This window comes from Heptranchias perlo, chromosome 1 (genome assembly GCF_035084215.1).
Source record: "Heptranchias perlo isolate sHepPer1 chromosome 1, sHepPer1.hap1, whole genome shotgun sequence".
Classification (NCBI taxonomy): Eukaryota; Metazoa; Chordata; class Chondrichthyes; order Hexanchiformes; family Hexanchidae; genus Heptranchias; species Heptranchias perlo.
This window is the reverse complement of record NC_090325.1, coordinates 144,805,765-145,382,480: the sequence shown is the minus strand read 5'-3', so window position 1 is coordinate 145,382,480 and position 576,716 is coordinate 144,805,765. Positions and strand designations below refer to the sequence as shown.

The following is a 576,716-nucleotide window of genomic DNA, read 5'->3' as shown; positions in this document are numbered from 1 at the left end:
AATATTTAGTTGGATAAAAATGCACTCATCCATGACTGCAATCTAACAACACAGGCGGTAGATGGGTCGAAAGAGGTAGTGGAGAGGTAAAGCTGGATATTTATTGACAGCATACTTCTGGAAGCTGATCCCATTTTTGTAGATGGTGTTGCCAAGGGGCAGCATGTAGATGAGGAGAAGAAGAGGGACAAGGATAGATCCTTTGGGCACTCCGGAGGTCACTCTGTGGGGATTGGAGAAGAGGCCATTGCTGAAGATGTTCTGGTTATGATCAGATAGGTAAGAGTGGAACCAAATTGACAGTTCCATTGAGCTGGACAACAGAAGAGAGGCATTGGAGGAGAATGATGTGGTCAAATGTGTCAATGGCTGCAAAGACGACAGGAGGAATAAGCCACCACGGTCACAATCACAGAGAATGTCATTTGTGACTTTGGTTTAGGCCGCTTTGGTGCTGTGGCATATGCAGACTCCTGATTGGAGAGATTCAAGCAGGGAGTTATGGGGGAAAATGGACATGGGTTTGGGAGGCATTAATACGCTTAAGTGGGACTTTGAAGGGGAACCAGATGTTGGAGATGGGTTGGTAGTTTGCAAGGACTTAGGGGTCAAGGGTAAGATTTTTAAGGAGGAAGTGACGATGGCCGCTCTGAAGGGAAAGAGACAGCACCTGAGGAATGGGAATTATTTACAATGTCAGCTAGCATAGGAACACAGAAGGAAAGTTGAATGGTCAGCAGTTTAGTGGCAATGGGAACAGGAGGTGGGTCTCATGGAAGCGATGAGCTTGGAGAGGTCACAGGGGAAGCCGGGAGAAAAGCTAGAGAGTGATGCCAGGTCAGTGCTAAGGCAGGGAGGAGCCTGGGGAGGGGGCGGGGGGGTTGTTGTTTGGCTTAGAGGAGAAACAACAAAAATTCCTTGAGGTCCTCACATTTGTAAGAGGTGAGGGTGAAGGGGTCGGGGAGAGGGGTTTAAGGAGACAGTTGGTAGTGGAGAAAAGAAGCCGGTGTTATCTTTGGTCTCTGATTCATCCCGATGAATCTGGAGTAGTGGGTGGATTTGGTAGAGGAGAGTGAGGCTCAATAAAGCTTGATGTTGTGTAGCTAGATGGATGGCTAAGCCAGTTGTGTGCTACATCTGCTTGAGTATGCACCTCTTGGACTTGAGGGAACAAAGATGGGGGCCATAACTGGGGTGGGGAGGGGGCGGCAATCAGAATGGGAGATGTTGACGTTTTTGCTGTGGACAAAGGCATCAAAATTAGAGGTGAAGAAATGATTGAAAAAGTCACAGCTGCAGAAGTATTGTGATTGGAGGGCCAAAGGCTAGGCAGTTTGGAATTTGAAAATGCAGTTGCAAATGACTTACAAGAGAGTTTTTTTTTGAGTGGTGGACACAGAAGGAAGTGCGGTTTGAAGATGGTAGGGTGACTTGAGTGGTGAGCGATACAAGGAATTGATCAAAGATGGCCTTGTCTGTGATCGAGAATAGAAAGGCATGGTAGATGGCAAGGCTGAGGGAATGGCTGTGAATGTGGGTAGAAAAGTTTATGTGAAGGGAGAGGTTTAGGTTGTAGATTCAGTCCTCACTATGGACTTGAGAAAATAATCTAAGATAATGGGGTAAGTTTTAACCCCCAAGAACAGGTGGTTTGGGACAGGTGGGGAGTAAAAATACTCCATTTTCAGAGCGGGACGGCATGCCTACTTCTGGGTTTAACCCAAGCAGGTTTGTCTGTGCGTGGAGAGCAGACACTAGGAAGTCCCAACCCCACTTAAAGCCTAATATTTTGTGTATTGGAAAAATAAAGTGAATTTAATCTTAGCTGTTCGGGTTTCCCATCGCTTCCCATTCTCATCAGGTGAAAGTAGGTGGGAAGGGCCGAATCCACGAGCTGAGTGCCTTTACTGCTTGGCCGACCTCACCTGGCCGACAGGACCCCCTGATCCGCCTACCCCCTCCCTCCCCAATGATGTGTCGCTTCCCACCCCCCGATGGTGGACACCCCCCCATATAGTGGATCCACCTACCTCTAACTCTTCACCTGAATTCCTGCCCCCCACCCCCCGATCTCATCCTCAGTCCCCCCGATCTCTTTCTCAGCTCCCCCCCCCCCCCCCCAATCTTCTCCCCAGCCAATGATTCCTCCCTCTGATCCCCGGCTGCGGCCTGCTGCAGCAAGCCTTCCTGGCCAACGGCTGGCTGCTGGGCGTGAAACCCGGAAGTGCCATTGATGGGCCTCATTAAGAACCCCCCACTTACCTTCCAGGTTTCACACCTGGAATCTTCCCCCTCGCTCCCTTCCAGGCTGGAAGTTAAAATTTACCCCGATACTTCAACATAGTATTGAAGGAGTGCGGCATTGTTGTCTTTTGGATGAGATGTTAAACTGAGATCCTGTCTGCCTGTTCAGGATGTAGAAGATCCTATGACACTATTTGAAGAACAAAACGGAGCTCTTCCAATGTCCTGGCCAATAATTATATCTCAACAAATACCAGACTAACTGCCATTTATCTAATTTACTGTTTGTGCTATGTGTTATTCTATTTTGTTAAATGGTAACAGAATTGGATTACTACAGATTTTTTTATTCCCAATATGAATGCTATTTCGTTCTATCCTACTTTTGGAATAATTAGGACTTTAGAAGTTCTAGTATACCTAGGGTTCTTTTAAAACCAATGTGCACGTGCATTTAATACTTCAAGAAAGTTCATTGACCAAGGCAATATGATACACATAACAGCATACTCTGAACTCCAGAGAAGATATATGAAGCAAAATATATTATGATGGTAGCACTGATCATTATTTAATAAGCTCCCCTAGTTCCAAACACAATGTATAGGTTATTGATATTGTTAACACTAGATCAGGCTTGAAAGGTGGATTTTTTTATTTTGTTAATTTAAATTCCAGTAATAATATAAAAATCTAATCAGAAATGCACATTTACAGCCCTATTTTAAAATAGGTTTGAATATGGTGACTCATCCAAAATAAATCCACTTATGCCAAAATATTGTTTTATAACCTCAGCATTATTCACAAAACATTAAATTCAAACAATGGAAATCTGAATACTCAAGCTTTTTATGATAAGTGGAGTTATTCCATTCAGTTAAATGGTGACCAAATTGGAACACTACAGCTTCTTTGCTCCAAGATCCATTCAAACCTAATAACCTTTCAGAATCATAAATGGACTATAATAATTAAATTTATGAAAAACTGCACGCCGCCTTGCACTAGTCCTGTCAGTAATTATTGGTCTATCACAGTTTAAATGTTACAGCAACTTATCCTCCGTTAGATAATGGAGGGTGCACATCAGGCACAAGTTGAACGCAATAGCTGGAAATTTTCTCAAAGCCCTGCTCTTGCCCCACCCACTAACTTCACCGGAAGTGAGGCAGAATCCCGCCTGCACGTGTAAACGGATTCTGACGCAGTTCCAGTGAAGTTACGTTGGCAGAGCGGTAACAACTCCGGGGAAATTCACGGCCAATGTTTTTCCAGTAACTAGATTGAATAATATACAACTTAATCACTCTGGTTTAATCCCACCCAATTTTATATGTTCCCAATTTTCTCAGAAACCAGAAACCTGACCGACCTTTCCCCTCCCTAATCCTAAACTGCTGAGGCCAACTGTAGTACCTCTATCACCATCATTACCAAAATTAGTAACTCACTGGGCACATCCATTTGTCTATTGTACCATGGGGAGAGCTGAGTTATTTTTCAATCTTAAAGTGGAGCATAAGGGCCCTTTTACAATGTTTCAGTGGTAAATGCACATGTGCTGTGGTATGGACCCTTACAGCCCAGGATGGCCGCTGGTCTATGCTGAATTAGATGATTTCAGCTTGGGCAGCAGCAGGACTGTTGCAATTAGCCCCACAGTAACCCCTAGTAAACCTCCTATTCCTTATTGCTATCACATACTTCCTGCTGGAAAATGCACACATGGACATCAAGAAAAGGGCAGGATCAGGCTTGGCTGTGATGCCCTTTATGCCTGAATAGCTTGCTGTTGCTCAACATGTAGGTACAGGACAGCAACGGCACCTATGGAACTGCAATCCATCATATACCAGTGCCTTCAGGGAGGAAGGAAAGTAATTGTGTGTTTTTGCCAAATTAGCCAGGATTTTCTTCTCATTGTCCTGTGCAGAATGGTTCATGATCATGCTGAAATCATTCAATTCCCTGAGCTATTCATCAATGCCGGCTCTCTGTACAAAGCATGAGGTGCAACACCCCTGGCTGCAAATCTTGTAGAAGAGGTCCAGTATGGTGTTCAGATCCATCTGCAGCTCATGCAGATTCTCTTGGCTGGCTCACAGAGTGCTTTTTGGGATGGATTTGTCCACATTCATTTCAGCTTGTTTACTGGGGCTCCTATTGATGCCTCAGAATATCTGGTAGCATTAGAGACGTGTCCACTACTGTGGTTTAGACCTCTCGGTTTCCCTCTTTGCAAGGATCAAACTACAAACAGTTGTTTAAACTCAACGACTGTCACAACTCATACTAATAGACAGAATTCCTGCTGGAACTAACATGAATGTGTTTCAAGACACTTTACTGGTTCACCTAAACTGAACTTGTAGAGATAGAGAAGTAGGGAGGATTTAAACTAGTGAGGCAGAACGGAAAGGATGAGAATAAAGTATAGTGAAAGAGCAAAGCAGAATAAAATAGTAAGCTTGGAGGGACAGGTATTTACCTTGGGTCAGATAGGAGAAAGGTTAAGGAGAAGGAAGTGAAGGTAAAAATAAGAACAAAATAGAAGGGAAAGGAATACTGAGGGATATAAAAGAGTCAGAGTTGCAGTGTTTATGTGCAAAGCATTAGAAAAAAGAAAGACTTGTATCTATATAGTGCTTTTCACAACCTCGGGATGTCCCAAAGCGTTTTTCAGCCAATGAAATACTTATGAAGTGTAGTCACTGCTGCAGGAAACGCAGCAACCAATTTGTGCACAGCAAGCTCCCACAAACAGCAAGTGGACTGCCATGGATGGTGTCAAGCTGATTGAGTGTTGTTGCAACTGCACCCATCCAGGCAAGTGGAGACTATTTCATCACGCAACAACCACAACTATCTTTCTTTGTGTCAGGTATGACTTCAGCCACTGCAGAGTTTTCCCCTGATTCCTATTGACTTCAATTTTAGTAGGGCTTTTTGGTGTCACACTCGATGCCTTGAGGTTAAGAGAAATTACTCTCAGCTCAGGTAATGAGTCCATGTTTGGACCAAGGCTGTAATTGGGTCTGGGGCCGAGTGTTCCTGGTGGAAACCAAACTGTGCATCGGTAAGCAGGTTATTGGTGAGTAGGTGCCATTTGATGGCACTATTGATGACTCCTTCCATCACTTTGCTGATGATTGGGAGTAAGCTGATAGGGTGATAATTGGCTGGGTTGGATTTGTTCTGCTTTTTTTGTGGGCGGGGCATATTTGGGCAATTTTCCACATTGTTGGATGGAAGCCAGTGTTGTAGATGTTGTAGCCAACCTGGTGAAGCTACAACTCAGGACTACATGCATGCTAAACAGCGGAAGCAAAATGCCAAAGACAGAGCTAAGCGATTCCACAACCAATGGATCAGATCAAAGCTCTGCAGTCCTGCCACATCCAGTCATGAATAGCGGTGGACAATTAAACAACTAACTGGAGGAGGAGGCTCTGTAAACATCCCCATCCTCAATGATGGCAGAGTCCAGCTGGTGAGTGCAAAAGACAAGGCTAAAGCGTTTGCAACCATCTTCAGCCAGAAGTGCCCGAGTGGATGATCCATCTCGGCCTCCTCCCGATATACCCACCATCACAGAAGCCAGTCTTCAGCCAATTCGATTCACTCCACATGATATCAAGAAATGGCTGAGTGCACTGGATACAACAAAGACGATGGGCCCCGACAAATCCTGGCTGTAGTGCTGAAGACTTGTGCTCCAGAACTAGCTGCGCCTCTAGCCAAACTGTTCCAGTACAGCTACAACACTGGCATCTACCCGACAATGTGGAAAATTGCCCAGGTATGTCCTGTCCACAAAAAGCAGGACAAATATAATCCGGCCAATTACCGCCCCATCAGTTTACTCTCAATCATCAGCAAAGTGATGGATGGTGTCGTCGACAGTGCTATGAAGCGGCACTTACTTACCAATAACCTGCTCACCGATGCTCAGTTTGGCTTCCGCCATGACTACTTGGCTCCAGACCTCATTACTGCCTTGGTCCAAACATGGACAAAAGAGCTGAATTCCAGAGGTGAGATGAGAGTGACAGCCCTTGACATCAAGGCAGCATTTGACCGAGTGTGGCACCAAGGAGCCCTAGTAAAATTGAAGTCAATGGGAATTAGGGGGAAGACTCTCCAGTGCCTGGAGTCATACCTAGGACAAAGGAAGATGGTAGTGGTTGTTGTTGGCCAATCATCTCAGCCCCAGGACATTGCTGCAGGAGTTCCTCAGCGCAGTGTCTTAGGCCCAACCATCTACAGCTGCTTCATCAATGACCTTCCTTCCGTCATAAGGTCAGAAATGGGGATGTTCGCTGATGATTGCACAGTGTTCAGTTCCATTTGCAACCCCTCAGATAATGAAGCTGTCCATGCCCGCATGCAGCAAGGCCTGGGCAACATCCAGGCTTGGGCTGATAAGTGGCAAGTAACATTCGTGCCAGACAAGTTCCAGGCAATGACCATCTCCAACAAGAGAGAGTCTAACCACCTCCCCTTGACATTCAACGGCATTACCATCGCCGAATCCACCACCATCAGCATCCTGGGGGTCACCATTGACCAGAAACTTAACTGGACCAGCCATATAAATACTGTGGCTACAAGAATAGGTCAGAGGCTGGGTATTCTGCGGTGAGTGACTCACCTCCTGACTCCCCAAAATCTTTCCACCATCTACAAGGCACAAGTCAGGAGTGTGATGGAATACTCTCCACTTGTTGGAGCTGCAGTCATCCAGACAACACTCAAGAAGCTCGACACCATCCAGGACAAAGCAGCCCACTTGATTGGCACCCCATCCACCACCCTAAACATTCACTCCCTTCACCACTGGCGCACCGTGGCTGCAGGATGCACTGCAGCAACACGCCAAGGCTTCTTTGACAGCACTTCACAAACCCGCGACCTCTACCACCTAGAAGGACAAGGGCAGCAGGCACGTGGGAACGACACCACCTGCACGTTCCTCTCCAAATCACACACCATCCTGACTTGGAAATATATCACCGTTCTTTCATCGTCGCTGGGTCAAAATCCTGGAACTCCCTACCTAACAGCACTTTGGGAGAACCTTCACCACACGGACTCCAGCGGTTCAAGAAGGCGGCTCACCACCACCTTCTCCAGAGCAATTAGGGATGGGCAATAAATGCTGGCCTCGCCAGCGACACCCACATCCCATGAACGAATTTTAAAAAATGTACTGGAACAGCTTAGCTAGGATCGTGGCTAGTTCTGGAGCACAGGTCTTCAGCACTATGGCCAGGATGTTTTCGGGGCCCATAGCCTTTGCTATGTCCAGTTCACTCAATCATTTCTTGATGATGATGAAGACCTTAGGAGGAGCCCAAGAAGGATAATCCATTTGACACTTCTGGCTGAAGGTGGTTGCAAATGTTTCAGCCTTGTCTTTTGCACTCGTGAGCTGGGCTCCACTACATTGAGAATGGGGATATTCATGGAGTCTCCTACTCCTGTTAGTTGCTTAATTGTCCAGCGACATTCACGACTGGTTGTGACAGGGTTGCAGAGCTTTGACCTGATTCATTGGTTGTGGGACTGCTTACCTCTGGCTATCGCATGCTACTGTCATTATTTAGCATGCATGTAGTCCTGTATTGTAGTTTCACCAGGCTGTTATTTTCAGGTACTTCTAGTACTGCTCCCAATATGCTCTTCTACACTTATTATTGAACCAGGGTTAGTCATCTGACTTAATGGTGATGGAGAAGTGAGGGATATGCCAGGCCATGAGGTTACAAATTGTGGTGCTTTACAATTCTTCTGTTACTGATGGCCCATAACACCTCATAGATGCCCAGTTTTTAGCTGCTACATCTATTAATTTATCCCATGGTGGTGGTGCCATACTGGAGGATGTCCTCAGTGTGAAGATGCATCTTATTCTCCACAAGGATTGTGTGGTGGTCACTGCTACCAATGTTGTCATGGAAAGATGCATCTGGGACAGGTAGATTGGTGAAAACAAAGTCAAGTAAGTTGTTCCTCCTTGTTGGTTCTCTCACCACCTGCTGCAAGCTCATTCTGGCAGCTATATTCTTCAATCTCAGCCAGCTCAGTCAGTGGTGGTACTACCAAGCCACTCTTGTTGATGGAGATTGATGTCTCCCACCCAGAGTACATTCTGTGCCCTTGCTACTCTCCACATGGAGAAGTAATGATTCATCAACTAAAGGAGCGGGTAGGTGGTAATCAGCAGGAGGTTTCCTTGCCCATGTTTGACCTGAAGCCATGAGACTTGATGGGGTCTGTAGTCAATCTTGAGTACTCCCAAGGCCTCTCCAACCGACTGTATACCACTGTGTCCCCACCTCTGGTGAGTCTGTCCAGCCGATGGGACAAGACATACCCAGGCATGGTGATGGGGGAGTCTGGGATGTTGAGTGATAGTCATATTCACAGAATCATACCATGTCAGGCTGTTGCCGCTGCTCCACCATCTATGACAAAGCATTCAGGCATCTCAGTTCCACTCTCTGGATCTCCCTCCCTAATCCCCTCAGCTTTAAAAGTCTCCTCAAAACCTACGTCTTCTACCACATCATCGCTCCTAACTCTTCAACTACTGCTTGGCATCTGTTTCCCTTTTGTGAAGTGCCTTGGGATGTTTCCTTCCTAAAGGCACTATATAAATGCAAGTTGTGGATGTTGTTGGTTATATGTATTGTACTTCATTAAATGCAGTAGAGCTTTTTGATGAGGCAGGTTAATGATTGATTAATAGAATCTTTCCTTATAATCCAGTTCAAAATGAATTTGATCATAAATATGATGTAAACTGGCCTTGTATGTGTACTATTAATATAGTGATTGATTGATATTTTTAGTATATTTTAGACAGGTGTATAGACGTGAAGGTGTGTAAAATAGACATGACATAGATGATTTAAGAACTTAAATTATATATTTCAGTCGTGTATAATGAGTATGCATACTACCTGTTACATTTTACAAATACATGAACATAAACAGTCTCACACTTATTTCTCTAAGGCTTTATTAACTGAAAATTCACTATATCTATTTAGTTTTTTTTAAAAAGTTGGAAGTTCAATGCTGCACATGTCACATAATGTAGATAATTGAAGATGGGACTTTTTCACACACATTGTTTTTAGCTTTTGATGTTTCATAGCCACTGGCACAGCAAGAGAGTCAAGCTGATTGATTTTTAAGAACCTAAAGTGCTGTGATATCATTATGTGCTTTGATCCTGTCACCTAGTGCCTTGCAGCTTTTACAAGTCGTACAGACTTGGCTTTACCAAAGAGATACCCAGAATGATGTTTACAGGCAATTGTCATAAAATCTTTAGTGCTTCCTTTTATCTCTCCAGCCTTTTGTTGATCCACATCGGTGCCTGAATATCTGTGTATTAAGGGTGATGTGATGAGGTTATGAACAGTCTGGTTCAGCCTGAGACATGGCCAGGGAGGTTGATGGCATTGGTTCCAAAGGTATAGAGTTTGTGACATAGCCGAAGACAATGGGTTCAGTCTTCCCAATGTTTAGCTGGAGGTAATTATGGCTCATCCAAGATTGGATACCGGACAAGCAGTCTGAAAAAACAGGCTTGACTCATCGATCGACAGTTCCGACGGGCCACAGCGAAAAATCGCATAGACTTCCTCAGAAGACTAACACGGGACGCAACCAACAGAGTACCCTTCGTCGTCCAGTACTTCCCCAGAGCGGAGAAACTACGCCATGTTCTCCGCAGCCTTCAACATGTCATCAATGACGACGAACACCTCGCTATGGCCATCCCCACACCTCCACTACTCGCCTTTAAACAGCCACCCAACCTCAAACAAACCATCGTTCGCAGCAAATTACCCAGCTTTCAGGAGAACAGCGTCCACGACACCACACAACCCTGCCATGGTAACCTCTGCAAGACATGCCAGATCATCGACACAGATACCACCATCACACGAGAGGACACCACCCACCAGGTGCACGGTTCATACTCCTGTGACTCGGCCAACGTTGTCTACCTCATACGTTGCAGGAAAGGATGCCCCAGAGCATGGTACATTGGCGACACCATGCAGACACTGCAACAATGGATGAACGGACACCGCGCAACAATCGCCAGACAGGAGGGTTCCTTCCCAGTCAGGGAACACTTCAGCAGTCAAGGACATTCAGCCACCGACCTTCAGGTAAGCGTACTCCAAGGCGGCCTTCGAGACACACGACAACGCAAAATCATCGAGCAGAAATTGATAGCCAAGTTCCGCACCCATGAGGACGGCCTCAACCGGGATCTTGGGTTCATGTCACGCTACACGTAACCCCACCAGCGAACAAAAGTTATCTGTTTTTAATATAACGGGTCATTTGCTGTCTTTCTCTTCCTTCCAGATGTTTCTATGTTTCTGCCTCTTTTTTTTTGGTTGTTTGTATATTCGGTGGCCCTGTAGGTAACACCTCTCTGTCTGAACACTTTGATTGCCTTGGCAACAGGCAGTTGGAAAGACTATCTGTAATCACCAGGTATTGTTCTGTGATTTATAAATGCGAAAGGTTCGAGGATTTCTTGACATTCACCTGAGGAAGGAGGAAGCCTCCGAAAGCTTGTGATTTTCAAATAAAATTGTTGGACTATAACTTGGTGTTGTAAAATTGTTTACAATTGTCAACCCCAGTCCATCATCGTCATCTCCACATCATGAAAAAACAGAGGCAGTGGAGGAGGCAGACCTGGGTGTCAATAGTGTACCTGTGGAAGCTGACCCTGTGACTGTGGATGTTGAGGTTGGAGAGGTAGAGCTAGCACCCACCTCCACCTCTCCAACCTGAACTTCCATAGACATGGGGTCAGCTTTCACATGTATGCCGATGACACCCAGCTCCACAAAGGGGCAGCATGTAGATGAGGAAAAGGAAGGGGCCAATACAGCTCCTCGGGGAACTCCAAAGGTATTGAACCGTGGGCTGGAAAAAAGCCATTGCAGGAAATGCTATGATGGAATGGGTAAGAGTGGAACCAAAGTGAGGGCAATCCCATTGAGCTGCACAATGGCGGAAATCTATTTTGAAGGCTATAGTGAGGTTGAGGATGATGTGAAGGGATAACATACCACGGTCACAGAGAATGTCATTAGCGACTTTGCTTAGAAAATTTCAGTGCTGTGGGTTGGGCAGAAACCTTATTGGAGGGATTCAAATAGGGAGTTGGGGAAGAAATGGACAACGATTTGAAAGATGACAACATGTACGAAGACTTTGGAGAGGAAAGGAAGATTGGAGATAAGGTGATAATTTGCAAGGACAAGGGAGTCTAGGGTACATTATTTTGAAGAGCAGGTGGTGATTGCAGTTTTGAAAGCGAAAGGGATAGGGAAGCAGAGAGGGAACCATTTACAATCTCAGCTACTATTGGCACCAGGAAGGAATGTTGGGTGGTCAGCAGTTTAGTGGGGTCAAGGGTGCAGGAGGTGGTCTCATGGATGAGATGAGGGCAAAGGAAGAGGTCTCATTGAATCCTTTTCCTGCTATGCACCCAATGCTGGGCAACACAGCTGGATGACTACGAATCTGCATGAGAACAGTTTGTAGGATATCTTCACTATGGGCTAAGCCCATCATCATTGCTCTTTCCAATTGACCTTTCAGTCCATCAAATCTGGTCGTGATTGAGTTGTTTGATGAAGTAAACGGAGAGGGTTGATGAGGGTAGTGCAATTGATGTTGTGTATAAGGACTCTCAAAAGGCATTTGATAAAGTACCACCCAATAGACTTGTAAGCAAAATTAAAGCCCATGCAATTAAAGGGACAGTGGCAGCATGGATACAAAATTGACTAAGGGATAGAAAGCAGAGAGTATTGGTAAGCGGTTATTTTTCAAACTGGAGGGAAGTATATAGTAGTGTTTCCCAGAGGTTGATGTTGGGACCACTGCTCTTTTTGATATATATTAATGACCTGGACTTGGGTATACAGGGAATAATTTCCAAGTTTGTAGATGGCATGAAACTCAAAAATGTAGTAAACAATGTGGAAGATAGTAACAGACTTCAGGAGGACATAGACAGACTGGTGAAGTGGCAGACACATAGTAGATGAAATTTAACGCATGAAGTGATACATTTTGGTAGGAAGAATGATGAGAGGCAATACAAACTAAATGGTACAATTTTAAAGAGAGTGCAGAAACAGAGACATCTAGGGGTACATGTACACAAATCTTTGAAGGTGGCAAGACAAGTTGAGAAGGCTGTTAAAAAAGCACATGGGATCCTTGGCTTTATAAATAGAGGCATAGAGTACAAAAGCAAGGAAGTTATGTTAAACCTTTATAAAAAAAAACTGGTCTCAGCTAGAATATTATGTTCAATTCTGGGCACCACACTTTAGAAAGGATGCCAGTGCCTTAGAAAGAGTGCAGAGGAGATTTACTAGAATGGCTCCACAGATGTGGGACTTCAGTTATGTGAAGAGACTGGAGAAGCTGGGGTTGTTCTCCTTAGAATAGAGAAGGATAAGGGGAGATTTGATAGAGATGTTCTAAATCATGAACAAAAGAATGCACTAAGAAATAGTGCACAAACAAAAGAGTGCACTAAGAAATAGGGTCCGGGTAAGAAAAAATAGGACATAGTACAAAGAAATGTTGGATTGTCAAAAAGACAAATCTAAAGGCACTGTATCTGAATGCACGAGGCATTCGTAATAAGGTAGACGAATTAACAGTGCAAATAGATGTAAATGGATATGATATAATTGCGATTACGGAGACATGGCTGCAGGGTGACCAAGGCTGGGAGCTGAATATCCAAGGGTATTCGATATTGAGGAAGGTCAGGCAAAAAGGAAAAGGAGGTGGGGTGGCGTTGTTAGTAAAGGATGAAATCAGACCAATAGTGAGAAAGGATATTGGCTCAGAAAATCAAGATGTAGAATCAGTCTGGGTGGAGTTAAGAAGCACCAAGGGGCAGAAAACACTGGTGGGAGTTGTCTATAGGCCTCCAAACAGTAGTAGTAATGTAGGGGATGGCATCAAACAGGAAATTAGTGGTAACAAGGGTACTGCAGTAATCATGGGTGACTTTAATCTACATACAGACTGGCCAAACCAAATTAGCAATAATAGTGTGGAGGATGATTTCCTGGAGTGTGTATGAGATGGTTTTTTAGCCCAGTACGTTGAGGAGCCAACCAGGGAATGGGCTATCCTAGATTGGGTACTGTGCAATGAGAAGGGGTTAATTAATAATCTTGTTGTGCGGGGTCCTTTAGGGAAGATTGACCATAACATGATAGAATTCCTCATTAAGATGGAAAGTGAAGTAGTCCAATCCGAAACTAGGGTCCTAAATCTAAACAAAGGAAACTACGAAGGTATGAGGAGTGAATTGGCTATGATAGATTGGGAAGCTTCTTAAAAGGCATGACGGTGGATAGGCAATGGCTAACATTGAAGGAACGAATGCATGAATTGCAACAATTATACATTCCTTTCTGGCGCAAAAACACAAAAGGAAAAGCTGCCCAACCATGGCTAACAAAAGAAATTAAGGATAGTATTAGATCCAAAGAGGAGTCATATAAAGTTGCCAGAAAAAGTATCTAGCCTGAGGATTGGGAGCAGTTTAGAATTCAGCAAAAAAGGACCAAGAGATTGATTAAAAGGGGAAAAATAGAGTATGAGAGTAAACTTGCAAGGAACATAAAAGTGGACTGTAAAAGCTTCTACAAGAACGTAAAAAGAAAAAGATTAGTGAAGACAAATGTAGGTCCCTTATAGTCAGAAACGGGAGAATTTATAATGGGGAACAAAGAAATGACAGAGCAATTAAACAAATACTTTGCTTCTGTCTTCACAAAAGAGGACACAAGTAACTTCCCAGAAATGCTAGGGAACCAAAGGACTAATGAGAAGGAGGAGTAAAAGGAAATTAGTGTTATTAAAAAAAAATAGTGCTGGAGAAATTAATGGGACTGAAAGCTGATAAATCCTCAGGGCCTGATAATCTGCATCTCAGAGTACTAAAAGAGGTAGCCATGGAAATAGTGAATGTATAGTTGTCATCTTCTAAAATTCTATAGATTATGGAACAGTTCCTGCAGATTGGAGGGTGGCAAATGTAACCCCACTATTTAAAAAAGGAGGAAGAGAGAAAACAGGGAACTACAGACCGGTTAGCCTAACATCAGTAGTAGGGAAAATGCTAGAGCCTATTATAAAGGATGTGATAACAGGACACTTAGAAAATATCAACGGGATTAGACAAAGTCAACATAGATTTATGAAAGGGAAATCATGTTTGACAAACCTACTGGAGTTTTTTGAGGATGAACTGGTAGAATAGATAAGGGAGAACCAGTGGATGTGGTTTATTTGGATTTTCAGAAGGCCTTTGGTAAAGTCCCACATAAGAGGTTAGTGTACAAAATTAAAGCACATGGGATTGGGGGTAATGTACTGGCATGAATTGAAAATTGGTTAACAGACAGGAAACAGAGAGTAGGAATAAATGGGTCTTTTTCGGAGTGGCAGGCAGTGACTAGTGGGGTACCGCAGGGATCAGTGCTTGGGCCCCAGCTATTCACAATATATATCAATGATTTGGATGAGGGAACCAAATGTAATATTTCCAAGTTTGCTGACGACACAAAACTAGGTGGGATTGTGAGTTGTGAGGAGGATGCAAAGAGGCTTTAAGGCAATTTAGACAAGTTGAGTGAGTGGGCAAATACAAGGCAGATGCAGTGTAATGTGGATAAATGTGAAGTTATCCACTTCAGAAGGAAAAACAGAAAGGCAGAGTATTATTTAAATGATGATAGATTGGGAAATGTTGATGTACAAAGGGTCCTGGGTGTCCTTGTACACCAGTCACTGAAAGCAAACCGGCAGGTGCAGCAAGTAGTTAGGAAGGCAAATTATGTTGGCCTTCATTGCAAGAGGATTTGAGTACAGAAGCAAGGATGTCTTACTGCAGTTATACAGGGCCTTGGTGAGACCACACCTGGAGTATTGTGTGTAGTTTTGGTCTCCTTACTTAAGAAAGGATATACTTGCCATAGAGGGAGTGCAGCGAAGATTCACCAGACTGATTACTGGGATGGCAGGACTGTCGTATGAGGAGAGATTGGGTCGACTTGGCCTGTATTCACTCGAGTTTAGAAGAATGAGAGGGGATCTCATTGAAACATAGAAAAATTTAACAGGGTTAGACAGACTGGATGCAGGGAGGATATTTCTCCTGGGGTCCAGAACTAGGGGTCACAGTCTCAGGATTTGGCGTAGGACATTAAGGACTGAGATGAGGAGAAATGTCTTCACTCAGAGGGTGGTGAACCTGTGGAATTCTCTACCACAGAAGGCTGTGGAGGCCAAGTCACTGAATATTTTTAAGAAGGAGCTAGATAGATTTCTAGACACAAAAGGCATCAAGGGGTATGGGAAGAGAGCGGGAATATGGTATTGAGATAGAGGATCAGCCATGATCATATTGAATGGTGGAGCAGGCTTGAAGGGCAGAATGGCCTATTCCCACTCCTATTTTCTATGTTTCTATGAATTGTTTTTATTAGAGTAAATAAGGAGCAACTGTTTCCAGTGGCAGAAGGGTCGGTAACCAGAGGACACAGATTTAAGGTGATCGGCAAAAGAACCAGAGGCGACATGAGGAAACATTTTTTGATGCCGAGAGGTGTTATGATCTGGAATGCACTGCCTTAAAGGGTGGTGGAAGCAGATTCAATAGTAACTTCCAAGAGGGAATTGGATAAATACTTGAAGATTTACAGGGCTATGGGGAAAGAGCAGGGGAGTGGGACTAATTGGAAAGCTCTACCAATTAGCCAGCACAGGCACGATGGGCCGAATGGCCTCCTTCCGAGCTGTATCATACTATGATACTATGAATCCCTGAATCTATCCGCTCCCCCACAGTTCCTAGGTTCTCACCATTTAGAAAATACTCTGATCTATCTTTCTTAGGTCCAAAGTAGATGACCTCGCACTTCCCGACATTGAACTCCATCTGCCACAGTTTTGCCCAATCACATAATCAATCAATATTCCTTTGCAACTTTCTGCTTCCATCTATACTACTTACTGTGCCACCTAACTTAGTGTTGTCCGCAAGCTTGGATATACGGCTCTCTATTCCTTCATCCAAGTCATTTATAAATATAGTCAAAAGCTGAGGCCCCAGTACAGATCCTGGGGGACACCAGTAGACACATCCTACTAATTGGAGTACGTACCCATTATCCCTATACTCTGTCTCTTATCACCTAACGAATTCCCTACCCATGTCAAAAGGTTGTCTCCAATTCCATGTGCCTCCATTTTTCCTAACAGTCTCTTATGTGGAACCTTTTTGAATGCCTTCTAGAAGTCCATTTAAATAACATCCATTGACACACCCTTATCTACCACGTTAGTGACCACCTCAAAAAATTCAACCAGGTTAGTTAGACATGACTTACGCTTTACAAATCCATGCTGGCTCTCTCTAATCAGTTCATAGTTGTCCAAGTGTTGAGTCACTCTGACCCTATTAACAGATTTTTGTAACTTCCCCACAACAGATGTTAGACTAATAAGTCTATAATTTCCTGGATTATCTCTCTCAGCCTTCTTAAATAATCGAATGACAATGGCAATTTTCCAATCCAAGGGGACAATTTCTGAATCGAGAGTTTTATCTAAAGCATCTACAATTTCCTCACCTACTTCTTTTAATACCCTGGGGTGGAAAACATCAGCTCCTGGAGATTTGTCTATCTTCAGTCTCATTATTTTCTCCATTGCCATTTTTTTACTTGTATTAAATCTAGTAAATTCCTCCCCTTGATTTATTTTTATTTTTCCTCATATCTCTCGTATTTTATTCTCTTCCTCTACTCTGAAGACCAATACAAAGAAATTATATAGCATCTTCTGATGTTGGGATTGAAGGCATATTGATGTGAGTCAACAATGAGTCACAGTGCATTGGAGAGGAAAAAAGAAGAGTTAAAACTGAAAAAAAGAGAATCTGCATTCTCCATTATTACAGGGGAATTGGATGCAGAGAGCCATTTTGTGAGGCTATGCTGCCCTCATTGCTGCCAAGAGTTCTACTCCCACACAGATTACTAGGCCCAGCTGTAGGAGCATAGCTTGAATAGGCATGAATGAGGCTACAACATCACAGGCAGCCCCCACTCAAAATGCTGGTAGATTTACCAGAGAATGAGCAAGACCAATCAGCCACTGCAGTAACAGTTGTAGTGGTTCCAATTTCTAGACCGTCTCATGTGCCAGTACAAAGAGGTTTCCACTGACACCCAGCAGCCAGTCACCTCAACTACTTTTGCCACTGGGAGAGCACCTACAAGGAGCAATAGAATAGATTTTGAAGCACACACAGCATATACTGTCCCCATGGTGAAGTACCAGGCCAAGAAACACTATGCACATACACAAATCACTAATAGGGTACTAAACTTGGTTGCACTTTATGTCACCTGTGTCCAGAAAGTTTTCTTGGAATGATGTAGAATAAGGTGATAGCAGTTGAAACATGGTAGATGAATTTGTGCAGAGGCCATTATTGGTGAAGGTGCATTAGGCCACTACATTGTTCACATATGGAAGACTGTTAATGCATTGGCAGATAGGGCACTTAGCTGAAGGTTTTGTCACTGACAGCCAGCCATGTGGCAATTGTACCTTCAATTGAGGTTCAGCATTACTCCTAGTCTTCATCTTGCTGTGCTCTTGGCTGCATGTGAGCGTCCTGATCCTCAACCTGTTTCATGTTTATATCTTTTTGTGTGGCATATAGCAAACTATGATGATCCTGAAGACCCTGGCCTTTATTGTAAAGTGTCCTCTGACCTGTCCAGGCATCTGAAGCTCTGCTTCAAGCTGCTTATAATGTGTTTGATAAGAAACCTGGTGGCTGCATAGGACTCATTGGATCAATGCTGTACTGCTGTTCATGGCTGTCTCAGAGGTGTTGAAGGGGGTAACCAAGGTCTCCTAGTAGGTATCCATGCACTTTTTTTTTCCTCTTGTTAAATAAACCTGGCATGTTGGAGTGCCTTAAATAAAGGCACCATGTCTACTGCCTAGAACGGGCATTTACTTGCTTGCAACCTGCACTTTGATGGAGTGGAAACCTTTGCAGTTCGTGAAGGTGACAGGACTGTGTGCAAACCCCACTGGCGCCATCAGTGATATCCCAGACTTTGGAGAAACCTTTGGAATCTGACCTCCACCACAGGAACAGTACTGAACTTTTATTTGCTGGGGTTATTCCAAGCTACCACAGGGGACATTAGCAATTTCCGCCAATTTGCACTTTACAGATGTATCAAACAGGTTACTGATGTGTTGTTCATCAGAGCAAACTATTTCATAATTTTTCCCACGGCCATCCAGGAGCAGGACAAGAGGGCTGTGCCATTTTTTTTTGCATGGCAGTATTCTTCAAAGTCCGGGGTGTCAATGGTGGCACCAGTGTGGTTTGCACTTTAAATGCTGATTTTCTGTTAGCCTAGAATGTGTCTTGCTTCAAGACTCATTTTATCTGGGCAAATTAAAGACTCAGCACATTCCTGGTCAGAATCTGGGAAAATTGCATATGTGGTTGTAAGCTTGTCATTACAATACTTTATAACATATCAAAACAAAGATGTTGCCTGCTTTTGATGAAAGCTCCTAATACCTGCCTTAGAGCCCAACTGGAGGTTTGCATATGATACAGACTGGGTGGAGATGAATCTCCCCCCAATTTTATGGCTCCCCAGGGTCCATTCCATTACCACTAGCAACGGTGACTAGGAAATTTCCCCTGATGTGTGCATTTACTTAATGAGCGTTAAGAGGATGCATTTTCAAACTACGAGGCAGCAAAAAGTGGATTGGTGGAAGGTTATCTTCTTGGATGCACATTTTTGACCAAGGATGCTGACATAAAATTAAGTTGATTGATAGCCTCACAAAAATAACAAAAACAGCATGTTGTAGAGTGAGCTTTACCCTGTACTAATCTAAATTATTCCTGATCCAGGATTCCTTGTTGCTCATATTAGATTGTAAAGGTAGAAAATTGTTCCATTCTGTTGCACTGTCTATGTTCACTAAATAAATTTTAAATATTAAAAGATGACAGATTTTTGAATGACAGAATTAAATATAAATCGAATCCTTTGCTCACTGATAATTACAGTATGTAGTTTGGTAAATGGAACTTTACACGCAATGAATTTAAATGTAGTTATATTTTTGAAGTAGTATTGGGGGAACATAAATTTTACAGAAGCAAATCAAACAGCATTACTCTTACTTATTGTGGATAATTTTATTCAGCTAATAATGTGTAGTAAACAGAAAATTATTATATCTAATTATTACTGTATCTAGTTTTCTATTCCAATTTTTTTTAAATTGTAATTTTTTGTTTTGAAAAAATGTTGGTGAATTTTTCTGCTCAGCATTGCCATATAGGGGAGTTTGTGCTGTGAGGCCACTGCTCCTTGGGACTGGGTTGAGACTGTTCAATCTAATTTCACACAGGACTTTTACAGCCAACGGAGAGAAAAGGCAAAAACAAAATACTGTGAATGCTGGAAATCTGAAATAAAAACAGAAAATGCTGGAAATACTCAACAGGTCAGGCAGCATCTGTGGAGAGAGAAACAAAGTTAACATTTCAGGTCGATGACCTATCGTCAGAGAAAAGACTTCCATCCCATGAGTCTGGGCTTCATTCAAATCAAGGTCCCAGCGGTGAAAGCACTGTGAACTAACCCACTACATCATTCAGTCCTCCATGATTGTCATTTGTGATAATTAAAAGGCATACTGAAGATAGAGTGATGATATATGTTGCTATAGTTCAATTTTTCAGGATAAAACCCTAATTGAAGTCATTTTCTGTGAAAAATTATGTTTTAATTGCATTTTCTAATCAAAATTTTTGTTGTAGCAAGAATCCAGACAGAATTACCCAGTTGGAATACGTTCAGTACTTATCGAGCTTTACTCTCTTATTTTTAGCTCTGTAATTACCATGACCAAGGATATCTGAAAATGGAAAAAAATGAGAAAATCACTAAGCCTCATGAAATTGATAGACAGCCGTTCTCCATTCCCATGTAGTGAGTTCTTAATGTGCACCAGATTGTCTGGGATTAATGTCAAGTGGAGGCAAGGCATTTCTGCATATCAAGGACAAGTATCAGAAAATGAATCAACACTAACCAGTTTTGCATGCTTCTTAATGCCGGCTATGGAATGCATTGGGAAAGGCCTGGCAATAGGACATCTGCCTGCCTTCTTACTGGGAATGGCACAGGGTCACCCAAGATGAGCAGAAAAATAATTAAAGAAGTAAGGAAAAATAATAATCACATTTCTTCCAGTTTCTCATTCTATAAATACCGCAAGACACCCTAACAGGAAATGACACATCAGACAGGATTCCCTGCAGTTTCAAGTTTGCTTTCTTGATGTATAGTCAGCATAAGTGAATTCAGAATGTGTTTTTACATCGAGTTACATCGAAACTACAGCACAGAAACAGGCCATTCGGTCCAACTTTAGGAAGGATGTTAAGGCCTTAGAGAGGGTGCAGAAAAGATTTACTAGAATGGTTCCAAGGATGAAGGACTTCAGTTACGTGGATAGACTGGAGAAGTTGCCGTTGTCTGTGCTCCACATGAGGCTCCTCACTCCCTACTTCATCTAACCCTATCAGCAGATCCTTCTATTCCTTTCTCCCTCATGTGCTTATCTAGCTTCCCCTTAAATGCATCTATGCTATTTGCCTCAACTACTCCTAGGGGTAGCGCGTTTCAAATTCTTACCACTCTTTGGGTAAATAAATTTCTCCTGAATTCCTTATTGGATTTGTTAGCGACTATTTTATATTTATGACCTCTAGTTTTGGATTCCCCCACAAGTGAAAACATTTTCTATACGTAGAATCATAGAATGGTTACAGCACAGAAGGAGGCCATTCGGTCTGTCGAGCCCGTGCCCGCTCTCTGCAAGAGCAATCCAGCTAGTCTCACTCCCCTGCCCTTTCCCTGTAGCCCTGCAAATTTTTTCCTTTCAAGTACTTATCCAATTCCCTTTTGAAAGCCACGATTGACTTTACCTCCACCACCCCCTCAGCCAGTGCATTCCAGATCACAACCACTCGCTGTGTAAAAAAGTTTTTTCTCATGTCGTCTTTGGTTCTTTTGCCAATCACCTTAAATCTGTGCCCTCTAGTTCTTGACCCTTCCACCAATGGGAACAGTTTCTCTTTACCTAGTCTGTATAGACCCCTCATGATTTTGAACACTTCTATCAAATCTCCTCTCACCCTTCTCTGCTCTAAGGAGAACAACCCCAACTTCTCCAGTCTATCCACGTAACTGAAGTCCTTCATCCCTGGAACCATTCTAGTAAATCTTTTCTGCACCCTCTCTAAGGCCTTAACATCCTTCCTAAAGTATGGTGCCCAGAATTGCACACAATATTCCAATTGTAGCCGAACCAGTGTTTTATAAACGTTCATCATAACTTCCTTGCTTTTGTACTCTGTGCCTCTGTTTATCAAGCCCAGGATCCCATATGCTTTTTTAACCACTTTCTCAGCCTGCCCTGCCACCTTCAAAGATTTGTGCATATATACCCCAAGGTGTCTCCGTTCTTGCACCCACTTTAGAATTGTACCCTTTAGTTTACATTGCCTCTTCTCGTTCATCCTACCAAAATGTATCACTTCGCACTTCTCTGCATTAAATTTCACTTGCCATGTGTCCGCCCATTCCACCAGCCTGTAAATGTCCTCATGAAGTCTATCACTATCCTCCTCACTGTTAACCATACTTCCAAGTTTTGTGTCATCTACAAATTTTGAAATTGTGACCTGTACACCGAAGTCCAAATAATTAATAGATATCAAGAAAAGCAGTGGTCTAGTACCAACCCCTGGGGCACACCACTGTATACCTTCCTCCAGTCCGAAAAACAACCATTCAGCACTATTCCCTGTTTCCTGTCATTTAGCCAATTTTGTAACCATGCTGCCAATGGCCCTTTTATTTCATGGCCTTCAACTTTGCTGACAAGCCTATTATGTGGCTCTTTATCAAACTTCTTTTGGAAGTCCATATACACCACATCAACCGTATTGTATCAACCCTCTCTGTTACCTCATCAAAAAACTCAATCAAGTTAGTTAAACACAATTTGCCTTTAACAAATCCATGCTGGCTTCCCTTAATTAATTCACACTTTTCCAAATGATTGTTAATTTTGTCCCGGATTATCGTTTCTAAAAGTTTCCCCACCACTGAGGTTAAACTGACTGGCCTGTAGTTGCTTTTTTGAACAAGGGTGTAACATTTGCAATTCTCCAGTCCTCTGGCACTACCTCTGTATCTAAGGATGATTGGAAGATTATGGCCAGTATCTCTGCAATTTCCCCCCTTCCCTCAGCAACCTAGGATACATCCCATCCGGACCTGGTGACTTACCTACTTTAAGTACAGCCAGCCTTTCTAGTACCTCCTCTTTATCAATTTTTAGCCCATCCAGTATCTCAACTACCTCCTCTTTCACTGTGACCCTATCAAACCCTTTCATTATCTTATCACGTCACCCCCTCAGCCTTCTCTTTTCTAGAGTAAAGTGTCCTAGCCTGTTCAGCTTTTCCTGATAAGTATATACTCTCAGTTCTGGGATCATCCTTGTGAATTTTTTTGCACCCTCTCCAATGTTATATCCTTTCTATAATATGGAGACCACAACTGTGTGACCATACTTCAAGTGTGGTCTAACCAAGGTTCTATACAAGTTTAACATAACTTCTTTGCTTTTTTATTCTATCCCTCCAGAAATGAACCCATGTGCTTGATTTGCCTTTTTTATGGACTTATTAACCTGCATCGCTACATTTAGTGATTTGTGTACCTGTACCTCTAGATCCCACTTCAGGAACCTCAGGACCCTTCATGTGTCCTGGAGGGCTACATGTACCAGGAAATGCCTCCAGTTGCTAGAGCTCAAGCTGAGGGTTTCTGAACTTGATGGGCGGCTGGAGTCACTGCAGAGCATAAGGGAGGCTGAAGGTTTCCTAGATCGTATGTTCCAGGAAGTGGTCACTCCGCAGCTACAAAGAGTTCAGGATAGAAAGTCGGTGGCCATCCAAAAGGGTAGGAAGAGGCAGGCAGTGCAGGAATCTTCTGGGTGTGTGGCACTCTCAAATCAGTATAATATCAGTGAGGGTGACAACACCTCAAAGGTGTGCAGTCCTGACCATGGCACCACGTGGCAAAGGACTGCATGGGGAGCACAGTGAAGTGTAGACATGCAACAGTCATAGAGGATTCGATAGTTAGGGGGACAGACAGGCGTTTCTGTGACCGCTGACATGAGTCCTGCATGGTGTGTTGCCTCCCTGAACAGGAGTGCTCCTCCTGGCTCTACAAAAGTACTGCGGGCTGCTGCTGGCTCAGCCTCAACCTGTTACGGTATCGCGCCTCCCCCCTCCTCCAAGCACCTTCCTGTAGTCCTCTCCTGGAGTCCCTTCCCGAGGCCGAAGAGCAGTGAGCTACATAAGGACGCCTCATTAGTGTTCACAGTTCACCTGCCAAATTCATTTTGAGGCCTCAAAATCGCAGCGATTTATGCACCGCCGGAATGGGCGGCCTGTCAGCGAGCTCCGCTGGTCAGTCGCCAAAAAGTCAAAATCGACTCCATTAACTTTAACCCTTTGTTGCCTGTCCCTAAAAATACTGCTAGACTCCAAGACTCCATGCCCATACTGCCAGACCCCATGCTCCTTTCCCTATGCTCCCAGATCCTAGAACCACCCCATGCTGATAAATTAGTATCACTGATAATATACATGGCACTAACATTCGTGTTCTTATAAACCTCAGACTCACTGTGAGTGACCGTGTAGGACATTAGCTAGTAGGTTGCAAAACAACTGATCCGCAGTGGTGTTGCTCACATAGAAATTCAATGGGTTCATAATAACTAAGCTGAAGCTAGAAGTTAATAAATTCAGTTAAAAATTTCATCATTAATTGTAGTGAAAAATTTGTTGAATTATGAAATGTATTCAGAGCATATATGGACTATCTTAAATTTTGTGATTAAATTTATTATTAAATGCTGATAGGTTAACTAATTATTGAAGGAGCAGGTATATTAATTATTTATAGTGAGTAATTATGAATTTCAGTGAGTAAGTTAATTCAATTTAGTGTGTGATTTAATCATTAAATGTGAGCGGTGTTGTGAATTATAACATTTAGTTAATAATTTAATTATAAAAATGAGTGTAACTTAATTATAAAATTGAGTTTTAGATTCAGTGATGATAAGTTGGGCTTCCAATTTAAGATGACTAGCAGCCATAGCTTAAAATAAATGCATTTTAGAAGTAATATTATTTTTTTTTAAATGGAATGAGGTAACTCAATTATAAAATTGCTTGAGTAATTTAATAATAAAATGGAGTGAGTAATTTCCTGAATGGTGAGATCCTAGTTGAACTGTTGCTGGATATGGCTGTGGTGGCTCAGTGATGGTTGTCTCACTGAGTTCTGCTGTCAGGGTCAGCATTTGGTCTGTTGCTGGAAAATATGTAAAAATGCTACTTTGTTTAATGGATCAGTGAAGAAGGAACAGAGATAGGAGCAATTTTTTTGATAGAGCCCAAGAATGGGCGTCAACTTTGTGCTGCTCAGGCCTTAAAGGTGCAATGACCCTGCGAGTATTGTGTCATACTGATATAGGAAATAATTTCTTTGTGGCTGCCTGTATTTTCTGCATGTTGATTGCAGTGGAAGTAGCTTGTCACATCTGACAGAACTGGAGGGAGAGGGGATGAATCAGGACCGCATGCTTTGACAATGACAGCATAGAGATCTTGCTGCTGGAAGTGGAACAGAGGAGAGAAATGTTATTTCACACCATGGTCATAAGATTTCCAAGTCAGTTGGCAAAAGAGCATAGCAGGAGATGGCCAAAAGGATTAATGCCAGCAGAAATATCCAGAAGATGTGGCTGCAGAAGAAAATTCCATGAGCCCGCCAGGAGGGGCAAGGTAAAGAAAAAAAGAATGGAAGACTTGTATTTACATAGTGCCTTTCATGATCTCTGGAAGTCCCAAAGCATTTTTCAGCCCATTAAGTACTTTTGAAGTGTAGTCACCGTTGTAATATTGGAAACGTGGCAGCCAATTTGCACACAGCAAGCTACCACAAACAGCAATGTGATAATGATAAGATAATCTGTTTTAGTGATGTTGGTTGAGGGATAAGTCAAGACCAGGACACCACGGAGAATTCCCCTGCCCTTCTTCGAAATAGTGCTATGGGATCTTTAGTGTCCACCCGAGAAAGCAGACGGGGCCTCAGTTTAACGTCTCATCTGAAATACAGTGCGTCGCTCCCTCAGTACTGCACTGGACTGTCAGCCTAGATTTTGTGCTCAAATCTCTGGACGAACTCATGGCCTTCTGACTCCGAGGCAAGAGTGCTACCAACTGAGCCACGGTTGACACCTATTTTGGGACAGCATCACCTCTTATTTGTGCTCTGAATGAATCTCTTACCTCCAACTCATGCATTCCTTTATGTTCACTTTCCCATGGGTGATCATGACACTCTATTGTGCACTTTCCACTACCTCTCTTGCCCAGCACACCAAATGCCCAGAATATCCCGCAGCCATCTCCTTCCATTACCACCACCTGCATGCTGCAACTTCACACATGGGGGTCGTCTTTTGTAGGAGAAGTTAACGCACAACAGAAGGCAGCTATGCAACTAGAACTGCAATGCATGATCTGGCCCCATTTGAGGAGCAAATTCGGAGCTGGGACGTGGCGGAGGAGACAGGAGATGGTGAAGCAGAAGACGTGGGCCCAGCTCAGGGTCCTTGTTTCACACTCAATCTTATTTACTCCAATAAGCACAGGCAAGCTGCCATAAACCCGCAATATGCCAGCTGTTTGGTGAAGCTATTATACAATAAGTTGTGAGGATGCCCTCTTAACACTTTTCCTCTTTGTATCTCTGCAGGTACGGCAGAAGAGGCTGGCATGGGGACTTCCAATCAGAACTTACAAACTCACTTGGTACCACTTCAACGCATCTCGCTATGTCAAGTGTCAGCACAGGGCCATTCGCTCTGTTTCTTTAAGGGCAACACACAGGGTAATCCATCGAACAGGACCAGGTGGATGTGGTCCAGGAAGAGCTGCAAGCATGTGGCTGGACAATTACCTCCATCCACAGCTAGTGAGGTCAGAGTTTCAGATCTCCAGGGTTCAGGTGTTCAAAGAAAGTTGCTTTTAGAGTATGAGAGGTTGTTGAAGTCACTGGGTGTTGTGCCTAGTGGTTTCTGGCACATTGCAGCTTGTGTGGGGAATTGTACAACCCGCACGTGTGGGGTGCTCATGCATGCCATCGAAAGCATGCAGGCAATCTTAGAACAAGGACTGCTCCAGGGCCATCTGCCGTCCACCCCCTCATGGCAGAGGCTGGTATGAATGCCATAACATGAATGCTTAGAGTTGCTATATAGGCCCTCAGTACCAAGTACCTATGACAATAACAACAATTCAGAAGAGGGCAACCACAAGCAACATCATGACACCATGAAGCAAGTGGTTGCTAAAAGTGGGGAGGGGGATTGAAGTGTAAAAATGCCGTATTAATAGGAGATTCCATAATCGGGATTCCACAATCCTCTATGGGGGATCACAGCCAAGCCTGATCCGGTACTCATCCGATATGCAATAACGCACACTTTCCAGCAGAGCGCACAGGATGGCGATCAAGAACACACTGGCTGTTTTATTCTCCCTGTACCATCCACTATTCCCCAGCTCTGAGCATCAACAGTCGACTTGCTCAAGATGGTGTACGAAGGAAGATTTCAGATTTCTGGGATATTGGGATCAGTTCTGGGACAAAAGCGGCTGGTCCTGGAAGGAAGTGCTTCAACTGAACAGGGCTCAAGTTTCCTTGCTGTGGGACTAACTGGTGCTGTAGGGCAGGGATTAAACTAATATGGCAGGGGAATGGGACTAAATAGATAGCTCTTCAGAAAGTTGGGGCATAGCAAGATGGTAGGTGCATATACCAGGTTTGAGGTATGCACCTTGGCCTGGAGTTTTCGCTTGAGTTCCGCTCAGATAACAGCAGAATCTGGTCGGATGAAATGAACCAGCGCAAAAGATCACAGAATTTTAAGCGTAAATGAGTTGCACCCATAACCACTTTACGCTCATGTATCCATGATTTTTTACGCTGGTTTAAAAAATCCCTTCGCCCCGAGCAGTCCCCGCCCACAAAACTGGCCACGTCTCCCAGGTCGGAATAGCAAGTTTCAAAAAGTGTTCTGAGTGTTTCATTGGTTTGTTTGGTTTGCCTTCTGCTTGCTAAGAAATTTGCAAGTGACTTAATTGTATTTAACCATTTGAATCACAATTCATAAAATAACATCAGCAAATCAAATGAAAGAAATCTGAATTGAATTTGAATCACAATGAATACAATTTGAATACAAATCAATCGGTTCCAAGCATGACACATAAATTTGCCCACTGTAATGAGAACACAGAGTGTGACACAGGAAATGTGACATCTGAAGTGCAATGGACAAAACGTGTACACTAGATGCACTGTTTTTAAAATATAGATATTATATGAATCAAAATTAAGTACCATAAGCAATTTTTTCCAACACATAGAAGCTAAACTTTTTCAGTGACCAAGAAAATATGATGTACTGGCAAGAAGGAACATCATTCATATTGCAAATACATTCCATTTCAAAACAGCAGGAAAGCAAGATGACAGCACAATGGTTTGGGTGAGAAAAGCAGAGGCTTGGTTAAAGATGGTGATAGCTATATCAAGGAAACAGGGATAAAATGATGGTCAGGTGAGAGGAATGTGACACTGATTGCTGACTTGAAAATGTAGCAGTGACAGTTAAGGCATGGGTAGTATGGCTGGCACAGGACAGGATGCTAGCAGTTCAGGTGGAGTAGTGATGGATCAACTTAGGAAAGAGTATCATCCCTGATAGCAGATTGGTTGGCCAGTGGAACTGAGCAACATGAAATGAGCCGGGAAGGATAAACAATGGGAGAATGAATTTATTAGTGTGGAAAGTGCACTTGCAATCGGAAATTTAAACACCTAATTTTTTAGTTCTTATTTGGGTTGAGGCCAATTACTTGGAGGGGCTATGCATTTGATTCTGTTGTCTCAGTGTCTGGAAGCTTACATCGATAAAATCAGCTGCAAAATACATATGTGAAATACTGTAAATCTGGAAAGATATTTGCTAATCTAGTAAACATCTCCCACTGTCTCATGGAACTTTATGTTGGTATCCAATGCAATACTGAGAGCAACTAGAATCGAGTAATATAATTTGTTTTCCCTTAACAAGAGCTTTATTCCAACTCTTTACACAGTTCTAAAATAGATTTGGCCCTGACAACCTGCACTTACTGCTCAGTTCTTGCTCATTAAAAACATCTTATGACATTCGTGTCTAAAAATTCTTCCGATTCAAATTTGAAACATGGTGTTATTTGCAACTAGTTCAAATGCCCAATCTTTCACTTGGAGTATTGTCAGGAATAATGGAATTGTTATTTTGTTCCACTTGTGAGGTAGTATAAAAATCATTTATGACTTTGTCACTTTAGGTTATGGAGTCTTCCTCACTTCTGGAATAAATGATACGAATTATGCATTTTCATGGTTCTGAAAATATGTATGTAGTTGTATTGCTATTGACTACTAAACTAACTATTAGACCTCTTGTCAAAAACTCTCTTAAGGGACTTTAGCAATGGAAGCAGACTTTGAAATGGAAGCAGCTTTTCCTTCACAAGCAACAGCAGGAAAAATTGAAGAGTCATGAACCATAGACATAAATCAAGGAACTGTCTTCAGTAATGAGGTGGGTGTTGTTTTTATTTTTTTATTCTTATTTTTCACAAAATATATAGTTTTCAGACACACAAAAGCAGATCACCAAAGTAGAAGTGATACTAACATTCAATCAAAGAACTGATGCAGTTATACAGCAGCCCTGATTTTGCGAGATCCCCGAGTAGTGCAAAGCATCATTAGGGGCAAACATGGGTCATGAGGCTAGTGGCCCAATTCACATTTTGGGGTGACAAAAAATCCATGCTTTTTGGCAGCAATGCTGATTATGAGCGTAAGCTGGATTAAACCTTCCAAAAAATTGGCCCCACTGCTTTCACGCTGCCTTATCATCAATAGTGTTGTTCACCCACTTGATATGGTCACAGTAATGCGTCGATTGCCTGGCATGTAAGGGTGAGTATCACTTTTTAAATTATTGATTCAAAAGTTGAATTTCTTTTTGCTTATGATATTACTTTCTCTGAATTTGCATTGGTGCAATCAAATTTATTGCTCTTTAGGCATTGTAAGACTTTTATGTCCAACTCCATTTCTTATAACTATCTTGCTTCTAGCTGCTATTTCACTTGTAGCAACTAAAGCAGACAGGATGAGAATCCCTTTGCATGTTACAATGGCACTTTTACATTTAGAGGAAGAAGAACAATTCTTGGGAGTTAAAGAAAGATAGGTATGAATATACGTTGCACGTTCTAGACACTCCTATGCTTACCTTAGTGGCCCAGGCAGACCTTCTTGGATGTCAGAGGCAACCCACCTTTACTGCCTCCACTTTACAAACAGAGTTGCTACATAACTAAAACAAAAGCAAAATACTGCGGATGCTGGAAATCTGAAATAAAAAAAGAAAATCCTGGAAACACTCAACGGGTAAGGCAGCATATGTAGAGAGAGAAACAGAGTTTCTGATGAAAGGTCATCGACCGGAAACATTAACTCTGCTTCTTTCTTCGCAGATGCTGCTTGAGCCGCTGAGTGTTTCCAGCATTTTCTGTTTTTATTTGCTACATGACTATGCTGTCTGCTGGAGACCAATCTGCAGCCAATTTATACCACAGAGAAGGTTCTTGCGTTGTACATAAACGTCACGACTGCATTAAACTTTTAAGAAAGAACAAACTTGCAATAACGTAGCACCTTTCAAAGCCTCAGGATGTCCAAAGTGCTTCACAGTTAATGAACTATTTTTGAAGTGTAGTCACTGTTGTAATGTAGGGAAACATTGCTGTTTGTGGGGCTTTTCTATGTGCAAATTGGCAGCCAATTTGAGCATAGCAAGGTCCCACAAACAGCAATAATATAATGACCAGATAATCTGTTTTCATGATGTTGGTTGAGGGATAAATATTGGCCTGGACATTGGGGAGAACTCCCCTGCTCGTCTTCAAATAGTGCCATGGGATCTTTTATATCCCCCTGAGAGGGCAGACGGGACCTTGGTTTAAGATTTCATTCAAAAGATGACATCTCTCTCAGTACTTTACTGGAGTGTCAGCGTAGATTATGTGCTCAAGTCTCTGGAGTGGGCCTTGAACCCACAACCTTCTGTCTCAGTGCGAATGCCACCAGTGAGCCAAGGCTGACACCATAGTACAGCCTTCCTTCAGCAGGTGGTCCACCAACAGCTCAAATATCATCCATTCAGCAAATTCCTCAAGAGTTGATGCTGAACTGGGTATTCCACTCCTTATTACTATCCTCTCTCATCTTGATAAACATAAAATAAAGGTAACATTATCTCCTCCCAAAATGGATAGACTGTGTGACACTCTGAAAGGAGTGGTCTTTGGAATTACTGCACCTCCAGCAGGTACCAATGCCAATTATCCCTTTTCAATACATTTTCGTTAGTACAAAATTTACCATATTTGGCATTTCCTTTCCCTCTTGCAACCTTTTAGATTCATAGGAATGGAACATAGGAACAGGAGTAGGCCATTCAGCCCCTCGTGCCTGCTCCGCCATTTGATAAGATCATGGCCGATCTGTGATCTAACTCCATGTACCTGCCTTTGGCCCATATCCCTTAATTCCTTTGGTTGCCAAAAAGCTATCTATCTCAGATTTAAATTTAGCAATTGAGCTAGTATCAATTGCCGTTTGCGGAAGAGAGTTCCAAACTTCTACCACCCTTTGTGTGTAGAAATGTTTTCTAATCTCACTCCTGAAAGGTCTGGCTCTAATTTTTAGACTGTGCCCCCTACTCCTAAAATCCCCAACCAGCGGAAATAGTTTCTCTCTATCCACCCTATCTGTTCCCTTTAATATCTTATAAACTTCGATCAGATCACCCCTTAACCTTCGAAACTCGAGAGAATACAACCCCAATTTGTGTAATCTCTCCTCGTAACTTAATCCTTGAAGTCCGAGTATCATTCTAGTAAACCTACGCTGCACTCCCTCCAAGGCCAATATGTCCTTCCGAAGGTGCGGTGCCCAGAACTGCTCACAGTACTCCAGGCGAGGTCTAACCAGGGTTTTGTATAGCTGCAGCAAAACTTCTGCCCCCTTGTACTCTAGTCCTCTAGATATAAAGGCCAACATTCCATTTGCCTTCTTGATTATATTCTGCACCTGTTCATGACACTTCAATGATCTATGTACCTGAACCCCTAAGTCCATTTGGACATCCACTGTTTTTAACTTTTTACCATTTAGAAAGTACCCTGTTCTATCCTTTTTTGATCCAAAGTGGATGACCTCACATTTGTCTACATTGAATTCCATTTGCCACAGTTTTGCCCATTCATCTAATCTATCAATATCGCTTTGTAATTTTATGTTTTCATCTACACTGCTTACAATGCCACCAATCTTTGTCATGATGTGGAGATGCGGGTGATGGACTGGGGTTAACAATTGTAAACAATTTTACAACACCAAGTTATAGTCCAACGATTTTATTTTTAATCCCACAAGCTTTCGGGGGCTTTCCCCTTCCTCAGGCGGTGTGGAAATGAAATGACAATTTCGAATCCTTCGCATTTTAAGATCACATAACAAAGCCTGGTGATTACTGCCCGTTGCCAAGGCAATCACAGTGAGCAGACAGAAAGGTGTCATCTAAAAGGCCACTGAATATACAACCCCCCCAAAAAAAAAGAGAGAGAGACAGAACGAAGACAGTCAATGACCCGTTATATTAAAAACAGATAACATTTGTTCGCTGGTGGGGTTACGTGTAGTGTGACATGAACCCAAGATCCCGGTTGAGGCCGTCCTCATGGGTGCGGAACTTGGCGATTAATTTCTGCTCGACGATTTTGCGTTGTCGTGTGTCTCGAAGGCCGCCTTGGAGTATGTTTACCCGAAGGTCGGTGGCTGAATGTCCATGACTGCTGAAGTGTTCCCCGACAGGGAGAGAACCCTCCTGTTTGGCGATTGTTGCGCGGTGTCCGTTCATCCGTTGTCGCAGCGTCTACATGGTCTCGCCAATGTACCATGCTCTGGGGCATCCTTTCATGCAACGTATGAGGTAGACAACGTTGGCCGAGTCACAGGAGTATGAACCGTGCACCTGGTGGGTGGTGTCCTCTCGTGTGATGGTGGTATCTGTGTCGATGATCTGGCATGTCTTGCAGAGGTTACCGTGGCAGGGTTGTGTGGTGTCGTGGACGCTGTTCTCCTGAAGGCTGGGTAATTTGCTGCGAACGATGGTTTGTTTGAGGTTGGGTGGCTGTTTAAAGGCGAGTAGTGGAGGTGTGGGGATGGCCACAGCGAGGTGTTCGTCATCATTGATGACATGTTGAAGGCTGCGGAGAACATGGCGTAGTTTCTCCGCTCCGGGGAAGTACTGGACGACGAAGGGTACTCTGTTGGTTGCGTCCCGTGTTAGTCTTCTGAGGAGGTCTACGCGATTTTTCGCTGTGGCCCGTCGGAACTGTCGATCGATGAGTCGAGCATCATATCCCGTTCTTACTAGGGCGTCTTTCAGCGTCTGTAGGTGTCCATCGCGTTCCTCCTCGTCTGAGCAGACCCTGTGTATTCGCAGGGCCTGTCCATAGGGGATGGCCTCTTTGACGTGGTTAGGGTGGAAGCTGGAAAAGTGGAGCATTGTGAGATTGTCCGTGGGCTTGCGGTAGAGTGAGGTGCTGAGGTGCCCGTCTTTGATGGAGATTCGTGTGTCCAAGAAAGAAACTGATTCTGAGGAGTAGTCCATGGTGAGCTTGATGGTGGGATGGAACTTGTTGATGTTATCGTGTAGTCTCTTTAGTGATTCCTCACCGTGGGTCCATAGAAAGAAAATGCCGTCGATGTATCTGGTGTATAGTGTTGGTTGGAGGTCCTGTGCAGTGAAGAAGTCCTGCTCGAACTTGTGCATGAAAATGTTGGCGTATTGGGGTGCGAATTTGGTCCCCATGGCTGTTCCGTGTGTTTGGGTAAAGAACTGGTTATTGAAGGTGAAGACATTGTGATCCAGGATGAAGCGGATGAGTTGTAGGATGGCGTCTGGAGATTGGCTGTTGTTGGTGTTGAGTATTGATGCTGTCGCAGCGATGCCGTCATCGTGGGGGATACTGGTGTATAGTGCCGAGACGTCCATCGTGGTGAGAAGTGTTCCTGGTTCAACAGGTCCGTGGGTACTGAGTTTTTGTAGAAAGTCTGTAGTGTCGCGACAGAAGCTGGGGGTTCCCTGCACGATGGGTTTCAGGATGCCCTCGATGTATCCAGAGAGGTTCTCACACAGGGTTCCATTGCCTGATATGATAGGACGTCCGGGTGTGTTGGCTTTGTGTATCTTTGGGAGGCAGTAGAAGTCTCCCACGCGGGGAGTACGTACATCCCACGTACTCCCCGCTGCGACAGCATCAATACTCAACACCAACAACAGCCAATCTCCAGACGCCATCCTACAACTCATCCGCTTCATCCTGGATCACAATGTCTTCACCTTCAATAACCAGTTCTTTACCCAAACACACGGAACAGCCATGGGGACCAAATTCGCACCCCAATACGCCAACATTTTCATGCACAAGTTCGAGCAGGACTTCTTCACTGCACAGGACCTCCAACCAACACTATACACCAGATACATCGACGACATTTTCTTTCTATGGACCCACGGTGAGGAATCACTAAAGAGACTACACGATAACATCAACAAGTTCCATCCCACCATCAAGCTCACCATGGACTACTCCTCAGAATCAGTTTCTTTCTTGGACACACGAATCTCCATCAAAGACGGGCACCTCAGCACCTCACTCTACCGCAAGCCCACGGACAATCTCACAATGCTCCACTTTTCCAGCTTCCACCCTAACCACGTCAAAGAGGCCATCCCCTATGGACAGGCCCTGCGAATACACAGGGTCTGCTCAGACGAGGAGGAACGCGATGGACACCTACAGACGCTGAAAGACGCCCTAGTAAGAACGGGATATGATGCTCGACTCATCGATCGACAGTTCCGACGGGCCACAGCGAAAAATCGCGTAGACCTCCTCAGAAGACTAACACGGGACGCAACCAACAGAGTACCCTTCGTCGTCCAGTACTTCCCCGGAGCGGAGAAACTACGCCATGTTCTCCGCAGCCTTCAACATGTCATCAATGATGACGAACACCTCGCTGTGGCCATCCCCACACCTCCACTACTCGCCTTTAAACAGCCACCCAACCTCAAACAAACCATCGTTCGCAGCAAATTACCCAGCCTTCAGGAGAACAGCGTCCACGACACCACACAACCCTGCCACGGTAACCTCTGCAAGACATGCCAGATCATCGACACAGATACCACCATCACACAAGAGGACACCACCCACCAGGTGCACGGTTCATACTCCTGTGACTCGGCCAACGTTGTCTACCTCATACGTTGCATGAAAGGATGCCCCAGAGCATGGTACATTGGCGAGACCATGCAGACGCTGCGACAACGGATGAACGGACACCGCGCAACAATCGCCAAACAGGAGGGTTCTCTCCCTGTCGGGGAACACTTCAGCAGTCATGGACATTCAGCCACCGACCTTCGGGTAAACATACTCCAAGGCGGCCTTCGAGACACACGACAACGCAAAATCGTCGAGCAGAAATTAATCGCCAAGTTCCGCACCCATGAGGACGGCCTCAACCGGGATCTTGGGTTCATGTCACACTACACGTAACCCCACCAGCGAACAAATGTTATCTGTTTTTAATATAACGGGTCATTGACTGTCTTCGTTCTGTCTCTCTCTCTTTTTTTTTGGGGGGGTTGTATATTCAGTGGCCTTTTAGATGACACCTTTCTGTCTGCTCACTGTGATTGCCTTGGCAACGGGCAGTAATCACCAGGCTCATGTTATGTGATCTTAAAATGCGAAGGATTCGAAATTGTCATTTCATTTCCACACCGCCTGAGGAAGGGGAAAGCCCCCGAAAGCTTGTGGGATTAAAAATAAAATCGTTGGACTATAACTTGGTGTTGTAAAATTGTTTACAACCAATCTTTGTGTCATCGGCAAACTTAGATATGAGACTTTCTATGCCTTCATCTAAAAAATATTGTGAATAATTGAGGCCCCAAGACAGATCCCTGCGGGACTCCACTAGTCACATCCTGCCAATGTGAGTACCTACCCATTATCCCTACTCTCTGTCGCCTTCCGCTCAGCCAACTTCCTAACCAAGTCCATACTTTTCCCTCGATTCCATGGGCTTCTATCTTAGCTAACAGTCTCTTATGTGGGACCTTATCAAATGCCTTCTGGAAGTCCATATAAATAACATCCATTGACATTCCCCTGTCCACTACTTTAGTCACCGCTTCAAAAAATTCAATCAGGTTTGTCAGGCACGACCTACCTTTCACAAATCCATGCTGGCTCTCTCTGATTAACTGAAAATTCTCGAGGTGTTCAGTCACCCTATCCTTAATTATAGACTCCAGCATTTTCCCCACAACAGATGTTAGGTTAACTGGTCTATAATTCCCCGGTTTCCCTCTCTCTCTCTTAAAAAGCGGAGTGACATGTGCAATTTTCCAATCCAGAGGGACAGTTCCTGAATCTAGAGAACTTTGAAAGATTATAGTTAGGGCATCCGCAATGTGCTCACCTACTTCCTTTAAAACCCTGGGATGGAAACCATCTGGTCCTGGGGATTTGTCACTCTTTAGTGTTATTATTTTCTTCATTACTGTTGCTTTACTTATGTTAATTTTATCGAGTCCCTGTCCCCGATTCAATATTAGTTTTCTTGGGATTTCCGGCATGCTATCCTCTTTTTCGACTGTAAATACTGACGCAAAGTAATTGTTCAACATGTCCGCCATTTCCCCATTGTCAATGACAATATCCCCACTTTCAGTTTTTAAGGGGCAAACACTGCTCCTGACCACCCTCTTTTTCCTAACATAACTATAAAAGTTCTTCGTATTGGCTTTGATATCCCTTGCGAGTTTCTTTTCATACTCTCTTTTTGTAGCTCTTACTATCTGTTTTGTGACCCTTTGTTGATCTTTGTACCTTTCCCATTCGCCAGGATCTGTGCCATGTTTTGCCTTTTTGTATGCCCTTTCCTAATGTCTTATACTGTCCCTTACCTCTTTAGTTGTCCAGCATGGTCTGTCCTCCCCACAAGATCTTAGCATCCTTAAAAAAAAATCATAGATTCTAACTATACGACTGGCGTAGAGGATAAATGGTTCAAACAAGGGGCAATCACTATCTTTAGATTGTCAATTTTACCCTAAAGGGAAAACAGGAGAGCGCTCCAGTACTAACAGTCTGAGATTTAATCAGATCATGAAGTAGGTGTTATTGATTCCAAAGCCCAAGAATGGCTTCATTAAGACATCAGTGCCTGCTAAAGCAACAGAGTAAGGGGAAGATCAAATAATGAAATATGATAATCACTTACCAGACAAATGTATGGGGTTATTTTGGGTACTAAATAGTAAAGCTATCTGAAATGGAAGAGACATTTTTACAGACCAAGGATTTTGTAAGGCCATTTATGAAAATTGAAATGTTGATTTGTTCCATCCAGTGCTACTATATAAGGTTAACTTAGTTCAGGAATAATGTAATTCTATGCCTATTCCTAATGTATTCATATGCAAACACCACAGTACATTTTGACATTATCTCAGCATTTCTTGGAAAATTAATTCAGGATAAAACAGAATGCAATACTAAACTGTAACTGAAAGTGAATGAGTAGTTTATTATAAGTGCAAAGGGTTATTGGCCAACTAGTGGAGCAAATAAATCTGGGATTACAGATACTTAAATCACTAAAAGTAGCAACACAAGTTGATAAGGCTTTAAGAGTGCAAACAAAGTACGGGGTTCATTTCTAAGGGAATAGAATGCAAAAGCAGGGAGGTAATGTTAAATTTATACAGAACCATAGTTAGACCACACTTGACGTACTGTGTGCAGTTCTGGTCTGCAGACTACGAAAAGAATATTAGAGCACTGGAGAAAGTGCAAAAAGTGAGAGGATGCAACTAGCAGGAAAAAATAAGCAGGCTGAAGTATTTCTCTCTGGAAAAGAGAAGACCCCCAAGAGGAGATCTGTTAGAGGTCTTTAAAATTATGAAGGTGTTCTATAGGGCGGTTGTGGCGAAACTGTTTCCGCTTGTGGGTGAGTCCAGAACAAGGGGGCATAAATGTAAGATAGCCAATAATAGATCAAATAAAGAACTTAGGAGAAACTTCTTTATACAGAGATTGGTGAGAATGTGGAACTCATTGATACATGGAGTGGTTGAAGCAGATAGCATTGATGCATACATGAGGGAGAAGGCAATAGACAGATCTGGGAAGAGGTAATGAAAGTGGGAGGAGGCTTGTGTGGAGTATAAACACCAGCATGGATCAATTGGGCCAAATGGCCTGTTCCTGTGCTATAGATTCTATGTAATTCCATGCCTATTGAAACTGTCTGTTCAGCAGATCATGCTATACAATAACGGGCTGGATTTTTCCTCCATGATGGGGTCACTAATGGACAAAAAATCAGGTCTGCACTTCTGCATGCTGGTGTGACATTGCCCTGTTTTCCTGAATGGAACACATTTGAATATTGGAGGGGGTGGGAATTCCCAGCACTATTTGCACCCTCTGTTGGGAATTCATCTCTGGGAAACGAGAGAAATCCAGCACTGCTGCAACATATAAGTGGTTTCAGCAGCTTAAATGGCCACGGCAGCCATTTTCCGTTAGCTACAATTTGGAGCAATACAACGTCTGGCTCTTCAGGACGCAGAGCTCCCAAATTTTCAGACTCTTCATTTGAGGTATTATTGGCTACAACCTGGCAAAGGAGAATGCAGCTTTTGGCACAAATGGAAGGAGGCCCACAAGGGGCATGATGCAGGTCTAATGGAAGGAAGTGGAATGCCATCCCCAGTAATTCCTGTACAGCTACTCAGTACCGAAAGATCAGTGGCCTTACCATACTAGTCAAAGTAACATCAATGCTTGAGGAATTTGCTGAATGGCCTAGTTCTAATTTTAAGGTTATGCCCCCTTGTTCTGGACTCCCCCACCAGAGGAAATAGTTTCTCTCTGTCTGCCCTATCAACTTCTTTAATCATCTTAAACACCTCAATTGAATCACCCCTTAATCTTCTATACTTAGGGGAATACAAGCCTAGTCAATGCAACCTGTCCTCATAATTTAACCCTTTTAGCCCAGGTATCATTCTGGTGAAACTGCGCTGCACCGCCTCCAAGGCCAATATATCTTTCCTGAGGTGCGATGCCCAGAACTGAACACAGTACTCTAAAGGGGTCTAACCAGAGCTTTATATAACTGTAATATAACTTCCACCCCTTTGTATTCCAGCCCCCTTAAGATAAAGGCCAACGTTCCACTAGTCCTTTTAATTATTTTTTTTGTACTTGCCTACTAGTTTTTAGTGATTTCTATACATGGACCCCTAAATCTCTCTGCTCCTCTACAGTTCCTAGCATCTCACCATTTAGAAAATATTCTGATCTATCTTAGGCCCACGTTGAACTCCATCTGCCACAGTTTTGCCCACTCACTTAATCTATCAATATCCCTTTGAAACTTTCTGCTCCCATCTATACTATTTACTGTGCGACGTAACTTCGCGTCAGCAAACTTGGATTTATGGCTCTCTATTCCTTCATCTAAGTCATTTATAAATATAGTGAAAACTGGGGCCCCAGTACAGATCCCTGGGGGACACCACTAGTGACATCCTGCCAATTCGAGTACATACCCATTATCCCTACTTTCTGACTCCCACCTCCGAACCAATTCCCTACCCATGTCAACAGGTTGCCTCCAATTTCATGCGCTCTAATTTTTCCTAACCGTCTCTTATGTAGAACCTTAAAGAATGCCTCCTGTAAGTCCATATAAATGACATCCATGGACATTCTCTTATCTACCACGTTAGTTACATCTTCAAAAAATTGAACTATGTTCATTAGACATGACTTACCCTTTACAAATCCCAACAGGTAGAGGAAAAGCAACAAAGGAACCTGACCCCTCTGATTTAATAATGCCCAGCCCTTCTTCACCAACCCTGTCATTGCATCTTTCCCTTGCAAGCAGCAGCCTAGAGACACTCACCGAGGGGCATCGTTAGTGAGATTGACGGGAATTCTCATTGTGACACAAAGGGCACGAGTGACCAGGAAGAACTAGGAGTGGAAGATGATGAAGCAGTCATGGGAGCGTCGGGAGATGGCTGCTTTTGGCTGAGGTGCTTCAGGATCCAGATCCCAGGCAGCCAGCATTTAAAAGAATGATGGTTGAAGAGCATCAATCATATGTACAGGCAATGGAAATGGTGTCCCAGAATGTTTTGCAGATGGTGGCTCAGTTGGAGGGGTCCATTACCCACATCTGTGATACCATGATGGATGTGTGTACAGCCATGCAATCTACCTGGGCATGCATTGTTATAAACTGGATAGCCAGGTGGTGAAGGATAGAATACTAGAGCCTAGTCTTCAGTTGCTTCCAAGCCTTTATTCACAGAGCTCCACATTACGCCAACACCACACCCTAGATCAGCTCTTGTATAAATGGAGTTCCCAATTGATACGCACCACCTGAATACAATTAACACTGTAGGAATCACATGGATAAAATTAACATACATGACAGCTCCAGAATGATCTGCAGCAGAGGGTCTCCCAAAAGAGGACCTAAAAACAGTAGTTATTTCCAGAATGCAGTTGCGACTGCTTCCTTAGGTGCCTTGAGCACCAGAGTGGAGAGGGCTATTGCTCAAGGCTTCAATGATCAGTAGCCAAGCAAACCCAGAGCTCAATAGTAGTGACCTGGTAGGTGTGCATATCCATCATGATCTTGTCTCTCAGGAAGGCACCTCTCGTGTGCCCCACTGCCAGTCCTCTCAGATGCCTCCACATGAGGGAGAAAGCCAAGCTCAGTGGACCTTGCAGCAACACAGGATACGTAGTTTGCAGCAGGTCCCTCTGGGGCCACAGCTGTCCTGAGATAAGGGCCATCTCATTCCCCCAAGGCTTCTGTTGCAAAGCACCGGCCAGCCACTTCAGAACCTCTTTCTACTGAGGGAGCACAAAGGAAAAGTTGGAGGCCTGGTTTAAAATGGCACACAATTGTCGAAACCAGGGGCAGGCAAATGGTAGGAACACACTTATTGTTTCGTGGACTAAAGAATTGTTAGTACTGAAATTATATGCACAGATTGATTTGTGGCAAGATGGAGGAATGCGTGATCTCATTGGTAGTTGTGCAGTAGAAAAGAATGTCAGCACATGAATGATTGAATGTATTTCAAAAGGTGGGGGGGGGTCATAAAGACAGGACTGCTGTTGCAGTGGGTACAGCATTGATTTAGTTGAAGATGTTCCATGTGAGTTGTGCACATAAATGAAAGCAGGCAAAGGTTTCTCCTCTATGAATCTTCCTCAATCAAGACCTGGCCTTCCGGTTACCTTGCTGACCTTTGTCACCTTCCTTTTCTCCTCTGAGACATGAATCAGCATTCTTTAGCGGATGGCAAAATTATGTGGCATACAACAGACCACAATGATGCAGATGACCTTAGCAGGTCCGTACTGGAGGGCTTCTCCCAGATCTATTCAGGCACTTGAGCAGAATCCTTCTGGCCTGCTCAGTGATAATCTTGGTCACACCATGAGCCTCATTGTATTAGTATTCCTTGCGGGTCTTTGGAATCGGAACTGGTGTCATCAGCAGAGGACAGCTTTGGCCACCAACTAGCCATCCCCCAGACACCTGTCTTTGAGTTGTGAACCGTGGTGGGATTATGGACCGTCCCGCCCAATAATATGGTAACCTGCCCAATAAAAAATGTCCATTTCCCATGCGATCGCAAGTCAATTGGAGCCACTTAACGTGGCTTCCGAGTTTGCCGTCCGAAAGCTGCGCAGCGGGCGGACTGCACATCCGCATCACAGGCTGTCAGCTGGAGGAGCTGTATTTAAGGGGGCAGTCCTCCAATGGCTGCTCCTGGAGCAAACACCCACACACCACAATGGAGCAGCACAGGGGCAAGGCTGCTCCAAGATTCAATGATGCCTCACTCCAGGTGCTATTGGATGGGGTGAGGAGGAGAAGGATGTGTTCTACCCGGCAGATGGGAGGAAGTGGCCTGCCTCTGCCACCAAGAAGGCCTGGCTTGAGGTGGCAGAGGAGGTCACCAGCAGCAGCAACATCTCCTGCACCTGGATCCATGCAGGAAGCGCTTCAGTGACCTAACCAGGTGAGCCAAAGTGAGTACACTTACTGATTCTCCTACATTTTGTCTTCCACATCACCGCCCTCACCCCCCAACTCATTCTGCACTGGCAACACTACTTTATCACATCACTCCTCACACCCACTTAAGGCTCATCCTCAATTTACCTGCACTTCCTCAGCACTTCCTCACCTCCCCATTAGTCACCCCACCACTACCACTCAATCCAATCCTCATACAGTGTCATGTTTCTGTCTCATACTCACCCTCTGATGCATCTCTTTCACAGTCAGCCTCACCCAAACCAATGCATTCATCGGTTGGCCATGTCACCATTACTCACTCACACATCTGTACTTTCTCCCTTATAGGAGAAGGGAGCTCAGAATGCACGGGAGAGGGCGAGGACCACAGGGGGGCCGCAACAAATCGCCGTCCTCGCAGACGCGGAGCAGGAAGTGTTGGAGCTCAGCCGAACCCTCAAGTGCCTGTCCTTTGGGAACGCCGAGACTGGTACCCGACAAACGTCTGGTGACATAAGTTTAACATTCAGCCCACAAAATAAGAATTGATGTTAACGTATCTTGCCATCTTCAGCACCTCAGTACGCTCATCGCAACATGACACACCTGTGATGATGCTTAATTTTGCCTTCTGTTCTCTTACAGGGCCTTCCGCGACCACTGTGACAGCAGAGGGCGATTCCTCAGAGGACCTGCCGGCCTCTAATGGTGCTCTGTCACACCTTAGTGAGCCACCCACTAGCGCAGATACTCACACCTCGGTGGGTCCTAGTCCTCAGTTAGTTGGGTTGGCATCTGGTGAATTACCACACACATGTGAGCACGAGCCTGGTGGCAAGGTCAGCTGCGGAGAGTCCGCGATGGTGGGAGCACTCCACTCTAGGCTCTGCTCAGCTGGACACAGATGCTGAACCCTGGGGCCATCCTTTAAAAGGAGAATGATCGAGGGACAGCAGTACATTTGCAAGGTGCTGGAACAGGTGCCACGCACACTCTCCACAATAGCACAGAGGATGGAAGAGTCCAACTCCTGCATGAGTGCAATGATAGCACAAGTACGGGAGGGAATCTCTGAGATAGTGTCACAGGGACCTGAGCGAATCCCTGAGGTAGTGTCACAGGGACGTGAGCAACTCTCTGAGATACTGTCACGGGTAAGTGCGGGAATGTCTGCGATGGCAGAAGGCTAGCCTCCATTGAGCTTCAAGCATGGCACACAAATGAGTCCATTCAGGCCGTTTGGACTCACAGTGAACAACATTAAACAGGCAGGCAGATACAAGAGCACTGGCTTTACAAGGCTTCACACATGTCCTCCAAACTGCTGTCCAGCAGAATGGTAGGAGTGATGTGGGCCTGGCCCAGGGGAGGGATGATGGCGAAAGGGGACATGGAAGTGGGGACACCATTCAAAGCACTCCCACGTCTCACCCGTTGCCCTCCTCTCAACCACTACCCACAATGCTGCCTCCTCTCCAGGTGGCCGAGTCTGCCCCTGCACAGGCGCAGGTGGAGCAGTCTTTGGAGGGGTCCTCACGGGCACCAGAACCCAGAGGGCATATGCCCAAAGCATCTAAGTGGTCAGGGCATGTACAAGAGCAACCTGCCACTACCTCTGCTGCAGCCACAGGGGATGCACCACGTAGAAGTAGTTGGAAGAGAAATGCGAAGGTTTTGTAAGCACGAAGGGAATGCACAAGGATGTTTGACAGTTGATCATGTTTTTTATTTATATTAGCGTTTTGTTAAACTCACATTAAATATTATGATTGTCACCACCACTGCCACGTCTTGGCCATTCTTGACTGGCTTTTGTGATAGGGCCCTTTCAAGAGGTTCACCATGAACGGCGATACTTGATGCCATCCACTGGGTCACTTTACAGTGGGTATATGTGTAGTTGCAGGACTGTTTTGTGCAGGGAGGGGTGGGGGAGGTGGGTGCTGGAGTGGGCACTGCTCCATCCAGGTGGTGTGAGGACTGGACACTTCACACTTTCTGATGTTGGAGAACCGTTCACGTATCAGTGAGGTGCTGCTCTGCCCATGGGTTCCTCCTGCTCCTCCTCCTCCTCCGCCTCCTCCTCTTCCTCCTCCGCCTCCTCCTCCTGCATGTGAGTAGCAGATGTGGGTGGTGCCCCTCTCTGTTGTTGCCCTCTGTGCTCTTGTGCAGGTGCCTGTGGCGCAGCACTGTGTTGTGGAGCTCCACGTGGTGGAGGTGGACGCCGTAACTGGCAAGGCTGGTGATGTTGCTCGTCCTCAGATGTGATGGTGAATGCAACCATGGCTCCCCCCATCCTGACAGTGTGAGTTTGAGGGGGTCCACAAAGTAGTTAAATATGTATGAACAGCAGAATTTTGAGTGGAAAGTAAGAATTTTCAGTGAAAACACAAAGATATTGCAGCCAAAACTTTGTCTGAAAGAACAGAGTGCCCTACTGCAATAAGTGACCTTTTCTCCCCATCTGTCAAATAAGCATTTGAATGTCTCATTGGCTGCTGGCTGAACCACGTCTGTTGCAATAGGGAGTGTTTCCCACAACATGGGAAACACACTGAGGATGCTTCAAAATCGCACCCCTGCCAAAATATGGAGAAAATTAAGTACTTCAAGTACTTAAACTAGCTCAACAACTATGTAAATGATCATCTCGCTAGCTTTAATCGCTGATGGAACTTCCGCATTCGAGAGGCGTGCGCGCACCCAGACGCGTCACTGGGGAACCCGGAAGTCTGCGGGTTGGAGCCGGGACCTGAACGGGATTTCCCCGATTTTCGGAGTCCCCCCACCCCCAACGCACCCGCAATTTCCCGGGAAAATCGAGCCCATAGTGTGCATAATGATGTGCTTTGCATTGTACACCAGCGGCAAACTGAGGGAATCATACCCTTTCCTGTTCGGAAAATTTACTGCAGTCTCGAAAGGGTCACGTATAGCAACATGGATCCATCCATTTCACCTTGCACCTGGGGAAATCTAACCATGTATAAAAATGAACAACCCTCTCACATTGATGATATGAACTGGGCTGCTCCCACAAACAATGCAAAGTTTACTTGCTTTATGAAGTAGTGGATGACCAATTGGCAGATATTGCAAATGCCTTCTAATGCTACCTGAAAGGAACCAGTGGCCTAGAAGTTCAGTCTGTCAGTGACTTTATTACCACTGACAGTGCTGTGCCTCTGTCAGAGGTGGACTCCAGGCTCGGGTCAAGGAGGTGTCACAACTCAGTTACTGATTCTTGAGGAAAGTGCGGATTGTGAGCGCTTGGGTCTGCAGTCACATGGGTATGGTTTGCTGCAGATGGGAGCCAGACTACACATTGATGTCTGATCAGCCTAAGCTTTATGCCATGTTCTTCCTGAACTTTTTCTTCCTTCACCTCCTAACAGAGGTAAAAGGGAATAACTAAGGATGGATATATTTAGTTGAAAAAATGCTGCACAAGACAGGAGCAATGCTCAACCTATTAGGAAGGCTGAATTGCAAAGAGCAGCAAAAAATGAATATTGAGTGGCAAGATTTGATCAGTCAAAATGTGTCTTTTAAGCACACCTCAGCCTGGTTATTGTGCCTAGCAACCAACGATGCTCCTTTTATACAGGCGTTCATTTAGGGAGGTAGACCACAGGCATTAACAGAAGAAAATGGAACATTCCAGTGCAAACAGTATTTAAATCTAATTTATGAGACAGTCGAGATGGCTGCTGGCTGTCCACCTCACAGGTGAAGAAAAATGTCAGCCAGGCTTTTTTTATTGACGTGGATTAAACATTAGGCCTTGCTGATCCAGTTTCCTCTTTCAGGTGCCCTGAACGGGTGGTAAAGGGGAGGAGAGTCTAGCCCAGCAAGTGTAGAAATTGTGGGATATTGCACCAGATTATATCACTTGCTCCACCTTCAAGAACCCTCTTATATTCTTCCAACTGGGAGCACTTGCTATTAAACCAAAGTTTGGGTTTGTGCATATGGAATGAGAAATGACAGGAGAGGTAAATATTCAAGACTCTACAACACTTAAATTAAATAAGTGAAAACACTGAAACAAGGGTAGGAAATATTCTTCTGAGTTAAATCAGACTTCATGCATTAATACGAAATTAATAATGTACTCTTTGGCAGAAAGTTGTGGAGATAATTTTTATCACAGGCTATGGAAAATGTTCATTCAAGCTTTACTACTTTCACTGTAAATCTTTAATAGGTACAGCTGTAATTATGAAACACTACATCCAAGATAAAGCAGCCCGCTTGATTGGCACCCCATCCACCACCCTAAACATTCACTCCCTTCACCACCGGCGCACTGTGGCTGCAGTGTGCACCATCCACAGGATGCACTGCAGCAAATCGCCAAGGCTTCTTCGACAGCACCTCCCAAACCCGCGACCTCTACCACCTAGAAGGACAAGAGCAGCAGGCGCATGGGAACAACACCACCTGCACGTTCCCCTCCAAGTCACACACCATCCCGACTTGGAAATATATCGCCGTTCCTTCATTGTCGCTGGGTCAAAATCCTGGAACTCCCTTCTTAACAGCACTGTGGGAGAACCGTCACCACACGGACTGCAGCGGTTCAAGAAGGCGGCTCACCACTACCTTCTCGAGGGCAATTAGGGATGGGCAATAAATGCTGGCCTTGCCAGCGACGCCCACATCCCGTGAACGAATAAAAAAAAATCATAAATTTGATCATTCCTTTGCCAATACGTGGTGGGTATGTTTATTTCAGGATGCTATTTGCAGGTACTTTGCTCCCAGTGTACTAAAAGTTAGACTGATCTGCAAAGATTAAGTGAGATTTTTCCAATTGTTAAGGAAATATAGGGCCAACTCCACAATCCTATGTGCCCAGTAGAGTCAAGAGTCTCGGGGAGAGCAGGATTGGCCCTTATAATTATATAATTTCAGTAATTTTAGTGTATTAAGATTCAATTATTGTCAGGGTTGTAACTGCTGGATAGTGGAACAGTTTCCACTTTTTGATTCATGTGTGAGAATCAAGTACTCTCAAATCGGGTATAGTACAAATTAATTACAGGAGAAACATTTTGTACACTGTCCCAGCAACATGCCTTCACCCCAGTCTCAGTCTATCATCAAATGCATTCGTATAATATTTCTGTTTCTCATTGCAGTTATACTGTGGTGTCAGCCTTGGCTCAGTGGTAGCACATTCATCTCTGAGTCAGAAGGATTGTGGGTTCAAATCCCTCTCCAGAGACTTGAGTGCATACTCATAGGCTTGCACTTCAGTGCAGGACTGAGGGGGTGCTGTGCTGTTGAAGGTGCTGTCTTTCGAATGAGAAATTAAACCCTCTCAGGTGGACGTAGAAGATCCCATGGCACTATTGTCCTGGTCAATATTTATCTTTCAACCCACATCATCAAAACAGATTATATATATATTTATCTCATTGCTGTTTGAGGGACTTTGCTGTTTGCTGTTCACAAATTGGCTGCTGCGTTTCCTAATTTACAGCAGTGACTACACTTCTAAAGCACTTCATTGGCTGTGAAGCACTTTGGGATCTCCTGAGGTTGTGAAAGGCGTTATATAAATGCAAATTTCTTTCTTTCTTTCTTGTAACCTCTGAATGATATTGGTAAATTCGTATTGATTAGTGCCAAATCATTCTTTCATTGGTGCCTGAAAATGAATTAAATACTGCAATATTTCCAGTTGCATCTGAAGGCATACATCCATTCCTTTTCTTTGTTCCTGTACACTATTTTTGCTTTAACAGTAGTTAAGTTTGACTTTTCTGCTTTACATTTAGTTAAACTCCATCTTCTTTCCAACAGATATTATGGCAGAATGCAGCATATCATGCAAGTGATAAATTTATTAGCATTTTCTGCGTATGTAGTAATGTCTCAGTTTAAGGCTGCAAAACCCAGATGCACCAGGTCTTGACCTTCACGCTGAGTTACCTTTGGCCTACATACGAGGCAAAACCTCTGCGTGCCTCAAACAAGGCTATTGATATGGAGGAGGCGGTGTTTGAGGTTATGACTCCGAAACCCAAGAGTTCCCAAGAACCGGCTTGGGAAACGCTGGTTGGGGATTGGTGGCTGGTACGCCCAGAAGGGGCAGGTCTATTGGCCTCAGGAGTGGCAGTTATGGGGCTCACATTAGGGGTCCAGGCTTGGATCTCTGAAGCAGAGTTATGTCCCAAATTGCTAAAAATTATTTAGATTGGTCGAGTCTGGACGTGTGTTTGGCAGGGGATGGTGGGGGGGCTCTAACAGCCACCCCAGCTTGGCCATGAATGCTGCACCTTGTGGGCTCCTGGGGCCTATAGGCATGACTGCCCATCGCAGGTATTTAATTGGGTGACTGCCTTTGACCCTGCATAATCTGGCAGGAATAGCGGTTGAGGTCATCGGCAGGCACGATTCTGATGTAACTGGTGGGATCGGTGGCTGGTGTATTTTCAGGCCCGCTGTATCTCTGCAAAATCTCTTCACCCTACTAAAAAAACCTGATTCAAATATTTATAGAGAGCTATCAAGTTATGCCTCCTGACAATTTCAGATGAATCGGCAATCAGAACTGAGAGTTATATGTAACTTCTAAATAACAATTTAAGAGATGACACCCTTGCCAGGGCTGAATTAAGGCTAGAAGTTACTGTTGGCATTAATAGCAGGTGAACATATAGGAGTAAACTTTAACGGGGAGCTGGGAAAAGGGCGGGATGGGTGGGGGAGGAAGTATGGGTTTCCCGGACGTCCTTATGATTTTGACATAAGGACGTCTTTCATTTTTGTTCTGTAGGTTTCCTGCCCGACAGGCCAGCCAGATTGACAGACTGCTCTCAGTCGAATGGGAGAACAGCCAGGGAGCAGAGGCCAGCGGGTAAGTCTTAGATGGGGGTGGGGGGGTCAGGGTCGCGGGTCATCAGGTTGGGTCGGTCATCGGGGGGAGGGGGGGTTTCCAGGGTCAGGGGTCATTGGAGGGTGTCGGTCATCGGGGGGTTCGGAAATCATCAGGGGGTCGGTCATCGGGGGTAGTTCGGTCATTGGGGTCGGCAGTCATTGGGGGGGGTCATCAGGGGCTAAGTTATGGGGGTCGGACATCGGGGTGGTTGGAGATCGTGGGGATGGTCGGAGATCGTGGGGGTGGTCAGAGATCATGATGGGGGAGTTGGAGATTGTGATGGGGGCCGGAGATCGTGATGGAGGGGTTGGAGATCGTGAGGGAGGGGTCGGAGATCATGCGGGGCAGGTCGGAGATCATGCGGGGGGGGTTGGAGATCATGGTGGGGGGGTCGGAGATCATTGGGGGGTGGTCAGAGATAGGGGAATGGGTCAGCTGATTGCTTGTGTAGGATCTTACATGGCGTGAAGCAGAAGACCCAGGAGTTAAATATAAAAAACCTGTCAAAATGGAGGCCTAGAGCCTCCTTAAAAGATTTTACTGACTGACCCGCCTCCTGAGAGCGGGTTGGTTGCCCACCCCTTGATCCGCCTCTGTTAAAACTGGAAGTGGGTGGGATGGAGTCAAGTTTTACTTTTTCACGATTTTTACCATCCCACTCGCCCCCAACCCACCTATTCGTGGGGTTAAAATTTACCCCATAATGTGCTCTTATGACAACTATTTTAGCAGACAGTTGAATCAATTTCTGTGGTGTCAGCCTTGCCTCTGAGGGAGTCAGAGATGCCATCTTTCAGATGCAATGTTAAAACACTAGTCCCTTCTGCCCTCAGGTGGATGTGGAAGACCCCATGGCACTATTTGAAGAAATGCAGGCGAATTCTCCTAGTGTACGGGCCAATATTTATCCCTCAATTGATATCACTAAAGAGATTACCTGGTTGTTTAACTCATTGCTGCTTATGAGAAAATGCTGTATGCAAATTGGTTGCCATGTTTCCCTATGTCACAATGGTGACTACACTTCAAAAGGACCTTATTGGCTCTGAAGGATGTTCTAAGGTCGTGAAAGGCTATAAATGTAATTTTTAAATGGGTTAATGCCTCATTTTAATAGTGAACTGAAAGAATTCATACAAATGCATTAAGCATTCATCCACCCATTAATGGCAACGGTAATTTATAACATATAATCACTGTATTTGTATTGCCAGCCATGACTTATACTTTGCTTTGCTTTTTGTTTCTTCCTTGATGCACATATATAATCTCTTCAAACAGAGCAAGTTTCTTTTTTTTATTTTAGCGTCAATGTTCTCTATCTAACCCTCCCTGGATTTCTTTTTTACAATATACTGCATCTCCCATGGCATTGGTCAATGTGAGAAGGTGGATGCGCTGTTATATTGACTTGTAACACACAATCTATTATGTAACACAAATGATCTCCTGTGTCATTGCTCCTGGAGAAAATTAAAAACAAAATTGTCTTTCTCTTCCTGCAACTGTCTCTCTTGTTCTTTCTGCTTTCTGATTCCTTCTGTGTTACTCTGTATCTTCTTTTCCTTTTCTTGCTCCATATCTACTTTTTTCTTATTGTATCTATCTGTTTATTTCTTTCAGAATCTTTTTCTCACTGTTTGCATCACTGTGTCTCTAGTATATGTATAGAATAAATTTTACAAATTTATGTTCTATTGCAAAGCTTTTTGTAACATGAGCACATTTCAGAAATTCAGGCAAGGAGAGCAGCACACCCTGCAGGATTTTCCATCCATTCATTTTAGACTGCATTTTAAACTTCAATGCTGCACAGATCATGATAGTAGACTCCTCTATTCTGCTGCCAAGACCTTGCAGTCTGCTTTGTATGGGGACAGGGACTTCTGTATCGCTCAAATATCATTCTCCATTAATTTGTTCAGGCTGAATCAGGCCATGTGAAATTTCATCACCCTGTTTACCCCAGAAATTATCTTCAAATCCCACATCCTATCCATCACTAGGATCATTTACTCCCACCTTTGGAACATCATCTGTCTCCACCCTTACCCCACTCCCGAGTGAATGATCCATCTCTGCCACTCGGCTCCAGACCTCATTACAGTCTTGGTCCAAACATGGACAAAAGAGCTGAATTCCAGAGGTGAGGTGAGAGTGACTACCCTTGACATCAAGGCAGCATTTGACCGAGTGTGGCACCAAGGAGCCCTAGTAAAATTGAAGTCAATGGGAATCAGAGAGAAAACTCTCCAGTGGCTGGAGTCATATCTCGCACAAGGGAAGATGGTAGTGGTTGTTGGAGGCCAATCATCTCAGCCCCAAGACATTGCTGCAGGAGTTCCTCAGGACAGTGTCCTAGGCCCAACCATCTTCAGCTGCTTCATCAATGACCTTCCCTCCATCATAAGGTCAGAAATGGGGATGTTCCCTGATGATTGCACAGTGTTCAGTTCCATTCGCAACCCCTCAGATAATGAAGCAGTCCGTGCCCGCATGCAGCACGACCTGGACAACATCCAGGCTTGGGCTGATATGTGGCAAGTAACATTCGCGCCAGACAAGTGCCAGGCAATGACCATCTCCAACAAGAGAAAGTCTAACCACCTCCCCTTGACATTCAACGGCATTACCATCACCGAATCCCCCACCTTCAACATCCTGGGGGTCACTATTGACCAGAAACTTAACTGGACCAGCCATATAAATACTGTGGCTACAAGAGCAGGTCGGATGCTGGATATTCTGCAGCGAATGACTCACGTCCTGACTCCCCAAAGCCTTTCCCCTATCTACAAGGCACAAGTCAGGGGTGTGATGGAATACTCTCCACTTGCCTGGATGAGTGCAGCTCCAACAACACTCAAGAAGCTCGACACCATCCAGGACAAAGCAGCCCTCTTGATTGGCACCCCATCCACCACCCTAAACATTCACTCCCTTCACCACCAGCGCACAGTGGCTGCAGTGTGTACCATCCACAGGATGCACTGCAGCAACTTGCCAAGGCTTCTTCGACAGCACCTCCCAAACCCGCGACCTCTACCACCAAGAAGGATTAGAGCAGCAGGCACATGGGAACAACATCACCTGCACGTTCCCCTCCAAGTCACACACCATCCCGACTTGGAAATATATCGCCGTTCCTTCATCGTCGCTGGGTCAAAATCCTGGAACTCCCTTCCTAACGGCACTGTGGGAGAACCTTCACCACACGGAATGCAGCGGTTCAAGAAGGCAGCTCACCACCGCCTTCTCAAGGGTAATTAGGGATGGGCAATAAATGCTGGCCTCGCCAGCGACGCCCACATCCCATGAACAAATTTAAAAAAACTCCCACTGCTGCTAAAATCCTTATCCACACTTTTGTCACCTCTAGGCTTGATTTTTCCAATGTTCTGGAGAATTGCAAATGTTACACCCTTGTTCAAAAAAGGGTGTAAGAGTAAACCTGGCAATTACAGGCCAAACAGTTTAACTTCAGTGGTGGGGAAGCTTTTAGAAACAATAATCCGGGACAAAATTAATAACCACTTGGACAAATATGGATTAATAAAGAAAAGCCAGCACGGATTTGTTAAAGGCAAATCATGTTTAACAAATTTGATTGAGTTTTTTGATGAGGTAACAGAGAGGGTTGATTAGGGCAATGCGGCTGATGTTGTGTATATGGACTTTCAAAAGGCGTATGATCAAGTGCCACATGATAGACTTGTCAGCAAAATTGAAGCCCATGGAATAAAAGGGGCAGAGGCAGCATGGATATGAAATTGGCTAAGTGACAGGAAACAGAGAGTAGTGGTGAACGGGATGAACTTTTGTTTTTTGGGCTGGAGGAAGGTGTACAGTGGTGTTCCCCAGGGGTTGGTGCTAGGACTGCTGCTTTTTTTGATCTATATTATTGACTTGGACTTGGGTGTACAGGGCACAATTTCAAAATTTGCAGATGACACAAAACTTGGAAGTGTAGTAAACAGTGAGGGGGATCGTAATAGACTTCAAGAAGGCATAGACAGGCTGGTGGAATGGGCAGTCACATGGCAGATTAAATTTAACGCAGAGGAGTGTGAAGTGATACATTTTGGCAATAAGAATGAGGCGAGGCAATATAAACTAAATGGTACAATTCTAAGGGGGTGTAGGAACAGAGAGACCTCGGGGTATATGTGCAGAAAGGTTGAAAAAGTGGTTAAAAAAGCATACGGGATCTTGGGCTTTATAAATAGAGGCATAGAGTACAAAAGCAAGGAAGTTCTGTTGAACCTTTATAAAACACTGGTTCGGCCACAATTGGAGTATTGTGGCAAATTCTGGGCACTGCACTATAGGAAAGATGTGAGGCCTTGAGAGGGTGCAGAAAAGATTTACTAGAATGGTTCCAGGGATGAGGGACTTCGGTTACGTGGATAGACTGGAGAAGCTGGGGTTGTTCTCCTTAGAACAGAGAAGGTTGAGAGGAGATTTGATAGAAGTGTTCAAAATCATGAAGGATTTAGATGAAGTAAGTAAAGAGAAACTGTTCCCTTTGGCAGAAGGGTTGAGAACCAGAGGGCACAGATTTAAGGTTTTTGGCAAAAGAATCAATGGCGACATGAGGGGAATCTTTTTTATGTAGCAAGTAGTTATGATCTGGAATGCGCTGCCTGCAAGTGTGGTGGAAGCAGATTCAATCGTGGCTTTCAAAAAGGAATTGGATAAATACTTGAAGGGAAAAAATTTGCAGGGCTATGGGAAAAGAGCGGAGGAATGGGACTAACCAGATTGTTCTTACTAAGAGCCGGCACGGGCTTGATGGGTCGAATGTCTCTTTCTAAGCTGTAACCATTCTATGATTCTATGATTCTCCTTGTCTGTCTCCCAATCTTCATAAACTCCAACCTGTCCAAAACTTGGCCTTCCATATCCTGTCTTGCACTGAGTCCCACTTGCCTGTGATACCTGTTATCACTGATGTATACTGGTGGGAAAAGGTGCAATGTGGGTTGAGCATCCAGGGGAGGGCAGAAATTTTGGATGGAACCCAGATTCGCAGGGTCTCAGGCTCGGAAAGGCTCCATCTGAAATTCAACTGGGAGAGGTAAGTCTTGCACCCGCCTAGATATCATCCCTGTAAGTGGCCTCCAACTTTGCCATCGCCCATTACCTCCCAGTTCTCCATTCCAGTTATCTCCAGGGTGGCCTCCTCCAACAGGTTCAGGAGTCTATAGTCCCATGGTCCTTTCCCAGTATAGATTTGTTCCCTCCTATTGAATGATATCTTGTCCTGCATGTAGAATAAGTCATAAGAGAGGACAAAGCACTGAAAACAGTAACAATGGCAGGAGCTGCACAGGTTTTGTGGCATTGCAAAGTTGTGTATGCATGGCCACAGCAATGATGAATAAAGTGCCGGATTGGGATATGTCTGGCTGAGCAAATAGCACAGCAAGTGTACATGTCAGTAGGGTCTTTCACAAACTGTATCTTGCCTTTCAAGGAATTTCTTCAGTGTCCTATTTGCATCTGACAGTTGTGACTAGTTACTTTCATGATACTATTGTGTATGAAGCAGCAAGAGATGAAAGGTTGGTCAGAGCTAACTTAAAATCGTGTTCATTTGTGGCAGATTCAGGGCATGGTTAATAATCCTTGAGACTACCCTTGGTTGATTTCTGCAAACCTGCCAACTTCTTTTTGACATCCTGTGTGTTCTTGGACAACAGTCACCCTTTCTGCAATTTCTTCCCAGACATACCAAGCTAGGTGCCTCAGGGGGTGGGGATGCCCCACTCTGCCATTTATGGTTTCTCTCTTTTCTTAAACTTCAAGGACCTGTGCCTCCAAAACGTCCTCTTTGGGGGTCCTGGTTGTAGGTGAAGGGATTGGGAAGCTTTTTTTGGAGTTACTTGAAGTAAAAAAAAATTGTTTAGAATGAAAAGTTTGGAAGGCCTTCAGGCTTCCTAAGAAGAAAATATTTTTCCTTTACACCCCATTGTAGTTTGATTGGGATATGCTAACAGTCTCTTTGAAGGGCCAGAACTTGCTGGAGCAGGGCATCTCATGGCGTACACCGTTGGTTAGACTTTTTCCTACACTCTTCAGCTCAAAATATTTTTGCGCCCTGACTTGCTGGAAGTGCAAGCTGATAACAGTGTGGCAAGGGCAACAGAGCATCTGGGACCTTAGTGAACAGTGGGACCAACAGTGTATCTCCTTAACCAATGAAATTTAAGGATTGAGAAATAAACAGGGGAATGACTGAGATGGAGAGTGAATTAAAGTCAAATCAGGAACAGAAAGAGAAATAAAGAGAGGGAATGAAAAATTGGATTATAAGAGAGAAAAAAGAGACAAAGGAAAAGTAAAAAAAAAATGTAAAAATTTAAAATTTGACCTTTTAAAAATCTCCAACAATTCACTACCTGAAGGAATGAGACTCCACCATTCAAGTTTTTCACTTTCTGGACCAGAGAAGTTGGTTGGCAGTCATTAACAATTATCATAACGTTAAAAGGGTACTTACACTATTAATTACTAAACTTAACTTTCTGTGGCGAGTTTAATGGTCAATTAACTTGCAAATCCAGCAAGATCTTAAAAATAACGGGAAGGTTAAGGGTGAGATGCTGTTTGTGCGAAGCTAATGATGGAGTGGCGCAAATCGTCCAGCAGCTTGTGGTGATTTGCAAATCACGGGGTATCTCTTCCTCACCTCAAGTTGCTGAATGATTTAAACATTAATAATGGTGAGCACCATTAAACTAGCTGTTAGTTTGGCAGCAAATTCTGGCCCAACATGCTGGTGAATAACCTGCATGTCTTCTTTTATGCAATACATCTGAAAGCATGGCACACAGTAATTGGAATTCTTCCCAGGAAGCAACAAACTTTATGGTTAGTCGGGCATTCACATGTGTTAGTGCTGCCATCAAGTCTGCACTCCCTGCTTCTTTTGGGAATAGGAGCCTCTGCATGCACCAATCATCTAACAAAAAGAGATATGTTCATTTCTGTCTGCAGATGCAGGTACTGGCAGGTAGGCATAGAACACCTGTCCTGCAGCCTGACCTGCCTGCTATCCCTTCATTGGTGCGCTTTGTCTTCTTCCAAACACCTGAGATATGGGAACTCCCATTAGGAAACCCATTGGTGACAATATAGTGTTGGGACCAAAAAAACATTTTTAAAATGATTGCTATGAAGGCTCATGAAAACCTAAGTGCTAACAGAGAAAAACATAAGAAAATAACCATTAGTGTGCCCTTTAAATGAACTTCCATTTATTTCCTAGTCCGAGCAACCATGGTCACCCAGTTGTGAAAAGTATAATTAACACTGAGCATCCTGCATGTGTGAATGTTGGAAAATGCCATGGAGGATGTCCCTGCCCACATTTTAATATTTATTATTTGAATGAAGAAAGCTGTCACTACAGGTCTCTGCTCCCTTTTCCACTTTGTTACACCTATTGCACTATTGACCCAGGAGGCATAATAATAGAGTAAAATTGACCCAACAGGTAGATTTTCAACTTGCTGTTCATGCTTAAAACTGGTATTTGCGAATCGGCCGCCCATTTCAGAAACTGCCCAATTTTCATTTCTATTGATTTTTAAAGTAGGCAGTAAAAAGGACTCTGTGAAATTGCACAGACCGTGATTGAACCTCACTTTCTCAAAAGTTGATTTTCAATCTTTTCAACATTTTCTTTTCTCCATCTTATGGAGGGACCCACGTGCACAATGGAAATTGTCAGATAATCATGAGTCCCAAAATTTTGTTCTTATACATGTGATACAGCAATATTGCAGGCACAGGAATGGAGACAAGTACAATTGAAATAACATAAATTGAATTGAATCATTCTTCGGCTATGAAGTTGATTTATGTCAGACAAGAGGAGATTGGTGTTAGCAAGCCATGCAATAAGCCAGCATCTTGCACAAAGGTTTTGTCTGCTAGAAATTCTGGTGGATATTTGGGAGGGCAGATAATTAGAGCAAGAATAACAGAGATTAATGTCAAGATTAAATACTGTGCTTAACCAATTTTTTGGATATGATTTTGCCAGAGAAAGGCAAGAAATAAAATGTTTGCTTTTGTATATTTAACTACAGTGGCCCTGAAATTCCACTGGGGTTTTCCTGATCTCCGACTGTAACATTTGGTGGGAGATTAGTGGAGCCCCTGGAGAAATAACCTAAAATGACCTAAAACAGGCCAATATTCGCAAATTTTTTTTTTATTCGTTCATGGGATGTGGGCGGCGCTGGCAAGGCCGGCATTTATTGCCCATCCCTAATTGCCCTTGAGAAGGTGGTGGTGAGCCACTTTCTTGAACCGCTGCAGTCCGTGTGGTGAAGGTTCTCCCACAGTGCCGTTAGGAAGGGAGTTCCAGGATTTTGACCCAGCGACGATGAAGGAACGGCGATATATTTCCAAATTGGGATGGTGTGTGACTTGGAGGGGAACGTGCAGGTGGTGTTGTTCCCATGTGCCTGCTGCTCTTGTCCTTCTAGGTGGTAGAGGTCGCGGGTTTGGGAGGTGCTGTCGAGTAAGCCTTGGTGAGTTGCTGCAGTGCATCCTGTGGATGGTACACACTGCAGCCACTGTGCGCCGGTGGTGGAGGGAGTGAATGTTTAGAGCGGTGGATGCGGTGCTGATCAAGCGGGCTGCTTTGTCCTGGATGGTGTCGAGCTTCTTGAGTGTTGTTGGAGCTGCACTCATCCAGGCAAGTGGAGAGTATTCCATCACACTCCTGACTTGTGCCTTGGGGAGTCAGGATGTGAGTCACTTGCCGCAGAATACCCAGCCTCTGATCTGCTCTTGTAGCCACAGTATTTATATGGCTGGTCCAGTTAAGTTTCTGGTCAATGGTGACCCCCAGGATGTTGATGGTGGGGGATTCGGCGATGGTAATGCCGTTGAATGTCAAGGGGAGGTGGTTAGACTCTCTCTTGTTGGAGATGGTCATTGCCTGGCACTTGTCTGGCTCGAATGTTACTTGCCACGTGTGAGCCCAAGCCTGGATGTTGTCCAGGTCTTGCTGCATGCGGGCTCGGACTGCTTCATTACCTGAGGGGTTGCGAATGGAACTGAACACTGTGCAATCATCAGCTAACATCCCCATTTCTGACCTTATGATGGAGGGAAGGTCATTGATGAAGCAGCTGAAGATGGTTGGGCCTAGGACACTGCCTTGAGGAACTCCTGCAGCAATGTCCTGGGGCTGAGATGATTGGCCAACAACAACCACTACCATCTTCCTTTGTGCTAGGTATGACTCCAGCCACTGGAGAGTTTTCCCCCTGATTCCCGTTGACTTCAATTTTACTGGGGCTCCTTGGTGCCACACTCAGTCAAATGCTGCCTTGATGTCAAGGGCAGTCACTCTCACCTCACCTCTGGAATTCAGCTCTTTTGTCCATGTTTGGACCAAGGCTGTAATGAGGTCTGGAGCTGAGTGGTCCTGGCAGAACCCAAACTGAGCATCGGTGAGCAGGTTATTGGTGAGTAAGTGCCGCTTGATAGCACTGTCGACGAAACCTTCCATCACTTTGCTGATGATTGAGAGTAGACTGATGGGGCGGTAATTGGCCAGATTGGATTTGTCCTGCTTTTTGTGGACAGGACATACCTGGGCAATTTTCCACATTGTCGGGTAGATGCCAGTGTTGTAGCTGTACTGGAACAGTTTGGCTAGAGGCGCGGCTAGTTCTGGAGCGCAAGTCTTCAGCACTACAGCCGGGATGTTGTCGGGGCCCATAGCCTTTGCTGTATCCAGTGCAATCAGCCGTTTCTTGATATCACGTGGAGTGAATCGAATTGGCTGAAGACTGGCTTCTGTGATGGATAGCGGGAGGAGGCCGAGATGGATCATCCACTCGGCACTTCTGGCTGAAGATGGTTGCAAACGCTTCAGCCTTGTCTTTTGCACTCATGTGCTGGACTCCGCCATCATTGAGGATGGGGATGTTTACAAAGCCTCCTCCTCCCGTTAGTTGTTTAATTGTCCACCACCATTCACGACTGGATGTGGCAGGACTGCAGAGCTTTGATCTGATCCGTTGGTTGTGGAATCGCTTAGCTCTGTCTATAGCATGTTGCTTCCGCTGTTTAGCATGCATGTAGTCCTGAGTTGTAGCTTCAACCAGGTTGGCACCTCATTTTTTGGTACGCCTGGTGCTGCTCCTGGCATGCTCTTCTACACTCCTCGTTGAACCAGGGCTGATCTCCTGGCTTGTTGGTAATGGTAGAGTGAGGAATATGCCAGGCCATGAGGTTACAGATTGTGCTGGAATACAATTCTGCTGCTGCTGATGGCCCACAGCGCCTCATGGATGCCCAGTTTTGAGTTGCTAGATCTGTTCTGAATCTATCCCATTTAGCACGGTGGTAGTGCCACACAACACTTTGAATGGTGTCCTCAGTGTAAGGACGGGACTTCGTCTCCACGAGGACTGTGCGGTGGTTACTCCTACCAATACTGTCATGGACAGATGCATCTGCGACATGTAGATTGATGAGGATGAGGTCAAGTAAGTTTTTCCCTCGTGTTGGTTCACTCACCACCTGCCGCAGGCCCAGTCTAGCAGCTATGTCCTTCAGGACTCGGCCAGCTCGGTCAGTGGTGGTGCTACCAAGCCACTCTTGTTGATGGACATTGAAGTCCCCCACCCAGAGTACATTCTGTGCCCTTGCTACCCTCAGTGCTTCCTCCAAGTGTTGTTCAACATGGAGGAGGACTGATTCATCAGCTGAGGGAGGGCGGTAGGTGGTAATCAGCAGGAGGTTTCCTTGCCCATGTTTGACCTGATGCAATGAGATTTCATGGGGTCCATAGTCAATGTTGAGGACTCCCAGGGCCACTCCCTCCTGACTGTATATCACTGTACCGCCACCTCTGGTGGGTCTGTCCTGCCGGTGGGACAGGGCATACCCAGGGATGGTGATGGAAGAGTTTGGGACATTGGCTGAAAGGTCTGATTCTGTGAGTATGGCTACGTCAGGCTGTTGCTTGACTAGTCTGTGGGACAGTTCTCCCAATTTTGGCACAAGTCCCCAGATGTTAGTGAGGAGGACTTTGCAGGGTCGACTGGGCTTGTCTCGGTGCCTAGTGGTCCAATGCCGGGTGGTCCGTCCGGTTTTATTCTTATTGTGACTTTTTTTAGCGAGATTTTACAACTGAGTGGCTTGCTAGGCCATTTCAGAGGGCAATTAAGAATCAACCACATTGCTGTGGGTCTGGAATCACATATAGGCCAGACCGGGTAAGGACAGCAGTTTTCCTCCCCTTAAGGTCATTAATGAACCAGATGGGTTTTTACGACAATCCGGTAGTTTCATGGCCACCATAACTGATACTAGTATTTTAATTCCAAAATTTATTTAATTAATTGAATTTAAATTCCCCAGCTGCCATGGCGGGATTTGAACTCATGACTCTGGATTATTGGTCCAGGCCTCTGAATTATTAGTCCAGTAACATAACCACTATGCTACCACTATGCAAATGCACTGTTTATTTTAAAATGGCAGTCTGATTCAGTGAAGCTACCATGTCAATCCAGGCTGTGAATACCAGAACAAACTAGAATTAAAAGAACAGCTGGTTCGGCTCTATATGGTTGTCTGAAAAAAATCTGTTTATGTAACCCTGTTTCAGATTGAGCCCATGAATCATCTCTTATCCATGCCAGATTTTTTGCCTTGAACTTGGTCTATTTTGTATAATTTGTGTCCTCGAAAGCACTGAAGTTGGAAAGTTACTTTGAATTTAAAGAAACATTGTCTTCATGAAAAAGTGTTTAGCAAACTTTTTTTGATTGATGAGAAAAAGAGCTGGAAGAACAGTGCACAATTTTCACTACCATGCACAAACAATGTGATGATCTACTTTGACAGATTCATGTTACTGCATTGCGTAGGTGTAAACAAATGACAAAAGATTTGCTAAACACTGTATGGTGCAGATTGTCCCCCTTAAAATGTAATTTCATATGAATACATTTTTGATAATTACAGCCATTGTCCTTTGTTCATAAAATCTGAATTAAATTGCTGCTTTTTATGATACAGTAGAACCGTCATATTTCTTACCTCTGTAAGACAAGGGAGGTTGTGGCAGAATCTCAACCTCAGCTTACCTTCCAATTCGAGAGGAAAGCAGGATCTTTAGAAACAAATTAGAGATTAGATCAATGTCACTAGCTCTAAACAACACAGCCTGTGTTTCAGCTTAAGGAAATGTACATCCAGACCCCTTGTTGTCCAAGCAGAACTGGAGATCACTGCATGTCAAAACTCAGCCTTCTCCAGCTTCCAGGGCCACAACATGTTGGAGGAGAAAAGTAAAAATGCAGTAAATCTTTGGGTTTTTTGATAAGCTGTACTCAAGCAATTAATATAACATAAGCTAAATTTCTACCAAAATTCCTGAATTTGCTGTAATGGTGCATCTATGGCATATGCCATTATTATGGTGCAGAAATTCTAGGAAATGATGGCATCATTGACTTATGCCATTACATACACCATTATTTGCTGGGACTTCTGCGCTGCTCCACGGAGACCCTCACCGAAAATGTTGAACAGCAAATTATCATAGCTCCACTCCCTCCATTAAAATCAATGGTGAGATCAAGTTTGCTGAATTAATGCCACTGATCACCACATCCACTTAGACCATTACAGAATGACACTGGAGAGCTCAGAATCAATTAAGTATTCAATTGCTCAGCATGTTTTGACACAGTTTGCATGAAGTTCCCACTAAATAAAATTCTATGGGTCTAAAATGTTGGAAGGACAGTTATATTTAAATGCAGCTATTTTGGAACATCCTGATTACTTTACATGTCAAGGGATCGTAAAAACATAAGTCTAGTAATGGGAGATGCAAGGACTTCCTGACATTGTTCAGTGTGGGTTAGAGGAATCTCCTTTCATTCCAGTCCTTCTTCTTATCAGGAAAGGAAATATAAACAATTTGACCAAATACATTCGATCTTAGTTAGAAGTGCAATTTGTAAATAATTGAACCCCTAGCATTAAGCTAATAAAGCGTCTGGCATGCTATAACCTGGAGTTAGGTTGATACGACAACCCTGCCTGGGATAGAATGAGAGTGAAACAATCTGCGCAGGCATGCGGCCCACTGTTAAATTCGTCAGGCCCATTTTTTAGGCCTTCCTTGCGACCGACTAAAACAGGCATTAGGCTCCTTGCATATGTAAATGAGTGGCCTAACCCCTTTTGAAGGACCCCTTGCTGAAATTAGCTTAGGATGAGCGGAGGAGGCACTTGGAAGTCTTCGGCAGCCAACAAAAGGTCGTTTCTTTTCAAATCTTTTTTTAAAACGTTCCTGTGGAGCCAGGTAGAGCAGGACCGCTCCTTGGACTCCACAGACGTTACAACCGGCCCCACGCATGTAGCCCACCCCAAGCCCCCTCCCTGGACTTAACTGAGAACCACTGCTGTTGAGGCAGGTGGTCCGAAATTAATTTCTCCCATTGGGGGAGCTACCTGTGGAGATGCAATAGTGGCCAGCAGTGCTCACCGAATATGTAGTTGAGGTCCGAGGAACAATTTCTGGCGATTCTTGGGCCTCTGTTTGGGCTCCACTGCCTCCACAGCAACGAGTCTTGGCCCAAAAATTGCCCAGCCAAAAATCTACCCTTGTATGCCTCTATGAGATCCTTCCTTCCCCTTCACCTTCTTAGGCTGTAAAGCTTAAGCCTTTCTAATCGTTCCTCATGACTCATCAATGTTACACTTGAGATCATTCTTGTTTCTTTCTCTGCTCTCGTCTTCACTGTATGTTTTCTCTTTTCAACGTATGCCTGTCTAAATCATACACAGAAAATATCCTGTAAATCAGCCCACAATGCCTGCAGAATTGATGTCTAGTCCTGTTAGATTGCAGCCCAACTCAGGGCTTCCCATTCATAGAATCATAGAAAGGTTACAGCATAGAAGGAGGCCATTCAGCCCATTGAGTCCATGCCAGCTCCATGCAAGAGCAATCCAGCCATTCCCACTCCCCTGCCTTATCCCTGTAGCCCTGCAAATTTTTCTTTTCAAGTACTTATCCAGTTCCCTTTTGAAGGTCATGATTGAATCTACCTCCACTACCCCCTTGGGCAGTGCTTTCCAGATCCTAAACACTCACTGTGTAAAAAGGTTTCTCCTCATGTTACCTTTGATTCTTTTGCCAATCACCTTAAATCTATGTCATCTGGTTATTGACCCTTCCGCCAATAGGAACAGTTTCTCTCTATCTACTCTGTCTAGATCCTTCATGATTTTGAATACCTCTATCAAATCTCCTCGCAATCGTCTCTGTACCAAGGAGAACAACCCCAGCTTCTCTAGTCAATCCATGTAACTAAAGTCCTTCATCTCTGGAATCATTCCAGTAAATCTCTTCTACACCCTCTCTAAGGCCTTCACATCTTTCCTAAAGTGCGGTGCCCAGAACTGGACACATTACTCCAGTTGTGGTCGAACCAGTGTTTTATAAAGATTCATCATGACTTCCATACTTTTGTACTCTATGCCTCTATTTATAAAGTCCAGGATCCCGTATGCTTTTTTAACCGCTTTCTCAACCTGCCCTGTCACCTTCAATGATTTGTGCACATAAACCCCCAGATCTCTCTGTTCCTGTACCCCTTTTAGAGTTGTGCCGTCTAGTTTATATTGCGTCTCCTCGTTCTTCCTACCGAATTGTATCACTTCGCATTTTTTGCGTTAAATTTCATTTGCCACGTGTCTGCCCATGCCACCAGCCTGCCTATAGCTTCTTAAAGTCTATCACTATCCTCCTCACTGTTTACTACCCTTCCAAGTTTTGTGTCATCTGCAAATTTTGAAATTGTGCCCTGTACACCCAAGTCTAAGTCATTAATATATATCAAGAAAAGCAGAGGTCCCAGCACCAACCCCTGGGGAACACCACTGTACACCTCCATTCAAATAAATTACAATTCCTAGACCACGCCACTACACTCTGCTGCCTACCATCACTCCAACTGAAGGTGACACCACTCCTATCACTTCCACAGTAGGCTGCTCATATTCCCATAGTACACTCACATTCCAAACCAAACAGCAGAAGTCCATTTAGATGATGCTGAATATTATTCTATGTCCTTGTTCTTTTGTGATGGATTATTCAGTTGCCTTTCCCTCCCCCCTCCCCCCACTTATCTTCCATATCTCTTATGTGATATTGGATTGAGCTGTCACTACTATATTATGAGCAGAGAATAGCAGAATAATATCTCTACATCTTTCAGGTGATAGTTTAAGAACCATACAGCCCCCTCACCTCAATGTGTGAAGTCACTGACACATAGCTTTCAGAATCCCAGAAGCCCTTTCTACTATCACCTTTATCTTTTCATGTACAAGATTTTAACTATGTCCACATGGCTTGCTCAGAGCAGTAAAGATATCGTTAGCCATTTCTACAGATCTTAGCTATCTCCATCCTGTGAAAAAATAGTACCATACTTTGCTGCATTTCAAAAGTAATTAATTGTGTGAAGTACTTTGAGACATTTCAGCAGAGATAAGGTGCTAAATAAATGCACATAGTATAGTCTCCAAAGCATGAAGGTATAAGTGCTTTGTTTAAACTCAATTCTTAACTTTTAATATTCTAGTAAGGAACATGGTCACAAGAGAATGTGAGCATAGTGGACACTGTCAATCATCCAACAACTGTATTACAGAACTTGCGGTGTGCGACATTGGACACTGAAGAAGTATAGATATTTTTGGTTGATATAGGTATGTTCACAGGTTGATGCAGGTGAGTACAAGTGATGCGAAACAATAGAAAATTGAACAGATTTTTTTTACAGTATAGTGATCTCCTCAGCCCATGGAAAATCTGTGTAGTCCCTTTACATCCTGGTGCGGATTGCTAACACACTTGGATACATCTGGATATACTCGCCAAAGGCACACTAAACACAGTTGCCAATGGTCTCTAAAATGTCAGATTCATAACACCCCAGGGCTATGAAAGGCCTGTCCAGCAACAATAAACTATTAAGGTCCAACACAAAAATAAAAATTCATGGATAAATTGGATCAACTCCTCGTGGACTACCCTCAGGCAAGCAGATTGGTGTCAAGAGTCTCCTCCAGATTTTTTTGTTCAGACGCAAACAGGAAGAATTAAATATGGGGTCTGGTGCTAGTGCTTAGAGAAAGCTTATATTTATCAGAGAATAGAATAGAAAGGGCAACAGGAAAAGGAATAAAAGTTAAACAGGGAATTTACAAATTACAGTAAACAAGTACTCTCCAAAGCTAAAGGCTTTAAGATAATTCAAAAGATCCAGGGAAGATGAGGAGAATTTTTTATGCAGTGAGTTATTATGATCTGGAATGCATTGCCTGAAAGGGTGGTGGATGCAGATTCCGTTGTAACTTTCAAAATGGAATTGGGTCTATACTTAAAAAGGAAAATTTGCAGAACTATGAGAAAACAGCAGGGGAGTGGGACTAATTGGATAACTCTTTCAAAGAGCTGACACAGGCACAATGAGCCGAAGGGACTCCTTCAGTACTGTATGATTCTATGAATCCACACTGGCTGAAGCTGAATTACAATAATTCTTGCATAGTCTGGTTTAAGAGTAATAGTTGAACACTTTAAAAATAAGAATGACAATGATTTTGTGTGTATATCTAAATATCATTTATTTTATAATATACTACAGATGATTAACTTAAAATGAGCCTTTATTGGTGAAATTTAAGCCAGTTGCATTATGTTCCAAATTCTGGCCCGGACACAATGGGGGTAACTTTAATCTCCAAGAACAGGTAGATTGGGGTGGGTGGGTAGTGAAAATCATTGGTTTTTGTAGCGCGACTGCAACCTGGCTCCAACGCATCCACTTCCGGGTTTAACGTGGTAGCGTTGAATGCGTGCACGCTGCCGAAACCCGGAGGTTGCTGCCAGCGGGCGGGTACTTAGCGCGTCAGTTAAGATCATTGAGGTACTTCAGGTAGGTAATTTTTAATTGATCTTAAACAGAAACAAATTTAACATCTCCTACACTGGTTTCCCGGGCCTTCTGAATCTCGCCAGTGAAACAGAGGCGAGATTGAGTTACATCGAGTCTACAGCACAGAAGCAGGCCATTCGGCCCAACTGGTCTATGCTGGTGTTTATACTCCACACGAGCCTCCTCTCTCCCTACTTCATCTAACCCTATCAGCATACAATTTCTTTCTTCCTCATGTGCTTATCTAGCTTCCCCTTAAATGCATCTATGCTATTTGCCTCAACAACTCCTTGTGGTAGCAGGTTCCACATTCTTACCACTCTTTGGGTAAAGAAGTTTCACCTGAATTCAATATTGGATTTATGACCTCTAGTTTTGGACTCCCCCACAAGTGGAAACATTTTCTCTTTGTCCACCCTTTCTTCATCTTAAAGACCTCTATCAGGTCACCCCTCAGCCTTCGCTTTTCTAGAGAAAAGAGCCCCAGCCTGTTTAGTCTTTCCTGGTAAGTATATCCTCTCAGTTCTGGTATCATTCTTGTGAATCTTTTTTGCACCTTCTCCAACACCCCTATATCATTTTTATAATATGGAGACCGGGGAGTGATTTTAAAACAGAGCCGGGAAATGGGTGGGGGGGTCAAATTGAGGTTAGGAAAACCCGGACATCCTTACGATTTTGACATAAAGATGTCTTTTCCCATCTGATTGACCGGCTGATTGACAGGCTGGTCTCATTCGGACGGGAGACCAGCCAGGGAGAGGACGTCTTCAGATAAGTCTGTAGGTAAGTCTTTGTTTGTATGGATTGGGGGGGGCACGGGGGCGCATGGGTGGGCTCGGAAGCATGGGTGAGCATGGGGGCACGGGTGGGCATAGGTGGGCACGGGGGTCACGAGTTATGGGGGATAGGATTGGGGTCAGTCACGGGGTGGGGTTGTCGAGATCAGGGGTCATCGCAGGGGTCCGTGATCAACGAGAGGGAGGGTCGAGGTTGGAGTGGGGGGGAGAATTGGGGCCGGGGTGGAAGGATTGGAGGGGGCGGATCGGGGTCGGAGGGGGAGGATTGGGGTTGGGGATTGGAGGGCGGGGCCCCAATCAGGGGCCTGCGATCGTTGGGGGGTCGGTGCAGGTAGGCTTGTTGGGCCTGGGGGAAGCACTCCTGCTCCTCCGGGCCCACAAGCGGTGCCTTGCAACTACCTGTTAGTACCGGGCCTTCTCGCTTCCTTTCACGAGGCGGAAAACAGAAGGCCCGGGAAACCCGGCCCCCTGGGGTTGAAATCGGGTATTGGTGAAAAATGGAGGCCTGAAGAAAACGAAAAATGGGCAGGTTGGAGGCGGGTTGGGGGTGGGTCTGAAATGGTGGCAAGATCAGGATGGGAGGTGCAATGGATGTATTCCAGAGAACAGCAGAGGAGGAGGAAAATAACCATCCACAGCAGCCATGTCTTGCTGTGATAGGATCTGCAGCTGCAACAAGGATCTGGAGACCAGCAGAGAGGGGAGCAACAGAGGGGCCGAGGTCACAGGAGGCACTACCCACATGAGAGCGTAAACAGGCAGAGGCTGAGCTTCCTGCACCTCTCTGAGGAGAAGTGCCCTCGCAGGCTCAGATTGAGTTGGTAGGTGGTCGCAGACATCTGCAACCTCCTTGAAGATGAGCTGCTCCCTGCTGGACCTGGTGGCCACGTATTGTCCATCACAGTAAAGGTAACCACTGCCGTCAATTTCTTTGCCTCTGGGTCCTTCCAGGGCGCCAACGGTGACACCTCCAGGGTATGTTAGTCATCTGCGCGTAAGTGTATAAGGCAGGTGACGGATGGGTTGTTTGCCAGGGCGTCCGATTATGTAAACTTCCCCGCGATGGCAATAGTCAGATCAAGTGGGCAGTTGTTTTCACCTCTCAGGCTGGCTTCCCACAGGTGCAGGGCACAATCGATTGCACACACGTGGCAATCAGAGGATCACCACATGAGCCAGGAGTCTTCATAAACTGAAAGGGCGATCACTCCATCCAATGCACAGCTGGTGTGCGACCACCAGAAGAGATTTCTGCAGGTGTGCGCCGATTCCCTGGCAGCTGTCATGATGCATTCATTTTGTGTCAGTCCAACATTCCAGACCTCTTCCAAACAGGAGACAGACTTAAGGCTCGTTGGAGACAAGGGATATCCCCTGCAAACTTGGCTCATGACACCTGTGAGGAACCCCACCAACGAGGCTCAAGAGTGATACAATCAGAGCCACATAACCACCAGGTGTGTCATTCAACAAGCCATAGGCATGGTGAAGATGCACTTCAGGTGTCTGGGTAGGTCTGGAGGCGCCCTTCAGTACTCGCCGGCGAGGGTCTCCAGACTAATCGAGTTGTGCTGCATCCTGCATAACATAGCGCAACAAAGAGGTTTACAGTTGGAGGAGGATGAAGGCACTAGTCAATCACCCCCTGTTAATGACAATATTGAAGAAGAAGACAAGGAGGATGAGAAGGAAGAATATGATGATGGAGTAGCCATCGTCAGAGCAGCCGCGCACATTGCTGCCCCCAGGATGCCAGGGATGCCCTCATCTCTCACAGGATCTCTTAATAACACTGACAAAAGAGAGATATTGAGATACTCAGACCGGCTGGCACAACCACTAACGCCCACCCCCACCCCCCTCCCAGTCCCTTTGCACGAAACAGTTCTTCAATCACGCAAACACCCATTTCACATCCGCCCAATGGGTACCGTCATGTATTGGCATTTATCATGAAGCAAATGAAAGGGCGACTTAACACTCAGGATGCAATAATGGCCAAGACGTGGAAGTGGTACTAATCAATACATTTAATGTGCCAATGTAAAAAAAGGAAACTCAACAACATAACATTTCTTCAAACATCCTTGTGCATGCCCTTGGTAAACCACAATTGCTTGAACTTACGCTTCCTACTGCTTCTACATGGCTTCAGCAGAGGTAGAGGCAGGCTGCTCAGATCGCTGCCCTGACTGCTGAGATGCTTTTGGCCTAGGACTTATGGGTTTTGGAACCCCAGAGGATCCCGTCAAAGACTGCTCCTCCTGCAACTGTGCAGGGGCAGACTCGGCCATTGGAAAAGGAGACAGCATTTCAGGTTGAGGGGTGGGCAACGGGTGACACGTGGGAGTGTTGTGAGTAGAGTCCCTACTTCCATGTTCCCTTTTGCCAACATCCCTCTCCCGTGCCAGCACCACATCACTCCCACCACTTTGCTGGACGGCAACTTGGTGAACAGATGTGCTGCATTTTAAAGCCACAGATAAGGTATCTATCACCCTGTTTAAGGTGGCAGACATGCAGGCTTCCAAAGAATGCACGGCCATGGTCATAGCCTGCATAGACTCATTTGAGAGCCGTGCTTGAAGCTCCACAGAGGCGGCCACTCTCTCCATGGCAGGCATTCTCGCAATTACCTGCGAATCAATCCTCTAATGTTAGAGTTGGACTCCTCCATCATCTCCGCTATTGTGGAGAGTATGTGTGGCACACTTTCCAGTACCTCGCGAAGTTGCAGCTGTACCTCAATCATTCTCATTTTCAATGATGGCCCCAGGGGTTCAGCATCCGTGTCCAGCTGAGCAAAGCTTGAAGAGGAGTGCTCCCCCCAACGCAGACTCTCCACAGCTGCACCTGCCACCAGTGTCTGCTCGTGCTCATTTGTGAGTTGTGAATCACTAGGTGACAACCCAACTAACTGTCTACCTGGACCCCCCTGAAGTGCGAGTAACTGCGCTGGTGCATGGCTGTATGTCCTGTTACAGTGCGCCCTCAGAAGAAATGAGGTCCTCTGAGGAATTGATGTCATCCAATTGCGCATGAAGGCCCTAGAAGACAACAGAAAGCAATATGAGTTAGTCATGGCAAAGTAACAATCTTGCCAGTTACCATACTCAGGTTTCTCATAGTTCAGTCATTGATGAAATAGTCATCATGTGTGTGAAACATGTTAATTTCTGTCACCAAACATCTGTGGGTTCCCAGTGCCTCCATCTCCAATGAATGGGGATACAGCTGTCCTACTTATGACCATGGCCTCTTCCTTTGCATCTGTCAGTTGGACTATTTGTGGAGGTCCACCTCCAGTCCTCGCCCTCTCCCTTACGTTTTGCGCTCTCTTCTCCTGCAAGGGGCGAAAGAACAGAACCGTGAGCGACTGAAGGTCACATATTCACCCGATGGATGCAGTGCATTGGGTGAGGGTGACTATTAGACAAATGCATTACATTGCACCAGGATTGGGGTGAGTGGCAGTGGTGGGTGCATAAATGGGGAGGTGTGCAAGTGCATAGATAATGAAAGATGGTTGCTGCTGAAACTTAAGTGGGTGTGAGGAGTGATGTGATGGAGTACGCTTGCCAAGACAGAGTGAGAGGGGGGTATTGTACACCACAGGGAGTGGGTGAATCAGCAACTGTACTCACTTTTCCTGACCTGTTTAGGTCATTAAACCGCTTCTTGTACTGCAGCCAAGATCTGGGCACCATGCTTCTGCTGCTCATCTCTTCTGCCACCTCCAGTGACGCCTTTTTGGTGGCAGAACCAGGTTTCTTCCTCCGATCACTTGGGTAAATTACCTCCCTCCTGGTTCTCATTGCACCCAGCAGCACTTCAGGTAAAGCATCCAAGTACCTGGGTGCTGCCTTTTCTCTCTTGGAATCTATATCTTCATTTTCTCCTTTCTCCTCCAAAATCCATTTTTACATTGGCCCTTTAAATAGTGGACTTCAGATTGCATTATGTGGGTGTGCAGTACGCCAGTTGCGCAGCTTGGAGATGCAAAACCCGAAAGCAAAATAATTGCCTTCAATTGAGTTGCGATCGCGGATTCTGACGTGCTTACTTTACTTCTGGGTTTTCCATGCTAAAATCTACCCACCCGCTGTCTTCCCGTCTCCAAGTAAAAATCATGCCCAATGTTAGTTCTAGGTGAATTTGTAGTTCCCCTACTGCTTGCTTTCATGACAACATTAGTCAAAGGTACAGATAACTTATCTCATGAGTGGTAGTGAGGATAAATTATTGTAATGCAGTTTTTCTACACTGTGTACTTGTTCAGAATCAAACAAAATGTCGAGCTTCAATTAATTCTTAACAACGGTGTAGTTACAGTTTGTGGCATTGTTAATCTCGCAATAGCAATTAGAAAGGTTTGTTCCCCTTTTACTTTAGGGTAAAATTGAGCAGTCAACCGCTCTGAATGACATCCAGTATTGAGTAGAATGGGCCTATACTCTCTGGAGTTTAGAAGAATGAGAGGTGATCTCATTGAAACATACAAGATTATAGGGGGCTTGACAGGGTAGATGCTGAGAGATTGTTTCCCCTGGCTGGAGAGTCTAGAACTAGGGGGCATAATCGCAGGATAAGGGGTTGGCTATTCAAGACTGAGATGAGGAGGAATTTCTTCACGCAGAAGGTTGTGAATCTTTGGAATTCTCTACCCCAGAGGGCTGTGGATGCTGAGCCATTGAATATATTCAAGGCTGAGATTGATAGTTTTTTGGATTCTAGGGGAATCAAGGGATACAGGGATCAGGCGGGAAAGTGAAGTTGAGGTCAAAGATCAGCCATGATCAGATTGAGCAGGCTCAAGGGGCTGTATGGCCTGCTCCTGCTCCTATTTCTTATGTTCTTAGGAGCAGAAATTTCCTCCAATTAAATATTGGGAAGACCGAAGCCATTGTCTTCGGTCCTTGCCACAACCTCCATTCCCTAGCCACCGACTCCATCCCTTTCCCTGGCCATTGTCTGAGGCTGAGGCAGACAATTCACAACCTTGGTGTCCTATTTGACCCTGGGCTGTGCCTTCAGCTGCCTAAGCCCTAGTCTCTGGAATTCCCTCCCTAAACCTCTCCACCTCTCTCTCCTCCTTAAGACGCTCCTTAGAACCTACTTCTTTGACCAACCTTTTGGTCACCTGTTCTTATATCTCCCTCTGCAGTTCGTTGTCAAATTTTGTTTGATAACGCTCCTGTGAAGTGCCTTGGGACGTTTTACTATGTTAAAGGTGCTTTATAAATGCAAGTTGTTGTTGTTTATCCACTTGAAACATGGTACATAATGCCACTACACAACCCCTATACACCAGCAAAGCATATTCAATAAAGTAGATTCAAGAGGCAGGGACATCAATAAGCAAACATTTGGAGTGGCCAACATTGTTTTCAATGTTTCGTCTGCCCTGGGGATCCTCTACAAAATATCCTGGAGAGAGATAGCAGAAAGGCATACTGTATGCTAAATGGTGATTCTGGAGGAAAAATAACACAGTAGGAGGAATCAAGCAGTCCAGGCTGCCCTTTGTATCCAAAATGATTACAAGCTGATGTACCTTACCAACCCCTCCCCTACCATGCAACAGGTGGAGAAAGAAACAAACCTGTTTTAACCAGTGGCAGAAAAACACCTGTTATCAGCCACCTTATGTGAGTCTGTGAATATCTTGTGTTAGCTGCATGCTTACTGTTTCTTACTTGCCACGTTTCATGGGCCGTGGTGAGTGAAACTGACCTGGGAGAGAACGCAGCGGAAGACCCGGTGAATGTACAGAGAGCTGTGAAACTGACCCGGGAGACCCGGTGAGTATAAAGTGAGCTGTGAAACTGACCCGGGAGACCCGGTGAGTATAAAGTGAGCTGTGAAACTGACCCGGGAGACCCGGTGAGTATAAAGTGAGCTGTGAAACTGACCCGGGAGACCCGGTGAGTATAAAGTGAGCTGTGAAACTGACCCGGGAGACCCGGTGAGTATAAAGTGAGCTGTGAAACTGACCCGGGAGACCCGGTGAGTATAAAGTGAGCTGTGAAACTGACACGGGAGACCCGGTGAGTATAAAGTGAGCTGTGAAACTGACCTGGGAGACCCGGTGAGTATAAAGTGAGCTGTGAAACTGACCTGGGAGACCCGGTGAGTATAAAGTGAGCTGTGAAACTGACCCGAGAGACCCGGTGAGTATAAAGTGAGCTGTGAAACTGACCTGGGAGACCCGGTGAGTATAAAGTGATCTGTGAAACTGACCCGGGAGACCCGGTGAGTATAAAGTGAGCTGTGAAACTGACCCGAGAGACCCGGTGAGTATAAAGAGAGCTGTGAAACTGACCCGGGAGACCCGGTGAGTATAAAGTGAGCTGTGAAACTGACCCGAGAGACCCGGTGAGTATAAAGAGAGCTGTGAAACTGACCCGGGAGACCCGGTGAGTATAAAGTGAGCTGTGAAACTGACCCGGGAGACCCGGTGAGTATAAAGTGAGCTGTGAAACTGACCTGGGAGACCCGGTGAGTATAAAGTGAGCTGTGAAACTGACCCGGGAGGCGGTGAGTATAAAGTGAGCTGTGAAACTGACCCGGGAGATCCGGTGAGTATAAAGTGAGCTGTGAAACTGACCCGGGAGACCCGGTGAGTATAAAGTGAGCTGTGAAACTGACCCGGGAGACCCGGTGAATGTACAGAGAGCTGTGAAACTGACCCAGGAGGCGGTGAGTGTAAAGAGAGCAGTGAAACTGACCTGGGAGAGAACGCAGTGGGAGACCCGGTGAGTGTACAGAGAGCTGTGAAACTGACCCGGGAGGCGGTGAGTGTAAAGAGAGCAGTGAAACTGACCTGGGAGAGAACGCAGTGGGAGACCCGGTGAATGTACAGAGAGCTGTGAAACTGACCCGGGAGGCGGTGAGTGTAAAGAGAGCAGTGAAACTGACCTGGGAGAGAACGCAGTGGGAGACCCGGTGAGTGTACAGAGAGCTGTGAAACTGACGGAGCGACATGGGAGTAGAATCAAAAAAGCAAGAATAAGTCAAAAAGTGACATCACTGCATTAGGAATAGTGCCGAGGGTAAGTCAGTAAGTATTTAGTTTATTGATTAGTGGTTTTAGTGGTTATTGTTCTTAGTGGTTTGTGTTTTTAGTGTGAGCAAAACAGTAAATTGCCTTAAAGCTATACAAACAGTTTACAAATAGCTGTTAGCTAACCTGGCAGGACAGCTGGAGCCTGTTGCCTGCACATCCTGTGCCATGTGGGAACTCCAGAACACTCTGTGTGTCCCGGAAAACCACATGTGCAGGAAGTGCCGCCAACTGCTCAAGCTCAAGCTCAGAGTTTCTGAGCTTTCAGGAGGTGGTCACCCCCGCGGCTACAGAGAGTTCAGGCGGAGATGGAATGGGTGATCTCTAGACAGACTAGGAGGAATAGGCAGGCAGTGCAGGAATCGTCTGGGCAGGTGGCATTCACAAACCGGTATTCAATACAGTGTTGAATACAAGTGAGGATTTGACATCTCGGGGGAATGCAGTCAGGAGCAAATCCAAGGCACTGTAGGAGACTCGGCTGCACAGAGGGGCACAAGCAATGTAGTTGTCCTAGGGGATTCGATAGTCAGGGGGAGAGGCAGGTGTTTCTGCAACTGCCGATGTGAATTCCGCATGGTGTGTTGCCTCCCTGGTGCCAGGATAAAGGACATCACTGAGAGGGTGCAGAACATTTTGAGGGGAGAAGGGGAACAGCCAGAAATCGTGGTCCATGTGGGAACCAATGACAAAGGAAGGAAAAGGGATGAGGTCCTGCAGTCAGAGTTTCAGGAACTAGGAAGGAAATTAAAAAGCAGGACCTCAGAGATAGTAATCTCTGGATTACTCCCAGTACCACATGCTAGTGAGTATAGGAGTAATAGGATAAGACAGATTAATTTGTGGTTGGAGGAATGGTGCAGGAGGGAGGGCTTCAGATCCCTGGGGCATTGGGACCAGTTCTAGGGCAGGAGGGACCTGTTCAAGATTGACAGGTTGCACCTCAACAGAGCTGGGACCAATGTCCTCACAGGGAGGTTAACTAGTGCTGTGAGGGAGGGTTTAAACTAATTTGGCAGGGGGAGGGGAACCAGGATGAAACATTGGAGAAAAGAAACAAGGTGCACAGAGGACTGGCAGGTACAAATAAAACTAGAGTAAAGAATATTTCAGAAATAGGAGGGAACAGACAGGGGGCAAGTGCGAGGCTGTCTAAGATGAGTTTAGAGTGCATGTGTGTAAACGCACGTAGCATGGTAAATAAGGTTGGTGAGCTGCAGGCTCAAGTCGCCACATGGGACTATGATACAGTAACAATAACAGAGACCTGGCTCAAAGAAGGAGAGGATTGTGTACTTAATATTCCTGGCTATAAGGTATTCAGGAAAGATAGGGAAGGAAAGAAAGGAGGGGGTGGCAATATTGATCAAAAAAACTATTATAGCACTGGAAAGGGATGATGTAGTTGAGGGGTCAAAGTCAGAATCTATTTCATTAAAATTAAGGAACAATAGAGGAGCTATTATGCTACTGGTGTATACTATAGGCCACCAAATAGTGGGAAGGAAATAGAGGACCAAATTTGCATGAAAATTGCAGAAAGATGCAAGAACTATAGAGTAGTGATAATGGGGGACTTCAATTATCCCAGTATAGACTGGGATAGTAACAACGTAAAGGGCAAAGAGAACTTTCTTGAACAGCGTGTTTTCAGTCCAATGAGGAGGAAAGCAATGCTGAATCTAGTTCTGGGGAATGAAGTGGGGCAGTGCAGCAAGTTTCAGTGGGAGAGCATTTGGGGACAGTGGTCATAATATCATTAGGTTTAGAATAGTTATGGAAAAGGACAAGGAATAATCAAATGTGAAAATGCTTAACTGGAGGAGGGCAAATTCCAGTGAGTTATAAAGGGATCTTGCCCAGGAGGATTGGAATCAAAAATTGGTAGGCAAGACAGTAATTGAACAATGGGAGGCTTCAAGGAGGAGATGGTTCGGGTACTAGGTAGACACATTCCAAAAAAAGGGAAAAGAATGGCCTCAATCTAGAGCACCCTGGATGACTAAAGATATAGAGATTAAAATGAAACAGAAAGAGGAGGCTCATGACAAATGTAAGGTTCATAATACAGTAGTGAACCAAGCTGACTACAGAAAGTACAGAGGAGATCTATAAAAGGGAATAAGAGGAGCAGAGAGAGAGTATGAGAATAGATTAGTGGCTAACATAAAAGGAAACCCAAAAATCTTTTATAAACATATAAGCAGTCAAAGGAAGGGTGGGACTGATTTAAGGACAAAAAGGAGATTTTCTTGTGGAGGCAGAGGGCATGACTAAGGTACTAAATGAATACTTCGCATTGATAAGAGAGAAGAGAATGTGGCTATTGTAGCAGTAAGGGAGAAGGTAGTAGTGATATTGGATAGGATAAAAATACATAGAGGAGGTACTTAGAAGATTGGCAGTACTCAAAGTAGAAAAGTCACCTGGTCCGGATGGGATGCATCCTAGGTTACTGAGGGAAGTAAGGGTGGAAATTGCAGAGGCTCTAGCCACATTCTTCCAATCCTCCTTGGATGTGGGGATGGTGCCGGAGGACTGGAGGATTACAAATGTTACACCCCTGTTCAAAAAAGGGAAGAAGAATAAACCCGGCAATTACAGCCCAGTCAGCCTAATGTCGGTGGTGGGGAAACTTCTAGAGACAATAATCCGGGTCAAAATTAATTGGTACTTGGAAAAGTATGGGCTAATAAATGAAAGTCAGCATGGATTAGTTAAAGGAAAATCGTGTTTGACTAACTTGATTGAGTTCTTTGATGAAGTAACGGAGAGGGTTAATGAGGGTAATGCAGTTGTTGTTGTGTATATGGACTTTCAAAAGGCATTTGACAAAGGGACAGTGACAGCGTGGATACAAAATTGGCTAAGGGACAGAAAGCAGAGAGTAGTGGTGAACGGTTGTTTTTCAGACTGGAGGCACGTATACAGTTATGTTCCCCACTGGTCAGTATTAGGGCCATTGCTCTTTTTGATATATATTAATGACCTGGACTTGGGTATAGAGGGTATAATTTCAAAATTTGAAGATGACATGAAACTTGGAAATGTAGTAAACAATGTGGAGGATAGTAACAGACTTCAGGAGGACATAGGCAGACTGGTGAAATGGGCAGACACCATGACTGATGAAATTTAACACAGAGAAGTGTGAAATGATACATTTTGGTAGGAAGAATGAGGAGAGGCAATATAAACTAAATGGTACAATTTTAAAGCAGGTGCAGGAACAGAGAGACCTGGGGGTGCACATATACAAATCTTTGAAGGTGGGAGGACAAGTTAAGAAGGCTGTTAAAAAAAGCATATTGGATCCTGGGTTTTATTAATAGAGGTATAGAGTACAAAAGAAAGGACATTATGCTAAATCTTTAGCAAATACTGGTTAGGCTGCTGTTGGTGTATTGTGTTCAATTCTGGGCACCACACTGTAGGAAAGAAGTCAAGGCCTTAGAGAAGGTGCAGAAGAAATTTACTAGAATGGTACCAGGGATGAGGGACTTCAGTTATGTGGAGAGACTGGAGAAGCTGGGGTTCTTCTCCAAAGAACAGAGAAGGTTAAGGGAAGATTTGATAGAGATTTTGACAGCGTAAATAAGGAGAAACTGTTTCCAGTTGCAGACGGGTCAGTAACCAAAGGAAAAAGAGCCAGAGGCAGCATGAGGAAGCATTTTTTTAAGCAGCGAGTTGTAATGATCTGAAACGCACTGCCTGAGAGGGTGGTGAAAGCAGAGTCAATGGTAACTTTCAAAAGGGAAATGAATAAATACTTGAAGGGAAAAAATTATAGGGTTATGGTGAGAGAGCAGGGGAATGGGACTAATTGGATAGCTCTTTCAAAGAGCGGGCACAGGCACGATGGGCCAAGTGGCCTCCTCCTGTGCAATACCTACAATGATACTATGGGACAAATACATTGATATGATAATACAGTGCAGTTCTTAAATATGAGCATGTGGAAAATAGTTGAACAAATGCCAGAGTGCTGTGCATTCTTGCTCCGTAATGCTCCACAAAGCTTACAGTGAAATGTTGTTAAGATTTATTGTAAGGGAACATTGTAAAATTCAGCAGTGTTACCTTGGCAACATTTTGGAGACCAGCAAATTTCTTCCTAACATGCTCCTAGGATCTAGTTACAGGTAAGACATCATTCACTTACTCTGCTACCTCTACCTCAGGCTGTACTCGAGCCGTTTTTTAGAAGCGGTGCCTCTAAAAAATGCATTCTTCTCTTCAGCATCTCCTGCAGCAACACCTCCAAAGCTGGAATGTTGTCTTTGTCATCCTGGTTTTGCTGTAGCCATTCCTGCCCCTCGGTAGCAGTAAATCTTTACGGCAACCAACAGTTCTTTAAGAGCTGTATAATGTTTTGGGACTTTTCTGCACCTCTTACTGTAGATACTTGGGCCTTTATATTCCATATTACTCTTGTAGATGAGTTGAAGCTCCCCACAGTCTCGAGAGTATCTTCACAGGACCTAATATCTAGGTAAGTTTCTGATAGTGAGCCAGTGTTAACAAACAGAAAGACTTTCTGTAAATTGCATATCTACTGTATTCTATGGTACCACAGAGGCTTTATTCCATCTTTGAAAAACAGCAGAAGATTATAACATCAGATCTCATTTTATTCATTAACTAAGTGAATTTATTGAACAATAAATAAACAAATAACTATATAGCAGCAATATAATACATACATATTAACAGTAGATATTATATTAATCAACTCAAAAGAAAATAATAAATGAAAGCAAACTATATGCTAAGCTAATATTTTGTCATTGCCCTTTATATGTTCAGTTAATTTCTTCTTATACTTTTCAACTGCAGGACCTAACTGGCCTGATCTAACTCTCTCTGAAGATCCCAACCTGACTCAAAGATTTGAACAATAAAATCTATCTAAATTTCCCCCAAACAGGTATTAGGCCTTAAAATAACAGGTAGCTTAATTTAAAAAGGACTTCCAGCCATACACCATAACTGAACCAATCATACAGTGAAAGAGAATTTCTGTCGTGACTTCATCAGAAGATTGACAAAAACCCTGGAGAAATAGGGTAACCATCATGGAAATTCCAGGCGAGCATGTTTATATTTGAAATGTATGGTTGGTTTACCCCTCAACTAAAGGTGCCCAGAGATAACAGAATAAAATATTTGTATTGGATTGGGCTGGGGGCATTATTCTGACTGCAGCTGGTTTTTAAATTTGAGTAGAACTTTCACTGGGGTCCTCCCAATCTCGCAGAAGATCGGCAAAAACCCTGGAGAAACAGCATAAATGACCATTCACACCATTTCTCTGGTGTTTCTGCTGAAATTATGGCACGAGATTGGGAGAGCACCTGTGGAAATTCTAGCCCCTTATGTATTGTGACTGGGTTCGAGGGACTGACACTAGATAAAAATGCTTTGTTTTGTCACAAACTCCTGGTGCTGGATAATGTGTTCCTTTGCTTCATACACTGGGGGTAATTTTGATTTTGGGTGGTATTGTAAAACGTGCGATATTGGCTTAACCACCCATTAAACAAACTAATTTTCATTTCCATTGACTTTCAACATAGGAGAGGTGTTTAACAGGTAGCCCAGCCAATTATGCATGTTTTACACTATCGTCCAAAGTGAAAATTACCCACCATATGTGTTGGACTCCTAAAAGTGGCTTTGTTGACTGAGATTTTCCCTTTGTTGCTATTAATGCCATGCTTACAATGTGAGGATGTTGTAAGAATATAGTTTAAAACAAGCATAGAAAATAGGATGGCAAAGGTCCACATCACTGAGGAAAATAACTTACAGAAACCCAAGAGGTCATTGAAAGAGTGTTGAGGCATTAGAATAGTGAAAAACAGCAAGATCCATGAGATAGGATGTCCTAAGCTAGTATAAACTTACAACATAGCTGCGCCTCTAGCCAAGCTGTTCCAGTACAGCTACAACACTGGCATCGACCCGACAATGTGGAAAATTGCCCAGGTATGTCCTGTCCACAAAAAGCAGGTCAAATCCAATCCGGCCAATTACCGCCCCATCAGTCTACTCTCAATCATCAGCAAAGTGATGGAAGGTGTTGTCGACAGTGCTATAAAGTGGCACTTACTCACCAATAACCTGCTCACCGATGCTCAGTTTGGGTTCCGCCAGGACCACTCGGCTCCAGACCTCATTACAGCCATGGATCAAACATGGACAAAAGAGCTGAATTCCAGAGGTGAGGGGAGAGTGACTGCCCTTGACATCAAACTGAGCATCGGTGAGCAGGTTATTGGTGAGTAAGTGCCGCTTGATAGCACTGTCAACAACACCTTCCATCACTTTGCTGATGATTGCATTTGACCGTGTGTGGCACCAAGGAGCCCTAGTAAAATTGAAGTCAATGGGAATCAGGGGGAAAACTCTCCAGTGGTTGGAGTCATACCGAGCACAAAGGAAGATGGTAGTGTTGTTGGAGGCCAATCATCTCAGCCCCAGGACATTGCTGCAGGAGTTCCTCAGGACAGTGTCCTAGGCCCAACCATCTTCAGCTGCTTCATCAATGACCTTCCCTCCATCATAAGGTCAGAAATGGGGATGTTCGCTGATGATTGCACAGTGTTCAGTTCCATTCGCAACCCCTCAGATAATTAAGCAGTCCGAGCCCGCATGCAGCAAGACCTGGACAACATCCAGGCTTGGGCTCATAAGTGGCAAGTAACATTCGAGCCAGACAAGTGCCAGGCAATGACCATCTCCAACAAGAGAGAGTCTAACCACCTCCCCTTGACAATCAACTGCATTACCATCGCCGAATCCCCCACCATCAATATCCTGGGGGTCACCATTGACCAGAAACATAACTTTTTTTTTATTCGTTCATGGGATGTAGGCGTCGCTGGCGAGGCCGGCATTTATTGCCGATCCCAAACTGCCCTTGATAAGGTGGTGGTGAGCCGCCTTCTTGAACCGCTGCAGTCCGTGTGGTGACGGTTCTCCCACTGTGCTGTTAGGAAGGGAGTTCCAGGATTTTGACCCAGCGACGATGAAGGAACGGCGATATATTTCCAAGTTAGGATGGTGTGTGACTTGGAGGGGAACGTGCAGGTGGTGTTTTTCCCATGTGACTTCTGCTCTTGTCCTTCTAGGTGGTAGAGGTCGTGGGTTTGGGAGGTGCTGTCGAAGAAGCCTTGGCGAGTTGCTGCAGTGCATCCTGTAGATGGTGCACACTGCAGCCACTGTGCACCGATGGTGAAGGAAGTGAATGTTTAGGGTGGTGGATAGGGTGCCAATCAAGCGGGCTGCTTTATCTTGGATGGTGTCGAGCTTTTTGAGTGTTGTTGGAGCTGCACTCATCCAAGCAAGTGGAGAGTATTCCATCACACTCCTGACTTGTGCCTTGTAGATGGTGGAAAGGCTTTGGGGAGTCAGGAGGTGAGTCACTCGCCGCAGAATACCCAGCCTCTGACCTGCTCTCATAGCCACAGTATTTATATGGCTGGTCCAGTTAAGTTTCTGGTCAATGGTGACCCCCAGGATGTTGATGGTGGGGGATTCGGCGATGATAATGCCGTTGAATGTCAAGGGGAGGTGGTTAGACTCTCTCTTGTTGGAGATGGTCATTGTCTGGCACTTATCTGGTGCGAATGTTACTTGCCACTTATCAGCCCAAGCCTGGATGTTGTCCAGGTCTTGCTGCATGCGGGCTCGGACTGCTTCATTATTTGAGGGGTTGCGAATGGAACTGAACACTGTGCAATCATCAGAGAACATCCCCATTTCTGACCTTATGATGGAGGGAAGATCATTGATGATGTAGCTGAAGATGGTTGGGCCTAGGACACTGTCCTGAGGAACTCCTGCAGCAATGCCCTGGGGCTGAGATGATTGGCCTCCAACAACCACTACCATCTTCCTTTGTGCTAGGTATGACTCCAGCCACTGGAGAGTTTTGCCACTGGAGAGTTTTCCCCCTGACTCCCATTGACTTCAATTTTACTAGGGCTCCTTGGTGCCACACTCGGTCAAATGCTGCCTTGATGTCAAGGGCAGTCACTCTCCCCTCACCTCTGGAATTCAGCTCTTTTGTCCATGTTTGGACCAAGGCTGTAATGAGGTCTGGATCTGAGTGGTCCTGGTGGAACCCAAACTGAGCATCGGTGAGCAGGTTATTGGTGAGTAAGTGCTGCTTGATAGCACTGTCTACAACACCTTCCATCACTTTGCTGATGATTGAGAGTAGACTGATGGGGCGGTAATTGGCCGGATTGGATTTGTCCTGCTTTTTGTGGACAGGAAATACCTGGGCAATTTTCCACATTGTCGGGTCGATGCCAGTGTTGAAGCTGTACTGGAACAGCTTGGCTAGAGGCGCGGCTAGTTCTGGAGCGCAAGTCTTCAGCACTACAGCCGGGATGTTGTCTGGGCCGATAGCCTTTGCTGTATCCAGTGCAATCAGCCGTTTCTTGATATCATGTGGAGTGAATCGAATTGGCTGATGACTGGCTTCTGTGATGGTGGAGATTTCGGGAGGAGGCCGAGATGGATCATCCACTCGGCACTTCTGGCTGAAGATGGTTGCAAACGCTTCAGCCTTGTCTTTTGCACCCACGTGCTGGACTCCGCCATCATTGAGGATGGGGTTGTTTGGAGAGCCTCCTCCTCCCGTTAGTTGTTTAATTGTCCACCACCATTCACGACTGGATGTGGCAGGACGGCAGAGCTTTGATCTGATCCGTTGGTTGTGGAATCGCTTAGCTCTGTCTATAGCATGTTGCTTCCGCTGTTTAGCATGCATGTAGTCCTGAGTTGTAGCTTCACCAGGTTGGCACCTCATTTTTTGGTACGCCTGGTGCTGCTCCTGGCATGCTCTTCTACACTCCTCATTGAACCAGGGTTGATCCTCTGGCTTGTTGGTAATGGTAGAGTGAGGAATATGCCAGGCCATGAGGTTACAGATTGTGCTGGAATACAATTCTGCTGCTGCTGATGGCCCACAGCGCCTCATGGATGCCCAGTTTTGAGTTGCTAGATCTGTTCTGCATCTATCCCATTTAGCACGGTGGTAGTGCCACACAACACGTTGGATGGTGTCCTCAGTGCGAAGACAGGACTTCGTCTCCACGAGGACTGTGCGGTGGTCACTCCTACTAATACTGTCATGGACAGATGCATTTGCGAAAGGTAGATTGGTGAGGACGAGGTCAAGTAAGTTTTTCCCTCGTGTTGGTTCGCTCACCACCTGTCGCAGGCCCAGTCTGGCAGCTATGTCCTTCAGGACTCGGCCAGCTCGGTCAGTAGTGGTGCTACTGAGCCACTACTTGGTGATGGACATTGAAGTCCCCCACCCAGAGTACATTTTGTGCCCTTGCTACTCAGTGCTTCCTCCAAGTGGTGCCCAACATGGAGGAGGACTGATTCATCAGCTGAGGGAGGACAGTAGGTGGTAATCAGCAGGAGGTTTCCTTGCCCATGTTTGACCTGATGCCATGAGATTTCATGGGGTCCAGAGTCAATGTTGAGGACTCCCACGGCCACTCCCTCCTGACTGTATATCACTGTACCGCCACCTCTGGTGGGTCTGTCCTGCCGGTGGGACAGGACATACCCAGGGATGGTGATGGAGTCTGGGACATTGGCTGAAAGGTCTGATTCTGTGAGTATGGCTATGTCAGGCTGTTGCGTGACTAGTCTGTGGGACAGCTCTCCCAATTTTGGCACATGTCCCCAGATGTTAGGGAGGAGGACTTTGCAGGGTCGACTGGGCTTGGTTTGCCATCGTCGTGTCCGGTGCCTAATGGTCCGATGCCAGGTGGTCCATCCGGTTTTATTCTTATTATGACTTTTCGTAGTGAGATTTTACAACTGAGTGGCTTGCTGGGCCATTTCAGAGGGCAATTAGGAATCAACCACATTGCTGTGGGTCTGGAGTCACATCAAGGCCAGACTGGGTAAGGACAGCAGATTTCCTTCCCTAAAAGGACATTAGTCAACCAGATGGGTTTTTAACGACTAATCGGTAGTTTCATGGTTACCATTACTGATACTAGTATTTTAATTCCAGATTTTATTTAATTAAAAGAATTTAAATTCACCAGCTGCCGTGGCAGGATTTGAACTCATGACCTGGATTTTTAGTCTAGGCCTCTAGATTACTAGTCTAGTAACATAACCACTATGCTACCGTACCCATTGCTAGACCAGCCCTATAAATACTGTGGCTACAAGAGCAGATCAGAGACTGGGTATTCTATGGCGAGTGACTCACCTCCTGACTCCCCAAAGCCTTTCCACCATCTACAAGGCACAAGTCAGGAGTGTGATGGAATACTCTCCACTTGCCTGGATGAGTGCAGCTCCAACAACACTCAAGAAGCTCGACACCATCCAGGACAAAGCAGCCCGCTTGATTGGCACCCCATCCACCACCCTAAACGTTCACTCCCTTCACCACCGGCGCACAGTGGCTGCAGTGTGTACCATCCACAGGATGCACTGCAGCAACTCGCCAAGGCTTCTTCGACAGCACCTCCCAAACCCGCGACCTCCAGCACCTAGAAGGACAAGAGCAGCAGGTACATGGGAACAACACCACCTGCACGTTCCCCTCCAAGTCACACACCATCCCGACTTGGAAATATATCGCCGTTCCTTCATCGTCGCTGGGTCAAAATCCTGGAACTCCCTTCCTAACAGCACTGTGGGAGAACCTTCACCACACGGACTGCAGCGGTTCAAGAAGGCGGCTCACCACCACCTTATCAAGGGCAATTAGGGATGGGCAATAAATGCCGGCCTCACCAGCGACGCCCACATCCCATGAACGAATTAAAAAAAACTAAGACCTGATAACGGTAAAAAACTACGTAAACACTAAGACATTAAACAATTCTTGGTGGTTTTTAGAGAGTCAGCACAGTAGGATGGTTTATAAACAGGAGATAAGACCAGCGGTGCTTACATACAGTACAACACAGCCGAATAGTATAAGGATAGGGCATGCTCCCTCCCAAAAGTTAGAGCTCTCAAAAGGGGATGGTCGGACGTCCATGGCCACAGGCAATCCGTGGAGGTCAGGTCTAATCTACCTGGCTATGCGGACAGGTCAGGTTGTATTGATTGCTTGTCATTAATGTAACCTGTAGACAGTTGTATTATAACTATAATAACTTGAATGTAATGTTGAAGACAGCTGTAGTGCAACTCCTTTGTATGTCAGTCTATTAAACTTGCTATTTTAAAACCACTCGGGCTAGAATCAAGCGGAGGTTATCATTGATGGATTAACAACCCATAGTTGCGACATTAAAGGGAGAAAATCTGCTAACAGATGTTTTGCTAGCAGGAGAGTGAATGAGGTTAAAAAAAACATGGTTGCAACCCTCTAAGTAGCTTAAGCCCACTTAATCCTCCCAACCTCAAAGATATAATGGAACAGTACCTGTACCTGTAAAGAGTTTCCATAGCAATTAGGGTAGGGTCATTGTTGGGGTGAAAAGAAGTTTTTTTTAATTAAACAAACAACAAATATGTGCAAAATATGATACAAATATGTGCATTCTGCAGTCGCCTGTTATTTTTATTTATTTATAGCTCCAATCATTTCTGCACTCACTGTGGAAGCTTTGTGCATCCTTAATAGGTAAGTGATGATGAAATTTCTGCACTACCTGTGCAGACACGGTGTAGGAAAGATTCAGCTACTCAACAAGGTGGTGCCCATAATGCATTGTTTGATGCTTCCTTCACTTTTGACACCACTGCTGTTTGTAGCACTGAAAGGATATGGTTAGGAGTTAGAATTAGCATTAGGTTCAGTTTAAGGTTAGAATTAGAGCCCATGTTAGGACCAGGGGTATGGGTGCAGTGCATGTTAGGATTAACATTAGGGTTAGGTTTAGGGTCAGGATTAAGGTTACGACTAATGTTAGGGAAGTGGGACTAATTGGACAGCTCTTTCAAAGCTGTCAGCGTTGAATTTAGGGTTACAGTTAGGATATTATGATTTGGTTTTAGTGTTGGGGTTAGAGTTAGGATGAGTGAATTAAGGTTGAGATTAGAAGCATTCAGGTTTGAAGTTAGATTTGAGATTCAGGCAGGAGGATGGTTGTCTCGTATTAATGTTATAGAATCATAGAATCTTACAGCACAGAAGGAGGCCATTTGGCCCATCATGCCTGTGTCGGCTCTTTGAAAGAGCTGTCCAATTAGTCCCACTTCCCTGCTCTTTCCCCATAGCCCTGCTATTGAATCTGCTTCCAGCACCCTTTCTGACAGTGTATTCCAGGTCTCCCCTGTTGCTGGAAGTTCTAATGTGTTGGGCTACCACTTCTTATTCCATCTTGACCATGTTTTCAAGATATTAAGGGAAACTGATAGGGTAGATAGAGAGAAACTATTTCTGCTGGTTGGGAAGTCTAGGACTAGGGGACAGAGACTAAAAATTAGAGCCAGGACTTCCAGGAGTGAAGTTAGGAAATACTTCTACATGCAAATGGTGGTAGAAATTTGGAACTCTCTTCCGCAAACGGCAGTTGATGCTAGTTCAATTATTAATTTTAAATCTGAGATTGATAGATTTTTGTTAACAAAAGGTATTAAGGGATATGGGGCCAAGGCGGGTATACGGTCTTAGGTCACAGATCAGCCATTATCTCATTGAATGACAGAACAGGCTGGAGGGGCTAAATGGCTTACTCCTGTTCCAATGCTCTTATGTTGCCTTTCTAGTACCTATTATACCTCTGTCTGACAAAAGCTACTCCCAGAGGTGGGTTTGTAATAAGTCAAAGGCAACAAGTTACCACATTTATAATGGCAATTAAAGAATCAATGACTTAATTTGGCTTCTATTTGCTGCTTTAAAGGGACTGTGGGACACATCCTCTGTTGGTTAATTTTAGTGATAAGGTAAACGTGTTTGCAATATGAGTAGAATGCCCTAACACACTATTCCTCTGTGTTTTCCATTGCTCTGAAGATTGCTCCAATGTGAAAATTAATTCAAAAAATTAACAAAAAAAGTAAAAAGCGAAGACATTGTGATAGAAGGTTTTCCTTCTTGTGATTCTCCCCAAGCCTAGTTCAATGCTCAGTTGGCACTCATCAGAGTCTAATGGGCTTTCCAACAAGGTAGCTGAGAAAATCGGAGGACGGGTCACTCTATCCGTACTGGCACATCTCCCAGCTGGACTCAAAGAGCAGGTTATCCTTCTCCACTATGAAATAGCACATGTCAGGAAGAATTCCCGATGACGGAGAGAAAAGTAAAATAATTCTTTAAAAGTATAAGAAAATCATAATTGCGTGTAAGTTATGTTTTTATACTTTCACTTTCCAATTGGAAATCATTGGCGCCTTCTCGGGAATAATAGCTGAGAAATGAACAATAGTTTAAGGAACAACGCCGGCTCAGGGCTGCACTTTTTGTTCACAGTTTGTGTTGGAAGTCTCGTGTATAGTGTGAACTTGTTGGCTAGAAAGTTCATGTACAAAAGTTTCATATCCCCTATCAGTAAACTCCTGCAACATCCACCTTGCGCTTATTTAGATGGCAGAATGATTTGGTTCCACCACGATGCAGTGACAGGTAACTTGAAATATGACTGGTCTCTTTATGGGCAGACACGTTGGTAGGGGCCGATTGATCTCCCTCATCTGTACTTTGTGACATATAATTCAACCTTGTAATTTCTTCTGCAACTTAAGCTCGTTGCATCACAGGTACTTTTAAAAGACCTCTTAGCTGAAAATGAAAATACTCCTTCCCACAAACAACATTTCTTTAAAACGTGTGTGTTTTGGGAAGGAGCCGGTTCCGATTAAATTATATAAAGCCAATATTCTAACTATATCAGAAGGTGTACTGATCTATCATTTACAGATTTGTATTGGTGCACATTATGTCTTCGTATTGCATAATACATTATGTTCGATCCAATTCTACTCATAGAACAAAATGTATTTGCCCAACATGCTTCAGAAATAGCAGGCTTGCAAAATGTTACTTTAAAGCACGACCTACGGGCAGGAGGTTACGGCTCTGAGATCAATAAAAGGCCTATATTTGTTACTGGGCTCTCCGAAACATTGTGTTTAATAAATATAGCAATATCAAAATGCTCTTTTAATATTTGCCATGTAACCCCGTGTTACAATATAAATTCACGTTTTGGCCATAAATTTACTTTCAACTGTTGGTTTTAAGAATATTTTGTATTTTACGAACAATTTGTATATTAATGATAAGGCACTAGGTCAAATTAACTCTTTGAAAACAAGTAGATCAGAAGTGATTCTGAATCAATTACACCAGGGAAGGCATTGCAGTGAAAATAATAGATTCAGATATCTAAACAAAAGTTCATTTTGATAGATAGAGAGACCTGTGTGAAATTTAAGAACTAAAATATATCAACAAACAGTATTTTAAAAGAATCGGAACCTGGATATAAGTTAGTTGGAAATTCGGTTTGTAGCTTTCATTTGTTGCCATAATTTCCTGATCAGTGTTCCCGTTTCATCAAATTTCGACATTAATTTAATATTTCTACATTTCAGTGGATGCCCTCAGACAGGACAGCAGTGGGAGTGATGTAACCCTAACCTCGTTGCCATAACTATTTCACAGACCGAAAGCCATGTGGCGAGACTGAACTATGGAACAGGCAAGAATTCCACACCTTAGTAACTCGAGGGTGAAGCTAACCACCCTGAAAGTACACACCAGATCTGTAACACGGGGAGCCAAACTAATGAAGGGGACAATTATACTGCCTCTCGCATTAATGCAAAATGATTTAGTGTCCGCGTGGACCTCAAGGTTAGATCCTAACCTAACTCCCGAGCGCTCTAAAGCCAAAAGGTGCGATACGCCCTCCAGGTGGCTGTCTGACACCGGCTTGAGTTTGTACCACTTGTATAAGTCCAGCCCAGTGTGAAGCCACGTTTTAGAAGTGCCTATAGGGTCAGCTGGGCTTTCTAGGAAGTTTATAAACTTAATTTTCAATGTGTTTAATACGAGGAGAAGTGAATGTTGGTGCTCCCCAAGATTAAAATTTAGCATTCAAGAGTGGAACTCTGAACATGCACCTGAGCATCTATGAGCAGAGTTCTTTAATCGCTGATCTCAGTGTGAGCCTCAGCCTATGGATAGTTAGCAGTATTACTCAGGTCTGCTGACTGCCCATCACATTCCACCGATACCAATTTGAATCCGGTATCCGTACAGTGACGTGCAACCGGCAGACACAAGTTACGCTACTGACTGGCATTAAATTGAGGGAAGTAAGTGTTGCAAATAATGCTTGGTCTCATGCGCAGATCTGCATTCCGGCGCGCTGACATGTAAATGTTGTAAGAGGGGACCAGAAGAGTGTTTCTCTAATTAAGAGTTAAACATAAGTTCACAAAGTTCCCAAGAGGTCAAACAGATCAGCTAGGCTAGCTTAAACTCGCCTTTGCACCAGGCTGGAATCATGCTACATCCAGAACGGTGTTGTATCCACCAATTCAAGGCGGTCTCACAGGTTTTGCCTCAGTGCGCTGGGAAGTGAGACCTGACTCGCAAGTTATTCTGCCACTTTGATTCTTTCAGGTCAAAGCGGCAAAACAGCAGTGCTGGTTCTTGAATCTTCAGACTTCGCCTGGGTTACATGAGGTCTATCGCACCTGAACCCAACCATTCAGAGTACCTCTTGTTTTCACCATATATGTCTTAAACACACATCCAAGATTTTAAAAATTGCTTCACATTTGTACTATGTGGCTTGCCACGTGACTGTTTGGGGGGGGGGAGCGGTTAACATCCGTAAGTTGTCACTAACAGAAAAATGTGACCGTTGCATGACAATATAGGCAACGGGAAAGAGAAACCGGTGGGATTTTAATCAGTTGGATGTATCCCTGATGAAGACCAGCGCATTTTTGCCATCGGCGTTTTTGTCAGTCTAGAGAAAAGTCCATTAAAAGTGCAGTGAAGAAGTTTGAACCTTAAACTCGAGGGTGTTGTAGATTTTATAACTCGTAATTGTAAATGAGCTGAGCCTATTCGCGGGGTTTGGAATCTGCTTCCATGCAGTAGGTTTATTTGCTCTTCCATAAAATGTGGAGTCTTATCACGGAATCAAAACTTAAAGCCAGGAGCAATCAATTGAGACTTTTTCAAATTTATTGCAGCAAACGCTTCTCGGCACAAGAATAAACGCTGCAAATCGAAACTTAATTACTGGAAAGGAATCAAGAAATCATTTCCTATAATTTGTCAGTAATTCGTGACTCCACTTGACCAGACCATATTTCAGATCACGCAAACAAAGAAGCTCCCACACATTGTTGTTAGTATTTGCATTTTATTCAACCGATAGACACAGTGGTTGGTGTAAGGGAGGGAAAAAACAGTGACAGGCCTTAATCACATGTGATGTCAATGCAGTACAGTATTTATAACAATATTTGATTTCAAGCAACGCAGCAAACTGTTTGAGTTGCCAGCTCGATTGAAACGAGCGTTATTCATAAACACAGTTGAAAAATTCCACTTTGCTTTTGCATTTAGCAGTAAACTTTTTAAAAATAGATTAAGTTCACATATATGCAACATTTAGCATTGGGTGCTGATATTTCCCTGGCCCACTATATTCAATTTTACCTTTGTGTATTTTATGCCCTTTGTTTGATATTATGCTCAAATAAATGTGTATGTATTATAAAGCAAATGTTTTTGGAGTGGTACTTTATAGAACTTTAATCAAGTGGACTGCAAAACCCTCGGCGGTGTTATTTATATAATCTGATAATGGAAATTTAAAATATGTGATCGTGGATAAAATTTTTATGCAGTGATTTAGACTCTCTGAAATATAAATGATTTCGTTAAACTTTTATCATAAATCAGAACAAAAGTCTATGCGAGGGGACAGTGATTTCCCTCCTGGTGTCTGTGGACTTGGATTCTGAAGGCTGCTCAAATGTTAAGCACTCCATTTGTTTGCTAAAGCTGGGTGAAAACTGATGGCATTTTGCATGATAGTAAATGCGCTGCATTTTTACTAGCAATTTGCCATTGCATCGGGAGATCTAAAAACGTCTCGGTCCATCCAGATATGAGGACGGTGACAGAAGCTAATATTAAAGAAAGAGATTGACTTGACCATCTTGATCTGTACTCCGGATCCCTCCCTCTCTGCTTCCCCTCGCTCTCTCGTTCAGTCTGCCTCCCCTGTCTGTAAATATCTAGCTTTACTTATTCAATTTCCCCATATCTTGTTCTCTTCCTTTGATTATAATTGTAGATGAATGTTTATTTTTCTCACCCTTGGTCAAGTCTCACTGCTTGTCTCTTTGTCTACCCACCTCTTGCACCATTCTTGTTCTTTAATACCCATTCACCTGCCGATGCTTTCTATTTCATTCTCACATTTATTCTCGCCTTTCAACTTTATACCTCTGCTATTTTGTCTCGTGTACTTTCTCGTTTCCCCCCTTTTGCACTCATTTAATTTGCTATAAGACCGTCTTGTCCCCAATTCTCAGTTTGATCTGTTTTCTTATAATTCCCATTATTTTTTTCTGTTCGCTGTTACTCTTCTCTCGTCTTCTGTATGTCTGCGTTCAGTACTCTTCATTTCCTCCTACGTGTCACTGCTCCTGTCACTGTTATTTGCCGCTGCTACCTCAGTTACCTAGTCCACAAGTTCATCCACTTTTGATTTTGTTTTCTTTATTCTTCTCTCTTCCCCAGTTGTCCTGCCTTCTGTATCTAAACTGCTGTTATGAGGGTGGGGCGAGCTCTTGCTTATACCAAACTACCATGAAACCAGTGAAGCTGCTAAATGTATACAGAATTAATTTGTATTGATCATGTTCAATCAAACCAGTTCTTTGAGGCAGCAGTTAAATACATTTGGATACATTATTACACATTGCATATATTATTGAGTCAAAACTTTCTTCACAAGATCCTATTAAAAATATTGAACTAATGTTCTTAGTCACATTATATCTTCAAGTCAACCAACTATGTGGTCATCCACTTCCATTTGAAGAACCGTTTAAATGTCTTTAATTGGTGTATATATAGGTGCAAGAACTTGGTTACTCCGAGATACACCAGTTGCATCTGCCAGTGCTGTGTATGCAGCAGTGAGACAAATCAGCTCTTAGCAACTGACAACTTCAGTTGATTTGCTTATTCTTATCTAAAGATTTTGTTAACATTACATTTCCATATTATTATTTTTTTTTTCAGATTTGAAATGCAATAAGCGTACCTTAGTCTCCAAACGGTCGAAGCCACCTGGATAGCTCAGCCTCGAGCATAGAACAGATTATTTCTACCAACAGAAATTATTTTGTTGCTACTTTCTACCATTCTTATCAGGTCTCAAGCAACCTTAAAGTCCATTATCCCATTGGCGCGCATTTTCATAAGAATAAACTTCTTGCACGTATCTGTCACCAAGTCTAAATTAGCAGATTTTATAAAGGGATTTTGAAATACTGCTGCTATATTGTCTGGACCCATCCGTAGCAGGAAGTTTTCAAAGTTCGACGTCCATTACAACAGTTGTCCACAGTTCCAAGCTTTATGTGAATCTAAATCTTGAATCAAATATGTAACTTGATCTTATACCAGACACGAGGAAGTGTTTGTACGAGTGGGGGAGGGGTGGGAGAGGATGTTTTGATGTTACTATAAATCATTTGGATTCTGAACATTAAACACTAACATAAAACGGGAGCTGAAATGACCATTCTGAAAGAACCGTGTCTATATCAAAATATTTGTCTTTATCACCTATTAAAAATGAAAAGCAAGGTAGATAGCTGAAATGAAATAACAACCGACGGAAACATAATAAAGAGCTTTATTAAGAGACGGTAAGTTAGACTAATTCGCTTGAGTGGTACATGGATTACATATGAAGAAAATAAATAAGAGACTCAATGAACAACTGCCATTTAGAAAGCCGTTCTCTTCCATATGCTGTTCTGACTGTTAGTCCATAATAATTTGAATAGAACTCCTGAAGAAAGGTTGTCAGCATATTGTTTCAGAAAAATAGCAACCAGGTTATAATTGTACAACTTAAGGCACTGTAATATGTTGTCATACTGCTCTATAAAGATACCAGCATTTTGTTCTGCACTTTGATTCCAAGAGAAACCCTAGTTAACCTGAATAATTATAGTATTTAACTTTAAAAAAAAACACGAATGCAATATCTGTTCCGAGGAGCTGATGCATTGCATACTGAAATGCATTGTGAACAGTTCCAGAGAAGAATAAATCAACTATGTTGAAATTTTATAACAGATGAAGCAAATTGGACAATCCTCGTTAACTAGAACATAATTTCAGGGTTTAATTACATCTCTGATGAGGTATCAAAATTAGTATTAGGTTCGTGTTAATAACCTTCTGCTAGAGCTGTGTGTTAAATTGTATAGTTCTTTATCAGATACTAAAGATGGGGAGAGGAGATCCACTTCAAATTGCCATAAATATTAGACTTCATGTAGACTAGCCTTCATGAATGACACATGTACAATTTATAGATACAAGATATTAGCCCGCTGCTTCTCAATTTTTTCACTATTATGAAAACTAATAAACTTGTCACCGGGAATTACGCATACAAATCAGGTGAGGCACAGCAGATTACACATTGAAGTCCCGTGTCTATCGAGCCTAAATGAAATTTCAATCTAATAATTCCTCTCTGCCCTGACCATAATTTGCTTAGAGATGTTGCTCGAGTTCTTTTCGGGCGCAATGAAAGCGCTATTCGCGCGATAATTAAATGATAGTCAGGCTTTTAAGTTTGATTTATTTTGTTTCATCGTGCTATAAGAAGAGTGGCGGAGCAAGTGCTGCAATATAATTTCTCGATTTCCACTGAAATTGCAAGGAGGAATGTTATTAAAAAATCAAACGGTCACCAGCTTAATAAGCAATACGGCAAATATGCAATATTTGGTACACATTTTGCTAGGCTTTAGTTTTAGTAGTGCTGAACATCTAAATTTCAGTCACATTTTAATAAATGTGCAAACAAATTCCCTTATTTGAAAATCATTGAGAATCTCTTCTGAAGTCATAAATTGAAAATTCAACATTATTAAAACATAGTATTGAAGTCCCTGGACCATAGATGCATAAAAGCAAAGACAAATATCCAGGACACTGGGAACTCGAGTGCAAAACCGATTGAACATTTTAACGATCACTGATCCCCTTAGCACGTTACAACATTATGTTGTGTGCTTGCCAAAAAAAACTATGAATACTGCGGCTGATGCTCCTTGTAATAAAAATCTATGAGGTGATAATCTAGTGACGGTATCTATAGATCCATAATTCTGCAGGGAAAAAAAAAGAATAGGTATGGGGTAATCACAAAGCTTTATTTAGGGGCTGCTAACTATAGTGCGCGTGTGGGTAATTTGAATGGAGGGAGGAACACCCCGCATGCGTATTATTCCACAGACATACTAATGGATAAAAAATTTCCAAAGCCAAAGTTGTTTTTTTTCCCCCTTCTTCTCCCACCAGGTGTAACGCGACAGCCTGGAGCGCCTGTGAGCCACAAGCAGCCGAGCCCGGCTGCGACCAATAGGCGTTCAGCATCACCACACACAGACACACACACACTCACTCACACTCACACGCACACACACATACAACACACACCAACACACACACCAACACACACAGCGACCCAAAAAGTCCCTTCATGTCTTTCCACGAGCTACCTGCTCGGTCAAGGTGTGCAGCAGCAGCAGCAGCAGCAGCAGAAGCGCGACACTCGGCGACACCGGCGCTGAATTCGAGGCAGGAGCCGACGGCGAGCCCGGCAGCTGCGGCGCCAGCCCCGACCCCGACCCCGGCCACTCGCCAGCGTCCCGCCGAGCGCCGCCAGCCCTCCGCTGCGGCGACCCTGGCCGCCGCAAGATGATGATGATGATGCCGATGAACGGGAAGCAGGCGTTCGGCATGCCGCCGCACTCCTCCAGCCTGCCCGAGCCCAAGTACTCGAGCCTGCACTCGTCCTCTGCTTCCAACTCATCCTCCACTCCACCCAGCAACAATAACAGCAGCAGTACCTCAGAGGCGATGTGCCGAGCCTGTCTCCCAACCCCACCGGTACGTATATGCCTAATCACCGCTTAAAGGCACATTTTGACAGCCCCCTTTTTTTTTCTTTGCTTGATGTTTTTTTCATGTCTGTACAGCAAATCACCCAACACCTCGGATACTTTCAACTTATGTATTCAGACTGGCTTGCCTTTCATATTAATTTTTATGACCTGGGTGGTGTGTGTGTTTTTTTAAGGTTTTTTTTTAACATTCTGGAAATGTTTTAATCCTGGACTCGACAGAATTCCCTGCTGACAGTAATGTGTGCATTCTATTTGCAATTGCAGAGCAATATATTCGGCGGTCTGGATGAAAGTTTGGTGGCCCGCGCCGAAGCTCTGGCGGCTGTGGATATTGTATCGCAAAGCAACAAGAACCACCCGTTCAAGCCGGACGCCACGTACCACAACATGAACAGTATCCCCTGCACCTCCACGTCGTCCTCGGGGCCGATCTCTCACCCTTCCTCCCTCGGCTCGCATCACCACCACCACCACCATCACCACCACCACCACCAGCCTCACCAAAACCTCGATGGCGACCTGCTGGAGCACATCTCTCCCGGGCTGGGGCTGGGGGCCATGACGGGGCCGGATGGCAGCGTTGTGTCCACGCCGGCTCACCCGCCCCACATGGCCGGTATGAACCACATGCACCAGGCCATGAGCATGGCGGCCCATGCCCACGGGCTGCCCACCTCTCACGGGGGTATGGGCTGCATGAACGAAGTGGACGCCGACCCTCGCGATCTGGAGGCTTTCGCCGAGAGGTTCAAGCAGAGGAGGATCAAGCTCGGGGTGACCCAGGCGGACGTGGGCTCGGCTCTGGCCAACCTGAAGATCCCGGGGGTTGGCTCGCTCAGCCAAAGCACCATCTGCAGGTTCGAATCCTTGACCCTGTCCCACAACAACATGATTGCCCTCAAGCCCATTCTCCAAGCCTGGCTGGAGGAAGCCGAGAAGTCGCACAGGGAGAAGTTGAACAAGCCCGAGCTCTTCAACGGCGCGGAGAAAAAAAGGAAACGCACGTCCATAGCTGCCCCCGAGAAGAGGTCGCTGGAAGCCTACTTCGCCATCCAGCCCCGGCCATCCTCAGAGAAAATAGCAGCTATTGCGGAAAAACTGGACCTCAAAAAGAACGTGGTCAGAGTCTGGTTTTGCAACCAGAGGCAGAAACAGAAACGAATGAAATACTCTGCATGTCACTAGTCTGACTTCTTGGGGAAAATGAGAGCGAGAGACACAGACTCAAACTTTTTTTTCCAGATGTATAGTAAAAATCGACTTCTTGAATCTTCAAGGACCTTGCTATGGGCCGTGAACAAGTAAGACAATTTCTTTCTTTTTTAATGCCACCCACTGCCACCGAAGCAGGACACATAAAAACCCCGATTGTGAATTGCTGTGAACTGAGAATTGCAGTTTACATATGAACAAGTGAAATCATTTGCTTTTTAATCGTAACTCACAACGTTTACAAAAAAAAGGGGGTAAGGACCTGCTGAGCTGAAATTACAGTGTTTCGCGAATTGCTGTAACATTGATTTGAGGATTATGTTTTGGATTGTATTCGTTCTTTTTTTCTTCCAAATACCACCTCTTCCACACCTATGTTCCCTCTGCACTTTGTAGTGAAATAGCACAGACAGGTCCAAGAGGTTAAGCTCCAGTAAAGTGCAGTAATTTTACCTTATGATTTGATGGAAGACCCCTTGCAATCTCTTGCTATTGATTGTTTAAGGAATGCACCAATGCTTTTCCCACCAAGCTCTTCTATCATTACAAGAAGCCCAGAATTCTTTCTCAATTTTCTTCGGAAATCATAAGTCTGTGCTCAGCAATCACCACCTTCCTGCTACCGCTATTTCATTGGAAACATGGGTGATCGCCCCGATTTTTCTTTTAAATTTCACATTGAAACCCCGTTTTTAAAAAAAAAATCTATACCATGCACGGAAATAGCTGCTGTGAGCAGCCTGGAGATCTCTCCCAGTGTCTGAAGGCTATTATTAGATTACTGGCAAACAACCTGAGCCTGAATTATTCATTCAAACCGTCTACAAAGTTAATTTCGTGTTCACTCGAATTAATTCCGCCTGTTTAATTCAAGTTGTGATAACAGCAGGGCAAATAAAGGGATTATTGAATTATTTAATGTTTAATACAGTATGTTGGTTGGTAGAGTGTATGAAAAAAAGTGGTCGGGAAATAAGAATTGTCCACGTTTAAAAAAAATCCGTATAAACAGGGAACAAAATTCAAGCAGAAATACGATTTTTGATTTCTGGTTGAAACCGTGCATACCTTTTCCCCAAAACGCAAAAAAAAGGATTCATCCTGTATATATTGGTATAAAATTTAAAGGATAATTTACTTCATTGAATTTTTTTCTGGGGATTCCCTCTTACATTCTGTCAGAACTCAAAAAAAGCTTAAAATCGTGACTGTAAAGATTTGATCAAAGAAACCGATCTTTGTCGATCGATCATTAAAATGCAACATAGGTGTAACTGTCTTGTAAACTGTTTTGATTTTGAATGGAATTTATTTTTACTTCATGCTTTTTGTTTTGTTTAGTGGAGGGAAGAGGTTGTAGAGGTGCGTTTATAAAAGTTAAAATAAAACTGCACATTTTAATGAAATGGACGATTGATGCACTGCTGTAATACTTTGTTGTTTGGTACTGGCCTATCTTTTTAAAAAATAATAAAATAAAGGTACATGGGTCTGTACCTGTATATTGTAAATATCATTCAATGGACTTGATGCACATATAGATATATTCTTACAGATTTTGACGTGTTGCTGTTATAGCAGAAACATTTTTACGTGACAAGCGCACGATTTCTGTATGGTATATGGTGTCTTAAACATTTTGTTTCATTGTTTGCTCTAGAGAGGTTTTTCCATTTTATTTATTGTTGTAATTTAATGTTAAGTTATTGACATGGTTATTAAAATGACGTATTTCATTAAGTAAATCCTTTGAACATTCTTTCGAAGTTTTAGTAAAATATGACTTCTATGTTGTATGTTTTCATTGCAGACGTGCTCTTGGGTATTTGTTTAACTATCTCTTTGGATGTAGGTAGTTTTATCAGTATGATAAACAAACTGTTTTTTGATTTCTTAGCATGTAATAAACATCGTGTTTTTGAATTAAAACCCATAGGCTCCTAACTGTATTTTTAAAACACGCAGCTTTCATAAATTTAAAAAAATCATTGTACTTTTTACTTTACATGATCATGTAAGATTATGCACAGTCTTTAAAATAAAAGGTGATCTATTGACTTCATTGTTGATTTTTATTGCTGAGTAAGTGGCACAGTAGAAAAGGTTAAAGCCTTTACAGCACATCCTGAATGTGATTTCATTCGTTATTGTCCGTTCCCCCTGAACATTATATTGTAGCGGTTAAAGACGTGAACTAAAACTTTGCTTTGATTAACAGGCGCGTATTTTATTGCAAAATAACAAATAAAACGTGCTCGAGTAACAAACGTGCATTATGTGATGGAAGTTATTTTAGCCCACAGACCAGAGCTGCCTTGCTTACTAGTTATAGAGACATGATTCTGTTGCTAATGCTTTGGCAGTTAATGCCTGGATTGCCAGTGAGGGGTAAAAGGTACCTCGGAGAGATTGCAAATATTCTATTAGACTCCAATCAGGGAGTCTGTGGAGAGTAGGATCTGTCCCAGGAGCTCCAGGCTGCCAGATGTCAAAGCTCGGCGCTCTCAGACTGCCAGCAAGCGAGCCTCTTTCACAACGTACATATAACTTGTTTTGCAGCGGATCTATTGTACAAGAGAGGAAGCTGTCTTATAATAAAACAAGCAACAACAAAAAAACCTAATCGTTTGGGTGTGTATACGATTTGAATCTTTTAAAAATGGCAAGTTGTTAACAGCAGAATGCTGGAGACTGGGGAATCAATGCCACCTAGAGTTAGCTATGAAGGGCTTTCGCGGCTGTGGGTTTTAACTCAAAAGGCAACGTAATTCTAATAAAGCAAACAATCTGTCAGATTCTAAGTGGACACTCCGTTGTCTTCCTGTTTTGAGTATTATACTACATTTAGAATTACCCAATAGGTAACTGAAATCTTGCTGGAACTAGACATTTGCTATTGTTGGTAAACATTGGAATATCCACAATGGTCATTTATAGGAATACAGCATTTACTAATTATACCAGTATTCATGTCGGAAGGTTTCAAATGATGCTAAATAATAATAGGATTAGAGCCTTCAATTCAGAACTACGTTATTTACCCTTTATTCCCCTGTAGACTAATTAAACATTGAACCACATCAGAGTACATAATTCCCTGTAGCTGCAGTTTTATACATCACAAGACTCTATTAGCACCTGTAAATGTATTATTATTTACATGGATTTAATAGAAATAATAGAAAAAAATTGAACCGACTAATTAAGAAAATTTAAACGAACTATTTCAAGTTATAGTTGCATTCGAAAATAGTGCTTTGAAGGCAACGGAAAAGTTGAGAACTGAGCAACAGCGGAATTGGTCTGAAAGATTACGGACAGTGAGCGAGCTCATGGAGGCGGGACCCCAAAGTCAATATTATTTCAAATGGAATGTGCCTCAGAAGCCTCTCAAAATGGATCTTCCTTATTTCAACAGATGATTTTGCAGCAGACTCCTTCCTTTTTTTAAGCAAACCGCAATATGTTACAACGAAACCGGCGGTTGTTACCCCATGAAACAGTACATCATTTTAGGGGTGTGTGCTCACAATATTTACTGGCTCGGGCTGTTTAATCGGCCATTTACGCTACATTGCTCAAATATGCTAATATTTGCACTGGTCCACCTCCCGTACGAATCTAACCGGATCTTCCAGTGATTAAGAGATAAAGTGACATATAAACGCAAACAGGCATAAACCATTTCACCATCACTAGAAAACTATTGTTGTTCAAAGTTATTTCATTTCTGTTGTGTTAATACTTATCATTCCTACGGGTTTGGACTTAATGTATTCGCCTCACATTTCCCTTGTTATGCTTTCTACACATTGCTGCATTTGTTGATTGATGCGAGACCAGTCATAAATATAAACAAATACTGAACATGTTTTATAAGGTCAATGTTCTGCCTTGATTGGGGAACGTGTATGTATATGGTACGGATAGTAAGCAACCGGTCATCTTTAACAGCTCTGTATAAATTTGATTTTTACGAAATTAACCATTTTCTTCTGTTTATTCCACACGTTAATATATTGTTTAGGATGTATTCAAACATAGATGGCGAAAGAACACTCTCATTCATCCACTTGCCGTATAATGCTTACCGTATATTTCACGTGTCGGATATGACTTTGTTATCTCTCCTCACGTCTCATAAATGTTGATAAGGGAAGAGATGTGATATAAACATGTACATTTGCCAATCTTTAAAGAGCTTTTCGGTGTCTGCACCTAGAGCTGGGAGAGTGGTGAAAAATATATTGAATGTAAAACTACATCATCTGCTGCTCTCTGTAAGAGGCTAGAAGTGATTATCAGCTGACTGTAATGATTCAAGTCCGCAATCCATGCAGACCTAACAAGTGACAGCTGTTAGTATGAAGTAGGCCTCGCACCTGGACAATTGCACCCGGGGAAAAAGCGTTTCCTTAAAGCTATAAAGTTGCCTATTTAAGGAATTTGAACCGTAATTGCACATTTGCAGTTATCCATCCACTATTAATTACAGGAGAGTTAGATTTCACCAATTACCATGGGGGAATAATAAATCTTGCACATTACACATAACAGGGAAACACTTAAACAACAGTGACTAATTCACACTAAAACAATTTCTGAGTACAACTCTTTTAAAGGAGTGCCTCAATATTTTGCATTGTTAACAGTAAATACAAATATACCCTTTGAACATTTTGGGGTGGCTTAAAACGCACTTATCCATTTCAGAACCTTACGGCATTAGGCAGAAATCTTTCAAAACACCCCCTATAGGTGATCCATTTTCGGCATTATGTGACTTCCTAATACTGTATATCACATGTATATTTTGTACTCGACCTGATGTTGGCTATATAGGTATTCTACAAGTTAAACCCTAAGATTAGATGGACGGGCGGCTTTTCTAAAGTTTTGATAATTAAGGTTCGAAGTTCATTGGTTCCCGTTTAAGCATTGTAACTATTTTATGTCAACTACTATTTTGAGACATGGCATCATCTTATTTATTTTCCCTGGCTACTATTTTCTTATTTCACATTTGACTGTAATTACAAGGACTGGATGCCGTGCCTTTTTGTTTGATGAGGGAAGGAGTGAAAAGGACAAATATTTTGACCATAGAATAGTTGACACTGATGAGTTTGTAAGATACTTAAAACTGCAAATAATGCTTAATAATTACTGATCTAAAGGCGTCTGAAACGGCGAATCTGAATGTAGCAATAAAGATCAAAGTGTCAGTAAAATATTACAAATTAATCAGATAATTATAAGCATCACCAAGAGAGAGAGGAGTTTATGTCAAATTAACTGCTGTAACAGGCAGCTGGAGAAGAATCTAAACTTTACCTCGCCCTCTAAATGAGTCATTCACTAAAAGGCTATTACGGGAATTAATAAATTACACAGCGAATAGCAAAATCCAGATAATTACAACGAATAAGTAAGTAATCATTAGTTATCTCAGCTAATTACTCTGGGTCACAGAGAGTTGGAATGTGAAATCCTCACCGGGAATTAAAATTAACTTTGCATAGTGCTCGTCTCTGCTTGACATCCCCAATCTAGTCACATGTCAGCTCCCGAGTGAGGAAATTCTCCGTTAATTTAAGAGGGGGAGGAAGGAATCTGAATGAGAGAACAGCGAATTGGGATTGAATACAATCAGTTTCTTTTATGTTTCCATTTTTAACATTTAGTTATGTTTCTTTAATGCAAAACATTTCTATGCGTATTTATCATTTTAACAAAATACCCAGTTTGCAATATAATTATTTGTAGCCTGTTCATTTCAATTGTAAACTTATTGAATTCAAACGTCAATATCATTAAAACGTTAATTTATCCAGTATTTAAGTAATTTTGTCCTATAGTCGGAATATCCTATATTTCCAATCCCTTTCATATAGAATGTACTTGATTAATAATTTCACACAAGCAAATATAATACAGAATCCAGACATCTATTTCAATGATCTCTTCTATCCGTAATTAGGGAAGGTACTTTTTTTAAGAACGAAGGATTTTTTTAAATAAATAAATTTCACGATATTCTTTGGTGCTGATAAAATTTTAATGAAGTCTGGGACCGGTGGAGCACTGCCTTGGGACTCGCAGAGGATATTTTAACTGTACATTTACAACAACTGTCTGCCTTCAAAGACGTGACTGCTTTTAATCTCGAATTAACAGAACTATAGAATAAAAGTTGAATTTTACAGACCCCCAAAAATGTTATCTTTTGCAAATCAAACCCAGGCCCTATTTTCCGAGAGTTTGTCCCTTAGCAGCTCTAAACCTCTACACATTAGGTCTCCAATTACCTTTTCGTTAATAATAAATGGCTTTGGTATAGAGGTGGCATTATATTGTGCTTTTGGAAGTTTTTTTAAAATACGGTTAATGCAATATTAATCGGTTGTAGTGGTATAAGAATGCGTGGTGTTTTTTCAACCAGAAATCAACGGAAACCGGACGTGAGTGAAGGCAAAAAAAACGCCGCTTGTGTAATTGTATTTCTAAACAATGCTTTAGGTGAGTAAATTAAAATATTCTGTACTTTTTAAAATCTGTGTTTTTTTTGTGATCAGCGCAGCGGTATTTAATGCTAATATATGTTACGTCTTCCATATACTCATTAAGATAGAGGGTTTAGCGTTCCGGGAATAAATATGGATCGTCCTTCAAGAAGAGCTCATTTATAAATAGTGAATACGAATGAATGGGAAGACAACCACTATTGCAACCCAACGAATAGATATTTAAACTGACAGACTGCACGCATTGTATGACTATTTTATGCAAAATATATAAGATAGCACGATGTAACATCATCTTAGCCATGCAATTTAAACACAACATAGTCGAACAGGAACAAATGTTAAGGTTAAATTATGATAACGGACCATTTAAGATGCAAAATATAAAATAATATATTTCTAAATCGCGATTTGTAGGATATTACGCCCATGCTAACTTAAAAGAGCCACATTCCTGTGGTTCCCTGCTGTAATTGTTTTGTTTAACTGAACATTAATTGAGTAGGTGATTGTAAATACATGATTCTGATATTTGTAGTACAGTTATAAGAAAGAATTAGAGTTGTAAATCTGTACCATGTGCAACGTTACAGCGTTTTACGTTTCAAAAGAAAGCAACAGTATTTTTTGTTGTGGTTTATTTGGAAAGAAAACACAGAAAGTACACAATCCCGCGTTAATGTTAAAGGTACATTTGATCGTTCACAATACTTCGAAGGGCGGCCTGCTTAATACAGAAAACCTATATTTTGGTAACCATGGGATCTCACAAAAGATTTTTCTTTTCAATCGGTAGCCCAGCATAGTCATATTAATGAAATAATCAAAGTATTTCAGGCTCTTGTTCTCTTCAGCATGTCGACAATTAGAAGTATGTAGTCTTCGCCTGGTTAACACTTAGTTCTTGGCTTTTCTAGAGATTGTCTAATGGACGAGCATATCCTCATTCTATTTCTATGGCTATTAACTATCTATCTATCTAATCATCTCTCCATCCATCTCGCTATCTTTCTGTCCATTCATTTTTGCCACTTCCTCTTCTGTCTGAGATGGACGTGCATCTGCAGTGCACCTTTATGTCTTTCCTACCCTTTTCCCTGTGTTCATGTGCCCTTTATCTAATACCCTCCATGTTGTCTTCTGGTGCTCTGCTTAAGAGAGAATAACATATTTCTTGTTTTACAACACCGTTCACATCAGCTACTTTAACTTTACCACTATTTCTGGAAATTATACGAAGATAACCACATAAAGTAGAGTATTTAAAGGCCCTCACCACAGAAGCGATTCCAATTTTTAATTTTAAAGTCTTCTGGACGTATAATCTGTGGAAGGTATTTTATGTCTTTAAAAGCTTCTGTGTATTGATTGTTTATATTAAAATGATTTGAATTTTACAATTACAGCAATGTAAAATGTAACCGTTGGCAATCAGGATAGATCAGTGAAAAAATATTTTCAATAAGAGCAGCTGAAAAAATGGAAAAGTAAACATTTTCTCCAAAAAATATACTTACAGAATTTATAACAGAGGGAACCTTTACCTGAACTGATATGGTTTATGATATAGTGATGTTACTAGCTACACCCACACGTCTAGTTTTACAACAATATGGTAAACAAATACCAGAGTTTTCACAATTAAACAATAACTGATATTTATATATCACGCGAGCCCATAATAAAGATTTCTGTCTTAATGCAGATAAAGATGATTTTACAATTATGTTTGAAGGCAACAACCCATTATTGCAGTCTGCTCAGTTTTAAGAACGGAAATTAATCGGAAACAGACATTAATTAGCTGTAAAACAAGCAACATAATTGTTATAAACATGTTTGATGATCTCATCAAATGTCACATTCAATATTTGGCTTTATAAGCACTTTATCTAATCAACAAGTCCATTATAATTTTGGTAGTGTAGATAATCATTTCTGATGTTGGGTCAATTGCAGCGAGAATGTGGATTTCAGTAGACAGATGCAATGTTATGCAGATTCTTCATTTGAAAAAGGCACTGTCAGATTTGAGCTCAGATTTGGAATGTTGGAAGACACAGTGTGTTAGGTTTACCCTTTAAAAGGGTGTTTTATAAAATGTGCCAAAGTGCAGATCAAAACCTACACGAACATCGCCAAATAACAATGCACGGTCACTTCTACACGTCAGAATTACTGAATAGGGCGCATTTCCTGAAATGTTCCAATACATCATTGCATGCCTGTTACAATAGTTTAACAAAAATAAAAATATATCAACCAACCGGCTGAAGCAAGGCCCGATATCCCACACATTCATTTTTGAAGTGATGAAATATCCATGTTTTATTTCATATAATATAACCATTTCAAATATATCATCAATAAACTGTAACCTGAAGGATGAAAGGAATTATTTTATAGATTGTGGATCCCCCCGTTTTGCATAGATCCTACCCCATTCACCAATGGGTAAAGTCGCTAACCTTATCCCGTCTATCTCAGACTGTTCTACAGAATTAATAACCAATTATAACCTCGAAACAATTTCTTACATATTAATATTGTTTCACATCAAAGATCTGAACTGATAAGACTCTAATAGCATTCATGGGATATTCAGTGTAACTCAACTGCACCCATAAAGAGTGCATGGAGGGATATACAAACTCTTCACTTTTACAACAATAAGCAAACACCTCCGGGATTACCACAATGTTACACAACATCAATTTCCAAAGCGTAAGGCTAGGCTACTTAAGACTGTATTTGAAAAGAACATGGATGGGATCATCATGATTTGAACTAGAGTTTGACTTGAGCATAGATGTATATTCTATATTGAATGTATATTGTGAAGCCCCTTGTCAGCTACATTCTGCCGCAGATCTATTAATCATTTCCACAAGGAGTGCCAGTATGTCAGGGCTTTACTCGCTCCTCAGTTTATACAGAACGGAATCATTTACATAAAGTCCTTTAGGCAAATAACTGTTGGGGCTCTAATTTATATCTGATCGAAAATTAGCCGTCATTATGCGCTCCATTAGCACTGTCTTTAATGTGGTTCTAAGCACCATTTGTCAAGGCGCTTGTTAATATCCTTCAAGTCTTTAAACTTGAGAGCTCATTAAAGTGTGGGCCCCATTATTGATGTCATTTAGATGAGAGTTTGGAAGAATTACTCGAAACACTGTCTTCTTGAACCTCCACCGCATATACAATTCATATCCAGGAAAACAGTGAGGAGTGAAAATCGCTGCGAGATTCAAAAAGTAATTTTAAAACACATTAATGCGCATTTGGCTTTTTAATTTCCTTTGGACGACAAGAATAATTTTAAAAAACGGTTCAGCCTGCAGCAACAGGTATTCAAGCCAAGCAGAATGAATTTGATATTCGCAAATAATTTGTTGTCCTTATTACATGATCGCTATAATTCTTGAAAAATTATACCAGAACTTTTAGGTTTACTGAAGAGGCCAGGGAAGGCTGAATACGAATACAACTTTTTTGGTACTCTATACAGAGCCCATATGGTACACTTTCAGTATAAATTAATGGATGATTTAACTGAAACACTCTTTCATAATATCTTTACAGATGGCGCCAAATATAATTAGCCGTTTATCCGTTCATAACCAAACTATTGTCATTAATTTCTCTAAAAGCAATCCTCAGAGTCATTTGATATGAATTTAAACTTTCCAGGTTTGTCTGAATTCGCAGCCTATTTTCCAGTTGACTCTCTCCCTGTTGGTGAGCAAGTATTAATATTTGTGAAGACACAGCTTCCGCCTTCCCAGTCTCCCTTTGTTATTTCCAGTTGTCCCACCCATTTTTTTCTGTAATGTGCCGCAGCGGGGCCCTTGCTGGCTGTAAGTGGGAGATTGTCCCTGGATGGTTGGTTGCTGGTTGCACAGCGATCACTCAACCCGGATCAGCACGGAGCTGCGGGTCGGACAGCAAAACTGCTCTCATTTCATGATTAAGTTGCGCTCGCTTAATTACGTGAACATTATTGCATTATCTATCAGTTTGCTCATATGGCAACACAAAGGACAATAAATTATCACTAAAATCTGGAAAGAATCCATACATTCATTTACGCTCTTTGGTGCTAATATGCAGCATACTGAATGTACTGACAGATACACTTTATCCCAACAGGACAATCGTACATCTTTCATCTGCAGCCAAAGGGATACATGATCACAGACTTCCACACGACCTCTCAAAACAGTCAAACATGAACACGATAAACACCGATATCTGACGACGATAACACAATTAAAAATCTTGTAGTAGAAATATATCTTATTATAACTTAAAAACGAAACCTACTGATCAAACATGATTGATTTATAAAACACCTTGTAGAAAACATCTCAAACACTTGTTCTGAGCAGCGATACCATCGACTCCTGGGGGCTGCTTAACTTTACAGATTTTTACACAGGCACACGTTTTCTAATATATATTTCACGCATAAATGGTTGGGTGTCGGCTCAGAGTTACAAAACAGTATTGGAGAAACGTGGGGAATACTAATTCCCAGGTTAATCCAACATGTAAATTAGCTGCTTCTTATTTCGTTGCATTACTGTTAAGACATTCAAGTACATAAAAAAGCACGGGAGCGAATTTGTTTAGCCATACAATGATCACATGGGGGAAATTTCCTCTGTGAGCTATGTGTAGCGAAATCGGCTTAATATATATAGCTCAATATACGGTCACGCAGACAAAAAGGAATCTTGATATTTTAGCCTAATTCTACTAAAATCAATTAATTTTACCTAGAGAGAACGTGAAAGCCACAATAGATAAAATAGTCCGAATAAAGATGAAATTGCAGTTAAACCAACAAATCGGATATTTGATTTTATGTTATTACTAGCGAGTTCTTTTAAAATAGCCAGTTATAAGGTGATTCTCCTGCTTAAATTAGATTACGTACTCCCTCTTTATATAATTCTATGCGTAGTCAATAACCTGACGGCAAAATGTGACTTTTGATGGTTAATTTCTTGAAAGGACACCTATAGGTCATTACAGCAGCAAACATTGGAAAGCAGCAAATATGAGACTCTTTATTGTTATGGAAATCTCCACTCCCCTTGTTTTTTACGGGTTCCTTTAGGCTATAGTAATAAACAGAGTAATTAGAATGCTAAAGACAGATGTAAATAAAAGAAACGAGGCTGTGCTGATAGATGAGTCGCTGGGTCAGGCCCTCATCAAACAGCCCAGTTGGTAGCAAATGATACTTTCCATGCCAGTGGCCTTGGGCAAAAACAGGGGACAGAGGGAGGAATACTGGGCAGAGCTTTTAGGCAATAATTACATCAAAATGTCACCGCATCTGAGCAGCAGGCAGAAGCGCAACCAGACGCGGTCACAAACGGGTTCTGTTGTGTTGTTTATTATTTTGACAGGATATTCAACTCTTGTAACTCACATTCTCTTTTCTAGCGTGTCCCCTTCACTAATTGGTCCAGGAAAGATGTCTTTAAACGCCATAATACTTCAGGAAGGATTCCACTTATTGTTCTCAAATTTATCGCCACTATTTATTGCTACCGTTACGTTCTTTTCATTATAACCTCACTTACTTTTGCATCTATCTAATAAACCCACTTTGCACTGTCCGTTAATTTTACTCAATACTGTATGCTTAAGCCCGATCATGCATTATTATAATTTTCTTGTCACACCCATCATGATGCAATTATTGGTTGTCTCGCTCCCAGTTGACGAGGTGATCAAAATACCCACAGCACTGCAGTGATTTTTACTAGAGAAATAATCGAACTCGTTTCATAGTTTCATAATATCATAGTAGGTGCAACACAGGAGGAGGCCATTCGGCCCATCATGCCTGTGCCGGTTCTTTGTAAGCGCTATCATTTAGTTCCATCCCCTGCTCTTTCCCCATAGTCCTGTATTTTTTTCCTTTAAGTATTTATCTAATTCCATTTTAAAAGTTACTATTCAATCTGCATCCACCACCCTTTCAGGAAGTGCATTCTAGATCATTACAACTCACTGTGTAAAAAAAAATCTCCTCATGTAGCCTCTGGCTCTTTTGCCAATCACCTTAAATCTATGTCCTCTGGTTACCAGCCCTTCTACCACTGGAAACAGTTTCTCCTTATTCACTCTGTCAAAACCGTTCATAATTTTGAACACCTCTCCGTTCTAAGGAGAACAACCCCATCTTCTCCATTCTCTCCATACAACTGACGTCCCTCATCCTTGGCACCATTCTAGTAAATCTCTTCTGCACCCTCTCTAAGGCCTTGACATCCTTCTTAAAATGTGGTGCCCAGAATTGAAAACAATACACCAGCTGAGGCCTAACCAATGCTTTATGAAGGTTTGATGTGGAGATGCCGGTGATGGACTGGGGTGGACAAATGTAAGGAATCTTACAACACCAGGTTATAGTCCAACAAATTTATTTTAAATAAATAAATTTGTTGGCCTATAACCTGGTGATGTAAGATTCCTTACATTTATGAAGGTTTAGCAGAGCTTCCTTGCTTTTGTATTCTATGCCTCCATTAATAAAACCGAGGATCCTATATACCTTTTTAACAGCCTTCTCAACTCGTCCTGCCACCTTCAAAGATCTGTGTGTGTGCACCCCCAGGTCTCTCTGTTCCTGCACCCCTTTTAAAATTGTAGCATTTAGTTTATATTGCCTCTCCTCATTCTTCCTACCAAAATGCATCACCTCACACTTTTCTGCATTAAATTTAATCTGCCATGTGTCTGCCCATTTCACCAGTCTGTGTCCTCCTGTAATCTGTTACTATCCACCACATTGTTTACTACATTTCTGAGTTTCATGTCATCTGCAAGCTTTGAAATTATACCCTCTATACCTAAATCCAGGTCATTAATATAGTATAAAAAGAGCAGTGGTCCTAATACTGACCCCTGGGGAACACCACTGTACACTTGCCTCCAGTCTTTAAAACAACCGCTCACTACTACTTTCTGCTTTCTATCCCTTAGCCAATGTTGTATCCATGCTGTCACTGTCCCTTTAATCCTATGGGCCTGAATTTTGCTTACAAACTGCTATTATTTGGTACTTTGTCAAATGTCTTTTGAAAGTCCATATACACAACATCAACCGTACTACCCTCATCAACCTTTTCCATTACTTCATCAAAGAACTCAATCAAGTTAGTCAAACATGATTTTCCTTTATCAAATCCATGCTGACTTTCATTTATTAGCCCATATTTTCCAAGTGCCAATTAATTTTGTCCTGGATTATTGTCTTTGAAAGTTTCCCATTCTCTAATTGGTCCAGGAATGATGTATTTAAACACCATAATACATTAGGAAGGATTCCAATTATTGTTCTCAAATTTATCGCCACTATTTATTGCTACCATTACAGTTCTTTTCATGAGAACCTCACTTACTTTTGCACCTATCTAATAAACCTACTTAGCACTGTCCATTACTTTTACTCAATACTGTATGCTTATGCCCAAACATGCCTTAATATAATTTTCTTGTCACACCCATCATGATGTAATTATTGGTTGGCTCGCTCCCAGTTGACGAGGTGATCAAAATACCCACAGCACTGCAGTGATTTTTACTAGAGAAATAATCAAACTCATTTCATACTATCAGAGTAGGTACAGCATAGGAGGTGGTCATTTGTCCCATCATGCCAGTGCCATTTCTTTGAAAGTGCTATCCATTTAGTCCTATTCCTCTGCTCTTTCCCCATAGCCCTGTCAATTTTTTCCCTTTAGTTATTTATCCAATTTGCTCTTGAAAGTTACTATTGAATCTGCATCCACCACCCTTTCAGGCAGTGCATTCCAGATCATTACAACTCACTGCATAAAAAAATGTTTCTCATGTCACCTCTGGCTCTTTTGCCAATCACCTTAAATCTGTGCCCTCTGGTTACCGACCCTTCTACCACTGGAAACAGTTTCTCCTTATTTATTCTGTCAAAACCATTCATGATTTTGAACACCTCTATCAAATCTCCCCTTAACCTTCTCTGTTCTAAGGAGAACAGCCCCAGCTTCTCCAGTCTCTCCACATAACTGAAGTCCCTCATCCCTGGCACCATTCTAGTAAATCTCTTCTGTATTTTCTCTAAGATCTTGACATCCTTCCTAAAATGTGGTGCCCAGAATTGAACGCTATACTCCAGCTGAGGTCCAACCAGTGTTTTATGACAGCCTTCTCAACTTGTCCTGCCACCTTCAAAGATTTGTATATGTGCACTCCCAGGTCTCTCTGTTCCTGCACCCCTTTTAAAATTGTATCATTCAGTTTATATTACCTCTCCTCATTCTTCCTACCAAAATGCATCACTTCACACTTCTCTGCGTTAAATTTAATCTGCCATGCGTCTGCCTATCTCACCAGTCTGTCTATGTCCTCCTGAAGTCTGTTACTATCCTTCACATTGTTTACTACATTTCCGAGTTTTGTGTCATCTGCAAACTTTGAAATTATACCCTCCCTACCCAAGTCCAGGTCATTAATATATATCAAAAAGAGCAGTGGTTCTAATACTGACCCGTGGGGAACGCCACTGTATACTTGCCTCCAGTCTGAAAAACAACCGTTCACCACTATTCTCTGCTTTCTGTCCCTTAGCCAGTTTTGTATCCAGGATGCCACTGTCCCATGGGCTTTAATTTTGCTTACAAGTCTAATATGAGGTACTTTATCAAATGCCTTTTGAAAGTCCATCTACACATCAACCACATCACCTTCATTAACCCTCTCCATTACTTCATTAAACAACTCAATCAAGTTAGTCAAACACGATTTTCCTTTAACTAATCCATGCTGACTTTCATTTATTAGCCCATACTTTTCCAAGTGCCAATTAATTCTGTCCCGGATTATTGTCTCTAAAAGTTTTCCCATCACCGACGTTAGGTTGACTGGCCTGTAATTGCCGGGTGTATCCCGCTCCCCTTTTGTGAACAGGGATGTAACATTTACAATCCTCCAGGCCCCGGCACCATTCTCATACAATGATTTTTTTTCTTAAAGTATCTTCAGTTGTTCTCTACGGAGAACTATCCAGTTGGAACGTAACCCCGAAACAGGTACGGGGCAATGTTAGCGATCCACAGGGTGATATAATTAGATTGATTTACAAGGTTCATGCAATTTTCTAATCATTCCTTGGACTAATTAAATAATTTTCAGCACTTAAGTCGACAAGAGTATCAACACTCTTGATCTGGTAATGTGGTCAGACTTGTTCATACTGCAGAACAGAAATTATACCACTTAAACTTTCCTTTAAAATGTTGAAGGGTTTTCTGTTCTAGAAGCTAACTCTTACCTAACGATTCCAAGTAGTTTTGTGGACACAGTAGAACCAATCGGTAACTTATTATTCTAGCATCCATCCCTTCATATATTGTCAGCAAGGGGGATAATATAGAAGACGAACTCTACCAAGACTTTTGCATGTTATTTGCTTAACAGCCGAAGGTAACTTTTTTCTTAAAACGAAATATTCCATGCCTCTGTGCTAGCAAACAACAACTTGACAATTCGACATAATTGGAAATATTGCATTTTTAAAGGATTAATCCTAAAACATACTTTGAAGAATTCTACCTGATCTGTTTGAAAAGAGGATTTTCGCCATTAGTTATAAAAACTGCTTCCGTTATATAACCAGAATTGATTTATTCAAAACAAGTTATTAAAAGGACTAAATATGCCATGAAATGATCACATCTTGCAATGTGGTTCTTTAGGGTTACATTTTTAAATGCAGATCTCAACATTCTTCTAGTTCACATAAAAAGTTCAATATTCACAACATGCATTTTAAATGCACGTTAACCTGCTCTGATCTTGTATTTGTGCTTCCGGAAAGATAGTGTTATAAGCAATGTAGCGGTTTCGTGTCATAGTTACTTGTGATATTGGTCTCAGTCCCAACTTCTCAGAAAAATAGACACAAACATATACAAATAGATGGATACAGTCTTCTGCTAAACGTGATCCTTAGTTTTGCATACAACTTTGACCCTTGAATTATAAGTTCTCATTTTACACCACATTATAAAAGAATATAAAACATGTAGCTAAAGTTTGCCACAAAACTTTAGAAGTTCAGTTGCTTTTATAATCTTTAGAATGACAAAACATGAGTTGCATTTTGCTGGAATTGTTACCAGACAGCAAGCTGCGAAAGAATTCACTGAATCTCAAATAAGATGTAGAAAGTGATAATGTGACTGCACGGTACTAACTAGATACCAAGTTTTTAAAAAAAACAGAAGATACGGACACAGCGCCTATACTTTTACAAATCACCAGTTCTTCAACATAACTTGGAAGCCCGCGACTTTGAATCCGTAGCTACCTAGATTGCGAATTACTTCCTTGCAGTCTATCGTTAAATAAGATATGAGATCTGATTACTTGAGCTCTCCATATACCAATATTGTACGTGATACAATCTTTCTTTAACATAAATTTACTATACATCCGCTCGCCTGCCCGAATAGAAACCTTTACCAATCCAAACGCTAGAGTCAACAGAAGTAGTCAAGAAAAAAATCTACAATTTTCGATGTAATAAATGAAAATTAGAGATCCAGTTTTATGTTTGGATATCCCAGCAGAAAGGTCCACTGAAAGAATTGCCTGTCCAATGGTTGTAAAGGTCTTATGGATGTTAGAATTGGTTGTCTGCTTACAGACGCCCGTTAAACTTATTTATAATCACAACTTCCAGTTCTATATACACCTCATTTTTTGTGTAAAGCTAAACATGATACATTTGCAGTGTTGTCTATCATGATGGAAAGTTTTGTTTTCAATTGACTAACTTTCTCAATATGTTAAATCCCCTTGTCGAAAAAGCTATATTCATGTTTCGTCCTACACATTAATTGCACTGAAATGTTTTGTGTTCAGCTTACTAAGTCGAAACAATTTTATCACGGATGTTCTAAAATCACACGTTGTAAAAATCATATTTATTAGAAGTAATTGGAGACCAAGTCTCCTAAAATAATGTATACATTTTTTTTAAAAAGCATGATTTCCTTTGGTGCGCAGTGCATTTGACAGGGTCAAAAGATCATGGCCAAAAGCTCCCGGCCGGTCAATAATTTTTAAGCAGGCCTACTGCACTGATGGGGCTACGTGACCTTGTAGAAATCAAGCATCTTGAAATTCATGAAGAAATTCATCAGTAAATGCTGAGAATACTTAGGTGGTTTTATCTTGTACTGAATGCACAGAATCATTTTTGCTATAATTATACTGCAAATTTTAAAACACAACAGCCCTCAGGAACAGGAGAAGGCTATTAGGTGCAACAAGCACCCAGCTTTACCTAGATTTGATGTAAATGGAGAAAGCACCACTTCTGCAAATGTGTAGTGATGCAAATCGAAAAGACAGCTTCGTGGTCAAAGGATAAAATAATGATGGGTTTCCATTAATAAAACTTAACATTCCCTTTGGTGAAGGTTGCATTGTAAGTAGCACTTGATCGTCCGGCAGCCCTGCACATTCATTCTAGACCCTGGCCACCATTGAATGAAAGAAGAAGGAATGCAAGAAAAAAACAATTGAATGAGAATTGAAAATAACTGAAAGAGAAAGAAATAAAGATAAAATGCTGAAGTAATGAGAGGGAAGAACATGTAAGGAAAAGGGGATAGAGGAAATGAAGAGAGGGAACATAACGTAAAGAAGTATCTAGAATGAAGATAAAGAAAAAAACAGAGAAACTGAGGTTGAAAGTTGAATAACAGTAAAAAAGAAAATCAGGAGCAGTGTGACAGTGTCTATGAAATTCACATGAATCACTGCTTTTGTTTTCCAAATGAAAGCTGTTGGGTCTCCTCTTCTCACTGTGTCATCATACCTGTCTCTGATTCCGGAACAAAAAACAAAGAACGTGCTAGCATTACACAGACACAACTTGAAATTCAAAATATCTGAAGCTATATGTATTTGCCTAAGAATTTAAATCTTTGACTTTCCATCGCTATGAATATTGACTATTGTCTGTTGATTTCTGCTGTAGACTGGGGCTTTGGTGAATCTGATAACACGGCATCTGGCAATGAAACCAGCGTTGGGCTGGTTCTTGTGCTGATAGTGCGAACGCTTGAAATTGCCACATCAAGATCAGGCTTTTCCTTTAAGCCACACGTTTTGTCCTGTACTTCTCGTAATTTCTGGCCGTTTTTCCAGTATTCTCACTTTATACTCACCAGTGGAAATGCACATAAGATATTTTGACCTCGAGGGCCGGGGTTGGCGGTAGTTGTACAGTTCTCACGCCTTTTATGGTCTCAAACGTATAAATGACTTTACCTCTGAAAATCCGACGGTCTGCAGATCCATGTGGCCTTTGGGACCCGTCTCCTGTTATATTGAATGCACACGGCTGCTTCTGTGTATCAGTCTGTGTTATCGGGATACAAGCACCCAGCCGCACTGATCCAGCCTGGTACCCATTCCCTCACGCTGCCATTTATATGGCGGCAAAATAGTGAAGGCAAGGACAATAGGTCTGTGCCAAAACTGAACTTGTATTGTTTGTAAACTAACATATCAACTCAGGTTAGAATGGACCTCGGGACCTAGTGGCTTCATGATGTCAGCTCCCAGCTCATTCCCACCACAAACATCATGGACATGGGCAAAGCATGGGCACATGTTTTAAAAACATCGTCTCCAATGAACCTTGTTGGTTCAGGGATAAAGGTTATTATGAGCTAGCAAAGCACCAAGGTCCCATGTCTCAGGCCTCGCTCTCCGGGATCCCAACTGTAAGGCAGAAGTGCTACACATTTCTTGGTGTGTTCTCACAATGTTTATCTCTATCTTTAAATATTTTGTAAACCTTACATCTGCATGAACCTTTGGTCTGCGCCACTTGATTTCCAATTCAGTTTTTGCCAAACTTTTTGTGTCAACTTTTTTCATTATTATTGTTCACATTTTTAATGAAAACTGCCGCTGTGATTTCACCACCCTGATTGCCTAATCTGGTCCCTGGAGGGGGAGGATAGATTTTGTTCTGACCCCATTTACAGGTTCAGACTTCGCGCTGCGTGACCAGCGCATGTCTGAACCAAAATGCTCGGGGATCAATGGAAATTGGTCTCCAGGCCTCATCAGCAAACTCAGCACAGATCATGCCTTCACAGGCTGCTCGAAGACATGAATGTTGAGCCACCTGCCTCACTGGCAGCAGCCCTCAGATAAGTCCCAGGAGGGGGGATTGGAGCAGGCTATAAGCGGCGGGTGCCCAATAGCGATTCATAAGAACATAAGAATTAGGAGCAGGAGTAGGGCATACGGCCCCTCAAGCCTGCTCCGCCATTCAATAATATCATGGCCGATCTTCAACCTGAACTCCACTTTCCCGCCTGATCCCCATATCCCTCGATTCCCTTAGAATCAAAAAATCTATCTATTTCAGTCTTGATTAAACTCAATGACTGAACATCCACAGCCCTCTGGGGTAGAGAATTCCAAAGATTCACAACCCTCTGAGTGAAGAAATTTCTCCTCATCTCAGCCCTAAATGGCCAGCCCCTTATCCAAAGACTATGCCCCCTAGTTCTAGACTCTCCAGCCAGGGGAAACAATCTCTCAGCATCTACCCTGTCAAGCCCTCTCAGAATCTTACATGTTTCAATGAGATCACCTCTCATTCTTCTGAACTCCAGAGAGTATAGGCCCATTCTACTCAATCTCTCCTCATAGGACAACCCTCTCATCCCAGGAATCAATCTAATGAACTTTCATTACACCGCCTCTAAGGTAAGAGGACCAAAACTGTACACAGTACCACAGGTGTGGTCTCACCAAAGCCCTGTACAATTGCAGCAAGACCTCCTTATTCTTGTACTCCAACCCCCTTGCAATAATGGCCAACATACCATTTGCCTTCCTAATTGCTTGCTGTACCTGCATGTTTACTTCCTGTGTTTCGTGTACAAGGACACCCAAATCCCTCTGAACACCAACATTTAATAGTTTCTCACTATTTAAAAAATATTCTGTTTTTCTATTCTTCCTATCAAAGTGAATAACCTCACATTTCCCCACATTATACTCCATCTGCCACCTTCTTGCCCACTTACCTGTCTATATCCCTTCGCAGCCTCTTTGCATCCTCCTCACAGCTTACTTTCCCACCTAGCTTTGTATCGTCAGCAAACTTGGATACATTACAATCTGTCCCTTCATCCAAGTCATTAATATAGATTGTAAATAGCTGAGGCCCAAGCACTGATCCTTGCGGCAGCCCACTTGCCAATCTGAAAATGACTCATTTATTCCTAACCTCTGTTTTCTGTCCATTAACCAATCCTCAATCCATGCTAATATATTACCCCTAATCCCGTGAGTCCTTATATTGTGTAACAACCTTTTGTGTGGCACCTTATTCCCGTGGAGTCAAAGGAGTACTCCCGTTCCCTCTGGAATTTACTTGTCATTGGCGGCTACAGGGGCCACTGAAGAATCCTGAATGGGACAGGCCTGATGCCTGCCCCGCTCATCGTCCATGACTTTTGATAAGGGGCTCTGTAACAGGTATTAGGCCCATAATTTACACATTTAAAGGATCAAACACCTGTTACACTTAAAACAAGGCCCCCACGAGTTTAGCAGTTGGACCAAAGCATGCGCAGATTGGGCACAGGCTGCCCATTTAACGTCTGGAAAATGGGCATAACGCGTACCAATTTCTATCACTGAGTTCCCACAATTCTCTCAAAATGCTTTCTGAATGTTTTCATCTGCCATTTTCCTCTCAGAGACTTAAATTTATAATGTCTGAAATAAGGGTTTCACCTAAATATAATTTTTTAAAAAGATCACGACAGGATGTAAATTATGTAATCTTTTTAAAAAATGTGGGTCCTAATTCAAGTCTTACACATGAGAGTCTTGAGCCATTTACTAGGGAAGAGTAACTGAGGTGGTTTCCCATTGCCCGCCTCACAATTTTTAATCTTCAAAGTACCTTCTCCTACGTGAGCTGCAACCAAGGCTAAAAAACCCCACCTACATGGCGGGGGGTGGGGGGGTGGGGTGGGGGAAGGGGGCCACGAGTACCCCTACTGGACGCCAACCCAGTATTCAGAGCTGTGCTTCGGTCTTCGTAAGCCAGAGCTGTCTGGAGTGGGGTCCGAACCCAACTCTACTGACTCAGAGGCGGGTACACTACCACTGAGGCAGTGGTCACTCCGTCTGGACATGAGTACCCCGCCAGATGTTGACCTAGTATTTAGAGACCATATTCTGGTCCTGGGTATGATAGTCTAGTGGTTATAGTACTGGACTAGTAACCCAGAGGTTGTGACTTTGAATCATACCACAGCAAGCTGGGAACTTGAATTCAATAAATCTGGTAAGTTGTGGGCTGGCATAAGATAAAATAACAATGAAAGCTGGTGGATTGTCATGAAAACCCAACTGGTTCACTACTGTTATTCAGGGAGAGGAACCTGCCACCCCTATGTGACTCTAGTCCCACTCTATGTGGCTGACTTGAAATGTTCTCAGGCCTTGTCAGTGTCATCCACACAAAAAAAACTTGCTGGGGCTGTCTGAAGTGGGGCTCAAACAATTCACCTTCTAACTCAGAGGTGGGAATACTATAATTCACATTAACAGGATTAAATTTATCCATTAAATTGTCTTTTAATGCTTTCATTAAAGTCTTTACTTGAAGGCCTCCGCCTCCCCCAAAAGCCTGAGCTTGCAGTTGATATTTTTGCCCAGAGCTGATTTTGGATTGTGCAGTCTGAATGTGTGCAGTTACCTAATTTCTGAGAATGCAGCAGTGCTGTGCAGTTAGCTATACTGAGGAATCTCTTTTCTTTAGCAGTTTCTAATCAAAAATTTTTCAAAATTGTTTGAAGAAAAGCTAGAGGACAAATTTCAGAAGATCTACAGAGTTATAATTTATATTGAGTATTTTTTTTAAAACTGAGAGCCTGGCATGGATATTAACTCGCAGCCAGGAAGAGAGCGGGGGAGAGGATTTTCAGATGGGAAAGCCGGAAGGAAGGGTTTGCTGAACGTTGTGACAATTTTGACGTTAGGATGTCTTTAAAATTTTCTCAACAGGTTTTGCGCCCAGTAGCCAGCCAGATTGACAGGCTGGCTGCCTGTCGGGCGGGAAAGCTGCTCGGGAGAGAGAGCGGAGTCTTCAGAGGTTGCATGGGGGAGGTCGAGGAGAGAACAGAGTCTTCGGGGGTTGTATGGGGGAGGTCGGGGAGAGAACAGAGTCTTCGGGGGTTGTATGGGGGAGGTCGGGGAGAGAACAGAGTCTTCGGGGGTTGTATGGGGGAGGTCGGGGAGAGAACAGAGTCTTCGGGGGTTGTATGGGGGAGGACGGGGAGAGAATAGAGTCTTTGGGGGTTACATGGGGGAGGTCGGGAAGAGAACAGAGTCTTCGGGGGTTGTATGGGGGAGGTCGGGGAGAGAACAGAGTCTTCGGGAGTTATATGGAGGAGGTCGGGGAGAGAATAGAGTCTTTGGGGGTTACATGGGGGAGGTCGGGGAGAGAACAGAGTCTTTGGGGGTTACATGGGGGAGGTCGGGGAGAGAATAGAGTCTTTGGGGGTTACATGGGGGAGGTTGGGGAGAGAACAGAGTCTTCGGGGGTTACATGGGGGAGGTCGGGGATAGAATAGAGTCTTTGGGGGTTACATGGGGGAGGTCGGGGAGAGAATAGAGTCTTTGGGGGTTACATGGGGGAGGTCGGGGCGAGAACAGAGTCTACGGGGGGCGGTTGTGGTGAGGGGGGGCAGTTGGACATCATGTGGGGGGGGAAGTTGGACATCGTGGGGCGGGGGGATCGGCCGATTGCGGGGTCTTTAAAAGGTAATCTTTGTGAGTCGTGGGGGAGCACTCCTGCTCCTCCTGGACCACAGGCAGTGCAATAAAGGCACCTACCTCATGGATCCAGCCCTTTTACACCTCCGTTTCACTGGTGAGATTCATGAGCCCTGGGAAACCCATGCTGGAGGCGTGGTCTCTTAAATTCAATTTAAAACCACCTACTTAACGTCTCATAATGAGGTAAAATGCTCCCATAAGTACCTGCCCGCCTGCACTAATTATGGACCCACCTCTGACAAGTAGGTTCCTTGCACACATGCAAACGTGTCTCCGTTAAATCCAGAAGTGGGCGTGTTTGAGTCAGGTTGCAGTTACATACGAACATACAAATTACGAGCAGGAGTAGGCCATTTGGCCCCTTGAGCCTGCTCTGTCATTTGATAATATCATGGCTGATCTGATTGTGACCTCAACCCTACTTTCCTGTCTACCTACTCTAACCTTTGATTCCCTTGTTAATCAGGAATCTATCTAACTCGGCCTTAAAAATATTCAATGACCCTGCCTCCACCGCTCTCTGGGGAAGGGAGTTCCACAGACTCATGACCCTCAGAGAAAAAATTTCTCCTCATCTCCATCTTATTTTTAAACTGCCCCTAGTTCTAGTCTCTCCCACAAGGGGAAACATCCTCTCAGCATCTATCCCTTCTAGTCCCCTCAGGATCTTTTATGTTTCAACAAGATCATTTCTCATTCTTCTAAACTCCAGTGTATACAGGCCCAACTTGTCCAACCTTTCCTCATAAGATAACCCCCTCATCCCAGGAATCAGTCGAGTGAACCTTCTCTGAATTGCCTCCAAAGCAATTATGTCCTTCCTTAAATCAGGAGACCAAAACTGCACACAGTATTCTAGATGTGGTCTCACCAATTCCCTATACAACTGTAGCAAAACATCTCTACTTTTATATTCCATTCCCCTTGCAATAAATGACAACATTCCATTTGCCTTCCTAATCACTTCCTGTACCTGCATACTAACTTTTTGTGATTCACGTACTAGGACACCCAGATCCTTCTGTACCTCAGAGTTCTGCAATCTCTCTCCATTTAAATAATATTCTGCTTTTCTATTCCTCCTGTCAAAGTGGACAAGTTCACATTTTCCCACATTATACTCCATCTGCTCACTTAACCTATCTATATCCCTTTGCAGACTCCTTATGTCCTCTTCACAATTTACTTTTCTACCTACCTTTGTGTCATCAGCAAATTTAGCAACCATACATTCGGTCCCTTCATCCAAGTCATTGATATAGATTGTAAATAGTTGAGGCCCAAGCACTGATCCCCGTGGCACTCCACTCATTACATCTTGCCAACCTGAAAATTACCCATTTATGCCTATTCTCTGTTTCCTGTTAGCTAACCGATCCTTTAACCATGCTAATGTTGCCCCCTACACCATGAGCTCTTATTTTGAGTAGTAGTCTTTGATATGGCACCTTGTCAAAAGCCGTCTAGAAATCCAAGTACACCACATCCACAGGATCCCCTTTATCCACATTGCCTGTTACTTCCTCAAAGAACTCTAATAAATTAGTCAAACACGATTTCCCTTTCACAAAGCTGTGTTGACTCTGCCTGATTGCATTCAGATTTTCTAAGTGCCCTGCTATAACCTCCTTAATTATAGATTCCAGCACTTTATGACAGATGTTAAGCTAACTGGCTTGTAATTTCCTGCTTTCTGTCTCCCTCCTTTCTTGAATAAAGGAGTTATATTCGCTATTTTCCAATCTGATGGGACCCTTCCAGAATCTAGGGAATTTTGGAAAATTAATACCATTGCATTAACTATTTCTGCAGACACTTCTTTTAAGACCCTAGGATTAAGTCCGTCAGGACCTGGGGACTTGTCAGCTTTTAGTTCTAATATTTTTTTCAAAACTCTTTCCCTGGTGATTGTAAATGTTTTAAGTTCCTCCCTCCCTTTCATCTCTTGATTCACAATTATTTCTGGCATGTTATTTGTATCCTCTACAGTGAAGACGGACACAAAATATCTATTCAATTCATCCGCCATTTCCTTGTTCTCCATTATTAATTCCCCAGACTCACTCTCTAGAGGACCAACACTCACTTTACTTACTCTTTTCCTTTTTAAATACCTGTAGAAACTCTTACTATCTGTTTTAATATTTCTAGCTAGCTTTCTCTCATACTCTAAATTCTCCCTCATTATTATTCTTTTAGTCATTCTTTGCTGTTTTTTATATTCTGTCCAATCTTCTGACCTGCCACTAATCTTCGCGGAATTGTATGCTGTTTCTTTCAATTTGATTCTATCTTTAACTTCCTTAGTTAGCCACAGACGGTACATCCTTCCACTAGAGTCTTTCTTTCTCACTGGAATGTATCTTTGCTGAGTGTTATGAAATATCTCATTAAATGTCTGCCACTGCATCTCTACTGACCTACCCCTTAGCCTAATTTCCCAGTTCACTTTAGCCAGCTCTGTCTTCATACCCTCGTAATTGCCCTTATTTAAGTTTAAAACACTAGTCTTAGACTTACTCTTCTCTCCCTCAAACTGAATGCGAAATTCAATCATATTGTGATCATTGCTACCTAGAGACTCCTTCACAATGAGGTAATTAATTAATCCTGTCTCATAACACATTATCAGACCTAGAATAGCCTGCTCTCTTGTTGGCTCTAGAACGTGCTGCTCTAAGAAACTGTCTTGAAAGCACTCTATGAACTCATCTTCCAGGCTACCTTTGCCAATCAGATTCTTCCAATCTATATGTAGATTAAAATCACCCATGATTATCGCTGTTCCTTTCTCACAAGGCCCCATTATTTCTTCCTGTATACTTTGTCCTATGGTGTGGTTACTGTTAGAGGGCCTATAAATTACTCCCACAAGTGACTTCTTGCCTTTACTATTTCTTATCTCTACCCAAACTGATTCTACATCTTGGTCTTTAGAACTAAGATCATTTCTCTCTATTATACTCATGTCATCCTTAATTAACAGAGCTACCCCTCCACCTTTTCCTAGCTTTCTGTCCTTCCAAAATGTCAAGTACCCTTGAATATTCAGGTTCCAGCCTTTGTTATCTTGCAGCCATGTCTCTGTAATGGCTATCAGATCGTAATATTTGTTTCTATTTGAGCTGTCGATTCATCAATTTTGTTATGCTTGTTGCACTTGAAAAATCAATTATTTTAACTTCCCACCTGCCCCCAACCCACCCTTTCTTGGGGGTTAAAGCTCCTCCCCCCCACTGTGTGTGTAGGTGAGAGAGTGTAACAGTGTTCTGGTAACACACCTGTTGTAGTTTTTGCTTTGTGTTCTATAAACTTCAGAAAGTCAGAGAAAGAGAAAGGGGTAAGTGGGAGAAAGACTGTGTCTTTCTTCATGTCGAGTTGCTTCAATTTTCAAAAAAACATCAGTTGTATTTTGAAGCCAATTAATTACCTCACCTCTTTTGTTGACAGTTAGAAAACAAATGAATGCTAATGGTTTACACCTGTAAGACAGATATTCCAATTTCTAACACCTATGCAATGCTGGGGGGGGGGGCGGAGGGAAAGATAGAGAGAGAAACAAAGGGGCTGATTTCAAGTGCCCCCGCTGGTGTAAACAGGGAAGCCTGTAAGTAGCATTGGGTTACTTATTGCTCTGTTTACCCTGGCTTTCTGGTCATTGCCATCTTGGGTAGGGTCCTGAGATGGTGGCCGGAGAATCCATCTGTTTCAGGCAGGAGGCCATTTGTATGTCATAGGACCTCCAAAACAATTTTGAGGTTCAAATGGGTGGAGTGTTCACCACACATACTCTGCCCATTTATACCTCATGGATCCAATGCTTTTTGCATGTTTCATTGGCGAGGTCAAGGTTTCTTTATAACTTTTATTTTTGTGGGGCCAGGAGGAGCAGGATTGCTCCAACTTGGCCCACAAAACAAGTCCTGTCAATTGCTGGCCCATGTAAGGCCTTCGGGTCACCACCTCCAAGCTCCAATTGTTGTCTGGGTCTGCATAGGACTCGTTTGATTTATCTCCCTCCCTAACTGGTGCGTTGTCTCGGAGTACCAGTTTGGCGCCCATAGCTCGCCAGCTGCATGCAAATGAGGCTCGGGTCTCAAAATGGATTGGGCTTCATGGTAGTAACAACACGGGGGGGGGCAATGGCCACACTCCACCTGCCAACCGCCCATTGTGCACTGTATCTAAAATCAGCCCCAAAGAATGTGAGAGACAGACAGACAAATAGACAGAGAGAAAGACACAAAAAGGGAGAAAGGCAAACAAGTTGAATTTTGAAAGCAAACAGCCTCTTTGATTGGGAAGATAGAAGAAGGATGGAAGAAGGAATACTGGTTAAGCGTGAAGGATCCTTTGGCCTCTCACCACCTGCATCTGTGAGTGAAAATGGGGGGAGTAGACGGAGGGTTAAGGGTGAAGTGAGTGACTTCAGATCATTGAGGAGGAAGGATAAAGGGGTTGAGCAGGTAGTTCAAAGGGCAAGAGGTATGGGTAGTGATGGAAGTGAGGCTAGGGTAGAAAAGGGAATGGGTAGTGGGAAGGTGAAGGGGTAGGGGATACGATAAGATTAAAGGGATGGGGAAAGCACAAGTGATTGGGGAGGAGATGGGAAAGAAACCACGGAGGGAAAAAAATACCCTGCAACCCCCACCCCAAATGCAGCTTGCAGCCATTAATGGCTACTTTCTTCGTCATAACATGCTATACAACCCACCACCTCTCACTTGACAGTAAAGAAGAAAAATTCAGAAAGAGAAGCAAAAAGAATTAAAGGGAGAGAAGCAGAAAAGGGAAAGCGACAGAACCAGAGGAGAGACAGAGAGAAACAGCAACATGAAGACAGCAAAGACAGGTGAGAGAGAGACCATATTCTTCGATTTACCATGTGCAACCCTATAGAAGATAAACAATAGTACATTAAAAATCTTATGCCCCCAAATACTTCCAGTCACATTTTTCATGATAAATTTTGTCTACATTTATAATGGAAATTGCCAATGTAACTTAGTTGTGCTGTAATTACATCCTCACACCAGTGATGATGCTGCATTATAAATGTGGATGTAAGAATTTATATTGGAAATATAAAAATAAGGATTGAATATATAACTTTAAAATGGGGACTAAATTATGTCTGCGTGCTCTGGTCAATTAATCCCAGCCTTCTAACCCCACTTCACCTGAAGACTACACTTAGTCTTGACTCTCCCTATGCAATGCCATGGGAGACTGACTCATAACATATTAAAAATATTACCTCTGTGTGCATTTCTTTTCAACTTTCTGCATTATAAATTCCTATGTAATGGAAACTACATAGATAAATTTGTCACACAGTAGTTATACCCTACCACCAGTGATGGCGATATAGTATCTCAGTTTAGCATCTCACAGCTCCTCAGCCTGTACTACAGAAATACTCCCATGCTCTTCACTTCCCAAATTGCCATGTGTTTTGCTATTTAGTCATAAGTCTATCTATATATATATATATATATATATATATATATATAAAATCTTACATACTTCCTGTCACGTTTTTCTATTATAAGTTCCTATATCCCCGTTTATAATGCCACTGCCTATGTAAACTTGTCATGCTGTAATTACATCTTTCCGCCAGTGGAGGCAATGCAGCTCAAGCACCAGCAGGGGGATGTAATTACAATGTGACAATTTACATAGGCAGATTCCATTATAAGTGGGGATATAAGAATTTATAATGGTATATCTAAAAATATGGCAGAATATATGGTGTTAAAATGGGGACTACATTCCATCTGCTCACCCTGGTCCAATTGTTGCCTGTCCTCTAACCGCACTTTACCTAAATCTACATTTGATCTTGATTCCCTGCTTGCAATGTCTTGGGAAATCGACTAGTATAGAAACAAATCTGATTCATATAGAACACATAGTCTGCCATGGAATATAGAACCATAGAAGTTTACGGCATGAAAGGAGGCCATTGGGTCCATTGTGCCTGTGCTGTCTCTTTGCTAGAGCTCAGGAGTGTGATGTTATTTATAAAAAAACATCAAAGTAAATCTTACTTACTATTGTTTACCATTTTCTATTTTCCTATTATTTGTGGGAAGGTTTCAGGGTGGAAGGTTCCTGTAACTGAATCACATGACTTGAAGAGAAGTGACATGTATCAAGCCATTTGAACAGCTGTGACATGAGAATTTATTTCACTGGATGTTACAAAGGAATGCCATAGTGTAGATAAGATTCTAATATAATATTTCTAATTTTCCATTTTCTATCATTGTGTATCTGTCTCTGCTGCTGTTTTTGCTTTCTCTCTGTTATTCCTGTTTTTGCTTATTACATTTCTTCCTTGCCTATGAATGATGTGTTTGCTTACACTTTTTTTTGCTTTCTCCTTCACTCCCCTTTTACTGTATTTCTCTTTCACTTCCATTTTCTTTTGTCTTCTGGTCAGGAGCTTGGAGTCCTTTGACCAAAATCTTATGGGGGTGAAACCGGTCATGGGCAGTAGGTGATAGTGAGTTCACTAGTGCTGTAATTCAATTTCACCCCCTTACTTATGCTTTAGAGAATCTCAGTAGCCAAAGATGTAGGGGGTCATTTTGACTTTGTGCGAAAGTATAGAACGGGTGAGAGCGAATCAGCAGCCCGTTTTACATCTCTCCCGATTAATATTTCCATTGATGTCGATTCGCTCTCACCCGTTTTACATTATCGCACAAAGTCAAAATTATCCCCATGGGTATCTAGGGTATTAGAGACCCTATGAAAATGTGTCCTTGTAGCAAGTCCTTACTATATCTACTTTTAATCCAAGACTGATGTAAAATGATACCAGGATCCCCATACAAATAGCAGCCCTGCAAGTTGGATCTATCAAAAACAACAAGGACTGAGTTGGGGGGATACAAAGGGGGAGAAAGCGAGGGAGCAAGAGAAAAAGAGATGGAATATCAGAGCAAAAATAAAACAAGTTATTTTAAGAAGGTCTACCCTCCCCTATAACAAGAAAATAAATAGTACAAACCACATCTCAGTTATGAGCAATCGGTTGGGGAAAAGAATCTGGGGATCAGTAATGAAAAAAGTTCTTGGATCAGAGCCTGCTATTATTCATGGTGCAAATGTGACGATTTCTGGGTTCAGCCCTTTGAACAAAAAGGTAGCTGGTAAAACTATGTGTCTTTATGAAAGATCATCCCTAGGGCATTATGACACTGTAGTTGTACAAATTTTGAATCAGATCTTGTACAGACACTAATATTTCTTTTGTACCAGCTCCAAGTTCATATATTTAGGAAACCCAATTTCTTTACTGGCAAAATGTTTACTTTTCTATAGATGATGAAAAAGATTTGACAGGTGTATTTTTCTGTGGATGCATGCTGTGTAATCAAATCTATGCTTACATTTTCTCTAAGGATGATTTACAAGTGCTCAGTAAACTGGTGTAGTAAACAAAATGATTCAAAGTCCTAACAGTATTGTGATGATTAGACATGAATGGTCTCACACACACACGCACATACACGTGCGCACACACACACACACACACACACACACACACACAGAGCTGGGATCATTCTCCGATTTGCATGAATAAAGTTACTATATAGACAGTTATGTGGCAGATTCTAAGTAGGAGACTCAAGGGCCAGCAGAATTCAGTAACAGTTGTGTACTTAGCAATTTGAGGCTGGTAATGAATTTTATCAGCTCGGACAACATTAATTGTCATCCAGGACTGGTCTAGATTCTGATCTATGTGATGCCCAGTGGAATGGTTGACAGATGATTCCTATTGTTAGCATTTGCAGCTGTCCAGGATGGATGGTCTGCACAAGGAGGGGAATGCAGCTTAAAATTATGAATATTTCCTGCAATGTAGGAGTGTTTAATTTTCCCCCCCAAAATATTTGGCCTGGTGGAGAATACTTCATATTGAAAGAATTCCTCCTGTAGCAATGATCCATTCTTAACATTGGACTAGCACACAACGTATGAGCTCAAATCAACAACTTGATCTCACAGCCTTCTGGTCTAGAAGCAAGAGCACTGAGCCAAATGGCACCATTACTTTGTGAATATACATCACCTGCTGAGGTAGCTGTGTGCTACCTCAGCATGTAAACTATTTTAGTGTTTTGTGCTCCTGCTAGTGATTGGGTGTAAGTGACAGTCTTCTATTGCTAGCAATAGAAAGGGGAAGCCTGGGCAAATGGAAAGTTGGCTTACTGGTAAAACCAAGCTTTGGGTTACATTTGTTTTGGTCACTATTTCTGGTGATAAAGTAGACATTTGAAAACAGTAGTGCAGTTTTGGTAGGAAGCATTAATGGAATATTTGTACATGTTTAACATTGCTCTGAGGATTGCTGCTTTCCAAAAACGGGTTCACGAAAAGTAACAAAATGTAAGCAGAGATCATGTGCAGAATATGTGCGGGGAGGGGATGGCCAGAAATAATTAAAGGGGAAGGCTCTGAAATCCCTGAGGGCTTCTCTTGATTTCCTGCTGTAACTTTGGCAGGAGATCGGCAGAACCTCAAGAGAAATCAGCCACTTACAATGTTTCTCTGTGGATTCGGCAAGTTTCCTGCCAAAGTCATGGTGGGAGATTGGGTGAACCACTGCAGAATTTCCAGGCTGGAGTATTTAACTCCAGGTCAGACTTGCATTAGTGAACTTACAAAGTGGAAGATTTCAAAGTATCACTATAGCTGTGAGATACCGGGAAAAAATCAAGAGATTACACAAATCAGAGTGAGAGACACACAATAGCTCATCTGCTTGCCAGCATATCTCAAGGGTTGGCACATAATAAAAAGGCTTTGGAATTTTGTAAGTTATATGCTATCCATGTTATGTTGTCTGTGTGGTTTCTATATAAAGCTAAGTTGAGAGTTGCACTCAGGTTGAATCTTTCCCCCCTCTCTAACTCTCTCCCCCGCCAAAGCTCCGGCCAGGAGCAGGAAATCCTAAGGCTGGTTCTCGCAGAGTTACACTGCAATATTGGCTTATCTGCAACTATTTGGTTTAAAGTCAGTAATAAAAATCAAGTGGCAACTATTGAAAATGAATTTGGGTTTTAAGAATTCCAATTACAGTTAAATGTCACCAAGTTATCTCTGCATTAAGCCTTAAAAAGAACCCTATACCATAAACATTGTGTGAATTTGGTTCAGATTAGGGTTTCTATGCAATTGGCCAATGTTTGTGTTAATCAGATTTTTTAAAGAAATAAATATCCTTGTAATTTAAACAGCTACCTTTCCTCAAGTGTATCCTGGTGTTCCTATTCAGTGATGTGGAGCACTAGCATCTGTCAGTATCCCTAAGAGTAACTGTTAAAATAAAAGATCGTTCAGGAGGGAATGGCCCTGGGTGTCCTCAACATTGACTCCGGACCCCATGAAATCTCATGGCATCAGGTCAAACACCTACCGCCGTCCCTCAGCTGATGAATCAGTACTCCTCCATGTTGAGCACCACTTGAGGAAGCCCTGAGGCTGTCAAGAGGACATAATGTACTCTGGGTGGGGGACTTCAATGTCCATCATCAAGAGTGGCTTGGTAGCACCACTACTGACCGAGCTGGCCGAGTCCTGAAGGGCATATCTGCCAGGCTGGGCTTGCGGTAGGTGGTGAAAGAACCAACACGAGGGAAAAACCTACTTGACCTCGTCCTCACCAATCTACATGTCGCAGATGCATCTGTCCATGACAGTATTGGTAGGAGTGAGTCTTCGACAGTGCTATCAAGCGGCACTTACTCACCAATAACCTGCTCACCAATACTCAGTTTGGGTTCCGCCAGGACCACTCAGATCCAGACCTCATTACAGCCTTGATCCAAACATGGACAAAAGAGCTGAATTCCAGAGGTGAGGTGAGAGTGACTGCCCTTGACATCAAGGCAGCCTTTGATTGAGTGTGGCATCAAGGAGCCCCAGTAAAATTGAAGTCAATGGGAATCAGGGGGAAAACTCTCCAGTGGCTGGAGTCATACCTACCACAAAGGAAGATGGTAGTGGTTGTTGGAGGCCAATCATCTCAGCCCCAGGATATCGCTGCAGGAGTAGCTCAGGGCAGTGTCCTAAGCCCAACCATCTTCAGCTGCTTCATCAATGACCTTCCCTCCATCATAAGGTCAGAAATGGGGATGCTCGCTGATGATTGCACAGTGTTCAGTTCCATTCGCAACCCCTCAGATAATGAAGCAGTCCATACCCGCATGCAGCAAGCCTGGACAACATCCATAAGTGGCAAGTAACATTCGTGCCACACAAGTGCCAGGCAATGACCATCTCCAACAAGAGAGAATCTATCCACCTCCCCTTGACATTCAACTGCATTACCATCGCCGAATCCCCCACCATCAACATCCTGGGGGTCACCATTGACCAGAAACTTAACTGAACCAACCACATAAATACTGTGGCTACAAGAGCAGGTCAGAGGCTGGGTATTCTGCTGCGAGTGACTCACCTCCTGACTCCCCAAAGCGTTTCCACCATCTACAAGGCACAAGTCAGGAGTGTGATGGAATACTCTCCACTTGCCTGGATGAGTGCAGCTCCAAAAACGCTCAGGAAGCTCGACACCATCCAGGACAAAGCAGCCCGCTTGATTGGCACTCCATCCACCACCCTAAACATTCACTCCCTTCACCACCGGTGCACCATGGCTGCAGTGTGTACCATCTACAGGATGCACTGCAGCAGCTCGCCAAGGCTTCTTTGACAGCACCTCCCAAAACCGCGACCTCTACCACCTGGAAGGACAAGGGCAGCAGACACATGGGAACAACACAACCTGCACGTTCCCCTCCAAGTCACAGACCATCCTGACTTGGAAATATATCGCCGTTCCTTCATTGTCGCTGGGTCAAAATCCTGGAACTCCCTTCCTAACAGCACTGTGGGAGAACCTTCACCACACGGACTGCCGCGGTTCAAGAAGGCGGCTCACCACCACCTTCTCAAGGGCAATTAGGGATGGGCAATAAATGCTGGCCTCACCAGTGATGCCCACATCCCACGAACGAATAAAAAAAAATCATGACATTGAAGAGAAATAGTGGAGGGACAAGTGCAATTACACAAGTCATATTTTCCAAAATATCTTTTTAAAACTAAAACGAGGAATGCTTCATAAAATAACCTCTCAATTTCATGCACAATTAAGAGATCAAGGAAAATATAAATTAAAAGGGAAGATATTCTGAGTCCTTGCATGTAGTGAGGTACTTTGCATGCTGTGAGTTCTCCACAAAAGAATAGTGGGCCCATTGCCTCTGTTCAAGCACTTGGAAAATCTACTCTAAAATTCAATGGCCTAGATATTCGACCATTTTTCGGGCGCTAACCGGCCTTCTAAACCTGCAATAGCGGGCAGAACGTGCACGCTCATTACGAGCTGGAATTGCGCCACCGCTATATTGGTGAGGACAAAAAATCTCCTTGCAGTGCCCTTGCCTGAAACAGGTGTTAGCCCTTTTGACTATTAAAATAAGGGGCCCACGCCTCTTTGAGATCCTCTCTGCAATATTGGCTGGCCTGTACGAAGCCAATGTCGGGCCTTAAAGGGAGCACTGTAGGCCACACCTAACAAGGTAAGTGTTTAAAATATACTTACTTGAATATGGAGCTGGGAGGAGCAGGAGTTCTCTTCCTGAACCCATATTCAAACTATGCCACTGATCCCCTCTTACCATTCCTCCTAGGCCCCCCTGTCGCCGTCACTACCTCCCACCGCGATCCTGGCCTCTGCCTACTACCCACCCTTCCTGATCATCACTAACCAGCTTTTCCAATCACCACTAGCCTCCTCCTCCCAGCCATTGCTACTGTCCCGACCCAGCTACCCTCTCTCCCGACCCGATCATCCATCCTCCCAACCCAGACGCCCCCCTTCCTGACCTGGTCGCCCCCCTTCCTGACCCGGTCGCTCCCTCTTCCCAACCCGATCACCCATCCTCCCGACCCGGTCGCCCCCTCTTCCCGACCCGATCACCCATCCTCCCGACCCGGTCGCCCCCTCTTCCCAACCCGATCACCCATCTTCCCGACCCGGTCGCTCCCTCTTCCCGACCCGATCACCCATCCTCCCGACCCGGTCGCCCCCTCTTCCCAACCCGATCACCCATCTTCCCGACCCGGTCGCTCCCTCTTCCCGACCCGATCACCCATCCTCCCGACCCGGTCGCCCCCTCTTCCCGACCCGATCACCCATCCTCCCGACCCGGTCGCCCCCTCTTCCCGACCCGATCACCCATCCTCCCGACCCGGTCGCCCCCTCTTCCCGACCCGATCACCCATCCTCCCGACCCGGTCGCCCCCTCTTCCCGACCCGATCACCCATCCTCCCGACCCGGTCACCCCCTCTTCCCGACCCGATCACCCATCCTCCCGACCCGGTCGCCCCCTCTTCCCGACCCGATCACCCATCCTCCCGACCCAGTCACCCCCTCTTCCCGACCCGATCACCCATCCTCCCGATCCGGTCGCCTCCTCTTCCCGGTCCCCTTTAACGACTTACCTGAGGACTGCTGCTGGCCCGATCATCGATTCCTCTTTACTGACAAGGTATCTGGAGATGCCTATTAAGTGTCCGCAGCTCATTGGCACGATTATAATGAGGCCCAAGGCCCAATATTACGTGTGCCTCGGGCCTATCCTTTCAGACTGGGGGATTGTTCCCAGCGCATCTGTTTCCAGGCCATTACTTTATAAAGGTGAGGAAAATGCAATTTGTGATAGGATCATTGGAATTTGGATCGTAGAAGTTCATGTACAAATGTTTAACTCACTCGCTCTGCAATCCTGTGTGTGCTGTTTTTCCAGAGGCATTAACCCATTTGTGATAGATAGGTTAATATCGCCGCAAAATTAACGCAGGCAGGGAAGTACTGCGAGCATGCTAGAGATTTAGGTATCAACTTCACCAATCGGAATTTTGATCCTATTAACTTTACATTGTATTTTAATTACTGAAATTTTATCAACATGTAACTTCATAAGTGAATCCTGAGTAATATGTCGAGACAGTGATGCTTCCTTTTCTAAAAGTACTCATTGCGGGTAATTTTAAGAGCCTGTGCTGTCTTACCCACCGGCAATGCAAAACAGATATCTGGGGGTCCACTGCTTGGCCATGTTGAGTAGTTCTTGGAAGATGGAAGTAGATGGTAGTTTAGTGAAAGATGGCAATCAGCTTCGTGGTTGAGATGTGTGCACCTGCAGAAGTTGTTTGTTTTAGAGCCCTTGGTTGTGGTGGTGCATGGATATCAAATTCTGTTTAAAAGGATACAGCAACGTAGATTAAGTTAATGTAAGATGGCATCGTGGAGTATAATTTCTGTACAGTGGGAGGGTAATTGAAAAATTGCGCAGAAAATTTTGCTTTGCTTGGCTACGTTGACAGGGATTTGAAGATGGCAGTAGATGGCAGTTGCAAGACAGTGGGTGAGTTATGAGTTTTATACTACTGCAGACATTGTGTTAGTTACAGGGCTGTCTGCCTTTTTGGCCATTTTTAAAATGGCAGAGGCAGTGCTGCTGTTCAATTCAATAAAATTGCATGTTTTAAAACCGTGGATTCCTGCCATGTTGTTAGTGGATCAAGGACAGTCAACCACTTCTTTGGCAAAAGATGAAAATATGGCCCTTAGTAACCATTAGTGACAAAATCCAGCTTTCTTAGCTTAAACTCCAGCTTCAGAATAATTTCTTCCTTCTGTATCATTCTGACATTTTCACTTTCCTCACTGATTATCCTTGCAGTTTCTTGGAGTGAGACTGTCCAATTAGTGCCAAATTATCAGCAGTTTTGTTTCTGAGCCCAAGTCTACTTGTACCTGGATCAAGACTGACCAAACACATTTTATTTCGGATTTATATCTGCTGCACAGCTATAAGGGCAAGAGCTTTGTTTAACTGACATGGGCTAGGCTAAACTAAAAGATTGTATCACGGTATTACAGTAGGAATTTTGAACATGAAATGAATATTAAACTGATTAAGGACTAAGAACATTTACATATGTTCTGAAGGACTTACATATATATTACTGCAATACTTGTCCTTTGTACGAGACCAAGGTCTGTCTGCCCTCTCGGATGGACGTGGAAGATCCAATGGCACTGTTTTGAGGAGGAACAGGAGAGTTCTTCCCTGTGCCCTGGCCAGTGTTTATCCCTCAACCAACATCATTAGGAGCAGATTGTCTGGTCATTGGTCACATTGCTGTTTGTGGGACCTTGCTGTGCGCAGGTTGGCTGCCGCATTTCGTGCATTGCAACGGTGACTACACTTCAGGGGTACTTCATTGGCTGTGGAGAGGTTTGGGATGTCCTGAGGCCGTGAGGGCCGCTGTATAAACGCAAGTTCTTTCTTTCTTTCTAAATGATTCTGGGCCTCACGCTGCAACTCCCGGGAGGTCAGTCCCCGTGTTCCATGGACTATCTGCCCAAATGATTAAATACCTCCATTAATGTCTCATGAAGTGGCCTAGCAAGACACTCAGATGTTAAAAACAGTTGCTGCACGGATGGACTTATGGGCAATGGCCCAGGTATTGTGTCTCAGGGCAGTTAGGGATGGGAAATAAATGTGGCCTTTTCACATTGCCCTCATCCTGCAAATAATTTTTTTATAAAGGTACTGGAGGACCCCTGGCTCCTACAGCGAATTGTATCCTGACGTGAGTCACTGTCTTCAGGGCGGGAGAACATCCTTGGGAATGAGATGTAGTAACATTTAAAAATGAAAATTACACAAAGGATTACTGTCCTTTTCATTCCTTCCTTAAAATGTGCTGTACATGGTTATATATGCACTGGTATCATAGTTTCACAGTAGTTTCATAGTATGTTACAGCACAAAAGGAGGCCTTTAGGCCCATCGTACCTGTGCCGGCTCTTTGAAAGAACTATCCAATTAGTCCCATTCCCCTGCTCTTTCCCCATAGCCCTGTAAATTTTTTCCCTTCAAGTATTTATCCAATTCCCTTTTGAAAATTATTATTCAATCTGCATCCACCACCCTTTCAGGCAGTGCATTCCAGATCATAACAATTCTCTGCGCAAAAAAATGTCTCTCATGTCGCCTCTGGCTCTTTTGCCAATCACCTTAAATCTGTGTCCTCTGGTTACCGACCCTTCTGCCACTGGAAACAGTTTCTCCTTATTTACTCTGTCAAAACCGTTCATAATTTTGAACACCTCTATCAAATCTCCCCTTAACTTTCTCTGTTCTAAGGAGAACAACCCCAGCTTCTCTAGTCTCTCCATATAACTGAAGTCCCTCATCCCTGGTACCATTCTAGTAAATCTCTTCTGCACCCTCTCCAAGGCCTTGATATCCTTCCTAAAGTGTGGTGTCCAGAATTGAACAGAATACTCCAACTGAGGCCTAACCAATGTTTTATAAAGGTTCATCATAACTTCTTGCTTTTGTACTCTATGCCTCTATTAATAAAGCTCAGGATTCCATATGCTTTTTAAAAGCCTTCTTAACATGTCCTGCCACCTTCAAAGATTTGTGTACATACACCCCCAGGTCTCTCTGTTCCTGCACCCCCTTTAAAATTGTACCATTAAGTTTATATTTCTTCTCCTCATTCTTCCTACCAAAATGCATCACATCACACTTCCCCGCATTAAATTTCATCTGCCATGTGTCTGCCCATTTCACCAGTCTGACTATGTCCTCCTGCAGTCTGTTACTATCCACCACATTGTTTACCAAATTCCCAAGATTCGTGTCATCTGCAAAGTTTGAAATTATACCCTCTATAACCCAAGTCCAGGTCGTTGATATATATCAAAAAGAGCAGTGGTCCTAATATTGACCCCTGGGGAACACCACTGTACACTTGCCTCCATTCTGAAAAACAACCATTCACCATTACTCGCTGCTTTCTGTCCCCTAGACAATTTTGTATCCACGCTGCCACTGTCCCTTTGATCCCATGGGCTCTAATTTTGCTTACAAGTTTATTATGTGGTAATTTATCGAATGCCTTTTGAAAGTCGATATACACAACACCAACCGCACTACCCTCATCAATCCTCTCCGTTACTTCATCGAAGAACTCAATCAAGTTAGGCAAACATGATTTTCCTTTAACAAATCCGTGCTGACTTTCATTTATTAGACCATACTTTTCCAGGTGTCTATTAATTTTGTCCTGGATTATTATCTCTAAAGGAAGATAACATGAGAGAACTTGGGCTCGATTTTACCAGCGGGTTTCGTGTGCGTTTCCAGCGGGGGGGGCCCCGAAAATCCCGATATCCAGGCACGTGACCGGATCGCGCCACGATCCTGCCCACTTCCAGGTTCCCCGATGACGTGCGGGGGTGCGTGCGCAGACCCCGCTGGTGGGAATCCCGCAGGCAATTAAAGCCAGCGGGATGCCACTTGAGTGTATTTATTTTGCTTGTTCAGGTCATTAACTGACCTGATTAAGGGACTGTGTGCGATTTTGGAGAAACATGGGACTGTTTCACACACTGGGGGAAACAGTCCTAGTTGAACTGGATGTGTTGCAGCCGTCAGCCTGTGGCAGCTGCAAAGGTCCATTTGACAGGTTGAGGGGGGGGAGACCCTCACCCATTGCAGGAGGCCGCTTTGTCACTTGGGACAAAGTGTGGCCTCCACCACACCCCTCCTGACGGTCAAAGTCACCAACCTGCACACTCACCCCGGGGTCCAGAGACATGTGCCTACCTTGCGGACCCCCTCAGATGTACATATTGCGGATGGGGGCCGCCGTAGCTGCAGTCATGACCTCCTCGGAGGGCGAACAGCATCACCAGCCTCGCCATCCACGCCGTCCACCTCTGACACGTGGCGCTCCACAACAGAGTGCTGTGACACATCCACCTGTACAGCAGGAGGGAGGGCTACCGCAGAGAGAGACGCGTCGCAGAGGGCACTACCCTCGCCACAGGGTCCACAGACCGAGGCGCAGCTCCCCGGACCTCTCTGAGCAGCAGTGCACACGGAGGCGCAGATTCACTCGACATGTAGTCGTGGACATCTGCAGCCTCTTTCATGCCGAGCTGCTCCTGGCTGGCCCCAGCACCATCTTCTTACCTGTCGCTGCCAAAGTCACCACTGCCCTCCACAACTTCTCCTCCGCATCCTTCCAGGGTGCAGCCGGGTACACCGCCGATGTCTCTCAGTCGTCTGCGCGGAGGAGCCCTGCAAATACACCTGCACCTACTCTGCAGTAACACAATGGGTGGCATCAGTGGTGGGTCCTCATAGTGATACCCAGGAGCGGGCATTATTGCACAAAACAGACAGGATTCGCGGAGACATGGCAGTGGTGGTGCCAATATAATGTGTGATGTGAGTTGTTCTGAAATTCAATATAGGTAACACCCATGACAAGCCCTCAAACACCTTTGTGCATCCCCTTCATGCTCACGACACGTTTGCCTTACGCTGCCTACTGCACATGTGTGATGCATGCCCTGTGGCTGCAGCACAGGTGGTGGCAGGTTGAGTGAGGCTGGCCGTGAGGGAGATGCACGAGAGGGTGAGTATGGGATAGAGTATTGAGATTATATGAGGATTGGGTTGCGTGTTAGTGGCGGGGTGAGTACTCGCAAGGTGAGTAGGTGCAGGTAAGATGAGGATGGGGTTTGAGTGGGTATGAGGGGTGATGTGACAGAGTAGTGTTGGCGGTGCCGAAGGAGATGTGGGGTGGGGGCAGTGTTGTGGCAGACGGAATGTAGGGGAAAGACTACGTGTTCTCACTGTGGCTGACCTACTGCGGTCATTGGAGCGCCTCCTGCACTGTATGCAGGTGGGCGATATGTTGGTGGTGCAGGTGACCTCCTCTGCCACCTCGAGCCAGGCCTTCTTGATGGCAGAGGCAGGCCGCTTCCTCCCGCCCGCCGGGTGGAAGAGCTCTGTCCTCCCCCTCACCCCATCTGATGATAGCTGGGGTGAGGCATCATTAAACTGGGAGCAGCCTTCCCCCTGGGCTGCTCCATGCTGTAATTTGTTCTATTGGTTGCAGCATCTGTCAGTGGAGGACTGCCCCTTTAACTAGAGAGCCTCCAGCTGACAGATCGTACTGCGCATGCGCAGCCCGCCCGACGCGCAGACCAGCAGCACGGAGCCCGGAAGAGCAGGTAAATGGATCCAATTAGTGTGTTGCCTGCTACGATCGCGCGGGCAACCCACTAATTTCACCGAGCGTGTTGACCACGCTCCCGAAACCCAACCCGCCGGAAACCCGCAGGCCTGGTAAAATCGAGCCCCATGTGTCACCGGAGCCTGGGATCTACACAAGATCTCAGCTCCCAGGCTGCTTTTTGCAATTTTAGGCTTTATTTAGATATTTCTCTCTCATACTCAGCATCAAGGACCACTCACTCACATCAAGTCCCCTGTGCTTACCGACCTACATTGGCTCCCGGTCCAGCAACACCTCAATTTTAAAATTCTCATCCGTGTTTTCAAATCCCTCCATGGCCTCACCCTTCCCTATCTCTGTAATCTCCTCCAGCCCTATAACCCTCTGAGATCTCTGCATTCCTCCAATTCTGGCCTCTTGCGCATCTCCGATTTTAATCGCTTCACCATTGCCGGCTGTGCCTTCAGCTGTCCAGGCCCTAAGCTCTGGAATTCCCTCCCTGAACCTCTCTTCCTTTACCTCTCTCTCCTCCTTTAAGATGCTCCTTAAAACTTACTTCTTTGACCATGAAATTCATTCTACTGTGAATGCCAGTCCATAGAAAGAACTTGCATTTGTATAGCGCTTTTTGAGACCTCTGGTTATCTTTAATGTTGAGAGCTATGCTGTAAGTTGTCAATGCTTTTCAACAGTCATGTTTGAGCTAATATGGAAATCATAGAATCTTACAGCACAGAAAGAAGCCATTCAGCCCATCGTGCCTGTGTTGGTTCTTTGAAAGAAGTTTTGTTGACTTTTATAGTGATTATTCAAACAATGACAAAGATCCTCAATAGTTGCCATTTTGTTTTTGCACCCAGGGATACATTCTAATTCAGAAAATTATATTACAAGCACAGGTAAAGCTAATGTGATGGATTTCGGTTTCTGCTGTGTGTCTGCAGTGGCATTTATTGCCTTTATGAAGTAGAAGAGAAGTCATTTGGATAAGTCAACTGACTTATTTCATGAATTAAGCTGTTAGTTGTTAGTGCATACAACTGAATTATTATTGGGTGTCTTATTTTTCAACTGGAGTAAACTTCTGTATTGTCATCATGGATGACTTGGCAGGGAATGTGGAGTGAAATGTTTTGTTAAAACTGGTGTAAAATCCACCAAAAATGCTCTACACTTGTAACCTGGAAGATAACCCCATGATTGTGTAGCTAGTGAGTGTAATTAGCCCCACATAAAAAAAACAGAATTAATAATACAAAATATTTGGAGCTTCACATAGGAATGTAGGTATTGACAATTCAATCTATTCAACTGCTGAAAAATGCTAGGAGGAATTTTAACCTTGCCTGCATGGCGGAAACTGGGCGGGCAGTTAAAATCGCCCGTGGGACTTACTGACTGAGGTCCTGCTTAGGTTGCCATCTTTACCTGCTCTTTTGAGCAGGCAAGAGAGGCCACCCGCCAGAAGCCAGCGGGGTCCTTCCTTAAATATGCAGATCGGGCTCTGACGATGTCATTGGGGCCTGACTGCTATTTTAACCAGAGGTCTGCACGGGGAAGACTATGCAGATGAGACCCAGGAAATTTGCTGCCTGCCTCGGTCCCTGCCTGCACCAGTGCCACCCGATTTAAAATCGGGGCTTTTGTTGATAGAGACAACAACAAGCAAAAATGTTATGAATATATCAATAGAAGGCTTGGAGATGGAGATACAGGGATTTTATAAATCACATTCATTCAAACTACACACTTGTTCAGGTCTGTCACACCAGAAACTGGACAAATTGCCAACTGGTACATTAGAACTCATTTGCACAATATTACTACATTAAACTTTACTGAAACTGTTGAAAGTGCAGTCTTGTCACTGCACAAACTATGGGTTTGGCCACAGGGTCCAAATATCATATAGAACTACCACAGTTCGGTAAACAGTAGTCAAATGGCAGGTGGAAATATTTTCCCGAGGGTAGAAACCCTTCTTTAGTGAACTATTCCATTTCCTTTTCCCTGCTCTCGGCATTTAACAACTGAGGTGACACTCCCAGGCCTCTGCCAATGCTGCTATAAACCAGCTGGTAGGAGATACATGAAAGAGGTCCAATGATGGCTCCTCCCCCAACCCCTTTGGGGAACCAGCAGTCATCTGCTCAGCCCTTCCCTAAAGTGAAGCACCCAAGAGCAGCATGGCTGTATGGTGGTGGCAACATCAAAAAATAATATAAACGGAGACAAGAGGTATTTTGGTGAGAGTCTTGGCAAGGTCTATGGCAAGGTGAGCCACAGGAAACCAAACCATGCCACCTACGGAAATCCCCTAAGATTGAAGGAGGGATTACTGAGTTGACCCACATAAGGAAGAAGGCAGATGGATCTTGTGGAAAGTGAAAATGGCAGTGTGTGTCTTGCCACAGCCGCATTACTGCACTAAAACAGAATGAGTCTGTGTCATACTGGTGACCAGTGAGCATCCCTCTAAAAAGGCAAACGTAAAATAGGAATAGGAGATAATATCACCTGTTCCATCTCCATCTATGGGTGTGCATCCATTACAAAAGTACAGTCTAGAAACACGCAGCACTATATAGCCAAAAAATAATATAGGCAGTCTGGAATGCTATCCCACCCTAACCGATTGGGCATTGCCGCGGCTTAAGTTTCATCTGTGTATGCCTACAACTCTATATGAACTGTAGTATATTAGCAATATAGGAATAGGAGTAGGCCGTTTAGCCCCTCAAGCTTGTTCCGTCATTCATTTAGATCATGGCTAATCTGTACCTCAATTCCATTCACACATCTTTGCTCCATATCCCATGATACCCTTACCGCAACAAAAATCTTAGTCTTGAAAATTTCAATTGACCCAGCATCCAAAGCCTTTCAGCGAGAGTTTTCCAGATTTCCATTACCTTTTGTGTGAAAAAGTGCGTTCTCTTTTCACTCCTTAATGGCCCAGTTCTAATTTTAAGATTATGCCCCCTTGTTCTAGATTCTCCCATCAGAGGAAATCATTCCTCTGTACCTACTCTATCAAATCTTTTATCATTTTAAAGCCCTTGATTAAATTACTCTTCAACCTCCTAAACTCAAGGGAATACAAACCAAGTTTATGCAACCTGTTCTCATAATTTTATCCTTTAAGCCCTGATATCATTCTGATGATTCTGCACGATACCCCCTCCAAGGCCAATATATCTTTCCTGAGGTTCGGTGCCCAAAACTGAATGCAGTACTCCAGATGGAGTCTGACCAGGGCTCTGTACAAAAATGGTTGGCTCAAGAGCTGACTTTCAATAGATCGCAGAAAAATAGCTTCTCTGCTACAGGCAAAACTCTGACCCAGAATCAGGTCAACTATGAATGATTTAGCACCAGGTTCCCCACAAATATTCAATGCATTAATGGGAGAGAGGATGCGCCAATCTGTCCTATGTCAATCCCCAACACTAGCAGCACTCCACACCAACCGGAGTCCGCTATCCCAGGCCAACTGCTGGTCCGATTCCAAAAAGAATATGCAGAATATGGACCGGATGCATTCGAAATATATAGAGAAGATGGTAAATATAAGTCATTTTTAAAACACTGTGAGTGTTTTAAAAATGACTTTTAACTAGTTGGGAAATGAGTGGGCCCAGGTTCACTTGTTTGCTAATTTCCTCCCTCCCTATCATAAAGTGCTTTGGCTATACATGGTGCAGCCATGGACAACCCAGTCAATAACAAGACCTCACTACATAGAGAATCATGACAATCAGCAACAGGAGACAGTAGCCTAGTGGTTATGGTACTGGACTAGCAACCCAGAGGTTGTGAGTTCACGGTAAGATGTGAAATTAAATTCAAAAACCAGGTAATTTTTATTTTATTCGTTGATGGGATGTGGGCGTTGCTGTCGAGGCCAGCATTTATTGCCCATCCCCAATTGCCCTTGAGAAGGTGGTGGTGAGCCGCCTTCTTGAACCGCTGCAGTCCGTGTGGTGACGGTTCTCCCACAGTGCAGTTAGGAAGGGAGTTCCAGGATTTTGACCCAGCGACGATGAAGGAACAGCGACATATTTCCAAGTCGGGATAGGTTATGGGTTAGCACTAGAAAATGACCATGAAAACTGCTTGATTATTGTAAAAACCCAACTCACTAATGGAATCTGCCACCCCTACAAGTGATCTGGCCTTTAAGCAACTCCAGTCCCACACTGTGTGGTTGACTCTTAATGCATGAATGGCAACTAGAGATGGCCAATACCTACTGCCTTGCCACATCTCAAGAACAAATTTTAAAAAAACATAATTTTCAAATGCAGCAATCAGAAGGGCAAGTAATATTACTTCTACACAAGCAATTCTGCAGCAGTGATTATATGCTTCATCTGGGCACTTTCAATTTCTGCCAGAAGTGTGCTCAGTGTGGAGCAGTGAGAACAACTACGGAACATCTGCATATTACTAATGAGTGCAAAATATACCCACATTTCTATCTGGGACAAGCACACCCAAATTCTCTACAACACCACTTCAAAACAAGAATAGTTATTTTCATGAAATTTTTAATTTATTTCTATTCCAAGCATCAAAACTCTTTTACAGATCTATATTTTATTGATTAAGGCATCAGCTGATTATTTTCACTAAAAGCACTGTAGTAGTTGAAAATATAAACTGATTTGAAAATAGATATTTAAACAGCGCATATGGATCATTAAATATAGAGAGAGCCACACACAGCATGTTTCAATAGAGTTAGGACACACATAATTCCTTGGTTGATGAATAGCCAAGGAAGTACACATTACCAGGCTGGATAGCTCATTATTTTTGATTATGTTATCAAGAATATTATCTATTATAACAAATTTGAAGGTGCTCTCTATTTTACATAACACATTTCAAAATTACTCCAGAGCAATCCAGATACATATATATGTATTGGTAATGATGATGTAGGATGTTTCATTTGTGATACACATGTGGAGAAGTTTAAAGATTATTATTGTATTGATTAAAGAGTATTTCCTACAATAATTTGTGCAATTTAGGGCAAAAAAAAACCTTAATTGAAAATTAGTACATAACAATGTTAAAACAGAAATATTTGGGTCTATCAGTCACTGTGTTAGCTCCATTTGGTGAAAACTTTAAAATATAAAGCAAAATTCAGCCATCCACGTCATTATGAATAAAATAGTTGGTAAAATAAAAGATTTCTCATGGTTGTTCGGTTTTCTTTTTGGTACTTTAACTGATACCATATGAATTCAATCTGAAAAAAGTGCAGCTGCTGGGAAGAATATGAACTTGCTTTCTATTTTCTTCAGCTTTTGCTTTATTTAAGGCTGATTTTGATCATTATTTATCTTCACTTCCACAATTGTTTCTGTGATATCTCGCTTGACTGTTGCAACATCTGTTGGGAAAATCAATACAGTTTAGAATAGCACTATAACACTGACATAGATTCTAACATAATACATTGTTTCCATCTTTCTCTCAGCAGTCAAGAAACCTGTGTTTCACCTAATGGCTTAATCAGTGAGAGTGAAGTCCATTGAATTATGCTACTTTTGCCATGCCAGGGAGGTATTACTGGTCGCACATAACTGGGAGCTTTGGCTTCCTCTAGTATTGAAGCATTACCATGCATTTCAATGTAAGCACATGCTTGCACATGTACACTGGCACTCTGTGATTCAGAGGAAGCTCCAGTGGGTATTTCTGTGGCCATTACAGCATAGTTCATAACTACTACTGGTATTTTATAGACTCACCTGAGGAATTGAAATCATGCCCTGCAGCTAGGTATAAATGTGGCTCCAATGCTTGTCATGCAATGCATTAGATTACAGGCCATTTTCCTCAGTTCCAAATATTACGCTTGATCCAACTCAAGTTCATTTCCCCACTGACACTGACAGCTTGGGTGGATCTTGGCAGAGTTAAAAAAGAGTCAGTTTGGGTAAAGCATGCTCTAATTTTTGTGTTGCATTTTCATGTTTAAGAATGTAAATATGTGGGAAAGAAACTGATATAAAAAGGCATTAAAAGCTTATTTTCAATAATACAGCCTTTGAAAGCGACATGGTCTTTGTATGACTCCCAAAGGCAGTTTCGTTGAGAGAGTCTACTGTATTATATATAGAAATAAACAGGCACCATAGCAGCAGAACTTAAGTCTTTAGCATGTTAGTGCTATATTTTTTATTTATCATATTTAGATACAAATCTGAATGGATATTGGGGCATTTTGACAATTTTCTGTTTCATTTTTTTGGTTGCTAGAAATACTGGGGTCAATATTAACCCTCCCCACGACGGGCAGGAGAGGGGAAACCTGACCCCAACCTGCCGCGTATGCACCTGTCGCCATTTTTACAGCGGCGGGTTGAGTGTTGTACCTATGTCCTGTCTTGGAGAGGCGGGACACTTCATTATAATATTTAAATCAGGCTCCCACAGTGCAGTTGGGAGTCTGATTTAAATTTAACGGTTGCTGGCCAGGTTTCCCAGGCTCGAGAAACCTGTCAGATAAATAGAGACCGGAGCAGCTGGCTGCAGAATGTAAGTGCTTTTTAGAACACACCTTGTGAGCCAGGAGGAGCAGGAATGCTACCCGGCCCCTCAAGCAAACTTTCTGCCAATCTCGGCCTCTCCTCGCTGCCGCAATCGGCGACCCCCCCCACAACCCACAATCCTGAGCCACTAGCCACGCGATCTGCCGATCCCCCCTCCAACCACCGAGTTTGAGCCTCCCACCCTCCCGATTGCCAGGCTCCGATCCCCATTGCCAACCCCTGATCTTTCCCTCCCACCCGATTGCCCGGTCACCGGCTGTGGCCTTTTGCTGCTGGCTTTCCCGCTCGTCTGCCGGTCAGCCTGTCAATCTGTCTGGCTGCCGGGCGGGAAATGGAATAAAAAATGATAATGAGGTCTTGTCAGTAAACTCGGCAGGACCTCTGCGTCCCTGGGATTTCTGGGTTTCCCCCTGCAACCGCACTCTCCCATTCTCTCCCTGCCTCACCGTAAATATCGGGGCCACTGTGTTTTTTTTATACATAGTCACAACTGAAAAAGAAGTCTTTTGAAAACAGACAAAAAGACAAAAATGCATGTTATTGGAAGAGATGTGTTACACAATTTCTCTATTGCTGTTTTAAGCATTTTGTCTGTATTATCTATATGTATATATATATATACACACGCACATACACATAAATGCCAATAATATTTTAACTAAAACATTAGAATTGAATATAACAAATGAGATTTATAAAGAAAAAGGTTATTCCACATTCTATTCAACTTCGCCCTTTAGGGCCTAAGGCAGTATTTATTTGGTTTCTACTGTACCCTGCCCGAGGCACTGCATGGTGAAATCCAATCTCATATTTCCCACTGGGAGAAAGTGCTAATAAGTGGGATAAGCTATACTCCCATTCATCAATGTACTTATGAACTGCAGCTCAACAGAAACCCTCTATGTGCTAAAAGCCTGAAAATAAGTCAGAACACAAAAGCCACACTTAACCATTTTATAAAGGACTGTATCCAAATTATTCTTAGTGGCACGGCAACATGCTGTACATTAATATAAAAATGTCAAATAAGAATGCTTTCTTTGTAAAACGTGTCACAATTAATATGTTTTACAATAACCACTGAAAAACTTGAACACTTTCTCACTGAGAATTTAGTGCCATAGTAAGATCAATTTCCAAATGCAGATTGTGATGCATCAATGTTACCTGCTGAAGGCACATGTGACAGTCGATTAGTGCAATGCTTCCGTCACCATAGAAGTGTTAATATTATTTTCATAGTCTTCATGATCTACTTTCAATTTAATTTGTACTCATGGTATAAAATACAACTGAAAAAAAAGCTTAAAAATTATAAACATAGCTACTTAAATTATTACAAAGAAATAATTTGTAAATGTAAATAGTAAAGAGGCACACTTATTTTCAATATTCAGCATGGCACAATTGACTATTGACTTCATGTACATAACAAAGAATAAAACACTGTGGCATCTGTTCTTCCTGACGAACCATGGCTATCATGCCTCTTGCACATCCCCGATTTTAATCGCTCCATTATTGGCAGCCGTGGCTTCAGTTGCCTAGGCCCTAAGCTCTGGAATTCCCTCCCTAAACCTCTCCGCCTCTCTACCTCTCTCTCCTCCTTTAAGACGCTCCTTAAAACCTCTCTCTTTAACCAAGCTTTTGGTCACCTTTCCTAATATCTCCTTATGTGGATCAGTGTCAAATTTTGTTTGATAACGTTCCTGTGAAGCGCCTTGGGACGTTTTACAACGTTAAAGGCGCTATATAAATGTAAGTTGTTGTTGTCGGTACTAAATAAAGAGATTGAACAAAACCATTTCACACCAGCATCATTTAAATCCATTTTTACTGAAACAAACTAAAAGGAAATTCGCAAAGTACTAGGTTATGAGAATTTAGTGTTGTCTGCTTTTAGTTATGAAGAATATGTTATAAATGACATACTAGTTCCCTACTGGGTGTGTCACAGGTAAAGGAGAATGGGTTTCATCTGAATGGAAGTGTGGGTTCTGGGGACTGAGAGTCTGTAACAGCCCATTGTTCCATAATAATTTTTCTGAAATAGCTTGTCTTACTAAGTGTCTTCATCAATTGTTTTTTCTACAAATCTTTGATAGTAAAACTAAACCAGATGTCCAAATCATGAATGGAAGAATTCCAAAGTCCTGGATTAAGTTAAATATTTTATATTACAATATTGTATAGAACAATGGTCCATGGCACTCCAAAATTCAAGTCTTCCAAATACTTTCTGGGGTCAAATACATTGTATATTGCTGTGATCTCTCAGTATAACTGTTCAATTTAATGATTGATAACATCAATGAATCAAGCGTGCAGAATTGACTGCCATTTGGCCTTAAAGGATGTAAGGAATGGAGATACGGCACACTCCAACAATCAATAATTTCTAATTCCGACTGGTGCCTGACCAGCAACTTACAGACAAATATAACTAGCCCTACAAAATACATAAAACTTCAGTTTATACCTATTAAAATTCCTAGAGGAATTTAAAACCATCCGTTGGAATTTATGTTTTGTTCTAAAGAATCCTCTTCAAATTCATCCAATAACTCAAGATCTTTTACAACCTAGTTGGAATTTTTAATATATTTTATAAAATCTGTAGAGGTTAGCGCTCATTCAGTATTTTCCCAATTTTTCTATTCTTCCCTCCTGAGGAAGTTGACTCATGGGGGTAATCTTCAATTTCACCGCCTGTGTGGTAATTTGTTGGTGCGGATCGCCCGCCCATTATAGAACCCGCCTGATTTACATTTCACTGAAATCAGTGGTATGAAAATTGGACAGATTCTATAAAGGGGGGCGATCCACTCCACCAGATTATCACACATTTGACAAAGTTGAAAATTACCCCTCATGCTGGGCATGATTTCACAGGTGGCAGAAATGCTCTGGTATATCTTCCAAGTGATCATTCTTCATTTGTAAGCTTAGGCAGTAAGTGCAGGCAGGCTATTTGACCATGACGGGCTTCAAGGCTGAGCACAATCCTGTCCTCACTTGACGACCAGACATAAGTATTTTGTATTTGATTAGTGATCAGAAAGAATCCTGGCTTACTTTTTTCTTCCTTAGCTCAGGGGTGCTGAGGCCTTTTGTGGTTGATGTCTCTGCCGAGATCAGTTAACTTAGTAAAGATATGAGATCAAACTTGAGATTTTCTGGTCTGTATAGTTCAATACCACACCACATAGTGCTTTTACTCAATAAGCTAACAAGAGAGCTCTTTGCATCAATTTTAGTAGTGCAGGTAATATTCAATATTGCAAACACTGGAAAAATTTTGTTCATAGCTTACTTTGAGTTGTAACTGTAATGAATGAAAACAATAAAAGCAGAGGCCAAGTCATCAGCAACTGATGCTCAACAAAACATAATCATGAGTCAGTCAGATCATCAGTATCAACTTAGTCAACATTACACCATCAATACCTGTCACATATAATATACTGTACAAAGACTAATGCCATAAAATTTACTAAACATGTTTTTGTTGAATACCAAAACACTGGCGCGATAAAAGTTAACATTAGACCATCAGTATCAATTCATAGTAACAGGAGATTTATTCCATACAATTATTTATTGTATTCAACATATAAACCTTAACTGTCAATTGCACATATCCAGCTCAGTATGCTAAGCCCATGGACCAGAAATAATCTGCTAAAATAATTATTTCCTCTATTGACATTCATGAGAAAAAGGACATCTTGCAAAACATTACTGCAATATTGTTGTCTGTATATTTGACACAATATACATGAGTGTTTTCTGTCTTCATAACAATACTCTTTCACTATTTCTCTTTTTCTGTATGATGCTTCTACCATCTTTCTTGCTGTGCCCTCTCTCAGCTCGTTCATATCAGTTGTTTCCTGCGGCTTTTACAGCAAATGTTGGTGTCAAAAGCTGTGCTTTCTTCCTGTCTATACTAGTTTCTCTCTGTCTTGTGTAGTGCCTTTCCATTTGTTCTTACAAGTGCCAAGAGCAAAACTTCCATTGTTAACAGTGATAATAGATGTTAACCTCAAAACAGACTGTCCCTGCTAGCAATACTTGATCAGCTGGCTATGGAGCTGCCTTTGAGATGAAGTCCAATGCCAGGCTTAAACTGCTATGAGTTATGATGGATTAAGTCTTTCTCTCCACATGCCCTTTCAACTCAGGATCCTTTGCAGGCATGCTCAATATATTGTTAGAACTGTGCATTGTTAACCTGATTTTGAAGAAATAAGCAGTTTTATCTATTCTGCATATGATTTATCTTGAATGGATCTGGATTAGCCTCCCAATCCTCTTCAAGCCCTCATTAATAAGAAAATTAGATAATTCAGTTTTAATAGTTTTAAGATCTTGACTGGTCCTTTTAACTCTAGTGAACCAAGTTCAGATATTACTATTAGATGCACCCGTACCTCTTTCTGCACACCATAAAAATTGATTAAAACTATGAAAGGAAACATAATATGCCTCATTCTTCACCACTCTCAGCAAATGTTGACTAGATGGACAATGAGTGCTTTATAGTTAGAATTATGATAGAGTTACAGCACAAATTAAATTAAATCAGATTGTTGGACAGCATTATAAGATATTATTTATGGGACAAATATTTGCTTGCAGGTATTAACACCATCAGATCTTGCTAGTTTAGCTGCCAATGTTACTCAAACTATTGCATTATGCATGAGATGAGAGTATTATTGAGGTATACCGTTTCACTATAAGAACATAAAAACATAAGAAATAGGAGCAGTAGTAGGCCATACGGCCCCTCGAGCCTGCTCCGCCATTCAATAAAATCATGGCTGATATTCTACCTCAACTCCACTTTCCCACCCAATCCCCATATCCCTTGATTCCCTTAGTGTCCAAAAATTTATCAATCTCAGTCTTGAATATACTCAACGACTGAGCATTCAGAGCCCTCTGGGGTAGAGAATTCCAAAGATTCACAACCCTGAGTGAAGACATTTCTCTTCATCTCAGTCCTAAATGGCCAACCCCTTATCTTCAGACTATGACTCCTAGTTCTAGACTCTCCAGTCAGGGGAAACAGCCTCTCAGCATCTACCCTGTCACGCCCTCTAAGAATTTTATGTTTCAATGAGATCACCTCTCATTCTTCTAAACTCCAGAGAATATAGGCCCATTCTACACAATCTCTCCTCATTTAGGGAACCTTCGTTGTACCTCTTCTAAGGCAATTATATCCTTCCTTAAGTAAGGAGACCAAAACTATACACAGTAATCCAGGTGTGGTCTCACCAGAGCCCTATATAATTGCAGCAAGACCTCCTTACTCTTATACTCCAACCCCCTTGTAATGAAGGCTAACATACCATTTGCCTTCCTATTTGCTTGCTGTACCTGCATGTTAACTTTGTGATTCTTGTACAAGGACACCCAAATCCCTCAGAATACCAACATTTCTTAGCCTCTGACCTTTTAAAAAATACTCTGCTTTTCTATTCTTCCTACCAAAGTGGATAATTTCACATTTCTCCATATTATACTCCATCTGCCACCTTCTCGCCCACTCACTTAACCTGTCTATATCCCTTTGCAGCCTCTTTGTGTCCTCCTCTCAGTTTACTTTCCCACCTAGCTTTGTATCACCAGCAAACTTGGATACGTTACACTCGATCTCCTCATCTAAGTCATTGATATATATTGTAAACTATTCAACAGAGATGTATGCAATAATTGCTGCTGTTTTTCCTTGCAGAAAAAGACTGCACTAAACAAATGGGAGTGTCAGAGGACTGACAGTGGCATGCTGCAACTCAAACCACAGACCAGTTTCAAGAATGGCTAGGAATGGAGGACATAGAGGGCCTGGATGGTGCAAAAGTTGGAGAGCATGATGGTGCTCCTGGTTTGTACAACTGTGCTGCCATAGTGCAACTGAGGCTAAATTAGCAACATTCAGCAGCTTAAAAATAGTATTTGAATAACACCAAAACAAAACATGCAAACACAATGGAGGAGAAATTGGACTTTATTGTGTCAAATGGGGGCAAAAATGACCAATTTCACGGGGCTATGTCTCGCACCCGAATGACGCTTGAAAGACATCCGACCCCATATTGGGTTGGGTGATTTTTCAGGGCTGCCTAAAACAGATGTTAGGCCCCTTGCATATATAAACATCTATTTTAGGACCTATTCTGGAAATTTGTCTGCCCTGAGTGGAGCAGGCACTGAGAATCACTTGGCCTACATTCGGCCTTACCAGCGGTCCTTAAAGGAGGCCACCAGGAAAATATAAGGTTTTTTTATATGCATACCTGAATGTGGAACCGGGAGGAGCAGGAGTGCTCGTCTCAGCTCCTTAGCACTATGGTGGGCAAATGCTGGTCCATGCTCGGCAAACTCCTATTTTCCTCCTCCAGTCTTAACCTTAGGGCTGCTGCCAGTGAGCAACCAGCCCAAATTGGAGGGCACCAATGATGTTAACATCTATTATCACCCGAATTATCAAGATGAGGCCTGAGGAACAATTTCGGGTGTTTTTTGTGCCGGCCTCTTCTCGCGCCACCTGGTTTGTGCCTGACAATGGGCACAAACAAATTTATCTCCCAATGTTCCAGCGATACTCCAAACAATAACCATGTCAATTTTTGTTCCACAGAAAGTCACATGCCCATGGAGAAATACACGATTTACAGTAAGCACTAGCTCAGAGATACCCACTTTAGATAATATTGGTGAGTTAGAAGAGGCACCCATGGTGAGTCACATCATGAATGAGGAAAGACTGGAGTTGGTGGTTAATGAAGGACAGTCTGCTGCTATGTCGAGGTTGGCACGCCAACTGACCCTGCAGAATCTCTTTTGGATTCTAAACACATGAGCTCAGCTTTGAGTTGGAGGATGTTGCTTGAGCAGGTAGTGTAATTGAGTCTACTGTAAATGAGTCTACTTGCAAAACACTGAAAATTGGCTTTGGTTCTGTGGTGGAATCTACCACTAAATTATACAATGTTTTGAAGGAAGATTTTTCTGCCCTGCAGTCTGATATTGAGCAGCAAGCTACTTCAGTGACCTCAGGCGCACAGAGGAAAAGCACCAAAGGAGCAGCTCTCATGAACATAGGAACAGGAGTAGGCCATTCAGCCCCTCAATCCTGTTCATCCATTCAATTAGATCATGGCTGATCTGTACCTTAACTCCATTTTCAATCTTTGATTCATATCTCTTGAAATCCTTACCTAACAAAAATCTATTGATTTCAGCCTTGGAAATGTCAATTGACCTAGCATCCACAGCCTTTTGGGGGAGACTTCCAGATTTCCACTATCCTTTGTGTGAAAAAGTGCTTCCTGATTTCACTCATGAATGGCCTAGCTCTAATTTTAAAATTGTGCTCCCTTATTCTGGATTCCCCCACCAGAGGAAACAGCTTCTCCGTATCTACTCTATTGAATCCTTTTATCATTTTAAACACTTCAATTAGACCACCCCTCAACCTTCTAAACTCAAAGGAAAACAAGCCAAGTTTATGCAACCTGTCCTCATGATTTTAGCATTCTAGTGAATCTGCGCTGTACCCCCTCCAAGACCAATATATCCTTCCTGAGGTGCAGTGCCCAAAACTGAATGCAGTACTTCAGATGGGATCTGACCAAGGTTTTGTACAACTGAAGTATAACTTCCTCCCTTATGTATTCTAGCCCCCTGGAGATAAAGGCCAACATTCCATTAGCCATTTTGATTACTTTTTGTATCTGTGCACTAGCTTTTAGTGATTTGTGTACCTGGACACCCAAATGCCTTTGCTCCTCCACAGTTCCTAGTCTCTCACTATTAAGAAAATACTCTGATTTGTCTTTTTTGGATCCAAAGTGGATGACCTCACACTTTCCCACATTGAACTCAATTTGCCATAGTTTTGCCCACCTACTTAATCTGACTATGTCCCTTTGTAAACTACTGCTCCCACCTACACAACTTACTGTGCCTCATAACTTACGAGTCATCTGCAAAAAAGGATATACAACTCTCCATGCCTTCATCCAAGTCATTGATATATAAGGTGAAAAGCTGAGGCCCCAGTACAGATCCCTGGGGAACACCACTGGTCACATTCCACCAAACAGGGTAGATTCCCTTAATCCCTACTCTCTGTCTCCTACCTCCCAACCGATTTCCAACCCACGTCAAAAGGCTACCTCCAATTAAGTGTGCTTTTATTTTTATTAATAATCTCTTGTGCAGAACCTTATCAAAACTTAGAAGTGTAGTAAACAGTGAGGAGGATAGTAATAGACTTCAAGAGGACATAGACTGGCTGGTAGAATGGGCAGACACATGGCAGATGAAATTTAACGCAGAGAAGTGCAAAGTGATATATTTTGGCAGGAAGAATGAGGAGAGGCAATATAAACTAAATGGTACAATTCTAAACGGGGTGCAGGAACAGAGAGACCTGGGGGTATATGTGCACAAATCTTTAAAGGTGGCAGGACAGGTTGAGAAAACGTTTAAAAAAGCATATGGGATCCTGGGCTTTATAAATAGTGGTATAGAGTACAAAAGCAAGGATGTTACATTGAACCTTTATAAAATACTGGTTCGGCCACAACTGGAGTATTGTGTCCAATTCTGGGCACCGCACTTTAGGAAGGATGTGAAGGCCTTAGAGAGAGTGCAGAAAAGATTTACTAGAACAGTTCCAGGGATGAGGGACTTCAGCTACGTGGATAGACTGGAGAAGCTGAGGTTGTTCTCCTAAGAGCAGAGAAGGTTGAGAGGAGATTTGATAGAAGTGTTCAAAATCATGACAGGTTTAGATAAAGTAAATAAAGAGAAACTGTTCCCATTGGCAGAATGGCAAGTTCCTGGAAATTGGAAATCGGAAATCCAACAAGCAAGGCGCCCTCTACAGGGCATCTGGGATCTGTGTGAACAGGGCAAGCAACAATGTATCTCCTTAACCAATCAGATTGAAGCATCGTTAATAACAAAGCAGACTCAGAACCAGAAAGTGTAAGTTAGAATAGTGAATTTAATGTTATATCAGGTACATAAAGTGAAATAAAGAGAGGAAAAGAATGATTGAATTAAGAGACAGATAAAAGAGACAAAGATAAAGTAAAAAAACAAAATTTACTAAAAATTTTTTTTAATGTCTAACAATAATTGAAATCTAAAGGAATGACACATGTTAAAGTTAATTTTCAGGGCTGGAGATGTTGTTTGGCAGTAAATAAGACTTACCACGCTGTTAAAATGGTACTTAGACTTGAAAAGGTGATGCACTTTGGAGGGACTAACAAGGCAAGGGAATACACAATGAATGGGAGGACCCGAGGCAAGACAGAGGGTCAGAGGGATCTTGGTGTGCAAGTTCACAGATCCCTGAAGGCGGCGGAACAGGTAGATAAGGTGGTAAAGAAGGCATATGAGATACTTGCCTTTATTAGCCGAGGCATAGAATATAAGAGCAAGGAGGTTATGATGGAGCTGTATAAAACACTGGTTAGGCCACAGCTGGAGTACTGTGTGCAGTTCTGGTCGCCACACTATAGGAAGGATGTGATCGCTTTGGAGAGGGTGCAGAGGAGATTCACCAGGATGTTACCAGGGCTGGAGCGCTTCAGCTATGAAGAGAGACTGGGAAGATTGGGTTTGTTTTCCTTGGAGCAGAGGAGGTTGAGGGGGGACATGATTGAGGTGTACAAAATTATGAGGGGCACAGATAGGATGGATACTAAGGAGCTTTTTCCCTTCGTTGAAGGTTCTATAACAAGGGGACATAGATTCAAGGTAAAAGGCGGGAGGTTTAGAGGGGATTTGAGAAAGAACTTTTTCACCCAGAGGGTGGTTGGAGTCTGGAACTGGAGCCTGAAATGGTTGTGGAGGCAGGAACCCTCACAACATTCAAGAAGCATTTGGATGAGCACTTGAAATGCCATAGCATACAAGGCTACGGACCAAATGCTGGAATATGGGATTAGAGTAGACAGGGCTTGATAGCCAGCGCGGACACGATGGGCCGAAGGGCCTCTATCCGTGCTGTATAACTCTATGACTCTAAGGGTGGAAAAGCAGAGGACACAGATTTAAGGTGATTGGCAAAAGAACCAAAGGCGACGAGAGGAAAAACTTTTTTACTCAGCGAGTAGTTATGGTCTGGAATGCACTGCCTGAAAGAGTGGTGGAAGCAGATTCAATCGTGGCCTTCAAAAAGGAATTGGATAAATACTTGAAGGGAAAAAATTTACAGGGCTATGGGAAAAGAGCGGGGGAATGGGACCAACTGGATTGCTCTTACAAAGAGCCGGCACGGGCTCGGTGGGCCGAATGTCATCCTCCTGTGCTGTAATGATTCTATGTCTTCTGGAAGTCCATATAGACAATATCCATAGATACTATCCTGTCCACCATTTTAGTGACCTCCTCAAAAAATTCAACTAGACGAGTCAGGCATAGCCTAACCTTCACAAATCCACACTGACTCTCTTTGATCAGCTCATACTTGTTCAAATGCACAGTCACTCTGTCCCTGATAATAGATTCCAGCAATTTCCCCACTACTGACTAAACTGACAGGTCTGTAGTTTCCTGGTTTCTTCCTCCCTCCTTTCTTAAATAATGGAGTGACATTTGCAATTTTCCAACCCAAAGGCACAATTCCTGAATCTAGAAAGCTTTGGAAAATTATGACTAGTATAGAGCAGTTCATGGTAATCACATTCATTATATGCACTCTTATATGTTATATATATCTGCTATAAACACATATGAAATGGCTTTCTATAACTGAAAACATTATTCACATTATGCTTGAATGGATCCAACAATAAACAAAATATTATTTGTACAGTAGCAAAAGCCATAATTAGAATAGTAATTACTGTTACTAATATTAATGGACTAATGCTTTAATGCATTTATACACAGACATTAAGGAGTTTATCATCAGTGGGTTAACGCCTCTGATAAAATAGCAGACAACAGAATGTAAAACCTATTCAGCATTCATCTGCTAATGTCAGTAACAGTACTTTCTAAGCTATTGTTTGTAAAATTGGCAAAAATTATTGTCTTAGTGCTCTATCAGTGCATTTAGTAATTGAAGTTTCCAAGCGCAGGGTTCAGGAGAACTGGTCAGTTGTACCCTGGTGCACCCTGTCTCGCTTCCTGTCAAGATGCTCTGTTGCAGGTGGCTTGTGGTCATCATCTTCTTGCAGCATACGTGGTTAATCTTTGTCATCAGATTGCATGGATAGTAGAATAGAATGCTCTGGTTAGACCACATCTTGAATATTGCGTCCAGCTCTGGTCACCGAGACCCAAGAGAGATAGTCAAGCTCTAGAGGTGTTATAGGGAACAGCTACAAGATTGATCCTAACATCAAAGGGTTGAGTTATAAGGAAAGACTAAGGAAAAAAAACTTGATCTTTTCAACTTTGAATTTGAAGCAACCTACTGTAGGTGTTTAAGATAGTAAAATAGTATAGAAAAGGTAAATTCACAACATTACTTCAAATTAAACCACAACAGTAGATGGTAGTGGTTGTTGGAGACCAATCATCTCACCCCCAGGATATTGCTGCAGGAGTTCCTCAGGGCAGTGTCCTAGGCCCAACCATCTTCAGCTGCTTCATCAATGACCTTCCCTCCATCATAAGATCAGAAATGGGGATGTTCACTGATGATTGCACAGTGTTCAGTTCCATTCGCAACCCCTCAGATAATGAAGCAGTCTGTGCCCACATGCAGCAAGACCTGGACAACATCCAGGTTTGGGCTGATAAGTGGCAAGTAACATTCGCGCCAGACAAGTGCCAAGCAATGACCATCTCCAACGAGAGAGAGTCCAACCACCTCGCCTTGACATTCAACTGTATTACCATCGCCAGATTCCCCACCATGAACATCCTGGGGGTCACCATTGACCAGAAACTTAACTGGACCAGCCACATAAATACCGTGGCTACAAGAGCAGGTCAGAGGCTGGGTATTCTGCGGCGAGTGACTCACCTCCTGACTCCACAAAGCCTTTCCACCATCTACAAGGCAGGTCAGGAGTGTGATGGAATACTCTCCACTTGCCTGGATGAGTGCAGCTCCAACAACACTCAAGAAGCTCGACACCATCCAGGACAAAGCAGCCCGCTTGACTGGCACCCCATCCATCACCCTAAACGTTCACTCCCTTCACCACCGGCGCACCGTGGCTGCAGTGTGTACCATCTACAGGATGCACTGCAGCAACTCGCCAAGGCTTCTTCGACAGCACCTCCCAAACCCACGATCTCTACCACCTAGAAGGACAAGGGCATCAGGCACATGGGAACAACACCACCTGCATGTTCCCCTCCAAGTCACACACCATCCTGACATGGAAATATATCGCCGTTCCTTCCTCCTCGCCGGGTCAAAATCCTGGAACTCCCAACCTAACAGCACTGTGGGAGAACCTTCACCACACGGACCGCAGTGGTTCAAGACGGTGGTTCACCACCACCTTCTCAAGGGCTATTGGAGATGGGCAATAAATGCTGGCCTTACCAGCGACGCCCACATCCCATGAATGAATAAAAAAAAAGGGCACAGGTTCAAACTAAAAAAGGCAAATTTAAAACAGATATCAGGATTTTCTGCTTCCCAAAAAAGTTATCAACAGATGGAATGAATTTCTGGGTCGGGCAGAGGAGACAAAATACCTGAAAACATTTAAGAGATGGTTGATGCTGGAGTGAAGGGATCTGTAGGTTATTTCTGAATAAATGACAGAGGATGGACTGACATCTCATGATGTAGCATCTGTATCTATCGCGCGATACCTCTGTCCACTGCAAAATTGTGTAGAATATAGCAATCTACAACGATTCTGCCCATTCTCTCTGGGATATAATGCAAGACATATTGAAAGGCCCAAGCATTGAAATCACTGCTGAGGACATAAAGGTTTGTTTTATGATGCTCTAATGCACTCATGCGCCTCATTATATGCTGCTTCCTTAGGGAAAGAAGTAGGATACCTAAGTCAGTAACCGTGGTTGGAGTAGGTAACCATGGTTAAGTCTGCTGGGAGCCAACACTATAATCAATTTGCGCCTTCAAACATTGGTGGGACTCAAGATCACCATAGAATGAAGGCATCATATGCACTTATAGAATCAAGTCCGTGCCGGCTCTCCGCAAGAGCAATCCAGTTAGACCCAATTCCCCACTCTTTCCCCGTAGCCCTGCAATTTTTTTCCCTTCAAGTATTTATCCAATTCCCCTTTCGAAGCCACGATTGAATCTGCCTCCACCACCCTTTCAGGCAGTGAATTCCAGATCATAACCACTCGCTGTGTAAAAAAGCTTTTCCTCATGTCGCCTTTAATTCTTTCACCAATCACCTTGAATCTGTGTCCTCTGGTTCTCGACCCTTCTGTCAATGGGAACAGTTTCTCTCTATCTACTCTGTCTAGACCACTCATGATTTTGAGCACCTCTATCAAATCTCCTCTCAATCCTCTCTGCTCTAAGGAGAACAACCTTCGCTTCTCCAGTCTATCCACAAAACTGAAGCCCCTCATCCCTGGAACCATTCTAGTAAATCTTTTCTGCACCCTCTCTAAGGCCTTCACATCCTTCCTAAAGTGCAGTACCCAGAATTGAACACAATAATCCTGTTGGGGACGAACCAGGTTCATCATAACCTCTTTGCTTTTGTACTCTATGCCTCTATTTATAAAGCCCAGGATCCAGTATGCTTTTTTAACCGCTTTCTCAACCTGCCTTGCCACCTTCTAAGATTTGTGCACATATACCCCCAGGTCTCTCTGTTCCTGCACCCCGTTTAGAATTGTACCATTTAGCTTATATTGTCTCTCCTTGATCTTCCTACCAAAATGTATCACTTCGCACTTCTCTGCATTAAATTTCATCTGCCATGTGTCTGCCCAGTCCACCAGCCTGTCTATGTCATCTTGAAGTCTATCACTATCATAGAGAGTCATAGAGTCATAGAGTCATACAGCACGGATAGAGGCCCTTCGGCCCATCGTGTCCGCGCTGGCCATCAAGCCCTGTCTACTCTAATCCCATATTCCAGCATTTGGTCCGTAGCCTTGTATGCTATGGCATTTCAAGTGCTCATCCAAATGCTTCTTGAATGTTGTGAGGGTTCCTGCCTCCACAACGCTTTCAGGCTCCAGTTCCAGACTCCAACCACCCTCTGGGTGAAAAAGTTCTTTCTCAAATCCCCTCTAAACCTCCCGCCTTTTACCTTGAATCTATGTCCCCTTGTTATAGAACCCTCAACGAAGGGAAAAAGCTCCTTAGTATCCATCCTATCTGTGCCCCTCATAATTTTGTACACCTCAATCATGTCCCCCCTCAACCTCCTCTGCTCCAAGGAAAACAAACCCAATCTTCCCAGTCTCTCTTCATAGCTGAAGCGCTCCAGCCCTGGTAACATCCTGGTGAATCTCCTCTGCACCCTCTCCAAAGCGATCACATCCTTCCTATAGTGTGGCGACCAGAACTGCACACAGTACTCCAGCTGTGGCCTAACCAGTGTTTTATACAGCTCCATCATAACCTCCTTGCTCTTATATTCTATGCCTCGGCTAATAAAGGCAAGTATCCCATATGCCTTCTTTACCACCTTATCTACCTGTTCCGCCGCCTTCAGGGATCTGTGAACTTGCACACCAAGATCCCTCTGACCCTCTGTCTTGCCTCGGGTCCTCCCATTCATCCTCCCATTATCCTCCTCACTGTTCACTACACTTCCAAATTTTGTGTCATCTGCAAATTTTGAAATTGTGCCCTGTACACCCAAGTCCAAGTCATTAATATATATCAAGAAAAGCAGTGGTCCTAGTATTGACCCCTGGGAACACCACTGTATACCTTCCTCCAGTCCGAAAAACAACCGTTCACCACTACTTTCTGTTTCATGTCACATGGCCAATTTCATAGCCACGCTGCCATTGCCCTTTTTATTCCATGGGCTTCAATTTTTCAAATGTAAGGAATCTTACAACACCAGGTTATAGTCCAACAGTTTTATTTGAAAATCACAAGCTTTCGGAGTTTACCTCCTTCGTCAGGTGAACTTCATCAAATGCCTTTTGAACGTCCATATACACAACATCAACCGCATTGCCTTCATCAACCCTTTCTGTTACCTCAATCAAAAAACTCAATCAAGTTAGTCAAACACGATTTGCTTTTAAAAAATCGGTACTGGCTTTCCTTAATTAATCCACATTTGTCCAAGTGACTGTCAAGGGGCAGAAAACGTTGGTGGGGGTTGTCTATAGGCCCCCAAACAGTAGTGGAGATGAAGGGGAGGGCATTAAACAGGAAATTAGAGACGCATGTAAGAAGGGTCCAACTATAATCATGAGTGACTTTAATATACACATAGATTGGTCAAACCAAATTAGCAATAATACTGTGGGGGAGGAATTCCTGGAGTGTGTACGTGATGGTTTTCTAGACCAATATGTTGAGGAATCAACTAGAGAGCAGGCGATCCTAGACTAGGTATTGTGCAATGAGAAAGAATTAATTAACAATCTTGTTGTGCGGGGTCCCTTAGGGAAGAGCGACCATAACATGATGGAATTCCTCATTAAGATGGAGAGTGAACTCGTTGAATCCGAAACTAGGGTCCTGAATCTAAATAAAGGAAATTACAAAAGTATGAGGTGCGAGTTGGCTATGATAGATTGGGGAACTTTACTAAAAGGGATGACGGTGGATAGGTAATGGCTAATATTTAAAGAATGTGTGCAGGAATTACAACAATTATTCATTCCTGTCTGGCGCAAAAATAAAACAGGAAAGGTGGCTCAACCGTGGCTTACAAAAGAAATTAGGGATAGTATTAGATCCAAAGAGGAGATATATAAAATTGCCAGAGAAAGCGGCAAGCCTGAGGATTGGGAGCAGTTCAGAATTCAGCAAAGGAGGACAAAAAGATTGATTAAGAGGGGGAAAACAGAGTATGAGAGTAAACTAGCAGGGGACATAAAAACTGACTGTAAAAGCTTCTATAAATATGTCGAGAAAAAGATTAGTGAAGACAAATGTAGGTCCCTTACAGTCAGAAACGGGGGAAATTATAATGGGGAACAAAGAAATGGCAGAACAATTAAACACATACTTTGGTTCTGTCTTCACAAAGGAGGACACAAATAACCTGCCAGAAATGTTAGGAAACCAAGGGTCTAGTGAGAGGGAGGAACTGAAGGAAACCAGTATTGTAAAAAAAAGTGCTGGGGAAATTAATTGGGCTAAAGGCTGACAAATCCCCAGGGCCTGATAATCTACATCCCAGAGTACTAAAGGAAGTGGCCCTGGAAATAGTGGATGCATTGGTGATTATCTTCCAAAATTCTATAGACTCCGGAACAGTTCCTACAGATTGGAGGGTGGCAAATGTAACCCCACTATTTAAAAAAGGAGGGAGAGAAAAAACAGGGAATTACAGACCAGTTAGCCTAACATCAGTAGTGGGGAAAATGCTGGAGTCTATTATAAAAGATGTGATAACAGAACACTTGGCGGGGCATTAATGGGATTGGACAAAGTCAGCATGGGTTTATGAAAGGGAAATCATGCTTAACAAATCTACTGGAGTTTTTTGCGGAGGTAACTAGTAGAATAGATAGGGGAGAATCAGTGGATGTGGTGTATTTGGATTTTCAGAAGGCTTTTGATAAGGTCCCACACAAAATATTAGTGTGCAAAATTAAAGCACATGGGATTGGGGGGGAATATACTGGCATGGATTGAGAATTGGTTGACAGACAGGAAATAGAGAGTAGGAATAAACGGGTCTTTTTCCGGGTGGCAGGCAGCGACTAGTGGGGTACTGCAGGGATCAGTGCTTGGACCCCAGCCATTCACAATATATATCAATGATTTGGATGAGGGAACTAAATGTAACATTTCCAAGTTTGCAGATGACACAAAGCTGGGGTGGAATGTGAGCTGTGAGGAGGATGCAAAGAGGCTCCAATGTGATTTAGACAGGTTGGGTGAGTGGGCAAGAACATGGCAGATGCAGTATAATGTGGATAAATGTGAGGTTATCCACTTTGGTTGTAAAAACAGAAAGGCAGATTATTATCTGAATGGTGACAGATTGGGAAAAGGGGAGGTGCAACGAGACCTGGGTGTCCTTGTACACCAGTCGCTGAAAGTGAGCATTCAGGTGCAGCAAGCAGTTAGAAAGGCGAATGGTATGTTGGCCTTCATTGCAAGAGGATTGGAGTGCAGGAGCAGGGATGTCTTACTGCAGTTATACAGGGCCTTGGTGAGACCACATCTGGAGTATGGTGTGCTGTTTTGGTCTCCTTATCGGAGGAAGGATGTCCTTGCCATGGAGGGAGTGCAACGAAGGTTTACCAGACTGATCCTGGGATGGCAGGACTGACGTATGAGGAGAGATTGGGTTGACTAGGCCTTTATTCACTAGAGTTTAGAAGAGTGACAGGTGATCTCATCGAAACATATAAAATTCTAACAGGACTAGACAGACTAGATGCAGGGAGGATGTTCCCGATGGCTGGGGAGTCCAGAACCAGGGGTCACAGTCTCAGGATACGGGGTATGCCATTTAGAACCGAGATGGGGAGAAATTTCTTCATTCAGAGATGGTGAACCTGTGGAATTCTCTACCACAGAAGGCAGTGGAGGCCAAGTCATTAAATATATTCAAGAAAGAGATAGATATATTTCTTAATGCTAAAGGGATCAAGGGATATGGGAAAAAGCGGGAACAGGGTACTGAGTTAGACGATCAGCCACGATCATTTTGAATGGCAGAGGAGGCCTGAAGGGCCGAATGGCATGCTCCTATTTTCTATGTTTCTATGTTTCTATAATTCTGTCCTGGATTATCGTTTCTAAAAGTTTCCTCACCACCAAGGTTAAACTGACTGGCCTGTAGTCGCCAAGATTATCCTTACACCCTTTTTTAACAAGGGTGTAACATTTGCAATTTTCCAGTCCTCTGGCACCACCCTCGTATCTAAGAATGATTGAAAAATTATGGCCAGTACCTCCGCAATTTCCACCCTTACTTCCCTCAGCAACCTAGGATGCATCCCATCCGGACCTGGTGACTTTTCTACTTTAAGAACAGCCAGCCTTTCTATTACCACCTCTATCAATTTTTAGCCCATCCAGTATCTCAACTACCTCCTCTTTTTTTCCCTGAAAATTCAGCATTCATTAGCATTATTCTTAGTGGAATAATATCCATTTCTATTTAGGAACACTAATCCATTTTCCACAAGAATATGAATTGCCACATGGTGCAGTTGATGAGATCCTGTACATTGGGGATGGTATACTATGGACAAATTGTGTTTGCCTCTCCTGCTGCCCTATGTCTACATGGATATATCTCTTGGTGTGCCAAATCAGGCAATCCTGTGTACTCGTGCCAGAGTGCTAAGGAAAGTTGTTGACTCTTGTCGAGTTTACTGAGGTGCACGATACCACCAAAACTGAAAAGAATTTAGAGGGCTAGATTTTTATGCCCATTGACTGAATAAGTCAAAGGCTGAGAAGATGAGGTAAATTAGGGTAACTGACAGGAACCAGTGACTAGAGACTAGAGACTAGAAAGATATGTATACTTTGAAACATAATGACTGTTGTTATGCAGACAAGCAAAGCAGCAGTTTGCACACAGCAAGATCCTACAAACAGCAGTTAAATGAATGACCAATTAAACTGTTGTTTTGCTTGTAAAAATTTAAAACAGTCATAACTTTAACTATTTCCCGCACTTCTGCTCTCGCCCCTTTCCTTCCCTCCCAGAACCATGATGGGGTTCCCCTTGTCCTCACCTTCCACCCAACCAGCCTTCACATTCACCGTCTCATCCTCCGCCATTTCCGCCACCTCCAGCATGATCCCACCACCAAACACATCTTCCCCTCCCCTCCCCTTTCAGCATTCTGAAGGGACCGCTCCCTCCGCGACACCCTAGCCCACTCTTCCATCACCCTCAACACCAGCTCTCTTCCCCACGGCACCTTCCCGTGCGAGCACAGGAGATGCAACACCTGACCCTTCACCTCCTCCCTTCCCACAGTCCAGGGCCCCAAACCACTCCTTCCAGGTGAAACAGCGGTTTACCTGTACTTCTTTCAATTTAGTATACTGTATTCACTGCAGACAATGTGGTCTCCTCTACATTAGGGAGACCAAAAGCAGATTGAGTGATCGCTTTGCTGAACACTTCTGCTCTGTCCGCAAACGTGACCCTGACCTTTCGGTTGCTTGCCATTTTAATTCCCCTTCCCATTCCTACTCTGACCTCTGTCTCTTACACTGTTCCAATGAAGCTCAATGGAAGCTCGAGCAACAGCACCTCATCTTTCGATTAGGCACTTTACAGCCTTCTGTACTCAACACTGATTTCAATAACTTCAGATCATAACCACTGCTCCCATTTATTCGGTCAGCTAGTGCTGGTAATGGTTCAGCTGCTGCCATTTACAGCTGCTACTGATCAAACTTTTATTTCTTAACCTGTCGCATTACCACCCTCCTTGCCTTGCACCATCATCCCTTTTGTCATTTAAATCACTCGTGTCCTCCACCCTATCAGAGACCTTCCCTTTTGTTCTTTCCTCCCCTCCCCCCTTTCCCTGGCTCTGTACTTGCTCAAAAACTTTAACTCTTTTATCATCTTCCAGTTCTGACGAAATGTTCTTGACCTGAAACGTTAACTCTGTTTCTTTCTCCACCGATGCTGCCTGACTTGCTGAGCTTCTCCAGCATTTTCTGTTTTTATTTCAGATTTCCAGCATCCGCAGTGTTTTGCTTTTGATAACTTTAACTATTACTGGTTCTAATACTAATTCAGGGCCACAGCTCTCCTTCCACAAGGATAGCTCTCCTGTTGGATGCAGTCTCCTCATACAACTCTCCAGTGTGAGTCAAAGGAAAGCGACTCTGTTATGGTACCTACACTACACTGGTAAAACCAAGTCCTGATAGAATGCCTTCTCTGCTATGTAACCTCTTGGGAATATAAAAAAAAGGCCTTCTTTTCCTGCAGTTCTTATTCCTCCTACTTCAAGGTTGCCATGAAAGACACTGGGCTCAATATCAAGGATGGGCAGGAGGTTGTCGGGGTGGGGGGCGAGGTTAAACCCTAAAAAACACGAAACGTGACCCCAAACAGACGCACATGGCCATTTTTACTGCAGCGGGTTGTGAGGCGTGCGAGTATCCCATCTTGGAGAAATGGGACACTTTAACATATTTAAATCAGGCTCCCACAGTGCAATTGAGAGCCTGATTCAAATTTAATTGCTGCCGACCAGGTTTCCGAGAGCCCGGGAAACCCAGCAGTGAAGTGGAGGCGGGAGTAGTCAGCTCCAGAAGGTAAGTGCTTTTTACAGCATTCCTTGTGGGCCAGAAGAAGCAGGAGTGCTCCCCCCAGCCCCTCAAGGAAGCCTTCGGCCTCCCTTTTGCCGATTGTAGCCTCTCTCTAGCCCCTTTCGCGATCAGCGAACTTTCCCCCCTAACTCCCGATCTACAGCCTGCTTCCCTCCCGCGATCACGGCCGACGCTCCCTTCCCCCTAAAGCCCCGATCTGCAGCCTTCCTACCTCTCGATAGCCGGGAACCATTTCTTTCAGCATGAAGAAACAACACAATCAGTGACTGACAAATCACCTAACAGTTAGAGACAAATGAAAGCTACGTCAACACCCAGCATTTGTGCAGGACGGGTCCCAGCTGCTGGAGTCCTTCACACTGAATGTAGCAGTTCTGTAGATCGAGGTGTTTTATTGTATCACAGAGTCCAATGGCATGAGACAGCACCACACAGTCAATGAGGGGGTCAGCCGCAAGTTCTGAAAATTAGTGTTCCCACAGATCCCATTGTGGCCCGAGCCAGTCCTTTATTCTGAGACTCAAACTGGTGTTCAGAATGACCCTTTTACCAGTTTCACTCTCCGTGTTTCCAATCTGTCCTCCAATCTTCTCCTTCACCCAATCTATCACTCGGCAGGGGGCTGGTTTTCCCGCCCGACAGACGGCCAGCCCGTCAATCTGGCTAGCTGCCGGGCAGGAAACAGAAGAAATTATAGTGAGGTCCTGCTGTTAAATTCGGCAGGACCTCCGCATCCCTGGCTTTGCCGGGTTCTTTGGCCGCTTTTGGCCCGTTCGCTCCCCACCTCCCCGTAAATATCGAGGCTATTGAAGCTACATTCTTCAAGTTGTTTTCCACCAGATGCTCACTTGAATTTGACAGAATCTCTCTATTGCAATGGAATCTGTGTGATAACTCTGACACTTTCCTCCTCTTTTAGCTTCAGATTTGTTTTTGTGCAATTAGCATAAAATGCACTACAATGAAGAATGAGCAATTTACACAATTTACATTGCTCTGTAACAAGCACTCAACAAGCAAAATAACTGTTTAATGCAGGGTCAGTGTGTTAAAATGTGCTACACCTTTACCTCCTTTGAGCAATTTCAGGAGCATGGTCAATAGTCATTAATTGCTGCATTACCAAGGATGACGAAATTGCTACACTTTAACGAACATTTAAATGTGAGCTTCCTATAACGCACAGAGGAATTTTTCTCCCTACTCCCTCAAGCTTTTTGTGATTATAGACTGATGGTGGTAAGGGATTCCACAGTTTTGCAATAATGGTAAAAAATGAGCTAGAGTAGAATTGTGCACAATGAGTCATGGCTTCAACACAGTGGGAATGTAGGGCAGAGTATATTGTATTGGATACAATATTTGGAGTTTAGAAGGAATAAGAGAGGAAAACTGACAGCAGCACTGGCCATAGCTAATAGAGAAATACAAAAAAAGGTTGTGAGAGAGAGGTTGGAGGCTGCAGGTGAGAGAGGGATTATCTAACAGATGACAAGCTTTTTCTTGTATTTTTGTCCAGCAGTGTGAGCAAGGTACAAGAAAAGCCTCCCAGGTATGGTGCCAATATTTAAGTCTTGGACAGAATTAGAGTTTATAAAACATTAAGATCTGCTGAATGGAAAAAGTGTTTGGCATGATAGAGGAAATTGATCTTCTTGGAAGCAGCTTAAACAATGGAGAAGATGGAGGAGTTCTATGTGAGATGACAGGAGATAGTGAGCCCAAGAAGGCTGATAGAGGAAGAGAACTAAGGGTCAATAATCATAGCTAAGAGGTGGCTGCTTTTGTTAGCTGTTGGTTAGACTTACAAGATATACAAAGAAATTGTACCTTTGAGCAATTGAAAGAAACAAGATTTTCATTGCCCCATTTAAGGGCATGTAAGAGATCAAGATGTAGGGATTTAGCATCGCACTGAGAGAGAACTAGAGGCTGTGGGCGCTGAATGTGTGCAATCTGAGGTTGTCTATGAATGCAGATTGGGATCATCAGCAAAAGAGTGGGGGGAGTTGAATGACGAGTGGAGATCACTGATATGAAGAAGGAACAGAGAGAAAAAAGAACCCTGGACAACCCTTGAGTTAATGGAGAAAGAGTTTGAGAATAAGCCATCAATTACAGATAAAGTAGTAATGCAAAACTAGACACCCATGATTTCAGCTGTGCTGAGAGGCTAAATGATGGCAACTTGTTTAGAAGTGTATGGTGTCAGACACTGCCAAAGTATTTGGAGCTGCCCAGTGCAATGGAAGCTGATACAACAAATTGCAAATATTCTAAAAAAATTCATATGTCATTTTCTCTGTTTTTGATGTGTCACCCTTCAGTTGGGAACAGTAGGACCGCCTTGATCAGTCAGTGGGGAATGCTTGCTTGTCCCTGTTCTTATCTCTACCATACATATTTCATCCTCAAGGTTCTGTGCTCCACCTTTGTGATGCACTCAACCTTGTAGCCTAGTCACCAAGTGATGCATGTAACAGTGGTATGCAAATTTTAGTAGCAGGCAGTTCTGGGATTCTAATTCCTTCAATCTCAGAAATGCAACCACTGTTGGGTGGGTTCAGTTAGACTACAAGATTGTAAAATTGTCTATAATTTTTTTCCTGATAAAAATTAGATTTAATTTCAGCTACTCCTAAATAAACTCTGAATATTAGTCCCATTGCAATGAGTTCATAAGCACATGCAGTGGCAGTCTTGGGAGAATTTCTTAATATAGTTTTGTCTTGTTAAAATATCTGTTATGGTTGAAAGCTAAAGGGATTACTTTTGAATAGTCATCACAAAGGTTGATTATATTCGTATATCATTTAGTTTTGACGCTGAAGGCTACTATTACATTAGGTATTCAGGCCATGTACTGTCAAAAACTAGTCATGTGATTTTGTAATGACAGCTTTCTGTTAACCTCCACAAAATGATTCAAAAGGACGTTTCAGCGTGTAATTTGCAACATACTACATTCCTAAGCAGGAAATCATTAAATGCTGAACAGGAGTTTTAGATTTTTTGGCAGAAATTAAAAATCCTCTTGTTTGTGAGATCCTACTCATTCACAGTTATGGTAAAAATCCATCTTATGTCTAACATTATTTTCTCATTTTAGGTTCTGTATGTTTTTAATCACGCTTAGTGTAATAGACATTATTAATGTATTATAGGCAAGACAAAGCATGGTATGAAGGTGCACATAAAATTGTGAAAATGATAATTCTGAGATGATGCATACAGCGGAGTGTATTACAGGTAAAGATGACGGCAAAACTCAAATAGTTTATCAATGCAAGATATGTTACTACTGTGAAACACACCCTTATATGAGGTGCCCTATATGATATATACTGAAGAATGTAGGCACTTACTATTTAATGGAAATCGGTAGCAAATTTGAGTGTAAGGTTCCCAGATAGCAGGCAGCCATAGCTGTATAACAGGATTTAAATTGTAGTTATAACTGAAGCATGTGAGTCATGCTGCAATGATATTGACTTTCATTTTATTGATGTTAAAAGGAAGTAACCTGCTTACTACAAGATGGTAGTGTAATAAATGGTAGTGACTGGTAATTTGACTATTCACAGGAAGGTTATTCCACACATAGTAAAGTTCAAAGTGGTATTTCATACGTATGAATCAGCATTTAATGGTCAGCTGCAATGTTGCACATCTCATTTAAAGGCGTCTTGAAGGGTCTACTAGGAAATAAACACCCACAGAATAAGGGACCATACCTCAACTATGAAATAGCCCCAAAACCGTCTTTTACACTCATTAAATTGCTACAACTCACCCACCATTGGCAAGATATTATTTTGAAAATCATGCACATTAGATTATATAGCATATGTATTTCAGTTTATAATATCTGGATTTCTCTGTATAATGTAAAAAGTTGAGTTACTCACCATCAGATATAGCAGTCGGAATCTTTCAAATATATACTCCTTATGACTTGGGAAAGTTACCCAGCCACAAAGAAATAACTGATTTTTCTGTCCCTTTAGGACACTTTTGGACTAGAACCTTTCCTTATGGCACAACAACAACTAGCATTTACATAGCACCTTTAATGTAGTAAAACGTCACAAGGCGCTTCACAGGAGCGATTATCAAAAGAAATTTGACACTGAACCACATAAGGATATTAGAACAAGTGACCAAAAACTTGATCAAAGAGGTAGGTTTTAAGGACACCTCCAGGCAGCAGTTCCTTTGATAGCAGTAGATATTTAAAATACAATCTCAAGTTTTAGCAATGAGACTACTAACAGTCCCACTTCTCTAATGAAAGGAACAAGAGAAGAACAAGCTACACAACTATATGTAACCATGTGTTGGGTGCTGAATGGGTGCCATATCAGCAGTGTCCCCGCGGTGCCCCTCCCAACATGGCAGTTGGGAGGCCAGAACCACTTTCACATTCGGCCGTTGTTAATATTTTCTTGGCGAGCTGCAGGCACCAAATGGGTGCCCCACTGTAGCTTGCTGGTCTGGTGAGGTGGAAAACTGTCCGGCTACTGCACATAGCTGGTTGTCAGTTAAGGCCTGTGTGGGGGGGGGGGTGGTGGAGGTGAGAACAGGCTGGCAGTGGGCTGTTAGCACTCCTGCTCCTCCTGGCCCAACACAAATCTTCAAAAAAAACCCAAAAAATTACCATTTGGGAGAGGTCTCCAGTGATCCTTTTCAAGATCGCCAGTTAGGTCTCTCAATGCTCGGAGAAAGTGGGACCGCCATGCACTGCACATGCTTTGCCCATTTCTCTTTAAAAGTTGCAATTAGAGTCCTACAACAAGCGTTGGACCCCAATTTGCATATTTAAACAGCCTCCTTCCTGTTTTGGGTGGGAATGCTGGGTGCTCATTTAAAGCCTGCTTGAAAGTTGATTTAAGTGAGCAAATGGGTTTACAAGACCTTCACCAGACTTTCAATTGCTGGTCACCCATTTTTCAGGTGAGAAACAGGTGGAGGCAGTTGAAAGTCTCCCCCAATTAAATTGGGAAACGACTTTCTTTTATAGAAGTAGACCTATTTATTTTGCTAAAACAATTAATTAGATTCAAAATGCCTTTTTTGGCAACCACTTCAGGGTGAACACATCTGCATCATGATTAGAGTTTCTGCTTTTTGCTTTAAATTGATAAAACCCTCCAATCAAAAATGTTGTAATTGATGTTTATTTGTTAACATTGAAAGAAGACCTAAAATATATTCTATAAAGTTGATTATTTTGTAATATTTTGTGTGATTTTATTTTTAGATTATGTTTCTGAGCTTCCTCCAAAGTATTAGCTAGAGAAATTAACTGCATGGGGTTGTTTGAACTGAACACAACTGGTTCAGTGAGAGGATATTTTTGCTGATTTTTACTTTTTTGTAGAATGCACAGAAGAAGTGAAAATAGTGTAACTACACAAAAGCCACAATAATAAAACCAGTGAAAATAGAAAGCCTAATTACCATGGTAGGGATTCTCCTCTTTGTAGTGGTATTCCGGTGGGGTGTGACTTTTGCCCATCGCATCGAGATCACCTTATTTTCCTTAGTTGGGGGTGATTACAGAGGCAGGCCATACTCCCACTGGGATTCTGCCACCCAGAGGCGAGGGAGCAAATTTTCGGTGATACTGCATCCGTTGCCGCTGCAGCACCAGAAGAAGCAGTGAAGGACCTTAAAGGGGCAGAAGAACCTCAAGGATAGAGTAACCACCTGGCAAAGACTGAGGCCTACAATGGTGACTGCTGGGGGCTAGATCAGAGGGACAAGAGGCCTTTAATAGGCACTTTCACTCCATTTAGAAATTTGCGCCCTGCCGTTGATACCTTGGGCATTCTACCATCTTTTACCAGGTGGTCCCAGAGAGCGGAGGCAAGAAGAATGGGTGGGAACAAAATGAGTCAGGAACTGAGCCCTGCCCCTACGCACCCCTCCAGCCCTGGCAGCATTTACGTGTGGCAGGCAGTGAAGAGGTGGCTGATTGCAGCCTCAGTAGAGTCCAGGGAGGGAAATGGAGCTTAGGGTTAGGAAACAATGGTAGACCTGGCCACCCAATTTAGTGTCGTTTTCTGCTGCAATCCCGCCTGATGATTTCAGGTGGGATTGCAGAGGAAAGTACTACCCAATATCTCATAAGGTGAACAAAATCTAAAAAAAAACATGAATATCACATTCTGTGAGAAAACAGATTAGTAACCTCAACAAATGGAAAAGAGAGTGGAATACAATAAACAAATGCCCAAGACAAATCAAACAGTAGATTTTTGTAAACACGTTGAAGGCATTCTATATGGAATGGAGAGGAGTAAGATATTACTGAAGACAGAAACGAGAAAAAAACTTTTACTTAAAAAACTAGAAAAATATTACAGGTAAATTAAATATCAACATGGATTTCAAAGCAGGTACATATCTTCATTACAACCTGAGGTAGTAACTGTAAATGAATAGAACGTACTTTAAAAAATCACATGTATATCTGAAATGCCATATTAATTATGTTTTCTATGAGGAAAATGCAGTAGAATTAATGAACTTTCACTACAGGCATAGAAGGGCGATTTTAACCCTGCCCACTCAATGGAAACTCACTCACCATCATCCCAAATCAATACAGAAATCGGTGGGATCCTTCTTTAAATATGCAGGTTGGGCTCTGATGATGTTACCAGGGCCCCGACTGCTATTTTAACCAGAGACCTGTGCCGGGAAGTGGAGTTGGGCCAAAGGAGGCCCATAAAGGGAAGTTTTAAAAAATATTTTTTGACTTTCCTTGTCTGGGCCCCGAGAAGGAAAGTTTAGGTGATCCCTGGTCTGGGCTTCCCTCCTCCCCCGATCGTGAGGCCTTCCTAAAACCCCGACTTACCTGAGCGTCAAGGACTGTTTCTTCAGTCCTTGGTGCCAGCTTCCTGCTGCCCAACATTGCGCTCCCACCCGCTGGTAAGCTGCCACTTCCAGCCGGTTTCGGCCAGGAGACTGACTAAGGATTTGCTGCCCACCAGGGCCCCTGCCTGCCCAACTCCTATCCCAAGTTAAAATCGGACTAGAGCTTCCAGTGATGGGATAACATATTGGAAATTCGGGTGTGGAGGTCAATGTACAAATTCTCGATATATGCTCCTCTTGTTTGAAGCTCTGTGCCAGGAGTGCTAATTTGTAAAATATACCCCAATATTTACAATAGTAAAACACTGAAGAAAAATAATATATTGATGTATAATTATATTTTAGTATGGCTTGTGTACTAAACTTATGGGCTAGATTTTCCTCCACTATACTGCCTGAAATCGGGCGGAATAGCGGAAGAAAATGAAAGAAAATCTGACCAGAAGCCACCACATCCTCGCCCTTTCCACTGCCGATCTAGATTTCCCCTCTTTTCCTGTCACTGCGAAATAGGTCACCTGAGCCCAGATAGCCCCAATGCATGTAAATTCCAACCCAATGTCCATCGCTAACATTGATACCAATCCCAAACACAGGGGTTGCCAGGAGAGGGCTGGCAGTATACACTGGTGTGGAGATGCCGGTGATGGACTGGGGTTGACAAATGTAAGGAATCTTACAACACCAGGTTATAGTCCAACTGTTTTATTTGAAAATCACAAGCTTTCGGAGGCTTTCTCCTTCGTCAGGTGAGTGTGGGATTCGGATTCCATGGAAGGTTACCGCATTTATAGTCAGAGAACAATACCTGGTGATTACAGATAATCTTTCCAACTACCCGTTGTCAAGGCAATCAAAGTGTTCAGACAGAGAGATGTTACATACAGGACCACCGAATACACAAACGGCCAGAACAAAAGACAGAGAGAGAGAGAGAAACATCCGAAAGGAAGATTCCTTGTTGGAAAGATTATCTGTAATCATCAGGTATTGTTCTCTGACTATAAATGCGGTAACCTTCCATGGAATCCGAATCCCACACTCACCTGACGAAGGAGAAAGCCTCCGAAAGCTTGTGATTTTCAAATAAAACAGTTGGACTATAACCTGGTGTTGTAGTGTACACTGGGGCAGTGGTGAAAGTCCCGCTGAACCTCCTTTTGGAGGGAGAAGGCCCAGTAGTGGGTTTCCTTCCTTTACTTAAGACCCCTTGCCTCTTCTTCCCAGCCAATCAACATATGGAGAGCGTTTTGGGGGAATGTTGATTCTCCCTGCTAGGTGGGAATGGAGTGAGCGAGCACTTAAAATGGAGCAGCTTCACTTCCTGCCCTGATCCCGCAGATTTCTGATTTGAACGTTGCTGATTTTGGTGGTAGATGAGGTGCCTATTGGACTCAGCCGGGAGCCTCATTAATAAATGCTAATAGAGGTCTTATGACAACAATAGGAACCCAATGGTGCTTTAACCAGAGCCTGAATGGGTAAGCCACCGCAGTGTTCCCGCCAGGCAAAAGCAGGTCTTCAGCTGATCTAGAGATAGAAGGGACCCTTCGGGTAAGTGTAAAACTTTCCTATATGAGGTCAGGAGGAGCAGGAGTGCTCCTCTGGGCCTCACAAGGAAAGTGGCGACCTCCCATGCCACAGACTCCCTCCCTTCCTCCCTCAAGACCCTCTCGAAATCCCCTGCCTGCCACCTACCTGGAAGCTTGCGGACGGCCAGGGGCCATTCAACCTTCACCTGCTGGAAGCTGTTCTGCACCCTTTTCATGCCTGTTTCGGGCAGGAAGTGGATCGGCAGCATTTAAATGAGGCCTGGGAGTTAAAATACCCCGGCCATGAAATTTAGGCCAGCGAGTGGGTTTTGCACACGCCCCAGCACTGCCCGCCCAAATCCTGCTCCGGGTTAAAATCGACCCCTTTTGAAAAAAACCTTTGGGGGAGTTTTCTGCCTCTTTAATCATGGCTTCTGCCTCTTCTGTTGCTGTAGTGGGTGTGCCGTTGCAGCAGTACTGAATTTTGTTTCCTGGCAGTGGCAGAGATCCCACCAGGTGACTGCTCTACATAATCAACCCCAACCCGGGAAAATGGATTGGGGTTAGGGTCAGGATGACGGGTGAAGGTACCGCCCCCAGCCCTCCTCTGGTGGCCGAACCTTCCTGAACCAAATTCTGCCCTAGTTTCTGTTTTTCCACAGATTTACAAAATACTGGCTACTGAGTTTCGGGAGAACTAGGCATTGGAAAGATTCTTCACTGGATGGTACTCTGGATTCTGGGGGCCACCTCAGCCAAGAATACTGAATTCTGACCCCAAAACACTTTCAGATATCTCCGCTTTAAATGCCAACATCCCGGAGCAAAATAGAGAAGGCCTGATGGTTTTGCACCAATGTGGTGAAACTAGGAGGGGAAGTGGAACTGGAAGGGGCAGCTCAGAAATGACTGAATGAGTTGTATAATGAATGGAAGCAGGCAGAACTATGGCAGATGAAATTTAATGCAGACAAGTATAAAGTGCTATACATAGGAAGGAAAAATAGATGACTCACATACTCCAGATATGGTATCGAGACAGCTAAGGATAAAGCTGAAAGAGACCTGGGAGTCTTAGTATACTCGATGCTAAACTTGTCCAACCAATGTAGACCAGCAATCAACAAAGCTAATAGGATGTTGAACTACATAGTCAAAACAGTAGAATATAAATCACAGGAGTGTTCTGCACCCTGTATAAGGTGTCCAGTTCTGGGCAACAAGAAACAGCAGAGACATTCAAGCGCTAGAGGCAGTACAGGGAAGAGCCAAAAGGCTAATCTCCAGAATCAAGGGTCTTAGTCATGAGGAAAGACTAGAGAGACTTGGGCTTTTCAGCCTGGAAAAGAGGTGTTGGAGAGGTGATCTTACAGAGTTATATAAGGAGGGTGAATTTCCTCGAGCTTCTCCCATTCTGCCACTGTAAGCACATAAACGGGGTTTCTGCCATAGTTACAACGGGCACTGGGAGAACCTCTAAATTCACCCTCAAGATCGTTAAGGGTAAAGAAAAAGTTAACACAGAATATTATTTTTAATTAAACTGGGGAGTAGGACAAGGGGACATTGATTCAAGCTAGTTAAAGGTCATTTAACTGATATCAGGAAATTCTTCTTCACACAGAGTAATCAATGTGTGGAATGAACTTCCTGATAGAACAGTGGAGGCAAAAACCCTGGAATAATTCAAGAAACAATTGGATACTAAAATGGGGGATATTAGAATTTTTCTGGATGAATGAATTAAGATGGGCTGAATTGCTTTTCTCATTTGTAATTATCTTGTGATTTTGTTATCAGATTATCAAGAGAGCTAATTTGCTCTGCTAACACCCCAGTGTAATCACATAATGTTATGCAATGTGATCATGTCAGTGTGCGTTTGAGAGTTATCAGACTCCACACTGGTGGGGTCATTTTTAGTGGCAAATGAAGCAAGCATATATTTTCCGCTAGGGGGATCTGGTTTAGCTGTGGGAGATAGTCAAAGGGCTATTATTGTATGGCTGACGTAATCCTAGTCTGTTGTTACAGACACTCTGGGTTATATGGTATAATCCAGAAAAAGCCTTGCGGCAGAACTGGTGACAGATGAAGGATTTTTCTGCTACTCAGAGTATATAATGCGATTCATAGATAGTACATCTTCAATGGCTGATATTGTTTTTTCCTTGCCTGATGATTCAACTTCCTCCTGTACTTCACCTGATGATACAACTTTCTCTTGTACTTCATCACTGTCCTTATCTAAAATGGTTTTACCATCAGGGATAGATGCAGTGGAGCTGGATGAATGTGACTCATCTATGGAGATATGAAGAACATTATTCTGTTCATGACTTTGGACTACGTATGAACTGGAAATGGAGAAAAACTGCTGTAAACATCAAAGATGCATCAAGTAGTTTATTGGATTTCATGTGCTTCTGCGGGATATGGACATAGGACTTTATTCATATGAATTAAGAACTTTACAAACTGATTTTAACAAGGTGATTAAATTGGAGGTTGTGAACAATGCTTCAAAACAACTTACTATCCAGCGAGCTTGTTTGAAAAGACCCCTACATTTTACACTTGCTAAATTATTCAGACTCTTAGGTCATAATCTCAGTCTTGTGGAATAGATGGAATTGTTTGGTGATCATGTGTTTAAACCAAATAGTTTTTCCTTTGGCCATTCAGGTCTTTACAATAATAAAAGTTTGTTCATCCTCCTTGATTTAACTAACAGTCGGGTGTGACTCCTGTTGTCAATAATGGTAGCCTGATTTCTGGTTCTGGTCTCCATATTATTAAAAGGATATAGAGGCAATGGAGAAGGTGCAAAAAAGATTCACAAGGATGATACCAGAACTGAGAGGATATACTTATCAGGAAAGACTAAACAGGCTAGGGCACTTTTCTCTGTGACCTGATAGAAGTCTTTAAGATAATGGTAGGGTAGATGTAGAGAAAATGTTTCCACTTGTGGGGGAGTCCAAAACTAGAGGTCATCAATATAAGATAGTCACTAATAAATCCAATAGGGAATTCAGGACAAACTTCTTTACCCAAAGGGTGGTAAGAATGTGGAACACGCTACCACAAGGAGTAGTCGACACAAATAGCATAGATGCATTTAAGGGGAAGCTAGATAAGCACATGAAGGAGAAAGAAATAGAAGGGTATGCTGATAAGGATAGATGAAGTAGGGAGGGAGGAGGCTTGTGTGGAGCATAAATGCTGGCATAGACCAGTTGGGCCGAATGGCCTGTTTCTGTGCTGTAGACTCGATGTAACTCAATGATTTACTTCGTTCAATGAAAAACTTACTTCAATGAAATTACTTCTTTCACAATAAATGTTGCACTTTCAGCCACATGCAAAGTGCCCATTCAGAATAATACACTGCTCTAATGTGAGGGTTTGTTACATATATTGCAGTAAGCACCAGTATTAATGCACATTGTAACCCCATTATTCAAGAAAGGAGGGAGAGAAAAAACAGGGAACTATAGACCAAATAGACTCACATCAGTAGTAGGGAAAATACCAGAATCTATTATTAGCAACGTAGTAACAAGGCACTTAGAAAATCATAATATGATTAGGAGGGCCAACGCGGCTTTATGAAAGGGAAATCATGTTTGTCAAATCTATTAGAGTTTTTTGAGGGTATAACTAGCAGGGTAGATAAAGGGGAACTAGTGGATTTAGTATATTTGGATTTTCAAAAGACATTCAATAAGGTTTTTTTTATTTGTTAATGGGATGTGGGCATCGCTGGCAAGGCCAGCATTTATTGCCCTTCCCTAATTGCCCTTGAGAAGGTGGTGGTGAGCCGCCTTCTTGAACCGCTGCAGTCCGTGTGATGAAGGTTCTCCCACCGTGCCACACAAGAGGTTGTTATGCAAGATTAGGGCTCATGGGATTGGGGCTAATATATTAGCATGGATAGAGGATTGGTTAACGGACAGAAAACAGAGGGTAGGAATAAACGAGTCATTTTCGGACTGGCAGGTTGTAACTAGTGGGCTGCCACAAGGATCAGTGCTTGGGCCTCAGCCTTTTAAATATATATATATCAATGACACCACCATCAAATGGCAAGAGGAATGAAAACTGCTAATTATGAAGTTCAAAAAAATACAGATCAAAAATGGACAGCAGTAGCTATCAATGAAAAAGGTGAACCAATATAATCGCTGAAAAATATTTTTTGAAAATTCTTTCAAATGCCTCCTTGAACTCTAACTAGTCAAAAAGCTTAGAATTGGGAATAATGTTTGCAAATTAATGAAGAAAAACCACCTGCAAGAAAAAGTGTCTGTGAGAGGACAATGATTATATACAATGCTTAAAATGATACCTCCCAGAGGAAGTCGGATATCCCATCTTAAGTTGCCATCCTTGATGGGCCACACAAGAAGTATGCGCAACAGTGAGGAGCAGACTTACCATCACCTTCCACCCAATAGCAGGAAATGTCTTCCTCATCTGCAGCTAGGTGCAAGGGATCTGGGTAGCTACGTGGCTTTGGTTGCTACAGCTTACACTTTTGCTTATTCTGGAGGGCGGTCTTCAGCCCTAAGGAGGTGGTCATCACCCTCTTTTGGTATACATTCTGTAACAGGGCCTCCAACTTCAGCATCAAAGTGAGCAGTGTTGCCCATAGATCTCCACTTCGCCACTGTGAATAATCATTCCATTCTTCTGCCTCCACCACAATTTGTCTTTTATTGGTTTTTAAGAGATACTTCTTGGCTATATTTTTCAACTAAGTTAAGTGTACTGCAGGCCAAGCTCTGTGGTCAAGCTTTTCCTGTGGGGGAGAGGCTCCTATCGGACAGGCTAGCCATCTGTGCTAAAGATGCAGGCAAGCCAGCGAATTGGGCTCAAAACAGCATACAGCTCAGCTCTGTAACCAGCTCCCTGATGACCTGAAGACTGAAAAGGCAGTTGCCCTCGATCACTGCCGGGTAGGTATACCAGGGCCTGAAGATGTGGTTGGTGGCATAAAGGCAGGTGCAAATCAATTTTGTGTCCTGCTGACCTCCCTGGCATCATGCCTTATTTCATCTTATACCAGTTAACCATGAAAATATATTTATGGTGCACTTTAAAAGCAACTCCATCATTAATTTTTAGTTGCAGGTTCTGAGAAAAAATGCTGAAAAGGAAAACGAACAAAAATAGCGCTAAAAGGTACTGAAAATAAAAAAAATTACACAAAGAAACATCTGCCCCTTTGAACCCCATTGCACCTGGACTTTCCCTTTTCACTAACTCCAGATGGTGAGCGGGCCGCATAGCGAGATTCCATCCTAAATGGACAGAAAGTCACACTATGCCTTATTTAAGTATACTTAAATTATTTGAATATTTAAGTGAAGCTGTTGCACATTCTGTGTGAAAGTGGATTAAGGCAGTTTAAAATTTCTGCCTGATTTCCCAGCTGCCACTCGTCCATTCTACACCAGCACTACCGGCCATGCAGAACTGCAAATTTGCCTTTGCGTAGCATACTTTACTGGTGTTATAAATCTCACTTGGACCAGGTTTGAATGTACGCTAGCAGACTAAAGTCAGCACAGTGGAAACAATTTTTTACAAATCTTTCATAATATGCCAATGGAATGACTGTGCATAGTGTTCAGAGCTCAGTGAAGGCAATGTAAGAACATAAGAAATAGGAGCAGGAGTAGGCCATAAAGCCCCTCGAGCCTGCCCCGCCATTCAATAAGATCATGGCTTATCTTCTACCTCAACTCCACTTTCCCGCCCTATCCCCATATCCCTTGATTTCCTTCGTGTCCAAAAATCTATCGATCTCAGTCTTGAATATACTCAACGACTGAGCATCCACAACCCTCTGGGGTAGAGAATTCCAAAGATTGACAACCCTCTGCGTGAGGAAATTGTTCCTCATCTCTATCCTAAATGGCCGACCCCTTATCTTGAGATTATGACCCCTAGTTCTAGACTCTCCAGTCAGGGGAAACAGCCTTCCAGCATCAACCCTGTCAAGCCCTCCAAGAATTTTATGTGTTTCAATGAGATCATTTCTCATTCTTCTAAAGTCCAGAGAATATAGACCCATGCTACTCAATCTCTCCTCATCTAGTGAACCTTCATTGCACCCCCTCCAAGGCAAGTATATCCTTCCTTAGGTAAGGAGATCAAAACTGTACACAGTACTCCAGGTGTGGTCACACCAGAGCCCGATATTATTGCAGTAAGACCTCCTTACTCTTGTACTCCAACCCCCTTGGAATAAAGGCTAACATGCCATTTACCTTCCTAATTACTTGCTGCACCTGCATGTTAACTTTCTGTGATTCGTGTACAAGGACACCCAAATCCCTCTGACTACCAACATTTCTTAGTCTCTCACCTTTTAAAAAATATTCTACTTTTCTAATCTTCCTATCAAAGTGCATAATTTCACATTTCCCCACATTATACTCCATCTGCCACCTTCTCACCCACTCACTTAACCTGTCTACATCACTTTGCAGTCTATTTGCATCCGCCTCACAGATTACTATCCCACCTAGCTTTATATCATCAGCAAACTTGGATACATTACACTCGGTCTCCTCATCTAAGTCATTGATATAGATTGTAAACATAAGAGACCATAAGACCATAAGAGATAGGAGCAGGAGTAGGTCATTCGGCCCCTCGAGCCTGTTCCGCCATTTAATGAGATCATGGCTGATCTGATTTTTACCTCAACTCCACTTTCCCGCCTTTTCCCCAAATCCTTTGACTCCCTTGCTGATCAAAAATTTGTCTAACTCAGCCTTGAATGTATTTAACGATTCAGCCTCCACAGCTTTTTGGGGTAAAGAATTCCAAAGATTAATGACCCTCTGGGAGAAGAAATTCCTCCTCATTTCCATCTTAAACAGGCGACCCCTTATTCTGAGACTATGCCCTCTAGTTTTAGATTCCCCCATGAGGGCTAACATCCTCTCAGCATCTGCCCTATTGAGTCCCCTCAGAATCTTGTATGTTTCAATAAGATCTCCTCTCATTCTTCGGAACTCCAATGAGTATGGACCCAACCTGTTCAATCTTTCCTCATGAGACAACCCTTCCATACCCGGAATCAACCTAGTGAACCTTCTCTGAACTGCCTCCAATGCAAGTATGTCCTTCCTTAAATAAGGGCACCAGAACTGTACGCAGTACTCCAGATGTGGTCTCACCAGCACCCTATACAGTTGTAGCATGACTTCCCTGCTTTTATACTCCATCCCCCTAGAAATAAAGGCCAATATTCCGTTTGCCTTCCGGATTACCTGCTGCATCTGTATGTTGACCTTTTTGTGTTTCATGTACGAGGACACCCAGGTCCCTTTGTATCGCAGCATTTTGTAGTATTTCTCCATTTAAATAATATTTTGCTTTTTTATTTTTCCTCCCAAAGTGGATGACTTCACATTTTCCCACATTATATTCCATCTGCCAAATTTTTGCCCATTCGCTTAACCTGTCAATATCCCTTTGCAGACTCTTTGTGTCCTCATCGCAACTTGCTTTTCCACCTATCTTTGTATTATCAGCAAATTTGGCCACAAGACACTCTGTTCCTTCATCCAAGTCATTGATATATATTGTAAATAGTTGAGGCCCCAGCACTGATCCCTGCGGCACCCCACTAGTTACAGATTGCCATTTTGAAAATGACCCTTTTATCCCGACTCTTTGTTTTCTGTTAGCCAATCCTCTATCCATGCCAGTATGTTACCCCCAACACCATGAGCTCTTATCTTGTGCAGTAATTTTTTATGTGGCACCTTATCGAATGCCTTTTGGAAATCCAAATATACTGCATCCACTGGTTCCCCTTTATCCACCCTGCCCGTTATTTCCTCAAATAACTCTAATAAATTTATCAGACATGATTTCCCCTTCATAAAACCATGTTGACTCTCCTTGATTGTATTGTGAGTCTCCAAATGTCCTGCTACTACTTCCTTAATGATGGATTCTTGCATTTTTCCAATGACAGATTTTAGGCTAACTGGTCTATAGTTACCTGCTTTCTGCCTCACTCCCTTCTTGGATAGGGGTGTTACATTTGTGGTTTTCCAATCTGCTGGGACCTTGCCAGAATCTAGTGAATTCTGGAAGATTACAACCAATGCATCCACTATCTCTGTAGCCACTTTCTTTAAGACCCTTGGATGCAAGCCATCAGGTCCAGGGGACTTGTCAGCCTTTAGACCCATTTGTTTACCTAGTACTTTTTGTCTAGTGACAGTGATTGTTTTTAGTTCCTCCATTTCCCTTTGCCCCTTGATTTTCTACTATTATTGGTATGTTATTAGTGTCTTCTACTGTGAAGACAGATACAAAATATCTGTCCAATTCCTCTGCCAGTTCCTTGTCTTCCATTATTATTTCCCCAGTCTCATTCTGTAAGGGACCAATGTTTACTTTAGCTATCCTCTTCCTTTTTATATACTTGTAGAAGCTTTTACTGTCAGTTTTTATATTTCTTGCTAGTTTACTCTCATAATTTATTTTCTCCCTCTTTATTATTCTTTTAGTCATCCTTTGCTGGTTTTTAAAGTTTTCCCAATCTTCGGGCTTACCAGTAATCTTTGCCGTGTTGTATGCTTTTTCTTTTAACCTGATACCATCCTTGACTTCCTTAGTTAGCCATGGTTGGTTCACCCTTTTTGTGGAGTCTTTCCTCCTCACAGGGATATATTTTTGTTGTGAGTCATAAAATATCTTTTTAAATGTTTGCCACTGCTTACCCACCATCATACCATCTAATCTGTTTACCCAGTCCACTTTAGCCAATTCCGCCCTCATTACTTTATAATTGCCCTTATTTAAGTTTAATACAGTAGTTTCAGACCCAAGATCCTCGCTCTCAAACTGGATGTGAAATTCTATCATGTTATGATCACTGCTTCCCAAGGAATCCTTTACTTTGAGATCATTAATTAATCCTGTTTCGTTATCCATTACCAGATCAAAAATGGCCTGTTCCCTGATTGGTTCCCCGACGTATTGGTCTAAGAAACAGTCCCTAATACACTCTATGAACTCCTCCTCAGGGCTATTTTTGCCAATTTGATTTGTCCAATCTATGTGAAAGTTAAAATCGCCTATGATTATTGCATTACCTTTTTTACAAGCCCCCCTTATTTCCTGATTTATATTTTGCCCTACAGTGTAGCTACTGTTAGGGGGCCTATATACTACTCCCACCAGTGATTTCTTTCCCTTGCTATTTCTTACCTCCACCCAAATTGATTCGACATCTTGATCTTCTGAGCCAAGATCATTTCTCACCATGATACCAATTTCATCCTTTATTAACAGAGCTACCCCCCCCCCCACCTTTACCTTTTTTCCTATCCTTCCAAAATGTTAAATAACCCTGAATATTTACCTCCCAACCTTGGTCACCTTGCAACCACGTCTCTGTAATGGCCACAAGATCATATCCATTTGTTTCTATTTGTGCCTTCAATTCATCTATCTTATTACGAATGCTGTGTGCATTCAGATAAAGAACCTTTAATTTTGTCTTTTTACCATTATTTCCTACCCGACCCCATTTGCTGGTGCACTCTTATGTTTGTACGTGCTGTCCCTTCCTGACACACTCTGTTTATCATTACCCCCATCACTTTCCTGTACTACTTCCTTGTCTTTTCTCTTTATCAATCTAAACTTCGCCCCACCTGAGCCCTCCCCCCTTCTATTTAATTTAAAGCCTTCTCTACCGCTGAGGCCCAAGCACTGATCCTTGTGGCACCCCTAGTTACAACCTTCCAGCCTGAAAATAACCCGTTTATTCCTACTCTCTGTTTTCTGTCCGTTAACCAATCCCCAATCCATGCTAATATATTACTCCCAATCCCATGAACCCTAATCTTGTGAAACAACCTCTTGTGTGGCATCTTATCGAATGCCTTTTGAAAATCCAAATATACGATATCCACTGGTTCCCCCCTAATCTATCCTGCTAGTTACACCTTCAAAAAATTCTAATAGATTTGTCAAACACGATTTCCATTTCATAAATCTGTGTTGACTCTGCCTAATCATATCATAATCTACTAAGTGCCCTGTTACTACGTCTTTAATAACAGATTCTAAAATTTTCCCTACTACTGATGTCAGGCTAATTGGCCTATCCTGTTTTCTCTCTCCCTCCTTTCTTGAATAGCGGGGTTATATTTGCTACCTTCCTATCCACGGGGATCATTCTGGAATCTAGGGAATGCTGGAAGATCAAAACCAATGCATCCACTATCTCTGCAGCCACCTCTTTTAAAACCCTAGGGTGTAGGCCATCAGGTCCAGGGGATTTGTCAGCTTTTAGTCCCATTAATTTCTCCAGTACTTTTTCTTTACTAATCTTGATTACTTTAAGTTCCTCACTTTCATTGGACCCTGGTTCCGTACTATTTTTTTGTGTCTTGTACTGACAAAATAATTGTTTAACGTCTCTGCCATTTCGTTATTCCCATTATAATTTCTCCTGTCTCTGCCTCTAAGGGACCCATGTTTACTTTCGCTAATCTCTTCCCTTTTTACATACTTGTAGAAGTTCTTACAATCTGTTTTTATATTTCTTGATAGTTTACTCTCATATTCAATTTTCTCCTGCTTTTTCAATTTCTTGGTCATCCTTTGCTGATTTCTAAAACCCTCCCAATCCTCAGGCTTACTACTCTATTTGGCAACATTGTAAGCCTCTTCTTTTAATCTAATACTATCCTTAACTTCTCTAGTTAGCCACAGTTGGATCACTTTTCCGGTAGAGTTTTTATTCCTAAGGGGTTGTTCTCCTTATAGCAGAGAAGGTTAATGGGAGATTTGATAGAGGTGTTCAAAATCTTGAAGGGTTTTGATGGAGTAAATAAGGAGAAACTGTTTCCAGTGGCAGAAGGGTCGGTAACCAGAAGACACAGATTTAAGGTAATTGGCAAAAGTTCCGGAGGCGACATGAGGAAAGAAAATTTTATGCAGTGAGTTGTTATGATCTGGAATGCACTGCCTGAAAGGGTGGTGGTAGGAGATTCAATAATAACTTCCAAAAGGAAATTGGATAAATAATTGAAGTGGAAAAATTTGCAGGACTATGGGGAAAAAGCAGGGGAATGGGACTAATTTGACAGCTTTTTCAAAGAGCTGGCGCAGGCACGATGGGCTGAATGGCCTCCTTCTGCGCTGTATCATTCTATTATTCTACGTTTTATAAGGACATGCTTATTATATCATGTCATGAACAACATACTATTCTGCTGCTAAGCTGGAGCTATGCCGCTTTAAGTGTCTTAAGTCTATTAAAGTAAACACAGCCTTACCAATCAGAGTTTAATTGTTGGTCAGGAAACTTTGCAGATTGGAAAATATTTTTACGATTCAGGCTGAAGATTAGACACACCCACTATTAAGTGACTGGCTTTCTTTCCCTTTTTTAAGTGTAAATGCTAAAATTAGAAAATACAGATATTCTGATTCCCACGTATTTTCTGTTGGAATGTACATTGCAAATGATTAGTCTTTTACTGGAAAATAAATTTGCATGTAGACAAGTTGTGGACAACATGCACAGTAAACATGCCATCCCTGAGTTTCCACAAGGGTTCTCCTAATCTCCTGCCGTAACTTAGGCAGGAGATCATTGGACCCCCTCGATACACGCCATAAATAGTGGTAGATTAGAAGAACTCCCATGGAAGTTCAGGGCCACTGCCAATAGATACATATAGACAGGGAGACACATAGATATTCATTTTGGTATTCCTTTGCTTTGGAAGCACATTCAAAAAAATGTTTCTACAGCAATTTCTATATTCAGCAAAGTGAAATAAAAGTTTCTTGGAACCACACCTTAAAACATTGTAGTGGACTTTTTTTTTAAAAGGGCCAACTTTGTGAAGGTAAAACATATTAATATACTGATGAGGTGATGACATAATTGTATCTCCAAATATAGCTTAGTTTTTATTAAAACTAAATTATATACATATTAAAAGCATGAATACAACACTGTCCCATTAAAACCTATGTTCCAGTCTCTGTTTCTGCAAGCTCATCGAGGCTAATGGCACTGTCGTTATTTATGCGCAAATGGTACAGCAACTACAGACGAGGGGCAGATGCGCTGTTAAACGTGACTATCCAAAAGTTGCTGTCCGAGTTGCGCGCTCTGCTCCGCCGTTAGCTTCACAAAAACGGCATCTCACTGATTGCCTCACAATTGAAATACACTGAATGGGGTGAAGTTGCTATATTTGCGTGGTAGATATGAACTAAACTAGCCACAGAAACTTAAGCCTTGTCATTTCAAGTCTAAGTACCTTTTTAATGATGTGATAAGTGTTCATTACTGCCAATCAACCTCTCTGCCATTGAAAATTAGCAATTACAAATATAGAGTCTCATTCATTCTAATATTAATTGTTGTTGGAGATTTTAAAAATGTCAAATTAATTTTTTTTTTACTTTTCCTGTCTGTCTCTTTTTTCTCTCTCTCTTAATCTAATCTATCTTTCCCTCTCTTTATTTCTCTTCCTGTACCTGATTTTACATTGAATTCACCCTCTCCAATTTCCTTCTCAGTCCCTGTGCTGTTAATTTCACAATCCTTCAGTCTGATTGGCTAAGGAGATACTCTGTTCACTCAGGTCCCAGATGCCCTGTTTCCCTCACTGTGTTGTTATCAGCTCGCACTTTCAGCAACTTGCCTCACAAAAAATTTAAAACCTAAATGTGCTGGGGCAAGTCGAACTAATGGCAGAGGCCGTTAGATGCCCTGCTACAGCAAAATCTGGCCCATTGTCGCTTGTTTCAAACCACATTCAGATCTTCCAGCTCAGAGTGGACCAGAACTCATCTACAAGCCTTTGCTAAAACTGCTGTGAACCAGCTGCTGGGAGGCATTTTAGCAGTTTAATAGCTTGGCCTCTGATTTTCCCTCCCTCAGGGCGAACACCTCTCCAACACTCCTCCAGATGAGATCAGGAACTTAATCGTGTAAGAAATAGTGAGACACAACCAATGTTCTATGGCTCTGCAGCTCCACAAATCAATTCAGTACACATTGCATTATCAGGGTTAATTAGATTGCAATTAACCTACCAAATTAGTATATTTTACAGCATCAGTTAAGGGATTAAACTGCAGTCTCCTCACTTTTGAGGTTGAGCTAACTCTACATAAGCTAAACTTGTTTACCCTGCACTGTGCTGACATCTTTCATTATCACATGTTCAACCTGAGCTTTATGGAGCTGCATTTGAGGCAGTTTTGTGCTGGAATGACTGTGCTGTTAAGCATGTTATAGGCAGTTTGAACTGTTTCAATTTCAGCAATCTGTGCTACTTTTATTTAAATATTTCTTGCAACTCGGGAGATGTTTTCCATCCTAGCAACGAGAATAGTATCCAGAGGCACTCAAGGCCTCCCACAGGACCCTTAACTTGACACAGAGGCCATGATAGCTGAGCTGAGGCTAGTCTGAAAACTAATCCAGGGTTTCCATCATGTCAGTTATTGCCTTCATTTCATTACACACAGAGTTAGCCCCTAATGGATTCAGCTACATACTGTCTGCTATATAAAAAAAAAGAAAAAAAAGCAATTTATTAACGTTTTCACCAGAGCCAGCTCTGGTCATGAAATTTCTCTGAAAATGCAAATCACTTAGCCATACTATTGAGACCAGTGGCTAATACTCTCAGTGGCAGCTCCTTTCCCAGGGCTAATGTTTTTATACCCAATGATTGAATGAATCGATCACTATATCATATTATCTCCATCACTCCATTTCTTTTTCTGAAGAAGTACGACCCAAGGTACTAAAACAACCACCCCTTAGCCTCTAGACAATTGATTATCTACAATAATTTGCTTCTTCTATTGAATATAACAGAAAAGGAATTATTTTTTCAATTATTCAGAATGAAAACATGTGTAGGGGAAATCAATGGGGCCATGGCTGATATCACATCAGAATTAGAGAAAGATTTGGCAAGCACTGAAGACAGGAAGTAAAATTATGGAGGATAATACTCTTGTTCTCTGAAAGCTTGTAGCACTTTTACATCTCTATATAAGAATAACATTATACAAGATAAAAACTACAGCTAGGAAATGAAGATGATTTTGTCAGTACTTTTGATCATAGCTGTTCGTCAAGAGTAATACAAAAACTGATACAGTACCAGTGTAGAGTTGATTGTATCTAATGAGATTACAGACACTTGAAAATTCTATGCAATATCAAACATTCAAATATTGATACAATTTTCAAAGAATGTTGATTTAATTCCACCTGTATAATTGTTTACTTTGCATTTTAAATTTCAGTAGAGACAATGAAATCTACTGTAACATTTACTTAATAGCAGCAATTATTTTTCAGAAGAATCATTTTATGATTTCCCAGTAGTGACTTTGTATATAACAAAAATAGTTCTGATACTGTGATCATTCAACAATAACCCTTTGCATGCACTATTCTTTTGTAAAATTTACAATGCAAACACATTTTGCTTCTCCAAATATGTAAAAGAACAAATCTGGTTGTTATAAAACTACATTTGAGACAGCTTTGTGCCAGAGTTAATTGTTCTGTTCAGTATGTTATAGGTAGTTTGTGCTGTTTCAATTTCAGCAATTTGTGCTGCTTTTATTTACTTTGTTTACCATCCTGACAGTGAGAATAGTATCCAGACGTTATAAAATCAGTTCACATACCTACACATATCCATACAAAAACATGTCACGTATGTTTGCTTTTGAAAAATGAAAGCAGGTAAGTCTTGCCACTGTTAGCAGGGTCACCTAGGCAATGAAAAGAAAACTGGCTAGGAGCAGTAATGGGTGAGTAGCAGTAGTTTTACAATAGCATTGGCTCCTTGTGCTGTTGAATCTATATTGTAGGGTGGATTTCGCAGCATTAGCAACAGCAGAAAAACAAGCAGCACATGTGCAGTTGTTTGAAAGTTGCAATTCACCACTTTAGTTTCTAGCCCAATGGCTGTGGAAGTTCTTTATACTCCAGAGAGCAGAAAAATGCATAACTGACCTGTATTAATAGCTGAGTGCTTCACCTGCCCATGGCCAGAAAAAAATTGAAGTTGTCAGTGTTTAGATCACTGTACCACGCTGAAGCCTCGAGACATTTAGGGAAAACCTAGCATGCTCTACACCGGTACAGTATCAGTTTTTGTATGCCTCTGTGAAACATCTTGGGATGTTTTTCTATGTTAGAGGTATTATATGGTAATAGACCAGTAACCAGAGGCCGTGAGTTCATATCTCACCAAGGCAAATTGTGAAACTGAATTCAATAGCACCAGAAAATGACCATGAAAGCTGCTGGGTTTTTGTAAAAACCCAACTGGTTCATTAATGCCTTGCAGGTAAGGAAACCTGCCACTCTTACTCAGTCTGGCCCACACATGACTTTAGTCCCAAACTACGCGGTTGATCTTAATGTCCCAATGCAATTAAGGATGGGCAATAAATACCAGCCTGGTGGTGTTACCACATCCCAAGAATAAATAATGTGAGGTTCCGCACCCCAGAAGGCAACAGCTACTACAAATGTCGGGATTGTCATCACTGGCAGCACTATAAGGTAAATGCTCCATTAGAAATGAAAAGGGAGAATGACATGTGGAGGGAGAGGGTTGTAGTGGAAAATAAAAATTACTGTAGCATTTCCCCCAAGGTTAACAACAAATCCCAGTGACTTGAGGACTAGATGGACTGAAGGGGCGCGAACCAGGTGGGAGCCTACTTAAATATGCAAATCGGGGTTCTACAACATCGTATGACCCTGATGTAATTTTGGAGTTGCACTGAGGAGGGTATGTGCTCTGTACAGTGGAAGTGAGAATTCAGCGGCCTAACCAGCAGTCGTTAAAACGGATTGCTGGCGGCTGCCGCAGAAATATTACAGGTACATTTTTCCAATGATTTTTTGGGGCTGGGAGCAGCATAGATGCTACTCCTGGCCCCACAAAAATCTTCCTACCTGTTGCCAGTCCCTCCCTGCCAACCTCAGGTTTGCCTACACCCCTTTAAGGGTTTACTCCTGGTTCAGTGTGTGGGTGATTTCTCAACTTCCCTCAATTGGTGAGCTGCATGTCAGTGCACATTCAGCACTGGCAGCTCGCTGAAAGTATTCAAATGAGGCCCAACCATTGATTGCTCCACCTACCACCCGCCTGATGTGCATCCAAAACGAAAATCAGTCCCAATACCTTCATGAGTTGCAAAGGCAATAAATGCCCATGATTGATTCTCTGACTTATTCACTTCAGTAAGCATAATAATGATCACATTAATGGTTGTGATTAAATATACAATGTAATTAAATCAAAATTAACATTTGAATTGTATTTTAATATTTTGATTTTTTTGGGGGTTGACATCAACAATTGTGCCTAGCAAATAATAGAAGGCATTCGGCATGCTTGGTTTCATTGGTCAGAACATTGAATACAGGAGTTGGGATGTCTTGTTGAAGTTGTACAAGACATTAGTAAGGCCACACTTGGAATACTGTGTACAGTTCTGGTCACCCTATTATAGAAAGGATATTATTAAACTAGAAAGAGTGCAGAAAAGATTTACTAGGATGCTACCGGGACTTGATGGTTTGACTTATAGGGAGAGGTTGGAAAGACTGGGACTTTTTTCCTGGAGAGTAGGAGGTTAAGGGGTGATCTTATAGAAGTCTATAAAATAATGAGGGGCATAGATAAGGTAGATAGTCAAGATCTTTTCCCAAAGGTAGGGGAGTCTATAACGAGGGGACATAGATTTAAGGTGAGAGGGGAGAGATACAAAAGGGTCCAAAGGGGCAATTTTTTCACTCAAAGGTTGGTGAGTGTCTGGAACGAGCTGCCAGAGGCAGTAGTAGAGGCGGGTACAATTTTGTCTTTTAAAAAGCATTTGGACAGTTACATGGGTAAGATGGGTATAGAGGGATATGGGCCAAGTGCAGGCAATTGGGACTAGCTTAGTGGTATAAACTGGGCGACATGGACATGTTGGGCCGAAGGGCCTGTTTCCATGTTGTAAACTTCTATGATTCTATGATTCTAAGAAAACCCCCATCAGGGAGCAAGTTTACATGTACATCTCCTCCAGCCCTGCAACCGCCCCTCCCCTGCGATACTACTGCTTCCTTTGATTCTGGATTCTTTTGCATCCCCTCTCCCTTCACCCTACAGTCGGTGGCTGTGTCTTCAGCCACTTAGGTTCCACTCACTGGAATTCCCTCCCCAAACCACTCCATTTCACTACTCCCCTCTCCTCCTTTAAGACATTCCTTAAAACTCAGTGTCCACTTTTCTTAGGCCTCTGTAAAACATCATAAGAACATAAGAACTAGCAGCAGGAATGGGCCATACGGGCCCTCGAGCCTGCTCCGCCATTCTATAAGATCATAGCTGATCTTCGACCTCAACTCCACTTTCCCGCCCGATCCTCATATCCCTTGATTCCCCTAGAGTCAAAAAATCTATCAATCTCAGCGTTGAATATACTCAATGACTCAGCATCCACAGCCCTCTGGGGTAGAGAATTCCAAAGATATACAACTCTGAGTGAAGAAATTCCTCCTCATCTCAGTCTTAAACGACCAACCCCTTATCCTGAGACTATGTCCCCTAGTTCTAGACTCTCCAAGGGAAACAACCTCTCAGCATCGATCCTGACAAGCCTGGGATCTTGGGATGTTTTTATATGTCAAAGGCACTATATAAATGCAAGTTGTTGCTGCATAGATGGATGGGTAAGGTTTTTGGTTACATACCTTTGTTACAATCTTTGTTATTCGTTATGAAAACAACAGTTTAGGTAATGGTGGGAGACAATAAAAATGAAACAAATGAAAAGCGTTTCTCAACAGGAATGTAGAAAAGTTTACAGGAGCTACTACCCTCTCCTGAATGTGGCTTGGATAACAGATATATATCTGCTAATCACATTCCTATATCTACAACTTTATATAAAACTGTATTATTTATATATAGGTTTATAAATAATACACACACATATGGAAAGAGTGAGAGAGAGTAGCTTATATCAGGTAGTCAATAGCATTGTAATTTTAGGCAGGTAGCACAGTAAAGGCAGATCCTTTATACAGATACTTGACGTACCATTCAAATTTAAATCATAGTAGGGAGAGACATAATCAAATTTAGATCACACAGCAACTAACCCATCAATTACACAAATTATGTCCTCATGTATAACGTTAACATGAATAAACCATGATCATGTAAACAAACATTATTTACTGTACATCAGGTTCTTCTCAGTAATCAAAGCATACTCTTTGTCAGACCTTGTGATCTTAAAACAGAACTTGATCAAATCTCTTTCCTACTAGTCATTATTGGTAATTTTTCTAAAACAAACACAAGAATAGTCCTCTGAGGAAAGCTGCTCTCACACTTGTGCACTGCATGCATAATCAGTGTTTAACTCTGAGCTGCACAGGGCTCTGTTAATTCATGGATTATATTATTTAAACAGGGGTCAAAGCTGCCTTGTATTCCTTTGGGTAAGATCTATGAGTTGGAGGAGATTTCATTGAAGCATTACCCTACGTAGGTTTTCATAGACTTATATCTGTTGTTTCCCTTTCATTTACTTTACTATTGCTGTGGTTTAATACACAATAATTTAAATAACAAGGGAATGTCTCTGGGCTGAAAACCAGCTGCTGGCTTTTATTAGCTAATTAATGATAATTTATCTGAGTTACTCAATTGAGTAGAGCTATTAGCCTTTAGGAATCACTGTACGTTGTAAGAATTCTGATTATAATTGTGCTGATTTCATAAAGAGACTCCTTAAAGAAAGTTCCTTGTCACACTTGCCTGCAAGAGAAATGACCTGCTGTTGTTTTCTTGTTAAAAGCTTCTGTTTGAGCATTCCCCTAGCCGTTTAGCCCATTTGCTCTTTTTTCAAAAGTGCCCCTCAGACAAATCAGACAAAAGACAAAGGAAACTTAGCAAATTAATTAATAATATTATTTCTAGTGTCCACTACACACTCTAGTCCCTGTGGTGCCCACCGGTTGCGGAAGGCCTCAAGCTTACCGGCGGACACCACTTGCTTCTTCTCGAGGGCCATCTGGGCCCGGACAAGACCGTGGAAGAGAGGCAGGCAACCAAAGCGACCACCCCCATGGGCCACGTCCAACTTGGACCTGTGAATTGTCACCCTGGCCAGGCCCAGGAGCAGGCCCACGAGGAGGTCCTGCGAATTGCCCACCCCCCTCTGCATCGGGTGGCCTGTTAACATTTGATCTGTTAGTTTCTAAAATGCAAAAGTCTACATTTCACATTATGCTGCACTCAAAAACTTCACTAAAACATAAACTTAGACTTTTAAGAAAAATAGACAAGAGTAAAAGATGGTGCAGTATCAATAGAAAGTGCTAACAGACTATTCATCTGTTTGGATATAACTATACCTACCCCTCCAAAAATGGATTAGCCGAACGTGTGCTCATAAAGGCTTGGTTAAGCTCATTAATGATGAACTCATGCAGCATTATGCAACTGAACCGTTAAATCAAAAAATGTGTATTTTACTCCAGGTCAAACTTAACATTCATGAGTTTAAGGAATGAGAAGATTTTGAAATAGCCTTCAACGAGGGGAGGAAAGACTGTTACAAATTAACTGCTTAAATTAAATGTAGCTCATGTGGAGAAGAGGTGGAGGGCAACACAGAGAAAGATGGAAGAAACTAAAGCCTTGAAAATTCGTGAAACAGGTCTTGTCAATTAAGCTGCATCACACTCTCTGTGAACCTTCAGACCGTGGCAAACTTTCCAGGGTCAAGGGGAGGTTCCCTAATTTCCTTGCCATTGGCAGGCGCTCGTGCCATTAGGGTCGCACCTAGGATGCCTGCCATTATGGAAATACTGGAAAGTCCGGTGAAGGTACTTGGGTCAGGGGTGTTGTCAAGGGCTTCCCCAGAAACATGTTGTTGTCTGCCACACATAACCCATTGTGTGAGGGGACTGCTTTAAAAATTGATCTCGCCTGGACCCCCCAGGTGGGCCCCACAACTCCCACTGGTCGGGGAGCTGGCTTACCTCTATGGGCGATATTCCAGAGCCCTCTGATGGCTCTGGGTGCGGAACTCCCGATTTAGGAAGTTCCCGCCCCCTGCCCAGCATAACCGGGTCCTGGACAAGCTTCCGGCTGTTCCAGCAGGATCTCACAATTAGATAATCTGGGACACAATTAACAGTCACTTGGATGAGCGTGGGTTGATTAAGGAAAGCCAGCACACATTTGTTAAAGGCAAATCGTGTTTAACTGACCTGATGGAGTTTTTTGATGAGGTAGAGGGTAGATGAGGGCAATGCAGTTGATGTGGTGTATATGGACTTTCAAAAGACGTTTGATAAAGTGCCGCATGGTAGGCTTATCATCAAAATTGCGGCCCATGGAATAAAGAGGGCAGTAGCAACATGGATACAGAATTGGCTAAGTGACAGGAAATGGAGAGTAGTGGTGAACGCTTGTTTTTCAGATTGGAGGGAGCTGTACAGTGGTGTTCTCCAGGGGTCAGTGCTGGGACTTGGACTTGGGTGTACAGGGCACAATTTCAAAATTTGCAGATGACACAAAACTCGGAAGTGTAGTAAACAGTGAGGAGGATAGTGATAGACTTCAAGAGGATATAGACAGGCTCATGGCATGGGCGGACACGTGGCAGATGAAATTTAACCCAGAAAAATGCAAAGTAATATATTTCGGTAGGAAGAATAAGGAGAGGCAATATAAAACTAAAGAGCACAACTCTAAAAGGGTTACAGGAACACAGAGATCTGGGGGTATATGTGCACAAATCGTTGAAGGTGGCAGGGCAGGTTGAGAAAGCGGTTAAAAAAGCACATGGGATCCTGGGCTTTACAAATAGAGGCATAGAGTACAAAAGTATAGAAGTCATGATGAACCTTTATAAAACACTGGTTCGGCCACAGCTGGAGTACTGTGTCCAGTTCTGGGCACTGCACTTTAGGAAAGATGTGAAGGCCTTAGAGAGGGTGCAGAAGAAATTTACCAGAATGATTCCAGGGATGAGGGACTTTAGTTACGTGGATAGATTGGAGAAGCTGTGATTGTTCTCCTTGGAACGGAGAAGGTTGCCAGGAGATTTGATAGAGGTATTCAAAGGGTCATGAAGGGTCTAGACAGAGTAGATAGAGAGAAACTGTTCCCATTGGCGGAAGGGTCAATAAACAGAGGACATAGATTTAAGGTGATTGGCAAAAGAACCAAAGGTGACATGAGGAAAACATTTTTTACACAGCGAGTGGTTAGGATCTGGAATGCACTGCCCGAGGGGGTGGTGGAGGCAGATTCAGTTATGACCTTCAAAAGGGAACTGGATAAGTACTTGAAAGGAAAAAAATTGCAGGGCTACGGGGATAGGGCAAGGGAGTGGAACCAGCTGGATTGCTCTTGCATAAAGCAGGCGCGGATTCGATGGGCCAAATGGCTCCTTCCGTGCTGTAACCTTTCTATGATTCTATGTTATATGTTGGCTCAGATGCACCTAATCCCATGCTAATTGATACGTTTGGCACTTTTTTGATGTTTACCAGACATTTCATACTGTAATTTTTGGATGCTTTCCCATCTGTTTAAAATGTACTACAAAATTAGCACACACAACAGCCATTTTACTTTCAGATTGCAAGCCATCCCCACCACCCGATTACAACTGTGGCACCTGAGCAGAGAACAGGCATGAAATTGGTGGCTTATGACTAAAAATCTCAAATCTAATATTATCCAAAGTTGAAAGCCTTGTCTACCAGACAGAGGATGATGTATAGAAAGAGGAAGAGAAAAAACAACGGAATAGCAAAGTCTATACATGGTATACTTTTTTCATATTGAGAAACCTAAATGAAGAGGAATTTACAAAGATAAGTCAAGAGTAGTTATGAGGTGATGCCACACTTGGGTTGTAATAGCTTGTATATTGTAGCTGTTTTGTGCATACAGTTTCTAATGCTTTGGCATGATAATAAACCTTGATTCTTAGTGAAACTACAAGAAACAAAATATCCATCCCATCCAGAGTTTTTGCAGTATTGATATTCAGATTGTGTTATTATTGGTCCAATGAAAGGAAGGAAGATATAATAGAGACTATTAATTCAGAATAATGAATACTCATTCAATGCAACTTTTTGTAATAGTGATTAATAAATGTTTATCATGAAAAAAGATTTGCACATCATCACGAAAAATGCGTTTACGACAAAAGCATTGATCAAAGTGTCATGTGAAAGAACTAGTAGAATGGGAAAATCTGCACACTCTTTAATTTGTGTAAAATTATTTCCAATCATAATTGTAAAACATTACTTTCACTGGGTGCCAAAATATAATGTTACTTTCATAAGAACATAAGAAATAGGAGCAGGAGTAGGTCATACGACCCCTCGAACCTGCTCCGCCATTCAATAAGATCATGGCTGATCTTCGATTTCAATATAAAATTATAATTTCCTATAAAGATAAGTTTTCACATTCTATATTTTATGATAAAATTACAATTTTATGATAAATTATGATTAAGACTGAGAAAATGAAATATTCTGCAGTGGGCAAGTTTGTGAGAGTTAGAAGAACTGCACTATTCATCACAAGAAAGCTGTGAACACTCGGAATCTGATTTCCATTACAAAAACACTTGATGTATGTCTGGAAATGCAGAGGGGAATTTTAACCCCCACTGGGACGGGCGGGTGAGGGGCAGGTTAAAATATCAAAAGTCAGAAACCCTACCCCAACTTCCAGCTTTAACGGAGGTGGGTTGGGGAGCCGGTGACTAACCAGCTCTCCAGAGGCGGGACCGCAGTTTAAATATTTTAATGAGGCTACATACCTAAACCTTTAGCAGGCTTTTAGATTTAACACCTGTGGGCCGGGTTTTCCAAGTCTCGGGAAACCCAGCAGCTGAAGTGAGGTGAGAACAGCCAGATCCAGCAGATAAGCGCCTTTCCAGCACTGCTTGTGGACCAGGAGGAGCAGGACTGCTTCCCCCCCGGCCCACTAAATAAACCTGCTTCCTTCCTCTGGGGAAGAATGATCATAATATGATAGAATTTCATATTGAGTTTGAGAGTGATGTAGTTAAGTCCAAAAATGGGGTCTCAAATTTAAACAGAGCCAATTACGTTGGTATGAGGGGCGAGTTGGCTAAGGTAGATTGGGAAATCAGATTAAAAGGTATGACGGTAGATAAGCAATGGTGAACATTTAAAGAAATAATTCATAATTCTCAATGAATATACATTCCCTTGAGGAATAAAAACTCCACGGGAAAAGTGATCCAACCGTGGCTAACTGGAGAAGTTAAGCATAGTATTAGACTAAAAGAAGAGGCTTACAATGTTGCCAAAAACAGTAGTAAACCTGGGGATTGGGAGGGTTTTAGAAATCAGCAAAGGATGACCAAGAAATTGATAGAGGGAAAAAATTGAATGAGAGTGAACTATCAAGAAATATAAAAATAGACTATAAGAGCTTCTGCAAGTATGTAAAAAGGAAGAGATTAGCGAAAGTAAACGTGGGTCCCTTAGTGGCAGAGACCGGAGAAATTATAATGGGGAATAAGGAAATGGCAGAGACATTAAATAAATATTTTGTATCTGTCTTCACAGTAGAAGACACAAAAAACATACCAGGAATAGTGGAGAACCAAGGGTCTAAAGAGATTGAGGAACTTAAAGTAATCAAGATTAGTAAAGAAAAAGTACTGGAGAAATTAATGGGACTAAAAACCAACAAATCCCCTGGACCTGAAGGCCTAAATTCTAGGATTTTAGAAGAGGTGACTGCAGAGATGGTGGATGCATTGGTTTTGATCTTCCAGAATTCCCTAGATTCTAGAATGGTCCCTGTGGATTGGAAGTTAGCAAATGTAACCCCGCTATTCAAGAAAGGAGGGAGGGAGAAAACAGGGAACTACAGGCCGATTAGCCTGACATTAGTAGCAGGGAAAATGCTAGAATCTATTACTAAGTGACATAGTGTAAGGAGTCGCACAACACCAGGTTATAGTCCAACAGCTTTATTTGAAATCACAAGCTTTCGGAGCTTTGCTCCTTCGTCAGGCGACTTCACCTGACTAAGGAGCAAAGCTCCGAAAGTTTGTGATTTCAAATAAAGCTGTTGGACTATAACCTGGTGTTGTGCGACTCCTTACATTTGTCCACCCCAGTCCATCACCGGCATCTCCACATCATAAGGACATAGTAACAGGGCACTTAGAAAATCATAATATGATTAGGCAGAGTCAACACAGTTTTATGAAAGGGAAATCGTGTTGACAAATCTATTAGAGAATTTTGAGGGTGTAACTCGCAGGGCAGATAAGGGGGAACCAGTGGATGTAGTACATTTGGATTTTCAAAAGGCATTCGATAAGGTGCCACACAAAAGGTTGATAGACAAGATTAGGGTTCATGAGATTGGGGGTAATTTATTAGCGTGGATTGAGGATTGGTTAACAGACAGAAAACAGAGAGTAGGAATAAACGGATCATTTTCAGGTTGGCAGCATGTAACTAGTGGGGTGATGCAAGGATCAATGCTTGGGCCTCAGCTATTTACAATCTTTATTAATGACATAGATGAAGGGACCGAGTGTAATGGATCCAAGTTTGCTGACACTACAAAGCTAGGTGGGAAAATGTGAGGAGGACACAAAGAGGCTGCAAAGGGATACAGAGTAGGTGAGAAGATGGCAGATGGAGTATAATGTGGGAAAATGTGAAATTATCCACTTTGATAGAAAGATTATAAAAGCAGAATATTTTTTAAAAGGTGAGAGACTAAGAAATGTTGGTAGTCTTGCTGCAATTATATAGAGCTCTGGTGAGACCACACCTGGAGTACTGTGTACAGTTTTGGTTTCCTTGCCTAAGGAGGGATATATTTGCCTTAGAGGGGGTGCAAAAAAGGTTCACTAGATTGATTCCTGGGATGAGAGGGTTGTCCTGTGAGGAGAGATTGTATAGAATGGGCCTATATTCTCTGGAGTTTAGACGAATGAGAGGTGATCTCATTGAAATGTATAACATTCTTCGAGGGCTGAACAGGGTAGATGCTGAGAAGCTGTTTCCCCTGGCTGGAGAGTCGAGAGCTAGGGGTCAAAGTCTTAAGGCAAGGGGTCGATCATTTAGGACCGAGGTGAGGAAAAATGTCTTCACTGCAAGGGTTGTGAATCTTTGGAATTCTCTACCCCAGAGGGTTGTGGGTGCTCAGTCGTTGAGTATATTCAAAATTGAGATCGATAGATTTTTGGACACGAAGAGAATCAAGGGATATGGGGATAGGGCGGGAAAGTGGAGTTGAGGTAGAAGGAGAGCCATACTCTTATTGAACAGCGGGGCAAGCTCGAGGGCCTACTCCTACTCCTATTCCTTGTGTTCTTAGCTTCTTATGTTGCGATCAGCTGAACCCCCCCCCCCCCCCGTGATCATCCGATCTCTTCCCTGCACGATACTACCTCCCACCCGGACCCACGATCTCTCCCCCGGCCTTTCCGATGTCTCCCCCAGCCTCCATGATCTCCCCATTCCGATCTCCCCCGTCCAGCCTTTCTGATCTCCCCCGACCTCCAATCTTCCCAAGGCTTTTCCGAACTCCCTCCACCTGGCCTTTCTGATCTCCCCAAGGTCTCGGATCTCCACCACCACCCCCTCCCGACCTTTCCGGTCTTGCCTTCCCTCCCTTCTCTCCGCTCCCCGGCTGTGGCTTTCCCGCACAGCAGCCAGCCTCTCAATCTGGCTGGTTGCTGGCCGGGAAACGGAGACATAAAATGAGGTCCTGCCGTTAAATTGGACAGGAGCTCCAGGTTACTCGTATTTCTGGGTTTCCCAGCCGTTACGACCGCACCCCCCCCGCATCCTCGTAAATATTAGGGCCGCAGTGTCTCCTGATATCTGTATTTTCTCAATTGTTGTGGAGTCAATTCACGCAAATTTTGTGTCCTCCACAGCAGGGTTATGCAACCTACTCATATTTGTACCAATTAAAAGTGGTTTGTTATCTGGTTCAGAAATATGAAAGGATCATTAATATGATGTCTTGTTTTTGGCAAATTTATTTTTGTTCACGCTAATGAAAACTTCAATGTCCATCACCAAGAGTGGCTCGGTAGCACCACTACTGATCGACATGGCCGAGTCCTGAAGGACGTAGCTGCCAGATTGGGCCTGCGGCAGGTGGTGAGCGAACCAACACAAGGGAAAAACTTACTTGACCTCGTCCTCACCAATGTACCTGTCGCAAATGCATCTGTCCATGACAGTATTGGTAGGAGTGACCACCGCACAGTCCTCGTGGAGACGAAATCCCGTCTTCGCACTGAGGACACCATCCAACGTGTTGTGTGGCACTACCATCGTGCTAAATGGGATAGATTCAGAACAGATCTAGCAGCTCAAAACTGGGCATCCATGAGGCACTGTGGGCCATCAGCAGCAGCAGAATTGTATTCCAGCACAATCTGTAACCTCATGGCCCGGCATATTCCTCACTCTACCAGGGGATCAACCCTGGTTCAATGAGGAGTGTAGAAGAGCATGCCAGGAGAAGCACCAGGCGTACCTAAAAATGAGGTGCCAACCTGGTGAAGCTACAACTCAGGACTACATGCATGCTAAACAGCAGAAGCAACATGCTATAGACAGAGCTAAGCGATTCCACAACCAACGGATCAGTTCAAAGCTCTGCAGTCCTGCCACATCCAGTCGTGAATGGTGGTGGACAATTAAACGGGAGGAGGAGGCTCTGCAAACATCCCCATCCTCAATGATGGCGGAGTCCAGCACATGAGTGCAAAAGACAAGGCTGAAGCGTTTGCAACCATCTTCAGCCAGAAGTGCCGAGTGGATGATCCATCTTGGCCTCCTCCTGATATCCCCACCATCACAGCAGCCAGTCTTCAGCCAATTCGATTCACTCCATGTGATATCAAGAAATGGCTGAGTGCACTGGATACAGCAAAGACTATGGGCCCCGACAACATCCCAGCTGTAGTGCTGAAGACTTATGCTCCAGAACTAGCTGCGCCTCTAGCCAAGCTGTTCCAGGACAGCTACAACACTGGCATCGACCCGACAATGTGGAAAATTGCCAAGGTATGTCCTGTCCACAAAAAGGTGGAAAAAGCCAATCCGGCCAATTACCGCCCCATCAGTCTACTCTCAATCATCAGCAAAGTGATGGAAGGTGTCGTCAACAGGGCTATCAAGCGGCACTTACTCACCAATAACCTGCTCACCCATGCTCAGTTTGGGTTCCGCCAGGACCACTTGGCTCCAGGCCTCATTACAGCCTTGGTCCAAACATGGACAAAAGAGCTGAATTCCAGAGGTGAGGTGAGAGTGACTGCCCTTGACATCAAGGCAGCATTTGTAACCGAGTGTGGCACCAAGGAGCCCTAGTAAAATTGAAGTCAATGGGAATCAGGGGGAAAACTTTCCAGTGGCTGGTGTCATACCTACCACAAAGGAAGATGGTAGTGGTTGTTGGAGGCCAATCATCTCAGCCCCAGGGCACTGCTGCAGGAGTTCCTCAGGGCAGTGTCCGAGGCCCAACCATCTTCAGCTGCTTAATCAATGACCTTCCCTTCATCATAAGGTCAGAAATGGGGATGTTCGCTGATGATTGCACAGTGTTCCGTTCCATTCGCAACCCCTCAAATAATGAAGCAGTCCGAGCCCGCATGCAGCAAGACCTGGACAACATCCAGGCTTGGGCTGATAAGTGGCAAGTAACATTCGCGCCAGATAAGTGCCAGGCAATGACCACCTCCAACAAGAGAGAGTCTAACCACCTCCCCTTGACATTCAACAGCATTACCATCGCTGAATCCCCCACCATCAACATCCTGGGGGTTATCATTGAGCAGAAACTTAACTGGACCAGCCATATAAATACTGTGGCTACGAGAGCAGGTCAGAGGCTGGGTATTCTGCGGCGAGTGACTCACCTCCTGACTCCCCAAAGCCTTTCCACCATCTACAAGGCACAAGTCAGGAGTGTGATGGAATACTCTCCACTTGCTTGGATGAGTGCAGCTCCAACAACACTCAAGAAGTTCGACACCATCCAGGACAAAGTATCCCGCTTGATTGGCACCCCATCCACCACCCTAAACATTCACTCCCTTCACCACCGGCGCACAGTGGCTGCAGTGCGTACCATCCACAGGATGCACTGCAGCAACTCGCCAAGGCTTCTTCGACAGCACCTCCCAAACCCGCGACCTCTAGCACCTAGAAGGACAAGAGCAGCAGGCACATGGGAACAACATCACCTGCACGTTCCCCACCAAGTCACACACCATCCCGAAATATATCGCCGTTCCTTCATCGTCGCTGGGTCAAAATCCTGGAACTCCCTTCCTAACAGCACTGTGGGAGAAACGTCACCACACAGATTGCAGCGATTCCAAAAGGCGGCTCACCACCACCTTCTCAAGGGCAATTAGGGATGGGCAATAAATGCCGGCCTCGCCAGCGACGCCCACATCCCATGAACGAATAAAAGAAAAACATTTTGTACAAAATTGCACACGTGTTGCTGCAATTTCATTAGTGGGTGAAAATTAATGTTGGCTTTTCTCAATTTTTTGAAAACAAAAGAGAATATGGTCCTACATTTGGAAAATATTTCGTTAAATTAAAAACCAGAACAGGGCGATTTTAAGCCTACTCACCCGGCAGAAAGCAGGTGTATAGATATTTCCCAGAATTACCCAGGAACTCAACGTTCTAAATTGTAGCCTGCATTCCTGAGCAGGCAGCCAGGAAACCTGGCCAAAGCTGGGGGCGGGGTCCTTCTTCACACAGATATGTTGGGGTAAATTTTAGCATGGAGCCGGAAAGAGAGTAGGGGGAAGGATTTTGGGTGTGAAACCTGGAAGATAATGGTGACGGGTCACAATGAGGCCAATAAATTTCACTTCCGGATTTCGGGCCTGGCAGCCAGCAAATGTTACATGGTTCATTAGGAACCTAAAAAGGAGGACTAATTTTAAAAACGTAAATGGAGTAACTTCACATAAAAAAGATGCAGGAGGGAATTTTAATCCCCCACGACGGGCGGGGGAGGGGGGTTAAATTGGCAAAAATCTGAAACTTGCTCCCAACCCACCGCGAGTGTGCCTACTCCCTTTTAATCATGGCGGGTTTGGGTGCTTCTGAGTATCGGAGCTTGGGAGAGGCGGGTCAGTGATTATAATATTTAAATAATGGTCCTTTTGTGAGATTTTGGCAGTGATTTGAAATTAACGCCTCTTGCATGGGTTTCCCGGAAACCTGACATTAAAACGAAAGTGAGTTTGAGTGGCACTTCATGGGGATGATTAAAGGTTAGGTGTCCCAATATGAATAAAGGATCAGTGCTCGCAGCTGCTTTCTCAGTTCCCTCTGGGAAATGGTTTGCTGAGAGTACTTGTTGTGAGAGACTTATTTGTAGAGTTTGGAGGTGTTCAGACATCATGATGGGGGGGGGGGGGGCGCCATGGCTGCTTTAGATTGTATCTCGAATGAGGAAGACAATCAACAGCAGCAAGGGCATGTTGTGGAGGAAACTGCAGGTGGACAACAGAGATGGGAGCAGCAGAGGGGTCAAGTTCGCAGGAGGCTGTACCCACATAACTGGGTGTACAGGCAGAGGCTCAGCTTCCTCTCGGAAGAACAGTGCTTTCGGAGGCTGAGATTGTCACGTCAGATGGTTGCAGACATCTGCAGCCTCTTAGAAGAAGACCTTCTCCCTGCTGGACCTGGTGGCCACGCATTACCAGTGACTGTGAAAGTTACCACCGCCCTCAATTTTTTTGCCGCTGGCTCCTTCCAGGGCGCTACTGAAGACAGATCGAGCATCTATCAGTCGGCTGCACATAAATGCATAAGGCAGGTGACTGATGGATTGTTTACCAGGGCTGGAAGTTATGTAAACTTCCTGTGATAACAATAGCCAGAATGAGCGGGCACTCAGATTCACGTCTCGGGCTAGCTTCCCACAGGTGCAGGGTGCCGTGGATTGCACACACGTGGCAATCCAAGCACCTCCAGATCAGCTAGGAGTATTCGTCAACCGCAAGGGATTTAATTCCATCACTGTTCAGCTGGTTTTCAACCACAAGAAAAGGTTCATGCTGGTCTGCGCCAGATTCCCTGGGAGCTGCCATGTTGCTTTCATATTGCGGCAGTCTAACATCCCTGATATGTTCAGACCTGGAACCAGCCTTAAGGGGTGGCTGCTAGGCGACAAAGGATATCCCCTTCAAACCTGGCTGATGACACCTCTGAGGAACCCCACCAATGAAACCCAAGAGCACTATAATGCCAGCCATATGACAAACTGATGTGTCATCAAGCAAGCCATCGGCATGCTCAAGATGCGCTTCAGGTGCCTGGGCAGGTCTGGAGGCACCCTTCAGTACTCGCCAGCGAGGGTCTCTAGGATAATCGTGGTGTGTTAGGTTCTGTGAAGTGGGCCTTTAAATAGTCGAGGTGCAATCGCGTCATGCAGGTCCACCACACGCCCGCTCACATGCAGTGGAAACGCGAAACCCAGAAGTAAAATGATAATGAGGCAGCCTTGTTGAAATCGGACATTCCCACGTGTCCCACGATTGTTGCCCGTTTGTCGACCTCTATTGCCCCCCCCACCCTCGTTCAGATCCCGCCTCTGTGTTATTATCGGACTCATGGCAGATTTCAACAACCCCCCCCAAATAAACTGGCAAGAAAAGGTAGGGAAAGGAGAAAAGGGAATGGAGTTTTTACAATGTGTACATGACTCCTTTCTTATCCAGTTTGTGAGAAGCCCAACAAGACTGGAATCAGTGCTGGATCAAGTAATGGGAAATGAACCGGAGCAGATAAGAGAAGTAAGCATAGGGGAACATCTAGGCAATGGCGATCATAACATAATAAGGTTTAAAATAATGATTGAGAAAGACATAAGCAAGATAAAGACCAAACTAATGATTTGGAGAAAAGCTAATTTTGAGGGGATGACAATGGAACTAGGGAAGGTAAACTGGAAAAAAATGTTGACAGACAAAGAGGTAGAACAGCAGTGGGAAATATTTAAAATGGTGATCAATAGAGTTCAGGAGAAATATATTCCTCAAAAAAGCAAGAACAAACTAGCCAATAATGAAACACCACGGATGAATAAAGAGATAAGGCTGAAACTAAAACTAAAGAAAAAGGCATACTCTAAGTACACAGACAATAAAGGAGAGGATGACAAAGGGGAATACAGAGAGGTTAGGAAAGATGTCAAAAAAAACAATTGAGAAAGCAAAGAGGAACTACGAGATTAAATTATCAAGGAATATAAAAAGAAATAGTAAAGTATTCTACAGATACATAAATAACAAATGAAAAATCAGGATAGGGATAGGACCACTAAGTGATGCACAAGATAAAGGGGATTAAATTCAATTAGCCCCAAAACCGGGCGCTGTCATTGTGGTCCGCGATTAACCCGCGCCCGGTGCTCCTGATGCAGGCAGCTCGTGAGCTGGAGGCCTGAAATGGGGCATGGCCAGCACTAGTTAAAGGCAGCCTGCACCTCTTAAAGGGGAGGTGCACAGTCAATTGAAAGCAGTGCAGGATGGCAGGAAGGATTGCTAGACCGGCAAGAGAGCGCGCCCCAAGGTTCTCTGACGGCGCACTGGAGGCCCTGGTTGTGGGAGTGGATGAAAGGAAGGCCAACATGTACCTGCAAGGTGGTAGGAAACCCTCCAGACACCAGCTGCACAGTCAGTGGGAGGCTGTGGCCGAGGAGATGAATGCCAGGAGCACTGCACCCACTGAGAAAAGTTCAATGGTTTGACACGAGTGGTCAAGGTGAATGAATGCAAGTGTCAAGTGCCATATCTTACCACTGCACCACTGCTCCACGCATGACACCTCCCCGTCACCCACCCACCAACAAATGCTGCCCCTCTAAACGCAACCCTGCACTTCACATGCTGCATCTCACCCTCACAAAGTACCACACTTGCAGGCCACACAACCACCATTCACAGGTCACACACACTGGCAGCTATTCAACCATTAGTGGCACATCACCCACACACCTTGAAGGATACTCACTGACACACTTGACTCTGTCTTGCAGGAGAAGGTGGCGCATAACGGCCGGCAGCAGGAGAGTCCTGAGGGAGGACAGGCACGCTTACATGTCCTCACCGCCCTGGAGGAGACGGTGCTGTGGATCATTGGGCAGGCCATCCCTGCGGCCATGGCCACTGGCGGTACTGGAGGTCCCAAAGGGGGGTCTCTGCATACCTAATCCTCCTTCTCATTTCCCACATCTCTCTCATCCCACAATCCTTTCTGACTCATGTGCTCCAGATGCTGTCAGCATGCACGTCTTATTTGCTCCTCTCCCTGCTGCACAACTCAACCTGTTTCCCTTTGTCATGCAGATACCCAAGAACTGGAGCCGGTATCGGAGGAGGAAGCCAGTGATAACGAAGCCACACCGTCACTTGATCAGAGACTGACACTGCACGTCCTTTAGAGGCTAGGTTAGAGGAGGGATCTGCACACGGTGAGACACCGAGAACAAGTGCGCAGGAGCCGGGGCGGGGGGAGCGGATACCACAGGTGTCAGCTCGCCAGAAGGCGAGGTTGCACACTAGTTCTGCTGCTGAGGAGTCAGATAATGATTTCGATGGGCCAGGCTACAGAATACAGCTGATAAGCGTACACCACCAAATGCTTGGTGCACTGGAAAGCCTGCCAGAAAGCCTGCGCACAATGTCAAGGGGCATGGAGGAGTCCACATCAAACTTGGTACAGGGCTTTGTGCAGAGCTTGGAGCCCATCCTCACCCACATGGAATGGGTGGTCATCTCCATCAGCACACCTGAGGAACCCACCATGATACAGCGTCTGATGGCCGATGTCGTGGCTGCGATTGCAGCACAAACCGATGTCATCAAAGGTCTGCAAGCTTCGGTTGAAGCTCAGAATGCTGCTATCGTGGCTCTGAGTACCACTGTGGAATGGGGTTTCCAGGGCGTCACAGCACTCCAGCAATCCATTCTCCAGCTGATCACCAGGATTGCTGAGGCGCTGCCCCGTGCGAGTGGCAGTGGCGCCATAGAAGTTGAACCTGCTGTACTCTCTCAGGACGATAGCATTCCTGCTCCCACCCCTGCCACACCGCCAGTGCCCTTGCTGTCGTCTATCAGCCAGCCACGCCAGACTGCTGCAGCCCAGGCCAAAATGGTGCAGTCTGAAGCCGGGCGTTCCCGGCCCAGAGCTGCTTGAAGTCGTCCTCCCAGAGCATTTGCACACTCCTCCATTGAAGGCCAGCAGCCTTCCACCTCCCATACTCCTGCCACTGGGGATGCACCTCGTAGGAGCACTAGGATAGGTAAAGGCACACGAACAACAGGCACTAAGGGAATGCACAAGGGTGAATAGTCTCATTTTATTTGCATCACTTCACGTGTTTATTTATAAATGTGAATTTGAATTTGGTGGTGGTTTTTATTTCTGCGATGAGTTGAGGGTGGATGCAATGTGTAATCATATGGAGGGCGATTTGATGGTTATGTGGGAGAGGCCGCGTGAGGAGTGTAGGACTGTTGGTGACCTGGGAGATGCCGTTCACGTTATTGATATCGCTCACGGATGAGGTGAGCACGCAGAGCCTTGGCAGACAGGGCCAGTGTTCCTTGTTGCCCCCTTGTGTCTTCTTTCACTTCCCCCTCTGTCTCCTCCCCCTCATCCTCAGCCTCCTCCTCCCCTTCCTCCAGCTCAGGGTCTTGCCGGATAAATCAGCGGCAAGGGTTGTTCGCTCATAATGGCGAGGTTGTGCATCATACCACGACGAATCTTGACACCCGCTCAGCTGAATACTGCAGGACTCCAACAGAACGGTCCAGGCAGCGGAAGCGTTGCTTTAGGATGCCTATGGTATGCTCAATGACATTGTGTGTGGCAGCATGGCTCTCGTTGTAGGCCTGCATGTGTGAGTGGGTTCCTGACTGGGGTCATGAGCCACCTCATGAGGGATAGCCCTTGTCACCCAGTAGCCAGCCCTTCATTTGCCGAGCTGGTTCAAAGATAGCTGGCACATAAGGAAGGCGTCATGACTCCTGCCAGGGTAGAGGGCACTGACCTGCATGATGCGATGTGTGGTCACACACCAGCTGCAAATTGAGGGATTGGAACCACTTTCTGTTCATGAAGGTGGCCGAGTTGAGACATGGAGCATGCATGGTAATATGCGTGCAGTCAATGCACCATGAGAAAGCCTGCAATGCGAGCAAACCCTCTTGCTCGCTCTTTCTGCTTCTCTCTGTCAAGAGGGAACGTGATGAAACTATTGTGCAGCTCGTACAGTGCCTCTGTGACCTCCCTTATGCAGCAGTGCACTGCACACTGCGAGATGTTGCACAGCTCGCCAGCAGAGGCCTGAAAGGATCCAGAGCTGTAAAAGTTCAGCGCCACGGTTACCTTGACAGCCACAGGCAATGCTGTCCTTACCTTGCTCTGAGGCTGTAGTTTTGGTTGCAGCAGGTGACAAATCTCAGTCACGACCTCTTTGGTGAACCTCAGCCGTCAGATGCACTGATCCTCGCTCATCTGGAGGTAAGAGTGGTGTTCCCTGAAGGCCCTCATGGGATATGGCCTCCAGCTCAGTTCCCTGCACCTGCACCTGCACCTGCACCTCCTCCTCCTCCTCCTCCTCCCTCTCCTCGCAACTTGACCTGCTCTGCGTGGCCTCTCTGCATGCTCCAGTTGTGTTCTACGCCCAGCAGAGCCCTAGCAAACTACCCATGGTTGCCAGGAATCTTATTCAAACATTGTTGTAAATTACACCAACCGTAAGGCAGTACCTACCAAACCACTCTCAAATATACTGTAGCAACTCTCTGTAAGTATAGGAAGCTTCAACAAACACGTCCTATTCTACCAGCAGCCAGAAGCAATAATCCAGCAACTAACCTACAACACCTGCATGATCCATTTAAATAGCACTGATGGGGGGTCCTCCAGGCACTCTAAGACATGTTCAGGTGTTCATGGCTAAGACAATGTGTTGAGTGGAGTGTTAAGTGCCAAAATGGTGTCTATCACTTTAAATCAGCGTTGCACACTGATCTAACGTATATTCTCCCTACTTTACATGCTGCTGGCATTCCTTATCTGCGCATGAGTGAAACGCTTTACCAAGATGGCTTCCAGCACACGTCACACTGGAAACGTGCGCGTGCATTCTGGACGTCATTTTGGAAATTTAGGAGGCCGCATAGCGCCAAAACAACGGGCGCTACACGGCCCAATTTCTAGCCCAAACTAACAGCTGATGACAGCAAAATGGCAGAAATATTGAATAGGAACATAGGAACAGGAGTAGGCCATTTAACCCCTCGAGCCTGTTCCGCCATTTAATGAGATAATGGCTGATCTGTGACCTAACTCCATATACCTGCTTTAGCCCCAAATCCCTTAGTTAACAAAAATCTATCAATCTCACATTTAAAATGAACAATTGAGTTAGCATCAACTGCCATTTATGGAAAAGTCTTCTAAACCTCTACCACCCTTTGCTTGTAGAACTGTTTCCTAACTTCACTCCTGAAAGTCCTGGTTCTAATTTTTGGGCTACGTCCCCTAGTCCTAGACTCCCCAACCAGCGGAAATAGTTTCTCTCTATCTACCCTATCAGTTTCCCTTAATATCTTGAAAACATCAATCAAATCACCCCTTAATCTTCTAAATTCCAGGGACTACAAGCCTAGTTTGTGTAATCTCTCCTCGCAATTTAACCCTTTAACCCAGGTATCATTCTAGTAAATCTACGCTACACTCCCTCCAAGGCCAATATATCCTTCCTAAGGTGTGGCGCCCAGAACTGAACACAGTACTCCAGGTGTGGTCTAACCAGGGCTTTGTATAGCTGTAGCATAACTTCTACCTCCTTGTATTCTAGTCCTCTCGATATAAAGGCCAGCATTCCATTAGCCTTTTTGATTATTTTCTGTACCTATCCATGACATTTTAATGATCTATGTACATGGACTCTTTGGACCGCCACTGTTTCGAGTTTTTCACCATTTAGAAAGTACTCTGATCTATCCTTTTCAGGTCCAAAGTGGATGACTTCACATTTGCCTATTTTGAAATCCATTTGCCACAGTTTTGCCCATTCACTTAATTTATTAAGAGCTCTCTATAATTTTATGCTTCCATCTACACTGCTTACAATGCTACCTATCTTTGTGTCATCAGCAAACTTGGATATGTGGCTCTCTATCTCATCATTTAAGTCGTTAATAAATACAGTGAATAATTGAGGACCCAACACAGATCCCTGTGGGACACCATTAGTCACGCATATTAAAAGAATTGTTAATGTAAATTGTGAACAACAGTGGTCCCAGCACCAATCACTGTGGAACACCACTTCCCACCTTTTGCCAGTCTGAGTAGCTACCCCTACTCTCTATTTTCTGTTTTGTAGCCAGCTTGCTATGCATTCTGCTACCTGTCCCCTGACTCCACATGCTCTGACCTTAGTCATGAGCCTACAATGCGCTACCTTATCGAAGGCCTTTTGAAAATCCAAATATATTACATCTACTTCTGTTACTTCTTCAAAGAATTTAATAAGGTTGGTCAAGCATGACTTTCTCTTCTTAAATCCATGCTGACTATTCTTTATTATACTTTCATTTTCCAGATGTTTTTCTATTACATCTTTGAGGAAAAATTCCATTATCTATAATTATTCCAAACAGAAAACATGCATATTAAAAGAAGTTAGGGAAAAGATAGCAGAAACTTTATTACATATATATAAGAATTAATTAGAAAAGGGAATAGAGCCAGAGGATGAAATTGGGTGGTGTATTTAATACAAAGGAAGAATGTATCAAAATGCAAGAAGACATTAATAAACTTTCAGAATGGGTGTGTAATTGGCAAATGAATTTCAATATAGATAGTGTGAGGTGGTGCATTTTGGTAGGACAAATAAAGAGGCCACATAGTGCCTGGATAATAAGAGTCTAAATGAGGTAGAGAAGCAAAGGGATCTCGGGATACACATACACAAATCAGTAAAAGTACGATGCAGGTCAGTAAGGCCATAAAAAAGGCAAACCAAGCACTATTGTTCATTTCTAGAGGGATAGAATTGAAAAGCAGAGAAGTTATGTTAAACTTTTATAGAACCTCGGTTAGACTACTCTTGGAGTACTGTGAACAGTTATGGTCTCCCTATTATAGTAAGGATGTAGATGCATTGGAGAAGATGCAAAAAAGATTCACAAGGATGATACCAGAACTGAGAGGATATACTTATCAGGATAGACTAAACAGGCTGGGGCTCTTTTCTCTAGAAAAGAGAAGGGATGACCTGATAGAGGTCTTTAAGATAATGAAAGGGTTTGATAGGGTAGATGTAGAGAAAATGTTTCCACTTGTGTGGAGTCCAAAAGTATAGGTCATCAATATAAGATAGTCACTAATAAATCCAATAGGGAATTCAGGAGAAACTTCTTTACCCAAAGAGTGGTTAGAATGTGGAACGCGCTACCACAAGGAGCAGTTGAGGCAAATAGCATAGATACATTTAAGGGAAAGCTAGATAAGCTCACAAAGGAGAAAGGAATAGAAGGGTATGCTGATAGGATTAGATGAAGTAGGGAGGGAGGAGACTCGTTTGGAGCATAAACGCCGGCATAGACCAGTTGGGCCGAATGGCCTGTTTCTGTGCTGTAAACTCGTAACCTCAGTAAAGGTTTTGAAATTTGTCCTCTAGCTTTTCTTCAAACAATTTTTAAAAATATTTGAGCAGAAACTGCCAGTAGCTAAAGAGAAACTGTTCCTCGGTGTAGCTGACTGAATAGCACAGTTGCATCCTGGGATATTAGGTAACTGTACACATTGGGCCCGATTTTAGCACCCACTATCGGGTGCGTTCTCGGCGGGGGGGCCCCGAAAATCGCAAAATCCCGGAGCGGGACCGGATCCCGCCTCGATCCCGCCCACTTCCGGGTTCCGCGCCGACGTGCGGGGGTGCATGCGCAGCCCCCGCTGGTGGGAATCCCGCAGGCAATTAAAGCCAGCAGGATGCCACTTGACAGTATTTATCTAGCTATTTCAGGTCATTAAATGACCTGATTCAGCTGTCTTATTAGGAAGGGTGGGATTTTACCTTCAACTGAGACTGTTTCACATACTGGGGGAAACACTCTTACTCCAAACGGATGTGTTGCAGCCAGCAGCCTGTGGCAGCTGCCAAGGTGCACTCCACAGGGTGGTGGGGGGAGACCCTTCACCAACGCAGGAGGCCACTCCGTCACATAGGGCAACGCCTGCCCTCCACCACCCCCCTCCAAGCCAGAAGATTCACCGACGTGGAACCGCAGCCCCAGTGCGAGGAAACACCTACCTACCGTGCACAACCCCTCAGACCTACACCTGCCAGATGGGGGCCGCCTCGACATCCTCGGAGGACAAACAGCATCACCAGCCCCAGCAGCCTCGCAGTCCACGCCGTCCGCCTCAGCGACGTGGAGCCCCCCAACATGGTGCTGTGGCACATCCACCTGCACAGCAGGAGGGAGGGCAACCGCAGAGAGAGATGCGTCGCAGGAGGCACTACCCTCCGCAAAGGGTCTACAGACCGAGGCTCAGCTTCATGGAGCAGTGCATATGGAGGCTCAGAGTCACTCGCCAGGTAGTCGCTGACATCTGCAGCCTCCTTAATGACGAGCTGCTCCCGGATGGACCAAGCAGCATCTTCTTACCCGTCGCCGTCAAAGTCACCACTGCCCTCAATTTCTTTGCCTCCGGGTCCTTCCAGGGTGCCAGCGGGAACATCACCGGGGTCTGTCAGTCCTCTGCACACAAGTGCATAAGGCAGGTCACCGATGGGTTGTTCCACAGGGCCTCGCACTACATCAACTTCGCCATGGACGAGCGCAGCCAGATGGAGAGGGCGGTTGGTTTCCATGTTGTGGCTGGCTTCCCACGGGTGCAGGGTGTAATCGACTGCACCCACATAGCAATACGGGCACCTCTACATGAGCCAGGGCTGTTCATCAACAGGAAGGGTTATCACTCCATGAACGCCCAGCTCATCTGTGACCACCGCCAGAGATTCCTACACGTGTGCGCCAGATACCCCGGCAGCTGCCACGATGCCTTCGTTCTCAGAGAGTCCACCGTCCCGCCCCTCTTCCATGCACCCAACACCGGCAACGGCTGGCTCCTCGGCGACAAGGGGTATCCCCTGCACACGTGGCTCATGACACCTCTGAGGAACCCCATCACCGAGCCGCAGCGTCGATACAATGACAGCCACATTGCAACCAGGTCTGCAATTGAGCAGGCCATAGGGCTGCTCAAGATGCGCTTCAGGTGCCTTGATCGTTCTGGGGGAGCGCTCCAATACACGCCACTCAGAGTGGGACGAATTATAGTTGTCTGCTGTGCCCTGCACAACATGGCCCACAGAGAGGGGTGCCGCTGGAGGAGGCCCCATCCACACCCGCCACCCACATTGAGGACGACGATGAGAAGGAGGAGGAGGAGGAGGAGGAGGTGGAGGAGGAGGAGGAGGGGGAGGAGAAGGACGAGCGCGAGGATGAGGAACGACCCATGGGCCGAACACCGGCTCACCGGAATGCTCGCCAGGCCAGGGAGGCACTCATATGTCAACGGTTCTCCTCGGATCAGACAGTCTGAGGCGTTCACATCTCATCACGTGCACAGAGGAGGGGCCATACCAGCTCCCTCCACAGAAGAATGGTGCCTGTACTCCTGCACCCACTGTAGTGTGCCCAATGGGCGGGACCAGGTGTTCGTCGTCATGATGGCCCGCACGGAAGGGACCTATTGCACAAGCCGCTGAAGAATGGACGAGAGGTGGCAGGAGTGGTGAGAACGATTGTGTTTACTATGTACTTAGTGAACGGCTATAAACAAAAACATTACAAATTGACAGATACCCTGGTGTATTCCCTTTGTGCTTATAACACCCTTGGCTTACGTTTACGGAAACCCCTACATGGTGCTACCCCTGTGGCTCCAGCAGAAGTAGTGGCAGGTTGCTCCTGTTCGTGCCCTGACCGGGTAGATGCTTTGGGCCGACGCCCCCTGGGTTTCGGTGCCCGTGAGGGCACCTCCACAGACTGCTCCTCCTGCACCTGTGCAGGGGCAGATTCGGCCACCTGGAGAGGAGGCACCGTTGCGGGTACTGGTTGAGAGGGGGGCAACGGGTGAGACGTGGGGGCACCTTGATTAGCGTCCCCGCTTCCATGTCCCCGTTCACCATCATCCCTCTCATGGCCTCGGCCCACATCACCCCTTCCACCCTGCTGGATGACAGTTTGGATGGCATGTGTGAGGCCTTGCAAAGCCACCCCTAGTGTATCCGTCAGCCTGTTTATGGCGGCGGAATGTTGCTCACCCTGAATCCGAACAGCCGTTGTCAGGGCCTGAATGGACTCGATGTTGAGCTGTGCGTGACGCTCGAGGGAGGCCAGCCTGTCCTCCACCACAGACGTTCCCGCACCTACCCGCGACACTATGTCGCCGATACCCTCCTATACCTGCGCCACCAATGCCCGCATGCAGGAGTTGGACTCCTCCATCACCTGCGCAATTGTGGACAATGCGCGCGGCACCTCTCCCAGTACCTCGGCAATGTGCTGGTGCCCCTCGACGACTCTCCTTTTGACTGGTGGCCCCCTGGGTTTAGCATCTGGGTCCGGCTGAGCAGAGCCTGGAGATGAGTGCTCCCACCGACGCGGACCCTCCGCGGCTGCCCCTGCCACCAGGGTCTGCTCATGCTCACACGTGCGCGGTGACTCACCATGTGCAACCCCAACTAGTTGGCGAGGGGGACCCACCGAGGTGTGTGTATCTGCGCTGGTGGAATCGCCCTCCTCACACACGGCACTCGCAGACGGCCCTGCAAGAGAACAGAGGGCAACATCAGGCATGTGCACAAACGTTGCGGTGCGGCAGATGCCAGGTGATGCTAAGGTCATTCGCGATCATGAGTGCTGAGTGTCAGCTTTCCCTTACCGGCCGTTTCTGCAGCCCCAGCCTCACCATCCGCCACGGAGAGGCAATGTAGTGTGCGGCTGATATCCAACGCCTCCACCTCTGCGTCCATCAGTACCAGCAGGTGTGGCGGGCCCCCTCCGGTGCGTGCCCTTTCTCTGGCGTTCTTGCATCTCTTCTCCTGTCAAGGCAAAACACAGATGTGTGAGTGAGTGCAGATTGCATTGTGAGGCGCCTCAAGCATCGGTGTGGGTGGGTTGAGCGTGGGGCAGATGGATGGGAGGATGCGTGTGCCACATGCCCATCCCATTGCATGGGGATTGGGGTGTGTGGTAGTGTTCGAGTGGGGACAGGGATGGTGGGTACGTGCAGGCACGGTGAGGATGGTAGTTGAGTGGATGTGAGGATTGCTGCGGGAGCGCTGTGGTGGCTGTGCAGAAGGGGTTGTGAGGTGTTTGGCGTGATGTGGGAGACGGGGTGTGGGAGGGTGCGTTAGTGTACTCACTTTGCCGGACCTAGTGAGGTCATTGAATCGCTTTCTACACTGCACCCATGTCCTGGTGGTGTTGGCCCTGCTGCTGACCTCCGCCACCACCTCTGCCCATGCCTTCCTGGTGGCGGAGCCAGGGCACTTCCGTCCGTCATTCGGGAACAGCGTGTCCCTCCTCCTCCTCACACCGTCCAGCAGCAGCTGGAGCGCGAGGTCCGAAAACCGTGGTGCAGCCTTACCCCTGGGGTGCTCCATGATGTGCTGCCTCTTGTTTGCAGCTGGAGGGGCTTTGGTGGACTGCCCCTTTAAATAGAGCTCCACCATCGCGCGAACGTCAATGCGCATGCGCAGGCCGCCGGCGCGCAGCTGGGGAGCGGAGAACCCGTAACCACGGCTTAATGGCATCAATTATCCCGCGATCGCGCGGGGGGCGCATTCATTTAGCCGTCCGCGTTTTCCACGCGCCCGATGGACCGCCCGCCAGGAACCCGCAGGCCTGCTAAAATCGGGCCCATTGAAACTGCACAATCCAAATTCAGCTCACAGCATCATAGCTCCAGGCAAAAATATCAACTCCAAGCCCAGGCTTTTGGGAGAGGCAGAGTTTCTCAAGCATACACTTTAACAAAGACATTAAAAGACACAAAATATAATTCAACAGATAAATTTAATCCTGTTACTGTGAAATATGTAAATTTTAAAAATAGTTAAATGCTTATTTTGGGCACTAGAAATTTTGGTTACTGAAGGAAAATGGCAGTTGAAAAAAAATTCTGAAAGCATTTTGAGAGAATTGTAGGATCCCAGTCTCCAGATTTGGCAGAGCGCTGAGATTACATTACATAGGCATTTTTGATTATAAATGTGGACATCGGGATTTATAATGCAAAAAGTTGATACCACATATGTGTCAAAAATGTGATAATAGGAAGTCAAGTGGTGCAGACCGGAAGTTCGTGTAGATGTAAAATTTATAATATAAATCTTATGTGACAGGGCTACCTAAAGCCAAAATAAGTACTCCACCTTTGGAAACCCTCAAAAGGAACAAAAGATATTAAAGAACAAGTTCTTATAAAAAACTCAAACCAATGTTAAATGTAGAGCAGCTTGACCTCCAAAATGAAGGAAAAGATTACTCAATTCAGCTAGAAAAGCTGGCTGTGACTTAAAGCGACTGACATGAAAAAGGTGAACTGAACTCCTAACCTGCTGACAGGACTATTAATTGTACATGGTTTATCTATTTTTTGTCAAGCAGACTGTCTATTGCCACCACCATACCGAAATCAGAATGAATATACAGCTCCAGCCTGGTCAGCTGAAAATCTCACTGACCCGAATTGCAGAATTCAAAATGGAACCGGATGTTGCAAGAACATGACTACAACCAACACATGAATAGTGAAAATCTTCTGCTGCCCTCCGTCTGTCCACCACTGATTTAAGAAATGTCACTTCTACCCACCCTACCTGATGACTGGAGAAGCACTGCGATGTACACCACCCCAACCTCGCTGACTGGAAAAATCGGTGGCCCCTGTCCTACATTGAACGAAAACATCACTAATGGACCTCCCCCCACCACTTTAAGAAATCACCGATGGAACCTTCCAGCCCTCTCATCCTTGTCTCTTCACTCTCGTCTCCCCAAATCTGTGTCAGCAATGGCTCAGTGGATACCACTCTCGTCTCTGAGTCTGAAGGTTGTAGGTTTAGGTCCTACTCCAGATACTTGAGCACAAAATCTAGGTGGGCGGTACTGGGGGATTGCTGCACTGTCAAAGGTGCCGTCTTTCAGATGATATGTTAAACTGAGGTCCTGTCTGCCCTCTTAGGTGGACGTAACAGATCCCATGGCAATATTTTGAAGAAGAGCAGGGGAGTTCTTCTGGTGTCCTGGCCAATATTTGTCCCTCAACCGATATCACTAAAACAGATTATCTAATCATTATCACATTGCTGTTTATAGGATGCATTCTTTTTTGTGAAATTGATTTCTTAAGTCGGCAATTCTATCAGGTTAGTAATCTCCACCAAAAAAATCAAGCTCCCACCAACTAACAAGAAAATCTTGTGCATGGAGAAGCAACAAATCTATGCTGGCTGTCCTTGACTAACCTGTGCATTTCTAAATGCTCCCTATTTTCATCTCGCATAATTAATTCTAAGAGTTTGCCCAAAACTGATGTTAGACTATTCTCTTCCATCTTGACCAAAAGTGTTACATTGGCTACTTTCCTATAGCACAATTTGCACATTTAAGAAGGATTGAAAAATTGTGGCCACAGCATCTATTACCTCCTTTCACTCTTTTTTCATCAGTCTTGGACGCATGCTATAAGCACCTAGTGAGTTTTCCAACTAGAATTCTGCTATTTTTTTCAGAACCAATTCTTTTCTACAACTACCTCTAACACTTTTTCCACATCTTTTTGTACTACACCTACATTCTTACTTCCACTATCATTGTAAGAAGAGGCAAAATATTTATTTAATATCTCCATCATACTTTCATCCTCCACAATTGGACTCCCGAATCCATCTCTGAGGAGTCCTACTCTCTCTTTAACTATTTCAACTGTTTCATATTCCCTTTTAGCCCTTGTAATCTCCCTACTACACTTTCCATATTCCTCATAATTATCCTTAGTACTGTTATCCTTAATTTTATCATATGCCTCTCTTTTAAGTAAATAAGTGAAACTTTCACTATTACTGTCCCAATCACTTCTGCTGAGGCTAAACTCCACACTCTCCTGGTCTTTTTGAACTCCACTGGTTTCCGCAGGAAATATTATGGCGGTGTAATTGAAAAGGTGGAAGGGTTTAGGCAGAGAGTTCCAGAGTTTAGTATGAAGGTGTCTAAGGCTCTGTCACCAATAGTGGGACAAAGAGAGAAAGAATGCACAAAAGTTGGAGCACCAAAGGGTGTACAAGGAGGTGTAAGCCTGGAGGAGGTTGCAGAGATAGGGTAGGACGAGGCCATGGAGGAATTTGAAGATGTGGATGAAAATTTAAATTTAATTTATTGGGGGACAGGAAGTCAACATATGTAAGCGAGGACAGGAGTGATGGATGAATGGGATTTAGTGTGAGACTGGATATAGGCACCAAAGTTTTAAACAAATTGGGGTTTATGAACAAGGTGGAGACGGGAAGCTGGGAAGAAGGACATTGGAGAAATTAAGTCTGGAGGTGACAAAAGTGTAGATAAGGGTTTCAGTGGCAGCAAGCTTAGGTAGGAGTGGAGATGGGCAATATTGCAGAGAAAGAATTAACTAACGTCAGCAATGTATGGAATGTGGGGTTAGACGATCGCCAAGGCTTTTCACGGTCTGGTCAGCCTGAACAGGTGCACAGACAGGAGGGTGGAGTCAGTGGCATGGAGACACAGTTTATGCTGCATTTATAATAGGGACAAGATCTCCAATTACTATAGAGAAGTTAATAATTCTTGGATTGGTAAATAATAGGGGACGATTTCCTCTTTGCATGACATGTACCAAAATTATAAACGTTTTTCTTATAAACGGCTGCATAATTTTTCTAGAGCTAGTACACAGTGGAATTTTTTCCCCAATATATTTATAATATTTTTTAAAATACTCTTACTCACTTAAAGTCAGTTTCTATTCTCACAATTAAAGCTCAATAACGCTGGATTCTATTGACTTTAAATTCATAATGAAAGGAATGAACATAGCTTTAGTTATTTTGGTAAAAATGCTCAAGAAAATAAACCAAAGCACTCTCAAACAATGGCCAGCTCACTAATGTCTTTTCTAGTGTTTACTGCTAAGGGTTAAAAAATTACTTAATATAACAAAAAGAAACACAAGTTTTCAAGTGTAGGTATAAGAAGTGAGATAAATATTTTGGTACTTAATTATTGTAATCATTGAAATTAATTACAGAGCAGATAGTTGCCTCTTATATCAGTTTCAGCCTTAGGTGAGCTAGGTCACACCAAAAAGAATATTATAAATGAGCCTGAGCACTCATGTAACACTCCAAATCAGTCTTTGATATAAAACAGAAATGACCGCCATACTCCATCTTCTGCTGATTACAGGGAGCTATTAAAAATGATGTTAGAAACAATGAATAAGTGGGAAAATTCACATTCATCTTGTTTATGATGAAATTACTGGGAAGAGCTCAACTGTGAAGTTGTTTATGACTTGAAAATATTCAAACCATCATGCGTTAAATATTGCCATTATCATTTTCAGTCTTCCTGTCTTCACATGCTCCAGGGATTTAAGAGATGAATAGGAGCAATAAGTTCACTTTGCAGAATTAATGCAGTAATTCTTTATCATAAGAACTGAGCATTACCTTAGACTGAGTTTTATGTGAAATGGTTTGAAGCCTCTTTTTTTAATGATGGCCCTAATTTGTTAACTCCTTCTAAATTATTAATCCCCTTTATATTCAAGTAGTTATTACATGTCATAACAGTATATCTATGAGGTGAAATTTAATAGCATCTGCTGAACCTCAGGAATGGGTTTGGGAAGTAAAAAGCTATTAAAAAATTGATAATGAGCTAAATGTTTGCCTCAACAGATTCAGAGAAATGACAATTTTAATCAGTCTTGTCTTAGCCACTTTTGAGGACACAATGTTTAAATAAACTATCTATTCTGACAGATTTTCATCATGATTGTCCAGTGACATTGGGGGTAATTTTAACCCCCCAGGGTAGGTGGGGGTTAAAAATAAAAAAATGGGCAACCCAACCACAATCCGCCCACGTCCAGTTTTAACGGAGGCAGGTTGAGAGGGGGTGGGGGTGGCGACTGTCAGACTGTCAATCTGGCTGGCTGTCGGGCAGGAAGCCTGTTGAAAACATTTAAAACAGATCTTGCTGTCAGGGCCTGCGGGAAACCCTTACTTCTGGGTTTCCTATCCGCAAATCCTCCCCCCGCCCCACTTTCTTCCCCCCTCGGAGTTATCGGGGTCATTTTGTGCATCATGATTTGCATAATCTTTCCAATTAGAGTGTTAAAGCAGAATTCCAATATTGCTTTTACTTTAGTTAAACAGTAATTTTTTTATGCCAATTTGAAATTGCCAAGTTTGATTGATTTTGTCTTCTCTGCTTTATGGAAATAACATCACACATGCGATTTTCACTGGTACATTTTCACAGCTTGACATGTTGATGAAAACTGCCTTACAGATTGGCCATAAAAGCAGAATATTACATTTATGTGTGGCCTTAAATCGTACAAATGCCTTTGCAGTAAGCATACTGCAGTCTGACTCCCATCCTTTGCTATTCTCTGTGCAACAAGGAACTCAGTTGCTACATAAACCCCAATTATCATTTTGTTCTACGTCAACCGTGAAACAAAATCTGTATTATGAGAGATTCTTTTAGACATGCAAGAAAACAGTTAATATTTTAGCATCTTTAGTTTGATTGAGGAAGTTCTCAAAAGACAAACTAGGTCCATATCACAGTCTTAAGACTAGAATTACTTTATTGTGAACCTGCTGGTTCAAAGTTGGAGTAACTATAGCCTGAAGACTTCCAGCAGCTCCCTCTGTTACATGGTTAGACACGTATAGTTCAAGGTGAGACACTTTCCAGTATTCTGTTGCACTTAAAATCACAGGAGTTACGTGGCAGACTACTTCCATGAGCAATTACAGTCACATAAGTCACTTACTGGAGAAAATCCTCCATCATATAAACAATACATGACTGAAAAGGCAAAACTCAGGGTTATAATTAACTAGAATTTTCCAAATTGTATATGGAACTCCCATAGCATTTTCATTTCAAACCAAAATAATATAAAACTTTTGAATCATTCCGTACGTTTCAAAAATATTAATAACTAGATTTTGATACGTTTTCTTTAATTGCTTTAATTATGATAAACTAAACTGTAACATGGGGCTCAATTTTAGGATCCAAGTGTGGGTGCATTGGGGGTGGGGGGGCGCCAGAAATCGGGGAATTCCTGAGCTGGTTCGGAACCCGGCTCCAACCCGCAAACTTCGGGGTTCCCCAATGATGCGCTTGGGTGGGCGTGCACCTCAAGGTTGCGCAAGTCCCAACGGCAATTAAAGCCGGTGGGATGACAGTTAAGAGAGTTGTTTAGGTAGTTGAAGTATTTGAAATATTTAATTTTGTGCACATTGAGGCAGGGGTCTGATTTTCAAACATCCCCCGTGCTGTGGGAAACACTCCGGGCGCTAAATTGGGCAGTGTAGCACCCGTTGTTTCAGCGCTACACGGCCTCTCTGACATCCAAGATGGCGTCTTGGATGTGCACGCACGTTTCCAGCGTGACGTGCGCCGGATGCCATCTTGGTATAGGAGTTAGCGCAGGCGCAGATAATAAATGCTGGAATCATGTAAAGTAGGGAGAAAATGGCTTCAATCAGTGTGCAACGCTGATTTAAAGTGATAGACACCATTTCGGGACTTAACGCTCAACTCAGTACACAGTCTTAACCCTGACCATCTGAACGTGTCTTACAGTGCCTGGAGGACCCCCCACCAGCTCTATTCAAAGGGACTAGTCAGGATTTACAAGTTAGCGGCTGGATTATTGCTTCTGGCTGCCGAGACATTTGTAACTGTTTTTGGAGGTCTCCTAGACTTCAGTACTAGGACACGGGGACATAGCCTAACATTTAGAGCCAGGACGTGCAGGAGTGAAGTTAGGAAATGCTTCTACACACAAAGGGTGGGAGACATTTGGAATGCTCTTCTGCAGACAGCAGTTGATGCTAGCTCACTTGTGAATGTTAAATCTGAGATTGATAGATTTCTGTGAACCAAGGGTATTAAAGGATATGGGGCTAAGGCGGATATATGGAGTGAGGTCACAGGTCCACCATGATCTCACTGAATGGCGGAACAGGCTCGAGGGACTAAATGCCACTGCCACTTGCTGCCTCCTGATATGCTCCACCTTCTCCTGCAAGAAAGCGGGTGATGTGCTTGCAAAGAAATGACAGCATTTGAGCTACATGATTCTGATGCAACCTGAAGATAGCTCAACTGTGCCCTTGACTGAAAACAGGCAAATATAAAGATAAAATATAAAGAAATGGTTATAGCTAGAGTTTTTCTAATTTCTGAGGAAGCCCAGCTCACTATTAGACTTAAGATGTGCTGGATTATTATCTGTGCAGTATCTCGAGAAGGCATTCTGACAAGCCAGTTGCCAAAATAAAATTAGATGTAAAGCTCCAGTTTGAGAATGGCTAGCCCTATAAGCATTTTGTAAACATTCTGTGGGCTTTGAAGACAAATGGAAAAATTGCAAATCATTTCTGTCTTCTGCTGGATTGAACTCCAAGAACATTTGAATCCAAAAGCAGAACCACACAGCCTTGATGCCCATGGTCATCAGCCTGTCCTTCTAGCCTACCAGATGAATTACATCCAGATGAATTACACAATAAAGTTACCATTTTAAACGTTCTCTTCAGAATGAAAAAGTTCATGTTTCTTTGGCCAGCATGGGTTGGAAACCTCTTGATCTCCTAGGAACAATGTGGTGTGAGTAGCACCCTGGGTTTCTCTGACTGGGAATGCTGGCACTTCTGTTGCTCTAGGATCAAAAACTTCTTGGTAGCAGCATTCTTTGCCTCTCCCAAGAGAGTGACTCTCCTGAATCTTGTGGGAGGATCTATGAACTGGAGGCAGGAACATTTTCCTTTGCCATTTCTCTCACTTAACCATCCACCAAGATTAGGCCCCATTTAAAGAAAAGAAAGGCTTGCATTTTTATAGCACCGTATCATGTTTCGCAGAACCATCTCCAAGTATTTCACATACAAAAAATTAGCTTGAAGTGCAGTGATTGTTATGTGGGCTAACCTGTCTAAAAGTTACCATATATGGTTTCCCAATTATTAAGTCTATTGTTAGCTGGCAAAGGAGTGATGGTAAATTAGAACTGGGGTATGGAGGTAGTAGAAGCAACTAGGGCTGATTTTTTTCACATTGAGCCTTTATTGTCCTTTTGGGTCTGAAGTGCCTTCTGGAACAAAAGGAACTCACCTGACATGAAAGACAGGGTGCTGAATCAATTTGTGGATATATTTAACCCAGCCATAGAGAGAGAGAAAGAAAGAAATGCTTTTCACAACCTCAGGATGTCCCAAAGCACTTTGCAACCAATTAAGTCCTTTTGAAGTGTAGTCACTGTTGTAATGTAGGAAACATGGCAGCCAATTTGCACACAGCAAGGTCCCACAAACAGCAATGAGGTAAATGACCAGATCATCTGTTTTGGTTGAGGGATAAATGGTGGCCAGGATACTGGAAGAGCCCCCTTGCTCTTCTTTACATAGTGCTGTGGAATCTTTAACACTCACTTGAGAGGGCAGATGGGGCCTCAGTTTAATGTCTCATCCCAAAGACAGTACAGCATTCCCTTGGTACTACACTGAAGTGCCAGTCCAGATTATGTGCTCAAGTGGGGCCTGAACCCATGACCTTCTGACTCAGAGGTGAGAGTGCTACCACTGGGCCAAGGTTGACACCTAAATTATCATTTATTTGAAACGTCCTGTGTTTTGGATGTGTTCTTTCAGAACACGGACAATTTTCCATGCTTAGTATGAATGTAGAACACTGTAGGGGAGGATGTAACAGGTTGAATGAAAAGTGCTTGCTCAGTAGCTAGGAGACTGTACAACTTTTTATCCTCGAGGAGATCAAGATAAAATGACCTAAATGCTCCCAAACCATTTTAGTGGATTCTCAGATAATTAGAAGAAGAAAAAAGTCTGAAAACATGTGTGATGCAGTAAAACCTACTAAATCCGGAACAGAATTTCTCATCATGACAAACATTTGGGATGTAAGGCTGGAAATTTTGATCAGTGAAGTTTACATAGGAACGCATAGATCCAGATTCAATTCTGAATTTCTGCCCATTTTGGAGTGGATTTCAGGGGTGAACAGAGTAAAATGCATTCGTAAAACTGCATCCTCATTCTCCTCCCAAAAAACCTTCAGTTCCCTTCAAGGCCTACCAGAAACATGCATCATCGTATTGAAATAAGGTTAAGGGGGCATAGCTATCCCCTCCACCCCATTTGCCTCCACTGTCACCCCAAATAATTCCCAACACTATATCAGTAATGGTAAAAGTTGCTGCAAGGTATCCCTGAGATGGATACCATACTGAGGGGCCGAATTTGTGTGGTGCTACTGAAGGTTGGTGTTTCTTTGCCTGCATTGTGATCCTTTTAGGACTTTAGGGGTTGAGTCAGGACTTTTGTTGCTACTTCTACTCGGCTCTGCTCAGAGTACTGCTTTGCACTATGGACAATGGATTTCTCAATAGGAATCCTGTTATTTGGTATTATGAAGAGGATGAGGATGAAGACATGGAAGACACTGGAGGTTAATTTGGTTAACCCCTGAAAACGACCTGCACTGTTGAGTGGCTGCACACACCAGCAGGGGGCCCAGATATCGGGGGCTAGCATCACTTAAAGGCAGCCTGCACCTCTTAAAGGGGAGGTGCACTGTGGTTGCAGGAAGTGGTGAGAGTCAATCGTGAAATGAATCTGTGCTGCAATATGGTGAAGTATGGTGATGATGGGAACTCTGGAATTTTTAATGAGCCACAACTTGGCTGCTCAAAGTTTGCAGGACTTTTATACTTTCAAAATATAAGATACGGTTCTGAACAGCAATCAGAAATCGCACATGTAAAACACAGATGCAGGTCCTGTCCTCATGTTTAAAAACTTGATTTATTTTAAAACATTGAATAAAGGTTGTTCACAACTACATCCCACATCCTCCAATATGCACGCCAGACCCCGCCAATCTGAGATTTTTTTAATTCATTCATGGGATGTGGGCGTCGCTGGTAAGGCCAGCATTTATTGCCCATCCCTAATTGCCATTGAGAAGGTGGTGGTGAGCCGCCTTCTTGAACCGCTGCAGTCCTTGTGGTGAAGGTTCTCCCACAGTGCTGTTAGGAAGGGAGTTCCAGGATTTTGACCCAGTGACAATGACGGAACGGCGATATATTTCCAAGTCAGGATGGTGCGTGACTTGGAGGGGAACGTGCAGGTGGTGTTGTTCCCATGTGCCTGCTGCTCTTGTCTTTCTAGATGGTAGAGGTCGCGGGTTTGGGAGGTGCTGTCGAAGAAGCTTTGTCGAGTTGCTGCAGTGCATCCTGTAGGTGGTACACACTGTAGCTACGGTGCGCCGGTGGTGAAGGAAGTGAATGTTTAGGGTGGTGGATGGAGTGCCAATCGAGCGGGCTGCTTTGTCCTGGATGGTGACGAGCTTCTTGAGTGTTGTGGAGCTGCACTCATCCAGGCAAGTGGAGAGTATTCCATCACACTCCTGACTTGTGCCTTGTAGATGGTGGAAAGGCTTTGGGGAGTCAGGAGGTGAGTCACTCGCCACAGAACCCTGTCTCTGACCTGCTCTTGTAGCCACAGTATTTATGTGGCTGGTCCAGTTAAGTTTCTGGTCAATGGTGACCCCCAGGTTGTTGATGGTTGTGGATTCAGCGATGGTAATGCCATTGAATGTCAAAGGGAGGTGGTTAGACTCTCTCTTGTTGGAGATGGTCAATGCCTGGCACTTGTCTAGCGTGAATGTTACTTGCCCAAGCCTGGATGTTGTGCAGGCCTTGCTGCGTGCGGGCACGGACTGCTTCATTATCTGAGGGGTTGCGAATGTTTGTACCGGGCCTGCGAGAGACGTGCACCAAGGTTCTCTGATGATGCACTAGAGGCCTTGGTGCAAGAGGTGGACAGAAGGAGGGGGCATCCTATATCCGCCCAGGGAGGGGTGGGACGCAAGAGGCCCTCCAGATATAAGATCCCGAGGCTGTGGGAGGCAGTAGGGGTCAAGGTCAGTGCCAGGACCATAGCACCACGAACGTGGATGCAGTTCAATGCTTTGACACGAGTGGTCAAGGTGCGTGAGTTCAACTATCAAGTGGCATCTCCTACCAACTGCACCACTAGCCGCATCCACTGCTCCACGTACTACCCCCGACCCCCCCATCACCGTACCAACATACCAACAAACTCTTTCAATCAGTACTCAACTCTTCCAATCAAATGCTTCAGCTCACCCTCACACATTGCCATTGTTGAAAGCCGCACACCCACAACTTACAGGTCACACACACTGGCAGCTATTCAACCATTACAGTCACATCACCCAAACACCTTGCAGGACACTCACCAACACACTTCCCGCTTTCTTGCAGGAGAAGGTGGTGCATAACAGGCGGCAGCAAGTGCCAGTGGCTCCATGGAACATGAACCTGCTGTCCTCTCTCAGGATGACAACATTCCTGTCCCACCCCTGCCACTCCGCCAGTGCCCTTGCTGTTGCCTGTCAGCTGGCCAGCTCACTCCCTGTAGAGTATTGAAACTTTATTATCAGAACATAGGAAGATAGGAACAGCAGTAAGCCATTTAGCACCTCAAGCCTATTCCGCCAATGAGATCATGGCTGATCTGTGACCTAACTCCAAATACCCGCCTTAGCCCCATATCCCTTAATACCTTTGGTTAACAAAAATCTATCAATCTCAGATTTAAAATTAACAATTGAGCTAGCATCAATTGCTGTTTGCGGAAGAGAAATCCAAACTTCTGTCACCCTTTGCCTGTAGAAGTGTTTCCTAACTTCACTCCTGAAAGCCCTGGCTCTAATTTTTAGGCTATGTCCTTTAGTTCTAGTATTCAAGTATAGGAGACCTCCAAAAACAGGTACAAATGCATCAGCAGCCAGAAGCAATAATCCAGCAACTAACCTGTAACTCCTGCATGATCCCTTTAAATAGCGCTGGTGGGGGATCCTTCATGCCGTTTAAGACCTGTTCAGCTGTGTGAGGTTAAGACCGTGTGTTGGCTGGAGCATGGAGGTCCAATATAGCAGCAGTCCCTTTAAATCAGAGTTGCACACTGATTTAGGTCATAATCTCCCTACTTTACATGCTGCCGGCGTTCGTTATGTGTATGTGCGCAATCGCCTTTACCAAGATGGCGTCCTGTGTACGTCACGCCAGAAGTGTGCACGCGCGTCGCAGATGCCATTTTCCGGGCTTAAGAGTCCGCATAGCGTCTATACAACGGGTGCTATGCGGCCCAATTTTGCCCCCACTTTGTTGGAGGTTCTTAGAGTCAGGCTTCACCAATGATATTTCTTCTCTACAGGTAGACATTCGCAAACTAGGTTCTACAGAACAAGAAGGTCTTACTTAGGTAAACCCATAGCAGGGTACACAAGTAGGAGAGGAAATGGAACAGGAGAACCAGCAGCCAGCTGCCAAAACAAAGAGAGCACAAATGACTTTCAATAAATAAAGGTTGACTTATCAAATAAAGTTACTTCATACTTCCTGTTCTTCCCCGCCCACACCCTCACAAAATCCCTCACTTTCCAGGAATCATAAGACAGAGTCTACATTTCCCCTGCCTTTATCCAACTCCCAAAAGTTGAAAGCATACACAGAAATGAACTTATAACTTTATGTGATCAAGCAGTCTTTACTTTAAACAGCAACATTCATCAGGAGGTTTCTTTTTTATTCGTTCATGGGACGTGGGCATTACTGGCAAGGCCAGCATTTATTGCCTATCCCTAATTGCCCTTGAGAAGATGGTGGTGAGCTGCCTTCTTGAACTGCTGCAGTCCGTGTGGTGAAGGTGCACCCACAGTGCTGTTAGGTAGGGAGTTCCAGGATTTTGACCCAGCGGCGATGAAGGAACGGCGATATATTTCCAAGTCGGGATGGTGTGTGACTTGGAGGGGAACGTGCAGGTGGTGGTGTTCCCAAATGCCTGCTGCCCTTGTCCTTCTAGGTGGTAGAGGTCGCAGGTTTGCGAGGTGCTGTCGAAGAAGCCTTGGCGAGTTGCTGCAGTGCAATAAAATATATTCTCCATTTGCAATAAGAGGTGCAATGAAATATATTCTCCCTTTCTACAATGACTTTTTAAAACTGTCTACCCTTTGTGCCAGCTAATTTATTCAGTCTAGCTCCTAATCTACTACACCTACGAGTTGCTCCTTGAGATGAGGTTGAGCAGTGGGTAGCAGGGAAGATCCCACTGGAACCTTAGGGACCTGAGATGACTCTCAACTCAGCGTAACTGCTGTACCAGAGGAACCAGATTCTGGTAGTCTTATGCTTGCAGTAGCAAGGGGTGCCAGGTCCATTTCTGCAGCTCCCTCATGTGAAGGTACTGAAGGGGGCCATAGGAGGCAGGTTTATTGCCATGTTACAGAGAGACAGCAGCATCTGCGCTTACCCCTTGTGGTGCGCTGGTGCTGAGTACAGGATCAGAGGTGCAACTTGTTGGTGTCATCACAGACTGAATAGTCTCAAAGAAGTCTTGGAAGCTCTGTACAAGTGTGGTGTCCAGGCTGATCATCAAGACGTCCATTGAAGCATTGGTAGCTGTCATTTTGAAAGTCACCAAGGTCCTCTTCCTGGTGTCTTGATGCTGCAGAAATCTCCCAGGTGGTCATAGTCTCCAAGGTGTTGTGCAGGCCATGAGATACTTCCTGCACAGACTCCAGCCACTTATCCATTATCTCATTATATGCGTGGAAACTATCTCCAGTGCCTCCATCATCAATGATCCTAAATCCTTCCTGTTTTGAAGACTGAGCCCCTGAGACCTGGGTCCTTAGGCTTCTCAGCTGAGGATAGTTTGTTCGCCCCATCCTCCATGATGCTCATTGACAACCCTTTTGATTAATCAATTCCTCATGAATGGGTATCTCTGTGCTGGTGCTGGTGCCAGTAACATGCCAGAACAGCATTGGTGAGGATGTGGCAACAGCTGTGAACCTGGAAGTGTCCAGGCAGTCATCGGAGTGGCTAGCATTTCCTCTGAGGCCATGATGTGAAGACAGCTGTGCACACAGTGACATTTATCCTTGAAGAAATTGTGGGTGAGTGTAAGTGCATTGCAATACTTTGAAAAAGCACATGAAGCTGAAACCACAAATGATGAGCCTTGCCCAGCCTTTACCAATTTTCTGTTGCCAGCTTCCCTCCGACTTACCCTCTCCTACGGACTTTTCTGTACATCTGCCTACTAAGTCTAATGCTTCCTCTTCTTGAGGACTCAGGGTTCTCAGTGATGATAGTTCCCCCACAGTTGTCCTTCAGTGGTGCTGGTTGTATGCCATTTTATACTTTGGAGGGAGAGAAGACAGTGCTACAGGTCTGTGAGTGTCATGGAGACTTTCCCTATATGAGGTCATGCATGCCATGATGATGAGAGGTGAAAGTGCCCAGCCCCTTTTCAAGTTTCCTTGAAGACTAGCAGAAGCCTTTGTGGCAGTCAAAGTGAGTAGAGAGCGAAGTTTTGAGTAAACAAAGTATTTGAATATTTGGAGAGGGTGCTAAGAAAAAAAGAATGGTAGAACTTGGTCTTCGTTTGATGAAGGAACGGCGATATATTTCCAAGTCGGGATGGTGTGTGACTAGGAGGGGAATGTACAGGTGGTGGTGTTCCCATGAGCCTGCTGCCTCTGTCCTTCTAAGTGGTAGAGGTCTACCCTTTCAAGTTTTGTGTCATCTGCAAATTTGGAAATTGTGCCCTGTACACCTAAGTCTAAGTCATTAATATATATCAAGAAAAGCAGACGTCCTAGTTCCAATCCCTGGGGAACACTACTGGACACTTCCCTCCAGTCCGAAAAACAACCGTTCTCCACTACTCTCTGCTTCCTGTTTCTTATCCATATCTGTATCCATGCTGCTACTGTCCCTTTTATTTGATGGGCTTCAATCTTGATGACAAGCCTATTATGCGGCACTTTATCAAACGCCTTTTGAAAGTCCATATACACCACATCAACTGCATTGCCCTCATCCACCCTCTCTGTTACCTCATCAAAAAACTCTATCAAGTTAGTTAAACTTGATTTGCCTTTAACAAATCCATACTGGCTTTCCCTAATCAATCCACACTTGTCCAAGTGACTGCTAATTCTGTCCCGGATTATCGTTTCTAAAAGTTTCCCCACCACCGAGGTTAAACTGACTGGCCTATAGTTGCTGGGTTTATCCTTTCACCCTTTTTTGAACAAGGGTGTAACATTTGCAATTCTCCAGTCCTCTGGCAACACCTCCATATCTAAGGATGTTTGGAAGATTGACCAGTACCTCTGCAATTTCCACCTGTACTTCCCTCAGCAACCTAGGATACATCCCATCTGGACCGGGTGACTTATCTACTTTAAGTACAGCTAGCCTTTCCAGTACCTCCTTTTTATCAATTTTTAGCTGATCTAGTATGTCAACTGCCTCCTCTTTTACTGTGACTTTAGCAGTATATTCGTCCTTGGTAAAGACAGACAAAGTACTCATTTAGTACCTCAGCCATGACCTCTGCCTCCATGAGTAGATCTCCTTTTTGGTCCTGAATCAGCCCCACCCCTCCTCTTACTACTAGTTTACTGTTTAAATGACTATAAAAGACTTTTGGATTCCCTTTTATGTTGGCCACCAGTCTATTCTCATACTCTCTCTTTGCACCTCTTATTTCCTTTTTCACTTCCCCCTCTGAACTTTCTATATTCAGCCTGGTTCTCACTTATGATATCAACCGGACAACTGTCATATGCCCCTTTTTTCTGCTTCATCTTACTCTCTATCTCTTTTGTCATCCAGGGAGCTCTGGCTTTAGTTGCCCTACCTTTCTCCCTCATGGGAATGTACCTAGATTGGCCTCCAACAACCACTACTATCTTCGTTTGTGCTAGATATAACTCCAGCCACTGAAAAGATTTCCCCCTGATTCCCATTGACTTCAATTTTACTAGGACTCCTTGATGCCACACTCGGTTAAATGCTGCCTTGATGTCAAGGGCAGTCACTCTCACCTCACCTCTGAAATTCAGTTCTTTTGTCCATGTTTGGACCAAGGCTGTAATGAGGTCTGGAGCCAAGTGGTCCTGCTGGAACTCAAACTGAGCATCGGTGAGCAAGTTATTGGTGAGTAAGTGCTGCTTGATACCACTGCCGATGACACCTTCTATCACTTTGCTGATGATTGAGAGTAGACTGATAATTGGCCGGATTGGCTTTGTCCTCCTTTTTGTGGACAGGACATACCTGGGCAATTTTCCACTTTGTTGGGTAGATGCCAGTGTTGTAGCTGTACTGGAGCAGCTTGGCTAGAGGCTAGTTCTGGAGCACAAGTCTTCAGCACGACAGCTGGGATGTTATTGGGACCCATAGCCTTTGCTGTATCCAGTGCACTCAGCCGTTTCTTGATATCATATGGAGTGAATCAAGTTGGCTGAAGATTGGCTTCTGAGATGGTGGGAATATCGGGAGGAGGCCGAGATGAATCATCCAGTCGGCACTCCTGGCTTATGATGGTTGCAAACACTTCAACCTTGTCGTTTGCACTCATTTTCTGGGCTTCACCATCAATGAGGATGGGGATATTCACGAGCCTCCTCCTCCCGTTAGTTGCTTAATTGTCCACCACCATTCACGACTGGATGTGGCAGGACTGGAGAGCTTTGATCTGATCCATTGATTGTGGGATCACTTAGCTCTGTCTATAGCATGCTGCTTCCATGGTTTAGCATGCATGTAGTTCTGAGTTGTAGCTTCACCAGGTTGGCACCTCATTTTTAGGTACGCCTGGTGCTGCTCCTGGCATGCTCTTCTACACTCCTCATTGAACCAGGATTAATCCCCTGGCTTGATGGTATGGTAGAGTGAGGAATATGCCGGGCCATGTGGTTACAGATTGTGGTGGAATACAATTCTGCTGCTGCTGATGGCCCACAGTGTCTAATGGATGCCCCGTTTTGAGCTGCTAAATCTGTTCTGAATCAATCCCTTAGATAATGAAGCAGTCCATGCCTGCAAGCAGCAAGACCTGGACAACATCCAGGCTTGGGCTGATAAGGGGCAAACAACATTCGCGCCAGACAAGTGCCAGGCAATGACCATCTCCAATAAGAGAGAGTCTAACCACCTCCCCTTGACATTCAACGGTATTACCATCGCCGAATCCCCCACCATCAACATCCTGAGGGGCACCATTGACCAGAAACTTAACTGGACCAGCCACATAAATACTGTGGCTACAAGAGCAGGTCAAAGGCTGGGTATTCTGCGGCAAGTGACTCACCTCCTGACTCCCCAAAGCTTTTCTACCATCTACAAGGCACAAGTCAGGAGTGTGATGGAATACTCTCCACTTGACTGGATGAGTGCAGCTCCAACAATGCTCAAGAAGCTTGACATCATCCAGGACAAAGCAGCCCGCTTGATTGGTACCACATCTACCACCCTAAACATTCACTCCCATCACCACCGGCACACAGTGGCTGCAGTGTGTACCATCCACAAGATGCACTGCAGCATCTCGCCATGGCTTCTTCGACAGCACCTCCCAAACCCGCGACCTCTACCACCTAAAAGGACAAGGACAGCAGGCACATGGGAACAACACCGCCTGCACGTTCCCCTCCAAGTCACACTTGGAAATATATCGCTGTTCCTTCATCGTCGCTGGGTCAAAATCCTGAAACTCTCTACCTAACGGCACTGTGGGAGAACCTTCACCACACGGACTGCAGAGGTTCAAGAAGACGGCTCACCACCACCTTCTCAAGGGCAATTAGAGATGGGCAATAAATGCTGGCCTTGCCAGCGATGCCTACATCCCACGAACGAATAATAAAAAAATCCCATTTAGCATGGTGGTAGTGCCACACAACACAATGGATGGTGTCCTCAGTGTGAAGAGGAGACATCGTCTCCACAAGGACTGTGAGGTGTTCACTCCTACCAATACTGTCATGGACAGATGCATCTGCGACGGGTAGATTGGTGAGGAGGAGGTCAAGTAGGTTTTTCCCGCGTGTTGGTTCTCTCACCACCTGCTGCAGGCCCAGTCTGGTAGCTATGTCCTTCAGGAATCAGCCAGCTCGATCAGTAGTGGTTCTACCGAGCCACTCTTGGTGATGGACATTGAAAATCCCAACCAGAGTACATTTCTGTGCCCTTGCTACCCTCAGTGCTTCCTCCAAGTGGTGCTCAACGTGGAGGAGGACTGATTCATCAGCTGAGGGAGGGCGATAGGTGGTAATCAGCAGGAGGTTTCCTTGCCCATGTTTGACCCGATGCCATGAGATTTCATCGGGTCCGAAGTCAATATTGTGGACTCTCAGGGCTACTCCCTCCTGACTGTATACCACTGTGCTGCCATCTCTGATGGGTCTGTCCTGCCGGTGGGACATGGCATACCCAGGGATGGTGATGGAGGGGTCTTGGATGTTAGCTGAAAGGTATGATTCTATGAGTATGGCTACATCAGGCTGTTGCTTGACTAGTATGTGGGACAGCTCTCCCAATTTTGGCACAAGTCCCCAGAAGTTGGTGAGGAGAACTTTGCAGGGTCGACTGGGCTTGGTTTGCCTTTGTCGTGTCCGGTGTCTAGTGGTTTGTCCGGTTTTATTCTTATTATGACTTTTTGTAGCGGGATTGTACAACTGAGTGGCTTGCTAGGCCATTTCAGAGGGCAGTTAAGAATCAACCACATTGCTGTGGATCTGGTGTCACATATAGGCCAGACCGCGTAAGGACGGCAGGTTTCCATCCTTGAAGGGCATCAGTGAACTAGATGGGGTTTTACACAACAATCCGGTAGATTCATGATACTAGCTTTTCATTCCAGATTTTATTTAATTGACTGAATTTAAATTCCCCAGCTGCCGTGGTGGAATTTGAACTCATATCTCCAGCTTATTAGTCCAGGCCTCTGGATTACTGGTCCTGTAACATAACCACTATACCCTGCTCACCAATCTACCTGTCGCAGATGCATCTGTCCATGACAGTATTAATAGGAGTGACCACAGCACAGACCTTATGGAGACGAAGTCTGATGGAACCACAACAGTGCAACTGCGCCATGGCATCTTACTTGAGCAAGAATCATCACAGAGACTCAGCAGGAAGTATCGTGTGAATCAGAAGGACTGTCATTGGATGAAGCACCGAGCAATAGCGAGAATGAGGACCTGGATGTGGAAGTGAGGGCGATTGCAGTTCCTAGACGGAGGGTGGAGAAACTACCGCCTTCGGTAGAGGAGTGTAGGGACCCAGATCTCAGGGGTCCAGTCTTCAAAAGATCTATCGTTAGGAAGCATTGATCTGCAGTGGAGACAATTTCTATGTATATGGTTGAAATGATGGACAAATAGGTGGAATCCACTACCCACATCTGCAACACATTGCACGCAAGTTTCCCTCAACCTGTAGAACACCCTGGAGACTGTGACAGTCCAGAAGATTTCTGTGGCATCCAGATGCCAAGAACAGCTTCTAAGTTGCAGCTAACAGTGCTACCATAGATGCTTTGAACATGACACTTTCAGAGGGCTTCCAAGACCTGGTTGGACTGTTCAGCTCATACTGACACTGACCAATTTCTCCTCTGAGCCTGTGACTGGTACCAGTACCAGTACACTGCAAGAAGTGGGTCCATATTTCACTGTCTTGCTGGAGAGGAGCATTGAGCCTGCTAACTTAAGACCTCCTCCAATTCCTACACATAAAGGAGTCTGGCACCCTTTGCTACTGTAAGACGTAGTCTGCTGGTGGTTGGTCCCTCTGGGACAGCTGCTTCTCTGAGATGAGTGTCACCACTGGGCTCTAAGGCTCCAGGAGGACCATCTCAGCCATTCACCTCTCAACCACCTCTCAACCATATCTCACTCAGGGAGCACCGTGTAGGGGTAGCAGATCAGGGGCATGAGCAAATAAGTTAGCGAGCACAGTGGGTAGGCACAATGTTATGAACTGTTTGTAGTTAGGGTGGTTGGAATTTTTGACACTGTTTGGATAATATGTTGTTCTCTAAAGTAAATACAGCTTGTGCACAAAGAATCTGGAGTTCAGGGGCAGAAATTGCTCCCGAAATAATGGAGAACTCAACAGTGCTCTCTGTTGTTAGTGGCGAAATGGAGGAGCAAGTTTGAACATGCGCAGTGAAACGAGGAAATCCGGAACTTGCTCCTAATGTTTCGCCGGCGATATGACAGCTTCGAATTAAAGGGACATCGCCCGCTGCAATCAGAGAAATCATTGAAAAAGTGCAAATGTGCTTATCTGCCCAGCTGGAAAGTAACTAATTACGCCACAAAACAGATAAGCTTAAAAGTACAGGTCTAAACTAAGTTTTAACAGTATTAATGACTGCCAAACAACTAAAAATTAACTTTTAAAAATATGGAGTCTCATTGGTCCTTATTTTAATAGTTTCTGGTCATTAAAAACATTTTTTTTAAATTAAAAAAATATACTTTTTTTACTTTTCCCTTGTCTCTTTTATTTAATTCAATTATTTCTTGCCCTCCTTTTTTTCATTGTCCATAACTGTTTTTACATTGATTTAAAATGTTGTACCTTTCACTTCCTGGTTTAATGCACCAAGCCTGCAGAGACTGTGAACGCAGCTGTCAAAAATGCTGCAATCTGATTGGTCAAGGGGAGAGATCGATCCTCTCTCTTCTCCCAGGGTCCTAGCTTCGCCTGAACTGACACTGGGCTCTTCTCCACTTCCTATTTGAGGAAGTGGCCGATGATAAGACTGTGGTAACTTTGTAGGTTAGTATAAATCTATGGAACAGCGAGCAGTGTTGGTTCGCCGCTCCGAGTGATTTTTACCCACATGTCTGTGTATGAGTCCAGGGTGGAGGGAGGGGTTTAGGATGATGGCAGGGGATATGTAGAAGTGTTTGACAGTAAGTGACTCTGTCTAGATCTCTATCAGGTCATCCCTCAGCCTTCTCTTTTCTCGAGAAAAGAGCCCCAGCCTGTTCAGTCTTTCCTGATAAGTATATCCTCTCAGTTCTGGTATCATCCTTGTGAATCTTTTTTGCACCCTCTCCAATGCCTCTACATCCTTTCTATAACATGGAGACCAGAACTGTGCACAATACTCCAAAAATGGTCAGACCAAGCTTCTGAACAAGTTTTTCATAATTTCTTTGCTTTTCAATTCAATCCCTCTAGAAATGAACCCTAGTGTTTGATTTGCCTTTTTTATGGCCTTATTAACCTGCGTCGCTACTTTTAGTGATTTGTGTATCTGTGCCCCTAGATCCCTTTGCTCCTTTATTCCTTTTAGACTGTTATTATTCAAGCAGTATGTAGCTTCCTTATTCTTCCGACCAAAATGCACCACCTCACATTTATCTATAATGAAATTCATTTGCCAATTACACGCCCATTCTGCCAATTGATTAATGTCCTCTTGCATTTTGACACATTCTTCCTTTGTATTAACTACACCCCACAATTTGGTTTCTTCCGCAAATTTTGAAATTGTACTTCCGATTCCCGAATCCAAATTGTTAATGTAAATTGTGAACTGTGGTCCCAGCACTGTGGAACACCACTTCCCACCTTTTGCCAGTCTGAGTAACTACCCTTAATCCCTACTCTCTGTTTTCTGTTTTGTAGCCAGCTTGCTATCCATTCTGCTACCTGTCCCCTGACTCCACATGCTCTGACCTTAGCCATGAGTCTATAATGTGGTACCTTATCGAAGGCCTTTTGAAAATACAAATATATTACATCTACTGCATTACCCTTGTCCACTCTTTCTGTTACTTCTTCAAAGAATTCAATAAGGTTGGTCAAGCATGACTTTCCCTTCTGAAATCCATGCTGACTATTCTTTATTATTCGTTCTCTAGATGTCTTCTATTACATTTTTGAGTAAAGATTCCATTATCTTTCCTACCACCGAAGTTAAGCTAACTGGTCGATAGTTCCATGGACTTGTTCTGTCTCCCTTTTTAAATATAGGAACATTACCTGTCTGCCAGTCCTCTGGCACTATTCCCTTTTCTAGTGAATTATTATATATATGTAATAGCGCCTCTGTTATCTCCTCCCTAACTTCTTTTAATATTCGCGGATGCAATCCATCCAGACCAGGGCTCTTATCCTCCCTTGGTTTGATTAGTTCATCAATTATTTCCCCTCTTTCTATCTTAAATGTTTTAATATCTATTTCGATCTCTTCTTCTAATGTCCTGCCCTCCTTGTTAGTCTTCCTGGTAAATACGGAGGCAAAGTAACTATTCAATATTTCTGCCATTTCGCTGTTGTTACCTGTGAATTTCCTCTTTGCTTTCCTAATTGTTTTTTTGACTTCTTTCCTAACCTCATCATATTCCCTTTTGTCAACCTCTCCTTTATTGTCTATGTACTTAGAGTATGCCTTTTTCTTTAGTTTCAATTTTACCCTTATCTCTTTATTCATCCATGGTGTTTCATTATTAGCTAGTTTGTTTTTGTAATTTAAAGGAATATATTTCTCCTGAATTCTATTGATCACAGTTTTGAATATTATCCACTGCTGTTCCATTTCTTTGCCTGTCAAAATTTTTTTCCAGTTTACCTGCTGTAGTTCCACTCTCATCCCCTCAAAATTAGCTTCTTTCCAATCTATTACTTTGGTCATTGTCTTACTTATGTCTTTCTCAATCATTATATTAAACCTTATTATGTTATGATCGTTATTGCCTAGATGTTCCCCTACACTTACTTCTCTTATCTGTTCTGGTTCATTTCCCATTATAAGATCCAGCAGTGATTCCTCTCTTGTTGGGCTTCTCACATACTGGGTAAGAAAGGAGTTTTTTACACACTGTAAAAACTCCATTCCCTTTTCATAGGATCATAGAAAGGTTACAGCATGGAAGGAGGCCATTCGGCCCATCGTGTCCTGACTGGCTCTATGCAAGAGCAATCCAGCTAGTTCAACTCCCCCACCATATCCTCCTAGCCCTGCAAATTGTTTCCTTTCATGTACTGATCCAGTTCCCTTTCGAAAGCCATGATTGAATCTGCCTTCACCGCCACCTCAGGCAGTGCATTCCAGATCATAACCACTCGCTGTGTAAAAAAGCTTTACCTCATGTCACCTTTGGTTCTTTTGCCAATCACCTTAAATCCATGTCCTCTGGTTCTTGACCCTTCTGCCAATGGGAATAGTTTCTCTCTATTTACTCTGTCTAGACCCTTCATGATTTTGAATACCTCTATCAAATCTCTTCGCAATCGTCTCTGCTCCAAGGAGAACAACCCCAGCTTCTCCAGTCTATCCACGTAACTAAAGTCCCTCATCCTGGAATCATTCTAGTAAATCTCTTCTGCACCCTCTCTAAGGCCTTCACATCCTTCCTAAAGTGCGGCTGCCCAGGACTGGACACAATTCTCCAGTTGTGGCCGAACCAGTGTTTTATAAAAGTTCATCATGACTTCCATACTTTTGTACTCTATGCCTCTATATATAAAGCTCAGGATCCTGTATACTTTATTAACCGCTTTCTCCACCTGCCCTGCCACCTTCAACAATTTATGCACACACACCCCCAGATCTCTCTGTTCTATAGCCCTTTTAGAATTGTGCCCTCTAGTTTATATTGCCTCTCCATGTTTTTCTTACCGAAATGTATCATTTTGCATTTTTCTGTGTTAAATTTCATCTGCCACATGTCCGCCTATGCCACCAGCCTGTCTATATCCTCTTGAAGTCTATCACTATCCTCCTCACTGTTTACTACCCTTCCAAGTTTTGTGTCATCTGCAAATTTTGAAATTGTGCACTGGACACCCAAGTCCAAGTCATTATTATATATCAAGAAAAGCAATGGTCCCAGCACTGACCCCTGGGGAACACCACTGTGCACCTCCCTCCAGTCCGAAAAACAACCGTTCATGATTACTCTCTGTTTCTTGTCCCTTAGCCAATTCTGAACCCATGTTGCTACTGCTCCTTTTATTCCATGGGCCGCAATCTTGATGATAAGCCTACCATGCGGCACTTTATCAAAAGCCTTTTGAAACCCCATATACACCATATCAACTTTCCCTAATCAATCCACACTCGTCCAAGCGATTGTTAATTCTGTCCCGGATTATCGTTTCTAAAAATTTTCCCACCACTGAGGTTAAACTGACTGGCCTATAGTTGCTGGGTTTATCCTTACAACCTTTTTTGAACAAGGGTGTAACATTTGCAATTCTCTAGTCCTCTGACACCACCCCCGTATCTACAGATGTTTGGAAGATTATGGCCAGTACCTCCGTTATTTCTACCCTTACTCCCCTCAGCAACCTAGGATGCATCCCATCCAGACCGGGTGACTTATCTACTTTAAGTACAGCTAGCCTTTCAAGTACCTCTTTATCAATTTTTAGCCCATCCAGTATCTCAACTATATCTTCCTTTACTGTGACCAAGGCAGCATCTTCTTCCTTGGTAAAGACAGATGCAAAGTACTTATTTAGCACCATGGCCATCCCCTCTGCCTCCATGAGTAGATCTCCTTTATGGTCCCTAATTGGCCCCACCCCTCCTCTTACTACTCGTTTACTGTTTAGATGCCTGTAGAAGACTTTTGGATTCCCTTTTATGTTGGCCGCCAGTCTATTCTCATACTCTCTCTTTGCCCCTCTTGTTTCCTTTTTCACTTCCCTCTGAACTTTCTAAATTCTGCCTGTTCTCACGTGTGTTATCAACCTGACACCTGTCGTATGCCCCTTTTTTCCATTTAATCTTACTCACTATCTCTTTTGTCATGCAGGGAGCTCTGGCTTTAGTTGCCCTACCTTTCTGCCTTGTGGGAAGGTGCCTTTCTCCTTTCCCTACCTCTTCTTGCCAGTTTATTTGGGGGTAGTTGAAATATTCCCTGATTATTATTCGAGTTTTTTACTCATTGCATGGATTTATCTACATATTTCTTCCTCCGCTTCCCTTCCACTCTGTAGAATATATCTGTTAATGTGATCGATCTCTTCTTATCCTTTGTCTCAATCCATATGGATTCTGTTGCTATCTTAATGATACTTATGTCCCTTTTTTCTACTGCCATTATGTTGTCTCTAATTAGTACAGCTACCCCACCCCCACCTTCCTCCTGCCCTATCCTTTCTAAATACAATATATCCTGCAATATTTAACTGCCAGTCCTGATCCGTTTGTAACCATGTTTCAGTTATCCCTGCTACATCTGGCTTATCGCTATGAATTATTGCCTCCAGTTCCTCTGTTTTGTTTCGGATGCTGTGCACATTGTTGTACAGGCAACTTAATTTGTTTTTAGTAATTGATTCTTGAGACCTTCGCTGGGGAGAGCTCCACCAGATTTATCCAGGCTAAACCTAAAGTAGGATTTCAGAATTCCTATAGTCTGCTCTTGTAGTGGCATGGGCCTCATTGTATCTATTATTCCTCTCTGCCTGTGGAAGCTTTACTGGAATCAAGAACTATGACTGCAGGGGATAGTCCTGATCACCAATCAACGATCTGAAGACATGACTTCAAAGTCAGGAGAGCTGGCATGGTAGATTGTTGCCTGATAAAAGCACCATGGCAGCTTGCTGCGTATCTGGCATTGACGTGCAGAATAAAATAACTGGCATTGTACACTAGCTGGACATTAATAGAATGAAAACTTTTCCTGTTCATAAAATTGAGGTGGTTTTCATATGGGACTTTGAGTGCCATATGCATTCCATGAATTGGTCTTTGCACCTGTGGGAACCCTGTCAGTCTGTAGAACTCAATAGGTCTCTCTCTCTCTCTCTTTGCTTCTCTGGCTCTATTGGGAAGGATATAAATGGTGCATCGCTCCTGAATAGAGCATCAGTGATCTTCTTGATGGTGAGCAGCTGTCTGACTAATGTGGCAAAAAACACTTGATGCTGCCTGCAAGGCCTCAGACACAAATAAATTCAAGGCAGCGGTCCCCATGAACTGGTACAAACAATGTGCGGTTCTCCTGCTGGAAGTCTTCAGCCAGCAGTTGACATATTTCCCCAATAATCTTCAGGGGAAAGCACCGCCTTCTGAGGCACTGCCAGTCAGAAAAGTCTAAGTAAGACCTTCTTGGTCTGTTTACCCTGATGTGTGGGTATGGGCGCATAAGGAGGAGATGCCTTCTGTGAAGCCTAACTCTAAAAGCCTCCAATCCAGCCTCTTCCATATCCTCATTCTCCTCCTCTTCATAGCAATATAGTTCTCACCATTATATACCAAAGTTTTGTGACACAATGTTCTGGATTTTCCTTTTCCGGCCTCCATGAGATCGGGGCAGGACTTCCATCCACCATCTCAACCCGGCTCACTTTCCTGTGTTTCAGATCATTATTTATTCATGGTGAGCTCTTAGCGGGTTCCCCACCAGCAATTGAGAGTCTGCTAGTGGCCTTGAGGAGAATAGTGGTGGTCCTGCAGCGGGACTGCCACTACAGCACCAGAAGAGGCGGGAGGCCAGCTTAAAGAGGAAGAAGAGCCCCAAATACTGCAGCAAACACCGAGGCCTTGAGCAGGTAAGGGATCAGGTGAAATGGAGGAAGAGAAGGCTGCTACTAGGCTCTCTCTTTCCATCAGAAGGCTTTGGGGCCTTCCCACCTCTACCCCAGGGACTATTACCAGGTTTCACCTGGCAGAACCAGGGAGCACTGGTAAAAGGGACAGACAGGAGGGAAATAGGGTAGCCAGGAATCAGGCCCTGCCTCCCTGCTAGCATTTGCATGCAGGGGGTGGGGAAGTGGCAGCCAGCGATGGTCTCTGCATTGGTGGAGTGAAGGAAATTATGTTAGGAAGACTGCACTGCTATCCCGACCATTTTGGGGCAGTTGAAGCAGAGGAAAATCCAGGATAATATAAATACAGCATGCAATAGAAGCACTAACCACAAATTGATACACATTCATTTTTTCTTCAAATACTTTTCCTGATATGTGACCATTACAGTATGACCACCCTCTTCATATTCCTACTTTTCATGCACGCAGTGCTCGGCTATGTATGCTGTACTAACGATGTCAAGCATTTTAGGTTAATGCAATCAGAATGTGAAATGGTACTTAAGCAATCATATCACATAAAAGTAATAACCAATGTTTTCACACACATCACATATCTCTGAGGCACTACAGAGGGCGATTATCTATTCTAACATGAAACAAAAATACTTCAACTGGTAGATTAACTCTTTTTAATAAATATATAGTCGAACAAATGTTGCATATCAGGTATTCAATGGCTGGGCGATCTTTATTATTTGTGATGTTAGCACATTATTATGTGTATTTCATTAGGTAGTGACTTTAAATTATAAAGACTCTCTATCAAATTATAAAATGGTCAAAACAGGCCAGCCATCTTTAGTAATGTGAATCAGAAAACAAACACATGCAATATCATCACATTCTTACTGCATTTTAATTTGTGCGTGTGTGTGTGCGTGCGCGTCCGCGTTGGAGGGGGGGGATTCTACCATTTCAACACATTGGTGGAGGTACTGAAGAAGACTCCTAAAATACACATCATTTAAGTGCACCGTCTTGTGCAAACAAAATTACCGATTATTAATTTCTCTGGAATCCCATTCAGACATAGAACAATTATTATTAAAGGTAATTCCAACCTCAGAAAGACACATAAAATCAGGATGACACCTCTTCTTTCAACTCTACTAGAAGCTAGCTAGTAATTCAAACTTCATTCTGTTACTGTCAATGTTGTATTACTGAAAATAGGAAACAACATTTTACCAAGTACATTATTTGTGTATTACATAATGCATTGTTGTACTGGGCTGTTCAGTAACTCATGCGTTCTATGTTCCAAAATGCACACTAACTTCATAGTCAGTTGATAGAGCTTGCATGTCAAATGTGGGCAGAGTTCATTAGACCCTCATTTTCCATGCAAATGAGGCCAAAGACCCTAAATACATCTGGAGGGCCTGAGGTGCTGTGCCTCAGCTGAGGCCCATTGAAAAAAAAATGCTTCTGGGTGGCCCTTTCCTTGATACAGAACCACTTTTCCTTGCTGCTCCCATTTTACTTGTCTCTAATGGCCAAATTCTGCAAGGGGACATAAGACCCCATCACCTTTAAGCAAAATATTGGCAGCACTGTAAAGACAGCCAGCAGCTCTTCACTAATGCTGCCTCCTAACATCCCAGCCCCCGACCAATGTAGTGCTTCTAGTGCCTCACGTGCTATGTGCCAAGAGCCTCAAAACAATACGTTGCATTATTGTGCAAGTTCAATTAATTTGGGCACAGGCACATGCAGCAAGTTCCAGAGGAGCAGCAATCCTGCAGAGATGCACTAGGACAACATTATTACCTCACAGAGGCACCTTTGTGTATAGTACTGACATATAAATTAAAATTGAAAATCGATTTTAGTTTGCACTTGTTTGCTTTACAACACACAATCAAGATTTTCCTTTAAGAAGCAGCATCAATATTATGAATATTTAGTCACAATGTATATCTAAAAACACCACATTTAATCTTGCAGCGTTATGAATATTTTTATTTAGTTTAAAAATATTTTTCCCATGTCACAAAGCCTTCTTAAAACATGTGGATGAAGAAGGTAAACAGTTTCATACCAGGCCTCTGCATATGCTGCTCTTGGGTACATCATTCGAAAGTGCACAAAAACTTCTTACGTTAAGTCACCTCTGATTCTTTTTCCTTCCTGTGTAGAAATGCTTTTTATTTATGACACAGCTGAGGCTGGAAATTCATCATGTGCAGAATCACAGGTATGTACCAACATCCAGCTACTCCAGACCAGTAAGAATTGCCCAATTATATGTCAGTTCCCTTAATTTTCCTGGCCAAGATCTGTAAAAGTTTGTGCATTGCAAAACCTATCATCCAATCCGTGCTGTTGCATTAATAGCACAGATTGGATGATACTTTTTGACTAGCTAGCAGTCTCAAAAAATTCTGATATATACGACACAAAAGTATAACGAAGACCTGGCTCAAACAAGGGGAGGAATGCACACTTAATATTCCTGGCTACAACGTATTCAGGATAGATAGGGAAGGAAAAAAAGGGTGGGGTGGGGGGTGGCAGTATTGATCAAAGATACTGTTACAGCACTAGAAAGAGATGATATAGTTGAGGGGTCAAAGACAGAATCTATTTGGTTAGAATTAAGGAACAATAGAGGAGCTATTATGCTGCAGAGTGTATACTGCACAAGTCCAGCACAATCTGTAACCTCATGGCCCGGCATATCCCTCACTCTACCATTACCAACAAGCCAGGCGATTAACCCTGGTTCAAAGATGAGTGTAGAAGAGCATGCCAGGAGCAGCACCAGGTGTACCTAAAAATGAGGTGCCAACCTGGTGAAGCTACAACACAGGACTACATGCATGCTAAACACCAGAAGCAACATGCTATAGACAGAGCTACGCAATTCCACAAACAACGGATCAGCTCTGTAGTCCTGCCACATCCAGTCATGAATGGTGTGGACAATTAAACAACTAACGGGAGGAGGAAGCTCCATGAACATCCCCATCCTCACTGATGGCAGAGTCCAGCATGTGAGTGCAAAAGACAAGGCTGAAGCGTTTGCAACCATCTTCAGCCAGAAGTGCCGAGTGGATGATCCATCTCGGCCTCCTCCCAATATCCCCACCATCACAGAAGCCAGTTTTCAGCCAATTCGATTCACTCCACATGATATCAAGAAACATCTGAGTGCACTGGATACAGCAAAGGCTATGGGCCCCAACAACATCCTGGCTTAGGTGGTGAAGACTTGTGCTCCAGAACTAGCTGTGCCTCTAGCCAAACTGTTCCAGTACAGCTACAAAACTGGCATCTACCCGACAATGTGGAAAATTGCCCAGGTATGTCCTGTCCACAAAAAGCAGGACAAATCCAATCCGGCCAATTACCGCCCCATCAGTCTACTCTCAATCATCAGCAAAGTGATGGAAAGTGCTATCAAGCGGCACTTACTCACAAATAACCTGCTCCCCGATGCTCAGTTTGGGTTCCGCCAGGACCACTCGGCTCCAGACTTCATTACAGCCTTGGTCCAAACATGGACAAAAGAACTGAATTCCAGAGGTGAGGTCAGAGTGACTGCCCTTGACATCAAAGCAGCATTTGACTAAATGTGGCACAAAGGAGCCCAAGCAAAATTGAAGTCAATGGGAATCAGGGGGAAAACTTTCCAGTGGCTGGAGTCATACCTAGCACAAAGGAAGATGGTAATGGTTGTTAGAGGCCAATCATCTCAGCCCCAGGGCATTGCTGCAGGAGTTTCTCAGGGCAGTGTACTTGACCCAACCATCTTCAGCTGCTTCATCAATGACCATCATAAGGTCATAAATGGGGATGTTCGCTGATGATTGCACAGTGTTCAGTTCCATTCGCAACCCCTCAGATAATGAAGCAGTCCGTGCCCGCATGCAGCAAGACCTGGACAACATCCAGACTTGGGCTGATAAGTGGCAAGTAACATTTGCGCCAGACAAGTACCAGGCAATGACCATCTCCAACAAGAGAGAGTCTAACCACCTCCCCTTGACATTCAACGACATTACCATCGCCGAATCCCCCACCATCACCATCCTGGGGGTCACCATTGACCAGAAACTTAACAGGGCCAGCCACATAAATGCTGTGGCTATAAAAGCAGGTCAGAGGCTGAGTATTCTGTGGCGAGTGACTCACCTCCTGAATCCCCAATACCTTTCCACCATCTACAAGGCACAAGTCAGGAGTGTGATGGAATACTCTCCACTTGCCTGGATGAGTGCAACTCCAACAACATTCAAGAAGCTCGACACCATCTAGGACAAAGCAGCCCACTTGATTGGCACCCCATCCACCACCCTAAACATTCACTCCCTTCACCACCGGCGCACCGTGGCTGCAGTGTGTACCATCTACAAGATGCACTGCAGAAATTTGCCAAGGCTTTTTCGATGGCACCTCCCAAACCCGTAACCTCTACCACCTAGAAGGACAAGGGCAGCAGGCACATGGGAACAACACCACCTGTATGTTCCCCTCCAAGTCACACACCATCCCGGCTTGGAAATATATCACCGTTCCTTCATTGTCGCTGGGTCAAAATCCTGGAACTCCCTACCTAACAGCACTGTGGGAGAACCTTCATAACATGGACTGCAGTGGTTCAAGAAGGCGGCTCGCCACCACCTTCTCAAGGGAAATTAGGGATGGGCAATAAATGCTGGCCTTGCATCCCATGAATGAATAAAAAAACCATAGGCCACCAAATAGTGGTAAGGAGATAGAGAAGAAAATTTGCAGGCAAATTGCAGAAAGATGGAAGAACTTCAGACTAGTGATAATCGGGCAGGTCCAGCATCGGGGAGGGGGAAAGTCAGCCGATCGCGGGGGTTCGATCCCACCAGGTTAGCTTGTTGGCCTGGATGAAGCACTTCCGCTACATTATCCTAATATAGACTGGGAAAATAACAGTGTAAAGGGCAAAGAGGGGGAGGAACTCTTGAAATTTGTGCAAGAGAACTTTCTTGATCATTATGGGGGTAAACATCTTACATTAAATATAACAAATATACAAATACGTCACAAGTGTTAATATTTGTCAAGTTCATAGTGCTTGCTATTTCACTGAATAGCAGGCAACCAAAGCCACTCAGCAATGTTAGTCAAATGGAAGGTCCTCGACCTTTTCTTCTTCAAGTAGGCACCAGAAGAACGGGTGGGTTGGGGGCGGGAGGGCAGTAAAAATAGTTGATTTCTGGAGCGAGACCGCATCCCAGCTCCAATGTGTCCACTTCCGGGTTAAACCCAGGCGGGTTTGGATGCAGTGTGCAACAGAAACCCGGAAGTCCCGTTCCCACTTAATGCCGGTGGGCCGGTATTTAAAGGGGCAATGTACCTCATTATGATAGCTGAGGCAAGTAATTTTTTGTGTATTAGAAATGTCAAACAAATTTCACCTCACCTGTTCAGGTTTCCCATCACTTCTGATTCTCGTCAGATGAAAGAAGGCAGGAAGGGCCAGATCCATGTGGTGAGTGCCTTTATTGCACTGTTGTGGGCCCAGAGAAGCAGGAGTGCTTCATCCAGGCTCAACAAGCTCATCTGGCGTGATCGGACCCCCGCGATCAACTGCCTCCCCCCACCCGAAGCTGGCCCCCCTCCCGATGTTGGACCTCCCCACCTGGTGCTGGACCCAACCCCCACCGATGCTAGACCTCCACATGATGGACCCCCTCACCATGGTGGACCCCTCCCCCGCTGCTGGACCCTCCCTCCCCCCATGGTGAATCCCCCCTCGATGCTGGACCCCCTATGGTAGACCCCCCCCCAATTTTCTCCAAAGCCCACCTGTTTTCTTCCACGGCCCACGATCTCTCTCTCCTTCCCTTCTTTCCGATTCATGGCTCCTGTCCCATCCGACAGGCAGCCAGCCTGTCAATTTGTCTGCCTGGCGTGTAGGAAACCCGAAAGCACAAATAATTACCTTCAGTTGAAATGCGATCGCAGACTGCGACGCACTCAATTGGCTTCTGGGTTCCCGACGTGAATATCTATAAACGCGCTGGGTTTCTGGCTCCAAGCTAAAATCATGCCCTGTGTTTCCAGCCCAAAGAGGGCTGAAAAAATGGGAGCAGCGGTTATAATCTGAAGTTATTGAAATCAATGTTGAGTCCGGAAGGTTGTAAAGTGCCTAATCAAAAGATGAGGTTCTGTTCCTTGACCTTCTGTTGAGCTTCATTGGAACAGTGTAAGAGGCCGAGGACAGAGAGGTCAGAGTGGGAGTGGGACGGCGAATTAAAATGGCAAGTGACCAGAAGGTGAGGGTCACGCTTACAGACTGAGCGGAGGTGTTCAGCAAAGCGATCGCCCAATCTGCATTTAGTCTCCCCAGTGCAGAGGAGACCACATTGTGAGCAGCGAATACAGTATACTAAATTGAAAGAAGTACAAGTAAACCGCTGTTTCACCTGAAAGGAGTGTTTGGGGCCCTGGACCGTGGGAAGGGAGGAGATGAAAGGGCGGGCATTGCATCTCCTGTACTTGCACGGGAAGGTGCCATGGGGAGGACAGCGGGTGTTGGGGGTGATGGAAGATTGGACCAGGGTGTCGCAGAGGGAGTGGTCCCTTCGGAATGCTGAAAGGGGAGCGGAGGAGAAGATGTGTTTGGCAGTGGGATCGCGCTGCAGGTGGTGGAAATGGCAGAGGATGATGCGTTGAATGTGGAGGCTGGTGGGGTGGAAGGTGAGGACCAATGGGACCCTATCATTGTTCTGGGAGGGAGGGGAAGGGGTGAGGCCAGATGTGTGGGAAATAGGATGGACAGAGTCGAGGGCCCTGGTGTGGAAGGTGGTATCATCTGAACAGAAGCGACAGGGACGGAGAAACTGGGAGAAGAGAATAGAGTCCTTACAGGGAGTGGGATGGGAGGAATTGTAATCAAGGTCGCTGTGGGAGTTGGTGGGCTTATAATAGATGACAGCCTATCCCCAGAAATGGAGATGGAGAAGTCAAAGGAGGCTTATGATAAATGTTAGGTTCATAATTCAGTAGAGAACTAACTGAATACAAAAAGTACAGGGGAGAACTGAAAAAGGAAATAAGAGGAGCAAAGAGAGTATATGAGAATAGATTAGAAGGTAACATAAAAGGGTAACCCAAAAGTCTTTTATAAACATATAAATGGTAAAAGGGTAGATCCTCTCTTGAGGCAGAGGGGATAGCTGAAGTATTTTGCATGTCTTCACTAAAGAAGAGGTTGCTGTCAATGTCACAGTAAAGCAGGAGGTAGTTGAGAAATTGGATAGGATAAAAATGAATAAAGAGGAGGTGCTAAAAAAGTTGGCAGCGCTCAAAGTAGAAAAGTCACCCAGTCCAGATGGGATGCATCCTAGGTTGCTGAGGGAAGTAAGGGTTGAAATTGTGGAGGCTCTGGCCATAATCTTCCAATCCTCCTTAGATGTGGGAATGGGTGCCAGGGTGGTGCCAGGGGACTGGAGGATTGCAAATGTTACACCCCTGTTCAAAAAGGGGAGAGAGATAAACCCAGGAACTACAGGCTAGTCAGCCTAATGGCAATGGTGGGGTGCTTCTTAGAGATATAAATCTGGGACAAAATTAATTGGCACTTGAAAAATATGGGTTAAAAAATGAAAGCCAGCATGGATTTATTAAAGGCAAATTGTGTTTGACTAACTCGATTGAGTTCTTGATGAAGTACCAGAGAGGGTTGATGAGGGTCGTGCAGTTGATGTTGTGTATATGGAATTTCAAAAGGCGTTTGATTAAGTACAACATAATAAACTTGTTAGCAAAATTGAAGCCCATGGGATTAAAGGGGCAGTGGCTGTATGGATACGTAATTGGCTAAGGGACAGAAAGCAGAGAGTGGTGTAACATTTGCAATCCTCCAGTCCCCCGCCACCACCCTGGCACCCATTCCCACATCTAAGGAGGATTGGAAGATTATGGCCAGAGCCTCCACAATTTCAACCCTTACTTCTCTCAGCAACCTAGGATGCATCCCATCTGGACTGGGTGACTTTTCTACTTTGAGCGCTGCCAACTTTTTTAGCACCTCCTCTTTATTCATTTTTATCCTATCCAATTTCTCAACTACCTCCTGCTTTACTGTGACATTGACAGCAACCTCTTCTTTAGTGAAGACATGCAAAATACTTCAGCTATCCCCTCTGCCTCAAGAGAGGATCTACCCTTTTCTCAGACTGGAGGGAAGTGTGCACTGGTGCCCCCTAGAGTTGATGTTGGGTTCTTTTTGATATACAAGAAACTCGGAAATATAGTAAACAGTGAGTAGGATAGTAACAGACTTCAGAAGGACATAGACAGACTGCTGAAATGGGCAGACACATGGCGGGTGAAATTTAACGCAGAGAAGTGTAAATTTTGGTGTGAAGAATGCAGAGAGGCAATATACACTAACTGGTACAATTTTAAAGGGTGTGCAGGAACAGAGAGACTTGGGGGTGTACGTTCACAAGTCTTTGAAGGTGGCAGGACAAGTTGAGAAAGCTGTTAAAAAGGCTAACGGGATCCTTGGCTTTATAAATAGAGGCATAGAGTACAAAAGCAAGGAAGTTATGCTGAACCTTTATAAAACACTGGTTAGGCCTCAGCTGGAGTATTGTGTCCAATTCTGGGCACCACACTTTAGGAAGGATCTCAAGGCCTTAGAGAGGATACAGAGGAGATTTACTAGAATGGTACCAGGGATGAGGGACTTCAGTTACGTGGAGAGACTAGAGAATCTGGGGTTGTTCTCCTTACAGCAGAGAAAGTTAAGGGAGATTTGATAGAGGTGTTCAAAACCATGAAGGGTTTTCCCAGAGTAAATAAGGAGAAACTGTTTCCAGTGGCAGAAGGGTCGGTAACCAGAGGACACAGATTTAAGGTAATTTGCAAAAGAACCAGCGGCGACTTGTGGAAAAAAAATTTTACGCAGCGAGTTCTTATGATTTGGAACGCACTGCCTGAAAGGGTGGTGGAAGCATATTCAATAATAACTTTCAAAAGGGAATTGGGTAAATACTTGAAGTGGAAAAAATTTACAGCGCTATGGGGAGAGAGCAGGGGAATGGGACTAATTGGATAGCTCTTTCAAAGAGCCAGCAAGACATGATGGACCGAATGGCCTCCTTCTGTGTTGGATCATTCTATGATTCTATGAAAAGTAGGGACTGATACTGATGATATTATTAGCCACTACAAAATAGATGTTGCTGCAATCAGGGAGTTACCTAATGACTATGGGATATATTTATCTAAATAGGGTAACTATGATTGGTGATCACTCGGACAGCACCTCTTTTTGTCACACAGCACGTCCTTTGAAGTTTTTAATACCCATGAAGTGCAGCATCTGAGTCATCGGTCTAATTTTCATGGATGTTATAAAAATCCAGAAGAACAAAGAGCTGCAAAAGAGATATATGCAAAATCTGGGTGTACATGGAATCATCTGGTAACATCATTCGTGGCCTCGGGGGTCGATTGCATATTTGTTGCCTAGTTTCGGGCTTAATTAGGTGGTAGGATTTCTGGCTTTATATGTAATGGGGATATTGTTAAATTCTAGGATTAGGTGTTATTTTGAGATTATGTATCAGTTTGCAACTAAGAAAAGAAATAGGCAAAAACGCTGTCAATAAATCTGGTGATACAAATAAATAGGGCGGGCTAGCCAATTACATTAGTCAACTATGTACACTATAGGTGACACTGATGTCTTTAGGTACAGAACTTCAGTTTGTGCTGCCTTGAACTTTTAAGATCTTTACTTCTAAAATGTTACTGCAAAGGCAACTTTGGAAATAATGATCAAACTGCAGTAACTTGAAAGAAAAGCAAATGTGAATGGTTAATGTAAAAACACACTCTACTCTAGTTAATGAAGGTTGCTTTTTCTTGACACTAAAGAATTCTCCCAAAGAGGACGAAAGATAAGGCTAATAGAGTAGAATGTGGCAGTGAGTGACTTCAAGGCTAATTTTTAATGTTTGAAGAGAGTAGGCAGCCAATTGACCCTTAAAATGCACCTTCACACCAGATTGAAGTTATGCCACAGTTGTTGCAAACTTGAAGCAATGGAAAGGATCTAACAACACTTGGATTTAATGTATCTATTCCTCCTTTAATACCCACACTGACTTTCTTATAATAGCAACAGGATGAAAAGTATACCTATATAAGCTTTCAATCTTAGAATGTAAAAGTTCTGAGCTACATGTTTTGTAATCAAATTTAGATAACAACATTTAGTGTGAGCCATGGTTACTGTGGTTATTCTTGGCACATTTTCTCAGACCTCAATTGATTTTCACAGTATTTAAAAGCGAAACAATCACAATTTATTTTGTTAAAATAAATCTAGTAGTCACCAAAGTAAGTAGCTTTGGAAATAAAATTTAATTTAAATTGAGTTGATTAAATTAACTTGATTGAATTTTTTGAGGAGGTAACAAGGAGGGTCGATGAGGGTAGTGCGTTTGATGTAGTCTACATGGATTTTAGCAAGGCATTTGACAAGGTCCCACATGGCAGACTGGTCAAAAAAATACAAGCCCATGGGATCCAAGGGAGAGTGGCAAGTTGGATCCAAAACTGACTCAAAGGAAAAGGTAATGGTCGATGGGTGTTTTTGTGACTGGAAGGCTGTTTCCAGTGGGGTTCCACAGGGCTCAGTACTAGGTCCCTTGCTTTTTGTGATATATATTAATGATTTGGACTTAAATGTAGGGGGCATGATTAAGAAGTTTGCAGATGATACAAAAATTGGTCATGTGGTTGATAGTGAGGAGGAAAGCTGTAGACTGCAGGCAGATAGCAATGGACTGGTCAGGTGGGCAGAAAAGTGGCAAATGGAATTCAATCTGGAGAAGTGTGAGGTAATGCATTTGGGGAGGGCAAACAAGGCAAGAGAGTACACAATAAATGGGAGGATACTGAGAGGTGTACAGGAAGTGAGGGACCTTGGAGTGCATGTCCACAGATCCCTGAAGGTAGCAGGACAGGTCGATAAAGTGGTTAAGAAGGAATACTCTCCTTTATTACCCAAGGCATAGAATATAAGCAGGGAGGTTATGCTGGAACTGAATAAAACACTGGTTAGGCCACAGCTTGAGTACTGTGTACAGTTTTGGTCACCACATTACAGGAAGGATGTAATTGCACTAGAGAGGGTACAGAGGAGATTTACGAGGATGTTGCCAGGACTGGAGAATTATAGCTATGAGGAAAGATTGTTTTCTTTGGAACAGAGGAGGCTGAGGGGTGATTTAATTGAGGTGTACAAAATTATGAGGGGCCTAGATAGAGTAGATAGGAAGGACCTATTTCCCTTAGCAGAGATCAATAACCAGGGGGCATAGATTTAAAGTGAGTGGTAGAAGGATAAGAGGGGAGCTAAGGAAAATGTTTTTCACCCAGAGGGTGGTAGGTGTCTGGAACTCACTGCCTGAAAGGGTGGTAGGGGCAGAAACCCTCAACTATTTAAAAAGTATCTGGATGTTCACCTGAAGTGCCGTGAACTACAAGGCTACGAACCAAGTGCTGGAAAGTGGGATTAGGCTGGTGGCTCTTCCTCGGCCAGCGCGGACACGATGGGCTGAATGGCCTCCTTCTGTGCTGTAAATTTTCTATGATTTCTATGATTTAGTTTGCAAGATATTAAAATGGTAAGTTTGCTAAATTGAATTTAAAGCAATTTCTTTGGATTTCCATGCTATTTACACTTCATCCCATTAATCATGGTGTTGTTGCAGATCAACCAACATGTATGAAACCAAAATGTGTTTTTTATTTGGGTGGAGTGAGGTGGGAGGCAGGAAATGAGTTTAAATCACATAGGTTAGCTTTTCATTTCTGCAAGCCCAGGCTAATTAACCATCAAGGAATACAAAGGGTAATTCTCCAATCCAGGAGGCTGAGCAAAGAGTGGTGCTCGCATGGATTACATGGGGAAAGGTGTGGGCACACAGCTTGTGATTTTCGGTCCAAATTTTAATGGGTGGAAAATTGTTGGCTGCTTATCCAAGATTTCAGAGGATGCACTCCCTGCAAGTGCCGCTCCCTACTGGGAGCACTGGACCACAGAATTAGTAATTTAGTTCCAGAGAAGATTAAAAAAGCATATTGCAATCTTTCATAAAAATATCTCCTAATGGCTGTACTTTTCATTCCTGTCCAGACATCAACCTTAAAGTATAGGCTACCAATGTCTTTATGGTTTATTCAGAAGAATCAATATGTGATTGCTACAGGTAGGAAAACAACTTCTGCCAAAACAGATAGTAAGAGCTACAAAAAGAGAGTATGAAAAGAAACTTGCAAGGGATATCAAAACCAATACGAAGAACTTTTATAATTATATTAGGAAAAAGAGGGTGGTCAGGAGCAATGTTGGCCCCTTAAAAACTGAAAGTGGGGATATTGTCATTGACAATGGGGAAATGGCGGACATGTTGAACAATTACTTTGCGTCAGTATTTACAATCGATAAAGAGGATAGCATGCCGGAAATCCCAAGAAAACTTATATTGAATCGGGGACAGGGACTCGATAAAATTAACATAAGTAAAGCAACAGTAATGAAGAAAATAATAGCACTAAAGAGTGACAAATCCCCAGGACCAGATGGTTTCCATCCCAGGGTTTTAAAGGAAGTAGGTAAGCACATTGCAGATGCCCTAACTATAATCTTTCAAAGTTCTCTAGATTCAGGAACTGTCCCTCTGGATTGGAAAATTGCACGTCACTCCGCTTTTTAAGAAAGGAGAGGGAAACCGGGAATTATAGACCAGTTAGCCTAACATCTGTTGTGGGGAAAATGCTGGAGTCTATAATTAAGGATAGGGTGACTGAAGACCTCGAGAATTTTCAGTTAATCAGAGAGAGCCAGCATGGATTTGTGAAAGGTAGGTCGTGCCTGACAAACCTAATTGAATTTTTTGAAGAGGTGACTAAAGTAGTGGGCAGGGGAATGTCAATGGATGTTATTTATATGGACTTCCAGAAGGCATTTGATAAGATCCCACATAAGAGACTGTTAACTAAGATAGAAGCCCAAGGAATCGAGGTAAAAGTATGGACTTGGTTAGGAAGTTGGCTGAGCGAAAGGCGACAGAGAGTAAGGATAAGGTACTCACATTGGCAGGATGTGACTAGTGGAGTCCCGCAGGGATCTGTCTTGGGGCCTCAATTATTCACAATATTTATTAACGACTTAGATGAAGGCATAGAAAGTCTCATATCTAAGTTTGCCGATGACACAAAGATTGGTGGCATTGTAAGCAGTGTAGATGAAAACATAAAATTACAAAGCGATATTGATAGATTAGGTGAATGGGCAAAACTGTGGCAAATGGAATTCAATGTAGACAAATGCGAGGTCATCCACTTTGGATCAAAAAAGGATAGAGCAGGATACTTTCTAAATGGTAAAAAGTTAAAAACAGTGGATGTCCAAAGGGACCTAGGGGTTCAGGAACATAGATCATTGACGTGTCATGAACAGGTGCAGAAAATAATCAAGAAGGCTAATGGAATGTTGGCTTTTATATCTAGAGTTCTAGAGTACAAGGGGGCAGAAGTTATGCTGCAGCTATACAAAACCCTGGTTAGACCGCACCTGGAGTACTGTGAGCAGTTCTGGGCACCGCACCTTCGGAAGGACATATTGGCTTTGGAGGGAGTGCAGCGTAGGTTTACTAGAATGATACCTGGACTTCAAGGGTTAAAGTACGAGGAGAGATTGCACAAATTGGGGTTGTATTCTCTGGAGTTTCAAAGGTTAAGGGGTGATCTGATCGAAGTTTATAAGATATTAAGGGGAACGGATAGGGTGAATAGAGAGAAACTATTTCCGCTGGTTGGGGATTCTAGGAGTAGGGGGCACAGTCTAAAAATTAGAGCCAGACCTTTCAGGAGCGAGATCAGAAAACATTTCTACACACAAAGGGTGGTAGAAGTTTGGAACTCTCTTCCGCAAACGGCAATTGATACTAGCTCAATTGCTAAATTTAAATCTGAGATAGATAGCTTTTTGGCAATCAAAGGTATTAAGGGATATGGGCCAAAGGCAGGTATATGGGGCCTGATTTTAGCAGGCCTGCGGGTTTCCGGCGGGTTGGGTTTCGGGAGCATGGTCAACACGCTCGGAGAAATTAGTGGGTTGCCTGCGCGATCGTAGCAGGCAACACACTAATAGGAATCAATTACCTGATCCTCCGGGGTCCGCGGCGCTGGCCTGCGCGTCGGGCGGGCTGCGCATGCGCAGTACGATCTGTCAGCTGGAGGCTCTCTAGTTAAAGGGGCAGTCCTCCACTGACAGATGCTGCAACCAATGGAACAAATTGCAGCATGGAGCAGCCCAAGGGGAAGGCTGCTCCCAGTTTAATGATGCCTCACCCCAGGTATCATCAGATGGGGTGAGGAGGAGGGGGAGGACAGAGATCTTCCACCCGGCGGGCGGGAGGAAGCGGCCTGCCTCTGCCACCAAGAAGGCCTGGCTCGAGGTGGCAGAGGGGGTCACCTGCGCCACCAACATATGGCCCACCTGCATACAGTGCAGGAGGCGCTGCAATGACCGCAGTAGGTCAGCCACAGTGAGAACACGAAGTCTTTCCCCTACACTCCGTCTGCCACAACATTGCCCTCACCCCACATCTCCTTCGGCACCGCCAACACTACTCTGTCACATCACCCTTCATACCCACTCAAACCCCATCCTCATCTTACCTCCACCTACTCACCTCGCCAGTACTCATCCTGCCACTAACACGCAACCTAATCCACATACAATCTCATTGCTCCATCCCATACTCACCCTCTCGTGCATCTCCCTCATGGCCAGCCTCACTCAACCTGCCACCACCTGTGCTGCAGCCACAGGGCATGCATCACATATGTGCAGTAGGCAGCGTAAGGCAAACGTGTCATGAGCATGAAGGGGGTGCACAAGGGTGTCTGAGGGTTTGTCATGGGTGTTACCCATATTGAATTTCAGAGCAACAAACAGCACACATTATATTGACACCACCACTGCCATGTCTCCGCGAATCCTGTCCGCTGTGTCCAATAATGCCCGCTCCTGGGTATCACTATGAGGACCCACCACTGATGCCACCCATCGTGTTACTGCAGAGTAGGTGCAGGTGTATTTGCAGGGCTCGTCCGCGCAGACGACTGAGAGACATCGGCGGTGTAGCCTGCTGCACCCTGGAAGGATGCGGAGGAGAAGTTGTGGAGGGCAGTGGTGACTTTGACAGTGACAGGTAAGCAGTTGGTGCTGCGGCCAGCCAGGAGCAGCTCGGCATGAAAGAGGCTGCAGATCTCCACGACTACATGTCGAGCGAATCTGCGCCTCCCTGTGCACTGCTGCTCGGAGAGGTCCGGGGAGCTGCGCCTCGGTCTGTGGACCCTGTGGCGAGGGTAGTGCCCTCTGCGATGCGTCTCTCTCTGCGGTAGCCCTCCCTCCTGCTGTGCAGGTGGGCGTGCAACAACACCGTGTTGGGGGGCTCCACGTCTCTGCGGCGGACGGCGTGGACTGCGAGGCTGCTGGGGCTGGTCATGCTGTTCGTCCTCCGAGGGTGTCCACACACCACCCATCTGGCAGGTGTTGGTCTGAGGGGTTGTGCAGGGTAGGTGGGTGGTTCCTCGGACTGGGGCTGCGGTTTCGTGTCGGTCTGTCCTCTGGCTTGGCGGGGGGTGGTGGGGGGCAGGGGTTGCCCTATGTGACGCGGTGGCCTCCTGCGTGGGTGAGGGCTCTGCCCCGTGGAGTGCACCTTGGCACCTGCCACAGGCTGCTGGCTGCAACACGCCTGGTTGGAGAGAGACTGTTTCCTCCAGTGTGGGAAACTCACTGCCTTGAACCTAAAATCCCACACTTCCTCTTTTGACAGCTGCTTCAGCTCATTAACTGACCTCAACAAGCAAGGTAAGTACACTCAAGTGGAACCCCGCTGGCTTTAATTGCCTGCGGGATTCCCAGCAGCGGGGCTTGCGCGCGCAGCCCCGCACGTCAGCGCGGTACCCGGAAGTGTCCGGGATTTCGTCGCGATCCGGTCACGTGACCGGATATCGGGATTTTCGGGGCCCCCCCGCTGGAAACCCGCCGGAAACCCGACGCCAAAATCGAGCCCATGGAGTTAGATCACAGATCAGCCATGATCTTATCAAATGGCGGAGCAGGCACAAGGGGCTGAATGGCCTACTCTTGTTCCTATGTTCCTAACTTCAAAACCAGATTATCGATCTTGGACAAAGGGTTGAAACGAAAACTATCCCCACTTGTGTTGTAATACATTGTTGCTGAAAGTAGTGGTAGGATGTGGCTTTGCGCACACGTATAGTTGTGCTCATTAAAGGTAAAATGGCTAGATACCAGGTTGTGGGTTGTAGCAAAATTTTCTTTTGCAATATTTAACTCACAGTTTCAGTTAACAACATCATAGTTCAATGTTTCATTGTGTCACAAGAAAAGCTAGTCATAATGCTGATTTTCATCTACTGGTATAAATCAGTTCTAAATGGCTAAGCACTGGTGCACATCTCATTAAAGTGGTTTTGTGCTAATAGCATTACATTTTCTGAGACACCTCATTTGCATAATTATTCACAGCTTCAAGGGAAGAATTGGATGGGTGTCGGGAGTTAGTCTAGTGGTGGGATTGGGAAGTTGTGTTAAGGTGAAATTTAACAGGGATACAGACAAATAAAGGGAATTGGCAGAATGAAGGCAAAAATCCTTGCAGCCTTTGAAAAGACTTAAAAAGGCATTTCAGCCTACTGATAATTGTTGCCAAAGCTAAAGTGGGTTGTGGACTAGGAAGTGATTGGCAAAAATAAAGCAAAATAAAACACAATATGCAGGCCTGAGCCTACAGTCATATGACAGAGCAACCCAGCATCCAATTCCAATTTTGATGGCTGTTGATGGAGGTGGTGCAGCATGAGATGTTGCAAGAAGGGTGGCTCTATTTGCCACTTCAAGCCAACATCTCCATAGGTCTGCATTGCAGCTTGCATGGAAAGAAGTGGATGCATGCTTGAGGCGACAATTGACTGGTATGGCCACTGCATTAATCCTCTGCAAAAGTGCAGCGTGTGCACCACAGATGCGAATGTGAGGGAACTTGCAGATGGGCACAGAACACCTCTGGTGCAGTCTGGCTTGCCTGGCAACCCTCTGTTAGTTCTCCTTTTCTTGCTCTGAAAAGATCAGAAAGCAGGATTCCCAATGGGAAACCTACTGATGGCACTAATGGTGGTGTTGAGAAAAAAGTTGCTACAAAGACTCATGAATACCTAAGTGGCAGCTGAACAATAGAAAAAGTTAGCAAAATATATTAGCCTTAAAATTGTTGCATGAATGTTCTTTCTCGGCTATTTAAACTTACTTCTGTATACAGTTCAGCACCTGACAACTCTGGACGTAAATATTTATGTATGTGATGAGGAACAAGTGTAATAAATTACACAAAATCATGTCATTGTCCAAACAATGTGATTTTCTGCTCGTTTCCATATTATTATTCCTATTTTGGTTAGGAGCTTTCATCACCCATCCCCTACTCCATCAGAAACATGAGTTGCACAAAAAATGGGCATAGAGCCACTGTGACTGATCTTCACCTATTTTTAATGCTCTGTTAAGCCCCATTGCACCCGAGTCTGGGGTGTAACAGATACTAAAATCAGCCCCATACCGTTCTGATATGTATGGAAGCAGTTTGCTGAATGGGGATAATGTGTGTCTATTCTTTTTCCCCCTTTAGAACACACTACACACCTTTCTCCATCTGTGAGGGCAGCCAAGTGACCTGCTCCTAGGCATTTGCTAATGTACTCTAGCTGGCCATTAGGAGATGCATGAATGGACAAAGGTGACTTGCTTTCCAGTTTTCCTTTCAACCTGTGGGCATGTCTTTGGCTATTGCATGGCATTGGTAATTTTCCAAATTCATCCTGCTGACGGATGAGGTCCTTGGCTGGGAGTGAGAAGTTGTAAAATGACTACTAGCATCTTACCATAACATGGCTGAAATCAGAAATTCACTATTGGGCATTCACCCGTAAAAATCCACATTCTATGACTCATTGGAGCATCAATGCATTGCACAATAAGTAAGAACAACTTGATAAGATGGGGAAGTACACTCTCACTTTGTTTCAATTACACCAGTGGGCTTTGCCTGTACAACATATATATTTTGCTTTCCATTATTTTTGTAAATATACATTTTCCAAATAAGGAAATTACTTGTCCTTCCTTCAAGTACAAAAGTATTTGAAACAAATGGAGAAAACAGACTGTTTTCCAATTACATTTTTTTAACATAGGGAAAAAGAATGGAAATGATATGGTTAATTTTCCAACCTCCAGCACTCCACCAGAAAAATATACAGTACTTGGCACGTTTTTGCAATTATCTCAAAAATCAATATTCTGGAACAAAGCAGGGTCCATACCACACTTATTGCATTTGACATCTGAGACTGAAAGTCATAACTCAAGTCAATTAGCAGCACTCATGCTAGTGCCCGATGGCCCTGCTTTTAACCCATTATTATGTCTACCACTCCCATCCCCTGCATGCAAGATGTTATTTTAGTTTTAAAAATTCAAGGTTTCAACTGTACATTTCACTTAAATGAAAGGTGACTTAAAATGACAGAACAATAAGTCCTCACTTGTACTATTGGCATTACATGATAAAATGCAACAGTTATTGACCTCTCATTTCTGTAGTGTATCATGGTTCTGACAGCTGTCAATACCCAGGACCTGATTTCTTCATTTCAGCTCCACAATACAAAGTGCTGCAGTATTATCTCTGTATTGAAAGATATTTTTGTTGAGAGATCTGCAGTTTTGCTGCACCAACTCAATTACTGCATTCTTGAACATTTGCGGACACTGAGGCAGTCAGTGGGAGGCTATTGATTGGAGTATAATGTCATGTGCAGGGGTGATAGCAAGATGAAAAGTGTTTTCTGCTTAATGGCCTGGTTTTAAGTAGGTGGGAATGGCTTCTAATTAGCCAACAATTCCTGAGTAACCCAGTTTCCCTCCCTTAACCCCCCGCCCCCTCCCCCCCACCGACCACCAGCTGCCAATCTGGCCTGTTCCGGAGTTTGTGCTTATAGCAGCGAAAGCCTTTGTAAAATAGGACTCCTGGGGTCTCAGCTGTCTGGGTGAAGTCTGCTGCCTGCACTGACTAGCAACTGTCAGTTTATTTTATCTCAACCTTTTCATCATACTGAAGAAACTGGTTGGCTTGAGCCACCTGAGAGGTCTGAAGATTCAGTACCTACATGTCATTAGCCAAGATAGCAGCCAATCTGAATGTTTCCTAAAATACAGCCTAATTTTAACCCTCTATATGCTCTGCGCATTGTCAACTGTTAGCCTAGCTGACAGGTTATACTTGTCATCAAAGAAGTCTATAACCTAGCAGGGGTGCTGTTACTTCCAGGTACTTCAATACAATGGTCTAACAAAGTTTTTTTTATTTTTGAACAAGCAACAGTCCATTGTAAGGTAGTGTTGATATCTTACAGATAAAATACAGATATCAACACTGACTGTTGTGTATAATCCTGGCCTTTTTCGTGTATGGAAAATGGTGACCCATCAATCACAACAATTACTTTCACAAATAGTATTCAAGCACATTAAAAGAGGTTAGCTTACAGGTAAATAAGAACTTACTCACAGCTTCATCTAATTTGTTCTTTAAGTGATATTTTATGTTGTGGTTATGTGGGCTGCTGGTTCATATTGCAGGATGGATTCTGGAGCACTGGTTGCAACACTCAAACAATTATGTATGTGCAGTTCTTCAAAAGTGCAATTACGACTTTGAGTCAGGGACAGGTCTGTACAGGCCAGTTATACAAAAACCACATTGCTGGCTTGTACGTGGGCTACACAAGTTCAATCCGCCTATGGGCAGGACAAATGGCAAAAACTATTTGTGTTTGCCATTGGCGGTACTTTGGCTCTGATGTTGCAGGAAGATAGCACCTCTTATATATTACAGTGGGGCCAGAGTGGGGCTGGTTCCAGCAGCAGCGCCGTGGTATAGGTACAGCTTAAATATATTCATATGTACAGTGTTTGTGTATTCTCCATTTATATCATTAAACATCAAAGACGTGGTGATGCCAGCCAATGGATTCGCCATGGATGGTTTCTTGACAATTGTAGCAGTAGGATCAGTCTATTTACAGACTGATTGTGGTAATTTTTTAAATCCTCGCACTACTTGTGCACATTTTCTGAAATTTAGCAAGTACATAATAGAGATAGGAAGGAGGGGAATGATTGCTGTTGTTGCTGACCATCCACCGCGACCAGATAGCAAGCCCCAACCTGACCTTGAGATTCAAATTCCAAGGCTGAGGCCCCAGCCCTACACTTCTGCACTCCCAGTTGTTCCTGGCAACTAACTTAAAGTTCTTTTATTGTTTTCTGTGCTTTAAAAATCTCACTGTTGAATCAACAGAAAGAGAATAGCCACAAATGCACCTTTACTCAAAACTGAGGAGGGGAGGGTTTTCCTGGGGAGTCTGCCATCTGCCCCACACATTGCTTCCTCCTACTGCTTCTCAGTGCTCTCACCCCTTCTGCTTTGAATACTTGTGCTTTCCCCCGTCCCCACTTCCTCCTTCTGTTTCCAGCTACTCCAGCTCCCCCCATGCCAAATACCGATGGCTTCCCCCCTTTTACTAATCTGCCCTGAGAAAACCTCGATTGCTGCATTTTTGTCAGTGACATCCATCCCAATGTTCCCAATCCTCAGAATCCCTCACCCAGTATTCCCACACCCATTAATCCTCTCCATAATGCTTCCATCCTTTCTATTACCATCACAGTGTTGCCACATCCAAATCCATCCTCCCACCACTGCCACACTTATCATCCTTCCCAGTGTTGCCACTGTGATACCCCCTTTCCCACTTCTATCTAACTCTAATGCTCCCTGCCTAGTGCTTCCAAACAGCAGGACCGTTCCCCCCATTGTTCCCACATCCACAACATTTATAATAGGCAAATTCCATTTTAACATCTTGCTATCATACTTTGATGATTGGCTCGAAGTAAAACAGCAGAAAATCAGAACTGAAGACATAGCGAAAGCATGAATTAAAAACAAGGTAAGCAGCTAGAAAACTCCCGATGAGAAACTATTAAGAACTTATGAATGCAATCAATCTTAAATGACTAGTCTGGAGAATTTTTTTTAAAAAGGTGAACCAATCAAACCACTCAATTTGCGTTTTGAAAAACTTTTAATTTTAATCTCAGTAGCTGAAATTTCCATAGCCAATTTTTTTTAAACAAAATAAAAATTCATAAAATTACAAACTTGAGAGTAGTGTGATTAAATTTACCTCTTGAGCTGTTGTTTTGTGTCTTTTAATGTTTTCTTTAAAGTTTTTACTTAAAGGCATCAGTCGATCTCAACGGCTCAGTCTTCAACTGGATACTTTTTCCCTGAATAGTTGAAGAGAGATTCTGACCATCTCTGTGCATTCTGAGCATGTGAAGTTTTCAGGATGCCTCAGCATACATCATTAGGTTACTGAGTTGAAGTGAAAGATGCGTTCCCACATCCTGTGAGGATTTGTCAGTTTCTTACGTTTTTCCCAAAAGATTTTCAAACACATTTAAAGTAGTAACAACTGTTTCTTTTCTATTATGAACTGCTCACCTAACAACACTTGCGATTAACACATTTGTGATTAGAAGGATCTGTCTTTCTTTGTTGACAGTTAAAAAAACAAACAGAAACTGTCATCAAGAATGTTGAATGCATCCCCCTTCCCTCCAGCTTGTGGATATTACAGACTACCGAGATATTGTCTGTGTAAATGTGGACCACCTTTATCAGGTAGGAGTTGTCAACAGACCTCCTGGTCATAGTGATGTAGTGGTGGGGATGCGGGGGTGCATAAATATGTAGATCAGGGAAGCACATAGCATAAACAAGGTAGTTATAATGGGAGATTTTAATTTTCACATTGACTGGGAGAAGCAGAACAGCTCAAGTAGTAACGGCATTGAATTTCTAGAATGTATTAGGGATGGTTTTCTAGAACAATGGCCTGAAAATTGGATCGTGCAGTGCCCATTTTTCAGGCAAAAATTGGGCACTGAAGGGTCTAATATGGTGCTTGGCATGCACACGCTCATTCCGTGTGGAGTATGTGTTGCACGCCATATTGGTTAGGGTGCTCTGTAGTTGCCCAGGGCTCCTGCCTGAAACTGGTATCAGGCCCAGTGTTTAATTGGGGGCTTAAGCCTAGTTCAGGCCCCTTTAAGAAATTGGTTTCCCAATTGGCCATATAAGTTGTGGTCAGTTTTGTCAGGCGAAAAGCAGCCAATGCAGCCACCTTTAAAGGGATCGCTGGAGGTTGCCAGCAAATTATTTACTTGGTAGAATGTGAAACCAGGAAGAGCAGGAGTGCTCCTCCTCGCTCCACATTAAAACTGCAGTACGCTGCCAGCCATTGTTCGCCCCCCTCCTGATCTTTTCCTACCCCTCCCCACCCAACTCACTGTAGGTCTGGTGTCGGCCGAAATTTGTCTTTTCATGACCATCACACTTCCTCTTGGGAATCACTGGTATCCTCAGCGCACATCCTGATGATTTTGCGTGGTCCGCTTGCGCAACAGGTTTGGCGCAAACTAATTTCTAAGCCAATGTGTTTTAGAATGGACAATCAGAGGATTTAAAATAATTTGGCGGGGGGGGGGTGCCAGAATAAAGCATCAGAGAGGAGAAGCAAGGTGCTTACAAGGTGCTTAGTGAACTTGGAGAGCCAAATAGCATTAGAATAAAGAGTAGCCCAGAAATAGGAGGGATCAGATAGGGGAGCAATGCAAGGCAGACTAAGGTGGGTTTGGAGTGCATGTGCGTAAATGCACGGAGCGTGACAAATAAGGTTTGTGAGCTGCAGGCACAAGTTGCCTCATGGGATTATAATATAGTGGAAATAATGGAAACCTGGCTCAAACAAGGGCAGGAATGGGAACTAAACATTCAATATATTCAGGAGAAATAGGGAAGTTAAGAAAAAGGAGGGGGGTGGCTGTATTGATCAAAGACACAGTTACAGCCCTGGAAAGGGATGATAAGCGTGATGGTTCAAAGACAGAATCTATTTGGTTGGAGTTAAAAAGCACGAGAGGAGCTGCTACACTGCTGGATGTATACTATAGGCTACCAAATAGTGGGAAAGAGATGAAGGAGCAAATCAGCAAGCAAATTTCAGAAAGATGTAAAAACAATAGAATAGTGATAATGGGGGAATTCAATTATCCTAAAGTAGACTGAGAAAAAACAATGTAAAGGGCAAGAAGGGGGAGGAATTCCTGAAATATGTATAAGAGAACTTTCTTGATCAGTATGTTTCGAGCCAAATGAGGAAGGAAGCAATACTGGATTCTAGTTCTAGGGAATGAAATGGGGCAAGTGGAGCATGTTTCAGTGGGAGAGCATTTGGGAAGCAGTGATCACAATGTCATCAGGTTTAGAGCAGATATGGAAAAGGACAAGGAACAATCAAAGATGAACTGGAGGAGGGCTAATTTCAGTGAATTAGAAAGGGATCTGGCCCAGGTGGAATGGAAACAAAGATTGTCAGGTAAAATAGTAAATGAGCATTGGGAGGCTTTCAAGGAGGAGATGGTTTGAGTTCAGACTGGACACCTTCCTATGTGGGGGAAAGGAAGGGCATCCAAAGCTAGAGTTCCTTGGATGACTAAAGAAATTAAGATTCAAATGAAACAAGAAAAGGAGACTTATGATAAATATCAGGTTCATAATACAGTAGAGAATCAAGCAGAATATAGAAAGTGCAGAGGAGAACTGAAAAAGGCAATAAGAGGGGCAAAGAAAGTGTATGAGAAAAGATCAGTGGGTAACATAAAAGGGGAACACTAAAGTATTTTATAAACATATAAAGAGTAAAAGGATAGTCAAAGGAAGGGTGGGGCTGATTTGGAACCAAGAAGGAAATCTTTTTGTGGAGGCAGAGGGCTCGGCTGAGGTACTAAATGAGTACTTTGCATCTGTCTTCACTAAAGAAGAGGATGCTGTCAATGTCACAGTAAAGGAGGAGATAGTAGAGAAATTGGATAGGATAAAAATAGATAAAGAGGAGGTACTCTTTATCTATTTTGGCAGTGCTCAAAGTAGAAATGTCACCCAGTCTGGATGGGATGCATCCTAGGTTGCTGGGGGAAGTAAGGACGGGAATAATGGAGGCTTTAGCCACAATCTTTCAATCCTCCTTGGACATGGGAGTGGTGCTGGAGAACTGGAAGGTTGCAATTGTTACACCCCTGTTCAAAAAAGGGGAGAGAGATAAACCAGGTAACTACCGGCAGTCAGCTTAACATCGGTGGTGGGGAAACTTCTAGAGGCCATAATGCGGGACAAAATAAATTGGCACTTGGAAGAACATGGGTTAATAAATGACAGTCAGCACGGGTTTGTTAAAGGCAAATCGTGTCTGATAAACTTGATTCAGTTCTTCGGTGAAATAACAGAGAGGGTTGATGAAGGTTGACGTTGTGTATATGGGCTTTCAAAAGGCGTTTGATAAAGTGCCACATCGCAGATTTGTTAGCAAAATTGAAGCCCATGGGATTAAAGGGGCAGTGGCAGCGTGGATCTGAAATTGGCTGAGAGACAGAAAGCAGAGAGTAGTAGTGAATGGTTGTTTTTCAGATTGGATGGAAGTATACAGTAGTGTCCCCCAGGGGTTGGTATTAGGACCACTGTTCTTTTTGATATATATTAATGACCTGGACTTGGGTATAGGGGGCATAATTTCAAAGTTTGCAGATAATACCAAGCTTGGAAATGTAGTAAAGTGAGGAGGATAGTAGCAGACTTTAGGAGGATATAGACAGACTGGTGAAATCGGCAAACACATGGCAGATGAAATTTAATGCAGAGAAGTGTGAAGTGATGCATTTTGGAAGGAGAAATTAGGAAAGGCAATATTAACTAAATGGTACAATTTTAAAGGAGATGCAGGAACAAAGAGACTTGGGGGTTTACGTACACAAATCTTTGAAAGTGGCAGGACAAGTTGAGAAGGCTGTTAAAAAGCATATGGGATCCTGGGCTTTATAAATAGAGACATAGAGTAAAAAAGCAAGGAATTTATGGTAAACCTTTAGAAAATACTGGTTAGACCTTAGCTAGAGTATTGTGGCCAATTGTAGGCACGACACGTTAAGAAAGATGTCAAGCCCTTGGAGAGGGTGCAGTGAAGATTTACCAGAATGGTACCAGGCATGAGGGACTCAATTATGCGGAGAGACTAGAGAAGCTGGGATCGTTCTTAGAGCAGAAAAGGTTAAGGGGAGATTTAATAGAGGTGTTCAAAATTAAGAGGGGTTTTGATAGAGTAGATAGGGAGAAACTGTTTCCGTAGCCCAGAGGGTCGGTAACCAGAGGACAGATTTAAGATAATTGGCATAAAAGCCAGGTGGAAGATGAGGAGAATTTTTTTTACACAACGAGTTATGATCTGGAATGCACTGCCTGAAAAGGTGGTGGTGGAAGAGATTCAATAGTAACTGTCAAAAGGGAACTGGATATATAGCTAAAAAGGAAAAATTTGCACGGCTGAGGAAAGAGCAGGGGAGTGGGACTAATTGGATAGCTCTTTCAAACAGCTGGCACAGGCATGATGGGTCGAATGGCCCCCTTCTGTGCTGTATGATTCTACGACAAGGGAACAGGGAATACTTGTTTTGTTGATGAGTAACGAATCAGAATTAGTTAACAATTTGATGGTAAGGGAACTCTTGCAAATACTGACCATAATATGATTGAATTTGATATTAGGTTTGAGGGGGAGAAGGGAGAGCCATAAACCAAAGTTTTAAATTTAAGTGAAGCAAACTTCAAAAGGATGAGAAATTAATTGACTGCAGTAAACTGGGCTGAACTGTTAATGGGTAAATCTACAAACAGTTGGAATTATACAAAGAAGCATTTGGTACAATACAAAACCAGTACATAATCCTAAAAGGCAAAGGCTGCACTTGAGAAGTTAAGCAATCATGGTCAACAAATGAGATAAGAGACAGTATCAAGCTAAAAGAAAAGGCTTATACAAATGCAAGGAAAGGTAGAAATCCAGCCCCTGGATGGAGTTAGAGGCACGTTTCCTGGTTATGGTCATTTACACATCACTGGTGCAAGCATTGGTAAAACGTGTGTAAGCAGCTGAACCATCAGGAAGCTTCTCCCTCATTACACATGGAGGTTATGATGAGGAGGAGGAGGACGCGGACCAGCCCACCCACCATTTCCAGCTGCTTCATCTAGCCCCACCTTCTTCTGCTCCAACTTCCCACCTGCAGCACTTGCTTCTTCTCCCAGGCACCAGCTCAGAGACTTTCACTTGGGGGGAATTAGGTAGTCAAAGTGAGGAATTTGCACTGGTTGATTCACCAAGCATGAGGGATTCAGAGGAGTGGGAAGTGGAGAAGAATACGCCTCCTTCCGAGCAGATGTTGTGGAGAAGGCTGCCCGTGGCTTTGGAGTTATGGGACCCAGAACCCATGGGTACTTTACTGCACACTATATCTATGTGCTGGATCTGAGGACAATCTCTCAGGAAGTGCGACAACTGACAGATGTGACCGTTGAGCCTAGCTTTCCTTTGCAGCACCAGGATGGAGGCTTTGTCTTCCTTGCAGGCACAAATGCAGCAAGTGGCAGCTGCATTGAAATATGAAAGAGATGCCCAGCTAAAAAAGCATCTAGGGTGCAGACAGTGCAGACTGCAGCTCTGGATGCAAAAAGGGACAGAATGGAGCGCAGGATGGATTGCGGTTGCCAGACCATGGCGACTACTGTGCCTCAGCGCTTTCAGGATTTGATAGCTACCATTTTACCAGCCATCTCCCTGATCAGTGGGGTCACAGATCCATTGGAATGCCGATGCTGGAGTCTATCTGCCTGATGCTGTCGTCTCTCAGGACAGCAACAAATGCCAACACAAAACTATAGAATATATTGTGGTCGGGGTCTTCACACAATAAAACAAAGGCTGTCCAGATAGTGCGATTTTTTAATTCAAATGTCTTAGGTACAACAGCAGCAAGGAACAAAAAGGTTCCCTATGCTAATATATTAGTTCTCATGCTAAAGTCTGGGTCCTTGCTCTAAATTAGAGTGTATTCCACAGATAGTCTCTGGTACAACAAAAAGATGCATCAAATTACCAGAGAATCTTAGGTATTTATTGTTTTATGGATTAAATGCTATATGCTGAATGCATCAGGATGTAGCACTCTATTAGTGATGTTGAGAACAGGGAATTTCTTGCCAGACTATTTTTTAAAAGATTACCATCCTGGAGTTCTCGCAAGGAAGGCTAAACAGCATTCAAATTTGTATGTGAGGAATCAACTAGAAAAGAAATAGATAAAACAGATGAATGTATTACTACTAAGCACTTAAAAGAGCTGAAAACTGCAGGCTCCCAGGCAGGGATAGAGTGACTGACATGTGACCTAAAACTTACTAAGAGTTGCAGGTCCGATTTCATCTCCCTCCCTGGCCATTAACTTAGGCTGAACCAGATTGTTTGCAATCTCGCAGTCCTATTCAACTCTGGGCTGAGCTTCTGTCCCCATATACTCTCCTTCAACTAATTCTACCTCCATAACATTGCCTGCCTCTGCCCCTGCCCCAGCCCATCTGCCAATGAAATCCTCATCTAAGCCTTTGTCACCTCCAGACTCGACTATTCCAATGGTCCCCTGGCTGGCCTCACATTCACCACGCTCTGTAAAGTTCAGCTCATCCAAAACGCTGTTGCCCATAGCCTCTGCCACATCAAGTCCCATTTGCCCATCACTCCTGTCCTCACTGACCTACATTGGCTCCTGGTCCCGTAATTCTTCAAATTTAGGATTCTCATCCTAGTGTTTAAGTCCCTCCATGACCTTGCCCCATGCTATTTCTGTAACCTCCTGCGGTGCTACAATCCCCTCAACTGTCCGTTCCTCTGACTCTCTGGCCTCTTGTGCATCCCCTCCCCTATTCTTAACGTCGCTAATAGAGTGCTATGTCCTGGTGCATTCAGTAGGCCTCATCCATAAAACAGTAAACACCCAAGATTCTCAGGCAATTCAGTGGGTTTTTTCTCCCCCACATTGGCGGCTGTATCATTAGTTGCCTCGGCTTCAAGCTCTAGAATTTTCTTCCTAAACCCCTCCAGCAGTACACCTCCTTCACCTCCTTTAAGACTCTCCTTAAAATTCAACGCTCTGGCCAAGCTTTTGGTCACGTCTCCTAATATCTGCTTCCGTGGCTTGGTGTTCACTTTTTTATTACATCTCTGTGCAGTACCTTGGGATTTTTTCTATGTTAAAGGCACTAGAATTATAGAACCATAGAATCATAGAAAGTTTACAGCACGGAAGGAGGCCATTCGGCCCATCGAGTCCACGCCAGTTCTATGCAAGAGCAATCCAGCTAGTCCCAATCCCATGCCCTTGCCCCATAGCCCTGTAAATTTTTTCCTTTCAAGTACTTATTCAGGTCCCTTTTGTAGGCCATGATTGAATCTGCCTCCACCACCCCCTCGGGCAGTGCATTCCAGATCCTAACCACTCGCTGTGTAAAAAAGTTTTTCCTCATGCGGACGGGTGACGTAGCTACTTTAAGTACATAAAGACAAATTGTTGTAGTTGTAGGAGAGAGCAATGGTAGAAATTCCAGGGTGGCCCAGGAACTTCCCCTTGCATACAGTCAAGGAGGTTTTTCACTGGAGGTGAGGGCGGTTGAGTGGAAGACTCAGCTGCTCCTCCCTATTTGAATTTGAGTCTTATTCTAAGCAGGGTGGAAACCCAGTGGATCCAAGTGCCACCCCAAATACCCCCCCGCCCCACATAGGCAATCGGCCCCACTTCTGAGCTCCCAACCCACTAGAATTTTGGGCCCATTATTTTTCTGACTCTGTCCAGCGGTAATGACAAAAAGATGGTGGCTGAAATCATCTTCAAAGAATATCTAGGGTAAATCCAGTGATTAACATATTCATTTTTTTATTGGTAGTTGTTTCCCTGACTATCAATTTGTGATTGATAATTTTTGTTTCCATTTGCTATTTGATGATTGGTGCATTTCATTCCTGTTCAGTCATGACTTATTAGTGTTTTATGAAAATGATAATTTGGCCAGTCAGGTGCAAGTGTGACATTGAATGCTAATGCTTTGAGGTGTGACACTTTGAGGTGTGATGGACATGCATTATGTCTGGCGGGTGTTTGTCACACTTGCAAAGTGCCTGTCATAAAAAAAATCCTAATTGGCTTAAATTTTCTAGGAATCAATCAAAAAACAATTCACCGCCTGTAACATATCTTACAATCGCGTTTCCAAATCCTTTCAGCGGCCATGTGCAGTTCTCCTTCATCCCTGCAGCCCCTACCTCTTGGAACAGTGTAACCTCTGACTCAACAGGAGCAATATCACCGGAAATCCACTAGTATATATATTTAGGATAAGAAAGAAATGACTGTTGATACCTATTACAGTGGTAGTTTCTACAAGCCAGCAGGATCCTATTAGCAATGCTATTACACCATCATGCAATTTATACTCTTAATGGCACCAATGCTAGTTTTATTACTTTTATTATATTACTAAAGTTGCATTTTGGAATCCTTAACCAACACTACTGCTGAAAAACTGATGGCATTCTAAATGACTCAGCTGATTTAAAGACGAACCAGCCCCCTTTTTAAAATCAAACCATTATAGTTATGTTTGATGTCCTTTTATTCTTCATCTGTACCTGTTGCTACTTGTTCTGAATATACTTGTTTAAATAGTGAGTTCTGAAAATATCACTGAAGAACTTAAAATGGTACAGATAAGTTTACCCTACTTCAAATTAAACCACAACAGTAGAACAAGGTGGCATTTATTCAAAGTAACAAAAGGCAAATTTAGGACTGATAGCAGAAAATTCTTCTTCACAGACATGGTAATGGATAGGATAGTGAGGACAAACAACCTTGAAATCATTTGAAGAACAGATGGATACTGTTCATAAGGAGATTATAGGGTGTTTCTGGATGGGGCAGCTAGTCTGGGCCAAATTGCCTTCCTTAATTATATCTATCTTGTGATCTTGTGATCTGATTATGATGAATATTTGCGCTCAAAATGTGTGTAGGTACAATTAATATACATGTAGATGAATTGCCATTAAAGCACTTTTGGTTAATGATAGAATCTTTGTTTATATTAATTTAGTTTCTTGCACTGTCAGGGTCAATGGAAGTACTCCTGATTTGATTATATATATTGTTTAGAAAAAATACAGAGAAAAACTGAAAAAAATAAAATTATTGAAGTTAATCACAATTCTTTATAACTGATTTAAAAAAGGGGACTTAGGGGTACTCATACTAACAAAGCTCTTGAATTCATGGTATCCAGCTAGGAGTAAAATTTGAATCAATCAAACATATTTTTCAAATCTGACAACTTTTGACAAATCACAGAAAATATAATTGGAACAAATGTAATTTCCATTTCATATTACATACAATTACATAGAATGTACAGCACAGAAACAGGCTATTCGGCCCAACAGGTCCATGCCGGTGTTTATGCTCTACACGAGCTTCCTCCCTCCCTATTTCATCTAACCCTATCAGCATATCCTTCTATTCCTTTCTCCCTCATGTGTTTCTTTGGATCAATGTTCTTGCTAGGATTTGTAAAGTGTTACAACACTAAACTCAAATGTGTTAAGTATTATCACTAACACAAAAAAAAAATACAGTCTCAAAGTCATTTTACAATGTCAACCTCTCTCAGCTCAGATTAGATTTTTGCATCCTTTTGTATTAATCAGTTCAGGACTATTTCAGATAATAAAATATGCTGTTTGTTTGCATTCCTCATTTTAGATTTATTTTAAATAAAAACATGCTTAAATGCTAAATCAAAATTAAAAGTGTTTGGTTAAAATAATTACATAAAATTACATAGAGTCTACAGCACAGAAACAGGCCTTTCGGCCCAACTGGTCGATGCTGGCGTTTATGCTCCACACGAGACTGCCCCCACTGCTCGTCATCTAACCCTATCAGCATATCCTTCTGCTTCCCTCTCTCTCTCATGTACTTATCTAGCTTCCCCTTAAATGCATCAAATTATATTGGACTTTAACATATTTCCACCTTCTGTTTGTGCTGAATATTTGTGAATATTTTTGTTGAAATGATGAGTGTCAATGACGTAAATGGAGGAAATTGGCTTGGAGGATTTTACTGAGCCACTGCTAGACACTATTAGATACATAGTGCTTCAGTGACTGTCAGTTTGATAGTGCTGATTAATTCAGTTACCTCACACTGGATCAATAACTCTTGCATGCCAGCTCCCACAATGATGTTATTAACAATTATTGTTAAACAAAATATTCACAGAAAAACAAATTTGATCATTAAAAGCAGCACAGGCAGGAATACTCAGGTCTTAATGAATTACAGAAGGTTTTTGTAAGGTTAGTGTTTCCATCACAAATTCCCATAGTTTCAACAATTTAAAACAAATGATGGATTTCCATTGGAATGTTATATTTAACCATACATAAATAGATGTACAATAATTAGATATTAAAGAGCACCCATTCATGATTTGCATCTATAAAATATTACATTAAAGGGTTAATTGACTGATTCCACACTCAGCGGAGAGCCAGGCTTTAAGGTGGCAAGGGAGAATTGGCAGTACACTGTTGTAGCCCTATCTCCGAATCATGCTCCCTTCATGCGTGATTCCACACGGGGAACATAGGATCAGTGAATTTACCCTTAAGCTTTGAATCTAATAAACTCTCTCAAACAATAAACTTTTTAAATAGTAGTTTCACTTTTAATTTGGTAAAACACATTGCATAATTGTTATGTGTGCAAAGAAATAAAATGTTGCTAGCATAATATAAAAGATAGTCTTGTAAATGTTATTATTTTTTTTTGTTTGTTTCAATCATTACTTCACGTCAGCCTGTATTCCTAACCAGCATTATCACTCTGGCCAACATAAATCATATTAGTAAAGACCAACCATCATTCTCTTTCAATCTCCTACTGAGAGGACATAAGAACATTTTCAAGCATACTGGATTTAACTGCCAATATCAATTAGCACAAGTTAACTGTGCAACCAGTCACATTGGGCAATGGATTAGCTGTTTCACACTTTAAAACATCTAACCATGTTTGGTAATAGAAAGAATGTAATCTCAAAAATAATCAAATTCAATAAGGAACTAAAACACTGATTGATGTGAAAAGAATTAATATGAATGTAACATGACCCAACTATTAACAATGCAGATGCACTAATGTGCTCTGTGACCAACAACTTACCTTCTCTAATGGGGTAATTGAATGTGTCTTTTCTACTGTCCTTCCACGTCACCAGACGCTCAAGATTGACGTGTCCAGCAGCTTCTATGTGGCGACAATATATGGTCATCATTGAGTGAGCTTTGAAGATGCCGAAGTGAACCTGCATGATCTCTAGTAGATGTAGATCACCCAAAGTCATGGCAATCTCGTACCCTCGCCAAATATACTTGCAAGCTATTTCATATTGACCCTGTTAGAAAATGTTACAGAGAAACAAGTTCAGAAAGACAAATACATTTTTAGATTGGAAAATGGCATTTAGTTTACAGGTATTTGCATTGTGGAATAAGAGCAGTCACTGTAAGTGGTTGCTTCTTAATGCACAGACCCCTGGGTAACACAGAGGTTACAGCAAAGACCTTGTCTGATTGCTTGAGTAACAAAAACAGAACAGTAACCTTTATGTGTTGGGAATTCATCTCAAGCTAAAAACATTAAAGTGAAGAAGTATTACTGGAATTTGGAATTCTAGGCTTGGGCACGAAATGTGTACATTAAGTCAACAATGAAACGTGAGGGTGTGCAAGATTTTTCCATTGAACCTAATGTGTGAAGTAGGATGATGTTCTCACATCTCTGTTCTCTATTCTTGCAAATAACAAACATCAAGAGATGAGGTAATTTTTGCTGCTATCAGCCATGTGTTTGCTTTTGGTCCTGAATAAATCCAAACTTAACCTTTAAACAGAAAATGTTGTATAAAAAGATTTTTAAAAAATTAATATGTTGTTTCATTATATATTGTAGTCTTAATAATCTACAATTTTGCTCCCCAACTGCATAATAATTTACATCTTCCTATAAATCATATAAGCATTTTTCTGCAGTGATTGCATCACATTTGCCTCTCACAGTCTATAGTCAATGTAATTTCCAAACCATTTTAATTGTTGTTAACATGATTTTCATTTTATTAGAAATATATATTTTGAGTACTTCCACTGAGTTCTTAAAATCCTTTTAGGGAAGGAAATACTGTAGTCAAAACAATGTGAGATCAAATGCTAAGGACAAAAAGAGAACAGCCAGTCAAGTGGTACAGCAATGCACTTTAAATGCATTTCTTATCATACAAGTAGTACCTCAAAGAATGCTTAAAGGAGAAGGCGCCTGTAGGGGAAAGTGCTTTTGACAAGATCATTGTCAATGTCATTGTCAAAAAAATGTACCCCAAATGTCTCACTAGTTATGTTTGTTAATTAGGTCCTACCTGTGAAGATGAACCTTTAAGTGAAAGGCTGCTCTGCAGCCCCGAGCACACTGACATTTTGTGAGAGTGAAATGCTCAACTGACATCTGCCATTGTTGTTGGCAGTGAACCTGTCCACTAAACAAAATGGAGATCAGCATGGTTTTAGTTTCTGCATACTGATTCGGAACTGAAATTGGTCTCCTAAAATAGTTTCGGCTACGTTTTGTAGACTCTCCTTACTATACAATTTCTTTTCGCCTTACAAAGCTCCTCAATTATTTAAAAAAAACATTCCTTTTTTGCTTATTCTCTCCATGCCTCCAGATAGCACTACAAGCAACTAAGATTACCACCAACATTACATTCTTCAATTCACTAATCCATTATACCTTCACAGGGGTAATTCTGCAATTGGGAGCTCCCACTGGGGAGCTCCACTTGCAGGGAACCCATCTCAAGAAATCACATGTGCCCTCCTGTTATTTTCCATCTATTCATTTTAACAGATAGAAAATCATGGATGGCATGCCCATGATTTTCCCAGAAGCAATACCCGCACCATCAACTGTTCTTCTCTAGGCACTCCCCCATGCAACTGTAACAGATGCAACACCTGTATGTTCGCTTCTTTCCATGGCATTGTCCACATCTCAAAACATTTGCTTCATCCAAGACAAAGATTTATAATCTGGCATACTATATTTACTGCTCATGGTGTGGTCTTTCCCTGTATTGCAGAGACCAAATGCAAAAGACAAGGCTGAAGCGTTTGCAACCATCTTCAGCCAGAAGTGCCAAGTGGATGATCCATCTCAGCCTCCTCCCGATATCACCACCATCACAGAAGTCAGTCTTCAGCCAATTCAATTCACTCTACGTGATATCAAGAAACAGCTGTGTGCACTGGATACAGCAAAGGCTATGGGTCTTGACAACATTCCGGCTGTAGTGCTGAAGACTTGTGCTCCAGAACTAGCCGCCCCTCTAGCCAAGCTGTTTCAGTTCAGCTACAACACTGGCATCTACTTGACAAAGTGGAAAATTGCCCAGTTATGTCCTGTCCACAAAAAGGACAAATCCAATCCGGCCAATTACCGCCCCATCAGTCTACTCTCAATCATCAGCAAAGTGATGGAAGGTGTCATCGACAGTGCTATCAAGTGGCACTTATTCACCAATAGCCTGCTCACTGATGCTCAGTTTGGGTTCTGTCAGGACCACTTGGCTCCAGACCTCATTACAGCCTTGGTCCAAACATGGACAAAAGAGCTGAATTCCAGAGGTGAGGTCAGAGTGACTGCCCTTGACATCAAGGCAGCATTTGACCGAGTGTGGTATCAAGGAGCCCTAGTAAAATTGAAGTCAATGGGAATCGGGGGAAAACTCTCCAGTGGCTGGAGTCATACCTAGCATAAAGGAAGATGGTAGTGGTTGTTGGAGGCCAATCATCTCAGCCCCAGGACATTGCTGCAGGAGTTCCTCAGGGCAGTGTCCTAGGCCCAACCCTCGTCTGCTGCTTCATCAATGATCTTCCCTTCATCATAAGGTCAGAAGTGGGGATGTTCACTGATGATTGCTCAGTGTTCAGTTCCATTGCCAAACCCCCAGATAATGAAGCAGTCCGTGCCCACATGCAGCAAGACCTGGACAACATCCAGGCTTGGGCTGATAAGTGGCAAGTAACATTTGCGCCAGACAAGTGCCAGGCAATGATCATCTCCAACAAGAAAGAGTCTGACCATCTCCCCTTGACATTCAATGGCATTACCATCACTGAATCTCCCACCATCACCATCCACCAGAAACTAAACTGGACCAGCTACATAACTACTGTGGCTACAAGAGCAGGTCAGAGGCTGGGTATTCTGTGGCGAGTGACTCACCTCCTGACTCCCCAAAGCCTTTCCACCATCTATAAGGCACAAGTCAGGAATCTGATGGAATACTCTCCACTTGACTGGACAGCTCCAACAACACTCAAGAAGCTCGACACCATCCAGGACAAAGCAGCCCACTTGATTGGCACCCCATCCAATACCTTCAACATTCACTCCCTTCACCACCAGCGCACCATGGCTGCAGTATGTACCATCTACAAGATGCACTGCAGCAACTCGCCAAGGCTTCTTCGACAGCACCTCCCAAACCCGCGACATCTATCACCTAGATGGACAAGGGCAGCAGGTGCATAGGAACATGGCCACCTGCACGTTCCCCTCCAAGTCACACACCATCCTGACTTGGAAATATATTGCCATTCCTTCATCGTTGCTGGGTCAAAATGTTGGAACTCCCTACCTAACAGCACGTGGGAGAACCGTCACCACACAGACTTTTTTTTAATTTGTTCATGGGATGTGGGCATCACTGGCAAGGCCAGCATTTATTGCCCATCCCTAATTGCCCTTGAGAAGGAGGTGGCTAAGGCAAACATAGGTCCCTTAGAGGATGAGACTGGGAAATTAATGGTGGGAAACATGGAGATGGCAAAAATGCTGAACAAATATTTTGTTTCAGTCTTTACAGTAGAGGACACTAAGAATATCCCAACACTGGACAAACAGGGGACTCTCGGGGGGGAGGAGCTAAATACGATTAAAATCACTCAGGAGATGGTACTCAGTAAAATAATGGGACTCAAGGCGGATAAATCCCATGGACCTGATGGCTTCCATCCTAGGGTCTTGAGGGAAGTGGCATAGGGATTGTGGATGCTTTGGTGATAGTTTTCCAAAATTCCCTGGACTCAGGAGAGGTCCCGGCAGATTGGAAAACTGCTAATGTAACACCGTTATTTAAAAAGGGTAGTAGGCAGAAGGCTGGAAATTATAGGCCAGTTAGCTTAACATCTGTGGTGGGTAAAATTTTGGAGTCTATTATTAAGGAGACAGTAACGGAACATTTAGATAAGCATAATTTAATAGGACAAAGTCAGCATGGCTTTATGAAGGGGAAGTCATGTCTGACAAATTTGCTTGAGTTCTTCGAGGATATAACGTATAGGGTGGATAAAGGGGAACCAGTGGACATAGTGTATTTAGACTTCCAGAAGGCATTCGACAAGGTGCCACATAAAAGATTATTACTTAAGATAAAAAATCACGGGATTGGGGGTTATATTCTGGCATGGGTGGAGGATTGGTTATCGAACAGGAAGCAGAGAGTTGGGATAAATGGTTCATTTTCGGACTGGCAACCAGTAACCAGTGGTGTTCCACAGGGGTCGGTGCTGGGTCCCCAACTCTTTACAATCTATATTAACGATTTGGAGGAGGGGACCGAGTGCAACATATCAAAATTTGCAGATGATACAAAGATGGGAGGGAAAGTAGAGAGTGAGGAGGACATAAAAAACCTGCAAGGGGATATAGACAGGCTGGGTGAGTGGGCGGAGATTTGGCAGATGCAATATAATATTGGAAAATGTGAGGTTATGCACTTTGGCAGGAAAAATCAGAGAGCAAGTTATTTTCTTAATGGCGAGAGACTGGAAAGTACTGCAGTACAAAGGGATCTGGGGGTCCTAGTGCAAGAAAATCAAAAAGTTGGTATGCAGGTGCAGCAGGTGATCAAGAAAGCCAACGGAATGTTGGCTTTTATTGCTAGGGGGATAGAATATAAAAACAAGGAGGTATTGCTGCAGTTATATAAGGTATTGGTGAGACCGCACCTAGAATACTGCATACAGTTTTGGTCTCCATACTTAAGAAAAGACATACTTGCTCTCGAGGCAGTACAAAGAAGGTTCACTCGGTTAATCCCGGGGATGAGGGGGCGGACATATGAGGAGAGGTTGAGTAGATTGGGACTCTACTCATTGGAGTTCAGAAGAATGAGAGGTGATCTTATTGAAACATATAAGATTGTGAAGGGTCTTGATCGGGTGGATGCAGTAAGGATGTTCCCAAAGATGGGTGAAACTAGAACTAGGGGGCATAATCTTAGAATAAGGGGCTGCTCTTTCAAAACTGAGATGAGGAGAAACTTCTTCACTCAGAGGGTGGTAGGTCTGTGGAATTTGCTGCCCCAGGAAGCTGTGGAAGCTACATCATTAGATAAATTTAAAACAGAAATAGACAGTTTCCTAGAAGTAAAGGGAATTAGGGGTTATGGGGAGCGGGCAGGAAATTGGACATGAAGCTGAGTTCGGATCGGTCAATGCCCTGTGGGTGGCGGAGAGGGCCCAGGGGCTGTGTGGCCGGGTCCTGCTCCGACTTCTTGTGTTCTTTAGATTTGTGGTTGGGATCAGATCAGCCATGATCTTATTGAATGGCGGAGCAGGCTCGAGGGGCCGATTGGCCTACTCCTGCTCCAATTTCTTATGTTCTTATGTTCTTGAACCGCTGCAGTCCGTAACTGATAGAATGGAAGTCTCCTTCCTCTTCTGGATTTAAGAATTTTCTGAGAAATGAATTTGAACAGTTTCAAGGGAGTTTCTTGTGGGTCCAGGACCACAGCATAAAACAAGTTGGCATGAATAAGTAATCTCATTCAGTATGGGGAGTGGAAAAATCCATAATGGTACAGCAGGGGTGAGATTGTGGTTAAAGCACACCTTTGAGGCAGACTAGAAGGAGCAGAGTAGAGGATTGAGCTTGTCTGCGTTTAGAATAGCTTGTTTTGGACTGAAAACTATTCCCTTTATTGGAAAAAGCAGCATTGAAACCCCAAAAAGAAAAGCATCACAGAAATTACAGTACAGAAGGAGGCAACTCTATCTATTACATCAATGTCAGTGCTAGCTCTGCAAATGCAACTATCAACTCTCATCCTATTTCCCTGCCCTTTCTTTGTATCCCTTTGTATTCTTTTTTGTATACTAATCCAATTTCCTTTTAAATTATGTTACGTACTGTCTCAGTGGTTACTCAATTACATTCCATATTCTAATAACCCTGAGATGAAATTTCTTCTATCGTTCCTGTTTGTTCTTCCAGTGATACTCCTGAATGTATGTCCCCTTGTTACCAAATGTCCAAGTAATCAAAACAAACCTTCACTATTTAACCTTTCAAATCTTTCATATTCTTGGAATCCTTTTTTAGATTCCCACCTTAACCTTCTCTGTTTCAGTGAAAAAGACCGAATTTTTGCACCTTTCTTCAAAATGTAATTTCTGTAATTTCTCATTCTTGGAATCATTCTACTGGCCTTGCCCCACCCCATCTCTGAAACCTCCTCCAGCCCTACAACCCTCCGGTATCTTTGTGCTCCTCCAATTCTGACCCCTTGCGCATTCCCGATTTCCTTCGCTCCACTATTGGCGGCCGTGCCATCAGCTGTCTAGGCCCTAAGCTCTGGAATTTCTTCCCTAAATCTCTCCGCCTCTCTATCTCTCTCTTCTCCTTTCAGTCGCTTCTTAAAACCTACCTCTTTGACCGAGCTTTTGGTCACATGTCCTAATATCTCTTCATGTGGCTTGGTGTCAAATTTTGTCTGATAACGCTCCTGTGAAGCGCCTTGGGACATTTTACTACATCAAAGGCGCTATATAAATGCAGTTGTTGTTGTTGAATATTCACTGTAACAGTTAGAGCACCGGAAGGTCATACATTAAGTGATAGAACAGCTCCAAACTATACCAGGTCAGAGAGAGAAAATGGGAGGGGGGAATGTTAGGGAGTTTTCCATTATGCAGTCAACCTTTTTTAAAAGAATGAAGAAAACTAGGGTACAGTGGCCTTGGAGAAAGTCCAATGACAATTCACTAGGGACTGAGTTGATGATTAGAGACTGAGAAAACTTGGGTTACATTCTCTGGAAATGAGGGCCCTGAAAATAGTGGTATAGTGATTGTGGCATTTGTGCTGGGAATGCGCCCATGGGTAGGGCCAGCGGGCACCAATGCTACTGGGGCACATCTTGGACATCTGCCTGCCCCAACCTGTCGGAAAATCTGGCCTCAGGTGCCTAGGCCCAGAAATACAATATGGCATAATTATAAATAAAATGAAACTTATCATCTTTGGGGGTCCAGGCCATGATCTCTGCCTTAGCATGTTCAATCTCATTCCCTCCATCACTTGTTTTTTTCCTAACATACACCAACTCAAATACTTTCATTTAGGAGAAATTAGATAATGTTAGTGAGGTTGCAGCACTGGGTGATTCATAGAACATGAAGGAGCCTGGAGAGTGGGTAAGTATGTGCCACATTCCCTGTGGAGAATGAGGAGAAGCCTCAGAGTCATGGGCCCCACACAAAAAGAAGGAAGTTCGAGGAACATCAGACCTACGTGCAGGCTCTAAGGTTAGTCTCCAATTACTTGCAGTAACTGACAGGTGTGAATTTTGAGTCCACAGCCCTCACTTGCAGCAGTATTATTGAAGTTTTCCTTTGTTGCGGATATCAATGGGGCGCGCAGCAGCATAATCAGAATCTGCAGCGGATTCCTACTTAAAACATGGCTAGGGGCCGGTCGATGTCTCCACCTCCGCGGAAGCACAGACTTTTGCCCAGGTGGCAGAATAGACAGTAACTTGCATACCAGCTTCCAGCTCATGGAGACCGCAATTAGGAGGGTTACATTGGCCCTGGAGGGGGTGCAGCGCAGATTCACCAGAATAATACCGCAGCTAAAAGGGTTAAATTATAAGGGCAGGTTACATAGTCTAGGCTTGTATTCCCTTGAGTGTAGAAGATTAAGAGGTGATCTAATTGAGCTGTTTAAGGTGATTAAAGGATTTGATTGGGTAGATAGAGAAAAACTATTTCTACTGGTGGGGGAGTCCAGAACAAGGGGGCATAACCTTAAACTTAGAGCTAGGCCATTCAGGGGTGATGTCAGGAAGCACTTCTTCACACAAAGTGTTTTAGAAATCTGGAACTCTCTCCCTCAAAAAGCTGTTGAGGCTAGGTCAATTGAAAATTTCAAAACTGAGATTGATGGATTTTTGTTAGGTAAGGGTATTAAGGGATACGGAACCAAGGCGGGTAAATGGAGTTAAGATACAGATCAGCCATGATCTAACTGAATTGCGGTACAGGCTCGAAGGGCTGAATGGCCTACTCCTGTTCCTATGCTCCTATATTCCTATAATTATGTTGTCTCTCACTGCTTTCATGATCTGATACCAGCCATTAAACCAGCCAGTCCATTAATGAGTGGGAACACAGATCCAGGGCCCCATGCAATGATAACATATGGAGTCGATCTCCCTGAGTCTGCCATCTCTCTGGACAGCAGGACATGTCAGCCCTCCCTCCACCAGGCCCTCAGAGCATTGTGCCAGTGGCACATAGAAGGTCACTCTAGGCTGTCCAGGGACAATCTCCAGTAATGCAGCCAGCAGTAGCTTTACCCTAGGAGCAAGATGCCATAAGAGGAGGACCATCTCAGTCTCATGAGCCTTTTGTAAAACATGAACAGCCAACCACCTCTTGTGATACTGGCCCTCAGGTTGTGCCCAGGAGAAGCACTGGAACACAACAACAACTTGCATTTATATAGCGCCTTTAACGTAGTAAAACGTCCCAAGGCGCTTCACAGGAGCAATTTTCAAACAAAATTTGACACCAAGCCACACAAGGAAATATTAGGACAGGTGACCAAAAGCTTGGTCAAAGAGGTAGGTTTTAAGGAGCGCCTTAAAGGAGGAGAGAGAGGTAAAGAGGTGGAGAGGTTTAGGGAGGGAATTCCAGAGCTTAGGGCCTAGGCACGGCCGCCAATTGTGGAGCGATTAAATGGATGCGCATGAGGCAAGAATTGGAGGAGTGCAGAGATCTCGGAGGGTTGTAGGGCTGGAGGAGGTTACAGAGATAGGGAGGGGCGAGGCCATGGAGGGATTTGAAAACAAGGATGGGAATTTTAAAATTGAGGTGTTCCCGGACCGGGAGCCAATACAGGTCAGTGAGCACAGGGGTGACGGGAGAATGGGACTTGGTGCGAGTTAGGATACAGGCAGCAGAGTTTTAGATGAGCTCAAGTTTATAGAGGATGGAAGATGGGAGGCCGGCGAGGAGAGCATTGGAATAGTCAAGTCCAGAGGTAAGAAAGGCATGGATGGGGGTTTCAGCAGCAGATGAGCTGAGGCAGGCGATGTTATAGAGGTGGAAGTAGGCGGTCTTGTGATGGAGTGGATATGTGGTCGGATTCTCATCTCAGGGTCAAATAGGACGCCAATGTTGCGAACGGTCTGATTCAGCCTTAGACAGTGGCCAGGGAGAGGGATGGAGTTGGTGGCTAGGCAATGGAGTTTGCAGCGGGGACCAAAGACAATGACTTCGGTCTTCCCAATATTTAGTTGGAGGAAATTTTTGCACATCCAGTACTGGATGTCGGACAAGCAGTGTAACAAATGAGAGACAGTGGAGGGGTCGAGAGAGGTGGTAGTGAGTTAGAGTTGGATGTCGTAGGTGTACGTGTGGAATCCGCCGTTGAGTTTTAGGATGATGTCGCCAAATGGCAGCATGTAGATGAGAAATAGGAGGGGGCCAAGGATAGATCCTTGGGGAACTCCAGAGGTAATGGTGAGGGAGCGGGAAGAGAAGCCATTGCAGGTGATTCTCTGGCTACAACTGGATAGATAGGAGAAAGAAAGGCATGTTTAGCCAGGTTGTGCTTTATTATTCATGGAAGTTAAAGTCATACAGAAAAAGCTGCACTTATTTTGTGCTGACTTATTCAATCAGCTGATTATTATTGGCATGGTCATGTAAAGGCAAGAAGGCCTGATATGTTGTTATGTTCTAGGATGGGTACTGGATTGAAGATTGGTTCTTTATTTGAAGGTGGGAAAGAAGATGTTAAGGCAGCAGTGACAAAGGTAACTATGTTAAACAGAAGAGAAGACTTCAGTGATCAGTTATGCTCTGATACCTTTTGCAGAAATCACTGAGAAGTCCTTAGTGATTTGATCATCACGATGTTCTCCTCCATGTACTTCAGCCTTCAAGCTGCTAGGGCCACCACTGAAGGAATGTCCATTCACACGCCATTTTGTATGGCAAAGTTGTGCAGGGCACAGCAAGCTACAACAATGTGGGACACACAAGTTGGAATATACTGCAGCCGCTCCCGACCTTTCAACATAATTAAAGTACCTCTCTAATACCCTGATGATACTCTCAATGACCACTCTGGTACTGGCTTGTGCCTCATTTTTGGCTCCTCTGCTCAAGAAACTGTTAATGGGGTCATTATCCATGGGAGCAGATGTTAGGCCTTGTTACCCTCAAGCCATCTTTTAACTTGATTTTCTTCCTTGAAGAGGTCAGAGAGGACTGAATTTTGAAGGATCAATGGATTGTGACTTCCAGTATATCTCGTGTTGACGTGCAGGATCTTTTGTATTTTGTCAACTGCAATCTGTGCATCCAGGGAGTCGAAGCTCTTCCTGTTGTGGAAGTGGAGGTGTTGTCTGTAGGAGCCATCTATTCCACCTTGGACCTTGCGAAAGCCAGCAACTTCATCAAACTGGATGGCCCTATCTTGTTGATGCCTTGTAGTGATGTGAAAGTCAATGAATTCCCCAGCTTTCCTATGATGGGAGTGAGGTAGCCCAGTGGTTATGGTACTAGATTAGCAACCTTAAGATCATGAGTTCAAATTCCACCGTGCCAAGTTGTGAAATTGTAAAAACCTGACTGGTTCACTAAGGGAAGAGAATCTGCCACCACTGGCCTGACAGTGTACATGTGACTCCAATCCCACAATATGAGTTTTTCTCTCAATGCCCTCAGGGTAACCAGGGATGTGACCAGGTGTCAGTAACCTGGTAAATGCCCCTTGGCTGGTATTACAAAGATTCCTCACGGCTGCCTGAAATGACCCTGTCATAGGAGTTGACTGTGGTCATCAACTTCATAGCCACAGACAAAGTAATGTGGGCAGATGAGTGCGGCTGCAGGTCCTCAAACAATAGGTAGCAGAGCTCCCCTCTGGTGAAGTGCACTCATCTCTTCACTAAGATGTTGCCTGCATATTGTTTTGAGAGGGGAGGGGTTAGTATATCTGGTGGGGTACTTCCTGATTCAATGCTGACTCACTATCCGTTCCTCCATCCACTGTCACTGCTCCTCCTCTATATAAGCATATGCCCATAGGTATCAGCTGTGGCTCAGTGGTGGCACTCCAGCCTTTGAGTCAGAAGGTTGCGGTTTCATAGAAATCATAGGATCATAGGAAATTTACAGTACAGACTTGGCCTCCACTGCCTTCTGTGGTAGAGAATTCCACAGGTTCATCACCCTCTGAGTGAAGAAATTTCTCCTCATCTCGGTTCTAAATGGCATACCCCGTATCCTGAGACGGTGACCCCTGGTTCTGGACTCCCCAGCCATCGAGAACATCCTCCCTGCATCTAGTCTGTCCAGTCCTGTTAGAATTTTATACGTTTCGATGAGATCTCCTCTCATTCTTCTAAACTCTAGTGAATATAGGCCTAGTCGACCCAATCTCTCCTCACACGTCAGTCCTGCCATCCCAGGAATCAGTCTGGTAAACCTTCGTTGCACTCCCTCCCTGGCAAGGACATCCTTCCTCAGATAAGGAGATCAAAACTGCACACAATACTCCAGATGTGGTCTCACCAAGGCCCTGTATAACTGCAGTAAGACATCCCTGTTCTTGTACTCAAATCCTCTTGCAATGAACGCCAACATACCATTCGCCTTCCTAACTGCTTGCTGCACCTGAATGCTCGCTTTCAGCGACTGGTGTACAAGGACACCCAGGTCTCATTGCACCTCCCCTTTTCCCAATCTATCACCATTCAGATAATAATCTGCCTTTCTGTTTTTACAACCAAAGTGGATAACCTCACATTTATCCACTTTATACTACATCTGCCATGTTCTTGCCCACTCACCCAACTTGTCTAACTCACATTGGAGCCTCTTAGCATCCTCCTCACAGCTCACATTCCACCCCAGCTTTGTGTCGTCTGCAAACTGCAAAAGTTGTGGGTAAGTGCAGCCCTGTCCTGCGTTCTTTGCTCCTGCATTGACATGCTCTGCTTCCAATACTCCCCACTGTCGACGGAGTAGATGCCTGGAGTGCTTCCTGCCCCTGGGGTGAAGAGAATGTTGCTTCTCCTATCAACTGCGTGCACCAAGGCCTCAAAGGCAGCACAGAGAACCTTTTCTAATTCTTTTTTTATTTCAAAATATACTTCATTCATAAAATTTGTAAAGATAAATACAATACAATTCAAGTCATGCTTCAAACAATACAATACAGGTCATATAATTTCCAACGGTACATACAGTACAATTCAACGGTCTCGGTACAATCAATACAGTTATGCACCATACATTGTACATACAGTTCACGGTGTACAATACAAGGTGGGGTGGCCTTACACGGTGGCCTTTCCTCATAGAGCCTTTGCGTAGGTCGCACCTCGCCTCAGTGCATCCCGCAGCACGTACTCCTGCACCTTGGAATGTGCCAGTCGGCAACACTCGGTCGTGGACAGCTCCTGTGTTACCGAACTGTTTGGGATGAACCGGGACAGATACCAACGCATCTCTCGCCATACCTTCTGCGCAAAGGAGCAGACCATCAGAAGGTGGAGGACGGTCTCATCCCCGCCGCAGCCTTGAGGGCAGCTCGTGGTGGCTCTGAGATTCCAAGCGTGTTGGAAGGACCGCACTCGGGGGGCCTTTCTCACCACCATCCAGGCTACATCCTGGTGCCTGTTGGTCAGTTCCGGTGACAAGACATTCTTCCAAATGGCATCGACCATGTGGTCGGGGAAGTAACCGATCGAATCCACCTTCTCAGTTCCTTGCAGGACTCTGAGAACATTTCATTTCGACCACTGTCTGATGGCCTTATGTTCGAAGGGGTTCCTCCTCTGGAACTTCTCCACCTGGGTCAAGTGGGGGGGACGGTCCAGCTGGACAGGTATGTGTGTTGGATAGGTATAAACCAAGCACGTAGTGACACTTGGTGTTTGCGTACTGGGACTCTATATATATCCTAAGGCAGCCACCCACAAATGTGACCATCAGGATCATAGCAGCATTGGGGACGCTCTTCCCCCATTTGTCTGGGGTCTTGTACATGGTGGTCCTGTCAGCACAGAGAACCCTGGTGCCTGCTCGCTGCCTCCTTCTGCCATTTCTTCAAGTTCTTCCTTGGTGTCTGTGGCCAGAATACACCTCCCCTTTAAGAGGTGCTGGCTGCCCTTAAGTGGCGTCATGGACGCCCAATATCCCCTCCCCCCCCCTCCCCCCGATAGGCATGCAGCCAATGAGTAGAGTGGGTAGCGCTGGGTAGCGCTGGCTGCACGCCTGCGTCATTATAATCAGCAGGCAGCACGAATATTGCATCGTGTGCCGTTTACGGGCGTGATCGGTTTTCTAGGCCAGCATGTTTAAGAACGTGCAATCATGGAAGCTTTTCAATTGTTAATGTGCCTCATAGTGATGCAGTGAAAATGCTTTCAAAGAAACAGAAAATACAATGCCGGTCTCAGTGAAGGTAAATTGTAAAAAACGCTTAAAAGATTAAAAGATTGCGGCAGGTCTGACCACAATCTTCGAATCCTTCTTAGATATGGTGACGGTGCGGAAGGACTGGAGGATTACAAATGTTACACCCCTGTTCAAAAAAGGGGAAAGGGATAAACCCGACAACTACAGGCCAGTCAGCCTAACGTCCGTGGTGGGAAACATTTAGAGACAATAATCCGGGACAAAATTAATTAGGCTAGGTTACAGGAGTATGGCACAAGTGCTCAGGAGTTAGAGCACATGGATAGGATGCCACAGGTGCCAGCTTGCCGGAGGGTGAGATCGCATATTGGTTTTGCTGCAGACGACTCAGATGCAAACTTCGAGGACCCAAGCTACTAAAGAAGGCTGATGGGCATCTAACAGGAAATTCTAGGTGCACTAGGCAGTCTGCCAGACAGCTTGTGCAAATGTCGGATCCCTTTCCTGTGCCTGCAGTGGCCCGAACTTAAGTGCCGGGAGGGGGATTGCAGAGAACAATATGGAACGGGGGGACACTGGGGGGGTGGGGATGGGGCGATTGTGACTAATGTGGAGTTAGGGGAGCACTCTTGTTCTTCCTAGCTGCACAGGAAAGTTTTTTTTTAAATGAGTAAAAAAATGTATCTTTCATTGGCGGTCACTGCTTAGGGCGCAGCAGTCGCTGAAGAATCCTGAGTGCAGTAGGCCCAATGCCCGCCCTGCTCATTGCTGTCCAATTTCTGTAAGGGAACTTAAAACAGGCTTTAGATCCCTCAATTACACATTTCAGAGACCTAACACGTTTTAAGCAGCCGTCAGGGACCCCTGAAAAATGGCAGGACCCAATTTCGGGTTGGGTGATTATCAGGCATCCTTAGATCACAGGACGTTGATCACCAAAATTGGGCCTGGCGTCCGTTTATCGCCTGTAAAATGGGCGCAATGAGGTCCAATTTCTACCCCCAAAAATGTAAACTGGTACCTACCAGGTTATTGTACATAATTCCAAGGAACCTGCAGGCATCCACCAGACTCTGTTTATCATCACTTTTCTCTGCCAGGTCCAGAAATGTTTTCAGATATTCAAGCGCTTCAGGTGAACGTCCTATGCTGTGGGGGGAACAAAATATAGTAAAACTATTGGTTTAATATGAATCTGATGCAGAATTCAGGAGGATAAATAGAAGAATCCTGAAAAGCAAATTGAAAGAATTTAAAAACTATCAAGACTTAAGAACATAAGAACATAAGAAATAGGAGCAGGAGTAGGCCAATCGGCCCCTTGAGCCTGCTCCGCCATTCAATAAGATCATGGCTAACACTTTGTTAGCAATTTTCATATTTCACTATATACTATATGTTTTACAGCCTTACATACTCTGTACCCTTGATATACTATTCTATTTAACTTTAATGTCAGCCTTAATAGAACACTCTTGCCTCAAGCCCTACTCTGGAGACTTGAGCACGTAAGCTAGGCTGACACTCTAGTGCAATACTGAGGGAGAGCAGCACCATTGGAGGCCCCATCTTTCAGAAGAGACGTTAAATCGATGCCTCGTTTTCCTCTCAGATGGATTTAAAAGATTCCACGGCACTATTCGAAGAAGAGCAGGAGAGTTTCCCAGTGTCTTGGCTAATATTTATCCCTCAACCAAAAACACTAAAATAGATTATCTAGTCATTAATTTAATTGCTGACAGTAGGACCTTGCAGTGCATAAACTGGCTGCCGAGATTCCTTACATTACAACAATGACGACACTTCAAAAGTACTTCATTGGCTGTGATGCGCTTTGGGACATAAGAACATAAGAAATAGGAGCAGTAGGCCAGACAGCCCCTCAAGCTTGCTCTGCATTCAATAAGATCATAGCTGATCTTCTATCTCAACTCCACTTTCCTGCCCTATTCCCATATCCCTTGATTCCTTTAGTGTTCAAAAATCTATCCATCTCAATCTTGAATATACTCAACGACTGAGCATCCACAGCCCTCTGGGGTAGAGAATTCCAAAGATTCACAACCCTCTGAGTGAAGACATTTTTCCTCATCTCGGTCCTAAATGGTCGACCTCTTTTCTTGAGACTATGACTCCTAATTCTAGACTCTCCAGCCAGGGGAAACAGCCTCTCAGCATCTACCATGTCAAGCCCTCTAAGAATTTTATATGTTTCAATGAGATCACTTCTCATTCTTCTAAACTCCAGAGAATATAGGCCCATTTTACTCAGTCTCTCTTCATAGGACAACCCTCTCATCCTCGGAATCAATCTAGTGAACCTTCGTTGCACCCCCTCTAAGGCAGGTATATGCTTCCTTAAGTAAGGAGACCAAAACCGTACACAGTACTCCAGGTGTGGTCTCACCAGAGCACTATATAATTGCAGCAAGACCTCCTTACTCTTATACTCCAACCCCCTTGCAATAAAGACTAACACACCATTTACCTTCCTAATTGCTTGCTGTACCTGCATGTTAACTTTCTGTGATTCGTGTACAAGGACACTCAAATCCCTTGAATACCGACATTTCTTAGTCTCTCACCTTTTAAAAAATATTCTGCTTTTCCATTCTTCCTACCAAAGTGGATGATTTCACATTTCCCCACATTATACTCCACCTGCCACCTTCTCACCCACTTACTTAACCTGTCTATATCCAGTTGCAGCCTCTTTGTGTCCTCCTCACAGCTTACTTTCCCACCTAGCTTTGTACTGTTGTGGGAAAATCACCACTCGGAGTCAGACTTAAATTAACCCAACAGCCCAAATTTTACGCTAACAGTACCATCAGCAAACTTGGATACATTACACGCAGTCCGTCCTGAGGTCTTGAAAGGCACTATAAAAATGCAAGTTGTTCCTTTTTTCTTTCTAGTAATCTGTTGGGCAGCTACTTGCAGTTATTTTTGTTTTGTAATAGTTTTTAAGGCTGTGTCCTGTGATAATGACATCATGATATCTCAGTTGTATAACTATAGAAATAATTGACAACCTACGTGTATGATAATACAAAGTTGCAAAATAATTCATTATTTATAAATAATATTAAAAAAGTTATAAAATTTAACATTGGTTTAATTCAACTCACCTTCCAACATTTTCCTATTAGAAAAGTCCATCTGAAATAATTAGATTCTTCATGGTTATGTTTTATCTTATTTCTCTGTCTGTGCTTGAATAAGGTGTATGCTTGTACATCCATATTTACCATTTTGGGCTCTTTCGCATTGTCTTCTTATTCAACGGCCTGTTAACAGTTTCCGTGAGTGGACTATGAAAATCAGAGAGAGATGGGGGTTGATATTAACCCCTCCTCGACGGGCGGGAAAGGGTCGGGAGGTGGTTAAAATTTAAAAATCGCAAAACGCTACCCCAACCCCCTGCGTACAGGCCTGCTGCCATCTATACAGTGGTGGGTAGCGTGGTGTGCCTCTGTCCTGACGTGTAGAGGTGGGACACATAATTATAATATTTAAATCAGGCTCCTACAGTGCAATTGGGAGCCTGATTTAAATTTAACGGTGGCCGGCCGGGTTTCTCAGGGCTCGATCGTTGCCTTCTTCCCTCCCTCCTGATTGCCGTGCTCTGAACCCCTCCATGATGCCTTGATCTTTTCCAGCCTTCTACCACTGGCTTTCCTGCCCGGCAGCCGGCCAGGCTGTCAGTCTGGCCGGCTACCGGGTGGGAAACGGAATAAAAAAGTGATAATGAGATCATGCCATTAAATTCAGGAGGACCCCAGCGTCCCCCAGGTCTTCCCCCCGCAACTGCACACCCTCCCCGCCTCCCCGTGAATTTCAGAGCCATGTTCGCTGATATTTCCAAAATTTGCTTGTTTTGCAGCAAGGGTTGCCTCTTAGGCCCAGTGTTCTAAGGCCGATGGAGCGGATCCCAAAATTGCTTTTGACAGCTAGGGCCTTGTCAAGCACTCACAGCGTATGGTCTTGCACAGATTGAAAAGGAGGTCTCAAATTTTTGAAACATAAGTTTTAAAGAGAGGTGAAAAGATCTTGTTTTGGCAGACCGTTAGTACTGGTGGAGGTTCCTCTCCCGAAAGGAAGCTGGGAAGCAGGTCCAGTGGCATTATTAAGATATGTAAATGCCAGACTAACTGTGTCGTTGGATTCTTCCTTGGAAGCACCCCAATTACAATATTTCATACTTTCAGTGGCACTGCATGAAAGAAAGCATATTGGGGTGATCAAGAGCCAGATTTGTCTTATTGATAGCAACTGCCAAGATGCCGCTAACCACTTTCGCAGGCCCATACCATAGGCAACTGTCTACTCAGGCTCTTGATCAGCAGAGAGGACAATGCATGCGATACTATCTGCTGCAAGGACACTATGGGGACTAAAAAGGGAGGTGGTTGTAGTAGGCAACAGTATAGTTAGGGGGATAGACACTGTTCTCTGCAGCCAGGAGCATGAGTCCTGAAGGATATGTTGCCTACCCGGTGCCAGGGTTAAGGACATCTTCTCCAGGCTGGAGAAGAACTTGGGAGTGGGAGCGGGAGGATCCAGTTGTCGTGGTCCACTTAGGTACCAATGACATAGGTAGGACTAAGAAAAAGGTTCTTCTGAGAGAGTTTGAGCTGCTAGGGACTAAATTAAAAAGCAGAACCACAAAGGTAATAATCTCTGGATTATTGCCTGAGTCATGAGCAAATTGGCATAGGGTCAATATGATCAGGGAGATGAATGCGTGGCTCAAAGATTGGTGTGGGAGAAGTGGGTTTCGATTCGTGGGGCACTGGCACCAGTACTGGGGAAAGAGAGAGCTGTTCCATTGGGACGGACTACACCTGAACCATTCTGGGACCAGAGTTCTAGCGAATCGAATAACTAGGGAAGTAGATAGGGCTTTAAACGAAATAAGGTGGGGTGGGGAGGGTCCTGGTGGAGAAAAATCTAGAATGCTAAAGAGAAAAGACAAGGAAGCAGTGCAGTAAAGTGATTGGGGTAAGGATAACCAGATTGTGTCAGGAAGGGACCGAGCGTACAAACAAAAGAGTGCACTAACAAATAGGGTCTGGGTAAGAAAAAATGGTAATAAGACAAATAGGGCCATAGTACAAAAAAATGTTAAGATGTTTAAGAATGTTAAAAAGACAAATCTAAAGGCACTGTATCAGAATGCACGAAGCATTCGTAATAAGGTAGATGAATTAACAATGCAAATAGATGTAAACGGATACGATATAATTGCGATTACGGAGGCATGGATGGGAGCTGAATATCCAAGGGTATTCGATATTTAGGAAGGACAGGCAAAAAGGAAAAGGAGGTGGGGTGGAGTTGTTAGTAAAGGATGAAATCAGATCAATAGCGAGAAAGGATATTGGCTCAGAAAATCAAGATGTCGAATCAGTCTGGGTGGAATTAAGAAGCACCAAGGGGCAGAAAATACTGGCGGGAGTTGTCTATAGGCCTCCAAACAGTAGTGGTTATGTAGGGGATGGGATCAAAGAGGAAATTAGAGATGTATGTAACAAGGGTACAACTGTAATCATGGGTGACTTTAATCTACATATAGACTGGCCAAACCAAATTAGCAATAATACTGTGGAGGATGAATTCCTGGAGTGTGTACGAGATGGTTTTTTAGACCAGTATGTTGAGGAGCCAACTAGGGAACAGGTTATCCTAGATTGGGTATTGTGCAATGAGAAGGGGTTAATTAATAATCTTGTTGTGCGGGGTCCTTTAGGGAAGAGTGAGCATAACATGATAGAATTCTTCGTTAAGATGGAAAGAGAAGTAGTCTAATCTGAAACTAGGGTCCTAAATCTAAACAAAGGAAACTATCAAGGTATGAGGAGTGAGTTGGCTATGATAGTTGTGGACCTTCATTAAAAGGCATGACAGTAGATAGGCAATGGCTAAAATTTAAGGAACGAATGCATGAATTGCAACAGTTATACATTCCTTTCTGGCGCAAAAACACAAAAGGAAAAGCGGCCCAACCACGGCTAACAAAAGATATTAAGGATAGTATTAGATCCAAAGAGGAGTCATATAAAGTTGCCAGAAAAAGTAGCAAGCCTGAGGATTGGGAACAGTTTAGAATTCAGCAAAAAAGGACCAAGAGATTGATTAAGAGGGGAAAAATAGAGTATGAGGATAAACTTGCAAGGAACATAAAAGCAGACTTTTTAAAAATGCGTTCATTGGATGTGGGCGTCGCTGGCGAGGCCAGCATTTATTGCCCATCCCTAATTGCCCTTGAGAAGGTGGTGGTGAGCCGCCTTCTTGAACCGCTGCAGTCCGTGTGGTGAAGGTTCTCCCACAATGCTGTTAGGAAGGGAGTTCCAGGATTTTGACCCAGCAACGATGAGGGAATGGCGATATATTTCCAAGTCGGGATGGTGTATGACTTGGAGGGGAACGTGCAGGTGGTGTTGTTCCCATGTGCAGACTGCAAGCGCTTCTACAAGAATGTAAAAAGAAAAAGATTAGTGAAGACAAATGAAAGTCCCTTACAGTCAGAAACGGGAGAATTTATAATGGGGAACAAGGAAATGGCAGAGCAATTAAACAAATACTTTGGTTCTGTCTTCATGGAAAAGAACACAAATAACTTCCCAGAAATGCTAGGGAACCAAGGGTATAGTGAGAAGGAGGAATTAAAGGAAATTAGTATTAGTAAAAAAAATAGTACTGGAGAAATTAATGGGACTGAAAGCCGATAAATCCCCAGGGTCTGATAATCTGCATCCCAGAGTACTAAAAGAGGTAGCCATGGAAATAGTGGATGCATTAGTTGTCATCTTCCAAAATTCTATAGATTATGGAACAGTTCCTGCAGATTGGAGGGTGGCAAATGTAACCCCACTATTTAAAAAAGGAGGGAGAGAGAAAACAGGGACCTATAGACCCGTTAGCCTAACATCAGTAGTAAGGGAAGTGCTAGAGTCTATTATAAAGGATGTGATAACAGGACACTTAGAAAATATCAACGGGATTAGACAAAGTCAACATGGATTTATGAAAGGGAAATCGTGTTTGACAAACCTACTGGAGTTTTTTGAGGATGTAACTGGTAGAATAGATAAGGGAGAACCAATGGATGTGGGTTTATTTGGATTTTCAGAAGGCCTTTGATAAAGTCCCACATAAGAGATTAGGATTGGCGGTAATATACTGGCATGGATTGAAAATTGGTTAACAGATAGGAAACAGAGAGTAGGAATAAATGGATCTTTTTCAGGGTGGCAGGCGATGACTAGTGGGGTACCGTAGGGATCAGTGCTTGGGCCCTAGTTATTCACAATATATATCAATGATTTGGATGAGGGAACCAAATGTAATATTTCCAAGCTTGCTGATGACACAAAGCTAGGTGGGATTGTGAGTTGTGAGGAGGATGCAAAGAGGCTTCAAGGCGATTTAGACAAATTGAGTGAGTGGGCAAATACATGGCAGATGCAGTATAATGTGGATAAATGTGAAGTTATCCACTTCGGAAGGAAAAACAGAAAGGCAGAGTATTATTTAAATGGTGATAGATTGGGAAATGTTGAGTGCAAAGGGACCTGGGTGTCCTTGTACACCAGTCACTGAAAGCAAACAGGCAGGTGCAGCAAGCAGTTAGGAAGCCAAATGGTATTTTGGCCTTCATTGTAAGAGGATTTGAGTACAGGAGCAAGGATGTCTTACTGCAGTTTTACAGGGCCTTGGTGAGACTATACCTGGAGTATTGTGTGCAGTTTTGGTCTCCTTACCTAAGAAAGGATATACTTGCCATAGAGGGAGTGCAGCGAAGGTTCACCAGACTGATTCCTAGGATGGCAGGACTGTCGTATGAGGAGAGATTGGGTCGACTAGGCCTGTATTCACTCGAGTTTAGAAGAATGAGAGGGGATCTCACTGAAACGTATAAAATTCTGACAGGGCTAGGCAGACTGGATGCAGGGAGCATGTTTCCCCTGGCTGGGGGGTCTAGAACGAGGGGTCACAGTCTCAGGATACGGGGTAGGACATTTGGGACTGAGATGAGGAGAAATTTCTTCACTCAGGGTGGTGAACCTGTGGAATTCTCTACCACAGAAGGCTGTGGCGGCCAATCACTGAATATATTTAAGAAGGAGATAGATAGATTTCTAGACACAGAAGGCATCAAGTGGCATGGGGAGAGAGCAGGAATATGGTATTGAGATAGAGGTTCAGCCATGATCATATTGAATGACGGAGCAGACTCGAATGGCCGGTTGGCCTACTCCTGCTCCTATTTTCTATGTTTCTATGCTGCATAGGACTGGTACATCCAGTTATAGTCAATTGTGGCCTGAAACTTGGCTTCATCTTTTTGCAGGCACACTGCATTATTGAGCTATAGGGTTGGTACTGTGGAATGGCACAGAGGGCAACCCTCTACATAACTGACTCTTGCAACACCACTTCCACTTCAGCAGCCATCAAACAAGGGGTTGGATGCCGAGCTGCTTCTCCACTTCCCTGTACCTTATGTTTCTTTTCCCTTCATTTTCGATTTCCTCTTCTTAGAAGAGGTTGAGAAGCCTTCTGAGGCTCTTCAAGGGTTTTCACAATTTTCGTCCCCCAATTGTGATACTCCCTTTTAATGATCCCTATTTCTTTCATTATAATTAGATACAATTTTCATCTTCCAACACTATTCTGCAATGTCTGTTGGGGTTCTCTGGAAGCCCTGGAAAAATGACATAAATGGCTAAAAAAGGCCGTTCTCTGGGGGGTCCACTGATCTTCCGCCGAAGTTATGGCAGGAGGTTGGGAGAACCCTGTAGAAATTCAGGAACTTGAATTTATGGGAATTAACTGATCTAGGAAAATAAAGTGCAAGTAGCCCACTTCCATCTGAAACAAAAACAGAAAGGCCCCACAATTCCATGCTGCTTTCAGCATGCCTTTAGTGCAGAATTGGGGCGAGTACTTTTCATAGGGTAGGCAGCACACTTCCGGCCTGTTTGTCAGGCGCGACGCGACCTCCTCAGGCCACAGAATGGTGGACAGGAAACACACACACACTTCCGACTGGAAGTACGCTGCCTACCATATTGGGTAAGGACAAACAGAAGGCATCCTTTATCCATGCCTGAAGTAGGTATTAGGGCTTTTACACATTCAAATAAGGGGCCTAACGCCTACTTCAGGTCCCCACTACAACATTGGTTTGCCCAGAGGCAGTTCTGGCCCTGACCTCCGATGTTCCTCCCCCCCACCCGCCCCCCCATCCGGCCTCAACCTCCAAGCTCCCCAACCCCCAATCTCCCTGCTCCCGGGCCACCGATCGGTCTACTGATACCCCCCACAAGGCCCGATCACGCCCCTCCCCCGAGGCCCGATCGCGGTCTCTCCCAAGGCCTGATTGCTCCCCTTCCCCGAGGCCCGATCGCTGTCTCCCCCAAGGCCCGATCGCTCCCCTCCCCCGAGGCCCGATCGTGATCTCCCCCAAGGCTCGATCGCTCCCCTCCCCCGAGGCCTGATCATGATCTCCCCCAAGGCCCCATCGCGATCTCCCCCGAGGCCCGATCGCGACCCCCAATTTGCTGTGGTCCTATGAATGGCCTCATTAGGTGCATGCAGCGAACTGGGATCGCCCCCGTTCCCATGAATAATGGCCCCATTAAGAGTTCCATGAACAGCAGCGGAGGAGTAGTACAACAAGGTACTTGCCTCTACCAGAGTGGTCATTGAAAGGACTATCGGGTCCTTAAAAGGGTGCTTTTGCTGCTTTGATAGGTCAGGAAACATTCTGTAGTATGCTGCAGCTTGTGTGTCCTGTGTTGTTGTAGCTTGCTGTGCCCTACACACGCAGGAAAGGATGCCCCAGAGCATGCTACATTGGCGAGACCATGCAGACACTGCGACAACGGATGAACGGACACCGCGCAACAATTGCCAGACAGGAGGGTTCCCTCCCAGTCGGGGAACACTTCAGCAGTCAGGGACATTCAGCCACCGACCTTCGGGTAAGCGTACTCCAAGGCGGCCTTCGAGACACACGACAACACAAAATCGTCGAGCAGAAATTGATAGCCAAGTTCCGCACCCATGAGGACGGCCTCAACCGGGATCTTGGGTTAATGTCACGCTACACGTAAGCCCACCAGCGAACAAAAGCTGTCTGTTTATAATATAATGGGTCATTTGCTGGCTTTCTCGGCCTTCCGGATGTTTCTGCCTCTCTCTCTCTGTTTTTTTTTCCCTGTTTGTTTTTTTTGTTGAATGTATACTCGGGGGTTCTGTAGGTAACACCTCTCTGTCTGAACACGGTGATTGCCTTGGCAACGGGCAGTTGCAAAGGCTGTCTGTAATCACCATGTATTGTTCTGTGATTTATAAATGCGTAGGCTTCGAGGAGTTCCTGACATTTACCTGGGGAAGGAGGAAGCCTCCGAAAGCTTGTAGATTTCAAATAAAATCGTTGGACTATAACTTGGTGTTGTAAAATTGTTTACAATTGTCAACCCTAGTCCATCACCGGCATCTCCACATCATGGCTACACATCTTCATCACACAAAAAGGCCTGGACATGGATATTTCTGGGAAAATGGCCACAGCTATTTTTGCTTTGGAAGCAGAAATACATGGAGGTGAGCAACACAATGGCTGTCAGTTAGAGGACTCCTCAGTGATTGCTTCAAGGAGCATCAGAGCATGACTGATCACTGAAGTATACTCCTTTGTTTAACACAGTCTACGTCTGTCACCACTGCCGCACCTCCTTCTCCCCATCTTCAAATAAGGAACTAATCCTTCAATCCAACACCATTTCTAGACATTACAACACATCAGACCTCTTTGCCCCTACATGACTTCAATGGAAATAAAAATCGGGAGAGATGTAAAACGGGCTGCCGATTTGCTATCATTCATTTTACACTATCACACAAAGTCAAAATCTACCCTTTTGTGTGAAAAAGCGTGTTTTGATTTTACTCCTGAATGGCCTAGCTCTAATTTTAAGATTATGTCCCCTTGTTCTCGATTCCAAGGGAAATAGTTTCTCTGGGATCGAGTTTCCACCTGTTTCCGCTAGTTATATCAGCACAAAAGATCGGAGAATTTTAAACTTGAGTTACTCTCAAAATAACTTACGCTGGTATTTTCAACGATCTTTTAGGCTGGTTCAAGATTCAATTCGCCTGGATCAGACCGTGCCCACAAAACTGGCCACGCCCCCAGGTCGACATAGTGAGATTCTGCCGATTATGCTGGTTCTGGAAGATTTTTCGAACTGCACTTATTTTCTTTGGCACACAGGCAAGTTTTTTCATATCAAAAAATATCTAATTTACTAAGACCCTGACTAGTGTACACAAATTAAACAATTATATGGTTCAATACAGTTTTTTAAGTCATTTTCAGTGATTTTAAATCAGATTATTCACAGGTCTGGGCACCCTTATTAAAAATGCTTATTTTTGGTGATAAACCCATTTTCAGCGGTATTAATAAAACTGCACCAGGTTACCACTCTTAAATACATCAAGGAATACTTTTTAATGGAAAGAAAAAAAAGAAAAAATTATGCTGCCCGATTGCACTGTTTCATGGAAAATTTTGTGATTATGCAAATAAATTTTAGCAGAAACTTGAAGCCTAACTTAACCAGTGGAATTTCAAGCAAATCTTGGGCGCAATTTCCCGATTGCACCCAAAGCAGAAACTCCACCCCCCTGAATCTATCTACCCTGTTGAATCCCTCAATCATTTTAAATACCTTGATTAGATCACCGCTCATTCATCTAAATTCAAGGAAATACAAGCCGAGTTTATGCAACATGTCCTTTAAGCCCTGGTATCATGCTGGGGGTGAATCTGTACCATACCCCCTCCAAGGCCAATATATCCTTCCTGAGGTTCGGTGCCGAAAACTGAACGCAGTTGTCCAATTGGGTTTTGATCAAGGCTCTGTACAACTGAAGCATCACTTCCTCACTTTTGAATTCCAATCCCCTGGAGATAAAGGCCGACATTCCATTAGTCTTTTTGATTACTTTTTGTATAAGTGCACTTGCTTTTAGTGATTTGTGTACATGGACACCTAAATCCTTTCACTGCTCCACAGCTCTTAGTCTCTAACCATTAAGAAAATATTCCAAATTGTCTTTCTCAGATCCAAAATGGATGACCTGGCACTTCTTCACTTTGAATGCCATCTGCGTCAGTTTTGCCCATTCACTTAGTCTGTCTATGTCCCTTTGTAACTTCCTGCTCCCACCCACATAACTTGCTATGCCTCCTATCTTAGTGCCATTTGCAAACTTGGACATACAACTCTTTGCCCTAGATTTTAACATCGAGACGGGAAATCAGCGGGTGGATGGATTTACACGTGGGGAACCCGGAAGCAAAGTGAGCGCGTTTAAATCTGCGATTGCATCTCGATAACAGTTAATTATCTTTGCTTCTGGGTTTCGGGTCTCCAAACTGCACAGCAGGAGTACTGCGCACCTAGATGATGCGATCGGAGCTGCAATATTTAAAGGGTCAGTTCAACAATGGATTTTGAAGGAGAAATGGAGTCAAGGAAAGCAAAGGCAGTGCCTAGATTTAGTGATGCCTCCCTAGATGTGCTACTGGCTGCACTGAGAGCCAGGAGGAAGGTTATTTTTCCAAGGGATGGCAGGAAGAAACCTGGCTCTGTCACCAAAAAGACTTGGCCGGAAGTAGCACAATTGGTAACAAGCAAGAGCACAGTGCCCGGGTCATGGCTGCAGTGCAGGAAGCGATTCAATGACCTAAGTAGGTCTGGAAAAGTGAATATATTTGCATATTCACCCACATCCCGTTGTGTTCAAAATCCCCGCTTCATCACTCTGTCTTGGCAAGCGTACTCCATCACAAGACTCCTCACGCCTTCTTAAGTGTCCCAGCAACTATCCTTCACTTTCTATGCACTTGCTCACCTCCCCATTTATTAACCCAACGCTGTCACTCACCCCAATCCTTATGCAATATGATGCATCTGTCTGACAGTTAACCTCTGATGCATCTGTATGATAGTCATCCTCATCCAATGCACTGCATCCATCGAGTGAATACGACACCTTCAGTCACTCACAGGTATGTTTTCTTGCCCCTTGTAGAAGAGAGTGCAAAACGCAAGAGAGAGGGCAAGGGCTGGCGGTGGACCTCCACAGATTGTGGAATTAACTGAAGTGGAGGAGGAGTCAATGGAGATTAGTGCGACATCTGCGTCCTCTCAATCGGAGATGGAGAGACTGGAAGCTCACAGATGGCTGGTGACAGAATATAACACATATTTCACAAAGATGCTGACTTTATTTAATTGATGCCTTAAGTATGAGAAGCCCGAGTATGGAGATTGGCAAGACTGTTATTGTGCCAAAAATATGTCGTTTCTCTTTCTTTTGTCTTACAGGGCCTTCACGCCTACAAGAAGATTCTGTTAATATGGATGATGTCAATTCCTCGGAGGACATCATTCCTTCTGAGGTGCACCGTCACAGGACATATAGCCATGCACCAGCGCAGATACTCACACTTCGCGGGTCCTGTTAGATAGATAGTTGGGTTGTCACCTGGTGAATCACAAGTCACAAGTGAGCACGAGCGCATTGGTGGCTGGGGCAGCTGTGGAGAATCCACGTCAGAGGGCGCACTCCTCTCCAAGCTCTGCTGGACACAAATGCTGAACCCCGGGGGCCATTGTAGAGAAGGAGAATGATTGCGGTACAGTTGCACCTTTGTGAGGTACTGGAAAACATGCCCTGCACACTCTCCATAATAGCTGAGAGGATGGAGGAGTCCAACACCAGCATTAGTGGAGTGATGGCGCAGTTAAGTGCTAGAATTTCTGCACTGGAAAGAATTGCCACCTCCAAGCTTCAAGCATGGCTCACAAATGAGTCTATGCAGGCCATAGTCATACCTTATCAATGGCATTATACTTTATCACTGATCCTCACCAAGCTGCTGTCCAGCAGAGTGGTAGCAGTGATGTAGCACTGGCCCAGAAGTGGGGTCATGAGAAAAGAGGACATGGAAGTAGGAAATCCACTCAAAGCGCTCCCACGTCTCACCGTTGCCCCCCACCTCAACCAGTACCTGAAATAGTGCCTCCTCTCCCGATGGCTGAGTCTGTCCCTGCATAGGTGCAGGTGGAGCAGTCTTTGGCGGGGCCCTCACGGGCTCCAAAACCCAGAGGTCGTAGGCCAAAAGCATCTCAGCAGTCAGGGCAGGGATCTGAACAGCCTGCCTCCACCTCTGCTGAAGCCACAGGGGATGCACCATGTAGAAGCGGTAGAAAGCGTAAGTTTAAGCAATTGTAGTTCACCAAGGGTATGCGCAAAGGTGTTTGAACAAAAGTTATTTTGTAATTTACATTTCTTTTTGTGTTGGCACATAAAATTTATTCATTATCATCATTTCCAAGTCTTCTACATTATTACTTCCAGACTTTCAAGAGGACCTTTCATTTGCTTCATGATCAATGCCAATGCATGGCGACACCCATTGGCTGTACAACGGGTATATGCGTGGCTGAAGGACTGTTTTGTGCAAAGGGAGGGGTGGGGGCGTGGGGGGCGGGGGTTTGGTGGTCATGGTGATGATTTTGCCAGGATCAAAGATCTTTATTTTTGGAATGTCATAATGAGAACCTCTGAGAGATGAGAGCATCTCTGGCAGCAATGTGCACGGCTGGTCTAGCGATGCATGCACCATTGCCATATTCCTCCTCCTTGTCCTCCTCATCCTCTTCCTCAACGTTGCCACCGATAAGGATGATTGAGGAGCGCCTTTGTCCTCGACCACCTATAAACCTCTCTGCAGCGCAATGTTGTGCAGGACGCAGCACACCACGATTTTCCTGGAGACTCTCACTGGTGAGTACTGAAGGGATCCCCCAGACCTGTCGAGACATCTGAAGCGTATCTTTAACATGGCTTGCTCATTGACACACCTGGTGGTCATGTGGCTCTGGTTGTATCGTTATTGTGCCTCGTTGGTGGAGTTCCTCACAGGTGTCATGATCCATGTTTGCAGAGGGTATCCCTGGTCTCCAAGGAGCCAACCCTTAAATCTGTCTCTTACCTGGAAGAGGTCTGGAATGTTTGACCGGCGCAAAATGAAGGCATCATGACAGCTGCCAGGGAATCTGGCACAAACCTCCAGAAATCTCTTCTTGTGGTCGCACACCAACTGCGCATTGATGGAGTGATAGCCCTTTCGATTAATGAGTACTGCTGGTTCATGTGGTGGTCCTCGGATTCCCACGTGTGTGTGCAATTGATTGCATCCTGCACCCGTAGGAAGCCAGCCAGAGAGGAAAAATCCAGTGCTGGTCATTCTAGCTGTTTTCATCGTGGGGGAAGGTCACATAATCGGACGCCCTGGCAAATAACCATTCCGTCACCTGCCTTATACACTTCTGTGCTGACAATTGAGAGACCCTGCAGATGTCACCGATGGAGCCCTGGAAGGAACCAGAGGCAAAGAAATTCAGGGCTGTGGTTACGTTCAGTGCAATGAGCAATGCTAGGCCACCAGGGAGCAGCTCTTCCTGAAGGAGGATCAACCTGAACCTGCGAGGGCACTGCTCCTCAGAGAGGTCCAGGAAGCTCAGCCTCTGTCTGTATACCCTCTCACATGGGCAGTGCCTCCTGCGACTTCGGCCCCTCTGGTTGCTCCCCTCTCTGCTGTTCTTCAGCTCCTTGTTGCGCACCTCTGTCTTTTGCACCTGCAGATCCCAGAACTGCATGGCATGCCTACCCTGGATGGTGATTTTCCTCCTCCTCAGATTTACTTTGGAATACATGCATTGCTCCCCCATCCTGATCTTGTCAGTTTGAGAGGCTCCAAAATGTTGGTAAATATGAATTCTCAGTCTCAACAAAGAAATCTCAGTTTAAACACAAAGAACTCTCAGCCAAACATTTGCCTGAGAGAACTGAGTGCCCAGCTGCAATACCTCACCTTTTATTGAGATGTCTCAATCACTGGTTTAAAGGTCCAAATGAGCTTCTGCTGCATCTTGCCTCCATTTTAATGGCATCTTTCAGAATCATAGAAAGTTACGGCATAGAAGAAGGCCATTCGGCCTATTGTGTCCGTGCCGGCCGAAAAAGAGCTATCCAGCTTAATCCCATTTTCCAGCACACTTGGTCCATAGCCCTGTAGGTTACAGTATTTCAAGTGCACATCCAAGTACTTTTTAAATGAGTTGAGGGTTTCTGCCTCTACCACCCTTTCAGGCATTGAGTGAAGGAGGATCAACCTGAACCTGCGAAGGCACTGCTCCTCAGAGAGGTCCAGGAAGCTCAGCCTCTGTCTGTATACCCTCTCAGGTGGGCAGTGCCTCCTGCGATCCTCTGGGTGAAAAAATTTCTCCTCAGCTCCCCTCTTATCCTTCTACCAAATAGTTTAAATCTACGCCCCCTGGTCACTGACCCCTCTGCTAAGGGAAATAGGTCCTCCCTATCCACTCCATCTAGTCCCGTCATAATTTTATTTACCTCAATTAAATCTCCCCTCAGCCTCCTTTGTTCCAAAGAAAACAACCCCAGCCTATCCAATCTTTTCTCATAGCTAAAATTCTCCAGTCCTGGTAACTTCCTCTTAAATCTTATCTGTACCCTCTCTAGTGCAATCACATCTTTCCTGTAGTGTGGTGACCAGAACCATACGCAGTACTCAAGCTGTGACCTAACCAATGTTTTATACAGTTCTAGCATAACCTCCCTGCTCTTATATTCTATGCCATGGCTAATAAAGGAAAGTATCCCATATGCCTTTTTAACCACCTTATCTACCTGTCCTGCTACCTTCAGGGATCTGTGGACATGCACTCCAAGGTCCCTTTGTTCCTCTATACCTCTCAGTATCCTCCCATTTATTGTGTACACCCTTGCCTTGTTTGCCCTCCCCAAATGCATTACCTCACAATTCTCTGGATTGAATTTCATTTGCCACTTTTCTGCCACCTGACCTGTCCATTGATACCTTCCTGCAGTCTACAGCTTTCCTCCTCACTACCAACCACACGGCCAATTTTTGTATCATCTGCAAACTTCTTGATCAAGCCCCCCACATTTAAGTCCAAATCATTAATATATACCACAAAAAGCAAGGGACTTATTACTGAGCCTTGCGGAACCCCACTGGAAACAGCCTTCCAATCACAAAAACACTCATCAACCATTACCCTTTGCTTCCTGCCATTGAGCCAATTTTGGATCCAACTAGCCACTTTCCCTTGGATCCCAGGGGTTTTTACTTTTTTGACCAGTCTGCCATGTGGGACCCTCATCAAAAGCCTTGCTAAAATCCATGTACACTACACCAAATGCGTTACCCTCATCGACCCTTCTTGTTACCTCCTCAAAAAATTCAATCAAGTTAGTCAGACATGACCTTCCCTTAACAAATCCATGCTGACTGTTCTTGATTAATCTGTGCCTTTCTAAATGACGGTTTATACTATCCCTCAGAATTGATTCAAATAATTTGCCCACCACTGAGGTTAGATTGACTGGCCTTTAATTACTTGGTCTATCTCTTTCTCCCTTTTTAAACAATGGTACAATGTTAGCAGTCCTTCAATCCTCCGGAACCACGCCTGTAGCCAGGGAGGATTGGAAAATGATGGTCAGGGCCTCGGTTATTTCCTCCCTTGCTTCTCTTAACAGCCTGGGATACATTTCATCCGGGCCTGGCAATTTATCTATTTTCAAAGATGCTAAACTCCTTAATACCTCCTCTCTCACTATGTTTATCCCATCCAATATTTCACACTCCTTCTACTCCTTAACTACAATCTCTGCATCATTCCCCTCTTTTGTGAAGTGTTCATTAAGAACCAAACCCACGTTTTCCGCCTCCACACACAGGTTACCTTTTTGGTCTTTAATAGGCCCTACTCTTTCCTTAGTTATCCTCTTGCTCTTTATGTATTTATAAAACATTTTTGGGTTTTCCTTAATTTTACTTGCCAGTATTTTTTCATGCCCTCTCTTTTCTTTCCTAATTTCCTTTTTAATTTCACCCCTGCACTTTCTATTCTCCTCCAGGCTTTCGGCAGTATTGAGCTCTTGGTGTCTGATATAAGCTTCCCTTTTTTCCCTTATCTTACCTGTATGCTCCTTGTCATCCAGGGAGCTCTAGATTTGGTAGTCCCATGCTTTATCTTTGTGGGAACATGTTTACCTTAAACCCCTATGCTAAATCTAACTGAATTATGATCACCACCACCAAAATGCTCTCCCACTGATACTCCTTCCACCTGCCCAGCTTCATTCCCTAAAACTAAATCCAGAACTGCCCCCCCATCATGTTGGACTTACGAGGTATTGGCTAAAAAAGTTCTCCTGAATGCAATTTAAGAATTCTGCGCCCTCTAAATTTGCACATTGTATCCCAACTCATATTAGGGTAGTTCAGAAGCCATGGGAAATATGTGCAGGAGAAGTTAATTCCGTTTCTGTTGCAGAATCTACAAAAAAATTATATATCTCAGTGTTTCAATTACCTAAATTGCCACTTTAACAATCGGCCCGCCGGCTTCAAGTGGGGACAGGACTTCCGGGTTTCGGTTTCAAACGCACCTGGGTTAAACCCGGAAGGGGGTGCTTTGAAGCCGGATGCAGTCCCACTTCCAACTTTTGTCATTTTGACCTCAGACCTGCCTAAAATCACCGGTTTTTGGGGGTTAAAATTCCCCCTTTTATTCCTTCACCCAAGTCATTAATATATTGGGCCTGATTGACAGGCTGGTTCTCAGTCGGACGGGAGAAGAGTCAGGAAGAGGACATGTCCAGGTAAGTGTTAAATGGAGGGGGGGGGGGGGGGGGAGAGGAGGGAGGGGGTAACAGGGGTGTTGGGGGTCACCTGGGGGTCAGTCATCGGGAGGCTGTCAGTCATCGAGAGGCTGTCAGTCATGGGGGGGGGGGGGTCAGTCATCGAGGGGAGTCAGCGGCGGGGAGGGGGGCAGTCATCGGGAAGGTCAGTCATCCGGGGGGGGTCTGTCATCGGGGGGGTCAGTCATGGGAGGGTGAGTCATCGGGGGGTGAGTCATCGGGGTGCCTGATTTCAGGGGAGGGGTCAGTCATGGGGGGGTCAGTCATCGGGGGCTCAGTCATCGGGGGGCTGCCAGTCAACGGGGAGGTCGGGTTGGGGGTCGTCGCGGGGTCGTAGATCGTGGGGGCTGTCAGAGATCACGGGGTGGGTCGAAGATCGTGGGGGGGGTCGGAGATTGTAGGAGGGGTCGGAGATCATGGAGGGGAGGTTGGAAATCGTCGGGGGGGGGGGGGTGTCGGAGATGGGTGGGTGGTTGCTGTAGGTAGGCTTGTTGGGCCTGGGGGAAGCACTTCTGCTCCTCCGGGCCCACAAGCTGTGCCAGAAAGGCATTTACCTGCAGTTCTGGGCCTTCTCGCCTCCTCTCACGTGGAGTGAAGGAGAAGGCCTGGGAATCCTGGTCCCCAGGGACGAAAATCAAAAAAGTTTTGAAAGTGGAGGCCTGCAGCCTCCTTAAATGCTTTCACTGACCGACCCACCTCCTAAGAGCGGGAAGGATGCCCGCCTCTCGTCCTGCTCCTGTAAAAACCGGAAATGGGTGGGTTGGGGGCAGGTTTTAGGTTTTTGCAATTGTTACTGCCCCCCCGCCCCCAACCCACCTGTTTTCCCAGACTAAAATCATGCTCATACAGTGAAAAGCTGAGGCGCCAGTATAAATCCCTGGGGAACATCACTTGTCACATCCCGCCAATCAGAGAGCAAACCCTTTATCCCTACTCTACTTCTCCTGTCACCAAACCAACTACTGACCCATGTCACAAGGTTACCTCCAATTCCAGCGCTCTCCTGTTTGCTAATAATTTTTTGTTCGGAACCTTATCAAATGCCTTCTTAAAGTCCATATAGACAACATCCATAGACACTCTCCTATCCATCATGCTAGTGACCTCCTCAAAAAATTCATGTAGATTAGTCAGGCATGAACAACCCTTCACAAATCCATGCTGATTCTCTTTGATCAACTAACAGTTGTCCAAATGCTCAGTCACTCTGTCTCTGATAATAGATTCTAGTAACTTCCCCACAATTGATGTTGAACTGACTGGTTTCTCTGTCCCTTTCTCAAATAATGGAGTGACATAATGATACCTGAATGCTTCAAATGGAAGGAATTTTAACATTACCTTATTGCACATATTAAGTGTCACTTCACATATAATGAAGGATATTTTAGACTATCCTATTGGAGTGAAAGCCTCCTGTTATTTCTGTAATCATTATTTTACATTGCTCCCTATGAAAATTGCTTTGAATTCAGAACTGAAAACAGCACTTCTACTTTAAAAAAGCTATTTCATATAAACTGAGAAATTTGGTTCAAATACATTAGCCTACATTTTCTAATCAAGCTATACCTGGGAGCTAGCATACTTTGGGAGGAAGACCATAAGACCAAAAGAGATAGGAGCAGGAGTAGGACATTCGGCCCCTCGAGCCTGCTCCGCCATTTAGTGAGATCACGGCTGATCTGATTTTTACCTCAACTCCATTTTCCCACCCTTTCCCCATATCCTTTGACTCCCCTTGCTGATCAAAAATTTGTCTAACTCAGCTTTGAATGAATTCAATGACTCAGCCTCCACAGCTTTTTGGGGTAAAAAATTCCAAAGATTCACGACCCTCTGGGAGAAGAAATTCCTCCTCATTTCCGTCTTAAATGGGCGACCCCTTATTCTGAGACTGTGACCCCTAGATTTAGATTCCCCCATGAGGGGTAACATCCTCTCAGCATCTACCCTATCGAGTGCCCTCAGAATCTTGTATGTTTCAATAAGATCTCCTCTCATTCTTCGGAACTCCAATGAGTATAGACCCAACCTGTTCAATCTTTCCTCATAAGACAACCCATCCATACCCGGAATCAACCTAGTGAACCTTCTCTGAACTGCCTCCAATGCAAGTACGTCCTTCCTTAAATAAGGGCACCAGAACTGTACGCAGTACTCCAGGTGTGGTCTCACCAGCACCCGGTACAGTTGTAGCATGACTTCCCTGCTTTTATATTCCATCCCCCTAGAAATAAAGGCCAATATTCCGTTTGCCTTCCGGATTACCTGCTGCACCTGTATGTTGACTTTTTGTGTTTCATGTACAAGGACACCCAGATCCCTCTGTACCGCAGCATTTTGTTGTATTTCTCCATTCAAATAATATTTTGCTTTTTTATTTTTCCTCCCAAAGTGGATGACTTCACATTTTCCCACATTATATTCCATCTGCCAAATTTTTGCCCATTCGCTTAACCTGTCAATATCCCTTTGCAGACACTTTGTGACCTCATTGCAACTTGCTTTTCCACCTATCTTTGTATCATCAGCAAATTTGGCCACAAGACACTCTGTTCCTTCATCCAAGTCATTAATATATATTGTAAATAGTTGAGGCTCCAGCACTGATCCCTGTGGCACCCCACTAGTTACAGATTGCCATTTTGGAAATGACCTTTTTATCCCGATTCTTTGTTTTCTGTTAGTTAGCCAATCCTCTATCCATGCCAGTATATTACTCCCAAACCATGAGCTCTTATCTTGTGCAGTAATCTTTTATGTGGCACCTTATCGAATGCCTTTTGGAAATCCAAATATACTGCATCCATTAGTTCCTCTTTATCCACCCTGCCCGTTACTTCCTCTTATAAATTTGTCAGACATGATTTCCTCTTCATAAAACCATGTTGACTCTCCTTGATTGTATTATGAGTCTCCAAATGTCCTGCTACTACTTCCTTAATAATGGATTCTAGCATTTCCCAGTGACAGATGTTAGGCTAACTGGTCTATAGTTACCTGCTTTCTGTCTCACTCCCTTCTGGAAGGGGGAGGAAACTCCTTGGAGAGCCATGCTGCTGGCTCCCTGCTCCCTCCTCCACACCACTTCCAGGATTTCTCATTGGAAGTAACAAAGAATATACAATATGGATGGGAACATTGTAATGGTATGCAAATGATGAGAAAATGCTATCTGATGTATCTTCCATCATTTGCACCTTAGTAGCCCTGGGTGCAGGAGATGTTCGTTCATTTGTAATAGAGCAGCTAAGGGAGATGTGGGCCCAATAAATACAGACATAGGTGATACTGTAATGGACAACCAGATAATGGCAGATTTATTAAACAAGTACTTTGGATCCATTTTCACAATAAAGGAAGAGGATAAAAAGCAGTGATTGAAGGGAAACGAAAAATAAATCAAGGTGAGGAACTTATTGGATTAAATATAAGTAAAAAAATGGTAATGGAGAAAATAACAGGACTTAGGATAGATAAATCACCAGAACCTGATGGTTTCCACCGCAGGGTAGTAAAAGGTGAAGAAATTGCAGAAGCATTAGTCATCTTTTAAAACCCTCTTGATTCAGGAATTGTGCTGTCAGACTGGAAATTTGCTAATGTCACTCCATTATTTAAGAAGGGTGGGAGAGAGAAGCCAAGTAACTACAGGCCTGTCAGTTTAATGTCAGTTGCAGTGAAGCTACTCAAATCGGTCATTAGGGTTAGAGTGACTGAGCACTTGAACTAATTAGAGAGAGCCAGCATGGCTTTGTTAAGGGTAAGTCAAATAAGGTGGATAAGGGACTATCTAAGGATGTTATCTATATGGACTTCTAAAAGGCATTCAGTAAGGTTCCACACAAGAGATTATCAGCAAAAATGAGCGCGCATGGAATTGGAGTTGCCTTTTGACTTGGGTTGGAAATTGGTTGGGAGGTAGGAGACAAAGAGTGCAGACAAAGTGTACATACTCTGATTGGTGGGATGTGACAAGTGGTGATCCCCAGGGATCTTGAGGTTCAACATTTCAACATATTTATTAATGACTTGAACGAAGGAATGGAGAGTTCAATATCCAAGTCTGCAAATCACACTAGTAAATAGTTCAGATGGGAGCAGGAAGTTGCAAAGGGACAGAGACAGATTAAGTGAATGAGAAAACTATGACAAATGGAGTTCAATGTGGACAAGTGTACGGTAGGGTACCGTAGCATAGTGGTTATGTTACTGGACTAGTAATCCAAAGGACCTGGACTAAAATCCAGAGTCACGAGTTCAAATCCCACCATGGCAGCTGGCAAATTTAAATTCAATTAATTAAATAAAAATCTGGAATTAAAATACCAGTATCAGTAATGGTGGCCATGAAGCTACCGGATTGTCATAAAAACCCATCTGGTTCACTAATGTTCTTTAGGGGAGGAAACCTGCCGTCCTTACCTGGTCTGGCCTATATGTGACTCCAGACACACAGCAATGTGGTTGATTCATAATTGCCCTCTGAAATGGCCCAGCAAGCCACTCAGTTGTAAAATCTCGCTACAAAAAGTCATAATAAGAATAAAACCGGATGGACCACAAGGCACCGGACACGGCAAAGGCAAACCAAGCCCAGTCGACCCTGCAAGGTCCTCCTTACTAACATCTGGGGACTTGTGCCAAAATTGGGAGAGCTGTCCCACAGACTAGTCAAGCAACAGCCTGACAATAGCCATACTCACAGAATCATATCTTTCAGCCAACGTCCCAGACTCTTCCATCACCATCCCTGGGTATGTCCTGTCCCACCAGCAGGACAGACCCACCAGAGGTGGCGGTACAGTGATATACAGTCAGGAGGGAGTGGCCCTGGGAGTCCTCAACATTGACTCCGGATCTCATGGCATCAGGTCAAACATGGGCAAGGGAACCTCCTGCTGATTACCACCTACTGAATCTCCCTCAGCTGATGAATCAGTCCTCCTCCATGTTGAGCACCACTTGGAGGAAGCACTGAGGGTAGCAAGGGCACAAAACGTACTCTGGGTGGGGGACTTCAATATCCATCACCAAGGGTGGCTTGGTAGCACCACTACTGACCAAGCTGGCCGAGTCCTGAAGGACATAGCTGCCAGACTGGGCCTGCAGCAGGTGGTGAGCGAATCAACACAAGGGAAAAACTTACTTGACCTCGTCCTCACCAATCTACCTGTCGCAAATGCATCTGTCCATGACAGTATTGGTAGGAGTGACCACAGCACAGTCCTCGTGGAGACTAAGTACCGTCTTCACATTGAAGATACCGTCCAACGTGTTGTGTGGCACTATCACTGTGCTAAATGGGATAGATTCAGAACTGATCTAGCAGCTCAAAACTGGGCATCCATGAGGCATTGTGGGCCATCAGCAGCAGCAGAATTGTATTCCACCACAATCTGTAACCTCATGGCCTGGCATATTCCTCACTCTACCATTACCAACAAGCCAGGAGATCAACCCTGGTTCAATGAGGAGTGTAGAAGAGCATGCCAGGAGCAGCACCAGGCGTACCTAAAAATGAGGTGCCAACCTGGTGAAGCTACAACTCAGAACTACATGCATGCTAAACAGCGGAAGCAACATGCTATAGACAGAGCTAAGCGATTCCACAACCAACGGATCAGATCAAAGCTCTGCAGTCCTGCCACATCCAGTCGTGAATGGTGGTGGACAATTAAACAACTAACGGGAGGAGGAGGCTCTGCAAACATCCCCATCCTCAATGATGGCAGAGTCTAGCACGTGAGTGCAAAAGACAAGGCTGAAGCGTTTGCAACCACCTTCAGCCAGAAGTGCCGAGTGGATGATCCATCTCGGCCTCCTCCCGATATCCCCACCATCACAGAAGCCAGTCTTCAGCCAATTCGATTCACTCCATGTGATATCAAGAAACAGCTGAGTGCACTGGATAGAGCAAAGGCTATGGGCCCCGACAACATCCCAGCTGTAGTGCTGAAGACTTGTGCTCCAGAACTAGCTGCGCCTCTAGCCAAGCTGTTCCAGTACAGCAACAACACTGGCATCTACCCGAAAATGTGGAAAATTGCCCAGGTATGTCCTGTCCACAAAAAGGAGGACAAATCCAATCCGGCCAATTACCGCCCCATCAGTCTACTCTCAATCATCAGCAAAGTGATGGAAGGTGTCGTCGACAGTGCTATCAAGCGGCACCTGCTCACCGTTGTTCAGTTCGGGTTCCGCAAGGACTACTCGGCTCCAGACCTCATTACAGCCTTGGTCCAAACATGGACAAAAGAGCTGAATTCCAGAGGTGAGGTGAGAGTGACTGCCCTTGCCATCAAGGCAGCATTTGACCGAGTGTGGCACCAAGGAGACCGAGTAAAATTGAAGTCAATGGGAAAACTCTCCAGTGGCTGGAGTCACACCTAGCGCAAAGGAAGATGGCCCCAGGACATTGCTGCAGGAGTTCCTCAAGGCAGTGGTGCTACCAAGCCACCCTTGGTGATGGATATTGAAGTCCCTCACCCAGAGTACGTTTTGTGCCCAACCATCTTCAGCTGCTTCATCAATGACCTTCCCTCCATCATAAGGTCAGAAATGGGGATGTTCACTGATGATTGCACAGTGTTCAGTTCCATTCGCAACCCCTCAAATAATGAAGCAGTCCGAGCCTGCATGCAGCAAGACCTGGACAACATCCAGGCTTGGGCTCATAAGTGGCAAGTAACATTCGCGCCAGATAAGTGCCAGGCAATGACCATCTCGAACAAGAGAGAGTCTAATCACCTCCCCTTGACATTCAACGGCACTACCATCGCCGAATCCACCACCATCAACATCCTGGGGGTCACCATTGACCAGAAACTTAACTGGACCAGCCATATAAATACTGTGGCTACAAGAGCAGGTCAGAGGCTGGGTATTCTGCGGCGAGTGACTCACCTCCTGACTCCCCAAAGCCTTTCCACCATCTACAAGGCACAAGTCAGGAGTGTGATGGAATACTCTCCACTTGCTTGGATGAGTGCGGCTCCAACAACACTCAAGACGCTCGACACCATCCAAGATAAAGCAGGCCGCTTGATTGGCACCACATCCGCCACCCTAAACATTCACTCCCTTCACCAGCGGCGCACTGTGGCTGCAGTGATTACCATCCACAGGATGCACTGCAGCAACTCGCCACGGCTTCTTCGACAGCACCTCCCAAACCTGCGACCTCTACCACCTAGAAGGACAAGAGCAGGAGGCACATGGGAACAACACCACCTGCACGTTCCCCTCCAAGTCACACACCATCCTGACTTGGAAATATATCGCCGTTCCTTCATCGTCGCTGGGTCAAAATCCTGGAACTCCCTTCCTAACAGCACTGTGGGAGAACCGTCACCACACGGACTGCAGCGGTTCAAGAAGGCGGATCACCACCACCTTCTCAAGGGCAATTAGGGATGGGCAATAAATGCCGGCCTCGCCAGCGACGCCCACATCCCATGAACGAATAAAAAAAAACTGTGAGGTTATCGACTTTGGACCCAAGAAAGATAAATCAGATTATTTTCTAAATGGTAACAAACTAGGAAATGTAAAGGAGCAAAGAGATTTGTGAGTTCAAGAACACAAATCATTAAAAGCTAGTAGACAGGTACAAAAGACAATCAAAAAGGCTAATGGAATGTTGGCCTTTTTCTCAAGGGAGTTGGAATACAAAGATGAGGAAGTTATGCTTCAGTTGTATACAGCCTTGGTCAGACCCATCTGGATTACTGAGTTCAGTTTTGGGCACTGCACCTCAGGAAGAATATACTGGCCTTGGCAGGGGTGCAGCGCAGATTCACCAGAAAGATACCAGGGCTTAGAGAATTAAATTATCAAGACAGGTTGCAGAAACTTGGCTTGTATTCCCTTGAGTATATAAGATTGAGGGGTAATCTGATCGAGGTGTTGAAAATGTTAAAAAGATTTAATAGGGTAGATAAAGGGAAACTTTCCTCTGATGGGGGAATGAAGAACAAAGGGACATAATCTTAAAATTAGATCTCGGCCATTCAGGAGTGAAATCAGGAAGCATTTTTTCACACAAAGGGTAGCAGAAATCTGAAACTCTCTCCCCCCAAAGTCTATGGATGTTAGGACAATTGGAACTTTCAAGACTGAGATAGATTTTTGTTAGGTAAGGGTATCAAGGAACAGGGAACAAAGGCGGTTAAATGGAGTTGAAGTGCAGATCAACCATAATCTAAACCATGAGCAGGCTCGAGAGGCTGAATAGCCTACTCCTAATCCGGAGTCCAGCATTGCTATGAGTGGTGGAGGGGCCATTTAAATTTTAAAAGGCCAGAGGATAAACTTTTTTTAAAAGTTGCACAGGCTTCTGGGGCCTACCTCTGCCAATTTCTTCCTCCTCACCCTTGCCAGGGAGTCCACCTAAAAAATACAAAGGACCCTGGCCACGAAATATTGGCCAGGGTCATGGGCACATCCTTGTGACAAGCGAATATTCCATCTCACCAAAGATGCAGCTAAATTACGCAAAGGCAGAAAATCCAAGCCATTGCTTTCAATTAACTTCTGCTGCATATTTTGTCACAGCTGGTAACAACAGCCTGGAAATTATTATGACTAATGTTACTGTACGAATGCTTAACATATTTGTGTCAAATTTTTCTCCCTTATTTCAATGGAGTCTTTAACCATTTAAAATAAAAGGGTTAACACTTCCATTGAAAGAGGAGACGAATTTGCTCGGAGTGCATTAAGCTTTCATACATTAACATTGTTCCCAGTAATCTCCAGGCTAATGTCTCTAGCACTGGTGTCTTCGTTACTAGAACACATTTACACACCTCAATATCGCTGCTGAAGTGTCCATATATTTGCCCAAGAGATATTCTCTATAGTGGTTAGGGAGACAAAAGATTTTAAAGGCAAAGCAATACCTTTAAGCATGTTTTTAGCTGTACGGTGTTGCATGAATGAGGAAGTCACTTGCCTTCCTTGCTTATAAAATGAAATGGGCTTCCTAAAGTTTCTCACATTTCATCTATATAGGATACAAAAACATATATTCTCTATAGGTCTAATTCTTCATCCAATTTCTTCTTGCAGAATAGCTTAGCACTATAACAATAAATATGGCTTAACCGTGCAGCATAGAGGGCTTCTGAGCTGAAATTAAGTTTTTGTTCATTTGAGAAAAAATATTACGTACTTTAAGAAACTTCCACAGGAGGCCTTAAAGTGTTAATTTATTTTCTCAGAAAACAGGTTTCCTTAGTCTCAAGGCTGAGAGGAGATGGCACATACTATTTGTATATCAAGGTGATTCCAATTTCCAGCTGGGGAAACAGGACTCTTAACACCCTCATCCCCTGACAACTGTCCAATTATGTACATCACACACGGCCTACTGTTTGCAGTAGAAGTAATCAATAAAGGATGTGGTTGAGTGAACACAGATTTTGGCTGAACCAATGCATGAAAACTTAATCATTTGTTCAGTGTGGAGAAATCAAATATAGCAGAGATGAAAACAGTCACTCTGGGGGGTTGCCAATTGTGCCACCAAGTTTGAGGACCAGAGCTTTTAGCAAGAAGAAAATGGGACTGGTGACAGGTGGAAATTTAAACGACTTTCTTCATTTCATGAATTAATGTAAACACTTTCAATTTAATTTTTTCTCTATGGTCATTTCCAAAATTTCATCTTGGAAAGAACCAGTTTAATTTAATAAATTGTGATGCTTACTGGACTGTTGAATTGCATTTAATATAAATGCAGTATGTATAATGTTTGGGTTGTAACATTGTAGAAACATTTGTAACTAAAAAACACTTGTTCCCAGTGGGAAAACACTTAATCATCTCAGTCTGACCAAAAAAAAAATGAACAGACAAAATGTTATGTTTCTGGAAAATAATTTTAAAGCAATAATACATGTATTTATAAAACTGAAACCAAAATCTAAAACATTTGAAGAGTTTGAAACATTTGGATATGCAACTTCAAACACAAAATGTATTGACTGGAACTAACATATTAGTTAAGCCTTTGCTATATAAAATATCTAACATTTGCCTGTACCTCATGCTGTCTTTGAGTTGTGCCTAGAAAATAACTGGATAACTTTCACGAAAGGGTCACTCAAGAAGGGCAATGCTTCAAATTTAAGTACTCTGTAATGCTTGGCAACAGACCTCTAACAATTTAGTTTTTCACAGTTGAATGAATTCCCAGTGACAAAATGCAACCTACCTTACCAAGGCCTTAGCCAGTGCTTCATAGGTTTTGCCTAAGCCAATATCATCATCCATGGATTGGGACAGTGACAAATAGATCTGCAAGTACTAAACAAGAGAGAAAGAGACATAAATTGTTTGGAAAAAATAGGAGAAAGAAACAGCAAGCATCATCAATTACTTTTGAGCACATTCTATTTTTCATTTATTTTGAGAGGTATATAATGTTACCTGGACAAACAAGGATATTGAACAGGAATAGTTTTGATCTAAGTCCCTGATACTAATCGATAAAATTGTTATAAATGGTCAACACAATTAAATAACATTCAATTCAGATCCACAATTATCCAACAAAATTATGTTTTAATCTTTTTGTCCAAAGATTTCAGTGACTCCAACAATGAGGCAAAATGGTTATGGCCACCTAAATATCATGTAATGCAAGCTATATCAATGAAACTTTACAAAGGTCTGATTTATAAGATTTCTTTAACCCTTATACAGTTGACTGGTTCAGTTGAATGATCTCTTTGGGACAGTTTTGTCAGTTTTCAGTTCACATTATTGCAGTAATAAAACGGCTCCAATATCAGCATTAGCTTTATTACTCTAATATTAATTAACCCTATAGAACTAAAGCACATAGACCTAGAAATCAGATCAAGCCTGAAAACGGGTGCACGAGGGACGGGGTGCAGAATAGCTGACCAATTACTATCAATGCTGGCAGTGCGCAATATCCATGCTGCCTGCTAATTACAATGATTTGTGCGTGCATTCAGCGCTACCCACGCTATTCATTGGCTGCACGCCTATTGGGGCAGGTAGGGGAACGATATTGGGAGTTCAGGGCACTACTTAAAGGCAGCCAGCACCTCTTAAGGGGAGGTGCATTCTGGCTGCAAAGACTGTGGAACAAGTGGAGGAAGGAGGGGCTGAAGGAGGGAGCAAGCAGGCTCCAAGGTACTCTGATGCTGCACTGGAGGCTTTGGTGCAGGCAGTGGAGAGGAGGAGGGACATCCTTCTTCCCCCCAGGGGGCAGGAAGCCTCCAGCTACTCAGGAGGCAGTGGAAAGAGATTGCTGAGTATGTCAATGCCAGGAGCATTGCCTCAAGAATGTGGCTCCAATGCAGGAAAAAAAAATTCAACGATTTAACTAGAGTTGTTCAAATACTTTCTGATAAAGCTGCACCACTCATAGCCTCATTAATTACAACACTCACAACACTCTCAACACTGCACCACACTTCACTAAATCTACTTCTTCTCATGCTCAAAAATACACCACTATTACATTCCTCACTTAGCACAACTCACATTTCACGCACAGACCGTCAGCTATTCCACCATGACAGCCACATTCTCCAAACACTTCACAAGACTCTCACTAACACACCTCTCTTTCCCGCAGGACAACGTCGCACACAATACAAGGCAACAGGCTACCACCGGAGGAAGAAGAGCCAATCTGCACACCCGCTCATTTAAAGCGAGTGGCTTGGGCATCATGGGAAAGGCTAGAGCGGAGGCCGTAGCCACTGCCGATGCTGGAGGAGACGTCGCACAGGGTTTCTTCATACCTAATCCTCTTTGTCTCTTCTGACCGCTTCCTCATCCCACACACTCTGCATGACAAGCTGCAGATGTTTTCAACACCCACTTCTCTCTCTCTACTCTTCCTCACACCACAAGCTAATCCTTGTCCCTTTCTTTCATTGCAGCTGCAATGCTCCTCAGCTAGTGGAAAAAGAACCGGGCAGTGTTGCAGAAGATGCACCATCACTTGATCTGACTCTCGCAAGCACCAGCTCAAATACTGACACCATGCGGTCTTTAGAGGCTAATTTAGAGGAGGGATCTGTACTTGGTGACTCACCGGGCGCAAGTGCGCAGGACCTAAGGCGGGGGATAGGACACCACGGGTGCCAGTTTGCCAGAGGGCGAGGTCACATACTAGTTCTGCTGCAGATGACTCAGATGCAAACTTTGAGGGCCCAGGTTACCGAAGAAGGCTCACAGACATACACTGGGAAATGCTTGGTGCTCTGGGCAGTCTGCCAGAGAGCTTGTGCACAATGTCGCGGAGCATGGGGGAGTCCAACTCCAACTTGTCTCAAGGCTTTGCACACAGCATGGAGACCATTCTGTCCAACATGGACTGTCCAACACAGTGGTCAGGTCCATCAGCACCACAGTAGAACCCACCATGATGGAGCATCTTATGGCAACTCAAGCTTTTATGGCAGCTCATACTGCTGGCATGGAAGCTCAGGCGGCTGCCATCTTGGCTTGGGGGCCATTGTTGAAAGGGGCTTCCAGGGCATCACGTCACTCCCACACTCTGTTCTCCAGCAGAGCCCTAGGAGTGCTGAGGTGCCGCCCCAGCAGAGTGGCCTTGGCTCCATGGGAGAGGCACCTGCTATCCTCTCTCAGGATGACAGCATGCCCGCTCCCACGCCAGACACTCCGCCAGTGCCCTTGCTGGCACCACTCAGCTAGCCAGCCCAGGCAGCTGCAGCCCACGCCAAGATGCTGCAGTCTACAGCCGGGCCCTCTAGGCCCAGAGCTGCTTGAGGTCGTCCTCCAAGGCCATCTGAAGTGTCCTCAACGGAAGCTCAGCAGCCTTCCACCTCCCAAATTGTAGCCACTGGGGCAGCACCTAGGAAAACGAGCACACAAGAGAGGCACTGAGGACCTGCACAAGGAAATTGTCAATGCTGACAAGATTTATTTGATAAATTTGCTTTTTGATCTGGATTTGTCTTTATAGTGAAATGAGGACAAGGCCAATACATTTGGAATGAAGAAAGGCAATTGAATGGTGGTTGTATGAAGATTGATAAAGATTGTGGGACTGTTGGTGAATGGAGAATGGGAGGGATGATTTAGTTGAAGCATTCCTCAATCAGCTGGTCTCTGAGAGCTTGGGCAGATAGGGGCTCTGGTGGTCACTGCCTCAGCCCCTCCACCTCCCTATTCTAGCAGCTTTTCTTGCCCTGGGTGTTTTCTTTGCTGCTCCCCATTGTCCTCCAGCCCCAGAGGCAGCCCTATAATACCACCAATGTCTGCAGCCAGACTATTTCTGAGGCAAGACCAGTAAAACTTCTCTCTGTGCAAAGTGAAATTTCCAGAGTGATACAACACAGCAGAAAAACCCTAGAAGTCAACCAGTAGAAATACTAAACCAGCAACTAACCTGTAAGTACTGCATGATACTTTTAAATAGCACTGGTGAGGAGGCCTTCCTGCCAGTTAGCGTCATGTTGTGCTGTGCAAGGTCAACATGTGGCGAGTGAAGCGCTGGGGCGATCCAAAATGGAAAACTGATCCTGCAAGATGCACAGGGCTCTAATTTGAATAAATTATGTAGAGCTTAGAATGATGCCGGCGTGTGCTCCTGCTGCCAGTGCAACCTCCACTACCAATATGGCGGGTGGCACACTTCCAGTGTGCATACACTTCCTGCCCGCCATACTGGGGACGTGGCAGGCTATTTAACACCTGAAAAATGCGACCTAATTTCTAGGTCATAGAGCTTGAAACTCCAGTTATGCTGGGATAGTACTCTAGTGCAGACCTGCCAGAGTGTGCAGGGTTAGTGGCAAGGGGCCTAATTTGAATGGGGCTGGGACATGACTGCGCCACTATGGGCACCTTTTGGGTGACTGCCAGTCTCATGCTGCTGCTCTGTTGCCTGGCCATTATGGGTAAGGGGAGGGGAAATCGGCTCCCTGCAGTAACCACTCCTATGGCCCCTTCAGTCTGCTTCACCTGGTAGCTAATATTGGAATTTTAAAACAAATTCTCATCTTCGGGGGTCTGGGCTGACCTCCCCCCCAAAGTGGGGCACACTTCTGGCCCCCTGGAGGCTGGTACACCACATCTCACTGGACATACCTAGTGAGTATACCAAATGAGTGGGGAAATGGCAATTCCCAGTGTAGCAAGTCACCACCCCGGCCCTGCCTTCTCCACATCACTGGCCTTATAATGGAAGGGTGGATCCTTCCCCCCACCCCCCCAAAGAAGGCTGAGTGGGAAATCGAAGGTTAGTTGCGACCTGGTATTGTCAGGTCCTGGCACTTCTTCCAAGCCATTCTGTGGCCTTCCACCAGAGGTACGGTTGAGGAAATTCGGCCCCGTAAAAAATAATTCAACTAAAAATAAGAATTGTTGAACATTCAATTTTGCTTAACATGTTATTCTTATTTTTCTCTTTTTACTAATTTCTGTTCTTTTAAATTTTTAGGTTTTTCCTAATGTAATCTATGCTGTCTTTTCTAAACTTTCTTTAAAAAATTATCTTTAACATATGTTGTTATCTTCTTTCGCTTGGCTTGCACCATTCATTTTGGAAGTGGGAGCAATTTAAAAAATATATTTTTTATTGGCTGAAGATCAGTCTAAAGGCTGGTTTCCAGCAAATCGAAATTGCAGTTATTGAAGGTTGATTTGGCTAAAAGAGGGAAGATAACAAACAAGAACAGTGGCTCCTGAATGCTAAAAATACTGAGAGAAGTAACCTGGAAAGATTAATTCAATGGTATGGTAAAAGTTCTAGGCAACTTCACAAGTGGAATTAAAAAATTCCCAAGTGGGATTTAAAAAAATCACACAGACCTCTACATAGTATTGTGTTTCTATCACTTTTACTAGGGATTTCATTACATTATTTTTAAAATGGGAAATATGAGGTAGAACATGAGTATAGAATTGTGAATTTTATTTTCTGGGATCCCAGGAGGGTCATAACATATCTTTTAAGTTGCTACTGTCGTTGTTAATACATTGCTTTTGGAGTGCTTTCCAAACTCTTAAAGGGGTACTTCCTTCGTGGAAATATTTAACAAGCCTTTTTGGTTGAGGATGGAGAACTATGTATTAATTTGATCACATGTAAATAACATGATGATATGTTTCAACATTATGCCATCACTGTATGAAAGCAATAAGAAAACATAAACTGAGAAATGGCCATTCAGCTCTTAAAGCCCATTTCTTCCATAGCCCAAGTATAAATTGGCATATAATGGATTCCATCCCACTATTTAATCAACTGAGGAAAAATCATGCAAAATTTCATCCTGATCCCTAAAAACCAGTGGAAAACATGTATCTACATTTATTATTCAAACCAGTGCAGGTGTTTTCAACAGACATCATGGGAGGAATCTTAACCTTCAAAAACGGGTGGGTTGGAGGCGGGTGTGGAGTTAAAATAATGGAATTTTACGGCCGACCGCAACCCGGCTCCAATGTGCCCACTTTCGGTCATTTGGCTGCATACGAGTAACTTACTCGCCAGAGGCGGGTTGATCATTAGGACAGGCGGGTGGGTATTTATCGAAGCAATTTACCTGATTATCAGATGTAAATTAGGTGATTTTAAATCGAATTCAACAGGCATTAGAATTTAACGCCTCCAGCACGGGTTTCCCGGAGCTCGGGAAACTTGCCAGTGAAACGGAGGCGAGATTGAGCCGCAGTTCAAGGGGGTCTTTAAAGTTATGATTGCCCGATGTGAATAAAAGCTCAGTGATTACAGCTGGTGTCTCAGTTCCTTCTGGCAAACATTTGACAGAGAGTTATTATGTTCATACAGCTTTTTCAGAACTTTGGAGACTTTCAAACGGACAAGATCAGGATGGAGGGGGCACCATGGATGACCTCGATAGGACATCGGACGAGGAAGACAATCTCCATCCATGGCAGTGACGTTGTGCTGTGTTGGGATCTGCAGGTGCATAAGAGAGAGGTGCATTACACAGATCTGGAGAACAGCAGAGAGAAGAGCAGAGTGGAGAAGGGCAGAGTGGAGAAGAGCAGAGTGGAGAAGAGCAGAGAGGAGAACAGCAGAGAGGAGAACAGCAGAGAGGAGAGCAACAGAGGGGCCAAGGTCATAGGAGGCACTATCCACGTGAGAGGGTATGCAGACAGAGGTTGAGCTTCCTTGACCTATCAGATTGAGCCGGCAGGTGGTAGCAGATGTCTGCAGCCTCCTCGAAGAAGAGCTGCTCCCTGTTGGACCTGGTGTACACACATTGCCCGTCGCTGTAAAAGTCAATTTCTTTGCCTCTGGCTCCTTCCAGTGCATCATCGGAGACATCTCTAGGGTCTCTCAGTCAGCTGCACATAATTGTATAAGGCAGGTAACGGATGGGTTGTTTACCAGGTGTCCACTTATGTGAACTTCCCCCACGACAACATCAGCCAGAATGAACGGGCAGTCGGTTTCGCCTTTCTGGCTGGCTTCCCTCTGGTACAGGGTGCAATCTATTGCATGCACCTGACATTTCAAGGACCACTACATGAACCAGGAATTTTTATCAGCCGCAAGAAATTTCACTCCATCAATGCACAGCTGGTGTGCAAACAAAAGAGGTTCATGCAGGTGCGCGTCAGAGTCCCTGGCAGCTATCATGATGCTTTTATACTGTAACAGTCCAACATTCCAGACCACTTCCTACCAGGAGACAGACTTAAGCACTGGCACGTTGGAGAAAAGGGATACCCTCTTCAAACTTGGCTCTTGACACCTGTGAGGAACCCCACCAATGAGGCACAAGAGCGCTACAACCAGAGCCAGATGACCACCAGGTGTGTCACTGAACAAACTATCGGCATGTTGAAGATGCGCTTCAGGTGCCTGGATAGGTCTGGAGAGGCCCTTCAGTACTCGCCAGCGAGGGCGTCCAGAATCATAGTGGTGTGCTGCATCCTGCACAACATAGTGCAGCAGACAGGATAGAGGTGGAGGATGGCCAAGGTGCTCGTCAATATTCTTCTGATGACGAGAACATTGAAGAAGAGGAGGAGGAGGATGACGACGAGCAATATGACTATGGGACACCCATCGCCAGATCAGCCGTGTAAACATAGAAACAAAGAAAATAGGAGCAGGAGTGGGTCATTTGGCCCTTCGAGCCTGCTCCGCCATTCAATATGATCATGGCTGATCCGCTATCTCAATACCATATTCCCACTCTCTCCCCATGCCCCTTGATGCCTTCTGTGTTTAGAAATCTATCTATCGCCTTCTTAAATATATTCAGTGTCTTGGCCTCCACAGCCTTCTGTGGTAGAGAATTCCACAGGTTCACCACCCTCTGAGTGAAAAAATGTCTCCTCATCTCAGTCCTAAATGTCCTATCCCGTATCCTGAGAATGTGACCCCTCATTCTGGACCCCACAGCCAAAGGAAACATCCTCCCTTGCATCCAGTCTGTCTAGCCCTATCAGAATTTTATATGTTTCAATGAGATCCCCTCTCATTCTTCTAAACCCAAGTGAATACAGGCCTAATCTCTCCTCATACGACAGTCTCGCCATCCTAGGAATCAGTCTGGTGAACCTTCGCTGCACTCCCTCTATGGCAAGTATACCCTTTCTTGGGTAAGGAGACCAAAACTGCACACAATACTCCAGGTGGGGTCTCACCAAGGCCCTGTATAACTGCAGTAAGACATCCTTGCTCCTGTACTCAAGTCCTCTTGCAATGAAGGCCAACATACCATTTGCCTTCCTAACTGCTTGCTGCACCTGCCTGTTTGCTTTCAGTGACTGGTGTACAAGGACACCCAGGTCCCTTTGTACATCAACATTTCCCAATCTATCAATCACCATTTAAATAATACTCTGCCTTTCTGTTTTTCCATTGCTGCCCGGGATGCCAGGGATGCCCTCACATCTAAAAGGTTCACTTAGTTAGTCAGAGTGGGAAAAAGAAACATTGAAATACTCGGGCATGCTCCCACCACCATCATCCCCCCTTTGCATAAAACAGTCTTCAACCATGCATATACCCATTGCATACCCATTCAATGGGTCCCGTCATGTATTGACATGCATCATGAAGCAAATGAAAGGTGAGTTGTCCCTCAGAACGTAATAATGGGCAAGATGTGGAAGTGGTGCTAATCAATAAATTTTATGTGCCAATATAAAAAAAGGAAACTTCATGTGCATACCATTATTGAATTACAATTGCTTGAACTCATGCTTCCTACCGCTTCTACGTGGTGCATCCCCTGTGGCTTCAGCAGAGGTAGAGGCAGGCTGCTCAGATCCCTGCCCTGACTGCTGAGATGTTCTCAGCCTACGACCTCTGGGTTTTGGAACCCCTGAGGGCCCCATCAAAGACTGCTCAACCTGCACCTGCAGACTTGGCCATCGGGAGAGGAGGCAGCATGTCGGGTGCTGGTTGGGGCGGGGGGGAGGGGCAACGGGTGAGACGTGGGAGTGCTTTGAGTGGAATTCTCACTTCCATGTCCCCTTTCGCCATTATCCATCTCCTGGGCCAGTGCCACATCACTTTTACCACTCTGCTGAAGAGCAGCTTGCTGCAGATCTGTAACACGTTGTAAGGCCACGGATAAGGTATCTGTCATCCTGTTGAAGGCAGCAAACATGTCCTGCATGCCTGTGATCATGGCCTACATAGACTCATTTGAGAGCCGTGCTTGAAGCTCCACGGAGGCAGCCACTCTCTCCATGGAGGCAACCACCCTCTCCATGGCAGACGTCCTCGCAATTACCTGCGACGCCAATCCACTAGTGTTGCAGTTGGACTCCACCATCCTCCCCGCTATTGTGGAGAGTGTGCGGGCACGTTTGCCAGCACCTTGCAAAGTTAAGAACAAAAAACCATAAGAAATAGAAGCAGGAGTAGGCCCTATGACCCCTCGAGCCTGCTCCGTCATTCAATAAGATCATGGCTGATCTTCTACTTCAACTCCATGGGTCTCGAATTACAGTTAAGTAAATGGGTTTCTTTTTCACGTATTTCGAGAAAAATAATGCAGCTCACTGTTGCAGAGGAGGATGCCATGGAGATAAGTGGCACCTCTGGTTCCCTCTCCATCAGAGATGGAGAAACTGGGAACTCGCAGATTCCTAGTGAAAGAATGCTGACTTTATTTCGTCAATGACTGAACTATGAAAAACCTGAGTATGGTGATTGGCAAGATTGTTACTTTACCACAACTAATTCATATCACTTTCTGTTGTCTTCCCGTGCCTTCACGCGTACAAGAAGAGTTTGCGGAGATGCATGACAACGATTCTTCAGAGAACCTCATTCCTTCTGAGAGTGCACGTTCACAGGACATACAGCCATGCACCAGCGCAAACACTCGCACTTCAGTGGGTCCTGTTACGCAGTTAGTTGGGTTTTCACCTGGTGATTCACAATTCATAAGTGAGCACGAGCAGATACTGGTGGCAGGGTCAGCTGTGGAGAGTCTGCATTGGAGGGTGCACTCCTCTCCAAGCTCTGCTCAGCTGGACACAGTTGCTGAACCCTGGGCCATCGTTGAGAATGAGAATTGAGATACAGCTGCAACTGTATTTAAAAAGGAAGAGATTAGCGAAAGTAAACATGGGTCCCTTCGAGGCAGAGACAGCAGAAATTATAATGGGGAATAAGGAAATGGCAGAGACGTTAAACAAATATTTTATATCTGCCTTCACAGTAGAAGACACAAAAAACATACCAGAAATAGTGGGGAACCAAGGGTCGAATGAGAGTTAGGAACTTAAAGTAATTAATATTAGTAAAGAAAAAGTACTGGAGAAATTAATGGGACTAAAAGCCGACAAATCCCCTGGACCCGAAGGCCTACATTCTAGGATTTTAAAAGAGATGGCTGCAGAGATAGTGGATGCATTGGTTTTGATCTTCCAGAATTCCCTAGATTCTAGAATGGTCCCCGTGGATTGGAAGTTAGTAAATATAACCCCGCTATTCAAGAAAGGAGGGAGAGAGAAAACAGGGAACTATAGGCCAGTCAGCCTAACATCAGTGTTAAGGAAAATGCTAGAATCTATTATTAAGGACGTAATAACAGGGCACTTAGAAAATCATAATATTATTAGGCAGAGTCAACATGGTTTTGTGAAAAGGAAATCATGTTTGACAAATCTATTAAGAGTTTTTTTGTGTAACTAGCAGGGTGGATAAAGGGGAACCAATGGATGCAGTATATTTGAATTTTCAAAAGGCTGATAAAGTGTCACACAAGAGGTTGTTGCACAAGATTAGGGCTCATGGGATTGGGGGTAATATATTAGCATGGATTGAGGATTGGTTAACGGCTGGTTGTAACTAGTGGGGTGCCGCAAGGATCAGTGCTTGGGCCTCGTATATTTACAATATATATCAATGACCTAGATGAGGGGACCAAGTTTGCTGACGATACAAAGCAAGGTGGGAAAGAAAGTAATCTGTGAGGTGGACACAAAGAGGCTACAGAGGGACATAGACTGGTTAAATGAGTGAGCGAGAAGGTGGCAGATGGAATATAATGCGGGGAAATGTGAAATTATTCACTTTGGTAGGAAGAACGAAAATGCAGAATATTTTTTAAAAGGTGAGAGACTAAGAAATGTCGGTTTTCAGAGGGATTCGGGTGTCCTTATACACGAATCACAGGAAGTTAACATGCAGGTACAGCAAGCAAATAGGAAGGCAAATGGTTGGAAATGCAAAGAGGTCAGAGTATAAGAGTTAGGAGGTCTTGCTGCAATCATATAGGACTCTGGTGAGACCACACCTGGAGTACCGTGTACGGTTTTGGTCTCCTTACCTAAGGAAGGATATACTTGCCTTAGAGGGGGTGCAACGACGGTTCACTAGATTGATTCCTGGGATAAGAAGGTTGTCCTATGAGGAGAGATTAAGTACAATGGACCTATACTCTCTGGAGTTTAGAAGAATGAGAGGTGATCTCATTGAAACGTATATAATTCATAGAGGGCTTGACATGGTAGATGCTGAGAGGCTGGAGAGTCTAGAGCTAGGGGACATAGCCTCAAGATAAGAGGTTGGCCATTTAGGACCAAGACGAGGAAGGATTTCTTCACTCAGAGGGTTGTGAATCTTTGGAGACGCAAAACCCGGAAGAAAAAATTTAATTGATCTACCAAGTTGAGATCACAGAATCCGACCTGCTAACTTCATTTCTGGGTTTTGCGTCCGAAAATATTCCCCCTCTGCTCTCTTCCTGGCTCCAAGTAAATATCACAGCTCACATCCTTGGTTCCAGCAACACAAAAACCATTGTATTGCATGGAGTATCTAAATAGCTTTTCCCAGTAACTTTCATTCTCATTCAGTATCAAGGGAACAAAAATCTGCAGCCCTTCCAGCAAACTCCCACCGTAACTCCAGTGAAAGTTTGGCAAAAGGGCCACAAATTAGGCCTGGACTCAGATACAGCAGATGCTGGCCTCCAGTCAGAGTTTCTGAATGGCCTTGTAAGGGACAGGGCCTCCGCCTGCCCCTACAAGGCAACTGACATAGGAGAGGTTGGGGTAGGGAACTCCCAGGCTAGAAGTTTCTGCGTCCTCAATACGGCAAGGGTGGCTGGTACACCAAATGAGACTAAATGGTGAAAATGGGGCCTACCTAGGGGTTCAGGCCAGGGTTCTGATTAGACCTTGAAGAGGAGGTAATTTAAAAAAAAGTTTTGCAGCCCCTTACAACGGGGGCGGATGGGGCAATTTTATTTTTATGTCCCGGCACCTATCAGAATTGGCAATCTACATGGCTTTCTTTAACACGTGGGCACCTGAAATGTGCCCCTAATATTAAAGGGCCCCCATGAATCACAAACTTTGGTGGGGTCAGCACCTGAGGTTCTGGGCAGATGAAGAGAAATCGGGCCTACAGGATTATCAGCCCCAAATATTATCCCACTCTTTTTTGGAGGAGTTAATCAACATATGATGAACTGTTTACGGTGAGAGTTTGTTCCACATATTCACCACTCTGGAAGAAAAAAATCTTCTAAACTTTGGTCTTGTATGAGACTTATTTTGTTTTTAAACTTGTGTCCTATGATCATAGTCAAACTCAGGTGGTAACTCTCTTACTTCTGAGTCAGAAGGTTGCGGAGTCTGCAAATTGGCTGCCCATATTACAACAATGACTACACTTCAAAAGTACTTTATTGGCTTTGGGATGTCTTAAGGTTATGCAAGGCACTATATAAATACAGTTCTTTCTATCTTCTTTTGAATAGTCTAGGCTGACACTCGATTGCAGTACTGAGGGAGTACTGCATTGTCAGAGGTGCCATGATATTAAACCAAGATCCCATTTACCTGTTCTGGTGTTTCAGGTGGACTTTAAAGATCCCATGGCACTATTTGAAAAAGAGCAGGGAGTTCTCCTGGTGTCCTGGCCAACAATACTCCCTTAACCAACACTATCAGAAGCATATTCACTATACCTTTATCTCATCACTAATTGGAGGGTCTTGCTTTTTTTATTATTCGTTCATGGGATGTGGGCGTCGCTGGCGACACCAGCATTTATTGCCCATCCCTAATTGCCCTTGAGAAGGTGGTGGTGAGCCGCCTTCTTCAACCGCTGCAGTCCGTGTGGTGAAGGTTCTCCCACAGTGCTGTTAAGAAGGGAGTTCCAGGATTTTGACCCAGCGACGATGAAGGAACGGCGATATATTTCCAAATTGGGATGGTGTGTGGCTTGGAGGGGAATGTGCAGGTGGTGTTGTTCCCATGTGCCTGCTGCTCGTGTCCTTCTAGGTGGTAGAGGTTGCGGGTTTGGGAGGTGTTGTCGAAGAAGCCTTGGTGAGTTGCTGCAGTGCATCCTGTGGATGGTACACACTGCAGCCACAGTGCGCCGGTGGTAAAGGAAGTGAATGTTTAGGGTGGTGGATGGTGTGCCAATCAAGCAGGCTGCTTTGTCCTGGATGGTGTCAAGCTTCTTGAGTGTTGTTGGAGCTGCACTCATCCAGGCAAGTGGAGAGTATTCCATCACACTCCTGACTTGTGCCTTGTAGATGATGGAAAGGCTTTGGGGAGTCAGGAGGTGAGTCACTCGCCGCAGAATACCCAGCCTCTGACCTGCTCTTGTAGCCACAGTATTTATATGGCTGGTCCAGTTAAGTTTCTGCTCAATGGTGACTCCCAGGATGTTGATGGTGGGGGATTCGGCGATGGTAATACCGTTGAATGTCAAGGGGAGGTGGTGTGTGCAAAATGGCTGCTTTGCCTACACTGAAACAGTCAATGCATTTTAAAATATTTCACTCAAGTGCTTTGAGACATTTTTGACAGATGTGACAATGTGATAAATAAACGCAAGCCTGCATTCTTCTTTTTACATCTACATTAACTGTGCATCTCGATAGTTTAAAAACCTGAAAGTAGAAATTACAATCTGCGATATTATCATACAAATGTTTAATGAGCTCATACAAAATTCTTCTCCATGTTATTTTAATTTATTGTAGCAGGTGAATGTCTCTTTTAAAGTAGTGGAGTGAGGAATTTAGTACGGACATGTTAAGTGTTTTTACGATAACATCACAGATAATCATTTCTACTTCTGGATTTCAATCATCTTTTCTCTAATGAAATCAACTTTAGTCCAAAGACTCTCATCGTAATTCAGAGACAAGTTACAGAATAAGCCTTGTCACCTTTTTTTAAACATTCTCCAATGCATCAATGTTCTTTTGAAAGCAAATGTTTTCACAAAGACAGTAATCCTCTAGGAGCTTGGATGTGAAATGCTTTGAAACATTTCTGAAAGATGTGATATTGTGCTACAATTTTCCTTGGATAGAATTTGAAAACTAAATGATAACCTGAATCATGTGCTTTAATATTCTTTGGGGAGGTGGCATTGCTCATGATCTTTGTTTTCAATGCGTAGTATTAGGCCAGGATTTTCACGGGGCACTCTCTTTTTAAATTTATTTTTAGGATGTAGACAACATTGACAAGACTTCTATCACTGTCTAATCCCAGTTGCCCTGAAAAGGTGGTGGTGGGCTTTCTCCTTGAACTGCTGAAATCCTTGTGCTGCTGATGCTCCCACAAATGAACTTAGGGAGGTAATTCCAGGATACTGACCCAGTAATGTTGAAGGAACTGAAATATATGTCCAAGTCAGGATGGTGTCTGACTTGGAGATAACGGTGTTCCCTTTATATTGGTGCTCTTGTTCTTCTCGGTTTTACGGGTTGCAGGCGAGGGAGGTGCTGTCGAAGTAATCTTGCTGAGTTGCTACAACTTGACCTTTATATATTAAGTGCTGCAGCCTGAATGTGCCAAGGATGGAGGATGTGAATATTGAGTCCAGAGGCAGTATGTCGGAATAAGCAAAATGTTCTGTGCTGGATAGTGTCGAGCTTCTCAAGTGTTGTTGAGGCTACACCGATACAGGTAAGTGGTGAATATTTCATCACAATCCTGAGCCTTGTAGATGGTTGGAATTGCTTTGGGGTGGGAGGGGGGAGGGGGAGTTAGGAGGTGGGTCACTCATTGCAGAGTAACACAGCCTCTGCCCTTCTCTTGTAGCCTCAGTGTTGATATAGCCTGTCTAGCTATGTTGGTGACTGCCAAGATGTTCAGGGTAGGAGACTTAATTATGGTAATGCAATTGAAGTTCGGGGAAGGTAGCTGGGCTTTCTATTATTGGGAAATGGGTCAGGGTCAGAGTGGAGTCAGAGGGACAGGCAAAAGTCCCGCCCTGCCGCTACCCCACCAGAAAGTGGAAAATTCAGCCTATTTTCTTCTTGAACAATATCAGGCAATATTTTTGTATTTTGTACAGTATTTTACTTGTGCACTCGTGACTTAAGTGAAGACAATTGATAATTGCTTGTCAGGAAATTTGACACTTTTAAAGCTGTGCAAACATGAAAAGCTGATTCTGAAGAAACTATGTTGAAGATATACTTGCGTACATTAATTCATTATTTCAGTTGCACTCAAAGCAATCTTGAAAATAATAATAGTCCCTTTCAAAGGTTTGCTGTGAAAAATGCAATAAGTACAAGTACCAATTGAAAAAAAGCAGAATAAAGGGCACATAAGTCTTTGTTTTAACTCCTGATAATGCTCTCTTGCAAAATCCTGCATTATATTATTTTTGGAACCTGAGATTTATATCAAAATTATGATTATTTTGTGTACCAGTTAAATGCATTCTGCTGTAAAGTAAACAAATACAGAATGCTAATTATGTGGAATGAGTTATGAGGCTATAATGTAATAGTAAGCACAAGTTGAGCAATTTGAAAATATATAAATACGAAGATAGAACTCACTGTCGACTATCTACTATTTTAGATAATTGGCAACTTTCATGTTTATAGTACAACTACAAGATAGAAACCTTAGTGTACACAACCTTGGGTGATTTAATAGAAATGCGGTTAAAAACAATCTGCTTTACTGTAAGTGAAAAAAGGAAACCTAGAGATAAAAAGAAAAATTGTAAATCCTGAAAGAAAAACTGGAACTTAAACAGATTTTGAAAAGACAGAAGGAACATAGAAATTCCTGTTGGTGATTGTGGACAAATGCTTAACGAGTTCATATGGCACTCTCTGTCTACTACTTCCTTATTTCAAATGGCTTAACGCCTCTGTTAAAATGATGGACAGTGGATTCTTATCTAAATGCATTAAGTTTCTGTTCACTAATATCACATCAGTAATTTCTAGGTGGATCATTTTAAGAATTTAGACTGGCTCAGATTCAAAGAGTCCGATATTAGGAGGGAGGCGGGTTGGCAGCGGGGGGGTCAACTGGGCGCATGGGTAACCCGCCCAGTGAAATCGGTGGGTTTGGCACGCGATCGCAAGTAAATTGAAGCCACTTACCTTGGCTTCCGGGTTTCACGCTGGAAAGCTGCGCAGTGGGCAGACTGCACACCCGCATCATAGGCTGTCAGCTGGAGGAGCCCTATTTAAAGGAGCAGTCCTCCACTGACTGATGCTGCAGAAAGGAGCCAAAATTACAGCATGGAGCAGCCCTAGGGAAAGGCTGCTCCCAGTTTTAATGATGCCTCATTCCTACTGGATGGGGTGAGGAGGAGGGTGAGGAGGAGAAGGAGGAGGAGGGGGAAGACAGAGATCTTCTCCCCGGCGGACGGGAGGAAGTGGCCTGCCTCTGTCACCACGAAGGCCTGGCTCGAGTTGGCAGAGGAGGTCACCTGCGCCACCAACATATCACGCACCTGCATACAGTGTAGGAGGCGCTTCAATAACCTAAGTTGGTCAGCCGAAGTGAGTACACTTACTCATTCCCCTACACTCTGTCTGCCACATCCCCGCCCCCACTCCATATCTCCTTCTGCACTGCCAACACTACTCTATCACATCACTCCTCACACCCACTCAAAGCTCATCCTCATCATACCTGCACTTACTCACCTCGCCAGTACTCATCCCACCACTACCACTCAATCCAATCCTCATACAATCTCATGGCTCTATCTCATAATCACCCTCTCATGCATCTCTTTCACGGTCATCCTCACCCAACCTGCCATTACCTGTGCTGCAGCCACAGGGCATGCATCACGTATGTGTAGTAGGAAGCGTAAGGCAAACGTGTCGTGAGCATGAAGGGGATGCACAAGGGTGTTTGAGGGTTTGTCATGGTTTTTACTTATATTTGATGTCTGATCAACTCATATTACATATTATATGGTCACCACTACTGCCACGTCTTGGCCGTTCTTGACTGGCTTGTGCAATAATGCCCTTTCCTGAGGATCACCATGAAGACCCACACCTGATGCCACCCATTGTGTCACTGCAGAGAGGGTGCAGGTGTATTTGCAGGGCTCTTTTGTGCAGATGACTGAGAGACGTCGGCGATGTCCCCGCTGGCACCCTGGAAGGATCCGGAGGAGAAGTTGTTGAGGGCAGTGGTGACTTTGACAACGACAGGTAAGAAGATGGTGCTCGGGCCAGCCGGGAGCAGCTCGGCATGAAGGAGGCTGCAGATGTCCGTGACTACATGTCGAGTGACTCTGAGCCTCCGTGTGCACTGCTCCTCAGAGAGGTCCAGGAAGCTGAGCCTTGGTCTGTAGACCCTGTGGCGAAGGTAGTGCCTTCTGCGACGCATCTCTCTCTGTGGTTGCCCTCCCTCCTGCTGTGCAGGTGGAAGTGTCACAGCACTGTGTTGCGGAGGTCCACGTGTCAGAGGTGGATGGCGTGGCCGGCAAGGCTGGTGATGCAGTTTGTCCTCCGAGGAGGTCATGACTGCAGCTATGGCGGCCCCCATCTGGAAGATGTACGTTTGAGGGGGTCCGCAAGGTAGGCAAATGTGTCTGCACACCGGGGTTGAGGTTGCAAGTTGGTGAATTTTTGTGTTAGGAGGAGGGTGGTGCAGGCCAAACTTTGTCCAAAGTGACAGAGTGGCCTCCTGCAATGAGTGAGGGTCTCCCCCCCCCACCTGTCAAATAGACCTTTGCAGCTCCCACAGGCTGGTGGCTGCAACATGTCTATTTCAACTGGGAGTGTTTCCCCCAGTACGGGAAACACGCTCAGTTTGGATGAAAATCCCACCTCTCCTAAAATATCCTACAAATCAGGTCTGCTAACGACCTGAAATATCAAAATAATTGGTTTAATTGGGATCCTGCCGGCTTTAATTGCCGGTGGGAATCCCGCATGCAGGGGCTGCGCGCGCACCTAAGCGCGTCATTGGGGAACCCGGAAGTGGGCGGGTTGGAGCCGGGCTCCGGACTCGCCCCGGGAATCCTGAATTTTCGGAGCCCCTCCCGCCACGAATGCACCCACTCGGCCATCCTAAAATCGACCCCAAAGAGTCAGGGATGAGTCATCCTTGTTACTGATGCCACAAAGTTCTCATTTATACTTCTATCATATTGGACTTTTGGGACTGATGCCATGTTGCAATTCTTCATGTTTGCCGCACAGAATTCAACTGATACTGGCCTAATGACAGCTTTAGTGGCTTTAACAGGCGATGGTTTTCCATCGGTTTTCTTTCTGCTGTTGCAGTATTACTGTAGCCTGCACAATGCTCACTTTTAAAAAATTTAAGTGGCCTCATGTACTTCTATTCAATTTTCTTTTGGTTTAACAATGCTGACTATTCTGTCAACTCTTTTCAATTAGAAGAAAATACACCAGCAGTAAATAAGGCAAATAAATTACACCCTGTGCATGCATGTGTTTTAGGGTATATTGTGGGATTCTTGTCACCTGCCCCTAGTAGTGCAATGAACCAATACAAATCTTCCCTCATTTCTATGCAAACGGTATTGTACTGTTACTACCAATATAATAGATAAATGAAAGGATCACCATCACCATTTGATTCTAGAAGTTGCATTTGGCCCTGAAAATCTGTAGGGGATGCTGCTGTATGCTGATTTCTAATGAAAGTTCATCAACCAGTTAACTGTTTCTCTCTCTACAGATGCTGCCTGAGCTGCTGAGTGTTTCCAGCATTTTCTGTTGAGGGAGGGCCAGGAGAATCAGGCCTTTTTTGCTGATGGGGAGGCAACATGTGGGACTTCCCCTCCTCCAGAAAAAGAGGCAGCATGCAGGAGCATGTGGCTGGCATGGACTTAGGGGTGCTGGGTCCCTGAGCCCCTGGCAACATTACAACCCTGCCACTCATTTTATTTTAAATGCTGCAGAATTTTCTTTGGGATCCAGGCCTCAACCTTGGCCTGGATCTCAACAGGAGGGCCCATTTTTGTCAGGAATTGAGGTGGTATGTTGGTCATGACTGAGGGCCGGGCCATAGGAATTCTGCCCTTCTGGAGTTCCCGTCCCTGCCTCGCCTTCCTGATGTTGGTGGCCTTGCAGAGGTGGGTGGAGGCTCCGTTCTTTGTAGACCATTGCAGAGTCCCCAGATTAAGGCTGTAACCTAACATATCCTGGTCCAGACCAAGTTTGCAGCCATTTTGGCAGATTCCTGCTGGGCTTATGGTGGGAATCTGCCAGAATGGGTGTGAATTTTCCGGATCAATGTTTATTCAATCTTAGAACTCGTTCAGATAGACTGCATAGGGATGCTGACGTGTTAAATGACAATTCAATCAGCTGGAATATTTGGTTTACTTTTCATTTAAGTGGGTTATCATTTGTGCAGGCAATGTAAATAATGTTCCCCACAAGAGAATTTTTATTCCAAAAAATTAAGTTCATCTTATTTAAATGCTTGTTAAAATTTTGTAAAACTAACAAGATAGTTACCTTCAGCATGTACTCATATGTATAATGAATTTCTTTTGTTTTTGACATGTTAATACTGCATGCCTTTTCAGTCTGTGAGCACGGTGGATATTCATGCCTAATTTACACGACTTGGACATCACTCAGCCAATCAACCACCAGACTAATCAAACAGATCACTGCCTAATGATTTGTGACAAGTGGTACAGTAACAAGGACTAAGACCAGTCTGGGCGCCAGCATGTCATGATGTAGTGGAGTCAGCTCACTGGGTTCTGAAGCGCAGGTGGTGACATAGTGAATTAGTAGCTGGACACCTTTGGATGCAGCACTTAATGTCATAAAAAATTTCTCCTGTGACCCTAGAGGTATAAGAAAGTATTCGAAGTGTAATGATTACCAGTAAATTATACATGTGTTGGTTAACCCTTTCAACTGGCCAATTCCCACTGAAAATAACAAGTATATATTCAATATCTGTGGATTTCCAGTGGCATTCCTCACAGTGAGTCAGAGGTACATTATTTTAACCCACTGTTTTATAACATAAAACATAACATCGGGGCGGTTGATTTATGGTGATTGAATCAGTCAAATTGTATTTTTACTACATTGTATTGTGAATGTTAATGTTATTTTCAGGTTTGAATTCAATGTTTGTGTGCATATTTGTACATAAGGAAGAATTTTTTGAGCTCATTCTGCTGATGGAAGCCTTGGCCACTGAGTATATCAGGAAATTATGGGTAAAATTCCCAATAAAAGCAATGCACAGATAATCACGCGTGATTTCTTGAAAAATGCTACGGGCAGGTGAGGCTCCTGCCTGCCGGCAGCACATATCTCAAGAAACCGGCGGCATGATGTGCAGTTTAATAAGATGAGGATTATATGCTGTAATAGGTAAGATTATGTTTTGCTGGTATATTTTAGGTGTTGTTGGGAATAAAAGGAATTTTGATTAAAAATAAAGAAACGAATGTAAAAGAAAGAAGTAAATGATTGAGAGGAAGGCCCTGAGCAAGATTTCCACCTACTGGCCAGTATTACACTGACCCTGTCCAAATTCCTGGGTCAGGCACATTACCATAAAATAGGCAGGCACCTGCTCCATTTGCAGTGCATGTGGGGATGCTTGCTAGGTGGAAGGGGGGAAATTATAATTTCAAAGGCACCGTGCTGTTGTTTCCGAGAACCCACGGTGCTGAACAAAGATCCTCAAAATGTCTTGTTTCCCTGACTTTTATGTTTCTAAAAGCGCCCAAAGCATTTGAGGTAGTAAAGTAGGGTTTCCGCTCACAAAGCGAACCTGGCGTTGGCAAGTGTGGGGACCAAGGCTTAGGTAAGTCAGGGCTAGGGGTTGCGCTGAAGTGCACATTGAGGGCTCAGGGTCCTGGCAGGGGAATGATGCCTCCCACCATAGCGGGAAAGCCCTATAGGTTATCCCACCCACTGCAGTTAAAGGAAGCACCAAAAATGTAGGAATCTTGCACCTGGGCTGAGGAGCGCAAGAAGCTGGAACTGAGTTGGACTGAGGCTGAGTGGCATTGTGCAGCGCCTGTCTTGGAAATGCAGGTGAGATATCTCAATGACAGATAAATATAAAGATAGATAGATACAAAAGGTAGTAACATGACAAGCTAGTGTGATGAAATAGGTGACAGGAAGAAGTAATTAAGGGAAACAATCCACAAGACTTTTAAAGGGCATATTTTCCTGGCCCTGCCATCCTTGCCCAAAGTGTACTGCTTCTGTCCAGGCCCTAAGCACCAGGATTTCCTGTCATTGTGTGGCCTGGGTGCAACTCCAGGACAAGAATGTCCCCTGGCAGGGACAGGAAATGTATGTCAGGCTTGAGAGTTTGGAGATCAGCAGTCAGAAGGTCCTGATTAAACTGAAACATCTGATGTGGGGGTAGGAGAAATAGGGGCCCTGAATTTCTGTGGAGGTTGCCCTGATTCCTGCCGTAACTTCAGCAGATCATTAGAACCCCCAGAGAAATGATGTGAATGGCTGATAATAACTGTTTAAGGCATTTCTCTGAGGATTCTGCCAATCTCTCACTGATTTAAAGCAGGAAATTGGAAAAACTCTTCTGTGGAAATTCAAAGTAAATTTTGCAAAGTTAACGTTTGCAAAGTTAAATCTTCAGCCTGCCCCGGGATCCATGGCCCCGAGAGCAGGTGAATGTGCCATGTTTTTTAGGCAACCCTGTGCAGGGGCACCCAGCAAATGTTCATTTTTTTTTTATTCGTTCATGGGATGTGGGCGTCGCTGGCGAGGCCAGCATTTATTGCCCATCCCTAATTGCCCTTGAGAAGGTGGTGGTGAGCCTCCTTCTTGAACCGCTGCAGTCCGTGTTCAATACAGCAAATGAGGTAGGAGGCTGGACTCCCCCCCCACCCCCACCGGAATTCCATGGGTGTGATATGCCTCTGCCCACTGTAGATGCAGACCAAGCTACCCTTCCAACGATGCCATAGAAACGCTGGGTCTACGTAAAAGGGGCAGAGACCTGGCAAGGGTCAGGAAAATGCATCCTATAATACCTTCTAGTCAGATTCCAATGAAAGACCATAGTGTAAATATTTCGAGGCACCGCAGCACTGGCAGGGTTTCAAAGTCTGCGGTGCACCTGATTTGTTGTATGCCTGATTTTATGAGGTACAATTTGAGACCAAATAATGAGGCTCTGTTACTATCATGCATGGTCTCATTTAAATATTACAATGCAATTGTAAGTTTTTGGGATGAATTTTAGAAGTTCTGGGGACTTTGGACTAAGTACAAGCAACACCTATTGAAGCTGGGCACAACTGGAATTCTGCGAGCACACCTGTTGCACCAGGCTTCTTAAAAGGAAAAGGGAGGCTTTTTAAAATGTTTTAAATTTTTAAAAAATGGTTTTATGTTTAATTTGTTGCATTTTCTCCATGCTTTAGTTGTTTTGCTGAGTTGCTTTCCATTTTTGTACTTCTGGATTTCTTTCTCTGCCAATACTTTGTTTCATCATTCTTGGTTTCTGCTGGCTTTGACATTACACTTTACAAAGAAGTGAGGATGGCTATTCCTTTTGAGGTTTTGAGCATGTTGGATAATTGAAACAAGGAAGAAGATTTTAATATTGGCCAACAAATAAAGGTTCAATATCCCCAGAGACATTTTTGACCACACTCATTATTATGCTGGGACTGCACCTAGACATGTCAGAGGAGCTCAGTTGGGAAATGTTGAATGGTATAGAGTAAGCTAGGATGGTTGGAGAAATAAAATTTTTTGGAGGCGGTGGGGGGACAGGCTCCTTAATGATTAGTTACCACTGTAGTTAAGCAATGAGAAAAAGTTAAATGTGAATTGATCAGTTATCTAGTGTTAAATGCCAGAGAAGCAGGGAGCTGTGCTAAGTGCACCACTTGGGATATTTACTAAGTGAAAGCAACTCCAAAACTGGTCCTTCTAGTGTGAGGTACTTGTTCAAAATGTACTTTACTTGAAAAAGTATAATGCAAAACACAAACTGAAAAAAATGCAACATCCAGGCTTGGGCTGATAAGTGGCAAGTAACATTCATGCTAGACAAGTGCCAGGCAATGACCATCTCCAACAAGAGAGAGTCTAACCACCTCCCCTTGACATTCAACGGCATTACCATCGCCGAATCCCCCACCATCAACATCCTGGGGGTCACCATTGACCAGAAACTTAACTGGACTAGCCATATAAATACTGTGGTTACAAGAGCAGGTCAGAGGCTGAGTATTCTGCGGCGAGTGACTCACCTCCTGACTCCCCAAAGCCTTTCCACCATCTACAAGGCACAAGTCAGGAGTGTGATGGAATACTCTCCACTTGCCTGGATGAGTGCAGCTCCAACAACACTCAAGAAGCTCGACACCATCCAGGACAAAGCAGCCCGCTTGATTGACACCCCATCCGCCACCCTAATCATTCACTCCCTTCACCACCGGTGCAAAGTGGCTGCAGTGTGTACCATCCACAGGATGCACTGCAGCAACTCGCTAAGGCTTCTTCGACAGCATCTCCCAAACCCGCGACCTCTACCACCTAGAAGGACAAGAGCAGCAGGTACATGGGAACAACACCACCTGCACGTTCCCCTCCAAGTCACACACCATCCCGACTTGGAAATATATCGCCGTTCCTTCATCGCCGCTGGGTCAAAATCCTGGAACTCCCTTCCTAACAGCACTGTGGGAGAACCTTACCACATGGACTGCAACGGTTCAAGAAGGCGGCTCACCACCACCTTCTCAAGGGCAATTAGGGATGGATAATAAATGACGGCCTCGCCAGCGATGCCCACATCCCATGAACGAATAAAAAAAAAAATTAGGACAGCAATGTGGTTGATTATTAACTGCCCTCTGAAATGGCCTAGCAAGCCACTCAGTTGTCAAGATGGTGGCTCACCACCACCTTCTCAAATGCAATTAGGGATGGGCAATAAATGCTGGCCTTGCCAGCAACGCCCACATCCCATGAATGAATTTTAAAAAAATCCCCATTTGTCAATACTGCAGCAAATGGTACAACTCTGTATCTGGCTCTCTGCTAACCCGAATCCTGTGCAGACAGTTCCCCACTTTCATTGCTAGGTAAGTGTGTCAGAGTCTGCAGATATGGTCAATAGCCTCTTGGTGGGTACAGCCAGCATGCTGGATGCAATGCCACTGAATGCATGACATACTGTGATGATGGTGCTTCCATGAAAGCATCCAGCATCATGGTTAGCCAGGTGTTCACATATCTTTGGTCATGCCATTGGGTATGCTGTCCTAGTTTTCTTTGACAAGAGGAGCCTCTGCATGCACTAATTGTCTGCCAAAAAGAGATTTGGCCACAACTGTTACAGATGTGTGTAAAGGTCCGGGAGGGTGGCAGAGACCATCTATTCTGTGGCCTGACCTGCCTGACAGCCATTTGTTGATCCTCCTTCTCTTCTTTGAAACAACTCATATATGGTCATTTCCATTGGGAAACCCATTGGTACCAGTAAAAATGGCAGGGGCAAACAGAATTTAACAACTGGTACAAATGTTCATAAGAACCTACATTCCACCTAAAAAAACACAAAAATATTCAAAAAAGGACAAATATTAAAGATTCAAGTTTCTTACTTGTGCCCTTTGAATCTGCCATTGACACAATGAAATAGATGGCCTTTAGAACTGACTGCCTAGATTTTCCTCTTTGCTGCGAAAGCCTTTGACCCTGGAGGAATTTCCGGGGTCAGACTCACAATATTTTTGTTGGGCTCATTGTGTCATTCCCATCTATGCTATTAAAATTAATGGATGGGATCTCATGGTTTTTGTGCCTTTGATTTCTCAAGACCTGCTCCCTGTGTGCATTCCTGAGAGTGCCAGATCACCAAATCACCCCTTAAGCGTACAATTAAAATCGGAATGACCTATTTTCTGCTAAGCTGTACCTTTTTCTTTGTGTTTTTAAAAAAATCTATCTATCTGTGTTTCCTTTTCCTTGCTGGTTGGGGAGGATGTGTTCAGGATTAATGAATGCTAATGGTTTTTGATGTTAATACCCTATGCTTAAGATGAAAGAAGGTTGTTTTACCCTCACACTGTTATTTCTAATACTGGTAGCTAAGTTAAAAATAATGTTCTTTGTTCCTTTTCTCACAATTGAAAAAAATTACTTTTCTCATTGTCAGCGAAGAGAAGGACCTTTACCAACACTGCTGTAACTTGGCATTCCTACTATGCAGAAACAGATTTAAATATTAATACAGTGATGTAAAACACCATGTAATACCAATGAATAAGTTAGATAGGCAGTACAAAAGTAAAAAGAATCATTCTGAAAATGACAGTCACAGTTGTTTGATTAATCTTCACAAAACCTGTTTAGGTTCCACTGGACTATAGATACCAATCCATCTGGCTATATTTATCCACACCAATGATTTCAGAATTTATCGATTAGACAATCTGTTCCTCCCTGGAGGAGAGCCGCTCCTCCACTGATGGTTCCTCAACCTGTAGCTCTGGCGCTCCTGAAAGCCAGCCCAGCTTATCTTTGGCTTGTCTCTTCAGGTCATCGCACTTCTTTCTAATACCTTGCAGCGGTGATTACAGAACTGAGGTTAGAGCAATTGCTGCCATATTTTCACCAGACAGCAAAAGCGAGATGTAAAAAGGTCTGAGTTTTGTAGAATATCAAAATTTATATTCCAATAGCCCTTCAAATTTCTACTGGTCTCAGGATAAATGTTGATATCTTGTTATTGTTATTTTACAATTTTCACTGCCAAACAATTTACTATGTTACACTTAAAATTAGCATTCATAATGAGATTATAATATAATACCCATTTCAGCACTAAATTTTCATTGCAGCTTTACATATTATAGAACAGTCGTGGCTGAGAGTGAACTATGTTGTCACATTGGCAATGGTTAAAGAGGCCTCATGTGGCCCGGTGAATGCTATTTCAGTTTTAGGGACACAGATTTGCATTAATAAATGATTTCAATAGTCCTGCACTGGGCTCTGGGCCAGCTGGGGCCAGCACTGCAACGTAAGTACCTACCCTTACAACATGTGCAGAGGGAATTCTACATACATCTGAGGTTCATTTTTATATACCAGTATTAGAAAAGGTTCTTTCATTTGTGATATTCTCCAAAAAAATAATTATTTATAACTTTTCTCCAAATATGTTATGCTGCATAAATGGTGAATGCAGTGGTCACCTTCCGTCTGGTATAAATTACACATTTGTTTCATATGTTCTAATACTAATTCATTTTAACAATCTTCATTTCAAATAGTACAATTTACGTCCCACTTGAAAGGACTTCAAATCCAGTAAATCAAGCACACTGAGACATACATTAATGGTCAACAGCCATATATGGTCTCAATTCTTCCGACATTCCACCTCAATGGCATTTAACAATTTGTAGCCTCAAGGATGAATTAATTTGTGAATGAAAATTATCCTTGCCGATTTTAGAGTCAATCTTTCGAGGTGCAGGAGAAATGATTTTCAAATTTTGTTGTTAAATTTGGAGTAAACTGTATGTAGTTAAAGTCACACGTGCTTGGCAAAATCACATTTTAAAATGTAATTCCAATCATACATTTATTAGAGGGATGACCCTGTAATCCAGTGTGGCTGCACTAACTACAACTGAACTGATAAGTGATTGCTCCACTTGTGGCTAAGAGAGCAAATGGTCTTGTGATCATGCCATCTAATATGACAGGTCTAACAGTAGAAACAAATTATGGATTTGTGAAAGAGCAAGGCTAAAAAAATTTAGACACCTTGATAGTACTCAAACTCAAGTAACTATCCAGAAAGTTGACAGTAATGGAGTTCTCCAATTTTCATTCCTTTTTTACAAAGTACAATGTTTTAAAAGTTGCATTTTTGTCCACTTTTGAATTTTCTCCCATTTGCATGCCCTCTTTCAAAACAAGGAGTCCAGCATTCTGTTCCTAGTCTTTACCAATTCTACCCCATAGTCCATTGGTAAGAGCTATACAGGAGTAGCTTCTAAACTTTTCCTTCCCTCCTTTAGGTCAAATTACTGTACCTCTGCTGAACTCTTCTCCAGGAAGCTCTATCTGAAACTGGGAACTTACAGAATGTGGTGGGTGACAGTGGGGCTAGAACCTGTGTATTATTATTGCTCAGTACAGAGCAACAGTGCACTAATATTTACTGCCACTGGAACCACTACTGGAAATGGAATATTAATAAGTATGTTAATGTTTTAGCTACTGCCAAAGTTATTTTTGCCATAAGTGTTTATAAATACAGCTCATGGTAGAAGACAGATAGAATAGGGAGGATTTTTAACTGTTGCCCGCCAGTTTCTCACCTAAAAAACAATCGGCCTTCAGAGGAAAATCAGGGGAGTACCTAGGCTGCCCCCTGGATACCTAAAGCCCGTTTAATGCAATTTTCAGATAGGCCTATAAATGAGTGCACAGCATGCCTGCCTGAAACAAGCAGAGGCTACTTACATATGAAAATCAGGGTTCTACACCATTTGTAGGACCCTACTTGCAATATTCAGGTACAAAGAGGTGGAGCGTTCACCACACATGTTCCGCCCATTTGTACCAGGCAGTGAGCAGCCTAACCAGCAGTCCTTAAAGGGACCACTGGGGGCCAATTCAGAAACAGCCTGGAACATGTTTTGGTTGAACCTTTATAAGGCCAGGTGGAGTACGAATGCTCCTCCTGGCCCCACAGAAGTACAGTGACCCACTGCCGGCAGCTGGGTAGGCCACTCCTCCTTCCCCCTTTGCAGTGCTGACTTCTGGCTCAGTTTGTTCATGGAGCCACTGGATTTGTGAGTCCCTGATGTGGCGAGCTGCCTCTTAGCATTCAATAGCTCAGCAGCTGGCCTACATTATGCTGTTGAGGCCCGAACCCAAAAATGGTTCCGACCTACTGACACTGACTTTGGGCAGGCGGCACGACTGCTCCATCGACTTCAAGTCTACTTTGGGCGTAAGTTAAAAATCTCCCTCAATGAGTACATGTGTAAGAAAGAATCAAAGTTTGCTGTCCTTGGTTGTAAATGGCAATTATCATTAAATTTATGCATCTTAGGCATCTGCTATCCAGTTAACATGATCGACAACTAATTGCAGAACTAATATACAGTGGTTTACCAGACAGTAAAAAGACTTAAATCAGGATTAAATAGTATATGGGGCAATTCATTTTCAATTTAATCTGAGTCAACTTTTCTTTGAGTGTAGCTGCAAAATCTACTCCTTAAAATGGACTACACGTTTAGTTGTTGTCTGAGGACTGTACATTTATGATAATTCAGTTTCAAATAAGACATGCTTGCTTAAGGACTGCCTATTAGAATGAACCCAAGAGGTCTGATAGAAAAAAAAAGCTGCAAAAAAACAATCATTTAAGAACCTATTTAGTGAGGTAATATTTAAAACAGTGATTAATAGAGTTCAGGAGAAGTATATTCCTCTAAAAAACAAGAACAAACTAGCCAATAATGAAACACCATGGATGAATAAAGAGATAAGGGTAAAATTAAAACTGAAGAAAAAGGCATACACTAAGTACATAGACAATAAAGGAGAGGATGACAAAAGGGAATATGAAGAGGTCAGGAAAGAAGTCAAAAAAACAATTAGGAAAGCAAACAGGAACTACGAGATTAAATTATCAAGGAATATAAAAAGAAACAGTGAAGTATTCTACAGACACATAAATAACAAAAGAAAAATCAGGATAGGGATAGGGCCACTAAGGGATGCACACAATAAACTCACAGGTAACGACAGCAAAATGGCAGAAATATTGAATAGTTACTTTGCCTCCGTATTTACCAGGGACATGAACAAGGTGGTCAGGACATTAAAAGAAGAGATCGAAAAATATATTAAAACATTTAAGATAGAAAGGGGGGAAATAATTGATGAACTAATCAAACTTAGGGAGGATAAGACCACTGGTCCGGATGGATTGCATCTGCAAATATTAAAAGAAGTTAGGGAGGAGATAGCAGATACTCTGAAATGTATAGAAAAAATCACTAGAAAGGGAAATAATGCCAGAGGTCTGGTGGACAGCTAATGTTATTCTTATATTTAAAAAGGGAGATAGAACAAGTCCAGGGAACTATATACCAGTTTGCTTAACATCGGAGGTAGGAAAGATAATGGTACCTTTACTCAAATATGTAATAGAAAGACATCTGGAGAATGAAAATATAATAAAGAATAGTCAGCATGGATTTCAGAAGGAAAAGTCATGCTTGGCCAACCTTATGAATTATTTGAAGTAACAGAAAGAGCTGACAAGCATAATGCAGTAGATGAAATATACTTGGATTTTCAAAAGACGTTCGATAAAGTACCGCAATGTGGACTCATGGCTAAAGTCATAGCATGTGGAATCAGAGTACAGGTAGCATATTGGATAGCAAGTTGGCTACAAAACAGAAAACAGTGAGTTGGGGTTAAGGGTTGCTACTCAGACTGGCAAAAGGTGGGAAATGGTGTTCCACAGGGATTGGTACTGGGACCACTGTCGTTCACAATTTACATTAACGATTTGGATTCGGGAATCTGAAGTACAATTTCAAAATTTGCGGACGACACCAAATTGGGGGATGTAGTTAATACAAAGGAAGAATGTGTCAAAATGCATGAGAACATTAATAAACTTGCAGAATGGGCGTTTAATTGGCAAATGAATTTCAATATAGGTAAGTGTGAGGTGGTGCATTTTAGTAGGAAGAATAAGGAGGCCACAGACTGCTTGGATAATAAGAGTCTAAATGAGATAGAGGAGCAAAGGGATCTAGGGGTACAGATACACAAATCACCAAAAGTAGTGATGCAGGTTAATAAGGCCATAAAAAGGTAAATCAAGCACTAGGGTTCATATCTAGAGGGATACAATTGAAAAGCAAAGAAGTTATGTTAAACTTGTATAGAGCCTTGGTTAGACCAACCTTGGAGTATTGTGCACAGTTCTGGTCTCCATATTATAGAAAGGATATAGAGGTATTGGAGAGGGTGCAAAAAAGATTCACAAGGATGATAGATGTAGAGAAAATGTTTTCACTTGTGGGGGAGTCCGAAACTCGAGGTCATAAATATAAAATAGTCGCTAATAAATCCAATAGGGAATTCAGGAGAAACTTCTTTACCTAAAGAGTGGTAAAAATGTGGAACATGCTACCACAAGGAATAATTGAGGCAAGTAGCATAGGTGCATTTAAGGGGAAACTAGATAAGCGCGTGAGAGCGAAAGGAATAGAAGAGTATCCTGATAGGGTTAGATGAAGTAGGGAGGGAGGAGTCTTGTGTTAAGCATAAACACCGGCATAAACCAGTTGGGCTGAATGGCTTGTTTCTGTGCTGTAGTTTCGATGTAACTCTGGGTTTGCATTCATTACTGATTTGGCTCAAAAAATGGGAGATAACCATGAAGAAAAAAATTGCAAACTTTCATAGAATATATTGGCAACATGCAGAGGCCATGATTTAAATCAGTAACCTTTAGGGGAATCTGAGAAAAGCTAACAAACATTTGCAAGTCCTAAATATCTTAGACCCAAAATTCATGGAAGGTCATTACACCATCAGACGTATGGCAGGGTGGGTCTTATATTCACCATTTGGTTCCAGTATTGATTCTGACCTAAATTCTAGGGACTGGGTCACATACATAAAGGGGCAGGTGCCTGCGCTATTCACAACACTTGCTAGGCGCCTGCTTGTTGCGGCCAGGAAAATCAGAGCGGCAACTTGCCGTTCCATTAGGGCAAGGCTGTTGCAGCTGAAGACAGAAGAAATCCTTTGACACATCCAAGAGTATCTGTTGGCATTTTCCAATGGCAATTGATTGCTCGGAGATCAATTGCCAGTGAGAAATAGCACTGTGGGCCTTACTTATGTTGCTGAATGGCAAGTGCATCTACATCATCCAGGCAAACTGTATGTTGCCGCAGGATTGGTGGAACTGAGGGGGTTTCTGGTGGGGGGGGGTGTCATTCTGCCATTACCACCTCTCACAATGCTGTCAGGAGGCGGGGGGAAGGGGGCTAGCGCAACAAGTGCCTGGTCCCCTTCCCACATGGAATTTTGCTTCATGGTCATAAAGGGTCAGAGATCTGATGGATTTGTGCACTGGTACAAATTCCGCACCCCCCCACCCCCGTCGCACCCCCAGCCCAGATTGCATGATTTTCATGCTCAAAAAGCAGAGGAATTTCGTGGCTTATTTCTATAGATCCAGATTTTGCGAGTCCAACAAAATGGGAGCTGTGCTATGCTCGTCCATGGCTGCAAGCGCATCCACGCTGGGAGTATGGAGCGCTGGCATCATTGAATTTTGCGAGGAATGTGCGCAGGTAATTGGGCTGCATGCTGATTGGCTCAGTGGTGCAAAACTGAGCAAGCCAGCAAATCTTAAAGGGATGCTGCTCGTAATTAAAGTGAAGTTCTGTGCTAATGGAGCACAGTAGCTGGCAAGAAGTTGAGCATGGTTTCCTTGTGTATTGTGTGCGATGATGGCAATGGGGACGTCTCTGCCAATTAGCTGTGATTCTTTATTGCAAGTGGTGCTGAGAGGATGGTGGCCTCATTTGGAGCTGAAGGTCATCCAATTGTTAATGCTGAGGTCCAAAGTTCTGGAAGAAAGTAGCAAAGTGAGTCAATGCAGTCTGCCAGGTTCTTCATACCTGGGGGGAAATGAGAAGGAAGTTTGCTGGCATCAGAAGTTCCAAGGTAAGTGTACCCATATTTTTGTACATGCTTCTTCTTCCTCCATAGAAACTATGGCACCAATGTTGTTTCTGCTCTGTAGCCTTAGGGAGCTAGCATACAGAGACCATTTACCCTTTCTTACATGCATTGTACAACAGAAGGTGATGGGCACAATTGCAATGGGGCACAGCAATATTTTGCACAGAGCAGTTCAAACTTTAGCTCACAAAGAAAACTGTCAGCAGAAAATTGGCTAACTTGCAATGTCCAGGCTCCAGGTTGACATAATTTAGGGTGCTCAGTAGTTGCTAAATGTGCACTGCAGGCAGGAGTCAGACCCCAAATGGGCCATGAAGAGGGGGAGGGCCCAGAAAATACCTGGAGGGAGAGTAATTGAGGGGGGATGGGGTGAGTGATGGGGGCAGGAGGTAGGGACATGGAGTGATGGTGGTGCCAGAAAATACCTGAGAGGCAGACATGGTGCAGCAGCAGGATATGAAACCTCACTGCTTAAAGGGGCAATGGCAGCAATGCAGGAAGCAGGAAACCTGGGTGACAAGAATGGCAGCTAGATCAAAGAAAAAAGTCATAAACTTCACAGAACCACAGCATGACCTCGTAATGGAGATACAGAGTAGAACGGAAGATCTGTTTGGGGATGGGAAGGGAGTGGCTGTGGTAGTAAATACCACCTCCTTGACCCCCAAACTCCTTTGCAGTTCAGGAAAAAAATTAACAATCTTATCAGAGAAGCCAAGGTAAGCTTCCTGCTTCCCCTGATCCTTCCTTGCAGTTTCTTTGCATGTGTGGCATTCCTTCACCTCATAGTGCCAGAGAGGTCAAAGGTGAAAGTGGGATCTGACAGTGCAGAGTAGAGACCTTGGAGTGGGTTGTGGTATCACAAACATCTGCATCTATCCCCTGTGACACAGAGGCCTCCAGAATAGTCAGTGCATCCATTGTAGATACTTTAACTCTGGCCTTGGGGGACTGTTTGCAGAGATCCATGGAAAGTGGCTTCTAAGTTCTTGGGGTACAATCTCTCAGGGTCTGCAGGCTCTAACTGATACCATCAGGTCTGCCCTCCTGCTGTTTAATGGGCAGCACCCAGCACAATTGGTGTGCCTAGAATCTGCCTTCATTATGTCGTCCCCTCTCTAGGTGATGGCTCATGTGACCTTTAATGACAGCCCCCTCGGATGCCTGAAATGGTGATGCAGCCTGCTGAACAGTCATCCTGGGACCCAAAAGCCCTGAGATGAGGTCCATGTCAATCACAAGAGGCTTATTATACCATAGCACAGCCAAGCAACATTGGCGTCCCTGGTCCTGGGGTATCAGAGACCTCCAGAACAGTCAGTGCATCCACACATGCAAACCACAACCCACTCCAGGTAGCGCTGTATTGTGTCAAATCCTTCTCAGATATTGGCACTGGGATGTCATTGAATTTCGTTCTGATCGCTCCCATCTGTCTCAAGTCCTCCTAGATGGTCCTCAGTGCCTCCATATAAGTGTGATACTTATCCAGCATCCTTCTGTTTATAGCAGGACCACAGATATATGAGTCCATAGGTTCGGGGTCTCAACTCTGCACTGTCAGATCCCACTTTCTCCTTTGACCTCTCTGGCACTGTGAGGTGAAGGAATGCCACACATGCAAAGAAACTGCAAGGAAGGATCAGGGGAAGCAGGTAGCTTACCTTGGCTTCTCTGATAACAGTGTCCAGCATTCTGAAGTTAGTTTGTTCTTTGTGTTTTAAAGGCTATTTGGAAGTTAGTTTGCAATGGGAGGCACAGTTCCTTCTATGCTTCCTTGCTGAACTGTTGCCTCCTCAAACAAAGCTCTTCTAAGACATCAGTGTAGTATGTAGAATCTGGTGGAAGGCACTTCCTAGTTGGTCTTCTTCTCCTTTGGTGTAGCTGTATCCTATGCTCCTCTGACATTTCCTCTTTTCTCTGATCCTGCTCTGCCTTCATTATAAGGACATATACGGGAATGGCCACAGCAAATCCAATGGTGAGGGCTCCATGACAGAAGGGTGGAAAACAAAAGATCTCTGTGCCTGAGAGTGTTGAGAAACAGCTTGCAGTATACTATCTTAATAAGATAGCTCAGAAAATATTTTTCTAATCATTACAGTCAAAGCTAATTTTTCAGACAAAGTTTGTGGACATTCAAAGCTTGTAAGCTCAAACACTTCCGGTTTGAGAAGTCATACAGGTAATTAACCTCTCTTTGCTACAAGCTTAACGTAAATCAGATGCAATTCTGATGTAAATGGCAGAATTTTTAGAACAACAGGTTCCCCCCTCATTAAACCTCTCTGCCAGAACTACACCATTTTTGCATTAAAAAAAAAATCAGAATTTCAAGCCAATAGAGTTTTACAGCACAGCCTGTGCCCTCCTTTCCCCATATTAAATTTTGCTTTTTCAAATATTTATCCATTTCTTTTTAAAAAACTATTATGGATTTGGCTACCACCATGTATCCGGCAGGGCATTCCCTGTCCTAACAACACTGTGCAAAAAAACTTCTCAAATGCTCCCTTCATTGTTCTGATGATGATCTTAAATTTATACCCTCTAGTTACTGACTCATCGACCACTGAAAATTTGTGGGGGTCTGATTTTGGCAGTTACGATAATTGCGCCTGCTCTAAACTCTGCTGTTGACTTTGCTGAAGTTCAATGGATCAAGGGGAGGGCCTTGAGGACCGAGCCTTTGGCAGTTTGGGGAAAGGTGATGAGGCTGTCCTTTCAGTCGCCTTTGTCAGAGGGCCACTTTCAAAAAAGTTTTTAAAATATTTTGCCAATCCCAGCTTGAACCTCCAAGTGCGCGCCAAGGAATGAGGGCTGGGCACAGGAACTTATGATTTGGGGATTCCATGCCCCCCAGTCACAACCCTTTACATCAATGGTCGTGTAGGGGCAGATGGAGGTTCCGCCCTGACAAGGTCATCCCAGAAACCCTGGCTTAAGGTCAGGACCCATTATATCCGGCCGAGTTTCTGGCCATCCTGCCGGGCTCCTGACGAACTTACAGCAGGAATCCACTGGATTGGCCAGGGATATTTGGCCCCATTTTAACTTTCTCAATTCTAATACATTTAAAATTATGAAAGAATAATTCGGGTTAGATAGAAGCAGACTGTTTCCAGTAGTTCAGCAAGTCAAGAAGGGGGGCCATAGATACAAGATTACATGTAAGAGATCTAGAACAGAGGGCAGGAGAAACTTCTGCACACAGAAAATTGTGAGGATGTGAAATTTACTTCCAGGGTCAGTGGTTGAGGCAGAAACTATCAACATTCAAGGTGGATTAAGGAAAAGGGGTTGAAAAGATATGGGAATAGGGTGGATAAATGTGATTAGAACTAATTGCTCGTGAGGAGGGTAAACGCTGGTTGGGTTGAATGGCTTGCTTCTATGTTGTAACTTCCATGTATTTCTATGTAATGAAAAGAGCCCCAATTTCGCTAGCAACTTCACATAGCAAAAGCTTCTCACCCCTGTAATAATCTTCACACCCTCTCTTGATATCATCTTGCACCCAAACAGACTGCTGTAGCAACATGTTATTGCTTCTTTGCTGCGTTTAGCCATTAACATACACATGCTGTGCTAGAGGGGTAGGAGTTGCTAACATTGAAATTTAGGTGCAAATGCTGTTTGTTTGTTTTCAGAAGGTGTTTCTGTCTGATCCAAAGGGTGAGGGGAGCAATTGAGCCTTTCACATTTCACCCCACAAGTTAATATGCAGCTCATTCTGTAGCCGGTTTGTTTTTTTGTCAGACAAGATCCAGTGATCCCATATTGTTATAATTCACTGGTCCGTGGGTTAGAGTTTATTTTCATGAAGGTGTTACAGAATTCAGTACATAACAAGATTAAATGAACAAACTCTGAAGTAGTCAGTACTGCACAGCAGTGGCTCTAAACAATTTTATGTGCCTACTGATGGGAGTTGTCTGTTTCCTTGAATTCCTCAGTCTTTCCACTAGGGTTTGGTCTGACAACAAACACCAGTTTAATACTTTATCTAATCCCAGCCAGAAGGTGATTCTAACTGCAAGCTTTTTTAGATGTTCATATCCAATAATCTATCCATAATTGATGAAACAGGGAGGTCAGATGTAATGGCTGCTACTATTTCAGCAACAAATAAATGGTTATTGACAAAATAAGCCAGTGTGGTACTGAATGCAGTGCAATGACGTACATGAAACCAGCAGCGACAAGAGCAGTAATGGAAGGGGGTGTACAGCACTTCAGATGGAGAATCTTGGATGTACTTATATTTTTTGTTGGCATGGAGGGCCACGATGACATGGAGGAAATGGAGGTCCTAGAGAACATGAATGATGCAAGGAGTATAGCAGGCACAGGAGAAAATGAAGGAGCTGGAAAAGCAAGAGACTGGTGAGTGCAAATGCAGAAAATGTTCAGAGCTGCCTTTTGAAAATAGTGCTCTGGTCCAGATGTCTGCCTTTTATCTCACAGCTATATCTATGGCAATATACCTGGTTGTCAAGTTCCAGTATCCTTCCAAGACCCCGGAATCATAGTATGTGCATGTGCATGCTTCAGCACCAACAAGTACCTATAAATAGGGCTCCATTAGTGAGCTGCTGAACAATAGCAAATACCTTTATTCTCACATATCAAAAAGATTTTTTCATGCTGGATAGAATTTTACATGAAAAAGAACTGAAATATCACATTCTTTTGAGCACATTATACACTAGAATTAAATACCTAAGGCATCTTCTGAGGACCTACTATGGTTGAGAAACTTTCAAATATAAAATAATTGGCAAATTTTTTTTAAAAAAAACTTTATTAGTAGTGATACATATTAATAATTTATTTTGAAGTGTGTTCATTTGTAATTATTACATTGAATGAAATGATTAAAAAATTCTTAGAATTGGGAAGACTTCAAGACACAAGGCCAAAACAACTATTATCATTTACATAGTAAAGAAAACCTTTTCAAGTGCCTTTTCTATTCCTGAAAATCCACAGTCAAATATCATATAATATATGATGTGTTATCTTTGCAACTGGCTAAACTATGGCTTTATTGTATAAAGCATAAACAAGAGATGACAGTATTTTTCTGTATTATATAAATAAATGCCACAGCAGGATTAAGCCTAACAGGCATGTCGGCTATCTCAACAGCAGGTGCTGCAGCTATGCTTCTAAAGATTTTTCAACACTTTTTTTTCCTATTTCGTTTTACTGGTGGATTTTGTGTGGCCTGACATAATTGACTTTGTAGGGTTTTGAATGTTTGGTTTCCTCAACTTGTTTTTATTGAAATAAAAATATGCTTGTCAATTAATGTAACAAAAAGTCATACTTGTCAATATAAAGCTCATTCCTTTGGATGTTGTAATAAGTAAAATAACTTAACTTCACCACCACCTCCCTCGACCCCTTCACTGTCTCTAATTTGTCACACTGCTTGTCCGACATCCTGTACTGGAGGAGTAAACATTTCCTCCAACTAAATATTGGGAAGACCGAAGCCATGGGGCATGATTTTGACCCCGAGCTGGGAAGGGAGTGGGGGGTCAAATTGCAGATGGGAAACCCAGAAGTACAGGTTTCCCGGACGTCCTTACGATTTTGACATAAGGACGTCTTTTTTTTTGTCGGTTTGTCGTCCAACTGGCCGGCCTGATCCACATTGTATGGATGGGGGAGGGGGCATGGGGAGGATGGGTGGGCACTAGAGCATGGGTGGGCATGGGGAACTGTTGGGCGTAGGGACACCAATGGGCACGGGGTCCCGGGGGGGTGGGAGTCGGTCATGGGGTGGGGGGAGGGGTCAGTCACGGGGGGGGGGGGGGTGGGGGGTGGGGTGGTTGTTGCGATCGGGGGTCATCACGGGGGTGCGCGATCATTGGGGAGGGGTCGGAGGTCATCGTGGGGGTCTGTGATCCTTGGGAGGTCGCTACAGGTAGGCTTGTTGGGCCTGAGGGAAGCACTCCTGCTCCTCTGGGCCCACAAGCTGTGCCAAAAAGGCACTTACCTGCGGTTTCAGGCCTTCTCGCCTCCTTTCACATGGCATTAAGGAGAAGGCCTGGGAATCCCGGTCCCAGGGGTTGAAATTGCAAACTCTGCAAAAATGGAGGCCCGCAGCCTCCTCGAAAGTTATTGGTCACCAACCCGCTTCCTGGGACGTCATCGCGGGGGTCCGCGATCATTGGCGACCAACCCGCTTTCTGAGAGCGTGTTGGTCACCTGCCCCTCGTCCCGTCCGGTGAAAACCGGAAATGGGTGGGTTGAAGGCGGGTCTGAAATGGTTGCGATTTTGAATGCCCCCCTGCCCCCAAACCATCCGTTTTCATTGTTAAAATCGTGCCCATTGTCTTTGGTCCCAGCCACAAACTCCATTCCCTAGCCACAGACTCCATCCCTCTCACTGGCCACTGTCAGAGACTGTTCGCAACTTTGGCGTCCTATCTGACCCTGAGATGAGCTTCCAATCACATGTCCACTCCATCACCAAGACCGCTTACATCCACCTCCGTAACATCGCCCGTCTCCACACCTGCCTCAGCTCATCTGCTGCTGAAACCCTCATCCATGCCTTTGTTACCACTAGACTTGACCATTCCAATTTTCTCCTGGCCTGCCTCCCATTTTCTACCTTCCATCCAAAACTCTGCTGCCTGTATCCTAACTCGCACCAAGTCCCGTTCATCCATCATCCCTGTGTTCGCTGACCTACATTGGCTCCCAATCCGAGAATGCCTCGATTTTAAAATTCTTATCCTTGTTTTCAAATCCCTCCATGGCCTCGCCCCTCCTCATCTCTATAACCTCCTCCAGCCCTACAACCCTCTGAGATCTCTGCGCTCCTCCAATTCTTGCCTCTTGCGCATCCCCGATTTTACTTGCTCCACCAATGGCGGCCGGGCCTTCAGCTGCCTAGGCCCTAAGCTCTGGAATTCCCTCCTAAACCTCTCCACTGCTCTCTCCTCCTTTAAGACTCTCCTTAAAACCTACCTCTTTGACTAAGCTTTTGGTCACCTGTCCTGATATCTTCTTTTGTGGCTTAGTGTCAAATTTTGTTTGATAATGCTCCTGTGAAGCACTTTGAGACGTTTTACTATGTTAATGGTGCTATATAAATGCAAGTTGTTGTTGTTATTGTTGTTCTATGGAAAGAACTATGAAATATTGGCTTATGTAACCCAAATTTTGATCTGAAACTGACAAAAGTTTAGAATTGCTGAATCCTGCAAGTGCAATTCAATATGTTCAGTTTTATGCTATATTGGAATAGCAATAAAAGTTACTCAAATATTGAAATTAAGTACTTCACACAAAAGTTCAGGATGAACCAAAATTAAAAATGTAAAAGCTTAAATATTTTTACGTCACTAAATCTGTGTGAGATGTTTTCTGTCATTTTTTGTTTGACAGATGCAAATGTGTGTTTTGAAATGCACATAATGGGTTAATTACAAACATCTTTCTATGTCAAGTAGGTTGGTTTGAATTTAGTTAAATAATGGAATTCAACAGCACAGGCATATGCTTCAGATGTTATTGATATCTGACTCAATGGTTTTGTCTACAATGAAAATAATGGGTCATAACAAAAGTATTGCAGTAATTTAAAAAAATTACATGACAAATTGTATATCATAATTTTAAGAAAACTATGAACAAAAGTATTGTAAGCATTCTGTTCGCTGAAATACATTTTCCTTCCCTGATGTCCAATAGTAGCCACAAGTTTATTTGTACTTGAATGAGAAAACACTAATGAGGTAACAGTGGGAGGAAATGGTTGTCTTTTACAGCAGCTGTTGCTGTTAGATCCCGGCTATAGTCTTCCGTAGAAAGACAGCCCGAGGTGGGCACATTACAACAGGATAAAGGAGATGAAAACTCTGACGGAAAAGCAGGGAAACAACCACTGAGACCCCAGAGCACAGACCCCAGGAGTCTTGAGCTGTGTGGCAGGACCTCTTTAGCATGTCTCTGAGGCTTGGCCTGGCAATGAACAGCATATTACCACAAGGCAAAGCAGAAAGCTAGCAAGCTCAGTATAATGATAAGCAGACGTCCTAAGGGAGGGGAAAAGTATGATCTGAGGCCTGTATACATCTGAGCTCCTCTCAGATGGAGAGACGATTAATATAATAAAACGGAAATGTAAATCGTAAGCAATGGCTCTTAAAAAGAAAAGCAAACATTAGCTTTTATTTATTTTTCCTGTGTTGACAGATATCGGTTAGCTTTCGTCTTTATTTTGCTAATTTTTTTAAGTGTACGTGAGCAACTTTGGACAATGCAAACATAGCAAGATTGTAGTAAAATAACAATATGTAGCATACTAATATTTACAGACCAATTCCCAGCTTTGTCTTTCTGGTATGAAGAGGTGATCAAAAATAATTACACATTACAATATTTAAGGTGGAGGTTGTTTTCTTGCTCGCTAATGTGTGAACAATGCTACAGTTCCTTAATTTAAGCTTTAAATTCTTTCTCTACTAACAAAACATAGATTATTTCCCAAATAATCTTAATAGTTGATTTTTTTTTTACAAAACTAGCAACTGAGTAAAATATATGTGATTTAAGATGTTCAATTTATGTTAGTATTTACTATTGACATTTCTTTATTGTATTTGTAATAAAAAGAGCATATTTTTGATATGGTAATTGATCACTTACTATATTGCTCACAGACAATTTAAAAAAAAATTGTGCTGTGTTTTTTCTCCTGTAACTGTCTGCTTCTCTCCCTCCCTAATCTTTTCTGTCTCCCTCCCTGTTTTTCTATTTGTTTTCCATTCTGTCTCTATCTTTCTCTCTTTGTATGGCTTTGACTCTCATTGTTGTTTCTGTATCTCTCTGTCTCCAACTCCTATTTCTAACTCTTTCGCTCTCTCTCTTTCCATAGATTTCTCCTTTCCTCTGTCTCTTTCTTTTCTGTTTGTCTCCCGCAATCTCTCTATATTGCTCACACATATACATTCCTTTAATGATTTACTTGATTTGTATCTTTTAAAAAATGCCACGATCGTAACCAATATATACCAAGTTGGAGAGGGTACTGGGCCCAGGTAGGGAGAAGCTAGGACCGGGGGTTGGCAATGCAGAGGCCATCAGGGAACTGCTCCAACAAATGTGAGTGCAGGAGAGAGAAACTGGGGCTGTCTCCCCTTCTCTTTCCATGTCAATAAGCTCTCGCTAATAAAAAAGTTAATGTAGATTTACAAAGTGCAATAAAAAAGGAGGTATAAAATTTATTTTCTTAACATGAAGTGTAATAAAAAATGCAAACAAAATGAAGTACCCTATCTCAACAATATAGGTAAAAATAGCTGGCATATGATACAAATTACTCTTAAATATATTGATGATGAAACTTTGAACAGAAAAATAATAGCACATAACTACAGCCTCCTCTAATACACACATTTACACAAATATGCACACCAGACTCTTCCAATTGCTATATTTTTTCATTACACATGATCCAATTCAAATGGTACAACAATTATCATCAATGTTTACATGGTATACAGAAATTTACACATACTTGATTACAACATGATGAAGGCTATTTCTGAAATCAAGAATAAACTATCATGCCAGGTGTTTATGGCAGTGTCACAGTTAGCATATTGTAAATCCCTTTAACATTATATGGGACATTACTACTTTATTTTTGAGGGGAAAACAAATAGCACTACTTAATAAAAATGTTTTTAATTGTTTGTATGATTTATTAACCAAAACATGAAAATACATTAGCAGTGTTTTCTGAAACAGCACATCACTTTAATTTGAACTTCTTTGTTACCCTAGAGTAAAAATATTATACTCATATTTTAATATGCAAGGAGAGAATGTTCAGGGCCCTTCTTGTGAAACATGATTTTCTTTGCATGGGACTGGTAAAATTAGTTAGAATCAGTCTTATGAATGGAAATAAAATTGCATTACACAGCCATGATCGGATACTTTATTTATCAAATCCAGTGTCTTTCTTAGTTTGAAATACCTAATTTTAAGGTTTATACTTTTTTTCACTTTAGACTGAAAAATAATATCGTGGTAAACCATCAGATGATGTTACCAAGCTATTATAACATAACACACATGGACATATTTTCAGTTACATCCTACAGAAGTCTGATAAATAAGCATTAATTACAGAGCTTTCTCTTGCATCTTAATATTATCCCTCCATCTCTTGTTCCTTTCTTGTGTTCTACTAATTGCATCCCCAGAATGTAAGATTGCAGCAGTAGTTAAAGATGTAATTGTAAAATTAAAGAATTCGAGTACATTTTGCAGTTAATGGGAGTTCAGTGCAGTTTTACCTAGAACCCCCCTTTAAAAGGTTCACAATTTCAATGGGATAGAAAACACATTCATGTCTTCAAAGTTACAAAGCCAGTTCGTCACTCAAAATGGTTAATGCGGTGAATAAAAACAGCACAGACAAAGCAAAGGACCAAACATGAGCATCATACTTACACCTATTGCTGTGTCTGGATCACCGGCACTAAGGTAACCTAAAGCCACACGATACAGAGCTGCTAGTTCCATCTTCTTATCGCCCCCTGGTGGAAACAAATGTCTATTTAAGTATACACTTCAGTATCAGTACAATTCTAAATATTCAGCCTCCACAATTTGGTTTGGTTTGGAACCAAATATATTAAAGAGTGGACTTAAAATAAATGGACTTAAAATTAATACTACAAATCTACTGTAAGAATAGGCTGTATTCTATTCATTTTTGCTATATATCAGCAATGAACACCCTAAAATGCAAAGTACTGAAACATCTATTATATTGTAGTAGCAAGAGGAACCATTTTATGCAGCCAAATATATATTAATGAAGTCAACAGGTGCAGGGCAGTACAGCAATTGCCACAGCAATAAGGAAAGCAGGTGAAGGTCTCAGAGCAGGTTGCCCGCCTATCTACCTTATCCCTTGCTTGCAGGATGCTTATGGAGAAAGGACACCAAGGAGACTGAGGTGAAAATACAAGGCTTTATGCAATCACAAAAATAAATCAGAATATCCAGGTAGTCTAATGTGTTATTGGTGTGCGACTATACTGGAATTTCTTTGCAGCATCAATGTGGAAATAGCCTCAAACATTCATTAAAAAAGGAACTACTTCCATCTTGGGCTGAGGGAAAATGTAACTTTTTAAGAACTGTATAAGCTATTTATGTCTTAGGATATCTGACATACTGGTGCAATATTGTGGGATCCACATCGATACAGGCTGTACCTCTTATCCATCTGTAGTACACTGCAAAATGAATGAGTCACATCAAATAGGTGGGGAGATGGGGGGGTTGCAGAAATGAACACATTAAAGCCTAAAATGAGCTTCACAGCGAAAGGGAACATTTATTTTCCATGAGTCAAGAAGTTAGAATTAAGGTCCTTGTCTATGCCACTAGCATCTATCAATTTTGTGCCAGCAAATAAATATATAAATGAATTTTGATATTATAGATAATTATGCTTGAGGGATTTTAGGTGGGTCATTGCAACCAAGGCCAACATTTATTTAGAAATATTTCAATGTAAAGGTTTTTATCCACACATGTCCAAAATCAGGGTCTGTCTGGATTGCCTCATCTCCATGTCACAAATATCTTGTTCTGATTTTTTTTAGAAATGGTACAAAAAGAGACTCCTGTTCCCACAAAGGACACACGGCCTCTTTCTCTCTGGATGCTTATAATCCTCCCTAGTACTGCATCTAAATTGTGAGTTAAGGAGGTGCAGAGATGTCTAAGTTACAGAAATGCATCAGTTCCATTCATGTTGCTCTGCACCACACCTCAAAAAGCAGTAAAATATGAATTTGTTGGATGGTACATATGTTCAATTGGTCCAACATTTGCAGAACCACAAATGGTAGGAGACAGTTCCTTCTACTTGTTAATAACACTTGTGCCCACTGTCATTTAGTGTTGATACAATGTGTAGATCTCACACATCCTTCATCCAGGTGTGAATTCACAACAAAAAGTGAGTTACCCAAAACACCGCATGTGAATGGCAAATTCTAGACTCTAATACACAACACAAGCATACTCAAAATTTATAGAAGGACTTTTAATCCAGTTACAATGGCAAGAAGAGCCTTGATTCATCCAAAATGAAAAGAACATAAAACAATCAAGTACTACAACCTCACAGCTATACTGATTTGGGTACATAAACTACCAGTTGTATTCATAGACCTAAACTAAAAACAGAAAATGCTGGAAAAGCTCAGAAAGTGAGGCAGCCTCTGTAGAGAAAGAAACAGAGTTAACGTTTCCAGTCGAAGACCTTTCATCAGAACTGCTTTCCAGTGGCCATGGACTTACCAGCACAAAGTTTATCAGTTACTAAGACAGGCTAACAAATTGCTTATTGTTCTTTGTCTTTGGGGAAACAACTTCAATGCCTAGCCCATTGGCATTTTAACCACCTTCATCCCGGTGCTTTTAAAAAAAAAATTGTGTGAATACTTTGCTTTTAAAACCAAATATTTAAATGTAACTCTTTTATAAATCCTTTCTGTGGGACAATGGTCAAAAAGAAATCCCAAAACATGACAGCAATAAAGTTTAAACTTGTCTTTCAGATTACAATTCATGTAGTTTTGTAAGGAGAATAATTACATTACAAATTCTGGATTATACTAAAGGAAGACAGGTAGATAAAAGGATAAAGGAATATTGATCTATGATAGGATAAACATCCATCAATCAAACTGCATCGGATACAAGTTAAAATGCATGTAATAGGGAGAAATAACTGAAAAAGGTTTTATATACCTCACTTTGTTTTGCCAGTGTTTATATCTACATTTTATTAATACAACTGTAATAAAGGAATCCAGTACTTTTCCAGAGGATGAAGAGATTGGGCTCGATTTTTGGACGTCCGAGCCAGCAGGATCGTGGCGGGGGGGCTCCGAAAATCGGGGATTCCCGGGGCGGGTCCGGAGCCCGGCTCCAACCCACCCACTTCCGGGTTCCCCAGTGACGCGCTTAGATGCGCGCGCAGCCCCCGCATGCGGGACTCCCGTGGCAATTAAAGCCGGTGGGATCCCACTTAAGGCAATTAATTTTATTAGTTCAGGTTGTTAGCAGACCTGATTTGTAGGATATTTTAGGAGGGGTGGGATTTTCAACTAAACTGAGAGTGTTTCCCCCAGTGGGGAAACACTCCCAGTTGAAATGGACGTGTTGCAGCCACCAGCCTGTGGCAGCTGCAAAGGTCCATTTGACAGCAGGGGTGGGGGAGACCCTCACTCATTGCAGGAGGCCGCTCTGTCACTTTGGACAAAGTTTGGCCTCCACCACCCGCCTCCTAACAATAAAATTCACAAACTTGGAACCTCAACCCCGGTGTGCAGACACATTTACCTACCTTGCGGACCCCCTCAAGCGTACATCTTCCAGATGGGGGCCGCCATAACTGTAGTCATGACCTCCTCGGAGGACAAACAGCATCACCAGCCTCGCCGGCCACCTCTGACACGTGGAGCTCCACAACACAGTGCTGTGACACATACATCTGCACAGCAGGAGGGAGGGCAACCGCAGAGAGAGATGCGTCGCAGAAGGCACTACCCTCACCACAGGGTCTACAGACCGAGGCTCAGCTTCCTGGACCTCTCTGAGCAGCAGTGCACACGGAGAGTCACTCGACATGTAGTCGTAGACATCTGCAGCCTCCTTCATGGCGAGCTGCTCCCGGCTGGCCCGAGCACCATCTTCTTACCTGTCGCTGTCAAAGTCACCACTGCCCTCAACAACTTCTCTTCTGCATCCTTTCAGTGTGCTACCGGGGAGATGGCCGGCATCTCTCAGTCGTCTGCACAAAAGAGCCCTGCAAATACACCTACACCCACTCTGCAGTGACACAATGGGTGCCATCAGGTGTGGGTCTTCATGGTGATCCTCAGGAAAGGGAATTGTTGCGCAAACCAGACAAGATTTTCAAAGACGTGGTAGTAGTGGTGATAACAATTTTTAATGATTTTTTGCAAAACAAAGGAAAATAAATCAAAAACATGACATTTCACCTTACACCCTTGTGCATCCCCTTTGTGCTCACAAATCCTTCGCCTTACGTTTGCAGGAACCCCTACGTGGTGCTACCCCTGTGCCTTCAGCAGAAGTAGTGGCAGGATGCTCTTGTCCATGCCCTGACTGATGAGATGCTTTGCGCGGATGCCCTCTGGGTTTCGGTGCATATGAGGGCCCCTCCAAAGACTGCTCCACCTGCACCTGTGCAGGGGCAGACTCGGCCTCCTGGAGACGGGGCAGCATTGCGGGTACAGGTTGAGAAGGGGTCAACGGGTGAGACGTGGGAGCGCTTTGAGTGGCGTCCCCACTTCCGTGTCCCCTTTCACCGTCATCCCTCTCCTGGCCCAGGCCCACGTCACTCCTTCCATCCTGCTGGACGACAGTTTGAAGGACTTGTGTGAAGCCTTGGAAGGCCAGTTGTAAGGTATCTGTCAGCCTGTTTCAGGCGGCAAAATGTTGCTCACCCTGAATCCGAACGGCCATTGTCAGGGCCTGAATGGACTCATTGTTGAGCCGTGCTTGACGCTCGATGGAGGCTAGCCTTTTCTCCATCACAGACATTCCTGCACCTACCCGCGACACTAGCTCAGAGATGCCTTCATGTCCCTGTGACAGTATTCCACTCATGTAGGAGTTGGACTCCTCCATCCTCTGCGCGATTGTGGAGAGTGCGCATGGCAACTGTTCCAGTACCTCAGCAATGTGCTGCCGCCCCTCGATGACTCTCCTTTTCACGACTGGCCCCCAGGACTCAGCATCTGGGTCCAGCTGAGCAGAGCCCGGAGAAGAGTGCTCCCACTGACACGGACTCTCCACGGCTGCCCCTGCCACCAGGGTCTGCTCGTGCTCACATGTGCGTGGTGACTCACCATGTGCAAGCCCAACTAAGTGAGGACGGGGACCCACCGAGGTGTGTGTATCTGTGCTGGTGGATGGCTGGCTCAGATGTGACGATGGACCCTCTGAGGCCGGCAGGTCCTCTGAGGAATCACCCTCCGCAGTCACGGCGGTTGCAGATGGCCCTGCAAGAGAACTGAAAGCAATATTAAGCATGTGGACAGATGTTGAGGTGCTGCAGATGCCAAGTGATGCTAAGATCATTCGCTATCATGAGTGCTGAGTGTTAGATTTCTGTCACCAGCCGCTTGTGCACTCCCAGTCTCAGCGTCCGCCACGGACAGGCACTCCTGCGTCTGGCTTACTTCGAGTGCCTGCTGCTTCGCATCTGATAAGGCCACCTGGTGTGGTGGGCCCCCTCTGGTCCTTGCCCTCTCCCGGGCATTCTGGCATCTCTTCTCCTATCAAGGCAAAATACAGAGGCGTGATTGAGTGATGGTTGCATGGTGACCCGCTGCATGCATTGGTGTGGGTGGGGGAAAGCGTGAGGGAGATGCATGGGAGGGTGCGTGTGAGACATAGCCATGAGATTGTATGAGGATTGGGTTGCATCGTAGTGTTCGAATGGGAACTGGGGCGGTGAGTACGCGCGGGCAAGGTGAGAATGATAGTTGAGTGGATGTGAGGAGTGATGCGAGAGCGTTGTGGTGGCAGTGCAGAGAAGTTGTGTGGTGGTGGAGGTGATGTGGAAGACGGAGTGTGCGAGAATGTGTAACTATACTCACTTTGGCTGACCTGGTTAGGTCATCAAATCTCTTCCTGCACTGCACCCAGGTTCTGGGTACATTGCCACTGCTGGTGACCTCATCGGCCATCTCCAGCCAGGCCTTCTTGGTGGTGGAGGGAGGGCACTTCCTCCCATCCGATGGGAAAAATATTTCCCTCCTCCTCCTCACCCCATCGAGCAGCACCTGGAGTGAGGAGTCAGAGAACCTTGGAGCAGCCTTGCCTCTGGCCTGCTCCATGCTCCTAAATTGCTGCAGGAGGAGCATTGGAGGACTGCCCCTTTAAATAGGGCTCCTCCTGCTGACAGCCTGTGATGCGGGTGCGCAGTGCGCCCGCTGCGCAGGTTTAGAACGGGAAACCCGGAAGTCAAGGTAAGTGCCTTCAATTAGGCTGCGATCGCGTGCAGAGCACCCCGAATTCACTGGGCGCGTTACCCACGCGCCCGGTCGACCCCCAGCTGCCAATCCGCCTCCCTCCTAATATGGAGCCCATTGCTTGTAACATAGAAACATAGAAAATAGGAGCAGGAGTAGGCCATGCAGCCCTTCGAGCCTGTTCCACCATTCAATATGATCATGGCTGATCCTCTATGTCAATACCATATTCCCGCTCTCTCCCCATACCCCTTGATGCCTTCTGTGTCTAGAAATCGATCTAGCTCCTTCTTAAATATATTCAGTGTCTTGGCCTCCACAGCCTTCTGTGGTAGAGAATTCCACAGGTTCACCACCCTCTGAGTGAAGAAATTTCTCCTCATCTCAGTCCTAAATGTCCTATCCCGTATCCTGAGACTGTGACCCCTTGTTCTGGACCCCCAGCCAGGGGAAAAATCCTCCCTGCATCCAGTCTGTCTAGCCCTGTCAGAATTTTATATGTTTCAATGAGATCCCCTTTCATTCTTCTAAACCCGAGTGAATACAGGCTGAGTCAACCCAATCTCTCCTCATACGACAAGTTCTGCCCATCCCAGGAATCAGTCCGGTGAACCTTCGCTGCACTCCCTCTATGGCAAGTATACCCTTTCTTAGGTAAGGAGACCAAAACTGCATACAATACTCCAGGTGTGGTCTCACCAAGGCCCTGTATAACTGCAGTAAGACATCCTTGCTCCTGTACTCAAATCCTCTTGCAATGAAGGTCAACATACCATTTGCCTTCCTAACTGCTTGCTGCACCTGCCTGTTTGCTTTCAGTGACTGGTGTACAAGGACACCCAGGTCCCTTTGTACATCAACATTTCCCAATCTATCACCATTTAAATAATACTCTGCCTTTCTGTTTTTCCTTCCGAAGTGGATAACTTCATATTTATCCACATTATACTGCATCTGCCTTGTATTTGTCCACTCACTCAACTTGTCTAAATCGCCTTGAAGCCTCTTTGCATCCTCCTCACAACACACGATCCCATCTAGTTTTGTGTCGTCAGTCAACTTGGAAATATTACATTTGGTTCCCTAAACAAAATCATTGATATTTATTGTGAATAGCTGGGGCCCAAGCACTGATCCCTCCGTTGCCACTCTAGTCACTGCCAGCCACCCCGAAAAAGACCCATTTATTCCTACTCTCCGTTTCCTGTCTGTTAACTAATTTTCAATCCATGCCAGTATATTACCACCAATCCTATGTGCTTTAATTTTGCACACTAACCTCTTATGTGGGACTTTATCAAAGGCCTTCTGAAAATCCAAATAAACCCACATCCACTGGTTCTCCCTTATCTATTCTACCAGTTACATCCTCAAAAAACTCCAGTAGGTTTGTCAAACATGATTTCCCTTTAATAAATCCATGTTGACTTTGTCTAATCCCGTTGATATTTTCTAAGTGTCCTGTTTATCACATCCTTTATAATAGACTCTAGCATTTTCCCTACTACTGATTTTAGGCCTGTAGTTCCCTGTTTTCTCTCTCCCTCCTTTTCTAAATAGTGGGGTTACATTTGCCATCCTCCAATCTGCAGGAACTGTTCCTTAATCTATAGAATTTTGGAAGATGACAACTAATGCATCCACTATTTCCATGGCTACCTCTTTTAGTACTCTGGGATGCAGATCATCAGGCCCTGGGGATTTATCGGCTTTCAGTCCCATTAATTTCTCCAGCACTATTTTTTTTAATAATGCTAATTTCCTTTAATTCCTCCTTCTCACTAGTCCCTTGGTTCCCTAGCATTTCTGGGAATTTATTTGTGTCCTCTTCTGTGAAGACAGAACCAAAGTATTTGTTTAATTGCTCTGCCATTTCCTTGTTCCCCATTATAAATTCTTCTGTTTCTAACTGTAAGGGACCTACTTTTGTCTTCACTAATCTTTTTCTTTTTACATACTTGTAGAAGCTTTTACTGTCCACTTTTATGTTCCTTGCAAGTTTACTCTCATACTCCATTATTCCCCTCATAATCAATCTCTTGGTCCTTTTTTGCTGAATTCTAAACTGCTCCCAAACCTTAGACTTGCTCATTTTTCTGGCAGCTTAAGATGACTCCTCTTTGGATCTAATACTATCCTTAATTTCTTTTGTTAGCCATGGTTGGGCCACTTTTCCTTTTGTGTTTTTGCGCCAGAAAGGAATGTATAATTGTTGCAATTCATGCATTCGTTCCTTCAATGTTAGCCATTGCCTATCCACCGTCATGCCTTTTACGAAGCTTCCCAATGTATCATAGCCAACTCACTCCTCGTACCTTCATAGTTTCATTTGTTTAGATTTAGGAGCCTAGTTTTGGATTGGACTACTTCACTTTCCTTCTTAATGAAGAATTCTATCATGTTATGGTCACTCTTCCCGAAAGGACCCCGCACAACAAGATTATTAATTAACCCCTTCTCATTGCACAAATCCCAGTCTAGGATAGCCTGTAATCTGGTTGGCTCCTCAATGTACTGGTCTAAAAAAACCATCTCGTACACACTCCAGGAATTCATCCTCCACAGTATTATTGCTAATTTGGTTTGGCCAGTCTATATGTAGATTAAAGTCACCCATGATTACTGTAGTACCCTTGTTACATGCATCTCTAATTTTCTGTTTGATGCCGTCCCCTACATTACCACTACTGTTTGGAGGCCTATAGACACTCCTACCAATGTTTTCTGCCTCTTGGTGCTTCTTAACTGCACCCAGACTGATTCTACATCTTGATTTTCTGAGCCAATATCCTTTCTCACTATTGCTCTGATTTCATCCTTTACTAACAACGCCACCCCACCTCCTTTTCCTTTTTGCCTGTCCTTCCTAAATATCGAATATCCTTGGATATTCAGCTCCCAGTCTTGGTCACCCTGCAGTCTTGTCTTTTTATATCATATCCATTTACATCTATTTGCACTGTTAATTCGTCTACCTTATTACGAATGCTTTGTGCATTCTGATACAGTGCCTTTAGATTTGTCTTTTAAACATTTTTAGACATCTTAACAATTTTTTGTACTTTGGCCCTATTTATCTTATTAATATTTTTTCTTACCCAGACCCTATTTGTTAGTGCATTCTTTTGTTTGTACGCTCTGTCCCATCCTGACACAATCTGGTTATCCTTACCCCAATCACTTTCCTGCATTGCTTCTTTGTCTTTTCTTTTTAGCATTCTAGATTTCTCTCCACTGGGACCCTCCCCCCCACCCCCTTATTTAGTTTAAAGCCCTATCTACTTCCCTAGTTATTCGATTTGCTAGAATTCTGGTCCCAGCATGGTTCAGGTGTAGTCCGTCCCAACGGAATAGCTCTCTCTTTCCCCAGTACTCGTGCCAGTGCCTCATGAATCGAAACCCACTCCTCCCACACCAATCTTTGAGCCACGCATTCATCTCTCTGATCTTATTTACCCTATGCCAATTTGCTCGTGGCTCAGGTAATAATCCAGATTATTGTGTTGTTGGTACCTACGTGGACCACGGCAACTGGATCCTCCCCCTCCCACTCCAAGTTCTTCTCCAGCCCGGAGGAGATGTCCTTAACCCTGGCACCAGGTAGGCAACATAGCCTTCAGGTTGCTCCTGGTTGCAGAGAACAGTGTCTATCCCCCTAACTACACTGTCGTGGTAAGTCATTTTCCTTTGCATTTGGGTGTATCTGTTGTTTGGCTTGCATTTTATGTGCAGCAAGCCACAAGCTAACTCTTCTGGCTGGAGTAACCCATATCACTGGCATGTTTCTCATTTGCTAACCCTGCACACACCTTAGGAAGGATCCATCACGTCTATCACATAAATTACCGAAGCAGTATCCTTCAGGAAGCCTTTACACAGTTTTGAATGAATTATTTGAAAAGCTATGTCCACAAACTAATCCTCAGGCTTTTCTGCTCTTGTTGTCAGCAGCTGTTCTTACCAGCAGGAAATGTTCTCAAACAAACTTACCTGCTGCATATTTGGCTGATACAAACTAGTGAAACTTTGTCATCATTCTTATTTTATCTTAAAAGAATTTTCAGAATTATGCATGTTTTAATTTGGTTCTTTTTTCCAGCAACTAATGGTCATCAAAAATGTTTTGTCTTCCATCAATGCAAAACTTTGAACAGTGAAGTTTGCCTGCGCATTTCCAAAGCAACTATCAAGAAATATTTGAAGATAGGATAGTTTTGCTCAATTCATCTCCGCTCATTGTAATTCAATCTTCAGAGCTGATTCTGTAGTCCACATCTAGAAAGGTGCACACAGACTGCAGGACGGAGTGTTATTCATTGTTGGTCATCGGACTATTCTGTTTCAAGAACTCTGGTAGAAGGTAGCTCATTAATGTTATAACTGAGGAGAAAGTGCCATGTTCTTCCATTACGGCAGCAATATTTCTCAATTACTTTTCTTTCCCTAAAATCTAGGAATGGAATAAGCCAAGGAAACTCCTATTCTACACTGTGCCAGAGAATCCGCAAGGCCTCTGGGACAAAGGGACAGATTTCATCTGCACTCAGGGTGTTGGCCTGTCTTCTCTCTTTTTGGCTGCTAACAGCCTGCTGTATGTTCCTAGCACTGTCAGGTTTCTAGCACCTGCAGTTTATTTCTTATTGGCTATCTTCATGCCCTTTTGTTCTTTTAATGTATTTTCATATTTTCATATGTACCTTCTTAATTTTCACCTCATTATCGTTTTTCAATAAAACCTGTTTGGACAGTCATTTGCTATCCACACTCCTTAAACCTAAGCCCCCGGTACCCGCCCTTTTGTTTTGTTCAGTCCCATTAAATGGGTTGCTTTATCTTGTAGTTGTGACAAACGGTAGATGCCTGAAACATGAAACTGTTTTTCTCTTTACATATGCTGAAGCAGCTGCTATGTTTTTCTAGCATTTACGTATTTTTATTTCAGATATTCAGCACTCTTTGCAGTCTGTTTCTCTCTTTGGGGGACAGATGTCATCTTTAGTTTCTTCTGAAGGCACTATAATAAATGATTTCAATGTCAGTGTCCATCCTATTCAACACTGAAGGGACATGGCTGGACTATTGCTCTTCTAAAAGCTTGTGACCAAAGCAGATGAAAAACTGCTAGCACTTAAACCAGGGGCTCGATTTTGAAAGGGCGGCGGGATGGCAGCTGGGGGGGTGGTGGGGTGGGTCAATGGGTGCGCAGGTAACCCAAATAATAAAATCTTACCGTTTCCCACGTTATCGTGAGTTGATTGGTGGCCCTTAATGTGGCTTCCGGGTTTGCCGTCCGAAAGCTGCGCAGTGGGCGGACTGCGCACCCGCATGACAGGCTGTCAGCTGGAGCGGCTCTATTTAAAGGGCCATTGATCCAAAGGCTTTTGCTGCAGCAAACACCAAAAACACACAATATGGAGCAGCATAGGGACAAGGCTGCTCCAAGGTCAATGCTGTCTCACTGCAGCAGCTACTGGCTGGGAAAAGGAGGAGGAAGGAAGCTTTTTACCCTGCGGACGGAAGGAAGTGCTCTGCCTCTACCACCAAGAAGGCCTGGCTCGAGGTGGCAGAGAAGCTCACCAGCAGCAGCAACATATCCCGCACCTGGGTCCAGTGCAGGAAACGCTTCAATGACCTAGAGGTTAGCCAAAGTGAGGATACTTACTGATTCTGCTGCATTCCGTGTTCCACAACACCGCACCCCCCCCCAACTCATTCTGCACTGCCAAGACTACTCCATCACATCACTCCTCACACCCACTTAACGCTCATTCTCAACTTACCTGCACTTCCTCACCTCCCCATTAGTCACCCCACCATTACCACTCACCCCAATCCTCATCCAATGTGACGGCTCTGTCTCATACTCACCCTCTGATGCACCTCTTTCACGGTCAGCCTCACCCAAACCAATGCATTCATCGGTTGGCCACTTCACCATCACTCACTCATGTGGGGTGTGTGGTTCCAACCTGCCACTACCTCTGCTGCAGCCACAGGGGAAGCACCACGTAGAAGTAGTAGGAAGAAATAAGGTTAATGTTTTGTGATCATGAAGGGTATGCACAAGGGTGCCAGACAGACTGTCATGTTTTTCATTTATATTTGTTTTTTGTTATATTCACATTAAATGTTATCATTCTCACTACTACTGCCACGTCTTGCCCATTCTTGGCTGGCTTTTATGAGTTTCACCATTAACGGCAACACTTGATGCCAACCAGTGGGTCACTTTATAGTGGGTGTATCTGTACTTACAGGACTGTTTTGTGCAGGGGGGAGGCTGCTCTTTCCAGATGGTCTGAGGACTGGACTCTTCAAATTTTCTGATGTTAGGAGAACTGTTCACATATCAGTGACTCCCTGGCCTCACGAACAGCCAGGTGAGCTGCTGCTCTGGCCATGGGTTCGTCCTCCTCCTCCTCCGACTCCTCCTCCTCAACGTGGATGGCAGATATGGATGGGGCCTCCTCAAGCGGCACCCCTCTCTGTTGTGACATGTTGTGCAGGATGCAACACACTACTATAATGCGTCCCATACTGTCTGGTGCACATTGAAGTGCTCCCCCAGAACGATCAAGGCACCTAAATTGCATCTTGAGCAGCCCTATTCCATGCTCAATTGTAGACCTGGCGGCGATGTGGCTAACGTTGTATCGACGCTGTTGCTTGGTGATGGGGTTCTTCAGAGGTGTCATGAGCCACGTGTGCAGGGGGTATCCTTTGTCCCCGATTAGCCATCCCTTAAGGGTTCTCGGTGCGTGGAAAAGCCCTGGGATGTTGGATTCCCCTTAGAATGAAGGAATCGTGGCGGCTGCCAGGGAATCTGGTGCACAAGTGAAGGAATCTTTTTGCGGTGGTCACAAATGAGCTGAGTGTTGATGAAGTGATAGCCCTTTCTGTTGATGAACAGTCCTGGCTCGTGTGGAGGAGCTCAGATTGCTATATGTGTGCAATCAATTGCACCCTGCACCCGTGGGAAGCCAGCCACAGCGTGGAATTCCACTGCCCTCTATACTATATCTGGCTGAGGTCATCTAGGGGGAAGTTGAAGTATTGCGAGGCCCTGAAAAACAAGCCATCGGTGACCTGCCTTATGCACTTGTGTGCAGATGACTAAGAGACCCCGGCGATGTCACCGGGTAGCACCCTGGAATGATCCGGATGTGAGGAAGTTGAGGGCAGTGGCCACTTTAACAGCGACGGGTAATGACATGCCGCCAGGCCCAGCCGTGAGCAGCTCGGCATGAAGGAGGCTGCAGATGTCTTCGACCACCTGGCGACTCACTCTGAGCCTGCGTATGCACTGCTCCTCAGAGAGGTCCAGGAAGTTGAGCCTCGGTCTGTAGACCCTATTGCGAGGGTAGTGTCGCCTGCGATGTCGCTCTCTCTGTTGTTGCCCTCTGTGCTCTTGTGCAGGTCCCTGTGGCGCAGCACTGTGTTGTGGAGCTGCAAATGGCTGAGGTGGACACTGTGCATGGCGAGGATGGTGATGTTGCTCGTCCTCTGATGTACTGCTGAATGCAGCCATGGCGCCCCCAATCCTGATGGTGTCAGTTTAAGGGGGTCCAAAAAGTTGGTAAATGTGTGTAAACAGAACAATTCTGTCTTTAAACCAAGAACTTTCAGTCTAAACACAAAGGTCTCCCAGCCAAAAGTTTGTCTGAGACACCTGAATGCCCTGCTGCAATAACTTACCATTTATCCCCATCTGTCAAACAATGACCCTGCCTCCACTACTCTCTGGGGAAGGGAGTTCCACAGACTCACGACCCTCTGAGAGAAAAAAATTCTCCTCATCTCAGTCTTAAATGGGAGACCCCTTATTTTTAAACTGTGGCCCCTAATTCTAGTCTCTCCCACATCCTCTCAGCATCTACCCCTTCTAGTCCCCTCAGGATCTTATATGTTTCAATAAGATCATTCTTCTAAACTCCAGTGTATACAGGCCTAATCTGTCCAATCTTTCCTTGTAAGATAACCCTCTCATCCCAGGAATCAGTCAAGTGAACCTTCTCTGAACTGCCTCTAAAGCAATTATGTCCTTTCTTAAATAAGGAGACCAAAACTGGACACAGATGTGGTCTCACCAATGCCCTGTACAACTGTAGTAAACCATCTCTACTTTTATATTCCATTCCCCTTGCAATAAATGACAACATTCCATTTGCCTTCCTAATCACTTGCTGTACCTACATACCAACTTTTTGTGATTCATGTACTAGGACACCCAGATCCCTCTGTACCTCAGAGTTCTGCAATCTCTCTCCATTTAAATAATATTCTGCTTTTCTATTCCTCCTGCCAAAGTGGACAAGTTCACATTTCCCCACATTATATTCCATCTGCCGAATTTTTGCCCACTCACTTAACCTATCTATATCCCTTTGCAGACTCCTTATGTCCTCTTCACAACTTACTTTCCTACCTACCTTTGTGTCATCAGCAAATTTAGTAACCATACATTCGGTCCCTTCATCCAAGTCATTGATATAGATTGTAAATAGTTGAGGCCCAAGCACTGATCCCTGTGGCACTCCACTCATTACATCCTGCCAACCTGAAAATTACCCATTTATGCCTACTCTCTGTTTCCTGTTAGCTAACCAATCCTTTAACCATGCTAATGTTACCCCCTACACCATGAGCTCTTATTTTGTGTAGTAGCCTTTGATATGGCACCTTGTCAAGAGCCTTCTGGAAATCCAAGTACACCACATCCACAGGATCACCTTTATCCACATTGCTTGTTACTTCCTCAAAGAACCCTAATAAATTAGTCAAACACAATTTCCCTTTCACAAAGCCGTGTTGACTCTGCCTGATTGCATTCAGATTTTCTAAGCGTCCTGCTATAATCTCCTTAATAATAGATTCTAGCATTTTCCCTATGACAGAAGTTAAGCTAACTGGCCTGTAGTTTCCGCTTTCTGTCTCCTTTCTTTCTTGAATAAAGGAGTTACATTCACTATTTTCCAATCTGATGGGACCCTTCCAGAATCTAGGGAATTTTGGAAAATTAATACCAATGCATCTAGTATCTCTGCTGCTGCTTCTTTTAAGACCCTAGGATGAAGTCCGTCAGGACCTGGGGACTTGTCAGCTTTTGTTCTAATATTTTTTTCAAAACCCTTTCCCTGGTGATTGTAAGTGTTTTAAGTTCCTCCCTCCCTTTCACCTCTTGATTCACAATTATTTCTGGCATGTTATTTGTATCCTCTACAGTGAAGACGAACACAAAATATCTGTTCAATTCATCCGCCATTTCTTCATTCTCCATTATTAATTCCCCAGACTCACTCTATAGAGGACCAACGCTCACTTTACTTACTCTTTTCCTTTTTAAATACCTGTAGAAACTCTTACTATTTGTTTTTATATTTCTAGCTAGCTTTCTCTCATACTCTAATTTCTCCCTCCTTATTATTCTTTTAGTCATTCTTTGCTGTTTTTTATATTCTGCCCAAACTTCTGACCTGCCACTAATCTTCGTGGAATTGTATGCTTTTTCTTTCAATTTGATTCTATCTTTAACTTCCTTAGTTAGCCACAGACGGTACATCCTTCCACTAGAGTCTTTCTTTCTCACTGAAATGTATTTTTGCTGAGTGTTATGAAATATCTCATTAAATGTCTGCCACTGCATCTCTACTGACCTATCCCTTAACCTAATTTCCCAGTTCACTTTAGCCAGCTCTGTCTTCATGCCCTCGTAATTACCCTTATTTAAGTTTAAAACACTAGTCATAGAGTCATAGAGTTATACAGCACGGATAGAGGCCCTTCGGCCCATCGTGTCCGCGCCGGCCATCAAGCCCAGTCTAATCTAATCCCATATTCCAGCATTTGGTCCGTAGCCTTGTATGCTATGGCATTTCAAGTGCTCATCCAAATGCTTCTTGAATGTTGTGAGGGTTCCTGCCTCCACAACCCTCTCAGGCAGTGAGTTCCAGACTCCAACCACCCTCTGGGTGAAAAAGTTCTTTCTCAAATCCCCTCTAAACCTCCCGCCTTTTACCTTGAATCTATGCCCCCTTGTTATAGAACCCTCAACGAAGGGAAAAAGCTCCTTAGTATCCATCCTATCTATGCCCCTCATAATTTTGTACACCTCAATCATGTCCCCCCTCAGCCTCCTCTGCTCCAAGGAAAACAAACCCAATCTTCCCAGTCTCTCTTCATAGCTGAAGCGCTCCAGCCCTGGTAACATCCTGGTGAATCTCCTCTGCACCCTCTCCAAAGCGATCACATCCTTCCTGTAGTGTGGCGACCAGAACTGCACACAGTACTCCAGCTGTGGCCTGACCAGTGTTTTATACAGCTCCATCATAACCTCCTTGCTCTTATATTCTATGCCTCGGCTAATAAAGGCAAGTATCCCATATGCCTTCTTTACCACCTTATCTACCTGTTCCGCCGCCTTCAGGGATCTGTGAACTTGTACACCAAGATCCCTCTGACCCTCTGTCTTGCCTAGGGTCTTCCCATTCATTGTGTATTCCCTTGCCTTGTTAGTCCCTCCAAAGTGCATCACCTCGCACTTTTCCGGGTTAAATTCCATTTGCCACTGTTCCGCCCATCTGACCAACCCATCTATATCGTCCTGCAGACTGAGGCTATCCTCCTCGCTATTTACCACCCTACCAATTTTTGTATCATCAGCGAACTTACTGATCATACCTTTTACATTCATATCCAAGTCGTTACGGTAGCATAGTGGTTATGTTACTGGGCTAGTAATCCAGAGGCCTAGACTAAAATCCAGAGTCATGAGTTCAAATCCCGCCACGGCAGCTGGCGAATTTAAATTCAATTAATTAAATAAAAATCTGGAATTAAAATACTGGTATCAGTAATGATGGCCATGAAATGACCGGATTGTCGTAAAAACCCATCTGGTTCACTAATGTCCTTTAGGGAAGGAAGCCTGCTGCCCTTACCTGGTCTGGCCTATATGTGACTCCAGACCCACAGCAATGTGGTTGATTCTTAATTGCCCTCTGAAATGGCCGAGCAAACCACACCACCACCTTCTCGAGGGCAATTAGGGATGGGCAATAAATGCCAGCCTTGCCAGCGACGCCCACATCCCGTGAACGAATAACAAAAAAAAAAAAAATGCTTCTTGAATGTTGTGAGGGTTCCTGCCTCCACAACCCTCTCAGGCAGTGAGTTCCAGACTCCAACCACCCTCTGGGTGAAAAAGTTCTTTCTCAAATCCCCTCTAAACCTCTTAGGGGGCATAATCTTAGAATAAGGGGCTGCTCTTTCAAAACTGAGATGAGGAGAAACTTCTTCACTCAGAGGGTGGTAGGTCTGTGGAATTTGCTGCCCCAGGAAGCTGTGGAAGCTACATCATTAGATAAATTTAAAACAGAAATAGACAGTTTCCTAGAAGTAAAGGGAATTAGGGGTTATGGGGAGCGGGCAGGAAATTGGACATGAAGCTGAGTTCGGATCGGTCAATGCCCTGTGGGTGGCGGAGAGGGCCCAGGGGCTATGTGGCCGGGTCCTGCTCCGACTTCTTGTGTTCTTTAGATTTGTGGTTGGGATCAGATCAGCCATGATCTTATTGAATGGCGGAGCAGGCTCGAGGGGCCGATTGGCCTACTCCTGCTCCAATTTCTTATGTTCTTATGTTCTTATGTTAATGTAGACCACAAACAGCAAGGGCCCCAGCACAGATCCCTGTGGTACCCCACTGGCCACAGGCTTCCAGTCACAAAAACAACCTTCGACCATCACCCTCTGCCTTCTGCCACTAAGCCAGTTTTGTATCCAAAGTGCCAAGGCACCCTAAGTCTTAGACTTACTCTTCTCTCCCTCAAACTGAATGCGAAATTCAATCATATTGTGATCACTGCTACCTAGAGACTCCTTTACAATGAGGTCATTAATTAATCCTGTCTCATAACACATTATCAGATCTAGAATAGCCTGCTCTCTGGTTGGCTCTAGAACATGCTGCTCTAAGAAACTGTCCCGAAAGCATTCTATGAACTCATCTTCCAGGCTACCTTTGCCAATCAGATTCTTCCAATCTATATGTAGATTAAAATCACCCATGATTATCGCTGTTCTTTTCTCACAAGGCCCCATTATTTCTTCCTGTATACCCTGTCCTAGAGTGTGGTTACTGTTAGGGGGCCTATAAACTACTCCCACAAGTGATTTCTTGCCTTTACTATTTCTTATCTTTACCCAAACTGATTCTACATCTTGGTCTTTAGAACTAAGGTCATTTCTCTCTATTATACTCATGTCATCCTTAATTAACAGAGCTACCCCTCCACCTTTTCCTAGCTTCCTGTCCTTCCGAAATGTCAAGTACCCTTGAATATTCAGGTTCCAGCCTTTGTCATCTTGCAGCCATGTCTCTGTAATGGCTATCAGATCGTAATATTTGTTTCTATTTGAGCTATCGATTCATCAATTTTGTTACGAATGCTACATGCATTCAGATACAAAGCCTTTAGTGCTGTCTTTTTACTATTTTTGCAACCTTTCGCCTTATCTGCTGGCACACTCTTAAGTTTGCATGCTTTGTCCCTTCCTGCCACTCTCTGATTATTATTTCCCTTATTGCTACCTTGCTCTCTTGCCTTGTCTTCTTTCTTTAATTTATCACATCTTCCCATACTCGATCCCTCGCCCCCACTATTTAGTTTAAAGCTCTCTCTACCGCCCTAGTTACACAATTCGCCAGAACACTGGCCCCAGCACGGTTCAGATGAAGCTCGTCCCAACGGTACAGCTCCCACTTTCCCCAGTACTGGTACCAGTGCCCCATGAATCAAAACCAATTTCTCCCACACCAATCTTTAAGCCATTGTCACATTGTCAGAGCTGGTCACTGGGAAAGATCTGTGATATTTAATGTAAATTTTAAAGATCTAGATATCTGTGGCGGTTGCAGTGGGAATTGAAAGCATTTAATCTTATTGAAACAGGACACAGCAGGGCACAATTCAAAATGGCACTTTACAAAAATGACTTGAGAACTTTGCAGAGTAGAACTACTCATACTTCAAAGAAAGTTCCTTTCTACAAACACATAGAAAAAACAAGAAAGCATAATTTTATCTTTTCTTAGGGTTGGATTTTCCTGCAGTGTGGAATCCGGACAGCTGGGATGCGCTGGCTGGGTGTTCGGCAGTCCGGCCGGGAGGCTCAGTCCAACTTGAGGACTAAGATTCATTTGTAATAAGCAGGCAGGCTGTGATCGGAAATTGAATGCCCCAGGCCATTGCAATATCAGGGCACCAAACCAGTCTCCCGGCAGGAGGAAAGTAGGTTCCGGGGGGGGGGGGGGGTAGGGCAGGTAACCCCGATCTGCGGAGGGGAGAAGTTGGGGTGGCAGCAGCTCGGGATGGGTTGGTGGAGCCTAGAAGAGCAATCCTGCTCCTCCCAGTACCACAAAAATTATTCGGAACTCACTTTTTGGATCTTCTGGAGCCCAGTCGCCAGCTGATACTGGCCGGTGTAAGCACAGTGCACGGTCTGCCCAATTCAGCCAAAAAATGGCATTGAGGACCCATTAGCATCATAGGACTCCGATTTAAATATTTCAATCAGCTGGGCGGCCTCCTCAAGTTGACGCTTGGGCCACCTACTCGGGACATTCCAGCAAAAGGTGACAGCAACCCCAATGGTGGCAATGGGACAGTAAGTGTATACAGTCTATTTTCAAGTCTCTACTATCCCGTTTCTGCCAGGTGGGAGCTCTGAAAATTCAGCCCTTAGTATGGGAAATAGAGAGATCTACTATTCACAGTAGAAGAAAATGAATCATGTGTGCACCCAGAAGGGGCCCTATATTCAGCAGAGTGGGGTAAGATCATGTGACCACTTAAGGCATGAATTGCTTAAAGAGCAGTGTCTCAAATTATTTTCCCCTTAGGTTGACAGTAATATCCTAATTGTGTGTTAAGGTTGAACAAATGAATTATATCGTCCCTCCCCCATTCTTTGAAACAAAGAATCATACAGCACAGTACGAGGCCATTCGCCCATCGTGTGGCTGTAGGAGGTGGAAGAGAAGTAGTAATGGCGAGAGAGTGTGGACCAAGGTTCTCAGATGACGCACTAGAGGCCTTGGTGCACGAGGTGGACGCACAGAGGGTGGCAGGAGGCCCTCCAGACACATGCTGTGGAGGCAGTGGGAAGAAGTGGCGCTGGAAGTGAATGCCAGGAGCATTGCACCATGCAGTGCAAGAAAAAGTTCAATGATTTGACATGAGTGGTCAAGGTGAGTAAATCCAACTGTCAAGTGCCACATCCTACCAACTACACCACTGCTCCACGCACGACACCCCCCCCCCCCCCACCCACTCACCAAAAAACGCTTTCCATCCATATGCAACGCTGCACTTCGGATGCTGCATCTCACCCTCACATAGTACCACTCTTGCAAGTCACATACCTGCAACTCACAAGTCACTCACACTGGCAGCTATTCAACTATGACAGCCGCATCACCCAAACACCTTCCCTCTGTCTTGCAGGAGAAGGTGGCGTATAATAGCCAGCAGCAGGAAAGACCTGAGGGAGGACAGGCACGCCTACACGCCTTCACCCCATGGAGGAGACAGTGCTGGCGATCATTGGGCGGGCCGCCACTGCGGCCATGGCAACTGCCGGTGCTGGAGGTATTGACGATGAGGGTCTCTGCATACCTAATTCTCCTTCTCCTTTCCCACATCTCCCTCATCCCACAATCTTTTCTGACTCACGTGCTGCAGATGTTGTCAGCATGCATGTCTTACTTACTCCTCTTCCCGCTCCGCAACTCAACCCGTCTCCCTTTGTCATTGCAGATACCCAAGAACTGAAGCCAACACCATCCAAGGTGGAGAAGGAGGAAGACAGTGATAATGAAGCCACACCGTCTGACACTCGCAGCCTCCAGCTCAGATACCGACGCCACATGTAGTGTAGAGACTAGGATAGAGGAGGGATCTGCACTTGGTGAGACATCGGGCATAAGTGCGCAGGAGCTGGGGCGGGGGGAATGGATATCACAGGTGCCAGCTCGCCGGATGGTGAGGTCCCACACTAGTTCTGCTGCAGAGGAGTCAGATGATGACTTCGATGGGCAAGGCTTCAGAAGAAGGCTGATAGGTGTACACCACCAAATGCTTGATGCACTGGAAAGCCTGCACGCAATGTCAAGGGGCATGGAGGAGTCCACCTCGAATTTGGCACAGGGCTTTGCGCAGAGCTTGGAGCCCATCCTTATCCCCATGGAACGGGTGGTCACCTTCATCAGCACACCTGAGGAACCCACCATGATGCAGCATCAGATGGCCAATGTCACAGCTTCCATTGCAGCACAGACATCTGCCATCCAAGGTCTGAATGGTGCATTTGGAACTCAGACTGCTGCATTACAGGCTCAGACTGCTGCTATCGTGGCTCTGGGTTCCACTGTGGAACGAGGCTTCCAGGGCATCACAGTACTCCAGAGAGCTGTTGTTCAGCAGATCACCAGGATTGCTGAGGCGCCACCCCGGGAAAGTGGAAGTGGCGCAATGGAAGACGAACCTGCTGTCCTCTCTCAGGATGTGGAGATGCCGGTGATGGACTGGGGTTGACAATTGTAAACAATTTTACAACACCAAGTTATAGTCCAACAAATTTATTTTAAATTCCACAAGCTTTCGGAGGCTTCCTCCTTCGTCAGGTGAACGGTGTGGAAATGAAATTTTCGAATCCTTCGCATTTGAAAATCACAGAACAATGCCTGGTGATTACTGCCCGTTGCCAAGGCAATCACAGTGAGCAGACAGAAAAGTGTCACCTAAAAGGCCACCGAATATACAAACCCCCCAAAAAAAAGAGAGAGAGAGAGAAGGAAGACAGTCAATGACCCGTTATATTAAAAACAGATAACATTTGTTCGCTGGTGGGGTTACGTGTAGTGTGACATGAACCCAAGATCCCGGTTGAGGCCGTCCTCATGGGTGCGGAACTTGGCTATCAATTTCTGCTCGACGATTTTGCGTTGTCGTGTGTCTCGAAGGCCGCCTTGGAGTATGCTTACCCGAAGGTCGGTGGCTGAATGTCCATGACTGCTGAAGTGTTTCCCGACAGGGAGAGAACCCTCCTGTTTGGCGATTGTTGCGCGGTGTCCGTTCATCCGTTGTCGCAGCGTCTGCATGGTCTCGCCAATGTACCATGCTCTGGGGCATCCTTTCCTGCAACGTATGAGGTAGACAACGTTGGCCGAGTCACAGGAGTATGAACCGTGCACCTGGTGGGTAGTGTCCTCTCGTGTGATGGTGGTATCTGTGTCGATGATCTGGCATGTCTTGCAGAGGTTACCGTGGCAGGGTTGTGTGGTGTCGTGGACGCTGTTCTCCTGAAAGCTGGGTAATTTCAGGATGACAGCATTCCTGCTCCCACCCCTGCCTCTCTGCCAGTGCCCTTGCTGTTGTCTGTCAGCCAACCAGGCCAGACTGCTGCAGCCCAGGCTGAGATGGTGCAGTCTGAAGCTGGGACCTCCCGGCCCAGAACTGCTCGAGGTCATCCTCCACGGCCATCTGCACGCTCCTCGATTGTAGGTCAGCAGCCTTCTACCATCCATGCTCCAGCCACTGGGGATACGCCCCCTAGAAGCACTAGGAAAGGAAAAAGCACACGAACGATAGGCACTAAGGGAATGCACAAGGGTGAATAGTATAATGTTGTATACTTGATTTCATATATTAATTTTGCTGGAAAGGCGGTGGCAGGGGCTGTCCTCTCATAAGGTCGAGGTTGTGCAGCATACAGCATACAACGACAAATCTTGACACTCGTTCAGCTGAGTACTGCAGGGCTCCTCCAGAACAGTCCAAGCAGTGGAAGCGTTGCTTTAGGACGCCTATGGAGTACTTGATGATGCTTCGTGTAGCCGCATGGCTCTCATTGTAGGCCTGCTCTGCATGTGTGCATGTGTTCCTGACCGGAGTCATGAGCCACTTCATGAGGGGATAGTCCTTGTCGCCCAGTGACTTGCCGTGCTGGTTGAAAGACATTGGATTGCCGCATAATGAAGGCATCATGACTGCTGCCAGGGTAGCAGGCACTGACCTGCATGATGCGCTGCGTGTGGTCGCACACCAGCTGCACATTGAGGGAGTGGAACCCCTTTCTGTTCATGAAGATGGCTGAATTGAGATGTGGAGCACGCATGGCAATATGAGTGCAGTCAATGGCACCCTGCACCATGGGAAGCCTGCAATGTGAGCAAACCCTTGTGCTCGCTCATTCTGCTTCTCTCTGAAAAAGAGAGAACGTGATGAATCTGTGGCGCTGCTCGTACAGAGTCTCAGTGACTTCCCTTATTCAGCAATGCTCTGAAAACTGCGAGATGTTACATATATCGCCAGCAGAGGCCTGAAATGATCCAGAGCCTTAAAAGTTCAGCGCCACAGTTCCTTCACAGCCACAGGCAGTGCTGTTCTTGCCCTGCTCTGAGGCTGCAGTTGTGGCTGCAGCAGTTGACATATCTCCGTCACGACCTCTTTCGTGAACCACAGCCGTTGAATGCACTGATCTTCGCTCAGGTTCAGGTAAGAGAATTGGTCCCTGAAGGCCCTCATTAGATATGTTCTCTTGCTCAGTGCCCTTCGCCTCCTCCCCCCTCTTCTCGCAATTTGATCTGCTCTGCATGGCCTCTCTGCTTGCTCCCAGTCGTGTTCAAAGCCTAGCGGGCGCCCTAGCAGGCCACCCATGGTTGACAACAACCCTGTTCAGTACAATGTTTTAAATGCCACCAACAGTAATGCAGGACCAGCCAGACCACTCTCTATATAATATTGCAACTTTCTCCAAGTATAGGAGACCTCCAAAAACAGGTACAAATGCATCAGCAACCAGAAGCAGTAATCCAGCAACTAACCTACAACATCTGCATGCTCCCTTTAAATAGCACTGGTGGGGGATCCTCCAGGCCATCGAAGACCTGTTCAGCAGTGCGAGGTTAAGACAGTGTGTTGGCTGGAGCGTTGAGTTCCAAAATCGCATCTCTCCCTTTAAATCAGAGTTGCACACTGATCTACCACATATTCTCCCCACTTTACATGCTGCCGGTGTTTGTTATCTGCACGTGCACAAATGCCTTTACCAATATGGCGTCTGGCGCACGTCACGCTAGAAATGTGCATGTGCACTCCGGCCACCATTTTGGGTCCTTAGGAGTCTGCATAGTGCCTACATAACAGGTGCTACGCGGCCCAATTTGTAGCCCATGGACTTTTAATACTAGTTTTAAAGAAAACTAAATGGATGCGCTAGAAACCCTGGATTACCTTGGAGCAGAGTTTGATTAAAGTATTAACAACAAAGGATAGAACACAGAACTGTTAAACTTGACTGTTCAAGAGTGCATGATGATTTTTGCTTACCGTCTACTGTTTGGTTAAAAGTATGTGTCTGTGGCCTTAGTTCAAGATATTCCGTACTTTAGAAAGACAAGGAGATATAAGGAAACATAACAAGACAGCTGTTTTGTTATGTACCATGAGAAAGGGAGAGAGGGAAAACAACACACCAGCAGCCGTTTTTGCTAACAGCAACGGGTGATATAAGAACAGCCATTTTAAAGTGAAAGGAGGAGACACATTCCAGGAGACAGACCAGAAGAAAACCAAGAAGGATGTTCACAGAGATTTAACCCATCAGTCTCCCGAAGCAGAAGACTTCAACCATTCTGAGCTTCAACTTGTACTTCTGACTAAGGCTGTAAGGATTTCTATCTGTAAGAGCTTTACAGTTAATGAAATCAAATGTTAGAAAAGTTTAAAGCCTTGGTTAACTTCTGGATTATCCTAACGAGTATGAAAAAGAATATATATACAATTTCAAGTATATATCCAATTCCTTTTTGAAAGTTACTATTGAATCTGCTTCCACCACCCTTTCAGGGAGTGCATTCCAGATCATAAAAACTCACTGTGTAAAAAAATTTCTCCTCATCTTGCCCCTGGTTCTTTTGCCAATTATCTTCAATCTAACCCTCCTGCCAGTGGAAACAGTTTCTCCTTATCTAATCTATCAAAACCCCATGTAATTTTGAAACAGCCAACTCCAACACCTCTGCATTCCTCCAATTCTGCCCTCCTGTGCATCCCCGATTTTAATCACTCCACCATTGGCGGCCGTGCCTTCAGCTGCCTAGGCCCTAAGCTCTGGAATTCCCTCCCTAAACCTCTCCACTTCTCTACCTCTCTCTCCTCCTTTAACAGGCTCCATAAAACCCACCTCTTTGGCCAAGCTTTTGGTCACCTGTCCTAATATCTCCTTATGTGGCTTGGTGTCAAATTCTGTTTGATAACGCTCTTGCGAGGTGCCTTGGGATGTTTTACCATGTTAAAGATGCCAAATAAATGCAAGTTGTCATTGTTGTAAATCTGAAAGACCACCATAAGTCTGGGTTACAAACAATAATTAACTGTTGAGAATGTCAGAACTGATTATGTTCTTAGTTTTGTTGAATTTGAAGTTCAATTTTCTCTAAAACACATAGTGACAAGAAATTATTAGCTCCCATCCATTTCTGTAGTTCTTCATGAAATGTTACTATATTAGAAGTATAAGACTTATTTAGTATCATATAGAAAGTCATAAGGAAAAATTATGTTTGTTGTTCATTTAAAATGTCATGGGAAGCACACTTCATATAACAGGATTCAATATTCTAATGACTGAAACTCATAAGATTTCTTGGAGATCCTTGAGACCTAGTAGGCATCACTACAGTCATATAACAAGAAAAGGGTTGCTGAGAGTCAATGGTAAAAGATTTCACAGAATGTCATGAAAAAGTCAGCATTTTCTACTATTTTCATGGTCTTCCTAATATTCCTTTACCGTTGACTCTTGAAGACCATTTAAACATCTTAGTATGAAGTCATTATTAGAATGAATTCAAAAGAACAGTTCTAGGTTACACAGGTCCTGAGTGTGCACGCATTCTACATGTGCAGAGTATGTTATTTTGATAGCATCATGAGTGTTTTATTAGTCAGTATTTTTGCATTAAATGAAAAGGTTTGACCTAGTTCAATTGGCAGAAATATTGGATTTAAATAGCATTTGAAAATCCAAGTATTACTTTATACTGTGCTAGTGGTATATCTCCATAAAATATATCTGATATATTTGATCAATCTAGCTGGTTCCAATTAAATAATTAATTTTAAAATACATACGCACAGAGATAGCCCTCTCAGTTTTTATATTGATATCTTGTTTGCTAAGCAGCAATTTACGGTCAGTGTTTAATAATGGGCTTATTGACTGTATTAAAGAGCTTAAAATTTGGTTTCCTGTTTTATGTTTGACTAATGTGAGATAATCAGAAGAAACTTTGATTGTAACCCTAATTTATTTATGCATTTTAACTAACTTTTTCGATGTGTGAATTTTTGAGCTCAAGGTGAGAGACGCTAATGCTGGAGAGTGAAACACTTTCCATTTAAAAATGCTCAGTGTCAGCATAAAACACTGCCACACCAGGCATAACATGATGAGATGCACAGTAAAGCTGTACCAGCCTCAAAATCAGAACAGCAGAGTCAGCAAGTAAAGGAGACTCTCACCCTATCTAGCAGGGCTGGATTTGAACCCTGGCACCCGAGTTGAAAAACTAGTGTCTACCCATTGTGCCACCTACTACCATAAAGGGCAAAAGATAATCTAGTACAAACTTAATAGATATTTTTTGCTACAAAACAAATGTTTATTTTTTTAATTTTTATTGCTGAAAGAACTAAATCTGAATTCAAAGATATGGGCTGTCAAGCACACTGAATGCAGATACAATTTTATCTGTCAGCATATCACCAATTAATTCAAAAACATTTACTTCTACAATAAGCGTAAATTGGGCTGTGCAGCGCCCGTTATTTCGGCGCTGCACGATCTCTCCGACATCCAAGATGGCGTCTTGGATGTGCATGCACGTTTCCAGCGTGACGTGCGCCGGACGCCATCTTGGTATAAGAGTTAGCGCAGGCGCAGATAACGAACGCTGGAATCATGTAAAGTAGGGAGAAAATGGCTTCAATCAGTGTGCAACGCTGATTAAAAGTGATAGACACCATTTTAGGACTTAACGCTCAACTCAACGCACAGTCTTAACCCCGACCATCTGAGCGTGTCTTAGAGTGCCTGGAGGACCCTCCACGACCACTATTTAAAGGCACCATGCAGGATTTACAGGTTAGTGGCTGGATTATTGCTTCTGGCTGTCGAGACATTTGTAACTATTTTTGGAGGTCTCCTAGTCTTGAATACTAGGACGTGGGAACATAGCCTAACATTTAGAGTCAGGGCGTGCAGGAGTGAAGTTAGGAAATGCTTCTACACACAAAGGGTGGGAGACGTTTGGAATGCTCTTCTGCAGACAACAGTTGATGCTAGCTCACTTGTGAATGTTAAATCTGAGATTGATAGACTTCTGTGAGCCAAGGGTATTAAGGGATATGGGGCTAAGGCGGGTGTATGGAGTTAGGTCACAGGTCCACCATGATCTCATTGAATCGAGGGGCTAAATGCCACTGCCACTTGCTGCCTACTGATATGCGCCACCTTCTCCTGCAGGAAAGCGGGACGTGTGTCTGCGTGGTGTGCCTGTCATGGTTGAATAACTGCCAGTGTGTGTGGCCTGTGAGTTGTCGGTGGGCGGCTTGCAACAGTGGTATTGTGTAAGGGTAAGAGGAAGTATCTGGTTGGAAGAGTTGAGTACTTGATGGAAAGAGTTTGTTGGTATGTGGATGATGGGGGGTGTAGTGCGTGGTGCAGTTGGTAGAGACGCCACTTAACAGTTGACCTCACTCACCTTGACCATTCATGTCAAAGCATTGAACTTCTTCCTGCACTGCATCCATGTTCATGATGCTATGCGCCTGGCATTGATTTAGTCCCCGCTGCCTTTTGGATATATGTCTGGAGGGCCTGTTGCCCCCCAACCCCCCTGCGGATATAGGATATCCATCCTTCTGTCCACCTCTTGCACCAAGGTCTCTAGTGCATCAGCAGAGAACCTTGGTGCATGCACTCTCACAGGCTTGGTACCAACCCAGAGCGGCAGATTGGTGAGGTCTGGCGTGCAGATTGGAGGATGTGGGATTTAGTAGTGTGCAACCTTTATTCAATGTTTTAACATAACTCATCAGTGTGTAAACATGGGGATGGGACCTGCATCTATGTATTATGTGTGCAATGTCTGATCTCCATTCAGACTCCGTGCAGACAGTAGACTGTTATTTTCAGCAAATAACAGGTACCAGCTACCTTTAAGAGATTTCTAAGAAACATTCTCCCTTTAAGAGACTGAGCTCCCCCGGTGATGGAAAGTGCAAATTGCATTGATTCCACGTGCAAGGCCTGGAATGGAACGCTGATTGCAGGTGAATCCTCGGGTGGGCCTGTGCAGGGGTCACTGGACACGGGGTAATAGCATATTGCACTACCTACACCCAAAAAGGGCCCCTATCCAATTTTTTTCCCCGTTGTCTTTAGCACCACTCTAACTCAAAGAGACACTAATTGTGTTCACAAAGTGCTGAAGAAACAGCAGCAGCAAACATTGAACAAATAAGCAACGTTTAATTCTTCATGACATTATTGCAGAAATAATGGGGGAGAAATTCGGTGGTGCCATTTTTGGGCATTCCCACTGCGCAGGGTAACAGGGTAATTATCTTGCGCCCAAATGGTGAGGTTCGAGGAGCCATGGATATTGGGCCTCAGACCTCATTAGGCTGAAGACGGCGCTGCAGGAGGAGACCACGTAGGTAAGTCATTGGTGGTCGGGGGGGGGGGGGGGTTCGTGATCAGTCCTCAGTAAGGAGAGTGATTGGGTCTTTAGGGAGGGAGAAATGGGGCCTCGAGGAGGGAGAGATTGGGCCTCGTGGGGGGGGGGGGGGCGGCGATCGGGCTTCAGGGAGGGAGAGATCGGGCCTCGAGAAGGGAGAAATTGGGCCTCAAGGAGGGAGAGATTGGGCCTCGCGGGGTGGCGGGGGGGGGCGATTGGGCTTCGGTGGGGGAGAGATCAGGCCTCGAGCAGGGAGAGATCGGGCCAAGGGGCTATTGGGCCTCAGGAGGGAGAGATCGGGCTTCGGGGAGGGAGAGATCGGGCCTCGAGGAGGGAGAGATTGGGCTGGGGGGGTGGGCTATTGGGCCTCGGGGAGGGAGAGATTGGGCCTCGGGGAGGGAGAGATTGGGCTGGGGGGTGGGCTATTGGGCCTCGGGGAGGGAGAGATCGGGCCTCAGGGAGGGGGAGATCAGGCTTCGGGGAGAGAGAGGTGGGGCTGGGGCAATTGGGCTTGGGGAGGGAAAGATGGGGCTGGTGGGGGGCGGGAGATCAGGGGTTGGGGGATCGTGATCAATTGTTGGAGGTTAGGGATCTCGGGTCCGACAGTGCCAGCGTTCGGGATGGTGATTGTAGAAAGTAACATCTTTTTATTTCAGGCCATCTTTTGGGTTAGTTTTCCTGAGTGCAGCTTAACGCCAGCTTCAGGCATGGGCAAAGGATATCTCTTGTTTGTCCTTACCCAATTTGGCGCTTGTGCGCTTCCTGCCCACCATTTTGGGAGCTTAGAAGGCCGCACAGCGCCTGAAAAATGGGGGGCTAGGTGGCCCAATTTATCCCCAGCGTCTTTAACTTTTAAATGTCCATAAGTTCAATTTTACAGTTTTAGAAAAAGTTTAATTTTCATTTCCAAAACTTTAATCTTGACAAAATTTACTCTCAAGCATATAAGAACAAAATAAGCACTTTTAAAAACACTTCAACTGATTCAGTTTCTGGGATTATATATGCAGGTGTAACATTATTTCTATCTATCTTTAAAATTCACACAATCACCCAGTCAAGTGCACAATGATTTTCAGTCTACTCCAGAGAGAGGGTTACCACAGAAAACGCAGGAACTGAGAATGTAATTTTCCACCCACCTTCTTTAGCTATGTCATAAGCTTTTCTGAGACTTTTGATTGCCTCTTTGTATTGTTCACTTCCAAGCTTTTCATCTGCTAGTAATGTGTAAATCCTCCAGAGATTCGCACAGGCCTGTGCAAAGTGACTGCAGCTATTCTCATCCTGCCACGTCTTTCCCACAGTGAGTTGATAGAATACCTCATAATGCTCAGCAGCTTTATCCAGCTGACCTGCAACATCCAAGTCATTCACAAATGTTAACTGAATCCAGTGACTGATTTTAGCTTTCAGAGATGTTTGATTTCAGACAACCTTAACCCCGTATAATTTAGGTGATCGAAATACAAATAAAAAAATATAGGCTTTAATAAAATACTTCATTCTTCCTCAAAAACTTATGCTGTGTCTTGAAGAATTTAGCTTAATCCTTTAATGACATTTTTAAAACAGTTTAAAATATGGCATTCAGTCCATTTTTTTTTATTTGTAAACATTTTATCAAAGCAATGTATTGCTCCATCGTGTAGCACATTACACAACTCGAGTAGGACTCCCCAATTCATCTTCAGCCCTTTGATGTAGGAAAATTGACTAGCAAAATCATCTGGACTTCATTTTTGTATTGTACATTGTGTATTAATTATTAAATTGTTGTCACCTGACTATTGGTCTCCCAGACAGTCCCATTTACAGGTAGTATGAATGAGAAACCGTAACAATATTTTTGATGATATTTTAAGCAAAGTTTAATTAGTAGAAGGGGAACATACAGACAAATCCGTGGATGCTTGCAAATGAATTTTTTTTTTTAAGTATTTCGTTTTTAAATTCTCAGCCAACTGGCTTTTGCTGTTTTTGCTCCATCTTACTAAGTTTAAAATAAATCGGTATTAAATATATTTGACACTGCATTGATACAGTACACTTGAATGTTCCTGATAAGACCAGAAAGCATAAAAGATATTGTGCCACTGAACTTACAAATTATGATCTACATTTGCATCAATTAGTATTAAACCTTATGTGTAAGACACATGCAATATAAATATAATTTTAACTGAGGGTGAGAGATGAGTGTGAGACCGGTGGCGCAAGCGTCAGGCAATTGCGGTTGGAGAAGGTAAGCCTTAGGTTTCCTTGTGGGGCCTGGAGGAGCACTCCTGTTCCTTATGGCCCACAAGGAAACCTTCTTTTAAAAAAATACATACATGGCAGTGTAGTCACATGGCAGCCAAATTGTGCACAGCAAGGTCCCACAAACAGTAATGAAATAAATTACTATAATCTGTTTTTGTGATGTGGAATGAATGTTGGCCAGGACACTGGGAGAACTTCTCTGCTCCTCTTCAAATAGTGTCATGTGATCTTTTGCACCTGAGAGGGCAGGCAGGGCCTTGGTTTAGTGTCTCATCAGAAAGGCGGCAGCTCTGGCAGTGCAGCACTCCCTCAGTACTGCATTGAAGTGTCAGCATAGATTATGTGCTCAAGTCTCACGACTTTCTGACTGAGGGGCAAGAGTGCTACCAGTGAGCCAAGACTGACGCCTAAGAAATGCATTTCATTTGTCCAATTTTAAATACCATTCTGTAAATGGTATTCTTGGAACTTGCTGAGGGAGGTGGAGGTAAAAGACAAATAACCTACTATTCGATTTTCCCTCACACACTGAAAGGAAGCACTGAGCATCTGCTGTGTCACTTTTTGATCAACCAACCAAATACATAAAAGATATTGTGCCACTGAACTTACAAATTATGATCTACATTTGCATCAACTTTGCTATGTGGGAAGTGATGGGCATAAAACCGTATCTAAAACTCTGAGGTGCACATTCATTAAAAGTGGAGTTTAGATGAATTTGTAATTTTATTTCAATAGCAAATTTTACCTAGAAATGTTGCTACAATAAACCTGTCAGCCTTCTAATAAAGGTTGTTTTTGTTTCAAAAATGTTACCATGTTGAGTTTATAGACATTGGCCCTAAAATTCTACAGGGGTTTCTTCCAATCTTCTGCCATAATTTTGGTGGGAAATCAATAGAACCTTCAGAGAAACAGCATAAGAAGTTGGAAACAGCTGATAACCCACATCTCCTAAGAGCAATCTATTCAATGTTTCTTTTCATTCAAATAATGCAGATACCGTAGACTGCGAACAATGAAGGCATCATGATTGCTTTGCAGATAATGGCCATTAAGGTGCATGATGATGTTTCTATAGTCAAATATGATCTGAACAGTAATTTAATGAAAGCTCTTTCTCTTTCAGAAGGCCATGGGCTTGATATGAAAAATCCTGATGCCGACATGGGTACTGTGTACAACTTTTTCCACTCAAGGGAACCCTGCCGTCCAGAGAAAGTGATGTGTCCTGTCCAGATAATGCCTCATTTCCACTGATGTAAGGAATCTTACAACACCAGGTTATAGTCCAACAAATTTATTTTAAAATCACAAGCTTTCAGAGATTATCCCCTTCGTCAGGTGAATGAGTGAAAGGTTCTCAAATCGCATATCTTATATTAGGCTGGGACACCATCACACCAATCAAAAGGTGTCGTTGGTGTTCAGACAGATTAGCCACGGAGAACAGTACGTCCCAGTACACTGAATATACATTGTGTCAAATTACACAGACAGAGAGAAGGAGACCCAAATGGCACAGTGAGAGAGAGAGAGAGAGAGAGAGAATATTAAAAACAGATAACTTTTTTTCCCCTTGCTGGTGGGGTTACGTGTACCGTGAAATGAACCCAAGATCCCGGTTGAGGCCGTCCTCATGGGTGCGGAATTTGGCTATCAATTTCTGCTCAACGATTTTGCGTTGTCGTGTGTCTCGAAGGCCGCCTTGGAGAACGCTTACCCGAAGATCGGTGGCTGAATGTCCTTGACTGCTAAAGTGTTTCCCGACTGGGAGGGAACCCTCCTGTCTGGCGATTGTTGCGCGGTGTCCGTTCATCCGTTGTCGCAGTGTCTGCATGGTCTCGCCAATGTACCATGCTCCGGGGCATCCTTTCCTGCAACGTATGAGGTAGACAACGTTGGCCGAGTCACAGGAGTATGAACCGTGCACCTGGTGGGTGGTGTCCTCTCGTGTGATGGTGGTATCCGTGTCGATGATCCGGCATGTCTTGCAGAGGTTGCCATGGCAGGGTTGTGTGGTGTCGTGGACGCTGTTCTCCTGAAAGCTGGGTAATTTGCTGCGAACGATGGTCTGTTTGAGGTTGGGTGGCTGTTTGAAGGCGAGTAGTGGAGGCGTGGGGATGGCCTTAGCGAGGTGTTCGTCGTCATCGATGACATGTTGAAGGCTGCGGGGAACATGGCGTAGTTTCTCCGCTCCGGGGAAGTACTGGACGACGAAGGGTATTCTGTTGGTTGCGTCCCATATTTGTCTTCTGAGGAGGTCTATGCGATTCTTCGCTGTGGCCCGTCGGAACTGTCGATCGACAAGTCGAGCGTCATATCCCGTTCTTACGAGGGCGTCTTTCAGCGTCTGTAGGTGTCCATCGTGTTCCTCCTCGTCTGAGCAGATCCTGTGTATTCGCAGGGCCTGTCCATAGGGGATGGCCTCTTTGACGTGGTTGGGGTGGAAGCTGGAAAAGTGGAGCATCGTGAGGTTGTCCGTGGGCTTGCGGTAGAGTGAGGTGCTGAGGTGCCCGTCTTTGATGGAGATTTGTGTGTCCAAGAAAGAAACTGATTCTGAGGAGTAGTCCATGGTGAGTTTGATGGTGGGATGGAACTTGTTGATGTTATCGTGTAATCTCTTCAGTGATTCTTCGCTGTGGGTCCATAGGAAGAAAATGTCATCGATATATCTGCTGTGTAGCGCTGGTTGGAGGTCCTGTGCAGTGAAGAAGTTGTGCTCGAACTTGTGCATGAAAATGTTGGCATATTGGGGTGCGAATGTGGTCCCCATGGCTGTGTTTGGGTAAAGAACTGGTTATCGAAGGTGAAGACATTGTGATCCAGGATGAAGCGGATGAGTTGTAGGATGGCGTCTGGAGATTGGCTGTTGTTGGTGTTGAGTACTGAGGCTGTTGCAGCGATGCCGTCATCGTGGGGTATACTGGTGTAGAGTGCCGAGACGTCCATCGTGGTGAGAAGTGTTCCTGGTTCAACTGGTCCGTGGGTGCTGAGTTTGTGTAGGAAGTCTGTAGTGTCGCGACAGAAGCTGGGGGTTCCCTGTACGATGGGTTTCAGGATGCCCTCGACGTATCCAGAGAGGTTCTCACACAGGGTTCCGTTGCCTGATACGATAGGACGTCCGGGTGTGTTGGCTTTGTGTATCTTTGGGAGGCAGTAGAAGTCTCCCACGCGGGGAGTACGTGGGATGAGAACGAGTAGGATGCTTTGAAGGTCTGGATCGAAGGTCTTGATCAGTTTGTTGAGCTGGTGGGTGTGTTCTTTGGTCGGATCTGCGGGTAACTGTCTGTAGTGTTCCTGGTTGTCCAGTTGTCGGTATGCTTCTTTGCAATAGTCCGTTCTCTTCTGTATGACAATGGCTCCTCCTTTGTCCGCTGGTTTGATGACGATGTTGCGGTTGGTCTTGAGAGCGTTGATGGCGTTGCGTTGTGCTCGGGTGACATTCTGGACTGTCTTGTGAGTGCGGCTGATGAATCTGGCATTGACGCATCTCCTGACAGCTTGAGCATACATGTCAAGCTTAGGGCAGCGACCCTCCGGAGGAGTCCAGTTTGACTCTTTCTTCTTCGGTTGCTGTACCGCGGATCCCTCTGTCTGCTGTTCCGGATCGTTGATTGTCTCATCGGGTTCGCTGCTGAAATCTTGGGATTTGTGGAAGAATTCCCGGAGTCTCATTCTCCTGATGAATTCCTCTGTGTCCGCCGCGAGACCGATGGGGTCCATTTTGGTGGTGGGGCAGAAATTGAGCCCTCAGCTGAGAACTTTGATTTCGTCTGGTTGAAGGGTGTGGTCGGAAAAGTGATGAAGCTGTTATCAACTGCAAACATGGAAATTGTCACTTTCTGATACAGGCGTGAAGTGCAGACTGCTTGACGTGGAGATGTCTCCTGGGGTGGCTTGGAAGAATGCAATGGTATGAAAGCTTCTTGCTGTGGTTATTTTCACTTCCATGGGAAGAGTCATCTCTGTTCCATATGTTGTGTGCAGATCACTGACAGCAGATGACTCAATCCTGTGGCAGCTTGTATTATGAAACTGAGGCAGCAAAGCAAATACTGCACTATGAAATTGCAAAATTTTCAGTGCTTCATACTCAAATCTTACCCAATAATATTCACCATGTACAGGTTCAGCAAATATTTTTATTGTGTAACATTTATATTGATAAATACATATTTAGAAAGCATTTAATATTCAAATCTACGGAAGTATATGCTTGCCTTAGAGGGGGTGCAACGATGGTTTACTAGATTGATTCCTGGGGTGAGAGGGTTGTCCTATGAGGAGAGATTAAGTAGAATGGGCCTATATTCTCTTGAGTTCAGAAGAATGAGAGGTCATCTCATTGAAACATATGAAATTCTTAGAGGGTTTGACAGGGTAGATGCTGAGAGGCTGTTTCCCCTGACTAGAGAGTCTAGAACTAGGGGTCATAGTCTCAAGATAAGGGGTCGGCCATTTAGGACTGAGATGATGAAAAATGTTTTCACTCAGAGGGTTGTGAATCTTCAGAATTTTCTACCACAGAGGGCTGTGGATGCTCCGTCGTTGAGTATATTCAAGACCCGAGATCGATAGATTATTGGTCACTAAAGGAATCAAGGGATATGGGGATAGGGCAGGAAAGTGGAGTTGAGGTAGAAGATCAGCCATGATCTTATTGAATGACGGAGCAGGCTCGAGGGGCCGTATGGCCTACTGCTCCTAAATCTTATGTTCTTGAACTGTTATCATAATGATGACTGTACTTAGGTATAATGATGTTACAAAAATCAGCTATTATTCGGAGCAGTTTAAATTGATTTAATTACTGTATTAGATTTTCTTTTATATACAATCTGAAGAGACATGTACATAGACATAGGGGTAAAATCTACAAATTAGCCCTTCCAGCGAAAAGCCTTGCATGACGGGAACATTTGTCATTTGAATGGAAAATCAGGAAGGTGCATTGGTAGAAGAAATACAGTTAAAGGAGTGGTGTCTCAGTTTGAAGTGTTTTTCAAAAAAATTTGCTATATTAGAGCAAAACATAATGGTAGAGATGATGGTATGATAATGTCACCATGTCACCAATCTCTCGTGATACTACAAATGTATTAATCTGATCTTAGTTTTAATAAAAATATGTAAACTGCATTAAAGAGGTTTCCAGTGTGGCTTCTCTGAGGGCTTACTGGGAAAAGGAACCACTCGGTGGGTGCTGAGCTCATGGGGCTCAATTTTCTCAGGGCTTTTCCTGTTCTACTGTCGTAACTTTGGCAGAATTTTGAGGGAAACCCCATTTAAGGGGTCCGTTGAAGTTACAGCAGCGGAGCCGGAGAAGCCCCGAGGAAATTCACCCCTGTAGTAACAAGGAAGGTCCCAGTTTTAGTCTCCAGATTGTGCTGAATTATCTGATCACAGTTGGGGTGACAGTAGGGGTGCTACAACTGGCCATTGTCCCTCTACTGAGGAAGAGAGGAAAAATACTTACCCATGTTTCCAGCTACTGATTGCTATCTAGTGACCCCTGATGGAAATTGCACATAGGGTCCGATTTTCAGGTGATGGAGCAGGTGCTTGGGGGCGGGGGGGGCTCCGAAAATCGCTAAAATGCCTAGCAGGTTCGGAGCCTGGCTCCAACCCGCTGACTTCCAGGTTCCCCAGTGACGCGTCCGGGTGCACGCGCGCCTCCCGAATGCGGGAGTCCCACCGGCAATTAAAGCTGGTGGGATGATAATTTGCATAGTTTGTCCGATAGTTGAGGTACTTGAACTACTTGATTGACTAGACATTTTGGCAGGGGTGCAATTTTGAAGGTTCCTCAGCGTGTTTCTCATGCTGTGGGAAACACTCCCTGTTGCAACAGGTGTGTTTCAGCCAGCAGCCAGTGGGAGATGCAAATTCTTATTTGATAGATGGGGAGAAAATGTCATTTATTGCAGCAGGGCACTCTGTCACTTCAGACAAAGTTTTGGCTGCAACACCTTTGTGCTTCCACTCAAAATTTTTACTTTACATTCAAAACTCTGCTGTGCAAACATATTTAACTACTTTGCAGACCCCCTCAAACTGACACCGTCAGGGATGGGGAGCGCCATGGGTGCATTCATCACTTCATCCGAGGACGAGCAACATTACCAGCCTCGCAAGGCACGCCGTCCACCTCCGCCACATGGAGCGCCACAACACAGTGCTGAGCCAGAGGCACCTGCACAGGAGCACGGAGGGCAACAACAGAGAGAGCGACATCGCAGGAGGCTCTATCCTCGCAACAGGGTCTACAGATCAAGGCTCCGCTTCCTGGACCTCTCTGAGCAGCAGGGCATACGAAGGCTAAGAGTCAGTCACCAGGTAGTCGCAAACATCTGCAGCTTCCTTCATGCTGAGCTGCTCCCAGCTGGGCCGAGCAGCATATCTGTCGCTGTTAAAGTCACCACTGCCCTCAACTTCTTTGCCTCCGAATCATTCCAGGGTGCCACCAGGGATATCGCCGGGGTTTCTCAGTCGTCTGCACGAGTGCATAAGGCAGGGCACCGATGACTTGTTTTGCAGGGCCTCACGCTACGTCAACTTCCCCATGGTCAACCTCAGCCAGACGGAGAGGACAGTGGGATTCCACGCTGTGACTGGCTTCCCACGGGTGCAGGGTGTAATCAATTGCACCCACATAGCAATACAAGCACCTCCACATGAGCCAGGACTGTTCATCAACAGGAAGGGCTACCACTCCATCAACACTCAGCTCGTTTGTGACCACCGCAAGAGATTCCTTGTGCGCCAGATACCCTGGCAGCTGCCACAATTCCTTCATCCTCCGGGAATCCAACATCCCGCCCCTCTTCCACGCACCAAACACCCGTAAGGGCTGGCTCCTCAGGGACAAGGGATACCCCCTGCACACGTGGCTCATAACACCTCTGAGGAACCCAACCACCGAGCAACAGCGTCGATATAGTGACAGCCACATTGCTACCAGGTCTACAACTGAGCATGCTATAGGGCTGCTCAAGATGCGCTTCTGGTGCCTTGATCGTTCTGGGGGAGCGCTTCAATACGCACAAGAGAGAGTGGGACACATTATAGTCGTGGCACAACAGAGAGGGGTGCCGCTTGAGGAGGCCTGATCCACATCTGCCACCCACATTGAGGAGAAGGAGGAGGAGGCGGAGGAGGAGAAGGAGGAGGCAGAGGAAGAGGAGGTGGTGGAGGAGGAACAGGAGCAAGCCATGGGTAGAACAGCGGCTCACCTGGCTGCTCGTGAGGCCAGGGAGTCACTGATATGTGAACGGTTCTCCTAATATCACAGTGTGAAGAGTCCAGTCCTCACACCACCTGGATAGAGCAGCACCCATGCCAGCACCCCCCCAACTCTGCACAAAACAGTCCTGCATCTATACATACACACACTGTAGAGTGACCTCATGGGTGGCATTAAGTGTGGGCGTTCATGGTGAACCTCATGAAAGGGCCTTATCACGGAAGCCAGTCAAGCATGGCCAAGGCCTAGCAGTAGTGGTGACAATAATAATATTTAATGTGAGTTTAACAAAAAGCAAATATAAATAAAAAACACGACCAACCGTCAAACATTCTTGTGCATCCCTTTCGTGCTTACCAAACCTTCGCCTTTCGCTTCCGACTACTTCTACGTGGTGCATCCCCTGTGGCTGCAGCAGAGGTAGTGGCAGGTTGCTCTTGTTCATGCCCTGATCGATCAGATGCTTTGGGCATACACCCTCTGGGTTTTGGTGCCCGTGAGGGCCCCTCCAAAGACTGCTCCACCCACACCTGTGCAGGGGCAGACTTGGCCACCTGGAGAGAAGGCAGCATTGCGGATACTGGTTGAGAGGGGGCAACGGGTGAGACATGGGGGCGCTTCGAGTGGTGTCCCCGCTTCCAAGTACCCTTTCGCCATAATCCCTCCCCTGGGCCAGGCCCACAGCACTCTTACCACTCTGCGGGATGACAGTTTGGAGGACGTGTGTGAAGCCTTGTAAGACCAGTGCTAGTGTATCCGCCTGCCTGTTTAAGGCGGCAGAATGTTGTTCACCCTGAGTCCGAACGGCTGTTGTCAGGGCCTGAATGGATTCATTTGTGAGCCGTGCTTGAAGCTCCATGGAGGCTAGTCTTCCCTCCATTGCAGGCATTCCCGCACTTACCCGCAACACTACCTCAGAGATGCCCTCACGTCCTTGTGACAGTATCTCAGAGATTCTCTCCCGTACCTGTGCCACCATTTCACTCATGCAGGAGTTCGACTCCTCCATCCTCTGCGCTATTGTGGAGAGTGCGCGTGGCACCTGTTCCAGCACCTCGCAAGTGTGCTGCTACCCCTCGATCATTCTCCTTTTAAAGGGTGACCCCCAGGGTTCAGCATCTGTGTCCAGCTGAGCAGAGCCTGGGGAGGAGTGCTCCCAACGACGCGGACTCTCCACAGCTGCCCTTGCCACCAGTGTCTGCTCGTGCTCACATATGTGTGGTAACTCACCAGAATCCAACCCAACTAAATGCAGACTGGGACCCACCGAGGTGTGCGTATCTGCGCTGGTGGATGGCTTGCTCAGATGTGATAGTGCACCCTCAGAGGCCAGCAGGTCCCCTGAGGAATTGCCCTCTGCCATCACGCCAGTCACTGAAGGCCCTGTGAGAGAACAGAAGGCAATAATAAGCATCATCACAGATGTGTTATGTTGCGATGAGCGTACTGAGATGCTGAAGATGGCAAGGCATGTTAACATCAATTCATATTGTATGTGCTGAATGTTAAAGTTCTGTCACCAGACATTTGTCGGGTGCCAGTCTCGGCAACCCTGACAGACAGGCACTCAAGGTGCGGCTCAGCTCTGGCGCCTCCTACCCTGCGTCTGTGAGGACAACTATCTGTTGCAGCCCCCCTCCGGTCCTCGCCCTCTCCCGTGCATTCTGGGCTCTCTTCTCTTATAAGGGGAGAAAGTACAGATGCGTGAGTGAGTGATGGCGACGTGGCCAACCGATGAATGCATTGGTTTGGGTGCGGCTGACCGTGAAATAGATGCGTCAGAGGGTGAGCATGAGACAGAGCAATGACATTGTACAAGGATTGGGTTGAGTGGTAATGGTGGGGTGACTAATGGGGAGGTAAGGAACTGCTGAGGAAGTGCACGTAAGTTGAGGATGAGCTTTCAGTGGGTGTGAGGAGTGATATGACAGAATAGTGTTGGCAGTGCAGAATGAGTTGGGGGGTGAGGACGGTGATGTGGAAGACGGTATGTAGGAGAATTAGTAAGTGAACTCACTTTGGCTGACCTAGTTAGATCATTGAAGCACTTCCTGCACTGGATCCAGGTGCGGGAGATGTTGCTGCTGCAGGTGACCTCCTCTGCCACCTCGAGCCAGGCCTTCTTGGTGGTAGAGGCAGGTCACTTCCTCCTGTCTGCCGGGTAGAAGACATCCTTCCTCCTCACCCCATCCAGTAGCACCTGGAGTGAAGAATCATTAAATCTAGAAGCAGCCTTGCCCCTGTGCTGCTCCAGTGTGCTGTGTGGGTGTTTACTCCAGGAGCAGCCTGGAGGTCGAGCTCCTCCAGCTGACACCCTGTGATGCATGTACGTAGTCCGCCCGCTGCGCAGCTTTCGGACGACAAGCGCGGAAGTCACGTTAACACCGGCTCCAATTGACCCGTGATCGCGTGGGGAACGGACAGATTTTATTGGGCGGGTTACCCACGTGCCCAATCGCCACCCCCCCCCCCCCCGCCGCTGCCATCCCGCTTCCCCGCTAATATCAGGGCCATAGGGTAAGAACAGGATTTTGTTTTGCTGTGATGATCCCTGTGGATATTAAATATCCGAGGGGTGGATTTTCCGTGAGTGATTAGGAATGGGAGATGGCCCATGGAACCCATCGGGATTCTACTGGATTCCTGGAACTCACTGCTAATTCTAGGATTTCTTCCTAGAATTGGTGACGTGAAAATTAGACTATAATGATGGGAATACATCACCTGATGTATTTCCCATCATCAACACCTTAGCAACGCTGACTGCTGCCTGGCATCCAGCATTACTGAGTTGGCAGCGGGATGGTTTAAAAATGAAAGATATGCCTTGTCTGATGCAATCAAATGCAGGGCAATCAGTTGTATTTGGCAAGCGGGAGATTAAGAAAAATTTCAATGTGCTGTGCCACAGCCGTTTCTCTTCCCCGACCTGAGGCAGGTGACCCGGTGGCCATGCAAATACTTTGGGAGCCCACCAATAATATTAAAGTGGACCTAAGCCCAGAAGCCCAGTGCTCATTGTGACCGGATGGGATTCCCAGCTCATTGTAAAACTGCAGCCCTCAGTATGTAGGTTCAAACATGAGGAATAGCAACTTTGTTGAAGTACCAGAAGGCTGCCTGCACCTGTGGAACTAACTGTTCACCAACAAGTTAGCACCTTCAAAAGAGATGGGGGAATCATCAGGAAAAAGAGAAAATAAAATAACAAAAAAAGAAAAAAGCCTGCATTGCAGTAAGTATTACTACCTTTACAACACAAAATTGCTGTGGCATCCAACGTGGTGGCTCAACAGTGGAATTTTTCAGGCAAACTGTTCTGGAAACAACTCATCTGAAAAATCTCTAATAGAATGAACCTATCCTTTCTTTGATTTGTATTGTTAGCTCACAAAGTAAGCTAGAACATGGAATTTTTCTTATTTTTAACTGGTATTTCAACTACAGATATATCTTCAGCATTCTGTCAATTTTTTATCATTGCTGGGTTGACCCTTTTCAAATTTTTTTTAGATTTATTCATCAAAGGTTCCCTCAAGAGATTTGGAGCAAGGGAAGTCAGCCAGCTCAGCAGATTACATCGGAAAGGTGGGCCCCTCGTAGAAATGATTTTTGTTAGCTTCAAAAGAATGAAAATAAAAAAATCTATAGTGGTTTACGTTATTGTGCAGCTGTACATTTTTGCACAGTATTTACAGGAACACACATTGATATCAGTTTGTCAACATAATGTGCATATTGGTATCAGTTTTACAAGCTTTCAGGTACAGGGTGAGGTAGAGAGACAGGGGTTCACAGAGACTAAACAACTAAAAGTAATTTGGAAGCATTTGTTAATAGTGCTATTTCCTCCCACAAGTGGCGGAGAGGGGGGAGAGAAGGAACGAGTTCCAGCTAAATAGAAAAGCTCCCGGGTGGGAGTGCAGCCTAGTGAGCAACTGGCTTGTCTGGGAGCAGTAGCAGGAAGGCTCGGCCGATTTTACATTTGCACTGCCGCTTGTTGACTTCCTGATCAAAATGGCCGAAAGTCGTCGGGAAGTAGATCGGAGGTGGGTGGGTGGTAGGAATCACGGACAGGAGGGGGAGGTAAACCCGGGGCAGGGGAGGCCAACCCGGGGCAGGGGAGGCCCATGGTTTCCTTGTGGGCCAGGAGGAACGTTCCTGCTCCCCCTGGCCCACAAGGACACCTGTACAAAATTCACACTTACCTGGGCCGCTTTTGGCCCTGCATCTAGATTTTGGCACCTTTGGCCTTGTGGTGAAGCCACCACTGATCCACCACTCCAGCCTCAGGTAAAAATAACAATTGGGCCCTGATTACATCATTGGAGCCCGATCTGCATTTTTGAAGAAGGATCTCGCCGGCTTTCGTCAGCCAGATCGGTGCAGGAACGGAGTGGGTAAGTCTCCCTCTCCATTTTAACTGCTCCCTGCTGCTTTCTGCTTGTAAAACTTCCCACATCATATCTTGTCAATATTCAACAGATGTGCCCTTGTAAAAATTATTTCAATTTCAAAACTGTAAGGTGAAAAAATCAGTTAAGTAATTCCTGGGCTATTTTTGAAAAGAATCACTGTATGTCTTTTTTCTATGCCCTAACATTCTAACATATGAAAGTGACAAGTAGGCAAAGACCAGATGGTCCATCAAGCCTGCCCCACACTCATGAGGTCTGGAGAGTCCCGACTAGACACTTCTTACCCCCAATCCCCACCCTCTCTCCACAGTCATGCCATCTAGTCAGCATTGGTTTTTCTCCACATGAGCCACTTAGTCTAATTGCAGTTGCTCCTCATGCCCTTTAGGAACATGGGAACACCATAAGGTCAGAAGTGGGGATGTTCGCTGATGATTGCACGGTGTTCAGTTCCATTCGCAATCCCTCAGATAATGAAGCAGTCCGTGCCCGCGTGCAGCAAGACCTGGACAACATCCAGGCTTGGGCTGATAAGTGGCAAGTAACATTTGCGCTAGACAAGTGCCAGGCAATGACCATTCCCAACAAGAGAGAGTCTAACCACTTCCCCTTGACATTCAACTGCATTACCATCACCGAAACCCACACCATCAACATCCTGGGGGTCACCATTGACCAGAAACTTAACTGGACCAGCCACATAAATACTGTGGCTACAAGAGCAGGTCAGAGGCTGGGTATTCTGCGGGCAAGTGACTCACCTCCTGACTCCCAAAAGCCTTTCCACCATCTACAAGGCACAAGTCAGGAGTGTGATGGAATACTCTCCACTTGACTGGATGAGTGCAGCTCCAACAACACTCAAGAAGCTCGACACCATCCAGGACAAAGAAGCCCACTTGATTGGCACCCCATCCACCACCCTAAACATTCACTCCCTTCACCACCAGCACACTGTGGCTGCAGTGTGTACCATCTACAAGATTCACTGCAGCAACTCGCCAAGGCTTCTTCGACAGCACCTCCCAAACCCGTGACCTCTACCACCTAGAAGGACAAGAACAGCAGGCGCATGGGAGCACCACCACCTGCACGGTCCCCTCCAAGTAACACCATCCTGACTTGGAAATATATTGCCGTTCCTTCATCGTTGCTGGGTCAAAATCCTGGAACTCCCTATCTAACAGCACTGCGGGAGTACCTTCACCACACGGACTGCAGCGGTTCAAAAAGGCGGCTCATCACCACCTTCTCAGGGCAATTAGGGATGGGCAATAAATGCTGGCCTTACCGGCGATGCCCACATCCCATAAATGATTAAAAAAAACAGGAGCAGGCCCTTCAGCCCCTTTAGCCTGTTCTGCCATTCAATTAAATCATGGCTGATCTGTACCTCAACTCCATTTACCCAGGAGTGCTCCTTAGGGTCCCGAGAGGAAAGCTGAGGCCTCCTTTGCCGCTGGCTCCCCCTTCCCAAATGTATGACTCTCCTGAAACCTTATCCCTGTGACTTACCTTGTTGCCGGCTGTGGGCCGGTGGGCTCCTGTTGCTCGAAATGCTGCTCTCGTCCGCCAGCTAGTTGCCGCTTCCTTCCCATTTCTGACTGGAGATATGCAGATGAAACCTGGGTGTTAAAATCGCCCAGGCCTCATGCTGCCAAGGTCGGGCAGGGGTGGGGGTGTGGAGCGGGGGGTGTTGGTGCTCACCTCGCACCTTGCCCGCCCTATTCCCGCTCCGGGTTAAAATCAGGACTTAAAAGATTAAACTTTAAAAGGAGTAGAGGAACAGAGACTTAAGGGTACAGCTACATAAATCTTTGAAATTGCGAGAACAATTTGATAAAGTTGTTTAAAATAAATGCACAGAGGATTGTAGATGCAAAAGTAAAAAGGTACCATTAAACCTACATAAATCATTAGTTAGGCCACAGTTAGAATATTGCGCTCAGTTTTTGGGCACTGTACTTTAGGAAGGATGTCAAGGTCATGGAGAGGGTGCAGAAGCGATTCACTAAGATCATACCAGGGATGAAAGGTTTTAGTTATAAGGAGAGACTAGAAAAACATGAGCTTGTCTCATTAGAGCAGAGGTTAAGAGGTAGTCTGATTATAAAGGGTTTTGATGAGGTAAATGGAGAGAAACTATTTCCACTTGTTGGTGAGTCCATGAGTAGAGTACTTGAAAGGAAAAAAATTGCAGGGCTATGGGGAAAGGGCGGGGGAATGGGACTAGCTGGATTGCTCTTGCATTGAGCCGGCACGGACTCGATGGGCTGAATGGCCTCCTTCCGTGCTGTAACCTTTCTATGAATCTAAGGCAGCACCCAGGTTCACCAATGCTTTCCGTGAGGTGCTACTGGCTGATGTGAGAAGCAGGAAGGACGTCCTGAACCCAGCTGACAGCCACTAAGAAGGTGTGGCTGGAGGTGGCAGAGGAGCTCAGCAGTAGGAGCACGGTGCCCAGGTCATGGGTTCAATGCAGGAAGCGGTTTAATGACCTAACCAGGTCAGGAAAAGTGAATACAGTTGTGATTCACCCACATCCAGTGAAAAGAACCCTCTCCCTTACTCTGTGTTGGCAAGCCTCCTCTATCACATCACTCTTCACACCCACTTAAGTCTCATCAACTACCCGTCACTTTCTGTGCACCTCCCCATTTATGCACCCACTACTGCCACCTACCCAAATCCTGATGCAATGTGATATATCTGTCTGATATTCACCGTCTGATGCATCTGTTTCATTGTCAGCCTCACCCAAAGCAATGCATCCATCAGGTGAACACATCACCTTCAGTCAGTCACAGGTCTGTTCTTTCTACCCTTGTAGAAGAGAGCTCAAAATGCAGGAGAGAGGAGTAGAACTTGAGGCGGACCACCACAAGTAGTCCAGTTGACAGATGCGGGGGAGGAGGCCGTGAACATCAGTCGGATGGTTGCATGCCTGGCCGTCGGAGATGGAGGGACTGGCAACCCGCAGATGGCTGGTGACAGAACCTGAACATCCTTCACACACATGATGAATTGATGTTATCAATGATCCACACCTCAGTATGGTCATTGGAAAGATTGTCACTTCTCCAATATTAATATAATTAATATTGGTTTATGTTGGCTTCCGGGTCCTTCATGGATTCAAGAAGAATCAGCCACAATGGAGGAAGGCGATTCCTCAGTGGAGCTCAATCCTTCTGAGGATGCAATATCACAGGACAACCAGCCATGCACCAGCACGGATACTGTCACCTCAGGTCCTGTTGGGTTGTCACTTGGTGATTCGCCACTCACAAGTGTGTACGAGCAGACACTGTTAGCAAGGGTAGCTGTGGAGAGTCCACATCGGGAGGCGCGCTCCTCTCCAAGCTCTGCTCAGCTGGACACAGATGCTAAACCCCGGGGGCCATTGTTGAGATTGAGAATGATAGAGGTACAGCTGCACCTTTGCGAGGTAATGGAAAAGGTGTCACCCACACTCTCCACAATAGCGGAGAGGATAGAGGAGTCCAACTCCATCGCTAGTGGAGAGGTGGTGCAGGTAAGTGCGGGAATGTCTGTGGTGGAGAGAATGATAACCTTCGTTGAGCTCCCAGCACGGCTCTCTAATGAGTCCGTGTAGGCCATGACAACGGCCTTGCAGACTCTGGATGCCAACAAGACTGTTGTGTTAAACAGGCAGACAGATACTTTAGCCGTGGCTTTAGAACGCGGCACATCTGCTCACCAGCCTGCTGGCCAGCAGAGTGGTAGAAGTGATGTTGCGCTGGCCCGGGAGAGGGATGATGGCGAAAGGGGACATGGAAGTGGGGACTCTACTCAAAGCGCTCCCACGTCTCAACCGTTGTCCCCCCCCAACCAGTATCCGCTGCCTCCTCTCCCGATGGTTGAGTCTGCCTCTGCACGGATGCAGATGGAGCAGTCTTTGGCGGGGCCCTCACGGGCTCCAAAATCCAGAGGTCGTAGGCTGAGAGCATCTAAACAGTCAGAGCAGGGATCTGAGCAATCTGCCACTACCTCTGCTGAAGCCACAGGGGATGCACCATGTAGAAGCGATAGGAAGAGAAAGGCGAAGGTATTGTATTTCACCAAGGGTGTGCACAAGGGTGTCTGACTAAAAGTCATGTTTTTCATTTATATATATTTTTTTGTTATGTCACATCAAATGTTATAATTCTCACCACCACCACCACATCTTTCCCATTATTGAGTCCCTTTTCTGAATTCACACTTTCATGTGCTTCATCATGGATGCCAAGACATAATGCCACCGATTGGGCACGTGTGCAATGGATGTATGGGTGGTTGAGGGACTGGTTTATGCAAATAGAGGGGGGGTTACTGGTGGTGGTAATGGTGGTGGTTGTTCCAGACAGCCGGAGTAGTTAGTTCAAAGTCTTCAATTTGCAGATCTCATTATGAGAACTTGTTAGAGATGAGGGAATCCCTGGCATCACGGGCAGCTATGTGGGCTGCTACTCTGGCGATGGTTCCCCATCTTCATTTTCCTCCTCCTCGTTTTTGTCCTCCTCCTCCTCCTCCTCCTTCTCTTCTTCAATGTTGCCGGCAGATGAGAATGCATCATGAGCACATTCCACCTCCTACACCTGTAACCCTCTTTGTTGAGCTACATTGTGCAGGACGCAGCACACAACGATTATTCTGCAACCCTTGCTGGCGAGTACTGAAGGGCTCCCCCAGATCTATCCAGGCACCTGAAGCGCATCTTCAGCATTCCAATGGCTTGCTCAATGTCAGACCCGGTGGTGATGTGGCTCTGGTTGTACTGCTGCTGAGCCTCGGTGGTGGGGTTTCTCACCGGTGCCATGAGCCACGTCTGGAGGGGGTATCCCTTGTCTCCAAGGAGCCAGCCCTTTAGTCTGTCTTGTGTGTGGAACAGGTCCGGGATGTTGGACTTGCGCAAAATGAAGGAATCATGGCAGCTGCCAGGGAATCTGGCACACACCTGCAGAAACCTCTTCCGGTGGTCGCACATCAGCTGCGCATTGATGGAATGATATCCCTTTCGGTTGATGAATATTCCTGGCTCATGTGGTGGTGCTCGGATTGCTATGTGTGTGCAATCAATTGCACCCGGCACCTTGGGAAGCCAGCGAGAGAGTGGAAACCCACTACCCTCTCAGTCTGGCTGATTTTGTCGCTGGGCAAGTTGATGTAGTCGGACGTCCTGGCAAACAAGCCATACGTCACCTGTCGTATACACTTATGTGCAGACGACTGTGAGACAATGGAGATGTCACCGGTGGCGCCCTGAAAGAATCCAGAGGCGAAGAAATTAAGGGCAGTGGTGACTTTAACTGCGACGGGCAATGCGTGGCCACAAAGCCCAGCCGGGAGCAGCTCTGCATGAAGGAGCATGCAGATGTCTGCAACCGCCTGCTGACTCAATCTGAGCTTGCATAGGCACTGCTCCTCAGAGAGGTCCAGCAGGCTCAGCCTCTGCCTGTACTTCCTCTCTTGTGGATAGTGTCTCCTGCGACCTCGGCCCCTCCATTGGTCCCCTCTCTGCTCTTCTCCAGGTTCTTATTACGCACCTCTGTCTCGTGCATCTGCAGATCCCAGAACTGCACACTGTGCCTGCCACAGTTGGTGTTGTGCCTCCTCCTCAGACATACTGTGGAATACATCCACTGCAGCCCCCCCATCCTGATGTCAGTTTGAGGGGGTCCAAAATGTAGGTAAATTTGTGTGAGCTCAAGGATTCTCAGTCTCAACAAATAAATCTGTCTAAACACAAAGAACTCCCAGCCAAATGTTTGTCTGAGAGAACTGAGTGCCCAGCTGCAATACCACATCTTTTATTGCGATGTATCAATCACTGGTTTAAAGGTCCATATGAGCTTTGGCTGCAACTTGCCTCCATTTCTATGGCGTGTTTCCGAAGCCAAGGGTTCAGGAAAAGTTAAATTCAATTCTGTTGTAGAATCCACAAAACGTTAATCACTGTAAGTCTTTCAAGTACCTAAATTGGCTTTTTAAATATTGGCCCGTCGGCTCTAAGTGCCGGTGGGATTTCCGGGTTTCTGTAGTGCACATGCCTTCTAACGCGCCTGGATTAAACCTGAAAGTGGGCAAGGTGGAGCTGGGATGTGGTCCCGCTCCAAAAAGCTGGCACTTTAACCTCCCACCCGCCCCCAACCCACCCGTTCTTGGGGGTTAAAATTACCCCCATAATATCCAGTTCAGATCACCAAAGGGTCCTATTGTTACACCCAAGTTATGTGATTATATAATTAGATGTTAGATAGGCACACGCCTAACCATAAGATGATCAGACGACTTATGAGAATGATCAGCATCACTGTACCTAAGGGAATAGCTAAAGCAGACACTAAACTTGTAACAAGGTCATAAATTTAAGATCATCACTAAAAGAATGAAGGGAGAGGTTCAAAGAAATTCTTTACATTGAAGCTTGTTAGGACATGGAATGCTCTACCAGAAACAGTGGTGGAAGCAGAATCCATAATAGCTTTTAAAAGGGAAGTTGATAAAAATTTGAAAAATAAAACTTTAAAAGGGTATGGGAAAGGGGAGGGGACAAGCGTTTTTTTCTATACTGGAATAGACTTGATTTGTAGCCTTTCCATCTCCTGTTTAAATATTGCTGATCAATGGTTTTATTTGCCAATTTTTCTTTCCATTTAATTTGGGCAAGGTCCCTTTCTGTCTCACTATAATTTGTTTTTTCCAGGCAAGTCTTTGACTATTCTTTTTCCTTCTCTATTCTTACAGTAAACCTATTATACTGTGGTCACTATTTCCCAAAAGTTCCCCTATTTTTAGGTTGCTTACTTTCCCTGCTTCATTACTCAGAACCAAATCAGGTAGTACTTACTCCCATTGGTGAAAACATTTCAAAACAACAACCACTGTGTTCTCACTACAGACATTTTCCCTACCACAGTCTGCTTTTGGGTAATTAAAAACATCTACAATTATAAATGCCTGTTTAATTTGTCTATAAATTTCATCCACAATTTATTTTCCACTATTCAGCAATTATCATATACTCCTAGTAATATGACAGATCTCTTGCTATTTCCTAGCTAAATCCAAGGGACCACATATCTATTTAAATCCGTCCCCTCCAAGTCACACACCATCCCGAATTGGAAATATATCGCCGTTCCTTCATCGTCGCTGGGTCAAAATCCTGGAACTCCCTACCTAACAGCACTGTGGGAGAACCTTCACCACACGGACTGCAGTGGTTCAAGAAGGCGGCTCACCACCACCTTCTCAAGGGCAATTAGGAATGGGCAATAAATGCTGGCCTTGCCAGCGACGCCCACATCCCATGAATAATTTTTTTAAAATTCTAGTGCTATATTTGCTCTAGTTATTACCACTATGTCTTCCCCCTTCCTTCCTTATCCATCCTGAAAGTTTTATACGCAATACTGCATTGATTAGAAAATACTTGTAAGTTTCAGGCTCCAGGCCAGAAGGGCTAAGATTGTTTTGCAACTATAAGTGCAATGTCTGGTGTGTGATTGACAAAACACAAATTGAACGCAGTAGCCTAGATTTTCCACTTGGACGAAAACCCAAGCAGAAAAAAAATAGAGCGTAGTTTGCCCGACTGCCAGGCTTGGGCAGACCCCACTAGAGTTTCTGGGGTCAGCTTGATTTGAGTAATGGTGGCAAACTCTCAGCGTCAGGAAGGCCACTCAATGAGAGCTTGCCGTTTGAGGGGCGGTAACTTGTATGGTGCTACAGGATTTAAAGGCCTGCGGGAGTTTAAAGGGACAGCAAACAAAAACATTCAAGTTGCAGCAGATCAAGCCAAATACATATGTTAGGGCTGTAGGAGCTCAGCAGAGTCCCAGGTTTAATAATGAGATTGTAGAAGCATTTCACAATTAAAGTAGATGGAACTCAGTAACATCATCACACAAAGCGAGCAGCACAGCAACAGTACAGGAGGTGGCCAGGGCAGTCAGTGCCAGTTCCATGATGCAGTGCTGGAAAAACTTTAATAACCTTATCAGGTCTGGCAAGGAAAGAGGAAGTAGCTACACCTTCCCAAAATACACTGAACTAAGCATGTCAGCAACATATAATCAGTTTCTCTTCACTGTGTTAAAGCTTTTGACTGGCTCACCATCAATGGCCTGGAGATATCACAAGCTCTTTAAACCCCAGCCTTCACCTGCAAGTATTCCTTCGCTTGCATGCTTAGATGCTTTCACCCCATGGTGTTGATGTCTCTCAAGATAGCAGTACATGTGTGCTCTCCTGCAAGGCTCGTGAGATGCCTGCACACATCTGAGGAAGGAGGTGGGACCAGGATAACCATGGAACCGCACAAGATTTGCAGCCTACTTGGGTCCATCTTAAGACTCAGCCGCACAAAATTGCAAAATGGGGCCACCTCAGTGCCATGAGGCTCATATTGCTACCCATCCACTCAGTTAGCACCTAGAAAGAGCACTTGATTAGAGTTAAGAGTTCACACTCCACACACTGACGCCAAGAGGAAGCACTGGAAAGAATAAGCACCAGGCACACACATATATTATGGATTTTCATTAAAATTATGGCCGCATTAAAGTTGTTGTGCGGATAGAAATTGGTAGGCGTTGCACCCGGTTTTTGGTGTAAAACGAGTGTCACAATGACAAATTTAGCAGTAGGACAACCTGACCCAGTCTGCACGTGCATTCAGACCACTGCTAAATTCATCTGGCCCTTTTTTTAGGTGTCACGGGCAGCCGCCTAAAAAGACATTGCTGTAGACCTAGATGGAGCAGGCGTTCTCCCCCGACTCTACAGTTCTCGCATTCGGCACCCACACCTGTCCCAGGACTTACCTACACGCCACTGTTACCAAAGCAAGCAGCCTTCAAATGCGGGAGCTATCTGTGGAGGTGCCGAAAGCTTGTGCAAATAATGTTAACAATGCCCAATTTTGGGCCAGCCTCAAACCTTCACTTTGGTATGCCGTTGGTTATGCACCCTAGAACGGGCCATAACCAATTTCTATCCCATTATTTTTGGAAAGATTTGGAAGTGTCTTTAATCATGAATTGGAGCTGTATGAGTTGATGCAAACAGGTGCATTAGACGGATTACACAGAATTACATAGAATTTTACAGCACAGAAACAGACCATTCGGCACAACTGGTCCAAGCCAGTTTTTATGCTCCACACAAGCCTCCTCCCACCCCTCTTCATCTAACCCTATCAGCATATCCTTCTATTCCTTTCTCCCAAATGTGTTTATCCAGCTTCCTCTTAAATGCATCTATACTATCGCCTCAACTACTTCTTGTGATAGTGAGTTCCACATTCTAACCACTCTCTGGGTAAAGAAGTTTCTCCTGAATTCCCTTATTGAATAAGGTCCAGAAAAAAATAAAACAAAATACCATACTTAAATTACATTTTTAAACCCAAGTCGATAATGTAAAATGATCATGTATATTTGATTCAACTTCCAGGTAAGAACCAATGCACACATGAATGATCGAAGGCCCAATTTTAAAGCAGAAAATGCCACGAAACTGCTGTAAATATAAAAATAGAAGCATTTCAATACTAAGAAGTGACGTTAAATATTGTGCAAGCTGGACCCCCATGCAGTGCATACACAATTCAGACACCTTCCAGCTGCAATAAACGGACAACTAAATAATAAAAGCTCCAGCCAGTTACTGCCAATTGAACCCAAGTCTGTTGACCCAAGACTGGGGCTCTCAAGGAAAATATTTTACAGAGATTTATACTACATAGGCAACTTGATCAGTAGGAATTAGCATTTTATTCAGAATTGTTTCATTTTATATGGGTTTCTTAAGTTACAAATGTTACTTTTATTGGTAAATCATTAGCTGCAGCAAAAATTCAAGATGGCAACTCAAACCAACTTCACAAAATTTTCAAAGCGATTCAATTGGTAAGTATCTGCTGCTTGATCTGCCTTTCCAGTGGGATGGGGTGGGGGCGGATAAAAGAAGATTGTGCTTGAAACATTAGATGTTCAAATGACATGGAAGTGCCATTTTGATTCCCAAGTCTTGTGCCAGTGTTAACCCTGTGGTTACAGCACTGGAAGGCAATGTTGAATAATCCAGGGTTGCTGTGCACTGAGCAGCACAGGTAAGTCAACTTATAGGCCAAAAAGAAACTTATTCTTCACAGTTTCTGTCCCTTTTGATAATTTTAAAATCTTTTTTTTACTGGCACACCAGTTCTTTTCATCTCAATTGCTTTATTTCTTTTTCTGCACCACTATTATAGCCATCAATGGCCATGAGTTTCCTCAGAGCTGCTTCCACTCTGCTGCCATAACTTTGCCGGAAGTGCAGAGGAAACCTTGTTTACGTGCATAAATAAGGTTTTCACCGCCCTTCCAGCGAAGTTGAGTGGGACCAGCTCTGAGGAAACTTCCGGACAATGTGTTTCCCAATGGGAATCTCCTAATGAGAAGTGCTGAGAAGAAGAGGAAAGGCCTTGAAGGGACAGTAATCGGATCAAGATGTGCGATTGGTGCTCTGTGCCCACCTGCCAGCACCCATGTACCTGCATATGCATACAGAGGTGACTAAACCTTGCATGGAAGACAGTCCATGCATAGGGAGGATACAACTCTCAAGTAGGTTGCTGCAGCAGGCCTAATGACACAGATAAACATGACACAGACTAACTAGATGGGGAGGCTCTCCAGCAGCACCTCAATCACAGGAAATCATGCTTTATATAATATTGTGCAAAAGAAGGCATGATAGGGCGATCAACAGTCAGCAAAACCTGCTAAGTTGCACCCACTGAAATATCAGCAACCATATTTGTAGGCATTGCCATATTAACCTGGCAGCACCGTGGGGAAGCGGCCCACAGGTAGGTGCTCGAAGTGGGTGGGGGGAGGAACGCGTGCCGAAGTGGGACGAGGCCGGGCTGGCCCGCAGTATTTTTGTGGAGCAGGGAGGACACTTCTGCTCCTTCCAGCTCCACAAAAAAAATCAATTAAATTTTTTTTCTGGCTGCATCTTGATCGAAACGTCAGTACACATCGGCCTGCTCCGTCCACTTGTCCCTTAAAATTGTAATCGGGGTGCTAACTACATCATTAGGACCCCGATTTGCATGGGTAAGAAGCCTATTGCTTGTTTCAGGTAGGCCTCCGTTAAAGGTACAGCAAATGTTCCACTGATTTTAGGTCACCTACCGGCGCCACGTCATTATCCAGATAAAGAAGTACTTCCGATCGTCAGAGTTAATGGGGTGGTAAGGCTACTGACCCCATTTTTTGGCCTTTATCCCCAAGTGAAAATCGGTCCCCTAGTGTGATCCTTTCACTTGATCTGCTCTGCAAGTGGATCTGTGACTAATGATGCAAATAAGCTGAACCAGAAATTTAAGTGCTATTGACACATTACTATTCGGTTGGATTAGCACCAGTTCTTAACCTTTTACACATAGCATGCACCAAAAGAGCCTAATTGGTCCCAAAATTTTTAAATTTGATGTGCTCCAAAGGAATGTTACATTCTATACTGCACTTATTTTCAGTTTCTCTGTTTTACTGAATTTCTTTAAACATTTTATATTTGACTCAAACATTTTTCGTTAAGGGTCAAAGCCTCTTTTATATTTAACTCTTGCATTTCCTTTGAGGATCTTACTGATCTCTGCTGTGTTGTCTCATGTTTCTTCAGTGCTGCTTCACTTTGTCATTCTTATTGAAGTGTCCTGCACTTTATTCTTCATAGTTCTTACGGAAGTATTCTTTCTTCTAAAGATTCTTTCCCTTTCTGTATAATTTTACTCTTTTGAAAATATCATACAGAAGCACATATTATCTTAAGGCTCACAAGCTATAGTTTTCTAACTCACAATAGAGCTTCTTCTGCTCCGCCGCTACAAATTCCCCATCAGTGCAGCAGAAACCCCGATTGTGGGCATAAACGGGGTTTCTGCCATTCTTCCGGCAAAGTTATGATGGCTGAGCGGGAGCAGCTCCGAGGAAATTCCGGGCCTTAGAGTGAAAATAGAAAAGGAAAAATAAAAGTTCAGGAAAAGAGTACTTGACTGGAAAAAAGCAAATTATAGCATGATAAAAGGGACCTTTCCCAGGTTAAATAAAAAGAAAATTTGATATTTAACATGCCGTGTTCAAGACTGAATTTATGTTGAACTCTTTATCCATGAATACATATATATGGCTGCGAACACTAACTTGTGACTTAAGAACTTAAAAATGCCTTCAGTAGATTTTGTCCAATTTGTAGTGACTTTATTTTCTCAGTAGCTGGATCTCTTTCTTATTTTTGTGAAGTTATCAATCACTCGGATGTCTGCTCAGATGTAGTGAACTCCTTGGGTTATGCACCCCTGCAGCACAGTGGATGAGTTGGCATCCTGCTTCCAGAGCACTACTAGTGCTGCTCTTGAGATGGCCGATACGAAATGCTTTAATTGTAAGAGATTTAAATTATTTTAAAATAGACTGAGGTAAGGAAAATGCTTGTGATGAGAAAAGGGAGGTTTCCTTGCAGTGTGTTGAGGACTGCTTTCTCAGTCATTATGTTGCCACTCCAATAGGAAGGAAGCACTTCTTGATCGGGATAATGAAGTGGCACCAGTAGGTGACCTAAAATCAGTGGAACATTTGGGAAACAGTGACCATGATTTCATTATACATAGGCTGGGAATTTCCTCGGGGATTCTTATGCTCCGCCGCTATAAATTCCCCATAAGTGCAGCGGAAACCCCGTTACGCGCGTAAACGGGGTTTCTGCCATTCTTCCGGCAAAATTACGATGGCTGAGCAGGAGCAGCACCGAGGAAATTCCGTGCCTTAGTGTAAAAATAGAAAAGGAAAAATAAAAGTTCAGCAAAAGAGTACTTGACTGGAAAAAAGCAAATTATAGCATGATAAAAGGGACCTTTCCCAGATTAAATAGAAAGAAAAATTGGCAAATAGAACAATTGATCAGCGAAATATTTTAACAGGAGATGGAAAGGCTACAGATCAACATTTTCCAATCAGCAAAAATGAGTGTATTGAAGACTGTAGTTTCATGGTTGAAATTGGGAGATTAGATCTACTTTGAAACAAAAAAACATTGAGTGCTGTGAATAAAAAAGAAAGCCAGGACAAGTATAAAAATATTGAAATCTAAGAGGGAAAATTAATTAAAAATATATAAAGGGCAATAAAAAGGTTTTCTATAGGCATGTTAGTAGTAAGAGCATGGTCAAAGTATGGGTGGACCTCTAAGACAAAGAAGGCAAGATTGTGATGGGAAATGAGGGAATGACAAAGATACTAAATAAGTACTTTGCCTCAGTTTTCACAGAGGAGGTGGATATTGGGATTGCATAATCACCAGATGTGGGTATAGAACAGTTAGTGGAGGTTAAGACTGGAAGATAAATAGTTGCTAAAGAACTTGCTTAAACTTAAGGTGGACCTCATTTTTACATCAGAGGATCCTGAGGAAAGTTAGGGAACAACTAGCGGAGACTGAGTATAATTTTCAAAAATTCTGTGAAAATGTGACATTCCAGAAAGGACGCAGGGTTAAGTCAGAAAACAATAGGCCAGTTTGTCTTAGTTATTGGTAAACTACTGGAGTTTATGATATAGGATGAAATTACAAAGCATTTGGAGGAACATAGCTAATCGGGGCCTGTGAGCATAGATTTCTAATAGACAGGCTATGCTTAACCAACCAAAAACAGAGAAGATAGAATAATGAAATGTGGTGAATGTGTTTAAAATGGATTTTGAAAACACATTTGATAAGATATTACATAAACAATGAATGGCAAAGATAATGGCATATGGAAATAAGAGGAATGTGGCCACGTGGATAGATGGTTGGAAGGCAGAAAGCAAAGAGTAGGGGTAGAAGGACACTCCTCGGACTGGAAAGAGTGTTTGACTGGGATCTGTGGCCACTCTTACTATATACATAAATGATTTGGATTTAGGAATTGAAGGAACAATATAAAAATTTGTTGATGACAACAAAATGGGAATTTCCTCCACCCCATGTCCTTTTTGGCCAACGACCTTGACCCCAGGATGAACCCAACACACAATTCAGATAAGGGACAGCAGTAGGGTCCACTGAGGTCTCCAGGCCAGGCTTGAGTCCTAATTGTCAGGATTGTGAAATGCTATAGGACAGACATTTTTAAATTAAGAATTTGGAAAGGTAAATAGATCTTAAATGGTAAGATTGTAAATGGAGTAGAGGAGCACAGTGACCTTGCTGTGCAGATATACAGATCATTGAACATGGCACTGCAAGTGGATTAGGCCATTAAAAAAATGAAAAAAATGACTTTGTATCTAGATACAAAGAGCACAAAACCAGGGAGGTAATATTTAACTTGTACAAGATTTTAGTTCGGCCACAATTGAAGTACTGTGCGTGGTTTTGAGCATCCCATTATAGGAAGGATATAAAAGAAATGGAAAAGGTGCATCACACATTAGATGTTACACTTCAAAGTGGAACACTGCTGCATATGCAAAAAAATTGTAAGACAAGGGAAAGTCAGTTATTGACCTAGAGCCTGAAATTTACAATAAATTGCAGCTTCGTTTGATTGACTTTAACAGTTTATCAGTAGCTACAATTACCTGGATTGCATATTAAGCACAAATGCCTTGGAAACAGGCCAGGGTGGCAGCTAAAGATCATAATCATACTCCAGACCCAGAATGCCTGTGGGTTACACCATAGGAGATCAGCTAGTATATATGCATGTATCAATAACAGTTTAGATCCAGCACACCTCCATCATACACCAAACGTCACACTCCAAATATCATACTTTGTCACAGATACCAAACAATCTTTCCCATAAGAAATAATTGAGCAATGACCTTAAAGGGACGGGAAAATTAGCATCTAAACATCACAACCATGCTCCATACCGCAGACTACCAATAAGCAATGCCACGGCAGATCCGTCAATAATATTTTAATTATGAAATTCAGACTTTGAGCTCACTGGTGAATCTGGGGTACAAATTGGGTGTAACAAGCCCAGCAGGAACGGAAATTCTGGTGGGATCCAGAAAGACAAGTCTTTACCCAGAATTCCAGTGGCTGCCAATTTCCAATGGAGTCTGGTGCGGGTGGAACCACACTCCAACCTAAACATGGCCTGTGATGTAGGAGGGAGTGGGATTGTGAGGAGGCTTTTCTCACTCTGGGAATTTCCTCGACCCCATTTCCTTTTGACTTTGACCCTGGGATGAACCCAATGTACAAGTCAGCTAAGGGACAGCAGTAGGGTCCTCTGAGGTCTCCAGGCCAGGCTTCAGTCCTAGAAGACTCCAGAAATCCTTCACATGGATCAACCCTTCTATAAAGGAAGCCAATCTTATTGTCAGGGGGCCTGCTAGTGGTCCCCAAGTGACCATCTGGCATTGTGTTTCCCAATTCCTTCCTGTAGCAGATACCTAAGATGTATGCCCGCCAAATGTATGTAGATGAGTTGACCCTGCCATGACCCCAGCTACTTTTTCTAAATTTCAAAATATACTTTATTTCATAAAATTTAAAGATACACACGGTTTACACACAGTTCAAATATAGGGCCAAAATGCAGCACAGCAGTTCAAAGCAATGGAATAGATCGTATACACAATGATCTCATTGTTACAATTTAAAAAACACAGTACATATTTTCTAATACATTCTATACAAGGTGGAGTGGCTTTATACGGTGGTCTTTCCCCCATAGGGCCATTGTGTTGGCCGCACCTCACTTCAGTGCGTCCCGCAGTACATACTCCTGGACCCTGGAATATGCCAGTCGGCAACACTCGGTTGTGGACAACTCCTTCAGCTGGAAGACCAGCAGGTTTTGGGCAGACGAAAGGGCCTACTTCACCGAGTTGATGGTCTTCCAGCCACAGGTGATATCTGTCTCAGTGTGCGTCCTGGGGAACAGCCCGTAGAGCACAGCGTCCTGTGTTACCGAGCTATTGGGGATGAACCCAACAGCTCGGTAACTGTTGGGACAGATACCAATGCATCTCTCTCCACACCCTCTGCGCGAAGGGGCAGTCCATCAGGAGGTGGATGACGGTCTCGAGGGTAGCTCGCGGTGGCGCTGAGATTCCGTGCGTGTAGGAAGGACCGCACTAGGAGGGCCTTTCTCACCACCATCCAGGCATATAGCCTGGTGCCTGTTGGTCAGCTCCAGTGATGAGATGTTATGCCAAATGGCATTGACCGTCTGATCGGGGAAAAGCCCGATCAAGTCCACCCTCCTTTTCTTGCAGGACTCTCTGGATGTTTCGTGTCAACCACTGTCTGACGGCCTTGTGGTTGAAGGGGTTCCTCCTCAGGAACTTCTTCACCTGGGACAGGTTGGGGGGGGACGGTCCAGCTGGACGGGCCGTCCTGCACCTGCTCGGCCAGCGTGGCCAGACCCAGCCTTCTCACTGCGTTGGACAGATAGAAACTCAGAACGTAGTGGCTCTTGGGAGATGATTTTAGGAGGTAATTGCGGGGGCTCCAAAAATCGCGGAAATCCCGTTCGGGTTCGGAAGCCAGCTCCAACCCGCCAACTTCCGAGTTTCCCAGGGACCCACCTGTGTGCGCGCGGGCGACCCGAAAACGGAAGTCCCGCTGGCAATTAAAGCCGGCGGGATGACAGTTAAAGAGCCAAATGTACCTCATTGAAGTACTTAAGGCACTTTACCTGTGACAGATGAAGGGATTTGAAAGATTTTTAACTTACCTGGGCGGCTTGCCCACTGCTTCTGATTCATGCCTGGTAAAACCAGGCGTGAAGGGCCGGATCAGGGAAATATGAAGTAAATAAATTAAATAAAAAACCATGCAAGGAAGTGAAAACACTAAATGAACCTACCTTTGAAACCTGCTCCGATGTCCGATGTCTCCCGCTCCGATGTCCCCCTCTTCACCCTCCCGCTGTCCCGCTCCTCACCCTCCCGATGTCCCCCCGATTTTCCCCCCAATCTTCCCCTCTCCCCCCACCGCGGTCTTCCAGTCCAGCGCCGGATGACGTCTGGCTCTCTTTCACCCCCCGCTGCCAACACGCCACCATGGTAAAATTGAGCTCTTTGTGTTTGCATACTGGGGCTCTACCCACATCCTGAGGCAGCCACACACAAAGATAACCATCAGGATCAGAGCATCATTGGGGACACTCTTCCCTCCTTTGTCTGGGGGCTTGTACATGGTGGTCCTGCGGACGCATTCTATCTTGGTTCTCCAGACAAAGTGGAAGATAGCTCAGGTGACTGTGATGGCAGAGTTGTGGGGAATGGGCCAGACCCTGGCCACGTAGAGCAACACCGCGAGTACCTCACACTTTATCACCAGGTTATGGAGAGGGATCGCCTCACCCACATACCGAACTTCTGTTTGGCCTTGGCGATCTGCTCCTCCCAGTTCTTTGTGCAACCCAGGGGCCCCCCGAACCAGATCCCCAGCACCTTCAGGTAGTCGGACCTGACGATGAAGGGGACAAAGGATCGGGTCACCCACCTGCCAGAGAACATGACCTCGCTCTTACTTTGGTTCACTCTGGCCCCTGAGGCCAGCTCGAAATGGTCGCAGATGCCCATTAGTCTGTGGATTAACTGCTGATCGGAGCAGAAGACGGTGATATCATCCATGTACAGGACAACCATGACCTCAGCTACTACAGTGGGGTCAGCAACAGAGATCAGTGATGCCTGCACCACTGAGCTTATACTGATGCAGCAGGACAGAGGTCTTTTGGGACCCCCATGTTTCAAATATACTGGCCGAGATTTTCTGCTCAAGTTACTCTAGCTCTCTGGTGTAACTTGGGCAGATTTGGGTGGGAAGTTTGCCCCCAGCATTTCTGGGATTTCCTGACAGAAATGATGGGGACTGTACAATATACCCACTCATTTACAAGCGTCCATATTGAAATAATATGCAAATATATTGTTTCACATATTTCCAATCATATGAATCATGGCAATGCTGGACACCTGGGACGTTGGCTAATTCCTGGCATCCAGCTTTTCCATGGGTGGCACAGAGGCATTTAAAATGTAAATTATCCAAAACCTATGTAATTGATCGCTGAACTATCGATTGCATGGGCTAGGCTGCAATTTTTTAAAAAATAATATTTTTAGAACATTTATACTAACAGCATAGAGGTTGACAACAATGCGACACTGCTGCAGGTCTCTGACACCTGTCATAGCTAATTTCCTTCACTATTCAAGACATACTCTCCTGTGGAAGTTAGACAGCCCACCAAAAATATTCAAATAACCCCGAGGTTGGAAAAGCAACCAAGCTCAGGGGCATACGTATGCAGCAGGCGGAAGTCTCAACATACCAAAGATGTGGCCCAATTCTGCTATGGCGGAATATCTAGGCCATTATCAATAACCTCAGTGTTTTGTGGAGCGCTGGAATAATTCTGATTTGTTCATTTTTTAAATCCTTATATCCAAAGAAAAAAGACAATAGGTTAGAACTTCCACAGACCCTTGCGAGAGGTCGGAAGTGCGGCGTGGCAGGACTTCTGCCCATGGTTTTGGACTGTAATTGATCCCATCCCAAGTCCTGGGGAAGGGAACATTTAAATATTCAGGACAGGTGCCAGCCCCAGGGTGCAACAGAAGCATCCACCCCACTGAACAGGCTGAAATCTGAGTGGCACCCAGCCACTCTGAAAGGCAGCTTAGGCACAGAAAGGGCCAAAAAAAAAGTTAAAACCTTTTAAAATCTCCCCCTGGGATGCACAAGGCTAGCCCTGGAAAGGTCGTTGATCCCTCCTTTATTGATTATCTTTTCGGTCTTGGGGCCTTCCTAACGCCCAGAATGGGTCCTATGCCTGCTCTTATCAGATGCAGGTCTTGCTGGGCCCAAAAGTAGCCCAGGATTGCCCCAAGATACGAACCCTCCAAACTGGACATAAAGGCTTAAGAAGCACTTTCCCTCAGCCCCAGTGCCTAATTTTTGGTGGAGCTTATTAAGAGCATAAACCCAGGAGATCTGGAATCGTACCAAATTTGCCCTCTCACACCCTGCTGACTTGAATTTCCAGGCTTATATTTCTTTAGAGGAAGAATGTATTATTAGTTAATTTTTTTTATTTTTATAAAAAATCTTTCCTTGATTAATCATACATGTCTGACTCTCGATACTCACTGTTTAGCTTGTAAAAAAGAATCTCTCATCTAGTACTTTATCAAAAACCAAAGTACACTATGTCATATGGCTTTGGGATGTCACTGCCTCAAAAAAGTCTACACAGTTGACTAGGCAAGATCTACTTTTTCTAAGGTATATCAACTGTCATTTATTTGCTTATTTTGAGATTGAACTTCCTCGGCATTTTCAACCCATTAGTGGTGCATCTATGGCAGTTAATTTTTTCAGGCAGGAAAATCAGGCTGAAGCTGTTTCTGCCCAATTTCTGCCATTAAAATACTTCCCCCCCCCCCCCCCCCCCGCCCAGTTTCCTTGCACGTTTTAGACCTTCCCACGATCGGCTCGCGATCCACGATCCTGACCAACCTAATTTGCATATGTCAAAATGACAGCCAATAGCGCAGCAGCTCTGAGTTTAAACTCCTAAAGCACTCCGGGCAATTTAGAGTGAGATTTATAAAATGTAACTGCTGCCAGGATTACCTGATACAGGCAGAAGTGAAGCGTTTTTGGGCCTGAAGAGTCTGAAGAATTTGAATAGCCAATTCAGCTGGGAAACAATTTTTTTGTGTGTTTTTTGGCCATTCTGCTTGCAGACACTTGCTTCTCTCTGCATTGGACAGATCCTCACCACCCCACCCCAATACCTCCTACCAGTAATGAGGGCTTCTCGGGAGCAAGTATGGCATTCCCTATGGGCATACTCTTGTATGCCTTTACCACAGAGGAGGAGGAACAACACAGGATAGAGCAAAGGAGTGTCAGGCAGCATTTAAGGAGGTTTCAACCTAGCAAATATTAATCCCCATCAGAATATACAGGCTGCACAGATCATCTGAGGAGTTCTGCATAAGAAAAGTGCACTTCACCAAAGAGCAATAGGGCAGCTCTATCCCCTATTGCAGGAAGACCTGCAGTAGGGGACATCTTCCCACACAACGCTCTTTGTGACTATGAAGTGACCACCACCCTCAAATTTTATGGCACTCGCTCAATTGAGGCAGCTACAGGTGATCTGTGCAATATCAGTCAGGCAGTGGCATGGGCATACATTCGTCAGGTCACTGACTCCCTGGGGATTTTGTAGGCTGGAGATTTCATCACTTTTGGTATCACAACAACGCAGCAGCGAGATAGAGCCATCCATTTTTACAGGGGTGTTGCTTTCCCCAATATCTTCCCTGCAGTTGATGGCACACAGGTGCCTTTGCGTGCTCCAACAGAACACCCCCTAAACTACCTCAACAGGAAGGAATTTCACTCCCTCAATGTGTAGATTGTGACAACATGCAGAAGATCCTTCATGTCAAGACTCGATATGCTGGAAGTTGTCACAATACCTTCATGTTGTGAAATTTGTCCCTCCCTGACCACTTCACAGAAGAAAATCTCATCAATAAATAGCTTCTAGGCGACAAAGCCTACCGCTTCTTGCGGCACTGGTCAGTAGTCCTGGGGTCGAGAGAGTTGGTACTCAATGCCTGTACCACTTCCCTCCAGGTAGCACGAATGACATTTCTGGCAGGCTTACTGGCATGGACACCCAGGAGTCTGTACCTCCTTAATACAATTTCCTTGAGCAGGGCTTGGAGGTCCAAATCAGAAAAATTCTGTGTGTTCTTTCTCTGTGCCTGGTTGCTCTGCTGCAGTCTTATTTGGCCGCTTAGTCCAGAGGGTCGTGCTGTAGACATTCTTAAAAAAGTATGCTAAAAAGATTAAAGAGAAGTTATCTGAGTCAAGTGAATGAGCCAAGCACTGCTCCTTCCTTAACTGGTTGTTCCCTAGTCTGCTGCTGAAGTGGGCAGGGTAAACTATCTTTTTAAAGCTGCACCACAGTTTCTATGCACCAGCAGCTTACACATTTTACACGGGATTTACACCAATGACTAATCCAGTGGATATGAGAACAAGCTGACCCAGGAAACCTTCATGTAAATACCTCTCCTGACCAATGGCAGGCACAAATCTTTTTTAAGGGCATAACAGCAATGCAACTCTCCACTTGGAAATTCTTCTCTTTTGCTTCTAATTATTGAGGTGAGACTGATGTTGTTGCCAGGCATGGCTCTTATGTCATCCTTTTTGAATACAGAACTTAATTTGGCTGTTTTCAGTCCACTGAAATTTCACCAGTGTTGATTGATTCCCTCAAAATGACCATCAATGCTTTACAAATCTCATCCCTTGACTCTCTAAGTACCTAGGGGTATAGTTCATCCATCTCATGGGATTTATTGGTTTTCAGCCCCTTAAGACTACACTTTACTAACATCAAAGCCCTGAAGCACATACAACTTGTGTTTGATTTTGGATAGTATGTTGTTGGTATCCTCTCTGATTAAATCCTTCAAGAAATACTCATGTAGCATGTTTATTTCTTGTTCGTACTCATGCTCAATTCCCATGTTAGGGACTCATTTGCTGTTAATAATCCACTGGGACTCGCTCGTTTTTGTGAAGAATTTAAATTGCTCCTGATCTGCAGGTTTCACAAACTACTGAGTGAGAAGAGCAAGTTTTTGTTTTGTGTGTGCATGGACCTTGCATCTTGTTGCTGGCTCTGAAAGAATCAGCTGATACAGATCATATCTTGAATATAGTTCCCCGTCCCCAGTGCAAAAGCTGTGGACCAAGTCAATTCTGTTCTGTTGGTCAGCTAATCATTTCTGACAAGTATGGTGATGAACACTTGAACTTATATGGTGCTGTGTGACATTAATTGTTATTTTATATTTAAATGTCAGACATTTAAGCTCTTTTTCTGAACTCTGAATCTTCCTTGCAATGTCTTTCCACTGTTTCTTGAACAGAATACAGTACCTATAAAATATCACTTTAGAACTGTTCTAATGAAGGCACCATGCAAGAAATAAGCACTTTGGAATAGTTGTGAAGCATGATATGAGTACTGTATCCTGTTCAGAAACATAACCCATGAAGTTTGTCTTTGCACATTTAGAAAGGATCATGAAATTTCTGTCCTGTGGATAATATACAGCCCTATCTAAACCTAAAACGTGCATTTGTGTCAAATCTGCCAATATTATGATGTAGCCGAAATATATAACTGCTGATAAATTTAAGGTAAGATTTAGGTAATGCCAAAATAATATTTTCCTTTTCCTTAGTAAGCACAGAAACATAGTCATTTTGTTGTAATTAATCCTTTTCACTCTTATTTCTTTTTCTAAATACAAAGAATTGGCAGATATTTTAAATCTATGCTTATGCTACAGCCCTCATTGAGATCACATCTAGGTAAGGATGCTTTGCAGCAAATATAATTTCCCATGGTTTCCACTTAATAAAACAAATACTAATAAAACCAATTTTGTATTCATAATATTAAATTACCAGCCTGAAACATGTGCTAAGTTTTTTGTCCACACAAAGTCATAGGAGATTCAAGTCATCTGTATCCAAATCTCTTACTTTGCAATGAAGGAAAATACCAGTGTCAAAATATTGACATTGGTATTGGTTTGGCTTGTGATGTCAAAGCAGTCATTATTCTAAACTTTATTATAAACACTGTTTATACTTCATCATTTAGTACACAATGTGAACAGGGTTTTAAGGGTGCATTTACACTGCCACTTCACTTGGATGTGAAGCTTTTATGGTGCATATTAATGCAAAAGTGGCAGTATAACTCAGAAGACTACCAACTGTACTAAAACCCTGAGGTGTCAGGAGGCCGTCGCACATCAGTTTACAATGAGCACATTACAATTCCAGCTTCAGATGTTCAATATGTTTAATTCTTTTACTCAGTGGAAAAAAAATCTTTTCGGATTTCATCTTCAGCTCTTTTAGATGAAGAAGTCTTCCAATATCGGGGAAAATTTAAAAGAATAAACACTTACAAAAATATTCTTTAACAAAACAAACATTTTAATTTTTAAAATTTTTATTAGCCATCATAAATAACCAGTTGGCCATGTCATTAGGAGAATTAAGTATAAATATGGTTATTTGGCTTATTTTTACTGTTCAGAAACTAGTACATTACTTCTGACACACTAAGAATTCCTAAGCATGAATATTTAAATATTTTGCTAATACAGTAAACCAATGATATTTTTTATTTATATTGACTTTTAGCAAAAAAACTATTAGAAGACAACATTTCATGAGCAAATATAAACTGGCAGGTGTTTTCTGCTTCTACGAATTCCCATCCATTCACTTTAATAGGCAGAAAATCACAGCTGACAAATGCAGAAGCGGAAAGCTCAACCACCATATTTAAGCTTGTACACTGTAGACTTAAAAGAAATCATCTGATTCTGATACACAGTAGGTGCACTTCCCGAAAGAAAGTATAATGCAAAGCAAAACCTTGACTGTGGAAAGACAGGATGTGAAGCAAATAAACATTGACTGAGGAAGACTAAATTCAGGATGTGAAGCAGATAAACAATACATCAGCAAAACGCACCAGAAAGAATATCAATATGTTTCAATGGCAAGCAGAACCTTCATTTAGAAGGGTTATTTAATTGGAGATAAAAAAGTGCGCCATCATATGCCTGCATATTATTCTTTTGATACTAAAACAACTATTCATTATAGGAATATTAAATACCGTAATAACATGTAAAATGCAGGTTATATGCTGTTTAATTTTGAATTGTTAAAAATATCTACAAATTATTGACACTGACATGGGCAATGTTCTACTGCCACAACAGCAGCCACATAAATGTAATTCACCCAGCCGCTATTTTGATGCACATTTTTGATTCCATGAATATTTTATGAAATGGCCCAAACTGAAGCCATATAACATTCCTGCATTACCGATGCCTACGCCCGTAAGCTATGAACATTAGAGGCATGATTGAGTGCATTAAAATGAACTCATTCGGCAGTGCATTGATTACTTGATGGAAAAAACTTACTCTGCTGTGACAAAAATACCAGAAGACACTACAATTTTGCATAAGAAGCCAGGCAGCAATGCTGGCTCGTCTGTTTGAAAAAAATATCTGAGCTTTCCAGCTCCTTTAGACAGGTTGTACATTTAGACCCGGCCATAATTGCATGGGATGTTAATTAGGTCTGGAGATTGCTGCAGGTATTATTCAGGTAATTTGAAATGTCAGAAATTGTGGGATGCACTGGCTGACCTGCCTTGCTTGGCTGTGGACTTCAGCAACACTGGGAATAGCTAATTATTTTTTTTCTTTAGCTGGCAGACTTTGCCAATAGAGATGTAAGAGAAGAAATTACTGAACAATTTCATCTGGTAATTTTTCTTAAAAAAATAACTTGAAAAAGCAAACTTTACATCCATATTATTCATAATATTAAGAATATAGATCAAGGGTACAATGATAAGAACATATTTAAAAATTAAGCGATACCACATTACGTTACACATGAAAAATAAATGTAATGTTTTAGCAAATATTGATTTATTATACAAGTATTTGATTTGAAATTAAAATATCATGTCTATAATGTTAAAGAGAACCTTTGGCCACAGGGATGTGCTATAATTACATTTTTTTTAGTTTTGCACAAGGAACTAGGCTTTGGTTCTGTCCAAAAGCTCAAACAGAATTATTCTGAATATATGAATACTTTAACACAAGTCACTTCATTGAGTTCCTAACTTTCAGTCTCATTATAACCATACACTCAGTCAAAGGAGTTTTTACATTACCTACAAAGTAAGGATCGATTTGCATTGATTCTCAGAACATCGTTTTATGCAATGTACTGAGAAGTTTATGAAGTACCTTTCAGAATTTCCAAAATCATATATCCTGTTGAGTTTTTCTATAAAATATAATTAAATACTGTGAAACTTGTCTTTAATGACTGCCTTTGGGACTGCCTTGAGGTGATTTCTACAGACAGTTGATATTCTAAAACAGGTTTAAAGGATCATGGTCATCAGGAATTGTGAATTATGAAGAAACAGAAACTACTTTTGGAGATAGTCCTGTTCTTTGGATCACTTACAAAGGTGTAAGTGTCTTTCACATGAAGATTGAATTTTTAAACCTGTTCAAAATCATTACCAGCAAATTACTTGCAAGGCACAATACTAATATGATGGAAAATGTAGGTTAACATTTTTTTCTGGAATTAAATACATATTGTTTTCATGACCAATCAGATTTCTTTCTCTTATTGGTGACTGGTATGTATAATACATGTATGTATCCCTAGATGTCTGGCCTCCTGCAGAAAATCAAAAGGTAACAGCCATCGTCTCCAGCTGGGAACTGAGGCCTGAACAGACTTTTGCCATGTAATAATGTACAAGTGACAAAAACAAGTGATCGAGTCTGAGGAGCTCCTGTATTAATGATAAGCTCAGCAGAAAGTAGAGGGGAAAAATATCAGAAAGGGATGACTTTTTTTTAAATTGAGACATTTATTAAGAAACTTTATGGGGCAAGTAAGGGAACAAATAAGATTTACTCCTAATTAGAACAGATAAATTGGGCTGGAGAAAAGTAAAGGATGAAGAGTGGATGCTGGGAGTGCATCCAATGATGGAAAAAAGACCCGAATGATGTTTAGGGAAAGATCAGCACACTAAGGTCTAATTGAAATGAAGACAAAATTAAAATTACCACTACCAGAGCAGGTCAGTACTTGTGCCCTTCTATAAAAAGTTGCATGAACATGAGAAGTATGTATACCGACTAAAATAAAAACCAAAAAAAGAAATTATTCAATCCATTAAAGCTGTTCCTTTCACAGATCATGTATAATTGACTTATTATGGACTCCATTCAACTTATTTAATTGCCTGAAAAAGATAAATAACCACAAGGCTGGAGACATATGGTGAGTGGTGTTGCATAGGAGTTTGAGTTGGGGTTACTGTTATTTACTATTTGCATAAACAATCAGGATTTAGAAATTGAGGGAACACTATTGAAATTTGCCGACGGCACGAAATTGAGGTTGTGGTTTGGCAAATTGTAAAAGGCTGCAGAATGTCAAAAATAAATGAACAGGATGGGCAGTTAGGTGGCTGATGCAGTTCAAGCAGAAAAATGTGAAAGTAATACATTTTGCAAGTAAGAACAGGGATAGGAAGTATACTTTAAATGGTAGGATTTTAAAGGGGGTAGAGGAATAGAAGGGCCTTGGTATATAGATGCACTGGTCATCAAATGTGACATTGCAAGTAGATATGGCCATTAAAAAAGGCAAAAAGGAATTCTTGGTTTTCTATCCAGAATAACAGAAAACAAAAGCAAGGAAGTAGTTTTGAACTTGTATAACACCGCCGTTCGAGACACACACCATTATATCAATGGAAAAGGTGCAGTTCAGGCTCACTAGGCAGTTATGAGGTATGAGGGATTATAGGTATAGAGAGAGACTTGAATACTTAGGGCTTTTTTTTGGAGCTGCAAAGGTTAAGATGTGTTCCGATAGAGGTCTTCAAGATTATTATGGGTTATGATAAGGTAAATATCGATAGACTATTTCTAGTGGTCATCTGGAGAGCACAAATTTAAGATGTTCACAAAAAGAATTAAAGGTGAGGTTAGAAAAATACTATTTACACAGGTGGTTAGAACATAGAATTCTCTATCACAAACTGACACTGTGGGGGAAAAATTGGATAAGGGTCTGTTCTGGGCAGTGTGTTAGCGCCCCGTGCCCTACGGACCCTGGGCAGGCAAGATGCAACTTTGGAACCAAGGGAGCACTTACCTGCAATCGGCTTTCCTTTCCAGGCCTTGCACGTGGAATGAATGTAATTTGCACTTTCTACCACCAGAGGGAGCGCCATCTCTTAAAGAGAGGATGTTGCTTAGAAATCTCTTAAAGGTAGCTTGAACCTGTTATTTGCTGAAAATAACAGTCTACTGTCTGCATCGAGTCTGAACAGAGGTCAGACATCGCACATGTAAAACACAGATGCAGATCCCATCCTTATGTTTACACGCTGATGAGTTATGTTAAAACATTGAATAAAGGTTGCGCACTACTAAATCCCACATCCTCCAATCTGCACGCCAGACCTCACCAATCTGCCGATCTGAGTTGGTACCAGGCCTGCGAGATTGCATGCACCAAGGTTCTCTGCTAATACACTAGAGACCTTGGGTGCACGAGGTGGACAGAAGGAGGGACATCCTATATCCGCCGGCGGGGGGGGGGGGGGGGGGGGGCGGTGGTCAGAGGGCCTCAAGACATATACTGAAAAAGCAGTGCGAGGCAGTGAGGGACAAAGTCAATGCCAGGCGCACAGCATCATGAACATGAATGTAGTGCAGGAAGAAGTTCAATGCTTTGACATGAGTGGTCAAGGTGAGTGAGGTCAACTGTCAAGTGGCGTTTCCTACCAACTACACCACTACGTCCCCCATCCCCCACATACCAATAAACTCTTTCCATCAGTACTCAACTCTTCCAATCAGATGCTTCCTCTCGCCCTTACACATTAACACTGTTTCAAGCCGCCCACCCACAACTCACAGGCCCCACACACTGGCAGCTATTCAACCATGACAGGCACATCACTCAGACACACATCCCGCTTTCTTGCACGAGAAGGTGGCGCATATCAAGAAGCAGCAAGTGGCCGTGGCATTTAGCTCCTCGAGCTTGTTCCACCATTCAGTGAGATCATGGTGGACCTTTAACCTAACTCCATATACCCATCTTAGCCCCATATCTCTTAATACCCTTGGTTCACAGAAACCTCTATCAATCTCAGATTTAACATTCACAAGTGAGCTAGCATCAACTGCCTTCTGCAGAAGAGCGTTCCAAACGTCTCCCACCCTTTGTGTGTAGAAGCAATTCCTAACTTCACTCCTGGCTCTAAATGTTAGGCTATGTCCCCGCATCCTAGTATTTAAGTCTAGGAGACCTCCAAAAACAGTTACAAATGTCTCAGCAGCCAGAGGCAATAATCCAGCCACTAACCTGTAAATCCTGCATGGTCCCTTTAAATAGCGCTGGTGGGGGTGGGGGGGGGGGTTCTCCAGGTACTCTAAGACACGTTCAGGTGGTCGGGGTTAAGACTGTGCATTGAGTTGAGCGTTAAGTCCCAAAATGGTGTCTATCACTTTAAATCAGCATCGCACACTGATTGAAGCCATTTTCTCCCTACTTTACATGATTCCAGCGTTTGTTATCTGCGCCTGCACAAACTCCTATACCAAGATGGCGTCTGGCGCACGTCAGGTAGGAAACATGTGTGCGCATCCAAGTCAGAGAAGCCGTGTAGCGTCGAAACAACAGGCGCTGCACGGCCCAATTTACTGCCCTGTATGTCAATTGAATGGACAAGGGATTAGTATCCTCCTGGGACTGCCTTCAGATGAGGACTGATGCAGAAGCAAAAGGCATTTCACCATCTATTTACACCATGAGAGGCCTGCAGCAACTGGATGAGAATGTGCAGCACCCCAACTCCGAAATCATTGCAGTCCTGTTGACATGATTTACACAAATGCGGACTACCAAAGAGCAAGTGGTCTCCACAATTATCTACAGGAGAGCCCCAAAGCAATGAGGGAATAAGTGCAGAACAGTGTTCCCTCGTGTGCTATGACTGGCACCACCGTGACCCTTTGCACACAGTGGTCCAAACAATGGAATTGTTACTTCAACATCCATATTGAGCACTTGAAAGTAACTCAGTAATGGCAGGGGCCTCATGTATCTGGGCTTTGTTGCTGTGTGGGCGTTCCTAATTGGTGCTAGGAGTCATGGCTGTAAAGGAAGGTGCTCAAACAATGCTGTTATGTAGGCCGTTCCAGGATTTTGACCCAGCGACGATGAAGGAACGACAATATATATGTCCACGTCAGGATGGTGTGTGACTTGGAAGGGAACTTGGAGGTGATGGCGCTTCCATGCACCTGCTGCTCTTGGCCTGCGAATTTGGGAGATGCGGCTGACGAAGCCTTGGCAAGTTGCTGCAGTGTGTCCTGCAGATAGCACATAATGCAGCCACAGTATGCAGGTGGTGGTGTTTAGGCTAGTGGACGAGGTGGCGATCAAGCGGACCCTTTGTTCTGGATGTTGTTGAGCTTTTTGAGTGTTGTTTCTGACGCAACCATCCAGGAAGGTATTCCATCGCACTCCTGACTTGTGCCTTGTGGGTGGTGGCAAATGAATTTCAATATAGATAAGTGTGAGGTGGTGCATTTTCGGAGGAGGAATAAGGAAGCTACATACTCCTTCGAAAATAAGAGTCTGAATGGGGTAGAGGAGCAAAGGGATCTAGGGGTACAGATTCACAAATCATTAAAAGCAGCAACGCAGGTTGACAAGGCCATAAAAAATGCAAACAAAGCACTGGGGTTCATTCCTAGAGGAATAGAATTGAAAAGCAGAGGTGATGTTAAACTTGTATAGAACCTTGGTTAGACCACACTTATAGAGTACTGTGTACAATTCTGGTCTCCATATTACAAAAAGGATATCGAGGCATTGAAGAAGATGCAAAATAGATTTACATGGATGATACCAGAACTGAGAGGTTATAACTATCAGGAAAGATTGAACAGACGAGGGCTCTTCTCTCTAGAAAAGAGAAGGCTGAGGCGTGACCTACTAGTGGTCTTTAAAATTATGAACGGGTTTGGTAGGGTAGATGTAGAGAATGTGGGGGAGTCCAAAAGTGGGGTGATAAATATGAGATAGTCACTAATAAATCCAATAAGAAACTTCTTTACCCAGATAGTGGTTAGAATGTGGAACTTGCTATCACATTGAGTAGTTGAGGCGAATAACAGATGCATTTAAGGGAAAGCTGTATAAGTAGATGAGGGAGAAAGGACTAGAAGGTTACGCTGATAGGGTTAGATGAAGTAGGGTGGGAGGAGGCTCATGTGGAGCACAAACACCAGTATAGACCAGTTGGGCCGAATGGCCTGCATCTGTGCTGTAAATTCTATGGAACTTGATGTAATTTTAGGGAGTCAGGAGGTGATCCATTCACTGCAGAATACCCAGCTTCTGACCTGTTCTAGTAGCTGTGATATTTATGTGACTGGCTCTTGTCTCCTAACAGCCAATCCTTCATTCTTTCTGGACCTTCAAATAAGACAAGCACCAGGGACTGCTCTAGAGTGGAAGCATAATGGCTGCTCCTGGATAATGTGTGATAACTTGAAAGGTCAAATTTTTGTAGTCTGAAAGCACCTGAACATTTATGGCATGGTACTCTTTCCTGTCCATGTACACATTATAGTGGCACATGGATTCCATCTATAATGCTCTGCACTCTTGGAAAGCCTGCCAGCTGGTAAAAGTTTTATGCTGGTTCTAGTTAGTGTCTCCTTTTCACTGGAAGTTCAATGGAAAAGAAAATTGAGCAGGGTGTAAAATGGGCTGCCGATTCGCTATCGCTCATTTTGCGCTACAACTGAAGGCCAATTTCACAAGGTAACAAATATAATCAACTTTTATTATCATCACAAAAAGTAGCATCTGTGTTCTAGTATAGATCTGATCATTTGGCATCTCACTATTATTTACAATGCATTAGCACATCAGCTAGTGTTCATTTTACAAATGGTAAGTGATTCATTTGAAGGAAAAAGAATAAGTATAAGCAGCATCATGGGACTAGGCAAAATGTTATAGGCAGAAAAAAATATTCAATTTTTGGAACACAGGATCCAAGATGAAGGTAAATTTAAAAAATGCCGAGGACAGGCGACAATGTGTGGGGAAGATGAAGCTCATAAAAATTAAAGGTAGGCTGTCACAAACTGCTGGTGTGGTATTCAACTTAGCCCAAAGTAGGATCAGACCATCTGCCATCTCAGCCCTGTGTAAGTTGTTATATTTTTGTTTTTTTTTATGTTAGATATTCTCTTTGGTTTTAGTGTTGCTGACCACTCAAATAATTGATATCTTGCATTCCTATGAACCAGAGTGTGTCGACACTTGCTCAATATCTAGGTAAATGTAACCAGACCCATGGGTCAAAAAGAGAACCCTTATCACTGTACTCTAACTTACTGAACATATCACATGCTGCCAAGTGATAGCCTTGATTTTGTACGATGGAAGAATAAACCTTTTATTGGACCACGGATCAGACTACAAACCAACAAACAAATTTATGGAACATTAAACAGATAACTAAATAGTACTCAGTATAAACAGTTTATTTACAATAATTACAAACTTTACTATTCCCCTTGAAATGTCAAAACAATAAAGCTGCTTCTTCTGGGCTAACCCTCAACATAAAATTGATCCTTTAAACATGTTTGCTCACTTCTTACATGGCAATGCGCTGAGGCCTATGATTGGCCCTGTTATGCTGGCTTCAGAAATTGCTTCTTGGTTTCAATATAGCCAAGATATAGCCCAAATTCCTTTGAAGACAAACCAGAACAAAGGACATTAGACCGTATTTCTCATAACTACATTAATGTGGTCAGACATTCACGGACTCAAACGGCACTTGCCCATCTGAATACTGCGGCCCAAAAACTGTAACTCTTTAAACTGATTGGCTTAATCACCCTGACCTGTGAACAAAGTATCCTGTCCCATTTGAATGCTGCAGAAAGAATCCAATTAAAATCTATTAGTAGATGCATTGAACATAGTGGACCAGGCACTCAGGTATAGAATTCCAATTTACAAATGTATTTCTGATATAAATGTCAGTGAGACAATAATCTGACTACAAAAAAGCCTGTGCTAGTTTTTAAGTGAAACTTAAGGGCTGATTTTAACCATGTCCACCTGATGCACGCCCACCTGCTGCCATTTTAACTGACGGGTTTTCGGCAGTGTCACGGCCGCATGCTGCAGGCAGGTGGCAGCCTCGTTAATATTTAAAAGTCGGGGTCCTACGACGCAACTACGACCCAGACATGATTTTAATTGCCCATTGCCGCAGTGATGGCCAGTGCCTGCACCTACCAGTGAAACCTGGTGGCATGGGACCAGAAGAGATCAGACAAGTTAGTAAAATTAATTTTTCTTGGTTTTCTTCTGGGCCAGGACACTTCATTAATATGTTTAAATCAGGCTCCCACAGTGCAATTGGGAGCCTGATTTGAATTTAACTGCTGCTGCACAGGTTTCCCAAGGCTCAGGAAACCCGGCAGCGAAATGAAAGTGGGCGCTGCCAGCTCCACAAGGTAAGTGCTTTATGGCTAAGGAGGAGCAGGAGTGCTCCCCCACCTCCTCGAGGAAGCCTTCGACCTCTCTTCTGCCAATCGCGGCCTCTCTCTAGCCCCTGCCGTGATAACGGCCGACCCCCAGGTCCCAATCTGCAGCCTGCTCCCCTCCCAATAGCTGGGGACCATTTCTTTCAGCACGAAGAAACAAAACAATTGGTGACTGTTTGGCAAATCACCTAACAGTTAGAGAAAAAAGAACGGTTGCCCCAACACCCAGCATTTGTGCAGGATGGGTCCTAGCCACACTGAATGTAACAGTTCTGTAGATCGAGGTGTTTTATTGTATCAGAGTCCAATGGCATAAGACAACACCACACAGTCAATGGGGGTCAGCCGCAAATCCTGAAAATTAGTGTTCTTACAGGTCCCACTGTGGCCTGAACCAGTCCTTTATTCTGAGACTCAAACAGGTAGTGCAATGTATTCAGGAGATTCCTTATACTAGTCTCACTCTCCGTGTTTCCAATCTGTCCTCCAAACTTCTCCTTCACTCAATCAATGACTCGGCAGGAGGCTGGTTTTCCCGTCAGGCTGATGGCCAGCCCATTAATTTGGCCGGCTGCCAGGCGGGAAATGGATGAAACCAAATATAATGGGATTACCAATGGTATAACCTTTCTAATGTCCGGGACAGAGTTAGCCCGCAGCACCTGAGGCAAAAAGGTCCGAAAAGTCCAATTTTAGCAATACAACAATTGAACTCAGTAATAGTATTGTCAAAACCAACTTAAAAGTTAGAAACTGATTTTGAAATTCCTGTCGTCTCTAATGCAAAGAGTCGCTTTCTCTCTCCTTTGCCTCACTTTTATAGGGGCAGCACGGACCTGGCCTGCACTTGACTTGTATTTGCATACGTAGAGGAAAGTTGGGTGCAGGTGCCGATGATGTCATCAAAAGACTAGTTTAATCTCATTTAAGTGGAAATGTCTGGTTCAGCAGCAGTGCAATTTTGAGGCCAAAAGAAATAGCAGAAAAATGCAAGACTGAGAATAATAAGCATAACTGCTCATTTTCCAAACAATTGCACCCAAAACATAGGCATAATACTGGGGCAAATTAAAGGAATATTGGAATCAGTTTCTTCGCAATATATCAGAATTACCTACTGGACTGTAAACCCACTATTAGATACATCAATTAATTGTTCTCCCTGATCAGTATTAAAGTGCAAATCCTTTACAGACCTTTCTTTCTTACCTATGTAAAGACACGTCAGTACTATGGTGAAATTGATAGAAATGCTACATTAATAACGTTTTAAAAATACAAAAAGGTCAACCTCTCTCTGAGCAATGTGGCTTCATGGTATTGAGAGGTACAACAGTGCAAACCATTAAGTACATTCAGTGAAAGAGTTTTGATATTGCACACTTTTCTCAACTACTACAGATGGTGTAGAGATATATGCATTCTGGCAATCTTGAAAAACTTTAAAAATGTCAATGTGTATGTTTCAAAGTCTGCATTTCATCACTATAGGGCCAATTTTAACTCATGTCAAGAAGCCGGCAGGAGCGGACAGCAAACCCACGCTGGAGTGTGGGTCGGAGGCTGGGCAGATTTTAGCACTGGGCCTCATTTGAATCCTGCTGGTGAGCTGTTCGGCTGTTTCCGGTGGAAAGCGGGCGCTGGCCGTGTAGGGAAGACGAAGGTTGGACCACCCTTGGCTGCCCACTGACATCAGAAGAAGGATTGTGGCAGCATTTAGCACAGAAGGGTGGTTTTCCGAGGGTCTCATATCATGAGAGGGGGGAGCTCGGGGCACCAGGGGCCCAGACATTTCCTTGTGGGGCCGGAGGAACAGGAATAAGGAAATTTATTCTACTTATCTTAGCCGGCCTCACTGGCTTCCCGACAGGTTCATCTGGTAGAGCAGCCACCACTGGAGCCCTGCTCAGCAGCAGGTTAAAATGCCTTTGGGGTCCCATGTATGTCATGGGACCCTGATTTGCATTTATCAATGAGGCTCCCGGCAGAATGGGAGGCTCATCCTCTGCCAAAACTAGCGGTGTTAAATTTGCAGATCGGCAGGAACAGGGTGGGAAATGGCGCCATTCCATTTTAACTATTCCCCCATTCCTTTCCCGTGGATCAGGGTGAGATAAATTTCCCCTATGTCTCACACTAGTTCATCAAAGCCCAATTTATCTTACCAGAGAAAAAGAGCTTCAGATAAGGTTTGAATTCATTGGTACAGATGGAAGTTTAAAGTTGCAACACCACTATGCTCGATGTTATAACTTATAAATGTTTAATTCATACTGCTTCAAAACAGTTAAGACTAACATATTATGCTATCAATAGACCAAAGAAGGCTACATTGCTAGAAACAAAATCTTGTTTTTTTTTCCTCTATGAACAACATAACTCAATAACAATGTCAAGAATCTGGAAGTGTCACATCTTCTATCTTCTAAAATAGTTGCAAGAAGTAAGTAAATTAATTGTCAAAAAATAAACTACAATGTCTGGAATTTGTAAAAGTTCTGTTGCACTGAAGATTTTAGTATATTTTGCCTGCAACCAGATTCTAATTAACCTTTATGGAAAACATTCATTATAGATGACGCACAATCATATTTTGTTCAGGATCTCTCATGAAAGTCAACTGCAGATGCAAAATGGTATGCAAGCTCTCTGACACTATTTCATTTCTTCATGCTAAAAGGTTTACTTTAGACATTTCAATTCATGAAAAAGTTAACATTTTGAGCCATTACTTCTTTCAAACCAACTATAAAAGCTCATCCAAACCCTTTAAATTGTCATTTAAATTTAAGTCTTGAGTAAAAAAGATTTTTTTTCACTATAACCAAGAAATTATTATAAGCTTATACCGGCAGTATGTCAGTGGAATGTGGTCGTAAATGTGGTGCAAATCAGGAAACCATGTTTCCTGATCGATTTACGCATTGTTCCAAATTGCTGGTCACGGAAGAGGCATTATGTTGATATTAGGTCAGTTAAGATGGTTAATGCTGGAATAATTGCTGGTTATCTGGTGGAAGAACAATATTACTAAGCTTCCACATTGCAGGCGCAAAGCATTCTCCCCACCCACATAACTCAGACATTGGAGCTGATTCAGTTTCTCTATAGTAGAGGTTTACCAGTAAACAGCTGCTTTTCTGAGCTACATTGTTCTGTACACACAACAATGAGGATTACTTTCATTGATCCCCTAGCTGAGAAAGACTAGGAGAATCAGGATCAAACTGGCAGAGTTTTACCACCAATGATATTGTGCCTGAATCTGCAATTATGCAAAACTACTTGGGTCTGACTGAAGAGCAGTGCCTTAGGAAGCTACAGTTTACTAGGGAGGCAGTGACCAAGTTTTGTCATTTAGTAAACAAAGACCGCCAAACAATATTTGTAATCTGGATGGCACTACCATCATGGTGCTCAAGTTATAAGATTCTAGCTCATTCTAGGTTAGTCCTGGTAACATCAGAAGATTGCAAGACAAATATGGATGAAGAGGGCACTCAGAGCATCATAGTTCATCCAACAACAACAATAATTTGCATTTATATAGCAGCTTTAACGTAGTAAAATGTCCCAAGGTGCTTCACAGGTGCGTAATCAGACAAAATTTGACACCGAAGCACATAAGGAGATATTAGGACAGGTGGCAAAGAGGTAGGTTTTAAGGAGTGTCTTAAAGGAGGAGAGAGAGGCGGAGAGGTTTAGGGGGGGAATTCCAGAGCTTAGGACCTAGACAGTTGAAGGTATGGCCACCAATGATGGGGCAAAGGAAATCAGGGATGCACAAGAGGCCAGAATTGGAGGAGCGCAGAGGGCTCAGAGGGCTATAGGCCTGGAGGAGGTTATAGAGATAGGGATGGGCAAGGCCACGGAGGGATTTGAACACATGGATAAGTATTTTAAATTCAAGGTCAGCGAGCACAGGGGTGATGGGTGAACAGGACTTTGTGCATTAGGATACGAGCAGCAGAGTTTTGGATGAGCTCAAGCTTACGGAGGGTGAAAGATGGGAGGCTGTCCAGGAGAGCATTGGAATAGTTGAGTCTGGAGGTAACAAAAGCATCCATCCAGAAATATCCTAAACTCTCCCAACTGCAGCATCTATTTTTTTTTCCTTAAATGATTCCAGGATTTTTGCCTATACTACTGTTCCGAGAAGTCCATTCCATGTATTGTTCACCGTTTGTGTGAAGAAAACTTCTGGACATCAGTCCTAAATTTGCCTTTGTCTAGAACCTGTGGCTTCCTGTCTAACTTTCACAATTCAGTTTGAAGTAATATTCCTAATTTAACTTTTCCACACCATTTACTATCTTATATACCTCTATGGGATCAGCATTTACCCCTGAATAGAGCACCAAAAAGCATTTCCACATTCATAGAATCATAGAAAGGTTACAGCACGGAAAGAGGCCATTTGGCCCATCGAGTCCGCGCCGGCTCTATGCACGAGCAATCGTCTAGTCCCACTGCCTCGCCCTATCCCCATAGCCCTGCACATTTTTTCGTTTCATGTACTTATCCAGTTCCCTTTTGAAGGCCATGATTGAATCTGCCTCCACCACTCCCTCGGGCAGTGCATTCATATTCCATTCCCCTGGTTATATTGGGTAAAAATTGTGCTGCATTGCTCCTTGGCGCGCGCCAGGAGGGCATATTGCAAAATTGTGCTGTCCCAACTTGCTATTTTCCATCCAAAATGGAAGGAATTGTGTAATATGCATTCCCAGCACATACCAAGAAGCAGTGTAGCAGAATAATGGCAGTTAACAATGGATTACAGAAAATAAACAGCCAAATATCACAGCACTGCACAATGCCAAAAGCATTAATGAGTTTTGTTGACTGCATCAAAAGTATTTTACTTGCCATAAGTTACCCTTACGCCAATGTTTATTTTATTTTTACTACAGTTCCAGGCTTATTTATTTAAACAAATAAAAATAGCTTTTTGCCATGTCTATGAAGATATTTGTAATGTTCTACATTGTACAAAGGTGAAATGTTTGATCCTGTTGATGCTTTGAGGTAGTGGCAAGAGCAGTCAGTACCAGTTCCACCATTCAATAGAAACATAGAAAATAGGAGCAGGAATAGGCCATTTGGCCCTTCGAGCCTGCTCCACCATTCAATATGATCATGGCTGATCCTCTATCTCAATACCATATTCCCGCTCTCTCCCCATATCCCTTGATGCCTTCTGTGTCTAGAAATCTATCTTGCTCCTTCTTAAATATATTCAGTGACTTGGCCTCCACAGCCTCCTGTGGTAGAGAATTCCACAGGTTCACCACCCTCTGAGTGAAGAAATTTCTCCTCATCTCAGTCCTAAATGTCCTACCCCGTATCCTGAGACTGTGACCCCTCGTTCTGGACCCCCAGCCAGGGGGAACATCGTCCCTGCATCCAGTCTGTCTAGCCCTGTCAGAATTTTATATGTTTCAATGAGATCCCTTCTCATTCTCCTAAACTCGAGTGAATACAGGCCGAGTCGACCCAATCTCTCCTCATACGACAGTCCTGCCATCCCAGGAATCAGTCTGGTGAACCTTCGCTGCACTCCCTCTATGGCAAGTATATCCTTTCTTAGGTAAGGAGACCAATGTGTGCACACTCACTGCCACAAAAAGCTGAATGACCATACCAGGTCAGGCAAGGTAAGAGGGGCCAGCTATGCCTTCCAAGAATGCACTGTACTGCATATGTTTGACACTTACAATCACTTCCATCTCTCTGTGTTAAAATGCTTGAATACCATCAATGCAATGTGGTGATGCAGTGCTCTTTACAGCCCTAGTCTTCACCTGGAAGTGTTCCTTCACTCACATCCTTATATGCATCCAGCACACAAAAGTGTCCCATGGAATGTAATTGCTTGTTGCATGCAATTGTCACCATACCCAATATGGGCTGTGTGGTGACAACTAGGGACCAAAATTCCTTGGCCCGTTTGGTGTACTCCTGCAACAACTCCAGTGGGAGTGCACCAGAGGGCCCAGAGATTAGGCTGAGACCTGGATATGCCAGGTCCTGGCCTGACGTGGGAGATTCCGTGGAGCCTTGAAAACGGCAGAGCCTCCACCCGTCTTTTACAAGGCCAGCAATGTAGGAGGCTGTGCCCGGGAACTCCCCATGTAGGGAGTTCCTGCATTCCTGGCCCTCAGAGGAACCCAATGTTGGATCAGCGATAGTGCGTCTGGCTGATGTACCAGGCCAGCGAAGGAAAGAGGGAACTCCACCTGGGGGTTTCAGGCCTGGATTGTGGCCTGGATACCAAAAGAACAAGGTGGTGAGTTTCTTTGCAGAAGGCTACTCTAGATACATCCCTAGTGGTGTGGGCATCCACCATTGGCATAAGAACACAAGAACATAAGAAACAAGAGCAGGAGTAGGTTATACGGCCCCTCGAGCCTGCTCCGCCATTTAATAAGACCATAGAGTCATAGAGTCATAGAGTTATACAGCACGGATAGAGGCCCTTCGGCCCATCGTGTCCGCGCCGGCCATCAAGCCCTGTCTACTCTAATCCCATATTCCAGCATTTGGTCCGTAGCCTTGTATGCTATGGCATTTCAAGTGCTCATCCAAATGCTTCTTGAATGTTGTGAGGGTTCCTGCCTCCACAACCCTTTCAGGCAGTGAGTTCCAGACTCCAACCACCCTCTGGGTGAAAAAGTTCTTTCTCAAATCCCCTCTAAACCTCCCGCCTTTTACCTTGAATCTATGTCCCCTTGTTATAGAACCCTCAACGAAGGGAAAAAGCTCCTTAGTATCCATCCTATCTGTGCCCCTCATAATTTTGTACACCTCAATCATGTCCCCCCTCAGCCTCCTCTGCTCCAAGGAAAACAAACCCAATCTTCCCAGTCTTTCTTCATAGCTGAAGCGCTCCAGCCCTGGTAACATCCTGGTGAATCTCCTCTGCACCCTCTCTAAAGCGATCACATCCTTCCTGTAGTGTGGCAACCAGAACTGCACACAGTACTCCAGCTGTGGCCTAACCAGTGTTTTATACAGCTCCATCATAACCTCCTTGCTCTTCTATTCAATGCCTCGGCTAATAAAGGCAAGTATCCCATATGCCTTCTTTACCACCTTATCTACCTGTTCCGCCGCCTTCAGGGATCTGTGAACTTGCACACCAAGATCCCTCTGACCCTCTGTCTTGCCTAGGGTCCTCCCATTCATTGTGTATTCCCTTGCCTTGTTAGTCCCTCCAAAGTGCATCACCTCGCACTTTTCCGGGTTAAATTCCATTTGCCACTGTTCCGCCCATCTGACCAACCCATCTATATCGTCCTGCAGACTGAGGCTATCCTCCTCGCTATTTACCACCCTACCAATTTTTGTATCATCAGCGAACTTACTGATCATACCTTTTACATTCATATCCAAGTCATTAATGTAGACCACAAACAGCAAGGGACCCAGCACCGATCCCTGTGGTACCCCACTGGCCACAGGCTTCCAGTCACAAAAACAACCTTCGACCATCACCCTCTGCCTTCTGCCACTAAGCCAGTTTTGTATCCAAAGTGCCAAGGCACCCTGGATTCCATGGGCTCGTACCTTCTTGACCAGTCTCCTGTGGGGGACTTTATCGAAGGCCTTACTGAAATCCATGTATACCACATCCACTGCGTTACCCTCATCCACACGCCTAGTCACCCCCTCAAAAAATTCAATCAAATTAGTCAGACATGATCTTCCCTTGACAAAGCCATGTTGACTATCCCTGATTAATCCTTGCTTCTCCAAGTGGAGACTAATTTTGTCCTTCAGAATTTTTTCCAATAATTTTCCTACCACTGATGTTAGGCTCACTGGCCTGTAGTTCCCCGGTTTTTCCCTACTCCCCTTCTTGAATAATGGTACTACATTAGCGGATCTTCTACCTCAATTCCACTTTCCCGCCCTATCCCCATATCCCTTGATTCCCTTAGTGTCCAAAAATCCATCGATCTCAGTCTTGAATATACTCAACGACTGAGCGTCCACAGCCCTCTGGAGTAGAGAATTCCAAAGATTCACAACCCTCTGAGTGAAGAGATTTCTCCTCATCTTGGTCCTAAATGGCCGAATCCTTATTTTGAGACTATGACCCCTCATTCTAGACTCTCCAGCGAGAGGAAACAGCCTCTCAGCATCTACCCTGTCAAGCCCTCTAAGAATTTTATATGTTTCAATGAGATCACCTCTCATTCTTCTAGACTCCAGAGAATACAGGCCCATTCTACTCAATCTCTCCTCATAGGACAACCAAGAGACTTCCACCTGACCCTGTAAACTTTGTTGGGGATCCTGGGTGGGATCATCCCAGCAATTATACCTCTCCCTAGAAGGTGTTGCTAGGCAGAGGGTCAGGAGGCATTTCTTCTCCACTGGAGAGCCTGGGAATCTGCCTTTCATTGGCTCCGCATTTAAAAATTTGATGTAGGCACTAGGGACAATAGAGTTTGCGGCTCAGGTGGAGGAATTGTTCAACAGCAGTGCAGTCCATCGTGGAATGTGCGGCACCTTCAGGAACATGTGCAGCTGAAGCCCCATGACAAATGCTCTATGGGGATTCTATGCTTCCTCCATGGATGCTGAGGCTGCTGCCATAGCAGCCTCAGGTGTCAGATTGGAGAGACCCGTTTCTTTTGATTTGGATAAGCTTGGTAACTGGTAGAAGATAATCGTCACTCAGGGTTTCACTGATTTCACTGGGATTATTAGTCTGTTTTCCAACAGGTCAATTGGCATGCAGAACTAGTGTCCAGTACTAGAAGCATGCCTGGAAGGTGCACAGATGATGGTGCTGTCTCTTAGGACAACAGCACTCTTCCCACCCCTCTCTGATGCCTGCACAAATGGAAGAAAGGAGGCAGGCCCAGGTTGTCCATTCAGCAGCACAAGAGGTGCAGCCTGCATAAAGTCCATCTCAAGACTTAGCTGCCATGAGACGAGGGCCACCAGGTGACTGGTTGCTATATATCAATAGAAGCCTCAGCACACAGCCATGATTCTTGAGACCCTAGTCAGACTATATAGCAGATCAATCCAGTTACCTGGAGTGTGCCTTCAACATGCCATTGGTGAGCTTAATTATGACACGGGTGACTGAACAGGCCTCACAGTAATGATGCTCAGCTTGCTTTGTGGGAAACAACACAGGTGTCATCAATCACGGTTGCAGAGGATAGCCGTGATCCCCAAGTAGCCTCCTAGAGACTTCCCTTTTAAGTTGGAAGAATCCTAACACACTGGATGGGCTTACAATGAATGCATTGTGAAAGTTGTCAAGGAAGTGAGCATTCTCTTCTATGATGTGGTGCGGCTTGTCACAAACGAGCTACGTATTGAGAAAGCAGAGTCCTTTTTTGTTGACAGAGTTGGTAGCACTGATCAAGAAAGCACGTAAGGCCATATGTGTACAGTCTATGACTCCTCGGACCTTCGGGAATCCTGCCATTAAGTAAAATTGCACTGTCCTGGCAGGCTGGCAGTGGTTGTCCATAGAGAAGTGAATGCAATGGTTTTCTCCAGCAAAAAATGCCTCGGTGTCCTTCTTCATGCATCTGTGCACAGCTGATTGGCTAATGCTAATGACATTATGAGTAGCAGCCTGGAATGACTCCATAGAATAAAAGTTCAGGGTGAATTTGACCTTTTCAACCCCTGGCAGTGCAACGCCTGAGGTGGAAGTGGGCAATAGGTTTGATTTGGCATAACTCATTGATGACTTTATTTGTAAAACACAATGTCCGAAAGAACTATTTTTGTGATCACTGGAGGTAAGAGCACCTCCATCTCTACATTCTGGCACAGGAGCACTGGTAGATGGATGCCATGCACCTCCGGTATTACCTGATCAGTCTAGTATTGCTCTGTGGCTCTCCTCTTCTTCCTCTAAAAAACAAATATACAGGGGTATTCCCAATGGGAAATCTATTGTGCACTTTGTGCGTATGAGGAGAAGGGGTAAATGACAACTTTGCAATAAAAGGTACAAAGTAGATGATAAAGCAGTTGTCACCAGCAAAATAAAATCAGCAAAAGCATTTGAATAATAAGCCTTGGAAAGGACCTGCTGGACTGATTAAATTCACTTCTGCTTTTTCTCTAACACTTTACAACTCTAGATACCAATATTATATGGGTGAAACTTGAGTGGGTGCAACTGTGCAAGTAATGAAGCAAAATGGAATGGATGATATCAGCACAATGGGTGCTTCCATCATCTACCGGAAATGACAGTGGAAAATGGGATAGCTGCAAAAATGGGCAGGGATCTGGTCCTCGCCCCATTTCCGGCCCCTGCCCACCCGGCCACTGTCTCAAAATTGGTATAGTACAAAAAATCCAGCCTACTATTCTTTCTGCATTTCTCTTTCTCTCTCTCTCACTTTCACTTCCCTTTGGGTGTACCTGAAGTTCAGGATGTACAAGGGTAAGGGGAGAGGTAGTTGCTGGAGCCAAGTTACTGGCTAAGTTTGTTATTTTTTCCTGAATTGTTTAACTTTTATGTGGTTATTATGTTAGAACTTTTATTTTTAGGGATTTACTACTGGATCTCACATAAAGTTGCTCACGGTGAGCCTGAGGATATGGTAGATCTTTCTGAGAAATGTGTTTAGAAACAATAAAGTAAATGGATATTGGTAAAATTCTTAATTGATTCCTGAGCAAATCAGTATAAGTATGACATTTTTTTTGTGCTGCAGACACATTGGGGAGGAAATTGGACCATTTTGCAGGTGCAGAACAGGAGCAAAAAGCATTCATTTCATGGGGATATGTCCCATGCCTGAACGGCGCCTGAAGTACGTCCGACATCATATTGACTTAGGCGATACATAGGAATCCCTGGTAACTGCTTGAAACAGGAACGCCTGTTACTCTTGACTTCAGAGCAATACTGCGGGCCGCTGCCGGCCTGCGTTCACCCCCTCCCCTTCTCCCTCCTCTCACCTACCCGATGGCTGCTGTTAGCATCACAGCTGGCCCAAAGTAGTATCCTCGAAATTGGCGAGCTGCATCGGGTTGCCCGATTGCCACTCAAAGTTCGTTGGAATTATATTGATGAGGCCTGAGGTCTAATTTCAGACGAGCCGTGTGTTTGCACTGACCATTTCATGCCCACAAACAGGTCATAACAAATTTTTCCTCCTTTTAAAATGGTTGCAGAGCTCCTGTGGCATTGCTCACTAAGAATTAGAGGCCATACTGTTACAAAAGGAAGCTGAGCTGTGGGAATGGGACTGAGGAAGATAAACAAATCGCAGCCTCTTAATCAAAGACAACCTATTGCTTGGTACATAATTTTTCATGTTAAAGTTATCTCAAATAATGTTCAAAATCATTGTTTTGATGTTTTTACATGTAAAAAAACTCAGCGTCAGATATTCCTCTTTGCAGCGGGTTAGCAGCAGGACAGGACTTCCACCCACTCCTCAAACCCAGACGTAACTCCAACCCATTTTCCTGGGTTGGGATTAATTAGGTATACTAGATGGGCTCCAGTGGACCCCACCACAGCAACAGAGGCAGTGATGCAGCAGCGATTCAACTGCTGCACCAGAAGACCTCTTGAAGAAAATGTAAAAGCCCCGAAGATGAAAACAGTTGCAGTGTTTGTGGGCGTTGGCCGAGACTGAGGCCTTACAATGCTAAGTAAAAGAGCCAAATTAGAGGGTGAGAAGACCACTAAAAAGCCCTCTCCCTCCATCCTAAAGCTTTGGACCTTACTGCTGCTACCCCAGGGACTACTGCCAGGCTTCTCCTGGGGCTCCAAAGGAGTAATGGAAACAGAGATGAATGGTAGGAAAAGCCACCAGGAATACAGACCCCACCTCCTTGCCAGTATTTGCATGCAGGGGGTGGCGAAGAGGTAACCAATGGCTGTCCCAGTGGGGGGAGGGAAATTAAGGTCAGGGCATAAGGATCGTGATAAGTCTTGCTGCCGATTTTGGCCCATTTTCCTCCACTATTAGGTGAGATTGTAGAGGACAATCCAGCCCTCACGTTGCCTTCACTACCATAATTTTGATGGCTGTTAGTATTGCTGGTCCTTTACCATCTATGAGGGGAGGGGTGGGGCTTACAAACAGTAAGATCTTACAAGCTCTGTGAATGGCTAGTCTCACTGTCAATCATTAAAAATTCCTGGTGTGTTTGCCACCTCTTGAAGCTCCAAAATGTGATGGTTTGAAACAAGCACAGAAAATACTGGCTCGCATACTGCCATGCATCTCAGCAAGAGGGCGGGTGTACATAGGAGGCAAAGGTCCGCATCTCTGTGAGAAAAATAATTTACAGAAACCCAAGAGGCCATTGAAACAATGCTGAGGCAATAGAATAGTGAAAAACAAGTAAAAGTCAAGGGACAGTAGAGATAGTTGCTAAAGAAACCACATACTAAGACCTGGTAACAGTAAAAGGCTACTTAGCAATAGACATCGCAGCATCCATGTTCAAGGCTAATGTGGAACAAACCGATTATGCAGCAGAGATAAGGAATAAGGTAGCCATACTAACATAGTAGAACCATCCTTGGTGGTTTTTGACAGAGTCAGCAAAATGGAATGGTTTACAAACAGTAGATAAGTTCAGAGGTGCCTACATGCAGAACAACGCAGCCAAATAGTATAAAGATAGGGCATGCTCCCTCCCAAAAGTTACAGCTCTTAGAGGGGACGGTTGGAAGTCCATTGCCACAGGTAGTGCTCGAAGGTCAAGTCTGATCACCCTGAATTCAAGGACAGATCAGGTGGCATTGATTGCTTGTCATTTAATGTAATCTGTAGACTGGATACTGTAGCGAGTCAATCTATTAAAAGCTTGCTATTTTATAAACACTCGCGCTAGAATTAAGCGGAAGTTACTGTTAACAACCCATAGTTGCGACAGTAACAGGGAAGATTCACTAGTTCATTAGACTCAAAAGGGTGGCAGCCTCACTTGCATTCTGAAACTAAAATAAAGAATAGGTTTGAGATGATTGATATGGTCCTCAGCCAATTGGGCAGAACTAAGTCAAAAAAACAGATAACAATGCTCAATTCAATAATTGAAGTTTCAATGAGTACTCAAAACTAAGTCCCAGGTTCTCCTGGAATTTCCGACACTGTACAGGCAACTGTATGAGTAAGAGTAAGCATTTCACTCTGAATTGTTTATTGTCACGGGTACTTAAGAATGTTACTTACTTGGATGTTATTTCAAGTAGCTACAAATATTTTGAGCAATTCTATTGGCCAATTTCTACTACTTTCCGGTCAGGATTGATAGCTTTGAAATAAAAATGGGCAATTTGGTTGCTCAGTTTTTTATGCTTTCTTGTTCATCACCTTCAAATCCTTCCAGGGTCTTGCCCCTCCCTACTTCTATGATCTTCTCCAAACACAGTATAATCTTCTGACACTAGACTATTTCTTGCTCCCACTCCCTGCTCTCCAACATCAATAGCTGCTCTTTGAGCCACTTTACCGACTCCTTTTGGAGTCTTCACCCTCTGCACCTCTCTTCTTGCTTTCATAAGCCTCCTAACGACCCTTTTCTTCAATGGTGCCTTCAGCCCCACTAACTGCTCCTTTCCTTTCTTCCCATCTGCTCAGTGTCCACTGTCCTATAAAGTGCTCTAAGAAATCTCTTTGTACGTGAGCAGCACTGTAGAGATGTAAGTTGTTGTTGTTGTCTTTCATTAGTACCTACTAACTGAATCAATCTGCTTTTGATTCATTCCCATTTAGGGAATTAGATAGTTGATTGGTAATAGGTAAGTACTCATTTTAACTAATTGCCAACTTTTGTACTCTGGTCTGTGATGCATTCAGGTGTGATCCCGAGATACAATACCCTGATTTGTGATACCTTTGAGTTGCGTTGCCTTTGAAAAATGTGGAACAATAGACAGGCTAGTGTTTAAATATGTAGGTAGATAGTTGTCGAGCAGATCAGGAACTGTTATGGAGGCGGTATACTGCAAAAAAATGTTGGTAGAATGTGATTAGTCATTTTTATGACTGAACCAATCAGAAATTACTTTTGAGTTTTGATTTTAGGATCTCATTGACTGAAGGGAAATTGGTCTCTGATTCTGCATTCTAATTGATTGAAGAGACTCTGCAATTTATCACACAAATAAAAATCTTTTAATAATACAATAATCTGAGACAAAATTAACAGTTGCTTAGATAATTGTGGATTAATAAAGGAAAGCCAGCATGGATTTGTTAAAAGCAAATTGTGTTTAACTAACTTGATTGAGTTTTTTGATAAGGTAACAGAGAGGGTTGATGATGTTGTGTATATGGACTTTCAAAAGGTGTTTGATAAAGTGCCACATAATAGGCTTGTCAGCAAAATTGAAGCCCATGAAATAAAACGGGCAGTGGCAGCATGGATATGAAATTGGCTAAGTGACAGGAAACAGAGAGTAGTGGTGAACCGTTATTTTTCAGACTGGAGGAGGGTATACAGTGGTGTTCCCAGGGGTCGGTACTAGGACCACTGCATTGATATATATTAATGACTTGGACTTGGGTATACAGGGCACAATTTCAAAATGTGCAGATGACACAAAACTTGGAAGTGTAGTAAATAGAGAGGAGGATAGTAATAAACTTCAGCAGGACATAGACAGACTGGTGGAATGGGCGGACACATGGCAGATGAAACTTAAAACAGAGAAGTGCGAAGTGATACATTTTGGCAGGAAGAACGAGAAATGGCAATATAAACTAAATGGTACAATTCTAAACGGGGTGCAGGAACAGAGAGACCTGCGGGTATATGTGCACAAATCTTTGAAGGTGGCAGGACAAGTTGAGAAAGCGGTTAAAAACGCATACAGGATCCTGCGCTTTAAATAGAGGCGTAGAGTACAAAAGCAAGGGAGTTATGTTGAACCTTTATAAAACACTGGTTCGGCCACAACTGGAGTATTGTGTCCAATTCTGGGCACCGCACTTTAGGAAGGATGTGAAGACCTTAGAGAGGGTGCAGAAAAGATTTACTAGAATGGTTTCAGGGATGAGGGACTTCGGTTATGTGGATAAAATGGAGAAGCTGGGGTTGTTCTCCTTAGAACAGAGAAGGTTGAAAGGAGATTTGATAGAAGTGTTCAAAATTATGAAGGGTTTAGATAAAGTAAATAAAGAGAAACTGTTCCCATTGGCAGAATGAGAACCAGAGGACACAGATTTAAGGTGATTGGCAAAAAAATCAAAGGCGACATGAGGAATAATGTTTTTATGTAGTGAGTAGTTATGATCTGGAACGTGCTGCCTGAAAGGGTGGTGGAAGCAGATTCAATCGTGGCTTTCAAAAAGGAATTGGATCAATACTTGAAGGGAAAAAATTTGCAGGGCTACGGGGAAAGAGCGGGGGAATGGGACTAACTGGATTGCTCTTACAAAGAGCCAGCATGGGCTCAATGGGTCGAATGGCCTTCTTCTGTGCTGTATGAGGGAGCACGGAGTAGCAGCTATCGACGGAGTCTGATTTCGACAGTCTATAATTGGGAATTTGGTGAGTGAGGGGATTCGGTGTAGTAGGGGGTGAGGTGAATTTACTTAGACAGCAAAGAAGAGTGTACCAAGAGCGGGTCACAGCAACAACAAAACCAAACTGCAGTGTGACGTCACAGGTAAGGCAGGTAGGTGGTTGGTGGTCAGTATCTCTTCTGTTTTCTTCTTTCTTAGGACTGTGTGTTAAGTAACTTATAGCATAAAACTAAATTTTAAAAAAAAACTAAACTTAATTTAATAAATTAAACAAGGCCAGTACTTGGTTCAACCTAAAAATAATTTGATTGGCATTGTAGTAATCAATTAAATAAATAAAATAGTTATAACTGGGCAGGAGATGTGTTGCAGCTGCAATATGTGGGAGCTACTGGACAGTTTTGTCCAGGGCAACTACATCTGCAGTAAGTGTCTGCAGCTCGAGGAACTTTGACTCTGAGTTGAGGAGCTGGAGTCCAAGCTGCAGACATTGCGAGGCATCAGGGAGGGAGAAAGTTACCTGGACACTTTGAACCAGGAGGCAGTCACGCCCCTTAGACTAAATACTGTAGAATTGGCATGTGGTCAGGAACAGGAGGGTGTGACTGCGAGTGAGGCAGGTACGGGGATCCAGGAGGTAGCATTGCAGGAGCCTCAGCCTCTGCACTTGTCCAACAGATACGAGGCTCTTGCAGCCCTTGTGGACGAGTGCAGGGACTGCAGGAAGGATGAGCAAACTGGCCACGGCACCGTGGTTCAGGGGGCCATTCAAGTGGGAGGAGTAAATAGGAATATGGTTGTAGTATGTGACAGTATAGTTAGAGGGATAGATACTGTTCTCTGCAGCCAAGACCGATAGTCCCGAAGGTTGTGTAGCCGACCCGGTGCCAGGGTTAAGGACATCTCCTCAGGGCTGGAGAGAAACTTGGAATGGAAGGGAGAGGATCCAGTTGTCGTGGTCCACGTAGGTACCAACGACATAGGTAGGACTAAGAAAAAGGTTCTGCTGAGGGAGTTTGAGCAGCTAGGGACTAAATTAAAAACAGAACCACAAAGGTGATAATCTCCGGATTATTACCTGAGCCACGAGCAAATTGGCACAGGGTAAATCAGATCAGGGAGATGAAAGCGTGGCTGGCTCAAAGATTGGTGTGGGAGAAGTGGGTTTCGATTCATGGGGCACTGGCACCAGTACTGTGGAAAGAGGGAGCGGTTCCGTTGGGACGGGCTTCACCTGAACCATGCTGGGACCAGTGTTCTGGCAAACCGAATACCTAGGGCGGTAGAGAAGGCTTTAAACTAAATAGAGGGGGGGGAGGGCTAAGATGGGGCGAAGTTTAGATTGATAAAGAGAAAATACAAGGAAGTAGTACAGGAAAGTGATGGGGGTAATGACAAACAGAGTGTGTCAGGAAGGGACAGAGCGTACAAACATAAGAGTGCACTAGCAAATGGGGCCGGGGTAGGAAATAATGGTAAAAAGACAAAATGAAAGGTTCTTTATCTGAATGCGCGCAGCATTCGTAATAAGGTAGATGAATTGATGGCACAAATAGAAACAAATGGGTATGATCTCGTGGCCATTACTGAGACGTGGTTGCAAGGTGACCAAGGTTGGGAGCTAAATATTCAGAGTTATTTAACATTTCAGAAGGATAGGAAAAAAGGTGAAGGTGGTGGGGTAGTTCTGTTACTAAAGGATGAAATTGGTATAGTAGTGAGAAATGATCTTGGCTCAGAAGATCAGGATGTCGAATTAATTTGGGTGGAGGTAAGAAATAGCAAGGGAAAGAAATCACTGGTGGGAGTAGTATATAGGCCCCCTAATAGTAGCTACACTGTAGGGCAAAATATTAATCAGGAAATAAGGGGGGGCTTATAAAAAAGGTAATGCAATAATCATGGGTGATTTTTAACTTTCGCATAGATTCGACAAATCAAATTGGCAAAAATAGCCCTGAGGAGGAGTTCATAGAGTGTATTAGGGACTGTTTCTTAGACCAATATGTCGGGGAACCAACCAGGGAACAGGCCATTTTGGATCTGGTAATGGGTAACAAAACAGGATTAATTAATGATCTCAAAGTGAAGGATCCCTTGGGAAGCAGTGATCATAACATGATAGAATTTCACATCCAGTTTGAGAGCGAGGATCTTGGGTCTGAAACTACTGTATTAAACTTAAATAAGGGCAATTATAAAGGAATGAGGGCGGAATTGGCTAAAGTGGACTGGGTAAACAGATTAGATGGTATGATGGTGGATAAGCAGTGGCAAACATTTAAAAAGATATTTTATGACTCACAACAAAAATATATCCCTGTGAGGAGGAAAGACTCCATAAAAAGGGTGAACCAACCATGGCTAACTAAGGAAGTCAAGGATGGTATCAGATTAAAAGAAAAAGCATACAACATGGCAAAGATTACTGGTAAGCCCGAAGATTGGGAAAACTTTAAAAACCAGCAAAGGATGACTAAAAGAATAATAAAGAGGGAGAAAACAAATTATGAGAGCAAACTAGCAAGAAATATAAAAACTGACAGTAAAAGCTTCTACAAGTATATAAAAAGGAAGAGGGTAGCTAAAGTAAACATTACATAAGAACATAAGAAATTGGAGCAGGAGTAGGCCAATCGGCCCCTCGAGCCTGCTCCGCCATTCAATAAGATCATGGCTGATCTGATCCCAACCACAAATCTAAAGAACACAAGAAGTCGGAGCAGGACCCGGCCACATAGCCCCTGGGCCCTCTCCGCCACCCACAGGGCATTAACCGATCCGAACTCAGCTTCATGTCCAATTTCCTGCCCGCTCCCCATAACCCCTAATTCCCTTTACTTCTAGGAAACTGTCTATTTCTGTTTTAAATTTATCTAATGATGTAGCTTCCACAGCTTCCTGGGGCAGCAAATTCCACAGACCTACCACCCTCTGAGTGAAGAAGTTTCTCCTCATCTCAGTTTTGAAAGAGCAGCCCCTTATTCTAAGATTATGCCCCCTAGTTCTAGTTTCACCCATCTTTGGGAACATCCTTACTGCATCCACCCGATCAAGACCCTTCACAATCTTATATGTTTCAATAAGATCGCCTCTCATTCTTCTGAACTCCAATGAGTAGAGTCCCAATCTACTCAACCTCTCCTCATATGTCCGCCCCCTCATCCCCGGGATTAACCGAGTGAACCTTCTTTGTACTGCCTCGAGAGCAAGTATGTCTTTTCTTAAGTATGGAGACCAAAACTGTATGCAGTATTCCAGGTGCGGTCTCACCAATACCTTATATAACTGCAGCAATACCTCCTTGTTTTTATATTCTATCCCCCTAGCAATAAAAGCCAACATTCCGTTGGCTTTCTTGATCACCTGCTGCACCTGCATACCAACTTTTTGATTTTCTTGCACTAGGACCCCCAGATCCCTTTGTACTGCAGTACTTTCCAGTCTCTCGCCATTAAGAAAATAACTTGCTCTCTGATTTTTCCTGCCAAAGTGCATAACCTCACATTTTCCAATATTATATTGCATCTGCCAAATCTCCGCCCACTCACCCAGCCTGTCTATATCCCCTTGCAGGTTTTTTATGTCCTCCTCACTCTCTACTTTCCCTCCCATCTTTGTATCATCTGCAAATTTTGATATGTTGCACTCGGTCCCCTCCACCAAATCGTTAATATAGATTGTAAAGAGTTGGGGACCCAGCACCGACCCCTGTGGAACACCACTGGTTACTGGTTGCCAGTCCGAAAATGAACCATTTATCCCAACTCTCTGCTTCCTGTTTGATAACCAATCCTCCACCCATGCCAGAATATTACCCCCAATCCCGTGATTTTTTATCTTAAGTAATAATCTTTTATGTGGCACCTTGTCGAATGCCTTCTGGAAGTCTAAATACACTACGTCCACTGGTTCCCCTTTATCCACCCTATACGTTATATCCTCGAAGAACTCAAGCAAATTTGTCAGACATGACTTCCCCTTCATAAAGCCATGCTGACTTTGTCCTATTAAATTATGCTTATCTAAATGTTCCGTTACTGTCTCCTTAATAATAGACTCCAAAATTTTACCCACCACAGATGTTAAGCTAACTGGCCTATAATTTCCAGCCTTCTGCCTACTACCCTTTTTAAATAACGGTGTTACATTAGCAGTTTTCCAATCTGCCGGGACCTCTCCTGAGTCCAGGGAATTTTGGAAAACTATCACCAAAGCATCCACAATCCCTACTGCCACTTCCCTCAAGACCCTAGGATGGAAGCCATCAGGTCCAGGGGATTTATCCGCCTTGAGTCCCATTATTTTACTGAGTACCATCTCTTGAGTGATTTTAATCGTATTTAGCTCCTCCCCCCCGAGAGTCCCCTGTTTGTCCAGTGTTGGGATATTCTTAGTGTCCTCTACTGTAAAGACTGAAACAAAATATTTGTTCAGCATTTTTGCCATCTCCATGTTTCCCACCATTAATTTCCCGGTCTCATCCTCTAAGGGACCTATGTTTGCCTTAGCCACCCTTTTTCTTTTTATATAACTATAGAAACTCTTGCTATCTGTTTTTATATTTTTTGCTAATTTCTTTTCATAATCTAACTTCCCTTTCTTAATCAATCCTTTAGTTACTTTTTGCTGTCTTTTGAAGAATTCCCAATCTTCTATCCTCCCACTAAGTTTGGCTACCTTATATGTCCTTGTTTTTAGTCGGATACTATCCTTGATTTCTTTACTTAGCCACGGGTGGCTGTCATTTCTTTTACACCCTTTTTTCCTCAGTGGAATATATTTATTTTGAAAGTTGTAAAATAACTCCCTAAATGAACACCACTGCTCATGTACCGTCTTACCCTTTAATCTATTTTCCCAGTCCACTTTAATCAATTCCGCTCTCATACCATCATAGTCTCCTTTATTCAAGCTCAGTACGCTTGTTTGAGAATCAACCTTCTCACCCTCTAATTGGATATGGAATTCAACCATGTTGTGGTCGCTCGTTCCAAGGGGATCCTTAACTAGGACATTATTAATTAATCCTGACTCATTACACAGGACCAGGTCCAAGGTTGCCTGCCCCCTTGTAGGATCAGTTACATACTGCTCAAGAAATCCATCCCTGATGCACTCAATGAACTCGTCCTCAAGGCTGCTCTGCCCAATTTGATTTGTCCAGTTAATATGATAATTAAAATCCCCCATAATTATGGCTGTTCCCTTATTACATGCCCCGACTATCTCCTGATTAATACTTCTTCCAGCAGAGTTGCAACTATTAGGAGGCCTATATACTACGCCCACTAATGTTTTTTTTCCCTTATTATTCCTTATCTCCACCCAAACTGTTTCATTATCTTGATGCTTTGTCCCAATATCATTTCTCTGTATTACAGTGATTCCTTCCTTTATTAACATAGCCACCCCACCTCCCCTTCCTTCCTGCCTGTCCTTCCTGATTGTTAAATACCCTGGCATATTTAATTCCCAGTCGTTGTCACCCTGCAGCCATGTTTCTGTAATGGCCACAAGATCATACCCATACGTAGTTATTTGTGCCGTTAACTCGTCCATTTTATTACGAATGCTACGTGCATTCAGATAAAGAACTTTCAAATCTGTTTTGTGACGCTTAGTTCCTGCTTTTTCCTTTTTTAACACTTTACCTATTACTCCATACCTTCTGTCCCTTCCTGTTACGCTTTCCTCTCTCTCCCTGCTCAGGTTCCCAAACCCCTGCCACTTTAGTTTAAACCCTCCCCAACAGCACTAGCAAACACTCCTCCTAGGACAGCGGTCCCGGCCCTGCCCAGGTGCAGACCGTCCGGTTTGTACTGGTCCCACCTCCCCCAGAACCGTTTCCAGTGTCCCAGGAATTTGAATCCCTCCCCCTTGCACCATTCCTCTAGCCACGTATTCATTTGAAATATCCTCCTATTTCTACTCTGACTAGCACGTGGCACTGGCAGCAATCCTGAGATTACTACCTTTGAGGTCCTATTTTTTAATTTACCTCCTAACTCCCTATATTCTGCTTTTAGGACCTCATCCCCTTTTTTACCTATATCGTTGGTGCCTATGTGCACCACGACAGCTGGCTGTTCGCCCTCCCCCTCCAAAATGTTCTGTAGCCGCTCCGAGACATCCTTGATCCTTGCACCAGGGAGGCAACACACCATCCTGGAGTCTCGGTTGCGGCCGCAGAAACGCCTGTCTATTCCCCTTACAATTGAGTCCCCTATCACTATAGCTCTGCCACTCTTTTTCCTCCCAGCCTGTGCAGCAGAGCTACCCGTGGTGCCAGGAAGTTGGCTGGGGAAATAATAATGGAAAACAAGGAAATGGCAGAGGAATTGAACAGATATTTTGTATCTGTCTTCACAGTAGAAGACACTAATAACATACCAGTAATAGTAGAAAACAAAGGGGCAAAGGGGAGGGAGGAACTAAAAACAATCACTATCACTAGAGAAAAAGTACTAGGTAAACGAATGGGTCTAAAGGCTGACAAGTCCCCTGGACCTGATAGCTTGCATCTGAGGGTCTTAAAGGAAGTGGCTACAGAGATAGTGGATGCATTGGTTGTAATCTTCCAGAATTCACTAGATTCTGGAAAGGTCCCAGCGGATTGGAAAACCGCAAACGTAAAACCCCTATTCAAGAAGGGAGTGAGACAGAAAGCAGGTAACTATAGACCAGTTAGCCTAACATCTGTCATTAGGAAAATGCTAGAATCTATTATTAAGGAAGTAGTAGCAGGACATTTGGAGACTCACAATACAATCAAGGAGAGTCAACATGGTTTTATGAAGGGGAAATCATGTCTGACAAATTTATTAGAGTTCTTTGAGGAAGTAACTGGCAGGGTGGATAAAGGGGAACCAATGGATGCAGTATATTTGGATTTCCAAAAGGCATTCGATAAGGTGCCACATATAAGATTACTGCACAAGATAAGAGCTCATGGTGTTGGGGGTAATATACTGGCATGGATAGAGGATTGGCTAACTAACAGAAAACAAAGAATCGGGATAAAAGGGTCATTTTCAAAATGGCAATCTGTAACTAGTGGGGTGCCGCAGGGATCAGTGCTAGGGCCTCAACTATTTACAACATATATCAATGACTTGGATGAAGGAACAGAGTGTTTTGTGGCCAAATTTACTGATGATACAAAGATAGGTGGAAAAGCAAGTTGCGATGAGGTCACAAAGTGTCTGCAAAGGGATATTGACAGGTTAAGCGAATGGGCAAAAATTTGGCAGATGGAATATAATGTGGGAAAATGTGAAGTCATCCACTTTGGGAGGAAAAATAAAAAAGCAAAATATTATTTGAATGGAGAAATACTACAAAATGCTGCGGTACAGAGGGATCTGGGTGTCCTCGTACATGAAACACAAAAAGTCAACATACAGGTGCAGCAGGTAATCCGAAAGGCAAACGGAATATTGGACTTTATTTCTAGGGGAATGGAATATAAAAGCAGGGAAGTCATGCTACAACTGTACAGGGTGCTGGTGAGACCGTACCTGGAGTACTGCGTACAGTTCTGGTGCCCTTATTTAAGGAAGGACATACTTGCATTGGAGGCAGTTCAGAGAAGGTTCAATAGGTTGATTCCGGGTATGGAAGGGTTGTCACATGAGGAAAGATTGAACAGGTTGGGTCTATACTCATTGGAGTTCCGAAGAATGAGAGGAGATCTTATTGAAACATACAAGATTCTGAGGGGACTCAATAGGGTAGATGCTGAGAGGATGTTACCCCTCGTGGGGGAATCTAAAACTAGGGGGCATAGTCTCAGAATAAGGGGTTGCCCGTTTAAGACGGAAATGAGAAGGAATTTCTTCTCCCAGAGGGTCGTGAATCTTTGGAATTCTTTACCCCAAAAAGTTGTGGAGGCTGAGTCATTGAATACATTCAAGGCTGAGTTAGACAATTTTTTGATCAGCAAGGGAGACAAAGGATATGGGGAAAAGGCGGGGAAAAGCCGGGAAAGTGGAGTTGAGGTAAAAATCAGATCAGCCATGATCTCATTGAATGGCGGAGCAGGCTCGAGGGGCAGATTGGCCTACTCCTGCTCCTATCTCTTATGGTCTTAGGGTCTCTTATTAACCATTCTATGATTCCCTGTTGATTATTATAATTTTTTAAAAAATAGATCTGCAGGCGATAATAAAATCTAGCTTGCTTCGCCTTGAACTACAACAATCCACTTACGTTGTAGAACCCCTCCCCCTTTATATGAACACCTTCTCAACAATTGTTGCCTAAATATCTGACGGATAAGAGTATGAGGTCATGTATTTAATCTAATTATTTAGTATCAGAAACAGTATTTGGTTACTGTAAAGTGTTGTTGTAAATATTTTGCACTAAAATGAGATATGACAAGGTTAGTTTTGCTATACACAAAGAACAATAAATGGAAAAAGGGTTTCCTGTTTCTACAAATTTCAAGAAATCTGCTTTAAAATACTCAGCGTGAGGAGTCTAAAAAATGTTTAGATCAAATCACTGATAGATAACTGGTGCATGTTGAAAACTAGTAAGAATAAACACTACTCAGTGTCAGTTTTTTGTATAACTTTGCCTCCAAAGTGGAAATTGCAATACATATCACAATGTTTTCTGATTTCTCCAGACTTATATCACATAACCTAAGTAGATCTGATTTACCTTTCTCCTCATAGGCCGTGCCCATGTTTGCATTTGCTTCTGCTTCTTTCTGTCCCCCAGTTGGTATGATCATTTCAGTGGTGGTGAGGCACGATTGAAAGAAGTGATCTGAAAGCAGTTTGTCCCCTACTGTTTTAAAGTAACATGCCAGTGAAAGTTGATTATTATAGACTTCCTCAAATAGTCCTTAAGAAAGAATGGAAAGTAACATTTTGTCAGAAATGTCTATGGCAAGTACATTAGAAGTACACTCTTATTCATATAAAAGGTGGCTCACCACCTTCTCAAGGGCAATTAGGGATGGGCAATAAATGCTGGCCTTGCCAGCAATGCCCACATCCCATTAATGAATAAACAAAAACTATGTTGCAATATCAGGAAAAGCACGTGAGAATTGTTCATATTGAGTCCTTTTTACTAAAAATTGACTAATAGATTTCAATGTCTATTATGTTAATAAAGTGAAGCACAGGTAACATTAATCATGGTATCACTAAAATTCAACTTTTCAAATATAAATTCAATTTGCTCTGATTGCTATAGTGGAATTGTAACCTTCAGTTTTTTGATTGTTTTGTAAATGTCAGCAATTATAAAGCTTTCTACACATCAAATAATGTCAATAAATCACAGATGTAATTGTTATTATTATGTTTTACTATCATGGGCTGGTATTTGCTGAAAAATAACGGCGTATGAACACTGCACAAGGTTATTAATGTGCAAATCGGCCAGCAACTTGTGGCAAGGAAGAGATACCCCATGAATTGCAAATCGTCATAAGTTGCTGGACAATTTGCGTCGCTTGGCCACTAGCTTCGCGAAAATGGCATTTCGCCCTTAACCTCCCCATGAGTTTCATGAAGTTGCTGCATTTGCACATTAATTGCTCATTAAACGCACCACAGAATGCTAAGTCTAGTAATTAGTAGCGTAAGTACCCTTTTAACAACGTGATAATTGTTAATGACTGCCAATCAACCTCACTGGCCCAGAAAGTGAACAATTCTAAGTGTGGAGTCTTATTCCTTCAGGTAGTGAATTGTTGTTGGAGATTTTAAAAATGTAAAATTTAAAATTTTAAAGATTGTTTTCTTACTTTTCCTTTCTGTCTCTTTTTTCTCTCTCTTAATCCATTGTTTCTTTCCCTCTCTTTATTTCTCGTTCTGCTTGGACATTGAATTCACCCACTCTAATTCACCCTCCTTCTCAGTCCTTCCTCTGTTTATTTCTCAATCCTTAAATCTCATTGGTAAGGAGATGCATTGTTGGTCCCGTCATTCACTAAGGTCCCAGATGCCCTGTTATCAGCGCGCACTTCCAGCAACTTACAGAGCAAAATATTTTTGAGCTGAAGGGTGCAGGAAAATGCACCCACTAACTAAGCGGGCACACCGTGTGATGCTCTGCTCCAACAAATTCTGGGCCCATGTGTTTTTGTGTTAATTACTTCTTAGAAATTAACAAAGGGATGTATTTGCATGCTCATCAGTAAGTTCACTTCCCTCCTTCCTGCACCCTGACACAAATGCAAAAAAGTCACTTTTCACATTCTTAGATTGTTTCTCATTATATCAGTTCACAGTTAACATGAAATAACATCATTGCAACTATAACTTTAATATTTTCTTGCTTAATACACATGTTCAGACAGCTACTGCCACATATCTGATGCTATGCATATATAAACTGCAAGCTGAATAACTCATAAATATGAAATAAAAAAGATCTCCCAGAAGCTTTCAGAGATATGACCTCTTTCCATTTTCATTCATGTTATTAATGATACAGAATGGAAGTCATGTAAATGGGGAGGTAAAATGTCCATATCTCAAAAACATATTCAGGTATCCTGCATTATATCATATTTACGAGCTTTGTGGATGAAGCTTTTATGTGCAAATTTTCAGAAATGTAGTAAATTGTTACCTGAAACCATTTTCATCCCCCTTCAGGCAAGCACTGCTGCTGTCAATACCTGTGACTCCTCCATTTACCTGCTCTGTGAGCTCCCTCAGCTCTGATCAGGAAATACTGAAGATGATCCAGCTTATCGTGCTGCTTGTCCAGTGGTTTTTCCATCCATATGTCTGACCCAGGCCCTGCAGCCTCCCTTAAGGCATTCCAATTCAGGATCAGAGTGGTGAACTCTGAAAAGGATTTGTGATAACCCTGCCGCAGCATGTCTAAGCAGATGTTGTGTTTGTATGAATTCCTGTAACTGGAATAGGAAAAGGAGAATTATGTTCAAAGGTTTCTTCACATGAACTGTAATAGCTTTGTTTTTTTACTTTTGCACTAATTACAGAAAATTATAATTCACTTTAGGTTGCTATTATATTCCAATTACTGGTTTGACACTGGTAGGTGTGGATTGCAATGCACACCTTACAGTTCACAGTTATACTGCGGGCTGCATGCCGCCTGGTTTTCTGCTAAGCTCAGGCAGGAGACACCTCCCCACTTGGCACATTTTTAATGTTTTGAGAATTATACTACACTCAGTACAAAGTCAGAAAGGTGTGTAATTGGCCAGTGTCCAGTGTTAGGGAGGAGAGATATTTTGCAACAATATAACCAATTACCACTAACACATCACATTGTACCAATGCATGCAGAAGCTGATACTCAAAAACTATCTCTTCTATCTTTAACAGAAATATATTTTGATTATAGTACAATGCATTGCTTTTACTAAAACTTGGTCAAAAAGGTAGGTTTTAAGGAGCAGCTTGAGGGAGGAGAGAGAGGTGGAGAGACAGAGATGTTTATGGAGGGAATTCCAGAGCTCAGGGCCTAGACAGCTCAAGGCACAGCCAGTAATAATGGAACGATGAAAATTGGGGATGTGCAAGAAGCCAGATTTGGAGGAGCTCAGAGATCTCGGAGGGGGGCTGGAAGAGATTACAGAGATAGAAGGGGCGAGGCCATGGAGGGATTTGAACATGAGGAGAATTTTAAAATCAAGGTGTTGCCAGACCAGGAGCCAATGTAGGTCAGGGAACACAGGGGTGATAGGTGAACGGGACTTACCCCGGAACCAGCACATTACACTTGATTTTCCAACCCGAAGGGCAAGCTTGGTGCCCAAAATGTACCTCTAGTTGCTAGCCCACCCATTCAAATGAGGTGACCTGTCATTAACCCTGCAAACTCTTGCAGGGTCAGCACCAGATGTGATCTTTGCATAATTGGTGGTCTGTGGGTTTTCTGGGCAAAATATTTTTCCTCATCCTAATTTTAGTTTATCTTTCAAAAAAAATACAAGTTGAATTTTGAACATAGGGAGCCTATAATTATCTCAGCTGTTGACAATAAAAAAATGTAAATAATCTAATTCCTGATATGTGAGACAGAGAGAGAAAAACAGAGGAAACTAGACAGTTGGACTGTTTTTTTCTCATCTTAATTTGATTTATTTTCTTTAAAAAAACAAGTTAATTGAATTTTGAAGACGAACAAAGCCATTATGAAGGACAGGAAGTGAAGAGAGGGGAAGGGACAGGTTGAAGAAGGGCCATTTGGCCTCTCATCACTTATCTTTGGGGCGGAGAGAGTGGATGTGATGTGGAATGGATGGACCATTAAGGATGAGGTGAGTGACTGCAGAGTGAGGGGAAGGATAAAACATACTAGTTGAGTGGGTAGTTCAAAGGGGAAGAGGTAGGGATAGCATTGGGAATGAGTAGTGGTCATGATGGGAGAGAGGGAGTGGTAGGAAGGGGAAAGGATAGTGGGAGGCAAAGTGTTAGGGGACACAATGAGAGCAATGGGATGGGGGAAGCTTGAGTGATGGGGAGGGAATAGGATAGGAGCAGCTGAGGGCCACATTTTTCCCTGCATACCACACCAGAAATTACAGCCTTCAGCGGTCAATGGCTCTTTTCCCCACTGCACTATTCCACGCCACCCAAAAGGAAAGAAGAGCAAGAGAAAAGAAACAGAAAAGGAAAGAGAGAGAAACAAAAAGAGATAAGATTTTTAAAAAATGTTTTCAAAAGGCCATTGAGTCAACGGTCTGCGGCCGGAGTTCAATCGGGAGGTCCGGCCAGCCTCTGGACCTGAAGAAGGTAAGTCTGTTGTTGGGGGGGGGGGCTTGATGTCTGAAGGGGGGCAGCCAGAATGGCAGCGGCCCAGGCTGGATTTGTGGAGCCTGGAGGAGCACTCCAACTCCTGTAGGTCCAGAGAACTTACCTTAGGGATGCTCTTCGGCCATGCTGCCAGCTGATACTGGTTGGAGCATGTACTGGCCGCATGCTCCAGTCAGTTCAGTCCAGAAATGGGAATATGGGGTTCTATTGATGTCATAGGTCCCAGCTTTCCATTTTAAATGGGTCTTCTGCCCGACTCCAGGGTGGCGCTCCAACTGCCCAGCGGTAATCCATGGTGAACAATGGTGCTCACCATTTTCGGGATGCTACTGGCCCATTTCCGCTGGGCAGAAGGTCTGAAAATTCAGTGCTGTGTGTCTAAGGTGCAAAAAGGATATATTTATGTTGTGCTATATATGTTAGTGGATAAGTGTTAACAACAAATTCTGGTATTACTACTATAAATCTGTTGTACTATTTGAGGTATGGCTTCCTATCTACTTATTTTATTGTAGGGCTGCCCTCCTTAAGTTTTTACCTGATTGGATCACTATACCCACAGCATTCTTGGCTGAGGATAGAGCGGTTTTCTCTTTTTCTATGATTATCTCACATTTGTAATGGCTTCACTGCCCTGGCTAGAAGATTTTTTTTATTCATTCATGGGATGTGGGTGTCACTGGCAAGGCCAGCATTTATTGCCCATCCCTAATTGCCCTTGAGACGGTGGTGGTGAGCCGCCTTCTTGAATCGCTGCGATCCGTGTGGTGAAGGTTCTCCCACAGTGCTGTTAGGTAGGAAGTTCCAGGATTTTAACCCAGCGACGACGAAGGAATGGCGATATATTTCCAAGTCGAGATGGTGCGTGACTTGGAGGGGAACGTGCAGGTGGTGTTGTTCCCATGTGCCTGCTGCCCTTGTCTTTCTAGATGGTAGAGGTGGCAGGTTAGTTGGTAAGTATGGTAAGTTTGGTAAGTTGGTTAGCTGGTAAGTATAAGATATTTACAGGTATTTTCACACCCTGTGGATTTTGTACCTCTTTCCTTATTTTGGGATCACCCCAATAATCTGCCCTCAGTGGCCTTTTGCCGATTTTGTGTCAGCCTTGGCTCAGTGGTAGCATTCTGGTCTCTAAGTCAGAAGGTTGTGGGTTCAGAGACTTGAGCACATAATCCAGGCTGATACTTCAGGGTAGTACTGAGGAAGTACTGCACTGTCGTAGATGATATCTTTTTGATGAGACTGTTTACCCTCTCAGTTGGCCATAAAAGATCCCATGGCACTATTCAAAGAACAGCAGGGGAGTACTCCTCAGTATACTGGCCAACATTTATCCCTCAACCAATACCACTAAAAAATGAACTGCTCATTTAATGTCACATTTACTTTCATCACAACAATGACTATACTTCAAAAGTACTTAATTGGCTGTGAAGCAGTTTGGGATATTGCAGAAGATGCCATGTAAATGCAAGTTCTTTCTTTATTTCTATTGTTTACTGGAATGAAACAGTAATATGGTTCAATCCTTTTCTTTTTGCAACATCACTATCCCCTAAAAGGTGGTGACTTTTTCATTATCTCCAGGTCTGCCATTTTCTTTAGTGCTTGTGCTCACTCTTTGAATCTTTGGACCAGTACTGACCCTGGAGTCCTTCCTAACCAGTTCAGCTAATGACAGTAAATTAATTTCACATTTCTATTTGATTTCACTTTCCATGGAGCCGGTGAGTTCACCTTGATATCATGAGATGGCGGAAGCTAATTTGAATCCTGTTATCTCAAATGAGGACTGAAAACAATTTGTCAAGCCATTCCCAGGATATCTACTTGCAACCGCCTGTGGAAGGATTGGTTAAAAATTCTTTATGGAACATAATGCGATCCAGCTCAGTTACATTGCTGGCAACCTTGTTGGCATCCTCTCCTACATTTTCAATCCACCTCAGAAGCTTGCCTCCTATTCCATGCCTTGCTAATTGTGAACAAATTACTTTTGTGGCATAGTGTCAAATGCCTTGCTGAAATCTAAATGCATTGTATCTACAGAATTTTCATTGTCAATGAGGACTATCATTTCCTCAAAGAACTTCAGTAAATTTGCTAGGCAAGACTCCTCTCAAATCTATGCTGGCTCTCTTACCATATCATACCCATCTAGGTGTTTCATTATCCCCTCTTTCAGAACACCTTCTAATATTTTACCCACAACAGAAGAAGTCAGGCTCACTGGCCTGTGATTCCTGGGTCATCCTTATGCCCCTTTTCAAAGATTGGTGTTATGTTAGATACTTTCTGATTCTTGGGCATTACTCCCGTTTCTAATGATTCCCTAAATATAATGGCATGGAGGTGACTGATTTCATTAGCCATTTCTTTGAAGTACCTTCATAGAAACATAGAAAATAGGAGCAGGAGTAGGCCGTTCGGCCCTTCGAGCCTGCTCCGCCATTCAATATGATCATGGCTGATCCTCTATCTCAATACCATATTCCTGCTCTCTCTCCATACCCCTTGATGCCTTCTGTGTCCAGAAATCTATCTAGCTCCTTCTTAAATATATTCAGTGACTTGGCCTCCACAGCCTTCTGTGGTAGAGAATTCCACAGGTTCACCACCCTCAGTGAAGAAATTTCTCCTCATCTCAGTCCTAAATGTCCTACCCCATATCCTGAGACTGTGACCCCTCGTTCTAGACCCCCCAGCCAGGTGAAACATCCTCCCTGCATCCAGTCTGCCTAGCCCTGTCAGAATTTTATACGTTTCAATGAGATCATCTCTCATTCTTCTAAACTCGAGTGAATACAGGCCTAGTTGACCCAATCTCTCCTCATACGACGGTCCTGCCATCCCAGGAATCAGTCTGGTGAACCTTCGCTGCACTCCCTCTATGGCAAGCATATCCTTTCTTAGGTAAGGAGACCAAAACTGCACACAATACTCCACGTGTGGTCTCACCAAGGCCCTGTATAACTGCAGTAAGACATCCTTGCTCCTGGACACAAATCCTCTTGCAATGAAGGCCAACATACCATTTGCCTTCCTAACTGCTTGCTGCACATGCATGTTTGCTTTCAGTGACTGGTGTACAAGGACACCCAGATCCCTTTGTACATCAATATTTCCCAACCTATCACCATTTAAATAATACTCTGCCTTTTTGTTTTTCCTTCCGAAGTGGATAACTTCACATTTATCCACATTATATCTGCCATGTATTTGCCCACTCACTCAACTTGTCTAAATCACCTTGAAGCCTCTTTGCATCCTCCTCACAACTCACAATCCCACCTAGTTTTGTGTCGTCAGCAGACTTGGAAATATTACATTTGGGTTCCTTCATCCAAATCATTGATATATATTGTGAATAGCGTGACTTCGTATGAAGTCCAACCAGTCTGGTGTCTTATCTTCCTTTAACTTTCTCAGCCTGTCAGTGAGTGCCTTATCAGAAATTTTTATTTCTTTTAGTGCTTCCTCCATTCCCCCACAGAAATTCAATTTCTTTGCTGGGAACACTACCCAAGGTCTCTTCTATGAACAGAAAAGAATCAAACTCGGATATTCTCATCAGTATGATAGCTTTCCAACAAACAAAATAGTTATGACGAGGCTTGTTACTGAGTCTGGGCAATGAGATTAAAAACACAGCAGCTCGTCACCCATGGGGGAGCTGGTGTCTATTTTCAGGCATCAACTCCCCACATGAAGTGGAGCTGAAGTGTGAGGCCTTAATAGCACTCCAGACACACAGCACACAATTTATTTTTCCTCCAGGGTGGCCTCTTTCCTTCCCACAGGGCCACCCTTCTTTCTCCAACATTGCTTCTTTGGCCTCCAATGGCCCATCAGCACAAGGGGTCACTGTATCCCAACTGGTTTTACTTGCCAAAAAAGGCTGTGGAATGAGGGAAACCAGCATTTCCTCCATTGCTGCCTGCAAAATTTTTCTTTGTGTAGACAAAGTGCACTTTCCAGAGTGATAAAATACACCAAAAAACACCCAGAAGTCAAGCAGCAGCCTGAAATGATAAGCCAGCAACTAACCTTTAAGTACTGCATGATCCCTTTAAATAGTGCTGACGAGGGGGCATTCCTGCCAGTTAGTGTCATGTTGTGCTGTGCAAGTTCAGCGCATGGGGAGTGAAATGCTGGGGCATTCGAAAATCAAAAACGGGTTTGGCAAGGCGTACAGGACCCTAATTTGAATAAATTATTCTGGCCTTTAAATGTTTCCGACGTGTGCTCCTGCAATCAGTGCATTTACCGTATCCAATATTGTGGACGGCGCACATCCGGCCAGAAATGTGTGCGCACTTCCTACCTGCCATACTGGGAGCTTAGTAGGCCACTTAGCGCCCAAAATATCTAGGCCAAATACTGCATGAAATTCTGATGCAACTTACTACTAAATACAATAAACTAATTCTATGGTGAAACAGAAATATGTTGTTTATTTACAATGTTGTTTCTGAGGTGACTGATTTGCAGAGGAGAGATTATGACCTGTGAAATATGATTTATATCCTATTAGTGGATTGACCTCATATAAGCCATATTCCCCAGGTATTTTGTATTTTATAATGTATTTTATTTATAAAATCTGTTGAAAGAAATAAGGTAATGAATTAAATTAAAGGATTAAACAAAAATAGGGTTAACGGTGCACTATATTTTATTGTAGTTCAGTTTCAGTGCAGATGGAGGTAGCTTGCCTGTGATTAGGATAATTTGCGGATTTAGAATGTTTATACATTGAACACTCTATAGTTTTTCAATAGAATAAAAGTGAAAACATCTCCACAAAACAACACATTTTAAAATATTTAATAAAGTATTAAATAAAGTATAAAGTAATAAAGCATAAAATAGGCTGCTTTCATTACAGAAAACAAAGCATTTTAAAAATCAACAGCAAGATAATATGAAATAATATTTTAGCTAGCACAATCACATTTGGATCCAATCAAATCTGGATTCTGCATTCTATTAGGACTTCTGTGTAGATTTACACTCTCAAAGTCTCTTCCCTAAATCCCTTGGCTTGCTACCTCTCTCAACACCTTCAAAGCTTCCTCAAACCTACCTCTTCGACCATAGCTTCAGTCACCTCCCCATATTCTCTTAATATTGCTTGACATATAGTTTGCCTCTGTGAAGCATATTGGAACACTTACTACATTAAAGCCACAATGTGAATGAAAGTTATTTTTGCAGCAGCATAATTTTGTTACAAAAGTGCTATTCCAAAGGTGTCAAATCACACTCTGATTCAGTTACTCCATCTCCGAAATAACTGGCCAAAGTAGGTGGCTAGGTCCTAGACTACTGCCTTCTCAGGGCCACTTTAATAGTTGATGTCAACATCAGATCTAATGTTTAACCATATCCTACCCAATTTCAACTAAATTGTTGTTATTCTGCAGTTTCCTTCTCTTTTGATGTATTTTACAGTTATTATATTTATTTTTAACTCTCTACATTATATTCATTCTAAAGTCAGTGAGTCACTATGTATAATATCAGAAGTCAAATCCAAAGACAGCTTTACTTATATGAATTGCCATATTCCTACATTGTACAAGAAGGAGATTGTAAGGGAGTAATTTTCGGATCTGCACCTGTTCATGACACTTCAATGATCTATGTATAGATCATTGAAGTGTCATGAACAGGTGCAGAAAATAATCAAGAAGGCTAATGGAATGCCGGCCTTTATATCTAGAGGACTACAATACAAGGGGGCAGAAGTTATACTGCAGCTATACAAAACCCTGGTTAGACCACACCTGGAGTACTGTGAGCAGTTCTGGGCACCGTACCTTCGGAAGGACATATTGGCTTTGGAGGGAGTGCAGCGTAGGTTTACTAGAATGATACCCGGACTTCAAGGATTAAGTTACGAGGAGAGATTACACAAACTCTATTCTCTAGAGTTTAGAAGGTTAAGGGGTGATCTGATCGAAGTTTATAAGATATTAAGGGGAACGGATAGGGTGGGTAGAGAGAAACTATTTCCACTGGTTCGGGATTCTAGGAGTAGGGGGCACAGTCTAAAAATTAGAGCCAGACCTTTCAGGAGTGAGATTAGAAAACATTTCTACACACAAAGGGTGGTAGATGTTTGGAACTCTTTTCCGCAAAAGGCAATTGATACTAGCTCAATTGCTAAATTTAAATGTGCTTTTTGGCAACCAAAGGTATTAAGGGATATGGGCCATAGGCAGGTATATGGAGCTAGATCACAGATCAGCCATGATCTTATCAAATGGCGGAGCAGGCACGAGGGGCTGAATGGCCTACTCCTGTTCCTATGTTCCTATGGTGGGAACCTTGTCCACAGGCAGTGCAAATTGAAAAATCATGGGCAGTGCAAACACAATTTTCTGACGTGCTGCCAATGCAGTAGATTTCTCACAACCAGCACAACTCAGAAAATTATCCTCTAAATCTCTATGATCTATTCACATCTTTGTAACCTCTTGTTTAAAATTAATGGCCAGTGGATGCCTGAGAACTTCTGTAGTGGCTTCATAGAATTTTGCTCGATTATCTATCCTTATTCATAATATCACTCTGGAGAGGAATTTCTGGAGAAAGCACAAACTTTCTATTCCCAAGATGCCTCTAGCCTGCAGTTTCAAGAGAGATTGGGTGTAATCCTCTTTGGAGAAATTGGGCACGATTGCAAATGGTGGTGGAGGAGCAGAGCCCAGGTTCTGGAGGATTTCCCTTCTGTCCTCCCCACTTAATGCCATTTCCTAGGGCTTCCATGAGGAAGGATCTGGACAGAGTAGAAAGAGAGAAACTGTTCCCATTGGCAGAAGGGTCAAGAACCGGAGGACATAGATTTAAGGTGATTGGCAAAAGAACCAAAGGTGACATGAGGAAAAACTTTTTTACACAGCAAGTGGTTAGGATCTGGAATGCACTGCCCGAAGGGCAGTGGAGACAGATTCAATGATGGCCTTCAAAAGGGAACTGGATAAGTACTTGAAAGTAAAAAATTTGCAGGGCTATGGGGAAAGGGTGAGGGAGTGGAACTAGCTGGATTGCTCTTGCATAGAGCCGGCGTGGACTCGATGAGCCGAATGGCCTTCTTCTGTGCTATAACCTTTCAAGATGGCGGTAGACCCCAGGAAGGGACAATAACAGCCTTGAGGACCCACCTCCTTCAGTCTGGCCCCAAACACTTAGCTGCTGAAGGCCTAGGTCTTGGCCAAAGCCTTCAGTGGGACTTCGAATCAGATCTTCGAGGCACTTCTGCCTCTTTAAGGTCCCATGCCATCTCTTCTGATGCTGTAGCAGTGTCCTTAATGCAGCACCCTCAATATTCCTCTCTTAGCATGGGCAGGGTCCCTCTTTGTGGCAGGATTCCTACCAGGAGCCCGCCGAACATACAGGATGAACCCCAACCTTGGGAAGTGGATCAGCGTTGAGGTGGGTTTGAAGGGGCAGGTGGAACTCTGCCCCGGAGAGGAGAATCTTGGCATGAGTATAATGGAGAAATTCCAGGAAGTATGCAGGTATCTACTTTCACAAAAGGATTTTATAAAAACTCAGATGAACACAGTTCTTTTTTATGTTATATAATTAGAATCATATACATAGAAATAGTTGTTAGAAATGGGAGAAACATTTGTCCCATTGGTTTTTGTTTCTAAGAGTATTTGCTATGTATTATATTTTGTTTCCCAATTCAAAAAATACCTTATATTAATTGTGTATAAACATTTTTAATATTAACATTGAGAAAGTATACTATGAACACCAGAAATATATCTATGGAGAAAAAAAAGACTTAATAGTCAAGGGAGAGATTTACATTTGATGGGTTTGTGCTCCCAAGAGTGCAACCAAGTAAGTTTATGTACCTGAGGAGCTTGTGTTCCCTATGGAACTTGTTAAAATACTTTTGTCATATGTAAAACCATTGCTTTTCACACTTCAGTATCTATTTTTCACTACTAATAAAGTTAGAGTTCAACATTTGAGCTTCAACACACTCACTTGTTAACTGAGTCAAGATGTTTGCAGTTAGGAATTTTTTTCATACCAGTGGATCTCTAACATTGGGCTCAATTTTCAAATAGAAGTCCGGGTGCGTTGGGGGAATGAAAATCGGGAAAAACCGGAGCAGGTAAGGAAGCTGGCTCCAACCCGCTGACTTCCACGCTTCAGGAATCCGGAAGTCCCGCTGGCAATTAAAGCCGGCGGGCTGATATTTAAAGCAGTCGTTAAGATAGTTAAAGTTGTTAAAGTACTTAATTTTATGGTGATTGAGGCAGGGAAAGGATTTTCATTCTGCCTCAGCGTGTTTCCCGTCCTGTGTGAAACACTCAACGTTGAAGGAGTCATGTTTCAGCCAGCAACCATTTGGATATTTAAATCCCTGTTTGACAGATGGGAATAAAAGGTGAGCTATTGCAGCAGGGCACTTAGTTCTCTCAGACAAACTTTTGGCTGGGAGATCCTTGCATTTAGACAGAATCCTTGGTTTCCACTCAGGATTCTTCTGTTTATACTTATTGACCAACTTTCCGGACCCCCTCAAACTGACACCATCAGGATGGGGGGGGGGGGTGCGATGGCTCCCATACCTATGCCACCATTCCACTCATGCAGGAGCTGGACTCCTCCATCTTCTATTGTGGAGAGTGTGCATGGCACCTGTTCCAGTACCTCACAAATATGCTGCTGTCCCTCGATCATTCTCCTTTTAAAGGATAGCCCCCGGCGTTCAGCATCTGCGTCCAGCTGAGCAGAGCTTGGTGAGGAGTGCGCCCACCGACGCGGACTCTCCACAGCTGCCCCTGCCACCAGCGTCTGCTCGTGCTCACGTGTGTGGTGACTCACCAGGTGCCAACCCAACTAACTGATTACTAGGACCCACCAGGATGTGAGTATCTGCGCTAGTGGATGGCTCACTAAGATGTGACAGTGTATCCTCAGAGGCCTGGAGCTCCTCTGAGGAATCGCCCCCTGCCGTCACTGCGGTTGTTGAATGGCCTGTAAGAGAACAGAAGGCAATACTAAGCATCATCACAGATGTGTCATGTTGCGATGAGCATACTGAGGTGTTCAACATAGCAAGCATTGTTAACATCAATTCATGTTGTGTGTGATGAATGTTAAAGTTGTGTCACCAGTCATTTGTGGGGTGCCAGTCTCGGTGTCCCCGACAGAAAGGCACTCGAGGGTGCGGCTGATCTGCAGGGCCTCCACCTCCGCGTCTGTGAGGGCCACTATTTGTTGTGGCCCCCCTCCAGTTTTCACCCTCTCGCGTGCATTCTGAGTTCTCTTCTCTTAAAAGGGGAGTAAGTACAGACGTGTGAGTGAGTGATGGTGAAGTGGCCAGCCGATGAATGCATTGGTTTGGGTGAGGCTGACCATGAAAGAGATGCATCAGAGGGTAAGTATGAGACAGAGACATCACTTTGGATCAGGATTGGGGCGAGTGGTCGAGGTGGGGTCACAAATGGGGAGCTGAGGAAGTGCAGGTAAATTGAGGATGAGCCTTAAGTGCGTATGAGGAGTGATGTGATGGAATAGTCTTGGCAGTGCAGAATGAGTTGGAGGAAGTGTACTCATTTTTGCTGACCTAGTTAGGTCATTGAAACGCTTCCTGCACTGGACCCAGGTGCGGGATATGTTGCTGCTGCTCTCCTCTGCCACCTCGAGCCAGGCCTTTTTGGTAGCAGAGGCAGGGCACTTCCTCCTGTCAGCCGGGTAAAAAATTTCCCTCCTCCTCCTCACCCTCACCCCAGCCAGTAGCACCTGGAGTCATGCATCATTAAATCTTGGAGCAGCCTTGCCCTTGTGCTGTTCCATATTGTGTGTTCTTAGTCTTTGCTCTAGCAAAAGCCATTGGAGCAATGGCCCTTTAAATGTAGACGCTGCAGCTGACAGCCTGTCATGTGGGTACGCAATCCGCCCACTGCGCAGCCTTCGGATGGCAAACCCAGAAGCCATGTTAAGGGCCACCAATTAAAGCGCAATCACATGGGAAAAGGTAAGTTTTTATTAGTCGGTTTTGCCACGCGCCCATTGACCCCGCCTGCTGCCACCCCGCCACCTTTTGAAAATTGATCCCATTGTTCAGTAAATTGGAGGATACACTATTTTATAACAACAGGGTGTAAACCTGACCAATGACAGTACATGTAATGAACAATGAATCATATAATAAATATGGAATATTTATGTCCCAATAGGTATGAAGAAACTACCTTGAGGAAAGATGTCTGCTGCTAGGGTAGAGTTGTGTTTATCTGGTACATTCCTTTAAGATAGCAAAGTCCACTGGATCTGAGCAGAAATCTGGGGAGGGGATTTTAACTGCTTACTGCCAGGCGAGTAGGGTTAAAATCAATCATCTGATCTTGTCCTTGCCTAATTGCTCCCAGTGGGGAAATGGTGTAAAGAGGCAGATCTTGAGATCAATTGTTGTTGCTCAGTAAAGTTTGTCTGTAAAAAGAAACTGTAAGCTTTTTTTAGGATGCTACTTTTTTATTGGTAGATTCCGTACCTGTTCTGTTGTTGCTGTATGATATTTGTGTCAAACAGGTGCAAATGTGACATACACTTTGCATGCGTTCCTTTCATTTATGACAAGTGTGACACTTTGAGGTATGATAGGCACTTTTTAGATACAAAACTTCTTTTAATCTAATAGACAAATAGATGCACACACTTGCAATTTTGACACATAAATTAATAAGATGATACATTTCTCTGAAAATATGTTCAAGGCAGCTGACTACATTTATTTACTATTATAAAGTCAAATAGCAGGGATGCAAAATAAAAGTAGAGTAAAAAAGGGAAGTCAGGTTGAACTTTTTTTCAGACAATCTCATTGGTTAAGGAGATATACTGTTGGTCCCACTGTTCACCAAGGTCCCAGTTGCCCTCGCCACTCCGTTATCAGCTCGCACTTTCAGCAAGTCAGGGCAAAAAATAATTTGAAATGAAGTGCGCATGAAAAATTCGAACTAATGGTTCCAGCAATTTCCAGCCCATTATTGGAATTAATGGAGTAGTACAGTAATTAATTAGTCCTTCCAACATTACTATTTAAGATGAATAGGCTGAAAATCCTGAGCCATGTGGTTGCATCAGCACCATTATCTTGGTGAGCACTGCAGGAAGAGGTGGGACTAGTGTGGTGACATCATGGAGGTAATTTTAACTCCCAAGAACGGGTGGGCAGTAAAAATAGTTTGTTTTTGTAGCGTGACTGCATCCTGACTCCTATGCGCCCACTTCCAGGTTTAACCTAGGCGTGTTTGGATATGCTCACGCAACAGAAATCTGGAAGTCTTGTCCCCACTTAAAGCCAGCGGGCCGATATTTAAAGGGGCAATGTACCTCGTTGCGATAGTTGAGGCGCTTAATTTTTTGTGTATTAGAAATGTCAAACAAGTTTTACCTTACCTGTTCGGATTTCCCATCGCTTCTGATTCACGTTGGGTGAAAGCAGGTGAGAAGGGCCATGAGGTGAGTGTCTTTATTGCACTGCTTGTGAGCCAGGAGGAGCAGGAGTGCTTCATCCAGGCACAACAAGCTCACCTGACATACCAGGGCCCCAGCGAACGGCAGACCCCCCCCTACCTCCGAACTCTTCACCTGACGTCCGATCTCTTCTCCCGATCTGCGACCTCTTTACCCGACCTCCGATCTCTTCTCCCGACCTCCGATCCCTTCTCCCGATCTGCGACCTCTTCACCCGACCTCCAATCTCTTCTCCCGATCTGCGACCTCTTTACCCGACCTCCGATCTCTTCTCCCGACCTCCGATCCCTTCTCCCGATCTGCGACCTCTTCACCCGACCTCCGGTCTCTTCTCCCAATCTGCGACCTCTTCACCTGGCCTCCGCTCTCTTCTTCCATACTGCGACCAACCTCCGATCTCTTCTCCTGAACTCCGACCTCTTCACCTGACCGCCGCTCTCTTCTCCCGATCTGCAACCCCTTCACCCGACCTCTGATCTCTTATCCCGAACTGTGACTTCTGACTCTTCTCCTGAAGATCTGGCAATAAGTTTGACTGTGAGGATTTGTATTGATTATGGGATGGAACATATATATAGGGAAGTGGAGGGAGGAGTCCTGTCATTTTATAGTGGCTCTGGAGAGAGCTAGGCAAATATCTTCCTCAGCTTTCAAGGTGGCTTATACTTGTTGCTTTTCATCTGCCTTCAATTTGCTCCTGGCATCAGCCCCCATCTCCGATCTCCTCCCAGCATCAGCCCCCTCTGCCAACCCCGATCTCCACCTCTGGCATCAGACACCCCTCCCCCCAATATCCTCCACAGCCCACGATCTCTCCCTCCCTCTTCTCCGATCCCCGGCCTTCCTGTCTGCCAGCCAGCCAGCCTATCAATTAGGCTGGCTGCTGGGTGCGAAGCCCGAAGTAAAATTTATTTCCCTCAATTAGGTCGCGATTAACGCCAACTTTACTTCCTGGTTTCACGTCCGATTATCTTCCCCCTCCCCCGCCCTGCTCCCTTCCCGCCTCCATGTAAAAATTATGCCCCATGTGTCAGAATTCCTCCCAGTATCACCTCATTTGCCTCCATTGCTATGTATGCCTGCATGAAGTAGGCATATTTAATTGCCAGAAGCTGATCCTGGCAGAAGTTGGGGTGAAGAAAGTTGCAAAGGCCAGTTTCCCTACAACAGAGAAAGCATCAAATTCAAATTCCGAGGATTTTTAAAATGTTTCCCAAACTTCAGCCGGTACAGCAGCCCAAAGTGCTGCAATGATATCCCTCTCCCCCAACAAGGCGATGTGCAAAAATTGATTCAGGCACCCGCCCAAAATATATTAATACCCCATGAACCAGGATATGATATGTGGCAAGGGGACACATGACACAAATGCAAATTGCCAAAAATGCTCCAAAAGAATTTTGGGGCTCATATTTTTTTTGAAACAGCGAAACTGCACTTTTAGCTATGAAATATTGCAGATTCAATCACTAATAGTCAAATATTTTAATATTCAGTGAGCCACCTCCCTCTTAACACTGGAACCCTCACACAAAAGGAGCTTTGCAATGATTGAACAATTATTTATTGCTTGTCAAACAACACTCTGCACAATCTGTAGTCTCTGGGGGCACCTGCTGGAAATTTAGAACGATTGCAGTGGCTAATTGCGCATTAAACTTTTGAGCTTCGTCTTGTTGCTTGTTACCATGTGAAGAACAGCTACTGAATTTTGAACTTGTGTTTAAAGGAATAATCTATAAATTAAAATGAGTTTACAAAAGGAAACAAGACAAGAAAAATGTTTTGTGGGATTGGTATAGTAACTTCAGCAATAATGCTTAGGTCCACTTTGCTGAAAAACACTCATCTGGACAGTTTTTGCACATTTTCTGCAATTGCTTTTTTCCATAACTTAACGTGATTCACCTTGAATTTCTGCTAATAAAAAACTATTTTTGGCAAATAAAGTAGCATAGTGAGTACAAATGTAAATGAACTACAAAGAAACATTTTATGCTCCAATTAAGTTATCTCGCCTTGTTTCTTTAACAATTTTCATTCATTCTAAAAAAGGTACTGCTAGCTTAAACGCCCTGTCCCACTCTGTGATGGTAGCTTTGACAGTGATAGCTCCAAAAATTGGCACTGCACGATTGACGTCATTGCAATATGTAAATTATAAGTGCATTAAAGTAATCAATACCGCATAGAAAAAATGAACATTTTTTTAAAGATGCTTATGGAGGTGAATTTCCTCCCCATTTCCAGTGCTCTAGTGACATTGCAACGGCGTTGGCAATTAACTTGCGGGGAAGCCAGTTCTGGCACTTGTGCGGCTTTAAACAGCTTTCCCCGAGTTTCCAATCTTGGAGCCGTTTTGCTATGCGTTTGTCGAGTCGATGCTGGGATCATTTACATTTAGCTGTCTATCGGCCAGTGGCAAAAGACCCCTGAGTTTCCGGACTTTTTTTCCCCTGTAGGGTGGATGTTAAGCAGGTTTTTTTTATATAGGCCCCCACCTTTTATAAGGGGGGGGGGGTTAGGATTAGGGTGTGAGAGTTTTCGGACTTTGTGCCCGATCAAGTTACTCAGTTTAACGAGGTGCAGCTGTTAAGAGTCAGCTATTAAAGCATAAGTGAGGAGTTCTAGACAGAAATGAGTCTGAAGGTCTTCTAAAACAGACTTCTGCAGGTAGGATACAAATTTTTAAGCAGTTTTGTTTTGCACTCTGGCTACAGACACCTGCACTTGCATCTCAGCAGGTCGGGGTGCTGGAAGATTTTCAGACACCCCTCCTTTTGTCACAGATATTCAGGAGTGGGTATGGCATTCCATATGGACACCTATTCTTATGTTTCTTCCAGATGCCACCTGAGGGCCGGGACTCCAGGAGGTGGCTGGATCCTCATGCTGCACAGAAGGGTCGTGGGACCGAGGTGGCTCTTGTCCCATGGCAGCTGGCTCCTGGACTAGATGCCAATTCTGGAGGAAAGTGCCCCAAGATTGTGGCCTGCACCTGTGCTTCCAGGCTGGGGGAGTTAACTTCAACAGATTTGGCAAGGTCAGCTCATGTAATATGCTACATATTTGTTTTCCACATGCACAGGGCTCTATAGAGGGTGGATAGGGAATCTGGGGTGCCACAGCTCTTAAAGGGCTGCTGTCCAGTTTTTGGATGAGGATTGTTGTGGCAGACTGCAGTGAAGAGGATGGCTATGCACCTGGAACAAATCTCAGAAATGATCCCTTTGACAAGAAGACTCGGGGTGTCTTGCTGGAGGAAGTGCATTAGAAAAATGGTAATGAAAGGAACCCTTCTCCCTGAGGCTATATGCAGAAAACGTGGCAGGAGACAGCCAACAGATGTAGTCTCCTGTGGAAGAAGATGAGAAAGAAGTTCTCCAGAATAAGTTCTCAAAGATGATTGATTAAAGAGTGACAACACAAATGAAACAATTACCTGCATGATGCATGCACCATACAATGAGCCCACAACATGTTGCCACATCAGCAATGCAGCATGGAAGGCACTGGCACAAACCCTCACATCTTCCACCCCCAAACTACTATGTCTGTAAAGCTTTCGTTAAAACTTGGATTCCTTTGCTTCATATATCTGTTGCATGTTTTGCTACGAAGTTAAACTAATTGCATATTTTGAGTCATCCATTCACAGGATGTAATACAGACTGGGCATTGGGGTGCACCTCATGTCACATCCAAAGGCTGAAAGCATCTGACTTAAAAGAAATGGGGTGCACCATGCTGAAAGAGAGACCAGATGCCACCTCTGCCGCGATGAGCTTGCCCTATAAATTTCAGGGGTGTGAAAGAGAGCTTGGTAGTTTTGTGCCATCCCAACAAGGTAAATACTCTCCTCAACTTCTACTTACTTGCCTTTCAAGTTAATTTACTTGGTAACATGCTGTCACCTCTGCCCAACTATTAGCCTTCCTGCTGTGCACAGAACTCTATCCCACATACCTCATGCTAACATATGTTCCTTTTCTTTTTGTATGGGGCCCTCCCAAGTTGATGTCTCTCCTAATAGAGATGAGCAGGAAGCTGATACCTTTCACAAGCACCCATCAAGCATACCAAACCTCACAAGCACTAGCTCATATTCATTCACCTTGGGGAAACTGAAAGGAGGTATCAGCTGATGACACACTCAACATAAGTCAGAAAGAACAAGCGGAGGTGGTAGCAGACAAGCAGCAACAAGAGGAAAGGAAGATTGGGGCAGATGTACATCTGCTGTGGGACCCACCTTAGGGCTGCAACAGAGCTTAACTTATTAATCAGCTGAAGCAGTCTTTTAAATATCTTCAGACCTCCCTGCATGGAATGGTGGACAATATACAGCAGTGCAACTCTGACATATGCGCAGAAAACTTACAAAGTACAGAAATCTCCAGAGAAGCTCCTAAAGGCACAGAACCCAACGCAGATATATTTTTGTTAGATAAGGTTGTAACTCGCTATTGAGACGGGGGGCTCCAATTTACAGGATGTTTCCACTTCTGGCCTCGAAAGTTTAGATGATCAGCTTAAGGGAATCTAGATGGTAAGCTTTATATCTTTTAGTGATAGCCAAGAGTCTGTCCTCACAGAAATCTCTGGTTATCCACAAGAACACAATAGCTGAGGCATTACAGGAAGAGACATGGATGAGGCATTTATCTCTCATGGTGATGACTCTTCCACCCAACCCAGTCGTCCCCCTCAGAGGACTGCTGAAAAGGCTTGTAGAAGCAGCAAGGCAGCACGAGGGCTGAAATGCCAGGAGTAGTAGCAGGGCCAACTCGCAACCTGGCAGAAAGACAGGAATCATCACAACTGGGTCACAAGGACTGCCCCCACAGGTTGCACTCAGAAGAAGCACAAAATTAGGAAGCAGACAACACACACTGACCAAGGGAAAGGACCGGAGAACTAAACACTGAAGCAGACGCAGAACTCGAGTAGGGAAATAAGCTTCTTTGGGATGTGGTGTGTTGATTTTATTATCAAAAGGGGCAGAAGAATGTCACAAGTGGTGGGATATAAACTAGGATGATAGTAAAAGCAGTGGTGATTAGGAAGAGCATCTTGTTAATTAGGCCAGTATATTATGTGTTCAAGTAGGGCCACAAATGTAACTTTTAAGTGAAGGTCCTGTTATGATTGACACACTAGTTCTTTTGGCTGCATATCAGCCTTACCCATTTTGTCTTTCACTTTGTCCATCTCTCCTTCTTCATTTTCCTTTGCGAAGGCTGCAGGCAAACCTTGCTGGCCTTTGTTGAAGGATTTCTCCCCGCTCTGTATTGCAAAATAATGCAAGATATAGCAGTCATGGATAATTTTGGACACCTCCTCAGGGCTATAGAGCAGTAGTGCTCCAACCTCCTCTCCAGACAGCAGAATCTGTCTCAATATGCCAATTGAATGTTTCACCAGAATTTGGGTAGAGGCATAAGCCTCATTGTATTTCCTTTTGGCCTCTGTTTGGCAGTTCCTCATTGGTGTTAATAGCCAGTGCTCCAGTGATATCTCTGGTACCCTACCAGTCATCTGGTAGGGTACTAGGACTGCTGCAAAATGAAGGTATTGTGGCTGCTGCAGCAGTACTACCTATTTAACTGCATTATTCGGTTCCTGTGGTCTGACACCACCTATACATTGACGGAATGAAAGACTTTCCTATTCATATAAACTATGGAGATGTTGTTAGGGGCCTTGATTACTATATGTTTGCAATCAATGAGGCCTTGCACTTTAAGAATGCCAGCTATCTGTAAAAGTGCCATACTGTCTCTCTTTCCATGAGGAAATGGGCAAAAGTGTTTCCCCAGGCAAATTAGGCTTCTGTAACCTGCTTGAAGATTTGGTGCACTGAAGTCTGAGAAACGTGACTTGCAAGGATCTGGTTTCTTAAAAGTTCACGGCTGTGGTGACTTTCACTGCAATGGGCAGGGCTGTTCCTGTGCAGGATCTTTCTGCAGGCCAGACTCCAGTAAATGGCAAAGCTCTGTCACAGCCTTCCTTGTGAAGAGGAGATGACAAAAGAAGGTCACTTCAGACATGACCAAGTAGTTACTTGGATCTCAAAACTTCTGAGTAGGCACCTGAGATATCAGATGCAAGTACATCTCTTCCATTCTTCCCTATGACTGAACTACTCTTTCTCCTCCAAATCCATAATAGCTATTGGCAGGTCAGTAGAATGCCCATGTTGAGCAGGGTGGTTAGAGCTCAGGTTTGCATCTGCTGGCATCATCAATACTGCAGCTAGAAGTCTGTGCAAAAGGAGTCCTGCGCAGCAAAAATTCAGCAGCAAACCACAAAAAAAGCAATACAAAGAAAATAATGCAGAAACAGCTGTATGACAATCAAACAAGGCAACAAAATCCAAGTTGCAAAATTCAAACCAGTTCCACCGTTAGGATTTGAAGTTTAGGAGCAAACAGCATGGAAGCAGAAAAGTATCCATTTTATATGGGCAAGAATCATATAAAGAGTGGAGAGAATTTACTGTGGGGTCAATTGAACTATATTTACATTAAATTCCAGGGTGTAATGAGACCCCTGCTCCCTCTTAGTGTGTCATCCAAACAACATTTCATGATTGCTGAATCGTGAGTGCAGCAATGTGATTGCTCAGGCCTATCTCCCAGATTCCATGATGCACTCATGTAGAATATGTGGGTGCATTCTGTGAGCACACCGTGAGGGAATTGACCCTTAAATGTTAACTTTTATTTAGGAAACATTGTATTACAGCTTTTAACAGCTTGATTTTAAATTAAAGATCCAATATTGTCAACTCTCTAATTCACATACATTTTATAAAATGTATTTTATTAACTATTAGATGATATCATGAGGTTTTGATTTTCCAGTTCTATCCATCTCATTCCAATAGCTGGCTTATTTTAATACAGAGTATCAGTGAAAACTTATTTGGCCCACTTAATCTATGCTAGAAGCCCACTGTCAAATGTGGGATATCAAAAGGAGAATATAAAAACTCTTCCAAACATTAATGAGAATACACAAGTATTACTGCCTTCGTAAAACTTTAATGAGATCACACATGGACCACTGTGTTCAGGTGCAGTCATTATAACTACAAATCTATATCTTTTAAAAAAATCTTATGTGCATGCACATCCACTTGATTTCCTGTTGTCACGTTTTTGTCATACTTTTTCTGTCAACTTTTCCATTATAAATTCCTTTGTTTATATTTATTATGGTTTTTGCCTATGCAAATCTATATGAAGAAAAGCTGGGGAACAAATGTCAAAGGATGGGAATTTCCTTGTTGCTGTTGCCGCTGTAACTTTGCTAGAAGTGTTTCTTTTTATTCAACTTTTTTTTTAAAAAAAAGACAGACTACTGTTTTACCTTTTGTGTTCTATAAACTTTTTTCTAGAAAAAGACAGTGATTTATTGTAATTGTATTCATTTAAAAAAAAATTGAAGCAGACAATCTCTCATTATCTTTAATTATCACCAAAATAAGAGTTGCAAACAGTGGCCTAGAAATTCCATGTCTGCTAAACCAAAGTACAAGTGGTCATATGTATTTAGCAGAGAAATACCATGGCCCCAATTTAAATTGACATGAAGTTGTCCAACAACAAGTTGCATTTATATGGCGCCTTTAACGTAGTAAAAATCTCCAGTTGCTTCACAGGAGTGGAATCAGACAAAAATTGCTACTGAGCCATTGGGACAGGCGAGCAAAAGCTTGGTCCAAAGGTGGTATGTATTTAGCATGTTTGAAAATGATGCTATTCCTAGCATAGCTTAATTTGCATCTCATGCAGTCACATAAAATTTTAAAAATAAATTGTAGGGACTCACCCATTTGTATAATTGCTATGCACTGAACTGGATTGGGCCTCTGCTCATTAAATCAGTTAGTAGTACATGTTCAACTGAGTGGTTTCATTATTCATTTTAATGAATATTTTTTCTCAAAGGCTTAATAGAGTTGTACTTTTACAGAAACGAATATGCAGAATTAGAGCTACATGTTTAATGTCTGTCATTTTACCATTTATCATACAGCTGAGTTAGTCACAAGGATGTACTATTACTGAAATATTTGTCCCAGAAATAGGTTTAACATTATGTTGAACTGAATTTTGTTTGTCTAATAACATTCTATACCTTCAATTGTTGTCAAATGATATCTTTCAATAAAAATAAATTTGCTAAAGAATATTGGGGTAGAAATTAGTCTGGGCTCATTTTTGGAACAAGCTGACTCCGCCTGTCGCGCCTCCACAGGCAGCTCACCCCACGAGAAAAATGGATCTTGGGCTGTTGGCAGCGGCCCTCTGGTAAGTTCTGGGAGGGGTATTGGATCGAGCAACAGGGGGAAGGGGACCGATCGCCAATACTGTGGCATTGGGCAGCTGTGGGGACTGCTGAAGAATCCTGAGCGTGGCTTACCTGACTGCACAATGCATGACTTTTGAATGCTATGCATATATAGTAAAAGCCAATTTTTAAAAAAGAAACAAACTTGATTTAAAAAAAAATATTAATTATTTTCCAATACACATGCAAGAATTGGAATCAGAGTAAGTCTGCAGATCTACTTCCATTTCTGATAAAGGTTCTTCATCCAAAATATTAACCTCCTCTTTTCTATTTTTTTTAGACACTGACATCTGCTTTGTTTGGCTTTGCCAGCATTTTTGGTTTTAATTTTAGATTTTTAACATCTTTTTTTAAATTTTTTATCTCAGCTGATCTACTTTGCTCTGAAGAACATACAGAAGTTAGTAATGAATGTGTTATACAGAAAGTGGAAGGATTAAATATCGCAGGACTCCTCGAGCAGATGGGATACGTCCTAGGAAGCTGAAGAAATTAGTGATGCTTTAGTTAATATTTTTTCAGAGCTCCTTATGTACTGGAGTAGTACAGGAAGACTGGAGGATGACATATATTTAATTCCAATGTTCAAAATGACTGATTAGCCATAGTGGAGAAAATGCTTGAGGGCATTACAGGACACCAGATGAAAATCTGAAGAGCACAGGTATCATAGGGAGCACTCAGCATGATTTTAAAAGTAATAGGCCATGCCTTACAAACCTACTGGAATTCTTTGAGAAGTTAACTAAGCTGATGGATGAGGGTGACCTAATAGATGTAGTTCACTTGGTTGAACACTGTCTGAAAATCCAAGTTGCTCTGACACAAGTAAGGAAGGTTAATGCTCATTGAACAAAAGATAAGTTATCCCGATCGATTTGAGAATTGGCTTAGCAATAGAGAACAGAAAGTGATTATATATGGAAAATACTCTGCCTAGGAAAAAATAACTAACACTTTTCCACAGGGATCTATTCATAATATTTATGAATGATATGGAACGGGAGGGTAAATTCAGTGATCCTGTGCTCCAATTGGGAATGATGGGATGGCCAGCCAGCAGGTGAGTTGGAAAGTGGGGAAGAAGTCAAATGGAGAGGTGGGGGTATTTGCTTATTGGAGGGGGGGGGGGGTTGGGAAGCTTTTGGTTTCATTTCTCATTTTACTTTGCCATTCATTGACTCAAATGCTAGCACTTTCCACTGTTGCTTCAGGAATGAAGATAGTCGCTGGCTATTTGGACTTGCTGTCTTCTAGCCAGCGTGTACCACAAACATTTGGAGATTTCTTCAATTTATGGGGGGCATCCTGATCAGCAGGAGTGGATCAGGATCAAAAAGTTCCTCAGCAGGGATATAAGGAACAAGGCTAAACACATCTTCAGTTGGGGGAGTACCAAAAACTTGCTCATCGGGGTGGTTTGGGCAAAAACTCGCTCAGGATGGTGTGTGGGATAGGGGCCATGAACTTGCCCAGTGAGAGGGGGGAAATGATGGCTGAGAACTTGTTCGTCCTGAAGGATAGAAACAGTTTGAAAGCTTTGGGGCCTGAGGCCAAGAAATTCCTTGGCTGAAGGGGTTGAGGAAAGTGGAAGGCTTGCTCATTCCAGAAGGGGGTGGGGGTGGGAGTAGTGTGGGTTGAAAACCTACTGTGGGGAGGGAATTGCAGCCCCCGTGATCAATGGAGAGAGGATTCGGGGTTTGGTCTGGAATCTCCCTCAGTTTGAGGGGGAAGCAGTGTGGTGGAGGCATCATCAGCAAGGGGAGGGCTGGAGAAGGAGGGTGAAGAGTGGTTGTCATGCAAAACCATCAACGGGCAGGGATTGTGGCATTTGTGGCAACTTAACTCAGCTGGAGGGGAGGTTTGGAGCCAAATACTTCAGGTTGCTCAGTGGGGGATTTGCTTCAGATATGCTTGTTTCCAGAACTTGTCATTTAATTGCCTTTGTGTGTGCATTTTGCTTCAGATGTACTTTTTCTTTGAACTTTAGTGGTTACACTCAGGTTATCTTCCAATTTATCAGTTTTTCTTTGTGCGATTCCTTAGTTTGTTCACTGTGGAATCTTCTGAGATTCGCATTTCCATTTGTACTTCCGGTTGTTGTGTCTCTCGCCTGTTCATATAACTTTTCTCACAGGGTGGTTTCTTTATACTATTCCTCTAGGAATAATCGGGCTATGATTCTTCCTTGATGTTGATGTCCATCCAAAAAGTGGACACGTATGCTGATTTAAATGAAAAGTGGATCGTGGACTTTGCTGTTGATATAGGGCTCAATTTTCGCACCCCCGAGCGGGTGCGTTCGTGGTGGGGGGCTGCGAAAATCGGGGATTCCCGGGGCGGGTCTGGAGCACTGGTCCAATCCGCCCATTTCCGGGTTCCCCAGTGACGCGCTGACGTGCGCGCACAGCCCCCGCATGTGGGACTCCTGCCGGCAATTAAAGCCGGCGGGGTGCCACTTAAGGTAATCATTTAGGTACTTCAGGTCGTATAGAAACATGATATTTTAGGAGGGGTGGGATTTTGCAAACAACAGGGACTGTTTCCCTCACTCATTGCAGGAGGCCACTCTGTCACTTAGGACAAAATTTGGCCTCCACCACCCTCCTCCTAACAATAAAATTCACCAACTTGCACACTTACCCCAGTGTCCAGACACATGTACCTACCTTGCGGACCCCCTCAAATGTACATATTCCGGATGGGGGCCGCCGTAGCTGCAGTCATGACCTCCTCTGAGGACGAACAGCATCACCAGCCTCTCGTCCACCTCTGACACGTGGAGCCCCACAACACAGTGCTGTGACACATCCACCTGCATAGCAGGAGGGAGGGCAACAGCAGAGAGAGATGCGTCGCAGAAGGCACTACCCTCGCCACAGGGTCTACAGACCAAGGCTCAGCTTCTTGGACCTCTCTGAGCAGCAGTGCACACGGAGGCTCAGAGTCGCTCGACATGTAGTTGTGGACATCTGCAGCTTCATGCCGAGCTGCTCCCGGCTGGCCAAAGCACCATCTTCTTACCTGTCGTTGTCAAAGTCACCACTGCCCTCAACAACTTCTCTTCCGCATCCTTCCAGGGTGCCACCGGGGACATCGCCGATGTCTCTCAGTCGTCTGCACAAAAGAGCCCTGCAAATACACCTACACCCACTCTGCAGTGACACAATTGGTGGCAACAATTGTGGGTCTTCATTGTGATCCTCAGGAAAGGGCATTATTACACAAACCAGACAAGATTCGCAAAGACGTGGCAGTAGTGGTGACAATATAATATGTTATGTGAGTTGATCAGAAATTAAATATAGGTTTAAAAACCATGACAAACCCTCAAACACCCTTGTGCATCCTCTTCATGCTCACGACATGTTTGCCTTACGCTTCCTACTGCACATATGTGATGCATGCCCTGTGGCTGCAGCACAGGTAGTGGCAGGTAGAGTGAGGCTGACTGTGAAGGAGATGCATGAGAGGGTGAGTATGAGATAGAGCCATGAGATTTTGAGGATTGGGTTGAGTGGTAGTGGTGGGATGAGTACTGGCGAGGTGAGTAAATGCAGGTAAGATGAGGATGAGCTTTGAATGGGTGCGAGGAGTGATGTGATAGGGTAGTGTTGGCAGTGCAGAAGGAGATGTGGGGTGGGGGCGGTGATGTGGCAGACGGAGTGTAGGGGAATGAGTAAGTGTACTCACCTCGGCTGACCTATTTAGGCCATTGAAGTGCCTCTTGCACTGTATGCAGGTGCGCGATATGTTGGTGGTGCAGGTGACCTCCTCTGTCACCTCGAGCCAGGCCGCCTTGGTGGCAGAGGCAGGCCGCTTCCTCCCACCCGCCGGGGGGGAAGATCTCTGTCCTCCCCCCTTCTCCTCACCCCATCCAATAAGAGCTGGAGTGAGGCATCATTAAACCCGGGAGCAGCCTTCCCCCTGGGCTGCTCCGTGCTGTAATTTTTATTATTTTCTTCAGCATCAGTCAGTGGAGGACTGCCCCTGTAATTAGGGCTCCTCCAGCTGATAGCCTATGCTGCGCATGCACAGTCCGCCTACCGCGCAGCTTTCCAGCATGAAACCCGGAAGCACAGGTAAGTGGCTCCAATTGGCCTGCGATTCCGTGCGGAGAACCCCGATTTCACTCGGCGCGTTACCCATGTGCCCAGTTGACCCCCTGATGCGAACCCTTCACCCTCCTAATATCGAGCCCATAATATCCCAACTGAGCTTAGAACCAACCAGCCAGCTCCTATAGATGATGATTTGTGAGAAATAAAAGTACATTGTCACCATAGATGTAATCTTTTGTTTGTAGACACCAGCATTTATGCTGTTAATATAGTGAGCAAGCTAACAAGCAGCACTAGTTATAAAAAAAAAATGGAAGGTGATCGATACAGTGTTGGATGCCACAGTCAAAGATGTACAAGATTTGGGCTCATTCAGTGAGAATTGCTTCTAAGGGTTCACTGTATAAGGCAGTGATCCATCATATATTGGATAGATGGGTGCTGCTCTGGCAGCTCTTTTATGTCTCCTGAAGTAGGTGAGCAAACCATTTTTGAAAAGAGATATGTGATAACATTACCCTGATCAAAAGTTAGTAGTGTGGAGATTGCAATTAGTCAATGGCCCAAGGCAATCAAATCGAGAGATGGAGTTTAGCCTACAATTGACACATATCCACTGGGTCTTGTCCACTTTTAAATATTCAGTTAATTAGATCTAATACCTCATCATTCCTTGTCCACATCAGTTAGTCTATGACAGTCTTCCCTCTGTCCTGATCAGTAGCTGGAAAGATGCAGTACATTGTGCTAGGAATTATATAGAAATTACAACATGGAAACAGGCCATTTGGCCCAACCTCTCCATGTTGATGTTTATCCTCCACACGAGCATTAGTTCTAGTTCTATATGCCCACCTTGTTCCCATATCCTTTTATTCCCCTTTCCTTCAACAACCTATCTAATCTATTTTAAATGTTGACATGGTCTCTGCTTCAATCACCATCTCGGGTATGTGTTGTCCACACGAAGGGTTGTGAGGCTGTGGAAATCATCAGAGGAAGAAGCGCCCCAGGAAGAAGAGGATGCAGGAGAAGCTGCTGCAAGGTCTGTACAGTAAGCAGCCAGGGCTATTAAGCAGCAGCTCCTAGACCGTTCCTTCCAGTAAAAGAACAATCCGAGCAATACCTTCACATCAGGCCTGCATTGACCGTCCTTCAACACCAATCCATCTTAACCCTCCACATTGCAAGAAAATACTCCCAGATTCTGACCACCATTTGCACAGATGTCACTTGTCATTTATGGCTGAATACCTCATTAAAACCCATTGAACAGACAAACTTCCACCATTCAACCGTTAGTTTTAAATGTCTTCACAGACTGGCATTACAGAATAACTTCGCCCTAGTTTTACTCCATAGTGCTCTTATGTGTTCTGTTACCTAACCTACTGCTTCTACAAAGTGCTTCCCGGTGACTTCAGCAGGGGTGGTGAAAGTCTACTCATGCTCAGATGAGGGCCCTTAAGATGCTTGTGGCTGGTGACCTCTGCCAGCTAGGGGCCCTGAGGGGCCAGCTGGAGACTGTGACATCTCGGCTGGTGCTGGGGCAGTTGGCCGGCTGCCTTTCATGCACCATGGCAGGCGCTGGTTGAGTGGATGGCATGGGAGCAGATATGCTATCATCCCGAGAGGGCAGCCACTACCACTCCCATGGCCTGCAGGACCTCACTCCTAGTGATCTGTGGGAGAGCACACTGTTGGATATCAGAGGTGCTTTGGAAACCTATATCAATGTGTTCCATCAGCATTTTGAAACTGGCAGATACTAAGGAACCCAGAGCCTGAATGACACCAGTCTGAGCTTCCATCAAAGCTGCCCAAGCTGGTGACATGGACTCCTGCGCAGAGGTCCTGGCTGCAGCATTTACAGAGGTGACCACACACTCCATGATAGATTGCGGACTGCTGATGCCACTGGTTAGAACGCAGCACATGCTGAAATGAAACTCCTCCATAGTCTGACATATTGCGGCAACTCCTACAGGCAGTGCAATATCCCCATCAACTGCTGGTGCTTGTCAAGGAGTCTCATTTCTGGCTTCCATACCAGCTGATATTATAAATGGTTTCCTCTCCTCAGATACTGTCCCCATCCCTTTCAAACCACCATCATTACTCCTCAAAAAACCCACCCTCAACCTTTCTGTCCTTGCAAACTACCACCCTCAAACCTTCCTCTCCTCTCCATAGTTCTTGAATGTGCTGTGATTTCCCAGATCTGTGGCCATCTTTCTGGAACTCCATGTTTAAATTTCCCCAATCCAGTTTCTGTCCTTGCCACAGCACCAAAGCAGCACTAACAAAAGTCACAAACGACATCCTCTGGTCACTGTGACCGTGGTGCATTATCCCTCCTCATCCTTCTCAACCTCTGTGTAGCCTTTGGCACGGTCAAACACATCATCCTTTTCCAACGCCTTTCCTCTGTTGTCCAGCTCAGTGGGGTTTCCCCTGGGTGGTTTCACTCTTACCTATCTGATCATAGCCAGAGCATCTCCAACAATGGCTTCTCTTCCCGTCCCTGGACCATTACCTTAGGAGTCCCCCAAGGCTCTATCCTTGATCCCCAACTCCTCTTCAGCTCTTCAAAGAATTCTAGCATAATCTTCCTTTCTGAAATCCATGTTGGCTGCTTCTATTAATTTTCTCTTCAATTAGATACTTAGTAATTTCATCTTTATTAAATATTCCAAAATTTGACCCTCCATAGATATTAAACTAACTAGCCTGTAATTATCCAGGGTAGCTCTGTTTTTCTTTCTGAAAATAGTTGTTACATTGCCAGTTTCCTATTCTCTGGCACACAATCACTCTCAATAGAACCCTGGAATATAGCCAGGGCTTTGCTATTTCTTCCCCCATTTCCCTGAGGATCTATGGATATATCCTGTGAGGTCATGGCACTTTGTTCACCTTTAGCTTAATTAACTCCATTTATTTATTATATCTCTCAACTTGGTTTTAACCAAATCAAGATTTACCTCCTCTCCAACATCCTTCTCTTTTGTGAACAATGATGCGAGCTACTCGTTAAGTATTCCCTCTCTTTTCCACATCCTCCACCTCTCCGCTCAGGGGTTCCACCTCACATTTAACGATTCTCTTTTACTGATATTTGTAGCATACTTAATTGTTTTTAATATTCTGTCTTCATACTCCCTCCTTGCTTTCCTTATCCCTGAACATATTTCCTTATGTTCTCATATTCTCTACCTACAGACCCCATAACCCCTCTTCTGCAATTTTAGTTTGTTTCAAACCTCTTTATTGATCCACAGCATCCTGAAATTTGAAGTAGTCTCCTTTCTAAAGATACATATTTATTCTGTAACTTTGCAATCTCCTTTTTTAAAAAATCTCATTGTTGATCTACAGTCATGTGTGCCAATTTGTTTTTCTACCATCCCTCAGCAAACTCACACCCCACCTTTCTAAAATGTGGCCTACTCCAATCTGGAGCCCTTGTTTTTGCACTAACTTTTCCACTTTCTGTTGGGACCTTAAATCTTATTATGGTCACTACCCCCAAGGGCCCCCCAACATTTAACTTATCTACCTAACTTATTTTGTTACTCCTAAATAGATCTAGCAACATCCCTCCTGTTGTAGGCATATCAACGTACTGCTTGAGAATGCGGTCCTGCACGCATTTTAGGAATTCTATTCCCTTTTCTCCATTTAGTCTCTTCCTGCCCCAATTAATGAGTGGGCAATTAAAATCTCCTAGAACAATAATTTTGTTTTTCCTACTCATCTCCCTTATCTGTCCACAGATTTCCTCTTCCATTTCCCTCCCATAATTAGGAGGGCTGTATTACAACACCACTAATGTAACAATTCCCTTTCTTTAAACTATGATCTCTAACCACATTGCCTCTGTCTGAACCCCTCTACAGCATGTATTCCCTCCTTAACCAACATTGCGACTCCTGCTTTCTTACTTATTCTGTCCCTCCTAAAAATATTATAACCCAATATGTTCTTTTTTTCCCACTCCTGCCTAGCTAGCTTGCAGCCAAGTTTCTATTATGTCTTCCTGTTATATAACTGATTCTAATTCCCCAATTTGTAATAAAAAAAGCTAATGGAATTATAGGTTTTATCACAAGAGGTAATGAATAGAAAAGCCAAGCGGTAATGGTTTTTTAAAAAAAAAACTATAAGACCTCCGTTAGAGTACTGTATTGAGCTCCACAATATGGAAAGGATATTGAGGCTTTGGAGAGGTTACAACACAGATTCACCACAATGCCGCCAGGAGTGAGGAACTACAAATACGAAGAAAGATTTAGAAAGTTGGGGCTCTTCCATTAGAATCTCACAGATTATGGGGTGATATGATGAAAGTGTTTTAAAATTATGAAAGGATGGGAGAGGGTAGATAAAAGCAAACTGTTTCCAATAGTTAAGGGGTCTAGACTGAGGGGCCATACATACAAGATTAAATGTAAGAGATTTAGATCGGAGAGCTAGAGAAACTTCTTTACACAGAGGGAGTGAAATTGGTCTTCATTGGTAGCACAAGATGGTGATAGCGAATCGGCAGCCTGTTTTTACACCCCACCCCAATTTTCTTTCCCATTAACTTGGCGGGATGTAAAACAGGCTGCCAATTCATTATCGTCCATTTTGTGCTACCACAAAGACCAATTTCACCCCGAGTTGCGATGCTGTGGAATTCACTTCCTGGGTGGTTGAGGCTGAAACTATGCCAACATTCAAGATTAGATTGAATAACTGGATGAAAGAATAAAGGATCTAGGAACAGGGCAGGTAAGTGTGATTAGGACTGTATGCTTAGGATAAATGTAGAGATACAATGATCGGGCCGAATGTCCTGTTTCCATTTGATTACTTATTTTTTACCCCATCCATGTTGTAACTTATCTGTATTTCTATGTATCAACATCTTGAGGATCACTAATGATAGGCAGCTTTATTGGCCGAGCTATTTCAGTGGTGGTGGGGAAACTCTTAGCGACAATAATCCGGGACAACATTAATTGGCACTTGGAAAAGTATGAGCTAATAAATGAAATGAAAGTCAACACGGGTTTGTTAAAGGAAAATCGAGTTTCACTAACTTGGTTAAGTTCTTTGAAGTAACAGAGGGTTGATGAGGGTAGTGCGGTTGATGTTGTGCATATGAACTTTCAAAAGGCATTTGATAAAGTACCACATAATAGACTTCTTAATGAAATTAAAGCCCATGAGATTAAAGGGACAATGGCAGTGTGGATACAAAATTGGCTAAGGGACAGAAAGCAGAAAGTAGTGGTGAACGGTTGTTTTTCAGACTGGAGGGAAGTATACAGTGGTGCTCCTCAGGGGTCAGTACTAGGACCACTGCTTTTTTTGATATATTAATAACCTGGACTTGGGTATAGAGGGTATAATTTCAAAGCTTGCAGATGACATGAAACTCGGAAATGTAGTAAACAATGTAAGCAAGTAAGTTATGCTAAACCTTTATAATACACTGGTTAGGCTGCAGCTGGTTCTTTTGTCGATCACCTTGACTCTGTGTCCTCTGGTGACCGACCCTTCTGCCACTGGAAGCAGTTTCTCTATATTTACTCTATCAAAACCGTTCATGCTTTTGAACACCTCTATCAAATCTCCCCTCAACCTTCTCTGCTCCAAGGAGAACCACCCCAGCTTATCCAGTCACCCCACATAACTGAAGTCCCTCATCCCTGGTACCATTTCTAGTAAACCTCTTCTGCACCCTCGCTAAGGCCTTGACATCTTTCCTAAAGTGCGGTGCCCAGAAATGAACACAATACTCCAGCTGCAGCCTAACCAGTGTATTATAACGGTTTAGCATAACTTCCTTGCTTACATTGTTTACTACATTTCCGAGTTTCGTGTCATCTGCAAGCTTTGAAATTATACCCTCTTTTGGGGCCTCCATGATGAGGTCTCTGTATGGAAAAGTTGTGTAGCATGTGGCACTCAACTGCGATCCTGGTGCTCCTAATAAGACTTTATTATAGGATGACCCTGATCAATCCAGAGACTTGAAACATACCTTCAACCTGCCAATGGTGTGATCAATTATTACCCCAGTGCATGAATTTACCTCATTATACCACTGCTGGACTCATGTCCTGGTAAACCGCATAGGTATCATCGGCCATGGCGGGAGAGGGTAGCCTTGATCTCCCAGAAGCTACCCAAAGACTTGTTTTCCTGAATGAAAGTGCTAGCTCTGTCAACTGCCTCTAAAATGAAGACACTTGTGGCAACTCCCAAGGAAGTGAGCATTGACGTGTATTATGCAATGCTGCTGGTCACCAACATTCTGTCCATTGAGTCAGATGAAGTAAGATATTTTCTTTGATAGTGTGTGTTTGATAATTCAAACAAAACTTTCCTTTTTCTTCTTGTTTAACAAAGTCAAATGAGGCAACCTCAGATTCTGCCAACTGCAATGGGCCAGAATTTACTGTCAAAATAACGGCGAGGAAGATGGCGCTCACCGTTATTTATGCGAAAATTGCACAGCAACTTTAGGTGAGGGCAGATGTGTGGTTAAACGTGGATATCAAAAAGTTGCTGACCGAGATGCGCCGCTCCACCATTAGCTTTGCGAAAACAGTACCTTGCTGTTGACTTGCCATTCAAATGCATTATACGGCATGAAGTTCCAGTACTTGCATGGGAGATAATAACTAAACTCGCCACAGAAAGTTACAGCTTGTCCATTTCAGTCTAAGCACCCTTTTTAATGGCGTGATAAGACTTAATTACTGCCAAACAACCTCTCTGGCACTGAAAATTAACTATTCCAAGTGTCTCATTCCTTTAGCTTTTAATTGTTATTGGAGTTTTTTTTAAAAAACGTAAATTAAATTTTATTTCTTTTTATTTTTCCTTTCTGTCTCTTTTCTCACTCTCTTTTAATCCAATCTTTCTTACCCTCTCTTTATTTCTCTTTCTGTACCTGACTTGACATTGAATTCACTATTCTAATTTACACTTCCTGGTTCAGACTCTGCACTGATGATTTCCAATCCTTTAATCTAATTGGTTAAGGGGACACAGGGGCCGATTTTCGGATGGCCGAGCAGTTGCGTTGGGGGCGGGGGGCTCCTAAAATGACGGAATCCCGGAGCAGGTTCGGAGCCCACTCCCACCGGCAATTAAAGCCAGCGGGATACTACTTTACGTAGTTATTTAGATACTTGACAGACCTCATTGAGTGGAGATTATGGCAGGGGTGCAATTTTGAAGGATCCTCAGCGTGTTTCCTGTGCTGTGGGAAACACTCCCTGTTGGAGCAGATGTGTTTCAGCCAGCAGCTAGTGGGAGATGCAAAGGATTATTTGACAGGTGGGGGGAATACCTCATTTATTGCAGCAGGGCATTCTGTCACTTCAGACAAAGTTTTGGCTGCAATACCTTTGTCTTTCTACTCAAAATTCTTAATTTATACCCAAAACTTTGCTGTGCAAACATATTTACCTACGTTGCGGACCCCCTCAAATTCTCACAGTCAGGATGGGGGGGTGCCACAGCTGCATTCATCACTTCATCCGAGGACTAGCAACATCACCAGCCTCGCCAGGCATGCCGTCCAACTCCGCCACGTGGATCTCCACAAACAGTGCTGCGCCACAGGCACCTGCACATCAGCAGGGAGGGCAACAACAGAGAGAGTGGCGTCGCAGGAGGCACTACCCTCGCCACAGGGTCCATAGATCAAGGCTCAGCTTCCTGAACCTCTCTGAGGAGCAGTGCATACAGAGGCTCAGAGTCAGTCGCCAAGTAGTCGCGGACATCTGCAGCCTTCTTCATGTCGAGCTGCTCCCGGCTGTCCCAAGCACCATCTTCTTACCTGTCGCTGTCAAAGTCACCACTGCCCTCAACTTCTTCGCTTCTGGATCATTCCAGGGTGCCACCAGGGACATCGCCGGGGTCTCTCAGTCGTCTGCACACAAGTGCGTAAGGCAGGTCACCGACAGCTTGTTTCGCAGGGCCTTGGACGACGTCAACTTCCCCGTGGACGACCTCAGCCAGACGGAGAGGGCAGTGGGATTCCATGCCGTGGCTGGATTCCTGCGGGTGCAGGGTGTAATCGATTGCACCCATATAGCAATATGAGCACCTCCACACGAGCCAGGACTGTTCATCAATAGGAAGGGCTACCACTCCATCAACACTCAGCTCATCTGTGACGACCGCAAGAGATTCCTTCACGTGTGCGCCAGATACCCTGGCAGCTGCCACGATTCCTTCATCCTCCGGGAGTCCAACATCCTGCCCCTCTTCCACGCACCGAATACCCGCAAGGGCTGGCTCCTTGGGGACAAGGGATACCCCCTGCACACGTGGCTCGTGACACCTCTGAGGAACCCCACCACTGAGCAACAGTGTTGATATAATGACAACCACATCGCTACCCGGTGTACAATTGAGCATGCTATAGGGCTGCTCAAGATGCGCTTCAGGTGCCTTCATCGTTCTGGGGGAGCGCTTCAATACGTACCAGACAGAGTGGGACGCACTATAGTCGTCTGTTATATCCTGCACAACAGAGAGGGGTGCCGCTGGAGGAGGCCCCATCCACATCTGCCACCCGTATTGAGGAGGAGGAGGAGCAACCCATGGACAGAACAGCAGCTCACCTGGCTGCTCGTGAGGCCAGGGAGTCACTGATATGTGAACGGTTCTCCTAACATCAGACAGTGTGAAGAGTCCAGTCCTCACCATCTGGACAGCGGAGTGGCCACACCAGCCCCCTCCCCCTCCCCCTGCACAAAATAGTTGTGCAACTACACGTACACCCACTGTAGAGTGACCAAATTGGTGGCATCAAGTGTGGGTGTTCATGGTGAATGTCATGAAAGGGAATTATTATACAAGCCAGTCAAGAATGGCCAAGACGTGGCAGTAGTGGTGACGATAATAATATTTAATGTGCCATTAACAAAAATCAAATATAAATAAAAAACATGACAAACCGTCAAACACCCTTGTGCATCCCCTGTGTGCTCACAAAACCTTTGCCTTACGCTTATGAGTACTCCTATGTGGTGCTTCCCCTGTGGCTGCAGCAGAGGTAGTGGCAGGTTGCTCTTGTTCATGACCTGACCAATTAGATGCTTTGGGCTGACGCCCTCTGGGTTTCGGTGCCCGTGAGGGTCCCTCCAAAGACTGCTCCACCTGCACCTGTGTAGGGGCAGACTCGACCACATGGAGAGGAGGCAGCGTTGCAGGTACTGGTTGAGAGGGGGGCAACCGGTGAGAGATGGGAGCGCTTTGAGTGGCGTCCCCACTTCCATGTCCCCTTTCGCCATCATCCCTCTCCTGGGCCAGGCCCACATCACTCCTACCACCCTGCTGGACGACAGTTTGGAGGACATGTGTGAAGCCTTGTAAGGCTAGTGCTAGTGTATCTGCCTGCCTGTTTAAGGCGGCAGAAAGCTGCTCACCCTGAGTCCGAAGGGCCCTTGTCAGGGCTTCAATGGACTCATTGGTGAGTCGTGCTTGAAGCTCGATGGAGACTAGCCTTCCCTCCGTCGCACATTCCCGCACTTACCCGCGACACTATCTCAGAGATGCCCTCACATCCCTGTGACAGTATCTCGGAGATTCCCTCCTGTACCTGTGCCACCATTCCACTCGTGCAGGAGTTGGACTCCTCTATCCTCTGCACGATTGTGGAGAGTGCGCGTGGCACCTGTTCTAGCATCTCGCAAATGTGCTGCTGTCCCTTGATCATACTCCTTTTAAAGGATGCCCCCGCAGGGTTCAGCATCTGTGTCCAGCTGAGTAGAGCCTGGAGAAGAGTGCTCCCACCGACTAGGACTCTCCACAGCTGCCCCTGCCAACAGTGTCTGCTCGTGCTCACGTGTGTGGTGACTCACCATGTGCAACTCCAACTAACTGAGGACGGGGACCTACCGCTGGTGGATGGCTCGCTCAGATGTGACAGTGCCCCCTCAGAGGCTGGCAGGTCCTCTGAAGAATCGCCCTCCGCCGTCATGGCGGTCGCTGATGGCCCTGTAAGAGAACAGAAGGCAATATTAAGCACAATGACAGATGTTGAGGTGCTGAAGATGGCAAGGCATGTTAACATCATTTGCTGTTGTGAGTGCTGAATGTTAAAGTTCTGTCACCAGCCGTTTTTCAGGTGGCAGCCTCGGCGTCCCCTACGGACAGGCACTCGAGGGTGCGGCTTAGTTCAAGAGCCTCCTGCTCCGGTTCCATGAGGACAACCTGATGTTGTGGCCCCCCCCCCTCCGGTCTTCGCCCTCTCCCATGTATTCTGGGCTCTCTTCTCCTATAAGGAGAGAAAGTAGAGAGGCGTGGGTGAGGGATGGTGACATGGCCAACCGCTGAATGCATTGGTTTGGGTGAGGCTGACCGTGAAAGAGTTGCATCAGAGGGTGAGTATGAGACAGAGCCATGACAATGTATAAGGATTGGGTTGAGTGGTAGTGGTGGGATGAGTACTGGGGTGGTGAATAAGTGCAGGTAAGTTGAGGATGAGGTTTGAGTGGGTGTGAGGAGTGATGTGATAGAGTAGTGTTGGCAGTGCAGAAGGAGTTGTGGGGTGGGGGCGGTGATCTGGAAGACGGAGCGTAGGAGAATGAGTAAGTGTACTCACTTTGGCTGACCTAGTTAGGTCATTGAAGCACTTCCTGCACTGGATCCATGTGCGGGAGATGTTGCTGCTGCTGGTGACCTCCTCTGCCACCTCGAGCCAGGCCTTCTTGGTGGCAGAGACAGTCCACTTCCTCCCATCCGCTGGTAGGAAATTTTCCCTCCTCCTCCTCACCCCATCCAGTAGGACCTGGAGTGAGGCATCGTTAAATCTGGGAGCAGCCTTTCCCCTGGTCTGCTCCATGTTGCACTTTTGGTTGTTTGCTGCAGGAGCAGCATTGGAGGACTGCCCCTTTAAATAGGGCTCCTCCAGCTGACAGCCTGTGATGCAGGTGCGCAATCCGCCCACTGCGCAGGTTGACGACGGGAAACCCGGAAGCCACAGTAAGTGCCTTCAATTTACCCGCGATCGCGTGGGGAATGGACCGATTTCACTGGGCAGGTTACCCTCGCGCCCAGTCGCCCCACCCCTGCTGTCATCCCACCTCCCTGGTAATATCGGAGCCACACAGTTGCTTGCCCTGATCACACAAGTCCCAGAAGCCCTTTAGAGGGCGCCGTCCTGTTTCGATCCCCCACTTACAGCAACTTGCAGTGCAAAGTCTCATGGAAATTAAACGGGCAAGGGCAAGTCTAAAGAACAGCAGGCGATGTTCATTTGCCGGCTACAGTAAATTCTGGCTCTATATGTTACTTAATCTGTAGTTTTACTGTACACTCTTATTAAAAATGTACTGCATTTTCCTGAAAGTATTCATTGGAATCTTTCAACCAAGTCACTTATTTGAAAGAAATGAGTACTGTAAATAGAATAATTCATGATGTGCTATAAAATATGAAGTTTTCTGCACTAGAGTTGAAATATTTAAATTCGTATATAATGTAGTTGGTCCCAAGTTTTTTCTTCTCTATGGAAAATGAAGGTTCCAGATTCCACAATTGATAGCATATAAACCCTTGAATTATTTTGGAAAAGTCAACAATTATATTTTCAACAACAGCTTGCATTTATACAGCTTGCATTTATATAGCACCTTTAAGGTAGAAAAACATCCCAAGGTGCTTCATAGAGGCATAATCAGACAAAAATGGATGCCAAGCCAAAGAAGGAGATAATAGGATGGGTCACTAAAGGCTTGGTCAAAGACTTGGATTTTAAGGAGGGTCTTAAAAGGAGGAAAGTGACGTAGAGAGGTGGAGCAGTTCAATCAGGAAATTCCAGAAAGTGGGACCCAGGCGGTTGAAGACACAGCCGCCAATAGTGGGGCCGAGGAAGCACTGATTTACAAAATGGCTACAGTTGGAGGAATAGAGAGTTTGGTAGTCGTTGTAGGGCTGGAGGAGGTTGTAGAAATAGGGAGGGATGAAGGAATGTAGGGATTTAAACACAAGGATGATGATTTTAACTTGGAGCTTTTGAGGACCAGGAGCCAATGTGGGTCAGCAAGGATAGGTGAGCAGGGCTTGGTACAGGATAGGAAACGGCAGCAGATTTGGGGATAAGCTGAAGTTCTGGAAGGGTGGAGGATGGTAGACCAGCCAGAAGAGCATTGGAATAGTCAATTCTAAGGTTTCAAAGGCGTGGATGAGGGTTTCAACAGTAGATAGGCTGAGGTAGGGACGCAAGTAGGTGATGTTATGGAGGTGATAGTAGGCACTTTGTGATGGAGAGGATATGGGGTTAGAAACTCAGCCAAGGTTGCTAACAATCTTGTTCATCCTGACACAGTGATCGGGGAGGGGGATGGAATCGACAGCAAGGATATGGAGTTTGTGGCCGGCACCAAAGACGACGGCGTTGGTCTTCCCAATGTTTAACTGGAGAATATTGTGCCTCCTCCGTGACTGGATACCGGACAAGCAGTCTAACAATTCAACGGCAGTGGAGGGGTCGAAAGAGGTAATGGAGAAGTAGATCTGGGTGTCGTCAGCGTATGTATGGAAGATGACTCCATGTCTGTGGATGGTATCACCTAGGGGCAGACTGTAGATGAGGAAGAGAGGAGGTCAAGGAAACCTACCTATCCGGTCATGGATAGATGTAAGAGTGGAAGCAAGCGAGGGCAGTCCCACTAAGATGCACAATGGAAAAGTGTTGAAGGAGGATAAGATGGTCGACTGTGCCATAGGCTGCAAAGAGGTTGAGAAGGCTGAGTAGAGATAATACACCATGGTCACAGTCACAAAGGAGCTTTTATTAGGGTTGTTTCTGTTCTGTGGCAAGGATGGAAATCTGAGAGAGATTCAAACATGTAGTTGCGGGAATGATGGCCACGGATTTGGAAGGCAACATCACGGTCAAGGACTTTGGAGAGGAAAAGGAGATTATGTAATCTCGCCTCATAATTTAACCCTTGAAGCCCTAATAACATTCTGGTGAATCTGCGCTGCACTCCTTTCAAGGCCAATATATCCGTTCTAAGGTCTGGTGCCCAGAACTGTTCACAGTACTCCAGATATGGTCTAACGAGGGCTTTATATAGCAGTAGCAAAACATCCTCTCCTTTATATTCTAGCCCTTTAGATATAAAGGCTAACATTCCATTAGCCTTTTTGGTTATTTTTTGTATCTGGCCATAGAATCATAGAATGGTCACAGCACAGAAGGAGGTCATTCGGCCCATCAAGCCCGTGCTGGCTCCTTGTAAGAGCAATTCAGTTAGTCCCATTCCCCTGCTCTTTCTCCATAGCCCTGCATATTTTTTCCATTCAAGTATTTATCCAGTTCCTTTTTGAAAGCCATGATTAAATCTGCTTCCACCACCCTTTCTGGCAGCACATTCCAGATCATAACTACTTGCTGTGTAAAAAAGTTTTTCCTCGTGTCGCCTTTGGTTCTTTTGCCAATCACCTTAAATCTGGGTCCTCTGGTTCTCAACCCTTCGCCAATGGGTACAGTCTGTATTTATTTACTTTATCTAAACTCTTCATGATTTTGAACACTTCTATCAAATCTCTTCTTAACCTTCTCTGCTCTAAGGAGAACAACCCCAGCTTCTCCAATCTATTTACATAACTGAAGTCCCTCATTCCTGGAGCCATTCTAGTAAATCCCTTCTGCACCCTCTCTAAGGTCTTCACAACCTTCCTAAGTGCGATGATACTCCAGCTGTGGCCGAACCAGTGTTTTATAAAGGTTCAACATAACTTCCTTGCTTTTGTACTCTATACCTCTATTTATAAAGCCAGGATCCCATATGCTTTTTTAACTGCTTTCTCAACCTGTCCTGCCACCTTCAAAGATTTATGCACATATACCCCCAGGTCTCTCTGTTCCTGCACCCACTTTAGAATTGTACCAATTAGTTCATATTGCCTCTCCTCATTCTTCCTGCCAAAATGTATCAATTCACACTTCTCTGCGTTAAATATCATCTGCCATGTTTCTGCCCATTCCACCAGCCCGTCTATGTCCTCTTGAAGTCAATTCAATCCTCCTCACTGTTTACTACACTTCCAAGTTTTGTGTCATCTGCAAATTTTGAAATTGTGCCCTGTACACCCAAGCCCAAGTCATTAATATATACCAAAAAAAGCAGTGGTCCTAGTACCGATCCCTGGGGAACATCACTGTACACCTTCCTCCAGACAGAAAAACAACCATTCACCACTACTCTCTGTTTCTTGTCACTTAGCCAATTTCGTATCCATGCTTCCACTGCCCCTTTTATTCCACATGCTTCAGTTTTGCTGACAAGCCTATTATGTGGCACTTTATCAAATGCCTTTTGAAAGTCCATATACACAACATCAGCCGCATTGCCCTTATCAACCCTCTCCGTCACCTCATCAAAACTCAATCAAGTTAGTGAAACACGATTTGCCTTTAACAAATCCATGCTGGCTTTCCTTTATTAATCCTCACTTGTCCAAGTGACTATTAATTTTGTCCCAGATTATCGTTTCTAATAGCTTTTTTTAATTCACTCATGGGATGTGGGCATCGCTGGCAAGGCCAGCATTTATTGCCCATCTCTAATTGCCCTTGAGAAGGTGGTGGTGAGCCGCCTTCTTGAACCGCTGCAGTCCGTGTGGTGAAGGTTCTCCCACAGTGCTGTTAGGTAGGGAGTTCCAGGATTTTGACCCAGCGGTGATGAAGGAACAGCAATATCTTTCCAAGTCGGGATGGTGTGTGACTTGGAGGGGAACGTGCAGGTGGTGTTGTTCCCATGTGCCTGTTGCCCTTATCATTCTACGTGGTAAAGGTTGCGGGTTTGGGAGGTGCTGTCGAAGAAGCCTTGTGAGTTGTTGCAGTGCATCCTGTAGATGGTACACACTGCAGCCACGGTGCGCTGGTGGTGAGGGGAGTAAATGTTTAGGGTGGTGGATGGGGTGCCAATCAAGCGGGCTGCTTTGTTCTGGATGGTGTCGAGCTTCCCTACCACTGAGGTTAAACTGTAGTTATCGGGTTTATCCTTACACCCTTTTTTGAACAAGGGTGTAACACTTGCAATTCTCCAGTCCTCTGGCACCACCCCCGTCTCTAAGGAGGATTGGAAGATTATGGCCAGTACCTCTACAACTTCCACCCTTACTTTCTCAGCAACCTAGGATGCATCCCATCTGGACCGGGTGACTTACCTACTTTAGGTACAATCAGCCTTTCTAGTACTGCCTTTTTATCAATTTTCAGCCCATCCAGAATCTCAACTACCTCCTCTTTTACTGTGACTTTGGCAGCATCTTCTTTCTTGGTAAAGGCAGATGCAAAGTACTCATTTAGTACCTCAGCCATGCCCTCTACCTCCATCGGTAGATCTTTTTGGTCTCTAATTGGCCCCACATCTCCACTTACCACCCATTTACTATTTATATGCCTATTGAAGGCTTTTGGATTCTCTTTTATGTTAGCCGCCAGTCAATTAGTCTATTCTCATACTCTCTCTTTACCCCTCTTATTTCCTTTTTCACTTCTCTGTACTTTCTATAATCAGCCTGGTTCTCACTTGTATTATCAACCTGACATCTTTCATACACCCCCTTTTTCTGCTTCATTTTATTCTCTACCTCTGTTGTCATTCAGGGAGCTCTGGCTTTGGTTGCCCTACCTTTCCCCCTCGTGGGAATGTACCTAGACTGTACCCGACCCAAGTCCTCTTTAAAGGTCGCCCATTGTTCCATTACAGTTTTGCCTGCCAATCTTTGATTCCAATTTACCTGGGCCAGATCTGTGCTCAACCCACTGAAATTGGCCCTCCTCCAATTAAGTATTTTTACTCTAGATTGCTCCTTGTCCTTTTCCGTAACTAATCTAAACCTTATGATACTATGATCATTGTTCCCTAAATGTTCTCCCACTGACACTTGCTCCACTTCATTCCCTAGAACTAGACCCAGCAATGCCTCCTTCCTCGTTGGGCCAGAAACATACTGATCAAGAAAGTTCTCCAGAATATACTTCAGAAATTCCTCCCCCTCTTTACACTATTATTATCCACGACATTTTTGTGATCTGTGTACATGAACCCCTACATCTCTTTGGACCTCCACTGTTCCTAGCTTTTCACCATTTAATATTATTTTTTTTGAATACTCTTTTCTTGCTTACTTTAACTTTAGTGAGTTCCAGTCCTTGATTCATTATTAATTTCCTGGAATGTCAGGAATATTATCCTCTTCCTCCACTGTCAAGACTGACACAAAGTAATTATCCAACAAGTTTGCCATTTCCTTATTTGCAATATTACCTACTCTTTTTCTTCTAATATAATTTTAAAAACTTGTATTAATCTTGATATCCCTCGCAAGTTTATTTTCATATTCCTTTTTGCAGCTCTATCGTTTTTGTCTTCCTTTGCTGTTCCTTATAACTCTTCCAGTCCCCTGGATCTACACTATACTTTGTACTTTTGTATGCTCTTTCCTTTAGTTTTATGTTATCTCTCACCTCTTTTGTCAACCATGGTTTTTTATTTGGCAAGTACAGCTCTTGCTCCTTAGAGGAATATACTGGTCCTGTATTATATTAATCTATATATTCCTTAGAGGAATATACTGGTCCTGTATTAAGCTCTATTCTTTTATGAACACCTCCCTCTGTTCATTTGTTGTTTTACCCGAATACTGTTTTGACCAGTTTGTTATCATCAGGCTCTGTCTCATCCCCTTAGATTACCAAAATCTAGAATCTTAGTAACTGTGTTACATTTCTCCTTTACAAACTTAACATTGAATTCGATCACATTATGATCACTGTTAGTTAATAATCAAACAGTAAGGGAACATTTATCTAAGTCTGGTTCATTACTCATTAAATCTAGTATGACCTCCCCTCTTGTTGGTTCTAGAACATATTGCTCCAGAAAACTATCTAGAACGCACTCAAGAAATTCGCTATCTTTCTGACTTGAGTTACTCTGCTCTTCGCAATCTATATGAAGGGGGATGATTATGGCAGTATTGAAAGGGGAGTGAGTAATATCTAAGGAGAGGGAACCATTTACAAGGTCAGCTTGGATGGTAGCCAGGAAGCGATTAGGTGGTCAGCAGTTTAGAGTAGGCGGTGAGTCTCATGGACGAAATGAGCTTGGAAATGGGAGATTGGAAAGAAACTAGAGAGAGATATGGGGATCGATTTTAACCCTACCCACCTGTCCGAAACCGGATGAGTGGGCAGTTAAGAACGAGAGGTGACTTACCCACACAGATCTCGACTATTTCCGACTGCTTGCAATGTTAACCTGCAAAGTTTGGCAGGTAAATGAGGCATCCGCCTAAAAAAGGCAGCATCCTCATAAATTTATGCAAATTGGGGTTGTGTTACATCAATAGGACCCTAATGCAATTTTAATGGGGGCCTGAGCGAGGAAGCCACCGCAGCTTTCTGCCTAGGCAGAAGCCAATCTGCAACTGGTCTGAAGACAGAAGAGACCCTTCTGGCAAGTCTAAAAACTTTCCTTTGTGGGACCAGTAGGAGAAGACTGTTCCTCCGGGCTGCATAAGAAAAGTCATAGCCTCCCCTGCCCCGAACTCGCCCACCCACCCCTCCCGCCCTCTTCCCTCTCAATAGGCTCTTCTGAAACCCCCACCTCACCGTTTACCTGGAAGCCGCCAGACAGCCAAGAGTTGCCTGATCTTCATCTTGTATTAGATAAAAAGATTAGTGAAGACAAATGTAGGTCCCTTACAGTCAGAAACGGGAGAATTTATAATGGGGAACAGGGAAATGGCACAGCAATTAAACAAATACTTTGGTTCTGTCTTCACAGAAGAGGACACAAATAACTTCCCAGAAATGCTAGGGAACCAAGGGACTAATGAGAAGGAGGACTTAAAGGAAATTAGTATTAGTAAAAAAAATAGTGCTGGAGAAATTAATGGACTGAAAGCCAATAAATCCCCAGGGCCTGATAATCTGCATCCCAGAGTACTAAAAGAGGTAGCCATGGAAATAGTGGATGCATTAGTTGTCATCTTCCAAAATTCCATAGATTATGGAACAGTTCCTGCAGATTGGAAGGTGGCAAATGTAACCCCACTATTTAAAAAAGGAGGGAGAGAGAAAACAGGGAACTACAGGCTGGTTACCCTAACATCAGTAGCAGGGAAAATGCTAGAGTCTATTATAAAGGATGTGATAACAGGACATTTAGAAAATATCAATGGGATTAGACTAAGTCAACATAGATTTATGAAAGGGAAATCATGTTTGACAAACCTACTGGAGTTTTTTTGAGGATGAACTGGTAGAATAGATAAGGGAGAACCAGTGGATGTGGTTTATTTGGATTTTCAGAAGGCCTTTGATAAAGTCCCACATAAGAGGTTAGTGTGCAAAATTAAAGCACATGGGATTGGTGGTAATATACTGGCATGGATTGAAAATTGGTTAACAGACAGGAAACAGAGAGTAGGAATAAATGGGTCTTTTTCAGGGTGGCAGGCAGTGACTAGTGGGGTACCGCAGGGATCAGTGCTTGGGCCCCAGCTATTCACAATATACATCATGATTTGGATGAGGGAATCAAATGTAATATTTCCAAGTTTGCTGACGACACTAAACTAGGGAGGATCATGAGTTGTGAGGAGGATGCAAAGTGGCTTCAAGGCAATTTAGACAAGTTGAGTGAGTGGGCAAATACATGGCAGATGCAGTATAATGTGGATAAATGTGAAGTTATCCACTTCGGAAGGAAAAACAGAAAGGCAGAGTATTATTTAAATGGTGATGGATTACGAAATGTTGATGTACAAAGGGACCTGGGTGTCTTTGTACACCAGTCACTGAAAGCAAAAAGGCAGGTGCAGCAAGCAGTTAGGAAGGCAAATGATATGTTGGCCTTCATTGCAAGAGGATTTGAGTATAGGAGCAAGGATGTCTTACTGCAGTTATACAGGGCCTTGATGAGACCACACCTGGAGTATTGTGTGCAGTTTTGGTCTCCTTACCGAAGAAATGACATAGAGTGAGTGCAGCGAAGGTTCACCAGACTGATCCCTGGGATGGCAGGACTGTCATATCAGGAGAGATAGCGTCGACTCGGCCTGTATTCACTTGAGTTTAGAAGAATGAGAGGGGATCTCATTGAAACATAAAATTCTGACAGGGCTAGACAGACTGAATGCAGGGACGATGTTTCCCTGGCTGGGGGGTCCAGAACGAGGGGTCACAGTCTCAGGATATGGGGTAGGACATTTAGGATTGAGATGACGAGAAATTTCTTCACTCAGAGGGTGGTTAACCTGTGGAATTCTCTACCACAGAAGGCTATGGAGGCCAAGTCGCTGAATATATTTAAGAAGGAGCTAGATAGATTTCTAGACACAAAAGGCATCATTGGGTAGGGGGAGAGAGCGGGAATATGGTATTGAGATAGAGGATCAGCCATGATCATCTTGAATGGTGGAGCAGGCTCGATGGGCCGAATGGCCTACCCCTGCTTCTATTTTCTATGTTTCTACACTGCACCTCCTTCACACCCATTCCAGGTGGGTAGTGGACTGGCAGCAATTAAATGAGGCTTTAAATGAGGTTGATAAGTTAATTTAGACCAGGCCTGAAATTTAGGCCAGCGAGTGCATCTTATGCTTGCCCCACAACCGCTTTCCACCCGCCCAAAACCCATTCTGGGTTAAAATTGACCCCGTGGGTTCAGTACTGAGGTGGGGGAGACTGGTGGGGGGATGTTTGGCTTGGTGGGCAAGGGAAGGGGAGAATCAGCAAAGGCAGTTGAATGGATGGTCTCAAGGTCTCTTAAGAACAAAGATGAGCTCTTTGCATTTGTTGTTGGAGGTGAGCATGAAGAAGGAAAGGAAGAAGGTTTTAAGGAGATGCTTGGTAGTGGAACAAAAAAGCCAGAGTGATCTGGATGACGCTGGAGTAGTGGATGGTTTTGGCACTTGATGTGGTTGAACCAAATCTGGTGATGAATGGCTAAACCATTTAGAATCATAGAATAGCATCATAGAATCTTACAGCACAGAAGGATTCCATTCGGCCCATAGTGCCTGTGCCGGCTCTTTTAAAAAGCTGACCAATTTAGTCCCACACCCCAGCGTTTTCCCCATAACCCTGCAAATTAGTCCTCTTCAAGTACATGTCCAATTGCCTTTTGAAAGTTCCTATAGAATCAGCTTCCACCACCCTTTCAGGTGGTGCATTCCAGATCTTAACAACCCTCTGTGAAAAAATTTCTCCTAATTCCCGCTTTAGATCTTTTGCCAATTATTTTAAATCTATGACCTCTGGTTAACGAACCACTTGCCAGAGCAAACAGTTTCTCCCTACTTGCTCTATCAAAACCGCTCCTAATTTTGAGTACCTCTATTAGGTCTCCCCTTATCCTTCTCTGCTCTAAGCAGAACAATCCCAGCTTCTCCAATCTCTCCACATAACTGAAGTCCTTCATCCCTGGTATCATCCTGGTAAACCTCCTCTGTGCCCTCTCCAAGGCTTTGACATCCTTTCTAAAGTGTGGTGCCCAGAATTACATAGAGTTGCATCAAGCCTATAGCACAGAAACAGGCCATTCATAAAATTATAGAATGGTTATGGCACAGAAGGAGGCCATTCAGCCCATCAAGCCTGCGCAGGCTCTCTGCAAGAGCAATCCAGCTAGTTCCACTCCTCCGCTCTTTCCCCATAGTCCTGCAAATTTTTCTCCTTCAGGTATCTATCTAATTCCTTCTTGAAAGCCACAGTTGACCCTGTTTTCACCACCCTTTCAGGCAGTGCATTCCAGAACCTAACCACTCGCTGTGTAAAAACATTTTTCCTCATGTCACCTTTGGTTCTTTTGCCAATCACCGTAAACCCGTGTCCTCTGGTTCGCTACCCTTCCGCCAGTGGGAACAGTTTTTCTTTATTTACTTTGTCTAGACCCTTCATGATTTTGAATACCTCCATCAAATCTCATCTCAGCCTTCTCTGCTCAAAGGAAAACAATCCCAGCTTTTCCAGTCTATCCACGTAACTGAGGTCCCTCATCCCTGGAACCATTCTAGTAAATCTTTTCTGCACCCTCTCTTAGGTCTTCACATCCTTCCTAAAGTGCGGTCCTCAGAATTGGACACAATACTCCAATTGTGGCCGAACCAGTGTTTTATAAAGATTCAACATAACATCCTCGCTTTTGTACTCTCTTCCTCTAATAATAAAGCCCAGCATCCCGTATGCTTTCTTGACCGCTTTCTCTACCTGTTCTGCCTTCAACGACCTGTGTAGATGTACCCCCAGGTCTCTCTATTCCTGCACCTTGAGTTGTACCCTTTAGTTTATACTGCCTCTCCTCATTCTTCCGACCAAAATGTATCACCTCACTCTTTTCAGCCATAAATTTCATCTGCCATGTGTCCGCCCAGTCCACCAGCCTGTCTATGTCCTTTTGAAGTCTATCACTATCCTCCTCACTGTTTACTACACTTCCAAGTTTTGTGTCATCTGCAAATTTTGAAATTGTGCCCCGTATACCCAAGTCCAAGTCATTAATATATATCAAGAAAAGCAGTGGTCCCAGTACAGACTCCTGGGGAACACCACTGCATACCTTCTTCCAGTCTGAAAAACAGCCGTTCACTGCTACCCTCTGTTTCCTATTACTTAGCCAATTTCATATCCATGTTGCCACTGCCCCTTTTATTCCGTGGGCTTCAATTTTATTAAAAAGCCTATTAAGTGGTACTTTATCAAATGCCTTTCGGAAGTCCATATTCACAACATCAACCACATTGCCCACATCAACACTCTCTGTTACCTCATCAAAAAATTCAATCAAGTTAGTCAAAAACTATTTGCCTTTTACAAATCCTTACTGGCTTTCCCTTATTAATCCACACTTGTCCAAGTGACTATTAATTTTGTCCAGGATTATTGTTTCTAAAAGCTACCCCACCACTGAGGTTAAATTGACTGGCCTGTAGTTGCTGGGTTTATCTTTACATCCTTTTTTGAACATTCGGCCCAACTGGTTTATGCTGGCGATTATGCTCCACATGAGCCTCCTCCCTCCCTACTTCATCTAACTCTATCAGTATACCCTTCCACTCCTTTCTCCCTCGTGTGCTTATCTAGATTCCCCATAAATGCAAAAATGCTATTTGCCTCAACTACTCCATGTGGTAGCGTGTTTCATATTCTTACCACTCTTTGGGTAAAGAAGTTTCTCCTGAATTGTATACAATATTCCAGTTGAGGCCTAACCAGTGATTTGTAAAAATTTAGCATGACTTCCTTGTTTTTGTATTCACTGCCCCTATTTACAAAGCCAAGTATCCCATACACTTTCTTAATCACCTTATCAACTTGCCCTGCCACCTTCAAAGATTTGTGACTATGCACCCCCGGTCCCTCTGCTCTTGCACTCCCCTCAAAATAATACCATTTAGATTATACTGCCTCTCCATGTTGTTCCTCCCAAAGTGCATCACTTCACACTTATCCATATTAAATTGTATTTGCCATGTGTCTGCCCATTTCGCCAGTCTGTCTATGTCCTCCTGAAGTCTCCTTACTATTTACTACATTGCCCTGTTTTGTATCATCCACAAACTTGGAAATTGTACTCCCTATACCCACGGCCAGGTCATTTATATATAACAAGAAAAGCAATGGTCCTAATACCGATCCCTGGGGGACCCCACTGCATACTTCTCTCCAGTCAAAGAAACATCCATTCACCACTACTCTCTGCCTCCTATGCCTTTAGCCAATTACTTGGCCAAGTTACCACCGTCCCTTTAATTCCATATCCTTCTATTTTTCGAATAAGTCTGTTATGTGGTACTTTATCAAATGCCTTTTGAAAGTCCATATTTACAACATTTACCGCACTACCTTCATCAACCCTCTGTGATACTTCATCAAAGAATTCAATCAGGTTAATCAGATACGATTTGCCTTTAACAAATCCATGCTGGCTGTCCCTTATTAATCCATGCTTCTCCAAGTGAGAAGTAATTTTGTCCTTGACAATAGTCTCTAGTACTTTTCCCATCACTGACATTAAATTGACGGGCCTGTAGTTAAATAAAAACAGAAAATACCAGAAATACTTAGCAGGTCAGGCAGCATCTGTGGAGGGAGAGAAACAGAGTTCACGTTTCAGGTTGATGACCTTTCGTCAGAACTGGAAGAAGTAAAGATTTAATAACTTTAAGCAAGTACAGAGCCAGGGAAAGTGGGGGCGGGGGAAGAGTCAAGAAAAGGAGGGGAGGAAAGAATAAAAGGGAAGACCTGAGATAGGATGGAGGGTAGGAGTGATTAAATGACAAAAGGGATGATGGTGCAAGACAAAAGGGGTTGTAATAACTTCAAATCATAACCACTGCTCCCATTTTTTCAGACAGCAGGTGCTGGTAATGGTTCTGCTGTTGCCATTTACAGCTCCTCTAGACCCATCTTTTGTTTCTTTACTTGTCCCAATTCCACCCTCTTTGCCTTGCACCATCATCCCTATTGTCATTTAATCACTCCTACCCTCCACCCTATCACAGACCTTCCCTTTTGTACTTTCTCCCCTCATCTTCTTCACCCCCCCACTTTCCCTGGCTCTGTACTTGCTTAAAAACTGTTAAATCTTTATTTCTTCCAGTTCTGATGCCAGGTCATCGACCTGAAACGAAGGGGGTGATTTTAAACCCCAAGAACGGGTAGATTGGGGGCGGGTGGGAGTTGAAAATAGTTGTTTTTTTGGGTCGCAACCGCAAATTTTTCGGACTTTGCATTCCCAGTGGGAAGCCTGTGTACTTATACGCGACAACATTAAACCCGGAAATAAAGCTGGGTTGCAGTCGCGACCCAAAAACCAACTATTTTCAACCCACACCCGCCCCCAACTCACCCGTTCTTGGGGTTTAAAATCACCCCCGATAACTGTTTCTCTCTCCACAGATGCTTCCTGACCTGCTGAGTATTTCCAGCATTTTCTGTTTTTATTTCCAATTTCCAACATGCACAATATTTTGCTCTTGATTTGGCCTGTAGTTACCAGGTTTATCCCTCTCCCCTTTTTTGAATAGAGGCATAACATTTGCAATCCTCCAGCTCTCTGGCATCACTCCCATATCCAAGGAGGATTGAAAGATTGTGGCCAGAGCTTCTGCGGCCAGGGCTTCTGCTATCTCCACCCTTGCTTCCCTCAGCAACCTAGGATGCATCCCATCTGGACTGGGTGACTTGTTAACTTTGAGTGATGCCAATCTATTTAGTACCTCCTTTCTATCTATTTTATCCTATCCAATATCTCTACTCCCTCCTTCTCTACTGCGACACTTCATCCTCTTCTTTTGTGAAGACAGATGCAAAGTATTCATTCAGTACCTCAGTCGTGCCCTCTGCCTCCACAAGATTTCCTTCTTTGTCCCTAATCAGCCCCACCATTACTTTAACTATCCTTTTACTTTTTATATGTTTACAAAAGATTTTTGGGTTCCCTTTTATGTTACCCACTAATCTTGTCTCATATTCTCTCTTTGTCCTTCTTACATCCTTTTTCAATTTCCCCCTGCACTCTGTATTCTGCCTGGTTTTCCACTGTATTCTGTACCTGACATTTGTCATTAACTTCCTTTTCCTGCTTTATTTTAGCCTCCATTTCTTTTATCATCCAGGTAGCTCTAGCTATGGATGCCCTATCTTTCCCCCTTATGGGAATATGCTTGGTTTGAAACAGAACTATCTCCGTCTTGAAGGCTTGCCATTGCTCATTTACTGTTTTCTTGGCAAATCTTTGTTTTCAGTTCACGTTTTCTAGATCCCTTCTCAAATCTCTGAAATTGGCTCTCTTCCTGTTGGGTATTTTCACCGTTGATTTTTCTTTGTCCCTTTCCGTAATTACTTTAAACCTATTTACACTATGCTCAATATTACCCAGATATTCTCCAACTGAAACACACTCCATTTACCCGACTTCATTCCCTCGAACTAGATCCAGCACTGTTTCCTTCCTCATTGGGCTAGAAACATACTGATTAAGAAAGTTCTCCTGTACACATTTTAGGAATTCTTCACCCTCCTTGCCCTTTACACTGTTTTCTCCCCAGTGTATATTTGGGTAATTGAAGCCCACTACTATTACTGTGCTATTATTTTTAAATTTCTCTGAAATTTGCCTACAGATTTGCTTCTCTATCTCCTTCTCATTATTTGGGGGTCTATAGTAAAGACCCAGCAATGTAACAGCTCCTTTTCTGTTCCTTAACTCTAACCAAATAGATGCAGTCTTTGAACCTTCTAGTATATTGTCTCTCTGTACAACTGTAATATTATCCTTGATCAATACTGCCAACCACCGCGCCACCCCCCACCTTTCTTTTTCCTTCCCTATCCCTCCTGAATACAATGTAGCCAGGAATATTTAGTTTCCATTCCTGCCTATGTTTAAGCCAGGTCTCCAGTATAGCCACTATATCATAACCCCATGTGGCAACTTGTGCCTGCAGCTCATCAACCTTATTTGTAACACTCCTTGCATTAACACATATGCATTCCAAAACCATGCTAGTCTGCTTTAATTTTCTCCTCCATCCAATTCCTGCTTTTTTTACATTATTCTTTATTCTGCTGCTGTTTATCCCTCCTAGTTTTCTATGCATCTAATCTCTCCTCTCTGCTGCTAGTCCTGGTTCCCCTCCCCCTGCCAAATTAGTTTAAACCCTCCCCCACAGCACTAGTTAACCTCCCCGCGAGGACATTGGTCCCAGCCCTGTTCAGGTGCAGCCCGTCCGGTTTGTACAGGTCTCTCCTGCCCCAGAACTGGTCCCAATGCCTCAGGAATCTGAAGCCCTCCCTCCTGCACCACTTCTCCAGCCACACATTTACTTGCACTATCTTCCTGTTTCTGTACTCACTAGCACGTGGCACTGGGAGTAATCCAGAGATTATCACCTTTGTGGTCCTGTTCTTTAATCTTTTTCCTAGCTCCTGAAACTCTGCCTGTAGGACTGCAACCCTTTTCCTACCAAGGTCATTGGTTCCAACATGGACTATGACTTCTGGGTGTTCCCCTTCCCCTCGCAGAATGTCCTGCACCCGTTCATACCTTTTACCCCAGCACCATAGAGGCAACACACCATTCGGGACTCATATCTGCGGTTGCAGAAACGCCCGTCTAGCCCCCTGACTATCGAATCCCCATAACAACTGCAATTCTACACTTTCTTGGGAAACTCGGCTGCACAGGGAGTCACATGGTGCCATGGATTCGCTTCTGACTGCACTCCCCCGAGGTGCCATCACCCTCATTGGTATTCAACACTGAATACTGGTTTGGAGTGCCACACTCCCAGGGGGTTACTACACTGCACTGCCTGCCCGTTCCACCTAGTCTGCCTGGTGGTCACTCACTCCCTCTCCTCCTGAACTCTCTGTAGCTGTGGGGTGACCACCACCTGAAATATGCTATCCACAAAACTCTCAGCTTCCCGTATGCACTGTAGTGATGCCAGCTGCCCTTCAAGCTCTGAAACTCTGAGCTTGAGCTCGAGCAGTTGGTGGCACTTTTTAAATATGTGGTTTTCCAGAACACACAAAGTGTTCTGAAGTTCCGACATGGCATAGGATGTGCAGGTGACAGGCCTCCGCTGTCCTACCATGTTAGCTAAGTTATTTAAAACTGTTTGTTTAACTTTAAGGCTATTTAACGGTTTAGCTAACACTAAAACACTAACCACTAAAAAGCCACCAACCACTAAAAACACTAACCAATAAACTAATTACTTAGCTGTAACTTGCCCCCACTGCTCCTCCTTGGGTTCTGTCGCCATTCTATCTGTTTCAGACTCATCGCTCCGCTCTTGCGCTCCTTGTGTAGCCGCTGCTCGGGCCTCCCGTGATGTTCTGCTGCTGCCAGTTCTCTTGCTCTCCTTATCTAGCACTAGAAATGCTCAAATCTGCTCCCTTTGGACTTGAGGGAACAAAAAAGGGGGCCATACCATGGGGAATGTGTAAAGGTTTTGCTGGGGACAATGTCGAGGTGAAGGAGTGGTTTAACAGATTGACGGCTGCACAAGTAGTGTGGGAAATGAGGGCCAAAGGCTAGGCAGTTGGAATTTTGAAAGTGTAGTTGTAAATAACTTTTCCCAGGGAGGACACAGAGGAAGTGAGGTTAGAAACGGGTAGGGGAGTGCGAGTGTTGAAGGATATAAGGAAGTGGTAGAAGATGACCTTGTCTGTGATCAAGACAAAGGGTGTAGAAAGGCCACAGGGCATGGTAGGCTTGAGGGAGTGGCCGTAAATATGGGTAGTAGAGTTTAGATGGAGGGAGAGGTTTAAGTGGGACAGAGGTTTAAGTAGGACAAGAGGACAGTAAATTCAAAGGGAGCTGGGATGAAAATTGAAATCACCAAGGATGGGGAGTCGCTCACTGCAGGAAAGGAAGGCAGATATCTCAGTGAAAACCTCGTAGTGTGTCTTGGGAGTGAGGTGGTAGACAACGTAGATTTTAAAGGTGAGGCCAGAGCCATCGAAGGTGTATTGCTCAAAGGAAGAGAGGGGAGTAGGGGGGAAGAGAACAAGCTGTGACTTGGTGATAATGGCCACACCATGGAGGGGGTGGGGGGAAATATAGACTGGTGGGGACTCTTTAGTAAGGGGCAAGATGTCTCCATCCATGAGCCAAGTTCCAAGTTTCAGTCAAAGCAATAAGGTCATGGATGGCAAGGGTCTTGTTTGTGAATGAACAAACATTCTAGAGAGAAATCCAGAGAAGGTTGGTAATTGCTGATCTGTTGGCAGAGTTCAAGGTGGGGCGGCAGTGGGTGCAGTAAGCAGGACAGGAAGGCAGTTGGTGAAGTTAGCCCTCAGCAGAAGCGCTGGGCAGAAAGGTTGATGGGAGAGACGGCTGGAGCAGCTGGAGTTGCTCCTCATAAGAGGCAACAACGGTGCCTCAACAGGTCCTTCAGACGATGCCAAGAGAGGCACGGAGGAGAGCAGTGTGCTTATTTAAGGCTGGTTTGGCAGCGGAAGTGGGAAAACAGATGGATTGGGGTAGTAATTGAGGGGCGTAAAGTACCCAAGAATGGAGAAATAAAAGGTAGCGCAATTGGGTGACAGGAAGGGGAAGAGACCAAGAAAAAAAAGGAGATAGAAGTAAGGGGGTCGGTTTCAGAGCAGCAGCCAAAATGCACACGCGAGATTTCAGGTTATATAGGTAGGTTTCATCAATTTGCTTTCATTTTTCTTTTTGTTTCAGCGGGTCTTTTTCCATATTGCTTCATGCCATTGTATTTATGACCTTTCTACTAAGTAGTCACAAGGTTTTTGTTCCATGTGCATTACTGATATTTTCACTGGTCTGTCAACATTTACTGCAATAAAATAAAAAATGATAATTTGTTGGAGTATATTGCCATTTGACATTTGCCCTATGAGCTGAGTTGACAGAATAAATAGAATTATACAATTTGCTGGCATATTGCACTGCTGCAGTTTTTTCCAAATAAGATTTTTTTTTCATAATTCACTTATACTTGCATCATTCCTATGTTACGGTATTTCCTAGTTGTAACTGCCATGGGGCAATAGGCTAGATCTATGATACAGTATTTTAACAACTACTTTCATTGCTTCTCATAGGATAATTCACAGCAATAAAATTAAATATGATCATTTACAAATGTGAATTATCACTTAAGGGTCTCCACTACATGCCACATTCCAGCATGGTTTTACACCTAGCACTTGCAATGAATGCATATGGATCTTTCATTCTTATGAAAGCAAAGTAAAATTTAAAAATGCAAGTAATTTGAAAAAAAATCTATTTGTTGAGTCATGCATATACACAATATAGGCATCTCCAGAGATTTTGACATCAGCTGCAGCTTTGGAGCAATGTCTGCTCTGTTATGGCTATATATTCTGGTTTCAGAAATGGGACTGCTAAACTCCCCAATTTTTTTTTCTTAGCAACAACAAAATGAAATTATGTCTTACCTTTGTTTTCCATGAGATGAGTTTGTGAAACACATTTGCTATTAATGCCAGAATTGTGGTCATTTCTGACAAACCTACAATAATCTCACACATTTCAAGTGACTTAATAGCCACTGAATTACTTTAAATAATGGTCCAAGCCTTATTGCCAGCTATGGGGTATGCAGTTCCACAGGAATTATGCCTCAGGAGTATATTCACAACAAGCATGTTCCTCAGACATAGCTATGGAATAGCTCATTTATGCTGAAATCACAGGGAGGAGTGATTTTTCAACACACCAGGGTCACCACCACCCGAACTAATCATTACGAGAGGACTTGTCATTAGGTCACTGATTTCATGAATACTGTGTCCACCACATCCACCTGCGGAAATTTTTTGACCTTACGAAAAGCGCCAAAGTAAACCAATAGGAATAGTGTAAGCAAAGGTTCAAGAAGGATAGCTATATATGGCAAGCTAATACAAATCCTTGCAATTTGTTACCACAGTAACATGAAACCTAAACATTTTTACTGTTTTACATATTTTACTAATTGGCTGTAAAGTGCTTTGGGACATTATGAGATTGTGAAAGGCACAACATAAATATAATTTCTTTCTTTACAAAGGTAAGTGTTTGGAAATAAATTGAAGGGAGAGGAGACCACTACAATGCCCTCTCCCTCCATCCTGGGATTTCAGGGCTTTCCTGACGCTATCTCAGGATTACTGCCGGATCAGTGATAATAGGAGCAGACAGCAGGAAAATCTGCCGAGAACCCAGGTCCCACCTCCCCTTGCATGCAGCAAGGTGGGGGGAACGGGGGAAGAGATGGCTATTGGGTCCTACGGAGATATGGGAAGGGAAATTAAGATCGGGACAGTGAGGTGGTGGTAGGCGTTGCTACCTGACTTTTCACAGCTATCTTACCCAATTCCAACCCACTAAAACTGGACCCTAATGCTGGGAGGTAAAATGCCATTTGTATTCTCCAGTGAAATATTTTTGGACTGTTTGTAATGGGGTCAGTGCTGATGCCACTTTAGAGAAAAATTCAATCTATTAACTTTTCCAAGCAGGTGACTGGTTTTATAAATTGTCAACTTTAAAGTTAAGATTCTGAAACATTTAAGCACCATATGACTGTCACAAATAAAAATGAAAATACAACTTAGTATATTAATACAGATGTTCATTTTTTCACATCATGCATTATTTACCTCTGGGCATTCAGTGGGAAACATTGGTCTAGAAAAATACCTCTAGGAGTGCCCAGGTTTTAAAATTACAAAAGAAAAAAAACACATCAAATCTGAACCATTGAAATACTGTATCACAGATACAACAATGTACACAGTATCCAAAATAAGGCGGGGGAACTGGAGGCAACAATCCATAGCGAGGAACCAGATGTAGAAGGAATAACTGAAACATGGCTACATAAAGAGCAGGACTGGCAACTAAATAGTGCAGGTTATAACATAATCAGAAAGAATAGGAAGAAAAAGGGGATGGAGTAGCTGTACTAATTAGAGGTAACATAATGGTAGTAGAAAAGAGGGGCATAACTAACAGAAGGATAGAAACAGAATCCATATGGACTGAAATAAAAGATAAAAAGGGACTGATCACACTAATAGTGGAAAGGAGGTGGAGAAAGAAATACGTAAGCAAATATGTGAAATGAGTAGAGGACATAGAATAATAATCATGGGGATTTTAATTCCCCCCAAATAAACTGGCAAGAAGAGGTAGGTAAAGGGGTACATGGATTGGAGGTTTTACAATGTGTACAGGACTCCTTTATTACCCAGTATGTAAAAAGCCCAACAAGAGAGGAAGCATTGCTGGATGTAGTAATGGGAAATGAACCAGAACAGATAAGAGAAGTAAGCATAGGGGAACATCTAGGCAATAGCGATCACAACATAATTTTAAAATAAAGATTGAGAAGGACATAGGTAAGGCAAAGACTGAAGTAATAAATTGTAAAAAAGCTGATTTTAATGGGATGAGAATTAAACTAGAAAATAAACTGGAAAAATTTACTGATAAAGAAATAGAACAGCAGTGGGAAACATTTAAAATGGTGATCAAGAGAGTCCAGGAGAAATATATCCCACTAAAAAGCAACAACAAACTAGCCAGTAATAACACACCATGGATGAATACAGAAATAAGGGCAAAATTGAAACTAAAGAAAAAGGCATACACTAAATAGACAACAAAGGATAGGATGACAAAAGCAAATACGAAAAGATTAGGAAAGAAGTCAAAAAACAATTAGGAAGGCAAAGAGAAACTATCAAGGAATATAAAAATAAATAGTGAAGTATTCTACAGATACATAAATAACAAATGAAAAATCAGGATAGGGATAGGGCTACACATGATAAACTCTCAGGTTATGACAATGAAATGGCATAAATATTAAATAATTACTTTGCCTCAATATTTACTAGGGAGACTAACATGGTGGGCATGACATTAGAAGAGATCAAAAGTGATATAAAGGCATTTAAGATAGAAAGGGAGGAGATAATTGATAAACTAGTCAAACATAGAGAGGATAAAACCCCTGGTCCAGATGTACTGCATCCACACATAGTAAAACAAGTTAGGGAAGAGTTAGCAAAGGCACTATTATATATATATATAAATTCATTAGAAAAGGACTGCCGGACAGCTAATGTGATTCCTATATTTAAAAAGGGAGATAGAACAAGTCCAGGGAACTATAGACCAATTAGCTTAATGTTGGTAGTAGCAAAGATAATGGAATCCTTACTCAAAGATGTAATAGAAAAACATCTAGAGAACGAAAATAAAAAAAGAATAGTCAGCACAGGTTTCAAAAGGGAAGGTCATGCGACACTAACCTTATTGAATTCTTTGAAGAAGTAACAGAAATGGTAGACAAGGGTAATGCAGTAGATATAACGTATTTGGATTTTCAAAAGACCTTCAATAAGGTACTGCTTAGTAGACTCATGACTAAGGTCAGAGTGTATGGAGTCAAGGGACAAATAGCAGAATGGATAGCAAACTGGCTACAAAACAGAAAACAGAGAGTAGGGGTTAGAGGTAGTTACTCAGATTGGCAAAAGGTGGGAAGAGGTGTTCCACAAGGATGGGTGCTGGGACCATTGTTGTTCACCATTTTCATAAATGATTTGGACTTGAGAATCGGAAATACAAGTTCAAAATTTGCAGACGACATCAAATTGGGGGGGGGGGGGTATAGTTAATACCGAGGAGGACCGCGACAAAATACAGGAAGACATTAATAAACTTGCAGAATGGGTGTGTAATTGGCAAAAGAGTTTCAATATAGATAGATGTGAGGTGGTACATTTTGGTAGGAAGAAGGAGGCCATATACTCCTCGGAAGAATAAGAGTCTAAATGGGGTAGAGGAGCAGAGGGATCTGGGAGTACAGATACACAAATCACTAGAAGTAGCGACGCAGGTTAATAAGGTCATAAAAAAAGCAAACAAAGTTCATTTCCAGAGGGATATAATTGAAAAGCAGGGAAGTTATGTTAAACTTGTATAGAATCATGGTTAGACCACACTTGGAGTACTATGAACAGTTCTGGTCTCCATATCATAAAAACGATATAGAGGCATTGGAGAAGGTACAAAAAAGATTTACTAGGATGATACCAGAACTAAGAGGTTATACCTATGAGAAAACATCGAACAGGCTGGGGCTCTTTTCCCTAGAAAAGAAAAGACTGAGGGGTGACCGAATAGAGGTCTTTAAGATTATGGAAGGGTTTGATAGGATAGATGTAGCGATGTTTCCACTTGCAGGGGAGACCAGAACTAGGGGCCATAAATATAAAATAGTCAATAATAAATTCAATAGGGAATTCAGGAGAAACTTCTTTACCCAGAGAGTGGTTAAAATGTGGAACTTGCAACCACAAAGAGTAGTTAAGGCGACTAGCATATATGCATTAAGGGGAAGCTAGATAAATACATGAGGGAGAAAGGAATAGAAGTATATGTTGATGGGGTTAGATGAAGACAGGTGGGAGGAGGCTCATGTGGCGCATAAACACTGGCACTGACCTGTTGGGCTGAAAGGCCTGTTTCTGTGCTGTATATTCGATGAACAGACATTCATTTTGAATGGGATCCATCTTCCATTTGTTTTCTGTCTCTTAAGGCTACCGTCAGTCTATAGCATACTACAGTCTTGGTTAGTAATAAGATATTCTTCAGCAATATTTCAGCTTTCCTTGCCAACACTGGCAGCCTCTCCCTAACCTCGGACATTGATCACATTCCTATCAAATCTGCCATCGACACCCAATCCTTTCTTAAAAAGCTCACCCACAACCTCTCTCAAACTACTTCCATGTCCACAATCTTCACTTTCTCTTCAAGGGTTGCCAATATAACACCACTGTTCAAAAAGGGAGAAAGGGATAAGCCAAGTAACTATAGACCAGTCAGCTTAACAATGGGTGCTGGTTAGAGGGTGCCTTGATTTTATGCTCGGGAAACTACGCCATGTTCTCCGCAGCCTTCAACATGTCATCAATGACGACGAACACCTCGCTATGGCCATCCCCGCACCTCCACTATTCGCCTTTAAACAGCCACCCAACCTCAAACAGACCATCGCTCGCAGCAAATTACCCAGCTTTCAGGAGAACAGCGTCCACGACACCACACAACCCTGCCACGGTAACCTCTGCAAGACATGCCAGATCATCGACACAGATACCACCATCACACGAGAGGACACCACCCACCAGGTGCATGGTTCATACTCCTGTGACTCGGCCAACGTTGTCTACCTCATACGTTGCAGGAAAGGATGCCCCAGAGCATGGCGAGACCATGCAGATGCTGCGACAACGGATGAACAGACACCGCGCAACAATCGCCAGACAGGAGGGTTCCCTCCCAGTCGGGGAACACTTCAGCAATCAAGGACATTCAGCCACCGACCTTCGGGTAAGCATACTCCAAGGCGGCCTTCGAGACACACGACAACGCAAAATCGTCGAGCAGAAATTGATAGCCAAGTTCCACACCCATGAGGACGGCCTCAACCGGGATCTTGGGTTCATGTCACGCTACACGTAACCCCACCAGCGAACAAATGTTATCTGTTTTTAATATAACGGGTCATTTGCTGTCTTTTCTATCTTTGTTTCTGCCTCTCTCTGGTTTTTTTTGGTGGTTTGTATATTCGGTGGCCTTTTAGGTAACACCTCTGTCTGCACACTGTGATTGCCGTGGCAACAGGCAGTTGGAAAGACTATCTGTAATCACCAGGCATTGTTCAGTGATTTATAAATGCGAAGGATTTGAGGATTTCATTTTCACAACATTCACCTGAGGAAGGAGGAAGCCTCCGAAAGCTTGTGAATTTCAAATAAAATTGTTGGACTATAACTTGGTGTTGTAAAATTGTTTACAATTGTCAACCCCAGTCCATCACCGGCATCTCCACATCTTGAGTACTCTGTCCAGTTCAAGTGCTGGAAGCAGTGCAGAGAAGAGGCACAAGGCTGATCCCTAGTCCCAGGGATCTGAGTTATGAGGAAAGACTTGAGAGACTCGGGCTTTTCATCTTCTGGGTAAAGTGGTAGAGACGGAAATCCTGGAATCATTTAAGAAATAATTAGATGCAGCACTACCTATAGAAAAAGACACGGGCAGATACAACGGAACAAAAAGGGGAGCAAAATTAGAGAACTGCACCCTATCTAGTGACATCATTTGAACAATTGGTTCTAGTTCATTAGGTCCCTATTAAATAGCAATAGATTTAATAATCAAAACTCTTAGTGTCTCACCATTAGTTTTTTTGTGAATATTGTAGCTTTAGGAAAACCATTGTTGGAAACATCCATCTGCAGACCAATGTATATTTGTATAAATAACAAAATTCACTGCATACATCTATATGCCTATCACGTATGGTAATGAATAATACAGATGCCCCTCCAAGTATACAGGATCCACAACTCGCAAGCAGCAAAGACACGAGTTGCGATGGTCATGTAAAAAAATGTCATGTTCCATGATACTGATGTGAGACATTCCATTTATTCTAAGGGTTCATTGCTTTTGATAGAATTTTGAAAACATTTTTAAATGAACCTTGGAAAACTGTCCTTCTGCTTTTAAAATGTTATTTCACACGTGATCAACACTGATTTTCATACTAACCCTAGAGACTGTCAAATTACCAGTGATATTTAAAAACATATTTGTATACATGCTATCATTTATCATAAAATCTGACATACAAGTCATGCTCCAAGCTTTTATGACCGGCAAGGCTGGGAGTATCATATTTTAGAATTTTATCACAGGTCGCCATAAAGTCACAAGTGATATTTATACCAATGCAACCAATACATGAAAACTTATGAAACATTTAATCTGCAGTATCCAGTACAGTAACAGATGTAATTTACTACGCTGTAATACATTTTATATATCACCTATTCAATTTTTTCAGTAATTTCATTTTTCCCTTTTATTACAATTCTACTGACTATTTTCCTCAGCTATTTCTGAGGGGAGAGATTAGGGAGGTAGGATTAGAGTAGATAGCTTCCTTCTGCGCTGAAATTTCTGATTCTATGCTGACCCTTCTGGCAAGCTCTGTAAACGTTCACAAATGAGACCAAATCAAAGAGGAAAGATGAAACAGAGGAAACTGTGATTGCTACCTACCCATCAGTAGTAATATTGAACACAAAGTACAATAAGATTTAAAAACAGAAGAATAGGTAGGCATGTGGTTAAAATATTAATTGATTAATAATTAATTACTTTGCTGCTCACAAACAGACCTCAATTTAGCTGTTTTTGCAATGATGCAAAGCAGTTTTAGATGCAGTGAGACATAAAATCATTAATGTAATTGGGCTGTCTGGTCAGTGATCTGACTGCGGACTGTACTAAAAGTACAAAGTTAAGGAGGCAGACTCACATCACTTAGGCATAGGTGCAATATAACTACAGTCAAGTCAAATTTTAAAAGTTCACAGGTTGTTCACAGAATTAAATTAAATTCTGAATCTTTATAATGTTAGCAGAGACCTTAGAGGCATGTCATCTCACTTCTGACATTAAAATTTAATTGCCATTCAGAAAGCAGTATGCAAAGCATGCATAGGCCAATCTTGGTCTTTTTATCACCCCGTTTTTCAGTGGGAGACCAAAATCATTGTGCAATATTTACTGCCCCATTCCCACTGATGTCAGGCCTGCTGCGATTTTGGAGCGAGCCTGGAAATTGTTGCTCAGCACTCCTACCCGAAACAGGCGGGAGTATCATTAGTCTATGCAAATTAGAGTCCTATGACATACATAGGACCCCAATGCAACTTTAGTGTTCCAATGGGTGGATCCCCAATTTAACTCGGTGGGAGGGGGGGGGGGGGGGGTGGGCGCGCAGAGCGAAGGGTACTCCCCATGACATCGCTAGCATGAGGCCTGGATGATTTTACATTCCGGGCCTCATTTTAATATGATTGATGGGCTGCCCACACGATCGTGTCGGGAATCAGACAGTCCGTCCATTTTCACAACGCAATTTGAACCGGGCCGTCCAAGGCCTATTTAAAAGCAAGAGGATAGATTCCCCAATGCCAGATTTCTTCTCAACGCTGTGAAGTGTTGTCGTTATAATGAGTTGCAGGGCTGCCCCCAGGTTTTTAAATAGGTGCCTCTATTCGAGGTCCTCCTGGATAAGATCAGGGAAAGAAGGGAAGTACTGTTCCCCAGCATCCGCTGGAGTATCCCAGGACGACTAGCCAACAGGCATGGACACTGGCCGAGAGGGTCGGTGCCAGCAGCATCACCCCCAGGACCTGGGTTCAGTGTAGGAACAGGTTAAATGATCTCACAAGAGCAGCAAGTTTGAGTGCAGTTCTTCACTTCTTCACCTCTCTCAACAACACCTGCCGACACTTCTCTCACCCCATCCCCCACGGTTCTCAATAATTCCTTCCCTTCATTACATCCTTCAACATATAATCACAAGGCACACTGCAACATCTCTCTTTCTCAATAGAACATAAGAGATAGGAGCAGGAGTAGGCCATCCGTCCCCTCAAGCCTGCTCCGCCATTCAACAAGATGATGGGTGATCTTCTACCTCAACGCCATTTTCCTGCACTATCCCCATATCCTTTGATGCCTTTAATATCTGGAAATCTATCGATCTCTGTTTTGAATGTACTCAATGACTGAGCATCCACAGCCCTCTGAGGTAGAGAATTCCAAAGATTCACCACCCTCTGAGTGAAGAAATTTCTCCTCATCTCAGTCCTAAATGGCCTACCCCTTATCTGAGACTGGTTCTAGACTCCCCAGCTGGGGAAACATCCTCCCTGCATCTACTCTGTCGAGCCCTGTAAGAATTTTGTATGTTTCAATGAGATCACCTCTCATTCTTCTAAACTCTAGAGAATACATTCCAAATACACTCACCTCTTCGGTTGCTCTCTTCACGGTACACACTAACTCCATTCTCTTCTCACATCCTAGCACTTACAGAATCAGCAACTCCTCCCAGCGCTCCTTCCCTACTTCACAATCAACATACTTGGCATTACATTCATCACCTCCTCAATCTCATTACATCTTGCTTCTTCTCCAGCTCGCAGCACATGCACTATAGAATTATAGAATCATAGAAGTTTACAACATGGAAACAGGCCCTTCGGCCCAACATGTCCATATCGCCCAGTTTATACCACTAAGCTAGTCCCAATTGCCTGCACTTGGCCCATATCCCTCCATACCCATCTTACCCATGTAACTGTCCAAATGCTTTTTAAAAGACAAAATTGTACCCGCCTCTACTACTGCCTCTGGCAGCTCGTTCCAGACACTCACCACCCTTTGAGTGAAAAAATTGCCCCTCTGGACCCTTTTGTATCTCTCCCCTCTCACCTTAAATCTATGTCCCCTCGTTATAGACTCCCCTACCTTTGGGAAAAGATTTTGACTATCTACCTTATCTATGCCCCTCATTATTTTATAGACTTCTATAAGATCACCCCTTAACCTCCTATTCTCCAGGGAAAAAAGTCCCAGTCTATCTAACCTCTCCCTATAAGTCAAACCATCAAGTCCCGGTAGCATCCTAGTAAATCTTTTCTGCACTCTTTCTAGTTTAATAATATCCTTTCTATAGTAGGGTGACCAGAACTGTACACAGTATTCCAAGTGTGGCCTTACTAATGTCTTGTACAACTTCAACAAGACATCCCAACCCCTGTATTCAATGTTCTGACCAATGAAACCAAGCATGCCGAATGCCTTCTTCACCACCCTATCCACCTGTGACTCCACTTTCAAGGAGCTATGAACCTGTACTCATAGATCTCTTTGTTCTATAACTCTCCCCAACGCCCGACCATTAACGGAGTAGGTCCTGGCCCGATTCGATCTCCCAAAATGCATCACCTCACATTTATCTAAATTAAATTCCATCTGCCATTCATCGGCCCACTGGCCCAATTTATCAAGATCCCGTTGCAATCCTAGATAACCTTCTTCACTGTCCACAATGCCACCAATCTTGGTATCATCTGCAAACTTACTAACCATTCCTCCTAAATTCTCATCCAAATCATTAATATAAATAACAAATAACAGCGGACCCAGCACCGATCCCTGAGGCACACCGCTGGTCACAGGCCTCCAGTCTGAAAAACAACCCTCTACAACTACCCTCTGTCTTCTGTCGTCAAGCCAATTTTGTATCCAATTGGCTACCTCACCTTGGATCCCGTGAGATTTAACCTTATGTAACAACCTACCATGCAGTACCTTGTCAAAGGCTTTGCTAAAGTCCATGTAGACCACGTCTACTGCACAGCCCTCATCTATCTTCTTGGTTACCCCTTCAAAAAACTCAATCAAATTCGTGAGACATGATTTTTCTCTCACAAAACCATGCTGACTGTTCCTAATCAGTCCCTGCCTCTCCAAATGCCTGTAGATCCTGTCTCTCAGAATACCCTCTAACAACTTACCCACTACAGATGTCAGGCTCACCGGTCTGTAGTTCCCAGGCTTTTCCCTGCCGCCCTTCTTAAACAAAGGCACAACATTTGCTACCCTCCAATCTTCAGGCACCTCACCTGTCGCTGTCGATGATTCAAATATCTCTGCTAGGGGACCCGCAATTTCCTCCCTGACCTCCCATAACGTCCTGGGATACATTTCATCAGGTCCCGGAGATTTATCTACCTTGATGCGCGTTAAGACTTCCAGCACCTCCCTCTCTGTAATGTGTACACTCCTCAAGACATCACTATTTATTTCCCCAAGTTCCCTAACATCCATGCCTTTCTCAACTGTAAATACCAATGTGAAATATTCATTCAGGATCTCACCCATCTCTTGTGGTTCCGCACATAGATGACCTTGTTGATCCTTAAGAGGCCCTACTCTCTCCCTAGTTACTCTTTTGCCCTTTATGTATTTGTAGAAGCTCTTTGGATTTTCCTTTGCCTTATCTGCCAAAGCAATCTCATGTCCCCTTTTTGCCCTCCTGATTTCTCTCTTAACTCTACTCCGGCAATCTCTATACTCTTCAAGGGATCCACTATATGCAGAAGCCCTACATAGCTTTTCAACAGCCACTCACGAACTCTCACTCTCTCTGTCTGCAGGACAAAACAGTCCATTATGCCAGGGGGAGAAGTAACTGACATCACCCAAACAGAACAAGACGCCCTGGAGATTAGTAACCGAGGCAAAGCCATAAGCTTTAGGGAAGGCGAGGCTGGCGGCTTATCTGAGCAGGATGTCTGCATATTACTTGTCACCCTTCATTCAGCTCAGCAAATATTCAGTACGCTACACAACTTCAACCTGCATTCTGATGACTGTTACCTGCTAATGTCCAGCCTTGCAGTGCCATCCTAACTCTTGTCCCTTTTCTCTTTCTTCTAGGTTCTTCTCAGCATCTGGACTTAGCAGAAGAAAACACCACGGAAGAGGACAATCTTCCTAAGGATGCACCGTCACGCACTCCATCCCGCCAAAGCGCACTGGCACTCTGCATGGGCTAAATAGTAAGCCAGAGGGGTCTACACATGGTGAAATACTCGGCCCCAGAAAGCAGCAGCGGGTACTGGTGGCAGGGACAGACAAGGAAAAAGCTCGCCGGAGAGCGAAGTCCTCTTCCAGCTTGCTAATCAGGATAAATACAAGGACTACAGGGCCCAGCCATGAAAAGAAAACTGCTTTTCTGTCACAAGCAGTTATACCAAGTATCTGCCCAGACACCTGAACCTCTGCCTCAGCAGTCCTACAGTCTGCTCATTAATCATCCGGGTGGTCCCATGGCTTTTTGAAAAATTCATTCATGGGATGTGGGCGTCACTGGCAAGGCCAGCATTTATTGCCAATCCCTAATTGCCCTTGAGAAGGTGGTGATAAGCCTCCTTCTTGAACCACTGCAGTCGATGTGGTGAACGTTCTTCCACAGCATTTTGACCCAGCGACGATGAAGGAATGGCAATATATTTCCAAGTTGGGATGGTGTGTGACTTGAAGGGGAATGTGCAGGTGGTGTTGTTCCCATGTGCCTGCTGCCCTGGTCTTTCTAGATGGTAGAGGTCGCGGATTTGGGAGGTGCTGTCGAAGAAGCCTTGGCGAGTTGCTGCAGTGCATCCTGTAGATGGTACACACTGCAGCCACGGTGCACCAGTGGTGAAGGGAGTGAATGTTTAGGATGGTGGATGGGGTACCAATCAAGCGGGCTACTTTGTCCTTGATTATATCTGTATTGGTCAGGCATGGTGTAGTTGCGGATAGGTGTCAAGAGCCGTGTGTGTATGAGATATCCCTTGTCCCACAGCAGCCATCCTGTCATGTATGGTGAGAGGGTCAAGGAACGGTGACGGTTAAGTGTCACAGGATAAAAGCATCATGACAACTATCTGAATACCTTGCACAAACTTGCATGACCCCATTTCTGTGATTGGGACTGGCTGGAAATTAATGGTGTGGTAGCCCTTCCTGTTCACAAATGCTGTTGGCTGACATTCTGTTGCCCTGATGGCAACATGTGCTTGGTCAATGACACCCTAGATGCGAGGGAAGCCAGCCACAAAATTTGAACAAACATCACAAATTTTGGTTGCCAAGCAAATAATTTTTAATGAAAAACCACTGATCATCATTTGTAAAAATGAAAGTGCGTTTTACATAAATAATTCATTGATGCAACTCTCTTTTCAGATACTTTTATTTTATAATGTTACCCAATGTTGTTATGCAGAAAGTAGAAACAAAGATAAACATTGCAATCACTTGCAAAGCATTACTTGGTTTATGTGTTGTATATGCAAAATAATTTATAACAAACTAACATAACAATGGATCATACTTAATAGTTGAACATAAAACATGTAGGTTTACCAAAACTAATTTATTTACATGTTATTGCACTCAAAAAGAAATCATTTGTTTACAAAAAAAAGGCCTACTAAAGAAGACTTCAAAGGAAAAATTAAGCTTGATACTGCAGCCCAGGTTTTCCACCATGGTCTGCCCAATTTTGGAACGTTAATTAAGCAGCTGGGATTGGAAGATGTATCGAAGTCCCATGCTTCCTGATTGTCTGCTGAAGATTTTGGTAGGCAGGACCAGTGGCGGTCAGTGGGAGCACCCATATCAAAGTATTAATTTGTGGATTTGGGGACATTTGCTGCTATTCTGGCATGCAGGACGTCAAATATTAATCATGTCCACGTGACATGAACATCCATATTATGCAACATAGGGCTGGCACATCTAATGCCAATAATGGTCAGCTGTAGCCTCGAATTTGGTTTCTCTTTCTTTAGGTGTGCTGCATGCTGATGTGTGGGCAGAATGTCATGCCGTGGTACAGAGGGCTACCTGCCTCGCAAAGGTCTTATCCATGACCTCCAAATTGAAGGTCATGGATAGACATAGCAATGTTAAGCGTAATTCAGCCATTTCTTAACCGTTTTTCTTTACTTTTGCAAGCACTTTGTACCAGTTGTTTTGTTTGGTGTGTCCCTAGCACTATGACTGGCACTAATTGGTTCCCCATAAGAATACCCTATCTTACATGTTTGAAGGTACAGGAGGACCTTTGAGCAGATGCCAAGCAGGTTAGGCTGCACTAAAATGCTCTGTGCACCTCTTGCCATTACCTATACCTGCAGATGGATGTGACCAGACCTCGCTTTGGCAGTGCAGGTGGAGGCTCCTCTTTCCAAAGGAAGCTTGAACAGCGATCAAGTGGCACCACGAAGATACACAAATGTCTGACTAACCGTAATGTTGAATGCTTCTTCAGAAGCACCCAATTGCAATACATGAAAAAAGGAATGGGAGGGTGATTAATTGTCAGAGTAGCTCAATTATCTGCACCTGCCAAGATGTCAGCAATCATTTCTGCAGGGTCTCTCACACACCTGCCTAGTAATAACCAGAGGGAACTGTTTTCTCAGGGTCTGCGTCAGCAGAGAGGCAGATGCAGAGCAATGTCATCTGCTGCAAGGATACATAAGGCTGGCACATCTAATGCCAATAATGGTCAGCTGTAGCCTTGAATTTGGTTTCTCCTCCTTTAGGTGTGCTGCATGCGGATCTATGGGCAGGGCTACCTGCCTCGCAAATGTCTCATGCTGAACCACCTCCACTTCAGCAGCCTTCAAACAAAGAACTGGGTGCTGGGCTGCTGCATCAGTTGTCTTCAAACCCATGCCTACTCTTCCTTCATTTTTGCCTGATTCTTTTTAATTCCCTACCTGTTCAGCCTTGGGAAAGGCCGATAATGGGTTGTGAAGCTTTTTGAGGCTTTCCAAAGGCTTTCAGAATTTTTGACACCCTCCTTTAATTGTGCCCATCACTTTAGATTTCACTTACACACAATTGTCTGTTGCCACCACTAGTGTGTTCCCTGCACACGTTCCAAGGTGGCACCTGTAATATGCTAATGAAGTGACCACAGAAAACAGGTGCAAACAGCACACTTCCATTTAAGTCTGCCAATAGCCATACAGAGCTAATCTATGCCAACAGTGAAACATCTAGGTTTGTGTGCTGAACTGTTCTCCATACAAGAACTCCTTATGGGAAATAAAAAATTGATATGTATGTAAATAAATAGTATTTAAAATAGTTAAGGCGAATTTAAGCAAAACAAGCTAGAAGGAAGCTAATTCAATACCTTTGATCAATCCTAACAATATGTGTCCCTTCAGAATAATTTTCATTGCATTACTTTAAAAATATTTGTGAATGGTCATTTAAAAAGCTATGAACAGAAAAGACACCAACCAATTTCATCCAAATAGTTTTTAAATGACTTATGGAACAAATATCATTTTCAGCTATATTCAGGGTCCTGTTTTATGGTGACTAAGTAAGTCAAATTTCTTTTCTAATACATGGAATTCCTGGATCTTAAACAGTGTTTTGCAGAATGCATTCTGCAATTTCATCCTTGTAGAATTAGGTACACTGACTTATGATGACTGAACAAGTAAAATTTGTTTTTATTACATGGGATTCTGGAATTTTGGTATTGTATTCTATGATTCTATCACTGTGAAAATTGCAAATCAGTGGCCTTGGCTATAATATGAAAAATATATTGGGGGTGAATTTCCACACAATGAATTCCACCGCTTTTATGCCAATGCAAGAAGATTTGCACTTCTCAGTGGTCCGGAGAGGTATTTATACAAAAGTTTCCTGTTTCAGCTCATTTGCTTATCCAGTGGAGAAGTCACTGGCACAAGTCCCATGTAAAACAGATGTGATCAGCTGGAATACATGGAAATTAGAGTGCAGCCTTTAAAAAGACAGTTCTGGCAGAACAATGCAGTAGCAAACTGGGGTCAAGCAGGTAAGGAAGGAGCTTTTAATAGCAATTAACACACAGGAAACACTGGTGGAAGTTGTCTATAGGCCTCCAAACAGTAGTGGTAATGTAGGGGATGGCATCAAACAGGAAATTAGAGATGCATGTAACAAGGATACTACAGTAATCATGGGTGATTTTAACGAACATATAGACTGGCCAAACCAAATTAGCATTAATACCGTGGAGGATGAATTCCTGGAGTGTGTACGAGATGGTTTTTTAGACCAGTATGTTGAGGAGCCAACTAGGGAACAGGCTATCCTAGATTGGGTATTGTGCAATGAGAAGGGGTTAATTAATAATCTTGTTGTGCGGGGTCCTTTGGGGAAGAGTGACTATAACATGATAGAATTCTTCATTAAGATGGAAAGTGAAGTAGTCCAATCCGAAACTAGGGTCCTAAATCTAAACAAAGGAAACTACGAAGGTATGAGGAGTGAGTTGGCTATGATAGATTGGGAAGCTTCATTAAAAGGCATGACAGTAGATAGGCAATGGCTAACATTTAAGGAACGAATGCATGAATTGCAACAATTATATATTCCTTTCTGGCGCAAAAACACAAAAGGAAAAGCAGCCCAACTGTGGCTAACAAAAGAAATTAAGGATAGTATTAGATCCAAAGAGGAGTCATATAAAGTTGCCAGAAAAAGTAGCAAGCCTGAGGATTGGGAGCAGTTTAGAATTCAGCAAAAAAGGACCAAGAGATTGATTAAGAGGGGAAAAAAATAGAGTATGAGAGTAAACTTGCAAGGAACATAAAAGTGGACTGTAAAAGCTTCTACAAGTATGTAAAAAGAAAAAGATTAGTGAAGACAAATGTAGGTCCCTTACAATCAGAAACAGGAAAATTTATAATGGGGAATGAGGAAATGGCAGAGCAATTAAACAAATACTTTGGTTCTGTCTTCACAGAAGAGGACATAAATAACTTCCCAGAAATGCTAGGGAACCAAGGGACTAGTGAGAAGGAGGAATTAAAGGAAATTAGTATTAGTAAAAAAAAGTGCTGGAGAAATTAATGGGATTGAAAGCTGAAATCCCCAGGGCCTGATAGTCCTCTGGGATGCAGATTAAAAGAGGGAGCCACGGAAATAGTGGATGCATTAGTTGTCATCTTCCAAAATTCTATAGATTATGGAATGGTTCCTGCAGATTGGAGGGTGGCAAATGTAACCCCACTATTTAAAAATGGAGGGAGAGAGAAAACAGGGAACTACAGACCGGGAAAATGCTAGAGTCTATTATAAATGATGAGATAACAGGACACTTAGAAAATATCAAAGGGATTAGACAAAGTCAACATGGATTTATGAAAGGGAAATTGTGTTTGACAACCTACTGGAGTTTTTTTGAGGATGTAACTGGTAGAATAGATAAGGGAGAACCAGTGGATGTGGTTTATTTGGATTTTCAGAAGGCCTTTGATAAAGTCCCACTTAAGAGGTTAGTATGCAAAATTTAAGCACATTTAAGGTGGTAATATACTGGCATTGATTGAAAATTGGTTGATAGACAGGAAACGGAGAGTAGGAATAAATGGGTCTTTTTCGGGGTGGCAGGCGGTGACTAGTGGAGTACCACAGGGATCAGTTCTTAGGCCCCAGCTATTCACAATATATATCAATGATTTGGATGAGGGAACTAAATGTAATATTTCCAAGTTTGCTGATGACACAAAACTAGGTGGGATCGTGAGTTGTGAGGAGGATGTAAAGAGGCTTCAAGGCAATTTAGACAAGTTGAGTGAGTGGGGAAATACATGGCAGATGCAGTATAATGTGTATAAATGTGAAGTTATTCACTTCGGAAGGAAAAACAGAAATGCAGAGTATTACTTAAATGGTGATAAATTGGTAAATGTTGATGTACAAAGGGATCTGGGTGTCCTTGTACACCAGTCACTGAAAGCAAACAGGCCGGTGCAGCAAGCAGTTAGGAAGGCAAATGGTATGTTGGCCTTCATTGCAAGAGGATTTGAGTACAGGAGCAAGGATGTCTTACTGCAGTTTTACAGGGCCTTGGTGAGACCACACCTGGAGTATTGTGTGCGGTTTTGGTCTCCTTACCCAAGAAAGGATATACTTGCCACAGAGGGAGTGCAGCGAAGGTTCACCAGACTGATTCCTGGGATGGCAGGACTGTCATATGAGGAGAGATTGGGTCGATTCAGTCTGTATTCACTCGAGTTTAGAAGAATGAGAGGGGATCTTATTGAAACGTATAAAATTCTGACAGGGCTAGACAGACTGGAAGCAAGGAGGATTTTTCCCTGGCTGGTGGCGGTGGGTCCAGAACGAGGGGTCACAGTCTCAGGATACAGGGTAGGACATTTAGGACTGAGATGAGGAGAAATTTCTTCACTCAGAGGATGGTGACCTGTGGAAGTCTCTACCTCAGAAGGCTGTGGAGGCCAAGTCACTGACTATATTTTTAAGAAGGAGCTAGATAGATTTCTAGACACAAAGGCATCAAGGGGTATGGGGAGGGAGCAGGAATATGGTATTGAGATAGAGGATCAGCCATGATCATATCGAATGGCGGAGCAGGCTCGAAGGGCCTACTCCTGCTCCTATTTTCTATGTTTCTATGTACTTGGCTCACTCATTTGACTCTCAACTAACTTTGCTGCACATCTCATCAATCTTTTTCTGATACTTTTCGAGAATGTCTATTAAGGCAGCTGGCACAGACAGCCAAACAAGACTGCAGGGCAATGCACGGAGGCACAGAAAAAGATACCATCTTTTCACAGACTCTGACCTGCAAACTCTCCTTGAGGAAATTGACATTAGGTGGTACAGAATTCTGGATATCCGTGGCAGCAAATCTGCCAGAAATGTCAATCTGTACCACCTGGAGGGAAGTAAGACTGACACTGAGCACCAACTCTCTCACCTCCAGGACTGTCAACCAGTACTGCAGTACAGCAGAACAAGCACGATAAAAAGTACTAGACACTCTCCCTTTTCTTCCTTGCCAACCCTGGGTATCAGCACACTTTTCACCCTTTAATAGGAACACTTGTGCAACTTACCCTCCAGAATGCAGTCTGGTTAATGAAGGCTCTAACTTCAGATCCTGCACTACGGCTATCCATTTCCCCCAATAGCAATTATTTACGTGCACTACACTAAAAATCCCTGTCTCTACTTTAACAAGCTTATACTCCCACATCTCTTACTTCAGCTCTCCTGTGCCATTTGGCACACATTCCTCAACAGCTATCCTTCCCCTCATTTACTCAATCTTCTTGCAGGACAAATTGGCACCCAATGCCCACAACAGGCAGACCACCAGAGGCGGCACACAACCTTTAAACATCTCACGCCCCAATGGAGAGAAGGCCAAAGAGTTCATGGGAAGATACTCTGCTATTGCGATGGGAAATAGTAAGATTGGGGGCATATTGCTAGTAGGAAGTGAGCCACTGAACACCTACACTGTCGCCCTGGCATCCCGGTGAACGTCCAAACACAAGCTTCCACCATTTTCTCTGTGCCCTTAATCCCAAAGGGGAGATGCTCACCCATTCTTAGCTTCTACCCTCCTTTCTTGCAAATCCAGTACAGTAATGGGGAGCACAGGAGGAGAAAGATGATGGTGAGGAGGAAGAACATCAGAGACAGAGCTACCTCCTTGTAAACTATGATGATGATGAGGTAGAAGATGAGGAGGATGAAGATGAAGAGGGAGAAGGAGGAGATGAATTCAGACTCAAGCCCACCCATGACTTCCTGCAGAGACCTCCTGTCCCATGTTCCCGCCCCAACCCCCTCCAACTCACCCCCTGCGTCATTTGTTTCTTCACTCTAATGCACCAGGTCAGATACTGTCACACATGGGGAATTAGATAGTAGTAGTGTGGGTGTGGGACTGGGTGATTCACATGAGGAAGCCAGAGGAATGGGAAATATGTGAGGATGTGCCACCTTCCCAACGGAGGCCAAGGAGAAGGATGCCTACAGTTTGAGTCGTGAGACCAAGAACTCATGGGTACTTACTTGAAATTAAGTATGCTCGAGGAACATACTAACTATATGCAGGCTCTGAGGTCAGTGGCAACTGATGGGTGCCACTCGAGTCTACAGCTCTCGTTTGTGCCAACTACTGAATCGTGTGGCAGCTTCACTGGAATCTGCAGCAGGCCCCACCTATGAAACAGCCAAGGACCAGTTGGTGCTTCCACCTCCATAGAAGTACAGACTACAGATCTGGAGGACACTGGGGAGAGAATAGAAAGCACCTTGCATTTTTTTTATTCGTTCATGGGATGTGTGCATCGCTGGCGAGGCAAGCATTTATTGCCCATCCCTAATTGCCCTTGAGAAGGTGGTGGTGAGCTGCATTCTTGAACCGCTGCAGTCCATGTGGTGAAGGTTCTCCCACAGTGCTGTTAGGAAGGGAGTTCCAGGATTTTGACCCAGCGACGATGAAGGAACGGCGATATATTTCCAAGTCGGGATGGTGTGTGACTTAGAGGGGAACGTGCAAGTGGTGTTGTTCCCATGTGCCTGCTGCTCTTGTCCTTCTAGGTGGTAGAGGTCGCGGGTTTGGGAGGTGCTGTCGAAGAAGCTTGGCGAGTTGCTGCAGTGCATCCTGTGGATGGTACACACTGCAACCACTGTGTGCCGGTGGTGAAGGGAGTGAATGTTTAAGGTGGTAGATGTGGTGCCAATCTTGAGTGTTGTTGGAGCTGCACTCATCCAGGCAAGTGGAGAGTATTCCATCACACTCCTGACGTGTGCCTTGTAGATGGTGGAAAGGCTTTGGGGAGTCAGGAGGTGAGTCACTCGCCGCAGAATACCCAGCCTCTGACCTGCTCTTGTGGTCACAGTATTTATATGGCTGGCCAGTTAAGTTTCTGGTCAATGGTGACCCCCAGGATGTTGATGGTGGGGGATTTGCCGATGGTAAAGCCATTGAATGTCAAGGGGAGGTGGTTAGACTCTTTCTTGTTGGAGATGGTCATTGCCTGGCACTTGTCTGGCGTGAATGTTACTTGCCACTTATGAGCCCAAGCCTGGATGTTGTCCAGGTCTTGATGCTTGCGGGCTCGGACTGCTTCATTATCTGAGGGGTTGCGAATGGAACTGAACACTGTGCAATCATCAGCGAACATCCCCATTTCTGACCTTATGATGGAGGGAAGGTTCATTGATGAAGCAGCTGAAGATGGTTGGGCCTCGGACACTGCCTCGAGGAACTCCTGCAGCAATGTCTTGGGGCTGAGATAATTGGCCACCAACAACTACTATCATCTTCCTTTGTGGTAGGTATGACTCCAGCCACTGGAGAGATTTCCCCGATTCCCATTGACTTCAATTTTACTAGGGCTCCTTGGTGCCACACTCGGTCAAATGCTGCCTTGATGTCAAGGGTAGTCACTCTCACCTCACCTCTGGAATTCAGCTCTTTTGTCCATGTTTGGACCAAGGCTGTAATGAGGTCTGGAGCCGAGTGGTCCTCGTAGAACCCAAACTGAGCATCAGTGAGCAGGTTATTGGTGAGTAAGTGCCGCTTGATAGCACTGTCGATGACACCTTCCATCACTTTGCTGATGATCGAGAGTAGACTGATGGGGCGGTAATTGGCCAGATTGGATTTGTCCTGCTTTTTGTGGACAGGTCATACCTGGGCAATTTTCCACATTGTCGAGTAGATGCCAGTGTTGTACCTGTACTGGAACAGCTTGGCTAGAGACGCAGCTGGATCTGGAGCACAAGTCTCAGCACTACAGCCGGGATGTTGTCAGGGCCCATAGCCTTTGCAGACCACGGCAGCTGCAATGAATGCTGCTGTCACTCAGGGCTTTCAGGATCTGACAGCTGCCAAAAGACCAGTCATCCCGCTGATCCGGGATCAATGGAATGGCGACGGCTAGAATCCACCTGCCTGACGCAGTAATCTCTCAGGACAGCAGCATGTGCCTAGCCTCTGGCCATCCCCCTCAGAGTACAACAACAGTGGAATGTGGAGGCAAACCAAGGCTTCCTGGAACAAGCTCCAGAAATACAGCCAGTGGTGGTCCCCTGCCAGAAACAAATCGCCATGAGAAGGCGGCTACTTCAGCCCCAGTGACCCTTTCGTACAACGTGAGCAGCCAACCACCTCTCGCAAGACTGGCCCTCAGGTTGCATCTAGGAGAAGCACAAGAAGAAGAAGCAGCACAAGAAGAAGAACAAGTATTTATATGGTGCCTTTAATGCATAGGAGCATAATCAGACAAAAGATTTATTAGGATGGGTGACCAAAGGGGTTAAAGAGGTGGGTTTTAAGGAGGGTCTTAAAGACAGAGAGAGAGGTGGAGAGGTTTAGGGAGAGAATTCCAGAGTTTAGGGCTTAATGGCTCAAGGCCAGGGCCGCCAATGGTGGGGTGAAGGGAGTGAGGGATGCACAAAAGGCCAGAATTGGAGGAACGCAGAATTCTTGGAGGGTTGTAGGGCAGAAAGAGGTTACAGAGATAGAGAGGGGCAAGGCCATGGAGGGATTTGAACACGAGCATGAGAATTTTAAAATCAAGGTGTTGGTGGACCGGGAGCCAATGTGGATTAGCGAGCACAAGGGTAATGTGTGAGCGGAACTTGGTGTGGATTAGGATATGGGCTGCAGAGTTTTGGATGAGCTCAAGTTTATGGAGGGTGGAAGATGGGAGGCCGGCCTGGAGAGCACTGGAATAGTCTAGTCTGGAGGTAAAAGCGTGGATGAGGATTTCAGCAGCAGACAAGCTGGATTTAGCAGGGGTGGAGACGGGCGATTTTGCAGAGGTGGAAGTAGGCCGTTTTTGTGATGAAGGGACGATGGGGTCGAAATCTCAGCTCAGAGTCAAATAGGGCGCCGAGGTTCCTGGCAGTCTGGTTCAGCCTGAGACAGTGGCCAGGGAGAGGAATGGAATTGGTGGAGAGGGAACGGAGTTTGTAGTGGGAGCCAAAGACAATGGCTTCGGTCTTCTCAATATTTAATTGGAGGAAATTGAAGCTCAACCTAGACTGGATGTCAGACAAGCAGTCTGACAAGACAGAAGGATTCAAACTCTGGAGTTGTGGGAAAGATGGGCGTGGATTTGGGAGGCGACAACACTTTCAAGGATTTTGGAGAGGAAAGGGAGGTTGGGGATGAGGTGGTAGTTTGCAAGGGCAGAGGGTATTTCTTTTTTGAGGAGGGGAGTGATGACGGCAGATTTGAAAGGAGGGGTGCAGTACCAGAGGATAGGGAACCATTTACAATATCAGCTAGAATGGAAGCCAGTAAGGGAAGTTGGGTGTCCAGCAGTTTAGTGGGAATAGGGTCGAGAGATCAGGAGGTAGATCACATGGACAAGATGAGCTCAGAGGGAGCATGACGATAGGAGGGAAACTAGTGAAAGATGCAAGTTCAGAGCTACGGTGAGGGGAACCTTGAATTGGTGGGCAAGGGAGGAATATGGCAGAGGCAGCTGAACGGATGGCCTCAATCTTACTGACAAAGAAGTCCATGAGCTCCTCGCACTTGTTGGAGGCGAGGGTGCACAGGTCAGGGGAGAGGGGTTTAAGGAGACGGTTGGTAGTGGAGAAAAGAAGCTGGGTGTTACCTTTGCATTCCAGAATGATCCTAGAGTAGTGAGCAGTTTTGGCAGAGGACAGCATGGCTCGATAGTGCTTGATGTGGTCCAGCCAGATTTGGCGACGTATGGCTAATCCAGTTGTCCTCCATAAACGTTAAAGTCTACACCCCTTGGACTTATGAGAGCAAAGATGAGGCTGAACCAGGGGTTTGCATATTTGTTGCTGACTTATTCATTCAGGTGATTATTACTGGCACACTCATGTAGGAGCAAAGAGAGCTGTGGTATTGTCATGCTGCAGGATGGATAACAGATTGAAGGAATATCTCTGTTAGAAAATGGGGGAGAACGAGGTACTGCTGTGATATCAAAGGTAGACTGTATTACACAGAAGAGAAGACTTCAGTGATAAGAGGTTCTCTGATGCTCTTTGCAGCAGTCACCGGAGTCCTCAGAGTCCAGGTTACCATAATGCTGTCCTCCATGTAGCTGTGCCTCCAGAGCCTCCTTGTCAGCAATGTCAAAGACCAGCACTTTTTGTATGAGGAGGTTATGAAGGACAAAGTAGGCTACAAATATGCATGACGCAATGATTTGCAACATATTGCAAAGTCCCTCCTGACCTGTCCAGGCAACAAAAGGTCACCTTGATCGATGTTGTAAAGACATGTGCCTCATTGTGGCTCTCCTCTACTGCTATTTGGGCCACATTTAGTGGGGTCATTATCCACAGGAACAGGGGATTATGCTTTGTCACCCAGAAACCATCTGATGAGCTGAATTTCTTCCCTGACGAGGTGAGGGAGGGCCAAATTTCGACGGATGAATGCATCGTGAAAACTTCCAGCATATCAGATGTTGACATGGAGGATACTTAGGATGTTGTCACACACAATCTGTACATTGCAGGAGTGGAAATCCTTCCTGTTCGGGTAATTGAAAGGTTGGATGAGCAGAAAATTCCTCCAATTAAACATTGGGAAGACTGAGGCCGCTGTCTTCGACCTCTGCTATAACTCCATTCTCCAGCCACCGATACTATCCTTCTCCCTCATCACTGTCTCAGGCTGAACCAGACTGTTCGCAACCTCGGCGTCCTATTTGACCGTGAGCTGAGCTTCCGACCCCATATCCTCTTCATTACTAAGACCGCCTACTTCCACCTCCGTAATATCACCCGTCTCCACCCCTGCCACTGCCCATCTGCTGCTTTAACCATCATCCATGCTTTTGTTACCTCCAGACAGACTCGAGAACTCTGCGTTCCTACCTCTTCTGCATCCCTGATTTCCTTCATCTCACCATTAGCAGCCGTCCTTCAGCTGTCTAGGTCCCAAACTCTCGAATTCCCTCCTTATACCTCGCCACCTCTCTCTCGTCCTTTATGACGCTCATTAAAACCTACCTCTTTGACCAAGCTTTTGTCAATTGTCCTAAGGTCTAATCTCTCCTTCTTTGGTTCGGTGTCAATTTTTGTCTGACTACACTCCTGTGAAGCGCCTTGGGATGTTTTACTACATTGAAGGCGCTATATAAATGCAAGTTGTTGTTGTGTGTTCTATGGAAGCATGCAACACCACGAAGGTGCACCCAACAACCTCAAAACTGTACAGCCCTGTTGCAGCAGATTTACAGTTCCAAAGTTAGGGAGTTTTGCCGAATTTGCAGAAGTTAGAATTAGATTAAATTAGGAATGAAGAAGTTAGTCAATTTGCAGAAGTTAATGTTTGCTTGCAGAAGCTATTAGACATTGTTTACGAACCCTGCGGTGTAGTTGTGTCTGGCCTTCAAGCAATTACACTAACTACATAACAAGCTTGTTTGATAAGAACACAATGGGCGGAGTGTGGTTGGTAGGCAATTCCCAAAAGGGGGATGTATAATCTTATTAAAGATCACAATGTGAAGAGACTGAGCACGACAGTTGGAACAGGCTGCGCAACCGCAAGGCGGTTGAGATAACAGGATATGTCTGATGTATATTCGTGCTCGCAGCGGGGGGCGGGGGTAGTACCATGCAACATATGATAGGATTAGATTGTGAGCTCATGTAATAAGGGACCGCCCCTTGGAACGTGAAGACAGGAAACCGGGATGCATAAATGTTGTAACTTGTTCAGAATGAGTAGAGTTCTCCCCTTGGGAAACTAAGAGGGGTCTCTCCTTGCGTACGCTCAAATAAACGATCGATCAAGCCTTACCGATGTGTCTGAGTAGTTGATGATCGAAAATCACCACTACAAGCTCTATCTCGCTGTTGCCTTGTGGTGTCAAAGGGGATGAATTCACCAGTTCTCCTGTGAAGTGCACCAATGACCTGATGAATACATGCCCATGCTGCTACCTAGCTGAAATTAGGAATATCACCTGGCTGAAATGAGACAGTGCCATTAATGTTGAGTGCAGTGCTCACCTTCATAGCCACAGATAGAAAAGTGTGGGTAGATGAATGTGGCTGCAAGTCCTCATTCAGTAGGTGACAGAGCTACCCTATTGCCTCTTTGGTGAAATGCATTCTTCTTATACAAATCTTCTCTGTAACATCCTCATATATTCTATGGAGGGATATTATCTGGTGGGATGCATCTCTATAAAATGCTGCCTGACTCTCTTTTGCTTCATCCTCTGTTGCTCCTCCTCCATGATAATGGTACCAAGGGTTTGCCCGTGGGGAATGTCATATCTGTACCAGAGAAGCCCTGAATACAGATGGGGAAGGGGGAAGGGTGGGAAAATGTGGGTGAAAATCTGCCAATGGTCTGACACTATCAGAAGCATAGAGAAGTAAGTTCAGCTCTGTAGGCAGAATGGCAAAAGAAAATCTACACAATAAGTGTTTCCCAGCTGCAGAAATCACTAATGAAACTCTCCAGGCTCAGAAGTTTCTCATTTCTGCTTGTCTCAGCTGACCTTTGCAACAGCTGCGATTTATAATTCTTAGTTTAAGTTACTCTGAGTGAATTGCGAATGTAAAAGCAGGAAACTCAGTGCCTCTGCCCCTCATTATAATATGTAAATGAGGGTACTCAAGACTCAGTGAGCGGATCGCAGGAAGGGCCAAAAATGCAAGGGAACTGAGGAGGAGCAATTTTATGGTGGAAAGCTGGTGGAAACGGCTTCTGCCCAATTTTGCTGCCACAAAAATTTATTTACCACAATTATGCACTGGAAATATGCCGAAAACAACAAGGAAATTCACCTCCCATCACATTTAAGCTTGATTGCTACTCCAGTACTGCTCAACACACATTTTCATTGCTAAACCTTTTTTAAAAAAATACAACTGTTAGGGATATTTTAAAAGCCATGTTTCATTAATTGAAATGTATAGACTTACACATTAATGTCATGTTTGGAAAGTTTCAAATTCTTACTCCGTGTTTCTAAACGTTTTGCTTCTGCTATTCGTTCCTGTTTTGTTGGCACCCTATAAAGAAGAAATTTCTATTAGTCTTAGAATTTAATTGTACAGAAGACAACTTTTATATTTTTGGTTTAACTGAGGACTGATAACAACAGATAATTCCAGTGGTCCCGTGTAACAGTACCATTATATTTCTGCACATATTGGCATATAATCCACACTGGGTTTTGGGCTCATTTTGCATTGCAAAGCACTGAATGTTTTATGCAGAAATTAAATTGAGGTCTTCTTTTGCTATCTGTTTTGCATTAAATATGCCTTTGTGTTTGGGCACATTTTTCAATATGAAACTTCTTAGTAACATAATTACTATAATTTTTCACAAAGATATTTATTCCATACTTTGTTAAAACAAACTCATCCATAGTTTTGCATGCAGTTAACACAGGCACAAAAACAACAAAAACAAATATCACAATATATAGAAGTAAATCTAAGCAGAAGCTGACTTCTACCCCCAAATAATTATTGTTTAAATTATTTGTAGTCACAAAAATGTTTACCTTTGAGGGTAAGATGAAGAGAATAATGATTAAAATGTGATTTTTTTTTTTGGAATTGTAATGAAATTAGTTTCAGTGTTTCTAAACAAAGGATTTTGCAGGTTACGCATGATATGGCGCAAAGCCAGACAGACCAGGAAGGTTGGTATGTTTGAGTTACCCGATCTCAAACCTATGGCAGTTGGAATGTTACAACTGGCCTCAGCACCTCTGGGCTTGCCAAGGGAAAAATGGCCATGGTGCCCAGTCCTGAAATATGCAAAGTTGGAGTAACTTGTTTTTACTTATAATTAAATGCCCTTTAGATCCATTCTAGAAGTTGGTTAGTTTTGTTGATAACAGCTTCACATTAACTGGTAACTTTTGATAATCATTAATCACATCCAATTTCTTTTTTTCTTTTCCACCATTGCTAATGAACATCCTTTCATCCTATACACGTTTCATGTTTCTTGTCCTAGTATATATATCTACCTTAAAATCCATCTATTATTGCTTAGAGTACCTGCTTAATTGGTGAATTTCTCATTAAATATTGTTTATCTTTCTCATGCATAGAGTCTACAGCACAGAAACAGGCCATTCGGCCCAACTGGTCTATGCTGGCATACTACCCCTCTTCATTTAACTCTATCAGCATATCCTACTATTCGTTTCTCCTTCATATGCTTATCTGGCTACTCTTTAAATGCATCTATGCTATTCACCTTAACTACTCCTTGTGGCAGCAGGTTCCACATTCTTACCATTCTTTGGGTAAAGAAGTCTCTCCTGAATTCCCTATTGGACTTCGACTTTTGGACTCCCCCACCAGTGGAAATATTTTCTCATCGTCTAATCTTAAAGACCTCCATTAGGTCACCTCTCAGCCTTCGCTTTTCTAGAGAAGAGCCCCCGCATGTTCAGCCTTTCCTGATAAGGATATCCTCTCAGTTCTGGTATCATCCTTGTGAATCTTTCTCGCACCTTCTCCAGTGCCTCTATATCCTTTTTATAATATGGAGATCCAGAACTGAATACGCCAAATGTGGTCTAGCCAAGGTTCTATACAAGTTTAACATAACTTCTCTGCTTTTCAATTCTATCCCTCTAGAAATGAACCACAGTACTTGGTTTTCTTTTTTTTTAAATGGCCTTATTAACCTGCATCGTTACTTTTAGTGATTTGTGTATCTGTACCCCTAGATCTCTTTGCTCCTCTACCTCATTTAGAATCTTATTATCCAAGTAGTATGTGGCCTTTTTATTCTTCCTACCAAAATGCACCACCTCACACTTATCTATATTGAAATTAATTTGCCAATTACACACTCATTCTGCATGTTTATTAATGACTTCTTGTATTTTGTTGCATTCTTCCTCAGTATTAGCTATACCCCCCAATTTGGTGTCATCAGCAAATTTTGAAATTGTACTTCTGATTCCCACATCCAAATTGTTTATGTAAATTGTGAACAACAGTGGTCCCAGCACCAATCCCTGTGGAACACCACTTCCCACCTTTTGCCAGTCTGTGTAGCTACCCTTAACCCCTACTCTGTTTTCTGTTTTGTAGCCAGCTTGCTATCCATTCTGCTACTTGTCCCCTGACTCCACATGCTCTGACCTTAGTCATGAGTCTATTATGCGGTACCTTATCGAAGGCTTTTTGAAAATCCAAATATATTACATTTACTACATTACCCTTGTCTACTCTTTCTGTTACTCCTTTAAAGAATTCAATAAGGTTGGTCCCTTTTGAAATCCGTGCTATTATATTTTTGATTTCTAGATATTTTAATATTGCATCTTTCAGTAAAGATTTCAATATCTTTCATACCACCGACGTTAAGCTAACTGGTCTACAGTTCCCTGGACTTGTTCTATCTCCCTTCTTAAATATAGGAATCACATTTTATGTCTGCCAGCTCCTTTCTAATGATTTTTAATATACATATATATGTAATAGTGCCTCTGTTATCTCTTCCCTAACTTTTTTTTAATATGTGTGGATGCAATCCATCCGGACCAGGGGTTTTATCCTCTCCAAGTCTGATTAGTTGATCAATTATCTCCCCCCTTTCTAGTTTAAATATCTTTATATCTTTTTTGATCTCTTCTTCTAATGCCTTGTCTACTTTGTTCGTTTCCATGGTAAATACTGAGGCAAAGTAACTATTCAATATTTTTGCCATTTTGTTGCCATTACCTGTGAGCTTACCTTGTGCATCCCTTAGTGACCCTATCCCTATCCTGATTTTTCTTTTGTTAGTCTATAGAATACTTTACTATTTCTATTCATTGATAGCTTAATTTCGTAGTTTCTCTTTGTCTTTTTTGACTTCTTTCCTAACCTTTTCATATTCCCTTTTATCATCCTCTCTTTTGTTGTCCAAATACTTAGTATATATATGCCTTTTTCTTTAGTTTCAATTTTGCCCTTATTTCTTTATTCATCCATGGTGTGTGACTGGTTAGTTTGTTGTTGCTTTTTAGTGGGATATATTTCTCCTGATCACCATTTTAAATGTTTCCAACTGCTGCTCTATTTCTTTGTTTGTCAGTAAATTTTCCAGTTTATTTTCCCTAGTTCCATTCTCATCCCCTTAAAATCAGCTTTTTTCCAACTTATTACTTATGTTTTTGTCTTACTTATGTCCTTCTCAATCTTTATCTTAAACCTTGTTATGGTTATGGTCGATATTGCCTAGGTGTTCCCCTACGCTTTCTTTTCACATTCCTTGATAATTTATTTTCGTAGTTTCCCTTCCCAATCGTTTTTTGGCTTCTTTCCTATCCTTTTTGTATTCCCTTTTGTCATCCTCTCCTTTACTGTCTATGTACTTAGTGTATGCCTTTTCTTTTAGTTTCAATTTTACCCTTATCTCTTTATTCATCCATGACGTTTCATTATTGGCTAGCTTGCTCTTGTTTTTTAGCACAATAGGTATCTGCTAAATTCTATTGATCACCTTTCTAAATATTTCCCACTGCAGTTCAATCTCTTTGTCTGTCAAAATTGTTTTCCAGTTTGCCTTCCCCTCAAAATTAGCTTTTTTCCCAATCTATTGGCCCAGAAATTGAACTGAGCGGCGAACCAACGATGCCCGCTGCTCCTTAGATTTGAACTCACCCACTGAAGTACCGCAGTCTTTTTGGCGGCAACTTACTTCAAATGAGAGTTCAAAAAGCTGCAGTGTTCTTTTCCAGGCTGTGTAAGTGGGGAAAGGATCTCTGTCCCTTCCACCAATCAGCTTGAAGCAAGACACACTCTGATATCCAGGAAGTGAATCTCATTCACAAACCATGCAGAGTAAGAACCAGGAAGTGTCAGATAAGATTAGTAAAATGTACTGCAAAATCAGATAGAGAAAGCGAAATAAAGAGAGAGTAAGATTAAAAGGCTGAGATAAAAGGGACAGAAAGAAAAAGTAAAAAAATAAAATGTGAATTTTTTTTTAAATGTCCAATGAGACTCCACATTTTTAAAAATTAATTTTCAGTGCCAGAGTGGTTTTTTGGCAGTCATGAATACTTTCCACGCCGTTAAAAGTTCGTTTAGACCTGAGCTAACTCAGCGTACCTTTTTCCTGGAGAGATTAGTTAGTTTCCCGCTGGGCAGGAGAGCAAGTTCCCGTTGGTCCATTGATTCCTGCCTGCGATATCCCTTTAACACGAAGCTGTCAGTTCAGCAGGGAATCAAGAACGGCAAGTTCCAGATTTCCACGTTTGACTGTGCATGTGCGGTCGCAGGTACTTGGTGTTCAATTTGCCCATTAATAATGGTGAGTGCTGTTGGGCTGGAAATTGCTTGTAACGGTGAGCCTATTACTTTGGTCTTTGTCTTATTTATGTCTTTCTCAATCATTACTTCTCTTATCTGCTCTGGTTCATTTCCCATTACTAGATCAAGCAGTGATTCCTCTTTGATTGGGCTTCCTACGTACTGGGTAAGAAAGGAGTCCTGAACACACTGTAAAAACTCCATTCCCCTTTCCCTATCTCTTCTTTCCAGTTTATTTGGGGATAGTTGAAATTACTTATCACCAGGAGAATTTTACAATAAAAAGAAATACTGGTGCCTAAATTTGATAGTGCCCCTCCTGAGAACGGGTGTGAAATGGTAATCGTGCTGAACACACACGCCAGAAGAGAGAGGCATGAAAACATTCTAAATTCGTCCTCGGGCCCCATTGGAATATATGCAACAGGCTGCGGACGTCAATTGGGCGACTCAACACAACTTTCCCATCCAGGCCTTTCAAATTTTGGTCTGCAAGTTAAGTCTGGGGGGAGGGTGGGGGAGGTGAACAGGACGGGGGTGAGCATGGGACGGCAGCGGCCTGCAATATTAATGTGGAGGCAGGAAGAGAAGAGCACTCCTGCTACTCCTAGGTTCACATTAAGGCAAGTTTAAAAGAAACTTACACCTCGGTTTCTTCGGCAGTCTCCAGCGGTCCCTTTAAGGACTGCTGGTTCAGCCGTTGCAGCGTCTGAACAACTAGCCAGAGCTTGTCCGCCATAAGCTCTGATTAGTCTTCACGAACTTCCTGAAAATGGATGCAGCGCCTTCATGTCATTATTGAAATGAGGCCTGCTCTCATTTCAGGCGGTCGCCAGGGCTGCCTAAAAAAAGGCCCTGACGATTTAAGCAGCAGCCCAAATATACGAGCAAATCGGGTACAGGCTGTCGTTCTGCTAATTTCGACATTTCGTCGGGTCCGTTCTATGCCCATTAAACGGGCCCCAATGTTGTTGAATTTAGCCCCACTGTCCTCCAAATTGTTTATTGTTCCTAATGGAAGAGGCGGCAAAAATGTGATCCCCAGCAGTAGTCACAAAGGTAGATATTCAAGCAGTTATCAGCAATGAGAAACAAAAAAAAACGAAGGAAAAACGTTCAGAATACAGAGTGAGCAGGTCAGGAATAAAATTGTTACAAGACTTTTTACAGTACCCCCTGTGGCCATTTAAAGTCACTTCCATTATTTTCTTAATGGTGAGAGAATAGAAGCTGCGGAGGAGCAAAAAGATTTAGGTGTGTCCAAGTACACAAAGCACTAAAAGCTCGAGCACAGGTACAAAAAGTAATCAAAAAGGTTAATGGAATGCTGGCCTTTATCTCAAGGGGACTGGAATTCAAAAGTAAAGAAATTATGCTTCAGTTATACAGAGCTTTTATCGGATGCCCATCTGGAGTACTGTGATCAGTTTTGGGCACCGAACCTCAGGAAGGATATATTGCCCTAGGAAGGGGTGCAGCGCAGATACACCAGAATTATACAAAAGGGCTGAAAGGGTTAAATTACAAGCACAGGTAACCTTGGCTTGCATTCAATGAGGCGGTAATGATAGAAAATGGGATGTATGATTTTACCACGTCATATTGCTTCATTTAAAATATGTGTGCCCATGTTTCGTTGCTTAGCAGAAGAAATACTGAAAGACCCAACAGATGCAAAAAAGGACAGATATCGGGTGTAACAGGTCTTCGACCCTTTTCCAACCCTGCCCCCATCAGAGTATCTCTTAAACTTGGGTGGTATTCAGGGCAAATCGTAATCCGTACACCAACCAAACACTACTGTTCTGCCTTCCTACTCTCCAGTGGCCATGGCAGGCTTGAATCTCCCTTGGATAAGCCCACAGCTACCCTCAGTGCCTCTCACGGCATTCTCCGAGGAGCCCATCGAGGCACCCAGTGCTGCCTCCTTACAAGCAACAACCAAAACTGCCCCATCCTCCTCTGTCGCCAACCTTCCTGCCCTGGGGCTACACCAACCTCCTTTCCGTCTTGCTCACTCAATCCACCATTATCTCCTTGGACTCTGCCAACAGATCAACGGATTCCGCCACCAGAATGTCCTTTCAATTGCGAACAAGGCCCTTGCCATCCACAACCTTATTGGGATGACTTATAGATGGCTTTGACTGAAACTTGGCTCGCAGGTGGCGATACCTTGTCCCTTACTAAATTCTACTCCCCCCCCGCCCCCCCACCCCCAGCTACACTTTCCACCGTTTGTCCCGCCCAAATCGCCAGTAGCAGTATAGCCTTAATCACTAAATCACACCTTGCTCTCTCCTCTGGCATCTTATCTTCCTTCGAGCACGTAAACTTGCCCCAATCTCACCTTTCCGTTTAAACTCTCGTTCTCCGCCATCCCCCCACTCCCCCCCACCACAAGCCCCATCCCAAGTTTCTCCCAGGGATATCCTCCCTCAGACCCTGCACTAAGAAATTTCCCCGTCCTCAATGATTCCAATCTCCATCTCAACTCACCTTGTCTTCTCTCCTGTGATTTTACTGCTGTCCTGTCCTCCATAAACCACTCCCTCCATATAAATTCTGCTACCTATAATTATGGCCTCCTCCTCGACCATGCCATCTTATATAGCCTCTCGACTCTCATGATCTCGATCACAGATAGGGCCATTTCCGACCAGTCCTTGTATCTCATGTACCCACATCCCCTTTCAATTCCACTTACATCTCTATCTGCCCCAGGGAAAAACTCTACCCAAATCACTTACAACTACACTTTCAAACTTCCAACTGCCAAGCCTTGGCCTTCCACTGGCCACGATACTTTTACATCTGTCAATCTGTTCATCCATTCCCTCACCTCCACCATAGATGCCCTTGTCCCTAGTAAAACTTTAACTCAAATCCTAGTTGTTCCTCCAGTATGGCCCCATCTTCCCTCCTTCAAGTCAACGGGGCACATCTGGATCTGGCGCACAACTGATTCAGCCATTTATCACCAAATCTAGCTGGACTACATCAAGCTTTATCAGGCCGCACTCTTCTCTGTTAATGTCACCCACTATTCCAGGATCATTCTGGGAAGCAAAGATAACCCCTAACTTCTTTTCTCTATCAACCATTTCCTTAAACTCCTCTCCCCTTCTTCCCCAGGATCCCCCCTGACGAGCCCTGTTCCTGTGTCCTTCTCTAGTTTCTCTCCTATCTCCCATCATACCCTCTTGACCATGAGACCCAGTTTATGCTCTCTTGATCCCACTAAACTGCTGACCACCCAACTTCCCTTCCTGGCACCCCATGCTAGTTGATATTGTAAATGGTTCACTATACTCAGGTACTGTCCCCCTTCCATATCCATCCAAGGGTAATTAAAGAGATGGGATAAGTGCTCTGTGAGCTCCTTGCCCTTATATTCAATAGAGTCAGGGATAGTTCCCTTAGACTGGAAGCTAGCTTATGTAGCTCCTATTTTCAAAAAAGGGGACAAATCAGAGCCAGGGAACTACAGGCCTATCAGCCTGACATCCTTTATTGGAAAGATGTTAGAAGGGATTGCAAGGTATGCCCTTTATGATCACTGAGAAAGGGAAGGGGCTATTAAAAATTCACAACATGGCTTCCGAAAAATAGGCCATGCGTTCAAATTTGATAAGAGTTTTTTTGAAGAAGTCACTAGAGTAGTGGATGAGGACTTTCAGAAAGCCTTTGATAAGGTACCTCACACTAGGTTACGTCACAAGATACAATCTTGTGGTTTCAGTAGAAATTTGAAACACTGGATTAGGAATTGGCTCCAATCCCGCAGCCAAAAAGTTGTAGTTAATGGATGCAGTTCAGCCTGGAGGCAAGTTACCAGTGGTGTCCCCCAGGGATCGGTCCTAGGCCTGATACTATTCACTGTTTTTATTAATGACCTAGACAGTGGTGTTGAGAATATGGTCAGTAGGTTTGCAGATGACACCAAAATCTATGCAAGGGTTAAGACAGTAGAGGAATGCCATGAAATCCAAAAAGATTTAGATGTGCCAGGGGAGTCAGCCACAAAATGGCAAATGGCGTTTAATTCAGATAAATGTAGTGTCATGCACATTGGTAGGGCCAACACAGAATGCACATATCATTTACAGGGAACGATACTGAAAGAGGTTGAGAGAGAAAATGATGTACGTGTTATTGTGCACAGATCACCGATGTTTCATAAGCAATGTAGAGAAGCTGTAGCCAAAGCTAACAGAGTATTGGGTTGTATTAATAGAACTCTTCAGTACAAATCAAAGGATTCCATTTTGACACTATACAGGTCACTGGTCAAACTTCACCTTGAATACCGTGCCAAGTTTTGGTCCTTCCCACATGGTGGGTGATATAGTGGCCAGAGGAGAGCTACAAGAATGATTCCTAGCTTAAAGAACCTCAACTACTCAGATAGGCTCAAGGACCTTGGTCTATTTACTTTAGAGCTGCATAGGCTTAGAGGTGACCTGATAGAGGTCTATAAAATAATTAGAGGGCTGGATAGCATGCCTATTGATAGATTATTTCAGTTTAACAGATTGGGGAGGACCAGGGGACACGAGTTTAAACTATGCGAGTGTAGGCATAGACTGGATGTTTGGCGGTTTTCCTTTCTCAGAGAGCAGTGAGCCTCTGGAATACATTGCCGGCTGGTGTGGTGCGTGCTACTCTCTGCATGCCTTCAAGAAGGAGCTGGACCGGTTCTTGACTGGGGCAAGGTCTTTATAGATAACACTTGGGCCATGTAATCTCCCAGATTGGTTTCGATTGCCTGAGGGAGGTATTTTCCAGAGTATTTTTTCCCTTTTTGGTTCTGGGTTTTTTCTCTTTTGTTTGCCTCTCCCAGGAGATTACATGGCTGTGCAGGGAGGGGGTGTTTAGCCATGATGCTCCAGCCATCATGGAGTGGGCCAGGCTTGATGGACCAGCTAGTCTTTTTCTGCCCATCAATTTCATACGTTCCCTAAACAGGCATCATCACCCCGCCGTCTCAAAAAAACACCCTCAACCCCTCTGACCTTGCAAACTACCACCACAATCTCCAGCCTCCCTTTCCTCTCCAAAGTTCAAGACAGTGTTGTCCTCTCCTAAATCCTTGACCATCTTTCCTGCAACTCCACGTTTGAGTCTTTCCAATAAGATTTCAACCCCTGCCACAGCATTGAAACAGCTCTAATCAAAGTCCTCTGGTGCATTATCTCTCCTCAACCTTTCTACAGCATTTGACTTTCACTAGAACAAAGAAAGTTAAAAGGAGATCTGAAGGAGATGTTTAAAATTATGGGGGTGGAAGTTGATGAGGTGAATAGGAAAAAAAGATTTCTATTGCTCAGTGAGTTGGTAACTAGAGGACATAAAATTAAGATTAAGATTAAGACCAAAAAAAATAAGCAGGTAGCTCCCAGAAATGTATTTATATATTTTTTTTAAAAAGGGTTGTTAAAGTATGGAATGCCCTATCAGAAAAAGGGATAGAAGCTGAATCCATAATAAATATTTTAAAGGAAAGTGGATAAATACTCAAAAAAGAAAAATTTAAAAAGATATGGAGAAAGGGCAGGGAATGAGACTTACATGACCTGAATGGTCACTTTCCATGTTATAAAATTCTATGATTCATTGAGCTTTAAAACTACTTTTGTTTGGCCTTTCGGTCGGTTTTCAGCTTATTAGCCTTGAAATCTACATCTTGCCATTACTCTTAGGGATATTTTTTCATTCCAGATTTCCCTTAAAATGATGTTGCGAAAATTCCAAATTTCTTCTTTTTTATTTTCTAGTTCTGCTTTCCAGTTAATCTTCCACAGAGCTCTTCTGAGCTTGAAAATTTATTCTCCTCATTCACCTCTAATTGTTTATTTTGGCCATGATGTGGAGATGCCGGTGATGGACTGGGGTTGACAATTGTAAACAATTTTACAACACCAAGTTATAGTCCAGCAATTTTATTTTAAATTCACAAGCTTTCGGAGGCTTCCTCCTTCCTCAGGTGAACGATGTTGGAAAATGAAATGTTTATTTTGGCCTTAGCCTTTAATACAACAACAAATCCGATTCAATGATCGTCACTGGGAAACAGTAATTAGATAACTAGTAGATTTTGTGTGACATTGCTTACAGGGAGTCAGGGGATTAGCCACTTTATAACAATAGGTGTTTTATGCTATATCAGAGATAACATCAAGACCACTGCTTTACAGTCACTGAATATGTCAAATCACATTTTTACTAAGTGGTATTTTGGGATTTTTCCTGCTGTTTTGAGGATTATTTTCCACAACTCCGTCCCATTATTCGATGAAACCGTAAATAAGTGGCAGATTTTATATATATTCCTTTGGTTATGTATTTCATTTATATCCCTTACCATTATTGAGCCAGGAATATACAGCAAGATGGTATGGAAGAAGCATCAATTAGAAGTAGATATCTGCACCGGGAATTTCCAGAGTTTCTCCTGATCGTCTGCCAGAACTTCCGGGGCAGGGGGCTCGAAGGGACAGGCAACAGGCCAAAGTTTTTTATGGGCCCAGGAGCACTCGTGCTCCTCCTGGCCCCACAAAAGTAAATGTTAAAAAAAAAAAATGGCCCTCATTAGCAGCCTGCAGCGGTCTCTTTAACAACTGTTGGTTAAGCCGATCAACACCTAGTACAAATAGGCGCAGTATGCACAGCTCCACCTATTTGTACCTGAAATTTGCAATCGGGGTTCAACAACTGGTGTACGATCCTGATTTGCATATTTAAGCAGTCTGTTTCAGGTGAGCTGATCGCCCATTTACAGTCAGGCCTTGGTCATCAATGGGGTGGCTGAGGTCAACCCTCCACCTTCACCTACCGATTTTCAATTGCCGGCTGCCCATTTTTCAGATGAGAAATGAGCGACTGGCAGTTGAAGATCACCCCCTGGTGTCTGTCAGGAATAAATGCAGCAGAAAGGCATGGACCCAAGAGCACGGTGGCGGGGGGGAGGCGGAGAAAGAGGGAGGGAAATACAACATCTGGTTTGTGACTTTGTAAGGGATTTGTGTGAGCATTGAATTTGGTGTTTTTTGATTAGTTCCTGAACATGTAACTTTACGTCGGACCATCTCTTTCACAGCTATAAGAAAATGTAAACATTCTAATCACTAACTATCAACAAAGCAGAGCTGATAATTCAAGCTTTCAAAATTCAACTCACTTGTTTGGTTAATTTTTTTAAAAAACATCTCAAGTTAAAGTGAGGAAACACTCTGTCCGTCCATCCCTCCCTCCTTCCCTCCGTCCGTCCGTCTCTTTGCCTCTGGGTCTCTCCATGTCTGGCAACTGTTAGTAATTAGAATGTTCACATTTTCTAACTGGCAAGATAACACAGATGATAATTAGAGACTGTTCTACCTGTGAATAATTAGATAATGGATCCCAGCTAGGTCTATCTTTTTGTAGGCTATGTTGAATACTCTTTCTTCCAGTCCTATTCAAGTCTCCTCCCTAACTTCTTTACCATTAAATTGATGACTGCATTAGTGCAACTTCATGTTCTCTTCCTGATCTAGGAGAATTTAATTAACTATTTTGTGGGCCATCTCTTTCCTTCCAGATCTTATCTCTCTCTATCCCTGTGGACGTGACTTCCACTGACATCTATTGTAAGATCAATGACTTGGATGATACTTTTTATCACCTCGCTTCCTGTAAGGACTCCATTCTCCTAGTTTTGTCATTTTTGTCGCCTCACACAGATGAAGCCACCTTCCATACATGAGCTTCTGAAATGTCCTCCTTTTTCTTAGCTGAGGATCCCCCTGCACTGTGATACACAGGACCCTTGACCGGGTCAGTCCCATTTCCTATGCATCTGCCCTCACCCCTCCCCCTCCCCCCTATCATCACTGTGATCAAGTACCCTTGTCCTCACCTTCCACCTTATCAGCATCCGCACTGACAGATCATCTTCCGCCACCTCCAACATGATCAGTCAGCCAAACATATCTTTCCCTCCCATCTCCGCTTTCTGAAGGAATGTTTTTTCTATGTCACCCTGGTCCATTCTTCCACCACCTATACCATCTGTTCTCCTTTCTCTGGCACGTTCCGATGCAAGCCCAGGAGATGCAACACCTGCCCATTCACCTCCACCCACACCACTGTCCAGGGCACCAAACACTCCTTCTGACTGAGATATCAATTTGTGTGTACTTTCTCCAATCTATGTATAACAGTCTTCTTCACATTGGGATGACCAAACGCAGATTAGGTGACTATTGTTATAAAATGGTTAATTCTCTGATACCTCCATTCTGTCTACAAGTGCAACTACAACCTTCCTCTCACCTGCCACTTCTATTTCCCATCCTACTCCCACTCCGACTTCTGTGTCTTTGGCCTTCTACACAGTTTCAGTGAAGCTTAACACAAGCTCAGAGAATAGCATCTTATCTTTCTATTAGACACCTTGCAGCCTTTTGACCTCCATACTGATTTTAATAACTTCAGGCCATAATAATAGCTCCTATTTTTTCTTTGGCAAGAAATGCTGGTGATGTGGGATAGGTATCCCAGTGTTTCTGTGGAGGAGGGTATGCGTGGAAGGAATGGGTTGGTGCTTGGGATAAGGACCCTCCATCAGAACACAGTGAGAGTGCGGTGGAGTGAGTGAGTGTAATTACAGGTTGTTTGCTTCAAAAATATTCCTCCCGGCTCTACAGCACTACTACAGGCAGCTGCCATCCCACAATCATTCCCCTCCTGTTCTCCTCCTCCCTCGCTCCCTCCCCCCCTCCCTTTTAGGATTTACTGGAGGGTCACTTCCAACAAAGCAAGCAGCCCAAATTCGATCTGGCCAAACGGGCAAGATGTCTCTGGAGCCATGACAAGCGCCAGCAGCTCACAGGTGATTGATGCAATGAGGCACAAGGCCCCATTTCTATCGCCCAGTTTGGCAGCGGGCTCGAAATGCTCCATTAGTTATGTGCCTGAAAATGGAACATAACAAATTTCTAACCCAACATGTGTCCAATCAATGTAAAGCAGCAATTAACAAAGCCAATAGGATCTTAAACTACTTAGCCAAAAGAGTAGAATGCAATTCAAAGGAAGTCACGATTGAACTGTACAGTGCTCTGATCAGACCACACCTTGAATACTGTGTCCAGTTCTGTTTGCCAAGAAACAAGGGAGACATTCAAGTGCTAGAGGCAGCGTAGAGAAGAGCCACGAGGCTGATATCTAAGGGCTGATAGCAACTTGGCACACCCGGTGGAAACAGGAGGAATCAACCCTAAAATAGCTGTACTGCACTTACAGCTAAGATCCCGCTCCGATCCTGCGCACCGCCATATTTCTCCGGGCCTTCTGCTGGACGGCCAAAGCGTCTGCCAGAATCAGGCGGGAGCCTTATTACCGCATGAAAATCGGGGTCCTATGTGCAATTTCAAGGGAGAACTGGGCAGAATGTGCGCGGTGCATACTCCTCCCAGTTGTACTGGGCAGTGAAGCAAAAAATGCCCAAAAAGGTAAGTACAGAATTATTTCTGTGGGGCCAATAGGAGCACAAATGCTCTCCCTCTCCTTCCCCTCCTCCCCCCCCCCCCCCCCCCAACTCCATGATCGTTCATTTCCCCCCTCCTTCCCCGCCGGCTGGCTTGGCCTCTAGGCCACCTGATATTGTAACGGCTCAGGTCCAGCGAACTGTAGCGGGGTGCCTGTTCGGCATAGTAATGAGGCCAAGCCCTCGAAATGGCTCAGGGTTCTTGCCGGTAGGAATGGGCGGAGTTCTACCCACTGTCTGGCTGTTCCATGCCTGGAGTTAAAATCTACCCCCTTGTGTCAAAAGTCTGAGTTATGAGGAAGGAATTGGAGAAACCTGGGCATTTTGGTCCAGGAAGGAAGAATCGGAGAGGAATGGAAAAGGTAAATCCAGAATACTACTTTTAAGTTAAATTGTCAAAACTACTAAAAGGTCAATTTAGGACTGGTATCAGGAAGTTCTTCTTCACACAAAGTATGATCAACACTTGGAATTGACTTGCAAATATAGTAGTAAGGATGAAAGCCCTGGAATCATTTAAGAAACAATGCTACGAAGGGAAGACTGTAGGGTCTTTCCAGATAGATGAATGGATAGGGATCAAATGCCCTTCCTCATCCGTAATTACCTTGCGATCTTGTGAAATTGGGTATACCGCATATGCTCAGACAGTACAATCCCAATTCTGTTAATTATATCATTGTTCTGAGCATGATAGATATAGATATTGATTGTGTATGCAGTTGCAATAATAGAACTTGTTATTATGGACAAGAACTTTAACTTCTGTTTTCACATATATTTTAACAATGGAAGTAGTTTCTTTTTGCGCTTATTCTAACAGTTCTGTCATGTAAATATAAAACTTATCCAAAAGGTTTGTTATTACAATGATCACTTACCTAGATGTTGGCCTCGGATATTGTTTACTGGGTGGTAAATTGCAGTTTTCCAGCTGTTCTTGCAGATTGGGATGTGCCTCTCCTAAAGATGCCTTTTCAACTTTTGACATTGTAACTTTGTGGTAGGATAGCTAGTAAACTCTGCAAATATTGAACGCCTGCAATAAGCAGATAAAATTACATATTTAGCTCAACATGTGGAGACAATTCTATTGCCTCTTTACCCCTATCTCAACTTGTAACGCTTTTATCCCTGGTTTGAGAAAAGATATCCTTTTTTGTCCTGTATCTTTCATACATTTGCTGGTTATTGAGATCAGAATTCAAGCTGCAGTCAAAAATATGGAGTCCAATTTTCATCTATTGAAGTTAGTCAGTTCTAACTGGTTAAGAAATGATGCAAATCTCACTAGAATGATAATGTGGTAAACTTTCTAGGGTAAATTCATGTAAATAATTCACAGATTTGGATGAGTGCAGGGACTACATTAGTGGTGGGAAATTTAGTTATGTCGGTGGAATTTAAAGGGACAGGGTCAATTAAAGGGAAATGTCAGGGGGACAAAATATTCTGTCTTTAGGAAGAGCTCAAAAGTAATGTCAACTTATTGGTGGTCTTTGTCAAGAACAAAGTAGAAGCGGGCTAAAAAAATGCCAGAAAAAATGAAGTGAAAGGAAATTCAATATGTAGGTATAGCTCTGTAGGCAAGAGACAGAACAGGCTAGCATTCAAACCCCTCTCTGGTGGCTGCTGAAATGGAAGTGATAATGCAAGAGGTGGTTGTGAGGAGAACGAACTCCTAGCCATTCTACTGCACCATCCCCATAGATCGACATCACAGCATGCATGGACAGAGGTTGAAGTAGGCATGAGGCCAAAGCTGAGTGCTGCTGTCATTGGTTGTGTGAGTCCTATGGTGAATGGTTGCTGCAAGTGCTTTTGCAGCAGATGGCACAACTCTGCATCTGGCTCTCTGAAGGCCAAGATCCTGGAAAGATAAAGAATAAGTTTAGATAGCTATGGAATCAATATTGCTACTGACTGACTCTCACACCATTATGCAACCCCTTATTTACTCACTCAGAAAGCTGATTTCAGGGTTTAATTTTGTCTCCTGCATCATGCTGCTGCTACCAGTCTGAGACTGCAATATCAATTCCAGCTAACTAGTATCTCATTTATACTGCCCTGTTCAAATTAGAATTGCCCAGGACAAAGCTCTGCACATGCATGCAGAGAGATCTCCTCCCAACATTTTAATTAGATAGTGCAGGCAAAAACATCGCACTCTTTAAACATTTAAATCAAGTCCAGGTGGCAGTTATACTCCATGTGATGTCAAAACTGTTTCCTAAAATGTTTCGGGATGTGTCCAGCAGATTTCCGATGCCATATTGTTGCACATGCCAATTTCCGTGTCACTTAAAAAGTAGAAAACCAGGCAATTCCTATCTTCGGAGAAAGATCCCTCAGCTACAGAAAATAGTTTCTAATTGACTTCAGGAGTCACGTTTGAGAAAATAGATATTTTTTTTAAAATTTACTTGAAGATAGCCTAAGCAATTGACTTAAGGAAGGCACAGCAATATAAATTCGATGCATAAGCATCGGCAGCAAGTTAGTTAAATAGCTTAAAGTTAAATATTAAAATACAAAGAAGGTATAGTAAAAGTTATGGAACACGAGACTCAGCAGGACCGAGTTCTAACGCGTTCAAGTTGTTTGGGAGAAACCAAGTGCCCTGCTCGCGATCCGCTGGGCCTCTCTCTGGAGACAAAAAAGAAACAAAACAGTTTGAATTTAACGTACCTCTCACGGGCCCGGGGCGGGAAAGAAAGGCAAAGGAGCGAGCTCGGTCACTAGCGTGTGAAGTGCGGGCTGGGATTTCACTAAATAAGCAGGGACTGCCTCAAGTTCGCCCCCTCTCCTCCTCCTCCTCCTGTTGTGAATCACGACGCCCGGTACCGTCTCCGTGACAACGGCCGCGCGAGTGCTCTCGGGATAAAAGCGGGAAGCAGGGCACGTGAGCGGCTCTGCGGAGTCGGGAGGGTAACGGCAAGTTGGTGTTGAAAACCAGCCTGAGGTTCTGCCCGCAACATACTGTCTGACAATATTTACAGGTACCTTTTTAAGCAATGACGCCGAATAGTTTCCCAAGTCTTTATTTTTGATTTGTTGCTACTTTACTCTGAGACAATCAATAAAGCATGATGGACTGCGGCCTGGAGGAGTCCTGGTTTCAAGTGTACACTTGAGTGCGTGAGGCCGCAGTTCCTATTTCAGTTTTTAAGGGGGCTACTCCTCAAATTTTAGTTGCACTTCAGTTCCATGCTCCTGATCTTTGGCCACCCGATGCAGAGGGGGCGGGCAAGTCGGAGGATCTCCTCGTGGGTCTGCTCCTGGGCCTGATCAAAGTAGCTATCTACAGGTCCAGGATAGGTACAACCCATGGGGGCGGTCGCTCCGACTGCCTGCCTGTCTTCCATAGCATTTTCCGTGCCTGGGTGGCCTTGGAGAAGAAGCATGCAGTTTCTGCCAATGCGCTTGAGGCTTTCCGCGACCAGAGGGCACTGCAGGGACTGGAGTGCATAATCGACAGCAATGATAAAATTGTGATTTAACTTGGTTTCATTTGATTTATTTTTTTAAAAAGAGAAAAAAAATGTCAGTTTAAATCAAATCCTCATTGACCAGCCCTTGTTACCCCGAAACAACAAACAGCAAAGGAGTAAAAAATAAAATAAAGCATGATGGCAAAATGTTCACAGGGTTTTCCCACTTTAAATCTTGACCTAGAAAGCATAACTCAAAAATCATGACTCAAAAAGTAAAGGTAACGTGTACAGGAAATGCATGCCCTACACAAGATTTTTAATATATTTGATATTGAGCAACAAAATGCCTTCTGTGTTTGTGTCTATTGCACCAAATACATTTTCACTATGACAGCAGCAAGAGAACCACTTATCCCACGAGGAAATGAGGGTAGTTATTGACACAAGAAGGGGATGTAAAGTCAGAAAAATACAATCCAAAATTCCTACAGCTGTATCTGTAGAGGCATCAAATTTCACTTGTATTGGGTTTAAAAATAGACTGGTCGTGCTTAGTGTAGCTTTCTGTTTTTTTAAAAAAATACAGCTGCAGATATTTAGAAAACATGTTACCATAATATTGTTTTTTGGGCACAGTCACTTCCTGCATCAGTCCATTCCAGAAACTTGTTGGCTGCCTTAGCAAGTTTGCAATGCACTAGGTGTTTATTTTACAATGCAGTTTTTATGTATTTGATATTCAATCTAAGGAAGCAGAGTTCCATCAATCCTCAAACAGGAAAATGTATTTATTGGAGGGTAGATCTTCTGATTCATGTACAGATAGTACAGGCAATAATCGGGCGAGTGACAGGCCTCTTTATCGCCTAATTTGTATGATGCACAATCTCCCAGTGGGAGAAAAAAATGGATGCAGAATGCTCTCACTTAAATTGCGAGAGTCTCATTAAAACCCTAAATGCTATTGGCCATGATTTCCTGTGCTTTTCACTGGGAATGTATGGATAGCTTTGCAAATAAAATGGCAAGGATATAAACACTTCAGTAGACAGTGATTTAGGCTATACACTGCAGATTTACTAAACAGTTAATGGATAAGTGAACAGAAGCAATGAAACACAATAGATGTACAGTAAAGTGCCAGTCCGACTCAGTGGTAGCAGTCTCACCTCTTGAGTCAGAAGGTTCAAGTCCCACTCCAGAACTGCAGCATATAATTTAGGTTGACATTTCAGTGCAGTACTGGATTGTCAGAGCTGTTATCTTGCAGGTGAGATATTAAACCAAAGCCCTGTGTGCCTGCTCAAGTGGAAGCGAAAGATCCCATGGCACTATTCAAAGACGAGCAGGGGAGTACTCGCAGTGTCCTCGCCAACATTTTGCACTCAACCAACACTACCAACAACAGAGTCACTGGTCATTCCTCTCATGGCTGCTCGTGGGACCTTACAGTGTGCAAATTAGCTGGAATGTCCTGAGGACTTTAAAGGTGCTATATAAATGCAACTTCTTTCATTCTTTAGTTCCAGGCTTAACTATCGTTTCTTAGAAGATAGAAAATTAACAGCCAGATCTCCTGCATTAAACTGCAAGTATTCCAGACTGGACATGAGGGTCCCTGAAGGTTAGCCTTTGCATGATTTGTTGCTGACCATCAGTGGTGTTTTTCTCTGGCTTATTAATTTCGCTCTTATGGCTCCAGACAGACTACTTGATTTGAACAAACCAGAAGGAACAAAATTTAAATATGTAAATCTTAAAACCAAGAAGTGTCAATTAAACTTATATAAACCTTCTCGGACACTTGGCCAGACACAACGTCGATATTGCATCAAAACAAGTTAGGCCATCTTCTGAGTGAGCCTGGTTTTTAACTTACAAATACTATGAAAGAGGTTCCGTTTTGTCACATTCCGTACTACAAAACGCTAGGACCATGCCTCTCCCATTATGGCACACCTCTCACCCCTAGAGCCCAGTGTTCCAGACGCTGTCACACCTCAGGATGTTTTGCCTCCAGTACTGACCTACACCAGTACCTCCTAATTGCCCAAAATGCTTTGAACTCTTCTCCTCACCACAGTGCTGCCATACCTTGGGATCCCTGCTACTGCTCCCAGATCCAGTTTCCCCCCTTCTCCACAGACAGATCTGTTGCATTCAACTGCCAGATGCTGACAGCTCCTCCCATTTTGCTGCTCCATTCTTCATGGCTACCACACAAAGGCGACCCTTTCCTCCCGCCTGCTTCTCAGACACCCTTGGACCTCTTGGTGGTCTACATCTCAGAATCTTCCCAAGTATTGCCACCTCTGCAACTTTCTGCCACCATTGCAGAAAACCCAATGCTCCCAGGACCTTCCATCACCCCACTGCTGCCAAACCCCAGAAACCCCCTCTCCCTCTACTATTGCTAGCCCCCAAGAATCATTTAGTAAACCTAACCTCAGATCTCCCATCTGTAATATTGTCATACCCCAATACCACCCTCCTAACCACTCCACAGTCCCTGCCCCCCACTTCTAAATCACATTGCCTACCTCCAATCTGCTGCATGTTGCCGACTACTTTCTTGTGTATCCTGGGCCTTAAAAAATGTAAATATATATGTATGGAGAGATTAGATAAGCTGGGATTTTGCTCCTTAGAGCAGAGAAGGTTAAGGAGAGATTTAATAGAGGTGTTCAAAATTATGAAGGGTTTTGATAGAGTAAATAAGGAGGGTCAGTAACCAGAGGACACAGAAAAGAACCAGAGGTGAGATGAGAAAGTTTTTTACACAGCGAGTTGTTATGATCAGGAATGCACTGCCTGAAAGGGTAGTGGAAGCAGATTCAATAGTAACTTTCAAAAGGGAATTGGATATATACTTGAAATGGAAAAATTTCCAGGGCTATGGGGAAAGTGCAGGGGAGTGGGACTAATTGGACAACTCTTTCAAAGAGCTGGCACAGGCTCGATGACAGAATGGCCTCCTTCTGTGCTGTATCATTCTATGATATAGGTAGGTAAAGGAAACTACAATAATAATCAAAGGCACCATAAATCACGATGTTACAAGGAGTAACACCCCTATATTATAAAACAGCAAATCCTCTGACTCGCCATCAGTAAAGCCATGGGAGTTTTTCTAATATTTATTATGTTTTTACTAACTGATTTCTTGAATTCATTTTTCAATTTATTTGTATTTATCTAGCAAAATAGTTTTATTCAGATTTCCCTTTACATTCTAAAGAAATATTTGCAGACAACTTGCTTGGTACAGTAAGTTCATATCATCCAGTGCTTGATTTTAATTGGATGAGATGATCCTTCATGAGTTATTTACATCCCAAAATTAAAATTAGTGATTTGTGTTCAGTCCATTAAATTGTAATTCATGGTCAGTCTTGGTCACTTGTTGCTATTCTGTATAAAAGTTTTCTTTTAGTCCTATAATGTAGGATAGTAGACACTCCTTGCTTCATCTGTGGAATGGCCTCAGAATAATTCTGATATTCACTTTCATGACAGAAACTTTTCATTTTAACTGCAATCTACATTACATAGTTTCCTTACATGTGAAAGATCAGCTTTAATAAAAGTATGGAAAAAATGCCATAAATCTATAGTAACTACATAAAGCAGAATTCTCCAGGAGACTGATTAACATCAACTTTGTGTTGAGCTTTTCAATAATTAGAGGGTGTGCTGGTTTGGAACATCACTGCACTAGCCTTGATAGCATTTCCCAGGGTTGACAGCAATTATTACAGCCTACACTTTCTACCTCCTGCGCCTCTAGCCACTAAAGCTCTTTTCAGATGAAAGGTCTATTAATTTCATACAATCTTGTCACAAAGTTAGAGATGCAAAGATTATTGCATACACAGCAGGTTTCTCAGATCTTTCTCAAAATCAGACAATTGTTTGCTAGCTTTGCTCTGCTTTTTTAAACTTTGATACAGCTGAGGTTTTGGTGATCATATTGTTAACAAGATGTGTGTAAGAATGTATAGTAATGACTTTCAGAGAATGGTTTCATATACAGAGAAATGAGTCAAGGGGTGCAGTACAGTTGCATTGTCTTACAAGATAGTTTGCAAGGGATCTATGCTTTGATGCATGACGACCACATCATGTTATCAATTGTATATGCTGGACTGTCTTTATTTTAATAAGACTGGCAGATGGTGTCAGAGGGCATCCCGTTTTATAACAATTGGATCGATCTCAACATAGCTCGTTAAAGAAAGAAAGAACTTGCATTTATACGGCATCTTTCACGACCTCAGGATGTCCCAAAGAACTTTACACCTAATGAGGTATCACTGTTGTAATGTAGGGAAACACAGCAGCCAATTTGTGCACAGAAAGGTCCCAGTGGGTGACAAGGTCAAGAGAAGGGGGTGTAAATACTTTTTAACAGGTAGTTCAGGGCATGAGAAAGTCAGCAGCAAGGCTGAGAGCAGAGCCAAAGGTGCCAGCAGATCTGAAGTTAGTTAAAATTAGCATAGCTGGGTTATATTTTGAAGCTGAATCTGAGATTAAATTCAAAATTTATAAATATGAATCAACGTTACTGGTGATTTTTGAAGCAGAGGCTGGAGAGTGGTTGAGATTTCTAACAAGCTAAGTAGCAGGGAGGCACCAAAGAGGAGTGGGTGCAAGTCTGTAAGTATATTGTGAAAGTTAGCCATTGTTTACAGAGGAAATGTCTACATCTTTAGGAGGAGCAGAAGGTAGAAGGGGGTAGGAGGAGAAGAGAAGGGAGAGGGAAAGGGGATAGTAGGAGAAAGGGGTATGAGGAGAGAGAGAAAAGGTAGGACCCTGGTAACAGAATGGACCTCATTATACTGCTCTTCAGGGCTTGTCCTTGGTTCCTTTGTGGAATAAAGAACTATGGCCGTTGGGGAATAGACGTGTCCTCCAGAAGCCATCCATTCAATCTTCCTCACCTCTGGAAATAATGGTGGTACCATGGATTGCTGTAAATGAAGGAATCATAGTAATTGCCAGGCTATCAGACCCCTGTGTGTATTATCCTGTATCTGTGGTCATAGCACTGTTGCACATTCATGCCTTGGAACCCCTTTTATTTTATGGAGAGCGACATTTGGCGGGGGGGGGGGGGGGGGGGACAGGAGCCCTCATGGCCATATGTGTGGACATTTGAGTTTCTACGCCCAATGCCACACTTTCCATGAATAATAATGCCCTGCATTTTGGGGAATTCAGCCAAAGAATAAAAGTGTAGGGCTGTTGTGTTGCTATATGTTTTCCATAGTGAAATAGATGAATTGATTGGCTCAGGCAAACAAGACATCTGTGACCTGCATGATGCAAATGTGCATTGCAGGTCAGAACATTCACCAGGTCTCTCCTGTTGTTGCTGGGAAGGTTCTAATAATGTAAAAGTTCAACAGAACTGTTGCCTTTGCAGACACTGACTGAGCTGTCCTTGGAAGAAGTTTCCAGGTCTGGTTGCAGAGACATGCACGGTTATGTGAATGACTCCACCGGGATGATTTTATCTCAGTACGGGATCGATGCGTGCAGAAGTCAAGGCTAGCAACAAGCTCACATGCTGAGGCCCAGAGAGATTTTAGACCCTGGGGCCTCATTTCCATAAGGAAGATTGGTAGAAGCACTCCTGCTCCTTTTGGTCCACAAGGAAACTTTAAAATAAATTTAAACTTGCTCGGCCTCTTCTGACCCTGGATCCTGCTTCCAGCAGGTGTGGCCTGATGGGCCACACTCGCTGCTCACTCGCTGAGGCCTCAGGTTAAAATAACAGATCGGGCCATGATGGCGTCATTGGAGCCCAATTTGCACATTTAAAGAGGACCCGCTGGCTTCTGGCAGGTGTCCTTGCTACCTGCAATTTAAAATTGGAGTTGGCCAGACCGGGGCAGGTAAGGAATGGATAAGTCCCTCACTTCATGTTAACTGGCCCCCTGCCAGGTTTCCGTCAAGTGGGGTGGGAGTGTTAAAATTTTCCCCATAGTCTCTACATATCCAGGTATGATAATCTGGCTCTGAACATTATTGATAGTTTAAGAATTGGCCCTAATTAAGCACCTAAACTTCAAATGCACCTATCTGGTTTGCCGTGTTTCCCCAACCCCGCCCCCAAACAATGAAAATACAGAGGGATTCCTAAAGGAATACCTCTTTAGGCAATACAGAGGGCAGAGCTAGGAGAAGGAGTGCAGTTTTAAGGAGCTGACACAAATTCGCACATGGCTAAACAGCAAAGAAGCACTAAAATAGGTGGAAACATAAAATCTAGGTGCCTGCAGCAAATCCAAACAAATCAAGCCTCTTTAAGAACAAAGACCCAACGTGAGGAAGAGGCCTTCCTTTGCAATGCCCATTTTATACCGGTGCTAGGGTATCTGGAGTGCTGTTGAGATACTCCAGCTGCATTATGGGGCCTTGCCCTAATTTACGTATTTTTCCAGCACTTAATCAGCAAAGCCCATGAAGGTGCGCAGGCTCTCAATGCAACAGGTGCTTTCTGATTGGATTATAGCACAGCATGTGTGGACTGTTGATTAGGCTTCAGTGCCCAAAATGTAAGGAGACAGTGCCTGATGTGTCAGATTGTGTTCTTGTAAAGATTGGGAGCATGTTTCATCAGGTGGCAGGAATTGTTCCCATAACTAATCACATGGGAGACATGGGGGTAAATTTTAACTTCTAGCCAGGAGGAAGCGGAAAGGGAAAGATTTCCGGGTGCGAAACCCGGAAGTTAAGTGGACAGATCGCGATCGAATGAGGCCCATCAATAGCACTTCCGGGTTTCGCGCCCGGCCGCCAGCCTGATTGACAGGCTGGCTGGCTGTCGGCAGTGAAAGGACCTGCACATCAGGGAGGGGGGCAGGAGGAAGAAAGAGACATCGGGCTTGGAAAAAATCGGAGGGGCAGGCGGAGTTGGGGGGACGCAGACGACATTGGGGGGCCAGCCAGCATTGTGGATCCAGGGAGTTAGCAAGCATCTGGATCGGGGGTGTTCAGCAAGCATCATGGATCGGGGAGGTCAGCCAGCATCGTGGGTCGGGGGGGTCAGCCAGCATTGTGGATCGGCGGGGTGGGGGGCGGGTGGTCAGCAAGCATCGGGGATCGTGGGGGAGTCGGCCGATCACGGGGGTCCTGTTGGTCAGGTGAGTTTGTTGGGCCTGGATAAAGAACTCCTGCTCCTCCAGGTCCACAAGCGATGCAATAAAGGCACTCACCTTATGGTTCCAGCCCTTGCCGCCTGCTTGCACCTGACTTGATTCGGAAGCGATGGGAAACCCGATCAGGTAAGGTTAAATTTGTTTTAATTGTACAATACACAAAATATTAAGTATCGACCCATCGGCTTTAAGTGGGAGCAGGACTTCCTGATATCTGCTCTCCACAGGCATATAAATCTGCCTGGGTTAAACCCAGAAGTAGACAAGACAACCCAGAAGGAGCCGGAATGCCCACCTGCCCCCAACCCACCCGTTCTTGGGGGTTAAAATTTACCCCATGATGTCAGATGTTGTGTGTCATCTAGACTTTAAGGGAGTAAAGTGGATGGCAGATTCATGAGACAGGGAGGATGATTGATGACTGATGTGTTAAGAAAACATATATAAGATGAGAATTAAATCGTATTTGTTAGAACGTTGTCGGAGAGAGGTTGGACACGCTCAAGTAATATCAAGGACCTTCGAGAGCACCTTGAAACCTTGTGCATAAATTTTGCCAATTTATATTCAAACATCTTATTAGTATGTTTTATTGTACTGTTGTATTTCAACAACTTGGCTACTTATTGTGACTTCTTAATAAAGCTATTATACTTCAGAACAAAACACCTCGGAGTCTTTTTGATTAAAGACTGAACCGGTAAAATAAATAACTCACATATTGCCTCTCCAACGTGGGGCTTGAGGTGTAATTTTATATAAAGTATAAATATTTGGATTGTTGTACAAGTTAAACGAGCGAAGTTGGGATCACACATTTTGGGTCGTAAGAGACCTATGTATCGCGGTGGGTTGTTTAACATGGCGAGAGATTATATCCTCGCACAGACTCACAATTTTGAAGGGTGGGTTGTTTAACGTGGTGAGAGATTATATCCTCGCACAGACTCATGATTTTGAAAACAAAAAAAATAGGGAGTGTGTTTAGATAGTTAGGGGAAGATGGGGGGAAAGCCAATAAAAGCTCTGGTGGGTAAAACAAAGAAGTATACCTAGGAGAAAGTAGGAACTTGTGTTTTATTAGTTAAAATCTGTCAGACTTGTGTGAGGTGGAGACTAAGGTGAAGTCACTGATAAAAGAGAAGAAAATTAAAAAAGATCATTGGAAAGTGGGAGTCTTATTGCTTCAACTACAAGAGTTAAGAAGGTTGAGAGAGGAAGTTGAAATTCTAAAGGGTAGGTTGAAAGATGAGGAAGAAAAGAGGAACAAAAAGAAAGATGGGGGGACACGGCTGTGAGCTTGAAGTTTTGAATATGTACAGAATGAGATTAAATAGCAAATATCAGAAATTGAAAATTGGTTTCAATGAAAAAGGGTAGTCTGTGATGGAATCAAATAAGGAGAAAGGGAGAGAGTTACAAACATACTTAATGTGTTCTTTTGTTTTCAGCGTACTGTCTCTTTAAAAGCCTATGTGAGTGCTTTCTTTTCCCTGTTGCTGGCTGTGCCCCTTTCAATTAATATTGTGTTTTTCTCTTTTGTATAATATTACAAAGATTTTATTTAGCTGTAAAGGATAACGTTTTCTTCAGTTATATTAAGTATTTTTTTAGAGCCATGTGGAAAGGCGCCTGAAGAAAAAACAAAAAGAACGATGATGTAATTTACTGGATTTTTGTAAGCATGTGCTATTTTGATAATGTTATCTGTTCTGTATTGTGTTTAGCTTAAGATATTGCTGAATTAAATTGGAGTTATTGAGATAAACTAACCTAATAAATTGTGAAAACCATACTTTAATTGTGGCCATGGTGAAATTCTGGTTATTGTAATTTATGTGAGAGTCTCTAATTCCGGACATGGGATTATCACAAAATTGGCATTTTGAGTTTCTTAAATGCTTAATGATTTGAAGTGAACGTCGAGTGAATTGATGTGATGGAATTGTGTTGAGTAACGGTGAGCGTGAATTGATGTGTTAAAATTTTGGGACATTGGAGGTGATTCTGTTGGTTTAATCAAATTGGTTGCACTGGAATGTGATAGCTGTTAGCAAACTAACAGCACCCTTCGATCTTGCGATTAACTGGTCAGAAAAAAAGTGACCAAAAATAGAATGATTAAAGGTTCAGCTGCTATCTCAATGACAACATTCTGGAGATGTATTGTAGTTAGACCAACAATCTAAGAGTCAATAATATTTTGGACATCTCTTAAATAAATGCTAAATGCTTTAAAATGAGATGAACTAACTGAAATGCTGTCTTCCTGACAAGAATGTGTTTAAAATTAATAGTGATGTTACTAATGATTTCTGCATGTTTTAACAGATTTTGTTATCCAGAATTTAATTGTATAAGGATATTTGTGTAACTTATCACTCTTTTAACAGCATAAAGACTTTTTGGGAAAAAAGATCAATTTGATCTTAATAGCAATTGGATTACAACTAAACACTGCTCTTGCTTTATACAGTTTAAATTAAAGACGTGTGGTCTTGTTTTAAATCAATTCAAACGTTTTCAAAGCACTTTTTCTGGAGTCTGAGACCTGCTATTGTGATTGACTCCTCCCCACCTCCTAAGGTTTTGACAAGCAAGAAGTAATTAACCCTTACTTCTATGTTGCTGAAGTTAATTATTTGGACTGTACTAGTTTTTTTTAAGAAGTTGGTCTAACACCTTTTGAGCTTCCAGCATTTTAATCTGATGAGTCACAGCTTTCTGAGTGGAAAGAACAGTTACTGTACAAACAGTTTCATTGTCCCTTGATAAAATCAATGATTTTTGTAAAGTTCAAAGTGAAACACCCCCTTTAAATCTTATAAGGGTGCATGGTGAAGACCCTTGGATTAAATCAGTCCAGGTGGCCATCAAAAGTATGGGCTCATGGCCCAAAGGCGTCTTTAACAGAAGGGACAATTTTACAGTACAGAATAACTTGTTTTATCGGGACTGTCACTAGGTAATGAGGTGATCCATTGGGCCCACACCTCTAGTGGGCACCAGAAGGGTGACAGCCTGGTCAAAAGGCTGATGCAGCAGATGTGGTGGCCTTGTATGGATCAGACCGTGAATGCTATTGTTAATGACTGCCTCACGTGTGCCCAATATGACCTGGGCCCAGAATTAAAACATCCCTTAGCCATGTCCCAGCATCCGATGGCCTGTGGAGAAATTTGTAGATTGATTACATTGGCCCATTTCAGGGGACTCAGAAGGGTTAAGACTATCCCTGTGAGACAAGCCACCGCTACCAAAACTGCAAAGGATTGAGCATGTTTTCACTCACTGGGGACTGCCAATGAAGGAGACTAAGGCTCCGAGGAATCAGGCAAAAAATTCACATTCCATATTACACCTGGAGTACTGTGCACAGTTCTGGTGTCCATATTATAGAAAGGATATAGAGGCATTGGAGAGGGAGCAATAAAGATTCACAAGGATGATACCAGAACTGAGAGAATATACTTATCAGGAAAGACTGGGGCTGCTCTCTCTAGAAAAGAGAAGGCTGATAGAGGTCTTTAAGATAAAGGGTTTGAGAGGGTCGACGTCGAGAAAATGTTTCCACTTGTGGGGAGTCCAAAACTAGAGGTCATAAAAATAATATAGTCGCTAATAAATCCAGTAGGGAATTCAGGAGAAACTTCTTTACCCAAAGAGTATTAAGGATGTGGAACACGCCACCACAAGGAGTAGTGCATTTAAGGGGAAACTAGATAAGCACATGAGGGAAAAGGGAATAGAAGGGTATGCTGATAAGGTTAGATAAAGTAGGGAGGGAGGAGGATCATGTGCAGCATAAATGCCAGTATAGACCAGTTGGGCCGAATGGCCTGTTTCTGTGCTGTAGTTTCAATGTAACTCTATGTAACACTCAGGCAACTGGGATAGTAGAGCGTATGAATCGTACTTTTAAGCAGCGAGTTATCTAGGCAGTGGACAAGGCTGGTAAGACTTGGGATGTTGTATTGCCGCTCATATTGATGGCAATTTGGGGTAACCCTTTCCGGGCGAAGGGACATACTCTGTTCAAGGTCATAACTGGATGACGGATGCGGTTGCCAGAGCTTCGGCTATGCGGTGCCTCTCTGGATCTCAACATGAGAGTGTGACCATGGACACATATATGGAACAGTTACACGCTCATTTACGACAGGTGTACTTAAGTTCCACCTTATCCATTGGCCACAATAATAAGTGCCGGCACAAGTTTGGCCCTTATGTTAAGGGTCATGAAGTAGGGGACAAGGTGATGGTGAAACTGAACAATGTCACGGGAAAGTGGGCAAAAAGATTTGAAAGACCCTTCTCAATAATAGACAAATTAAGTAATAATGTTTACAATATTCAAGTTGATAAAATGGATAGGTGGGTACATATTAACCAGGTAAAGAAGTGGAAGGGACAGGATTCCGGAAGGGTACATTCGATCATTCCTATAATCCTTTTATAGCATATGGATGATGAGCAAGTTGAGGAGGACAAGACCATCTCCACCAACTCCAGAAGGACATTCCTAGGCGATGAGTCCCATGAGAATTTAAATCTAACATGGGATGATGAGTGGGGGTTCGAACATTCTGAACCCTCCTTACCTGAGGAAATAGATAAAAACAAAAAACACAAAGAGAAAGACTGGAAATTCCAAATTCAGCTGCCCTGTGTACATCTGTGTGTGGAATAGATGGTTAATTTCAGACAGGCTGCCAGCTCCAAAAAGGGAGAGAGAGAGAGAGAGATACATTGGGAGATAGGGCAGAGAAGCAAGGAGATCTGTCATCTTTTTCTGGACATATTTTTCTGGGTTTATTTCAGTTAAAATAGATCATTTAGTGCTATTTTCGCAGTGCTTTAGCATATAAAATTTTTAAGTTTCTTAATTTAAGTGGATATTTTCCCATGGTGATAGAAGGAAATCATAAATTGACAAATTAACCCCTTGGGCTCTCAAGAAGAGCTGCAATGGATTTTCTATTTAAAGCAGGAAACTATAGTTTTCGGGACTGCATGCATAAGTGTTGATGGTGCCGGATTACCAAGAGTAGTTCTTTGACATAAAAGTGGTTTCACAAAGTTATAGAGCAATCTTTTCTGGAGAAGTGTTGGTGCAGGAAGTGATCTAGTGGTGTTAAGAATTGAAGATCTTATCTGCAGACATCGGCAGATATCAAATGTCACAGCGTGGTGACGATTTGAACTAAGACTTTGCCTCTCAAAGGCTTGGCTTTAACCCATTCAGGGTTATTTGTTATCTTCCGAGACAGAGTGCTCGAGTTGGGGGCAGGGCAGGGGGGGTGGGGGGGCGGTGGAGATATGGGAGTTACATCCAAAAGTAATTACAAACACTTCTGTATGTACTGTAAAACCACCACGCCTGGGCATAATTTGTTTGTTAAATTGATAAGATAAATTGATATCAGTTGCTATACAAGCACTTGAGAAGGGAAAATTTACCTGAAGTTTAAGGGGATGATCAAATTATATTTTTTTTAAAGGGAGTCCAGTCTAAGTGGTTCCTGCCCAATACTGTGTAGCAAGGAAGAAATTTGGCGGTGGGGGGGGAGTAAAATTGGACATTGACAAGTCCTGTCAGTCCAACAATACTGCTGTCTGGAATTGGGATAATATTGAAATGATAAAATGGACTCAAGCACAATATAGTGGGATATTTTGGGAAATAAAAAGTGGTCCAAGAAGAGTTTAAGTAAAATGAACAAAAAAATGTATAGAGATATTGAACCAATTCTGGTATTAATGCATAATCTAATGAAAGCCATGAAAGTATAATTGAGAATAGTTAGTTGATAGCTTTCTATTGGAGGTGTTTGTGTCCTTGCCTATACTGAACAATGAGAAAACTGCATTTGATAGCCTGGCCACTACCCGAGACATCGGGACCATGCAAAGAGATAAGCAAAGACCTCCAGACACCTTCCGATCTTTTGATAAGATAACCTAAAACCCCAAGAATGGCTTGTATCTGATGTCACGTGTACATGATCTTGGGATACCGGTGTGTGTGCAAATGTGATATGTTGCTTGTGAGGCAACTAGCATACGGAAATGAATGATGAAAATGCACTGAAGAACAGGGAGTTAATTTTAACCCCCAAGAACGGGTGGGTTGGGGGAGAGTGGGAGGTTAAAGTAGCAGCTTTTTGAAGCGGGACCGCATCCTGGCTCCAACACACCCACTTCCGGGTTTAACAGGCACGTTAAGATGCGCGCACACAACAGAAACCCGGAAGTCCCATTCCCATTAACGCTGACGGGCCAACATTTAAAGGGCTAATTCAAGTAGTCAAAACACTTTAGGTACTTTAATTTTTGTGGATTCTGCAACAGTATCTCCCATGGCTTCTGCAACACGCCATTGAAACGGAGGCGAGTTGCAGCTGAATCTCATTTGGCCCTTTAAACCAGTGATTGACACATCTCAATAAAAGGTGAGGTATTGCAGCTGGGCACTCAGTTCTCTCAGACTAAGGTTTGGCTGGATGTTCTTTGAATTTAGACTGAGATTTCTTTGTTGAGACTGAGAATTCTTGTGTTCAGACAAACTTACCTATATTTTGGAGCCCCTCAAACAAGATCAGGATGGGTGGGGGGGAAGCGCAGTGGATCTATTCCACAGTACACCTGAGGAGGAGGAAAATGAAGATGGGGAACCCATCACCAGAGCAGCCGTGCACATTGCTGCCCATGATGCCAGGGATGCCCTCATCTCTAACAGGTTCTCATAATGAGATGTACAAATTGTAGACTTTGAAATACTCAGGCTGCCTGGAACAACCAACACCACCTTTGCACAAAACAGTCCTTCAACCATGTATATACCCATTGCACACGCGCCCAATGGGTGGCATCATGTCTTGGCATTCATGATGAAGCACGTGAAAGGGCGAATTCACAAAATATGTTGCATTGGTGCTGATAATGATCAAATTTAACGTGCCATAACAAAAAAATATATAAATTAACAACATGACAGCATGTCAAACACCCTTGTGCATACTCTCGGTGAATTACAACTGCTTTGCCGTTCTCTTTCTACCGCTTCTGTGTGGTGCATCCCCTGTGGCTTCAGCAGAGGTATTGACAGGTTGCTCAGGTCGCTGCCTTGACTGCTGAAATGCTCTCTGCCTACGACCTCTGGGTTTTGGAGCCCGTGAGGGCCCTGCCAAAGACTGCTCCACCTGCACCTGTGCAGGGGCAGACTCAGCCATCGGTAGAGGAGGCAGCATTTTGGATACTGGTTGATGAGAGGGCAATGAGTGAGATGTGGGAGCGCTTTGAGTGGAGTACCCACTTCCATGTCCCCTTTCGCCATCATCCCTCTCCCAGGCCTGCACAACATCACTCCCACCACTCTGCTAGACAGCAGGTTGGTGAGCAGATGTGCTGCATTGTAAGACCACAGCTAACATATCTATCTGCCTGTTTAAGGTTGCAGACATGTTGTCATCCAGAGTCTCCACGGCCATTGTCATGCCCTGCATGGATTCATTTGAGAGCCGTGCTTGAAGCTCAGTGGAGGCCACCATTCTCTCCAGCGCAAACATTCTCGCACTTATCTGCGCCACCAATCCACTAGCGACGGAGTTGGACTCCTCCATCCTCTCCGCTATTGTGGAGTGTGACCGTGGCACATTTTCCATTACCTCGCAAAGTTGCTGCTGCACCTCTATCATTCTCCTTCTCAGCGATGGCCCCGGGGTTCAACACCTATGTCCAGCTGAGCAGATCTTGGAGAGGAGTGTTCTCCCCGACGCGTACTCTCTGCAACTCCCCCTACCACCAGTGTCTGCTTGTGCTCACTTGTGAGTGGTGAATCACCAGGTGACAACCCAACTAACTGCCTAACAGGACCCACCGAAGTGCGAGTATCAGTGCTGGTGCTTGGCTGGATGTCCTATGACGGTGCACCCGCAGAAAGAATGAGCTCCTCTGAGGAATCGCTTTCTTCCATTTCTGCTGATTCCTTGTGAAGTTGTGAAGGCCCTGGAAGACAACAGAAAGCAATATTAATGATTCATCGCAGAAGTGACAATCTTCCCAGTGAGCATACTAAGGTCTGGCACAGTTACAGCATTAATAAAATCAATTCATCACGTGTGTGAAAGATGTTACCAGCCATCTGTGGGTTGCCAGTCTCTTCATCTTCAATGGATAGGCATGCGACGATCCAACTTATTTCCATGGCCTCCTCCTCCACTATGTGGGGGGCCAGTTCTAGTTCTGCTCCTCTCCTTTGCTTTTTTACTCTCTTCTACAAGGGGAGAAAGAACAGACCTGTGAGTGACTGAAGGTGACATATTCACCCTCCAAATGCATTGCTTTGGGTGAGGCTGACCATGAAAGAGATACATCAGAGGATGACTCTCAGACAGATATATCACATTGCATCAGGACTGGCGTGAGTGACAGTTGTGGGTGAATAAATGGGGAGTTGAGGGAGTGTATAGAAAGTGAAGGATGGTTGCCGCTGCTGACATTTAAGTGGGTGTGAGGCAATCTGTGATGGGGTAGGCGGGCCAACACGGAGTGATGGGGTGAGATGGATGGGGGGGCTGTTGAACAACACAGGATGTGGGTGAATCACCAACTGTACTCACATTTTCTGACCTGGTTAGGTCATTAAAACACTTCCTGCACTAAACCCAAGATCTGGCCACTGTGCTCCTGCTGCTCACTTCTTCTGCCACCTCCAGCCAAGCATTTTTGGTTACAGAGCCAGGTTTCTTCCTACCATTCATTGGAGACATTACTCCCTCCTGGCTCTCACTGCACCAGCAGTACATCCAGGGAGGTATCATTAAATCTAGGGGCAGCCTTTGCTTTCCTGGACTCCATTTCTCCATTATTGGACTGGCCCTTTAAATAATGGGCTTTAAATCACCTTCATTCAGGTCCGCTGTAGGCCCGCTGCGCAGCTTAGAGACCCGAAACCCAGAAGCAAAGGTATTTGACTGCAATCGAGATATGATTGCAGATTTAAATGTGCTCACTTTGCCTCCAGGTTCCCCATGTGCAAATCTACCCACCTGCTGACTTCCTCCCACCATACTAAAATCATGGCCCAGGCCTCAGATATGCTCAGTTACTTGACACAACATGAAGTGGTTAATGTGGCTCAGGAGAGTGAGAAAACCTTTTAAGCACGGCACTGACACATGCTCCATGGAGAAACCGACTAATTCATAAAGTAATCAGGATCGAGTTAAATACTGGTACCTATCAGAGGGATTGAAATTAAAGTAAAGAGGGACATAGAAATTTAAATTTCCAAAATTCAGGGTTAGGTTTCTTTGAGTTAACAATGAAATTGGGACAACTAAGGCCAAGAAGAAATAATACTTCGCAAAAATATCCACAAGATGGATATTGGTAAAAGGAGAACTGGAGAATCTTTTAAGTCCATGATTTCTTGATAATACACTACACTGTAGTTTTCTGTACAATGTATTATGATTTTGTTCATATCATGATGTGTAATATTAATCAACTGAAACTTAGGGTAGAAGAACAAATGGCTCGAGATAAGTATATGATGCTGACAAGATGAGAACATAAGATAAGGCCACGCGGGTTCACCAGGGACTTGGAGATTAAGGTTGAAAGACTGAAATGAAGCAACGTAATGCTGGCATTGAAAAGGGGACATCTACGCTTGGAAATCATGCATGGTGAGAAACAGTATAGAACATAGGACAGCATCCTTGGGCTAGAATTCTCAAAGGTTTTAATCTTTGTGTAGTAGACTCGGTGTATAAAGAGCTGAATATGTAAGTGGATGTATTGTGCTACCGAGCCGTGAACTAAAGATGGGATGGGAATGTGAACCTAAAGGCATTCCCATGTAGGTTCAGAAGAATGGAATGTAAGAGAAGCATTATACAAGCTTTCTATACAATATTGCTAACCTTGTTAAGAAAAGCATCATACAGGCTTTTTTGTGTGAAGAAAGCTTTCTGTTCTCTGTTAATAGGCTTTTTGGTTACCTTGTGTAGAGAGGCACCCTTTGAGTAATGAGTCATTCTTAACTCGTGCATAAGATGGGTAAAGGAAGTTGTCTTTTGTTTGGTATGCTTTGGGCAAAGATAAATGTCTTCGATAAGTCGGAGACAACTAATCATATGGGAGGTATGATGTCAGATGTTGTGTGCCATCTGGAATTTAAGGGAGTAAAGCGGATGGCAGATTCCTGAGACAGGGAGGATGATTGATGGGAGGCCCCATATAAGACTGATGTGTTAAAAAACACATATAAGATGAGAATTAAATCGTATTTGTTGGAATGTTCTCGGGGCGAGGTTGGACACGCTCAAGTGATATCAAGGACCTTCGAGAGCACCTTGAAACCTTGTATAGTGATAAACTTTGCCAAGTTATATTCAAGCATCTTATTAGTATGTTTAATTGTACTCTTGTAGTTTAACATCTTTGCTACTTATTATAACTTCTTAATAAAGCTAGTATACTTCGGAACAAAACACCTCAGAGTCTTTTTGATTAAAGACTGAACCAGTAAAATAAATAACTAACGGTAGTTGAAGGTATATTTGTGAGGGGAAGATGTGAACAGGGCTATTAATATAATGGGCATATTTCCATGTTAAGAAGACTCCTATTTGAGAGCTTGCTAAATAGCTGTTGCTGCCAGCTTATGTCCTACAGACTCTTCAGGCTCCTCATGATGATCCCCTTATTGTCTAAGGGCCTTCCTCCTCCTTTCATAGCCTCCATGATGATGGCTCAGCACGACAGAATGCAGCACATGATCTTTAAAACCTTAGGTTGCATTGCAACATACCGAGAAACCTATGTAGGCATCTGAAGTGCTGTTTCAACATCCCAGTGGTGTGCTCGATGCATACTCTGGTGGATGTATGCATCTCATTGTATGTATAACTTGTATTGTTTTCTGGAGGTGCAGTGAGTGAAGAAACCGTATACAATCATGTATTTGTAATAAGGGTGTGGACTCCATTAAATATATGGTTGCCTGACCAAAAACTACCCAGTAAGCCTTGTGGATAGACAGTGGAACTATTGCAGCTAACAAAGAGAAAAGCTTGTCCTTGAAGGCTTTAGCAGATGATTGTATCTCATACTCTTTGTGATAAGTGCCTAGGAACCACAAAGACATATTCATTTCATAGACTCTTCGATAAGAAAGTTATGGAACTCCAAAGTGTCCTTGATTATGTCTCTTACATTTAATCACTGCTGTTGATTGAGTTTGCTAACACTGAATCCTGTGGGTAAGTGCTGGACCTTGAGACAAGAGCGGAACATCATGTTGAGATTTGGTCAAAACAGTACTTGCAAGGAACCCGGGGGTGGGGGCAAGATGGCCGGTATGGCATGATGCACCAAGGGTGGACGAACAGGAAAACATCACGTAAAGGACAGATGGATATCAGCCCAGTCATATGACTGACCAAAGGGATATAAAGGACTGTGAGACTAAGCAACTGCACTGCAGTCGGGTGGGTTGATTTCCCACACAAAGATCTACAAGAGCTCAACCGAACTAATCAATCATTTGGACTTGTACCAAGGAAGTGGATGTATTGTTTGCTTACTGTCGACTAATCAAGTAAAATAGTTGAACTAAGACTACTTGATGTTGTGTCTTTCTTATGGGTCAACCCTTAAGCTTCTCAGTTGAAGAAGCAGAGTCCTACAATACCTGTGTTCATTTGATGTTCTGAGATGCTGAATTGTGTTTAATGGCTCCAGAGGACATCCTTGATCACCAAGGAGGCACTCTGTGAGACTTGCCTTTATGGGACAAATACTGGTGGGGCCATGGACTGCCTTAAAATGAAGTAATTGTGACAGGTGCCTGGGAAGTAAACATTGATTTGCTGAGGATTGTAAATGAGTGGAACATTCAGAGTGGAATTCTTTTCGATTCATGTAGGTCGTGGTATTGTGCAGCAGAGCACATGGAACCACACGGGGGAAATCTATCAGCCTCGGCCCTTCTGAAACCCTGCCACTTGGTAACTTTACACAACCTCTTATGCTCCTGCCATTTGTTCATGCAGAAGGAGATGAAATGGTTGTTCGAGCAAACAAGCTATCTGTCATGTGTTTTATACATCTCTGTATTGTGAATTGACTGATGTTGCCACGGACACCTTGGAATGATCTAGAGACATAGAAATAAAGGTGCTGTTGTGATCTTCAAAACCATCGGCTCTGCCTGTGGGTTCGTTTAGCTGCTAGTCATTTTGCAGCATGTGAATCACATCTGCATAAGCCCTCTGACAGCTGGAGGTGTGCACCTCAGTCTCTAAAATGTCTGTGTGCATCTACCAGCCACTGGTTGCAGAGCACCTTGCATTCTTCTGTTGGTCCTTCTCCTCTCTTCCAAAAAACACAAGTACAGGGGGATTCAATGGGGAAATACAGCGTTATAAAATTAATGAGGTGGGACAAAAATAACAGTTACCACAAAGATACTTGAACACCTAAGTGATGAGAAGAAAAAAAACAAACAAAAACAAGAAAAAAGTTAATCAATGAGGTGTAAATTCTCTTTATAGTTTTCAGACAGGGTTCTTTAAATGCACTTTCAGCAATAGCTCAGGCCCTAGCCATGCTTGATAGCCCTTTTATATGTACGAGTTGATGAAATAGTGATATTGTAATGGGAAATTTTCTTTTTCTTTTTTTCTTGTAATGGGAAATTGCATGAAGGATGTTGATACTCATTTACATGCAAAAAGTATCAAGCTGACAGATGCCACTGTGCCAGAAAGAAAATACCATTGGAAACTTACATAGGGCACTAAATGGATGGAAAATGGGTGTGACAGTACTCCACCCTCATTTCCAGTCAGTTTTATCTAATTTACAT

The 576,716-nt window shown here is 43.8% G+C and overlaps 2 protein-coding genes across 3 annotated transcripts; one reads left to right on the top strand and one right to left on the bottom strand.

The window, feature by feature from the left end:
- The first annotated feature begins 94,605 nt into the window (after positions 1-94,605).
- On the top strand, positions 94,606-96,125 carry pou4f2 (POU class 4 homeobox 2). 2 transcript variants are annotated; one of them, XM_067968248.1, is made up of 3 exons: positions 94,615-94,700; positions 94,755-94,801; positions 95,050-96,125. In XM_067968248.1, exons 1-3 carry the CDS (start codon positions 94,615-94,617, stop codon positions 95,997-95,999), a joined length of 1,083 nt encoding a protein of 360 aa, XP_067824349.1. In that variant the 3' UTR covers positions 96,000-96,125. The 2 variants fall into 2 exon arrangements, with proteins under 2 accessions (XP_067824268.1, XP_067824349.1); XM_067968167.1 differs by having other exon boundaries at positions 94,606-94,797; positions 95,079-96,125.
- Positions 96,126-142,171: 46,046 nt separating this feature from the next.
- On the bottom strand, positions 142,172-556,075 carry ttc29 (tetratricopeptide repeat domain 29). Its single transcript, XM_067968048.1, has 11 exons — positions 555,931-556,075; positions 554,121-554,278; positions 539,358-539,447; positions 458,570-458,793; positions 456,573-456,758; positions 387,328-387,540; positions 357,806-357,891; positions 316,069-316,160; positions 288,026-288,149; positions 273,385-273,616; positions 142,172-143,001 (listed from the first exon to the last, which is right to left on the bottom strand). Exons 2-11 carry the CDS (start codon positions 554,228-554,230, stop codon positions 142,925-142,927), a joined length of 1,434 nt encoding a protein of 477 aa, XP_067824149.1. The 5' UTR covers positions 554,231-554,278; positions 555,931-556,075; the 3' UTR covers positions 142,172-142,924.
- Between the last annotated feature and the right edge of the window lie 20,641 nt (positions 556,076-576,716).

Bases quoted from the DNA above. Each gene is read 5' to 3' on its own strand.
- pou4f2 (XM_067968167.1), top strand. From the start codon at position 94,606: ATGATGATGATGATGCCGATGAACGGGAAGCAGGCGTTCGGCATGCCG. The intron at 94,798-95,078 runs GTACGTATATGC...TTGCAATTGCAG, and splicing joins CCTGTCTCCCAACCCCACCG to AGCAATATATTCGGCGGTCT.
- ttc29 (XM_067968048.1), bottom strand. From the start codon at position 554,230: ATGTCAAAAGTTGAAAAGGCATCTTTAGGAGAGGCACATCCCAATCTG. The intron at 458,794-539,357 runs GTAAGTCTATAC...TTCCTATTCCAG, and splicing joins TCCAAACATGACATTAATGT to TTACAGGAATTCATACAAAC. The intron at 143,002-273,384 runs GTAAGTTGTTGG...TTTTCCCAACAG, and splicing joins CAATTACCCCATTAGAGAAG to ATGTTGCAACAGTCAAGCGA.